The sequence below is a fragment of the Saccopteryx leptura genome, chromosome X (assembly GCF_036850995.1).
Source record: "Saccopteryx leptura isolate mSacLep1 chromosome X, mSacLep1_pri_phased_curated, whole genome shotgun sequence".
NCBI classification, from domain to species: Eukaryota; Metazoa; Chordata; class Mammalia; order Chiroptera; family Emballonuridae; genus Saccopteryx; species Saccopteryx leptura.
Window position 1 is genome coordinate 6,902,133 of NC_089516.1, and position 576,716 is coordinate 7,478,848.

Here is a 576,716-nt window from a genome sequence, read left to right on the forward strand (position 1 = left end):
TTTACGTTATGTGAATTTCAGAGTCTATCTCTGAAAGAATGAGATATTCTTTCATAAATAAGCACTAGATGTGTCACATATGGACTCAAAGTCAACGCAACAATTTCCCTTATGCCAGAAGAGCCAACATCTTCCAAAAGGGCGAGCATTGAAAGTTGGTTGTTTTTCGGATTTACATCCATTGCTTTTATATTATTCCATTGCTTACCAGGGTTGAAGGGTTTTGAAAGTAACTCCTAACCAACTAAACAGAATAGTCTGATTCCTTGTTTACCAAAAAGGAAAATGAAAGAGATGGAAAGGCAGAACTGAGCAAACTGTGCCTTTGAAAGCACAGACTGTACAGGGAGGGAGTGCTGCTATTTTCAGGCTTGTGTGGGTGTGAGGATAACAGTCCTCTTGAAACAGCTGGTTAACAACAGAATGTGAGAAGCATCCTGGGACTCAAAGACCCACCCTCTACAGAGAACCGAAGGAGAGTTCATGGGAGCTAGGAGTGTTCAGTGCATTAGGAAAATTTGAAATGGGGATCTTACACTGGGCTTCAATTGAGCTGCAGTATTTAGCAAGGCTTTGCTCCCTCTGTTCAAAAGAACGACTCCAGGAAACTGAAAGGCTAAACCAGAAACAGATATGGCGTACTTTCCGGAAAAATAACTATCCTCAAAGCCACTCCTGCAGGGATGTAGCCTCCCTCTGGGGATCTGACAGTCTGCCCACTTCTGGACGGAAACAGATTTGGGTGGAGGGACAGTTCACCCCTGTGCAAACTTTTGTTTCAGGATCTAGTATGTGAATTCTTTGTAATGATGAAAGATAGAAGATGGTTTGAAGTCTGAACTTGCTTTCATTTTTGTTGTAATGAATCATGATATCTACCTTTAAAAGGCTGTCCCCATGGACTAGAAAGTAAAACCAACCCATTTCCCTCCAGCTACAGAGAACACACTATAAATAGGACCCAAACGGTGGCTCTTTAATAGCTGGGTGCCAAGGTGATCCATTTTTCTTTGTTTTTCCTATAAAACCTTGAATCTTAAACATTAACAGGAATAAGGTAGAAATCTTATAATTTTAGGTATAATTATTTCAAGAGTGCTATATCTTCAGCCATACTCTAGTCAACAGTTTTAGCATTTGTTTAGTCTATCATTCATTTATTCAGCAAATATATATTTATTGCTTGCAGCATGATAGACATCACACTAGATGTGGAGATACAGTGATAAGCAAAGCAGACACAGGATTTGCCTCAGGGCGCAGGTCCACACACAGAGGAATATAGAGAACTGTTTACCCAGTTGGAGGCTGAGGCAGGGGAACATTTTTTCCATCACCCAAGTTCAAGGCCTCCTTTCTGAATCCTTCTTTTCTGTTCTAAAATGAAACTCTATCCATGATGAAATACAGTGAGACCATCCACTCCCAAAAAAACAGGGACCCTCAAAATCATCACAAGACAATATTCTGATTTTACATTTCCCAACAGGGATGATTCAGAGTCAAACTATGGTAATGCTCTGAGCTGGACGCGTGCCTGCAGGTCCTTCCTTCAATTCTCAGGTTCTCAACTCGGCATTTCCTGTAAACAGCTGCTAACACAGCACACATAACTCCTCCCAAAGCAACACTTTCAGTTAAATTTACTGAGAAAAATAACAGCCCATTCTCCTAGAAAACTGCGTGCAATTTATACAGTCAAATAGGAGTCCTGGGATTCCCAGTCAAATCTAGTCTCCCGGATAACAGTAGATACTACTTGCTTCATATTCGCATAACTCGGAGGCCCACAGTAAGAGTTTTCTCCAAACAAAGGGATAATTTGCCTGAAATGTAAATCCACATCTTTGCCTCTTAGGAAGCAAAATATAATTCTCAATTTTTAACCACCAATTTTTCAAGACACCTCCCCACTCCACCTGCCCCCAAAACTTTTTTTTCTCAAGTGAGAGGAGGGGAGATATCAAGACAGACTCCCACATGTGCCCTGACCAGGATCCATCAGGCAACCCCACCCAGGACCAATGATCTGCCCATCTGGGGGCACACTTGCAACTGAGATCTTTTTAGCACCTGAGGCAGTGGCTCTATGGAGCCATCCTCAGCACCTGGGGACAATGCGCTTGCATCAATCGAGCCATGGCTGCAGGAGGAGAAGAGAGAGAGAGAAGGAGGAGAGGAGGAGAAGCAGATGGTCACTTCTCCTCTGTGCCCTGACCAGGAATTGAACCTGGTACATCCACATGTTGGGCCAATGCTCTACCACTGAGCAAAATGGCCAGGGCCAGCCCCAAAACTTTAAATAAGGTCCAGTTATAAGCAGGATCCCTGTTTTATATTTGTTTACAAAATATACAGTTAGTGCAAAGCTGAGTGTGGGTTGGAGAATGGGCCAAAAGGACTGATCGAAAAGCCTCGACAGGCTGGATTCAGGAAGCAGCGTTACCCAGATGACAAGTAACGTCCAATTTAGGGTCCTCCACTTCTGGTGGGCACATCAACCTCAAAGGGATCAGATTGGAAGCTGCCACTTAGCCACCACGCACAGGACTTCAGGCCGGAATTGACCGCAAATCTATATGAAATAAATTAATGGAAAGAACACAGCTTTTGGGATTACAAAATAAGGTCTCAACCTTTATTTAACCTCTCTCATACTCAGTGTCTTTAAACAATAATATTATAATGTTCCTTTAAATTCTCTGATTTAAGTAGTTTGAGGGTGTTTTCCCTTCTTCAACACTTGGAGAATAGAAGTTATTTTCTATGTCCTAATATTCAATTGTTTTAGTGAATATTTGGGTAGGGTAGGAGAGAAGCAGTTGCCTTGAGGTTGAATGGTCCAATGCCAGTTGAGCAATAATGAGCAGTTTATCACAGTGAACCACTGACCTTCCTAAATTTGGATTTCAGAGTGGCTGTAGAAGGCCTAACATTGAGGGCCTGCAGAGCCCTCAATGAAAACAATTTGTGTAGAAGCAAAATAGTAGGCAGGGGTAGATGAGAAATCTCTGTACCTTTCTCCTAGTTTTGCTCTAAACCTAAAACATCTCTAAAAAAAATAAAATGTTAAAAAACACACATTAGTACATAGCCTCTACAATGGCTTCCTGGCATTCCTCACACCCTTGTGTGATTACCTCCATTTATGGGTGAGCTGAACCTAATGACTTTTTTTTTTTTTTGCTTTTTTATTGAGTTTATTAGGGTGATGTTGGTTAATAAAATTATATAGGTTTCAGGTGCACAATTCTGTAAGCCATCATTTCTTTATTGTATTGTTTGCCCACCACCCCAAGGCAAGTCTCCTTCCATCACCATCTGTCCCCTTTACCCTCCTCCACCTCCTTCACCCCCTTTCCCTCTGGGAATCACCATACTGTTGCCTGTGTCTATGACCTTTTTTGGTTTTTGTTGTTTTTTTCTTAGTCCCTTCACCTTTTATACCCAGTCTGCACCCCCCCCCCCACAGCTGTCGTCTGTTCTCAATCTATGAGTGTGTTTTTATTTCATTTGTTGGTTCATTTTGTTCATTATATTTCACATATGAGTGAAATCATATCATATTTGTGTTTCTCTGACTGGCTTATTTCATTCAGCATAATGCTCTCCAGGTCCATCCATGCTGTCATGAATGGTAAGATTTCCTTCTTTTTTATGACCATGTAGTATTCCATATGTAAATGTACCACAGCTTTTTTATCCACTCATCTACTGATGGGCACTTGGGCTGCTTCCAAATCTTGGCTACTGTAAATAACACTGCAATAAACATAGGGGTGCATATGTTCTTTCAAATTAGTGTTTCCGTTTTCTTCAGATATATTCCCAGAAGTAGAATCGCTGGGTCAAAAGGCAGTTCCATTTTTAATTTTTTGAGGGAATTCCTTACTGTCTCCCACAGTGGCTGCACCAGTCTGCATTCCCACCAGCAGTGAACGAGGGTTCCCTTTTCCCCACACCCTTGCCAGCACTGGTTTGATTTATTGATGAGAACCATTCTGACAGGTGTGAGGTGATGTCTCACTCTGGTTGTAATTTGCATCTCTCTGATGATTAGTGATATTGAGCATCTTTTCATATGTTTACTGGCTATCTGTATGTCCTCTTTGGAGAAATGTCTATTCAGATCCTTTGCCCATTTTTTAAACAGATTTTTTGTTTTTTCAATGTTGAGTTGTATAAGTTCTTTATAAATTTTTTATTTTAACCCCTTATCAGATGTATCATTGGCAAATATGTTCTCCCATTCAGTGGGTTGTCTTTTCATTTTTTTGATCGTTTTCTTTGCTGTGCAAAGACTTTTTAGTTTGATGTAGTCCCATTTATTTTTCTATTGTTTCCCTTGCCTGAGGCGTTATAACAGAAAAAAAATATTGCTATAAGAAATGTCTGAGATTTTACTGCCTATATTTATTTCTAAGATTTTTATGGTTGCAAATCAAACATTTAAATCTTTAATCCAACTTTATTGTGTATGGTGTAAGAAGGTGGTCTAGTTACATTTCTTTGCATTTGTCTGTCCAACATTTTCAACACCATTTATTGAATAGACTATCTTTACTCCATTGTATGTTTTTGCTTCCTTTGTCAAATGTGTGTGTGTGTATGTGTGTGTGCTGTGCATATTTTAGTGAGAGAGAGGGACAGACAAGGATAGACAGTCAGGAAGGGAGAGAAATGAGAAGCATCAACTCATAGTTGCAGCACTTTAGTTGTTTGTTCACTGCTTTCTCATATGTGCCTTGCCTGGGGGGCTCTAGCTGAGACAGTGACTACTTGCTCAAGCCAGTGACCTTGAACTTCAAGCTAGAGACCTTTGGTCTCGAGTCAGTGGCCATAGGGTCATATCTATAAAAGCAAAATTGAAGATCAGGGGACTCCAGTGCTAGCACTTGGCTTGTTGATACAAATAGCATCATTTCAGTGCCAAAGTCACCATGTATTTAAAAACTTTAGTATTTCCACCTCACTGAACTGAAGAACCAATTCCCCACCCCTCTTAGTGCTTTAAAAGCACTTTAAACATATTTAACTCTAACACTAACCTGTGTTGCAAATATTTGTGTCATATATGTGTTTGTGTGAGTATACATCTATATAATATATGTTTTAGTATATCTATGGTCCCTCACTCAAGCCAGTGACCCTGTGCTCAAGCTGGTGAGCCCGAACTCAAGCCAGGTGAGCCTGTGCTCATGCAGCAACTTCAACATTTCAAACCTAGGTCCTCAGTGTCCTAGGCTGACACTCTAGCCACTGCACCACCCCCTAGTCATGTGTGTCAAATATGAATTGACTGTGAAAGCATGGGTTTATTTCTGGGCTCTCTGTTCTGTTCCATTGATTTATATGTTTGTTTTTATGCCAGTAACATGCTGTTTTGATTACTGTGGCCTTGTAGGTTAGTTTGATATCAGGTAGCATGATTCCTCCAATTTTGTCCATATCAATTTTTGGAATATTTGTTCTAGTTTTATGAAATACACCATTGGTATCTTAATAGGAATTGCATTATATTATAGATTGCTTTGGGTTCTATGGACATTTCAATGATGTTAATTCTTCCTATCCATGAACATATATGCTTCTACTTATTTGTATCTTCTTCCATTTCTTTGTTCAATGTCTTATAATTTTTTGAGTACAGATCTTTCACATCCTTAGTTAAATTTATTCCTGAGTATTTTTTTTTATGCAATTGTAAGTGGGGTTGTTTTCTTGGTATCCCTTTCTGATAGATCATAATTGATGTATAAAAGTGCAATTGATTTCTGGATATTTATTTTGTGTCCTACTTTACTGAATTTATTGATCAGTTCTAGTAGTTTTTTTGGTGGAATCTACACTGCCATGTCATCTGCAGGGCTTAAGGACTTCTAAGTGGCTTTTATTTTTTAAAAAAGTTTTTAACTGACTTCATTGGGGTGACATTGGTTAATAAAATTATATAGGTTTCAAGTGTACAATTCTATAATATATCATTTGTGTATGGTATTGTATGTTCACCTCCCCAAATCAAGTGTCTCCCCGTCACCCTTTATCCCCCCTTTACCTCTTCTGCCTTCCCCCAAGCCCCATCCCTCTGTAACCTCCGTACTGTTGTGTGTCTATGAGGTTGTTTTTCCTGTTTGGTTAATCCCTTCTCCTTTTCCACCCAGCCCCTCAACATCCCTCCCCTGACGGCTGTCAGTCTGTCCTCTGCCAGTCTGTTTCTGTTTTCTAAGTGGCTTCTGAGGATACGGCAGAAATGATGGGCTGTCACTTCTGAGATGAGGTTACAGAAGGACCATGGCTTTCATCCTGCTTTCCTTCTCTTCCTCTTCACTGGATCACTCTGACGGAAGCCAGTGACCATGCTGTGAGCTGCTTACAGAGAGGACTTAAGTGGCAAGGAGCTGAAGGAAGCCTCAGCCAACAGCCAGTGAGGAACTGAACCTGCCAATGTCCCTTGAATGAGCTTGGAAAAGGTTCCAGCAATGTAGTTATGTAAAGTTTCAGTGGTAATTGATTGATTTCCTAATCAAAAGTGCAGGCATACACTTCTTTTCAAAGGACAAAGAACATACCAGTATGCAGGGTTTTCTTTTCCCTCCTCTTCCCTCTCTCTTCCTTTTAATGAAATCAACCCCAAAGAAAACCTTGCATTTGTTGCATTTTTTAGTCTGCAACAAACACTTTCCATTTGTTGCAGAGTCGATTTAGGGAAGTTTGAGAGTGGAGAGCAGAGATCAGAATGGGACACTAATACCTGAAGAACACCTCTCAGGGGTGCCAGACAGCTTGGGTGATTAATCTTCTTAACACTTTACAGCAAAACAAGAATGATGACTGACCACTTACTATCCGGCAGCCTTCCCGTCTGCTGGTAACCTGGATTTATTCCCTGTTGTCCAGAACCACATTGGAATTGATCTCCGTCCAATTTGTTATGGACAAGTGCTCAGATCACCAGGCATCCTTCTCAGTTTCTTCTTGGCTAAAGGCAAGAAGATGGTCAAGACTGAATGGACGTGCACATGTCCTCTATAGTGTTCCTGATAGTGCGATTGTGATAATTAGGGCCAGGCCCCCAAGAGGTCATGGGCCCCCTCTGATAGGCTCAGCTTTGATGCCTGGACATCCAGAACCATCAGAGGTGATAACTCGGTTCTGAAGAAACACAGGCTAGCGCTATGAAACAGAAATGGATGGAAGGCCAGTGCCACGTCAGCAAGTGTGCAATGGAACAGAGTCAGGGGAACACCCCATTCTGAGAACGCTAATGACAGCTCTACTGTTGGCCAGATCTTTCCGATAAAGCCGGGAATAGTTTTATGCTTTTAGTTTTTCACCAACTATAAAACCATACCATCCCAAAAGAGCAATGTCAGGGCAACCCCATAAACAAATTTTATTTTAACACTATTTATGCTCATAAAGACTGTGACATCTGTACTGGGTCAACCCAAGGCTGTTTAGTTACTCAACATTTTTCTTTTTCTTTTTCTTTTTTTATAGAGACAGAGAGAAGGACAAATAGGGACAGACAGACAGGAAGGGAGAGAGATGAGAAGCATCAATTCAATGTTGTTGCTCATTGATTGCTTTCTCATGTGCCTTGACTGGGGAGCTATAGCAGAGCAAATGACCCCTTATTCAAATCAGCGACCTTGGGCTTCAAACCAGCAACCTTTGGGCTCAAGCCAGTAACCATGGGGTCATGTCTATGATCTGACTCTCAAGCTAGCAACCCTGCGCTCAAACTGGTAAACCTGTGCTCAAGCCAAATGAGCCCACACTCAAGCCAGCAACCTTGGGCTTTTGAACCTGGGTCCTTTGCATCCCAGTCCGACATTCTATCCACTTCACCACTGCCTGCCTGGTCAGGCTGGTTACTCAACTTTGATACTGCATTCTTCCTTGTATGGTCTCCTGGACCTTAAACAACATTATTATATCATCCAGGATTTATCAAGCACTTTACTTTTAAAATCTCATTTGCTTTTCACTTGAGGGGAAGATCTGTTTCTAACTAGTTAAAAGATGAGTTTATGAAGGATAAACAACATGCCCAGCCAGGGCGTAGGAAAGCTCAGGTCCCAAACCTATTGGACCCCAAGGTCTTTAAGACCACAAGACCTCTCATTTTAATGGGTAGTCTACTTACTCCATTTCCATGGACAAAGACCATAAATCAAAGGCAGTTCACCACCCAGGAAAAGAGATCATTGATCCACAACATCAAGTAAAAGAAGGACACTCCAGTCAGACAGTGTCCCCCCCTACCAACCCTACATTATGGGCTTGGAGATTGCAAATTATCTCTTTTGGTAGAACCAAACTTAATGTGGTGTCTTATAGGTTGCCTGGGAGAAGCCAGAGAACTACACAGAGCGTCCATCTCTCCCTCAGAGGGAAATCCCCGATTGCATCTCTGCAGATTTGCTTTAGACCCCCCAAATTCTTTCACTTGGAATCTCTTAGATTTAAGAAACAGCCTGGCTGAGAAGTACAGATGGGCAGTTGCAGAACAGTTACAGGATGTAAACTCCAGCATGGGGAATAGAGTCAGTAATATTGTAATAGCTATGTGGGATCAGATGGGCACTAGAAATATCAGGGGGGACACTTTGTACAGTATGTGATTGTCTGACCACTATGCTGTACACTTGAAACTAATACAAAATTCAATGTAAACTGTAATTGAAAAAAAAATTAACGAAAAAAGCCAAAACATCAAAAACTAAAGACCCTTTTCTGATTCATCTAGTTTTCCCAATAGAAGTCGTCCGTCTCCTTGAGATTTTTGCTGGGTAGAGTTAGCAGGCTGTGAGGGGACTGGGAGGAAGGGAGAAAGTGCTAGAAGAAGGGAAGGCTATTCTGTAACCTCCTTAGGACATCTGGACAGGAATAACATACCCCATCATTTCCCAAATTCAGGCTATGGACCAGACCCTGTGATAGGCTTTGTGAGAGCAAATGACACAAACAACTGCTGTATAGTACTTATTATGTGAAAGGCAGCATAGGACAGGACTTGACACACAAATACTCACTTAAGCATCTCAACAGACCTTTAAGGAAGTTGCCATTAGTATGGTCACTTTACAGATAAGGGACGTGAGTCGCAGAGAAGGTTAACAATTTGCCTTAGGTCACACAGCTTGTAAGGGGCAGGGCTGGGATTTGGACCACATCTGGCTCCAAGTCTGTGCTTTAACCACTATACTATGCTACATCTTATTCTTTTAAACATTGTCATTTATGTACTACAGATGCTCAGACCTAGGTATAATAACTTACTTTTAACATTTGAAGACACTGGGGCTCAAAGAGATCAAGTAATTTGCTCAAAGCCCATCAGCAAACATTGTCCCACCCCCTTCATTCAATCTGTCACACAAGCCTGACCAGGCGGTGGCGCAGTGGATAGAGCGTTGGACTGGGATGTAAAGGACCCAGGTTTGAGACCCCGAGGTCACCAGCTTGAGCGTGGGCTCATCTGGTTTGAGCAAAGCTCTCCAGCTTGGACCCAAGTTCACTGGCTCGAGCAAGGGGTTACTCGGTCTGCTGTAGCCCCTCGGTCTAGGCACATATGAGAAAGCAATCAATGAACAACTAAGGTGTCGCAATGAAAAACTAATGATGCTTCTCATCTCTCTCTATTCCTGTCTGTCTATCCTTCTCTATCCCTCTCTCTGTCTCTGTAAAAAATAAATAAATAAAATCTGTCACACAAGTCACTGAGCGGATGAGGCTCTACTTTCAGATCTGCGCATGTGCCAATCTTTCAGGCACCCACACCATGTAGCAACGTTTCTCTGCATTTCCCCTGCCCCTGTTGTGGATTTTTGTCATAAATTGCTGAATCAATATACTATCTATTGTAGATACCAGTTTCAAAAGGATCCACTGGAGAATCTGGTACAATGCCTATTAAAAAGGAAAGTTTTATTTCCTTCTAAAAATTATTTCTTCCTTTTAAAAATTTTAAAAGAATTGTAATTTACATTCACTATTATTTTGTATTAGTTTCAGGTGTACAACCTAATGGTTAGATAATTCTATACTTTACAAAGTGTTTCCCCTGATATTTCCAGTGCCCACCTGGCACCATAGATAGTTATTACAATATTATTTGCTATATTTCCTATGCTGTTATCTCATTTTTTAAGAATGGAGGCGTAACATTCCTGTAAATGTGTAAAATCTGAAGTGTACTGAAGCTTGATGAAAATTTCCATGTTTATATTTATGGAACTACCATTCAGTTCAAGATATAAAGGAGGGTGGGCGAACCGCAGGCAGACACAATTGAGCCCTCTGCCTATTTTTGTAAACGAGGTTTAGTGGACCCCAGACGTGCCAATGTGTGTACGTGTTGTCTGCATGTTTGCCACAGAAGCAGAGCTGAGTAATTGACACAGACACTGCATGCCTGCAAAGACGAAAATATTTACTATCTGGTCCTTTACAGAAAAAGTATGACGACCCCTGTTATGGAATATTCTAGAGCACACCAGAAGGCTCCCTCATGCCCTGAAAATAAATTTTACCCATCAAATCTTGGAATCGGTGAGCAGGAGTGATTGTAGGACGAGGAACATGTGAGGAAGACCGCACTTCCCACGCAGGCTAGAAGCCTCTTTCGGTTTTCTCATCCTCATTGGAACCATCTAGCGTCTAACAGTTTTCAGCTTGTCAGCGAGTAGCCTGCCAATGCATTGCAGAGCTCCTATGTTTAAAGTTATTTCCCGAGAATGACGAAGAATTGCATGGAAAAAAACAGAAGTGCAGGGGGAACAGGTTTCCTAGGCAGCTGCACCCCTTCATTTGGTCTGCCCTTGGCCTGGGCCATCCTTTCCTCCGTGTCGGTACTCACACTTGCAGGACATGGAGAATAGGAGGTAGGCTGAGCTTTCTGGAGTTTGCTTTGGCCCCATTTCTTGCCTTTTTCTTCTTCAGTTGATTTTAGAGCATCTATTGCATCATTTTTGTGCTTTTTGTACTTTCTCCACTTTCAGTCTGCTACTTGAGGTTATATAGAAGTTCTCAAAGGCGTCTGCCCTCTTGACAATACCAAGAGTCAAATAAATCAACCCAGCAGCTCAATAGCATCTGTCCTTTTGCTTACGCCAGAAAACACACACCCACAATAAATCACCACTGAGCAACAATGGCATGACCGGATTAATGAGAAGCTTGTCTAGAACACTCCAAAAATATCAAACATGTTGGAACGGCAAGTCAGCTGCCCTGATTAGATGGCAGAGAACAGGTGCCCTCCTCTGCTAGAGATCTTGGGACAGACAGTTCAAATTCTAGAGTATTTTATCCTGTGCACTACCCCATTTATCCAAATACAGACAACCAAAGGGCCACCACAGTGACAAAGAGGACATCCTGGATACACATACCCTAGAGCACAGACAGACAACCAAGACCACGCCCAACACACAAAGAGATCCATTCTCAAACTTTGTGTTAATGTTTTAAGACCTCCAAAAGCATGCCTATATTAGAATGAGGGTTAATGGGTGACAGGCTCTCACCCTAACTCTGTAAAGTCTATTCATTCTAGTCTCAAGTTAAAATAAAATAATTCTTTTCCCAATGTGCTTGGCATTGGTAGAATGTCTGAATCCAAATCGTTCTTGTGTGACCCTGGGCAAATCAGTTAAGCTCTGTTCCTCAATTTCCCCATCTGTAAACCAAGGGTAATGATTGTACCTTCCTCATAGGGTGGTCACAAGAGTTAAATGAGCATAAAACCCTTGGCATAGAGCTTGGCATTTAATAATCCCCTAATAAATGTCAGGAATTGGTATTACAAGCCAAGATCTTGACCTTTTTTTTCTCTTCAAGATAGAGCCCATTTTTAAAAATTGAATTTATTGGGGTGACACTGGTTAATATATGTATACAGATTTCAGGTGTCCAATTCTACTGCATCCAATTTTCTGTGCACCATATTGTGTGTTTGCCACCCCCCCAGTCAAGTCTTTGTCCATCACCATTTGTCCCCCCTCTACCCTCCTCTACTCCCCCCCCCTGGCAATCACCACACTGTTGTCCATGTCCATGAGTTTTTTCTCTCGTTTTTTTTTTGGTCCTTTTTTGCTCAATCCTTCCACTCCCCTTACCCAGAACCCCCCCGCAGCTGTCAGCCCACTCTCTATGTATAAGTCTGTCTCTATTTTGCTTGTTAGTTCATATGCTACTCGTATTTCTCTGAGTGACTTATTTCACTGAGCATAATGCTCTCCAGGTCCATCCATGCTGTTAGTAAAAGGGAAGATTTCCTTTTTATGGCTGCATAGTATTCCATTGTGTAAATGGGCCATAGCTTTTTTTTTTTTCCTTTTTTTTTTTTTTTTTGTATCTTTCTGAAGCTGGAAACGGGGAGAGACAGTCAGACAGACTCCCGCATGTGCCCGACCGGGATCCACCTGGCACGCCCACCAGGGGCTGACGCTATGCCCACCAGGGGGCGATGCTCTGCCCCTCCGGGGCGTCACTTTGCCGCGACCAGAGCCACTCTAGCGCCTGGGGCAGAGGCCAAGGAGTCATCCCCAGCGCCCGGGCCATCTTTGCTCCAATGGAGCCTCGGCTGCGGGAGGGGAAGAGAGAGACAGAGAGGAAGGAGGGGGGGTGGAGAAGCAGATGGGCGCTTCTCCTGTGTGCCCTGGCCGGGAATCGAACCCAGGACTTCTGCACGCCAGGCCGACGCTCTACCACTGAGCCAACCGGCCAGTGCCAGGCCACAGCTTTTTCATCCACCCATCTACTGTTGGGCACTTGAACTGTTTCCAGATCTTGGCTATTGTAAATAATACTGCAGTGAACATAGAGGTGCATCTATTCTTTAAGTTAGTGTTCTGGAATTCTTAGGATATAGTCCCAGAAGTGGGATTGCTGGGTCAAAACGCAGTTCTAGTTTTAATTTTTTGAAGGAACTCCATACTGCTTTCCACAGTGGCTGCACCAGTCTGCATTCCCACCAGCAGTGCACAGGGATTCCCTTTTCTTCACACTGTCCTCAACACTTTTTGTTTGTGGATTTATTGATGATAGCCATCCTGGCAGGTGTGAGATGATATGATAGCTAATTGTGGTTTTAATTTGCATTTCTCTGATGATTAGTGGCATTGAGCATCTTTTCATATGTCTATTGGCCATCTGTATGTCCTCTTTAGGAAAGTGTTCGTTCAGAACATTTCATCCTAAAGCAGCAGAATATACATTCTTTTCAAGTGCACATGGAATATTTTCTAAGATAGAGCCCAGTCTTAACATTGCCATTCTCTTTAGAAAAAGCTCTCTCCCCTCCAGACAATCATTATGCTTACCTTAGGTCCTTTCTCCATCATGACGATCCTCGGCACATACAGGGTGGGTCAAAAGTAGGTTTAGTTGTGAGTCATCAAAACAGTTTGTTCTTGTATTGTTATTTATTAATTACTCTATTTTCCATATGAAAAATTGTAAACCTACTTTTGGCCCACCCTGTAATAATTTTCAGAAAAATTCAGAATGGAGAAGCCACAGTGTGGACGACTCTAAAAACTCTTTGAGATCCTGCCAGTGGAAGTAAAATGACTCCCTCATGCTTCCGGTAACCTTCCGGTTTCCTGTGAGTGACTCCTGCGTGGTAGACATGCATGCACATGCACACGCACTCTCTTCCAAAGGACAAAGAATAATTAATTCTCAGGGACTGGAGGAGTCTCAACTGTTTCCTAGTTGAATCTGCCCTGATTCTTTTATCCACAGTGGAAATGCAACTTAATTTGTGCAGAAGGCCAGTTCTCTTTTCTCATCCTCCTGCTTCTAGACCATTGCTAAGGACATCTTAGTAACAGGAACCAGAGTTTAAGAAAGTACCACCTCAAACAGAAAAGCCATTTACCCTTACTGTTTACTTTTAGCTATATACAAAGACTTAGCTCAAGACTTGAATCAGATGTGTTTGTTTGTTTTTTTACCTTGGACTAGAAAAATTCTTTTTTCAGATCAGCAAAAAATATATATTTTGATGTGCCACAGGATTTTACTTTATTTTATTTTATTTCCTTTTTATTTAATTTATTGGGGTGACCCTGGTTAACAAAGTCATGCAGCTTTCAGGTGCATAATTCTACAATACATCATCTGAACATGTATGTGTGTTCCCTGCTCCAGGTCAAGTGCTTGTCCATCACCATTTATCTCTCCTATATCCTCCTTATCTTCCCCAACCCTGCCTCCCCCGGCAATGTAGAACTAATTCTTAGGAAGGACTCCCACTCCCTTATATCTGTAAAGAGAAGGAAAAAGTATAGAGATTTATTTTTCCTTTGTCCAGAGCTAAAAATGAAGGGCAGTTCTTCTAATTATAATCTTTCAACACTTGTTAATTGGGCACCTGTGATTTGTCGGTGTTAGGCACTGAATGGGAATCAAAGAAGTACAAATCTGGTCTTTTCTTCAAATAGATTATAATCTGGTCAGAAGAGGAGATGCTAGAAAGGGGCAGAGGGAGAAAAGGAGGGGTGTCCTATGAGTGATTGGTCCTAGATGGCAAAGTTAAAAATATGGTTTAGAAAGAGTTGAAGAAGTTTGGAGCAAGCTTAGCATATGTTAACAATCCATTCCAAGCCCAGAATTCATCTTCGCTATGGTTTCCAAAAACCACCTAATATGCTATAGGATTTTCCTTACAAATTGCTTCAATCTGCTCATACCTTCTAAGTTCTACAGTATGCACATGAATCCCAAATAGATTGTGCTACCCCACACTACCTGTCAACTGCCACCTAGAGTCTGTCAGGAGTTTTTAGAAGGACCAGTGTTAGAAAGGGCTAGCTAGCATTTTTAGGAAAACATTTTAAAGTAGGAGATTGAAGAGATGATGATTCTCCTTTTGATCACCACAGCCCTGGGGCATTCGTCTTTGATTAACAAATGATGTCACTATGAGAAAGAGAATACCAGGCAGTCCAAAGGGAGAGAATGCTGACAGAAAATACTTCTCACATGTTGTCTCTCCAAATTAAAGAAAGCATTCTGAATGAATGGTGGCAAATACACACCTGCTGTGATTGGCAGCTTGCACCACAAAACCTGTAAACTGAAAGGCATGTAAGCCAAAAGTTACCCTCCTCTCAACCTTGAGGGAATGAGTCACCAGAGCAGTTTTCATGTTTCTCCATGCCCAAAAGGCAAGCGACTTTCCAAAAATGGCTGTGCTTTTCTGTTTCCTTGGTTCCCTGACACACAGTCCAGCCTTATCACAGGCAGGAACAGGCAGGAATCTCTTGCCTTATTTGGGAATCCTGTAGCCCTATTTGTAGGGAGAATAGGGCAGACTGAAAAGTCCAGATGAACCCGCCAACTCACAAAAATAAGGAGAATCAGATAAAGGAAGTAGATATTTTATCTGGAATAATGATAGAGAACTGTCTGATCCAAGGAATAAATATTTCCATACCCATTTCCTTATAAAGATCTCCTAGGAAAATACTTACAATCTTCCATTTTCTGTAATGATTCCTCCCATTTTCTCTCTAGCCATAATGCTATCTGCATTTCCCAGCTGCTGCAGGGATGGCTATGCTGGGCGGGAGAGGGGGGTGAGTCACATTCACTCACAACTGTCTAAGCAAATCCTTCTCAAGTGTCCCTCATGCTGACCCTGACATGTGCTGTGTGACAGTCCTTGTGGCATGCAGACCGCAAGAGCAGTCTCGGCCCAGAACAAGGAGACTGTGCCCTGACAGGTGGAGGCTAAAGGTGCAAATGCTCTGGATTTGAGAGGCTCCAGTCTGCCTTCGCTTAGTGGGTGTTACTGGGGGGGGGCTGGACCCATCACAGACTTCAAGCACACACTTAGGCCTCCTTAGAGAAGCGGGACTTCTAGCTGGTTCTGAAGCACTAGAAGCTGCTCAGAACCCCTACGGTCCTCTCCTCAGGTGTTCCTTCAGCAAGGCTGCAGCCGGGGACCACTCCTTTCTATTGTTTTTCCAAACATGAGGTCATCCAGCCGAGGGAAAAAAAGAAAGTAGGGAAAGGGAGGGAGATAGTGGAACAGTAAAGGGTGTGTCACCTCAAACTGGAATGTGTGTCCATTGTCAACCCCAAGTAACTGAGAAAAACAAACACAAGTCCAGAATTCCTTCTCCTGGTGGCTAGTGTGTCAACAACATAGTAAGGGGAAGGGCTCCCTCTGCTGACACCTGTGATTTTGTTTTAAAAAGGAAAACTTCAAGCTCCATGTAAAACAGCTTTAAGAAATATCCTATAGTCAGAACAGCTCTCACGCTTTGGTCTAAGTAGAGCCTCATAGTCCACCAGCCTGAGAGTCTATCCCACATACAAAGGGCCAGTAGCAATCAAGATTCAGTTACAGCACTGGGGATGGCTCCTCGGCCTCTGCCCCAGGCGCTAGAGTGGCTCTGGTCACAACAGAGCATCGCTCCCTGGTGGGCGTGCCAGGTGGATCCCGGTCGGGCGCATGCGGGAGTCTGTCTGACTGTCTCTCCCCATTTCCAGCTTCAGAAAAATACAGAAAAAAAAAAGATTCAGTTACAACAGGAGGGCCCACATAATCCACACAAGGGACATAAACCACCCAGCTCAGGTGATGAAGGAGACTGCACCATTGGACCCAACTGGACCCAACAGAACACCTACTATATAAGGCCACTCCATGAAGACTGGGAGTCACAGCAGATCTATCTAATACATAGAAACAAACACAAAGAGGCAGACAAAACAGGGAGGGGAAAAAAGGCCAAAAATGATAGGAGAGCTCACCAGAAAAAGAGCTAAATGAAATGGAGATAAATAATTTATCAGATATAAAGTTCAAAGTAATAGTTATATGGATGGCTCAAGGAACAAAGTGAGAACTTCAACAAAGAGATAACAAGCAAAAAAAGGACATAGAAGACACAAAAAGAAACCAATCAGAAATGAAGAATATAATATCCAATATCAAAAATACATTTGGCCCTGGCTAATTGGCTCAGTGGTAAAGCATTGGCCTAGCATGTGGATGTTTTGGGTTTGATTCCCTGTCAGGCACACAGGAGAAGCAATTATCTGCTTCTCTACCCTTTCCTCTCTCCCTTCTCTATCCCTATCTCTCTCTTCTCCTCCCACAGCCATGGCTCAGTTGGAGTGAGTTGGCCCTAGGCACTGAGGATGGCTCCATGGCCTTGCCTCAGGCGCTAAAATAGCTCAGTTGCTGAGCAATGGCCTCAGATGAGCAGATCATAGCCCAGTAGGGTCTTGCCAGGTGGATCCTGATTGGGGCATATGTGGGAGTCTGTCACTCTGCCCTCCCACTTCTTAAGGGAAATAAAACAAAAAAAGAAGATACTGGAAAGAATAAACAGTAAGTTGGATGAAGCAGATGATTAAATCAGTGATTTGGAAGACAAGTTAGAAAAAAAATACCCAATCAGAGCAGCAAAAAGAAAAAATAATTAAAAAGAATGAAGATAGCCTGACCAGGCAGTGGTGCAGTGGATAGAGCATTGGGCTGGGATGCAGAGGACCCAGGTTTGAGACCCCGAGGTCACCAGCTTGAGCGCAGGCTCATCGGGTTTGAGCAAAGCTCACCAGCTTGGACCCAAGGTCGCTGGCTCGAGCAAAGGGTTACTCAGTCTGCTGCAGCCCCACATTCAAGGCACATATGAGAAAGCAATCAATGAACAACTAAGGTGTCGCAACACGCAACAAAAAACTAATGATTGATACTTCTCATCTCTCCATTCCTGTCTGTCTCTCCCTGTCTATCCCTCTCTCTGACTCTCGCTCTGTCTCTGTAAAAAAAAAAAAAAAAAAGAAAAAAGAAAGAATGAAAGAATGAAGATAGTTTAAGGGACCTTTGGGACAACATGAAGCATAATAACATCTGTACCATAGGGGTAGTAGAAGGAGAAGAGAGAGAGCAAGGGATTAAGAACCTAATTGAAGAAATAATAACTAAAAATTTCCTGACCAAAAAAAAAAAAAAAAAAAATACACGAATCCTGGAAGCACAGAGTCCCAAGCAAGATGAGCCCAAAGGGTCCACACCAAGACACATCGTAATTAAAATGGCAAAGGTTAAAGGCAACGAGAGAATCTTAAAGTCAGCAAAAGAAAAGCAGACAAGAAAAAGCCACAGGAATTTGTTACCACCAAACCAGAATTACACGAAATGTTAAAGGGCCTGCTTTAAGAAAAAGAAAAAGAAAAAACAGAGGAGCATAGTAAAAGAATAAAATGGTAAAAAAAAAAAATACATACCTATCAACAACACTCTAAAAGTAAATGGCTTAAGTGCTAAAATCAAAAGATATAGGGTAGCTGAATGGATAAGAAAGCAAGATCCATATATATACTATCTACAAGAGACCCACCTCAGAACAAAAAATACACATAGACTGAAAGTAAAGGGATGAAAAAAGATATTTCATGCAAATAAAAAAAGCTAGGGTAGCAATACTTATTTCTGACAAAATAGACTTTAAAACAAAGGCTATAATAAGAGACAAAGGACACGATATAATGATAAAGGGGGAAATCCAACAAAAGGATATAACCCGTATAAACATTTATGCACCTAATGTAGGAGCACCTAAATATGTGAAGCAAATCATGATGGCCATAAAAGGAGAGATTGACAGCAATACAGTCATAGCAGGGGATTTTAACACCCTGTTGACATCAATGGGTAGATCTTCCAGACAGAAGATCAACAAGGAAAAGGCGGCCTACCCCAAAGTAGCAGAATATACCTTCTTTTCAGGTGCACATGGAACATTTTCTAGGATAGACCACATGTTAGGACACAAAACAGGTGTTAATAATTTTAAAAAGATTGAAATCATATCAGGCATCTTCTCTTACCATATGGTATGAAACTAGAAATCAATCACAAGGAAAAACAAAAAAACACAAAGATGGGGAGGCTAAATATCACACTGTTACTAACCAATGAGTGGGTTAACAATGAGATCGAGGAACAAATCAAAAGATACCTTGAAACAAATGAAAATAAGGACACAATAACTGAAAACCTGTCGGACACAGTGAGAGCAGAAGAGAAATTCATAGCGTTACAGGCCTACCTCAAGAAAGAAAAAACATCGCAAACGAACAATGTAACTTTACACTAAAAGGAACCTGAAAACGTACAACAAACAAAGCCCAAAGGAAATAGAGGGAAGGAAATAATAAAGATCAGAGCAGAAACAAACAAAACAGTCTTTAAAAAATACAAAAGATCAATGAAACCAAGAACTGGTTCTTTGAAAAGATAAACAAGATTGACAAACCTTTAACCAGACTCATCAAGAAAAGAAAAGAGAGGACCCCCTTCCCAAAAAACGGGAAAACATTCTACACATTAAATAGGGAAGACAACTTGAGATTTCAGCTGTTTTAACCAGGCTGTGTTCTATGTCAAGTGAGAGAGATTTGAGAAAACTCCATCTCACCTGGCTGTTAAGGGGAAATTGCGGCGTGCCAGGAGGCCCGTGGGCTTTACAGACCCAGGACAGTTTGGTCTCCGGCCATACCGCCCTGAATGCGCCCGATCTCATCTCATCTGGGACAGTTTGCCTGAAAATAAAACCATTTCTGGGGAGCAGAGCCCTTTTTGGGTAGTACATACTCTGGCCAGCATTTTGTTATTTTCCTGTTCTGGTTTTTTGTTTGTTTGTTTGTTTTTGTAAATTAATTTACACTTGTTATTCCTTGGTTTGTTTCTCTAGGAAAGAAAAATATGTATAGTTTTCATATAGAAGATAAAACTCAGTGAGTTCGCTCACAAGCATCACATGAAATAAGGATTTAAAATAAATGCATGAAAGATAAGTTATATGATTCAATGTACTTTCCTAGGAATATCAACTGAGATATAAAGTAGTTAACCCAGACATTTACTTTAGAGTAAACTCAAATGCAGTCTACAGCCTTGTGCCATAATGGGATGAAAGTCAAATATATATTTCTTACTATAAATCATAACATTACACCAATGCCACTTGTAAGAATTTACCCTGAAATACACTTCTAACAATATGAAAATACATACAAGGGGTGGGCAAAAGTAAGTTTTCAGTTGTGAGTAGCATACGCAAACCACAGAGTTTATTCTTGTATTACTATTTATTAATTGTTGTATTGTTTATTGGTATTCTATTGTAAACCTACTTTTGCCCACCCCTGTATGCAAAAGTTCATTCATTGCAGCATTACCTATTCAATTATAGAAGACTTGTTGAATAAACTATGGTATGTCCACACAATGGAATACTATTCAGATAACTTAAACTTGACAGTGAAGGACAGATGGAAGCCATATGCCTGCAGATGTACTGCTCTGAGTAGAACACAACATCACCCTTATAATGTTCTAGCCAAAGATATGTAACATATTCAAATTTGCATACCTATGAACATTCCTTTTGGACCCCAAAGTAGTTCCTAGAGGGGTTGGGGAGGAGCATCTTGTTTGTAGTCATGTATGAAATAGAGCTTATTTCTTCTGCAGTCCTCCTCCATCTCAGGAAAAGACAACTCGAAGCTTCCAGTTGTTCAAACCAAAAGCTTTTGCTCCTTGAGATTTAATATTCCCTTCTTGATAAGTTGTAATAAAAATGTATCAAAAATGGATCTTTTTGCTACAAGGCACTCTGATCAGACACCTCAGATTTGGGAGAAAGAGGTAGAAGATCTGAGGATAGGAAGATCACATCTATACCAACCAAAATGTGGGGACTTTCAACACTGTAGAGCTGGTACCCGTTATAAATGTCATATATTAATACATTATTAGTTTAAGTCTCACACTATAATTTTTTGGGGGGAGGTGATATCCATAAATCCAGGAAGTCATTAGGTAGAGCAGAGAACTTCAAAGAGGAGGTAGCACAGTGCTAGAGCCCACAACTCCCCTCACCTTCTACTGGCCAGCACTCAGTGACATGGCCAAACCTAGCTGCAAGGGAGGCTGAGAAATGGAGCCTAGCTGTGTGCCCATAGGAAGAAAGAAAATAATTTGGTGAACAACTGGCTAATCTTTGCCACCCTGGTGATAGATTACAAAGAATATCTTCCCTTTCACATATTAATTGACTAATATGAATCCATTAACTAATAAAGTATGTTATTTATACTTTTTAAATTATGATAACTTGATTTCTTTTCATTTATTAAGTGGATGGCCTACATGAAACTCTTGATAGTGGAGAAAACCCATTAAGGACAGTACGGATGCCAAACATCAAGTAACATTGCACTCAAGTCATACCAAACCGTTTCTCAGAAATATCCCCTGGTGATGGCACTGAGACTCAAGAAAGAAAGTGGGTGCCTCTGTGAGAAATAAAATTAAGTGTTGCTGAAGAAATTTGCAAGTGGTAGCTGTCCCCATTTTAAAATACTTTCCCATAAAGCCTGGCAGTTTTGCTCCCTAGGGGTTGAGGTGGGATACAACTGGCATCTAGTGGGTGAGGCTGGGAATGCTGCTAAACATTTTACAATTCATAGGACAGCCCCCAAAGTTAATAACTAGTGAGACCAAAATATCCATAGTACTGAGATTGAGAAAACTTGACTAAAAGCAGTCATATCCACAAAATCTAAAGGGGAAAGCTATTTCAGGGGACTGAATGGCCCATTTTAATGATCAGACAGAGAGCATTCAGTTATACCATGCTATTGTCATCCTGACATGGACAGTGTAATTGACAGGTCCAGAGAGTGGTTCTCTTCACAGGAATTTAGGCCCTAGAGATAAAAAGTTAGCTTATTTTTGTTTTTTTCATAGTTAATGTTTGTATTGATGATGACTGTTAAAGGAAAAAGCAGACATACCTATTTTCTTGTTCACTCACATATTCTCTATGGCAACTTTCATGCTGTGCTCATAGGGTTGAGTAGTTGTGACAGATTGTAAGACTGAAGAATCCTAAAATATTTACTATCTGGTCCTTTACAGAAAAAAAATTCTAACTTCTGTATTAAGTACCTCCCCCAAAACCCAAGAGGTAGACTCTATTGTGTTTCTACTTCATATGTGAGGAAACTGAGACATAAAGAGGTTAAGGACTTGCTCAGTGACATTGCTCTTATAGAGTCAGATCTTGACCCAAGTGTATCTCAATTCAAAGTATGTGACATAGCAGTCTCACTATAAGGCCTCTTCAAAAGATATTTGAGTTAAATCTGAACTCTCGTAGTCTTAATTTCTACTTCTATCATAATACCTCCCTTTCAATCAATGATAATGGTTGGGCCTTGAAAACAGTCATAGGTGTCTTTCCCATTGATCACAGCATGCTGGGGTGTAAGTCCTCCAACAGAGACAACATCTCAACTTAAAATCAATATACCAAACTGGAACTCAGGGAAGTGGATGAAAGATTGTCAGGGTCAAGATCTATGAAGAATCTGAGATTTGACCCTACTAGCAAGCTCGTGAACTAGTCTGCAGTTTCATGGATGCTGGCAGAAGACATGAGAAGATAGGTCAGAGACGAAGGGCTTTATTATTCTCAGAACCACGAGCAGTATGAGCTTTATGTTCACATCAGATCCTTCTTGCTTTCCATGTCCCATAAGGGCTACACAGAGTGGCCCAGATAGATTCTGTATAAACAGTGGGTTTGCATCAAAACTGAGGGAGCCCAAACGTAGAGAACCCAAATATTTTATAATGGGCAGTAGGCAAATCTGCCTTTTCTTAGGAGAGAAATGCTGTTTCTGCCTTTCAAGTGATGTTATGCAAACGTCTTTGAAAAAGAAATCCTGAACAAAGGCCATCAGCACCTCTGCCTACAAGACCTGCAGAAACTTGGGAGACCATGGAAAACTATCTCCACCCACTATTAACAAAGGCTCTGTGTTCCTGTGTTCTATGTGTTTATTTTTAATTTCCATATGTTCTCAAATAGTAAATAGTATTAAATTTGCCTCTTCATAAACCAGTGTGGGGGTGAACTTGTCTTTACAATTAGTAACCCATAATTTCACTTTATTTCTGCTGACTGTGCTCTCTTCTTACAAAGATAAGCTTCTTTTTATTCATGAAACATGACAGTGAATATCCTAAGGCTTATTATTTTGACAGTCCTGCCCAGGTGGAAAATTTGAGACCAGTACAAACTCCCCAACTGTCAGTTCCGAGTCTTCAGCTCTTTCCACTGCACTTGATTCCCTTAGTCTGCAGGAAAAGCAGAGTCTGTGTAATTTAAGTCAGGGGCAATCGTCAGTCTTGCTAAAGCCAAGATGGGTGTGGGTGTAGGGAAGGAAGAAGTGCTGGGTAGGTGAGAACACTGAAAGCAGCTATTTTAAAGCCTCATCTGAGAAGCCAAGTAATGGCATCTGATACCAACCAAATACAAGGCCACATAACTACCTTTACAATACAGCAAGTCATTTTATCTTCTGAAGTGCTTGATGCCACCGGGTATCATGAAAACAAACATGAGACTTAAAACCAACAGTAAAAGATGGTGGCTATTAAAGGAAAAAGCAGAAAAGCAGACACATCTATTTTCTTAATGCCTGACTGTAAGCAAAGCAAAACGTACACACTTAACATTGTCAAGAAAAAAGGCAGCAGCATATCTTCATTCAAAATAAACATTGCCAGCAGGTGTAAAACACACATTTGCTTCCTATCCATACTTGTTGATGAGACTTCCAAGTAAACATGTGTGTAAGTGTTAAACCGAAGACGGCAAGTAGAAGTGCACATCTGTCAAGAGAACCGACCTCACTCCTGTCTTCTCTGGTGGATGGCTGACTCCCAGCAGGGCACTTCTGGCCACTGACAAGTCAAGGTTCATGTCTGGACAAGGATCTGAAAGAGGCTTGTTTAGCCATATATTTTAGGGGGCCGGATGGCCCATTTTAATGATCAGATGGAGTACATTCAGTTATACCATGCTTATTGTCACCCCAACATAGAATTGTAATTGACAGGTCTGGAGAGTGGCTTTTTTCACAGGAATTTAGGCCCTAGAGATAAAGAGTAAGCTTTTTGTTTTTGTTTTTTTCATGGTTAATGTTTGTATTGAATATACTACTATATGTCTTTGAAAGCTACCTGCAATTCTTTATTAAATGAAATATATATAATACCTACCTTCAAAGGATTGTTAACCTAGTTAAGTGGAACGTATATTCAAAACTGTTCAAGCTTCATAAAAGAGGCATAACACACTAGGGCCAAGGGGAAGAGGGCTTGTATTTGGAAAGAAAGCAGGAAACAGTTCTTAGAGGAGTTGGTGGTTGAGATGTTAAATTAAAAAAAAAATTCCTCACATTTCTACTACAACACATTTATGGTGTCCAAAATTGACTGGGTCTTCAATGTTGCTGCAACCCTATTGTGCTTCCCTTGTCAAACCTTTCTCCCATTTTCCACATTAACAATTTAATATATTCTCCATTCTGCATATTTATGTAATGACATGTGTGCGTAACAACAAGAGATTGGAAATAAGCCATGTCCATTGTAAAGAGACTAATTAAATAGACTGATACATCTACCAAATGGAATACTGTGTACCTATTAATAAAATGAAAGATCTTCAGGATATATTGTTTTAAGTAAAATAAAGTGAAGGTCAAGAGTAGTATTTATCATTTCCTTTGTCCAGATGGGTACATTGTATGCAGTAATAAACAAACTATGACATCTTAGCAGCTTAACATAATCCTTGTTTATTTCTTGCTTATGGCACAACTCAATGTGCGTCAGGTGGCTCAGATCTAGATGTCATCATCTAAAACATGTGGCCTTTGAAGCCATAACAAAAGGAGCATAAACAAGGCTCAGGAAGTTGTACGGGCAGGCCCACAGGTGGGGTAATCACTTCTGCATACCTCCTATTGTCCAGAACCTCACATGGCCTCAACTTAACAGCAAAAGAAACTGAGAACTAGAGTTTTCCTGTGTCCCCTACAGAGAGGAAAAATGAGGGGAAGTTGCTGACCACATAAAAGTGTCTTGGCCACAGTTACATTTAAGTAAAAAGGGAGGGAAGGAGAATATTTAAATTTTCTTGTATTTGTAGTTTTAAAAAGTTTAGTATAGGATAGCCATAAACATGATTACGTTAATGAGGCAGGGAAGAAGAGATGGACAGGGCCAGGGTAGATGTAAGATTTCTCGGTGTGTGTGCGTAAATTACTAAACCAGATAACTGTGAACTATTTAGCAAAATTCCATTTAAAAAAAAACTAGCAAATAGCCTGACCAGGCAGTGGCACAGTGGATGGAGTCGAATTCGGATGCAGAGGACCCAGGTTTAAAACCTCGAGGTCACTGGCTTGAGCATGGGCTCATCTGGTTTGAGCAAGGCTTCCCCAGCTTGATACCAAGGTCACTGGCTTAAGCACAGGGGTCACTAGCTCAGCTGTAGCCCCCCCGGTCAAGGCACATATGAGAAAGCAATCAATGAACAAGTAAGGTGCTGCAACAAAAAACTGATGATTGATGCTTCTCATCTCTCTCCCTTCCTGTCTGTCTATCCCTTTCTGTTCCCCTCTCTGTCTGTCTCTGTCACAAAAAAAAAACAAAAAAAAAAACTAGGAAATAAGTAGAACATTCTCCACTTTTCTCAGACCTGCCACCCCCAAGACAGCTTCCTGTGGAGAACTGTCCTACTTCCCAAAGAAAACTGAAGCCATCGGCGACAACTCCCTATTGGCCAAGTTCTGCTCACCCCTCAGGTCTAACTGACTTCATGTCCCCTGAGAAGCCATGACTCGCCCAGGTCTGGGCCACACAGCCCTCCCATGAGTTCTTGGAACACTCTCAACACCTGCTATCATCACACTTTGCTCATTTGTCACAACTGTTCTTTCTCTTGTCTGCCTCCTGCTGCCCGGAAGCTCCCAGAGGAAGCAGTCCTGTATACTCTGTGCACCCTCCATCCCATCAGTGTTGGCCACAATGTCAGAAGCTGGTCCAAATGTGTCTGAATGAATGAAACAGCGAGTCCACCTGGAAAAGGGTTAGGACGTGTTGTCACAACACCGGGAGAATCCCACCACTAAAGAAAGAGTCTAGTTTGTAGCCAAATGAGATACTGTTCCTATTGATACCTTCTAAGTAAAAACTGTTGACTTAAGGGAGTCGCATCCTTGGCCTTGAACTGATCGCTTCTATTATATCACAGATCACGAGGCAACATCCACACTTTCTTCTTCCAGGGTTCCTGTGTTCTTAGGAGATGATAACGAACCTTCTGATTTTCAATAATTTTTAAAATACACATGAACTCTTAGCTCTTGTTCACTCCTTCCTGCAATTCTTAAGAAGTTGAGAAACAGGCCCTGGCCGGTTGGCTCAGCGGTAGAGCGTTGGCCTGGCGTGCGGGGGACCCGGGTTTGATTCCCGGCCAGGGCACATAGGAGAAGCGCCCATTTGCTTCTCCACCCCCCTCTCCTTCTTCTCTGTCTCTCTCTTCCCCTCCCACAGCCAAGGTTCCATTGGAGCAAAGATGGCCCGGGCGCTGGAGATGGCTCCTTGGCCTCTGCCCCAGGCGCTGGAGTGGCTCTGGTCGAGGCAGAGCATCACCCCCTGGTGGGCAGAGCATCGCCCCTGGTGGGCGTGCCGGGTGGATCCCGGTCAGGTGCATGCGGGAGTCTGTCTGACTGTCTCTCCCCATTTCCAGCTTCAGAAAAATACAAAAAAAAACAAAACAAACAAAAAAAGAAGTTGAGAAACAAAGAGGGGTAGTTTACATATAGAAACTGAGGCAGACAGTGAGGGAGGAAGGCAACGTCGGGCTTAGCTGAGGTGCTTTGGCTTGCTCTTCACAGATGGAGCCAGCTTGTCTGTCACCTGAGGTCTCACAGCCCTTAGTGACACACACTCCCTGTTCGGTTGCATTCTCACTCATCGCCTGCCACAACACTGCTTTACTGATCTCAGCATAGCTCCTCCTTACGAGAAGAAAGTGAGTCTGGCCCAATGCACGGCTGCTACGGCAGGTCCCAGCCTTCCTGGAGCAGTCCTGACTGGCCAAGGTGGGAGGCGGTAGGAAAAGCCCAGGCTTGGGATTGAGAAGGGCTGGCTCTATACTGCTGCATCCCCTTCCGGCTCAGAAACCTCAGGCAAATCCCCCTTCTCTGAGCTTCAGTATCCTCAACTACAAAAGAAGGATAATCATTTTATAGGGTTGATATAAAAATTAAAGTAATCAAAACAAAGTGTGTTATATCATTCCTGGTATATAATAGATGCTCAATAAACTATTATTATCATTCCTATTATTATTATTGATGATATCAGAATACAATTCCTACACATGAAGAGGGACCTGCAGTTCCTGGGAACATATATGTATATGTTCTCCTGAACTGCAAACTGGAAACACAGCTTGCATTTGCATTTGCATTTGTACTTGTATTTGCAGTTCATTCCTTACTTCCCATAACAATCGTATAACGAAGTCTGGAACAGCTAGCCCCATTTTCCAGATGAGGAAAACAGAGCTCAGGGAATTCAGGTCACTTGCCCAAGGTCCCAAAGGTCAGAAATTCAGAGCTGGGACTCAGTTCTTTTGACTTCCTGCCGCACCAGAAGAAACCAATCAAGCATTCCCTTACTTCCGGTTGAGGGGGGTCCCGGCAATTTTTTTTTAGCAGATTCAAAGCAGTGAATAAACAACGTGGGGAAGAGAAGGAAGGTGGTTTACTGGGACTGCATTTGGGGATTACAGAGCCGGAGCAAGAGAGAGCCTTGGCCATGACTGCCTGGCACTTCTCACCCTGGTGCTGAGGGCATGGTGGCTGGATCAGGCTTTGTTGAAAACCACTGTCTTTGCCCAGCCTTTCTTGGATAGCGAAGGCAATAGGAACTGACTCAACTCAGGTGGGGTCCAGTGGCTCCCAGCAGAGCAGAGGTCACTGTCTTTTTCTTCTTGGAGGCTCCTCCAAGACTCCGTAAGGTATCTTCAATGACTGGCTGACAAATGGGCAGGAAATGACATCTGGCCAGTCACCTACACATATTAGGGAAAAGTACTTGGACCCAAACCAAGGCACGCTAGTGGATGGCTCTCAGTTTAAAAAGTAAAGAAATGGGGAAGAAGAGAGAGAACAAAGGGAACAATATTATTAGAAGACTGCTTTTTATTTCACTTGTTTTATAAGTGATTTGATATGCTCAAGCCTTCTGTTCTGCTTCGCATCAAATGGAGGTAATCAAAATGTTTAACAATATGATAAAAGACATTTCAAACCAAGAAGGGGGCAAATGCTTGAAAATCTGCTTTAGAACCGATTGTGATTATGTTTAAAGCCCCCGCCCCACCTTCCTTCCCATCTTGGCTCTTGCTTAAGAAACAAAGGAGAATGATACAGTGCTCAAGTTTCCCCGATGTCCTCCTGTGGGATTAATGGCCCTTGACATCTGAATAATCAAGCACTTTTATCAATGTACAAATACCCAGCGATAGAGCAATGCCAATGTCCTTGAGTTTTCAATTGCTGTATTGTGCAGGCCCAATTTATGATCCCAGCCAGGAAAACAACTTAAAAACTCCTCCCGCTAGGAGATTAGAACCACTTGACCCATTTTGGTCTACAGTAGTGATTCAAAAAGTGTGATCCGTAGATCAGCAGTGCCAGCATCAGCTAAGAGCTTGTGAGAAATGCACATTCCCAGGCCCTGCTGCGGACCTGTACCATCAGCACCAGCTCTGGGTGTGAGGAGCTGCGATCTGCATCTTAACAAGTCCTCCAGGTGATGCTCATGCACGTGACAGTTTGAGAACCACTAGTTCTGGAACTACTGGCCCAAGACTTGGTTTTGTAAAGAAAGCTTTATTCTAACACAGCCACACCCATTTATTTATGGATTGTCTATGGCTGCTTTCATGCTACAAGAGCATGCAGAGTTGTTAGTGCAGGGCCTGTCTGGCCCTCAAAGCCTAAAACATTTACTATCCAGCACTTTACAGGAAAAGTTTGTTGACGTCTGATATGGAGTTTGGGGAAAAATAAATGACAAGGCTTTTTATTATTATGGAAAGATCTTGAAATGTATTATTTCTTAGCCTTCAAACTCCTTCCCTTCTGTCCCCAACACACACACACACACACACACACACACACACACACACACACACACACTGGCTGAAGAGACAGTATAACAGGCCATGTGCAATATATACTGTTCACAAAAATTAGGGGATATTTTATTGCTTCATATTTGTTTTGAAATATCCCTTAATTTTTGTGAGCAGTATATTTATGCAGTTACCAGTGTTGACTCTTGAAGTCAGATGGCCTGGAATTTCATTTGGACTCAGTCATTGACTAGCTTTATGACCTTGAGTGAGTTAAGACCTTTGGCTTTCAGTTTCCTTGTCTGTAGAATGGGTATAACAATAGAGCCTACCTCATAAGATTGTTGGCAGAATTCAGGGAGTTGGTACGTGTTCTGCACACTGAGCACTAAGCACTCACACTAGTACCTGGCACATAGTAAGCCCCGATCTGCATTAGCTACACCACTCCTGGCTTCCAGTGCAAAATAGCTATACGACAAATGTTCACTACTGTGGTTATCTGAGCCATACTGAGACACTTTCTACTTCATCATTCAATAATTGGGGGAAAATCTGAAGATCTAAGGAATTTTAGGAATTGAAGAAACACCAGTGTGTTGTCCATCCAGCCCCTTCTCCTAGGGATGGAAATCTAAAGGAACCAGAAAGACCCTCTTCCCTGCACCCCCATTCAACTCCGCCCCCTTCTCCAAACCTTTGCCAAGAAGGAAGAGGAGGAGCACAAGAACGTGTCTCCACGGCAGTTTGTGATGGTGAACCTAGCCCCTCCCCCTTTAGTTAAGCCACTTTCCTCTCGGTCCCTCTGCAGAGGGGTGAAACGCAGAGTCTGTTTCCAGGTTCCAAAGTCACTGGGTTGTCACCTTTGTGCTCTACCTGCTGAAGTTGACAGCTGGGCTCATTCTCCTGGCTCACTTCACCTAGGACCTACTTCAAGGGCGTGTAACCTATGCAATGGCACAAGACCCCATCCTCAGAAGGGCCGCACACTTAGCTCAATGCCGGGTAGTTGCTCTTTTGAAATTCTTAAATTGTGAACCAGCCCTGGCTGGTTGGCCTGGCGTGTGAAAGTCCTGGGTTCAATTCCCGGCCAGGGCACACAGGAGAAGCGCCCATCTGCTTCTCCACCCTTCCCCCTCTCCTTCCTCTCTATCTCTCTCTTCCCCTCCTGCAGCCAAGGCTCCTTTGGAGCAAAGTTGTCCTGGGCACTGAGGATGGCTCCATGGCCTTCACCTCAGGCACTAGAATGGCTCCGGTTGCAATGGAGCAACGCCCCAGATGGGCAGAGCATCATCCCCTCGTGGGCATGCCGGGTGGATCCCTGCTGGGTGCATGCAGGAGTCTGTCTGACTGCCTCCCTGCTTCTCACTTCAGAAGAAAAAAAAGTTGTGAACCAGAGTCCACACATTTACACTTTATACCGAGTCCCCACGAAGGCTGTAGCCTGTCCCACCTTCATCCTTTGCAAAAACCGATTCTAACCTAAGCCTTCTGCCCCAAGACTTACTATCTATTCAGAACTCTGTAGAAGCGTGAGAAGCTATTTTTAAAGTAAATAACAGCAACAACAAGACAACTTAATTGTTAAGAAGGTGAAATATATCTGGTACTTTCCAAAATAAAGCTGCCCAATATCGGCCAGCAGATGGCACTCTAGGTGCATGGCAGGAGAGGAGATGAACAAGGTAGCTTGTAATTTCAGATATTTGAGCCTTTAGAGAAGCAAGGCCTTAAAGGTGCTTGATCTAAGAACTGTTATTATAACATCTTGCTTCTGATGAGGATACAACAACAAAGACAGGAAATCTACCACCCATCGAATCTAAGCAGGAGAACTACAAATAATAATTGTAACAAGGTACAGTGGCACCCTGAGATACGAACAGACCAACATATGAATTTTAAGATACGAGCTCAGACTCGGTCCATATTTTTGTTCGAGATCCGAGCGACATTCCAAGATACAAGCTGTGATTCGGGAAGCTGCCGCTAGTTGGCACATTGGCACACAGGTCCAGTATTGGCAGTCTGATATACGAGTTGACTGACTTACGAGCTCAGTTACAGAATGAATTAAATTCGTATCTCAAGGTAACACTGTATTAACATGGAATGGCCTCAAATTTTTAAAGGGAAGGTACAGAATATTGCGTTTTTTGTGGATATGCAAAGAGAAGGCCTTGAATGATGCAAAAGAAACTGGTTGCAGTAATTTCTCTGAATTGGAGGAAAGGGTCTGGCCTGGGGGTTATTTTATAACTTTCTCCTGTTGGAACTTTTGCCAGGTGTACTGTTTTGCCTCCTTGAGTCAAGAGAATAGAAGTTGGAATATGCCATAATACCAAACTCCCACCGTTTGACCTTACAAACACCTAGAGCAGTAGTTTTCAACTGCCAGCTCGTGGACTGGTGACCCTCTGCCCAAAAGTCTGTAATCATCATACAAATCAGGGTGGTTAACTCTTTCACGGATCGACACTAAATTTCTGGTGGGCAGAGCATCATCCCCTCGTGGGCATGCCGGGTGGATCCCTGCTGGGTGATCCCTGCTGGATCCCTCTGTCCGACACTGGTCCGCACACCAGTGGTTGAAACCCAGTGCTCGAGCACTCAATATAGCTAGACATTTGCTCCACACATCACACGTCATCTCCCTTACACACCTGCTCAGTTTGGAATGCTCCATTTTTACAGGTGCTTCTGAGAAGTTAAATTACTTCCTGAGTCATTCAGCTTATGAGCAGCAGAGGGAAGATGTGGGCCCCAGTGCTTCTCCAGAGCTACAAAGAGAGCGCACGTCGGTGAGCAGCCATTGGAGACGCGGACAGGGGGCCTTGTGGGGGTCAGGTGTGTCTTTCATTCCTCAAGGGTAGCTGAGGCCTTGCTCTCTACACGGGGAAGGCTCTCTCCTGTGAACACCTGTGCTTCTTGGCTTGATGGATAAGGATGCATAAGGATGTTTGATGAACCAAAGTGTTGGAAACGTAAGTTCTGGAAACACCATTCAGCCAATGCGCTCCCTCGCCTCCTTGGCTAGGCTAACTCTTAGCAAGCCCAGCAGCGCAAGTCCTGTCTGTCCCTCTACTATCAAGTTTCCCAAGATTCCACCCCTCCGCCCAACTCCCCTGACTGCTTGTGTTTGTATTCTTGCCCCAGGGAGTGCTTCTGGAAACCCCAAACTGTGACAGCAGGAAAAGCACCAAAGAGATCATTACCCCAACATCACTGGGAGAGGAGACTCAGAGCCTTCAGTTTGTAGGCGGATTGCAAACAATGCGTGACTCGTTCCATTCCAAGGGCACATCTGATTTCTTATCCACACACCGTTGTGTGTGCTCCTGGATTCTTCCACATCACTTTGAGTTGGTAAGCCCAAGAGTCCAGCGCTTTCCATTGGAACGCACAAGGACAGAGGGACAGCTGTTGAACATTTGTCCAGATCACATGTGACCTGGTCGTTGGGAGACTGCGGAGACATCTCTGTGAGGAAGTGTTGGGCCGACTGCCGCAGCCTGTGTCAGGACTCAGAGAGAGCAGAGGACCTGCTCAGATGCACTTCCGCTGGGGTTGTGCCGCAGAGATGGAGCTAACGCGTGCATTCGCCTCTCTCCCTCCCTCCTGGCCTCCAAAGCCCGAGTGCCACTCTGTCCCAGACCCTCCCTCTCTTTGGGCAGGGACTGACTAATCACTACGTGCCTTGGGCTTCATCACAATACTTTATACCTTTTAATAATTTGGAAAGAGATTCTTTCTCCTGTTCTTAGCAAAATATGATATAACTCAAGATGCATGGAAATTGCATACTTGAGTAACGGCACAACTCAAGAAAAGACAAATGCGCAGTCGTCTTGTCCTGTTTACACTGTTCCCACCGTCGGGCGTCGTCCCCTCCGTCTTTGTACCAGTGGAAACAAAGAAGAGCGGCGAGGAGGCTTGGACGCACGCAAGGTACGGGAAGTGAGGGCTGCTGTAGGTTAAGGCGGCTGTTTTACGGGATGGTAGAAATGATGAAGATAAATATTGCGTGTTTTTCATTGTCATTTGCTTTGAATTTGGGTCACACCGAAGTGTGAAAGTGAGATGGAGGATGGATTTCACAGCTCGCCCTATGCCCCCTCACTGTGATCTCTGGCATGACACACCTCCGCACGCCTCTGACTTAACGCCTGGAATCTGGGTCGGGGCAGCCCGGCTGCTGGCTCGCAAACCAATCAGCTCACTGACGTTCAGGAGAGCGCGCCCACTGCCACGCGTTCCTCTGTAACGGAGACCCCGGTCCCAAAGGCAAGGGTATTTTTTATCGTTTTGGTCATTACTTCGCCTCACGTATCAAATCAATCACTAATCAGGGGTTTGCCTTTCCTAGCACCTTTCTAAGTCACATTTTCCTTTCCATTTCTACTGCCTCTGCCCGGGCAGGTCCTCATTAACATGAGAGCAGAGGACTGTTGGAGTATCTGGATTCTTCTGCTAGCATCCTAATGGAGTTCCTTACTGGAGTTTGAGCCCTTCTCAGAGGCAGGGTCATAGTAATCTTCAAAGCTGCTGATTGTGACACGGCACAGCAGAGCAACAAGGGTGACACTTTAAAACACAAGTCCTCCTGTGTCCTCTACTCAAACCCTCCAGTGGCTCCTTATTCCACTCATGGTATAAATCAGTCTTTTCTATATGCCAATATTTTATTTAGATATAACTGTCATATAATGTTATTTTAGTTTCAGGTGTACAACATAATGATTTCATGTTTATATACAGGGTGGGGCAAAAGTAGGTTTACCATTGTTCATGTGGAAAATAATACATTTTTTAATAAATATAGTACAAGAATAAACTGTTTCACATACAACTGTAAACCTGCTGTCACCCTACCCTGTATATTGGGAAATGATCACCCCAATAAGTCCAGTTAACGTCTATTACATATGTAGTTAAAGTTTTTTTCTTGTGATGAGGATTTTCAAGAGTTACTCTCTTAGCAATTTTCAAATATGCAACACAGTGTTATTAACTATAGTCACCATGCTGTACATTATTACATTCTTATAGTGCACAAAGGTTTCCTTTTCTCCACATCCTCACCAGCCAGCACTGTTATCTCTTGTCTTTTTTATAGTAGCCATTCTAACAGGTGTAAGGTGATTATTTCATTGTGGTTTTGATTTGCATTTCCCTGATAGTGATATTGACCATCTTTTGATGTACCTGTTGGCCATCTGTATGTCCTCTTTGGAAAAAATATCTATTCTGATCCTCTACCCATTTTTTATAATCAGATTTCTTTTTCTTTTTTTTCTTTTTTTTTTTTTTTGCGCTAAGTACTTTATATATTTTCAGTATTAACCCCTTATCAGATATATGATTTGCAGATATATTCTCCCATTCTGTGGATTACCTTTTCATTTCATTGATGGTTTTCTTTACTGTGTAGAAGCTTTATGGTTTTATGTAGTCCTTGTTTATTTTTGCTTTTTTTGACTTTGCTTTTAGAGACAGATCCAAAAAAAAAATCATAACCAAAACTGATATTAAGGAACTTACCACCTAGGGTTATTATTTCTATGACTGTGACGGTTTCAGGCTGTGTGTGTAAGTGTCTAATACATTTGGAGTTAAGTTTTGTGTATGGTGTAAGACAGCAGTCCAGTTCCATTCTTTTCATGTGGCTGTCCAGTTTTCCCAGACCGCTTATTGAAGAGGTTGTCCTTTCTTCATTGTATACTCTTGACTCCTTTGTCATAAATTAATTGACCACATGTACATGGGTTTATTTCTGGGCTCCCTGTATTGTTCCATCGATCTGTGCACCTGTTTTTAGACCAGTATCATACTGTTTTGATTACTATGGTTTTGTAATATAGTTTGAAAGTGTGATGCCGCCATCTTTGTTCTTCTTTCTCAAGACTGCTTTAGCTGTTTGGGGTCTTTTATGGCTCTATACAAATTTTAGGATTTTTTTTTCTATTTCTGTGGTTATAAATTAAACTTTATCATAGGTGTGTATGTATGTATAGGAAAAATCTAGTATATACAGGGTTCCTTTCAATCCGTGGTTCCACGCGTCCACTGGGGGTCTTGGAACGTATCCCTGAGGATAAGAGGGCCACTCTATGTGTATACAGACTACAAACATGTTGACAGCAAAGAATTATTCACTAATCTAATTCAATTGACAAATATTTATTGGCAGTCACCTTGTTAAAATGGAAACAAAGGGAAAAAGAACTAACGGGGCTACAAAGGGTGTGGGAAAGGCCCCATTGTTGATGTTTTGTGAAGAAGAGAGGTGTGGCCGTTTGGAAAGCAGCAGAGGAAAGCTAGTCCATGAAGGACACGAAAACTAGGAGCTCCAGGGGCAGAGAGCCAGCAAGAGCAGTGGGAACCATGGCGAGCAGGTGACTTAGAGGAAGCCAGAGTTAGCAATGAGCCACCACGCAGGGAGGCCAGGGCAGAGGAGGGCCGAAAAGCAGCCACTGGGTGGCTGTGACGAGGTCCCAGTTCGTGTAGAAGGTTCATTCCATCAGTATGCTCCCTGGTCACATTTCCAGGACACATAGACAGGAAGTCTACACTTTCAGCCTTTCTTGCAGTTCAGTTGGGGCTGTGTGACTACTAACCAATAGGAGGTGGGAAGCAGTGACGTATGCCCAGTCCTAACAGTCCTCCTCTCGGCTTGTTGGCTGGCGGAAGGCCCCGGATCCAGCACGGAAATGCAGGAGAGCTCTGAGGGAGGGCAGGGCCATGGCGGGAAGGAACCTGGACCTCTGGGCCACCAAGCGGAGGACTCGTCCTGCATTGGATTAGGACAGGACAATTCAGGAGAGCTCTGAGGGAGGGCGGGGCCATGGCGGGAAGGAACCTGGACCTCTGGGCCACCAAGCGGAGGACTCGTCCTGCATTGGATTAGGACAGGACAAGAGATAAATGCTATGTTAAGTCCCCCGGGAATTGCAGGGTGTTTGTTGCTGCAGTTGTGTTAGTTACCCTAATGTAGTGACATGCGGAGAGGGATTTTAACAAAGGGGAGGACAGCAACCAGACTGTTGTGGGTTTAGAAATAAAGAGAGGGGCTATAAAGTGTTGACAATCTGGACAATTTCCGGGGGAACTGGGCTATAACGTGTGCTTTGCCGATATCTGCAGCAGCCGAGGGGCTGAGTGCTTCAGTTGTGAGGAGTGAAGTCGGCTCCGGCTTGGCGTTCTTGCCCTATCAGTATATAAAGAGCTGCCTGGTTCCTGCTCATGGGTGCGCAGCATCACGTCACGTCGCGTCGCGTCGTAGGAGTGTGTAGCAGCTTATTAACGTTTTACTTATCAGTCAATGTTTAGATTGTTCTAAATCTTTTGCTATGCTAAATATGTATTATATATTCTCTATATATTCTCATATTCTATAATATTTAACTTAAACTTGCCAACGTCACATAAATTCATTACTTTTGTGGTCTTCAGATTTTATTATATGTGTGATGAGAATAAAATGGATAGATTGTAGGTGAAAGAGAGAAATGACCCCATTTATTTTTTTCCAATGAGGTCACCTGAGATAGAAAGCAAAGAACCTGGGAAAGATCCAGTGAGAAAGATGGAGGATAACCACAAAAAGGACCAAGAAAAGATACAAAAAAGTTACTGTTATTAAGACCGAAAACAGTCTTCCTACTGCAGTTCTCGACAGCCGAGAGTGTTCTGAAGTAAAGCAGTTTCGCCGAGACTGTCCGAGCTTCCGGACCTCAGAGCACACGCTGCCCCTGCAGATCGCCCGGTGGCTCTGCCCTGACGGAGGCCTGGCTTCTCTCCTGCGTGCTTTCCATACCCAGGCGGTCCATCGCTTAGCAAACACGGCGGTCAACATCCAGAATGTCAGCGCAGCACACCGCCCATTCTGAGTTGGAAGACTCTCAGTCCTGAGCTTTCCAAGTTCTAAAAGCGGTGCTCCCAATGGAGGACTGGCAGCAGCCTGGTGAAAACTATTTCAGTCACCAAAAGAATGTGTCAATTCCTCATTTTTGCCAGTGTCTATATTTGATTCATGCAGGGCTTGCTCAAGATGCCGCTGAGCCCTGAAGGGAGTCGTGTGGAGAATGCTCTCTTTGCTGGGCATGGGAGTCGGCTACTACAGTATGGGTAGCATTCTTCATTTCTTTACAGTTTTATTTTAGAAAAATATATTTTGTAACCCACTGACACATCTGTGGGCCACATGAAGGTCCAATCCAGATCAGTATAAATGAGAAGAATTTTGCACCTATCTCAGGAAATTAGGTAATGAAAAGAAAGAGAGCTTCAGGAGAAACTTGTCTGTCCTCAGATCTGTATTAGCAGTGGCGCCGGACTGGGGAGCCTCCCGTCTGCGTCTGGGGGCCCCTGTGTGCTCTGGGCTCTTACCAGCATGCTGCTGCCTCCTGCGCGAAACGCCAAGTTCAGATCCCTCGTGGTTCAAACCACTTCACATGTGTTAAGGAACCAAAGCTTTGACTTTTAACTGCTCAAGTGGAGACCACCCAGGCATGAGAGAACTGCTGGGGTCCAGCTTTTCAGACTAACTATTCAGAGGATGTTTGCATTCATTTTTTTCTAAGTTTGATGAACTTAGCTTGCTATGTCATCTACAAATTGTTTCTCTGAGCTGTCGGGAGTGGCCACTGTCCTGGCCTGGTTCAGGTGATGCCATCCATGAGACATTGAGGCCAGTGTTCCCTTATACAATCAGGCATATGGGTGGGGAAATGGGCTGATTGAGTTCAGCTCAGTTACTTCTCGTTCTTATAGACCCTGGAAACACAAAGCGTTAATTCTTTACTTTCCATATCCTGATGCTGATGCTGACCCTGGCCCTGACCCTGGCTCTGACCCTGACCCTGACCCTTACCCTGACCTAAAGTAAAGTACCAGTTCCGGATCTCATAGATGACTTAATTACTCAGAGGGCCTTCCAAGTCACGAGGAGAAATTCCTGGCCATCTAACCCACCCCCCATACTGCAAAATTTTCACAGCAAAACAGTGATTCACTTAAATTTTTTAATTGATGATCTATAATGAAGCATGAAATATGCTTGCATTATAAGCAAACCTGATCCCATAAATCTTTATGTGCCACTCAGGGCTCAAAACATGAAAGAGTGCCTTTCTAGACCGATGGGACCATTGATATGCCTAATCACAACTGTGAACAAAAAAATACCATTCTGACCCAAAAATACTGTCACCACCATTCTATCCCGCTACAGTCAGATAAATAGTAAGTGAGCAAAACCTCAAACCACCACTTCAGAAATGTTATTAGTCAGTTTTCAGTGACATTTATCTGTTATGGCTTTTTCATCTTCATTTGGGGGCCGAATGATGGCTCATTGCTACTGTGACAAAATTTGAAATGCTATTAAATATTGCTGAAATGATGTGAGACTGTGCAGTATTGAGTCACAGCTGTTAAACCGGTCCCATTTGCAGTCAGTCTCTCTACCAGCTCCCGGTCTGTGAGGACAGCCACCAGCTGTGATGCACAGATTCTTCGGTCTCTGACTCACTACGATCAGGAACACCTTTACCCGTGTGATGACATGACACTGAGTTATTAGCTTCTGCTGCTTCTTCCGCTCTTTCTTGTTGTCCCTTCCCTTCTCCTTCAATGTACAAGCAGCCTTGGTTCACTCAGGGGCTTGATGATATGAGCAAAAGCAACTAACCAAGTGGTCAAAGTTTTGAGTTCCGAAAGCCCAGGTGTGAGTGTGATATGAACATCTGGACAAGTGCATGACAAAGAAAAGCAGGGTCGTTGCATGTTGAAGCCTACAGAAGGCTATGGGAACTGAGAATCCTTTCAATGCCAGCGGACCCTGAAGAAGACTATGTCCTTGACCAGGCCAAGCAGGACAGATGGGGGGAAATAATAGAAGACCAGCCTCACTGGGGGATCTGAGTGCAGAGGGGCCTGTGCCCTTCCCCTGGTTACAGCGGAAATGGACAGAAGATCCTGCTAAGGACATTTCTTGGACTCTGTATAGAAGTCCTCATTCCTTTGAAAACTATAAATGAGGAGGCCAGAATAGAGGTCTTTGAATAATATTTTTCAAACCTATGGCAGGAAATAAAATGCAAGCATGCCAACATATTTACAGCTTTTCAGTTTTTTCTCCCAGCACTCCTTATGGTAGTAAAAACAAGGAATTTCAAATGCCTTGTCATGAACCACGTCAACACAGAGCCTCTCTTTCCTCAAAACCAGGTTCCTGTCTTTGAAATGGGAAGAGGAAATTACATGGCATGGAATGTCCTCCCACCCGCCTGTCAGGAACAGAATTCTGTCACATCTCTCCGGCATCTCAGGCTGCCTTTGGGCTGAAAGAGTGAGCTCCCCCTCTCCCTCCCTCGTTGGTCAACAAGCTTTAGCTGTCCCAAACATCAACAGAGCCGCCTCCCAGCAAAAGATGTAGCTTCTCATAGTTCCTACAAAGCCCCAGAGGGAGAACAAAGGAAGCACCACCCTGATCCCAAGTCCATTCTTAGCTATGCAGCTAAACCCAAATCAGGTCAAATAGAAATTCATCTTTTCTCTTCAGTGAGGACTCTTACAGTGGAAAGCAGGAATGTTCTCACCAGTGGGTGGTGAGTGGCTTGGCCCGAAGGGGCACCTCTTAGCATTTCACAGCTAGTGCAGACCGGGCCACTCCTTCAGGGTGGAGCTAAACCAACGCTGGGCATCTCCTCCTCGCCAGTGCGCCCTCAGCTGGACCCGCTCCTGCTCTGCTCTCCCGACCATGCCCCCCTCTCGTTTCCATGAAAGTGGTTTTAAAACTCGGCAGCAATACAAGAAGAAGAGCCCTAGGAGAGTGTCGTCAGGGCACATGCTCAGGGGCTAGGCCAGAGTTTAAAGTAGAAGAAATTTCTGGAGCTTTTTCATCCGCTTGTCAGAAGAGGTCCAAGCCTGTACTGCCTCAACAACCTGAGGGCTTTGCTGTCTTTCTTTTTTGTTCTTTTTCTTAGTCTCCTATTCATCCTCTCCCTTTTATATTCTAGAAAGGGATTCCTATTAGTTTGGGTTGGTCCAGGAATCTTGAGGCATGTCAGGTTACCTTAGGTACATTGTTTCTCTGTATTGTCTGTTAAGAGTGAATGTCATTCACATCATCATTGTTATATATGAATTTAATTCAAATCAATTCAGTAAGCACTGAGGATATTTTATGTTTTTTAAGGCCTCAAATATATAACATCAAGGTCTTTCCATCCACCAATGGCATTTTGAGCGTAGCTTAGATATACAGAAGCAGATTCCCTAATGACATAGCACCTCAAAAGGTCAAGGATCTAAAGAAACAGATGGAATCCGGGTTCTGACCAATGGAATAGTTGACGTGTGTCCAGAGACACGTGGGCAGGTGGAGGAGGCAGGATGCCTGTCAGAGATGCCTCTTTGTGGGCGCCCCTACTCTGGTCAGTGGCCCCCTCTGTTCTGTTGGGGTGAGCTTACTGTTCAACTCATCCCAGGAACAGTTGGCTGGGATGACAGAGGAGTGGGACTCCAGGTGTCTGCACTGGGAGTAAAATTTGAAATTCAGTCTCTTTGTAAAATTTTCCAGAAAAAAACATATTTATGGAAGCTCACCAAACAGTACATGGTCCATCCATTGCTCTAGGTGAGCATTTCTCACAGGAGGTTTGCATCAGAACTAGATCTGGTAAGAGACTGAAGAACACATGTGGCTCCGAAGGCATTTATTTTTAGGTCTAGGGTGAGGGCTAGGCAATTCATGGAGAAGGTCCCTATGTGGTTTTTATGTGCATGCCTGGTTCCCTCTCACCAAAGCCTCCATTCTCTGTAAGGTTCCTATTATGTAGTTTGACAAAGCTCCTCAGTTCATTCATTTCCATACTTACACCAAGAATCACAACTTTACAATTTATCCTTAGTTTAGATAGTTCATCAGATAGCTGTTTGTTTTAGTGAGAGAGAGAGAGACAAACAGGAAGGGAGAGAGATGAGACGCATCAATTCTTCGTTGCGGCACCTTAGTTGTTCATTGATTGCTTTCTCATATGTGCCTTGATGGGGGGGGTGATACAGCAGAGTGAGTGACCCCTTGCTCAAGCCAGTGACCTTGGACTCAAGCTGGTGAGCCTTGCTCAAACCAGATGAGCTCGCGCTCAACCTGGCGATCTTGGGGTTTCAAACGTGGGTCCTCCGCATCCCAGTCTGGTGCTCTATCCACTGTGCCACCACCTGATCAGGCAGAGCTTAATTTTTTAGAGGAGTTTTAGAAGTTCAGAGAAGAAGGCATGGAGAGTTCCATATACTCCCTAACCCCCCACACGGGCACAGCCTCCCCACTATCACTGCCCCCACCAGAGAGGGACGTTTGATACAATCGATGACTCTACACTGATGCATCCTTTTCACCCAGAGTCCATAGTTACCTTAGGGGGCACTCATAGTGTGGTACATTCCGTGGCTGTGGACAAGTGGAGAATGATATGCATCTTTCATTATTGGGGCTAAATTTTAAGTTAAATATGCTGGAAAATGCGGGCATTCCTGGAAAGGCAGCCCCGTATCTACAGAGTCACAATGTGTCTGGCACGCACGCCTGTCTTAATCCTCCTGTTCTCTTTTGGAGGTTTGCCAAGTAGATACAATTGCACCTGCTATGAATTTGGAAAGAGTTGGGGGAAATTCTGATGGCCAATTCTCACTCTATTGTCCCACTGTTGTTAAAAACTGTATGTAACTGTTGCCTGGAGACTAAATCCAATCCGCAGAAGCAATTTTATTCTTTCTCTACCTTGATGTGATTTGCCAAGGGGCTTGGCTGCCAAACCTTTACCCTATTCTGTGCATAATTATACAGCACACATACTTCATGCAAAGTTAGCGCAACTCACTAATACTACAGAAGATGTGTCAGAACCCATTTCAGAGCAAATGAAAATGTTAGATAAAAGAAGCTGTTTTAAGCCTTCTGTGGGACCGTTTGGCATGTCCCTAATTTAATCCAGCAGATATCTAGATGGTGCTTAACATTTGTTTTTTCTTACCTGAAATATAGTTATCAACAACTGAAAGAATTTTTCTTTCGCTTAGTTGCCCGTTTCAAAACACTCTTGCTTTTAACCTCATCACGAGAGCAATCTTGAACGCTTGCTGAAATAACGGTTTTGTGGGTGCTCCTGTGCCTCTGAGACCAAGACAGCTGTACCAGCGGAAAGGGTCTGAGATGACACTCCCTACAAGCCAAGCTGGCCTGCCAGTTTCCTGGAGGTGGGCAGAATACAGAGCGACAAGCTCAGCAGGCAGCCTGAGCCCCTAAGTCCCATGGGTGATGTGGCAGTGGGCCCATGTGGAGACCCTGTCAGAGTTTAGGAGCCCCAAGCTTAGGAAACCCTCCGTGGCAGAAGTGGACTGCAAGCAAACCAACCCAACCGCTACGCTGGAGACAGACAGCCTCTCTACTGCTCTGGTCAGGAGCCAAACCTGCGCTTTGCCTCAGAGGGAGACACTGGCCCTGTTTTCCAGGCTGCGTTGCTATACAAACACCCCTGAAGGATCATCTGGAACAAAAGTTGGCCATGCCTTTGCTCGGAGGAAGGACAGAAACACCCACGGAGGGTGGCCCCCCAACACCATCGTCCGTCTCCGTTCTGGTGTCTGCTCGGATGTCCTTTCTCTAAAACAGTCCCAATCACATATGATATTATATATTTATTTATTTGTTGTATGTTTCCTCCACTACAACGAAAACCCCAAGATATCATTTGTTTTGTCATTACTATTTCACCAAGGTTTAAAATACTGCTTGGTCCACAATAGGTGCTCAGTAAATATTTATTAGATTAGTGACTGCGTGAATGAATGAATGACTAGTCTGTGTTGAATATCTTCTTTGTGCTAGGTGGTTCAGTGAGAACACTTACTAAGTGTTCCCGAAAGAATTTCCCTAAACACTCTGCTCAGTCATGGGAGTCCCTCCAAAGTGAGCAGGATTCCTTAATCACCTCACATTCTGAAAGATCCAGCTAAGTTTGAGATGCAAGTTCATGGTTAACCCATTGAATAGTGAGTTTTTTCATGCTCGCTGACCCCCGGGATGAGGGTTTTTTTTCTCAAAAAATGAAATTAGTTACAGTTACAGTTTTATTAACTTAAAATCATGTTTGTTTGATAACTAATTTATGGAAACAAGAAGAACATAAACTTGCCTTGTTTTGATGTTGCCTTACACATTTTTAAAACAAGTAGATCGTACTGTGGATGATCGGGAGGCACGAGTTTATACGTGAATGTTTGTACTACTCAAAGGGTTAAAGCAGATGCCTCATTTCAGCCTTTTAGTACATTTAGCATTTGTCTTTTTGGAGGAAGAGCAAGGCCCCAGTAACCATGTGTCCAGTGATCCTAAGCCTGGAGAAATCGAAGGCTGGGCACAAAAGGCCTTGGAAAGTAATTCCCAATGGTATGGAAAGCAGACCTCAGGCTCAAGAATTTAAGATAAGACACTGTCATTTACAAGAACTTTACTGCAATGGAAGAGAATGCTCACGAGCCCTAGTTCTGTAACACCACAATTAGAAGCTGTCCCTTATAGCTGAGCATGCACAAGACATTCTCCACTGCCCCCACCATCCTTGTTTAAGAATGACTTGGGATTCATAAACAAGCTTCAAAGGAGCAAGTTGATGTTTTACCTCCCAGCCATGTCAGAAGCACTGGATCAGATGAGAAGCCCACTCAGAGTTCTGGGTTACAGCCCCACGGGGACTCTTCTGCCACCTTCTAGGTTCAGATAACCCCAATCACTTCCCTCTGTTCCCACCAAGTCCTAAGGGTCCTGACTGCTTCCAGAAGGTATTGTCTCCACGTTCCCTTTGTCTGTTTGCAGTCCTTCTAACACCAACTTCTCTAAGTCCTACTAAAGTCACTCTGTTCAATGAACTGTCAGAAGTTCTGTTTCCCTGCTGGGACAGTGACTGAAACAGGGCCATTCACTGGACACAGTGTCATAGGGGGCACAGCCTTCGTTCACATGAGTAAAACATTAATCGTCTCTTCCTTAGTTTAGCTCTTTAACTTTTAGAGCAGTTGACCCGAAGCTCTGTTGATTATGGAGGGATTGGCCCCATCACTGATGGTGACAGCGTCCCTTCATTACCTGAGCTACAATTTTCCTCCTTATTTCATTGAACCCATGAAGAAGTGACACCTGAGTACTTCACGCATTGTGGGATGCAAGCACAGAACCCTGTGTTCTGGTTACAACTCTTACATTACAGTCAAGCATGCATTTTTCATCATATCACAAAGATGTGTGGTCTGTGCCCGATGTCACCATGCTCTGTTTTCAGTGTTTCTGAATGGCAAGTACTTCCACATTACACATAAAATGAGTGGGTAATTTTTCACAGAAATATAAAGGGAGGAGACATTTAGTGCAATCCTGGGTTCCGTCCTGACCCTCTGGTGCTCGAGAAGCCTTCCTCGGCGGTGTTGTCCAGGCTCCCTCCGGGCAGGATTACCTAAGCACAGCTGGCCTCCTTGGAGCGTTGGGGATGTGCTGTTCAAGTCAGTATTTCATACCTGAAAACAGACAGCAGGCATTGTTCTTGTAAAAATGCCTTAGGGATAATGAGATGGAATGTGCCTCCTGAGGAAAGGACACACCGCCCACAGACTTACCGAAGACAATGATCTTGAGTCCGTTCAGACTTCTGAACCCAGATGACAGTGAAGGAGATAAAGAGGACAGAGGTCAGGGTTGAACTGCCCAAGAAGAGGAAATAGTAAAGTCCGGACATTGAGAAATTTTATAGATCGAATAGCCTTAATTTTTCAACAGATAAATTATAAGGAAAAAAAGGATGGAGGGAAAATTACACATTCAAAGAGACTCAAAAGTTATATCAAGTTTTTAAAAATGAACAGGACTAAAGCACAATGTCTAGGGAGAGACCTCATGTGAGAAAGTGGGAAAGAAACACAAGAAAGTGATGACTGTGACAGTCCAGTGGCTCCCTTCAGGCTGTGACTGATCGGGGGACCTGCGGGGCTTCTGGTGTGCCTGGCAGATCTGGACTTCTACCTATGGGGTACGCACAAGGGTATTTATTTATAAAAGTTCATTCAGCAATGCTTTTATTCTGGAGTGGGATTTGTTCCTGCATTTTATTTCATGGTAAAGATTGAGAAAAAGAAAAGCAGCTCCTGACAACACCATTATGAGACAAGGCCACTCTGACCAGGAGGGACTAAGACAAAAACATGGCATCCCTGTGTGAGTATAGAAGACAAAACGTGAACATTGCAAGGTCACAAAAATCACCAAACATGTCCTACTCCGGCAAATACGATGACTGCTGTGCCATCCAATTATAGTTTTGCCCTCAATCTAGTCCTTCTACTTTATCAATGAGATTTAAGATACCCAATCATAGAATTACCCCACTTCACCCCTGGCCGGTTGGCTCAGCAGTAGAGCCTCGGCCTGGTGTGTGGAGGTCCAGGGTTAGATTCTCAGTCAGGTCATGCAGGAAAAGTGGCCATCTGCTTCTCTCCCCTTCCCCCTCTCCCCCTCTCCTCTCTCTCTCTCTCTCTCTCTCTCTCTCTCTCTCTCTCTCTCTCTCTCTCTCTCTCTCTCTTCCCCTCTCACAGCCATGGCTCAGTTGGAGCAATTTGGCCCCAAGTGCTAAGGATGGCTCCATGGCCTTGCCTCGGGTGCTGAAATAGCTCAGTTGCCGAGCAATGGAGCAGTGGCCCAAGATAGGCAGAGCATTGCCCTGTAGGGGGCTTGCCAGGTGGATCTCTGTCAGGGTACATGCAGGAGTCTGTCTCTGCCCTCTGCCTCCTGCCTCTCACTTAAAAAAAAAAAGGAAAAGAAACATTTCTTCATGCCATCCACTCTAATGCAAAACCCTACTTCCTTCGATTCTTTCTGCGTTGCCTAATGCAAGCCCAAATCCTAAAATAAGTTCTTTCTAAACCCTTTAAAGAGATGCCCACTAACTGCCCATGGCATGTAGTCTCCCTTGTTGCAAACAGGGATAAACCCAACATGTTCTACTATAGGTGTTGAACTACAGCTTTGTGTCAACTATGGGTGTTCCTGGTGGTGCTGGTAGGGAGGTCTTTGGGCAAGGTAAAGAAACAAAGAAAGGGGAAAAAATGCTCAGAAGCTATCAGTTCCTGTCTGTTGGGGAAAGAATGTTCCAGGCATCCAGAAATCTCTTCAAATCAAGGTGCATGTTTGCTATGACAAAGAGTAAACAATGCTATGTGCACAAACATTTCTATTTTCTGATTCTCTAGGGAAATGGATACATACCATTGCAGTTGAGTGTAAATTGGAAAGTGTGGTGAAAACATCTGGATGCAAGTTCCAGAACTCTCTGGCTTCTCTGCTGGTTTTATCCACAGGGAGGAAGCCAGATTGCTCTGGACTAATCAGCCAGTCACTGTGAGACTACTGGCAATGACCAAATTTAGGAATCTGAGGGAGTCTGAGGCCCCACACAGAAGTCTCCTGAAAGTCTCCTGAAATATTCATATTCACTTCAGATTGGAGAAGCTGTGAGCACATCATAACCACAATCCCTTATACTTGTGAAACTCTATGAATCTTAAAGGAGCTTTTAAACCTTGTATTCATTTACCTTCAAAACAATCCTGTAAAACACTGAAAATACGTTTTCATAACTATTTTACAGATGGGAAAACAGGAAAGTGAGGTGACAATCTCAAACACACACCATTAGCCAGGGTCAAAGCCAGACCTGCGAGCTCCTTAACTTCTGACTTTTCAAAATGCTCAGTTGTGGCAAACTTTGATCCTCTCAGGATTGATTTGATTACTCCGAAGAGTCGCGTTTCATTTCAACAAAGTCTGGCAAATGAGGTGAGTAATACTTTTTCATGGTTAAAGTAATATAAAAGTTATTATCCTTAAGAATAAGGCAGTGTGTGTGTGTGTGTGTGTGTGTGTGAGAGAGAGAGAGAGAGAGAGAGAGAGAGAGAGAGAGAGAGAGAGAGAGAGACATTCTCTAGCTCCTTGGCTAATTCTCTTTCCCAAATATCACATGGTCTCCATGTGGACACTATAAATTGTGTATTTATGTAGTTCGAGGGAATGAAGGATTCACGAGGAAACATGTTTAACATATTATCACTCTATTACTCTTCATGGATTTGTGAACATGGACCAGCATAGTAAATTCTATGGAAACAATATCATGGTACAATATTTGCTTCTGGAACTTTCTGTTCACATGCTTAAGGAGTCCACGCCATACTAGAAGGCCCTTCATATTTTGAGGTGAATGTGAGGGCCCTCAGATGAGGCATGTCACCTTGCTGAGTTTTGATTCCCTTGTCTGTATAGTGGGCAGTGAGGCTAGAGGAATCCAAGTGGCTTCCTGCTCTGCTCCGCAATACAGCAGCCTCAACACGATCTCACAGCCCACGTCCTTTCCTGTCTCTGGCCTCATCACTTCCGGGGCGTAGCTTAGGCCGTCACTCTCCCTCGACGCCAAGGCGCATGGCTCGACAATGGCTCACTACCTACCTGAACCCCTACTGTCTCTTATTACAAATAGTTTACAGTCTCTGCTCTCCTATACTTATGTGAAATTCACACACAAATATAACCTACCTTCACACACATTTTTCCCTTCAAAAGTTGGTATGAAAATAGTTCATAAAATATATTTCAACAGGTAAACAGTCAAGCGTGACAACACTACGAGCATCCCTGCCCTCTACTTATCAGCAAATATTTTGTTTTCATCAGCAAATATTTTTAAAGGACTCCATGATCAAATAAATTTAGAAAATTTTCGATTAAACAATGTCTAGCATTTTACAGGACTGCTCAGAGATTTGAACATACTACTGTGTATTGCCAAGTTATAAGGGAGAATTTGGTATGTAGCATTTTCTCAAATCATAAGATCATGCAAGCCAATCTTTCGGGATGGTTCATACAACTAGTGTTCTTGAGGACGTGCCTTGAGAAACATTTTCCTCCGTCAGTCATAGGTGGCACCCAGCTATGAGTGACATCACAGTCGCATGAACTATTTATTCTCAAGGCTGAATGCTATTGAGTCTAGGGACACATGATAAAAACAGAAGTTTGGTTAGCAGCATCCCTGGTCTCTACCCACTGGATTTCAGTAGCAGCCCTCTCCCAAGTCCTCTGGGGATCAAAACTGCCCTCAGTTGAAACCCACAAAACATGTTTAAATACACATATAATAAATCATTACTTTAGAATTTTTCCCTGTTCACATTTTATAAAAGACATTTTATTCAGATTCTCCAAATGCATCTTCAAACAATGATGCCTTTACTATTCTGGAAGGTACTTCTTGACTCATCTAAAGGAATCTTCCAGCTTTCAATCAATTGCCTTTCCTTCTAGGTTGTTTTGTGATACAGCCACTCTCTTGTATCTCATGTCACTTCCATGCAAGTAAAAGGCTTAGCCAGTGCTGGGCTCCCAGTAAGCAGTCACAACATGTTGGATATTATCATATGCCCAGGAATAATGGCCAAATCTGTATCATAACGCAACTTTTACTACTGACTTCTTTCAGTGACTTCTCTAGGTATCCAAAATTAGTACAGATTCAAGTCATTTAATGTATTGTTGTATCCAGTTTGCTATATTTTGTTCAGGATTTTAGCAAATATGTTCATCAGGGATATTGGCCTATAATTTTCTTTCTTTGTAGTGTCTTTATCTGGTTTTGGGACTAGGAAAATGCTGACCTCATAAAATGAGCTTCGGAGTCTTCCCTCCTCTTGAATTTTTTTGAAAAGTTTGAGAAAGATAGGGGTTAGTTTTTCTTTGAATGTTTGATTCAATTTACCTGTGGGGCCATTCGGTCCAGGACTTTTGTTTGCTGGGAGGTTTTTTATTACTGCAATTTCACTGGTTGTAATCTGTGTATTCAGATTCTATGATTTTTCCTGATTCAATTTTGAAAGACTGAATGTTTCTAAGAATTTATTCATTTTGTCCAGATTATCCAATTTGTTGGCATATTGTTGTTGTAATATTTTCTTACAATCCTTTATATTTATTTGGTGTTAGTTGTTGTTTCTCCTGTTAAATTTCTGCCTTCCACCAAAAGTACTTTGTTGTTAATAGAATTTAGGGAAGACTTTGTGATATGAAAGACTTTCTATGAACTCAAATATAAGATGACTCCTTTTCCCTCCAAGGGGTGCTTTTGAGAATTGCTTTCCTTATACTCAGAAAACTATGGTAAATTAAATTTAAATGTAGATAATAATGACAAGAGCAAAGTATATTGATTGGTTCAAGTAGACAGTCTTTATTGAGAGTTTACCACATAAAAATGGAGCTCTTAGGGCAGTTACCTAATGTCAACTCATAGACTTGAAAATGAACTCCCATATAGGTGTTTCCTTCGGATGGCCAGTCCCTCCTTGTCTCTCACAGGCCTGGAGGGGACAGCCACATGTCCTAGGACCTCATCTGCTTATTGCTTTCTTTCAGACTCAAAGGTGTTCTAGTTTAGAAAATAAATTATTTGTATATAATGATACATCTGATAAGGAGTTAATATCCAAAATATATTAGGAACTCATATAACTTAACACCAAAAAAACCCCAAAACCATCCAATTAAAAAAATGAGCAGAGGATCTGAGTTGACATTTCTCCAAAGAGGGCAAATGGATACTCAAAAGACATGTGAGCAGATGCTCAATGTCACTAATCATCAGGGGAATACAAATCAAAACAACAATGCAATGTCACCTCACAGCCATTAGAATGGCTATCATCAACAAATATACAAATAAACAAATAACAAGTGGTGAGATTGTGGAGGAAAGGGAGTCCTCGTGCACTGTTGTTGGGATGTAAAATGGTGCAGCCATTGTGGGAAACAGTATGGAGACTCCTCAAAAACTTAAAGGGAGAGCTGCAAGCTGACCCAGGAATACCAGTTCTGGGTATATATCCAAATAAAACAAAGACACTAATTCAAAAAGATACTTGTAGCCCTAAGCTCATTGCAGCATTATTTACAATAGCCAAGATATGGAAGCAGCCCAGGTGTCCATGGATAACACTGGGGAAGAAAATGTTTGCTGCACCCACAAAAACACTTGTTCTTACCTAATTCGAGTGTGCTGATCTCAAATCTGACATTAGTTTTTCTCTGTAAGCTAGAGGTTTTTTGCAATTTAATATTTTAGGTTTTCATCTTATTGTAAAATTTTCAACATTTACTTTAACATAATGAACTAGAATGTCTTCTTGGGCATCATCTTTATGAAAATATAATAATTTACAGAATGCAGTAAATACACTAATACACTAAAAGATATGATTACATCAGAATTTGCCTACAACTTCGAAACAGAACATATTAAGACACTTTAATGATAAAATTTGCGCAAAACTTATTTAAATTTTACTCAGGCAAAATTTTGCATTTGTAGCTCTTGTGTTTGTGTACTTGTTGAGGACAATCTCATTTGATGCTCCAGCAGTAGTCTGCTCATCACTAACAGCTTCAAGATTTTTGGGAAACTTACCAAGGTGACTGTTCAGGAAGTGAATCTTAATGCTCATGTTACATCCAATGTCATGGAAAGCCAACAGCATCCTTTGAACCAGAAGTTCATAGTTTTCTGCTTTTTTGTTGCCAAGGAAGTTCTTTGTAACTGCCACAAAAGACTGCCATGCTGCTTTCTCCTCCTTATTCATCTTCCTGGAAAATTCTTTGTCACGTATGAGGGTTCAAATTTGAGGTCCATCTAATCCACCTGCTTTTATCTTCCCGAAAGACAAGGCAAGAAAAGCAGAAATAATATGTTGAAAGCATTCACTTTCTCTAATCAAAGCCTGAACAAATTGCTTCATTAAGCCAAGTTTGATGTGAAGTGGGAGGAAAATGATCCTGTCTCGATGAACTACAGGTTCATTCACAATATTTTGCATCCCTACTTCCAGAGCTTAATGTTTCGGCCACTCCTTCTGTGTCCAGTGTTTCTCCCGAGCTTGGCTGTCCTACAAACACAGAAAGCAAGGATACTTCGTGAAACCTCGCTGTTGTCCTAGCAGGAAATTTACCATTTTAAGATCCACACAAATGATCCAGTTATACTCCTCATACTTCAGAAAGTTGAGGACAATTTTTATGTCATTATAATCTTCTCGCAGATGAGTTGAATAACCAATTGGAACCACTGCATAAACATTACTGTGTGTAGGAGAACACATTTCAGACTCCGTTTAGAGCTGTCAAGAAATAGCCCCATTCTGTTGGACTGTAAGTGGTAACACCTAGCTGGCTGAGAAGACTACTGACATCATGACAGTAAACAAAGTGTTTGTCTTCGGGAAAAAAAGTCCACAAAAATTTGTTCACGCTTCCTGAAATGGGATACTTTAGCTGACCGGTGAAGTACATTCTTTTCTTTCTTTTTTTTTGTTTTTTTTTTTTTGTTTGTTTCTTCTTTTTGTATTTTTCCGAAGCTGGAAACGGGGAGAGACAGTCAGACAGACTCCCGCATGCGCCCGACGGGGATCCACCCGGCACGCCCACCAGGGGGCGACGCTCTGCCCACCAAGGGGCGATGCTCTGCCCCTCCGGGGCGTCGCTCTGCTGCGACCAGAGCCACTCTAGCGCCTGGGGCAGAGGCCAAGAAGCCACAAATATTGAATCATTATTTCCTACACCTGAAACTAATGTAGTGTTATATGTCAATTATATACCTCAATTAAAAAACAAAACAAATCTCCCCACACTTTTGTGTTCCTGGAAAAGGCAAACAACCATCTTTGCCAAATGAGTTCAGTAAGACTTGTGGACAAGCCCCTTGTCTGCCTAGCACAAAGCCAGACCCAGACTCTCCAAATTCCCATATTGTAAAATAATCACCACAATAAGTCTACTTAACTTCTGTCATTTTACAGTTACAAAAATTTTTTTTCCTTGCCTGACCAGGCGGTGGCGCAGTGGATAGAGCATCGGACTGGGATGCGGAAGACCCAGGTTCGAGACCCCAAGGTCGCCAGCTTGAGCACGGGCTCATCTGGTTTGAGCAAAGCTCAGCAGCTTCAGTCCAAGGTCACTGGCTCGAGCAAGGGGTCACTCAGTATGCTGAAGGCCCGCAGTCAAGGTCAAGGCACATGTGAGAAAGCAATCAATGAACAATTAAGGTGGTGCAACGCACAAAACTAATGATTGATGCTTCTCATCTCTCCGTTCCTGTCTGTCTGTCCCTGTCTATCCCTCTCTCTTACTCTGTCTGTGTCTGTGGGGGAAAAAAAATTTTTTTTTCTCGTGATGAGAGCTTTTAAGATTTACTGTCTTAGCAACTTTCAAATACAGTATCTAGTCAAATGTAGTCAGCACCCTATGGAATTTCCTCACTTCCTGCGGGTTTCCCGGGGCCCAGGACTTGGGCAGAGTTCAACATTGTCATTTCCGACAGAAGCAACAGGGCATGAGTTTTCATGGCATATTCTTTTGTACTTTTGATTTTTAGCTACCTAAAAATATACTAAAAATTTTAACAAATACTACATTTAAAAATAAATATTAAATGAATAAATAGAAGAGCACAGATTCTAGAAACCTTTTTTGTTACAGTTTCTTCCCAAATTACTGTGGCTGCAAAAAGAAGCACTAGTCAGGGTTTACTGAAACTCCGTGCAAGCGTGGAGAGGTCAGAAATGTTCCAGTGTTTTGAGAACTCGATTGCGAGTTTCAGTCCTAAGATAGGAGGGGCAGTGTGCAGTCAGCCGGCACCACGCCGGGAAACCACCCCCGTCTGGGTTTAGTCTCTCAGGCCGGCATTGTATTGCATTCCCACGAACATGCTGTGTTTCCTAATCTCCACTTCTCATATAAACCTGACCAAATCATGAAACAGGAGCCAAACTCTAGCCCAGGCATATGCAAATACACGTAGGGTATTGCCATTCCATTCGTCTGCTCTAGGGGATTTTTCCTACGGGGCTGATGGGGCAGTTGGGCACGGTCCCGGACTTTCTCTGGCCTTCGGGTCTGCTCTTTTTCTGCTATACATCTTCCACGCCATCAGCCAGGGTCTCCTTCCTTTACAACGCTGCCGCTGCCTCTCACATTGCGGCCATGGCCTTTTGTCCTCCAGGGGCCTCAGCACGGCTTACCTCCCTGGAGGGGCAGACCTTCTCAGGACCCAGGCTGCACAGACCAGTTGTCAGCTTGATGTGCCTCTTCCGAGCACCGGAAACTTGCTTTCAATTGCCAAACTTCACCAGTCCAATTCTTGGAACAATAATTGAGAGGGTTGTTTTACTGAAGATAGCATAACGACAACAGGAAAGTTACTCAAAATAATGAAACCCACCCTAGGGAGAGAAACGATACACAGCTTTCTAAATAATTAACATTAGGGATTGATGAGGGCAAGGCTGGTGATGGATTGCTTATGACATCCAATTCCAAGTCGGCCTCAGATGGCAATGGCCGATTCGTGCGCAGGAGGCCTGAGAGAAGTCTCTGTCCTGGCCTGTGAATGCACTTTGCAGACTTCTAACTGCAGGAGCGCAGTTGACCCAGGGGCTCGGCAACTGGGCTCCGAAATCCATCTCAGCGTTTGTGTTGAGGACACAACTCCCATGCAGTGCTCCCTGCCAATGACAAAATCTAATGGGACCCTGAAGCAGCCTGTCACTGGGAATCATGACTTTCCTCTAGTGATGGTTTAGGTTCCAAGACTTTGTAGCAGCTTGGCCGAACCTTCCTTAGTCTGTGCAGCTGTCTCGTCTAGGATGCGTCCACCGACGTGCCTCTGGCGCTCCTGCACTGAGGGCCAGATGAGGTCTGATGACTCCAGCCTTTCCCAGCGTCCTCCTGCTTTCTCCCACAGGATTTCTGCTAGGGCAGGGGTCAGGAACCTTTTTGGCTGAGAGAGCCATGAATGACACATATTTTAAAATGTAATTCCGTGAGAGCCATACAACGACCCGTGTACGTGAGGTATTATCCAATAAAAATGTGGTGTTGTCCCGCAGGACAGCTGTGAATGGCTCCAGCCACCCGCAACCATGAACATGAGTGGTAGGAACTGAATGGATTGTGATACATGAGAATGTTTTCTATTTTTAATGTTATTATTTTTTTATTAAAGATTTGTCTGCAAGCCAGATGCAGCCATCAAAAGAGCCACATCTGTCTTACGAGCCATAGGTTCCCGACCCCTGCACTAGTGAAATCTACCATCCCTAGCACAGATTTGAGAAATCCCAGCAAATCCCATCTCTGCTTTGATTGTCTGGAATTCCCTCTTGAAGGTCTCTCGTCCCTGTGCTGCAGAATTTGGGGGCATTCTGGGCTTTGCCTTTCTAAGTCGCACAGATGGTATTGAAGAGGGTTAAAGTTGCAGGATTTGTGGTGCAGGAAGAGTAACTTATAGATTCAATATGATCCAAAAAGTGCTCGCTGGCACAGAAGTCACTGACTCAATGACAATTCGGGTGTCTCCCACCCAACTTCACCCACTGACTGTTTTACTGCCTAACCTCTTTACACTCATTGTGCAGCTACACGAATATGGGGCAGATCTCATTTCACTTCATTGAAAGTTATTTTGTTGAAATGGAACTTGGCTGCATCAAATATTGAATAATGTTAGTGCAAAAGAGTTTGAGCTCAAGGCTTGTGTTCATTTTGAAAATGAATCATCTCCATGTAGAACATGGTAACTATTATCTCTGGGAGGGAAAATGAGCAGCTAGTGGACAGGGGCAAAGGGGACAGGCTTTTCACTTACAAGCTTTTGAATCTTTTGAATTGCTATGTACTGAGTATAAAGCCAGTATACAAGGCCACCATCGCAGCCACCTGGCCCATGCAGGTTCGCATTGGATTCGGACAGTCAGTAAAGAAACAACGGAGCCAAGAACTGGTGAGCCATCATCTTTAATCCTAGCTTGCACCGGGGGGGGGGGCAAGTAAAAACATACACTGGGCTCCAAAACCCACTCACATTCAGTGCTCACAAAGCTACTGACTTATCTGAGTTTCCTAGAATCAAAGGTTTCTAGCTCACCAGATTTATTCACCTCTGTTCCCCATCTCCTTTCTTCTCCCTGCACAAACTCTGCACAAACTGGCTTCTCACTCAACACTCTGCCATCTTGGCTGCTTCTCCTGGCCTCTTCCACATGGCCTTTCTCTGCTCTCTCCTCTCTGCCCTCCTCTCTAATGCTAATCTCAGGAACTAAGAGCGCACAAGGTCCTGGTCTGCCCCACTTTATAATGTAGAAATCAAAACCTTTAATCCAATATACAAAATAGGGAAGTCTCTAATACAAAGTCACTTATCTGGGGCATGATGGGATTGTACCACCCCACATCAAAAAGGGTGGGAAAGACTTAGTCCTAAAACCAAGCCCCAGGCTACAAGCATCTTGCCTGCCCACAGCCTGCTCCTAACACACATTAATATCACCTGGGCAACAGGCTTCCATGTGGGCAGCACCATCTTTAACAAAGGGAGCATAATATATTTTATCTGCCCAACACTGAGGAAGTGTTACTATTTTTTCTAGAAGTTTTTTAACAAGAAAAAAACTGAATTAACTCATAATAGCTAACCAAACAATGAAAATGTGATTCTCCTTGGACTTTTTAGACATTTAGCGTTACCTCATCGAATGACTCCTATGCATGGCCCATTTCATGAAAGCTGGATGGTGACAATCCCGACTGTCTTCACCTTGAACTTGACTGACTACCATTCCTCTCTTCCAATGCCGTCCTTTGTGCAATAATGTAGAATCTGACTATTTTTGCTAGGGGAATTAATTTAACTACTTTTGTTTCCAATGATGGTCACCTTTCAGTTAAAGTCTTTGTAGAGTTTATATATTTGTATAGGCACAAAAATATCTCAAAGGGAAAGTAACTATAACATTATGATGCTCTTCCTACTTGAAAAAGTAAAACATCCCTAATGTCTTTAAAACCTGATGGCTTTTCAAGGGGGAAAAGGCTGCTAACAGCGAGGTATAACATTGCTAAACCAACATATGGAAAGTATTATAGGCCCAGAAGGGAAGGGGTCCTGAATTCCGTCCAGAAGATCTCCCTGGTTATAATTATAAACACTTATGAAATCACTGATGTATAAATGCAGCAATACGAAGCCATCAACTCTTGGCCAGAGGCAAGCAAAGATTTTTTTTTCAGTCCAAAGCTAATTATTTATAGTTATAACACTTCCAAGTTAAATTAAGCACTCTCATTGCATTTATTAATGAAAATAATAAATGGGCCATTTCCTGATGAATGAGCAGATTTCCTTCCTACCATTCAATGGAAAATAAAGTACAAAGCATCTATGTATCTTTTATCTCTGGACAGACAACCAAAAATAACATGAAAAATGAATGTCTTGCAACCGTCTAAATTCGATGTCACCTCAGGGCTCCTGAGGGTCAATTCTCAGGTATAACAAAGCCAGGAGACACTAACCGACAGTGTCTAACTTTCCAAACGAGGCCGAAAAAGCCCTGTGAGGAGAGGAGAATGCAGGTGGTCTGGAATAACCAGCCTAAGACCTTGGACTCTACAGGCAGTGCCTGAGGTTGCTGATCCACGTGGGAAGTGCTGCTGGCAGGGCGTTAACAGAATTAAATCAGCAGTTCTGACTTACACCCTGCATTTGCTACTGGGCCTGGTCAAATGAGTCACTTGTCCAAACCTACAGTTCATCTTTTTTCATCAATGTTGCTTTTGTATCCCTCCCAGCTTCTACAATGCTTTGTCTCTCTCAGAATTCCTCATTCTTTTCCACAATTCTCCATTCCCTCCCATAATTTCAATCCTTTCCCACATTTCTCCATCTCTCCCTGTAAAGCCAGCAGCCACTGCCAGGGCCACCATCACAGCTGCCGCCCGGCCCATGCAGGTTCACATAGGATTCGGACAGTCGGTAAAGAAACAACAGAGCCACAAACTGGTGGGCCATAGTCTTTAATCCTAGCTTGCACCCAGCAGGCAAGTAAAAACATACACTGGGCTCCAAAACCCACTCACATTCAGTGCTCACAAAGCCACTGACTTATCCGAGTTTCCTAGAATCAAAGGTTTCTAGTTTACCAGCCTTATTCTCCTCAGTTCCCCATCTCCTTCCTTATCCCAGATACAAACTGCACAAACTGGCATCTCACTCAGCACTCCACCATCTTGGCTGCTTCTCCTGGCCTCCTCCACGTGGCCTTTCTCTGCTCTCCTCTGCTCTCTCATGCTAATCATCCCAGGAACCAAGAGCCCAAGCTCCTGCTCTGTCCCTATTTTATAGTGTAGAAATCCAAACCCTTAATCCAATATACAAAATAGGGAAGTCTCCAATACAAAGTCACTTCTCTGAGGCATGATTGGATTGTACCACCCCACATCAAAAAGGGTGGGAAAGGCTTAATCCCAAAACCAAGCCCCAGGCTACAAGGATTCTCAACACACATTAATATCACCTGGGCGAGGCCTCACGTGGGCAGCACCATTCTTAACAAAATGAGCATAATACATTTTATCTGCCCAACACTCCCAAATTTTCTTATCTGCCTCACAATTTTTCATTCTCTTCCACAAGTCCCTGTATCTTCCAAAGTTTTAAATCCATCCCACAATTCCATGTCCTTCTCACAATGCTGTGCTCTCCCACAATTCCTGATCTTTTCTTACAGTTTCTTGTTTTCCTTTACAATTCTCTGTTCACCCACACAGTTCTGATTTTATTTTCTCACAATTCTCTATTCTCTCCCAGATTTACATTTCTTCTCACAATTCTCATTTCTTCCTATCCTGTCCTGCAATTCCAGTTACTTTCAAAATTTTGTCTCTCCTACAATTCTTTTTCTCAGAGAGAAGGTTCCCACAATTCTTCCTTCTTGCTGATAATTGTCCATTATCTCCCATAATTTTCCATTCTCTCTCCCAAAATCTTGATCTCTTCCATAATTCCTAGCTTTCCCATAATACCCTGCTTCTCCCACAATTCTCTATTCTTTCCCACAATTCCCAGTTTTCATCATTGCTTGCTTCACCCACAATTCTTGTTTCTTTTCCTTTGACCCTCTCCCCTCAGTTCCTACTGCCAAAACTCTAAAGCTTTCATCTTTTTTTTTTTTTTGAGAGTATGTTTGTTAAAGCTGGGGACAGTGAAACTAGGAAGGGCTTAGGATAGGAGAAGCAACAGGAGACTAAGTGGGGCTGCTTTGGCTCTCTGGAAAGTCAGAGAAGGGGGGCCGTGGAAACAGGTTTGGGGAATTACCCTGTTATAAAGTACCATATCCCAGATTCTGAAAGGCACTGTACCTCACTTCATTGAGTCCACATAGAGACATCCAGTTCAGATGAATTTTGAAGACTTTTATTGAAGGAAGAAATTTGTTAAATATGCTGGCCGCATATGGCTGACACGGGGCATAGCAGGCCCAAATTGTGCACCCTGAGTATATTTCAGAGGCTGGTTATATACCCTTTGACTATATACAGGTTGGGGAGGCATGACAGTGTGACATAATCATTAACAAGATTAACATTTAACAAGATTTGTGTTAACAAGATTAACAGTTAAGACTTTCAAGGTAACACAACCAAAGACATTAACAAATCTTTCAGGGTTCCTCTTCCCTCACTAGCCTAGAGGTATTTTACTCTCAAGATACCAGGAAAGGGAGGAACTACAATGAAAGCAAGGTGGTATGTGAATTCTACCTCCTATAGAAAGAGAAGAAGTTTCTCAGTTAACCTTAATCCTTTCAGAGAACTTAAAACCAAATGACCCTAGCCATCCTTGTAAGTCAGGAGACTTTTACATTCCTTTCCCCCCATTTTCCAAGGAAAGGACAGGAAAGCCTGACCTTTTCTTCCTAGGATATCAATATGAATTTGCAGCTTTTTGGTACCTTACAACAACCCCAGGAGGGCCTGCCGCTGCCCACTGCTCCCCTGGTCGCAAGTCTTGCGGAGACCCTTCGAGCTTAGAAGATGCACACCTAAGAGGGAAGAAAGGCATAGGCTCCTCCCACAAAGGGAGGAGCATGCCAAGCCTTCATTTTTTTTAAAGATTGTATTTATTGATTTTACAGGGGGAAGCAAAAAGTATAGTTGCTTCACTTTAGTTGTTGCTTGTTGCATGTGCCTTGACTAAGCAAGCCCAGGGTTTTTTACCTCTGAGACCTCAGCATTCCAGGCTGATGCTCTATCCACTGAGCAACCACAGGCCAGGCAAATAACTTTTTGTTGTTGTTGTCTGTTTTTGCTTTTTTGAGAGAAGCACGGAGAGAGAGAGAGAGACAGGAACATCAAGCGGCTCCTGTATGTGCCCTGACCAGGGAATTGAACACGGTTCTGACAGCTGGGCCTGTATTAAGTCATTTTTTGTTCACAATTACCCTAGGAGGTAGCATCTTTCTGTTTTACAGCTGAGGAAGTAAAGAAACAGAAATTTAACTTGCTCAATGTGATTACAGCTAGTCTGTTTCATATTTGTAAAAATGACCCAGGTCATTCAAAGTTCTCTTCTACCTCTGAAATTTTATATCATAAAAACAAAGTCAGCCAGACCAGGCAGTGGTGCAGTGGATAGAGCATTGGACTGGGATGCGGAGCACCCAGGTTCGAGACCCCGAAGTCGCCAGCTTGAGCGCGGGCTCATCTGGTTTGAGCAAAGCTCACCAGCTTGACCCCAAGGTCGCTGGCTTGAGCAAGGGGTTACTCGGTCTGCTGAAGGCCCACAGTCAAGGCACATGTAGAGACAGTAGCCAGGGCTACCATCACAGCAGCCCGGCCCATGCAGGTTTGCATTGGATTCGGACAGTCGGTAAAGAAACAACGGAGCCAAAAACTGGTGGGCCATCATCTTTAATCCTAGCTTGCACCCGGCGGGCAAGTAAAACACACATTGGGCTCCAAAACCCACTCACATTCAGTGCTCACAAAGCTACTGACTTATCCGAGTTTCCTAGAATCAAAGGTTTCTAGCTCACCAGACTTATTCACCTCTGTTCCCCATCTCCTTCCTTCTCCCTGCACAAACTCTGCAAAAAATGGCTGCTCACTCAACACTCCGCCATCTTGGCTGCTTCTCCTGACCTCCTCCACGTGGCCTTTCTCTGCTCTCTGCTCTCTAATGCTTTCTCAGGAACTAAAAGAACAAGATCCTGCTCTGCCCCTATTTTTTTTTTTAAATAAATTTTTATTTTAATGGGGTAACATCAATAAATCAGGGTACATACATTCAAAGAAAACATTTCCAGGTTATCTTGTCATTTAGTTCTGTTGCATACCATCACCCGAAGAGAGATCGTCCTCCTCCACCCTCCATCCAGTTCTCTCTGTACCCCTCCCCCTCCCCCTCTCCCTCCTTCCCTCCCCCCACCCCCTGTAACCACCACACTCCTGTCCATGTCTCTTAGTCTCGCTTTTATGTCCCACCAATGTATGGAATCCTGCAGTTCCTGTTTTTTTCTGATTCGCTTATTTCACCCCACACAATGCTACCAAGACTCCACCATTCCGCTGTAAGTGATCCGATGTCATCATTTCTCCTAGATGAATAGTATACCATGGTGTATATGTGCCCCATCTTCTTCATCCAGTCCTCTATTTTTTTTTTTTTACAGTGATTAAAAGCCTTTAAGCAAACTCTTGGCCAATACAGCAAGAATCCCTAAAAGAGTAGTGTCCTTAACAAGTTCACCAAGTCCAAGTTGGCCCCATCACCATGCCAAATCCCTGAAAAATGCAACCCAACCACAGTTCAGTCTGTTAGGAGCTGTCACAGGGAGCAGGAGTCCAGGAAAGTTCCCCACAGGAAAAGTCCGCATGGCGCTGGAATTGTTGTCACCATTCTATACTTTGCAGCTCATGTCCAAGTCCCAATGACCGCTGCTTCTAGCTGGTAATGATTCAGGTAGACTGGCTGCCCCTATTTTATAGTGCCTCTGTATTTGCCTATGTGGACATTTCCCATATGTAAAGCCAATAGCTGCAGCCACCATCACAGCTGCCTGGCCCATCCAGGTTCGCATTAGATTCGGACAGATGGTAATGAAACAATGGAGCCATGAACTGGTGAGCCATTAGCTTTAATCCTAGCTTGCACCCAGCGGGCAAGTAAAAACACAGACTGGGCTCCAAAACCCACTCATTCAGTGCTCACAAAGCTACTGACTTATCCAAGTTTCCTAGTGTAAAGCCAGCAGTCAAGGCCAGGGCCACCATCACAGCAGCCTGGCCCATGCAGGTTCGCATTGGATTCGGACAGTCGGTAAAGAAACCATGGAGCCAAAAACTGGTGGGCCATAACCTTTAATCCTACCTTGCACCCGGCGGGCAAGTAAAAACATACACTGGGCTCCAAAACCCAATCACATTCAGTGCTCACAAAGCCACTGACTTATCCGAGTTTCCTAGAATCAAAGGTTTCTAGCTCACCAACCTTATTCTCCTCAGTTCCCCATCTCCGTCCTTATCCCAGATACAAACTCTACACAGACTGGCATCTCACTCAGTACTCCGCCATCTTGGCTGCTTCTCCTGGCCTACTCCATGTGGCCTCCTTCCGCTGCTGGCTCTACTTTCTCTGCTCTCTCATGCTAACCTCAGGAACCAAGAGCCGAGTCCCGTTCTGCCTCCCTTTTATAGTGTAGAAATCCAAACCCTTAATCCAATATACATAATAGGGAAGTCTCTTAATACAAAGTCACTTCTCTGAGGCATGATAGGATTGTACCACCTTACACCAAAAAGGGTAGGAAAGGCTTAATCCCAAAACCAAGCCCCAGGCTACAAGGATTCTGCCTGCCTTTAGCCCACCCCAACACACATTAATATCACCTGAGCAACGGCCTCTTTAACAAAGTGAGCATAACACATTTTATCTGCCCAACACCTAGTATCAAAGATTTTTAGCTCACTAGCCTTATTCACTTCTGTTCCCCATCTCCTTCTCTCTGTATAAACTCTGCACAAACTGGCTTCTCCTTCAGCATTCCACCATCTTGGCTGCTTCTCCTCTCCTCCACGTGGCCTTCCTCTGCTCTCTCTCTAATGCTAATCTCAGGAAACGAGAGAGAGCAAGCTCCCGGTCTGTTCCATTTTATAGTGTAGAAATCAAAACTTTTAATCCAATATACAAACAAGGAAGTCTCTGACACAAAGTCACTTAAGGTGAGAAAGGCTTAGTCTTAAAACTAAGCCTTAGGGTATAACGACCCTGCCTGCTTACAGCCTGTCCCCCACACCCAATGCAAACTATAAGCAAGCAAACATATATTTTTTTTAAATTTTTTTTTTTTAGAGAGGAGAGGGGGAGATAGAGAAAGAAAGAGAGAGAGAGAGAGAAAGAGAAAGAGAAGGGGGAGGAGCAGGAAGCATCAACTCCAATATGTGCCTTGACCAGGCAAGCCAGGGTTTTGAACCGGCAACCTCAGTGTTTCCAGGTTGACGCTTTATCCACTGCGCCACCACAGGTCAGGCTATTTTTTTTAATAAATAAATTTTTATTAATTTTAATGGGGTGAGATCAATAAATCATGGTACATATATTCAAAGAAAACATGTCCAGGTTATCTTGTCATTCAATTCTGTTGCATACCCATCCCCCAAAGTCAGATTGTCCTCCGTCACCTTCTATCTAGTTTTCTTTGTGCCCTTCCTCCTCCCCCTCCCCCTCCTTCCCTCCCCCTGCCCCCCGTAATCACCACACTCTTGTCCATGTCTCTTTGTCTCGTTTTAATGTCCCACCAATGTGTGGAATCCTGCAGTTCTTGTTTTTTTCTGATTTACTTATTTCACTCCATATAATGTTATCAAGATCCCACCATTTTGTTGTAAGTGATCCGATGTCATCATTTCTTATGGCTGAATAGTATACCATGGTGTATATGTGCCACATCTTCTTTATCCAGTCTTCTATTTTTTTTTTTAAACAGAGTTGTAACTGTTACAACCCTTGAGGATTTTTTTTTAATTTTTAATTTTATTTTATTTATTCATTTTAGAGAGGAGAGAAAAAGGAAGAGAGAGAGACAGAGAGGGAGAGAGAGAGGAGAGAGAGACAGAGAGAGAAGGTGGGGAGGACCTGGAAGCATCAACTCCCATATGTGCCTTGACCAGGCAAGCCCAGGGTTTCGAACCGGCGACCTCAGCATTTCCAGGTTGACGCTTTATCCACTGTGTCACCACAGGTCAGGCCTCTTCTATTTTTTTTTTTTTTTTACAGTGATTAAAACCTTTAAGCAAACTCTTGGCCAATACAGCAAGAATCCATAAAAGAGTAGTGTCCTTAACAAGTTCACCAAGTCCAAGTTGGCCCCAACACCATGCCAAGTCCCTGATAAATGCAACCCAACCCCAGTTCAGTCTGTTAGGAGCTGTCACAAGGAGCAGGAGTCCAGGAAAAGTCCACCTCCAGGAAAAGTCCGCATGGCACTGGAATTGTTGTCACAATTCTATACTTTGCAGCTCACGTCCAAGTCCCAATGACCTCTGCTTCTAGCTGGTAATGATTCAGGTAGACTGGAAAAGCCATCTGCAGCATGTGTGGACATGGAGCTTCTGTCCTCCTCTGCCTGGAGAGATGAGACCAGGTTGCTTTTCCCTGGAGCTCTGCGACTGTGGCTTGGTAAAGAGAACCTTGGGATACACTAAGCTGGGTGGCAAAGGTAGGTTCATAATAGAAGTTGGCAAAAGGGGGAAAGAGAGCTCTAAATTAGGAGTAGGTCCCAGCCTGAAATATGAGTGGGGCATTGAGGTAGGAGGAATAGAGGAAACACTATATATTAAACAAAGCAGCAGAAAATAGGACTATCAACACCCACAACAGAGATCTTTGAGGGAAGAATAAAAAAACCTGACTATTCAGGCAACACATAGTTAAGTGGCCCTTGTGCAAATGAGATCAGTTTACCTGCTTCTTGGAAGAAATACCCTAGGCTCGTCCACAGTGTTGTAGATGGGGCCGACGGCCCTGGGCACCTTCAGCCTTCAGTGGCAAACCCCAGCATTCTGGGCAAGGTTAGGTCATAGGTGGCTGGAGCAGGGCTGGAAGAGACTGAACCCTCCCTTAGAGGAGCGAGGGGGAAGCCTACCGTCTAGTGTCCCTGTTTCCTCACAGCAGAGGCATGTAAGTCTGGCAGGCTTTAGCTCAATGACCTTCCTTTCCACTATTGAAGCAGGACCCAGATGGCATCCTATGAGACCCCTTTGGGGCGTTGGAGCCTTTAAGGGTGTATCCTAAAAGCTGGTAGTTCCCCTGATCTCTATTGGGTTTTTTCTGCCTCTTGGTATCTTAAAAGCCATGCTCAGAAGATCTCGCTGAGGGGTTTGAGGATCCCCATCCACCTATATAAATCTTTTCCATATATCTGGGGCTATTTGGAAAAAGACAAAACAGTGTTATTAGCTGGATCAAATAAAGAAGGTAATAGTTTGCAGGAGAAAAAGATTTGAGGCCCTGGCTGGTTGGCTCAGTGGTAGAGCGTCGGCCTGGCGTGCAGAAGTCCCGGGCTCGATTCCCGGCCAGGGCACACAGGAGAAGTGCTTGTCTGCTTTTCCACCCCTCCCCCTCTCCTTCCTCTCTGTCTCTCTCTTCCCCTCCCACAGCCAAGGCTCCATTGGAGCAAGGATGGCCGGGGCGCTGGGGATGGCTCCATGACCTCTGCCTCAGGCGCTAGAGTGGCTCTGGTCACAACAGAAGTGAAGCCCCGGATGGGCAGAGCATCGCCCCCTGGTGGGCGTGCCGGGTGGATCCCGGTCGGGCGCATGCGGGAGTCTGTCTGACTGCCTCCCCATTTCCAGCTTCAGAAAAATATAAATAAATAAATAAATAAATAAATAAATAAGAAAAAGATTTGGCATCTCCTGTTCATCAGCATTCAAAAGAAATCTAAAATTTATTAAGTAAAAAGCATGATATGGTAGACCCATAGTAGTTCCAGGATATGACTCCCCTTTTAAATTTTTTAAATTGACCTTAAAATATTTGCTGGGGCCTGACCTGTGGTGGCACAGTGGATAAAGTTTCAAACTGGAAACGCTGAGGTTGCCGGTTCAAAACCCTGGGCTTGCCTGGTCAAGGCACATAAGGGAGTTGATGCTTTTTGCTCCTCCCCCCTTCTCTCTCTCTCTCTCTCCCCTCTCTATAATGAATAAATAAAATCTTTAAAAAAATATTTGCTGGGTACACTTTAATAATACCTTGACTTTAAAGATTGTAAGAAATACACATAATTTGAAAAGTTTGACAAAATACAGTAAATGCTTTTGCTCCATATGCAGGAGCATTGTCAGTTTAACCAGTTTAGGAAATCCAATAATAGAACAATGCATACAGACAATGAGCTATAACATGCTTAGCAGCCTCTCCTGTTCTGACAGAGGTTACTATAAATCCAGAATAGGATTGCACTGTAACGTGGACATAGGACTGTATGCCAAGTGAAGGTATATGAGTAACATCCATTTGCCAAAGTTGTCCTGATAGGGGTCCTTGAGGGTTAACTCCAAATTAAGGGACAGATTGTAGTATAGGACCCCTTGGACAGGATTTCCCAATCTGCTGTGCTGCTTCCCGAGAAAGTTGAAACTGTTTACACAGGGCTGCAGCGTTCTGGTGATGAATAGTATGAGACTGAATTGCTCGATCTGTCATGGTTGCTCCAAATAATTTTCTTTTGGGTAGCTTGATCAACAAGGGCATTCCCTTGTGCTAAAGCTCCAGGGAGCATGGAGTGAGCTCAAGTATGTCCTATAAAACCTATATATTATATTTACAAACTTATTTGACCAGCACCTACATTCTCTTGTTTTCTGTCCATTTACCAAGCTGGCCCTTATAAAGCCAGTAGCCACAGCCACCATCACAGCCGCCTGGCCCATGCAGGTTCACATTTGACTTGGACAGATGGTAATGAAACAATGGAGCCAAGCACTGGTGGGCCATTAGCTTTAATCCTGGCTTGTACTTGGCAGGCAAGAAATACACATAGTGGGAAAACACTTCCCTTTCCATTCAGGGCTCCCAAAGCCACCAACTTATCTGAGTTTCCTAGAATCAAAGTTTCTATTTCACCAGTCGTATTCACCTCTGTTCCTCATCTTCTTTTCTCTGCACAAACTCTGCACAAACTGGCTTCTCCTTCAGCACTCTGCCATCTTGGCTGCTTCTCCTCTCCTCCACGTGGCCTTTCTCTGCTCTCCTCTAGCATGGGCTCCTCTGTCCCATTTTATAGTGTAGAAATCAAAACCTTTAATCCAATATACAAACAAGGAAGTCTCTGATACAAAGTCACTTATCTGAGGCATAATGGGATTCCTCATGAGAGTGCACCACCCCCTATCATGCAACAGTCAAGGGTGTGGGGAAAAGCTTAGTCTTAAAATTGAGGCTTAGGCTATAACGACCCTGCCCGCTTACAGCCTGTCCCCCACACCCAATGCAAACTATAAGCGAGCAAACATATACATCATATTTACAAACTTATTTGACCAATAGCCCTTCAACCTTCCTACCATTTCTGTTAGCCACCCAGCATTTCCCCTGTCAATTTCTTTTCTGCATAAGCTAACCTGAGGCAGATTCTCTTTTGTGATAGTCAGTGTTGCTTAACTGCAAGAGCAAACAACCCTACCCCTTCAGTGGCTCAACACAATAAGAGCTTCTTTCTCATTCATGCAGCTGGCCAGGAACTCCTGTCACCTTCCTCCAAGCAACAGCCTGGAGATCCCAGTTCCTTCCATCTTGTTTGTGGCTCTACTACCCCCAAAGTTCTCCTCAGCGTCCTCCCCAGGATCTTGTTCATCTGGGTGACCTAGAAAGGAAAAACCCGAGGGGAGGGTCCCATAGGGAGTTAGGGCACCAGGCCTGGACATAGTATTCTTCACTTCTGGCTCATTCCATTGGTCCAAACCCATATCAATACCTGGAGTCAAGGACATATAGTCTAGCTGTATACTAGGAAGAAAAAATCTTGGGTGTACATCTAGCCATTCCCTGCCACATCTTGTTTGCAGGCTGGATCCTAACCAGGAGGGCTGATACAGACAGGAATGCCACCTGAGAGACAGAGGCCTGGGAAATAGGGGTGAAAGGACAGGGCACCCTAGAAGTGGCAGTCTGAGGGTACAAAACTCTAGGAAGGTGGTGCAGGTCTTGGGAAATACAAACATGTCAGTAGGAGATGTATATTATAATAATAGTGGCCATGTTTTGCTACATGATGTTCATTTTTGTCTCATCCATTCAGTGAATACTTATTCACTCATCTATTCATTCATTCATTTATCAAGCACCTACTATGCGCCACTTTGCCAGGCGTTAGGGATGCAAAGGTGAGCAAAGAGACACAGTCCCAGTTTTCATGGAGATTTTTTTTTTTACAGAAACAGAGAGGGATAGACAGGGACAGACAGATAGGAACAGAGAGAGATGAGAAACATCAATCATTAGTTTTTCGTTGTATATTGTGACACTTTAGTTTTTCATTGATTGCTTTCTCATATGTGCCTTGACCGCGGGCCTTCAGCAGACTGAGTGACCCCTTGCTCAAGCCAGTGACCTTGAGTCCAAGCTGGTGAACTTTTGCTCAAACCAGATGAGCTCTCATCTGGAGACCTCGGGATCTCAAACCTGGGTCCTCAGCATCCCAGTCCGACGCTCTATCCACTGCGCCACCGCCTGGTCAGGCTTTCATGGATATTTTATATGAATGATTAAAATATGTCTATGAGGGCCCTGATTGGATGGCTTAGTAGGTTAGAGCATCATCCTGAAGCACAGAGGTTGCTGGACCAATGTTCGTGTCTCTCTTTCTCTCTCTCTCCCTCTCTCTCTCTCTCTCTCTCTCTCTCTCTTCCTCTATTTAAAATTAATAAATAAAAGTTAAAAAAATATAAAATATGTCTAACAGGTAGATAAGGGCAGAATGAGAGAGAGAGAAGCTTGTTGTTCCACTTAGTTGTGCATTGATTGCTTTTTGTGTGTGCCCCAACCAGGGATCAAACCCATGACCTCTGTTGCGCCAGGTCAACACAATCCACAGAACCACCCATCCAGGGCCCAATCCCTCCTTTATGCAGAAGCCTCAGTGCTCTCAAACTCACATATGACCATATATTGTGTCAGTGTCTTGTTTAAAGTCCCCCCAGGGCTCCCACAGGACAAAGCCCATCAAATTAGTCCAGTGCTTCACGACAGGATGCTACCACCCGTGAGGGTGTTTTGGAAATGTGCAGTGGGCTTTAGGTAGTCATAATAATTGGGGACACTGATGATGATGACACATGATGTCAATTGATACTAGACACTCTGAACATTCTACCACCGACACCAAGCATGGTGCCTGGCACCAATGGGAAAGGAAGAAACTACCGAATATGTGTGCAGGTTCTACCAGAGTGTGTGCGATCAGAGCGAGAAACAAAGCAGGCTGGATCTTAGCTGCAGTGGAAGAAACAGGTCATCTACTCGTTTATCTGCCCGTTTCTTCATTGAAACAAAATTCCTTATTTGCTGAAATTAACTCAGCTTTGCAATTTCAAATGCAGTCTTTGGGTGATAGTCGATTTTCCCCCCTACCTTCCTGACAAAGGAAGTGTTGGAATCACATAACTTTGGAGAAAGACACTTGAGGATCCAGAACCTTCTGCAAGCATGGGCTAGATGTAGGAAGGCTGCCCAAAGAGGTGAACTGGCTGCTCCAAGGTGAAGTTAGTTGGTAGAACCCTGAACTATACCCTGATTCTCCTCGTTTCCAGTCCTGGGCTCTTGTTACCAAACAATGCTGCCTCACCCAAAAGTAGCAGAGCTGTGGGTCTTCACAATGTGGTTTGGGGCAAGTTGTTATCTGCACAAATACAATTTGCAAGATTTTCTATTTTATAAAAATCTTCCCATCTAGAAATCATTTTATAAAATGATTCATGAAAGTAGAAATAAAACAGGGACAATCACTTATATGTATAGAACACAAAGAATTTCTCTTCTTCCTTTCTTATTTCCATAGCACTGTGAGGTACTTCCATTACCACTTATGTCGTTAATTCTAATAATATACTTACATTTCTGTCACCCAGGGAAATGGATTGTGTCCCATTCATTTTTCTATCCCAGTCAAACTCAGTGTCCAGCACATGACTGGCATGGATACAACAGATGTTTGTTAAAGGCATGAATAAGTCTGTAAACCATGCATGAGAACTTTTTGAAAATACAGAGGTATACATGTAAAAAAGAAAAAAAATGTTTTAGAAAGTTTTGCTATTTTTATTCTTTAAAAAGAGGGATTAAAAATGTAGTTGTAAATTTATAATCCACAGAACGTTTCTTAACCAAATTTTCCCAAATTACTTTGGAGTGACTTTGAATTAGAGTCTTTATTTTTAACGCCCGTCTAAACTGAGTTGCCTGGGTTTAGTTCTTATAAATCATTATATAGGCTTTATAGAGGAAAAAATAAATAGACATGCCTTGCATGGGTATGCCAGGTTATTATTACCTTCAATTATGAACAGGAAAATAGCAAAGGATATTTACACATGAAACAAGAAAGAAGTACACAGGTTGGACTCAAGCCATACCTACTCCCAACAGACCCAAAAAGAAAACCCCTGATGACTGAGGGCCTTAAGTTGGAAACTTAAGAATTTGGTAAAAGTCAAGGAAGCTACCATTCAGACAATGAGATTTCATTCACGGCAAGGGGACTTTTCTATATAACAGTGACATTTAAAGGGTCATAGCCTCGAAAATCAGATGAAAACCATGTTGTTTCTCACCAGAACATACTTCCCTACGCAGAAATGTTATTCACTGTTTCTGGTGGTGAGCTGACTGCAGCCCTCCATCACTAGGTTATGAATCTGCTATGAGGAATGAAATCTGGTGGCAAAATTAATCTCTGGTGGGATCTGACTTCAGAATACATGTTCTTTTCTATTACATTGATAGATGACCTACGACGAGATAGCTAACTGCTCTAAACTTTACATTCTTCGCCAGAAAAATGGTGTAGTAATATCTATCTTATAGATGTTGTCAAGAGTAAATAAAACTACTCTCTATAAAATGTCTAGCCTGTTGTAATCATCCACAAATATCAATTTCTTTTTCTTCCTCAAGGAGAAAGTGGAGAGTTCTAAGAGGGGAAATGAATCATGGTGTCATTTTATTTCTCTTTCATTTCCACCTTAGTGATTCTCCCCAAGAGGTGATTCTCATTATGTTAAAGAAGAAAAAACATTCTAAAAACTACATGTTAAGTTGTCCAGCCCAGGTCACTAGGGAGAAACAAAAACCAGCAACTGTCTGGTAGACACATCTCCACCCAGTGATCCCCACTGCCTAGCACAGGGCAGTTTGAGGGTGAAGACTACATGATGGAAACACAGAGACAAAAGCTCACCAGCTTGGACCCAAGGTCACTGGCTCGAGCAAGGGGTTACTCGGTCTGCTGAAGGCCCGCGGTCAAGGCACATATGAGAAAGCAATCAATGAACAACTAAGGTGTCACAACGAAAAACTGATGATTGATGCTTCTCATCTCTCTGTTCTTGTCTGTCTGTCCTTGTCTATCCCTCTCTCTGACTCTCTTTCTGTCTCTGTAAAAAAAAAAGACTCAGGCCTCATTCTAGAGCTACAGAATCAGAATTACCATTTTAACAAAACCCATCCAGGTAATTTGTGTTGAAATTCAAAACTCCGGCCTAGATACCCTTCCACCCAGCTCTTTCTTCTGACAGTGCTTTGCTTCTGGTGCTGATATTTCAGTATAAGTTTTGGATATCAGTGCCAGGCACATCGTTAAGTGTTAACTGTTTTCTAGGTTTGTTATGTGCATATATTCAGAAAGCACAAAAATATCCCATAACACCTGTTCTATGCGGGGGCTAAGTGGAAATAGACTTGCAGAACAAAATGTAGCCCTGTAAAGGGTGTGAATGATTTTCTGAAATTTTGATCAAAGATTGTTTTCCTTTTTAGAATGGAGTAGAGCCCACTACAGAGCAGTTCTCTTCAAAGTCAGCGAAGCCAGGCGTATTATTAGAAACACCTGCCTCTGTGTGGCGACTTTTATATCCAGCCTGGCAGCACATCATTGCCAGGTTCCTGCTCTGTTCCTCACACTACCTGGTGCCACTTTTGTCCTCCAGGAAATAGTAGGTGGTTGGCCGAGGAGCGTTTGACCTCTGGAAGTTTCCTCTCATAATGTTCATCGACTCCTTCAAGCCTACAAAAGGGAAGTCAGCTCTTATGCAAAAAAATAAAATAAAATAAAAGAGCAGAAACAGCGTCAAAATGCTGAAAGCAAAACTAGATTGTGACAGATAAATGTTATACAAGATGCTACTCCGACCCTTTATAACTTGGGGCTAAGAAAGCAGGTTGTCTCCCACATTCTAGGCTGATCACGTTTTATTAGGACTTTTTTTGAATAAGAGTGTATTTGGAGGACAAAGTGATTGGGATCTGAATGGTTAGGAAGAGGTGGCATGGCCACAACCATAGTTTTGTATTCGATTCAGTTGCTAGTCATTAGGGGGCAGCCAGTGTGAAGCCCCACCCTTCTCCTCCAGGCTGGGCAGCGCCAGCGGCACATCAGCAGTCAGCAGCAGGGATTTTCTCTGGCCTCAGCGGTGCCGGAGGTCCTAGGATCAGCACTCTGGTGGAAGCCTTCAGGCAATGCCTAACTGGAGATGGTGTCTAAATACCTCAGCCCCCTGGCCTTTCAGGTGAGATCACGGGAAGACGCATGTTGTAGGCTGGCTCTCTGGGAGGTGCCCAGCAGCACGAAGCTGCAGTCCCCCAATGATACCTTGATACACACCTGCTATTGTTTGCCTTCCGTCCCTGTATTCACTCCCTCTCTCCCCTGCCAGGGCTCTGTGCTCTTCCAGAACAAACTGCTGCCACTCCAACCCTTGCCTCAGGGTCTGCTGTGGGCAAACCCACACCAAGACAAACTTTCTATTCCATCTGCTTTAGGATATTGGCAGGTATACAGTTCATGCCTTATATTCTTTCCTTTCAACTTTACTATTTTCAGTAAATAAAACTGGTTATGGTATGAAGAGTTCAAACGGCCTTGACAAGGTCATCTTGTTACCTTATTCATGAGACTCAGTTCACAGCTGAACCGCAAGGAAATAAGATGAGGAAGGGGCGGTGTTCAAGATGGTGACTATAAAATGTTTAGGACAAAGACCTGTCACTGTTGACTATGAACAGCTCAGTGGCCTAACTGGTTACTAACCAGGGATATTGAATCCATTAGGATGTTTTCAACTGTAAAACAGAAGATGAAACTGAACACGGCTTACATCAGCAAGGATAACTCCAGTATAAATCGGGAAGCTGCAGCGGCAAGAACCTTCCTTATTCTCACTTATCACATTTCATTGGCTAGAATTATGGCATCAACTTGTCAACCTATGGTCATTGGCACCAGTTCAATGCCAACAGGAATCCCCACTTTGGAGTGAAGTGAAGAAGGAAACTACAGCGTGCAGTGCAAACAGTTCAGTTGTGGCACAGCATAGCCAAGGAACAGATCGATTGTGAAATAGCAGTGCTGTGAGGCAGCCCTGGGGCCAGGCCCCTTTCAGGCTAGACAGTTCTGCTTGCTCTGCTCCATTGTTTCCGTCTTCAGTCTTGGTGGACACAGAACAGGTGCTCCCCAAACCAGAGGAGAGCAGGCTTATATGGACACGAGTCCCGCTCCTGACCCCTGATTGGTACAGCCATGAGGACTCCAATTTCTCACAGTTTGATTGGTCCAAAAGGCAATTGATCACAACAGAGCTGCTCTGATTGGCTAGAGCTGTGCAGCTCCAATTGGATGAGGAAAGCCACCGTCCTATTAGTTGAAATAGGATTCCAAGAACTCATTTATAAGGGTTGGCTCAGTTGGCAGAAATACGGTGCAGCCAGGTAGTTCAGGGAATGCTTCTCCCTGAGTTGTGGCTTCTGTGAGAGTCCCCTGTGCAGAAATAGCTGCTGGGCTCCTTTTTTTTTTTTTTTTTTTTTTTTTTTTTTTTTTTTTTTTTTTTTTTTTTTTAATTTGAGCTCATTTAGCCACCAGGAGCCCTTCGTAGTAGGTGTCTTTCCCCCTCAGGTTTCACAAACCCATTATAAAACCATGAATGAAGCTTATAATCAAGACAAACCTCCTCTTTCTCCATGTTCTTTGTGTCTACACCAGGTCATAGGCATGTCAGCTGTAGCGTGCGTAACAAACCATCCCAATAAGCCTGGGTAGCTCGGCCCGCACCGCTGACCTCAGCTGCTACACACTAGGCTTGTCCGAGTAGCTTTGCTCTAAGCTATAGGTCTACAAATTGGTCAGGTACTCTGTTTCACCTGTATCTCATCCTCCTTGAGTTTCTGCCATGAATTTCTGCACTGGTTACTATATTACTGTATCACCTGCTGTCTCCATATAAGTAATCTGTCGCAAGTGAGTGTGGCAGGACACTTGTCAAAGAAGGGTTTGCACAGGACTTGACTTTCCAGCTCTAGCAGCCCATGATTTGTGGTTTGTGGAAGAAAACTCCGCAGAGTGTGAAAGTCTACACAGAAGTGTCATTCTCAACTGTCGTCCTTGGTTCCTGCTTTGACTCCGCAACCAAGGTAAGTCCCAGAGCTCAGCTGCCACTGAAAGCTGCCCGTGTCTGAAAGAGCCTGGATACGCCTAGTGAAGTGAACTGAGCGTGGGGTAGGGTTCTTGGCGAACGCTGCACGGAGGATGCGCGGGTGGGGCTGGAGGCGGCTCCCAGCCAGATGTGCTGGCGCACCGATCCCACTTCACCCGCAGAGGAGCTGCTGCGTCCCGCCCAGGGCGCCCCCAGCTCTCCAGGGGCCGAGAGCGCCCCAGCCCCAGGCCCGGCCTCCCTCCGAGCCCCGCAGGACTGCGCGAGGAGCTCGGAGGCCCCGAGCAGCCAGCCGAGGAGAGAGGAGGTAGCAGCCCCGCTGCGCCCAGGTCCCGCACCCTCCCAGGAACAGGAGGAGGAGCGGCCGGCGACAGCGGCAACAAGGGGTACCCCTGCACAAAGATGCCGTGGCCCTGGGCCTTTGCGCTCCCTCTGCTGCTCCCCTGGGTGGCAGGTGGGTTAGGGAACGCGGCCAGGTTAGTGACTGGCGATCGCTCCCCACGGGACCCCTACTCTTTGTCCCCACGCGCCGGTGTGTGCCTGCTTAGCCAGGACTTTACGAGGATGTCAGTTCCCGGAGCGCCCACGGGCTTCGCTCCAGCTCCCTGTGCGTCCGCGGCACCCCACCCGACCGCGTCCTGCGGGTCCGGGTCCGGGAGGAGGGAGGCTCTGCGCGCAGTCCCATGGGTGTGTTCTGGCTTCGTGGTCTGCAGACATCTACCGTGGGGCCGGCTGTGTGAGGGACTGTCTGTGGCTGGGTGGGTTCTGTGTCTGTGCACTTTTGTGTTTCCCACTCTCTCCGAATGGCGCCAACTGATTGTCAGTCGCTAGTTTTGCTGGGGAAGGAGGGAAAGAAACTGGGGAGGACGCGGACTAAGCGCTCACTGGGCTGAGCCCACCGGGAAGGGGGCTCCTCTACTCAGTGGCTTTCTGATTAGTGTTGATGAACTAGAAAGAAAGAACACTGTTGTCGGATGAAATCGACTCATTCATTCTTGCCGCGGCAGTTCAGAATCTGAAGCTGTTGCTGTACTGCCCATAACCTTTTCTAAGCCCTGAAACCTATTTTAGCAGAGATCAGCAAAGCCACTTAGGAAATGCACACTTATATCGTGGGCTCTGTAGACCTGGCACTGTTCCAAACGCGGCAGGATTATTAACCCATTTAAAGCCCCCATAACTGCCGTGTGTGGAAGGTCCTATTATTGTAGAGGAGAAAAATGAGGCTTAGAGAGGGGGAGAAAGGTGCAAGGAGGCATGCAGCCAGTAGGTGACGGCCCGGGGAGTTGAAACCCAGGCGTCCTGGCCCAGAGTCCCTGCTCTTCTCCAGTGACTAGGGCCACCTTTTGGGAATCACTCCCTGGGAAAGGTTTCCCGGTTCCCTGGCTGTGATGTCTTGCTTTCTGAGTGTCCGCTAGAGCAGGGCTTCTCCACTGTGGCACTATTGGCCTTTCAGGCTGGGATTGACAGCTATTGGGGGGTTGTGGGGGCTGTTCTGTGCATTGTAGGATTTGTAGCAGCGGCATCTGTGGCACTTCTACTCACTAGATGCCAGTAGCAACCTCCCCAAGTTGTGACATCCAAAAAATGCCTGCACATTGTCCAAGGTTCCCTGGGGAGAGGGGGACAGAATCACCTTCTGCTGAGTGGGAACCGCTTCAGTTGAGACTTTTTAGTGGGCAGTTCCTGTGGAGAGCAGGCGGAGAGCCTCGCTTTGGGACATGGTACCGGCTTCCTTAAGGCGAGCCTATCTGTGTTTGATTTATAGGAAAAAGCTTTCATCAGAATCTGCCATAGTATTCAGGGATATTGAAGTTCAAAGAGAACAAACCTCAAATCAGGTTCTTAGAGCAGACGTTCACAAGTTTCAATTTCCTTTTCGTGATAAAAATATGAGCAGGTGTCATTTGCTCATGAGCAGGTTGTCCGGGAACGGTGGCGGTTCTTGCATTGCTAGAAAGCCCAAGTGCTCTTTGGAGATGAGATTTCTAGTTCTCTAACAACCAAGAAGTCGAGCTCCAGGATGTCACTCTCAAAGTGCCACCAAATTAAATGAAAAGCTGAAGAGCCCCAAAATAAACCAAAGGGAGTTCAAATAGAGAATCCATGGCAGGATTCTGCAGTTTTCAAGATGTAAAATGTGGTTTCTTTACACCGTATGAGGTTCACCTGTGGGTGTGTTTTTATCTCAACATGCTTGGAAATGACGGGGCCGGCACTTCACAAACTGCCGCACCGTGCTTAGTCAACTCCAGGCTGCCAAGTTACAGGGACACACTAACAGAAAAGGCTAGACATTCACTGCAGAAAATTATGTCTCCTGATTATTTTCTGACGTTTCACAACTTATAGCAAAAATTGCCCCCGCTATAGGTTTTTAATATAAATCACCAATTGTTTTTTAATTGAAAAAGTGCCCCCATAATTTTAGTAACCTAGAAAGTTATATGCCTCTTAAATGGTGCTCAGCACACAGTGTACAATTAATACTCGTCAAATGAATAAATCATTAGCAGCATGCATTTCTGTGGTCTTACACATTGATATTTGGCTTGAACCCCAGACTTTTTATATGCCCTTTGGGCATTGGGACAGTTTAGATCAGGAGTCCCCAAACTACAGCCCGCGGGCCGCATGCGGCCCCCTGAGGCCATTTATCTGGCCCCCGCCGCACTTCCAGAAGGGGCACCTCTTTCGTTGGTGGTCAGTGAGAGGAGCACATTGACCATCTCATTAGCCAAAAGCAGGCCCATAGTTCCCATTGAAATACTGGTCAGTTTGTTGATTTAAATTTACTTGTTCTTTATTTTAAATATTGTTTTTGTTCTTGTTTTGTTATTTTACTTTAAAATAAGATATGTGCAGTGTGCATAGGGATTTGTTCATAGTTTTTTTTTTATAGTCCGGCCCTCCAACGGTCTGAGGGACAGTGAACTGGCCCCCTGTGTAAAAAGTTTGGGGACCCCTGGTTTAGATGCTCTAAACCAGCTTAGTCTGTTCCTAGCTTCCCATAATACCCTGCTTCTATCACAATGCTCAGTTTTCTCCCATAGTACTCCATTTCTCCAATAAACCCATTCTCAACCATAATCCCCTCCCATAGTTCTCTGCCTCTACCATACTCCTATTCTTATATAATTCCCTGCTTTTCCCATAAGACCATTCTCTACCATAGTTTTCTGCTTCTCCCATAATCCCATTTTCTCTCACAATTCCCTTCTCCCACAATTCTCCAGTCTCTGCCATAATCCTATTCTTACCCATAGTTCTTTGCTTCTTTTATAATCCCACTTTATAGTTTCATGTTTCTCCCACAACTCCCTTCTCTCCCAGTTTCTTGCTTCTCCCAGAATCCCACTCTCACCCATAATTCTCCATTCTCATAATCCCTTTCTCTCCCGTAATTCTCCATTGTCATAATCCCATTCTCTCCCCATAGTTCTCTGCTTCTCCCATGGTACCATTTCTCACATAGTTCCCTGCTTCACCCATAATCCCATTCTGTCCCACAGTTCTCTGGTTCACTAATCATTTTATATCCATTGCACATTGAAATGATAATGTAGATATTAGGTAAAATATGTTATTAAAATTGATTTCATCCCTTTTATATTTTTTGAAATGTGGCTACTAGAAAATTTTAAATGCTATCATGTGACTGTTTCTACTGGACAGTGTCAGACTAGAACATTTGTTGATCTGAACTCTAAGCCCTAAGTCTGGCATCTTCTTGCCTTGGTGACATAAGATAGATATGTTATTAATTTTGATATGCTTAAGACTCAAGTTTGGAGCAGCTCCCTACTTAAAATATATTTCTGCTATACATTTTTTTCTCTATTGAATTAAAGTGCAAGTAATGTGAGAGATGAAAGAATTGCTGTGTTCGTGCAGAGGGTCTGCACTCATGGTTTCCTTTCTGCAAACCACACCCTGCATGGAGAATTGATTCTTCTCAGAGGCCCAGTAAGTAAACGCCATTGTAAGAGTTGACCACAAACTTAGTAGCTTAAAATAACACAGATTTGTTATCTGATAGTTCTGGAGGTCAGAAGTCCAAAATGAGTGTTATGGGGCTAAAATTAAGGTGTTGGCGGGCTCGTTCCTTCTGGGGTCTTCAGGGAAAAACAAGTTCCTTGTGTCCTACAGTTTTTAGAGGTTTCCAACAATCCTTGGCTTATGACCACATCACTCTAATCTCTTTTTCCTTCATCACCTTGCCTTTCCTCTGACTCTTAGTCCTCTTTCTCCCTTGGAGAAGAACCCATGTGATTATAACAGGCACACCCCCACTCCCCACCAGATAATCCAGGATGATCTCCTCATCTCAAAATCCTTAATTTGATCACATCTGCAAAGTTCCTTTTGTAAGGAACTTTGTAACTGTAAAGTTACACTCAGGTTCCAGAGAGTAGGAGGTAGACATCTTTTTTTTTTGGGGGGGGGGGCATTATTTAACATTCCACAGGAAGCTTGAGCCGTGAGTTTGTTGTTTTAGATTTATAGAATAGATCTTATTTTTAAACATGGTTTTAGTGATTTGTGAATGGTTGGCATGTCATTTATTTCTTTATTCTTTTTTTTTTGTGAGAGAGGAAAAGGAGAGGAGAGAGGGAAAGTGGGAGAGAGAGAGTAAGAAAGAAAGAGAGAAGTATCAAGTCATTGTTCCACTTGGTTGTGCACCTCATTGATTGCTTCTCATATGTGCCCTAATGAGGGCTTGAACCAGTGACCTCAGGGTTGAGCCCACCACCCTGAGACTGAGCTAGTGACCCTGGGATTGAACTAGGCACCTCAGCACTCCAGGACAATGCTCAGTCCACTGCGCCACCTGTCAGGGTTATTTCTTCTTAAAACCAAAATTTGTGGGAATATACACAAAACTAAAAAGCTGAGTGTTTATAGGAAATAGTGACCATGAAATGTCCAATTACAATATAGAAGTTATTTCTGAGCAACTTTATTTAAATTGTTTCATTGGCTTAGAAGGCATTCAGGTCCTATTTATATGTGATTTATGTGTATAAACCACAGTATGGGTAAACATAAAATGAGAATAAGTATATTATCTAGTCTTCATAAGTCAGATTGGCATTCAGCAGATATTGTTGAGATCCTACTATGTGTCAACATTTTTCACTATGATTTCACTCAATTCTCTCATCATCCCTAAGAAATAGGTGTTGTGTCTATTTGACAGACAATGGGAAGGAGAAACTTGAAGTGAGATGATTTCCCCAAAACTGCATTTGATTTGGTCTTCTGCTCTAAGAGCAAGGACATTCTAGTATAGGCATATCTCATTTTATTGTGTTTCACTTTATTGTGCTTTGCACATACTGAGTTTTCATTGACATGCGGGCAAGACCTCCACCAGCAAAAGGTTACAGCTCACTGAAGAGTCAGGTGATGGTTAGCATTTTTTTAGCAATAAAATATTTTTAATTAAGATATGTACATTGTTATTTTAGACATAAGGCTATTGCATACTTAATAGACTACAGTATAGTGTAAACATAACTTTTATATGCACTAAGAAACCAAAAAATTGTATGACTCATTTTATTGTGATATTCACTTTATTGTGGTGGTCTGGAATTGAACCCATAATCGCTCTGAGGTACGCCTCTATTCCAAATGTATCCCCCTTCCAAATTGAATACATAAACGCTGACATTTTTACAAAGTGCTTTCACACACATTATCACCAGTGATCCTGTTAGCGTGACTCTACCCAGCACAATCAAAGAACATGTGTAGAATAAGTGGGAGTTCCTGCTGCTCCACCCCCCTAACACCACCACCTTTAAGTTTACGTTATCTCAGAAGCAGACTCAGGCCAGGGTTTGAGTGTACATGGCTTATTTGGGAGGTAGCCCCAGGTAGTTCTAATAGGGAAGCTGGGAAGTGGGACAGAGAAAGGAAAGAAATGTTATATAAGTAAGTTACCACTATGATTGAATCCTGCTGAGGAATTCTGGGAGGTAGTAGGGCATGAGCATCAGAATATGAATCCACATAATACAAAATAAGGAAATCAGAAAAAACCGGGAACTGCATTATTCCATACGTAGGTGGGACATAAAAGTGAAACTAAGAGACATTGATAAGAGTGTGGTGGTTACGGGGGGAGGGGGGAGAGGGAAAGGGAAAGGGGGAGGGGGAGGGGCACAAAGAAAACTAGATAGAAGGTGACAGAGGACAATCTGACTTTGGGTGATGGGTATGCAACATAATTGAACGACAAGATAACCTGGACTTGTTATCTTTGAATATATATATGTATCCTGATTTATTGATGTCGCCCCATTAAAAAAATAAAATTATTAAAAAAAAAACAACAACAAGGGGAAGAAGGCAGGTATTCCACTGCCTAATTTGTAGCAGGTATTGCATGAGAATGAATGGATGTCTGTCAGGATAGATACATACCTGCAAAAGGAATACAAATAGTAGGCTTTGGCCCAAAATGCAGAGTGACCTGGCCAGCATCTGGGGCCATGAGCTCACTGGCTGCCAAGCAGCAGAGAAGGCAATCTGGGACCAGGCTGTGTGGAGCCCCGTATGTCGTGCCGAGGAATTTGGACTTTGCTCTCAGAGCAGTAAGAGCCAAGCAGGGCATGCAGGCTCTGTGTTCTGTAAAGATCATGACCAATTCATATTCATAATTATCACACAATTGCACAGAATTATCATTAAGGTAATGAGCCATGTTAACATTTTTTCTTTCCTAATGTGTATAATGACAGTGTACCTATAATTCATGGACTCTCAGCTTTGGTTAATATGAATGCAAAATTAAAAATCAAAGTATTGGCTCTGGGCAGCTGGATCAGTGAATAGAGCATTGACCCGGTGTATGGACATCCCAGGTTCAATCCCCAGTCAGGGCACACATGAGAAGCGACCATCTGCTTCTCTCCAGCTTCTCTCCTTCTTCTCCTTCACAGCCAGTGGCTCGATTAGTTGGGACATCGGCATTGGCCCCAGACTGGGGATTGCTAGATGAATCCCGGTGGGGTGCATGCAGGAGTCTATCTTTCTGTTTCCCCTCCTCTCACTTGAAAAATAATAATAATAAGTAAAAATCAAAGTACCAAAGCTGCAAACACCTTTAGAAAGATCATCACCTTGCTCTTTAAGTATTCTCTTTGCTTGATTTCTGGGCACCATATGTATTAGTTATCTATTGCTATTCAACAAAATACCTAAAAACTTAATGGCTTAAAACAATATGTATTATCTTGCAGTTTCTGTGAGGCAGGAATTTAGGATCAGTTTAGCTGGATGGGGCTTGTGGATTTTCACTAGGTGGCAGTCAAGTTGTTAGCCAATGCTGCAGGCATCTGAAGGCTTGACTCCCACTGGAGGATCTGCTTCCAAGATGGCACACTCACATGACAATGGGGAGGAGGCCTCAGGTCCTCGTCTTGTGGACCTCTCCATAGAGCTGCTTGAGTGTCCTCACGACATGGCAGGTGAGTCCCTTCATAGCAAGAATTCCAAGAAAGAGAATAAGAAGGAAGTTACAATACTTTCTATGTTGTAATCTCAGAAATTACTCTCCATCATTCTCACCGGGTTTCCTTTATCTGAAGCCCGTCCCTAAGTACACTCCACATAAGGGGAAGGGATTAAGCTTTATTTGTGAAAGGAGGAATATCAAAGAATTTATGGCCATATTTTAAAACTAACACACCACACATGCTGGTTTTCCTCTTCTCACACTGGTTACACCTTCTCAACCTCTCCTACCAGCCTCCATTTCCAGAGATCAGTGTGACCTACTTTCTCCCTATCTGCACCCTCTTCAGTCCAGTGCCTCTAATACTATATCTATATGCAGATTATGCAAAATAGGAATCTCGAACCGCAGGCTCTCACTGAGCTTAGGACATCTAAAACAGAATTTTTAAAAAAATACTTTATTGATTTTACAGAGACAGGAGAGAAAGGGGAGCATGGAATGGGAAGTAACAACTCATAGTTGCTTCATGCTAGTTGTTCATTGATTGCTTGCTGTATGTGCCTTGACCAGGGAAGCCCAGGGTTTCAAACCAGCAACCTTGGCACTCCAGGCCGAAGATTTATCCACTGTGCCACCACAGGGCAGGCTAAAAACAGAATTTTGATGAGCTCTTCAGAACTCGCTGACCCCTGCCTCACCCTTTCTCCCTATCCCAGAACAAAAGCATCCAAACCCATTTAAGCCCCAAACCTGGGCATCCCCACTTGTATTGGTCTGGTGCTCAGCCCTGTTACCCACCGTGCCTGAAGTCCCTCCGCCTCCGCCTCCGCCTCCGCCTCCGCCCCCAGCCACATTGCCATGGTCTCACCTCGGCCCGCAGTAACTTCCATTTGCTTCTGCTTTTGCCTTCCCCAGTCTGCAGCCCGAAGTGTTGCTCTTAATTACAATTCAAATCAGATCATGGCAGCCCTCTCCTTAAAGCCTTTCAGTGACTACACTGGATTAGGAATACAATCCGTTCTATTTACAACGGTGTGGAACGCCCCCCCCCCCATCCAGCCTCTGCCTATTTCTCCAACTCCATTTTATGTCGTTGTCCCCCATGTTCACTATGAATGAATGAATGTGGTGGAAAATAAATGTAGCTGTCATGCTAACACTGGCTTTTTTGACCACCTTCCCTTCCTTGTCTCAATTCCTCACTCCCATATCCATCTGCCCTTCACCTCCTCAATAAACCACTTGCGTTCAAATCCTTGTCTCATGGTCTGCTGCTGGGGGGAGTCTAAACTAGCACACTCCTCTTCCCCGATTTCTGCCAACCTCCTGAGCTTGGAAGATAAGTGAGAGAAATAGAGGAAGCAATGGAAAGTTCCGAGTTTTGCCCTACCACTCATGTTCTGGGGACTTGAAGATGCACGCTGGGACTGGGCAGCTTGATAGCCTATACATTCAGGAAGGTGAGAGGCTTTAAGGTATCCCTGGGCCTGTTGGACTTGGACTTTGTAGAACGAAGATGGATTGAAGCCTAGAATTAATCTTAGCTCTGTAGGTATAACAGACTTGCCATGCTGGGAACGATGAAGAAAACACAACAGAAATCAAAAACAAAAATAAAAAACCCATCACGGTTAGACTTTGTTATTCCTGTTTAGAAAAGAACAATTGTTTCATTTGTTTGGCAATATTTAAACAGATCTAAACATCAGTAAAAGAAGTTCTAACTTCTCCATTTGTCTGGAAGAATATCATGAAGTTTCCTGGAACTATAAGCAAGCATACAGGGAATTCTGGCACAGTATATTTTTGCAGAAAACGAGGAATCCCATGAAGAAATACTACACTACTTACACAATCCCTGGAATGTTTTTAAATTAACTTCAGCTGTGGAGACGGCGATTTTCTGATTCATTTGATCAATGGAGGAGACAGCAGGCTGTATAATGCATTCAGGATGCTCTGGTGGCTCAGTGTTTTAGCTCGGAGTTCCGCAACTCAGGGCCTCCTCTCCACAGAGACATGCTCACCCACATCAATCTTCCCTGCCTCAGGACCAGGTTCCCTGCGCTGGCTATTGTTTGAGAAGAAAGAGGAAGGAGGAGGGGGAGGGAGAGGGGAGGGGGAGGAGGAGGGGGAGGGGGAGGGGGAGGGGGAGGGGGAGGGGGAGGGGGACGGGGAGGGGGAGGGGGAGGGAAGCTGGCCCAGCCAGACCTCCCAAGGTGGCAGAGGACAGAGGATGTTGGGATCATTTTTGTCTAAGATCAAGGATTCTTTTTCTGGGTTCAGAGACTCCTTTTTTCTTTATGATCTCAGATTTGTCAGGTTCCATGGGGTTGGGTCAAACCAGCCAAATGCATAAAAGCTCATTATACTCAGATAGCTGATAAATTTCGATGATTGATACTAAGCTGTAACCATGTATCCTTGATCACTCCAGAATGCATGGGTCTAATTTTATACATTTTTTAAAAAATATATGCTTCACTAAATAAGGACCTAAATGCAATTGATGTAGATAGCTTTGTAAGTATTTTTTGTATGAAAGGATTCACATATAAGGACAAAATCGTGCACTGGACTTTAAAAAAAGAAATGGTTCTTGAAATACTACTGCTGCATTGGTCATGATAGGCTAACACTGCGTCAGATACTTTCAAAATCTCAATGGCTGAATACTGTAAAAGTTTATTTCTTTGCCCCAAAGTCCAAGGCATGTTTGAAAGACAACTGCATGCCTTTATACGGGGCCACGCTCCATCCATCTTGAGAGGCACCATCTTCCTCCAGTTTGGCAGAGTCTTTAGTCAATGGGTTGATGGAAGAGGAGCACCTCAGGGGTCACTTGTGGGTGTTGTGAGCAGGCGTGGCAGTGATCTCCCACATTCCATTGGCCAAAACCAGTCCTGCGGCCCCAGCTCACTGGCAGCTGGCTGGGAAGCACAGCGTAGCTTTGGAGACACAGATACACTTTGATAAGCACTTAACCTTCTCTTCTGTGGCCATTCAGTTGCAACATATGAAATTAAAACTCTTTGGCCACTTTTAACTTTAAAAATGGCAGTTTCGTATAGTTTAACCTACCAGTTTATGGCCCTTATCCAGAATACTCACAACCAGATATTAAAGAAAAATAATAATTGACTTAGCGATGGGTAAGTTCATAAGTGGGCCTGGTATTTGAGAAGGAGAGGCTGATGGGAAAGTAATTTGAATCATTTGGCAACATTAACATGGAAGGGCACGTGAGAACTATGTAGAAACTAAAAGTTAGGGCTGTTTTTAGCAGTTTTAAAAAGATTTTAGAAAGCAGTATTGTCAATGTCGTCCTTGCTGATGCTGGATTCCTTTCTTCCCCTCAATAATATTGTTTCAATTAAAACAGAAACATTTATCATTAATTTTCTTTTTATTCACAATTTAAAATAGCTGCACATGTGCATTTAGTAAAAACTGGCAAGCAGAGAATGCAGAGCTCGATTTCAGTGTAATAAATCAATTTCTTCTGGCGTCTATAAATCAGCAAGAAATTATTAGCAATTCTGTCCAGTAGTGATTTCCCCCCTTTAAACTAACTTTCCATTTTCATGACCAGATGCAGAATGTGATGACCAATCAGTAAAATCCCATTTTTAGCTGTCCCTTTGAAGCTCTCTCTCAAAACTGGGAGAATATATGGCTGGCACGCCCATTCATTAAAAAGCATGCTGCTCATTTATGGGCGCACATGATTCTCTGACGGTTTTTCCTTCATGTTGTTTCAAGCTGCTTGGTCGTCTTTAGAAAATATGCACAGAGCATGTCGCTGCATCCACAGAGCAGCTGGAAGCTGAACCAGTGTTTTCTGATTTGTATAGTTGCCTAAACATCAGAATCCATTTTATTGTTTCTAATCACGAGTTAATTCTTAACTATTATTTTCATTTTTTAAACTAAAATGAGACTAAGGCTAGATTTAATGACAAATTTCTGTTCTAACCGAGCTTGAATTCTAAGATGCATTTGTGACTGGAGAAGGCATTTCTTACAGTGAATAAAAAATTTGTATTAACAAGTTTTTGATGACCCAACTGTTACTCATTAACATTTGGGAAAGTTTTACAAGTGATACTTTGTACCACGTCAAAAACAATGACTTGGGAGAAAGTAATACACCTCAGATTTCTTAAGTTTCACCTTTTCACCTACAGGCAAGCATGTGAAAGCAATAAAACTGGAGAAAGAGGATGTCTCTGGAGAGTTGTGGTATCGTGCAAACAGCATATATGAATTTCATCTTCTGGTAACTCTCTCCTGTTAGCTAACCCCAGGCCACATTCTGCATGATCGAAAGTAATTGACTTGCCCAATACAAATGAAATGAGTTTGGCCACCGGTGTTGGGGAGCCTGGGTTCTTTCACAAAAGTTTCTAATTAGACTTTTTGAGAAATACCTGATTTCAACAAATTTCAGTTTGTTTTTGTGTGATTTCACATCTAACAGTTTTAGTAATTTTGTTAGAGCTTATCAGGTTCACCACAGTTCTATGGAGGCTGGTTTGTATTTTGTCAAATCTTTGATATTTCCCACCACTTGGAATCCTTCCATAACTCTCCGGAGCTTTCAGGATGGATAAAACATTTCACATGACACATGTCTTTTCTTTCTGGTCCCTGGCAATCTTCCTGCTCCTTCTCCATACTACTGTTCATTCTCTCTGCTTCCCTTTTCGCTCCCCTAGTCCAAACACACTGCTTTCTGTGCTCAAGTCTATAAGCCACCAACTCATGTTCTTTGTGGCTGCATCCTTGACACAGGCTGTGTTCTCTGCCTGGAACACCTTCTCCACTAAACAGACCCTCCCCTGCACCTGGGCAAGTTCCACCAGTTACCAGAATTCATATCCGGCTCCATTTCCTCCAGAAAACCCCTTGATGAGGGTGTTACAGGGGTCTGGGGGTCCCCCTAGGGATGGTCTGTGACCCACTGTAGTTCTTGAATTTGCACAAGAAAGAGTTCAAACACAAGCCAGCGTAGAGTTTAAAGTGAAAGAGAGTCCATTAGTGAAGCAGTGAGACAGAGACTGTACCCCTCCCTGGTGGGTTTTACTCTTTTTTAGTTGAAGTTCATTTAATTGATGGGTGGGACATTCGGTAAGGGGGAGGAGGAGTATTCAGGATCTTTCCAGGGGAAAGTGGTGGAAATTCCTGAGAAGACCCTTGGGGACCATGTTGTGTCCTTATATGGGTTTTCTGTTTCTGGTCATGGCTGCTCAATGTGTGTCATTTATATGCTAAGCATTTAATGAGACTGGGGTCACCATAAGGTGAAATTAGTCACCATGTTGGACCAAACTGGTCGTCTGCCAGTTCTAAGCCATAAATCCTTTGAGGGATGATCTTACTGTCTCCTTGATAACCCTTGTAGCCCTTCTTGATTACATCCATTTTACCACATCCCTTCTATGTCCCCCTCACCCACCCACCTCAACCTAACAACTCCTGTATCTTCCCCTAGCTCCTGCGAACTCACCTTTTGGTAGGACTCATCATGTTGGAGTATAATTAATCTGTTACTTGCCCATCTTTGTCCCTAGACTACAAATTCTTTGTGGCAAGGGGCTGTTCTTATATACCTCTAGATCCCCAGTGCCTACTACAATGCCTGACATGTAGTTACATAATAAATTTTGGGTGAGTAAATGGCTAGATGGATGGATGAATAGTATAGAGGAGGAAAAATAATTTTCCTTAGACCCTTCTAGGTTCTTGGTGAAGACACCTGCCTCCATAACAAAAGACAGATTAACAGCAGAAAAATAAACAGAAGTATAATAATGCGGATAGCTCCTAGGTACATGGGAGAAACCCAGGAAAACTGAGTAACTTCCAGAAATGGCACAAGACAGCACTTTAAATATTATCCCCATTTATTTTATTTTATTTATGCATTTTTATAGAGGAGAGAGAGAGGGAGAGAGAGACAGAGAGAGAAGGGGGGAGGAACTAGAAGCATCAATTCCCATATGTACCTTGACCAGGCAGGCCCAGGGTTTCGAACCGGCGACCTCAGCACTTCCAGGTCGTCACTTTATCCACTGTGCCACTACAGGTCAGGCCAATATTATCCCCATTTAAAGACAAAAGAAGTTCTTTGGGGGGGGGTGAGACCAGTTACGGCAGGTTATTAGGGACAGCACAATAAACAAGGGTAGGGTGGCTATACAAATTTAAGCCTTTGACTTCTCCATGGATACTGTTTCTAGAGATTTAGAGTCAAATGGAGATTTCCCTTAAAAATATAACTCTTGCCTGACCACACAGTGGCACAGTGGATAGAGCGTCGAACTGGGATGCAGAGGACCCAGGTTCGAGACCCCGAGGTCACCAGCTTGAGCGCGGGCTCATCTGGTTTGAGCAAAAAAAGCCCACCAGCTTGAACCCAAGGTCGCTGGCTCGAGCAAGGGGTTACTCGGTCTACTGAAGGCCTGCAGTCAAGGCACATATGAGAAAGCAATTAATGAACAACTAAGGTGTTGCAACGCGCAATGAAAAACTAATGATTGATGCTTCTCATCTCTCTCCGTTCCTGTCTGTCTGTCCCTATCTATACCCCTCTCTGACTCACTCTCTGTCTCTGTAAAAAAATAAAATAAATTTTAAAAATTAAAAATATAACTCTTACAAGGGGGTAATTTCTATTGGGTTTTTCAATTTCCTTTTGTGTCTGCTGTTACTTAAAAATAACCAGCCCGAAGAGGAGTATTTTGGGACGGCAAATTCTGCTCCCCTTTAATAGTTTGGTGAAGTGAATTCTCCTGTGACTTCCAAGACCAATGAAATGTCACCCAGTCTTTCTTGGCCCTAGTTTATTCATGTGTAAAATGATAGGTTGGCCCTGGATGCTAAGGTCACTTTCCTTAATGTGCAAATCTATGACAATCACCCCTTCCCTTGTAGTAAAAATTGATTCCTACTTATATTTTAAAAATCAAGTCACGTGGAAACTGGCAGCCAACAGCTGGGGGCATAATTGACCATTGACCTAGGAGAGGCCCCAACTTTTCTGCTCCAATGAGCCCTCAAAATCAGCGCATCCCAAAGAGAACCCATCATTTACTCTATTCCCTAACAAGTTCCTCCATCCATAGCCCTCATTCCAGAAACACAACACTGCCCTCTACCCACTAAAGCATCCCTCTCACACTCCCCATTCAACTGGCCAGAATATTATCTCCATGAAGGCAGAGATCTTATGTCCTTCTTGGTTGCTGCTGAATCTCTGGAGACTAACCCAGTGCCTGAAACATTGTAGGTACTCAACAAACAAACAGACAAATAGTGAATGAATAACTAATCTACTACCAAGTCCTCTGGTTCCCACTTGATTCCATCCACTTGTCCCAACCTCCATTACTGCTGCTGAAGTCCAAGCCACTAGAACCTTTCTTCTGAGCCAACTGGTATCCCTGCTTCCATTCGACCTCCCTCCAGTCTATTTTCCAGATTTCTGCCATAATAACATTTTTTTCTAAAGAAAAATCTTTTCAAATGACCTCCCTACCTAAAACCCTTCAGTGCTGTCCTGCTGCCATTAGGATATGAGGCCCCACAGTCTTAGTTTGACTCATAAGACCCTCAGTGGTGTAGCCTCTGCCCACCTCTTGAGGCTTATCTCCCTCCCTTTCTTCAATCCTCTGGTCTTCTATTTCTTCCTCTTACCTCTTAGCCCACACTCATTCTCTGACCTCTGCCTGTAACGTTCTTTCCCTCAGTGCATGTGTCTGACCCCTTGTCATCTAGTCTCATTCAGAGGTTGCACCCTCAGAGAGAACATCTGGATCCCTTTGAACAGATTATGTCTCTTTAAGGTTCCACAGCTGACTGAATATGTTCAGTGCCTCTCTTACCCTCACCTGCTTGCCTAAAAGCTCATTACCAAGGGGTTCTGTCTGCCATGTTCATCTTCACAAACCTATACCTAGCACAGTGCTCGATACATATCACTGCCCCGTTGAGGATTAAGCTGGGCTTTTTGGCATCAGGAAATAAGTAAAGCCCTTCCTTTTGGAATTGCAGAGCGTATTTCTTGCAAACCTGCAGTCAAGAATTGGCAGGTCATCTCTAAGATTTTGTTGATAGGTTGAAATCTAATTAAGTGAACCCCACATTCCTTATAAAATATGCAATTAAAATCCCATAGGCAGAAGGTCTCCTATGTAGCTATCCTGTCTATCATGTTTTCTTTTAAAACCCACCTCGTATGGCACCTACCCCCTCTTTCCCAGGTACAGTTAATTTCTCCTGCCACTCGGCTCCCCAAACATCAGCACCACGTTGTTAAAGGAAGAGATGTAGGCACTTGGTCACTGTTTCTTACAGGCATGTATGGTCAAGAAACGGACTCTCTGAGGATCTAGATAGAAGAGGTTTTCACAGGATGAGACAAAGTTACATTACCTTATTCACTAAGGTATGGGAATAGTTGTTTTTACTGACCAGTCTTTGCATTCCAGTCTTAAGGACATCATGACAAATAGTCCAATGAAAACAATGAGCAAAGGACCTGAAAAGACTTTTCTTCCAACAAGGTGCACAAATGGCCAATAAACACATGAAAGGTGCTCAACGTTATTAGCCATCAGGGAAATAAATGCACATCAAACCGCAACGAGACACCACTTCTCACCCACTAGAATGGCTGCAATTTAAAAATGGGCATTAGCAATGCCAGTGAGAACTGGAGAAAATTCTAACCCTCCTACATCTCTGGGGAGAATGAAAAATGATGCAGCCATCTTGGAAAACAGGCAGTTCCTCAAAAAGTTAAACATAGAGTTACCCTATTGTCACAGAGACCATGACTACTTGGAGATGACACGGAGTGCACCAAGGTACCTAGAGGAGACTATCTCACAGTCCTATGTTCAGGTTTCATGAGATGGCCCCGACCCCCAGTCCTAATGGGTATTTATTGATACACACAAATAGAAGCAGGGACAGAATAAGGAAGTCAAAAAGCAGAAACAAGAATGAAGAAGTCGCCTGACCAGGCGGTGGCGCAGTGGATAGAGCATCGGACTGGGATGAGGAGGACCCAGGTTTGAGACCTCGAGGTCGCCAGCTTGAGCGCGGGCTCATCTGGTTTGAGCAAAAGCTCACCAGCTTGGACCTAAGGTCGCTGGCTCCAACAAGGGGCTACTCGGTCTGCTGAAGGCCCGCGGTCAAGGCACATATGAGAAAGCAATCAATGAACAACTAAGGTGTTGCAACGCGCAATGAAAAACTAATGATTGATGCTTCTCATCTCTCTCCATTCCTGTCTGTCTGTCCCTATCTATCTCTCTCTCTGACTCACTCTCTGACTCTGTAAAAAAAAAAAAAAAAAAAAAAAGGAATGAAGAAGTCAGGAAGGGGAACTTCTTTTTTTTTTAACAGAGACAGAGAGAGAGTCAGAGAGAGAGATAGATAGGGACAGATGGACAGGAATGGAGAGAGATGAGAAGCATCAATCATCAGTTTTTCGTTGTGACACCTTAGTTGTTCACTGATTGCCCTCTTATATGTGCGTTGACTGCGGGCCTTCAGCAGACCGAGTAACCCGTGCTCAAGCAGCGACCTTAGGTCCAAGCTGGTGAGCTTTTGCTCAAACCAGATGAGCCCACGCTCAAGCTGGCGACCTCGGGGTCTCGAACCTGGGTCCTCCTCATCCCAGACCGACGCTCTATCCACTGCGCCACTGCCTGGTCAGGCAGGAAGGGGAACTTCTTTAGAGCAGACAAAAGGGTAAGGGAAGTAGCTCACCTTTGAGATACCTACCCCACCTATTGATTAACCAGAATGGCTAATTCTCCCCCTACTGTGCTGTGTTCAGCACGATACTAGATTCAGTACTTTCTGTCAGTGATGCCGCTGTGGCTTTTCCCTCAGTGCACTGAACTCTGTTCCTGTTCTGTGTTCCTATTCAGGACCCCTACACTATATGACCCAGCCATTCCACTCCTAGGTATATACCCAAGAGAAATAAAAATATATGTCCTCACAAAACTTGTAGACAATTGCTCATAGCAGCATTATTCATAATAACCCAAAAGTAGAAACAACCAAATGTCCATCAACTGATAAATGGTTAAACAAAATGTGGTTTATCTATACAATGGAATGCTATTCAGCAATTGAAAGGACTGAGTAATGGCACATGCCACAGTATGGATGAGCCTTGGAAACATGCTCAGTGGAAGAAGCCAGACACAGAAGGACCATGTAGTATATGATTGCATGTATGGGAAATGTCTGCATAGGCAAATCTAGAAGCAAAAAGCAGATTTGTGGTTTGTAGGGGATGGAGGGATGGGAGAATTTAGACTAACTACTATTAGGTGTTGGGTTTCCTTTTTGGAGTAATGGAAGTGTTCTGGAATTAGATAATGATAGTGGTGATGGTTGCATAGCACAGCAAATATACTAAAGCCCAGTGAAGTATATACACTTCTAAATGGTACATTCTATGTTATGTAAATTATATCTCAATTTTTAAAGTGCTAAAAGAAATTCAGTACATCACTGTGTTTGGACTAGCTCTTATTTTCTCAGCACACTCATGTTCAGTAGTCTGTGGTTCCTTCTTTGGGCATCGTTAGTTACATGCAGACTGGGTCAAGGTATCCCTTGTAGAATTGTTAGTAATATCCAGATTAGACTACAACAGAGAGCTGTATTATTTCTCAGCTGCAATCCTTTCTGCGAGCTTTGTAATACTGCTTACCAGGCTGCCTTTTACTGGAATACATCCGTTTACAATAGACTAAGAACCTAAGAGAGCAAAGAGCAGGTCATTTTCATCACTCCCTGTGCCTAAGACCATGTTTGGAATATACCAAGTGCTCTGTAAATGTTTCATTTAAATGCACTAGTACACCACAGGGCACAGTTTTGTACTCCAGGGGACATTTGGCAATGTTGAAAGACATTTTTGGTTGACACACTGGAGGGGTAGATGCTACTTGTGTCTACAGGTGGAGACCAGGGATGCCACTAAGCCTCGTACAGTGCACAGGGCAGCTTCCAACAACAAAGATTCATCTGACTCAAAATAGTGGTCATGGTGAGGTTGAAGAGGTTGAGAAACCCCATTCAGAGGTTGAGCAAATGACTTATAAGTCTCCAAACTTAATTCCATTAGAAGATGAAAAAATGGTTCCTTCAAGAAAAAGTAAAGAGTAAAATCATCCTTGAACTTAGTGTTGTCAATGACCATATCTTTGTAGCTCTCGACTGAAAAGCCAGTTGGTGGGTGGCACAGCATGAGGGAAAACAGCAAGGCTGTTCAACTTCCTAACCTTGACCCAGGTGGTATTAACTTGCATAAAATCCGATGCTGTAGCAGAAAGCACACAGTAAAACGTGCGTTCCTTGTCTGTTAAATAGCCCAGGAAGCATTTTACAGTGTATTTAATATGCGTGTAGAAAACAACTCCAACCCTCCATAAAATATACAACTCAAGTCTTTCCTTCCAGGATCTGGTAGCAACCCTGTCCCCATACTAGACCAGTGAGCAGGTAAACACGCAGCGAGCTCCGTCCATGGCCCAGAATACTTAGGGGCACTTGATAGCAGGGCTCATTTGATCAGGGGTCAGCGAACTACAGTCTGCCGGCCAAGGCCAGATAAGCATCTGTTTTTACGTGGCCCGTGATCTAGAAATGGTTTCTACTTTTTAAAATGCTTAAAGGTGAATCAAAAGAAGAATACTATTCATGACACGTGAAAGTATATTAAGTTCGAATTCCAGTGTCCATAAGTAAAGCTTGACTGAGCACAGCCACTGCACTTGTGTATGGTTGCCTGCAGCTACTTTTGCAATTGGACAGAGATGGTGTAACCCACAAAGTATAAAATATTCACCATCTGACCCTTTATGGAAAATGTCTGCCCGCCCCTGCTGTACAGTTAAAGAGTTTAGCAAACTGTGTTTCCAGGAGGCTCTGAGGAAGGAGGAGGCGCCAGGGCTGTTATCCCTGACGCCGCTCTGCTGGAGGGGCCCCTTCTCCATTGCCTGGAGCTTCTTTATCTAACACAGCATGGTTTGGCCAAGGGGTCTCACGAGTCCTTCCAACTCTTACCCAACGATAGTGTGTGGACCTTCCAGTTTATTCAGTGGTTCCCAGGTGGCCAATGGGGTAAAAGCGCAGTGTTCTTGTCTGGGACAGAGCCACAGGGCTGCGGAATCACATTACCACACTCTGCACAGAACCACAGACCCGGGAGCCGCTGTGTCTATGCGGAGCAGGCTGGAAAATTGGCGTTCTGTGAGGTTTGGGAACATAAACTTTTGGCCACTTTTGTGTGCCCTAGTTTTATAGATTATGAAACCCAATTCTTTTAATCCTGGGAAAGAAGGAAATGAGCAACGCTAATTATTGAGGAAGGCTGGCGAGGGATGGTAGCAGACTGGCCCCCCAAAATTCAGGTTTCCAAAGTGGAATTTAGCACTGGGGGGGTATTGAAATTAACCAGGTACCTGACATCTCTGCTGCTCATTGAGTAGCAGGGAGGGGTCTCTGTTGCCCTTTCTGTTTTCTCGGTACTAACATGTGGCTCTTTGTCCACAGTCCGGAGGATCACGGGTTGTCTGCAGCAGCACTCCAGCCTGGAGTCTGTCGCTATGGAGCCAAGCTTGCCTGTTGCTATGGCTGGAGAAGGAGCAGCAAGGGAGTCTGTGAAGGTAACTTTGTGAAAACTTAGGTCATCCTGTGCTCAAGTAGTATGTCAGGGCGTTTAGGTTTTTAATCTGTGACACCATAAACTGTGGGTTCCCGAGGAGGGACACAGATAACCAACTACCAACACCCAAGTTCTGGGTTCCTGTGAGATCTCTTCCCTTTCAAAATGTGGCTGACGCCATCACCCTAGACATGATCTGTTTTAGGAGACCTGCCTTGTCACTTACTTCTGTTGCTATCTTAGCATGGCTGGGTTGGTTGTTACTGTTTTAATCTGGAGAGACCAAGTTGGGCAAAAATAGGTGAATAAATACCTCCTTCCAATTATATATATTTGCAATTGATTTCTAATGATATACACTTTTTAATTATGGATCATGTAACCAGTAGGCTTTAGTCACAAACATGAAGTAAGCCATTTACTTTATAATTTTGTTACTCACATTTTGAAAGCCCATTGTACTGGTTTCTAGATAGTTTCAAGGAATACTGGCATATATGCAAAAATTTTAAGTATTTTTCTGATTCTTTGTACAAATTTCATACTAAAGAACCGTAGTTTTCGCCTGACCAGGCAGTGTAGCAGTGGATAGAGCCTCAGACTGGGATGCGGAGGACCCAGGTTCAAGACCCTGAGGTCGCCAGCTTGAGCACAAGCTCATCTGGCTTGAGAAAAAAGCTCACCAGCTTGGACCCAAGGTCGCTGGCTTGAGCAAGGAGTTACTCGGTCAACTGAAGGCCCGCGGTCAAGGCACATATGAGAAAGCAATCAATGAACAACTAAGGTGTCGCAACAAAAAAACTGATGATTGATGCTTCTCATTGCTCTCCATTCCTGTCTGTCTGTCCCTATCTATCCCTCTCTCTGACTCTCTCTCTGTCTCTGAAAAAAAAAAAAAAAAAGAACCATAGTTTTCTTTGGCCACTGCTTCTCAGATTGTGCGTTAGGAACTAGAACTCTGAGAAAAGGCCTCTGGGAATTTTAAGAAGGTTGGGGAGAACTGGGATTTTTTTGTGTGTGTGTGGTGTTTTATTTTTATGTGACTTTTTATAATAACCAACACTCTCATTGCTGAGGAATCAAATCCGCATTCATTCCTCTAGCTGAGCTGGGATGCACTCCTTCATGGCAGGAGGCTGGTCTCACTGTCCCTGTGTCCCTAGGTGGCACATGCCTGAACCTCAGTGTTTTATCTGTTAAATGGACAAATTCACCCCTGCAGGCCCATGCACTTTGGGTGTTGATGTGAATTGTACTAGATTACAAACTATAAAGCATGAAGATTTTGCCATTTTTAAGAATACCAATGCTGCCTTCTTTTTGCCTTTTTGCTGGTCTGTCCCTACCCCAACCTGCTCCTCGCTCTCTGGTTCAAAAATATCTGGAGAAGTGAGAACAGAACTTGCTAATAACCAAAATCCACGGAACATTGAAACACATTGACATCACTTCTACATGCTCAATATAATTCAAAACCTGCCATTATCACAGTTTCCTTGTGACAAGATAATGAGAGTGTGAAGATAACTTGAAAAAATATTTAAAGATCATCATTGCTTATCCAAATAAAGAAAGTTAGACACCCCCCGGGACTTTATGACTTAAAAGGGTGGGTCCTCACACTGATAGTATCATTCTGAAGGTCATTGCCTTTAGAACCAGAATGGTGTGGCTGGCCTTGGGCAAAGTGGGTAAGGTCACCCAGGCTCCGTTCTGTCCCCTGCAACACGGAGAGAGAAATACCTACTTCAGAGGGTAAGGAGTGTAAGCATTAATGAGTATGCTCATTACCTGGCTTGCATAGAAAATATCTCATAAATCACCCTTGGTTCCGGAAAGGGCCAATGACTCTCCTCGCAGACTTCTGTCTATTAGAGCACCAGGTGATGGGGGAATTAAGTGTCGGTTTATTCTTTTTCCAGACACAACATAACACATTTTTATTTGAAGTCAGCCAGGTGGAAAGGGGCAACACCACGTGAGTCACATGATTTGGAATCTCTCTCACAGTCACACGAACCTCAGCACTTACTGCCATAAAACTTGCGTGTCTCTGGTGAATAAATGAGGGTGAGCTTTGACTTTCTGGATGGGTTATTCTGTAACTAGATCAGAGCAGTTTGGCCACGGTATACATGGCCAATCACATTCTCAATGCTTTTGTGGACGATACAATACTATAGGCATGAAAGAATATAAAGCAAGATGTTAGAAGAGCAACTGCAGACAGTCCAAGAAAAATGTTCACTATGCAAGTTTGGCTAGCTGAAGAGGTTGTTGGAACCCCTTGTCCCCAATCAGATGTTCAGGTTAATACCAGTGCCATGATTTTTATACATAAAATCTGTATTGTATTTTATTCAATTTGCATAGTCCTACTTGATAGTAAAGTCATATGTTCCTTGGAACACCACATAATGAGTGGTTGTCCCTGATCGCCAGGTCTCTGATTTCAGGCCAGAGTGGGGGCTGCGTAGTAATGAGACGGGAACGCAGAGCCTGTGGGGCGATCTGCCCCGGCCTCCACCCCCACCCGTCTCTTCACTCTTGATTCCTCGCAAGGCTCTGCCTCGAAGCCAGAGCTCCCGAGATCTTGGCCGCTGCCTTGCCTCAATCTGCTCCCGGGCAGGATCTGCTCAATGCCTCATGATTGACCTTCACATGTATGTCAGTGGCCGACGCTGTCCATGAGCAAATGACTAATGAAAAGCTACAGATGGCAGAGTTCCGGGGAGAACTGAACAGGACAGCTTTACTTTCTCTAATGGCTGCATGAATCTCAGACCATTTTAGACACGAGATGAATTTTGCTGTGGATTGGCTACTTGAGCCACAGATCCAAAGTTACTGTAAATTGAAATATCTTTCTGGAGCCTTGACCTGTGGCAGCAAGAGTGTTATTCACCATTGCCTCTGTGTTCTATCTGGCATTTATCCTGGGCTTTCCTCTCTGGACCCCATTGAGAGAAACTTTCCAGGGAACAATCAGAGGTCTTCAGGTCTTAAACGGACAAGACTTTATTTTGTTTACATCTAAACTTAAAGCTGTACCCCAAGTACATATCCAGAACAAAACAGATACTGGAAATCAAAGTCTATCTTTTGTTTCCAAAAGTGGAAGGATTTTGCTGAGAAGCATTTTTCCCCTACCTCCTCATTTATGATTTTTTCAGAACCATAAAATGTTTTCCTGTTAAACGTTCCAAATTTTATCTCTTACTATTATTTTATTTACTATTCAGAACTATTTGGGTATCTACCATGTTCACAACACCATTAAATGCAGCCGTAGAAACAAAGATGAATGTTTAAGTCCCTGGTTTGAAGGTATTTAGCATCTGGTAGTAGATAGAAGCCAAATATATGCCTAATTATTTAATAAGATGAAGACTGATCGATTTCATGGGGGAAGCCCACCCAACTTCTGTGGTGCTCTCAGACTTGAGCGGAAGTTCGCGTGTGACTGGGGAGATCTGCAAAAGCCACGCGAAGGCCGGGTGGTGCCAGGTGGTCCTTGAAGGGTTGGGAGGATATTAGCCACTGAGGGTCGGGGAGGGGCACGCCAGGTGGGTAACAACAGATAGGAAGAGGCAGAAACAAGGGGCAGGCATGCAGGCAACGTAGTTTGACCACAATCTTGTCTATACGTAGGGAACAGAGTAAGCTAAGGCTGCAAAAGGAGATGGAGGCCGGATTATGGTTATGATACCCGTACCTTATGCAAGAGGCAATAAAGATTACTTGATGTCTTTTGTGCAAGGCATGTTTGTTCCCATCTTTAGGGCTGGAGTTTCCCATCCTCCCTGCCTCCAATCTGTGAGTTGTTCTTTTTTTATTATTGTGACAGAGACAGAGAGAAAGACAGAGAGAGAGAGACAGATAGGAACACAAAGACAGGAAGGGAGAGAGATGAGAAGCATCAATTCTTCGTTGCGGCACCTTAGCTGTTCATTGATTGCTTTCTCATATGTGCCTTGACTGGGGGACTACAGCTGAGCTAGTGACCCCTTTCTCAAGCCAGTGACCTTGGGTTCCAACCCAGTGACCATGGGGTCATGTCTATGATCCCACACTCAAGCCAGCGGCCCCGCACTCAAGGCAGCAACCTCAGGGTTTCAAACCTGGGTCCTCTGTGTCCCAGTCCGACAGTGCATCCACTGCACCACTGCCTGGTCAGTCTGTATTTGTTCTTTTTACTGATAATGCATAGTATTAAAACAATTTTGATCATTCAAATGGAAAGTAGGAGAGAAAATATGGGAGAGAAGAAAGAAGCATGCAACAAAAAGAAGGGAAGGGACCTTGGCATCTGCCCCACGACTCTTTTCTGGCTGACTCATTATCCTTCTTTTCTTAAATCTCTTGTGTTTACATGCCAGAGTGCTGATTGTGGTCTGGAAGGCTAGACTTTTCTGTGAGTGTCCCTGGAGGTGTGGCAGTACTAAGTAAAGTGACAATAAACTTGCACTTGTTGGGGTAAAGGGATGGTAAGGGGTAATCTAGCTCACAAGGAGAACACTTCCCAGTATACTAAAGGTGAAAACAGACCAGAGAAAGCCTATCGCCCTCTGAACGTCCCCATGGCATTCTCTGCCAGACAGAAGGTGGCTGCGTTTGGCATGCGCGCACTTCGCCGTGCTAACTACTGTTCCTTTATCGTCAAAGTTCCTTTTCTTTCCACAGCTACATGTGAACCTGGCTGCAAGTTCGGAGAGTGTGTGGGACCAAACAAATGCAGATGCTTCCCAGGATACACTGGGAAAACCTGCAATCAAGGTCAGTCCAACCGACCAGGGTCCTAGTCCAAACCTACCCCAGACCTTTCACAGACATTTCCATCATTGCAGCGGGTTTGTGACATGATATTGTGCTCAGGGTTTCACAGGTTTCAACTGCAATCTTCTGACACAAGTGGTGTCAGTCCTAGAAGTTTCAGTCAATCTCTTCTCCCAGAAGAATGGAAAAGTCATTCTGATGCTTTTGTCAAATGCCAGATAAAAGGTCTTTTTCTCTAAATAAACAGGTTTATTGTATTTTCAAACTACATTAGTGAAATAATGTATCTTTTTCACTAAAAAACAAAAACCAATGTAAAAGGATATCAATTAAAAAGTGAGTGTCCAGCCTGACCAGGTGGTGGCACAGTAGATAGAGTGTCGGACTGGGATGGGAGGACCCAGGTTTGAGACCCCAATGTCGCCACCTTGAGCGCAGGTTCATCTACTTTGAGCGAAGCTCACCAGCTTGGATCCAAGGTCACTGGCTTGAGCAAGGGGTTACTTGATCTGCTGAAGGCCCACGGTCAAGGCACATATGAGAAAGCAATCAATGAACAACTAAAGTGCCACAACAAAAAACTGATGCTTCTCATCTCTCTCTGTTCCTGTCTGTCTGTCTCTATCTATCCCTCTCTCTGACTCTCTCTCTCTCTGTCTCCGTCAAAAGAGAGAGAGAGAGAGAGAGAGAGATAAAAAAAAAGTGAGTGTCCATCCTGAGTCCCTACTCTAGCCATAGTTAGCAGTGGCTCAATGGATAGATCATCGGCCCGGTATAGGGATGTTCTAGGTTTGATTCCCGCTCAGGGCACACAGAAGAAGCGACCATCTGCTTCTCTCCCTTCTCTCCCTCTTCTTCTCCCACAGCCAGTAGCTCAATTGGTTTAGAGCATGACCTCGGGCATTGAGGATGGCTCCATCTGCATGCAACAGCCTCAAGGGGCTAAACATAGTTTGGTACTGGAGCTTGGTCCTGGACAGGGGTTGCTGGGTGAATCCCGGTTGGGGCGCATGCAGGATTCTGCCTCACTATCTCCCCTCCTCTCACCTAAAACTACTAATAATAAATGCCATTTGTCCTAGGTTCCTGCAGGCCTCTTCTGTGATAGGCCTGACATCAGTATTTTTCATGTGTCTCCCACATCAGCACATACAAAGCTGCCTCACACTTTTTAAGCCTGTATCCTAGTCCCTACTGTGAACGCTTTTATCATTTATGTAAAAAATGCTTTATTTAACCACTATCATCTAAGTCAGTGGTCCCCAACCCCTGGGCCGCGAACCGGTACCGGTCCATGGGTCATTTGGTACCGGTCCACAGAGAAAGAATAAATAACTTACATTATTTTCGTTTTATTTATATTTAAGTCTGAACGATGTTTTATTTTTAAAAAATGACCAGATTTCCTCTGTTACATCCATCTAAGACTCACTCTTGACGCGTGTCTCGGTCACGTGATACATTTATCCGTCCCACCCTAAAGGCCGGTCCGTGAAAATATTTTCTGACATTAAACCAGTCTGTGGCCCAAAAAAGGTTGGGGACCACTGATCTAAGTTATCTCCAGTTATTCACCGTTATAAACAATGCTAGAGCAGACACCCATCATTCTATGCATGTCTTTGCACCTTGAGTGGGTACTTTTATAGGACAAAGTCTAAAAATGGAATCATTAGGCTGAATAACATGCATATTTTTCATTTTAATGGACATATTTTGAAAGGCAATTTGTGAATTTTGTCATAGGCTGTTTATTTCAAGACTGAAGGGTATATTTCTAGTACTGAGCACAGCGGTTCTCAGTTTGGGTAGCACTGCCCCAGGAAGAGTGCCAGATAAAATGCTCAGCCCCAGCGAGATTTAAATTTCAGGTGAACAATAATTTTGTAGTGTATGTATGTTCCAAATGTTGAATGGAATATATCTATAGATACCTATATCTATAGATATATATAGATAGATCTCAAAAAAGTATTAGCCATTTATCTGAAATAGAAATTTAACTGGGCATCCTGTATTTTTATTTGCTAAATCTGAGAACCTTACCCCAGGGGACATCTGACATGTTTGAAGAAATTCCTCCCAACATCTAGTGGATGGAGACCAGGGGTGCTACTAAGCACTCTGCAGTGCACAAGGCAGCCCCTACAATGAAGCATGATCTGGCCTGACCAGGCGGTGGCGCAGTGGATAGAGCATCGGACTGGGATGTGGGGGACCCAGGTTCAAGACTACGAGGTCACCAGCTTGAGTGCGGCCTTATCTGGTTTGAGCAAAGCTCACCAGCTTGGATCCAAGGTCGCTGGCTCAAGCAAGGGGTTACTCGGTCTGCTGAAGGCCCACGGTCAAGGCACATATGAGAAAGCAATCAATAAACAACTAAAGTGCCCCAACGAAAAACTGATGATTGATGCTTCTCATCTCTCTCCATTCCTATCTGTCTGTCCCTATCTATCCCTCTCTCTGACTCTCACTCTGTCTCTGTAAAAATAAATAAAAAATTAAAGAATGATCTGGCCCAAACGGCAGCAATGCTGAGGCTGAGAAACCATGGTGTGAAGAAAGCTGCAATCATTCAGAAAATGTCCCCGGTTCTATAATGCAGCTGAGCACAGAGGACAGCTGTAAAGCCTGTAGCCATGGCCACCATCACAGCCGCCTGGCCCATGCAGGTTCGCATTGGATTCGGACAGACAATAATAAAACAATGGAGCCAAGAACTGGTGGGCCATTAACTTTAATCCTAGCTTTGACCCGGCGGGCAAGTAAAAACACACACTGGGCTTCAAAACCCACTCATTCAGTGCTCACAAAGCTACTGATTTATCCGAGTTTCCTAGAATCAAAGGTTTCTAGGCTAACCAGCTTTATTCACCTCTGTTCCCCATCTCCTTCTCTCTGCATAAACTCTGCACAAACTGGCTTCTCCTTCAACACTCCGCCATCTTGGCTGCTTCTCCTGGCCTCCTCCACATGGCCTCTCTCTTCTCTCCTCTCTGCTCTCTCCTCTAATGCTAATCTCAGGAACTGAGAGAAAGCAAGTCTGCCCCACTTTATAGTGTAGAAACCAAAACCTTTAACCCAATATACAAATAAGAAAGTCTCTGATACAAAGTCTCTTATCTGAGGCATAATGGGATTCCTCATGAGAGTGCACCACTCTACATCAAAAAGGGTGGGAAAGGTTTAGTCCCAAAACCAAGCTCCCGGTTACAAGGATCCTGCCTGCCCACAGCCCGCCTCCAATACACATTAATATAATCACATCCATCCCAAGCAAGAAGGGCAACCAATATCATCACCTGGGTAATGGGCTTTCGCAGGAGCAGCGCCATCTTTAACAAAGTGAGCATAATATATTTTATCTGCCCAACACCTTCTCTCTGCACAAATTCTGTACAAACTGGCTTCTCCTTCAGCACTCTGCCATCTTGGCTGCCTCTCCTCTGCAATGCTAGTTTCAGGAAGTGAGCGAGAGAGAGCCCCTAGTCTCCCTTATTTTATAGTATAGAAATGAAAGCATTTAAGCCAATATACAAATAAGGAAGTCTCTGATACAAAGCCACCTATCTGAGGCATAAATGGGATTCCTCGTAAGAGTGCAGCACCCCACATCATGCAACAGTCAAGGGTGTGGGGAAAAGCTCAGTTTTGAGATGATCTTAGTATTAAAAGGGCGGGAAAGGCTTAGTCTTAAAACTAAGCCTTAGGCTATAAGGACCCTGCTGGCTTACAGCCTGTCCCCCACACCCAATGCAAACTATAAGCGAGCAAACATATACATCATATTTGCAAACTTATTTGACCCACAGTAGCTGTACACACTGACATAGCCTTTGAGCTGCAGCCCTGCAGCCTCAGAGAGGAGTCTGACACTTCCATCCTGCCCCCGGCGGGTAGAGGCCAGTGTGCCCTGAGATGCTTCTGAGAACCACGCCCAGCTCTTGGGAGCAGTGTGTCAAGAAGCACATTCTCATAAGTAAAAGTTCAGCTGTATGCCTTACTAGGGCCTTCACATCAGGAAACCTCATTTTCCATATGTCTTGGAATCCGTACCAAGATGCCTTTTAAGAGATTTGGAATAGAGAAGCGATTTTTCCTGCTGGTTTTCAAGTCCCAGTAAAGTATTAGGACTGAGGGAGTTGTCCAGCTGGCTCCGGTTTGGGACTGCCTGTCTTCCCCACACAGCCTCCCTGTCCCGGGACAGCCTAATCAAAGTCTCCCTCTATATCCGTTAATGGCAACAGGCCTCGGCCCTCCACTGATGTCGTTCCCAAAAATGATTCTTCCAAGAGATGAGTGCGTCACCTCTGAGCTAGGGCCAAGTGATGGAGATTTCTGGATTTTCCATTATGTCCAACCAGCATTCTTTAATTCCCCCTTTTGAAGCAGTTAGGGTCCATGTGGGAGATGGTAGGGTGCAGGTATAGGCAACGGACAAGGGTCTTCCAAATGTCAAGCTAGGGCATCAGAAAATCCCCATATAAGGTTCTTTTCAGAGGTGAAAGCTGCTACTTCCTTATTTTCCACAATCCACTTGGCCTGCTGCCCTGCTGAATTTTGTCCACCGAGGAATGTAGTTCTTTTCTCCCTTCTATATCTTTCTTGAGGGGGTTAAGATATGGGGCACCCACATGACAGCATTTCCAACCACAAGCTCCTCTTCCCATGATTGCTTTCAAAGTTTTCTGTCTGTATCATTGTGTGTGTGTGTGTGTGTGTGTGTGTGTGTGTGTGTGTGTGTGTGTGTATGCGTGTGTATGAGAGAGAGAGACAGAGAGAGAGCCAGGGACAGACAGACAGGAAGGGAGAGAGATGAGAAGCATCAATACTTCCTTGCGGTACCTTACTTGTTAATTGATTGCTTTCTCATATGTGCCTTGGCCGGGGGGTTCCAGTCGAGCCAGTGACCCCTTGCTCAAGCCAGCGACCTTGGGCTTTAAGCCAGCAACCATGGGGTCATGTCTATGAGTCTGCACTCAAGCCGGTGACCATGGGATTTCAAACCTGGGTCCTCTGCGTCCCAGACCAATGCTCTATCCACTGCACCACATCCTGGTCAGGCTCCTTCTGTATCGTTTTTTATTGGAATAAAAAGTTATTTGTTCTTAATGTTCAAATTTTTTTAAGTAAATGCTGAAAAGCACAGAGAAGAAAGTCCCCCCCCAGTCCCACCACTGGGAGATAACCATTAGTAGCATTTAGAGGGTAGCCTCCTAAATGCATTTTTATTTTTATATTTTTTTACAAATTTGGCATTGATCTGTGTAGGTGACTTTGTCATCTTCTGTTATCACTTAACAATACCCTCTGAGGACATGAACAGACACTTCTCCCAGGAAGAGATACAAATGGCCAACAGATATATGAAAAGATGCTCAGCTTCATTAGTTATTAGAGAAATGCAAATCTAAACTACAATGAGATACCACCTCACCCCTGTTAGATTAACTATTATCAACAAGACAGGTAATAGCAAATGTTGGAGAAGCTGCGGAGAAAAGGGAACTCTCATCCACTGTTGGTGGGACTGTAAAGTAGTACAACCATTATGGAGGAAAGTATGGTGGTTCCTCAAAACACCGCAAATAGAACTACCTTATGACCCAGCAATCCCTCTACTGGGTATATACTCCAAAACCTCAGAAACATTGATACGTAAAGACACATGTAGCCCCATGTTCATTGCAGCACTGTTCACAGTGGCCAAGACATGGAAACAACCAAAAAGCCCTTCAATAGAAGACTGGATAAAGAAGATGTGGCACATATACACTATGGAATACTACTCAGCCATAAGAAATGATGACATCAGATCATTTACAGCAAAATGGTGGGATCTTGATAACATTATACGGAGTGAAATAAGTAAATCAGAAAAAAACAAGAACTACATGATTCCATACATTGGTGGAACATAAAAACGAGACTAAGAGACATGGACAAGAGTGTGGTGGTTACCAGGGGTGGGCGGAGGGAGGACATGGGAGGGAGGGAGGGAGAGAGTTAGGGGGAGGGGGAGGGGGAGGGGCACAGAGAACTAGATAGAGGGTGGCGGAGGACAATCTGACTTTGGGCGAGGGGTATGCAACATAATTTAATGACAAAATAACCTAGACATGTTTTCTTTGAATATATGTACCCTGATTTATTAATGTCATCCCATTACCATTAATAAAAATTTATAAAAAAACAAAAAACAAAAAAAAACAATACCCTCTGAACATCTTGACATGGGGTTAAATATTGTCCTGGCGCCTGACAACCACCAGCTGCCAATACAGGGCCTCCCAAAACAATAGCCCCTGGAAGGAGGCAGTGCTCTGGGCATCTCTCACAGGCAGTGCTCTGGGCATCGCTCATAGGCTGCTTGGATAGCGTCAAAGCTGGCATTATCTCCAATGTGTATCTCTAACTTTTTATTCCAGTAGTGTACATACAGAACTCAGCACGTGTCAAAAAGGTACAGTTCAATGAATTTTCAAAAACACCCATGGAACCGGTATTTGGATCAAGAAACAGAAACAATAGCCTACCCAAAGACCCACCGAAGACCTGCTCCCCTCTGGGCGCCTGTCCTCACCCCCAGCGATGAACCATATCTTAACCTCTCCGTGACAGATTACTTACGCCTGTTTTTTATCCAACCTCTTCCACTCAATATCATGTTTGTGAGCTTCCTCCACTGTGGCTTGTAGTTGTAGTGTGTTCAGTCTCGTATAGTAGTGTATTTCATTGCGTGAATATACAAGTTGGTATCCATCCTTCTGTTGGGAGTTTTCTGCTAAGCAGTGTCTATGTTTCTGTTGGATAGATACCTGGGCATGGAATTGCTGGTCATAGGTATGTCTCTAGATTTAGTGGATTCTGCAAAACAGTTTCCTCAAGTGGTTGTACCCATTTACATTCCCTCCGACAGTGTACATTCATTCTGTTTGTGCCACATCCTCACCGGCCCTTTAATGTGTTAGGTCGTGCCTAGAAGGGGGCCAGGCCAGACGTGAAGATAAAACAATTCATTGGAGCATTTTCATGCAGATAGGCTGAGATCCTGAGCAGTGTCAGCCCCAAAAGGCAGAAAAGCCCTTGCAGATGTAGGATGGGGTCTGGCCCCGGTCTGGCGTGATTTCTCACCCAGGGTGAAAACTTCTGGTACCTAGAGGTTAAACAATGGGGGAGGGCGGTGATAGCCAGAGGCCAGATTCCGAGAAAACAGGTATTGAAGCCAGAGGCCAGATTCCAGCCTTTGGGGGGTTGCTTTCTTCTGGCCGGACCAGCCTTACCCAATGAACTTGGAGAAGAGGCCAGTCATTGTCCCATGTCCCCAGCCCCACGGGGCTCCAAGGAAGCCAACCCAGTTCTACATCTGGATGTTTCCTGATTCAGGTAACCTTTCTCGTGTTCTCACTGCCCCCTGCAGATGTGAATGAGTGTGGAGAGAAACCCCGGCCATGCCAACATAGATGTGTGAACACACATGGAAGCTACAAGTGCTTTTGCCTCAGTGGCCACGTGCTCATGCCGGATGCCTCCTGTGCCTGTAAGTGTCAACAGCCAGGCTGCTGTTAGTCAACCTTTCCCCATTGGACGCTTGGGGGAAAGTTGACTTGAGTGATTAACAAAAACAAAAACAACAAAAACTAACATGGCCCTGGACTAAAATATCTTTGAGCACTTTTTTTTAAAATTGGGTAAAATACATTTAATACAAAACTCGCCATGTTAACCATTTCAAAGAATACAGTTCAACGGCATTTTATACATTCACAATATTGTACAATGCTCATCACTAATTTCGGGACATCTTCTTCACCCCAAAAGCAAACTCTCCCCATTAGCAATCACCTCCATTCCTCTGATGACAATGCATCTGCTTTCTGTCTCTATGGATGTGGCTATTATATAAAACCACTAGCTGAGGAAAAAATGAATTCTGTATCTATATATATGTAGGAATGTATCGGGTTTCTTCATGGAAATAAACGTGTGGAATAAAATAAGCATATTGTTTTAGGAAGGTGATAAATTTAAATTCCATCTTGAGACATCAATCCCAGCAACCACCTTTCTCACGCCCTTTGCCCCACGCTAAAAGATTAGTGGCTGTTGTTGCAAATATACTCTGATTCACATTCCTGAGAAGAAAAGCCTTTCTGTGATAAAGAGAAAGCATGTCCTGTGGGAAGGTGAGAGTCTATACCCATTCATTTATAGAGAAGGAAGGCTTTTCAGGTAAAAGGTAAACCCATCCTCCCTGCCTGCCTCCCCTCCTCCCTCTCCTCTCCCCATCTCTCTTTTCACTGCCCTGCAGCCCCCAACCAGTCTGGAGTCTGTGCCTTCTGCCAGCTTCTTCGAGTTGCAGAGTCTCGTGGACTCCCCAGCCTGTGCTGGGCTTTCCTGCCACTGTGAAAACCTGGCTGATGCATGGCTCGCTGCTTCCCTGCTCACATCCTTGTGCTGTCCCCCCTTGGCAAAGTGCCTTAACACCACAGTCATCTAGATTCTTCATTAGCAGGCAGGCTGAAGAGATAAGCAGGAATTCAAAGAGGCTTTAAAAAAATCCTCACTGTTATAAATTAAACAGAAACCCACAAAAGATAAATACATAGCTTAATGAATTCTTATATGGTGAGCACCCATGTAACTACTACCAAATAGAACTTTGCCAGAATCCCAGCCCACCCCCGTGGGAACCACTAGCTAGGCTTTTACAGTAATCACTTAACATTTTTGAAAAGATATATACTAATGGATGCTTCTAAAACATCCTATGAAAGACATGCCAAAAAACATGTCTTTCTTCAAATGGAAAGATAGAATTAAGTAACTTTGATGATTAATTTTAAAAGAAGACAACTAAAGAGAAGGAAGAAGAAACTAGAAATAGAAACAGCGGTAGGTGTTTATTACATTACCTTACCCTGTGTATGTAACCCTATGCCATCTTCGTCTATTTCTACACAGGTAAGGGTGGCCTGTGCCTCCCTGTTTATAGCTCAAAGTGCCAAGGTAGCCCTGGACCTCTCTCCTGGATGTTGATTTGAGTATTTCGCTTGGTCCTTTGCAGTCTCTTTTGCCCAGCTGGGTGATGGGCATCCTATGGAAGGGGTGGGTGAAGGGAATATATTCACCATGCTTGCCTGTTGTAGAAGCTTGTGATTCACACATACTGGACTCCTGTTGAGGAAATGCATTCTTGTGAGATAAGTTATGTTTCGCAATGAGTGACAGAAAAATTCAACTAAATCATCTCATTTGCTTAAAAAAAAAGAGCTGGAGGCAAGGCAGTTTCACAACAGCTGAGCAAGGACTCTATCTCTGCCATCCTCAGGGTACTGATTTCATTCTTGTGCTTGTTGCCTCAGAGTCACAATGTGGCTGCCCTTGCTTCAGATATCACACATACATTTAAGATAGGCAAGGCGCCTGACCTGTGGTGGCACAGTGGGTAAAGCGTCGACCTGGAATGCTGAGGTCGCCGGTTCGAAACCCTGGGCTTGCCTGGTCAAGGCACATATGGGAGTTGATGATTCCAGCCCCTCCCCCCGTCTCTCTCTCTCTCTCTCCCTCTCTCTCTTTTCTCTAAAATGAATTAAAAAAAAATAAGGTTTAAGATAGGCAAGGCAAAGGGGAAAGGAGTGATGCCAATGAATGAACACCTTTATCATGACCACCCCTTTTACTATTAATTTATTTAATTTCTTTGGCCATCCCTTTACATTTATTTTTTTAAATGGAATGACTGTCCCTTTATCATGCAGCAGCATCTTTCCCAGAAGTCCCACTCCTTCCAGCAGACTCATCTATGTATCTCTTTGGCCACAACCGGGTCACATGGCCAGTCCTTTTTGCTGCAAGGAAAACTAGGGGGAAAACGAGTACCTGGCCTTGTGATAGCAACAGCAAGAGAAGAGAGGGGTCAGAGTGCCTTTCTGGCATCCGTTCAGTTGTATTGGCCACATGTTTAAAACTGGCACCTGAATGACCAAGTCCTGACTCAAGTGACCCTCACTGAGCCTAGACATGCATGGAGAGATCTCTGGAGTAGATTCTTTTACCCCAATTCCTCAGATTGACCCCCTGCATCAGTGCTTGGATTTCAACCTTACAGAGACCAGCCGGATGCCATAAAGGAGGGATTAGAGCTCGTGCAGGAGGAGAGACAGATGTAGCCTGGAAATTGAAGGGTGCGAGTCCTACCTAAAGACAGTCACATTCAATACACTGGCCTACGAAACAGACCATGGGGCCACCAAGGCGCCGCCCTGCCCAGATTCCATTTGGTTCTCAAGCAATGAAGTTTATCCTCAAATTCCGTTCCGTGTGTTCCATTGAACATCCCAGAACTCAGAGACAGTTTCCCAGCGGCACTATTCGGTCATCTCGGCAGGAAAAGGCTAATCTTTTTCTACTTTCTCAGACTCCAGGACGTGCGCCAGGACACACTGCCAGTACAGCTGTGAGGACACGGAGGACGGACCCCGGTGCCTGTGCCCGTCCCTGGGACTCCGCCTGGCCGCCAATGGGAGAGTTTGCATCGGTAGAGCAGCGGGCCTCACCTCCACGCCCAGTCCCCTTCCTTCATCCCTCTACTTAATTCCTCCGTTTTCATTTATCACACTCTGCTTGTTGACTAGACATTGCAAGCTCCTAAAAGTCAATTTTACATACATTTCTGAGACATTGTTACCCACGTATGCTCTAGGCACACTTTACAGTGCTAGAAAAAAACACTATTATTTTGGAGTTGTCTAATGCCATACTGGGAAAAGAATTAAAATAATTTTATTTTGGTATATTTACCTTGCACATGTTACTCCAGCCACCAAACTATATATCCTTATAGTATGGTACTTAATTATATTGCATCAAATATACATAATATTTAGAGCAAGGAGCACATAGCATTAAGAAGTGATGTCCAGCTAAATCAGGATGTTGAAAGTTCTTAATCTTTTTGATTTAAATAAGAAAGTAGCAGTATAATTTAATGTTCTTCCAACTACAATAGAAATATTTTTCACTCAAAGTGCTAGAAGTTTATTTATCCTAAATGTACATGACTTGGTAAACTGCATTTAGAAAGCTCAGCCAGGACCTGGCCGGTTGGCTCAGTGGTACGATTCCCGGCCAGGGCACACAGGAGAAGCGCCCATCTGCTTCTCCACCCCTCCCCTTCCTCTCTGTCTCTCTCTTCCCCTCCCGCAGCCGAGGCTCCACTGGAGCAAAGATGGACCAGGCGCTGGGGATGGCTCCTTGGCCTCTGCCCCAGGCGCTAGAGTGGCTCTGGTCACGGCAGAGCGACGCCCCGGAGGGGCAGAGCATCGCCCCCTGGTGGGCAGAGCGTTGCCCCTGGTGGGCATGCCGGGTGGATCCCTGTCTGACTGTCTCTCCCCGTTTCCGCCTTCAGAAAAATACAGAAAAAAAAAAAAAAAAGAAAGCTCAGCCAGGCCCTGGCTGGATAGCTTGGTTGGTTGGAGCATCGTCCCAATGCACAGAGGTTGCCAGTTCACTCTCTGGTCAGGGCACATAGAGGAGCAGATCAGTGTTTCTGTCTCTCTCTTCCTCTCTCTCTAAAATAATCAATAAATAATGTTTTTAAATTTAAAAAGGAAAACTCAGTCAAGTACATCCTAAATCAGTTAAATACTTTTAAAAAATTATGTAAATTAAAAATTTGGCCTGACCTGTGGTGGCGCAGTGGATAAAGCGTCGACCTGGAAATGCTGAGGTCGCCGGTTCGAAACCCTGGGCTTGCCTGGTCAAGGCACATATGGGAGTTGATGTTTTCTGCTACTCCCCCCCTTCTCTCTCTCCCCCTCTCTCTCTCCTTTCTAAAAAAAAATGAATAAAAAAAAGTTTGCCTCTGCTCTTTGACAGCAATCAAAGATTTAGTTAGAATCACAGGTTTGGTACTCTGTAATAAAATAAGATTTCTACAACAAGGCTAATCCCTGACCAAACTGAATCCACGTTTTCACCCACCTCTTGGATTAGTCGGATGCTATTTTTATTGGAAAGGGAAAAGGAGATACAGGAAAGTGATCACTGAAAAATCATTTTTGTCAGTCTACCACTTGTGTCTTTTTTTATTATTATTTATTGATTTTTAGAGAGAGAGGAGAGAGAGAGAAGGGGGAGGAGCAGGAATCATCAACTCCCATATGTGCCTTGACCAGGATAGCCCAAGGTTTCGAACTGGCAACCTCAGTGTTCCAGGTCGACGCTTTATCCCACTGCGCCACCACAGGTCAGGCTACTTGTGTCTTATTTTAAGAATGCAAAGGAGCCTGACCTGTGGTGGCGCAGTGGATGAAGCATCGACTGGAACGCTGAGGTCGCCAGTTCGAAACCCTACACTTGCCTGGTCAAGGCACATATGGGAGTTGATGCTTCCTCCTCCTCCCTCCTTCTCTCTCCCCCCCCTCTCTAAAATGAATAAATAAAACGTTTGAAAAAAAAGAATGCAGATGAAACAGTAAACCAGCAGCAACTTGTATGTTTAACCACATTTCTAAAGTAACTGCATAACAACTACGTATTTGATTTGATATCTGAAAGTGAACACAAAGCCCGAGTCTCAGGGGTTCAGTGAACAGAGCTGTCACTCCTCTGTAACATGCCTGTCTGTGCTAGGAAGGGCAGGAAGCCTGTTGTCTGCTATAGTTGCATCGTTACATCATTATACTTGACCCACAGTTATGTATAAGTACATTCTTAGGAAACCACATTTCTGTGATTTGGGTCAACATTGCAGGACTTGGAGGAGCCTGCTAAATGAAATAATTCTTTGTAAAATACAAAATTTAAATGTTTGTGTATTCAGTTTGCTTAAAGTGTAGCTATCTGACTCTATTTTCAAAAATTGTATATGCTATGCAGTATACGGAACTAGAAAAACATTTACTCACTCAGCAAACATGTAATGTGTGTATGCAGATATGTGCGTTGTGCGTGTGTGTCTCAGAGGGCGAGTGCTTTTCCTGCTATCACTGACACCTGGTTCTCCATCCTAGATATCGATGAATGTGCCTCGGGCAAAGCCATCTGCCCCTACAATCGAAGATGTGTGAACACATTTGGAAGCTACTACTGCAAATGTCATGTTGGTTTCGAACTAAAATATATCAGTGGCCGATATGACTGTGTAGGTAAGATTTCATGGCAGCTTTTTCTTTTCCCTGTCCTCGCCAAACCTGTAGGCTTTCTCTACAGCTATTTCAACTTGATCTATTAGTTGAACAATCTTTGGTACCAACCAGCTTAACAACACAGAAAGTTACATTCTTTTTTTTTTTTTTTTTTTTTTTTTTTGCTTTTCTGGCACTTAGGGAACTCTGATGACATCAATTATATGAAGCCAGGTCAGGAAAGATTTAAACTAAGGAACTTCAGTCTGTATAGCTCTGTTATGAGGCCAAATATCTTGAGATGATTTTTGTGGTCTTTTTTAAAATAATGGGTTTGTTTTTTGGGTTTTTTTTAATATTTGATTCTTTGTCCAGGTACCTAAGAGTGGGAACAACAAAGCAGTTTTTATATTTGATAAAAGGAAGAATAGCAAGGCTGTTTAACCTGGATCTCAGTGATCTGTTCACGACAGTCGCCGTTGGGGCGGCTTTAGAAAGACAGCGGAAGGAGACGAGGCGTGTGCTCTCTCCTCTCTCCTCTTCAGCCCTTTCACAATTCAAGCTTCCACGTGCCCTAAAATGTCCCCTTTGCAGGGCCACTAAAACGACTCTGCTAAGATTCTGGTGTCAGTGAGCTGTGGGACATTCGCAGAGCTCTTGGGTACATCCCCATCGCCCTGACATTCTGTGGGATGAGGCCTGTCCTACCACAAGGGGAAGTTCAGGCTCCCTGTAGAATCCTAGTCACATCACAGGTGTGGCTAACATGTGCAGGCCATGGATAGCTGACACTTGGGGAAGAAGTCGGATATCATTCAATCCTGCTCTCCGAGCGACCAGGATGCATCCTGTGTAACCTCATTGGGCCAATGCTCAGTTCCTGGGTTTTAAACTATCTTGTGAAGCTTCCACAGCTCTTTCCTCTAATCTTCTCAAACACAAAGGCCACCCTAGACAGGCTGGTAAGACCCTGTTTCTCTCGGGGTTGGACCCCACACCGTTCGCAGACGCGTCCAGCTCTGTATTCGGGGAAGCTGCGCCACAGAGCAGAGGCCTGTTCCCTGATACCTAGAGGAACAGGGCGTGAAGTCACATGGAGAGCTTTCAAAGGAAATGAACCTCTGTGATATTAAAGGCATTTTAGATTAGTATCTGAGCTCCCTTTGTGGCCCAATTAAAAACAATAGGCTATTTTCTATGCATATGTCTACAAGAGCATAGCTCAAAAGCAGGATGAGGAAGGGGACTGATGAAGTCCGCACCTGGGTGGAACTCGGCATACTTTCCTAGTCGCAATCCAGCAGACAAGCTCGGACCAGCCTGACCTTGCCCCTGGCATTCTATGAACAAAATGCCTATATATTCAGATGATGTCAGTGGCTCCCAGCCAGTCTTTCCCTTTGTTGGTGAGGAGTTCCAAGCCCTTCGATGTATAGAATTTATTTCCTGATGTTTTGATTCAGTTCTAAATTAGCAGATGAAACAGTTAAGAAAATAACCTAGACATTTTACAGATTTCAGCAGTATTGATAAATAGATGAAATTGCTGTGGGAGTCATGATCTATAGACATACTTCCCACCCACTTGATATCATGTGAGATGGGGCTCTGGCCAAGGCACTGGGGGTTATGAACATCTCTCAGTTGTTTGTTTGTGGTAGTGATGGTTGGCTCAAGTGTAAGGGGTGGTAGTCTTTCAGCATGCCCTGTCACCACAAGCTTGTTCACGGGATCATGGGATGTTCACATTTTTAGATATAAATGAATGTGCTATGAATACCCATACGTGCAGCCACTACGCCAATTGCCTCAATACCCAAGGATCCTTCAAGTGCAAGTGCAAGCAGGGATATAAAGGCAGTGGACTGCAGTGTTCTGGTAAGTAGCATTTGGTCATGGTGTCTTAGCTAGACCCAAGAAAGCACTCTCTCCATGTCTCCTTCCTCCCCTCATCTGCACCCCACCCTGGGGGCGCGTGTGCCTGCAGTATTTGAAACTTAAACTCTGCCTCGTCTTATCTTTTCTACCAATTGGGCCACATCTCTAACACTACAATGAGTTGTAGGCACTAAATTTATTTTTTATTGTTTTTAATTTTTTTAAATTTTTACTTATTGATTTTTTTTTCCTGTATTTTTCTGAAGCCAGAAACGGGGAGAGACAGTCCTACAGACTCCCGCATGCGCCCGACCGGGACCCACCCAGCACGCCCACCAGGGGGCCACGTTCTGCCCACCAGGGGGCGATGCTCTGCCCCTCCGGGGCTTCGCTCTGTTGTGACCAGAGCCACTCTAGCGCCTGGGGCAGAGGCCGAGGAGCCATCCCCAGCGCCTGGGCCATCTTTGCTCCAATGGAGCCTCGGCTGCGGGAGGGGAAGAGAGAGACAGAGAGGAAGGAGAGGAGGAGGGGTGAAGAAGCAGATGGGCACTTCTCCTGTGTGCCCTGGCCGGGAATCGAACCCAGGACTTCCGCACGCCAGGCTGACACTCTGCCACTGAGCCAACCGGCCAGGGCCTTACTTATTGATTTTAATGAGAGAGGAAGAGAGAAAGAGAGAGAGAGAGAGAGAAAAAGAGAGAGAGAGAGAAAGAGAGAGAGAGACAGAAACATCACTCTGTTCCTGTATGTGTCCTGACCAGTAATCAAACCAAGAACCTCTGTGCTTCTGGACGATGTTCTCAACCCAGCCATCTGGCCAGAGTGAGGCACTAAATTTAAAGAATAGCAACGGTTCTAGATATTTTTCTGGTCATAGTATAGTTTCAAATACAAGAGTCCTCGAGTTATGACAATCTGAATATACAGCATCTTGAGATAACAATGCACACTCCCATAAAAACTTTTAAAAATTGAGATGTGAGTGTTTCAGCTAACACCATCAGTGTCATATTTATAGACCACGTGGACAAACTAGTTTGTTTGCGTGCGATGGAAGAATACGCAGTCACGTGGCAGATGAGTGAGGCATATTTGATGTCCCCCAGTACGCTTACCTATGCCATTTTGAACTATTTAAAGCACAAGTGTTCCGTTTGTGTTAGGCTAGGGTATATTTTGACTTATACCAAAATTTGGGTTATATCACTGTCATAGGAACAGAACTGTGTCATAACCCGAGGATGCTCTGTACTGAAAATAAGATTTAAAGACAAATGACACTGAGCAAATGTGTCTGTTTGGATAGACTATGGTGCAGCAACAAGCAATCCTAGAATGTCAGTGGCTTAGGACCATAAAAGTTTTTTAACCATGTGAATCAGGACTTTTTCCAGAATGTACGATCAAAACAAAGTATGATGAAACTGATGTCACTTCATCTGTCATCCTCAAATCTGGATTCACATTCTTAATGTATAGCAGAATTCCGTTGTTCTTTGTCATGAATTCCTTAATGCTTAGGTGGCAGAATCTTAAATTTATAAACCAAGTGTGTAATAGTAGATGTCACTGCTATTAACATCTGCAACAATGGTTTACTTCTCAATTGTGCTGTTTCCAAAGAGAGTGTCCAAGTGTTTCTTCTCCATGTCACTGAGGGACCCACGCGGACAGAGGCCCCACCATCTTACGGTACCATGGTAAGGGTTTGTCACAGCAGGGAAAGAAGCAGGGACAATTGTGCATCCGCTCTTAATTAATTTGGTTTGGAAGTGGGGGCAAAAATATGTATAATCCTGTTTGTCCCAAAAGAGAAGAGACTAGAAATCATGATTAGCAACCAGGATGCCTCTCAGTGTTTGAAGCCAGCCAGGTTTTCCCCTCTGGTTGTATCCCTTTTGGCTCACTGGGTGACTAGATTTGTCTTCTGTCCTGACTCTATTCCCTCATGTACCCCTGTAGCAGTTCCCATATGTTCCAATAAATATGGCTGCAAGTTGTACCTTAATCTGTATCATAGCCCAAATCCCCATCTGGCCACTGCTCCTGGTGACACAACACGAGTGGCCACTCAGCGATGTTTTAACATGGGATCGGTGTGCCCATGACCCATGGCTACTCCTCTGAGATGGAGACCTCTCCTGGGCCCCTCCTCGACAAACTCTCGTGGTTAGCTTTCCTGCCTCCCTTACCCCTTCCTGTTTCCTGGATCTCACGGTGTGGTACATCCCTCATTTGTGATTAAGCCTCTTCTCCCAGGACTGTGTCCAAAGCTCAGATGAGGGAAGCGTTTCTCCTGCCAGATAATGAGAAATCATCTGGTGAACCAAACAGGTTAATGCAAGTCAAAGTCATACTCCTCCTAGGAAAAATGGTCTCACACATCATACTGATCTTTTCTAAGTAAAGTTGGGGTTTTCAGGTAGGTAGACGTTTTTGGCAAAGTGGATATTTAAAGAAATCTCAAATCTCCTCCAGAGATATTGCCAACTTCATCTACAGAAGACTGGCTTGTGAATCTGAAAACTCTGGAATTTTATGTCTGAGGTCCCCCACTGTGTCAAAGCCTCTCCTACTGCAACTTCCTCCCACATGTTTATGTTCTCAAGATGATGATGCAATCAATAATCAAGAAATTTTAAAGAGCAAAAAGTGAGTTCTGTAAAATGTGAAATAGTAATACCCAGATACAGCCACATCTGTCCATTCCTAGTCATGCATATGCCTGGCTTTTTTAAATCATTGTCCCAGCTCTTTCTTTACATACTAAGGGAGAAAGTTGTTGACACAACAAAGATGGTGATGGCTTGATTTTTTTTCAATAGGAGAAATCAAAACTTCAAAGCAAAAAAATGAAAGCAGATGTTTAGGTTTGCCTGGTGTGGATTGAAACCCTCTCCTCATAAACCCCTCTCCTGGGTTTTATGTTACTGATTGCATCAAGGAAATTTCCAGGGAATGGGTGTTTCCTGTTCATTTTTCATGTTGGGTCCTGGGAAAAGATTCAAGGAACTGTGCACAGAATTACACAGTGGGGTCTCCAGGGGAAGGTCTATATCTGATCAGCATGTTATAATCAGAACTTAATATGTGACCTCTGGCAAAGAAGCTGAAACAGGCATTCTAAGGTCAGGAAAATGAGTAATGATGTTTTGCTTATGTTAGTAATAGTTGGATTCGAGCTACAGGCTGTCACATTGATAAATAACTAGGATATTTCATTGAAAAGGGAAATATAGCTCTTGTTAGAACAGCCTTAGATTGATTTCAAAGTAAAAGCAATACATTAATTAAGAACATGTATATTCTCAAAGCATTTTTCTTTCTCTTTTTGACTGTCCCAAATATTGTGGACTTCTCCTTGATTATTTTATATATACCACTTTGGTATGGATTGAATCAACCAAATGGTGGAGAAGGAATTGAGCAGAAGAGAGTAAAATATTGCCAAAAAATGTTATTTCCAGTTTCTTTTGTAGTGTTCTTTTCAGAGACTGAAATTGATGTTTATTCCTTTATTTCATTTTCCTCTAAACTATATCCAAGTTGTAGAATTGAATAAATTGGTTCAGATGTTATTAGGCCCTTTCTTGCTTAGTTTTAGGCAAGCACATGGTTAGATAATTTATAAAAGTACAATACAGTGGTACCTTGAGGTACAAATTTAACTCATTCTGTAGTTGAACTCATAAGTCAGTCAACTCGTATATCAAACTGCTAATACTGGACCTGTGCGCCAACTAGCGGCAGCTTCCCGAATCATGACTCGTATCTAGGAATTTCCCTCGGATCTCGAACAAAAATATGGACTGAGTTGCAGCTCATATCTTAAAAAAAAAAAATTGTATGTTAGTCTGTTTGTATCTCAAGGTACCACTGTATATTGATTTTAAAGATCAGTGTTTTTAATTTTTCAAAGTGTTTTATATCAGTTGGGTAGTCTTAATTACCGTGAGTAGGTGCCGGGAAAGAGGGCGTGTCTCCTTGGATTCTAGGTCTCACGGACTTCGAACCAGTCTAGAGGAAAGTAACCCTTAAGCCTCACGCAGGAATAAACCTGTCATAGAGAGGAAAGAGGACTGGAAAAAAGGGCCCTTCACCTGCTTCACCTCAAGTCCTCACTCTGCCCCTGGGCATCTGAGTGACTTTGGGCAAGTCACTTAAAATCACCCAGTTCTGCCTCATATATATATATACATAAAAGGTGTTGGGCTAAATGACCTTTCTTCTGCCTCTTGAGGTTTCCCACAGCGATGTTTGCCCCCACCCCATGGGTCACTGATCCCCTGAGGGCATGAGGGTTCAACCTGAAGGGACGGTTTTAGTGGTGAGAAATAAGAAATGAATGGAAAATAGTAAATGTAGAGGCCTCTCTATAAATATTAAATAAATAAAATCATTTCACCTTAGATAGAAGTAAATTGAAGTTAAGAAATTCAAAGCAGAGAGAGAACAGGGAAAAAGTATTAAGTGTATATATATTGAACTCTAAATCAACATTTTTGTAGGTCACATATGGCCTATTATTGATAATTTATATGGTTTGGCCCTAATGCTATAGGACTCTGAACAGCAAATTTGGACAAATCTCTAGGGCTAGCTGGACAACACCAGCTTCGGAGAATACCTGTGTGAGAGCAGAAAAATCAGAGGACCTCGGAAACCCATCCCCTTAGAACCTGTAGCCCAGTGTGGCAGGAGCAGGCGTTCCATCATTGGAGGCGCTGAAGGAAAAGAAAAGTGTATCCTCTGAGGCAGTGATTTTCAACCTTTGTTTCTCACGCGCTCATAAACTAATTACTAAAGAGAAAGGGGCCCTGACCTCTTCTCCCTTAGTAACTAATTTATTTGTGCCATGAGATGAAATGGTTGTATTTAGTCAGGGGCACTGACCTTAGTAATTAGTGTGTGTTTGTGCCATGGAAAAAAAAAGGTTGAAAATCACTGCTAAGGAAAGGTAGTTAAGATACTACCATAACATTGGAACTGCTTAAAACAGATACAAATATAGTTCTCCGGAAACTATCAAACAGTCGAGTCTCGTGTGGGTTGACTCTGGAAGCATCCATTTCCTTCACTTGAACACTTTTTCAATGCTCTGTGGGTTTTTTGGGTTTTTTTGTTTTGTTTTGTTTTGTTTTTAGTTATTTAATTACCAGCCAAGGTGGAACTTCTCACCTGTTATTGTTTGTTTTAGTTATCCCTGAGAAATCTGGGAAGGAAGTCCTCAGAGCACCGAGTACTGTCAAAGACAGAATCAAGAAGTTGCTTGCTCACAAAAACAGCATGAAAAAGAAGGTAAAAATAAAAAATGGCATCACAGAACCTGCTGGGACTCCCGCCTCTAAGGGTAATTTGCAACCCTTTGACTTTGAAGAGAGCTTTTCCAGAGATGGGAATGCAAAGAGAGGAAAAGAAGGGCATGAGGAGAGAGAGAAAGAGAGGCTGGAGAACGAGGCACGAGATGAGACAGCCCTGAAGAACCACGTGGGGCAGGAGCAAAGCCTTCGAGGAGACGTGTTTTGTGAGTAGCACTTTTATTATTTTATACGTCTTATGAAAAATGAATTGTGGTTTCTCTGCAAAATGAAAGAAGAAAACAGAGTTTCAACTCCTTAAGTACAATGGGCTCAGCTTTCAGTTCTAAGAAGCAGGGGTCTCTCTTCAAGGTCTGGAAGCTAACATCTTTTCCAGATACAAAATCAAATTTGCTCCTGTCGGAAATGAGGAGCTAGGTCCTTTCCCCTTACTTGGGGCGGGGGGGTTCCTGTTTGACACAGACCCTATGTTTCCAACCTTAGCACAGTCAGCACGCTTGTTCTGCAAGCACAGTTGTCTGTCTGGCTACCCAGATCTCCATGCAGTACCTCCAAACCAGTGAGACCCTTATCAGATGGATCTGCCAAACTACATTTTGCCTTCTGGAAGATTCCTTTTACAGGCCCGGTCAATGAAAGGAGAATTTCCCAGTCACGTGGTTATGATGTTAAAAGCCAAAGTAGACAGTTCTAGGGAAGAGCATTCTATAGCAGAGCTTGTGCTTCGGTTTTCTCCGTGAACTGGATGGCTGCGGAACCCGCCTAAGTCCCAGCCCTCCAGGACGGTTTCCCTGGTAACCCACCCTGAGTCCCCACACTGAGACTTTTCCATTGCACTCTCACTGGCCATCTGTTGCTCCCTCTATATTTTGCCTTCTCTGTTCTTAGCTCCGTGGCTGTTGGATTTAACCATGTGAGAAGTAGACCCAGGTCGCCCATCCAAGAACTAGTGTGCCAATGATATCATCTCCCCTAATAGAGAGTGGAAATCTCACAAAAGTATATTTCCAAAACCTGGTGAGAAGGGACGTATTATTAATGTAGATGCTTTGGTCAACTGGGGGAACCTTTGGAAAAAGATGTTCTGGATGAGGAAACTGGACCCTAGTGAATGCTTTGCAAAGGCTAGAGCACAGTGCTCTACCATATGCTGTCAGGAGAATATGATCAAACTCTCCTTGCTCAGTCAGTCGTTCATAACTTCCAAGCATGTGGGGTTTGAGGGTTGTCCCTAACTGATCAAATGTTCTCTGTTAGCCCCTAAGGTGAATGAAGCAGGTGAATTTGGTTTGGTTCCGGTCCAAAGAAGAGCTATAACATCCAGACTGGAACACAAAGGTAAATAATGCTTTCTGCCAAGTATATGCTCTGTCATGCTCCCCCTGTCACTTTCTTCATAGGATGACGTGTTTGCTTATGAGTCACTGGTTCATTCCTAAACACCAGAGAGAAAAGTCATTACATGGTGACACACAGTGCCAGTATGAATATAGCAGGTCCTTACTCGATTAATACCAATGATTACAATATAGTAAGCCTGCCATCTCCTCTCCACCGCTCGCACCTGACACCTAGATTGAAGCGCTGAGGCCAAATGTATATAGGGAGGTGGGAGAAAAATGACTCGTTTGCTCCACCTCTAACACCTGAGGGCCCACAACCTGAAAATCGGCATGTACTAAAATCTGGCCCAAAGTGCTTGTGTCAATTACCCATTGCCACAATAATGCTGCATAACAAGCAACCACCAACCCTCAGTGGCCTACAGCAATAAGTATTTTGCTTATGAGTCTATGGACTGGCTGGACAGTTCTGATCTGCGCTGGACTGGCAGGGGCTCACCCGTGTGTCTGCGGTCAGCTGTGGGCCTGCTTCGTGACTGCTGATTCTAGCCGTGCTCTCTCTCATGCCTGGGGCCTCAGTTTGGACAACTGGGCTGATTCAGCTCTGCTCCATTTGGTCTCTCATCCTCCAACAGGTCTGATTATAGAATTTTTGCAACAATCAAATGATGTGCTATATCTTGCCATTTGTCATGTCAAGAACCAGCTGCTGCCACTTGTCTCTCTCACTTTTTCTCTTTCCTTGCCATTCCTCCATTCCTTCATTTCTCAGCATAAACTGCCAGAGACCCAAGGCGGAACTAGAGGCTGGCATGAGTTATAACCAGAAGCACCTCAATCTTGCCCTGTTTCCAGTTTTATTTTCTGTTATCTACATCAGGGATCAAAAGACTTTTCCATAAAGGGCCAGAGAGTAAACACTTTAAGCTTTGTGAGCCATACAGTCTTTGTTGTAACTACTCAGCTCTGTCATTGTAGCTCAAAAGCAGCCATAGATAATATGTAAACGAATCGGTATGGTATGTTTCAATAAAACTTTATTTATAAAAACAAGCAGTGGGCCAGGATGTTTGTTTGCCCACCTTTGATCTAAATAAAAGTAACTAGAGGCACTGGTCCAGATTTGTAATGCTGGCCCAGTACCCTATATGGTCATTAGGATTTTGTTAATTTAACCCCAGGGTTCAACAAAAGACGACAAAAGAAATTGAGATAGAAATGTTTAGTACTGGTAGGTGCTGGAAGAAGTACATGGCCATATGGGAAGGTCAAGGCAGGATGCTAACAGAGAAAGAGTTGGACCCGGGGCACATGCCTTTAATAGGGTCCATTTGTGGAGCACTTGGGGTTCCCAGGCTAAGGCTGGATTGGTCAAGTCAAACCAATAAGATTAAGGATTTGGTAAGCTCCATGGGGGTCTTACTCAAGGGGAAGGCCCTGGGAGGCAAGGACACTATTCATCATCAGGGCTACCGGGGAAACCACAGCAGGAACTTACATTTACTTGTGACACTGTAAGCTGTAATCTGGGCATGCCTTTGCAGGAAGTCTAGTGTCGGTTTAGAGTCCCCACAGGCTGCTTGGCCAAAAAAGGGGAGGCCGAGGCAGCAGCACCATGTGTAGCCTAGCTAAACTCTCAACAGCAACTGAGAACATGGCATTGCCTTCCAAAGCTCCAAATGTTAGACATGTTTTCAGTGCTCTTAGTGACTATGAAATGCACCCTTTTTCTTAGCAGACTTAAACATCTCAGTTGACTGTAGCTTCCACGGCGGAGTCTGTGACTGGAAACAAGATGTAGAAGATGATTTTGACTGGAGCGCTGCTGATGGAGATAATGGTATTAGATTTCACTGCTTCCTGTTCTGCTACACCGTTCAAAGCTCTCCAGCAATGGGAGGGTTATTACTCCCAGCACTTCTTAGGTCAGGGTTGTTGGTTGTGCTTGGAAACTGTTGGACCTCCCAAGTCTCCTCGGATGGATGATTAGCTTGGGTCAGCATGCTATATTCTGCTCCATCCCTCTCTCACCCGCCTGCCCCCACAGAGGATGCGCCAGCAAACCTCTTCCATCTTCACTGTCCTGATGCCCAGAGAGACACTGCGGTTCGTAGAAGGTTTAAGGAGAAGACGTAGAGAGAAGTTGTTTCTTTTTCCCAGTTAGCCAGATATGGTATTCGGTAGTTTTGTTTGTTTAGGGAGAGGGAGAATAAATCTTGAAAGAAAATAGGATCCCTACCTGAGCCTTTGAGTCAGATCACCCCTCACAGCATCAAAACCATAATGAGCATCAAAGCAGCCACCTGCACTCCGAGACTGAACTTTCCTTGAGGATTTCTTTCTTTCTACTTAAACTTGGATGTCTTTCAGCCTCAGCTCTGAGCTGCCTGCCTTCCACTGCCTCCCTGAACACTCTTGGTGGGACCTAGCTTTCTTTTTGGGCAAAGCATTTGGCTGGCAGATCCCATTTCAAGAATATATTGAATCTCTGTCTTTTAAGGGTGATGATATAATTAGAGACAGTTGTTATACCTTCAGGGACTACAGCTACTTACCAAAGAAATTATTTATTTGGGGATATACAGGCTCGCCCCTAAGATCTGTCTTCTAGATCCTTTCTCTAGATGAATTCCTTCCTGAAGTTTTTTCTTTCAACCCTTCATGCAGTCAGGACACCTGGATCTCTCCTGGCAAAAATTCCTTTTAGAATTTAGGGTTAGGCACCTGACCAGGTGGTGGTGCAATGGATAGAGCGTCGAACTGCGATGCAGAGGACTCAGGTTCGAGACACCGAGGTTGCCAGCTTGAGCGCGGGCTCATCTGGTTTGAGCAAGGCTCACCAGCTTGGACCCAAGGTTGCTGGCTCGAGCAAGGGGTTACTTGATCTGCTGGAGCCCCACGGTCAAGGCACATATGAGAAAGCAATCAATGAACAACTAAGGTGTCGCAACAAAAAACTGATGATTGATGCTTCTCATCTCTCTCCATTTCTGTCTGTCTGTCCCTATCTATCCCTCTCTCTGACTCTCTCTCTGTCTCTGTAAATTAAAAAAAAGAATTTAGGGTTAGGTTAGAGGGGATACACCCCACAGAATGAGTTGTTTGAGGGAGACTACTGCTAAAGAATTTGAGCAAGCACAAGGCAAGTGTAACCAAGTTAGAGAAAGTCCATCTTCAAATAAGCTATCTTGTTAGTAACTAATGTGATTTTCTTCTTTCTAACATCATGGAACCTCCAAGTTTATGCCAACCAGAGCTCTATTACATTAGGAGCCCATCAACTGCTGGCACCGTCAGCAATGTCTTAAGTTGGGTTTTCCATCAATGGGAAGTCCTCTATTTATTAACACCTGATTTACAAAAGACCCTGGGGCAGTCATCACCCAAATCCCACTTCCTCTCCTTCTGCACCTCCATCTCTAGGTGGGTTTGTCTTTCCCTACAGAGTTAAATATAAAAAAGAACCATAGGATGAATCAGCATTCTTAGAAGGATAGTCACGAGGACAGGTTAAAGTGGGTTTTAGCTGGGAGAGGAGGGGAAACCTGCCACAGTGGGTCACAGAAGAGAGAATGTAGCTGGTAGACTGGCCACATGAAACAGAGGATGCCTACATTTCACTTAAGCAATGAGTACTTTATCATATATCTCAGACATGTTGCTTATCTGCAATTCAAACTCCACTGGGCACACTGTATTTTTATATGCTGAATCTGACAACCTTACCAGCTGGCTAAGAAGACCAGACAGTCAGTGCTCCAGTGAAAACTAAGGCAACGTCAGCCTGGGTCCTCAAGCATCTCTAGGAATTGTACTAGGAGAACACTCTACCTTACTCGTGTCTTCCTCCCAGCTTCTACAGGGATTCCTCTTTCCCACCAACTTCCTCAGACCCCACTCAAGGAAAATTTTTGTCCGAGTTCAGCAAAGCCACAGTCAGCATATTGGAGATAAACAAACATTATTACCGTTGATTAAAACATACTTAGAAGATAGATACTCAAAAAAAGATATATTCCTGTCATCCTAAATCAGAAGTTGGAATGATATGTTACATGTGGTGGATGAGCTCCATGAAAGCATTAGTATAAATCCAGGTATGTTGTGGATTAGATACCATACTATGGAGCCACCAAAAGAGCTGACTGTCACACATATCATTGACTCAGGGGGAAATGCATTCTGAGGTTCAGAAACCAATGTGGACATTCTGGAGCACAAGTTCTCCATTAGCTGCACATTATCTACAGTGCTGAAGGATTATTTAATTCGATCCTTACCTCATGTCTGCTACTGCCAAGCTTGTGAATGTGGACAAGTTCCTCAGTTTCTCTGACTCTCAGTTGCCTTTTCTATACAAAAAAGGATTTCACCTACATGATTCCCTAAAGTCTATTTTAGCATGAAAATTTTGTTACTATGTTCGAAATGAAAATGACTTCATCCTTTTCTATTGGAGACTACTGTCCATGTTTGGGTTTTTGGTTTTGTTTTGTTTGTTTTGCATATACATGAGAGAGACAGACAGACAGACAGACAGGAAGGGAGAGGGTGAGAAGCATCAACTTGTAGTTGTGGCTCCTTCATTGTTCATTGAACGCTTCTCATATGTGCCTTAACTGGAGGGCTCCAGCTGAGCCAATGACCCCTTGCTCAAGCCAATGACCTTGGGCTCAAGCCAACAACCTTGGGCTTCAAGTGAGTGACCTTTGGGCTCAAGCCAGAGACTTTGGGGTCATGTCTATGATCCCACTTTCAAGCCAGCGACCCCATACTCAAGTTGTTGAGCCTGCATTCCAGCTGGTGACCTCTGGGTTTCAAACCAGGGTCCTCAGCATCCCAGGTTGATGCTCTATCCACTGCACCACCACGGGTCAGGCATATTGTCTGGGTTTTTTTTTTATATCTATAGCCAAACCCTTAACTATGGCCTCATTACCTATGCATCTTTCTTCTCTTAAAGCTATTGGCTACTATATGGCAGTTCTGGGCCTGGCAGGACATGAGAAGGATGTTGGCCGATTGAATCTTCTCCTCCCTGACCTGCAGTTCCAAAGCAACTTCTGTTTGCTCTTTCATTACCGGCTGGCAGGAGAGAAAGTAGGGAAACTTCGAGTGTTTGTGAATAACAGTAACAACCCCCTGGCATGGGAGGAGACCAGGAGTGAGGATGAAAGGTGGAAGATGGGGAAAATTCAGTTACATCAAGGGATTGACACTACCAAAAGCGTAAGTGGAAGAACAGTATTACACTAGATGTTTACATTCTTTTTCAATGATTTGACAAACAAAACACTAACTGAAGTACCCAGGCACTGGGGCAGCAAAGGGGAATGGGGCTCTCACCCTACACTTAAAAGCTTATATTCTGGAGCCAAATAGGCAAGGCCGTTGATGAGCACAGCTAATGATCATACTTGCCGAGTGCACACATCACACTGTGGGAATGATCTGTATGTATGTCAGGCTTCTCTCACCAACTTCCTTCCGATTCAGGCTGTCAGTTCCTTAATATGCAAAAGAGCATCTTGCTCATTCGTCCTATGCCCAGCACTTACCCCAGTGAATGAAAGCTAGAAGGTCATTTCTAAAATGTTTTTTTGAACTGAACTGAGAGAATGGCTGTTATCTGGGGTCCCTATAACCACCTTCATGGTCCATGATTCCAAAGAAGGACTCAAAGAACTCAAAAAAACTGTTATATCCATGGTTACAATTTGTTACAGGGAAAGAATATAGACGAAGGGCAGAGTCCAGGAGAGGCTGGGCACAAGCTTGTAGTTGTCCTCTACCAGTAGAGTCATATAGACAGCTCTTAATTCTCTCAGCAATGATATGTGACAACATGTACAAAGTCCTGCCCTCCAGGGCAGCTAGCCCAAGCCTTGGTGTTCGGGTTTTTGTTGCGCATCTGCCTGCCCGCATGACTGACATGTGGCTGACCTTCCTCACTGAGTTTCTAGCTCCTCCGGAGGTCAGGCTGATAGTTGTGGGACTCAAGGCCCCGCCATAAATCACATTGTTGGCATCAATTGTCTGGCATAGCCAAAGACACTCCTTTTAACTTTTTAGAAATTTATTGCTTTAAGAGAGAGAGGAAGGCAGGGAGAGAGAAAGAGTGAGAGACAGAGAGAGAGAGAGAGAGAGAGAGAAACATCAATTTGTTGTTCCAGTTATTTATACATTCAGTGGTTGATTCTTGTATGTCCCCTGATGGAGGATCAAACCTGCAACCTTGGAGTATCAGGATGATGCTCTAACTAAGCCACCCAGCCAGGGCCAAAGACCTCTTAAGAGGTAGAATATTCCAGGGACCTAGAGGTGATCACCCAGGAACCAAAGGTCGCCCCACCTTCCATTGGCATTGTCTCCTCAAGGATGTTAACCTTGTGGGAAAACATCAGGAAGGGAATTGTCTTGTAGAAAAGTCTGCTTTTAATTGTTATATCTCAAATGTCCTTGATAAAAGAGAACATAAAAAGCCTGCCCAACATTTTTGTACCACAGTAAAGAAAAATGCAGTTAAATACAAACACAAATTGGGATGACAATGAATTATTCCAACATTTATTTTCAGTTACCTGGAGTATCAGGGATTTCAGTGAGAGAAAGCTGCCATGTCCCAAGATCTAGACCTGTGCACCCTTGTCCCATCTATCACAGCTGCTGTGAGAGCCGCTTTTTAGCTCACTGCTTTTTAAAATTACCCAGAAGGACATCTTCCTGGAAGTATAATACTTCCTTCCTGAGAAGAGCCTAGGGCAGGAAGACATTTCTGTGCCCAGTAAGGCTATCACTGCTGTCCTGTGACAGCCTGTCTCCAGCAGTTCTCCAGAAAATGAGTCCAGGGAGCGTACGGGCAGCAGAGACCGGCCTGGCAGCGGTCAGTCCCAGTCTCTCTGGGCCCCGCTGGCCTCTGAGCCCTCCTTGCTCTCTGTGGAGATCCTGGGAAGTTCGGACACAGTGATGGCAGCAAGCATAAAACGGCTTCATCTCCACCACCTTGAAAACTATTCTGTGATTACTGATGACGCAGGAAAGATGCTGTTGGGGATGGTGAACAGTTGCATGATGACATTGTTGTGAGCATGATTCTTAAGGGATTTCTCAAAAGGCCAATTTACTGTATGTGTGAATTTATTTTTAAATAAGTTTAGAAAAGGCAAAGGAAAATCACTTTATTGAAAAAAAATGAAAAGATTCACAATCATTCCACAGTAACATCAGTGTTTCCATAGTTTGCATTTTACTTTTCCACGTGAATACATATTTGGATCTATTTATAACCACAGTACATACACAGTGCATGTTGTTGAACTCATTTTGATGGAATTAAATGTGTGTGGCATTTTAAAGAAGAATAACATGTTTCAAATTAAATATTCTTTTCTCTCTAAAATTTTTATTCCGGGGTTACCTTAATCATCTTTGAATCAGAATCATTTTTCTGTCCTCTAAATCTGCTTGTCTCTGATAATGACAATTAAATAATTAAAGAGAACACTAGGTATATTACCCTCTTATTACTTCATATCATAGTGAATAGTAGTTAACAGGTGCTATATCAATTGTAGCTATTATTATTTTATAATTATTGAATTACAAAATATTTTGATTCCCTGGCCAGATAGCTCAGTTGGTTAGTGTCATCCCAAAGCTCAGAGGTTGCCTGTTTGATCCCAGTTTAGGGCACATACAGAAACACTGGACTCACTCACTCTTTCTCTCTCTCTCTCTCTCTCTCTCTCTCTCTCTCTCCCTCTCCCTCTCTCCCTCTCTCCCTCTCTTCCTCTCTCATTAAAATCGATAAAGTAATCATTAAAATTTTTTTAAAAATATTTTGGTGTCTTTTCTGATTATGAACTAATAACTTTTTTTAAACACTACAACATTGAAAAAGCTTATAAGATCATCCAGAAAAATTTTATTTTAATAAGATTTCTTTGGAAATATTTTTGGACGAATGAGTGAATATAAAATAGTCACTGTATATCCTCATTTTTGTTAAATTAGTCACCCCTCTCATTTTGTGTACAATTTGAAGATTATTTTTAGCACTCTATACAGTAAGAATTTCTAAAATATAAAGAAGTTTGCTTCTCTCTTATTATTAATAAATGTCTTAGATAAAAGTGATTATAACCCATCAGGAAACATTTTTGTACTTATGGAACAATGACATGCCACATAAGTTCTGAATATGTGAATCAACATTTTAAGAAAAATAACTATACTACTATGAACTACCAAAATCTGAAAATATCAAAATAATTTCCTTTCAACTATATAGTTTGAATTAGATGTTCCCAGGGAATATTAGATTTATTCTAGCCAATTGTGTTTTTTTTTAAAGGAAACCATATTCTTTTATTTTTGCTTTAAAATTTCTTCCTTCATCTTACCCCTCTCAGCTTTCCAGAGACTTCTAGTTGTTACAGTGACCCTGTTTTCTCTGAGCACGACTTGCTCAGAGCAGACATCTGGATCTGGAGAGTAGAATACATTGCTACCACTCAATGTCAAAGCCTGTTTCTATACAATAGGGACACATGAATTTAGTCCTTTTTAATAGCTGTTAAATAGTTTGATTTTATCATTGTTTTGAATATTTTGAAGTAATTTTTATTCCCTTTCCATTATTAGATCACTTTTGAAGCAGAGCGTGGCAAGGGCCAAAGCGGAGAGATTGCAGTAGACGGCGTCTTGCTGGTCCCAGGCTTCTGCCCCGACAGCCTTTTATCTGTGGATGCTTGAGTGGTCACGTTGTCTTTCATATCTTTATATTTGACTTTTAGTGTCTGCCTCTGATTTTTGATATTACATCATAGATGCCTCTCATTTTAAAGATACAAACTGAAAAATTGTAGTGTACCAACAGAAACCTTATCATAAGATGCCTTTCTTGTATAGATGGATCAATATTTGCTTTAAATTCATTTCTCAGTTGATAAAATATGGAAATGTCAGTTCAACTTTTTCTACTAGTATATCTGATTTGTCTGCATGAGTTCACGAACCTTCCCATACAACATCTCTAGAATGATAAGAAAAACCTCACAGAAATGTTTAACTGTGTGACTTTTATAGCACTTCTTAGAAACGATGACTTCACAGGTAGACTTTTACCTAAGTGGCTTGACCTGATCTTTTATAATCAAACTTGTATATTTAAATTCTTCAAAATAATAATATCTAAATAATCACCTTGTGTCATGGTTTAAGTTTCTATAAGTAAGAATATGTGGTTGTTTGAGTTTATGTTTAGTTATATGTATGACTATTTGCTTCGTTGGAAAATGGGCTTTCTTATTCTTTTCTCTAAGGAAATATTTTATATTCTTAAAAATTCTTAAAATTAATCTACATGGTAACACAGAACTGCTTTACTGGGCCTTATCCATGCAATGCAAATTAGCATAAGTTGTTGAATTCAAGACCTCAGAAAACCTAAAACTAAATTAAGCATGTATCAGGACTCAAAAAAAGAAAACAGCCTGATCAGGTGATGGCGCAGTGGATGGAGCATCAGACTGGGATGTGGAGGACCCAGGTTCGAGACCCTGAGGTTGCCAGCTTGAGCGCGGATTCATCTGGTTTGAGCAAAGCTCACCAGCTTGGACCCAAGATCACTGGCTCGAGCAAGGGGTTACTTGGTCTGCTGAAGGCCCGCAGTCAAGGCACATATGAGAAAGCAATCAATGAGCAACTAAGGTGTTGCAATGCGCAACAAAAAACTAATGATTGATGCTTCTCATCTCTTCGTTCCTGTCTGTCTGTCCCTGTGTGTCCCTCTCTCTGACTCTCTCTCTGTCTCTGTAAAAAAAAAAAGAAGAAAACATGGATGCTTTCTTTTCTGTTTCTCTTTACTTCCAAATTTAAGAACATCCCTGTGTGGTGATGAGTCCTGAGTGAATTCTCTGAGGGTGAAAGGATATTCTGCTCTAAGGTTCTGAGTTACAAAGAGCTCCAAGAATAGGTGGTTGTTAAGGTATTTTCTGGCTCTCCCCTAAAACAAGGGAGGCATTGGGCCATTGTGGGAAGGAAAGAGAGAATGAGTTCCATTTATTAATCTTTAAAATTTGTAATCTCACTCTTAAAGTTTTTTATACTGAAACTCTTGGGGGAGTGGGAAAACACTTTGTTTTTCTCTAGTGTGGAGTAATTTGGGCACACAATGGAATGTACAGAGGAATGTAGCTGTATCTGTTGAGTAACTGGTAGTTAGCAAACCCCCGAAAATAGTGTTCCTAGTGAGACCATTGAAGATCTGCCCGTCTATATTGAAGCAGCCCACAGAATTGTACGAGATAATAAAATAGTTGTTTTAAGACATTAAAATTCAAATTCAAATTTGGGATGGCTTGTTACACGGAAAAAGCTGACACATGTGGTTTCAAATATTGTGGTAGAATCTCAAGAAGACTTCCTGTCCATTTTGTAACCAAGGAAATTTGAGACCATAATTGTGGCTTAGAAAAAAGGAATATGGGGGGAGAACTTGCAATAGACAATGTCCCAGAGGTTCAGATTAAAGCGAGATGTTGAACCAAAAATGAAATAGGGACGCCTGGGAGTCATGTTATACATGGATAGAAAATCAAAGCATGAAGTTGGGCTGAGTTGACTTGAATAATAATATTTCATGTTTATTTAATATCTGTAGTAGAGACTTCTAGATATCTAGGCAATATCCATTCTCATCTTTCTCCTTACTAATATAACCATATATAAATATGGTATATGTAAATATACTTGGGGGTTAGGGGGTCATGTGCTCAACTAAGAGACTGCCTTTCTCACAGTCCCTTTCAGCTGGCGGGGCCACTGAAACATGGCTGGGGCTCCCAAGAAGGGTCACTGAAGAGGGCTCTCAGCTGGCAGCTCACTTTTGCCGTTTCTCTTCCTCCTTCCTGCCCTCAATGTGGTGGTGGTGGCAGGAGCTCCATGAGCTACCTTGTGATCATGAGGGCAAGGACCACACCTAATGAAGGAGTGCACAGCTGGGGGAAGCCTGGGTCACTGCTGACATTCTGGCATCTCTACCCCTGCCCCAGACTGACCACTGCTCAATAGTTTATTTAGTGAAAATAAATCCTTTCTTGGCATCCCTAGGATTTCAAACAGAGCACAACCCAGACTCGGAGGACCACTCTCCCCGATCCCTGGGGGCTGCTCCTGCCATTTCCACCACAAGACCATAGTCTCAGGACTAGCCTCTTAGACCCTTAAATACCAACATATTGTTTTAAATTTCAGCCAGCAGCCTTCAGTGTCATGGAGCTCTAGCTTGTACCAGCACCGATCATACTTTGCTTCCTTTGGGGAAACCTGAGGTCTGCTAATTCGGCCATGGATTCCATAGCTGGTGACCCTGGCCATCATCCAATGTGCAACCCCCATCCCCTCATGTCATCCATTCTCTCCCACTGTCACCTCCACACTGTTATGGGCTTCCTCTTCTGGACACTAATTCCCACTGTTTCTGCCCCCTCCTACATCACACATACTCCATTGTCTGGTGAACAAACTCCACTCTGTCTTAATTCATGCCAATGGTGTCATCGTCACTCAAGCTCAATTGCACTGAGCTCTCTCGCAGAGCCACCTCCACCCCTGCAGCCTTATCAGATGGCTGCCACTCCTCCTCCCACACTGCACACATGGCAGGGTCTGGAGTTGCAGTCCCTTGCCCTGCTCTTCTTCACAATGTCTTTGTTCTTGACATCCGGTAAGAGCCACTGTTCACTGGAGGTGCTGTTAAGTATCTACAGTCTCTGTCCTTCCTAGCCATTGATATCAACCAATCTGCAAATGACCCATCCAATATCCTGGCCTCACAGTTCTTTGACCTTTATATCAGTTACCATCACCTCCTCTCTGTCATTGTCCTTTAAAAAGTTTTTTTTCCCTCATGAGTCCAAGCTGCGGCCGCACAACTCTCCTGCTGAATGTGAGACACTGCCCACTGGCACCAATTGTTTTTTCAGGACTTTCTCAGAGTTCCAGCAACGCCCCCTTGTGGCAGCCTATGTGCAAATGTGTGTGGCTGCCACCAGGTAAACAGCTAAAGGGACTTCCTCAGCATCTCCTGCTTCTCCCTTTTCTCCATTTCTTCCTTTCCCAATGTCTTGTGAACTCATGCTTGTTTCTGGGTACCCCAAACATTACAATCAGTTACCCTTGAGAACTTGAATCCAATCTTACAGACCTTTCATTCTCTCCTGTCAACACTTACTGGTCCTATGTCCGGTTCCGCTGGTCTCTGACAAGTGAAGGGAGGCTACCCTTATAAGATGACTCAAGAGTCAGGAATAACAGCTGCAAGTGTAATCTTTACTAACTAATAATTTCTGTTTGATAATAGCAGCTTCCAATGCCTTCATACAAAGGAATGAATAAGAAGGCAATTTCAGTACCATGGTAAGATCAGGGATTTTCTTCTGATGGCCCTCAAATCTCACAGCTACATTAAGACAGGGGCATGTCAGTGTTTGCTGGTAGCAAGCAACAGAAACAGATCTCAGCTAACTTACGTCACAGGGAAGATGCAGTAAAGAGGCAGGAGTGTGCAGACAGGTAGAAAGACCAGTGACCCGGCCTTAGAAAGGGCTGCAGGACTAGAAGTACAGAAGCACAGCTCTGGATAAAAAAGTCACTGCTGATCAGTCAGGATGCCAGCATTGCCAGAATGACCTCTCACCATATAAATCTCTACATTTCTAAGTTCAAAAGCCACATTCTGAGGAGAGGTGTGCAATCAGACCAGCCTGAGCCATGTGGCTGCCTGCTAGGGCAGATCGGGGTACCTGACTAGCAGTTTAGAAAGTGGGCTGAAAGCTGCTGGCCCAAACCCACCAAAGTCCACCAAGTGGACCCTGTCACATAAAAGCTGGGATTGAGTACATGTGATTGTCCCAGCCGACATACCAATCCAAATGATTTATTCTTGTCAAGACATAGAAGTTGATGCCTTCATTCTCTTTGGCGACTAGAAACCTAGGTGGTATTTGGTTCAGGAGTGACATGAAGAACTAATAAAAACTATTCAATGATCCAAATGATGCAGCAAGTACAACGTGTTAGGTTGTTATGGGCGGGGGAGAATGAGACCAAAGTGGAAAACTGCTTCTCTTGGGCACCATAACTCAGAACGGCACACTCTGGACAAACATGTCTCCTCCCTGAAGACTTCGAAGACCTCAAATGAATGGGATTATCTTTTATATTGTCCTTTTGTGTACGTGGAGGGGGTATTGAGTTTATTGGGTAACACTGGTTAATAAAATTATAACCAATGGTTTCAGGTGTACAATTCTATGATCCATCATCTGTATATTGTACTGTGTTCAGCACCCCAAGTCAGTCTCCTCCCATCACCATCTGTCCCCCTGTTCCCTCTTCTACCTCTCCATATCCCCCTTTCCCTCTGCCAATCACCATGCTGTTGTCTGTGTCTATCCGTGTTTGTTGTTATTGTTGTTTTTGCTTAATCCCTTTACCCATTTTACCCAACCTCCCAACGCCACTCCCCTCTGACAGCTGTCAGTCTGTTCTATGTATCTATAAGTCTGTTTCTATTTCATTTGTTAGTTTACTTTGTTCATTAGATTCCACATACTGGCTTATTTCACTTAGCTTAATAACATAATGTTCTCCAGGTCCATCCATGCTGTCACAAAAGGTAAGATCTCCTCCCTTTTTTTAACAGCCAAATCGTATTCCATCGTGTAAATGTGCCACAGCTTTTTCATCCACACATCTAATGATGGGCACTTGGGCTGCTTCCAAATTTTGGCTATTGTAAATAATGCTGCAGTGAACATAAGGGTGCATATGTTCTTTTGAATTCATGTTTTGGGTTTCTTCAGATACATTCCCAGAAGTGGAATCACTATCCTGAATGTGGTATGCTTCCGCTTATTTGTATCTTCTTCAATTTTTTTCTTCAGTGTCTTATAATTTTCCAAGTACAGAAAAATTATATTCTTGGTTAAATTTATTCCTAGATATTTTTTTTAATTTTTTATTTATTTATTTTTTACAGAGACAGAGAGTGAGTCACAGAGAGGGATAGGCAGGGACAGACAGACAGGAACGGAGAGAGATGAGAAGCATCAATCATTAGTTTTTCATTGCGTGTTGCAGCACCTTAGTTGTTCATTGATTGCTTTCTCATATGTGCCTTGACCACGGGCCTCCAGCAGACCGAGTAACCCCTTGCTGGAGCCAGCGACCTTGGGTTCAAGCTGGTGGGCTTTTTGCTCAAACCAGATGAGCCCACGCTCAAGCTGGCGACCTCAGGGTCTCGAACCTGGGTCTTCCACATCCCAGTCCGACGCTCTATCCACTGCGCCACCGCCTGGTCAGGCTATTCCTAGGTATTGTTTGATGCAATTATAAATTGTATTGTTTTCTCAGTTTCTCTTTCTGATAGTTCATTATTGGTGTATAAGAATGCAATTGATTTCTGGGTATTTATTTTTTATCCTGCTACTTTATTGACTGTATCAGGTCTAGTTGTTTTTTGGTGGAATCTTTAAGGTTCTCTATGTCAGTGCCATGTCATCAGCTCTACTGGTGTTGTTGATGAGTGGTCGCTCTGGCAGTACGCCCAGGTTGTATCATGAGAGGAGGTCTGTGGATGGCGTGCACAGAGTCAGCCCCTGAGAATGAGTCCTGAAGCTACTTGGTGCAAGAACAAAAGATAAGGGAGGAGCACAGAGCAGTGGTTTTCAGTTCAGTGCTATGTCTTGCTACTCTGAACTGCTCTTACAAAATGACCCCCCTTTAAAAGTAAAACCTGAGAACTAAAATGAAGTGAGACATTTCATGGGCAGTCCTTATGTCGGGATTGCTGACAGACTGTACGCCTCCTGGTAACAAGCCACTCTGACAAAACGAAATCCCACTGGTGGACTTCAGCTCAGATTTCTTAACACCAATACAAAAGGCAACTGAATAGGCAGGTCATTGAATAGTGTCGGCATCCATTTGTCCAATTTCTTTTTGTACCTTTTCTATATTTTTCTGATTAAATGGGATTTTGAAGTATCCCCAGTAACAAAGTAACATAATATTGTTTCATTGCTATCCTATGATCTACACCAAAAAGTGATTACAGCCAGACCTGCTGGCCCTTCATCTCTCTGCTACTTTGTTGCCATAAATCTATGGTAGAATACCTCACAGTCTGGAGAAAAGGCAAAATGGATTAATGGTGTCAGAGAGGATAACAGGAGGGCCCTGGCCAGATAGCTCATTGGTTAGGGCATTGTCCCAATACACCAAGGCTGTAGGTTTGATCCCTAGTCAGGCACATACACGAATCAACCAATGGATGCATGGTAAAGTGGAGCAACAAATTAGTGTTTCTTCCTCTATCTTTAAAGTCAATTTAAAAGGTTAGAAGAAAGAAATTAAAAGAAAGAAAGAAGTATGGAAATGACCTAAAGATTATCACAGGTAAAAAGAGGGTTTAAAAAAAATTATTTTGCTAACCAACCAAGCTATCTGGCCAGGGCACAAGAAGGTTTTTTTTGTTTTTTTTTTTTTTTTTTTTTTTTTTTTAAAAAGCATGTGATTTTTTTTTATTTATTTTTATTCATTTTAGAGAGAGAGAGAGAGAGAGAGAGGAGAGACAGGGGGGAGGAGCTGGAAGCATCAACTCCCATATGTGCCTTGACCAGGCAAGCCCAGGGTTTTGAACCGGCGACCTCAGCATTTCCAGGTCGACGCTTTATCCACTGTGCCACCACAGGTCAGGCACAAGAAGGTTTTAAACGGGACTCTTCCTCAGTTGGAGTTTTGTTCAAGGTCCCAAAGCTGAGCACACTGTTACGTACTCACTGCTTCTAAAGAGACACGCTACCAGGGGTCTCCAAACTTTTTACACAGGGGGCCAGTTCACTGTCCCTCAGACCATTGGAGGGCTGCCAAATACAGTGGTCCTCTCACTGACCACCAATGAAAGAGGTGCCCCTTCCAGAAGTGCAGTGGGGGCCAGATAAATGGCCTCAGGGGGCCGCATTGCGGCCTGCGGGCCGTAGTTTGGGGACGCCTGCCTAGACCATCCACACAAGGCTAAGTGGAGAGCCCAAACTACTGCCATCCGTGGTCCCTGACCCTGTACAGCTTATGTCAAAGGGAAGGCAAGAGTGAAAGAGGGCTGTTAGGGTTCTAGATGCTTCCTCCCACCTTCCAGGCAAGCGAAGGGGACTAGGGCAGGACCACTCAGAGAGATTGACAGGTTCCCCATCGTGAGAAAGCACAACAGGTGAGAAGCCAGCTGGGGCTGCCCGAGACCACCCATGACAGTGAAGAGAGAGGCTGCAGAGGGAGCAGCCTCTGTTTCCCAGAATTAGCGGGGGGGGGGGGGGGGGGGCGGAGCTACTGGGGTTTTTCAACGGACTAAGTGCACATCAAGCAAACAGCTGCACTTAGGTTGTTTTGGAAGGACCATGCTCAAGAGGCCTACCTGCAGGTGAGGTAACCAAACTGAAAAAGGCTGGGTGGGACGTGTCGCCAACAGCAGGAGCCAATGATCACCAAGACAGTGTGTCATCTGAACCAGAGAATGGGTGAAAAGGGGCCCTGAGCAAGGGAGTGTCTCAAAAAATTCCCAAGCATGAGCCCATAAGAAGAACAAAAGAGGCAAGCTTTGGACATTAGCACACACAGTTCCGACACCAGGTAACAACATCATTAATCATATTAGTTTTCTGTGACTGCCATACCTGGGTGGCTTCAAATAACAGAAATTTATTCTCTCACAGTTCTGGAGCCAGAAGTCCAAATTCAAGAGGTTGGCAGAAGCACACTCCCTCCACAGCTCTAGGGGGAAACCCCTGACTGCTTCCTGCAGCTCTGGCGGCTCCAGGAGCTCCTGGCTCGTGGCTGCATAACTCCAATCTCTGCCTTGGCCTTCATTCGGCCTTCTCCTCTGTCTCTATGTTTGTTCCTATTCTGTCCCTTAAAGTACCCCCGTCATTGGATTTAGGGCTCATCTGAGTAATCCAGAACAATCTCATTTTAAGATCCTTAATTACATCTTCAAAGAACTTTGTTTCCTCCCGAAAAAGGTCACATTCACAGGTTCTGAGGGTTAGGAAGTGTATATATCTTTTGGAAGGAGTGACCACCATTCAACCTACAACACTAATCAAATAAGACCTTTTTATCACTCCTTCCTCCTCCTGCCCTCCCCTGAGAGAGACCAGAAAACAGTGGAATAAGTAGAAAAAGGGGGCAATCGGTGAATGAAGAATTGATCCACGGCTTTCCCTTTGCTGTTCCACAGAGTTACAAACACCACATCTGAGCTGAGGAAAGGCAGAGCTTTGATTAAATTGGATGAGTAAATGAATTTTTTGTATTAGATTAGAATGGACTGTTTAACAACTTAAAAAATAAGATGGCCCTGGCCAGTTGGCTCAGTGGTAGAGCGTCAGCCTGGCATGCAGGAGTCCTGGGTTCGATTCCCAGCCAGGGCACACAGGAGAAGTGCCCATCTGCTTCTCCACCCCTCCCCCTCTCCTTCCTCTCTGTCTCTCTCTTCCCCTCCTGCAGCCAAGGCTCCATTGGAACAAAGTTGGCCCAGGCGCTGAGGATGACTCCGTGGCCTCTGCCTCAGGTGCTAGAATGGCTCTGGTTGCAACAGAGCAATGCCCCAGATGGGCAGAGCATCGTCCCCTGGTGGGCGTGCTGGGTGGATCCCGGTCGGGTGCATGCGGGAGTCTGTCTGACTGCCTCCCCATTTCCAACTTCAGAAAAATACAAAAAAAATTCCAAAAAAAAAAGATAATTTCTTTGCACCTGAAAGTATGTAATTAGAAAAGCTCTGTGGGGTTTTCTCAGGCCTCAGGCTCCAGCCCTGGGGGAAGCATCGTGCAGGCGAGAGAGTCCACACGTTTGTTGCAATAATGAGGGAAAAAAATAAGAGTTTCTTCTTAACATACACTCTACAGAGCCCAGACTGTTCAACAAATTATTGTGATAGAAATAATTTTATAGCAATAAACTTTTGAAACTAAAGTCTGTTAGCCTACATCCAGGATGGACCTGCTGTATTTTAACGGGTTTTAAAAGAGTCACTGCTGCTTTTTTTCTAATTACAGCTTTAGTCTTGGTCTGGTCTTCCTTCTAGGTAAGGCTTATTACATTGCTCAGTCGTAGACTCACCCTGCTTCCTGACAGCCTGCAGTCCAGAGCAAAGCCCTGCTTCCTAGAAACTTTCCCTTATAGTTATCTTATACGAAAGGATCAGCAAAGGAGGCTGCCACATTCTCTAGTTCGACTGTCACTTTGGTTCGATTGGACCCTTTCAGGAAAAGATGTGTGCAGGTGATCAGTGCGGGATGCACACGGCTACTTAACGTCTACTATTTTTCACATTAACTGAGGTATGCTAAGGGGTGCAATAAATACTTGTGGAATTAATTGCTGCATTAAATAGATAATGAACATTTTGTCCAAACTTTGTCAATATTTAGCTGAGCACTGTCTTGACTGGAAGCAGAAAGGGTACATTGTAGAGAAGTTCAACAAACTCTGCTGCTCAAAACATTATCCCGGATAGCTTTTCACATTCGTGCTGGGACGCTGCAGTGTCCGCCCCAGCGTTGACCTTCAGCTAGCGGCTGAAAGGCAGCCCCACGGCCGCTGGTCGCTCTGCGCAGGCGCCATTGCCCTAGCACGCATGCGCCGAATCCGCCGTATACTCCAGTCTACGAGCTTTGATTGGTTGAGTTTTCGTGGTCCCGCCCTGGGAACGGGAGTTCTCTCTGGACGCGGAGGCTGCCTAGGGCTCCCCGCTCCGCTTGCTCTTCTCGGTGAGCCAGTCCTCGGGTTCGCCTGGGTCTCTGCCCACCCCTGCTCGGGGAGGGTCTCGGTGCGCCCTGGGCGGGGTAGACCGAACGTTCCTTTGTCCCCTTCTCTGCTCCAGCCGAGGTCGCCGGGGTTGGCAGGTCCCTCGGAGCCGCCGCTGCTTGTGGGTTGGGTGCCAGGCTGTCACCTTGGGACGGTTTGCAGCAGGCTTGGCTTGTCGGTTCGCCTCGCCCACTGAAACCCGAACCCAGGCCAGAGCGGGCCCTGGGCTGGTCGCTTCCACTCGCTGCACCTTTGCTAGGGATCATCATAACGTAGAGGGCCCTAGCGCAGCATCAAGTGACAGTTCAGGAACTGCGAGGCCCCTGACATTTGGTGTTTCTCTGCATAGAGGAAGGGGCTCCCTGTGTAGCTGGAGAGGTGTGTGTGGGTTACATCTAGAAACTTAAATTTTCTCTTTAGATCTTACATCTGAAGAGCTAAACAGATCTGGATTACTGCTGATTTGTTTCCGGCTTTTGGACTTTTTTCATTGATCTTTCCGCTCTTCAGGGTTTAGGCCAGATGTTTGTACCTTGCCCATACGGTATGTAGTATTAATATTTCCAAGCCTTTATATGCATTTAGTCTACACATATTTAGGGCCCACTTTGGTGGCGATGTATAAACTATTTTTGCTATGTATCAGAAGCTAGGGGTACAGGTGTGTATGTAAACATTTGTATTAGGATATACTATAGAACTTCTTTGTCTACTATGGCAGCCACTATCTACATAAGGCTATTGAGTACTTGAAATGTGCCTAATTCAAACTATTGTGCAGCAAGAATAAAGTAACGAATTTTTGAGAATTAGTATGAAAAATATATAAAGTATCCTAATTTTTTATATGTGTTACATGTTGAAATAGCAGTATTTTCGGTACACTGGATTACATAAAATATATTATTAATTTTGCCTGTTTGTTTTTTAACGTGCCTACTAGACAATTTTAAATTCTATCTGTGGTTCGCAGTATTTCTATTGGGCAGCACTGCTCTAGAAGGGACCGGCAAACTATGTTCTGCAGCTGAGTCCAGCCGGCCTGTCTTTGAAAATATGTTTATTAGAGCAAAGCCTTACCATTTCTTTATGTCTTGTCAGTGGTTGCTGTCTCTGCTACAAGAGCAGCAGGGTTGAGTAGAACATACAGAAATTGGACTGCCTCCGAAGTTAAATATTCACAATTTGTCCCTTTAAAGAAAAAGTTTGCCAAGCCCCTGTTCTAGAACAATGCCTGGTGTGGTCGATATATGTAAACCTTTTTTTTTTAAATATTTTATTTATTGATTTTTAGAGAGAGGGGAGAGAGAGAGAGAGAAAGAGAGAGAGAGAAAGGGGAGGAGCAGGAAGCATCAACTCCCATATGTGCCTTGACCAGGCAAGCCCAGGGTTTCGAACCGGCAACCTCAGTGTTCCAGGTCGATGCTTTATCCCACTGCGCCACCACAGGTCAGGCCTATGTAAACCTTTTAATCGTCGTCCTGTATGATTGTCAGTCAGGCTTACTGTGTGACAGGTGTAGTGCTAAGAACTTTATAAGGACTATCTAGTTTAATTCTCATATTAATCCTAGGTTGTGGATTTCCCCCGTTTTGTAGATAAAGAAAATGAGTCACAGAATGGTCATGAAGTTTCCCAGTGTGCTCACCTCACTTCTGGGAACTGTTCCTTCTTGACTCTCCTCATCCCCAAGTGGCTTGGCATGCTGCTGCTGCTGCTGCTTTTTTTAACTAGAATTTTTGTTAATTTTTTTACATTAGATCTGAGATGAGGTTAGTCCTCGTGGAAGAAGATGAGGGGACCCTGAGCCTAGGAGCTGTGGGGACAAGCCAGGTGATATGTAGTGACAAAATGAGGTTTGCAAGAAGACAGGAGAGAGCATCCTGAATGCTTTTCAGTCACTGAACAAAAAGGATCTGTTGAATAATAGCACTGGCCAGGTTCTCGCCAGGTGCGTATCAGTGCATGAAACAAGTCATTCTTATAGTCTTGAGGAGAAGACAGACAATAAAAAAACATTTAATGTGATACGCACCATGAAAAAACAATTTGCAAACCCGTGATGTTTTCAACAGATTTCCTCATCTGTAAGATGGAGATAAGCCTGTCTCAGTTCTTCTGGGAATTGAGATGACATGAGTGTGTAGGGCACGTAGAGTTGCTCAATAAATGTCCATTGCCTTCTGCTGTTAAGAGGTAAGCGAGGGAATGGATGCCGGGAACTGGGTGCGTCATGACACTTAACATTGCCATCACCGAGGTTCTCAGACAGTTGTGCCCAGGAGGTGTTGTGGGGATTTTTTAAAGATTTTTTTTTTTTTTTTTTTTTTTTTTTTTTTTTTTTTTTTTTTTTTTACAGAGACAGAGTCAGAGAGAGGGATAGATAGGGACAGACAGACAGGAACGGAGAGAGATGAGAAGCATCAATCATTAGTTTTTCGTTGTGACACCTCAGTTGTTCATTGATTGCTTTCTCATATGTGCCTTGACCATGGGCCTTCAGCAGACCGAGTAACCCCTTGCTCGAGCCCGCGACCTTGGGTCCAAGCTGGTGAGCTTTGCTCAAACCAGATGAGTCCGCACTCAAGCTGGGGACCTTGGGGTCTCGAACCTGGGTCCTCTGCATCCCAGTCCGATGCTCTATCCACTGCGCCACCGCCTGGTCAGGCAAGATTTTTTTTTTAAAGAATCTATTTTGAGGTCCAAGTGCATAGCATGACCCCCCCTTTTTTTTTAGATTTTATTTATTCATTTTTTAGAGAGAGGAGAGAGAGAGACAGAGAGAGAGAAGGGGGGAGGAGCAAGAAGCATCAACTCCCACATGTGCCTTGACCAGGCAAGCCCAGGGTCTTGAACCGGCAACCTCAGCACTCCAGATTGACGCTTTTACCCACTGCGCCACCACAGGTCAGGCCTTAAGATTTTATTTATTGATTTTTTTTTAGAGAGAGAGGAGAGAAAGAAAGAGAAAGGGGGGTGGTAGGGCTGGAAGTATCAACTCATAGTTGCTTCTCGTATGTGCCTTGAGCGGGCAAGCCCAGGGTTTCGAACTGCAGACTTCAGCATTCCAAGTCCACGTTTTATCCACTGCGCCACCACAGGTCAGGCATGTGTTTTTAATATTTCCTGATTTAATTGGTATTATCTAGCAAATCACAGAGAGGTTCTGAGTGTTCAGTACGGGAGCAGGACCAGAGCTGCGTTGCAGCTGGCAGCGTACCTGGCGTGGCCCTGCTGCGAGGAGGGAGTGCGCATGTGCAGCGGCGGCAGCTCTGGTTTAAATCAGAATCACCTGCAAGCTGAAGCAACACCCAGCCTACCTTCAGAGCTTCTAATTCCTTGTGATGTTCTGTCAGACTGGGGCCTGGTATTGTTTGTTTTTGTTTTTGCTGCTTAATTTCTGCAGATGGTTCAGAGTTGCAGTGAGAATTGAGCGCCACGCATGGTGAAAGATGAGCCAGGCCAGGCAGCTACTGGAGCGAGGGCCCAGAGCCATGACGGGGGCAGTGCCAGCCAGTGGGTCAGCGGGGCACCGAGGAGGCTAGGAGGCGGTTTCTCATTACCTGGCGAGGGCCTTGGCTCCAGCCCGAGAGCAGAGGGAACCCCTGACGGGCTGGATGGGGGAAATGTGGGAGTATCCGGCTGAGTCTGTACTAGGGGACGACCTCGCTCACAAAGGGCCGTGAAGCCGGTGAGGAAGGAGTTGGAGCTGGCCAGGTGACGGGAAGCCCACCTTCGGTTTCAGTATCCCTCCTATGCGTGTCCCCGTGGTCTATCCTTGGGGAGTTTCATTGACTCAGATTTTTGTCTTGACTCCTTCCGCTGGGCTGTCAGCTCACTCAAGGCGGAGAGGATCTCTTTAGGCTCAGCACCTGTAATGTACTAAATACATAATAAATGTGTGTGGAATGAGCTGTGTAGAACTCTAAACTGAACACACAGCTTATTTTGTCCCTTTATAGCAGTTCTCTAAATTTTGCATCCCAGGTGTTTCCAAACTATAACCTCCTAGAGTACTAAATGCTTTATGTTCACATGATTGTCCCACAGGGGAATAGAAAGTTTGACAGGATTTAAATGCTGTTGAAAATACAAAGGAGAATGGAAAACATTATGGCAGATCCTCAAAACATTGAAAATAGAATTACCATATGGTCCAGCAATCCCACTTCTGGGTACATACTCAAAATGAAAGCAGGGCCTTGAAGTCGTGTTTATGCCGTCATGTTCATAGCAGCATTATTCATAAGAGCCAAGAGGTAGAAGCAACCCAATTGTGCATCGGTGGATAAATGCATAAGCAACATGTGGCTTCTTTGTTTGATGGAATGCTGTTCAGCCTTAGAAAGGAAGCGAATCCTGACACATGCTACAACATGGATGAAACTTGACGATATTATGCTAGCTGAAATAAACCCGTCAAAAAAGATAAATACAGGGGTCCTCAGGTTACTACACAGTTCAGGTCCTACGACAGCGATATAACCAGAATTTTGGTGTAAGTCGAAACACATCCTAGCCTAAGTCACTTCCCTATCCTAACACAGTTGTAAAATCATAATCTAGAACATAGACACACAACTAGGCCACAGAAAAAGAAAAAGGACATACATATACTGTACTGTACACTGTACCGTGTTTCCTTCAGTCCTGTGCAACCAAACTAGTTTGCCCACGTAATCCATAAGTACGTTGCTGATGTCATAAGCCAAAACACGTCTCAATCTTTTTAAGTTTTTATGGGAGTGAGCGTCATAAACTCAAAATGTCATATGTGGAGAGACTGTGGCAACCCGAGGACCCTCTGCACTGTGTAATTCCCCTTATATGAGGTATCTAAAGTAGTGAAATTCATAGCATAGAGATGAAAAGTAGAATGGAGGTTGCCTGGGTCTGTGGGTTTAGGGGGAGAAAGGAACGGAACGGGGGGGAGGGTTAGAGTTTACTGGGTACAGTTTGTTTTGCAAGATAGAGTCCTGGGGGCTGGTTGCACAACACTGAGTGTACTTAACACTTCTGAACTGTACACTTGAAACAGGTTAAGATGGTAAATTTTGTGGTATGTGTAGTTTACCACAGTTAAAAATTGAAAGCGAATAAATAGAGAGGAGAGGTAACTAGAGGAGCATATGGAGTGAAGAGCAAACGTGCTTGCCCCTGAATGCATTACCTTCTATGGATTTTCGTATGAAGGAATACGTGTGCTGGGATGCCTGACGGCTGCTCTCACGGCAGTGATGCCCGGAAGCAACCGTTCCATTTCCCTTCAGAATCTCCTTGAGACTCTGACCCTTTGTTGAGAAATTCTGACCTCAGTTAAATATTGCCTAATCTCCTTGTGGGGACTCGAGATCTGTCTCTTATTAACCAGCTTGCTAACTAACATCCAGTGAACTCCAGTCCTGATTTCTTCGGTATTAGTGCATGTAGAAGGAATAAAGAATGCAGGCAGGGTGGCTGTTTCTTCTTTGTTAGGAAACTTTCCAGCAAGTGGGGGAGGACTTGTGACGTCATCATCATGACATAGCTGCTTGACTTCCTCTGGATACCGAGAGCTCAGGTGGACAATCTTGAGACAAATATCTAGTAATTGAGGGTGTGCATTTTTAATTTTTCTGTGCTATCTTGCCTGTTCTTTATTACTATTATTATTATTATTATTGATTTTAGAGAGAGAGAGGAAGGGATAGAGAGAGAAACATTGATTTGCTGTTCCACTTATTTATGCACTCATTGGTTGACTCTTGTATGTGCCCGACTGGGGATCAAACCCACAAAGTTGGAATATGAGGACGATGCTCTAGCCAACTGAGCCACCTGGCCAGAGCCTGTTCTTTGTTTACTGAGCCTCTGATTTTGGGGAAGACCTCTTTTACTGTTTTCAGTCTTTAGGAGTAGAATCTTAAAAAGGAAAAACAATGATCTTGAAGTACTGAATCTTGATAATTAGAAAAATAGCAACTTAAGATCCTGAATTGATTGCCCAATGAGTGACTATTACATGATGAAAAAAAAAAACAAAAAAAAACCTGCCTGAGTTGTCTACATTCCAGGTGTAAAAATGCAAGAGCTGGACCCTTGGCCATCCCCAGCTGACTCGCAGGGAAGCACCAGGAGGCCTCATAGTCATAGCCAGGGGTACTTCATTCTTACATTGGTGGGAAAGTTTGAGGGGAGAGTTAGCTGTTTCAGAGTCAGCAACAGACTTCTGAGGAAACTGTGAATACTAATCTGAATGCAAGCCACAGGTAATGGGCTACCTTTCCGGTATTCTGATTCTAGAGTGAAAGTCCACTGATCCATTGACATTGCTGTTTATCAGTAGGTGTATATCTTAAATGTATATAGAGTTTATCATGAAATTATATTAGACTAATAACTCTGATTATGGAAACAATACATACTCAGCACACTCTCCCTCCCAGAAGCACACCCACACCTTTCTTCCCCCACAGCCGTGCATCTCCTAACCTCTAAGGGTCCCCACTAGACTTGCAACCAGGGCAGCGGGATTTTGTCCAAGGCTAACCCCCTGAACCGGTCTCCAAGACCCCTTTTCTCTGACTTTCCAAAAGGGAGCCAAGGCAGCCCTACCTAGTCTTTCTCCCGGGGCTTTTTCTGTCTTAAGCTTTTCTTGTTTCACTGTCCCCAGCTTTAATAAATGCACTTTCACAATAAAAAAGAAAGAAAATACATATTCATCATAGAAAATACAGAGATGAGTAAGAGGACACACGAAAATCACCAGTCTAAAATTTTGTGTATCTATTTCAGCCTTTTCACATGTGATGTTTAAGTATAATTGTTGTGACTCTATATATTGTTTTTATTTTCTTAATGTTTTTAAGTAAGAGGAGAGAAGATAGAGAGACAGACTCCTACATGCTCCCTGACCGGGATCCACCTGGCAATCCCCATCTGGGGCTGATGCTTGGATCAACCAAGCTATCCACATCGCCTGAGGCCAGTGCTCGAACCAATCAAGCCACTGGCTGCAGGAGGGGAAGAGAGAGAGAAGGCGGAGAGGGAGAAGGAGAGAAACAAATGGTCGTTTCTCATGTGTGCCCTAACCGGGGATCGAACCGGGGATGTCCATACACTGGGCCAATGCTCTATCCACTGAGCCAACTGGCCAGGGCCTATATGTTGTTTTTAAATAGCTTTATTCAGATATAATTTATATACCATACAATTCCCCTATTTAAAGTGTTTACTTTAGTGTACAAGATGAAAAGGGTCCTGGAGGTTGGTTGCACAACACTGAATATACTTAACACTTCTAAACTGTATTCTAGAAAAGGGTTAAGATGGTTCATTTTAATGGTATGTGTGGTTTTCAGTATATGGACAGTTGCACAACTCGTCACCACAACCAACTTTAGAGAAGATTATCCACCTCCCCCAAGAAAGACTCTATACCCGTTAACAACCACTCTCCTTTTCATTCCGCCCACTGGTCCTCCCATGCCTGGTCTTCACTTGTTCCCGGTCGCCCCAGCCCCCAGCCCTAGCCAACCGCTTATTTATTCTCTGTCCCCGTGGATTTGCCTCTTCTGGACATTTCATATAAATGGAATCATACAACGTGCAGTCAGTCCTCTGTGCCTTTGACATAGCATAATGTTTTCAAGGCTCATCCACGTTGTAGCGTGTATCAGAATTTCAGTACTTTTTATTGCTAAATAACATTCCATTGTGTAGATTAGACCACATTTTGTGTATTCATTCATCAGTTGATAGACATTTGGGTTGTTTCTACTTTTTTAAAATTTTTTTATTTATTTACTTTTTTTTAGATTTTATTCATTTTTATTAGAGAAAGAAGGGAGAGAGAAAGAGAGGGGGAGAGATAGAGAGAGAACAGGGGGAGGAGCAGGAAGCTTCAACTCCCATATGTGCCTTGACCAGGCAAGCCCAGGGTTTTGAACCGGCGACCTCAGCGTTCCAGGTCGACGCTTTATCCACTGCGCCACCACAGGTCAGGCCATGTTTCTCCTTTTTGTCTGTTATGAATAATGCTGCTATGAACATTCATGTGGAAGTTAACCATTTTGGAACTTCTAGTTTCTTCTCAGTTTGAAGAAAATTCTCGTATACCCAGCCTCAGCATCTCTCATTTCCTCGAAGTAAATTGATGGAGGGAGATTTGCTAACTCAAAGGAGGTATCTCTTACAGCACTTGTCACATAGTTTCTACGAAGACTGCATTCAGCCCTCTGCAATCACCTCAGTGTTGTAGCCTGTGTGTGTGCAGTGATGGTTGTTAACTATCAAGTGCTGTAAAATGTGAGTCATTAAGTTTTTAGAAGACAGGGTCCCTGCCATCAAGATGCTTATGTTCCCGTCTAGACCAGGTGGGCAGACATAGCCCCACAGGCATCTTGTAGGCGAGGTTATGTATATTCTGAGAAGAGAAAAGTAGACTGCATAGGTCAGGTGAGCGTTTGCCTGTCCTGGGTATGACTTACATAGACATAGTAATCAAGCAGCTTTTTACACCTAAAAGTTCAAAAAGGCAAAAAGTGAACAGAACCAAACTCTGGCCTAGGGACAGTTAGTCCAAAGTCACAAACGCTCTAGCGCCCTTCCTCTGGACCTTTACCCTGTTATTCAGAACACTCGGGAGTCAGCACAGTGGGGCTTGTTGAGCACTTTGGGGCCCGTCAGACCTGGCTCCAGCTGCCTCCCAACCTTTGCTAGCTCATGACTTCTTTAGATTCCTGGGAACATCTAAATGGATCCCCTTTTGGCCTGTTTCTAATTCTCTTCTATTGGAAAAGTACCACATCGAGATGATAAAATCAGCAAGTGGTTTCATTAGATAGCCTTGCCCAGCCGTACCCTGTTGATGTTGACACTGGCGTGATTTCATCCCCACGTGACCACCGAATTCCATGCAAGGGCACTGACAAATCAGGATCCAGAAAGCTCATTGGTTTGTAAAATCAGAGGTGGCAAGAGTTAGAGCAGATTTTATCGCAAGCTTCCTTTAAGCAGCTGTTAATGCAGAAGCTGTTTGCAATGGCGTTTTTTGTTTATTTGTTTGTTTTTAACTACTGAGAATCAAACTTTTGAAATTACACCATGCCACACTGAAGGCCCCGTTTTCTAACATGTCACACTCAGTTTTACTACCTAACTCCTTTAGAAAACACCACGTAGGTAAATGACAGAAAGCGCCGTGCTACCTTCAGGAATATGTGACTGGCAAACACAAGTCTAAGAAAACGGAAACCTTTTTCTCTTTGCAGCTGTGAAAATGTCTGACCAGACCCAGATAGCTCAGATAGCTTCCAGAGCTTCCCTGATTGAGCAGCTGACGGCTGAAGGGAACTTGGAGGCCCTGGGCGGCCACCTGACTGAGCTGGAAACCGTGCGTGTGACCGAGGAGCTTCTCCAGCAGACGGGTGTGCTCGGGGCTGTGGACGGAGTTCTCAGAAACTGCCCCTCGGCGGCTTTGAAAAGGAAAGCCAAGCGTTTGCTATCAGAATGGAAAGCTCTTTATAAGGATCCTCATTTCAAACCAAGGGACAGCCCGAAGTTCTTATGTACTGGTGGAAATGAGAAAAATTCAGGACTTTCTTATGACTCAAGTCAAGATAAGATAGTGGGTGGCTCCAGTCCTGATTCTCTACCGTCGTCCCAAGATGTCCTGGCAAAAGCCACTGAAATGCCTGTGCCGGAAAACAGCCCTAGTGGACTGGAGCTTAAGGAAGAGCATGTCCGGGGTGGTGACCCTACGTCTAACGACGAGGGAGCCAGTGGGTTGGATGCTGCAGTGCGTGTGAGAACGAAATGCACAGAGCTTCTCGCGGAAGCTTTAGCTAATTCTGCCGCCACCGACCAGCCCAAAGCCGAACTGTGGCAAAACTTTGCAAGAGAGATTGAAGAGCACATTTTTACCCTTTATTCAAAGAACCTCAAAAAATATAAAACGTGTATCAGAAGCAAAGTCGCCAATCTGAAGAATCCCCAAAATTCTCACTTACAACAAAACTTACTCTCTGGGACCATGTCGCCAAGAGAATTTGCCCAGATGACTGTCATGGACATGGCAAGCCCGGCGCTGAAGCGGCTGAGAGCCTCCTACACGGAGTCTGGCATACGGGAGCATTGCCTTCCCCAGGTGACTGAGGGCACACGGACGGAGAAGATCAAGTGCAGGCGCTGTGAGAAGTTCAATTGCAAGGTTACCGCCATCGCCAGAGGAACACTGTTCCTTCCAAGCTGGGTGCGGAGGTCAAACCCGGACGAAGAGATGATGACCTATGCCATCTGTAATGAATGTGGGGAGCAGTGGTACCATAGCGACTGGGTGTGCTTGTAATCGCAAATAAATGTTCTCAACAACAGAACACCGGACTGGCACCTTTTATTTGTATCACCCTTTTATGCTTGTTTTAAAAATCTTATCCCCACTGATCTTAAAACAACCCTAAGAAGAAGAGTCGTTTGCTGAAGTTCACACCATTGCTCTAAAAGTTGATGGTTTGGAGAGAGGGTGGATGCCCGTTTACATTGCGCTTTGTGGCCACTTAGTGCTCTGCTATCCTCACAGTTGTTGAGAGCAGCTGAGCGGGACCTAGGAGCAGGTTAGAAATGCAGATTCTCAGGCCCAAGCTACCGAATCCGAATCTGTATTTTGGCAGGGTCCCTGCATGATCCCCGTTCAAGGTAGTTGAGAAGCGCCACTTTAGTATTTGTTTTCCAGAATGTCTCACAAAACAGCAGAATATACCTCTGAAGACAAGAGGCAAGTAGTGCTAGCTCTGTGAATTGTCCCTTCTCGTGTGAATCCATAAACTGCCACAGATCACAGAAAGGGAGAAGTGGCTACCTTAGCAATCGGCCTGGACTTCTCAGCGGGGGCTGCTTATTACAATCCTTCGGGGAGCTTTGAGACCCTACCGTGGCTGAGGGCCCACCCTAGAACAGTTCCATCTGAATGTGTGGGCTACAACCCCACAAGTGTCAACATTTCCTTTCTAATTCCTCAGGTTATTTTAAGACGCCACCAGAATTGAGGACTGCTCATACCTAAACTCTCCCTTGATCATTCTCACGGCTCTAGGAAAAGACGGTTGTTCTGTAGACTTGACGGATGGTGAAATGGGTCCACAGGCGTGCTGTGACTTGCCCAAGCTACGCAACCACAGAGAGCCGGACTCGAAGTCCCCCAGGGTTTCTTCCTCCACACTCCCTGTGGAGACCGCCTCAGTGTTGCCTTCTGAGAAATGTGTTCCTGGAGGTATGGGACTAACTGAATGGTGCCTTCAGGCTCCCACAGTGGCTAACTAGAGCTTTGTTATTTTCCCTCTCTCTACTCACTTTACAGGTTTCCCTTAAGGCACGAAAGTTAACCTATGACTAATCCCACAGCATTTTGTCTCAACTTCTTGATTAGTGAAGCAGTCACGTATTTTTTATTTTTCTTTGCAGAGGTCTCCTGGGCATATAAACCCTTCAGCTGTGACATTTGGTTTCGGTGTTGGGGAGTCCTCATGTCACAAGAGCATGCGTATTAGGTTTGTAGGGGGAGGACAGAAACCCTCCTAGGCTCTGTAACTGGAAGGCTGCAAATTAGACTGACGAAAGACAGATCAACAGGAGAAAACCAGTTTATCACACTCGCAGTGTCATACATGCAGGACAAATTCAGTGACGAGTACTACAAAGAGGTGGTTATATGGCACCTTGGGATTATATGGCATCTTAACAAAGAAAAATAAATTTGTAGAGAAGTGACAAGACAAAGGGGAAGGGCTTTAGGCTTCCAAGGGCAGCAAACTGGGAAGGTAAATATGGAAGACTTAGTAAAGGGTCAGGGTTACTTAGGTTTGTTTGTGGAGTGTCGTCTCAGTGCCTTCTCATCTCTGGTGATAAGCGAGTTAGCTACCTCCTTCCCGCTATGGAATTCATGCGAGAAATGTTCGTTCTGCTCTCAGGAAGGGCAGAGAGCTCACCCTGTGTCTGATTTTCTCGTTTGCTTGCAGCTCAGAATACTCCTTGTGCTAGAGTGGCACACCTGGGGTGGCATGCTCTGAACCTGTCTAGGTCTGAAGTCCTGGTTCTGCTCATGTGAAAGCAGGGATTAATCTGGCAGAAGGTCTGTTGCTGCAGCGTTTGAATCTACCAACATGTCTCTAGCTAATTAGCTGAAGAGGAAATGACTTCTTTGAGGCCTTGCAAACAGTGTTGAACTAATCAATATAATCATTTAAACACAAGCCTTCTACGTAATTATAGCTTTTTTTCCCTTTTAAAAATTCATAAATGTTAATTGTACTAGTTTTAACTAGTTTACTTCTGAGTTATCTACAGCCTAGATAACACACTTTTTTTTTTTTGATAGAGACAGATGGAGGGACAGAGAGACAGGAAGGGGGAGAGATGAGAAGCATCAATTCTTCGTTGCAGCTCCTTAGTTGTTCATTGATTGCTTTCTCTTATGTGCCTTGACCAGGGGGCTACAGCGGACCGAGTGACCCCTTGCTCAAGCCCGCGACCGTGGGCTCAAGCTGGTGAGCCTTGCTCAAACCAGATGAGCCCACGCTAAAGCCAGCAACCTCAGGGTTTCAACCCCGGGTCCTCGTCCCAGTCCGACACTGTATCCACTCACTGCTCCACTGCCTGGTCAGGCAACACACATTTTACCAGTTCTGTTCTAACTTTCTTAAGTTGCTCTGCCAGCACTCTGAAGCCTAAGCACACGTACAGTTTACCAGCCTCCTGGCAGAATTCCCCCCAAAGTGCACAAAACTGAAGGAGCTTTGTGTTTTCAAATGATTTTGAAGAAATCCGGTGAGGCCACCAAGTGTGAATTCTATTTTGATCTCTTCTCTCCCTGTGACTTCCCAGGGCAGCTTACTGTGATGTGACATGTTAGTCTTTCAAAAAGAAACTTGCAAAGTCACCTAAAACTCTGAGTCTCACAAAGTGTGGTTTCATGTGACTTGGAATGATCTTAAAAACTATTCATGGGTATAAAAGACCACAGTATGCAAAAAGCAAGTGTGATTAGTGCATGCCAGTGTTGGCTTTTTGATTAGGGGTTTTTGTGTGTGTGTTTTGGGGTTTGGTTTTTTTGGAGGGTAGTTTTTATTTATACTGGAATTTTACAAACTAAATTTGTAGATGAAAGCACCTGAAATGGAAATTCCTTTACTCTCCAAGATGTAAAAGTCTGGGTAGTCTTCTTCATTTTGTATTAACTTCGTTAGAGACTTTTGTGACTAAAGTTCGGAGAATAGTAATCTGGATTTTATTCATTTAGCCAATGAGATAGGAGATAGTATTATTTTTTCTAAGCATAGATCGTCATTCTTTTACATCCTATGTCTTATTCTCTAAAAATAAAGGGTTGTTTTTTTGGTTTCTTTTACTGCTTCAGGGCAAAGGATCTTTCATTTAACTTAAAATCATTTTTACAGGAAAAAGCCCTAAGATGGGAAGGTGCGCGTCACAGAGGAGGTACAGCAAGGGTCCACTGGGGCTGGAGTGTAGTGGGAAGGGGTAGGAAGGGGAGAAGGGACGTCAGAGAACCATCGAGCTCATTGAGGCCCTGTCAGTCATAATAAGGACTCTGGGTTTTCCCAAGCCTTGGGAAGCCCTCGAAGCTAGGGAGTTTGTAGTGATAAGATTTGAATGACCTTTAGGAAGGATCTCTGTGGCTGCTAGGTACCTGTAAGTGGCCATAGCAACAGTCCAAATTTCCTATGCCTGGTTTCAAACACGAGTACACAGAGACAGCTCTCCCTGTCTCCTTAGAGTTGACAAAGCCCTTGATGATGTCATTCAGGACATGCTACCCCCAAATATGGCAGCTTGGCTCATTGGATATTTTAAGCTGAAGGAATTTGGAAATGGCAGACACGGGAAGGACTCTCGGATCTCCCCTTTCCCCCCTGAGGCAGGTCATAGGCTCCTCAAGGGAGAGGTGACCTCCCCACCCCCAAGGTAAAGGCTATTGTTCTGTCTGCATGCAGAGACGCCATCCGAAGGGACAGGCCTCACCAGGTTTCCCAGATTACTACCCTGGGCTCCTAACCTTAGCCTGTCACATTTCCCATGACTTTGCACTCTTCATCAAACCTAGTATAAAAACACGGGGTGAACCATTTCTTTGGGTAGTTATTTACTTATGAAGGCTCCCATGTCACGTAAAACTTATGTTAAATAAGTGTGGCTGCTAGGTACCTGTAAGTGGCCATAGCTACGGTCATTTCCCTCTTGTTCTCTGTCTTTCATTACAGAGCCCCACCAAGAACCTAGACAGATAAAAGAAAAACAACTTTTTTTCCTCCCTACATTAGTAGTATTGCAAGCGGATGTTTCATAAAATACAACCAACCCTAAAGTCCCTACCTATAGCCCATAATAAAAAACAGCAAACAGCACAGAAACTCCACACAGCGCAAGTATAGCCTGGATCCTGGTTGCCATGGTGATGAGGAGGTGCTCTTCATCGGGTACAAACATCAGTTGTTATACCTGAATGCAGAAAGGCTCTCTTCATGGGTTTTCCCACACTACTCTGCTTTTGTCCCTGTCACTTCTTTCAGATCAGAAGTTGGTACAATTGCCGCTCTGTCTCTTCCCTAGCCCTTCCTGTGATCAGAGGCTCCTTTCATTCCTGATTTCCATTTCCAAGGACCAGTGAGGAAGCCTGCCGCTGGCAGCTGGCGGCGCTCCAGGCCTGCAGGGCCGGGCCTTCATCTTCTAGGTCAGATTGCTTTGTTATTTATAACTTACCAGTAAATGCAAAATATCTGACTGAAATATATATATTATCTCTCAGAGCTATTTACCATAGGGCCTAGGTTATAGAAGGCACCTTCTTGCTTTCAGAAGAACCCACAATCTGCAGGGGTAGTCAACCTTTTTATACCTACCGCCCACTTCTGTATCTCTGTTAGTAGTAACATTTTCTAACCGCCCACTGGTTCCACAGTCATGGTGATTTATAAAGTAGGGAAGTCACTTTACTTTATAAAATTTATAAAGCAGTTATAGCAAGTTCAAGCATATAATAATAATTACTTACCAAGTACTCTATGTCGGATTTTTGCTAAGTTTGGCAGAATCAATCTTTATAAAACAACTTACTATAGTTAAATCTTTTTTTATACTTTGGTTGCTCCGCTAGCACCCACCATGAAAGCTGGAACGCCCACTAGTGGGCGGTAGGGACCAGGTTGACTACCACTGAAAAGGAAGAACCTATGACAACTGCATATAATCTCATTTGCAATATTATTTTAAAATTAGGTTTCCAGAGATGTGACTGTGTGTTAGTCACATCAGGAAGACCATGCAGAACGATTGCACATTTCTTTACACTTTGCCAGGTGCTGGGGGCAAAGAGATGACCAAGACTCCATCCCAGGCCTCAGGCCCACAAATGCTTGCGAAATACCAATGCCATGTGGCTAGTGGTCATCTTACATGGTAAGAGACTGAAGAGGGAGGTGGGAGGGCTTCACGGCAATCAGGGAGGGCTTCACAGAGGCTGTGACTCTTCGGGAAAATCTTGAAGTTAATCAGGCAGAGGAGAGGCAAGGATATTCCATCACCATACTCACTAGATTAATGGCACTTGAAATATATATAAAGCATCTCATATAATTTTCATAAGCACTCTGCCAACATTTAAAAAAAAATTTTAAGATTTTATTTATTGATTTTTACATAAAACTTAGAGGAAAATGCATGGGTACATCTATATAACCTTGGATTTGGCAATGGATTCTTACATATGACACTAAAAGTATGACCAACCAAAGAAATAATAAATTAGACTTCAAAATTAAAAACTTTGTGTAAAGAACATTATAAAGAAAGTGTAAAAACAACCAACAAAATGGGAGAAAATATTTGCAAAATCATATATCTGATAAAGGGCTAATATTCAGAATACATAAAAAACTCTGACAACTCAACAACAAAACAACCAATCCTTTTGTTTTTTAATGGGCAAAGGACTGCCTGACCAGGCGGTGGTGCCAGCCTGGGACACTGAGGACCCAGGCTCGAACTCCCAAGGTCCCAGCTTGAGCACGGGCTCATCCAGCTTGAGCACGAGGTTGCCAGCTTGAGCATGGCATCATAGACATGACCCCCACGGTTGCTGGCTTGAAGCCCAAGGTCACTGGCTCAGCTGGAACCCCACGGTCAAGGCACATATGAGAATGCAATCAATGAACAACTAAGGTGCCACAACTATGAGTTGATACTTCTCATTTCTCTCCCTTCCTGTCTGTCTGTCCGTCCCTCTCTCTATCTCTCTGTCTAAAAAAAAAAAAGGCAAAGGACTTAAAGATATTTGTAAAGCCAGAAGCCACGGCTACCATCATAGCAGCCAGCTGGCCCATGTAGGTTCGCATTGGATTCGGACAGTCGGTAAAGAAACAATGGAGCCAAGAACTGGTGGGCCATCATCTTTAATCCTAGCTTGCACCCGGCGGGCAAGTAAAAATACACACACACTGGGCTCCAAAACCCACTCACATTCAGTGCTCACAAAGCCACTGACTTATCCGAATTTCCTAGAATCAAAGGTTTCTAGCTCACCAGACTTATTCACCTCTGTTCCCCATCTCCTTCCTTCTCTCTACACAAACTCTGCACAAACTGGCATCTCACTCAGAACTCCGCCATCTTGGCTGCTTCTCCTGGCCACATGGCCTGTTTCTGCTCTCTGCTCTGCTCCCTCTGCTCTCTCATGCTAATCATCCCGGGAACCAAGAGCAAGCTCCCGCTCCGTCCCCATTTTATAGTGTAGAAATCCAAACCCTTAATCCAATATACAAAATAGGGAAGTCTCTAATACAAAGTCACTTCTCTGAGGCATGATTGGATTGTACCACCCCACATCAAAACAGGTGGGAAAGGCTTAATCCCAAAACCAAGCCCCAGGCTACAGGGATTTTGCCTGCCCACAGAGACACACATTAATATCACCTGGGCAACGGCATCCACGTGGGCAGCGCCACTTTAACAAAGTGAGCATAATACATTTTATCTGCCCAACAATATTTCTCCAAAAAATATACACAAATAGCCAACGAGAACATGTCAATGTCATTAGGAAAATGCAAATCAAAACCACAAGGAGCCTGACCTGTGGTGGCACAGTAGATAGAGCACTGACCTGGAATGCTGAGGTCACTGGTTTGAAGCCCTGGGCTTGCCTGGTCAAGGCACATACGACAAGCAACCAATGAACAACTAAAGTGAAGCAGCTATGAGTTGATATTTCTTACTCCACCCCCATCCTCTGTAAAATCAGAGGATTTGTTGATTTTAGATGAGGAGAGAGAGAAAGGTGGGAAGGAGGAGCAGGAAACACCAGCCTGTAGCCACTTCTCATATGTGCCCAACCAGGCAAGCCCACGGTTTCGAACCAGTGACTTCAGCATTCCAGATTGATGCTTTCTTTATCCACTGCGCCACCACTGGTCAGGTGGTTTTTTAAAATTTTTATTGTTTCATTTTTAGAGAGACAGAGAGAAGAAAGAGACAGAAAGAGAGGAAGGCATTCATTTGTTGTTTCACTTAGTTGTGCATTCATTGGTTGCTTCCCGTGTGTATGACCTGACCAGGGATGGAACCTGCAACCTTGGTGTTTTGAGTGATGCTCTCTAATCAACTGAGTTAGCCAGCCAGGGTGCCTTGCTAGCATTTTAGAGGTAAGAAAACGGAAGCTAAGAGATTGTTACTTGCCCAAGGGGACATAGAAACAAAGCCAGGACTATTTCATAAAACAGGTGGGGGTGTCTTTGGCATATCAGTTTGCTTCCAGAAAGGGCCGTGCTTCCTGTTAGTTCCACATGAGGTTCAAGGCTTTTTTCTTTTAAATCCGGGGTTTGGTTTTTCAATGACAAGAGCATGTGGTTTGGAGACTGGACCTTGGCTGTGGATTCCTTCCTCTGATGGAGACATAGCCAGGGAAATGGCGTGGGTGGCCGCTTTCCTAGCACAGGGAACCCTTCCTGACCCTGCTGCTGTCACATGTTGTGTTATCTGATTTTCTGAAAAGGAAGTGATTTTTAAAATACTTATCTTTTAAAATATAAAAATGTGTAGCTTTTAAAGAGATTTATGTTTATATTTTTATGAATTTGAAGACTATAGGTATATACAATTTCAAATACCATTTTCTATAAAATTTAATTTTAAAAGATTTTTTAAAAGATTTTATTTCTTGATTTTAGAGGAGAGAGAGAGAAAGGGGGAAGGAGCAGGAAGCGTCAACTCCTAGCAGTTGCTTATTGCACGTGCCTTGACCGGGCAAGCCCAGGGGTTCGAACCAGCAGCCCCAGCATTCCAGGTTGATGCTTCATCCACTGCACCGCCACAGGTCAGGTTTAATTATTTTTTAATAGATTTTTTTTCCCATTGATTTGAGAGAGAGAGAGAGGAAGAGGGTGAGAGAGAGAGAGATAGAAGCATTAACTCTTTGTTCCAGTTAGTTTTTCCATTTATTTGTAATTCATTGGTTGCTTCTCATATGTGCCCTGACCAGGGACCAAACCCATGACCTCTGTGTGCTGGGATGATGCTCTATCCGCTGAACCACCCGGCCAGAGCCTCCTATAAAACCTCGTGACTTTTATGTCTTCATTCTTTTGTCTGTATGGCCTAGGGAAAATATTTAATACAGATAATAATTATGACAAAATAGCCAAGCTGTTTTGCATCCTTTGTTAAATTATTGCAAGCATCCTATAGGACAGTTAAAAAAATTAATTTGTTGGGCATATTTCTGGCTTTCTTTTCAAATATAAACAAGGTACAAATAGAAGAATACAAGTAGTCATTAATTTTTGTCTAATGATGACTCATGTTTTTAAAAAATCTAAAACAGCTGTGGGAAATTTACTGATCTAATTAATAAGCAAATTAAAATATTGGTCATTCAAAATTTTCTTATTATTTTTGGAATATGTTCACTTTCAAAACGTATAAAAACACAGATATAGAGTGCTCCCCAGCAGCTGCTTTTATTTATTTTACTAAAAATTTTGGAAAAAAAATTGGGGGGGGCCTGGCTGGTTGACTCAGTGGTAGAACATCAGCCCACCTGTGCAAGTCCCAGGCTGGCATCCTGGTGGGGCACACAGGAGAAGTGACCTCTGCCTCTGCACCCCTCCCCACTCTCCTCCTCTCCCACAGCCATGGCTCAAATGGGCAAGCTGGCCCCAGGCGCTGAGGATAGCTCCATGGCCTTGCCTCAGGTGCTAAAATAATTTGGTTGCTGAGCAACAGGGTGGATCGCAGTGGGTGCACACGTAAAAGCCTGTCTCTCCGCCTTTCTGCCTCTCACTTGATACAAACAAACAAACAAAAAAACAAAATGTTTTTTCATCCCTGGCCAGGTAGCTCAGTGGTTACTATGTCACCCTGATATGCCAAGGTTACGAGTTTGACCTCTGGTCAGGACACATACAAGAACCAACCAATGAATACATAAATATGTGAAACAACAAATCAGTGTTTCTTTTTCTCTCTCCCAGCCTCTCTATCTCTAAAATCAATAAATAAAAATTAAAAAAATTTTTTTTCAATTATAGTTGATATTCAATATTGCTTTATATTAGTTTATATATATTAGTATATATATCCCACAGCTTTTTTATCCACTTGTCTATTGATGGGCACTTGGGTTGCTTCCACACCCAGCAGCTGCTTTTAAATCATCAAAATGGTATCATAATTTGCTAAATCCTCCTTTGTAGATGGAAACCAAGAATTAAGACATATCTAAGGGTGCTCAGTGAGGCCGGAGTACATCTGGCCGGACCTACCTGACATGCCTATGACCGAAGGCACAGAGCTGCAAACCAGTTTCCGCTTTCCTTCCCTACCCACAAGGCGCGTCCCCCAGGGCTTATCCAGCCAGGGTTCCACTGAGCTCTTGCCATCGGCAGGGGGGCAACATGCCCCTCTGTTGGGACGAGCTGAAGTGGAGGTTCACCATGTCTGCCAGGAAGAACTCCGGGTTGAAGTGGACGCAGTGTTGGCTTCTCGGAGTCTGCCGTGCCTTGCCTTTAGTGTCTTCTCCATTGAGGACTCCCATCTCTGCAGTTTTGTTCTCACACAACAGATGGACTTCTACTGCCCCGCCCCCCGCTCTGTGAACTCTCACACATTGTCGAGCCTTTGAGTGGATTTTGATACTTAAAAATGAGACAATAGCTAAAGGGTGTGGGGGCGTCTTTTGGGAGTGATGAAAACACTTAGAAATTGATTGTGGTAATGGTTGTACAGCTCTGAATAAACACCATTGAATTATATACTTTGAATGGGTGAACTGTATGGTCTCTGAATTATATTTCAATAAAGCTATTATGAAAAAATCAAGTGAATGGAGAGGGAATTGGAGACAGGATCTCTATGGATATTTATCTCAGTGAGTCATTTTGTCCATACCTATAATGGAACTACTTTATTCATACCTATCATGGAGAAATACGGCAGTCTTCCTCAAAGGGGCCTCCTTAAGAGGCGCCCTGCCAGCTTCACTGACAAATAAAGGAGACAGCTGGCATCCAGTGGCCACTGTCTCAGCAGCTTGCTGGGTCCTGGCCTTTGTATTTTCTCCATAGAAAGCCCCTTCCTCTCTCAGTCGCACAACAAACAGGGCCAAAGCTTCATTCCACAATCATTGCTCCCCACTTCTCTCGGTTTCTTCCTCATTTCTCAAGCCACAGATTTGAGCTGCACTGTCAATGATATTAAGCCCCTGGAACCTAGAAAATCTAGAATCAACCCTGAGCAGTTGCCATATACGTCCGTGGTTAGACCGGTACTCAGAAAAGAAACCGCAGATAAAGTCAATCTTACACTCTCGCTACTCACAGCGAGGCCCTGCTGTCAGCAGTGTCGGCATCACTGGGGAGCAAATACCGAAACGGGGCTCCATTGAGACCTATAGAATCCGAACCTCCCTTGTCACAAAGCCCTCAGTGAGGCCTACTCATGTTCCGATTTGCACAACGCTGTCCTGACCACAGCAACTGGACCTGTGAACTCTGCCTCCCAGTCACACCTTTGGATGAAATGCCTGAGTTCCTAGCTTGCAGTACTCTCTCCACTGGTCTTGGTCACAACTCTGTCCACCCTCCACAGTGCTAAATTCAAGGGACAGTTCTCAGCCAGGAAACCTATCAGCAGCATTTACATACTTGCTTCCATCTTGAAAACAATTTTTTTACAGGCCTGCAGTGAGTCACTGGCCTTCGTGCTGGTCCTTGACTGTGCCAGGCATGCACCACAGGACCTTTGTACTGGCTGCTGCTTCTGCTTGGAATGCTCTTAGCTCAGATGCCCAATGACTTGACTTACCTCTCTCAAACCCTAGCTTACATGTCATCGTGGGCAGTGAGGCTTTCCATGGCTGTTTACTACATCCCCAAGGACGCTTTCAGATTCTTTTTTTTTTTTTTACAGAGCTTATTCTCTGTTGAAAAACAATGCTTTACTATTGATATTATTTACTGTCTGTCGCCCCCCCCCCGCCCCCCCCCCCACTCAATTGTAAAATCCATAGGAGCAGGGATTTTTGTCCTTTTGTCTTTTTGGGTCACAGCTTATCCCCAGCCTCCAGACAGTTACTGGCACATAGAAAGTCTTCAACAAATATTTGTTGAATTAATGCACTTAAGAAATCAGACAATCTAGAAATACGACACCAATACATAGGTACATCTATGTAAAGGATTAAAAACAAGTTTAGAGGGAGTGATTGTAGTCTACAACAGGCAAAACAATTTGAGAGTGGAAAGAATGAAGAATTGGAAAGAGAAAACATGTTTTTCCCAGAACAGTATCTTTGAGCATCAGATACAAAGTGTCAGGCCATACATGGTCACAATCTAGGGTATACATAACTGCCCAGTTGTCCTCTGAGCTCTCCCTTTCTCGCTATTGTTTTCCATTTTAGTATTCAATACCATTTTTGCCAGAGATAAATAAGGCAAAGGAGGTAAAAAAAAATTATATTCATTGTTTTACTTGTCTAAAGACCCTACAAGTATTTAATAAGAATATAGTTGAGACGCCTGATCAGTGGTGGTGCAGTGGATAGAGCATCGATCTGGTGTGCTGAGTTCCCAGGTTTGAAACCCTGAGGACACTGGCTTGAGCTCAGGGTCTCCAGCTTGAGCACAGGGTCGCTGGCTTGAGCGTGGGATCATAGACATGACCCCATGGTCGCTGGCTTGAGCCCAAAGGTCACAGGCTTGGGCCCAAGTTCGCTGGCTTGAGCAAGGAGTCACTTGCTCTGCTGTAGCCCCAGGGTGAAGGCTTATATGAGAAAGCAATCAATGAGTAACTCAGGTGTCGTAACAAAGAAATGATGCTTCTTATCTCTCTCCCTTCCTGTCTGCCTGTCCCTATCTGTCCCTCTCTCTGACTCTGTCTCTGTAAAAAAAAAAAAAAAAAAAAAAAAAAAATTAAAGAAAGTAATCATCCTCAAATCATATATAAACACTTTGCAACTTGTGAGTTTTAAAAATTCATGTGCATTTACTTATTTTTGTTACAATCCAGTGATTTTTATTGTATTCACAAAGCTGTGTAACCATCAGCATTATTTAATTTCAGAACCCTTTCATCCCTAAAGGAAAGCTAGTCCCTCGAGCAGTGACTCCACCCCCCATCCCCCGAGCCCAGCCCGGTCATCTCCTTTCTGTCCCTATGGGTCTGCCCACTCCAGACAGTTCATACAAATGGAATCAGACAACATATGGCTCTTTGTGACTGGCTTCTTTCACATGACTTGTTTTTCTTTTAAACTCAAAAAGTAAACCACATTTTACTAACCAAAGGAACTGTGCTGACCTTTATTTAAAGTGCAGCTTTAACTGAATTTACCTAAATAATTTAACATTCACACCTGTCACAATTACACTTCTTCAAACTTTTGTGTCAATGATTATTTTTGGTTAACCACATGCAAAACTTGACATATTGTCCTCAGAAAAACTCGACTCTTAGCTACAAGATAAAGGTCATAGAATTTTTTTTTTCTCTAAGAAGAAGGATATATGGATATTTCCCCTTATTTCTTAATTTAATTGGCAAAGGTGAGTTCAATCAGACCACTGCATTTAGTAAGGCATTGTGTTTAGTGAGTACTAAAGTTTGGGATTCTAGCAACACGTAGGATCATTTTTTCCTCCCTGCGTATCTCCTTCCAAACACACATACTGTCTGGCACTGAATTACTGTGCTTTTGAATGTATGGCTTGTAAAGTAGTCCCTTCCTCACATTATTCCATTACGTCACTAGGCTCAGGGATTTCACACTCAGCTCATCTGGTCAGTTTTCTGTATTCTGTCTCCCCTATTTTATCCCTGTTTTATAGTATTTGTAGACATGTGTTTTTTTTTCTTTAATTGTCCATCAAGTTATGTTTGTATCTTTCAAAGCACCAAGGTTAACTCTGTGCATGCTCGATGCTTAATGCAATTTTGTAACATCAATTTTTACTTCCCAGTGGGAGTGGAATTTCAATATGAGTTCATACATGTTTCTGTTCTGCATATTTCACCCCACACTTTGAAAGCACTGCATCTAATTTTAATAAACTAGATTGTGTTACTATTATTAATGTTTCTATTCCAATCTCCAGAAAGAATAATTTATTCCAAATAAACTTATTTAATTCATGTTATGGAATTTGAAGCTTACCAAATTAATAAAACAAAGCCCTGAGTCATAAGAGCGGAGTTGGATTGTATTATTGATCAAATATTTGATGACCTTTCCAGGGGGACAATTCTAGAACACCACAGCTCTCAGATCAGTGCCCTTGGCTTCAGAAGGGTTGCACATCACAATGTTGGACTTGCTCTGGCCAATGATATTTAGGTGGACATGATGAATGTCACTTCTTGGGTGGAGATTTTAAGAGCCGAAGGGATATTATCATATTTTGGTCTCTTACTCTCAGCCAACGAGACCTGCAATATATCAGACAGAGTTAGCTCCATTAGTTCAGGTTCATAAGCCTGGGTCCAGAGGGAAGATGACATAGAACGGAACCACAACTGACCCATGAGGACATTACATGAGAAATAAATCTTTGGGTTTTTTTCCACCGAGCCACCTGTCCAGGGCCAGTTAATCTTTCTGTTTTTTTTCTTAATAATAAAATTTTTATTGATTTTTAGAGATAGAGGAAGGGAGAGTGAGAGAGAGACAGATCAATTTGTTGTTCCACTTATTTATGCATTTATTGGTTGGTTCTTGCATGTGCCCTGACCAGGGATTGAACCTGCAACCTTGGCATATCAGGACAGCACTCAAACCAACTGAGCTACCCGGCTGTGGCTAAATGTTTGTTTCTTATCAGCCACTGAAATGTGGTGGGGGTGGGGGAGTGGTGATTTTTCTTCTTGCCACAGCATGGCTTAGCTTAAACTAACTGTCACGAAGTGTTAAGAGAGGTGTAATGCCATGTGCCTGCATTTACATTATGAATCACAGTAAGCTAGTACATGCTAATTGTGTACCATTCAGAGTTTGTAATTGCAAATAAACACATTAACTCCTTCTGACTTAGAAAAGGAATTTTTTGGGGAGATAATGTTTTTTTGGAGTGTTGTTGTTTTGTTTGCTTTTTTTTTCTTTAGTGAGAGAGAGACAGACAGACAGACAGGGACAGAGAAACAGGAAGGAGAGAGATGAGAAGCATCAATTTATACTTGTGACATCTTAGTTATTCATGGATTGCTTTCTCATATGTGCCTTGACCCAGGGGGCTCCAGCAGAGCCAGTGAGCCCTTGCTCAAGCCAGCAACTTTGGGCTCAAGCCAGTGACCATGGGGTCCTGTCTATGATCCCATGCTCAAGCCTGTGACCCCATGCTCAAGCTGGTGACCTCAGAGTTTTGAACCTGGGTCCTCAGTGTCCCAGGACGACACTCTATCTACTGTGCCACTGCCTGGTCAGGCACCTGTCATAATTTTAATGATAAGTATTTATTATATCTGAATCTGGGGCCCACTTGTAGCTTTTCATCAGAGATACCAGCAGTGATTTCTTTCCAACTCTAGCTCGGAAAGGGATATTAACTCCCAGTGCTCATGTACTAATGAGTAGGTGTCATTTAAGGAAAGGAATCATTAGTGCCTAGCAACCTTGACCTCTTTTTCCTCCATGAGTGATGCAATGGATGTTTACAGAATATAAACATGATCCTAATTAGATGAAGCGTGTTAAACTAGGTCAGCTCTTAAATGTTTTTCGTCAGTAAACAAGTTCATGGAGCAAGAGAGATAGAGAGCATCAACCTAATTTGTGTTGGCTTGCCAACCATACACGTTCCACCACAAAGGTCCCCCAAACCTGCCCTCCAGGGAAAAGTCTTGTGACCCATTCTACTCTTCCACTGTCAAGGCAATAACTGGATAGAGGAGTGAATGGTGGAAGAAACTACACGAGGATTCTTTTTTTCCTCCACATAAACATCCATTTTATTCCAAATAATGACATCATTTAAAGAATTTTTCTAAAGCAGTTTTACAAAGAATAACCCCAGTGTCATTAATTCTGGAAATTCTCTTCTGCACATTAGCACTACCTAAGTTGAACTGCAACATTCCAAAAATTCCAGAACTTCTATAGATTTCATATCTGAAGTTAAAAAATGTTTATTTTATTATTTTCCATGATAAATTGATGCTCCTGAAAACTTTACATGGTAAACTTTTAGTTACTTCGATGCTTTGCAATCTTACAAAGTAACACACACACACACACACACACACACACATATAAATTAATAATAAGCCAGCCCTGGCCAGGTGCCTCAGTTGGTTGGTTTCAGGTTTGATCCTAGTCAGGGCACCTATAAGGATCAATCAATGAAGAATGCACAAATAAGTGGAATAACAAATCAATATTTCTCTCTCTTTCTCCCTTCCTCTCTCTCCAAAGTCAATAAATTAAAAAATATTTTAAATAAAATAATAATAAACTAGTCTAATGCCTTGCATCGGAGGCCAGGGATTGGTATTTCATTAAACTCAAACTGAGCAGAGTTGAATTTAGGTTAATACAGAGAAAGGCACGCTCTGGATGTCTCATCCTTTGTACTTCCTGAGGCATCAGATGAATTGTAAAAAGGTCAACGAGTTTCTTATTACTCTTGATTTTAGAAAGTTTTTCTAGAATGATACTGAGCGTTTCTAGTATTTGAAGACCAGGCTTAGGGGTCCAAAGAAGCACAGAGCAAGTACGAAAAAATAAAGTGTGGCTACAGGCTTCTAGGAAAGGCTGCAAGCAGTTGGATTCCCTGTCATCCGAAGCAAACTGTCAGTGACATTGGATAACAGTCCTTTCCTGGATGTTCTTAGATGATTTAATATTACTGCCCCACATAGGGCAGCGCAGGGCTCAGGGGGGGCCCCTCAGAGTTCCTCTTCACCCTGCCGCCCGCCTCGCCCTCTGGCTGAGGGGTCTCCAGACTGCTCCACTCCAGCCTGAGGTCCACAGTAGGCCACGCCCCTGGCAGGATCACACGACAGTGGGCACGGGAATCCCCCCACACCAGATTCTAATTCCTGACACACCAAGACCCCCTGGAAGCTCAGGTCCCAGGGTCATCCCAGCCTAGCTCAAGCCTCCTGGCCCATGGCGCCACCTGGTGCAGGTGAGAAGGCAAAGTCCAAATCCAGGTGTCCCTCCATGGGACGGACGGCACCTCAAGCCAGGGGCCTGGTAAATAATGAGAGTCTTCTTAAGTGTCAGTTGGTTAGTGTCCAAGTAATAGTTATTTCAGAAAAAGTAACTTTTCTTATTCTTTCTTCAGGTACTGACTGTAAACTACACTTAGATATGCTGCATGCTTCACTTACATTTTGGAAAAGCCTAAGAATCACTTTTAAAACCTACTTAGAACACTTTGAAAACTCTTGGATTTCTCAAGGCTTTCTTTACGCCAAGATACACTAGTCCTGTAACAGTAGCATTTCCTTAGTGCCCGTGTGCATTGCTTGCAATTTAGTCCAAAGTACATGACACTATGTTTTTTTGTTTTGTTTTGAAAAATTAACTGCAATGTTCTTATATGTTTTATTGTTTAGTTTTACTTATTATATGTTTTAAAATAACATCTCTTCCCCCTACCTATTTTCAACAGATTTGAATTTTACAAACCTTTACTCATATTTTCTTGGGGAAATATCCTGAATGCATAAAATATAGAATTTTTTTCGTATAAAAGAAAAATGTATTTAAACTCAAACTAGAACGCAATCTCATTTTCACAAGTATTCTAAAACTTGTCTTTTTATATTGCGAGAAACTCAAACATAACCTTTCTAGCGTTGAATGAAAAGACTACATTGGATTCATTGCCTGAAACTGACTCCCTAAAGAGCCAAAGGTTATTTAATGATAATCCAGCAAACCATAAAAGTGAGAGCTTTCTCCTGGGAAACAAAATCTGGAGAGGTCGCCGAAAGCCCTCAGGCCTCCGGAGCTTGAGTCCTTAAGATCCATGAGCTCAACTCCGTAAATAAAGTGAGGAATTAAAAACTTGCCCAATACTGTCTTTCCCTCACCACTGCTTTATATTTAGAGAGACAAAGGCCGTATTTTAACATGATTAAGAAAAGATTTAAATCTAATTTCTGTTATTCCGCAGTATCGCAGCTGTTTTCATTTTTCATCTACCCATTGTTTGCACATTCGCTTTCTCATCGAATTCACAGCATCCCGTGATGGTACTTCTGCGATGTGTTTATTGCCACATTACATAAAGTTTTAAGGTACGTCGTGCCCTTTGTCGCCAGAACGCAGGCGGAGGACCTGAGGCACAGCGGAATAAGGCTTCATTGAGCGAAGACCAGCGGCGCGGAGTGAGCGAGGTTGCGGCGGCGGAGGGCGACGCGGGTCCCTATTCCTCGGCCCCGCCCCTAACCCCGCCCCGCTCCAGGCCCCGCCCCTGCCCGTCGCCATGTTGTTCCCGCGGCGCTGGGCGGGAGCAGCTGCAGTCGGACTCGGGAAGCGTCTCCGCCGCCGTGTCCAGCCCGCGGGTCCCAGCCCGCTCCCTTTCCCTCGGTGCTCCTGGACAGGCCAGGCCGGAGCTCCCGGACCCTCCGTGTGGCCGCGAGGTGAGCGGGGTGCGGGGGTCCCTCGGGGGTCGGCCGAGCGGGGCGGGCCGGGCCGGGGGCGGCGTTCGGGTGTGAGCACGCGCGGCCTCGGGCGGCTGGGGCGGCGGGGCGGCTGGGGCGGCGGGGCGGCGGGGCGGCTGGGGCGGCTGGGGCGGCTGGGGCGGCGGGGCGGCGGGGCGGCTGGGGCGGCGGGGCGGCTGGGGCGGCTGGGCGGCGGGGCGGCTGGGGCGGCTGGGGCGGCGGGGCGGCTGGGGCGGCGGGGCGGCGGGGCGGCTGGGGCGGCTGGGCGGCGGGGCGGCTGGGGCGGCTGGGCGGCGGGGCGGCTGGGGCGGCGGGGCGGCTGGGGCGGCTGGGGCGGCTGGGCGGCGGGGCGGCTGGGGCGGCTGGGCGGCGGGGCGGCGGGGGCGGCTGGGCGGCGGGGCGGCTGGGGCGGCTGGGCGGCGGGGCGGCGGGGGCGGCTGGGCGGCGGGGCGGCTGGGGCGGCTGGGCGGCGGGGCGGCGGGGGCGGCTGGGCGGCGGGGCGGCTGGGGCGGCGGGGCGGCGGGGGCGGCGGGGCCGCTGGGGCGGCGGGGCGGCTGGGGCGGCTGGGGCGGCTGGGGCGCGGGGCCCGCGCGGGGCCGTCGTCCGCCGGGGAGGGCGCGGCTGGCGGCCCCCGGCCTCCACGACCGCTGCGGCGGGCAGGACGGTTCCCGCGCCCACATCCCCGGGCGAGGGGCGCGGACAGGCGGACAGGCGGGGAGGCGCGGGCAGGGCAGCCGTCCCCAGCCCCGCGGGAGCGCACCCGCCAGCCCGCACACCCGGCCCGGGCTCGGCCGCTGGCTCGGCCAGCCTCCCGAGCGGGTCGTGGCCACCGGGGGGAGGGATCTGGAATGTGAAGCCAGCCGGGGCGAGAGGCGGTTTGGGGTGTAATCTGACCCGGACCGGCTCGGGTTTCAGGACCGCCTTCCCTCCTTGCCTCGCGCGTGTGTGTAAGGAGGCGAGACGAGAAGCCGGAGTGCTGACCAAGTCGCCGCGGAGCTATTGGTTCTGTTTCTTTTCAAGTTGATGACACATCCCGTGACCGCGGATCTTTTGAGGAATGATTTTTTTTTGCTGGTTTCCAAATTGTCACGTGACCAGCCTTTTTAAAGGATTTCAGAGTCCGGATGGAGCCAATAGACAGAATTTGCTTTTTGGAAATTAACGAAACGTTTTTTTTTATTTGTCTGTCTTTCGGTCTTTACCACGGTGGTAATGGAAAATTCCTAAACTGCCTGTAGTCTTGAAAACTGGTTCGTGGATCTAAGCTATAGAGATGAAGGAAAGCCAGGACTCTTCAGTCCGAGGCTTTTTTAAAAATTGGATTTTTTTGGGTAACATTGGTTAATAAAATTACATAGGTTTCAGATATAGAGGGACTTTTAAGAAGACTGTTTTTAGGTTCTCGTTTAGAAACTTATGTTGAATTTATCGCTATTTGAACTCTCAGTATCTTGTTTAGATTTCCAAATCTAAGACAATGGTGTGGCAGTCTAGCGTTTTCAGTATTTTTGTGCAGACATCGTAGTAACTTCCTCTTGCTTATACTAAATGGTTTCTGGCTTCGTGATTTATTTATTTTGGGGGTTTTGTGAGCAAATAATGTCACCCAGGAAGCTAAGTAGAACATCTTTGGCCTTGATTCCAGCAGATTAGGGAAATCCTTTCGTTCTGTTCCCTCTTTTCCAGCCTCTCTTTTCTCTTTTCATTTCTTTCTATCTCAGCCACTTCTTCCATCTAAACTACACTCCCGTGGAGGTCTGAAGTTAAGTTCCTTTGGTTTTAGAAGTGAAGTTTGCCCCTCCTCTCATGTCTTACCATTTCTCGGGCAGGCATTCTGGCTCTGCGTGTTCCGTGGGTGTAAATTATGTACATAGTACATACATCACGTCATTTAATTTTCACAGCATTCTGGGTTATTAGCTCCGTTTTATAGGTGAGGAATTTGCTGGGCGTTGGAGGGTCAGGTCTGTTTCCTGTGGTCACAATGGGCAGAGCCAGCATTCAAAGCAGGCCTGTTGGATTTTAGAGTGGTGGTTCTCAACTGGGCACTTGGATAATGTCTGCGGGCATTTTGGGTTCACACCTTAGAGTGCTGCAGGCATCTGTTGGGTAGAGACCAGGGCTGCTGCTCAACAGCAGACAACGCACGGGGCAGGCCCCACCACAAAGAGTTGTCTGGCCTAAAATGTCCCTAGTGCAGGGGTTGGGAAACCCTGTTTTTACAGCAGTCTGTGTAACTTCAGAGCTCATATTTCAGCACTTCTGTAGTTCTTCAAAAGCAATGTCGTTTTCCTATTAGGATAACTCCTTCTCATTTTAAGAAAGAGCAGGGGGGAATTTGAGAACTTGAAGAGATTCCCCTTGACTAAGAAGCCTATTCATTCATTTGAAAGATTGAGGCATGAACAAATAATTTCTGATAAGAATCCTTTTATTTTTTTTAAAGGCAAAAGTGACAAAAGGCACTTGAGAGCCATTCAGATAGATCCATGGAAGCAGACTTACAAGTTTGGTTTCCATACTATTCCAGTTGTCAACAAGCATTTTCTGATAGAAAGGTGCGGACAGATAGGGCAGTAGGGAGCTGAGAGTAATCACAATCATACAGTCTGATCACAGTCCTACAGTCTAATCACAATGATAGGATCAGGTTCTGACTTTGTCCTAGAGCAAATTTATTGCCTGGGCTGCTCAAGGTCAGGGGCCAGGTGTCATTAAAAAGACAAACCAGGCCCTGGCCGGTTGGCTCAGCGGTAGAGCATCGGCCTGGCGTGCGGGGGACCCGGGTTCGATTCCCGGCCCGGGCACATAGGAGAAGCGCCCATTTGCTTCTCCACCCCCCCTCCTTCTTCTCTGTCTCTCTCTTCCCCTCCCGCAGCCGAGGCTCCATTGGAGCAAAGATGGCCTGGGCGCTGGGGATGGCTCCTTGGCCTCTGCCCCAGGCACTAGAGTGGCTCTGATCGTGGCAGAGTGATGCCCCGGAAGAGCAGAGCATCGCCCCCTGGTGGGAAGAGCCTGGCCCCTGGTGGGCGTGCCGGGTGGATCCCGGTCTGGCGCATGCGGGAGTCTGTCTGACTGTCTCTCCCCGTTTTCAGCTTCAGAAAAAATACAAAAAAAAAAAAAGACAAACCAGCCTGACCGGGTGGTGGCGCAGTGGATGGAGCGTCGGACTGGGATGCGGAGGACCCAGGTTCGAAACCCTGAGGTCGCCAGCTTGAGCGCGGACTCGTCTAGTTTGAGCAAAACTCACCAGATAGAACCCAAGGTCGCTGGCTCGAGCAAGGGGTTACTCAGTCTGCTGAAGGCCCGCATGAGAAAGCAATCAATGAACAATTAAGGTGTCGGTGTCGCAATGTGCAATGAAAAACTAATGATTGATGCTTCTTATCTCTCCGTTCCTGTCTGTCTGTCCCTTTCTCTGACTGTCTCTGTAAAAAAACCAAAAAGACAAACCGAACAGGTCCTGGATCATGGTATTTGCTGTGCCTGCCGCCCCTCTGTGAGGTGAGGAAAAGCGGTGTGCGTTTGGTAGCTTTGTGGGTTGAGCGGATGTGAATACCTATAAGAATCAAGCTGACTAGCCATTGTTGATCACAAAATTTCTTAAATTTAGCCTCAGTAGACAATAATTATGCATTCATTTTATCATTGAAATCAAGAAATAAATGATGAAAATATTTTTTAAAAATGAGCTTTGCATCATTTTCTTTCTTTTCCTCCTTCCTTCCTCCCTCCCTCCCTCCCTTTCTCTCTCTCTCCCTCCCCTCCATCTTCTTCCTCCCCTTTCTTTCCTCTTTTTGTTGTGAGAGGGACAGAGAGGGACAGACAGGCAGGAAGGGAGAGATGAGAAGCATCAGTTCTTCATTGTAGCTCTTTGTTGCAGCTCCTTAGTTGTTCATTGCTTTCTCATATTTCCTTTCTTTCGCATTATTTTCTTGCATTTTCCAGCCTGTTTTCACCACGCCTATCTAAGACTAGGCCCTTCAGTATCTGTACCACTTCATTCTGGTGGCAGATGTAACTTTTAGGTCAACTTTGAGAGTGATCGATTGAGAGGAGCAGTCAAACAGGGCGAGCTCGTTTTAGGAATCTCTGAAAGTGGTATTCATGCGGTGAACGTGGCATCTTTTGTGGGTAGGTTTGCTTTATTACTCCTGCTGATGGACAGTGTTCTTTGCTAATGAATAGATTTCCCTGCCTTTCATCAGGATTTGTCTGCTGTAGGATAGAAGGGATGCCAGATTATATATCTAAAATGATTGCACCCCTGGCCAGTTGGCTCAGTGGTAGAGCGTCAGCCTGGCGTGCAGGAGTCCCGGGTTCGATTCCCGGCCAGGGAACACAGGAGGAGTGCCCATCTGCTTCTCCACCCCTCCCCCTCTCCTTCCTCTCTCTCTTCCCCTCCTGCAGCCAAGGCTCCATTGGAGCAAAGTCAGCTGAGGATGGCTCTGTGGCCTCTGCCTCAGGTGCTAGAATGGCTCTGGTTGCAACAGAACAACGCCCCAGATGGGTGGAGCATTGCCCCCTGGTGGGCATGCCGGGTGGATCCCGGTCGGACACATGCGGGAGTCTGTCTGACTGCCTCCCCGTTTCCAACTTCAGAAAAATTAAAAAAAAAAAATTAAAAAAAAATAAAATAAAATGATTGCTAACAAAGGAATGTGTGTCCTTGTCTTACTGGAGGGGCTTTATTCTGGGAAGGGTTAAGAGGAATTGGTGCAGGAAAAACATCTCTTGGCTCCGAGGAGTCTTGCTGGATCTGTAGTTGGCTTGCTGCTCTGGCCAAGTTAGGTCACCACATTTCTTTCTTGGTAAAATGAGACACATACTGTATAATCTCTGTGAGAGTACATGACTCCAAGCAGAGACATCAGATTATTGGTTTCCAAGTAGTTCCCTCCCAGGCAATTTGCTGGTTAAGCAGCAGGAGGAAATACTGTATTTTTCGCTCCATAAAACGCACCTGACCATAAGACACACCTAGGATTTTAAGGAGGAAAATAAGAAAAAAAAATATCCTGAACCAAAATCTTTAATGAAATACTGTATTTTTCACTCCATAAGATGCATGGGCATTTTCCCCTCCACTTTTGGGGGAAAAAAGTGCCTCTTATGGAGCAAAAAATACGGCAAGCCAAATGAAAGTGCGCGCGCGTGTGTGTGTGTGTGTGTGTGTGTGTGTAAAATGTCTCACTTGAAAGCTAGCTAGGTAATAAATTTGTTAGTCAAAGCCACGGACAAGAAAATAGGGTTTGTGATTAAGTAGGTCATCAACAGAGAATATTTATTAAGCAATTTGGGGGGGCAGGATGAACCCACAAAATGCCTTGGGAAGTTTGGAAAACTGACGCAGATGAAAGGTCAGAAAACCTGAGGGAGGAGACTTGGGACACTGAGGTGTCTAGTGGGGGAGAGGAGGCTGGAGGCTGGTCCAGGCCCTGGTGACTGGGGAGCTGGGCTGCCTGGGCTCATTCCATAACCTGGAGGGAAACCGTTTCCCACAGTGAATCTTGATGCTGCACATGTCGTGAAGTTGACGTGTCAGGTATTGCCACATTTCGGCTGATGCCATTGCTGTTTCTTCAGTTTTGACCATTGTGGGTTCAAGTTTTGGAATGCTGTTGCTTACTATGAACAGAGAGGCTGAGTGTATGTACATGAACGTAAGGTAACAGCTAGATCTGCATGGGTGGAGAGATGGTGTGTTTTGGAAGAGACGTAGAAGTGAAGCCGGCAGCGGAGGCTTCACTGAGCCTGGCTTATTTCATCACAGGGAGTCTGGACACAGACTTCCCTTTTGTCCCAGGCCTGATGCCGTACAAATGTAGGCTATTGTTTGACCAGGGACAGAGAAACAGTATGGCACAACTTGATAGGTTCATTCCATGGCCACCTTCACTAGCCAGTGTGAAGGGTGGCAGAGCAGTATAAACCACAGACTGAACTGTCAGTGTTACCTGAACTGTTTTCATTCTAAACTCTTGTGCCCTGCATTAGGTCTTTGGGTACAGAGGCCAAGGTAGTTCTCATAAAAGTGGTTGTGTAACTAGTGTGAGAAGCCTGAGAAAAACCTTATAGGTTTCCCTTTTTAAAATTTATTTATTGATTTTGGAGAGAGAGAGGAACAGAGAGGAAGAGGTGGTGGGCAGAGAAAGAAGCAGAGATCTGTCCCTCTGTGCCCTGACCAGGAATGGATACAACTTGCAGCCTCCAAATTTCGGGACGACAATCTAACCAACCAAGGTATCAGGCCAAGGCAAAACCTTACAGATGTCTGTTTCTAGAATTTGCTATATAAAACTAATAGAAGAGTGTTTAAATGATTTAGCAGACTCAAAAAAGTCACAATGTACTGGGCTATGTATGCTGTAAGGCAGTGGTTTTGAACTGTTTTACACTTAGGGACCTGCGAAAATAGAATTATTTCCGGGACTGCTAAGGCAGAAGTCAGCCTGAGCGTAAGTAAATTTGACCAAGATCGCTGGGTCTGTAATCATCACACATCAGGGCGGTTAACTCTTTTGCACACCAGCACGAAATTTCTGGCAGACCTGGTCCCTAGACCGGTGATTGAAAACAGTCCTGTGAGGTGACTAGTCTTTGCAGCCTCAGGCCTGTGCTCAGAGCAGTGATTAGATGAACAGGCCTAAAAGACCTACACAACATGGCTTAGTTGGAAGTCAGGACAGAAAACAGAACTCCTTGAGGACCATGCATTGGTAAACGCAGAGCATTCTCCATAATGAGTTCCAGTCTTCTTAAATAAAATTTCATAAACAGTTGTTTTGGAGCAAACAGCTGCCACTCTCATATCCTGTCCCACATTCGTATTTGTGCAGTACTTGAGGTTTTGGTCACACCGGCCCTGGAAAACCAGCTTTGCAAAGATGTGAGGTCATGGAAGGGAATGTGGTATGATCTCATGTTGAAAGGCACTGCCACTTCCTCGAGGTCCAGTTTGCACAGTGTCCTGCGAACTCCCTCGGGGCCAGTACCTCTGCGGTTTCCTCAGTTACAGCAGCCTGCCTTGCCCGTGTCCCATGCGGACTGGCCCTTGGTCCCCTCTCCCTCCTTGGTCGCAGTGCTTCATTCCCATTTTCTGCTGCTCACACTTTTTTATTTTTTGTATTTTTCTGAAGCTGGAAACGGGGAGGCAGTCAGACAGACTCCCGCATGCGCCCAACCGGGATCCACCCGGCACGCCCACCAGGGGGCGATGCTCTGCCCCTCCGGGCGTCGCTCTGCTGCGACCAGAGCCACTCTAGTGCCTGGGGCTGAGGCCAAGGAGCCATCCCCAGCGCCCGGGCCAACTTTGCTCCAATGGAGTCTCGCTGCGGGAGGGGAAGAGAGAGACAGAGAGGAAGGAGAGGGGGAGGAGTGGAGAAGCAGATGGGCGCCTCTCCTGTGTGCCCTGGCCGGGAATCGAACCTGGGACTCCTGCACGCCAGGCCAACGCTCGACCACTGAGCCAAACGGCCAGGGCCTGCTCACACTTCCTTAGGAGGGAGCTCCTCAGGTAGAGAAAGGGGTCTCCGGGGGCTGAGGGGTCCCGGGTCTCCGGCCTGCCGGAGAAGCCCTGGCGCCGCCACACAGCCGGGCCGGTCTGGGGCGTGTCTGGCCAGCAGTGTGTTGGCTTTCCTCCAGGCTGCCACTTGTGGACCGTTTGTTTTCCATCTTCTCAATTTTGTCGCTGTCTCTCATCTGTAGTTCCTTCTTGTCCTTTTTGGGTTTGTACATTTTTTAGCCTTTCTGTCATTTGGTGGGAGTCAAAGTAGCACATGTTTGACCTGCCCTGTTTATTTAGACTGGGAGAAGTTTTTTCATCTTTGTGAACTTGCATTTGTTGATCTATAAAACATGGATGATAGTGTACAACTTGCAGGTGATTTGAAGCTGCTGTATGCCTACCAGATATTTAATAAACAGTGGTAGCTAATATTATTCTGGTCATAGCATTTGTTTATTTTTAATTTTTTTATTGATTTGAGAGAGAGAGAGAGAGAGAGAGAGAGAAACGTTGATTTATTGCTCACTCATTTCTGCATTCATCGCTTGATTCTTGCATGTGCCCCAACTGGGGATTGAACCCACAACCCTGATGTATCAGGACGCTACTCCAACCGACTGAGCTACCCAGCCAGGACAGCATTTGTTATTTGAGCAAACATGACAGTAGCAATGAGTGGGGAACTGCACATGTTTCTTGCCCATTGGGTGAATGAAGTGGGTAAGACAGAAGAAGAAAGAGATTCTGGAAATGGGGGAAATAATTAGCTTGGTTTTAGATATGTTGAATTTGAACTGTCATCAGGGTACCAGGGGAACGTATTATAAAGGGGGCTAGAATTCTTGTCTGGTCCCAAAGGGGGGAAGGATGGAGGTGCATTTAGTTTAGAGATTACTGGGTTTTATATCCCAGGAAGATATGTTTTGGGAAGAGATAAGGGCTTCAGCCTTGCCACATACCAACGTTAAGGAGTTCCTCTGGGAAGGGAGCCGCCTAGGTTGCAGAAAGTTAAGGGGTGCAAGGGAGAAAATGTGGAACCTATTGTCAAAGGTAGTTTATGGATGGTTTACGTAGGAAGCATTTTCAAGATCACTGCCAGGCTGTGGCTGAGTCCTGGCTAAGACTTGAAAGTCTTGTGCCTGCAGCTGCAGGTGTGATACTTTGCAAGATTCTTTCCCAGTTGGGCCTCCATTGCCTTGTTGTGTGTGTGTGTGTGTTTTAAATGCTTGCTTATAAAAAGAAAATAAGGAACCCCTCCCTCCCCCCCAAAAAAAAACCAGAAAAGAAAATGCTTACTTAGGGGCTTGGGATGTGGTTGTTGGCAGTACATTTTATGGTGGGGTCTTGAATTGAATGATGAAATGTAAATTAAAACAAGCCAAATTATAGTGTTTTTTTTAATTTTTTCACTAAACAAGCAATTGAGGTGACGTCACGGAAATGGCACCGTGAGCAGCGCGTCCGACAGATCTCCCCAAAATCACAACAAATTTATCAACTAGAAACAGGAAAATTTATCTTCGGAGCATTACGGAGTTCCACACAAACTGAAAGCGAAAGGACTGTTATCACTCGAATCTGAGAGACGAGGGTGTGGAGGAAGCTACCGCAGGGACGTTCATTCAAGCCGCGAGGAAGTGCGCCTGTGGTAAGTCATCCCGCACTCGGGAGCCGCGAGCAGCCGCCGCCAGCCGCCGCCGCCAGCCGCTGCGAGCAGCGCCTGGGTCGGTTGCAGAGCGAGCACCGCCCACACTCCGGAGCGGCGAGCAGCCGCTGGCGCGCGCCCGGTCTGGTTGCAGACCGAGCATTGCAGACCGAGCACCGCTAACGTTCCCAGCGGCCCGCGCACGGGGAGCGGGAGAGGCCCCAGGGCGGTATTCCCTACTTGGGAGATTCTCTCTGCGGGCGGGGCACCTCACCCAGCCATTCAAGCTAACAATCAAGCGTTGGGGGAGGGGCGCGCGCAGGCAGCCTGAAATACCTTCGGGAGCACAGCTGCGACCCAATTACTAAAATTAACTTAACCCGTGAAATCTGCGCACCCTCGGTTCTAATTGATAAGATCTCTCTCAGTTCACCGACCCAAGACAAGAGGCGTGATACTTTTTAGTGCCTCTCGCTAAAGGGGCGGGGGCAACTTCTGATTGATAGAGCCTCCATATTCAGGGATAAACGCTAACAAGAAGGACTTGGCAGATAATAAGATCTATACCACACTAGTCGCAAGCAGAGACTAGTGCCTCTTCTTACCAACCAAAACAGGCTACAAAGTGGGGAAAGCCTGGGTTGAGAGGTCCAACTGAATGCTAGGCGCTGAACAGTCACCTTGACAACAATTGACTCCCACCCCCGCCTGATTACACTGGAGGCCCTGACTGCCAGAACCTTTCCCAAAGCCTTGCACTGAGTGGGGATAGAGTGGGGATTTCCCAGCTCTTTGAGCCTCTTACTCCCCAGGCAGAAGCAGCGGCAGCCTTATAGCTGGATCACCAGGCTGCTAATTCAGGAAGGGGGGACTAGGAGAGAGAATCCAGGAAAGCAAACTCTCTCATCGTTGGACCCTGCAAACGCCAACAAGCCTTGACTACCAGCAAGACTAAAGCCAATTATATGACATTGCCATAGAATCCCATCAACTGCAAATCCCTACCTAAGTGTGACACAGGGGCAGAGCCTGGGGTACAGAGTCACCGACCAGGAAGAGGGAGAGGAAAGAAAAAGGAAGAAGTTAACATCTCAAAATCAAGAAAAATCCACAGACTTTACAACTTGTTCCACTAATTTTTGTTGTTGTTGTTGTTGTTGTTTGTTTCTTCTATCTTATTGCCTTTATCTCCTCCACCTCGGTCCTTCTATTCTCTGCCCATCTTATGCTTCCCTTTTCTTGAACTACACTACCCATAAGTGTTACATTTTATTTCTCTTCTTTATCCTCACCCTCCTTTGGGGTTATACTCCAGGACACTTAACTCTCACTTTCTCATCTTTTGTGTTTTTTTTTTGTTTGTTTTTGTTTTGCTTTATTTTGTTTTTTTCTCTTCCTTTTTTATTTCTTCCTTCGTTTTTCTCTTTTTCTTATTTTTTCCTTTCTATTCGTTTTTTCTTTTCTCGTTTTACTTTCCTCCCATTTAATCCTCAATCACGAACAAATTAGTTAATTTGGGACTCAAGGCTTTTTTTGGCTTTATTTTTCTTTTTCGCTTTTGTTTTTGTTTTTTTCTTGTGAGTTTATTTTTGTGGCATTTTGGGTCCTCCCAACCCAAGGTCTCCATTGTATTTGGTCTTCGCTCCACTTAATACAACAGATTTTTACTTATTATTTTTATTTTTTTCTTCTTTATTATTCCTTTTTTTGTCCTTTTTTCTGGTTCCCTCATATCCCTCTCATTATATCTCTTAGTTGACCATCACCCGCAGGCAGATCATCTTATGCTTGTCTAAGATTTTCCTCCTTTTTTTTTTTTTTTTTTTTTTTTTTTTTTTTGCATTTAGTAGGTCCCTACTCCCCTTTTTTTTTGCCCCTTGAACTCTTCATCGCAAACCGGGCCCTCCATTATAGGCACGATATTTCCCTGAGGAGGGGAGAGGAGGGAAGGAGAAGAAAGGAAAAAAGGGGGAAATAATAAATTATTACTGCTTTTTTTTGTGTGGGGTGTTTTACCCTTTGTTTTTTTTTTGTTTTTTTTTTGTTTTGTTTTGTTTTTTTTTGTTTTGTTTTGTTTTTACTTTTTACTCTTTATTAATTCTAATTAGTGCTATCAACAAGACCACCCTCAGATGCCAATAAGAAAGAGGAAATCGAATATTATGGATACAAAAGAAAGAGAGGTTAACACAAATAGATGTGGAAAAATCTATGGAGAAAAGACTTAACATATTGGACGCCTTGGAGCTAAATGACAGAGAATTTAAAATATAAATCTTAAAAATACTCAGAGATATACAAGAAAACACAGAAAGGCAATATAGGGAGATCAGAAAACAAGTCAATGAACACAAAGAATATATTACCAAGGAAATTGAAACTATAAAAACAAATCAAACAAATGAAAAACTCAATTCACGAGCTGAAAAACGAGGTAACAAGCTTAGCTAGCAGAACAACCCAGATTGAAGATAGGATTAGTGAAATAGAAGACAACTTGAGGCACAACAGAGAGAAAAAGAAAGAGACTCAAAAATAATAAAAAACGAGAAAGCCCTACATGAATTATCTGACTGCATCAGAAAGAATAACATAAGAATAATAGGTATATCAGAGGGAGAAGAGAAAGAAAATGGAATGGAGAATATACTCAAACAAATAATAGACGAGAACTTCCCAAGCCTGTGGAAAGAACTAAAGCCTCAAATTCAAGAAGCAAACAGAACACCGAGTTTTCTTAACCCCAACAAACCCACTCCAAGGCACATCATAATAAAGATGACACAAACCAATGACAAAGAAAAAATTCTCAAGGCAGCCAGGGAAAAGAAGAGTACAACATATAAAGGAAGGCCTATTAGATTATCATCAGATTTCTCAGCAGAAACTCTACAAGCTAGAAGAGAGTGGACCCCAATATTTAAAGCTCTGAAAGAGAGGAACTTTCAGCCAAGAATACTAGACCCATCAAAGATATCCTTCAAGTATGAAGGAGATATAAAAACATTCACAAATACAGAAAAGATGAGAGAATTTATCACCAGAAAGCCCCCACTACAGGAAATACTAAAGGGGGTTTTCCAACCAGATTCAAAGAACAAAAGAAAGCAACACCACAAGTAACAGCTCCACCAAGAACACAATAAAACCAAACTTAAACTGTGACAACAAAGGAAAAAAAAGGGAGGAGAGAATGGAGATTAACAGTAGCAAAGGACGATGAAGTGCAGAAATACTTATAAGATAGGGTACTACAATGAATATGGTAGGTACCCTTTTCATTACTTAATGGTAACCACCCTAGAAAAAACCACCACAAAAACACATGACTTAAAAAAGGTAGCAACAGAGGAAAAAAGTATGGAACACAAACAAACAGAAACAAATGATAGAAAAACAAAAGAGAAGAATCAAACTAGATACAAAACTAACAGAAAGCAATTTATAAAATGGCAGTAGGGAACCCACAAGTGTCAATAATTACACTAAATGTAAATGGATTAAACTTACCAATAAAAAGACACAGAGTAGCAGAATGGATTAAAAAAGAAAATCCAACTATATGCTGCCTACAAGAAACACATATAAGCAACAAGGATAAAAACAAATTCAAAGTGAAAGGCTGGAAAACAATACTCCAAGCAAACAACACCCAAAAAAAAGCAGGTGTAGCAATACTCATATCTGATAATGCTGTTTACAAGACAGAAAAAGTACTCAGAGACAAAAATGGTCACTTCATAATGATTAAGGGGACACTGAATCAAGAAGACATAACAATCCTTAATATATATGCACCAAACCAAGGAGCACCAAAATATATAAGACAGCTACTTATTGACCTTAAAACAAAATTTAACAAAAATACAATCATACTTGGAGACCTCAATACTCCGCTGACAGCTCTAGATCGGTCATCCAAACAGAGAATCAATAAAGATATAGTGGCCTTAAACGAAATACTAGAACACCTGGATATGATAGACATCTACAGGACATTTCATCCCAAAGCGACAGAGTATACATTTTTCTCTAGTGTACATGGAACATTCTCAAGAATTGACCATATGTTGGGCCACAAAGACAATATCAGCAAATTTAGAAAAATTGAAATTGTACCAAGCATATTTTCTGATCATAAAGCCTTGAAACTAGAATTCAACTGCAAAAAAGAGGGGGAAAAACCCACAAAAATGTGGAAACTAAACAACATACTTCTAAAAAATGAATGGGTCAAAGAAGAAATAAGCGCAGAGATCAAAAGATATATACAGACAAATGAAGATGAAAATACGACATATCAGAATCTCTGGGATGCAGCAAAAGCAGTAATAAGAGGAAAGTTCATATCACTTCAGGCCTATATGAACAAACAAGAGAGAGCCGAAGTAAACCACTTAACTTCACACCTTAAGGAACTAGAAAAAGAAGAACAAAGACAACCCAAAACCAGCCGAAGAAAGGAGATAATAAAAATCAGAGCAGAAATAAATGAAATAGAGAACAGAAAAACTATAGAAAAAATTAATAGAACAAGGAGCTGGTTCTTTGAAAAGATCAACAAAATTGACAAACCCTTGGCAAGACTCACCAAGGAAAAAAGGCACAGGACTCAAATAAATAAAATCCAAAATGAAAGAGGAGAGATCACCACAGACATCATAGATATACAAAGAATTATTGTAGAATACTATGAAAAATTATATGCCACCAAATACAACAATCTAGAAGAAATGGATAAATTCCTAGAACAATACAACCTTCCTAGACTGAGTCATGAAGAAGCAGAAAGCCTAAACAGACCAATCAGCAGGGAGGAAATAGAAAAAACTATTAAAAACCTCCCCAAAAATAAAAGTCCAGGCCCAGACGGTTATACTAGTGAATTCTATCAAACATTCAAAGAAGACTTGGTTCCTATTCTACTCAAAGTCTTCCAAAAAATTGAAGAAGAAGCAATACTTCCAAACACATTTTACGAGGCCAACATAACCCTCATACCAAAACCTGGCAAGGATGGCACAAAGAAAGAAAACTACAGACCAATATCTCTAATGAATACAGATGCTAAAATTCTAAACAAAATACTGGCAAACCAAATACAACAACATATTAAAAAAATAATACATCATGATCAAGTGGGATTCATCCCAGAATCTCAAGGATGGTTCAACATACGCAAAACGGTTAATGTAATACACCATATCAACAAAACAAAGAACAAAAACCACATGATCTTATCAATAGATGCAGAAAAGGCTTTTGATAAAATACAACACAATTTTATGTTTAAGACTCTCAACAAAATGGGTATAGAAGGAAAATATTTCAACATGATAAAGGCCATATATGATAAACCATCAGCCAACATCATTTTAAATGGCATAAAACTGAGGACTTTCTACCTTAAATCAGGAACAAGACAGGGTTGTCAACTCTCTCCACTCTTATTTAACGTGGTGCTAGAAGTTCTGGCCAGAGCAATCAGACAAGACAAAGAAATAAAAGGCATCCATATCGGAAAAGAAGAAGTAAAGGTATCACTTTTTGCTGATGATATGATCCTATACATCGAAAACCCGAAGGACTCCACAAAAAGATTATTAGAAACAATAAGCCAATACAGTAAGGTCGCAGGATACAAAATTAACATACAGAAGTCCATAGCCTTTCTCTATGCCAACAAATAAATATTAGAAAACGAACTCAAAAAAATAATCCCCTTCACGATTGCAACAAAAAAAATAAAATACCTAGGAATAAACATAACAAAGAACGTAAAGGACCTATATAATGAAAATTACAAAGCATTGTTAAGGGAAATCGAAAAAGATACAATGAGATGGAAAAATATTCCTTGTTCTTGGATAGGAAGAATAAATATAATCAAAATGGCCATATTACCCAAAGCAATATACAAATTTAATGCAATTCCCATCAAAATCCCTATGAGATTTTTTAAAGAAATGGAACAAAAAATCATCAGATTTATATGGAACTATAAAAAACCCCGAATAGCCAAAACAATCCTAAGGAAAAAGAATGAAGCTGGGGGCATTACAATACCTGACTTTAAACTATATTATAGGGCCACAATAATCAAAACAGCATGGTATTGGCAGAAAAATAGACACTCAGACCAATGGAACAGAATAGAAAGCCCAGAAATAAAACCACATATATATGGTCAAATAATCTTTGATAAAGGGGCCAACAACACACAATGGAGAAAAGAAAGCCTCTTCAACAAATGGTGTTGGGAAAACTGGAAAGCCACATGCAAAAGAATGAAACTCGACTACAGCCTGTCCCCATGTACTAAAATTAATTCAAAATGGATCAAAGACCTAAATATAAGACCTGAAACAATAAAGTACATAGAAGAAGACATAGGTACTAAACTGATGGACCTGGGTTTTAAAGAACATTTTATGAACTTGACTCCAATGGCAAGAGAAGTGAAGGCAAAGATAAATGAATGGGACTACATCAGAATAAAAAGTTTTTGCTCAGCAAGAGAAACTGATATAAAAATAAACAGACAGCCAACTAAATGGGAAATGATATTTTCAAACAACAGCTCAGATAAGGGCCTAATTTCCAAAATTTACAAAGAACTCATAAAACTCAACAACAAACAAACAATCCAATAAAAAAATGGGAAGAGGACATGAATAGACACTTCTCCCAGGAAGAGATACAAATGGCCAACAGATATATGAAAAGATGCTCAGCTTCATTAGTTATTAGGGAAATGCAAATCAAAACTACAATGAGATACCACCTCACCCCTGTTAGATTAGCTATTATCAACAAGACGGGTAATAGCAAATGTTGGAGAGGCTGTGGAGAAAAAGGAACCCTCATTCACTGTTGGTGGGACTGTAAAGTAGTACAACCATTATGGAGGAAAGTATGGTGGTTCCTCAAAAAACTGCAAATAGAACTACCTTATGACCCAGCAATCCCTCTACTGGGTATATACCCCAAAACCTCAGAAACATTGATACGTGAAGACACATGTAGCCCCATGTTCATTGCAGCACTGTTCACAGTGGCCAAGACATGGAAACAACCAAAAAGCCCTTCAATAGAAGACTGGATAAAGAAGAAGTGGTACATATACACTATGGAATACTACTCAGCCATAAGAAATGATGACATCAGATCATTTACAGCAAAATGGTGGGATCTTGATAACATTATAAGGAGTGAAATAAGTAAATCAGAAAAAAACAAGAACTACATGATTCCATACATTGGTGGAACATAAAAATGAGACTAAGAGACATGGACAAGTGTGTGGTGGTTACCAGGGGTGGGGGGAGGGAGGACAGGGGGAGAGTTAGGGGGAGGGGGAGGGGCACAGAGAACTAGATAGAGGGTGGCGAAGGACAATCTGACTTTGGGCAAGGGGTATGCAACATAATTTAATGACAAGGTAACCTAGACATGTTTTCTTTGAATATATGTACCCTGATTTATTAATGTCATCCCATTACCATTAATAAAAATTTATTTAAAAAAAAAAAAAAAAGAAAACAGTATGGCGGTTCCTCAAAAAATTAATAATAGAGTTGCCATATGACCCAGCAGCCCCTCTTCTGGGTCTACTCGAACAATTAGAAAACATTTATTCAAAAAGCTATATGCACCTCTATGTTCACTGAAGAATGTCATGGTGGCCAAGACATGGAAACTGAGATATCCTTTGATAGATGATTGGATAAAGAAGATGTGGTTACATATATACAATGGAATACTACTTAGCTGTAAAAGAACATGAAATACAGTCATTTATGACAACATGAATGGATTCTGAGAATATCAAGCTAAATGAAATCAGTCAGAAAAAGTCAAGAACCATGATTTCACTCATATGTGAGATAATATAAAGCTAAAAAATAAACAAGACAAACAAGCAAAAACTCATGTACATGAACAACAGTATGATGGTTACCAGGGGGAAGGGGAGGTGAAAGAGGCAGTAAAGGGTAAAGGGGCCCAAATATATGGTGACAAGATATCTGACTTTGAGTGGTGGTCACACACAATGAAATATACAAGTAACGTATCATAGAAGTGTATACTTAAAACCTATATATATTTTTAACCACTGTTACCCTAATGAGTTTAATTAAAAAATAAAATACATACACAAAAAAAAAACAAACAAAAAAAAACAACAAGCAATTGAAATACATGGCACAAGAATAAATGGTAAGATTATTGTAAAATTAAATGGATAGAATATTCGATTTAATTTTCTATCTATGATAATTTCACAATAAAATCATAGTTTATTTTGTTAAAAACAAAGAATGCCTAAGTGCCCTTTAGAGATTTTTATGTCATCTACATCCAGACACATGGCTACATCTGAGAGCATTCACTGTCTGCTGGCTGGGCCTCCAGTGGGGACACTGGTTAAGCCTGAGGGTGTTTTCTGGAAGTTTGCACTGCAGTCCTAAGAAAAGCACTTTACTCTTGATTCACTTTAGGGCTACATGTGCCTTAGGGCTTAGGCCATCTAGATGGGGACTGAGGAAGCCTTTGGATTGGCTGTTAGGAGCTGTCTGGTGACTTCTGTGTATACGGGAGTGTGTGGGGGTGAAATTGGGAGCCTGTGTGTAGTGAGCAGAGTGGAAGGTTGATCAGACATAGACGTGAAATGGGTAGTGATTCATGGTAAGCATAGGCTTGGAAAGGTTTTTGTAAGCAAAGTCAGCTTCGTTGCCTTGGTGGGGGCAAACGGGCATCATTGCTGGAGAAGTGGGAAGAAGTGAACTTTCTGGAAAGCTACTTGAAGCATTGTTATGTTCTTATTTTGACTTAGTGACAACTTTCCTGCAGCATGGGAGCCTTTAATCTGGCTGAGTCCTATGTGTCAGATATATGGCTATCCTCTTGAAATATATCTTCTTGGGAAATTTCTACTTCTCTTACTTAATTTCTCTAATAGCCAAGAAGCTCCACTTTGTTGTGGCTCATGCCTCCTGTTCTCCAAACCCTTCCACTTTTCTCCTTCAAATTAAAGACATCTGGTTTCTTATCTAACTTGAGAGTCAGAACCAATGTTTCCTTAGGTTACAGCAGATCATTGTAGATCATGTTTAATTTGTGTCTACCTGCTTTAATGTATTGTTCTAACATGCATATTCAAATTCATTTCTTTTATAATGCATTCCTAAAACAACCAGCCTAATTCCCAGTGCAGCCTGACCAGTGGTGGCGCAGTAGATGAAGCAAATAATAACCAGCCTAATTCCCAGTGCAGCCTGACCAGTGGTGGCGCAGTAGATGAAGCAGATAACCAGCCTAATTCCCAGTGCAGCCTGACCAGTGGTGGCGCAGTAGATGAAGCAAATAACCAGCCTAATTCCCAGCGCAGCCTGACCAGTGGTGGCGCAGTAGATGAAGCAGATAACCAGCCTAATTCCCAGTGCAGCCTGACCAGTGGTGGCGCAGTAGATGAAGCAGATAACCAGCCTAATTCCCAGTGCAGCCTGACCAGTGGTGGCACAGTAGATGAAGCAAATAACCAGCCTAATTCCCAGTGCAGCCTGACCAGTGGTGGCGCAGTAGATGAAGCGCTGACCTGGAACGCTGAGGTCGCCATTTCAAAACCCTGGGCTTACCTGGTCAGGGCACAGATGGGAGTTGATGCTTCCTGCTCCTCCCTCCCTCCCTCCCTCCCTCCCTCTCTCCCTCCTTCCCTCCCTCCCTTTCTCCCTCCCTCTCTCCCTCCCTCCCTCCGTCTCTCCCTCCCTCCCTCCTTCCCTTTCTCCCTCCCTTTCTCCCTCCCTCTCTCCCTTCTTCCCTCCCTCCCTTTCTTCCTCCCTCTCCCCCTCCCTCCCTCCTTCCCTTTCTCCCTCCCTCTCTCCTTCTTCCTCCCCCACTCTAAAAAAATGAATAAATTTAAAAAAACTAAAAAAATCACCTGGATTTGTGAAATTTTTCTGCGTAAAGTCAAGATATATGTTTTCCATGCCTGGGTCTGACTCCCCCTTTTTTATTATGGTATAGGGCAGTGGTCCCCAACCTTTTTTGGGCCACGGACCAGTTTAATGTCAGAAAATATTTTCATAGACCGGCCTTAGGGTGGGACGGATAAATGTATCACGTGACCGAGACAAGCGTCAAGAGTGAGTCTTAGACGGATGTAACAGAGGGAATCTGGCCATTTTTAAAAAATAAAGCATCGTTCAGGCTTAAATATAAATAAAACGGAAATAATGTAAGTTATTTGTTCTTTCTCTGTGGACCGGTAGCGGCCCGCGGACCGGGGGTTGGTGACCACTGGTCTATGGCTTTGGAAACCATCAGGGGCTTGGAGAAGACCAGAGAGAGGGTACTGCTGATAAACTATCCATAAACAATAGGTAGTGCAAGATTCAAGTCCACAATAGAAGAGTTGGAAAAACCATATTATAAAAAAGGAAGAGTTGACATACAGTGCTCTCTTTTTATTTTTAGTATTGAGGTATTGACTACAAATATGATGCATTTTTGTTCCTGCCAATGATCTACTTACCCAGTTTCCATTGAGATTAATGTGTGCCGTATACATGTGTTGGTTCAGTACTTGGTATTGAAATCCTAAAATAGTATCTATTGTGCCTGTAAGTAGTCTGTCTAAACCAGGGGTCTCAAACTCAACTCAGCATGTGGGCCGCAGAGCAAGATCACAGCCTTTCGGCGGCCGCACTAGGTCTACAAAAGGCAATTGTTACGCAACACTTTTCTCACTGCAGTTGAAAACAAAAAAAAATCAGTACAACAAGCACAATCGTACATGCAGTTTACCCAGTGTCACAAAACGACCAGAAACTGTAGTTCGCATCACAACTGCTGTTAACTAAGCTAATATCTAGCTAGGATGCTAGAGAAATGAAAAATACAAGTAGGCCCCTAGGCTTACTTAATTTTATCCAAAGTAATTTGAACTTCGTGGATTAGTCTGCGGGCCGCACAAAATTGTTCGGCGGGCCGCGAGTTTGAGACCCCTGGTCTAAAAGGACATTGCTGCTTGGACAAGTTGATTATTTGTGGTTGTGTGTAAATCTAATTTAGGATCTTGCTGCTAATAAGACTTTAGGCCATATATATGTGTGTGTGTATCTATATTTTTATATAACTCACCATAAAATTCATCCTTCTAATATATACAACTCAGTGGTTTTGGTTTTTATTATATGTATAAACTTGTGCAGCTATCACCATTCTGTCATTCTAGAATATTCTCACCTTTCTCCCCGAAAGAAACCCTGTCCTCATTAGCAGTCACTCCCTATTTCTCTCCCCCCTCATCCCCTGAAACCAGAGATTTCCTTTCTGTCTATTGATTTGCTTGTTCTGAAATTGTCATAGAAATGGAATCCTATCATATGTGGCCTTCTGTGTCCGGCTTCTTTCACTTAATTCTAATGCATTTGGGGTTCTTCCGTGTTGTATGTATCAGTGCTTCATTCCTTTTTATAGCTGATGAGTCTTCCATTGCATAGATCTGCCTGCTTTATTATCCATTTGTCAGGTGATGGACATTTGGGTATCTACTTTGGGGCTGTGGCAAATAATGCTGCTTCAAACATTCATGTACACATTTCTTTTTTTTTAATTATTTTTATTTTTTAGAGAAGACAGAGAGAGAGAGAGAGAGAGAGAGAGAGAAGGGGGGAGAGGAGCAGGAAGCATCAACTTCCATATGTGCCTTGACCGGACAAGCCCAGGGTTTTGAACCAGTGACCTCAGCATTCCAGGTCGATGCTTGATCCACTGGGCCACCACAGGTCAGGCTCATGTACACATTTCTATGTGTTCATTTCTCTTTGGTATATGCCTAAGAGAGGAATTGCTGGGTCGTTTGGTAATCTGTGTTTAACTCTTTGAGGAACTACCAGGCTGTTACTCATGATCATGATACTATTTTACATTCCCGTCAGTAGTGTATGAGGGTTACAGCTTGTCCGCAACCGTGTCAACACTTGTTATGGTCTATCTTTTTTATTCTAGCCATCCTAGTGGGTGTGAACTGGTATCTTGATGTTTTCATTTGCATTTCTCCACTGGCTATTGATGTTGACCATTTTTGCTCATTTTTAAAAGTTGAGTTATTTTTTTATTAGTGAGTTTTAAGAGTTCTTTATTCTGGATACAAGTCCCTTATCAGATATTTGGTTTCCAAATACAGTGTGTCCGTAAAGTCATGGTGCACTTTTGACCGGTCACAGGAAAGCAACAAAAGAAGATAGAAATGTGAAATCTGCACCAAATAAAAGGAAACCACTCCCAGTTTCTGTAGAATGATGTGGCAGCATGTGCGCATGCGCAGATGATGACGTAACACCGTGTATACAGCGGAGTAGCCCACGCCCATGCCAGTCGAGATGTGGACGGTACAGAGGAAAGTTCAGTGTGTTCTGTGGCTCGCTAAATTGGAATCCGTGATCAAAGTGCAACGTGAATATCGGCGCGTTTATAACAAAGCGCCACCACATAGGAATAACATGACTCGGTGGGATAAGCCGTTGAAGGAAACCGGCAGTTTGGTGGAGAAACCCCGTTCTGGTAGGCCATCAGTCAGTGACGAGTCTGTAGAGGCTATAGGGATAGCTACCTAAGGAGCCCTAAAAAATCTGTGCGTGAGCCCACATCGAACTGCACTGAATAGGTATGAAACTGGGAGAGTTTTCCTTTTATTTGGTGCAGATTTCACATTTCTATCGTTTTTTGTTGCTTTCCTGTGACCGGTCAAAAGTGCACCATGACTTTACGGACATAATATTTTCTCCCATTCTGTGTTGACTTTTCATTTTCTTGATAGTGTCCTTTTTTTTTTTTTTTCTGAAGTTGGAAACGGGGGGGGGGCAGTCAGACAGACTCCTGCATGCGCCCGACCGGGATCCACCTGGCATGCCCAACAGAGGGCTATGCTCTGCCCATTTGGGGCGTCGCTCTGTTGCAACCAGAGCCATTCTAGCACCTGAGGCAGAGGCCACGGAGCCATCCTCAGTGCCTGGGCCAACTTTGCTCCAATGGAGCCTTGGCTGCAGGAGGGGAAGAGAGAGACAGAGAAGAAGGAGAAGGGGAGGGGTGGAGAAGCAGATGGGCACTTCTCCTGTGTGCCCTGGCTGGGAATCGAATCCAGGACTCCTGCATGCCAGGTCGATGCTCTACCACTGAGCCAACCTGCCAGGGCCTGATAGTGATCTTTTAAGCTCAAAAGTTTTTAATTTTTGTGAATTTTAATTTATTTTATTTTTATTTTGAGAGAGACAGGAAGGGAGAGAGATGAGAAGCATCAACTCATAGTTGTGGCACATTAGTTGTTCATTGATTGCTTTCTTATATGTGCCTTGACCAGGGGGCTCCAGCCGAGCCAGTGACCACTTGCTCAAGCCAGCGACTTTGGGATCATGCCAGAAATCTTGGGCTTCAAGCCAGTGACCTTTGGGCTCAATCCTCTGACCATGGGACCACGTCTCTTACTAACACTGTTGAACACAAACAGTTTTCCTCTAGCGTTGGAAGTAACTGCTTTTTCTTTAACCTAGTGGCTGGTGAAGTAGCTGGCTGTGTAACAGTCATGTATAACACTGAAGTCCATCTGATGACCAGGATCACACAAAGCGCTGAGATACGCCTGACATGCCCACACAAGGGGCCCGGGGCTGGCTGAGGGAGCTGCAGGGTTACATATCACATCTCTCATGAAGGGAGATGCTGGCAAAATCCCCTGCACTGTTTAAGTTGTTCTTTGGTTTTTGGTTGAGTGTGAATAGTTGTATTTAATACCAGGGACAGACTCTCATTTATAGGACTTAACCACAGTTGTAATGCCAATGGCTTGTGTGTGGATTGTCACCTCCCCCAACTACCAACTCCAGGAGACTGCGTGTGGCTGCATCCTCAGCGTGTGGCACATGGTGGGCACTCAACTAAGTGCTTGCTGCAAACTGCTTCCCACCTGCTCCATTGAATGCTAGGGCTGTGGGGTGGTGCTTCCGGGTTCTGCAAACATTGAAAACATGCTTGAGCTGTTGAAACTAATAAAGCTTAGGCACACTCATCATATGTGCTTTGTACTGTATGTCAGTGGATTGACTTCTGCTAGTTCTGTCAGGTTCACTTGGTTTTTGTGCAGATCTTGAAGTAAAGTGAGCAGTTGAAAGACTTACTATTGCAGCTGCTTATTTTCATTACACCCACGACAGCAACAGAATAACCCTCCGAAGTAAATGCATAGGCAGCTGAGCTGAGCGGGTTAAGTGCAGGGGTTTAGAGCAGTCTGCCATATTTATATCGCCTCCACCTTTTACTAGCTGTGTGACCTCGAGCAAGGTATGTAACCTCGCTGAGTCAGTGTCCTCATCTGCAGTGTAGGGATAAAGCGAGACTTGTGAGGACTGAGTGCAGTGAAGCAGAGTAAATGGTTTACAGGCCTCAGCTGTTGCCATTATTACAGCTATACCTCATTTTATTGTGCTTTGCTTCATTGCACTTCGAAGATATTGTAGGTGCTTTGTTGTTTTGTTTTTTACAAATTGAAGGTTTTTGGCAACCAGTAGCAAAAAGATTATGAGTCACTCAAGGCCCAAGTAAATGGTTAACATTTTTTTAACAATAAAGTATTTTAAATTAAGGTATGCACATTGTTTTTTTTTAGACATGATGCTATTGCACACTTGCTAGACTGCAGCATAGTATAAAACATGGCTTATATGCATTGGAAAACCAAAAAAAATCATGTGACTTGATCTGTTGTGATAATTTGCTTTATTGCGGTAGTTTGGAACTGAACTCCCAATATCTCCAAGATATGCCTGTATTATTATTCTTCTTCTGTTCTTTTTTTTCCTTTTTTTAGTGAGGAGGGGAGATAGACTCCTCCATGCGCTCTGACTGGGATCCACTGGCACCCCCCCACCCCCGTCTGGGGCAGATACTTGAATCAACTGCGCTATTTTCAGCACCAGAGGCTGATGCACTTGGACCAACCAAAGTATCCTCAGCGCCTGGAGTGGACACTTGAATCAATTGAGCCACTGGCTGTGGGAGGGGAAGAGAGCAAGAAGGAGGAGGGAGAGAGTAGCAGATGGTCGCTTCTCCTGTGTGCACTGACTGGGGATTGAACCAAGGACGTCCACACACCAGGCTGATGCTTTATCCACTGAGCCAGCTGGCCAGGGCCTTAACTATTCTCAACTCCAAAATGTCAGGGTTTTAAAGTCTTTATTTTTTGACTGATTGAATTTATAAGTTAAAGACTGCTATATGTAAGTCCCACAAAAATGCCCTTCACTTTAAGGTGGTAGTGGGTTTGAAACCATTGGTTTAGAGAGAGAGGGGCTAGTATTTTAGCACAGCTGCATTCATCACTGGGAAAGCTTCACTTTGGACTTGCTCTCTAGGGCTAGGATACTTTGGTTTCCTAATGTCTGCCTGCACAATCCTCTCATTTGTTCTGCCCATAACTTGTACTGAAATTTGACTGAAGAGATGGCCATAAAAGAAACCTTGCTGTGACACTGCCAGTAAAGACTGCTTCATGTATTCCGTCCACAGAGACTTCCTGCACGCCTGTGGGGAGCCTGGCCCAGTGGTGGATCGCGCTCCCCATCGTCTGTGTCTGAGCGAGTCTTCCCAAGAGACCTGGAGGTAGGTGCTGTTGTCACTGTTGTCCTGTGAGCTTCAGGACATCGAGTAGCTTGCCTGTGGCTCTGTGTTCTTGGCCTTCAACACCAGGAACCAGTTCTCCTTTCTGACAGTGGGCTTCTTTTAAATTTGGTCATAAGAAAGCTTTCACCTTGGCCTTGGCTGCCCAGAGAAACTGACTTTTCCTGTGTCCCATTGGTGTTCCTCCCTCCTGTCGCCCTTCTCTTTTCCTTGCTTGTGTTAGCTTTCTTTTATTATTATTATTATTATTTAAGATTTTATTCATTGGTTTTACAGAGAGAGGAGGGGGGTTAGCAAGAAGTGTCAACTCAGAGTTGCTTCACCCTAGTTGTTCACTTGCTTGTCATATGTTCCTTGACCGAGCAAGCCCAGGCTCTCAAACCCGTGACCCAGCGTCCCAGTTCAGTGCTCTCTCCACTGCGCCACCACAGGCCAGGCCGTGTCAGCTTGATTTTATTCTCTGAAATAGGATTATTCGAAGCCACTCAAAATTTAGGCAAATGTTGAAGAATGAATGAAATTTTATCTTAGTAAAATTTTATAGCTGTCTGAGTGTGAAACTTAGGAAAGGAGGATGGACAGGTGAAAGATTTCTAGAAAAAACAGTGATTAATGTGTATTTGCTTCTAGGACTCCTAAGGCTGAGAAATGAGAAAGATCATGGGCAGTTTCCCTTTTTAATTAAGAATTTAGCTGCTAATAGAAGTCAGATATTTCTTTCACATTTTTTAAAGTGTTTATTTTATTGACTTGAAAGAGAGAGAAAGGGGGAAAGAGATAGGGGGAATTGAATGTACGTTGCTAAGCTGAGCTTTCTGATTTTTTTCTTTGTAGATAATGATGCTAGAACTGAACAATTAAGGTGAGATTTATGAACTATGAAGCATGCTTTTCTTACTCAGATTTCCTTATAGAATTTAGTTGAATTGTTAGAATTGTGTTTTAACCTTGGTGAAGAGTGTTGCCTTTGGGCAATCATTCCAAACTGCGGATTATATATATATATATATATTTTTTGTATTTTTCTGAAGCTGGAAACGGGGAGGCAGTCAGACAGACTCCCGCATGCGCCCGACCGGGATCCACCTGGCATGCCCACCAAGGGGCGATGCTCTGCCCATCCAGGGTGTCGCGACCAGAGCCATTCTAGCGCCTGGGGCAGAGGCCACAGAGCCATCCCCAGTGCCCGGGCCATCTTTTGCTCCAATGGTGCCTCGGCTGCGGGAGGGGAAGAGAGAGACAGAGAGGAAGGAGAGGGGGAGGGGTGGAGAAGCAGATGGGCGCCTCTCCTGTGTGCTCTGGCCGGGAATCGAACCTGGGACTTCTGCACGCCAGGCCGACGCTCTACCACTGAGCCAACCGGCCAGGGCAAAACTGCAGATTATAAAAGGTTTACATTATTAAGGTAAGTTCTGAAAATAACATAGCAGCGTACCTTTATTCATTCAGCTTATACTAAAGAAATTTCAAAGGGTTTTACTGTTTTTTAGGAAAAAAGGAAACATTTTTTAATGTCTGTAAACTGATTATGGGTATGTTAATGTATAGATTGCATGAAGTGACTTACTGTTAGATGCCAGTGGGAAATGAGATGGTTTGTATATTATCTGTATCACCATGTATGTTTATATAGAACTCTATAGTTAGAATCAGAGAGCTTTGTGTATAATAGTTGTTTTAGCAAATGCCAACATACTCCCAAATAGGATATCTGGGAGGCCTCAAATTATAGATGAAACAATGTAAACATTGAACCCCCTTTCCTGGTATGTGGGTCTAGCATTCCTCAAATTTATTTGATTAGAATAATGGCACAAACTAGGTTGTATTACAAACTAGGAAATCCCATATTATTATGAAAATAAAAAGAACTGTAAACATGTTCTGATTAAAATGATAAATGACAAACCCTAAGGAACTTCTAAGACTTAATTTGGTAGATGTATGCAACCAGTCATCTGAGTGGAGGTCGTTAGAGTGCATAATCTGGTTTCTACTTTGATGTCGAGATTTTGACAGATCAGTGCTGTACAATAAAACTGTGTTTGGCAAGGGCGTTGCAGACCTATTCAAAGACTGGGGTAAATGACAGACTAGAGTAACGTACACCTGCCACTCCCTCCTAACAGAACATGGAATGTTTGTGTTCACCTATCTTAAACACTGTGTGGAAAAAACCTTGGAACGGGGCAACTGCGGAAGGTCTCGTGTTGGTGGTGGCCATGCCGAGCAGCTCTGAGGTCCCAGTGGGCAGCGGGGAGGGAGGTGAATGCTGTGGGGTCAGCAGCGGAAGGAGACCAGCATGAGCCAGGGCGAAGGCAAGGGGGAGTGTGTGAACTGAGCAAGTGGAACTGAATTGCCGTTCCGTCTGAGTGCTTTTCCAAAAGACTGAAGCCGGGAGCAGGGAGCAGGGCCAAGTGTCCGGCCTCAGAAGTTGGACTTAGGCTTGAATCTCTGGAGGACTACTGACAAATGTGAAGGAGGGAGCATCTGACAGATACTTTCCCTAAGGCAGAATAGTTGCTGTGCTTTTCTGTTTTTGTAACTCCTTTTCCTGTAAGTAGAAGTTGTTGAAGCAAGATTGCAAAGAATTAAAGGAACTGGTTTAACACGCTGTTACATGTCAGGAAATTAAGATTCTTCAGATTGTTTCAATTTCCTCTTTAAAATTAGTTTAGTCTGGGCATTGGGCAGAGTGATCCATTGGCAGTCAAGTCTCCAAGAGGTATGCACCTTGATTGGCTTATACTTCTGTTGGTCAATTTAAATTGTCTTAATTATAGCAGTAATTACTATAGTAGTGATTTAAAAGAGCCAGTAAGAGTAAGGGCCCAGTTGCTACAGGTTTTACCAGAACAGTATAGCATGTAGTTGGAAATAGACAATTTTTGCACATTATAGGAAGTGCTCAGTTACATTACACTGGGTCACATTTTCATATAACTAGGAGGTAGCTAGATGTTTTACTACAGTGATTTTGCAGAGTCATCCTCATCACAATTGTTCTTGTCTTTATTTCCTTCCCATTGAGGGATTCACAGTGTTTCCTTTCATTTTAAAGCTAATTCCCATTTTTGTTGGAGAGCTGTGCTGTCCCGTGTAGCTATTGGCTCTCTAAATATGGCTATTCAAATTAGTTAAAATAGAGCTTGAAATTCAGTGTTTCACTCCCCCAGTCATTTGCCAGGTGCTCAGTGGCCACAGCTGGCGAGGGGCTGCCGAAGTGGACACACGGTCGGGACATCCCCCCATTGCAGGGAGTTCTGTTAGTGCCACTCTGAAGGTTGTCTCTCATGAGTTGTAGTATACTAAAAGCCACTCAGTACTAAAAGATTTACAGAGTCATTGATACTTGATTCAAAATAACTGGGAGAAGGAAGAATGGGGAGGTAGAGAGGAAATAGGATTTGCCATATGCTGTTAATTGGTGAAGCTAGGTGTAGGGTCCATGGGGTATCATTATGTTATTCTCATTATTCAGAAATTTTGTGTATGTTTGCAATTTTCCATGATAAAACATTGAAACAGAAGCTTAAACTCGAACAGCACTTGGAAGCAGCCGTCAGTCAATAGGCATGGGAAAGCACACCCCAGCAGGCCGGTGCCTGGCGTATAGGAAAGTTTTTAACTCTGCCCCATAGTGTTCCCTAAGGGGTGCGCAGAAGCAGCACGTTGTTATTCATTCCCCCTCAAAACACACGGAACAGCACAGGCTTGCGCTTGTTAAGTCAGAGCTGCCCAAATGGGTCTTGTGGGTAGAATGTGCTGTATGCCAATATTAACAAGTCCATTGCTGCTGACTGATTTTGGCAAACTCAAAGCAGTGTTATTTTTTTTTTTTTTTTTTCTTCTTTTTTGCGTTTTTCTGAAGCTGGAAACAGGGAGAGACAGTCAGACAGACTCCCGCATGCGCCCGACCGGGATCCACCCGGCACGCCCACCATGGGGCGACGCTCTGCCCACCAGGGGGTGATGCTCTGCCCATCCTGGGCGTCACCATGTTGCGACCAGAGCCACTCTAGCGCCTGGGGCAGAGGCCACAGAGCCATCCCCAGTGCCCGGGCCATCTTTGCTCCAGTGGAGCCTTGGCTGCGGGAGGGGAAGAGAGAGACAGAGAGGAAAGCGCGGCGGAGGGGTGGAGAAGCAAATGGGCGCTTCTCCTATGTGCCCTGGCCGGGAATCGAACCCGGGTCCTCCGCACGCTAGGCCGACGCTCTACCGCTGAGCCAACCGGCCAGGGCAAAGCAGTGTTCTTAAGAAGAGAATCAAGTTCATTTGCTCAGTGGTCAGCTTATATTTGCTCCCTGCCAAGTAAGGCGACCTCTGTCTCTGGTTCTCCAGTCGCCAGCTTGCACAGTGATAGCACTAGAAGAGAGGTGGGGTCGCGGACAGAAGCCTGGGCAGGAGAGGAAAGCTACTGGTGAACGCTGTCCCTGGGTCACCCAAGGGCTGTTGGAAGTTGTCGTAGACACTTGCCCACTTCAGTCTCCTGCTGCATCTCTAACAGGTGGCAGGGTTTATTGTAAGTAGAGAGAAGTGGTGGAGAGCAAGGTGTCTGGGGTCCAACTTGGCCTTGAGTGTCAGCTTCAGTCCGCTGAGAGCTAAGGAAGGGGACGAGGGAGCCCTCAGCAGCTGCCGCAAGGAGTAATGGGGGAGTGCCTGGCGCACGGCTGAGCGCTCTATAAATGGCGGCGCTGCTGTTAGGTGTTCCCTGTTCAGAAAGGACCTGGGGGGTCTGTGTTTATGTCCCTCAAATGCCAACACTCAGAATCGTGTAGAGCTGCAGCGTACATGTCTAAAGGAATGTAACGGTACCTTTTTATTTTACAGGGTTCTGAAGTCAAATATCTTGAGCTTAATAATGGCAGGAAAATCATCACTTTTTAAAGTAATTCTCCTTGGAGATGGTGGAGTTGGGAAGAGTTCTCTGATGAACCGCTATGTGACTAATAAGTTTGATACCCAGCTCTTCCATACCATAGGTGTGGAATTTTTAAATAAAGATTTAGAGGTAGATGGACATTTGGTCACCATGCAGATTTGGGACACGGCTGGTCAAGAGAGATTCCGAAGCCTGAGGACACCGTTTTACAGAGGATCTGACTGTTGCCTGCTCACTTTCAGTGTCGATGATTCTCAGAGCTTCCAGAACTTAAGTAACTGGAAGAAAGAATTCCTGTATTACGCAGATGTCAAGGAGCCCGAGAGCTTTCCTTTCGTGATTTTGGGTAACAAGATCGACATAAGTGAACGGCAAGTGTCTGCAGAGGAAGCCCAAGCCTGGTGCAGGGACAACGGCGACTACCCTTACTTTGAAACAAGTGCAAAAGATGCCACGAATGTCGCAGCGGCCTTTGAGGAGGCAGTTCGCAGAGTGCTGGCCACCGAGGATAGGTCAGAGCACCTGATTCAGACAGACACCGTCAGTCTGCACCGGAAGCCCAAGCCCAGCTCGTCTTGCTGTTGATCGTGAGGGAGGTCGCCCGAGGGTCCTGACCACCTCACACATACACACGAATGAACCCGGGGAGAGGAGCATCGCTCACACAGTTAAACTAACCGTACTGCTGCTTCGTGTCCTAAGTGGGTAGGAGAAGGGCTGCGTCCATTCACAGAAAAATCTATTTACTCAATAATGGCATCTTACGTTTATAAATTGTAACGGTTGTCTAATAATGTTTAATTTAAATATGTAAGTTACAGAGCTAATAGGTGACCAAGTCTTAATGATTAAAACAAAACACTTGAATATTCTAGAAATTACTCTTCTTTTCCTGGGAAAATGGAGAACTGCTTTTTATATGTGTATATTTTTATGTAATTAGCATTCTGTTCTCAGTTCGGGGGAAAATTTCCTAAAGCAATAATGTTAGATATTAAAGATTAAAATCGAGTGCATTTGCTCTGCAGTTATTTACTTCATTCTCTTTGAAATTGTGTTCACATTTTCATTTCATGTGTCAAAGAATTGATCTCGCTAGTAATCGTTCGTTTGTGTGCCACACATCCGCTGCCCCGCCCCCGCCCCCGCCCCCGCAGCCAGCTTGATCATTCTAGCGGAAATGGGAAAAATTGTACTGTGTGAGGGTAATAGGAGACATCTTTATTTGGTTGTGTTTATTTAGTGTCTTCTCTTTCACTGAACATGAATGATTTCCTCTTAAGACTTTTCATCTTGCTGCAGTGATCAGACTTGCTGATAAAGCAAGTTGTACTCTTCTGTGGGTCAAGTTCATATGCTGTGCGTTCAGCCGATTCCATCCTCGGGGCAAAGAATACATAGAGTGTGACAGTGAGCACAGGACCCTGCCTGTGGAGCGGGGCGGGGGGAAGTTTTTGAAAAAAAAAATTGATATATTTCTTTCCACTCATGGGGAACCACTGAAAAAAGAGTATCATTACAGTGAGCTAAGCTTTTGAAAAAGTATGTGGTAATTTCCTAAAAGCAATTTGGCTGTAAGCAAATATTTTAACATTTTTATTATTTTTTAAAATTTTTCTTATTCATTTTTAGAGACAGGAGACAGAGAGAGAGAGAAGGGGGAGGAACAGAAAGCATCAACTCCCATATGTGCCTTGACTAGGCAAGCCCAGGGTTTTGAACTGGCGACCTTAGTGTTCCAGGTGGACACTTGATCCACCGTACCACCCCAGGTCAGGCCATTTCAACATTTTTAAATCGGGGAAATTAAATCTTTATATTCTCAGGTTAGAGAGAGCTCTAGTTTTATTTATAATCAGTGCTTCCCCCCCCCCCCATAAAACTAATCCTTCATACAAAAACTGAAATAGGAATTCATGTTAACAAGTTGGTATGTATTATGTTTTGTTTTTCTTGAGGGGACTTTTTTTTTTTATTTTTCTGAAGTTGGAAATGGGGAGGCAGTCAGACAGACTCCTGCATGCGCCCAATGCTTTTTTAAAATCAAGTGTGTACCCACTGTTTGGTGACTTACCCTTTTCTCTCAATATATCTGTACATATTAACATTCTAGTAGACTCCCCCTCATTGACTAGCCGTAGGGATATCTAACAACTATTCAAGTCCTCTCTCGATAGACATCTAACAGGAGTGGAGGCAAGTCCCCTTCCCACACCGTGGTCCACAGTATCTCGCTCTGCATGCAGGAAAGGGGGGCAACAGTGAAGCATTGTGGGACTCACATGGTTCAAAATCCTAAGACACAAGGGACATTACTGTTGCCACCCAGTTCCTTTCCTGGAGGCATCGGTGTGTCAGTTTCCTGGGTGTCCATGAGTACATAAGGAAAGCATATTGTACTCGTTTGCTAGGCTGCCACTGCATGGCTCAACCATGGGAACGGTTTCTCGCAACGCTGGAGGGTAGAGGTCTCCTGTCAAGGTGTTGGGAGGCTTACATTCTCCTGAGCAGTTTCCCTGTGGCTTGCAGGTGACCTTTCCTCTTTGTTAGTCCCTCCCCCCCAAATCTATGTCCAAATTTTTTCTTAAAAGGACACCAGTCAGATTGGATAGGGCCCACCCAGATAGGCTCATTTTAACTTCATCACCTCTTTAAGGCCCCATCTCCCAACAGCCATCTTCTGAAGGTCTGAGGGGTTAAGACTTCAACATATGAATTGGGGGGGGGGGGGACAATTTGGCCTATAATGTATATAGTTGTTTACACAATATATAATTTAGGTACTTGCGTAGGTTTAACTAATATGCTCTTTTTTTCTTAACTTTTAAGCATCTTTCCAGCCAATGTATTTTCAGGTAGATATTTGAGGATTAGGCCTCCTCTCCTAGGACCTCCCCTATTCCTTTCCCCTCCTCTTCCCTCACAGATGGGAATCTCCTACACTCTGAGGGTCCTCACGGGATTGCAACCAGGGAGCAGTGGGCAGTGGCAGCTCGTCCGGGCTGACCCCCTGACCGTCCCCAGGGCCGCCCCTTTCCTCTGATCCCAGTGCGCTGACAGCAGCCCGCCCTGGCTGGCTTCTTTCCTGTAACATTATTCTAGACAGCCAAAGTAGCCCCAGCTAGTCTCTGGGGGCGTCTCCTGAGCCCCCCGGTCCCACTGTCCCCAGCTTTCCTGAGTGTGCTCTCAAAGGAAATAAGGATTGGGTCACTTGGCATTCAAGAGGTCTGGAGTTGGGCAGCAAAAATGATCAAGGGAAGGTGTAGACAGGCTGACAAGGGAGAGGAATTGAGCCTCACAGCACAACTTCAAGGGTCCGGGGAACGGGCGACATACCCAGCACGGTCCTGAAACATGGGGACTAAGAACAAAACGGCTGAACAGCTTTGTCCTTCAAAGAAACTACAACTAACTGATGGAGACCTTCAAACAGCAGCCAAAGGTAGCTGAAAACCTGCTTTTGAAGAAAATAAAACGCTTTAATTGGCCGGTGTTACCTGCACAAAGATAAGAAATATGGGCAAAACAAGAGTTGGGGAACACAAGGGGGTGCTGGAGGAGTGGAAATAGCTGCAGAGCCCCCAAACAAGTGGAAGACCCGTCCGGGAGGAGGGGCTTGTTACGGTATGTCTGCCCCTCCGCGCTGGGTCAGTGTGCGCTTCCCCGCTGTCTGGATTATAAAGCCTTTGAGTCCAGTGCTAAAGGCAATAGTGACCACGGAGAACGGACAAAGAGACGTTTGCCTGCCGAGATAAGTTCCAGCGTCCTGTGTGGGAGATGGAAAGGGACAGCTTCCTCAGTGGGTTACTTGAAGTTTTTGTTACTGCAACATCGACAGTGACACCATTTCTCTCCCAACACCAGTGGCTTGTGGGGCAGTGAAGTGTTAAGTAGAACAATACATACCTGAATTTGGCACTTAGCAGCAGTATGCTCACTGGGGCCCGTTACTTGTTCCCATGTCACCTCACAAGTGGAAGAAAAGGACCGTCGTCCGCAGGGCACTGCTGTCGCCCGGCTGAGCTGGGACCCGACCCGGGGCCACCCCGGGACTGTCTGCTGAAACCCTCTGCTGCCGCTCCCTGCCAGCTGGCGTCCCAGCCCTGTTATATGGTCACTGGTGGCAGCACCAACTGTGTAAAATAAACCCGTGTTTGGGTCTCTCCAGTGAGTATGGCTGAAATTACTACTCATTTCTAGCTGAAAATCTGTTTCTGTTCCCAAACCTCTGGCATCTAACTTGAGACGATCCGAGTTACGTAAAATGGGTTAAGATACATATTAGTCTGCAGATTTCCGATAGGGTAAATAGAACTAAAACGATAGTTGTAGCTGGGTGAGCAGCACTTAAAAATTGGTATTAAACTTTCACAATCTTGAACAAACATCTTTATTTAAGAAATCAAATAAATAGACGGGATAAAAAAAAATTATGGTAGCAACTTCACACAAAGATACCAAGACCAAACTTAGAATCACCTGCTCAAGTTACTCAGAATGGAATACAAGTCTTCCAAGTGCACAGAAAATATGTGCTTATATTACTTGCTTTTCGACCAACATCTACTTGTTCACAGTAAGATTCCACACTTGTTACAGTACAGAGACCACTCCTGCCCTCCTGGTCCACAGCCTAAAGGCCAGGAGTGCAAACGTTAATGCAAAGCAAGCTTTGTTTCGTTCACAGCTCTAAGTGGCCTTGCAGTTTTCCCGAGAACAGCTACCTACAGATTCATGTCATCGTTAGCAGACTGCTACGGGAAAGGAAGGAAAAGACAGCCTGCCTTTGGGGCCAGGACCCAGTGTCAGTCTGGACCCCGGGTCCCAGCATTCCAGAAGGACGGCAGATGATTGTCCCCGTCTCACATGGGGTAGGCATGTGGCACGGGGTTGCTTCAGTTTCTCGGGCAGTGCTATGTGTAGGGCCTACATGGCTATAACATCTCTAGATGTATGGCTAAGGCCATGGACATGCTAGCAACTTAATTCTAGCAACTTAATTCCCCATTGCAGACGCTTCCGTTTTAAATCTACCGTGTCTTGACAATGACACTTGGTTCCGGAATGTTACATCAAGATCAAGCTATCGGAATGAGGAAAGTCAAAAGCTTATTCTCAACTTGTAAGATAAAGATTATTTCAAAATTATTGATAAAGAACTCTATAAATAACTTCATAAGCAAACAGTGATCTACTGAGAAATCTAAAACTGAATGTACTATTTTTAACTATAAAAGGAATTTCGTTAGGTTTAGAATTAGATAAATTGAGACTACAAGTAAAACATTTCCAGGCTATTTAATCAACTTACAATGTACACATTCCTGAGTATACCCCATTGTAGTGATGTTTATTTCTGAATTTCTCTGCATTCAGTTTAAGAGGTGTTTCTTCCCAAGAAACTGAACTTTTCTGTCAAATGCACTGGATCGAATAGGAGAATTGGGTTCATAAAATGGATTCATTGCAAACTAGGAAAGAAGAAAGTATTAGTGAATTTGTCAGAGTAAAAAGGATAACGAATCATAGGTCTACATTATTTTTAGTTTCACATGCACTGATCAAAGACATTCAAAACAGAAGTCTGAAGACCACATTTCTGTTTCCATGAAAATGTCCTATTTTTTAATAACTTTCCCTTAAGGAGATTTTTGTCTTGGTGTTTTAGTTTTCAGAAGTACCTGGGGAAAACTGACGGTGGTATGATAAGTGTTGTCTATGTTAAGCGAGACTAACTTTCAGGATTCAGCCCATGTATGAAATATTAATCGCCTTACATTCATTACAAATACATGGGTTAATCTATAAAACCCCTTAACTACATAAAATACAAACTAAAAATCTTCCCTATGCTCAGAGTTGAGAAACTTACAGCATACTAATATTAAAAGTTAACTCTTCTGTGATCATTTTTAACAATCAGGTTCTTAATACAGTGGTATCTTGAGATACGAACAGACCAACATATGATTTTTTAAGATATGAGCTGCGACTTGGTCCGTATTTTTGTTCGAGATCCGAGGGAAATTCCGAGATGTGAGTCATGATTCGGGAAGCTATCCTAGTTGGCGCACGGGTCCAGTATCGGCAGTTTGATATATGAGTTGACTGACTGACGAGCTCGGTTACAGAACGAATTAAATTCCTATCTCAAGGTACCACTGTACTCTCCTTTGCCACAAGGCTAAGTGACCAGTTTCTCAGATAATGTAACGAGTGTATTATAACATGTCAGAGAAAATGATTAATAACAAATGGACTCAATAACGAGGAAAGGCCTTACCAATTTTTAAACCTTAATCACTTTGTCCACCTTTATAAGAGGGTGAAATATTCTAATTTGCTATTGCTGACGAGAAATACTGTTAGCTGTGCTGACACACAAAACTTAGTTCCCATACAGAACATTTAAATTATTAAGAACATGATGTTGTTAGCACTACAGTTCAACCACCATCATCCGATTATTACTTTTTTCAAATTAAGTATCAAGAACTGCTGGTGGCACCATTCTCCTTGAATAACTATTTGATATGAATCACTTCCTGCTATTTTATGATCTGTATTCATTGGATTTTAACATTGGTAGATGGAAAACATTTTAGATTAAAATTATAAAGCAAATTCCCTTATGGAAAGTGCTTCCTTCTCTGTCTTTACGGATCCTTAGTAACTCTATGTACCAAAAGGAGGAGAATGAAATCAATTTAAAAATAACCAGCATAACTTATTGTCCTAAATACTTATTTTTTAAAACTTCATTTTAGAGAGGGTGGAGAGAAGAGGGGAGGAGCAGAAACCATCAGCTCCCACATGTGCCTTGACCAGGCAAGTCCAGGGTTTTGAACCAGAGACCTCAGCATTCCAGGTTGACGCCTTACCCGCTGCGCCCCCAGAGGCCGGATGAGGGAGCTGCCGGGGATTGCTCTGACTGAGGGTGAGACAGTCAGAGAGGCGGACTGTGCTACAAAGGAACCCCTTAACCAGCCAGCTCCCTGTTAGTTTAAGCCCTTCAGATAGGGTTAAAATGTTATAGAACATACCATACCTTTATATATAAGTCATAGACATCAGTAAAGAAGTTCTTTATTCCATCTTCTTGCCTCATGTCATGAAGCATAATAAATCTCATATGTAAAATAATTAAGGTGTAATCTTTCTTAGAAATGAAAAACGAAAGGCAATCAGTTGGTACAATATCTTGAAATTAGTGACATGCATGCATTTTGTGATGGAAAAATTGAACATAAACTGGGTTCAAAGTTAGGTTGATTTTATCTTAAAGAGAACATAATCTTTTACTACAAAATAAAGTAAAATCATCCTTGATAGGGTTCAGATAAACCTTAGTTTTATATATGAGGCTTGGTTTTAAAGTGATAAACAAAATGCATTTTCCCCCTAAAAAAAAAAAAGTAGCCCCATAAATGGCCATTTTTACCTGACACTTTGAAGTCCATAGACTCATCCTGGCACCTGTGCCCCAAGTTCTAGCTTGTTACCCCAACCTTTCGCCAGACATCTTGATTAAAAACGCAAGGATATGGCCTGCAGTAACAAATGCTGAGACAAACCATTCATTGAACTTGTCCACAGTTTTCAAATACATGTTGTTTGACAGCCACATGTTTTCATCTACCAGGTCGAGGGCAGCGTGAGCTATGAACTGGTTCAGATGGCGATGGTCGTCCTAGATGACAGTGTGAGCAGCAGCAGGTTAACATTTCCACATGGCATCAAGACAGCCAACACTGCACTCTACATTCTCTAGTTTTTCTTGTGGGGGCGACTTTCTGCTGCTTTTACTTTGCTTATTATTGGCATAAGACTTATAAAAGATCTTCAGTGTTTCCCTGTCATATTCTGCTTTTAAATTTGGTGTCTAAACCTCAAATAGCCAATTATAATAATTATAATACACTAATTATAATAAAATATAACATATTATAATTAAATATAATACTGATGATTATAAATTGTTCAAGAAACTAAAATATTTTTAAATTTTGCAAGGAGGAAATGACCAGTTTCTGTAACTGGTAAAGAAAAGAAGAGTACATTAAAAAAAACCAGTAGATCCTCCATTGAAGAAGCTTGTTTCTAGAGGAAGACAGGAAGAGCATCTGAGAGGCAGTGGCTCCCGGACAGTCCTAAGTCAGCCGGGCTAAGGAAGAGGGGAAGGAGCACCACAGAGGTGCTGGTGGCACAGGCCTCAAGGCGACCAAGAGGGAGGCTTCCTGCCTAGTGCCACCTGGTGAGCAGTGAAGACGGGCCAGGCGCTGGCCCTCTTACAGGGCGGCATCTGCTGGTTTCAGGTGTGAGCTTACATGGCAGGGGGCCTGGGAGCGGCAGGAGGCCACGCTCAACCCTGGGAGCAGTCAGTCACCTGTGTGACAGCAGGAAAGTCTGTCAGAACTGGGAGTGTCCTTCTCACTGGCTGAAATGGCTTAGCTGCAGAAGGTGGGAATGTCCCACCATAATGTGGAGAGGGAATTCATAACCTGGAATGCAGTCTTACTCCTGTGGAATTCTTACCTGCAAAATGCAGGTTTTGAAGAACACCTTTGTTACGGGTTGTGTCCCTCCATTCCCGTTATAGTCCTAACCCCCAGTACCTTAGAATGTGGTCTTATCATGTTACTAGGAGATCACTTCCAGGAGAGAAGGGGGTGGTGATGAGACCGTACTAGAGTGGGTCCCAATCCAAAGTAACTGGTGTCTTTATAAAAGGGGACTTTTGGACAGTCTCGCAGGGAGAATGCCCCGTGAGGACTGGGATTCTGTGCCACAAGCCAGAAACCAGGAGAGGCCCGAACAGAGCCTCCCTAGCGCCTCCGAAGGGCGCGGCCCTGCCCAGCCTCGGTCCGGACTTCTGACTCTGGAACTGAGACACACTTCTGTTGTTCTGTGCCCCCAGATTTTGGTTTTGGTAGTCTGCCAGGGCAGCCCTGGGGAACCAATACAGCCTCTTTGCTAAGGAGGCTGGTTCCAGGGCTGGGCTGCAGGAAGGCCACCAGCTGCCCTGGAATCCCTCACATCGCTAGAGCACGTTTACTTCACTCCTGTTGCCATGGCGCTGCCGACTCAGTCCTTACAGAAATGGATGTATCTTGTGTCTGGCTTACAGCAACGTTTTCCATTATTTTACGCTGGCGATCAATCTTCAGAGTTTCGGAAAAAACTGTAGAAATGCTTTTAGCAGGTAAGTGGTAGCAGGAAAAAGAACTAAAATCAAATCTTGCAATGAAGTATTTTTACACGCACCGCTTTACATACCAGCAGGCCACTGGCGTGAGTGCGTGCACAGGAACTCTGGGTAAGCAGAGGTAACACAAATAACCACTGCCACAGAGATGCCCAACGCAGAGCTGTACTGAGCAGCACGCTCAAAGGAATGTGGGGAAGTAATGCAACCACACCCGGTAGGATAACCACTTAAATTTTTCTCATATTTTGGTGACAAGATCTGAATAGTAGAAAAGCATCACCCACTTGTCTGGACATTATGCATTATTATTCATTTCAAAAATCAATTCCTGTCTCAACATTAAAGCTTGCTTTAGGAGGCTGGGAGAGACAGCACAACTTGTCAGCAACTAGGAACATGGACTAGTACAGAAAGATGGAAGGGAGACAGCTATTCTCATTTCAAGACTCTGGCCGTTACTGTGAATGGAGACAGGTTCTCCAACCACGCCTGTTTTTCTAGAACCATTCTTGACCAGAAGGAAGTTGGGTATACCCCTCCCTCACTGGAGAGGAGCGCATGTGGGCACCACCCAGCTAGCAGGTAATGGAGGCGGCCACTGAAAACCGCCCTAGTCTCAGGGGCAGCAGGAAGACATGTAATAGAGGGTCTCTTAACCCCCCCAAGCATAGACAGATCACTGTGTATATCCTGATGAAAAATACGATGTGCTGGGACACAAGAGGCTTTCACGGCATTTGAAGGCAGCGACGACTGCTCTTCCAGACCCACTATGGGCGGACCGTGTGTCTATGTGCTTAAGGAGTAGCTTTTCCTAATGTGTGGCACAGTGACCGGAAGACCAGGAAGAGTCCCAGAGCATCCTGCTAAGTACATGTTAAGTGTGTGCTGAAGTAAAGGAGGAATAAATAATGCCTAGTACATGCTAAGTGTGTGCTGGGTGCAGGAGGAGTCAGTGCTAGTACATGCTAAGTGTGTGCTGGGTACAGGAGGAGTCAGTGCTAGTACATGCTAAGTGTGTGCTGGGTGCAGGAGGAGTCAGTGCTAGTACATGCTAAGTGTGTGCTGGGTGCAGGAGTCAGTGTAGTACATGCTAAGTGTGTGCTGGGTGCAGGAGTCAGTGCTAGTACATGCTAAGTGTGTGCTGGGTGCAGGAGGAGTCAGTGCTAGTACATGCTAAGTGTGTGCTGGGTGCAGGAGTCAGTGCTAGTACATGCTAAGTGTGTGCTGGGTGCAGGAGGAGTCAGTGCTAGTACATGCTAAGTGTGTGCTGGGTGCAGAAGTCAGTGCTAGTACATGCTAAGTGTGTGCTGGGTGCAGGAGGAGTCAGTGCTAGTACATGCTAAGTGTGTGCTGGGTGCAGGAGTCAGTGTAGTACATGCTAAGTGTGTGCTGGGTGCAGGAGGAGTCAGTGCTAGTACATGCTAAGTGTGTGCTGGGTGCAGGAGGAGTCAGTGTAGTACATGCTAAGTGTGTGCTGGGTGCAGGAGTCAGTGCTAGTACATGCTAAGTGTGTGCTGGGTGCAGGAGGAGTCAGTGCTAGTACATGCTAAGTGTGTGCTGGGTACAGGAGTCAGTGCTAGTACATGCTAAGTGTGTGCTGGGTGCAGGAGTCAGTGCTAGTACATGCTAAGTGTGTGCTGGGTGCAGGAGGAGTCAGTGCTAGTACATGCTAAGTGTGTGCTGGGTGCAGGAGGAGTCAGTGCTAGTACATGCTAAGTGTGTGCTGGGTGCAGGAGGAGTCAGTGCTAGTACATGCTAAGTGTGTGCTGGGTGCAGGAGTCAGTGCTAGTACATGCTAAGTGTGTGCTGGGTGCAGGAGGAGTCAGTGCTAGTACATGCTAAGTGTGTGCTGGGTGCAGGAGTCAGTGCTAGTACATGCTAAGTGTGTGCTGGGTGCAGGAGTCAGTGCTAGTACATGCTAAGTGTGTGCTGGGTGCAGGAGGAGTCAGTGCTAGTACATGCTAAGTGTGTGCTGGGTGCAGGAGTCAGTGCTAGTACATGCTAAGTGTGTGCTGGGTGCAGGAGGAGTCAGTGTAGTACATGCTAAGTGTGTGCTGGGTGCAGGAGTCAGTGCTAGTACATGCTAAGTGTGTGCTGGGTCAGAGACGTTCCCTGACTGGCTTCTGTTGATCCGTGGACTGCAGAGCAAGCTTCATAATGGTGGTGCATTCCAGTTACCTCATCTGTCAGTATCCCCTCTCGCTCTAAAATATTACTATACCATTATCATTACAACAGCACAACAATGCTTATGGGATTTTAAAGGTTCCATACGCACTTTGGATTCTGCTTTTCCAGCTGGCAAAAACTCCATTTCAAAAACTGGATTATCATGGTGGCCAACAATTACAAAGTAGAAGCTTCCAGACATTGTCTTCAATATATGGCTCCTAATTAAATGGAAATAAGACATAGTTTTAGTAAAATGTTAGTAAGAAATCTAAAATTCAAATTTTTACTTAAAACTGATACTGTAGAGAAAGCCACTGAGTGTGGCCTGCTTCTCAGTATACTACCATAGACAGATGGCTTTTGGATTATACACATTTATACCTGGGATGTGTCCTGTAGAATCCAGTACCATATTTTCATAGGGAAATTAGAAGACCTTTAATATGAAGTCATAACATTCTTATGGCCTGACCTGTGGTGACGCAGTGGATAAAGCATCAACCTGGAATGCTGAGGTCGCTTGTTCGAAACCCTGGGCTTGCCCGGTCAAGGTATATGAGAAGCAACTAGAAATTGGTGCTTCCTGTTCCTCCCCCACACCTCTCTCTCTTTCCTTCCCTCTCTCTCCCTCCCTCCCTCCCTCTCTCTCTCTCTCTCTCCTCTCTCCCTCTAAAAATTTAAAAAAATATTCTTATGACCTGAAAGTTTGGAGCATTTAGAACGAGACAGGCTGTACTTGCACTGGACTAATAACATTAGCACTAACACCTGGAAGGATTAATAAAGGCTGATGATTAGGAAATCATTGGCTTGCATTTGGAATTTTCAGGAGAGATGGTTCCAGAGAAGCTAAACACAACTCTACCTCATGTCATTTACACAAAGGAGATACACTACAGCACTTCTCTATAGCCCGCCCATTAGCTGTATTTGTCTTCTTCCTACCTGAAGCACGTATGCTACAAATCGGAGTTTCTGTAAATAAAAGAGCCTACAGTATACCTCTCCTAACACCATCAATGAGAACGGAAGAAGGTTTTGTGTTCTAGAACAGATGGAAGACATAATCCAAAAAGGAAGACATTCTGAGGCATTAGGAGGACTGGGAACTAGGTTAACAGGTGTGCTAACAAAATAAAACTCAGAGAAAGTGGTGGTGGTGGTGAAGAGCTGGTTCTGTGGCTTCCAGCACACAGTCAAAATCTGGACGGACGGACGCATGTATTTCCAGCACAGGGCGTTTACAATCAGACAAAACCAGGTTCAAGTCTAGTTCTGCCACTTCCTAGCAATGTGACCGCCCAAGGGTCCTTAACCTCCCACTCCCAATGTGTTTCCTTCTTGGAGTGGGGTGTTCTCCTGGGTGAAACTGAGAATACAGCGATAGCTCCCTTAGGGTCAGCTTGAGGATTACACGACCTACCGCATGTAAAGCATCCAGCAGGGTCTGGCTCATAGGATGTGCTCAGTGAAATTTATCTAGAACACAGAAGAGCATCCACACAGGGAGACGTAGTGACTTGTAAGGCCGTAAGGCCTCCACGTGGGGCCGGAATCTGGTTAACTGGGAGTGGACAGTCCCAGGGAAAATACAGCCGAGCTGTGCCAGAGCCCAGGGCACATCAAACCTCACTGGGACGCCTGCTCATGCACACACACATGAAACAAAAGCCAAAGTAATGGGAAATAGATTTCCCAACGAACACATTTTGGAAAGGAAATCAGGGCAGAGCTGGCACTTTCGAGCTGCTCCCGTATGTGCCGACCAGGGAGCCGAAGCAGCAACTTCCCAGTCCAGGAGGACGCGCCAGCCCATCAAGCTGTCAGGTTAGGGCGTACTTAGTTTTTTAAGAGACAGAAAGGAAGGGAGAGAGGGAGGAGGGGGAAGGGAAGGATTCATTTGTTGTTCCACTCAGTCATGCATTCATTGGTTGCATTCCGAGTGCCGTGACTGCAGATCGAACCCACCTTGTTCTGGGACAAGGCTCTTAACCGACTGAGCTAACTGGCCAGGCCTGAGCTGGCACTTTTAACTCTGGAATTGGAAGGCCATGTCTGGAAAAAAAGGCAGACAAGATACTCGGTTGGCATGATGAAGTAGGATTTAAAGTATCATTTGGGATGGGTCGGCCCACTACAGCCTGCAGGCCAAATGTGGCCTCATCTATTCTTCTACTATCGTCGAAGGCTGCTTTTGCCCTCCAGTGGCAGAGCTGAAGAGTTCTGACAGGGACCGCCAGCCCTTTACAGAGAAAGCTGCTCCTGTTTTGGGGGACAATGAGAAAAATGAGTAAAACTGGACAATAAAGACAAGCGGGGGTGATACAAAAGCTATGCAAAACTAGGGAGAACTGGCCATAATTCTCAAGAGAAAGCCAGCAGAACGGGTGGGAGTTTGACATTTTAACCAGGTCAACAATGACCCATTCCCTTGGGTCGGAATAGGTTTCCTAGCTGGAGTGTGCCAGGGGAAGGCTTTCTTGGGCACAAACATTTAAGCAGCAACAGAAGAGCATACATGTGTAAAGAAGAGCACACGCCCCGGACGGAAACCATGACCGGAAGAGAAGACGCTGTGAGGCTGAGGGTGAACTGAAGGAGATACCGCCTAAAAGCTGTACACCGGCGCTGGCCACGGGCGGCCACGGGCGGCCAGTGAGCATTGGAAATGTGGCTGGTGTGTCTGCAGAACTGAATTTGAAATTTTAGACTTTTAATTGATTAAAATTTAAATAGCCACATGTGGTTCATGGCTGCTGTTACTGTACAGCACAGCTCCAGATCAATGATTCCAAACCTTTTATCTTTTAAAGTTCTGTGACCTCCTCAACCTTCCCTCCAGCCACAGAGTATTACTTAAACTCCAATATGCAACACGAACAATGCGAATAAAGCAACTGCTGTTTGTGAGTTGTGTGTCTGCCGAACTTTCCCATCACCCAAAACAGGGTCCTTCAAGCATGTCCAAGGAAGGCTAGCTCTCAAGGTGTGGAGGAGGTAGCTGGATGAAACTGGGGAACTGACGATGTTTCCAAATGTCTGGCTGAGTGACCAAGCAGAATATCAAGATGTGAGGTACTCACTGAGCAAAGTAACAAGGGCAGAAAGAGGGATGAAAATGAGCATGTCAACTGTGAAGTTGGTGTGGTAGGCAGGAATAGCGTCCCCGCCCCCACCAAGATGTCCACATTCTAATTTTGGGAACCCATGAAGGTTAATTTACAAGGCAAAGGGGAATTAAGGCTACAGATGGCACTAAGTCTGTTCATCAGCTGACCTTAAGATTGGGAGATGAGCCTGGACTACCCAGGTGGGCACAGTGCACTCACAGGGGGTTTAAAAGTAGAAAAGGGCAGCACAAGAGGAAGTTGGAGCAAACGTGACTATGGGAGGGTCTTGAGATGCAACGTTGCTGGCTGTAAAGATGGAGGGAGAGGCAGCCGGTCACAGAATACGGGTGGCCTCTAGAAGCTGGCAAGGACAGATTCTTCCCGAGAGCCTCAAGAAGGGAACACAGCCCTCCTGCTACCTGAATTTCAGCCCAGTGGGACCCATGTCGGCCTGCTACACTAGGAACTGGAATGTAGTATGGCTGTTGTTTTAAGCCACAAAATCTGTGGATTTGTGGGACTTTATATGGCAGTAGTAGGAAACTAACGCGTCAAAGCTGAAAAGCAACACCTTGCAGGTATGAGAAAAAGGGAAATAATCTAGGAAGTGTCAGCACAAAGGTAGAAAGTGCATTCTCTAAAGAGTGGGGACAAAGGGAGTTCATCTCCCACGGACATGGGTTTCAAAGCCCTGGTGGAAAAGGCTGGGGGGTGCAATGGTGTGTCGAGATGAGGCTACTTAGAGCAATTAGGGGATGACAGTATGGAAGAGAATAGGCCATGGTTTTTTCCAAACTGAATCCTTAACACTGAGCCCAGCACAAAGGAAGTGCTCAATGTTTGCAGAATGGAACTGCGAGGACACGGCTGTAGTTTAGACAGTGCGGGATGACCCTGGAGTACGGGAAACGCAGGAATGAGAAGCATGGTGGGATTACCTAGACCAGTTGAGGCCCTGTGCGGTGCTGGTGTGGGATGTGGGGGGGGCTTCGAGGCCCGATAGCTGAAGTCTGTTCAGGTGATGATCAGCACCTTTGTGAGAAGCTGCTGAAATTGTTAAGGTTCTTACATATACATAAAGAAATTCTCCAATACAGGGGACGAGGCTTGTTGGCTGAAAGGAGGGGAAACAGAACTCGCACCTGGGGTGAAAGCAGCTCTCTCTGGTAGTGAGGGTGACCCGAGCTGCTTTCAGGAGAGAGACAACGGAAGAAATCAAGGGGATGCTACAAGGAGTTCTAGACTACCGTGAACTCCAAAGAGGACGTGTACGCAGTGTCTGAAGTAGGGCACTAACTAGTAATAAACACGGGAGCGGGACCGGGGACCACAAACCATCAGAAGGGCTCAAGCCCCAGATGGGCTGAAATGTGTGAAATATGTTAAACAACTTTTTTAGGCTATAATCAGGAAAAAGCAAGGGAGAAAGGTCCACTGCTTCTAGCACCTGGTATACAAATAACAAAGGGCGCACATCTCCTGAACTGCAATTAGTTCAAAGACTGATTTTCCAGCAGCAAATGTAGAAGAATCATCAGTAGGCAGCTTGGGAACTTCGAGATGGTATTTTTAAAAATCTATGCATTTCAATAAAAATGTCTTCAGGTCTCAGCAAACATTATCTTGGATTAACAAATGTGATTATATACATTTGAGAAGTTGCAGGAACAAAAAAGAGCCATATCATCAGAAATAGGTGTTATTCCTGTTTTCAGAAACAAAAAGGCTTGTTTCCTAGTCTATAATTGGGTACTTTCAAAGAAATTAAAACACCAACAGAAATATGTATTAAACAGCTGTCCTTAGCCAGACACCACACTAGGAGCTTACATTAAGTCATTTAATGTGAATCCCTAGACAAAAATAGAGTAGGGTATTATTCATTCACATACTCCTGGTTAAACTGAGAACAAGTCATGCCAAACTTAAATTTTTGGTTTTTGGGCAGAAATACAGGAGACAGTAAGTCCTTTTAGGAAGTAATTTGGTATCTGTCTAAATCATTTTTAGGCATCCCCAAACTACGGCCCACGGGCCGCATGAGGCCCCCTGAGGCCATTTATCCGGCCCCCTGCCGCACTTCCGGAAGGGGCACCTCTTTCATTGGTGGTCAGTGAGAGGAGCACTGTATGTGGCGGCCCTCCAACGGTCTGAGGGACAGTGAACTGGCCCTCTGTGTAAAAAGTTTGGGGACCCCTGGTAGAGCTTGCCTTTTAGCCAGAGCTACAACAGTGCTGGGGTCCACGAAGCACTCATTATATGCTGACCAAGGGACACAACTCATAGCTGCCTTGATTTGAATGTTAATACTCCAAATCAGACAGCACAGGGTCTCTGGGGGAGCCTTTGAAGTGGACCTTAACCTGGTCCAGCTCAAAATTTGAATTCAATAGCTGAGATGAAGCCAACCTGTCACATTCAAAGGTAACACGCCATGGGCAGCAAATTTATTAGAAGGCAAAAAATCAAGATTCAAAATTACCTCCGCAGCAAAGAGAATTAGGTGTGAAATTTACAGAGTAGAATTTAATGGGATGCAAAATAAAACAAAGTCCTGTACTTAAAAGAACTGAATGGCACAACAATAGGATGAGAAAACCTAATTTAAGAGTAGGTCATCTACAAGAACCCAAAAGTTTTCATTTATTGCAAGCTCAATTAAGAGGCAGCAGTCTGATACACTGGTCAAAAAAAAGCTAATGCAATTCTAGGCTGCATTAAGAGAAAACAGTGTCCTCTTCACTAATATCTCTAAGAAATGTACTCAGTTCTGGGAATCGCATTTTAAAAGAATAACTGAATTGTGTTGGGAGGAGGAAAGGATCCTGGACTAAGAAATGCTCCGGACAAAAACTACTGAAGGAACTGAGGCCGTTTAAACAGAGGAGGGAAAAAGACTTTGGCTTTTTTTTGGGGGTGGGGGGGGATGTGCAGCACAATGTTATCTTTAAAGATATGCTGTCTGGAAAAAGGATTTGACTAGAGATGGCAAATGGGTTCCTTTCCTGAGCCAGTTCTAAGCAACTGGTAGTGGCTGCCAGGAAGTGGTGCTGAGAAAGTTTCTGAGACCCAGTGTGGTCAGTGGGGAGTCACTGTGATAAATTTCCATTGTTATGGATGTGGAGAAGGGCACATCTGTCTACGTGAGTGCCACGTATTTCCTTTTTGCCACCATCCAAATCATACCCATTAAGGCCCAGGTTGAAGTCACACTTTTTCCAGAGATGTCCCTACTGGCTTCCATCTTCAACCACCTTTTCTTTTTCTAAACTGTTTACCCAGTCTACAGTGCATCTTAGTTCTTATCCAATTCTCGGGCCATGTTTTCATGACTGCTTTTGGACAGACTGCTTCCTTTTCTAACTGGATTTAAGCATCTTGGGTACCCGCATTCTCTTTATTTTCCTCACCGTATGCAAAACGGTGGGTAGTCAAAATGTAGCTCACTGATTTTTGCACCAGTGATTTCTGCCTCCTAGAAACATCTGGCAACGTCTGGAGACCTTCACGATTGTCAGAACTGATGGGGAGGTGGTACTGGTATCCAGTGGGTAGTGGGTAGGGGCCAGGGATGCTGCTCAACACCCCACAGTACATAGGCAGGCACCCACAACAAAGACTTTTTGGGCCCCGGGTGAGCCGAATGAGCCAGTGAAAGGGAAAAGAGGCAAAGCCCCCGAAACCCTGAGCTGACGGACATGCGTGGGCTGTGACGGCATCAACCAGCCAACGGCTAGCAGGGTTGAGCCCGGAGCTCCGGGCCACAACAGGGTGAAAAGACAGGGTCACCACCCGGATCACGCGGGCCCAGACATCCCCTGGAGCGCCCTCCTCTCCCCCAACCCTTGCTCTGTCCCATACCTGCGCCTAGACGCAGACAACGTAAATATCCAGCGAGTTCCCGCAGCAACAGCCGGTATTCTGCACCTTCACCATAGACTCCGTGAGCAGGCCTCGCGAGACTCGGTGATGTGGGCGGGGCTTCCGGTGGGAGCGCGGCTTGCCAGCGCATGCGCTGTAGCGCTGCAGGGTAGCCTGGCTCGGCTGGGAGGGCCTGGAGAGGGGCGGGGCGGGACCCCTCTTGGGTACTGCAGCCTCACGTGGCGCCTCGCCTTCTCGAGCTTTCTGTCGCCCCGGCTTCGTCTCTCGCGGTGTCTGCCCTCCGGCGGCCGGTCCGGTGAGAGGCGCCCTCGCGCCTAGTACACGGCCCCGCCCACCGTTAAGAACCCGGAAGAAGGAAGTGCGTGCCTCGGCCGGACTTCCTAGGTAAGAGTGGACCGCGGAGCGGTAGGTCTCCTACCTCTTCGTTTCTCGGCTCTGTAGTCTGAGTTGAGCTCTGAGGGCGGGGTCCCTGCTGGTCCCCGCCTCCAGGTGGGCGGGGCTGGTTGCCGGACCGCCCACTCTTGAGGGCAGAGCCAGGTGGCCCCATGCGCCCTCCTTGGAAACGGGAAGAGATAGAATTCTGTTTGTTTTCGTTAGGACGCGGCTTCTGCCGAGCCTAGTCGCTGGCTTGTTTCCGCAGTACCCATTCCCTCTGCCTGCCTGCTGACCCGAAACCTTCTCTTCCAGTCCAACATGCCCCCCAAATGTGACGTGTTAATTCAGGATGAACTACGGAAAAGGCTGTACCAGACGTTTAAGGCCCGCGGTATTCTGGACATGCTCAAGGTATCAGTTTTAGGCATATCTGTTATATGACTTTTACAAAGTGTAACCTATAGCAGTAAGTACACGTTTACATCCATCCAGGTCTTGGGTTTTGAAAGTAGTACGTACGAGACACAGATTATGTTAGTGACCGACATTTTCATGTTTTGTATAGCTAGTTATCCTGGAACAATAGTCTCAAAGGTTTTAAAGTTAGATTTATTAAAGTGACATTAAGATGGGAGGAGGAACTTTATGAAATGAACACATTTTAATAAGGTTAAGCTGTTTTGTGAAGCTGGTTTATAGGTTCCTGAACTAATAAGTGGTTTTGTAATAATCAGTTTGCCTGAACGACATTGACACCATATGTAACGTATTAAGTGTATTGCTTACTGTAGAATAGTTTAGGGAATGAGAACTTTCTTTAAAACATTTTGAAAGGTATGTATGTATATTTTACTTGGGCAGCATATACTTATTAGTATGAATTAACAGCAAGGAGTAGGATTACCTCAATCGTGTTCCCATTATACATTTCAGAAGTGTATTTTATACTTAAATTGGAAATTAAGGAAAACTGAGCTTATATTTTTTCTTCTCCCTCCCCCATTGTTTTTGTAACTCAAAAAAAAACAACCCACTTCAGACTCATATGAAAAATACAGAAAAACAGAAAGGAGAAGTCGGTTGTGATACAATCACTAATTGGCATAATGGGGTGTGTATTCTTTCTAGTTACTATTACATGGTGAGCATTTTCCTGTGTCCTTAAAAGTTTCTTGAAATCTTCCTTTTCAGTGGCACCAGGCTCATTTTTGTATGTGTGTGCAATTTATGTGGCAATCACCACATAATTGGGGCAGCAAATATGTATTAGTACACTTTATATATAAATGAACAGCAAGGAATAGGATTAGTTCAAATGTGCTTTCATTATTATTGATATATATGTATATATTTTAGAAGTATATTTTACACTTAGAATGTTGAATAGGTTATATTCAGGTTTAGACCTCCTTTAGTTACATTTCTCATTTTTCCCTAGAATAGATTAAGTGGTTTCATGTGCCTGAATGACTCTTTATCCTAGACAATTGGATCAAAGGGCATGAGCATTTCTTTTAAAGGCTCTTCACCTCTGGTTCTAGAAAGATTGTAATAGTATCTAGTCCACCGGCAGTTTGACAATGCTTGTCTCACTCCAATAGTACTGTCACGACGTTGTAAAAACCAATCTAAGATGGAAAATCTCTTATTTTAGTATTTATTCCTTTGATTATTAATGAGGTTGCACATATTTTCTGGCCATTTACATGTTTTGCAAGAATTGGTAGTTCATGTCTCTTGCTTATTTTGGGGGGGTGTTAATGTTTTCTTATTAATATATAAAAACTTTGAATAGAAACAATCCTTTTTCCATTTTTATGGCAATACTTTATCTCAGTGTTCAATTTTAATTTGGCTCTAAAAATATTGGTGTTTTTTTTTATATCGTTAAATCTATTGATTTTTTTTGGCTAGTTAGTCTCAGTAAATTTTTCTCTACTAAGAGCATGAATATTCACTTTTAAGTTTTTAAAAAGGCTTCAGATTTTGTAGTTAACACTTGATTCCACCTGGAATTAATTGTAGTGTATAATGCATTAGTAAGCTTTCCAATGTGGAATGGTCCTTGCATTCCTGAGCATGGCGGGTTTTCTTTTTATTTTTTTGTTTTTCTGGGTTAGTTCTGATCGCGTTTCACATGCTGTCTGTAGTCACAGTTGATATTGACTTACCCTGTTTGCACTATCCCTGTTGGGCTCTGGTATGGGGATTTTGTTACCCTTGTTCACCACAGCTGCAGTGTATCCTTGGGAGAAACTGTCCTGTTTGCCGCTGGTGGTGGTGCTGAAATCCAGCTTGGTCAATGGCAGGGCAGAATTTCACTCTCTGAGCTAGTTTTTACTTTCAATTCAAGGGCTGTGGCCTGGGTGAGTTCTAATTTTTAAAATTGATTGAATTTTTAGTTGCCTAATTCTATTTGGATGTTTGATAAGAATTTTTATTTATGGTTAAGTACAAAGTCATGACATTTATCAAATCTTTTTCATATTGGAGTCTACTCAGTCTGTCCATTTCTGGGGGAGATGTGCTGAGGATCCCAAGTCTCTTCTCCCACTTCCCCTCCCCCCACATTAATTGTATGTATTTTTGTCATTGAAAAGTTAATTCTGAGTGGGTTTTCCTCTTTACATTAGCTGCTTTAAGATGGCGTGCTTTTTGTATTTGTCAAGATGGGAGTTTTTAATGTCATTTCATTTTTTTCTACTCTTAGTTTCCTTTCAACCTACTTAGAGCATTCAATTAAATTCTATCCTATTGCAGTACTTGTCTATAAGACACCTGGAATCACTTTTATCAATTAAGGTGGATCTAAATAAATTACTTCTTTAGCATGTAACAAATCTAATTAACCCTTTGAGTAGTACAAACATTCATGTACGTCCTCGTGCCTCCTGGCCATCCAGCGAGCATGAAAAAACCCACTACTCAAAGGATTAAACTACCTCTAAATTTTATTGGTGGAGAATGCTGTAGTTTCTCTCGTTTTGTTATTTCTGTTACTGAACTGGATTAGATGAGGCAGAGCATACATATTCTTCTCAGTGTCAGTGTCTTTCGGATTATAAGATTGTCGATGTGTAAGTCCTGTTCTGTACTGGTAGTTACACACTGTTCTTCGCTCTAGCTGAAGGCTGAAGACAGAGGTCTAGCAACTCCCTTTGTTTCCTGCTTGTATTCTGTTAATATGAATCTATTATATATTATTCAGTGTTGAACCCCATGGATATGGCAACATACTCTTAAGCTAAGCCCAATTTTATATTTTCAGATTATATGCAAAATTGCAAAATAGATTAGAAAAAATACCCAGTAGTTCAATGAATTTAGAAATTTATTTATCTATTTATTTTTTATTTTATTTTAATTTTTTTTACAGAGACAGAGTCTGAGAGAGGGATAGATAGGGACAGACAGGAACGGAGAGAGTTGAGAAGCATCAATCATTTGTTTTTCGTTGCGACACCTTAGTTGTTCATTGATTGCTTTCTCATATGTGCCTTGACCGGGGGGCTACAGCAGACCGAGTAACCCCTTGCTCAAGCCAGTGACCTTGGGTCCAAGCCGGTGAACTTTGCTCAAACCAGATGAGCCCACGCTCAAGCTGGTGACCTCGGGGTCTCAAACCTGGGTCCTCCGCATCCCAGTCCGACGCTCTATCCACTGTGCCACTGCCTGGTCAGGCATTCTTCTTCTTCTTCTTCTTCTTTTATTTTTTAGAAGACAGAGAGAGGGACAGATAGGGACAGGCAGATAGGAAAGGGACAGATGAGAAGCATCAATTCTTCATTGCGGCACTTTAGTTGTTCACTAATTACTTTCTCATATGTGCCTTCACTGGGGGCCTACAGCAGAGCCAGTGACCCCTTGATCGAGCCAGCGACCTTGGGCTCAAGCCAGTGACCATGGGGTCATGTCTATGATCCCATACTCAAGCCAGCAACCTTGGGGTTTTGAACCTAAGTCCTCAACATCAAAGGCCGATGCTCCATCCACTGTGCCACTGCCTGATCAGGCTGGAGATTTTCTTAAAATACTAGTTATTAGCTTTAAAAAATTGCCCACCTTGAACCTAAATTTCCTTACTTATAAAATGTGAGAAAATTACTGTATTTCACAGTGTCTTTAGATATAAATAGTATATATATATAATATAATATATTTATGGAAGGTTCTTCTTTGGGTTTACTGATTTCTCTTCTAGTTAGTCTCATTTACTGTTATTCTGGGTTTACTGTTATTTCCTTCCAGGGAACCCAATTTTATATTCACAACTATGCCCAATAACCTGGTTTCACCCAGTATTGTTTCATATCCTCCAACAATCCACAGAGGTGGTGAAGCTGCAAAATTTTAATTTCTATTGATACCCCGATCAAGAGCTGCTGAAACAGACTCATAGAGAAGACAAGTTAGAGATTGCATGTGTTCTGGCTATCCTAGCAGGTCACTTGGAAGCTGTTGAAAGCAGGCTTCTTTTCCCAGAACCCATGGGCTACTTGTCTCACAGGGTGAGACAGAGAGTGCGGCAAGGAAGTTCCTGACTTCTGACCATGGAGCTAGAAGCGGGAAATAAAATGGAGAGTTCTAATTCATGTGGCCATCTATGTCTCTGCAGTGTAACAACCCGCTGAAGGTTTGCTCCCTCCTGTTTCTTTTCTGTTTTTCTTTGTGACCTAGACACAGCTGAGGAAGCAGCTCATTCAAGAACTGATGCACCCTGCCCTGAGCGGAAAAGTGCAGCCCCAGTCCATGGCAGTGCAAGGGAATGCCCTCTTGATAGGGGCTTCTAACTGTCTTGTGGCAGACCACTTACAGAGATGTGGCTACGAGTACTCACTCTCGGTGTTCTTTTCCGAAAGTGGCTTAGCAGAGGACAAGGTAAAGTTTTTCCTTCCTTATTCTGAGTTTTCTCCTAACAGCCTTTCTCCTCAGATGACTGTAAAGTTCTTCATAATAGTTGAGTGCTACTTGGCGGGCCTGGTCCGTTTCTCAGTCATCTTTAAAGCTACGTCATGGAATTGTTATTTAATGCAGCAAAGCAGTACTCATTTTAATATTTTATCAATTCCTTGGCATCTCGATTATTAGTCTTTTGTTAAATTGGGATGTGTAGAATCGTGCAGTGTTTCAGAGCTCGAGTTGATGTTATGATCCCTGTAGTCGACTAAGATACAGAACTGCCATTTATGTTGAATTTCTGTTGTGAGCTCAGCCCTGGGCTAGTCACTCTGCAGGTGTATGTGTGGCCCAGGTGAGAAATCAGAGTCTGGAGAGACAGGGGTGATTGCTAGAGGCCACAGGATTTCTAGATCTCTGAAATGTGCTCTTTTAACAATGCCACAGGCTCTGTCTCTAGATACTGCTCTTCTTTGTGAGGTATACATTATTTTTTTAAAAAATCTGTGGTGTACTTAAATATTAAAACATGTTTTATCACTTTTCTAGTTATTTGAACTGTATTCCTCCACCATTGCTATTGAACATATTAGTCACACGTTATTATTTTAAAGGCAGATACATCAAACTTTCCCCGTATTTTTAAAAATAGACTTAATTTTTTAGAGCAGTTTAGGTTCGCAGCGAAACTGAGCAGAAAGGGAGAGTTCCCGCATGCTCCCTGCCCCCACACGTGTGCAGACCCCCTTGTCAACATTTTCACAATTAATGAGCCTTCACGGTGGCATCAGTTTTGTCTGAAATCCAGTCGACCTTAGGGTGCACTCCTTGTGTTATCCCTGTTTTTACTCTGTCTTATCCAGAATTGTCTAAAGTTTCATATTCAGAAGTTTTAAGAAAACATGAACAGTGTTAATACTTAAAAAATGTAAAACCTAAATATACTGTATTTATTCATTAATGACCAAACTACATATTAACATTAGAGGAATTCTTTTTTGGTCCATCAGTCTCTCAGGTTCTAATTATATTTCATAATTTTGCTTATTGCATGCATAACAATTATATTATTATTAGAGCAGTAATTAATGTAGTTCACAAACTTAAAAGTTTTTACTACTAAAAAAATGCCATGCATGGCCCTGGCCAGTTGCTCAGTGTAGAGTGTGGGCCTGGCTTATGGATGTCCTGGGTTGGATTCCGGGTCAGGGCATGCAGAAGTGACTTCTTCTCTACCTTCCCCCCTTCTTCATTTCCTTCTCTCTCTCTGTCTATCTATCTCTATCTCTTATCTCTATCTCTATCCCCCTCTTTACCTCCGGCCACCATGGCTCCATTGGAACAAGTTGGCCCCAGACACTGAGGATGGCTCCATGGCCTCCGCCTCAGGCGCTAAAAAAAAAAAAAAAAAGGCTCTGTTGCTGAGAAATGGAGCAGCTGCCCCAGATGGGCAGAGCATCACCCCTAGAGGGTTTGCTGGGTGGATTTCGGTGGGGGCACACGTGGGAGTCTGTCTCTCTGCCTTCCTTTTTCTCACTGGAAAAAAAAAATAACCATGCAGAATATTTTCTTTAAAGGAAAACCAATAGAAAATAAATTGTCTCATTGTTCTCACGATAGATATAGTAAATGATACGTACTGTACTGGAAATGTATGTTAAGAATAGCTACTCAGGGAGTGACGTCAGAGAAATGGCACCATAAGGAGTGATACCGATAAATCTCCCCAAAAATTCAACAATATCTTCAACCAGAGACAGAAAAATCTATCCTTGGAGCCTCCAGAAGTCCCACACTAAACGCGAAGGCAGAGGCAGCAGCAACCCCATAGCTGGATCATTAGGCTACTAATTCAGGAAGGAAAGACTAGGAGTGAGGCTCCAGGAAAACGGACTCTCTCATTGTCGGAGCCTGCAAATGCTAATGAGCCTCGACTGCCAACGAGACTGAAGCCCAATATATGACATCGCCATAGAGACTTATCAACTGCAAACCTCTACCTAAACATGCCACAGGGGCAGAGCCTGGGGTACAGAGTCATCGACCAGAAAGAGGGAGAGAAAAGAAAAAGCAAGAAGATAACCTCTCAAAATCAAGAATAATCCACAGACTTTATAACCTATCCCATTTTATTATATTTGTTCATTTGTTTTTCTTCTTGTCTTGATTATTTTCTTCCTCTTCCAATTTGGTCGTTTAATTCTCTGCCAGTCTTACTCTCTCCTCTCCTTGAACTACACTACCCATAAGTGTTATATCTCCCATTATCTTTTCTTTCTTCTTCCTTTCTCTCTATGAGGGTTGCACTCCAAAACCCTTAACTCTCTCTCTCCTTTTATTCTTTTTTCTTCTTTTTGTGTTTTCCTCTTTCTTTTTTTTCTCCCTCTATATTAGTTTCTTCTTTTCTCATTTACTTTTCCTCTCATTCAATCCTCAATCACGAAAAAATTATTTATCTGGGACTCAAATTTTTCTTTGTGGTGCTTTGGGGGTTTTTTTACTTCGCTTTTTTAACTCACTAGCAGTGCTCCCAACCCTAGCTCTCCATTTTATCTAGTTCTTGCTCCACTAAATACAATAGTAATTTTTTAATTTTTTCCCCTTTTTCCTGTTTCCCTCTTATTCCTCTCATCATATCTCTTAGTCAACCATCACCTAAAAGCAAATCATTTTATTCTTGCCCCAATTTTTTCCTTTTTTGCATTTTGTGGGTCCATACCCCCTTTTTTGCCCCTTTATCACTTCTCCCCAACTCAGGCCCTCCATTATAGGTAGTTTTTGTTCTGTTTAGCACAATATAATTCACAGTTCACCACAAGATTTTCTCAAGAAGGAGGGGAGAGGAGAGGAGAGGAGAGGAAAAAAATGGGAGGGGGAATAATAATTTTTTTATTCTTTTTTATTTTTATTTTTTTAACTTTTTATTCTTCATTAATTCTCATTAATAATATCAACAAAACCACCCTCAGATACCATTAAGGAAAAGGAAATAGAATATCATGGATACAAAAGCCAGAGAGGTAGCACAGATAGATGAGGAAAAATCTATGGAGAAAAAAATTTAATATATTGGAAACCTTGGAGCTAAATGACAGAGAATTTAAAATAGAAATCCTAAAAATACTCAGAGATATACAAGAACACACAGAAAGGCAATTTAGGGAGCTCAGAAAACAACTCAATGAACACAAAGAATATATTACCAAGGAAATTGAAACTATAAAAACAAATAAAACAGATGAAAAACTCAATTCACAAGCTGAAAAATGAAGTAACAAGCTTAGCTAATAGAACAGGCCAGATAGAAGGTAAGATTAGAGAAATAGAAGATAAGCCACTTGAGGCACAACAGAGAGAAGAAGAAAGAGACTCAAAAATTAAAAAAAATTAAAAAGCCCTACAGGAATTGTCTGACTCCATCAAAAAGAATAACATAAGAATAATAGGTATATCAGAGGGAGAAGAAAGAGAAAATGGAATGGAGAACATATTCAAACAAATAATAGATGAGAACTTCTCAAGCCTGTGGAAAGAACTAAAGCCTCAAAATTCAAGAAGCAAACAGAACTCCGAGTTTTCTTAACCCCAACAAACCTACTCCAAGGCACATCATAATGAAATTGGCACAAACCAACGACAAAGAAAAAATTCTCAAGGCCGCCAGGGAAAAGAAGAATACAACATATAAAGAAAGGCCCATTAGATTATCATCAGATTTCTCAACAGAAACTCTACAAGCTAGAAGAGAGGGGACCGCAATATTTAAAGTCCTGAAAGAGAGGAACTTTCAGCCATTATTTCTATACCCATCAAAGCTATCCTTCAAAAACGAAGGAGAAATAAAAACATTCACAGATACAGAAAAGATGAGGGAATTTATCATCAGAAAACCCCCACTCCAGGAATTACTAAAGGGGGTTTTCCAACCAGATACAAAGAACAAAACAAAACCAAACCACAAGTAAAAGCTCCACCAAGAACACAATAAAACCAAATTTAAACTGTGACAACAACAAAAAAAAGGGGAGAGGACGGAGATTAACAGTAGCAAAGGACGATGGAATGGAAAAGTACTCACAAGATAGTGCATTACAATGAACAGGGTAGGAACCCTTTTCATTACTTAATGGTAACTACCATTGAAAAAAACACAGAAACACATGATTTAAAAAAGGTAGCAACAGAGGAAAGATGTATAGAATACAACCAAACAAAAAACAAAAGATAGAAAACCGAAAGAGAAGAATCAAACAAGACACAAAACAGAAAGCAATGTATAAAATGGCAATAGGGAATTCACAAGTGTCAATAATTATACTAAATGTAAATGGATTAAACTCACCAATAAAAAGGCACAGAGTAGCAGAATGGATTAAAAAAGAAAATACAACTGTATGCTGCCTACAAGAAACTCATCTAAGCAACAAGGATAAAAACAAATTCAAAGTGAAAGGCTGGAAAACAATACTCCAAGCAAATAACATAAAAAAAAAGCAGGCGTAGCAATACTCATATCTGATAATGTTGACTACAAGACAGCAAAAGTACTCAAAGATAAAAATGGTCATTTCATAATGAATAAGGGGATGGTGAATCAAGAAGACATAACAATTCTTAATATATATGCACCAAACCAAGGAGCACCAAAGTATATAAGACAGCTACTTACTGACCTTAAAACAAAAACTGACAAAAATACAATCAGCCTGACCAGGCGGTAGCGCAGTGGATAGAGCATCAGACTGGGATGCGGAGGACCCAGGTTCAAGACCCCGAGGTCACCAGCTTGAGCGCAGGCTCATCTGGTTTGAGCAGAGCTCACCAGATTGGATCCAAGGTCGCTGGCTTGAGCAGGGGGTTGCTCAGTCTGCTGTGACCCCATGGTTAAGGCACATATGAGAAAGCAATTGATGAACAACTAAGGTGTTGCAACGAAAAACTAATGATTGATGCTTCTCATCTCTCTCTGTTCCTGTCTGTCTGTCCCTATCTATCCCTCTCTCTGACTCTTTCTCTGTCTCTGTAAATTAAAAAATAAAATAATATAAATAAAAAAAAAATACAATCATACTTGGAAACCTCAATACACCGCTGACGGGTCTAGATCGGTCATCCAAACAGAGAATCAATAAAGATATATTGGCCTTAAATGAAACACTAGAGCACCTGGATATGATAGACATCTACAGGACATTTCATCCCAAAGTGACAGAGTATACTTTTTTCTCCAGTGTACATGGATCATTCTCAAAATTGACCATATGCTGGGCCACAAAAACAACATCAGCAAATTCAGAAAAATCGAAGTTGTACCAAGCATATTTTCTGATCATAAAGCCTTGAAACTAGAATTCAACTGCAGAAAAGAGGAAAAAAAACACACAAAAATGTGGAAACTAAACAACATACTTTTAAAAAATGAATAGGTCAAAGAAGAAATAAGCGCAGAGATCAAAAGATATATACAGACTAATGAAAATGACAATACGACATATCAGAATCTATGGGATGCAGCAAAAGCAGTGATAAGAGGGAAGTTCATATCACTTCAGGCATATATGAACAAACAAGAGAGAGCCCAAGTGAACCACTTAACTTCCCACCTTAAGGAACTAGAAAAAGAAGAACAAAGACAACCCAAAACCAGCCGAAGAAAGGAGATAATAAAAATCAGAGCAGAAATAAATGAATTAGAGAACAGAAAAACTCTAGAAAAAATTAATAGAACAAGGAGCTGGTTCTTTGAAAAGATCAACAAAATTGACAAACCCTTGGCAAGACTTACCAAGGAAAAAAGAGAAAGAACTCATATAAACAAAATCCAAAATGAAAGAGGAGAAATCACCACGGACACCGTAGATATACAAAGAATTATTGTAGAATACTATGAAAAACTTTATGCCACTAAATTCAACAACCTAGAAGAAATAGATAAATTCCTAGAACAATACAACCTTCCTAGACTGAGTCAAGAAGAAGCAGAAAGCCTAAACAGACCAATTAGTAGGGAAGAAATAGAAAAAAATATTAAAAACCTCCCCAAAAATAAAAGTCCAGGCCCAGACGGTTATACTAGTGAATTCTATCAAACATTCAAAGAAGACTTGGTTCCTATTCTACTCAAAGTTTTCCAAAAAATTGAAGAAGCAGTACTTCCAAACACATTTTATGAGGCCAACATAACCCTCATACCAAAACCAGGCAAGGATGGCACAAAAAAAGAAAACTACAGACCAATATCTCTAATGAATACAGATGCTAAAATACTAAACAAAATACTAGCAAATCGAATACAACAACATATTAAAAAAATAATACATCATGATCAAGTGGGATTCATCCCAGAATCTCAAGGATGGTTCAACATACGTAAAACGGTTAACGTAATACACCATATCAACAAAACAAAGAACAAAACCCACATGATTTTATCAATAGATACAGAAAAGGCATTTGATAAAATACAACACAATTTTATGTTTAAGACTCTCAACAAAATGGGTATAGAAGGAAAATATCTCAACATGATAAAGGCCATATATGATAAACCATCAGCTAACATCATATTAAATGGCACTAAACTGAAGGCTTTCCCCCTTAAATCAGGAACAAGACAGGGTTGTCCACTCTCTCCACTCTTATTTAATGTGGTACTAGAGGTTCTAGCCAGAGCAATCAGACAAGACAAAGAAATAAAAGGCATCCATATCGGAAAAGAAGTAAAGGTATCACTTTTTGCAGATGATATGATCCTATACATTGAAAACCCCAAAGAATCTACAAAAAGACTACTAGAAACAATAAGCCAATACAGTAAGGTCGCAGGATACAAAATTAACATACAAAAGTCCATAGCCTTTCTATATGCCAACAATGAAACATTTGAGAACTAACTAAATGGTGGGATCTTGATAACATTATACGAAGTGAAATAAGTAAATCAGAAAAAATCAAGAACTGCATGATTCCATACATAGGTGGGACATAAAAACGAGACTAAGAGACATTGATAAAAGTGTGGTGGTTATGAGGGGGAGGGAGAGGAAAAGGGGGAGGGGCACAAAGAAAACTAGATAGAAGGTGATGGAGGACATTCTGACTTTGGGTGATGGGTATGCAACATAATTGATTGACAAGATAACCTGGACATGTTTTCTTTGAACATATGTACCCTGATTTATTGACGTCACCCTAGTAAAATTAATAAGGAAAAAAAAAAGCAAAAAAAAGAATAGCTACTCAAAATATCTGTTTAAAGCTATTTTCCATATACTTTAATCATTCATATTTGTAAAGACAGTAAGAATTTACTTTATTTACATTTTGAAGCAATAGTCCTTTAGAATAATTAATTGCAATAAAAGACCCTGGATATGACTTATGTATTCATTGGTTCATTTGATATTGGAGTGCTTGTCATCCATAAGGCATTAAACCATTTCTGTCATTTCTGTTAGGCATATCATCTTCATTATGAAGTATTTGGAGGTTAATTACATGATCAAGAAAAATATTTTATGTATTTGACCTCAATATATTTATTTTAATTTATTTAATAGTATAAGGAAGAGCTTCAATTTTTTATTAGCATAGTTATAATTTTATTTTTATTTAATGTGAAGATAATTCTTAGTCATATATTTAGAAACATCCTAATTCCTCATTTAAACACTGATGTAATGTCTGCTTAATTAATTTTTTTTCCTTAAGGTATTTATGATGCAGGATCTATTACAACACATTAAAGTCAAACCTGACTCCAGTCTCTACAAGTCACTGGTAGGATTACTGAGTTTTTATAACCTGCTTTGGTTTGTTAATTATACCTGAATAGTCAAATAAAAAGAAAATATTTTCTTTTAACAGATTTCAGGATTTGATCAAGAAAACCAAGGAGGTAGGAGTCTTCATCTTTGTAGAGATATGGTAACATTTTTGTCATGTATTTTTCCTATAAAAGTATGAAACTAATTTTTAGGGAGAAGAACAGGGAATCTAATTTGAATTACGATTTTTTTTTTTACTGACAGTACCTGGCCTTTTAAATAAACAGAACAATTCATCTGTTGTTTTGACAACTGTAGATCATTTCCTTCAAATCTCAATTTTTAATGACTTTATATACTCAAGAAAATTGCAGACAGTATTAGTAGCCCCACAAATGGATTGAAAGTTTTTACAAGGTTGAAATCACACACAAAAAACAACTAACTTAGGCTAAGTATCTTTAGATCCTAGATACTGGTTTACAGAGTATTGTATTGATACTTGCTTAAAGAATTAAATATCTGTTCAGTGATATGTTATAGGTCTTTAGTCTGAAGTATTTATATTGACCTGACAAATTAATTTTGGCCTTGATAATCGCCTTTGTAGACTCCATAGCTGCTATGAGACAGTATCAGTCTTTGCCTCCAGTTTCTGGCACTGAGCTCCTAAAACCCTTGTGACTTCCTCGGTGATAGGAGTGTCTTCTGTTCTAATGGAGCAATCTGGGTGGGCTCCCAGATGGTCCTGGGTGTCTCCTGGGTGAGGGCTGGTCACTGGAAAGACCAAGTCAGGATTAGAAACTTGGACTTTTCACTCCACATCCGCATTCCCTTGAGAAGGGAGAAGGACTAACAGTGGAGTCCATGATTGATTAGACCTAAGTGATGAAGTCTCCATAAAATCCCCAAAGCCAAGGTTTGCAGAGCCACTGAGTTGAACACCTGGCGGTGCTGGGCAAGCGGTGTGTCCAGCTGGGGCGTGGAGGCTCCGTGCCCTTCCATACACCATTTCACCAGGGCGTAGGGGCTCCGTGCCCTTCCGTACACCATTTCACCTGGGCGTGGAGGCTCCGTGCCCTTCCGTACACCATTTCACCTGGGCGTAGGGGCTCCGTGCCCTTCCGTACACCATTTCACCTGGGCGTAGGGGCTCCGTGCCCTTCCGTACACCATTTCACCTGGACGTAGGGGCTCCGTGCCCTTCCGTACACCATTTCACCGGGGCGTGGAGGCTCCGTGCCCTTCCATACACCATTTCACCGGGGCGTAGAGGCTCCGTGCCCTTCCATACACCATTTCACCTGGGCGTGGAGGCTGTGTGCCCTTCCGTACACCTTTCCACCGTACGTGTCGTTTCTATCTGGATATTCACCTGGCTCCTTCAGCATATCCTTAAATAAAGTGGTAGAGCTAAGTTCACGTTTGCCTGCGTGGGTCTGAGCCCATCACCGGTGGCATCTGATTCTACCTCCGGACAGACCATATCGGAATTGAGATAATTGTAGATTCCCAGAGGGGTCACACAGAGTTGTTGGGCGTGTGGAAAAGCCCCACACATTTGGTGACCGGATGTGACCGAGTGCTGTGCTATATGTCGTGTTCTCTGTAAAAGGAAAGGAGACTCGCAGGGAAGAGAAACCTAGCAGGGAAGAGCTGGGTTTTTCCCTCTATAGAAAGGGCGAAACTGAGTTTTGTTCCTCCACAACTGCTGTGACAGGGAAAGCATGGGCTAGGCTGACAATGGACTTTGTTGTGTGAGCATAAGCTGGGAAGTTGCCTGTGAGGCATAATTATTCTTGAGGTCTTTTACAACAGTCTGCAACATTATGTAGTACTACTTGAACGTTGTGCATGCCTGGATCTTGTCCGTTGTCATTGCTACTGCCCCCGCCAGGACATTTATTCAGAACTTACCATTCAACAAACGTTGGAGTATCTACTCCCTGCCAACCATTAGTGTGTGACTTAGTTGCCTGGTCTCTTGGGAGTAATGTTAGCAGAGATAAGGAAATAGGATCACGGGCCATCTAGACTGCCAAGCAGGGCATACCTGTGGGACTTCAGTACGGTAAGTGATGCTAGCTAGAGACTTATTCTAAGCCAGTGCCATCCGGTGCACTTCTCTGTGATGGTGGGAATGACTGTCTCTGCTGTCTGATATGGTAGCCACTAGCCACATGTGCCTGTTGAGCATTTGAAAAATGGCTGGTGTGACTGAAGAACTGAAATTATAATTTAAATTCAAACACCTACATGTGAATAGTGGTTATCATACTGAACAGCACAAGTCTAAGGTATATAGCAGGTGTCTGTAGCTTAACTATTGTTTCAGAAAGAAATTAAGGCTTTAAAGGGATAATAAGAAATAGTCCACTTATTATAGGTATTTATAATTATCTTTAAAAATAGCTTTTCACTTTTACATACTCTCTTTAAATATTTCTGGTTCAGAAAGACAGCTAGCTGGCTAACAGCTTCTCCGGGCTTCACCCAGCATCCTAGTAAAACTTCTTTTTTTATTTTTAAAAAAATTTTTTTAAGGCACACTCTTAGGTAAGAGGTGCTTTTTTTTTTTAGTTCATTTTAGAGAGGAGAGGGAGAGACAAGAGACAGAGAGAGAGAAGGAGGGAGGAGCTGGAAGCATCAACTCCCATATGTGCCTTGACCAGGCAAGCCCAGGGTTTTGAACCGGCGACCTCAGCATTTCCAGGTCGACGCTTTATCCACTGTGCCACCACAGGTCAGGCGTAAAACAAACTCAGAAAAACTAGGAGGAGCAGACATGTCAGACATCCTAATGGCAAAGTTTGGATAGAACTCTTTGCTAGCAGTAAAATAGCCACTGTGAAAATGCAGAGATTTTAAAAATTGGTGGCTTCCAATGAAGAGACTGAGACAGTCAGAAAGCATGTAGGGAGATACTTTGCCCTGAATGCTGCCTGTTCCGGGACAGGGACTTCGCTCTTCCCTGTCTGTGCTCCACCGGGGTATTTTGAATGCACGTAACTGATCAGTTTTTCTCCTGCTGACGGAGCCTGCTGATTTTCCCACTCCCTTGTCCACCTTAAAGGATGATCAGAGTTTTCATCTCTGCACTCGTATGAGGAAAAGCGGATTTCTCTGTCGTAGTATGTATTTGCGTCTATTTATTATTCTGTTTGTTATTGAACATTAAATTTTTCCTATAAACTCTTTTTATGCACTTTTTTTATTTTCTTACTGATTTGTAAGAGTTCTTTGATATGAAAATTAATACTGTGTCCATTTTGTAGATTTCTTTTCCTGTGTATCATTTGTCTTTTGACTTTATTTTATACCATATACAAGTTCTTAATTTTATGTTGTTAAATATTTCTATTTACCACTTCTAGATTTTTGTGTCATGCTTAGAAAGGATTTCCCTCAGAAATTATTCTTAAGAGATACATAGTGTAAGAAAGGATAATGTTATAAAACCAAACTTTATAAACAGTATCTGAGCAATGTTTGAACAAAAGAAAGTTGTGAGACAAAACTATACATTGTATTTTTTAGGTTTTCTCCTGAAGTTTCTAAGAGAAGTAGCAGAATATCATCGTGATAAAGAAACTTGTGACGTGGACACCCAGACAAGTCTGATGTTTCCTAGCAAAGACTCTCTTGGTAATTGTAGGCATCTTTCATAAATTTAAGTCTTGCTGCTTCCCTTCTGAGTGGAGGAGATGACCTGCTTTACCGTGTTACACGTGTGTCCCTAGTCCGGGAGGGATGTCAGCCGCAGACAGCAGGCCCGTTTCCTCTGCTGTCACTGCTGGAAGGACCAGCCCTGCTCTCCAGTGCTGCCCCTCCCTCCACGACCACCAGGGTGACACTGTCTAAAATCCGTGGGGATGCAAAGGCCCACATTCTTGTTGGTTGGGTTGAACCTTTCACCGGGAGGCTCTTCCTGTATCTGATTTTACTTTATTTCATAGCTCCTAGCGTGGGCAGATCCTATACTATTTGCATGCTAGAGAATATTCTAGAGACATCAGTTGCCCGTGGCTTCATTTTATAGTAGAGAAGGTAGAGGTAGCCCGAGGAAGGAAGCCCCTTGAAAACCCCCAGTCCGGGAGGCCCTGGTTCTGCATCCAGGTTCTGTGGGCTGACCCAGAGCCTGTGCCGCCGTGCGGCCTTTCTGCAGTGCCACTCTGCCCTGTAGCTATGTGCTCCGGAGGGAAGGGAAACAGCCGGCTCATGTGCTGTGATGAATCCATTTCTGGGCCTTTCCTTACTCTTAAGGAGCACAGTGCCTTTAACTTGTAAGACAGTAAAAGTTCAGTTACCTTACTCGACTTCTGTCAGCCGTTTTCTCCTGTACATACTCTTCAGTGGCATTGGTGTTCACACGACTGGGCTGCTGCTCCCGGTCTGGGTGTGCACTCAGCTGTGTGGTTGCTTCCTGCGCACGTTCGGCTCGAGGGCCGCGGGTCGCTGCAGAGGGCACTGCAATGGGACAGTCAGCAGCCCTGCCTTTAGTCCCAGTTATGCCTTTATGTAGTTGCTTAGCCCTCTGGGAGTCGCTTACACTCTGGGCATCCGTGTCCTTTGTCAAATGGAAGACTTGAAACTCAAGGTCTTTAATTTATTTGAAGGTCAGTGTTTTGAACACATGACTCGACTCTCACTAAAGACCAATAAAAGAACTCTCTGCTTTGGCGGTTCAAGACTGGAAAGAGATGTTTTCTGATTTAAACTTTGATTTCTCTTTCCCTGACATTTTATGATGAAAATTCTCAAACATTCAAAGCAATTGAAAGTTTTACAGTGAACACTTATACACCTAGATATCCTCTATCACTTATCTGTCCATTTATCTTAATTTTTAAAAATTACTTTACAGTAAACTGCAGACATCCGTGCACACTCTTCTAAATATGCTCTTTGCTTTTGAACAGGCCTCTGGCCTCTTGTTCACTGACAACATTCCTCTATCCTCATTCCCTCTTTATTTTTTTCCTTTTTAATAGCCAAGAAGCTGCAGGCTATTGATGATCAGTTTGCAGGTGCTTATCCTCCTCATCCAAAGTTAGCATCTTTAGAAATGAAGCTAAATGAATATAAGAGAGAAATAAAACAGCAGCTTCAGGCAGAAATGCATGAAAAGGTAAGTTTAGGCCTGGCCTCTGGTCCGCCAGTGGATAAAGTGTCGACCTGGAACACTGAGGTCGCTGCTTTGAAACCCTGGGCTTGCCTGGTCAGGGCACAAATGGGAGTTGATGCTTCCTGCTCCTCCCCCTTCTCTCTCTCTCTACTCTCTAAAATGAATTAAAAATAAATTTAGCCTGACCAGGCGGTGGCGCAGTGGAAAGAGCGTCGAACTGGGACACAGAGGAGCCAGGTTCGAGACCCTGAGGTCGTCAGCTTGAGCGCAGGCTCATCTGGTTTGAGCAAAAGCCCACCAGCTTGGACCCAAGGTCGCTGGCTCCAACAAGGGGCTGCGCGGTCTGCTGAAGGCCTGCGGTCAAGGCACATATGAGAAAGCAATCAATGAGCAACTAAGGTGTTGCAACGTGCAATGAAAAACTAATGATTGATGCTTCTCATCTCTCTCTGTTCCTGTCTGTCCCTGTCTATCCCTCTCTCTGACTCACTCTCTGTCTCTGTAAAAAAAAAAAAAATTTTAAATTTAAATGATACTGTTAACAAAATGACATTTTACATATCTTTTCATTCTTAATCTTAGGTATATAGGAAAATATCTAGAATCTATTAATGAATGTGATACTGTCTTTATGTGCGTGTTGTTTTCCTTTCCACTTGATGACATTTCTTTTTGCCTTTTGAGTGAATCCTGCAGGTACAGTGAATGAGACAAAACTAAAGATGAATTTAACTATTTAGAGCACAAATGTTAACCCTAAACATGGAGAACTTGTTACTATTTTTTTAGTATCGTTATTGGCATTTACAATTATTTGTGATCACTTGGCAGTTGAAGCATTTTAAAGATAGTGAAATAGAAAAAATTAAAATGGAAGAGAAGAGAAAGTCTGAGAAGGAATTAGCACAGTTCCGGAATGACGTGGAAAGAACTTGTCAAGCAAAATCTGAAGCCCTCCTTTCTCGGGAAAAGATGTCCCTTGAGAGAATTCAAAGGCACCAGGAGGTAATATTTTAAAGTCATTGACTGGGTGGCTCTTTCCTGCTGCTGTTAGATTGGCTCACAGTGCTGGAGCGAGGCAGGGCAGTTGCTGGAACAGTCGATGGTGCCAGGTCCTAGAGGAGTAAGAGGAACTGTGGGCAAGAGCACACGAGCAAGACTCAGCCTCGAAAAACCTAGCAGATTTCCTTCCTCAGGTTTGCTGGAAGGGAGAATGGGTAGGAATGGCCGCGTCAGGAGTGGAAATCACTCTGAGTGAGTGGCGGATGTGAGGTTAGGCAGCAAGCTTGAGGAGAGGACCAGGGCTAGGAAGTTGCTGCCCGGGGGCAGGGAAGAGCAGCTCAGAAGCAGACAGGGCAGCTGAACTGTTTTGGGGGCCCTGCTGCGGCGGGCAGCTTGGAGGTGAAGTAGACCAAACCAAGTTCTGTGGGTGACTGTTCTGTTGTGGCTCTCGGGAGGGCTTGGAAGGCCAGCGAGGCCCGAAGGTAGGGGTATTTGTTGGAGGTGAAGTAGACCAAACCAAGTTCTGTGGGTGACTGTTCTGTTGTGGCTCTCGGGGGGCTTGGAAGGCCAGAGAGGCCCGAAGGTAGGGTATTTGGAGAATGTAGCCTTACAGAGCTAGCTGAATTGATGTGAGCTGAGAAAGGCAGCCTGTTTAGTTGAAGACTCGGGTTCGGCACGATGGTGAGGGGACCCGGAGGACAGGGTGGGTGGCTACTCATCTAGGGAGGAGGGTGCGCTCCGGGGCAGTCTCGCAGACACGGAGTAGGTCTGGGGAGACTGGCGGTGGAAGAATAAGGGGAGACCGAGAGGACAGAGTTGCAGGCTGAGGTGTCAGATGAATTTGGACACCAAAAACAGTGTGCGTCCATTAGAGCAAAGGTGAAGGTCCCTGGAGCAGAGGAGTCCAGCACTGCAAGTACCACCCAGGTGTCCACTGGAGCTTGTCACCTGGGAAGGTGACTGGACAGGAGCTGGAGGGGGTGAGGAGTGGCGGGAAGTGCGTGTCGGCAGGAGGGATTGGATCCACTCCCTTCAGAAAAACAGGTTCCTGTCCCAAGGGTGTGTCAGACCAGACTGGGTTTGGGGCACGGTTTCCTGTGTATAGCCAGAACAACGGTACCAGGAGACGGCGGAAGTCAGAGCCTTCCTCCTGGCATCAGCCCTTGCTTGGGGCTTCTCAGTGAGACCGGTTATTAATGGTAATTGCACCCCCTCTGTGATTTTGTAGAGCATTTCTGGGAATTGGGCTCATCTTAGCTATGATGATGATGATGATGATCTTAGCTATGATGATGATGATCATTTTAGCTATGATGATGATGATAATCATTTTAGCGATGATGATGATGATGAAGAAGAGGAGGAGGAGGAGGAGGAGGATGAAAGCGCAGGTCTTTGAGGTGATTGGATTGTATTCAGACCATCACTTTCATCTTCACGATGGGTGACAGACTGGATCAGATCAACCACTTAGTAAACAGCCCCGAGTCCCCACTTAGTTAATGGATTCTCAGAAGGTTCTGGAGAAGGCTGTTGTCCTCATAAAGTACCATGCCTTTTCTCCATCAGCTGGAATGTCCTTCCCCTTCTCTCCCGGATGAAACTGCCCTGTCCTTCGAACTCCAGCTTGAGTGTCACCTCCTATGATGCCTTCCCTGCCTCCCACTGTGGCCTCATTTAGGCGTCATTCTTGCCGTGGACCGTGAATCCTGGTTTTGAAATCATCACGTTGTGGCAGGATTGTTTCTCTCCCCTAGTAAAGTGAAGTTTTTAAAAGATGGGACAGCATCTCTCCGTCTTTGTATCCAGCTCCCAGTGTGTTTTTTGACATAATCGGTCAATTCTCACAGTGCACACACAAATGGAAGCATGGCCTATTTATTCAGGGGTTCATAGGAGCTTGCTAATGCTGAGTCGTAATGACCCTTGGATTGAAACTTTCAGACAACTGAACCTTGGGGATTTGGTTTTGTTAAGTTTTATTGCTGAATGTGCATTTTGTTGTTGTTTTGTGTTTTCACTATAGAACTTATCAGAATTTTAAATAAGTGTTTGAGAGATGGTAAGTAGTATAATTACACAAGGGATGTTAGGACTACAGGGTAACGTAGCTTAACAGTCATTGGGGAAAGAGGCAATTTTTGTGCAGCCCATACAGGCAGAAAGCATACCTTGAAGTGGAACCTCTTGAAAGTAAAATGGTTACTCTAAATGTCCATACATCGATTGTTTTTTTTTTGGAATTTAGGAAGCACTCTATTAGTTCACATCTGTTTTTTTAGCTTGCTTGCTTAAAATGAATGCTCTCCTGTACAGATGGAAACAAAGGAAATTTACGCTCAAAGGCAGCTTCTGTTAAAAGATATAGATTTGCTAAGAGGCAGAGAAGCGGAGCTGAAGCAAAGAACTGAAGCTTTTGAATTGTAAGTAATATGTTCTCATTTTGGATATTCAGAATCTATGAGATTAAAAAGAACTAAACATGTCTAAGTGTTCTAATGCTAATTGACAAGTAGAGTTCTTGGTTATAAAGGTGCTATCACCTGACTTTAAAAGGCACAACTTAAGAGAAACAAAGACTAGGATCTCGCTTTTGAAATATTAGACGTTAGGATGAAAAGCAGAATGTGATACCATCATCAGACTACAATGAAACCAGACAAATAATTTGAAGAGTCTAATAATTCTTTAAAGAATCCCATTGCACATTTATGTTCAGTCATTCAGATCTAATGGTTGCATGTGCCCATGGTACTGAATTTCAGAGACGTTTACCTGTCTGCTATCCGAGGAAATTCGACGGCTCTCACTTGACTTGTGCTGGGTGAAACAGTCCTGTGATAGATGTGTGTACTTTTTCTGTGTGGTCACAGATGTTTCATTATTCAAATCATACCTGGGATAAATAGCAAGCTCATCACTCTTTAATTTATGGAATAAGCTTTCTTTCCTATTAGATTCTGCTACTGACACTCACAGATACTTGTATTTCATTAAAGGATTTGTCTTCATCTTCACTAATGTCATTCTCTCATTTGTATAGGCTTGAATCATTTGATTTTCCCTCTCTGCCAACCTTACTCCCTTTTTGGCAGTACTGAAATGGTAAACTAACGAAGTTTGGGTGGAGATAGCTTATGATTATACTATCACTTTACCTCCACTTTCCCTAACTGTTCCTCCCTGCTAAGCATATAGGGTGCAGTGTTTTTCAACCGCCAGTCTGCAAACAGTTAACCACCCTAATATTGTAAGAAGCTTATAGACCCAGTGATTATAGCCTCTGTAGCCTTCATACAGCATCAGGGTGGTTAACTCTTGTGGACCGGCACGAAATTTCTGGCGGACCGGCAGTTGAAAACCACTGTTTCACTGCTCCTTTGCTTTACGGATTAGTCAGCAGAGGGAGCTGACACACTGTGCTTTTATCCTTTGCTTGGCATAGTCGGTGTTCCCTAGCACTTCTCAGGGCTTGATCTAAGTACCCATGAACCTGATTACCTGGCTCTGGAATTGATTTGTGCTTCATTTAAGGTCTCGCTATGAAGACCATTCCATTCTTCAGTATTTGGAAGTTGTGATTGATCATGTATCATTTGCTGTCTCTTTCAGCACTCTTTTCCGTATTCAATCTCTAGATTATTAAATGCCAAAACCAATCTTCTACCTTTAATACCTATGGGCTAATCAATTAACTCTCACAGAAACAGTCTTATAGAAGAAACGAGCACTAAAGTAACTTAAGTTTGGTTTGTAGCTTTGTGACCTAACATCATTCTTTCCCCTCTGCCTTGATTATGGCCACTTCTCACCTGTGACCGTTTCTAAGTGTGAACCGTCTTCTGTGAAAAAGCATTTTGGTCTTGACGCTTTCACGCTCCCTCCAGCCTGGTGCCACTGTATATAGTTCCATCTGCTGTGTGAGAACCATCATAACTCGGTCCGTTCATAGAATAGATGGAAGACTTCTGGCTCTTTCTGTTTATTTCCCAGTGGTGACAGTCACAGAACAGTTTTAGTCTGTGGAGCTAAAGTCACATGTTATTTTTTCCCCTATTGTCTTTATTTCAGGTATTGTAGTTTTTTATTTGCTCTTTATATTTTTGCTAATTTCAGGGCCCAGAAGCTACAAGAAGAAAAAAATAAAAGCATGACGGATGCACTTAGGAGACGGGAGCTGAATATAAAGAATATGGAGGAGGCCTATGACCAGAGGCTCAAGAGTGAAATTCTAAAGTAATTGGCATTTTTAAAGAAATAATATGTTTGAATTAAGTTGATGGAAACATGGCAACAGTACTGAAGTAAATAAGATGAACATTTTATGGTGAAAAAGTTAATGTTTAAGAAAATACCTGTTTTCATTGACGGTCAAATCAAGGCTTTCCCATGAGTATTTGAGTTCAGATAGTTTGAAAACGATACATAGAGACAATAACATTCTCTGCTTGCTCTCACTCATAGCTTCTCTAACATGTATCAAGGGCCTGCGATTTGCTGTAATTTTTAGGGCACCTTGTGACTTGCACTGCTGATGAGCTGTGAAGTTTGAATTATGATCACTTTTATGTCTCTTTTCCTCTACCCCACTCGTACTGCCACTAGGATGGGGGTATATGACACTTTAAATAAGTTATTCTATCTAGTGGGTTAGTATTTATCAGTGAGCATATGCCTTGTAGTCCTTCAAGATTCTGCAAAGACAGGATCGAAAGAAACAAACTGAAATTAAGTATATGAAGCAAAAAAAGTGCTACAGAGAAAAGGAATTAAGGACAACTGTGGTTACTGTGGCTTTCCTATAGTCTGAGTTATTGTGACTAATATCTTAGCGCAGAGACATTAAGCCCATTTGGTAACCTTTTCCTCTAATGCTCAGTGTAATGCCTGGCACATAATAAGTCTTCAGTTAGTATTCGTGAGTAAATGAATTTCTGGTGAAGAGATGACTCATGTGAGCTGCTCTGGTATTTCATAATCATTGACCTCTTTCTGCTGCCTTGCCCATAATTTGTTATTGATAATTCCATTGCATAGCACTTGCAGAGGTTTCTTAAGGTTATTCTTTAAAAGAATTTTAATAAAAAATAGAGTACCTTTCCATGTGTCAATTTTGAAATGACGGGTGATCTCTCTACATATTTGAGGTCAGCTTCTCAAATATAGTAGCAAACACTAAAGTATCTGTAGTTGTTAAACTCTTAGGAAAAACGGAATACGTGTTTGGTAACTTGACACCGCCATGGAGATCAGTTCGGTATTATTTGTCTGCGTTGGGTCTCCTCTAAGACTTTGGCAAGTGTTGGTGTCGGAAGGTACTCACCACAGGAGTGCTTCTCTTCCTCGCTACTTTCTCTGAACCAGAAAGTCTGCTAGTCACGGTTGGTCGAGATAAGTAAAACTGCTTGAAAATGTGCCTTTTGGTATTGCTAGCGCAGGTATAAAAGTGTTGGCAGTTGGCTCTCAGTACTATGCTCAGCACCCAAGGCAGAGTTCTTCTGGTAGGAGTGGAGGGGAGACAAGGAGGTGGGTTGGAAGTGACTGACTGCTTTTTACAAAACAAACGTATAAGAGTTTATTTGAGCCAAACTGATAACATACATAAACCAGGGTGCAAGACCTCAAATGCTTCTAAAATTATGTATTTTTAAAAATTAATTTTAGAGGGATAGGAACAGAGGGAGAGAGAGGTGTGCGTCAATGTGTTGTTCCACTTCTTTATGCATTCAGTGGTTTATTCCTGTATGTGCCCTGACCGCGGATTGAACCTGGAACCTTGGCGTATTGGAACAGCACTAACCAACTGAGCTTACTGGCCAGGGCTGGAAGCGACTGACTTCTTTCTTTTGGTATTTAGAGTCAGTTGTATACTGTGTAAATTTAACTTACTTTTTTGCGTCAGTCCAGACCAATGTGCAATTACTGTTCTCAGTAACCTCACAATAACATGAGTTTTGGGGACCTGGTTTACAGGATCGCATCAGGCTGTTACTGGACTTTGTATACTCAGAATTTGAATCTCTGGCCGTATACTGAGAGACCTTGACATTATGCATGGCCGTGTTCAGTGCCATAGATAAGCTCACACACTGATAGACTATGATCTCTCCAGGAAAGGGAGAAAAATCTCACTTTTAGCCATTCTGATTTTCAGGTATCAACTTGAGCTAAAGGATGACTATATCACCAGAAGGAACAGACTGGTTGAAGACGAAAGGAAGAATAAAGGTGATTCTTGGGGAGGGGGGCTGTACTTTTCATTTCTGATATAGGTTATTAGCTTGCTACATTGGTCATGTTATATGTTGTGTGTTTGTGTGTGTGTGTGTGTTATATATACACTGCTCACAGAAATTAGGGGGTAGTTTATCGCTTCATATTCATTTTGAAATATCCCCTAACTTTTGTGAGCAGTATATATAAAAGCTTATACTTCATTGCTACTATAAAATTACACCTTTTAATTTTACAAGATATGAAAAATAATCATTGCCTTTCACTGTGCTTTGGCAAACCTTCATGTATTTTAACCTTTTGTATATTAACAAAGGTCAGTGATTTACTGGAAGGATTTTATCCAACTTTACATGTTTTGGGTTTTTTTTTAATAAGAAAAGAAATATATATTAAACTGTGAGTAAGTAGTATATTCAGTATTTTTTCCCCATCTACCCCCCTCCCTCCCTTTTGGCAACCATCAGCTTATCTGTATCTGTGGGTCTGTTTTTGATTTTTTTAAGATTTATTTGGTTTTTCTTATTTAGATTCCACATATAAGTTACATTGTATAAGTTAATTATATAGTAGTTATCTTTCTCTGATTTATTTCACTTACCATAACACCCTTTAGGTCCATCCATGTTGTCGCCAATGGCAAGATGTCATTCCTTTATATTGTTATAAATAATATTCTGTTGTGTATATATGCACCACGTCTTCTTTACCCACTTATCTGTTAATAGTTCTAGGAAGTTTCTTGTGACGAGAAACCGGCTGCTTCCATATCTTGGCTGTTACTGTACTGCTGCAGTGAACACAGGGGTACACACGTATATCTTTTTGAAGTAGTGTTTTTCAGAGATACCCTGAGAAGTAGACTTGCTGGATCATATGGCAGCTCTAGTTTTAATATTTTGAGGCTCCTCCATACTGTTTTCTGTAGTGGATGCACTAATTTATAGTCCCACCAACAGTGTGTGAGGGTTCCCTTTCCCCACAGCCTCGCCAACACTTGCTGTTTGTTGACTTATTGATGGTAGCCCATCTGACAGGTGTGAGGTGATATCTCAGTGTGGTTTTAACCATGAGAGTTCATTTTTTTTTACTTATGGAAAACTTTATTTTAACTTCCCTTTCTCCTGTGACAATTCCTTATTTCTTTTACTTTTTTTTTTTTTTAACAGAGACAGAGAGAGGGATAGATAGGGACAGTCAGGGACGGAGAGAGATGAGAAGCATCAATCATCAGTTTTTCGTTGCGACACCTTAGTTGTTCATTGATTGCTTTCTCATACGTGCCTTGACCAGTAGTTGGGTTACAGCAGACCGAGTAATCCCTTGCCGAGCCAGAGACCTTGGGTCCAAGCTAGTGAACTTTGCTCAAACCAGATGAGCCTGCACTCAAGCTGGCGACCTCAAAGTCTCAAACCTGGATCCTCTGCATCCTAGTCTGATGCTTTATTCATTGTGCCACTGCCTGGTCAGGCTCTTTTACTTCTTATGTGTATATGTATTAAAATAATTTTAGATGGATTTTTATTTATTTATTTATTTATTTTTTGTATTTTCCCGAAGTTAGAAGTGGGGAAGCAGCCAGACAGACTCCTGCATGTGCCCACCTGGGATCCACCCAGCATGCCCACCAGGGGGCGATGCTCTGCCCATCTGGGGTGTTGCTCCGTTGCACCCAGAGCCATTCTAGCACCTGAGGTGTCCTCAGCGCCTGGGCCAACTTTGCTCCAGTGGAGCCTTGGCTGCAGGAGAGGAAGAGAGAGATAGAGACAGGAAAGAGAGGGGGAGGGGTGGAGAAGAAGCAGGTGGGCGCTTCTCCTGTGTGCCCTGACCGGGAAACGAACCCAGGACTTCCACACACTGGGCCGACACTCTACCGCTGAGCCAACCGGCCAGGGCCTAGATTGATTTTAGAATGAGTGGAAGGGAGAGGGGTGGAGGGAGGGCTGGGGTGGGGGAGAGAAATAGCAGTTTGTTGTCCCACTTACTTGTGCATCCAGTGTTTGATTCTTGTGTGTTGCCTGACTGGGGACTGAATCTGTAATCATGATGTATTGGGACAACACTCTAACCAAGTGAGCTACCTGGTCAGGGCTAATATATTTTTATGCTTCAAGATATTTTCACTGGACATATAACCCCCTAAACTGTTGTGTATGTTAACCCAGGACTGGATAATTTTTCAGTCTCCAGATAGATTACATTTCAGTATAGTTCTAGGAACTTTATTGTGACAAGAAGTTGAACTTTAGGTAGAAATTTCAAGGGAATTCTTGGAGTAAACTAGGGCTGGTTACTTGATGTTGACCTGTAAGGTCACCCAGTGTGTGGCTGCTCCTTTGTGACTTTCTGTGATGACTAAGACTTCTTTTGGAATTGGTACCATCATGTTGTCATCAAATTATTATATTTTAGAATTTGATTTATTGATTTTAGAGAACGGGCGGGGAGGAGGAGGAAGCATCAACTTGCAGTTGCTTCTCATAGGTGCCTTGACTGAGCAATCCCGGGGTTTCAGATTGGTGACCTCAGTATTCCAGGTCGTCACTTTGTCCACTGTGCCAGCACAGGCCAGGTACAAAGTATTTTTTGAGGATATAGCTACATAGACTTGTATTAGCTAAAGTGAAAATGACAAAACAGTGACTATAATATCCTAAGACAAGTCTTTGTCTCTGAGGAAGTTCTGATCTGTTGGCATGAGGGGTCTGAACATACGCTGTGAGTGTGGCTGGTGTATGTAGCACAGGGAAGTTCAGCACAGGGGTGACTCTTAGAAGTAACTTCCCAGCACTTGCTGGGTAACGGGACTTACTCCTTCTTGCCCCATTGGTTTTTAAACTATCATATGTAACTCTGACATCTCCTAGTTTAGATTATGAAACAATGCTCATTAGGTCTTAAATATTGGCCATGGATTCTTTTTTTTTTTTTTTTTTTTTTTATATATAATTTTATTTTTTTAATGGGGTGACATCAATAAATCAGGATACATATATTCAAAGATAACAAGTCCAGGTTATCTTGTCGTTCAATTATGTTGCATACCCACCACCCAAAGTCAGATTGTCCTCTGTCACCTTCTATCTTGTTTTCTTTGTGCCCCTCCCCACCCCCTATCCCTCTCCCATTCCCCCCTCCCCCCCGTAACCACCACACTCTTATAAATGTCTCTTAGTTTCACTATTATGTCCCACCTACGTATGGAATAATACAGTTCCTGTTTTTTTCTGATTTACTTATTTCGCTTCGTATCATGTTATCAAGATCCCACCATTTTGCTGTAAATGTTCCGATGTCATCATTTCTTATGACTGAGTAGTATTCCATAGTGTATATGTGCCACATCTTCTTTATCCAGTCATCTATTGATGGGCTTTTTGGTTGTTTCCATGTCCTGGCCACTGTAAACAATGCTGCAATAAACATGGGGCTGCATGTGTCTTTACGTATCAATGTTTCTGAGTTTTTGGGATATATACCCAGTAGAGGGATTGCTGGGTCATAAGGTAGTTCTATTTTCAGTTTTTTGAGGAACCACCATACTTTCTTCCATAATGGTTGTACTACTTTACATTCCCACCAACAGTGTATGAGGGTTCCTTTTTCTCCACAGCCTCTCCAACATTTGCTGTTACCTGACTTGCTAATAACAGCTAATCGAACAGGTGTGAGGTGGTATCTCATTGCCGTTTTGATTTGCATTTCTCTAATAGCTAAAGAAGATGAGCATCTTTTCATATATCTGTTGGCCATTTGTATTTCTTCCTGGGAGAAGTGTCTATTTATATCCTCTTCCCATTTTTTTATTGGATTGTTTGTTTGTTTGTTGTTGAGTTTTATGAGTTCTTTGTATATTTTGGATATTAGGCCCTTATCTGAGCTGTCGTTTGAAAAAATCATTTCCCATTTAGTTGGCTTTCTGTTTATTTTGTTATCAGTTTCTCTTGCTGAGCAAAAACTTCTTAGTCTGATGTAGTCCCATTCATTAATTTTTGCCTTCACTTCTCTTGCCATTGGAGTCAAATTCATAAAATGCTCTTTAAAACCCAGGTCCCTGAGTTGAGTACCTATGTCTTCTTCTATGTACTTAATTGTTTCAGGTCTTATGTTTAGATCTTTGATCCATTTTGAGTTAATTTTTGTACAGGGGGAGAGACTGTAGTCCAGTTTCATTCTTTTGCATGTGGCTTTCCAGTTTTCCCAGCACCATTTATTGAAGAGGCTTTCTTTTCTCCATTGTGTGTTGTTGGCCCCTTTATCAAAAATTATTTGACTATATATATGTGGTTTTATTTCTGGACTTTCTATTCTGTTCCATTGGTCTGAGTGTCTATTTTTCTGCCAATACCATGCTGTTTTGATTGTCGTGGCCCTATAATAGAGTTTGAAGTCAGGTATTGTAATGCCCCCAGCTTCATTCTTTTTCTTTAGGATTGCTTTGGCTATTCGGGGTTTTTTATAGTTCCATATAAATCTGATGATTTTTTGCTCTATTTCTTTAAAAAATGTCATTGGAAGTTTGATGGGAATTGCATTAAATTTGTATATTGCTTTGGGTAATATAGCCATCTTGATTATATTTATTCTTCCTAGCCAAGAACAAGGTATATTCTTCCATCTCATTATATCTTTTTCGATTTCCTTTAACAATGGTTTATAGTTTTCATTATATAAGTCCTTTACATTCTTTGTTATGTTTATTCCTAAGTATTTTATTTTTTTTGTTGCAATCGTGAAGGGGATTATTCTTTTGAGTTCCTTCTCGGTTGTTTCATTGTTGGCATATAGAAAGGCTATTGACTTCTGTATGTTAATTTTGTATCCTGCGACCTTACTGTATTGGCTTATTGTTTCTAGTAGTCTTTTTGTGGATTCTTTGGGGTTTTCGATGTATAGTATCATATCATCTGCAAAAAGTGATACCTTTACTTCTTCTTTTCCGATATGGATGCCTTTTATTTCTTTGTCTTGTCTGATTGCTCTGGCTAGAACCTCTAGTACCACATTAAATAAGAGTGGAGAGAGTGGACAACCCTGTCTTGTTCCTGATTTAAGGGGGAAAGCCTTCAGTTTAGTGCCATTTAATATGATGTTAGCTGATGGTTTATCATATATGGCCTTTATCATGTTGAGATATTTTCCTTCTATACCCATTTTGTTGAGAGTCTTAAACATAAAATTGTGTTGTATTTTATCGAAAGCCTTTTCTGCGTCTATTGATAAGATCATGTGGTTTTTGTTCTTTGTTTTGTTGATATGGTGTATTACATTAACCGTTTTACGTATGTTGAACCATCCTTGAGATTCTGGGATGAATCCCACTTGATCATGATGTATTATTTTTTTAATATGTTGTTGTATTCGATTTGCTAGTATTTTGTTTAGTATTTTAGCATCTGTATTCATTAGAGATATTGGTCTGTAGTTTTCTTTTTTTGTGCCATCCTTGCCTGGTTTTGGTATGAGGGTTATGTTGGCTTCGTAAAATGTGTTTGGAAGTATTGCTTCTTCTTCAATTTTTTGGAAGACTTTGAGTAGAATAGGAACCAAGTCTTCTTTGAATGTTTGATAAAATTCGCTGGTATAGCCGTCAGGGCCTGGACTTTTATTTTTGGGGAGGTTTTTAATGGTTTTTTCTATTTCTTCTCTACTGATAGGTCTGTTTAGGCTTTCTACTTCTTCTTGACTCAGTCTAGGAAGGTTGTATTTTTCTAGGAATTTATCCATTTCTTCTAGGTTGTTGAATTTAGTGGCATAAAGTTTTTCATAGTATTCTACAATAATTCTTTGTATATCTACGGTGTCCGTGGTGATTTCTCCTCTTTCATTTTGGATTTTGTTTATATGAGTTCTTTCTCTTTTTTCCTTGGTAAGTCTTGCCAAGGGTTTGTCAATTTTGTTGATCTTTTCAAAGAACCAGCTCCTTGTTCTATTAATTTTTTCTAGAGTTTTTCTGTTCTCTAATTCATTTATTTCTGCTCTGATTTTTATTATCTCCTTTCTTCGGCTGGTTTTGGGTTGTCTTTGTTCTTCTTTTTCTAGTTCCTTAAGGTGGGAAGTTAAGTGGTTCACTTGGGCTCTCTCTTGTTTGTTCATATATGCCTGAAGTGATATGAACTTCCCTCTTATCACTGCTTTTGCTGCATCCCATAGATTTTGATATGTCGTATTGTCATTTTCATTAGTCTGTATATATCTTTTGATCTCTGCACTTATTTCTTCTTTGACCCATTCATTTTTTAAAAGTATGTTGTTTAGTTTCCACATTTTTGTGGGATTTTTTTCCTCTTTTTTGCAGTTGAATTCTAGTTTCAAGGCTTTATGATCAGAAAATATGCTTGGTACAACTTCAATTTTTCTGAATTTGCTGATGTTGTTTTTGTGGCCCAACATATGGTCAATTCTTGAGAATGATCCATGTACACTGGAGAAAAATGTATACTCAGTCACTTTGGGATGAAATGTCCTGTAGATGTCTATCATATCCAGGTGCTCTAGTGTTTTGTTTAAGGCCACTATGTCTTTGTTGATTCTCTGTTTGGATGACCGATCTAGAGCCGTCAGCGGTGTATTGAGGTCTCCAAGTATGATTGTATTTTTGTCAGTTTTTGTTTTAAGATCAATAAGTAGCTGTTTTATATATTTTGGTGCTCCTTGGTTTGGTGCATATATATTAAGAATTGTTATGTCTTCTTGATTCAGTGTCCCCTTAGCCATTATGAAATGGCCATTTTTGTCTCTGAGTACTTTTCCTGTCTTGTAGTCAGCATTATCCGATATGAGTATTGCTACACCTGCTTTTTTTTGGATGTTATTTGCTTGGAGTATTGTTTTCCAGCCTTTCACTTTGAATTTGTTTTTATCCTTGTTACTTAGATGAGTTTCCTGTAGGCAGCATACAGTTGGATTTTCTTTTTTAATCCATTCTGCTACTCTGTGCCTTTTTATTGGTGAGTTTAATCCGTTTACATTTAGTGTAATTATTGATACTTGTGGGTTCCCTATTGCCATTTTATATCTTGCTTTCTGTTAGTTTTGTGTCTTGTTTGATCCTTCTCTTTTGTTTTTCTATCTTTTGTTTTTATTTGGTTGTATTCCATACATCTTTCCACTGTTGCTATCTTTTTTATCTCATGTGCTTCTGTGGTGGTTTTTTCAATGGTGGTTACCTTTGAATAATGAAAAGGGTCCCTACCCTGTTCATTGTAGCGAACTATTTTGTGAGTACTTTTGCACTCCATCGTCCTTTGCTACTGTTAATCTCCATCTTCTCCCCCTCTTTCTTTTTGTTGTTGTCACAGTTTAAATTTGGTTTTATTGTGTTCTTCTTGGAGCTTTTACTTGTGGCTCTGTTTTTTTTTGTTCTTTGTATCTGATTGGAGAACCCCCTTTAGTAATTCCTGGAATGGGGGTTTTCTGATGATAAATTCCCTCATCTTTTCTGTATCTGTGAATGTTTTTATTTCTCCTTCATATTTGAAGGATAGCTTTGATGGGTATAGTATTCGTGGCTGAAAGTTCCTCTCTTTCAGGACTTTAAATATTGGGGTCCACTCTCTTCTAGCTTGTAGAGTTTCTGCTGAGAAATATGATGATAATCTAATGGGCCTTCCTTTATATGTTGTATTCTTCTTTTCCCTGGCTGCCTTGAGAATTTTTTCTTTGCTGTTGGTTTGTGTCAATTTCATTATGATATGCCTTGGAGTAGGTTTGTTGGGGTTAAGAAAACTCGGAGTTCTGTTTGCTTCTTGAACTTGAGGCTTTAGTTCTTTCCACAGGCTTGGGAAGTTCTCATCTATTATTTGTTTGAGTATGTTCTCCATTCCATTTTCTCTCTCTTCTCCCTCTGATATACCTATTATTCTTATGTTATTCTTTTTGATGGAGTCAGATAATTCTTGTAGGGCTATCTCATTTTTTTTAATTTTTGAGTCTCTTTCTTCTTCTCTCTGTTGTGCCTCAAGTTGCTTGTCTTCTATTTCACTAATCCTCTCTTCTGTCTGACCTGTTCTATTAGCTAAGCTTGTTACTTCGTTTTTCAGCTCGTGAATTGAGTTTTTCATCTCTCTTTGATTTGTTTTTATAGTTTCAATTTCCTTGGACATATATTCTTTGTGTTCATTGAGTTGTTTTCTGAGCTCCCTAAATTGCCTTTCTGTGTTTTCTTGTATATCTCGGAGGATTTTTAGGATTTCTATCTTGAATTCTCTGTCATTTAGCTCCAAGGTTTCCAATATATTAAATTTTTTCTCCATAGATTTTTCCTCATCTAGCTGTGTTACCTCTCTTTCTTTTGTATCCATGATATTCGATTTTCTCTTCCTTAATGGCATCTGAGGGTGGTTTTGTTGATAGTATTAATGAGATTTAATAAAGAATAAAAAGTTTAAAAAAATAATAAAAAAAAAATCGAAAAGAGTTGTTTTTTTTAAAAAAAATTAATAATGAAATAAATAAAAATTAAATAAAAATTAAAAAAAATAAAAGGAAATTATTCCCCCCCCTCCTTTTTTCCTCTCCTCTCCTCTCCCCTCTTTCTTGATAAAATCTTGTGGTGGACTGTGAATTATAACAAACAATGCCTGTGATGGAGGGCCTGAATTGGGGAAAAGTAATAAAGGGGCAAAAAAAAAAAAAAAGAAAGAAAAAAGAAAAAAAAAAAAAGAGCGTATGGACCCACAAAAAGCAAATAAGGAAAAAATTTGGATCAAGAATAAAATGATTTGCTTTTAGGTGTTGGTTGTCTAAGAGTTATGATGAGAGGATTAAGAGGAAAACGGAAAAGTGGGGGGACAAATTAAAAAAATTACTATTGTATTTAGTGGAACAAGAACTAGTTAATATGGAGAGCCAGGGATGGGAGCACTGCTAGTGAGTTAAGAAGGTGAAGTAAAAACCCCCCAAAATGCCACAAACATAAGTTTGAGTCCCAGATAAGATCATTTGTTTGTTATTGAGGTTTGAATGAGAGGAGATGTAAAGGAGAAAGGAAGAAACTAATATAGAGGGAGAAAAGAAAGAGAGAGAGAGAGAAAAAAAGAGGGAACCACTAAAAGAAGAAAAAAGAAAGGAGAGAGAGAGAGAGAGAGTTAAGGGTTTTGGAGTGCAACCCTCATAGAGAGAAAGGAAGAGAAGAGAAAAGATAATGGGAGATGTAACACTTACGGGTAGTGTAGTTCAAGGAGAGGAGAGAGTAAGACCGGTAGAGAGTTAATCGGCCAAATTGGAGGAGGAAAAAAAAAGTATCAAGAATGAAGATAAGAGAAACAAACGAACAAATATAATAAAATGGGATAGGTTATAAAGTCTGCAGATTATTCTTGATTTTGAGAGGTTATCTTCTTGCTTTTTCTTTTCTCTCCCTCTTCCTGGTCGGTGACTCTGTACCCCGGGTTTTGCCCCTTTGCCACGCTCAGGTGGAGGTTTGCAGTTGATAAGTCTCTATGGCAATGTCATGTATTGTGCTTTAGTCTCGTTGGCAGTCGAGGCTATTAGCATTTATAGGCTCCGACAGTGAGAGAGTCCGTGTTCCTGGAGCCTTTCTCCTAGTCTTTCCTTCCTCAATTAGTAGCCTGATAATCCAGCTATGGGGTTGCTGCTGCCTCTGCCTGGATAGTAAGAGGCTCAAAGAGCTGGCAACTCCCCACTCTATTTCCACTCAGCACAGGGCTCTGGGTAAGGCTCAGTCAGTCAGAGCTGCGAGCATAATCAGGCGGGCTTTCCGGCCATTCAAAGACCTCTGGCTCTGCCACTCTGTCCGGTAACACAAGCGGGTGCCCACTTCCGGGGCGCTTGGAGAAAACTCTCACTCACTGGCTGCGCGCGCAGACCAGGATATCCGGCCAGCAGTCTCACGCTCTGAGTGAAACCCCCAACCGCAGGGAAAAGTTGCAGCGTTGGAATTGAGTCTCGCTCCGTCCCCGTGCGCGGCTTTTGCAAGGCGCTGGGGCGGCCCGAGATTCCACTTTGGCCCCCATACAGGCCCCTGACTCTGCCCCTCTGTGCGATGACATGGGCGCGCACTGCCGAGGCACTCGGAGGAATCGCTCACTCCTTATCTGCGCGCGCAAACCTGGGTATGAGGCCGGCCGCTTTCCCTCTGAGTGAAACACCCTCCGGCAAGGAAAATCTCCACCGTTGGAATTAGTTCTCACTCCCTCCCGTGCGTGGCTTTCCCAGGGCGCTGGGGCTGCCCAGAGACTCTGCCCTCGGCCCACAGAAAGGCCTCTGACCCTGCCTCTCCGTGGGGCAACACAGGCACTGACTCCCGGGGCCTAGGAAGAAATCTCTCGCCCACTAACTGCGCACCGACCAGGAGACCGGGTAAAATGGCCGCCCCGCTTGTCTTTCTTTGTTTGGGTTTGGCGCGAGTGTTAGCTTGTATTGCCTGGGTTGCCACAGGATCAGATTTTCCTTGGCTTGGATCTCCGTGCCACAGCCTGGTTCGGCCGTTTGTATTCACCCCCTTTGCCCGCCTCAGTTTCTATATTCACAGTTACCAGAGAAAGCCGCCCTGTTTAGGTTAGTGAGGAAGGCGGAGCATTTCTTACTCCCTATTTCCTTCGGGGTTTGGTTATATATTTAGCCAATTTTTCACTCAATCATACCTTTGGGTGTATTGCGAAGCATCTGGAAGCTCCAAGTATAGGTTTTTCTGTTTCTGGTTGAAGATCTTGTTGAGTTTTGGGGGAGATTTATCGGTATCGCTTCCTACCCCGCCATTACTCTCGGCCATGGATTCTTAAATGAGTTTTGTATTCAGTAGGAAAATATGTTTAATTGGTTGGCTCTCTCTTTCAGAAAAAACTAGACTTTTGCAAGAGGAGCTCACATCTCTTAATTCAAAAATGGAGGAACTCAAACACTCTGCAAATTATGTGAAAGAACTTGAGGTAATTGTGAAGCCTGTTATTTTTTTTAAATTGATGTTAAGCAATATGAAATTTTAGGTTCAGTCATACGTAATTTACCTTAAGTTATCTTTTCGGTGTGTTTCGACTATTATATGACTAAGAAGGTGATGGTCCAACTTAAATTGACTCAGTAGTTGTTCATTTCCATCTTAGTCTCCCAGGGAAGCATGGAGCAGACATCCTTTGGGGCTTGGGGTCCTGCTTGACTCCTGTCTCTCTCCTTACTGCCTGTGTGCCTCAGACGAGTTCCTTCAACACTGGGCGTTGCCCACAGTCCCTGGCGTTAGGGGACGTCAGTGAGCTGGTTCACATGCCTGGTCCGTAGCAGGGGCCAGTGCATCTTAGTTTCTGCCTCGGCCTCCTCTCTTTCCCATCGGCAATAGGTCCAGTTCCTTTCATTACATCGGGATGCTGCTGAGAAAAACAAAATGAGATGCGAAATGCATCTCATTCACGTGCCACTGTTAACTTCATTTCTGTTTATTCATATAATCTTAGGTACTTAAATATATTCTGTATATAAAGTTTATTTTTGCAGCTGTAATGACATTTACTTGATAAAATTGTAGGCTTTTCTATGCAAACGTGAAATATACTAAGAAAAGGAAAGCTCTCACATATATTTAAAAACATATTGCTACAGTCTGTAACTGCTATTGGGACCTTCGCTGCATCTGGAAAAGGGGGTGGTAATCTTAATCGGAACATTGCTCTGTAGAACGGGGTTCTACCTAAGTGTGAAGTTGGATGAACGGCAGCTGCCCCAACTGCAGGGCTAAGATGACTTCCTTTGTTGTAGTCAGGGTCTTATTTTTACAGAGAGCCAGACTTCTGTCCGGCGACCTCAGTTAAACTGTGACTCCCAGCTCAAAGCGGCCTGCCAGCCTTTCTGTGAGCAGTACCGTCAAGCTGCTGTCCAAGCACAAGGTTTTCTCTAATTCCAGCTTGAGCTCGAGTCTGTCAAAGCCCAGTCTGCGGCAGTAACAAAGCAAAACCACCTGCTGAAGGAAAAGATGGAAGAGACGAGTGACTACTCACTTCTAAAGGAAGAGAACATAGAGCTGCAGGCACAAAATAAGTTACTTAAACAACAACTGGAAGAGAGTAGAAATGAAAACTTGCGTCTCTTAAACCGTATGTGCTTTTTCCTGGTTTGCATGTTTTTGTAACTCTGTAGCCTAGTAATATGACACTGTGCTCTGTACCTCCAAGGGAATCTTCATTTGGGAAAAGTATAAAATAAGAGTCTCCCTTTGAAGTTACTTCATTGTTGCTTTCTATTGCATAATTAGTAGTGTCACTAAGAAATATTTTTAAACTACAAATCTGCCTCTCTGGATGGTACTGGTCTTCCCTCGCCCTCTGCTGCTCGCGTTTGGCCGGTGGGGACAGCCATGCACTGGTGGAAGGGCAGGAGGAGGAGAGTGAGGGGGAGGTCGTTGTTACCCTGTCGCCCACCCTCGCCGCGCAGTGTACCGTGGCTCTGGGCTGGCCCCTCCTCTCAGCCAGGCGACATGTCAGTGATTGCGGGACGGTCTCTCCCAGGCGCTGTGCTCCCCAGCACCTGCACCGGCTCAGTACGGTGGCTCTGGGCTGGCCTCTCCTCTCAGCCAGGCGACATGTCAGTGATTGCGGGATGGTCTCTCCCAGGCGCTGTGCTCCCCAGCACCTGCGCCGGCTCATTCTCTGCAGTCCATCTAGGCCCAGGGAGTGATAACTGCTCGGCCCCATCCCTGGCCCAGGGAACTACACCGCCCCTTGTGGCTGCCCTACGGAGTCGCCCTTTAGTGGAGGGTCCTCCAGGGACTGCAGGGGCAGAACTCCATCTGCTGTCTGCCTGGACCCTGAGTGCTGCTGACAGATGAGAAATCGGATGTGACCTCAGGGCAGTCGTCATCAGATTTTGGTGGAGGGCCCCTTCTATACCTCTGTGCATGGAGAGGAAAGAGTTGCCCTTTCAAATTAATTCAAGGGTCTGAAAGAATTGTTTGACTTGGAGGAGGACTAGGAAGAGTAGCAAAGTTTGTATTTGCGTGCATTAAATTCTTTTATTCTGAAATTTATGAGTCAGGATTGCTCTTAAGTTCATTTCATAGAATTAAAATAATATTAATTACGTGTGAACAAAGAAAAGAATTTAAAATCTCTTGAGCTGCTTTTGCTAAGTGAAATGAGAAAACTTACGGTTGATAATCACCAGGCCTTTTTACCTTCTCAGGTATAGCTGAGCCATCTCCTGAGATGGCAGATTTTCAGGAAGAATTAAAGAAAGCAGTAACTGCATTTGATTTATGGCACAAGGAGTTCAAAACCCACAAGGAAACTCTGAACAAACAGCCGCAAAGTGAGGTGAGTACTCTCTTCCCTTGGCCCGGTGTTCAGCCAGTCCACTCTGTCCACATGGAAACTTGGCATATGTCACACCGGCATCAATCAGACTGATTTTTAACATCATAAGTTACTCCCCGGACGTGCTAAGGGGCAGTGATCATCTGAGAAACTTCTTGAGGGATTATGCGGCTTTATAGTCACTATAGTAATGAAATGCAGAGGAAAGCAAGTGTGCGTAAACACAGAATGGTGTTTGGTGTCGCAGTGCCCGCTCGTAGTCTCTGTCTTGAGTCTCCCTGTGACTGAGAAAGAAATAGTGGCACCCTCTTTCTGGTGTCTGCCTCATGCCCTCAGTCGCTGTGTTTTGAGATGAGTGAAAAGGGAGGTGGGAAACTTGTGTCTTCTGTTGTTTTCTAGGGACCTGTGGATTGCAAGCGTGAAGCTGCTCAGAAATGGCAAAGCAGAAGAAAGAGAAGAAGGCTGATGAGAGAGAATTGGGCCTTTGGAAGTGAACGGGGATTTCTTTCACACTGACCTCTTTTCCCTCTCTGACTCTTTTCAGATTGAGCCGTCTGCAAAGCTGAAGGCCCAGACCCCAGATTATGATGCCTCTGTAAAGAGGTTAACTACGCAGGTGGCTGATTTAAAATTGCAACTGAAAGAAACTCAGACAGGTTAGTGGCATTTTAACCTATAAATGTGTACGTGTGTGTAAAACTTCTGAAGTATGTGGAAATGCCATGATTGTTTCTCATGATTGTATCTCATTCAGATATAGTAATTCTCCTCGTAGGGGGAAAGCCATAGAAATATGTCGTCTTAGAAATAAAACTTCTATCCATTTCAGGACTACCAGCCAGCTGGGTCATCAGCTAATGTAACTTGCTTCTGCAGGTGCCCCATGGCTTGGGAGAGCCTCACCCGAAATAGGAGCGGTGTAGTGGTGACACCAGTCCCTAAATTCATCGTGGGCCTAAGAACTTTTTTATATTTGTCACCCCAATAGTAAGATCAGTCTGACTCTCCAGTGCTTTTACCTATGCCTTGAGAGATGAGGAAACATACGGGGCAAGCCAGGGGCTTGTGTCATATCATCAGGAATCAGATAGATTATATATATTTTTGCTTGTGCACCCTGAATTGGATGTTATTGATGGACCTTGGGCACACTGAACTTCCTCAGACCTCAGTGTCCTCGTTGATAATGGGGCACAAGACCTACCACGCCCTGGCGAAGAAGATGGAATGAGATGGGCCTGAGTTGAGTGCCTGCGACATCAGACGTTCAGAATGGTTCCAGCTTTCACGGTGGGCCAATCACGGCGCCGTTTGGTTGCTCCACTAACTCATGAAGCATGGGATGCCCACTAGTGGGCGGGAGGGACCAGGTTGACCATCACTGCAAAATTGGGCGGTTTTTATAAAAAGGTTCGCCATCTCGGGCCTAGGCATCTGTATGAGTGGTGCTTCTCTTAGTATGTTTGACACAAAGAAATCTTTCTGTTCTAGTAGGTGGCACTGACTCACAAGATGTTTTAGCTCTTTCCCTTTTCTAGCTTTTCAGATCTCCAAGGGGTAGTGGTTACCTCCCTTGTGGTCCTCTTGCCCTAGTCCCAGGGGACCACCCCACAAGAGAATGGGCTGGGCTTGGGGCTCCAAATCCGTGAAACCCCAGCGCTTTCCACTGCAGCCAGATGCTGCCATCAGTATATCTGCAATGCGTGGGGGAGGGTGGGCTAGGGCAACCTGGCACCCTGGCTGCCATCCTAAGTTTCTTTGCCCTCCCAGTAATGGAGACCTCAGACCTCCACAGATTCCCCGCTGTGCCGTGATCCTGGGACCATTTACAGAATGGGCCCTTTGCTCAGGGAGAAAGTGATTCTACAGCACCCGTTCTCAGGTTTGCAGACCATGTGCTCCACAGCCTTGCCTCCCGGGCAAAGGGAGGTGAGCTTTGGGAGGTTAGGGGGCAGCTAGTCTCCATGGCTTTCTCTGTCTTGAATGCTGACAGCCAGACAGCTGAGGTCACCTCTGTGCTGTGTCCTTGGTGAGGTCTTGGGACTCAGCTGCAGCTCGTACTGACCACTGCTGCAGGGGTGCCTACAAACTTCTCTGCTCCTCGCGGCTGAAGGTCGTGTCAGCCACAGCCCGAATGTTCCCTCTTTGGGCCGAGTCCTGCCGTGCGTTCCCAGTTGGAGGGCTGTGACTGTGGCTCAGCTGAGCATTTCTGTCCCTGATTCCCCAGTTTGCTCCCACCTGCCCACCTTCAGGTCTCTCAGTGCACAGGTCTCGGGTGTGTTTGTGCATTCAGCCGGGACTCTGTGGAAGTGCAGCTTTCCAAGTTGCTGTAGCTTTAAGGGGAGAGACCAGGGGTATCTCTCCTGCTGTGGTTCCTTTGATGTCGGTCTCTCTTATTCTCATCATATTTCTTTGCTCATTTCTGTGCTTTCCTATTCCTTATTTTCTCTCAACAATTCCATTTGCCAAACTGTCCACAGCTGAAATCAGTGATCTCGAATCATGAAAAACAGTTTGAGGATGGAGTCCTTTCAAACACACGCATTGTCCTGGAGGCACTGCGGGAAAGTAGTGGCCACATATACTGGCTTTGTGCTCGGAAGTCCCAGTGTCTGTACGCCTTGCTACCTGTGGGACCCGGCCTCAGCCTCCTGTCTGTAAGAAGGGAGGAGTGAGTTCTTAGCCCACAGCGTTGTGACTGCAGATCCTCATTCCCTTATCTGAAACCTGGACCCTACAGTGATTTTGTCTCAGCTCTGGGATTTCTAGGGAAGGGGAAGCATCCTCAAATGAAACATGTTTGCAGTCAAATGTATGAATATCCATGCTGGGTAGAATAAATAAAGATTATGAACGAGTTTGCATCAGTTTGGGTAAAATTTATCAAACAAATGGTTTTAGGTACAGTTAGGCTATGTGAGCAAATAAATTATGAATAAATTTTCAGTTCTCAGAGCTTTTTGGATTTCAAGAATGTGTATTATGGATTGTGAGATAATATATATTAAAAGAGAAGGCTACCCTGGCCGGTTGGCCCAGCGTGTGGAAGTCCTGGTTTGATTCCCAGTCAGGGCACACAGGAGAAGCACCCATCTGCTTCTCCACCCCTCCCCTCTTCCTGTCTCTCTCTCCCACTTCCCCTCCTCCAGCTATGGCTCAAATGGTTTAAGCAAAGTTGGCCGTGAGTGCTGTGGATGACTCCATGGCCTCGCCTCAGGTACTAAAATAGCTCAGTTGCTGAGCAACGGAGCAGCAGCCCCAGATGGGTAGAGCAACGCCCAGTAGGGGGCTTGCCAGGTGGATCCCAGTTGGGACTCATGCGGGAGTCTGTCTCTCTGCCTTTCTTCCTCTCACTTAAAAAAAAAAAGGCCTATGAAGCTGTAGCTGGTATATAAAAACTTTCAGTAAATGCTAGTAATTGTTAGCATTACCACGACTTCAGAAATTGTTTAATGTGCATGTTTGTTTGTATTATAATCTTTCATTTTTCAAAAAAACTCTCAAGTATATTTGAATTTTACTCTCTGCTCGTGTGTGACATTATCTCTGTAACCCACAGCCCTTGAGAATGAAGTGTCCTGCAATCTGAGGCAGCCTCTCCGTCTTTCTGCCAGTGAATTCTTGTCTGCCAGCAGTGAGATAACAGGGGGTTTCTTGAGAAATCCTCTCAGACAGGAACAGCTGACGGCACACGCAGTTACACCAAAGATCACCAGTTACCCAAACGCCAGCACAGATAGTAGCTCCCCCGACTCCGAACTTGAGTTCGTAGCCAACACCAAGGCGAAAATGAAGGTGCTCGAGCAGGAGGCCGAAACCTTAGAGAAAGTTTTTCAGGACTACTGTCAAAGAGTTAGTCAGTGCCCCGCCGCCAGAAGCCCACTACCATCCAGCAGCCCCCCGCCCCCGCACGGGCAGGGGACCCGCAAGAGCATCTCTTCAGGCTCCTCGAAAAGATGTATTTCTGCAGAGGAAAGAGCTGCGCCCAGGCGGCCTCTGGAGAGGAGCACATGGGCGGGCAGCACGGCCTGCCAGCTGCACAGAGGCCCCGGCAGGCGCCTAATCTCCACGCCCCTTGAGAAAGCTACACGGAGCCTTGATGCTGCGATGCATCCGGAAGGTAAGCTTCAGCACAAAGGATTGCGGGATGCTCTGGACTTGGGTGGTCTCGGTGGACCCTTAGCTGAATGAAAGCGAGCCCTGGACGGAAGGAAGCGGCGGAGAGCGCGTGCTCAGCTCAGCCCGGGGAGTCTCTAGCCTGAGCAGTGTGTCCTCCCTGCACCTGTGGTGGCCTGCTTACAGCAGCGTCTCTGTCTCCCGTATGGCCCAGGGTTGGTGGGGGAGGCAATGGGACAGAGTGGCAAGTTCCAGCACTTTCTTGGCATGCAGAGGTGCTCAGAGGATGACAGTCGGTGGCTTTTCCTTTCCTGCTGATTAGTTTTACACATTTTATTGTAATCACTGCAGTTTCATTTAGGTGCTTGAATTGTTAATGCTGTGTGTCATTTATACATCCTACTCAGCTGTTTGCAAGGATAATAGAATTTCTTTTCAAACTATTAATAATAGAATTCCTTAGAAACCTCGTTACTTTTTTCTCCGTGTAATGTGTACTATTCTTGCCCTGATTTCTTCTTCCCCTTAGGTCTGGGCCGATCCCACGTTGCTGCCCCCAGTCCTGGCCCTGAGAGGATGCTCCAGCCTTCACCTGCTGAGTCTAGACACCACCTTTCCAAGCCTTCGCTCCGCAGCCCTCTGGAGCAGAAGGCTGGGTAAGTCCTGGGTTCTGGTTGGCCTCAGTCAAGTCTGGTTTACTGCATAAGGTCTTAGCCTTGACGTGTTTAGTTTTTTAAGGTGATACTCAAGACCACAAGGCTGCATAGAATTTTCAGTCAGATTGTAAGGTGCCGTGTGATCTTTGAGAATTACCTGGGGAAAAAATTCCCATTAGCACATAAGCGATTTTTTCTTGTTTACTAAACCTGATGTATAGAATACACACTATGGTATCAATAAGCATCGTCATAGTGCCATGAAGAGACACAGTGAATAAAGATAAAAAAGCAGTATTCAAAATCTGTGAAAGGAAATTGAGTTTATTTTTAGACTTGAAATAGTTTCACACATCTTTAGAAAGTTATTTTAATAATGTTTTGGCAGCCTGACCAGGCATTGGCACAGTGGATAGAGCATCAGACCGGGATGCAGAGGAACCAGCTTCAAAACGCTGAGGGCGCTGGCTTGAGCGCAGGCTCACCAGCTTGTGTGCAGGGTCATAGACATGACCCCATGGTCGCTGGCTTGAGCATGGGATCACCCGCCTTGAGCGCAGGCTCACCAGCTTGTGTGCAGAGTCATAGACATGACCCCATGGTCGCTGGCTTGAGCATGGGCTCACCCGCCTTGAGCGCAGGCTCACCAGCTTGTGTGCAGGGTCATAGACATGACCCCATGGTCGCTGGCTTGAGCATGGGCTCACCCGCCTTGAGTGCAGGCTCACCAGCTTGTGTGCAGAGTCATAGACATGACCCCATGGTCGCTGGCTTGAGCATGGGCTCACCCGCCTTGAGTGCAGGCTCACCAGCTTGTGTGCAGAGTCATAGACATGACCCCATGGTCGCTGGCTTGAGCCCATAGGTCACTGGCTTGAGCAGGGGTCACTCGCTCTGCTGGAGCCCTGCGGTCAAGGCACATATAAGAAAGCAATCAGTGAATAAGGTGCCGCAACGAAGAATTGGTGCTTCTCATCTCTCTCCCTTCCTGTCTGTCCCTATCTGTCCCTCTGGCTCTCTCTGTCAAAAATAAACAAACAAATAAATAAAATAAAAATATTTCGGCAAACAAGACTCGAGTTGGTCTATTGAGAGAGACTCCGAAGCGGTAGTGGGCTGCAGGGTCTGATTGCTGCAGCAGGGTGGAGTAGACGGACTTAGAAGCTTGGCGGTGGGCCCCCCAGGCTGGGATTCAAGTCACAGCTGGTATTCCTTCCTGTGCCTGATCCTTAAGGTGGGAGACGATGAATTCTTAGCTCTGGGCTCCACGTTGGACTTCTGCTTGCATTCAGTCTTACTGTACAGAGTGGAAGCTGCCACGTGTGCCTACCATGGTCCTAGTGCATGCAGTGTCTATGTATATTTTTATGTCGCTCACTCTTGTGATAAAGCCAAGAGGAGAGATGGGACAACACGGTGAGTTAGGGCACCTTGATCCACATGGGCTTGTAGTATTGCATGCATTATTTCTGACTTGTACTCACTGTGTCCGGAATTTGCATTTTTCAAAAATGTTTGTGGTTCTTGGTAAAATAAACAGCACTGAGAGTGTAATATTATTCTGTGTTAACAGTGGTAGTACCCTGCCTCACAGTGTACGGTGGTTCTGAGGAGGCCCTGAGCTAATGGCTTAATTGCTTAGAATGCTGCCCGGTGCACAGAGAGTGCCCAGTGCTGTGTGGCCCTTATTCTCAGTGAGCACAGTTCATTTTCTAAAGGGTTTTCTCAAGTCACAAGATGCTTTTCATCATTGCGTGCTCTTGGTTTTTGTGTTATTACAGCTTCACACTCATGAACTTTATTCTTCCCACCTAGTCTTTATCAGAGAGAAACTGAACTTCAGGACAGAAATGAAGTTCCAAGTCCAGATAAGCTATCTTTTAAGAATAATGAGGAGTTTGGATCATCTTTTGGATGTAAGTTCAAATGTAAGTACCTGTACTGGTTTTTATAAGTTGAAAATGTAGAAAACTTAGCTTTGATGAGACATATCAATTGTTATAAAAATCAAACAGTTACAAATTAGGACATTTATAATTTGTGATAAAACCATAAATATAGATATATTGCCTTGTTTTTATATCACAAAGATTTTCAGGGGTACATTTGAGTTCCATTTTAAAAAAATTTTAGGATAGCCCTGGCCGGTTGGCTCAGCGGTAGAGCGTCGGCCTAGCGTGCGGAGGACCCGGGTTCGATTCCCGGCCGGGGCACATAGGAGAAGCGCCCATTTGCTTCTCCACCCCTCCACCGCACTTTCCTCTCTGTCTCTCTCTTCCCCTCCCGCAGCCAAGGCTCCATTGGAGCAAAGATGGCCCGGGCGCTGGGCATGGCTCTGTGGCCTCTGCCTCAGGCGCTGGAGTGGCTCTGGTCGCAATATGGCGACGCCCAGGATGGGCAGAGCATCGCCCCCTGGGGGGCAGAGCACCGCCCCTGGTGGGCGTGCCGGGTGGATCCCGGTTGGGCGCATGCGGGAGTCTGTCTGACTGTCTCTCCCTGTTTCCAGCTTCAGAAAAATGAAAAAAAAAAAAAAAAAGAGAAAAAAAAAAAAAAATTTTAGGATAACCAATAATTTCTAAGTTGGAGTTAAACCTACAAGTGAACCCTTAATTCACCAAGTTTGGGATGGCCTAAGATTTAAAATATGTTTTATTTAAAATAAGATTTTTAAACTTTTTTTCCCTATTTTTATGGAATATGAAGATGCTTATTTTCTTTAAGTTGTGCAGATTCTGTCGGGAGCCTCGGGTTTAGAAAACCATTCTCAGTGAAAGCTTGGAGGTGGATATGTTAGCTTCACTGTCAGACTGGGGGCCGGCTCTGGCCACCAGTCTGCCTTAGACTGTTCCCTGGGCGCCGGCTGCTTAAGTGTGAAATGGGATGTAAATCAGTCCGCTCAGGTTCCTTCCAGCTTGGGAAGTCTTTATACTTGTGTATAACGTGTCGTTCTGCCTTTCGGCTTCATTGCCAAGTTGCAAAGTATATTTGGAACAGTTAAATGTCAGGGCTTAGTAAAATTTTTAAATTCTTTGCAACTGACTTGAACAACTTTGTTAACTCATTGCTATTTAAATGGAGTTCAAGTGATTATCAGCAAGCTAGGTGAATTCTTCTGTCACTTTCCTGTTGCGTCATGAATCTGATTTGGAAACAAATCTAATTCTTCAAAATTGACGGACACTTGGAGAAGTGAGAACATTGGCAACTGGTTCTGCTGAAAATGCCTTAGAATGAGTTCATAAGGCAAGGCCTGGCCTGGTTGCTTAGGCTGGCACTTCTGTGCTCTGTGATGAGTTACCCCCACGCTGCACCGCATTCTCTTGCTGCTGCTGTTCAGGACTCATGGGACCCTTGTCTGTACCTCATGTAGATTCAGGGGACATGCCAAAGCCGTTCGCAGTGGATGGCCTCCATCCTGCTGGCAACTCGCCTCGCCTGGGTGCTGCTGCTCCCTCCCCAAGTAAGTTTCCTTAACTAACAGGTGGCATGAGTGCATGCTGATCGTGGCTCCGCCCTGTATTACATTATTTCATGTATGTTGGAGGACCTTCTGTAAGCGTAAATGATTCAAGCGTCAGGGTTGGGGTATTACCAGTGCTAATGACATTTCTGAAGTAACTCCCGACTTGAATATGTAAAGACAGTGCCGAGGAGAAAACTGTGAAGAAAGTCTTCTCATTTAGTCTTCTTGGGCCAGTGGCTTTTAATATTTTTTTCTTTACTTGTCCACAGTCTAACAGAGCAGTTACTTTTTTGCTTAAGAACTTCTACAAAAACAGTTCTATCTTGGGAAGTCATAGTGTAAAATTCAAACAATGGTAAGTACCTGTATACACTGTACATCTACAATGTGATTGTAGTTTATACATTTTTAAAATTTTTTATTGCTTTTTTTATAGCGGAAGAGAGAAACATTGATTTGTTATTCCACGTATTTATGCACTCGTTGGTTGGTTCTTGAATGTGCCCTGCCACAAGATGAAACTTGCACCCTCGGTGTGCCGGACCATGCTCCCGCCCACTGAGCCACTGGGCAGGGCGGTATCTGTTTCTGTCCCTTTGCTTCATTACGTCTTTCTTAGAAATGAGGACAGAAACAGCTTTGCGTTTCCATTATTGCAAAGCTGGTGAGACTGGAGGGAAACTGGCCATCAGACTGGTCTGGCCCACTTCCTCTTTCCTCGTCTCTGCTCCATATTACGCACTGCCCTCACCAGCGGGGCTGGGCCGGGAGGAAAGCTGTAGGGGAGACGAGAGCCTCGTTCCCACCAGGTCCTTCGCTCCTTGAAACAGAGTTTAAGCCTCGAACTAGAAATTGCTCAAGTCAAGCTGTTGTTTTCCCAGTGTTTGAGCAGCCCTGTTATCCCCCAAATCCCGCGTAGGCAAAGCCTCTTGTAAGTAGTTTCTTGGTTTAAGTCAGCATGCTCAGGAATATGAGGAATTACTGAAAGAAGCAGGAGACTTTGAACAGGCTGTTGTTGCTGATTTAGAGTAAATCCTCCCGGACAGCACTCGTTCCGTGAGACGTGCTGAGGAACCTTTGCTGTGCTGGGAGCCGGGCATCCAACAGGGAGCCAGCCCAAGTCCTGGCTTCACGGGGCTTCTGTGGGCAATTCCGAGAGTCAGCAGCAGTCCTCGAGGGCCTCTGATGGGATAGGTACCGAGTAGGGCTGCTGGCCACCCAGAAGTGGTGTGCTGGCAGCTGTGTGGCACAGTCCTGGGTGAATAGGGAATAAAAATAATGTAACAGAATAAGGGAAACAGACTTAGATAGGTCTTCTACCACTGAGATGTAATGGGAATTATAGTGGCTTTTAAATTTATTATTAAGTAAGTGGTCACACTTTGATCATTGAAATACTCTCTTATAGTTGTCATTTCCCCTCCTTGTCTGGGTACAAAGGGAGATGGGAGAGGCCGGAACTTGGTATTTGAGGTGCCCAGGAGAAACACTGCTTTTCTTTGCTCTTACACCCAAAGAGGCTTCTGTATGTCGCTGTGCAGCTACGAGGTGCAGGCATGTGCCGCCTGACAGCAGGGATGCATTCAGAGAAGTGTGTGCTTCGGCGCCTCGTCAAAGTGTGACCGTCATAGAGGCACTTACATAAACCTAGACGGTGCAGCCTGCTGCACACCCAGGCCGTGTGGTAGCCCATTGCTCCTCGGCTACGAGCCTGCACAGCGTGTTACTGTACAAAACATGACATTAAATCAGTGGTTCTCAACCTTTCTAATGCTGTGACCCCGCAATACAGTTCTTCATGTTGCGGTGACCCCAAACCAAAAAATAATTTTGGTGGCTACTTCATAACTGTAATTTTGCTAGTTATGATTCGGAATGTATTCTCATTGCTTTAGGCGACCCCTGTGTTTTGGTTGTTCGACCCCTGCCGGGGTCACGACCCACAAGTTGAGAACCGCTGCATTAAATCAAACAAGAGAAAAGGATGCCATCAAAGGCATGGTCAAGATGAGGTGTGTGAGGTAGGGTTTTGTGGGAGAGGTGGGAGAAGGGGTGTGTCCGGCCAGTGAGAGAGTGAAAGTGGAGGCCCAAGCAGGGGAAATCCAGCTGTGCTCGTGCAGCAGGGCGTCTGCCTCTAGTCCAGCTGTGTTCAGGTACCAGGGCATCTGCCTCTAGTCCAGCTGTGCTCAGGGAGCAGGGCGTCTGCCACTAGTCCAGCTGTGCTCGGGTAGAAGGGTGTCTGCCTCTAGTCCAGCTGTGCTCAGAGAGCAGGTAGCCTACCACTAGTCCAGCTGTGCTCAGGGAGCAGGGCATCTGCCACTAGTCCAGCTGTGCTCGGGTAGAAGGGCATCTGCCTCTAGTCTAGCTGTGCTCAGGGAGGACGGCATCTGCCTCTAGTCCAGCTGTGCTCAGGGAGCAGATAGCCTGCCGCTAGTCCAGCTGTGCTCAGGGAGCAGGGCATCCGCCACTAGTCCAGCTGTGCTCGGGCAGCTGGGCATCTGCCGCTAGTTCAGCTGTGCTTGGGCAGCAGGTAGCCTGCCGCTAGTCCAGCTGTGCTCAGGGAGCAGGTAACCTGCTGCTAGTCCAGCTGTGCTCAGGGAGCAGGGCATCTGCCTCTAGTCCAGCTGTGTTCAGGGAGCAGGGCATCTGCCTCTAGTCCATCTGTGCTCAGGGAGCAGGGCATTCGCCACTAGTTCAGCTCTGCTCAGGCGGCAGGGCGTCCACCGCTAGTCCAGCTGTGCTCAGGGAACAGGTAGCCTGCTGCTAGTCCAGCTGTGCTCAGGGAGCAGGGCATCTGCCTCTAGTCCAGCTGTGCTCAGGGAGCAGGGCGTCTGCCACTAGTCCAGCTGTGCTCAGGGAGCAGGGTGTCTGCCGCTAGTCCAGCTGTGCTCAGGGAGCAGGTAGCCTGCTGCTAGTCCAGCTGTGCTCAGGGAGCAGGGCATCTGCCTCTAGTCCAGCTGTGTTCAGGGAGCAGGGCATCTGCCTCTAGTCCATCTGTGCTCAGGGAGCAGGGCATCCGCCACTAGTTCAGCTCTGCTCAGGCGGCAGGGCATCCACCGCTAGTCCAGCTGTGCTCAGGGAACAGGTAGCCTGCTGCTAGTCCAGCTGTGCTCAGGGAGCAGGGCATCTGCCTCTAGTCCAGCTGTGCTCAGGGAACAGGTAGCCTGCCTCTAGTCCAGCTGTGCTCAGGGAGCAGGGTGTCTGCCGCTAGTCCAGCTGTGCTCAGGGAACAGGTAGCCTGCTGCTAGTCCAGCTGTGCTCAGGGAGCAGGGTGTCTGCCGCTAGTTCAGCTGTGCTCAGGGAACAGGTAGCCTGCCTCTAGTCCAGCTGTGATCAGGGAGCAGGGCGTCTGCCTCTAGTCCAGCTGTGCTCAGGGAGCAGGGCGTCTGCCACTAGTCCAGCTGTGCTCAGGGAGCAAGGCGTCTGCCTCTAGTCCAGCTGTGCTCAGCGAGCAGGTAGCCTGCCGCTAGTCCAGCTGTGTTCAGGGAGCAGGGCGTCTGCCTCTAGTCCAACTGTGCTCAGGGAACAGGTAGCCTGCCGCTAGTCCAGCTGTGATCAGGGAGCAGGGCGTCTGCCGCTAGTCCAGCTGTGATCAGGGAGCAGGGTGTCTGCCTCTAGTCCAGCTGTGATCAGGGAGCAGGGCGTCTGCCTCTAGTCCAGCTGTGCTCAGGGAACAGGTAGCCTGCTGCTAGTCCAGCTGTGATCAGGGAGCAGGGCGTCTGCCGCTAGTCCAGCTGTGATCAGGGAGCAGGGTGTCTGCCTCTAGTCCAGCTGTGCTCAGGGAGCAGGTAGCCTGCCGCTAGTCCAGCTGTGATCAGGGAGCAGGGCGTCTGCCGCTAGTCCAGCTGTGCTCAGGGAGCAGGGCATCCGCCACTAGTTCAGCTCTGCTCAGGCGGCAAGGCGTCCACCGCTAGTCCAGCTGTGCTCAGGGAGCAGGGTATCTGCCTCTAGTCCAGCTGTGCTCAGGCAGCAGGGTGTCTGCTTCTAGTCCAGCTGTGCTCAGGGAGCAGGGAGCCTGCCTCTAGTCCAGCTGTGCTCAGGCAGCAGGGTGTCTGCTTCTAGTCCAGCTGTGATCAGGGAGCAGGTAGCCTGCCACTAGTCCAGCTGTGCTCAGGCAGCAGGGTGTCTGCTTCTAGTCCAGCTGTGATCAGGGAGCAGGTAGCCTGCCACTAGTCCAGCTGTGCTCAGGCAGCAGGGCGTCCACTGCTAGTCCAAATGCATAAGGAAGTGGTACTCCAGGTAAGTAAGATACTCCAGAAAGAAGAAGGCAGATGTCAGCTTCTAGAGTGCCGTGGGTGTGGACTGTGCAGAGCAGAGGCAGCAGCCCCCGATGCAGGTCTCGGAGAGGAGGAGGGGAGCGCTGTGGTGAGGCTCGGTTGCTGGAATGCAGGGACCGTGCTGTCAGGGACAACATGGACTAGGTTGTTTCAGCCGTCCGGGTCAACGGTGATACGGACTCGGATTGAAGCAGGAGGCGGCGTTAGCACCTGTACGCCCAGGTGGCCTAGTGACCGTAGTGTAGAAAGAGCACAAGTAGAGGCACAGGAGTGATCACTTCAGGTATGAAGCTGGTGTTCTAGGGCTTCCATGTGTCGCTGGCAGGAAACCCATCAGAAACATGCGGTGAGGCTAGGAGAGAGATCAGGACTTCAGGAAAAGACGTGGGCGTCATCAGGACAGAGGCTGTAGCTGAGCCCAGCTGGGACCAGCCTGGAGGAAGTGGGGAATGATGGCGAGCTGGCTGGGGGCCGTTGGCGTACGGGCTGGTTTTATACCATTCTGGGCAGCAGAGGCTCAGGCGCCTTTGTGGGGGTCACCAGAAGAGTTCTAAAAGGGCTGCGGCAGTAAATAGGGACTGACGTTTGGTCAGAACCCTAAGGTCATGGAGGGGTTATAACCAACCAACTGTAGAGGTAGAAATGCAGAGCTTGGGAAGGTGAAGGAGGGAGCAGGCGGTTAAGAAGAGGAGAAAGTGTGCTGTGGAGGGGAGGACCATTGAAGGTATCCATGGGGAGGTGACCTGTGTGCATCTCAGTGGAGTAAAGGGGTTGCGTGCTGTGAGGGGTGCTGGCGGCTGGGGGGCCGTGAACATGGACCAGCAGCCCACAGCCGGCTGAGCACGAGCGTCTCTCTGCACCCCCCAGGGCCCCTGGGAACCAGCACTGCGTGTGTTTGAAAAACTGATGCTGGAAGCTGCTCTTTATTTTCTGCCTCTTCAGGTATAGATCATAAGCGAATCAGAGAAGAGACTGACGATGACAAGAGTGAAGAAGAAAAAATGTGGAGGCTGCCAGAAGAAGAAAAACGGAGAGAAGAGAGAAGGCAGAGTGAACAAGAAGCTTTAAAAAGGGAACAGAGAGAACTAGAAAAGCGGGATCAAGAGAGGGTAATCAGGCCCTGGCCAGTTGGCTCAGTGGTAGAGCATCAGCCTGGCATGCAGAAGTCCTGGGTTTGATTCCCGGCCAGGGCACACAGGAGAAGCGCCCATGTGCTTCTCCACCTTTCCCCCTCTCCCTCCTCTCTGTCTCTCTCTTCTCAGCCTACAGCCGAGGCTCCATTGGAGCAAAGATGGCCCGGGCACTGGGGATGGCTCCATGGCCTCTGCCTCAGGCGCTAGAGTGGCTCTGGTCACAACAGAGCATCGCCCCCTGGTGGGCGTGCCGGGTGGATCCCAGTCGGGCGCATGCGGGAGTCTGTCTGACTGCCTCCCCATTTCCAGCTTCATAAAAATACAAAAAAAAAAGAGAGAGGGTAATCATTGTAGATGTAGTGAATTCCCCGTGCTAGCCTCTGCATGGTCCAGCCTCAGTAAGTACCTTACTCTCAGGGAGGTGAGTCCCCAGTGTCCCAGAGTCAGAGCGGCAGGTAACTTAAATGCCTGCCGTAGGCCTCTCCTTTGCTTAAGCACGCTGCGAGGGGCTGCGCACACACCCCAGGACTCGGCAGAGGGGAGCTTCTGCAAGCCTGCGCGCGCATTCTCACCAGGTCCTGAAAACACCCCCGTTAAGGAGGCAGACTATGCTTTGCTATAGGGCCCCCCTTAGTAAATAGGGTTTACACGTCAGCCAGCAGGGACCAGAGGAACCCGGGAGGTGACTGCCAGTGCATGGTGGCTTCCTCGGGCTTCCCTGCCCCCCACCTGCCTGATTCTCTTTGGCCGTCTATGTCCTGATTCTGTCCCAGACAAATGGATGACACTGGCCACTGCACATGCCTGCTGAATCTTACATAAATTAGTCTTCCATATGAATGTTCCTTCGGCTCCTGGTTGATTTGGTGTAATGCACAGGACACAAATTAATCCCTTTACACATTGAGATGACACATATATGTCCCCCTTTGATGGTAGCATGACTTCAGTGAAAAAGAAAAGGAAATCATTTTCTGGCATGCAGATTTCACTTAAAGGATTAAAGTTATATTACTGTGCGCTTTTAAACTGTATTTGTCTATTTCCTGTTTGGTGACCATGTATTTCACAGCAGATGAGTGAAGAGTCATCGAAGATTAAACTGGAAAAGAAATTAGAAATGAGTGTTCAAGAAATGAAGGACGAATCTGTTTGTGGTGAAAGTCCTTTGGAGAAGTACATGAAAATCATCCAGGAGGGCCGAGAGCAGAAGACAGATCAGGTGCTGAGGCTGTGGATGGCGGTCTGGGGCCACGGGGGCTTCTGTGGTTTGTTACCGCGCCTTGGGACGCGAGTCTGCCTTCTCCACTGGAGACAGAAAGGTTAACGCAGAGGAAATCCAGACTTCAAGTGGAGCCTCGAATTTGAAATATATTACACCCTTGACAATTTTTTTTTTCAAAATTTGCTTGGGTAAAAAATTGAACAGATTTTTATTTGTTGAAGTTTATAAAGGTTGGGATGTCTCATTATTTTCAGAACAGGTATGAAATATAATGAAAATTGTGACAATGAGTGCATTGATGCTAAGACACTAATACATTATAGAAGTCTGAAATACTGTGGGTATTGAGAACACGTGCTAGGTAGTTGATAGGCTTGCTAAATTTCATGTTTAAATAGCACCTCTTCTCTTGGACTCAAATGATATGTATATTTCAAAGGTTCTTAGAGAAAGCAAAGTGCTTAATAAAATTAATACATATCTGATTTGAAAATAATTCTTTTCCCCTCTGTACCAGAGCTCAATAAACATTGTCAGACAAGATTCAGAAGTGGACACACTGCCATCTAGTGACAAGGACGAAAGGTATAAACGATACATTGTGTTCTTATGCACACTAGTATGTTGCTGGGTTTGCTGGCCAAGGGAAACTTTCAGAAGTTGGAGTAAGACATTATTGAATTAATCAAAATTACTGACTCCAAAACAGATCTGTTGCATTGTTAAGTTGTGGTGTTGCTACTGATAAAAACTGTTAAGTGAGGGCAGACACCCCACAGGGAAGGAATGAGAATGTTATAAAGGTCCCCAAATAAACTGGAAAAGAATTTAACAAAATTTTTAAATGTTTGTCTTTCCCTAATTTAGTTTCAGTGGCTTTTCTCGTGAAGAACCAGATGACGCTTGGTAAGCACGTGTGCTGCCCTGCTTCTTCCTCGTATAACACAATGGAAGGCCTGTGAAGTGTGGCCAGCTGCTCGGGCGGAGCAAGGCTTTCCTTCCGGTGAACTACAGGGGTCCCCAAACTACGGCCCCCTGAGGCCATTCATCCAGCCCCGCTGCACTTCCAGAAGGGGCACCTCTTTCATTGGTGGTCAGTGAGAGGAGCACATTGACCATCTCATTAGCCAAAAGCAGGCCCATAGTTCCCATTGAAATACTGGTCAGTTTGTTGATTTAAATTTACTTGTTCTTTATTTTAAATATTGTATTTGTTCCCGTTTTGTTTTTTTTACTTTAAAATAAGATATGTGCAGTGTGCATAGGGATTTCTTCATAGTTTTTTTTATAGTTCGGCCCTCCAACGGTCTGAGGGACAGTGAACTGGCCCCCTGTGTAAAAAGTTTGGGGACCCCTGGCCTAGAATGTACTGCCAGGCTCTTGTCCGGTGTTCGGCCTGGCCTCTGATATCCAGGTGAGAGACCTGGAGAAGCGTGCCTCAGGCCAGACTTTTGAGCTGATTTTCAGTCCTCGCTCAAAAGAATCTGTCCCAGAATTCCCCCTTTGCCCTCCGAAGAAGAAAGAGGTTTCCCTGGAGGACATTCAGAGAAGTTAGAAGCTTCAGAAGAAAGCTGCAAGTCCCATGAAGCTGAGAGGTCTTGAAGCAGCTCGCTGAGAAAGGAAAGCACAAGAAAGGTGCTTCAGAAAGCAGTAGAGGACAACTGCAGTAAAATGGCGGAAGAGAAACTGACCCACAAGATGGAAGCCAACAGGGAGCCCCGAGAGGCACAAAGGGCTGCCACACTGGAGCGCTTGCGAGACAAGGACAAGCACATCGGAGAGTGCGGAAGGACAGAGTCCTGAGATGCTGCGGATGAAACAGGCTGATCAGTTTCTTCTGAGGACTCCCCCTCCCCTTCCTAATCACCCCAAGACTGTCCTGGCCAGTGTCATTTGTGCCCTCCCGACAATTATTCTAAAAGTTGATGTGGGGCCACAGGTAGATGTAGCCTGTATGGTGGTGTTTTAGGGGGTAAGGGGAGAAGAGAAACTGAAGTGTTTTACTTTTTTTCTAGTGTTGAAGGCTTTGTAATGTAGCTGTTTTTCTTGTATCCTTTCTCCAGTCACCTGTGTGCTGGGTCTGTAGAAATGTTTGTGAGGAGTCTGTAGTGGCTTTCAGGTTGTTAGATGCTGACTATCTGTTCACATTTCAGTCCCGATTCTGTCCTGATAGGCCTGCGACTTTTCTGTAATAAGATAGTATTCTCAATAAAAATTGTTTATGGAATCCTGTGTGGTTTTCTTTTCATAGTTTTACTTGGTCTAAACCGAAAGTAATCAAGCCAAGTGACACCTTTTCAGAATTTCACATTCTTAGGCCTTTCTTTACACTAGAATGAGCTATGTGTTGTTTCTTTTTTGTGTTAGGTTATATTTCTTTGAAAACTTACCTTATTGGTCAAATTCCAGTTCGGCATTTTGGAAGTTTCATCTGTGTCTTCCTCTCCAGAATCAGTTGCCACCTGTCACCTGTCACACAGGAAGCCATCTTTCCCACCCTGTCCTTCTGATTTGTCCCTCAACACAAAGACATAGGTTTTCTAGTCTACTTTCCAGAAATAGTACAGTATCACTGCAGGTCTTTCCTTTCCACATCTTGTTCTTGAGAATCAATACACACCCTTAGCTGGTAATTGACAAAGGTAACATTTACTGGGCTCTTAACATGTGCCAGATGCAGTGTCAGACCTGCACCGACATTAACTCACGCAATGCTCATGTCAGCCACATGAAGTGTAGGTACTGTGACTCCACATTCTAAAGATTAAGAAGTGCGGGGCACAGAGGTTAGCGACTCGACCAAGGTCCTGTGACTCAGCAGGTTGTGCAGCCAGGACTCGCGGGTGTCAAGACCAGAACCGCCTCTCACCTGGGCTGACCTGGAGCCGCGCTGGAAGACATCCCCGGACCCAGAGTGGCTCACCCACGAGGAGTTCCTCTCCAGAATGACCTTAGAAACTGCCCAGCCCAATCAGGGTGAGCGCAGTCGAATGCAGCGCCAGCATAACTTCCACACAGGTAAGAGGAGACCCGTTTGCTCTTGCTGCCCCCATCTCTGTCTATGTGAGCTCTCAGCCCAGCATCGTGCTGTGGGAGCATCTTGGGAGTCATTTTACTGCCACTGCCACTATAGTCACCAAAAGCACAGCCAGAACTGCGCAGAGGGGAACAGCAGCCCAGCTTGCCCGGCCTGGGGGTCTCCCAGGACTGACACTTGTAGTGCTGACCAGTGGCCGCCCAGCTCCTAGGACAGGAAGGGTGTGTCCACTCTGTCTTTCCAGTAATCGTAGAGCAGGTCATTTTCCCTTACAAATCAAATGGCTGAATTGTTTTTGCCAGTGATGCTCGTCTGGCCGTAGAGTTCCGTAACTAACTGGGAAGGCTTTTTAATGTTCATCATTCCTTAGGCTTCTAAGGAATTTTTCATTGAAGAATACGTTTGGAAGTCAGCGAAAGAAATAAGTTGTTCAAGCACTATCCATTGTCACACTTAGCATATCAAACAATGAGCCATATTTCCACCAAGAATTTGGCACCTTTCAACAGCATCTCAGGTAACTTTTTTCTGCTTTATTGAGATATAATTGGCATATAACATTGCGTGAGTTTAAGGTATACACTGTGTTGATTTGATATGTTTATACAGTATGTCCATAAAGTCATGGTGCACTTTTGACTGGTCACAGGAAAGCAACAAAAGATGATAGAAATGTGAAATCTGCACCAAATAAAAGGAAAACCCTCCCAGTTTCTGTAGGATGATGTGGCAGCATGTGTGCATGCGCAGATGATGACGTAACACCGTGTATACAGCGGAGCAGCACACGACCATGCCAGTTGAGATGTGGACGGTACAGAGGAAAGTTCAGTGTGTTCTGTGGCTCGCTAAATTCGAATCCGTGGCCAAAGTGCAACGTGAATATTGGCACGTTTATAACAAAGTGCCACCACATAGGAATAACATTACTGGGTGGGATAAGCAGTTGAAAGAAACCGGCAGTTTGGTGGAGAAACCCCGTTCTGGTAGGCCATCAGTCAGTGACGAGTCTGTAGAGGCTATACAGGATAGCTACTTCACATTTCTATCGTCTTTTGTTGCTTTCCTGTGACCGTTCAAAAGTGCACCATGACTTTATGGACACACTGTATATCACAAAATGATTACCACCATAGCATTAGCTAACACTTCCATCACTTCACATTTGTTTTGTGGTGAGAACATTTAAGATTCACTCAGCAACTTTCAAGTATATAATAACTATAATCACCATGCTGAATATTGGATTTCCCAGACTTATTCACCTCCTAACTGGAAGTGTGTGCTCTTTGACCAACCTCTTTCCCCCCCTCCCTAGCCACTGGCAAACCCCCGTTTTAGTTAGTCTCTGTTTCTACGACTTTGTAAGACTCCAGCTATAGAGATCATACAGTATTTGTCTTTCTCCGCCTTATTTCACTTAGCATAATGCCCTCAAGATCCATCCATGCTGTTGCAAATGGCAGGCTTTTCATTTTTCTCATGGTGAATAATATTCCATTATACATATGCAATGTCTTAACCCATTTATCCCTTGATAGACACTTGGCTTGTTTCTATATCTTGGCTACTGTGAACATGACTGCATTTTATCTGCTAACGGGGGTGCAGATAATTCTTCAAGATCCTGTTTTCATTTCCTTTGAATAAATACCCAGAAGTGGGAGTGCTGCATCAAATGGTAATTTTAAGCTTTTTGAGAAACCTTCATATTGTTTTGCATCGGGACTGCACCTATTTACATTCCTATCAATAGTGCACACCCGTTCCCTTTTCTTCACACCCTCACCAGCACTTGTGATTCTTGTCTTTTTGATGAGCGCCATTCTGACAGGTGTGAGGGGACGCCTCGTTGTGGTTTGGATTTGCATTTCCCCATGATTAGTCCAGTGAGCCTGTGTTAGCCATCTGTATGTTGTCTACTCAGTTCTGCACATTCTTTATTGGATTAGGGCTTTTTTTTGCAAGTTGTCTGAGTTCTTTACACAGGGTGGGGCAAAAGTAGGTTTATAGTTGTGAGTACACAAAAACTTCATTATTTATTAATGATTGTATTATTTTCCATATGAACAACTGTACACCTATTTTGCCCTACCCTGTGTATTTTGGATGTTAACCCCTTATGAGGTATATAATTTGCAAATTTTTCTTCCATCTAGGTTGTTTATTGCGTTGGTGGTTTCCCTGCTGTGCAGAAGCTTTTTACTTTGTAGTCCAACTAGTTTATTTTTTCTTGGTTGCCTTCACATTTGGTCTTAAATCCAAAAAATATCATTGCTAAGTCTGATGTCAAGGCGCTTACCCCATGTTGTTTTTTTTCTAGGAATTTTACTGTTTCACGTCTTATATTCAAGTCTTTAATGCATTTGGGGTTGATTCTTGTATGGAATAAGATAGGGGTCCAGTTTTATTCTTTTGCATGTGCCTACCCAACTTTCCCAACAGAAAATTTTGAAGAGATGGTCCTTCGCTACTGTACATTCCTGACTGTGTCAGCGTCCCAATGGGGAGGTTCAGTCAGCACCTAGGCGCGTTTTGATTGGAAGTCAGACTCTCGGACAGCAGCTAGGAAAGGGCTTATAGCAGTTTTCTATATCCGATGTTTCACTTCCTGCAGGTTGTTACCCATGTCAATCGTGGTCTGAAAGTAGTAAATGGAAATTCCAGAAATAAACAATTCGTAAGTTTTAAATTCCACATCATTCTGAGTAACGTGATGAAGTCTCACTCCATCCTGCCTGGGGTGTAGCGTCCTTTGTCCAGCGTCCCCATGCTGTGTACACCACCTGCCCGTTTGTCACTTCGTAGCCATCTCAGCGGCCAGCTACTGTCGTGGTATTGAAGCGCTTGTGTTCAGGTCACCTGTGTTTTACTTGATAACGGCCCTGGAGCCAGTTGCATAACTATTATTACAGTATTATTGTTATAATTGTCCTGGTTTATTTGTCATTGTTGTCAATCTCGTACTGTGCCTAATTTATAAGTAAAACTTGATCATAGGTATGTATGCATAGAACAAACATAGCATATATAGGACTTGGTACGATCTACAGTTTCAGGCGTGCACTGGGGGTCTTGGAGTGTATCACCCACACATCACTGCTCTACTGTCGTCCCGAGATAAACTGGGGGGAGGTGAGCATTTTGTTTACTCCCTGTGCGCTTGGCCTGGATGTGAAGCCATCTAGGTTACTGTTAACGCCTGGTAAGAAGTGCTGCTTTGTTTGCTACAGTCCTGCGGGACTTGTGAATGTAAGCGCTGTTGGCTGTCACAGGCAGGCAGTCCAGACGTCTGTCCCTGGGGTGACAGCTAAAGCTGGAACACAGGCGTGTTTATAGGCTCCTTCCTGGGAGAGACTGGTGATCCGTTAGCTTCTCCTCTAGGGAGGGTGGTAGTCACTCCCAGATGTGTGCTAAATTAGAACCTGGGGCTCTCAGGAAGCAGCTTCTAATATATGCAAATAGACCCTTTTCAGGGAAAGACCAGGACTTGGTGAGTCCTCTAGAGCCAGATAAGAACTGGTTCTTTGTTAGTCCTGTGGACATGAGCCCTGTTGTTCTTAAGCTAGGTGTTTGGGGCCTGTCCCTGAGGTGGGATTCTTAAAAGCTGGGCATTAGACCTGAGGTCCAAACCCTTCGCTCTTCAGGTAGAACTGTGGGGTTGGGCATCCTCTGATTGTACGGTGTCGTGCTGGGGATGGGTTTAAAGTAAGAGCATGTCGCAGACTGTCCTTGTTTCCACGTGAGTATTACCTTGTTCGCTGCATGTGCAAGAGCAGCTCAGCTAGTTTCGGGGTTTGTGTCACAAAAACTTACTCCGTGTGTAGTGGCACATTCGGTGTGTCCAAGGGAGAGGGGAGTTGGGGAGTCTCCTATCGTCACCATCTCGGACCAGAACCCTCACATAACTTAATGCTTTATGATATTGCTTAGTTTTTAACCCCACTTTGTATTTCAAAGCCCTTGTATAAATAACTCACTGTACACTTTGTTTTCTAGCTTGGGGTTTGATAGCTTCAGTTTTTGTTTTGGGTGTTTTTGTGTTTTCAGTCAACTTAAATTCTAAGTGTTCTTAATGTTCCGTGTCAGGGCAGAGTCCATTTAAAGAAAACGAAGTCATTTCCTATGTAGCATTTCGGACGGCACATCACCATGAACACCTATGAAAACAGTTCGAGATGTAAGCCCCGCGGCCTCCCCGCTGCGGCCTCTGCGATGCCCCGAGTGAGCCTGTCTTCCCCAGGTGGGTACAATAACTTAAATATTAAACAGCCGGGAAGATTAGTGGGGCAGCTTAGGAAGAGTTGGTTCTTTGCCACACCTGGTTTCTATTTGTATTTTTATTTCCTCAAAACTTTCTGTAGTTTTATTCATCCTAAATATTAATTTTTGTGTTACCTTTAGTAAGATGTAGAATTTCTCAGAAACATCTGGGAACACATTAGCCTTGCACTAGCTAGAGAAGATGCCATAATTTAGGAAAAGATGCTAATTGTCTCTTAAATTATATTATAGCTATCATAACATTAAAACGCCCTAAAAGGATTTTTCAAAATTTTTATTGTGGATTTTTTGATCCTCATTTTCTAATGGACTTAGTGATTTTCAACCTTTGTTTCTCACGCACTCATAAACTAATTACTAAAGAAAAAGGGGCCTGACCTCTTCTTCTTTAGTAACTAATTTATTTGTGCCATGAGATGAAAATGGTTGTATTTAGTCAGGGGCACTGACCTTAGTAATTAGTGTGTGCTTGTGCCATGAAAAAAAGGTTGAAAATCACTGACTTAAGAGTATTTTGCTTGTTGGTTTTTAAATGAGTACATCCCTCCCCTAAAATTTTGACTTTCTTTGCATCTGATAAAATTTGTTTCCCAAGGTATAAGTAGAGGAATGGACAGGCCTCTGCTCTGGGGGTCTTGACCTTTGCGGCAACCTTACTACTGATAGTGGAGAGACTGCGTGTGACCTTATCTAGCCATGGCTTGCACACAGTTTAGTCAGCTGAGTTTTGTAACTTAAGTAACTGCACAAGTGCTAAGCAGCAGCAGGTCTGACGTAGTGACAAATAGCCAGCTAACTGGGCTCAGGATTTGTTCTCCGCTGAACGGAATGAAGGGCAGGGATCCGGGGACAGCACCTCCCTTAGAAATGCCATGGCACCGGCGACAGAGGCTGGTCTTTCCTCAGAAAGGTCAGATGGAGAAAAATCCGAATGTGTCATCATGCTGCCAGAAGTGGCTTAAACAGGTTATAAAACCAAATCTTCACAGACTTAGCTCTGTTGCTTTAGAAAGTAGCTGTTAGCTCTAGATCTTTTTATTTTTAATTGAATTTATTGGGATGACACCAGTTCGCAAAACCAGATAGGTTTCAAATGTGCAGCTCAACGTCCCAGCATCTGCCCAGTGCATCGTGCGCCTCCGCCCCTGCTCCGCCTCTTCCTGTCCCCACCTCTCCTGCTCTGCCCGCCTCCACTAGCCCACCCTCCTTCCCTCTGGCCATCACCACACTGTCCACTGTGTCCGTATGTTATGTACTAGGCTTTTTGGTTCTAGAACATTTTCTATATTTATGTATTCCCAAATCTTTCAGTAGACTTTTATACCTCGGGTTTGTAAAGTCGCCAATGGCACACAGAGTCTTAGGACGATCCTTCCTTCTTTTCCCGAACTTAAGTTTTATGTTAATCCCATAGGTATACTGCTTCCATATATACTTTTTACAGAGAACTCTAGTGTTAATGGTACCTTATGTAAAATACAGCCTAGTGGGTGACACCATTTTCTCAGGTTGCTCTCACTTAAAAAACATTTGTCAGAATGAAATGTGTAGCACTCTTATAGACTTGGTTTTGTATGAATGTAAAATCTTGATTATGCATACTATTTAAAAATGACATTAATACTGAGAACGGAGAAAAAACAGTATTTATGTATGTAAAAAGGCAACTGCGTGAAGCTATAATTTTATTTAATTTCTCTTAGTACATCCACAACTGTTTCCACCTAAATAGATCTTTAAAATAAGCATACACAAGTATTGACTATTATCTACAAATATTTATTGTAACACTTGAATAGAACTACAGGAAGCCCTTGGCACTGATAGAAAATATTGATCCACTGTTAGGTTACAAAAATTTATACATAGCAAAATTTAATGCTCTTTACATAAAAAATATTAGACTACTTAAACAAAACTTTCAAAAATTCTTGGTAATAGCTACCAGAATTAGAAAAGTAAAATTAGGCGTTAGACACTGCTGCTTCTAGAACACTGGACTCTAACAGTACCTGCACTGCTGGAAAAACATTAAGTCTGTCATGCAACAGGAGAACAAATCACCAAGGTATTCCGGAATAACTGTTCTACACGGGAGAGAGCTTCCCCCAATTAAAGAAATAGTCAAGGTCCAGATAGGCATTTTTAGGCATCAACAACAACAACAAAAAGAATCCAAATGAAATGTAACTGATGATTAATTTTAATAGCGTATCGATAAAGGTATGCTTCCCTTCATTTTAATACATTTCTGCACATGTATATGTTTTAAAATCCAGGAAACAGCCAAACCACAAGTTAATTCTTAACAAGGATATACATAGTTAACCCTATATTATTCAGCCCCTTTTAAAAAGTACTGATGCCCCCAACAGTTATACATATTTCAGAAAGAACAACACAAAGTTCACCATCACTAATACCCAATACCTATAATCACTTCATGTTCTGGAACACAATGAGTTAGAAGGCAAGTTTCTTTTGAAAATGGCTTAAACTCAAGCAGGTGGGGTTTTTTTTTTGTTGTTTTTTTGGTTTGTTGGGTTTGTTTTTTTTTTGTTTTTTTTTTTTGTTTTTTCTGAACATCGAACTTTATTATTCCAGGAAACTAAGATTTAGATAAGAAAAAGTGAAATAAATACCAACCCTAATTTAAATTACTTAAGTATTCAAAGCTATAAAAGTAGGAGGTCTGTGGTCTATTTGTAATTAGGTTTTAGATAGTTGGTAGGAAATTGTAAACTCACTTTTCAGACCACATAAAAATGGTTTAGAATGGTGGTCATTTTAATAAGGTAACACTTCTTAATTAAGAAAACCATTTGTGGGAAAAATTCTATGAAGGATTTTGGGTCTCCTGTTGTGATGTAAGTTCTTAGAAATTTACAGCAAGTACTCATTAAGGCAGAGCTGACATTTATTTTCCTAGAAGAACGATGACAAGTGGGTCATTTTATTAAAATGAGACCTCTTATAAAATTGATTTTGGAAAACTTGTCAATGAGTCAGAATTCAACTTCTTCAACAGTAGATATAGCAGAGTTATAGTAGCACATTATAGCATTATTGAAAAACTTTCTGACTGGGTCATGAGATTAATGTGTTCCAGTCAATTGTAAAGAATCACATTATTCTTGAGGTGCCACAATTTAATAAATGTCAGGTGTCAGAAATGGAACTTCACACCAATTCCGTTTTATTTCTTATTAGGTACATTTATTGAGGACAGACTGCATACGTGACTTTACGGTCACATCCCTGTCAGGGAGTATACCATATTCTCAAGGACTGTCTTGGTACGATTGCTCTAGCAATAAATGTGAACAAGCCACAAATTTCAAAAGGATGAACAATCATTTTGTCAAAGTGTTGCCTTTTAAAATGGCTAACATGAAACCTCCAATATCTGTTCTAAAGAAAAAGATTTCTCTACTGGAAGGTTTTCCTAGAAACACATCCCAGCAGCTGACAGCGAAGTATTGGTAGTGGTGCATGAGTTTGGTGGGAAACATCTGTACTGCAGAGCAGCTGTGTGTGATGACGTGTCACAGCTGTCAATTCGCCGGCTGAAGCACTCTGGCAAACATTTATGTGTACGAATTGAGCTGTTCTTTTGACCGGGACTGGATGTCTTGCAGTTCTTGTTCTTCCTTTGCTTTGATATCCTGGTAAGCCTGCATTTTGCTCGCATCCTTTAAGTAAGCCCAGTTAGAAGACAGTATCATGAGGAAGTGGATCTGGAAAAGAAGGGTGAGCATGATGGCTAGTGAGCATGTCAGAGGCAAAGCAAGCCGGGGGCAGTTAGATGGTCTGACTGTAAAAGGGACAGGGTTATTCTGTATTAATACTCGTTCTGGTCAGAGGCATCAGGTACTGGGAGCATGCTCTACTAGAGGCTTAATATTAAAAGGCAGAAGAAAAGTTAGTATATAGAGACATAATGAACTTGAAAAAATGGCCCAAGTTATTATTTATAAAAAGGCAAAAATTAAATACAAGAGGGTGCTTTTTACCATTTTGAGAGTACTTTTCAAAACTAATGCCGAAGTTCAGAAACACGGTGGTGGTTATTTTTAAATAAGGGTGGTGCAAAGATCTCTCCTATCTGTGGATAAAAACTCCCCAAAAGGCCTAAAAGTGTGAACAATGTTTGAGTAATAATGAAAAACTACGTATTTAACATGAAAAAATTAAGTGAATGTCAAAACCAAACTTAAGAACTGTAAGCAAAGCATGGAGTCTGTGTTAACAGTTTTAGTAATAAAAATACAATTTCCATTTGATGACTGCCATTATTTCAGTTCAGAGACTGTAAAAAGCCATTCTGTCATTCTTTACAGTTGATGTGGCCAACATTCCTTCTCACTGATTTTCCTCATATTTCCTGCAAAATCTACATCTCAAGGTCCTCATATTTCATATTTTCTTCTCAACATATTTGAGACTTTCTGATCCAGGAAGAACTCCTCTTCCACTAAAATCTCACGTGCAGTTTGAGAACTGGCTTTGAGGACTCGGTTACTACTCACCAAAAACAATTAAAGGTGATCGGTTTTGTGGGTTCTGAAAGGAAGGATCGTGTTACATTAAAAAAAAAGACCCCCACATATATATCCTTTTTGGGGGAGAAAATAAATGGGTGGCTTTTTTCTTCAAATTTTTGTTTGTATTTAAGGGACATTTATTTGGTAACCATGAAACAATTTTAATCAGATCTAAAATATATTTGTAAAATGTTTTCCAGAAGGAGCCTGCCCAAGCCAAATCCCGAGTAAGACGGTGTGCTCTTCCGCTTCGTCTTCGGCCCTTGTTTTCACCTTCACCATTGAACTTGGGTATCAAGCCAGCGAAAGGAACGGAAAATGCAGGTATCGCAGAGTTTTAATACTTCATTCAGAGATACTGCTCAAAGTTTAATGTCAAGAAATTATGTGTTTTAATGGGTGCTCAGCAATGTCAGTAAAGAACTGAATCCTTTTCAAAAGGTAGAACTAGCCAGATCTCCCAATTTTATCATTTATAAGTGGTAAGTCATCTTATTAATCTCCCATGCAAAATGAGTGGACTAAAGCTATTTACAAATGAATTACTGGTACAAAACTGCAGAAAGCTAGACTCTGCTTTAGTCTGGGGTGTCAGCGATACCCAGGCCACATCGTATAGCTCGCTACAGCTCCTTATGGGCCTTATGCAATTTAGAATTTAGTGCAGCAGTCTTCCCGACTCTTAAACTTCAAAACCGCATAGTTATATGTAGTAGCCATCATGTAGATCAGCTGGTGGAAGAGAACAAAACAGGACAGTAAGATACAGGCAGTGAGGGCCGGTGCCACGACACTTCTACACTTGGGTGTCTCTCTTTCCCGTTTATAACCACAACAGAAGACTGTCATGTCTAGCACACGCAAACCTTTCCTCATGTCACGTATACCATAGCAGTCCTCAGCTCTGGCCTCAGTACGTTTACTAGGAAGACGGGTGTGTTAAAGAATGACAAGATGGAGGTCTGGGTCGGCAGCAGCCAGCCCTCCTGCCTGTCCAGCCGAGCACGCGCAGAGCAGCGCGGACAATGGGCCGCCCCCGTGGCCTACCGGGTGGTTGCTTTGCATGGACGTCATGGGAAGGAATGACTTCCTGGTTGGGAACCCTGGGTGTCACTCATTTCCCAGCAGATGCGATGTCCCCCTTGCTGTACACACCTCAGATTTCTTGAAATCACAAGCCAAGCCCTCCAAAGTACATATTGGTGCATACACCTGTTTATACATTTGATCCTCGTCATTCAGATTCCGTATTTGCGAGTTTGCCTACGTACTAAAATTTCTTTGTGACCCCCAAATCAGTACTGAGAGCACCTTCACGGCCATTCGTGGACACGGGCAGAGTGGTGAGAACGTTAAGATACCCCGCAGAGGTCGACCAAGGTGACACCGCCTTGTTCCAGCCTCAGTCTGTACACGTGTCCTTTTTGCAGTCTGTCTAGTGCCATGGTGTTTGCATGCTTGTGATGTCACCTTTTAACTGCTCCCTACTGGAAGTGCTTGTGTCGTGTTTGTAAGTGCAAGAAGCTTGAGGAGCCTTCCAGAGCAAATACGTGTACTGAGTGAGCTCCATTCAGGTGTGAGTCAGTGCTGTTGGCCGTTAGCGCCGTGTTTAATAAGTGAGATGTCTTTGAACAGACTCACACAGAACAAGGCTGTGTACTGGATCAGTTTGACCAAAAATGTTGTGACCGGAGGCTCGGAGAAACCTATTCCTGTATTTCCCCAAGGCATCATGACTCCGTAGTCATTGATTCAGTGTTCCAGGAGACTTCATGGAGCATAAGTGCTGTGCCGATAAAGATCAACTATACTAGTATGTATGTATATGTGCATATTCCCTTTTGAGAAATGAGTAAGTAATGCCTCAAGTGACCATTTGTCCACGACTGAAGTAATGAATGTAAGGGCTAAACAGGCCACAATGCAGTGTCCAGTCCTAGTTCACAGGTGTTCCAGGGGTCGGCACCCTCTCTCTGTCCACAGAATCCAGTTTACATTACCTACACTCGGTGCCGGGACAGCCGAGTGCACCCTGCCATCTAGACGTGTGCTTGGTTTACAGGTGACATTTCACCAACCTGGAGTCCTGGGAGTTTGCTGGAAGGGAAGTCTGTCGTTATGAAGACTGCTGGGAGAGGGAGCTAGACCAGGCCAGTGCTCGGGCCATTACTCACCAGGGCGATGACGGTGGCGCCAGCTCCAGCGCAGGCCACGATGAACAGGTGGTAGGACATGTAGAACTAGGAGAGAGCAGGGCACCCACATAAGCATTTCATGTGCAGGGAGATGGCCTGTGTCACCTTTCTCTGCAGCGCTTTGCTCCAAGGCTGGGTGGGTGTGAGTACACTCCCATCAAGCCCAGCTGGGATCACCTGGTGGGTTGTAAACATTTCTGATGCTCACGCTAGTTGATTCCCAGACTAGTCTGTGTTTTTCAATTGCCGGTCTGCCAGAAATTTTGTGCCATTCCATGAAAGAGCTAACCACGCTGATGTTGTGTGAAAAGTATAGACCCAATGATCTTAGTTGAATTTGCTTCTGCTCAGGGTGATTTCTGCCTTAGCAGTCCCCAAAATAATTCTATTTTTATCAGTCCCCAGGTGTAAAAGGTTGAAAACCACCACCCTAGTCAGTGGTCGGCAAACTCACTAGTCACCAGAGCCAAATATCATCAACAGTACAGCATTGAAATTTCTTTTGAGAGCCAAATTTTTTATACTTAAACTATATAGGCAGGTACATTCCTTATCGAGGTAGCGCCCGCACATGGTATTTTGTTGAAGAGCTACACTCAAGGGGCCAAAGTGGCACACGTGGCTCGCAAGCCGTGGTTTGCCAACCAGGGCCCTAGGCCGATTAAGTCTGAGCATGTGAGGGCTGGGCCTCAACCATCAGTATATTATAAGCTCACTGATGACTGCAACGTGCAGCCAAGGTTGGGAGCTCCTGGTCAGAGCCAGCCCACATTGTGGACATACAAACTGAGCACCCAGGTTGGTCGGGCCAGTTATTTTGGTAACCAATTGCTTTCCTTACTGCGTATGAGGATTCTCGGACACGTGCAAGCTCCCACTAGTGCATTTAAGGCTTCGGCAAACAGTTATGAACCAATGCCTGAAGAATAATCTAGGGCCCAGAGATTTTTTTAAGCCCAAATGTGTTAGGATCTAGTGCCAATTAAGGGTGGATGAGAAGTAACAGCATAAGTTATAAAAATGTGGCATACATACAAAATCGGGGAATCTTTGAAAATTAATTTACATTGGTTCTGTGACAAGTGTTACTTTGAAAACTGTCTAAAGGTGAAAGAAAAGGGTATATATTATTCAGATTTGCAGGATTGGGATCACTTCAAAGTAGTGCCTAAAGAGAAAGCTTTGATTGCTAAAATCCTCACTGAAAGGGCTGGACCAAATGAAAGGGCCATTTTCTAGCTCAAAAATGGCTGAATATGGGCAGTTACCTACAATTCACTCGTTGAAAGTGTGCTAAGAAAGTGGTCCTTAGCGGCACTCGAGCCGTCACCCCTGCCATTTCTCCCAGGAGAAGCCATCTGTACTGTGTGACCACCCGGGAGCCCCCAGGCCGGGCTTTACCTCATTGGTGTTGCAGATGTTCTCCAGGGCAGAGCCGCATATTTTCCCTGGGAAGGCATTCCACGGAATGATACCTGTGAAGTGAATCCCAAGAGAATGTTCGGAGCTGCTGCAGACTGCAGTGCTCCCTGCGCGCCGTGGTCCTCCCGCTTGGGAAGCCAGGCGCAGTGCACTTGTAGGGGGTGTCCTTCATCAACAGCCACTCTGGTGGCTTTTAGGGGTACGGAGTAAGTCCTACTTGGACTAAAGGACAACAGCAAAGTCAACTGGTCTGTAAGAGACTTAACTAACCTGATGTCATTTTTCCTACAAATTATGCTTTGATTAGTGGAGCTGACAGCTACAAAATTTAGTTTTTTACTTATTGAATTTATTGAGGTGACATTGATTAATAAAAGATTTTTTTTAAAGAGAGAGGGACAGAGATGAGAAGCATCAACTTGTAGTTGCATCACTTTAGTTCACTGATCGCTTGCTCATATGTGCCTCGATGTGGGGGCTCCAGCTGAGCCAGTGACCCCTTGCTCAAGCCGGCAATCCCGGGCTTTAAGCCGGTGACCTCAGGGTTTCTCAGAATTTTGAATCTGGGTCTTCAGCATCCCAGGTTGACCCACTGCACTACCAACTGGTCAGGCTAAAACTTGACTTTCAAAGCTGAGTTATCCCTCCTGTGAATTTATGAACAAACCCCCTCATAAAGCATCTCATCATGCAGAAGTCGAGTCTGTTTCACCATGAATTCCCTGGCCTGTGGCCTTGTTACTCGAACTCTTTGTTAATGCTTTGCCACAAGATAAGGTGAAAAATTGAGAGTCTGCACCCAGAAAGTTTCATGGAGGTTTGACAGAGTAATTTGTTATGTAATTTGGAGTTGTATTGTGTCTTTGCTTTTGTATTCATTTTTATTGTGTTTTTCAAATGTATTGGAAATAGCTTGGGATTGAAAACACCGACCGTTGTCACAGAGAGTGGGCCCGCATGGTTTGTGGCCTCACTCGCTGTGACCTGGACTCCCCCTGTAGTGACATTGCCCATCAGTATGGTTCTCTTTTCGTCATTAATGAGCAGGTGAGCACTTAAATATTGAACAGCTCAAACTACACTTCTCCCAAGAGGTAAAGGAGGAAGATGAAAAAAATTCCTTATTTGCTCTATCCTTGCCATAAGCCAAAAGTAAATTTTCATGCTTCAGAAGAGGAGGAAATGATAAGTCTATAAATCATCACTGAAGCCAATGATTTCAAATACAGATTGAAAAAGATAATTACCAATGACCCAAAATTTGTAGTGAAAATATTTAAGACTAGGGAAATGATATTTATTTGGACATTCATTTATAAATACTTTAAAAAATCAACTTGAGGCTGTATTTTCAACCCATCATAAAGAACAGCACGGTTGAGCCTTGGTCTTTAAGAGAAGAAATGATTAGCCTGATGGGCAGCTGTAGGCGAGTTTGGTATTATGTCATCAGGTAAGAGGCTGAGGACAAGCCCTATGGGGAAAACAAGCAACAAACACGAAACAGTCATCTCTCAGAAAGCTTTGAAGTTATTTTCTCTTTGATTCTAGTGAAAAGCTGTTTCCCCCTAGTTGTTTCTGCCAAGAACAGGATTTCCTGCCATGCTGGCAAGAAGCACTAATTAAACGCTTTACTTAGGGGATGCTGCCTTCTCTCAGCAACTAAGTCAAGTCTCAAATGAACAGACAGGCAAAGCAATGCCCCCCCCAGGAGGCTGGTCAGAATGAAGCAACTGAGCTGCCCATTGGGATGATCCCATTCATTTGAAAATATGCTGGAACCTGCTTCTAAGAGCCAGCTTTTATAGGATATATTCTGATGACTTTAAAATACATTTGGATTTCCTGTCGTATTTTTTGGTATAAAGTTTAAGCAATTAATTGGCCATTTTAAAAAGACCTGCTTTGAAGAGTCAGACATACAAATTAATTGGATTCTACAGTGCATGCCATAATTTAGTTGGAAAATGAGATGGTATAAAACTGGAAAATTGAAAAAAATATGTAACCTTTTTCCTAGTGGACATCCAGAAGTCTTTTTTTGATTGAACTGCATTATGAAGTAACTTCTCATTATAAATTTTTTTTTTTACTACACTTGAAAATATAACAAAATTTTGAATGGCACCTTTTAGCAACTCAGACCCTAAATGAGCTTTGCATTCAGAAAATGGAGCATATTGAGAGAAAGAGTATACAGCATTGCAGTAGAAGAATGTAAGAAACAGATCATGAGGTTAAGAAAGATGCCCATGTGGTAACTGAGGTGCAAACAGTGCACTAGAGCGCTAGCATTAATGGGCATTAAAGGAACTACCTACCGTACTGTCTGATATCCACGCAGATCTGCTCCACGCCGGCTGTGCCGTTGGTCTGGGGGGACTTGATGACTTCACAAGTTGACCATATGTTGTAGAACATAAACACAGGCACTGCAGAGAAACCAAAGACGCCGAGCCAGGCCACTCCCAGCACGTAGGTGAGGAAGACAAACTATGCCAAAAAGGACAAGGAGAAAGAATTGTCACTGAACCTGCCACGAAGTGGTCTCCCTTGTCTAATGTCACAGCTAATTAGTGACAGACCTCCCGTGTGGCATTCTTTGTAAACATCAGTTCTGTACTTACCACGGGACAGTGTCTGGGTGGTTTCACAGGCCACTTGAATTGTAACTTCATACTAATTTCCCCCAAATTACCTTTATTTTACATAATAGATGGGCGGTATAATGGCAGTTGCTATAGGAAACCCTTTCTCAAAAGGAATTTCAGTAGTTTCATGATCTTACAAAATGACTAAAAATGTTAGGTGCTTGAACCTACATGAAAACTTTAAAATAGCCTCAAACACAAGCTTAACACACAGGGGATCTGATAAAATTCTCATTTCTCTCCAGTTTTCATCTTTAAGATTCACAGCAGCTCTGCAAGCAAAGCCCTGGTTAGGAGAAAATCGTCGTGTTCACCCACACGTTGCCGTGGGCAATTTCAGGAAGAATATAATCCCATTGCTTGACTTTCTCCCTAACCTGCCTTGACTCCCAATTTGCAGAGGGTTTTGAAAGGCTGTCTGAAAAGCACCGCGGTGTTTATATTTCCAGGATGTGCGCCCACAGAGCGTGTGGGTGAAGGCTGGGAGCCCTGCGTGGGCTTTTCCATTCTCCAAGCTGCTGCTGCAGACCTACAGCTAGCAGCTAGCAGGCCCACTGCAGGAGCTGTGGGTCGGCTTCGGACCAGCCCCTGCTGGCCCTCAGGAGACTGCAGAGTCCAGGCGTTTTGTCGCAAGGACATCTACACGTTTTTAGAAGCATTTGCATTTCTAAAAATATTCCAAGAAGCAGATTTCAGCAGTTTCACAGCTTCCTCCCCAGTGCTGGGGCTGGGCCACTCCAGGCTTTCCTTTTCATACCCTTTAGAGAGAAACTTTCCTTGCTTTCTAATAAAGGCACAAAGACTTGAAAACGGGTTGGTGGCCCTTTGCCTGGTGAGCCTTCCCTTCCTGCAGTGGTCAGAGCTCCAGGGGATAGCCAGTGCCCAGTGGACAGGGCTTGAGGGGACATTTGTGTCCTGGGGACCTCCAACATTCAGTCTATCCTTAGTGACAGACCGTGAGGGGCCCCCAAAGCCTACTGATCCCCATCAGGCCCTGTGCAGACAAGGTGTGCCGACCTCTGATCTAAACAAGGACAATGCTTAAAAAGACGGGGTTACAGCCTGACCAGGCGGTGGCGCAGTGGCTAGAGCATCGGACTGGGACACACAGGATGCAAGTTCGAAACCCCGAGGTCGCTGGCTTGAGCACGGGCTCACCAGCTTGAGCGTAGGGTTGCCGGCTGGAGTGTGGGATCATAGACATGACCCCATGGTTGCTGGCTTGAGCCTAAGGTCACTGGCTTTGCTGGAACCACCCGGTCAAGGCACATATGAGAAAGCAATCAGTGAATAACTATGGTGCTGCAGTGAAGAACTGATGCTTCTCATCTCTCTCTTCCTGTCTGTCTCTCTCTCTGATTCTGTTTCTGTCATCCAAAAAAAAAAGGGTTAAGAGAGCAGCAGCTTGGAGGGAAACTCAGGGTGGGTTAAGAGGCTAGTACAGGGAAGTCTCTATGGCCACAACCCACATTCAAGACGTGAAGAGGAGCACCGAGACGATACGCGATTACCTCCTTTCATAGTGGGAACTTGGTATTTGAGAAGTAGCTCCCTCATTAGCTATACACTGACAAGGGAAATGTTTACTGCCAGCCATAGACTTGAACATCTCCAGTAAAATAGTGAAGGTGTTTTCATATTCTCAGTTCTAAACTGGTAAGAACACTACAGGCACAGATTAGTTTTACTGCACTTCACAGATGTGTGTTTTACAAATCGAAGGCAAGACCCTCCACCACCAAAAGATTGCAGCTCACTTTCTTGGGATACTTGCTTCACTGCTACGGTGGTCTGAACTGAACCCGCAGTGTCTCCGAGGTGTGCCTGTGTTTGTGTCACGGCCTCTCCCTGCACTGCTAGCTCGTAGCTTTTCTCAGCTCCAGAGAAGTGCACCGAGGTGTGTCTCTGGCTCTGCGTCATGCCACCTGCCTTTCGAACTCACCATTCCACTGATGCATCGGCCACAGGCGGTGGTTTTAAATTCCCCGTGCAGTTCCTTCACTGCGCTCGTGGTGTAGAAGCCTTCAGCCAACAGAATGATCCCATACAAGAAGAAAAAGGACGCAATTCCGTAGATGACGTACTGCATCAGCTGGATTCTACAAAAAGGAAGGAGAGAGCCCGGAAAGGTAAACCCGCTGCGTGGTGAACGCGCTCAGCCTGTGGGGGAGGGTGGACATGAGGGGGGATGTCCCTGGAATGTCTGCCCCTCCGATGGCTGCGTGGGGCCTTCCCTCCGAGGTGGGCCTGCTGCTATACCAGATAACCTTTGCAGACAAGGGAGGTGTTTCCTTTGGTCAGGGCGAGTTGTAATATTGCAATACTTACACAAGAACTGTGCCGTGAGGGTTAGAACCCTCATTTTGTAAATAAGTCAACACAGGCACTGAGGAGTCAAGTTACTCTTCCAAGGATACAGGGTTAGTGGCAGAGCCGGCATCTGTGCTGGTCCAGTGCACATGTTCCTTCCGCCATATCAATGCCTCCAACCAGGCCTAGTGGTTAATGTTGTCTTGATATTCCCTCAGTAAGCACCACCAGAGCTTCCTTAAGAAACAACTCGGGCAGCTAATTTTTGCGTGTAGCTTCTTACTACACAATTAATCATGTGTCAAGTAGGTTTAAGCTACAAAAAGTTACTTCACAACTAATTTAGTCCTATGAAAGCTGACCGGGACCCGGATGACTGTTTCTCAACCTTTGGCCGTCCTGGGGAGCTTTTGGAAATACTGGTCCCTGGTGCCACCCCCAGAGGTTAGGACTTAGCTGTTCTGGGGTGAAGCATGAGCACGGGGAAGTTTTCAAGACTCCTGGAAGTTTGAGAGCCCGCCATCAAGCTCACTAGCTAACCACAGCAACACACCTTTCCCGGGTCTGGTTGTGGTAACTACTGGTCTCCTTTGCACACAGTTGTATTCATTTAGTTAGGCCCTCATCCTGCTTGACCCTCCTTAGGACCTCCTCCACTCCTGCTCATTTCTTTAGATGTCATTCATGACAAGATAAAGAGTAAAATTCCCTAAGCACTCTTCCAACCTGAGTTCGTATTGTTCCGTAAACATCCGTGCCTTTTCAGTCTGGAGAAGTTTTTTATAATCACAGGACACCTAAGTACTGTGAGACTTTGGGAGTCAAGGAAAGAAAAAGACTGAAGGCCACGGAGAAACGGGAAAGCATATGAAGGAAAGAACGAGCAGCGTTGCTGGGCTTGCGCAGTTAAGAAACTTTGTGTGGAAGTGGTTGAGACTCCACTGAGACTGATTCTAGAATGAGGAGGCTGAGGTTTGGGGCCCAGCCTCCCAAACTCCCCTTTTCTGCCTTGGAAGATGCTCTGTGATTTGTTCTTCTGCCTAAAGAATTCATGTCAAAGTCCTGCTCCTGTAGAATTAGGGGTAGTCCTCAACAAGGTTCCTATTATTCCAGGAGTGGTCGTTTCCTGTGAGACCACTGGAGGGCGCCTGTTACTTGAGAACCATGATAACTGGTGTGGCGGTCAGTGGCTACACCTGTCACCCTGCACAGCTGCCCATGTCCACAGCTAGTGTGTGGATTGTCCTCCGTGTGTACCTTGCCATTCCCACGTGAGATCCCACACACTCCCTGCAGTTTTGGCCCCTTTTCTCCGCATATGGTGAGCTTTCACGAAAAGCACCAGCTTTCTGCCAGGAAAGCACACTAGTTTTTTTTTAAAACATGGTGTGGCTGCATTTCTAAATACATTTTTAAAGGGAAGCAGGTACTTACACCTCACTCAGCAAGGCGTGGTCGCTGGTATTAGTGGAGAAGTGTTGCTCAAGAATCGCCACAGTGCCTGCAAGAGCCACATGTCCACAGCCACAGAACAAGGCGACTCCAGAGAAGCAGAGGATGGTGGCCACCAGAGAAGCATAGGGGACTCCTCCCAGACACTTGATACAGCATTCGAAACAGCCTGGACCCCCAGGAGAGAAAAGGCAGCTGTTAGGGGCCAGGCGCATCTGGTCTTCATGAACACCACACCTGACCCGGGAAGGCTGCACTCTTCCATCTTCCCTCTCAGACTCTATGGTTAATAGTGCGACAGCCCGAGGACCAGTGTGGTGGTGGCCATCACCTCACACTCTGGGTGAGGACCGTGGGGCTCCAGAGTGGACCTAGGCTAATTTGCTCGGGGTGACTGGTCAAGCAGCCACTGGAAAACGATGCAGGAAGTCACAATTCTGGAGCTTCCTGATGGACCGGGGTTGGAGGGTGACCTGCTGCATGGAAGATGCGGAGCAGTTATTCCAGTTAGGAGAGGGCAGCTGAGGCCGCCGTTCAATGCAGAAAAGCCACCATTAAATTCCCCCCAACCTCAACCTTCTGGGCTTTCAAGACCTATTTCTGTAGCACGATGGCTTTGCCCAGGCCTTTACCTCCCGGGCAACCAGAAAAACCAAGTACAGTAATTAGACTGTTGCTGCATTCAGGAAAGCATCAACATAATCATTTTGGAAAGGTGATGAGTATTCTGGTCCCCAGAAGTACAAAGGCACTAACACCCACGCAAGTGGATCCCCTCAAGTTCCTTTCCTGTCAGTATCAGAAATGACTTTGCTTGTCATTAAAGTGCCCTCTCTGCCCAGGCAGCACACGCAGTTTATTCCTAGTCCTCCCCCTCCCCGGCTTCCATCTGCCCCTCCCGACACACACGCTCAGACCGAGAACCCAGAGCCAATGGATGACATTGAAGTACTTGCAGAAGGAAAGGGAACAGAAGGGAAAAGACAAAATGAGCATCCATGAAGTGAAATGGAGGAGAGAGAGGAGCCACAATTCACTCTTCATCTTGAGAAGAATAAGACTGATTCATTTTTAAAATCAACTTTTGCTTGAGATGTCCACGGAGACCTCCCCGAGGGGCAAAGCCAGGTGCCATTTTCAGATTGGAGACATTTATGTTTCAGTAGAGCAGCGCTGGCTTCAGGATAAAGTCACTACCTTCCTGACCTCCGATCCTTGTTTCTGTCATCCAAATCCTTAAGTAAATGGCTTGTCAGGGAAATCGAACTCTGAGTGCATTATGAGGTCTAACAGCAATCAAGAGCAGTTCATTACTTCAAGCAAGCACAGTAAGCCAGCTGCGTTTCTTTCCCCAAATGGTCTTTACAGTAGACAGGGAGTGACTGCCCCGCATCAAACACTGCGGACAGGCTTTTCCACTTTGCTGAGTGTCCCATTTTAAACTAGCATCTGCTTAAACCCACCAATTACCAAACTTCTCTTCAGTTCATTGGAAAATAAGAAATGTCAGGGTTTCATTAGAAAGTGTATTTCCTTTCATTTCAGAAGATGACAAGCAGTTTTCATGAAGACCAGCCTCCCTGAAATGGCTTCATGGGACTATATACATAAGATGGTAACCAGTGCACAATACAGTACAAGTTCACTAGCAAGTCAGTACCTTAAAGAGCTCCGGACACAGGATTTGTGAACAAGCATGATGGAGTTCAGTCTTATTTTGACATATAACTTTCTGGGGGCTGAGGTAAGGTAAAGGAATGCAACTCAAAGACCAAATTCTTCCCAGGCTCCCAAACCAAGAGCATCCCCAGCTTTGATGTGTCCTATTACATAAAACAATAGAGACCTGTGTGCGTTCCATTCCACACCCTTCCTACTCAGCCCCCAGGCTGTATGGTACAAGATGAGTGCCTGCTTCCCTGTAACAAAGTTACATCAGGTCCCTAGTGGATAGAGATGTGTGGTCCTGAGACTGTGCTATCCTGTATGGTAGCCACAAGCACAGTGGTCCCCAACCCCCGGGCTGCGGATCGGTACCAGTCCGTGGGCCACTTGGTACCGGTCTGCAGAGAAAGAATAAATAACTTACATTATTTCCGTCTTATTTATATTTAAGTCTGAACGATGTTTTATTTTTAAAAAATGACCAGATTCCCTCTGTTACATCCGTCTAAGACTCACTCTTGACGCTTGTCTCGGTCACGTGATACATTTATCCGTCCCACCCTAAAGGCTGGTCTGTGAAAATATTTTCTGACATTAAACCGGTCTGTGGGTTGTCCACTCTCTCCACTGTTATTTAATGTGGTACTAGAGGTTCTAGCCAGAGCAATCAGACAAGACAAAGAAATAAAAGGCATCCATATCGGAAAAGAAGAAGTAAAGGTATCACTTTTTGCAGATGATATGATCCTATACATCGAAAACCCCAAAGAATCCACAAAAAGACTACTAGAAACAATAAGCCAATACAGTAAGGTCGCAGGATACAAAATTAACATACAGAAGTCAATAGCCTTTCTATATGCCAACAATGAAACAACTGAGAAGGAACTCAAAAGAACAATCCCCTTCACGATTGCAACAAAAAAAATAAAATACTTAGGAATAAACATAACAAAGAATGTAAAGGACTTATATAATGAAAACTATAAACCATTGTTAAGGGAAATCGAAAAAGATATAATGAGATGGAAGAATATACCTTGTTCTTGGCTAGGAAGAATAAATATAATCAGGATGGCTATATTACCCAAAGCAATATACAAATTTAATGCAATTCCCATCAAACTTCCAATGACATTTTTTAAAGAAATAGAGCAAAAAATCATCAGATTTATATGGAACTATAAAAAACCCCGAATAGCCAAAGCAATCCTAAAGAAAAAGAATGAAGCTGGGGGCATTTCAATACCTGACTTCAAACTCTATTATAGGGCCACGACAATCAAAACAGCATGGTATTGGCAGAAAAATAGACACTCAGACCAATGGAACAGAATAGAAAGTCCAGAAATAAAACCACATATATATAGTCAAATAATTTTTGATAAAGGGGCCAACAACACACAATGGAGAAAAGAAAGCCTCTTCAATAAATGGTGCTGGGAAAACTGGAAAGCCACATGCAAAAGAATGAAACTGGACTACAGTCTCTCCCCCTGTACAAAAATTAACTCAAAATGGATCAAAGATCTAAACATAAGACCTGAAACAATTAAGTACATAGAAGAAGACATAGGTACTCAACTCAGGGACCTGGGTTTTAAAGAGCATTTTATGAATTTGACTCCAATGGCAAGAGAAGTGAAGGCAAAAATTAATGAATGGGACTACATCAGACTAAGAAGTTTTTGCTCAGCAAGAGAAACTGATAACAAAATAAACAGAAAGCCAACTAAATGGGAAATGATTTTTTCAAACGACAGCTCAGATAAGGGCCTAATATCCAAAATATACAAAGAACTCATAAAACTCAACAACAAACAAACAAACAATCCAATAAAAAAATGGGAAAAGGATATGAATAGACACTTCTCCCAGGAAGAAATACAAATGGCCAACAGATATATGAAAAGATGCTCATCTTCTTTAGCTATTAGAGAAATGCAAATCAAAACGGCAATGAGATACCACCTCACACCTGTTCGATTAGCTGTTATTAGCAAGTCAGGTAACAGCAAATGTTGGAGAGGCTGTGGAGAAAAAGGAACCCTCATACACTGTTGGTGGGAATGTAAAGTAGTACAACCATTATGGAAGAAAGTATGGGGGTTCCTCAAAAAACTGAAAATAGAACTACCTTATGACCCAGCAATCCCTCTACTGGGTATATATCCCAAAAACTCAGAAACATTGATACGTAAAGACACATGCAGCCCCATGTTTATTGCAGCATTGTTCACAGTGGCCAGGACATGGAAACAACCAAAAAGCCCATCAATAGATGACTGGATAAAGAAGATGTGGCACATATACACTATGGAATACTACTCAGCCATAAGAAATGATGACATCGGAACATTTACAGCAAAATGGTGGGATCTTGATAACATGATACGAAGCGAAATAAGTAAATCAGAAAAAACCAGGAACTGTATTATTCCATACGTAGGTGGGACATAATAGTGAAACTAAGAGACATTTATAAGAGTGTGGTGGTTACGGGGGGGGAGGGGGGAATGGGAGAGGGATAGGGGGTGGGGAGGGGCACAAAGAAAACAAGATAGAAGGTGACAGAGGACAATCTGACTTTGGGTGGTGGGTATGCAACATAATTGAACGACAAGATAACCTGGACTTGTTATCTTTGAATATATGTATCCTGATTTATTGATGTCACCCCATTAAAAAAATAAAACTATATAAAAAAAAAAAAAAAAAAAAAAAACGGTCTGTGGCCCAAAAAAAGTTGAGGACCACTGCACTAGCACATGTGGCTATTTAACTTGTTTAGAACTAACTAATAAATTCAATCCCACATTTCACATGCTCAGCAGCCACATGTACTAGTGGCTGTCCTATTTGGACAGAGCAGATACAGGACATTCTATTATTGCAGAAAACTGCTTTGAGAAGATGCAGTTTAACCTGCCATATATTTGATTTTCTGTAACATGACCCGAGTTCTAAGTTTTACTTTGGGTTTCATTCATTATTTTTTGAAGACCTACTGGATGCCAAGCACTGTGCTTGGCACTGGGGTACAGCTATGAAATCAGATGTCTTCTTGCCTTCAAGGAGATCAGTGTAATGCTGCAGGCAGACACAATATAATTATTATAGGACAGCATCATAAGATACAGATTGCTGGAGAGCCAGTGGATGGTGGGCAGGGAAGGAGAGAGAAGAACGGAAGGGATATATCTGTTACTGGAGAGGGGTTAGGAAAGGCTTTCTACAGAAATACCTAGTATGCAGAATATAGCTGACATGGTGACATTGATATATAATCTGATACAATGCTCATTCCTGAATTTTTTGTGTGTGTGTTTTATATATATATATATATATATAAAATAAACCCACATCTTTATCATTTGGAGTTAGATTAGGTATTATGTCATAGCACAGTTGCCCTTTAACAATGTAACTCATCTTTCCAAATCCAGTTGCCACTTCAAAAGTCTTTCATCCAAAGGGTTATGGTATTCTGCTTCTTTCAAAGGAAATATCACAGCCGCTCCCTGACTCTACAAGACAAGTGGGGTTAGAAGAATGCTGCTGTTCAGTCCCAAATTCAGCACCAGATCAAGGTGAAGTTTCCTCCTAATTCATATCTCTCAAGGACTCTATATACCCCATGCTGTGGGTCTGGGTTTTATAACAGCAGGGAAAACCAAGGGCTCAAGGATTTGGGTGATCACATCAATGACTCATAGTCTCCCAGCACATGGTTTCATTTGCAGCTATAGGAACTCCAGCTTCTATAGAACAGAAGTCACCATATTGATCATTATTCCACATGCGCAGATAAAACTCTTACAGAACCTGCCAGCGATTGTGAGTAGAAGCTTGTAGAATACCACACAGGAAAAATTTATAGGAAATAATACAGCTGGATGCATAGCTTATTCTAGTTTGGTTGCCAGTTATCTGCAGGGCTGAAATATGTGTGGTGGATATCCAACTATCTATAAATGGAGTGCTCCCTACTTCAGTGCTCACCTAGAAGCTACTTCTATCCACCGGGTGTAAAGTATCTTTGGACACTGGGTAGTTCGGTCATATGCCACATACTTATCCAAGAGAAACTAAAACTGAAGCAAAAAGTAAAAACCTAGGTAAGATGGATTAACAGGGCCCTAATTTATTCTCCTGCCTGAAACAACTAATACCCTGGACAAAACCTATGAAACAATTGTCTTCAAGATATTGGACATCAGGCTATGAAGAACTGTCCATGGCTAATGAGCCAGCTATTAAAATACTCAGCTGAACCAAAGAACCAATGTTAGAAGAGCTGTAACTCATTTCAAAGAGGCAAGTTGCACAGGCTCATCTGAAGGCGCAGCTCAGACCTCACTCAAACAAGAGAGACTTCATAACCTTGCTGTTATCATCGCTTTGGGTACTGAGGTCTCTTAAAGGTCTTGTTTAATTGAAGCTGTCAGTTAATCGGAGTAACAGATATGGGTGAGGTTGACAGCGTTGGGAGGGAGGGAGCAGCTGGCCATTCATTCTATTTCATTCACTTAGTGGATATTCAATGCTCACCAAGTGTCTTCGATGTCCCAAGCACATTGCTGGGCACTGGGGACTCAATGGTGAGCTAAGATAGGCATGCTCCACACTCTAATGAAGTTGATAGTGAATGGGGGAAGTGGACATTAACCAAATGGTTCTTAGCTCAGAAGGGCTAGGAGAGCAAACAATAAGGACTTACTTAGGCTTCTGGGGCGTGGCCAGGGATGGCTTCCAGAGTTTAAATATGAAAGATGAATTTGAATTAATTAGGTAAAGAGAGAGAAAAATGGGTTAGGGAAGCTGTTTCTGGAACAGAAGGAACAAAAGCTCTCTACTGAAAAAGAATAGGGCATGAGAAAAAGAATAGGACTTTCCTGGGCATGAGAGAAGCCATAACAGAGTACACAGATGGTGGGACAAAGAAGGCAGGAAAAGACTATCAGAGGTCGACCATTAGGGTCTTAGTCTGTCCTCGGAATTCTGGACTTCATTTTCAGAATCATGTGAAGCCACTGAGCATTTTTAACTATAGGGAACAGACTGGGGTTGCAAAATATCACTGGAGCTGATGTGCTGAGGACAAAGTGGAAGTGGAGATGAGAAAATCCAGTGCAATGGTTCACCCAAGGGATGACAGGATCTTGGACCAGGGCAAGGGTGTCGGGCATGGGCGAAATGAATGGGCCTGAGAGATGATTAAGATGTCAAATCGGCACAATTTGGTGTGGCTCATGGGGATTATTTGATCATGGGGTTGGGGGTGGATTGCTGAGTACCAAGGGTGACTCCAAAATACCTGGCAGATGTAAGCAGATAGATGTCGCAGTGTCCTCTGAGCTAGGTAGACCGGAAAAGGGCTAGGCTTTGAGGATGAGGATGTTGAATTCCCTTTTAGACATTTTGAATTTGAGGTGACTGGAGGCCATCTTAAGGGAGGATTTCTGGTAGGCGTGGATACATGGGTCTCTAGCTCAGAAGAGCAACAAATGGATACTGTCAGCTTCTACTGGACAACAATAAAAACTTTCAGAGGTCAAGAAAAGATATGAGTGGACCACTTATTAGTTGAAAGTGTTTTAGACCTTTTGTTTTTGCAAAGTGTGGTCCTTGGATCAGCAGCAGCAGCTTAGGCAGGGTGCTTGGGAGAAATGCAGAATTTTAGACTCTACCCCAGACCAGCTGAATCCGAACCTGCATTTTGACAATACTTCCCCTGCCCCCACAGATGACTTGTGTGTACAAGAAAGTTTGAGAAGCCTATTATTAGTCAAGAGTCCCATCTTCCCAGTCTCAGGAGCGGTGTCCTGAGCCCCTTGGAAGTGCCTGTTTTGTGTTCAGCCATATTTGGGTGTTTTCCCCTTAAGAGGTGGCCTGCTAGGCTTGGCCATACTCTAGCAAATCAAATGGCAAGTTCCAGGGGCTGCAATGAAGAAAACAAAATGTTCCAAGTTGTTCAGCTCTCTTGAAAAGAGAGCAACTAGAGTGCTTTTTCTGAGCCAAGCAAGTCCTCTTAAGCTCAGAATTTTTGACAAAGATGCTTTGAGCCACGCCATAGATACGGCCTGAGAAAACAGACTTATTCCCACCCCCACCCCCCACCCCGCCACAAGGCTAAGTGCGCCTGCCCAGACAAAGGAACTGGATCTGTGATTCCGGCCATCTCCAGTCCTCAGTGTGAGAAGTCACAGGGCAAGGCTGAGTGTTGAAGTACGGAGGCGGTGCCAAGCATCAGCAGAGCAGCACACTGTTCAAGTTCACGCTAGCTAAGGAAGCTCAATGCCTTTCTTGGGTACTCCTGTAAATCCATACTCAAGTTGCCTCAAGCTTCAAACCAGCAAGGACAACATTGGTTAACATGAACCAGAAAAGGCAAGGAAAGCATTTTTGATGACTGTGCTCTACTCAAGTAAAAAAAAAAACAAAAAACCAAAAACAAACAAACAAAAAAACAATGCCATGCCTTCAAGCACATTTTACTAGCATTTCTCAATGTCTCACTAACCCCCCAGAACTTCTTAGGTTAATAATGTCATTAGCTGGTTTCTGTAGCTCAAGAGAATTTTGAATCTTGGGTTTTAATTTACACAAAAACTCCAGCGTGCATTAGCCTAAGACATTTAAAATATAAACCACATAGTAGGGAGTAAGAAATACACATCAATGCCTCTTTCAATGGCCATTTTGTTTCCAGTATCTCTAGAACCTTCTGTGCAGAACAACAGAAGAAAACCCATTTTGTCCTTGGGCTTGCGGATGGCCGTTGCCATGGCTGTGAGTTCATAACGGCCCAGTGATTTGCCCCAAGTTGTCTGTGATCCTGGCTGCACATTTAATGCTGGCTGGAAGGAGGGCCGGCGGGAACAAGGGCTCAGATTCTTCCCCAGGAAATGAATGTCATGCGCACGCGCACACACACATATACACACACACCACACTCCACACATGGCCTTGTACTCTCTTGATTCCTAATGAGCCACAACTTTAAACAGAAAAGGAGAAGTAGCCAAGATTTGCAACTTTCAAACAACCAGAATCAGGACAGTGGAGGTGGCAAGAATCCTATTTAAAAGAAGCAAAAGTGAATGTCAGCTGACAAAGGCCTCCCAGATTCCCACATGGCTTCGCAGCAGTTCTCAATGGGGGTTGACTCTGCCCCCATGGGACATTTTATAGTGTCTGGAGATGATTTTTGGTCATCACAATTGGGCAAGGGGGTGCTAATGACTCCAGTGGGTAAAGGCCAGGAATGTTGCCAATCCTACAGTGGACAGGACAGCGCCCCCAAGTATTCAACCCCAAATGTCACTAGTTCGCAATTGGGGAATTTCTGAGACAGTGTGAACAAAAAAAAATGATACAGGATTTAGATCAGTGGTTTTCAACTGGGATGATCTGGCCTCCCAGGGACATTGGGCAGTGTGTAGGGAGATTTCAGTCATCACCACTGGGAGGGCACTGCTGGCATGTAGTGAGTTGAGGTCGGGGGGCTGCCAAACACCCGACAGTGCACAGGACGGCCCCTCCCGGAACAAAGGATGATGGGATGCCAAGTGTCAGTACTGCCATAGGTGAGAAACCCTGCTCTGAGGCTATACTGCACAATCCTAGTCTGAGACACGTACAACTAAAAAAAAAAAAAGCTTAAAATAAACTTTAAAAATACAGAGAAGAAGTCCTCAAGTTTTGCTTCACAGTCCAATTACCTGGAGACCATTTGAAAGCCCTGACTTCACCCTAGACCAATGAAATCAGAATTTCAGGGTGTGGGACGCAGGGATGAGAGATTTTGCTATTTTAAACACAAAGCTCCCCAGGTGATTTCAATGAGCGCCCATGGTGGAGAACAAGTGTTACAGAGCAGGGTCAGCGAACTGTGGCCCACAGAAGAAGAATATCTGTGACACATGAGAAGTATATTGAAATACAGATTTCTGTGTCCATGAATAAAGTTTTGTTGGAACACAGCCACACTCACTTGTTGATTGTGTGTGGCTGTTTCCAAGCTACAAAGGCAAAGTTGACTGGTTGCCACATATATTTACCATCTGACCCTTTACAGCAGGGGTCCCCAAACTACGACCCCGCAGGCCACATTCAGCCCCCTGAGGCCATTTATCCAGCCCCCGCCGCACTTCCAAAAGAGGCACCTCTTTCATTAGTGGTCAGTGAGAGGAGCATAGTTCCCACTGAAATACTGGTCAGTTTGTTGATTTAAATTTACTTGTTCTTTATTTTAAATATTGTATTTGTTCCCGTTTTGTTTTTTTACTTTAAAATAAGATATGTGTAGTGTGCATAGGGATTTGTTCATAGTTTTTTTTTAATAGTCTGGCCCTCCAACGGTCTGAGGGACAGTGAACTGGCCCCCTGTGTAAAAAGTTTGGGGACCCCTGCCTTACAGGAAAAGTGTGCCGATACATCCCCGGGGGAACTGGTGAAAATGCAGGTTAAGTCTGGGGAGAGGGCTGTGCATTTCTTACCCTCTGCCTGGTGGTGATTCCATTCTGTCAGTCCACCCCCACACTGAGCCAAGAGGGTAGAGTTCTCAAAAGAAGAATGGGTTTGTGCAGCCCTGGAAGACCCTGAGACTCTTTCAGGAGGTCCATGAGGCCCACACTTTCATAACAGTACTAAGATATTGAACTCACTGTGTTGACATCTGCATAGTAAAAGTGCTGATAGCACAAATCAGGCAGTGGCACTAAAGAGTAACAATCAGCAGTGCATTCTTCACCACTGTGCACTCATATCTACAGATAAAACAAAATAGATGTTTTCACTTAAGACTGTCCTAGATGCAGGAAAAAAATCATGAATTGTCTTAAATCTGAACCCCTAAGGATACACCATTGAAGATTGTGTATGATCAGATGGGAAGGATGTAGAAAGCACTTCTGCTGAATACCAGAGTATGACATTACCTTGAGGCAAACTTCTTGCATGCTTCAGTTACTAGCTAAACTAGGACGTTTTTTGGTAGAACACCATATTTTCTTCAAAACATGGCTGACAAGCTATAGTTATTAAGACTTGGATATCTCACAGAAATTTTCTCAAAAATGATCCAAGTAAGCTTGTCACTTCAAAGAAAACAATTGATAGTACTGGTTGCCAGTCAATTTTGGGAAACTTGCACCTACCAGAGGTAAAGAACCAGCTTCCCAATACTTACCAGGCTTCTTGATAAAATTGGTAATAATATTAGCAAATGTGACTTTTCATATGGTATAATGAAAGCTCTGCACAACTCAGAGAACCAATACTTCTCAAATGACCAATGTGTGATGTTACAAAATCATTCTAGAATACAGAGCCGAAACAGAGCAACAGAATTCAACAGAACAGTCATTGATATGGTTTCAGACTCCACATAACAGGTAATCTTTTAGACACCACCACTTGCTGAATTTTGGTGTAGTAGCAGGAAGAGTTCCCACATATATGAAAAGGCCCTTCTCCAAGCAGATACCTGTGAGACCCTGTTTTCTTCATATACTTCAATAAAAACTCAATATCCCAAGTAGCCTTTAAATGAATGTAGAACCAGATATAAGAATCCAGCTGTCTAATACTAAGCCATATATTAAGGAGACTTACAAAAATGTAAAATATTGATAGTACTATGCTTCTCACTGAAGTTTTAATTTGTTTTGGAAAATAGTTATCTCTCCTAAATACTATTTATGTTAACATGTAATGGGTTTATTATTGTTTTAAATAAATGTATTATTTTATAAACTTTTCATTTATTATTTCTAATACAGAAAATATTCACAGATATAATCCACATGAGCAAAAGCTTTTGGGGTCTTCAGTTACTTTTACTGATTGATGAGAGTGAGAGTGAGCGAGAGAGAGCAGTCACTTGTTCCACTTAGTTGTACATTCATTGGTTACTTCCCATGTGTGCCCTGATGGGGGAGCAAACCACAACCTTGGTGTTTTGGCACAACACTCTACTGACTGAGCAAACCAGCCAGGGCTTTACTCGAGTGTAATGGGACCTAACCCCCTAAAGTCTGTGAACCGCTATTATGATTCATTAAGAAGGTATCAATAGCCTGACCTGTGGTGGTGCAGTGATTAAGGCATCAACCTGGAATGCTGAAGTCACTGGTTCAAAACCCTGGGCTTGTCCAGTCAAGGCACATATGAGAACCAACTACTATGGGTTGATGCTTCCTGCTCCTCCCCCCTGCCCCCCCCTCTAAAAATCAATAAAATAAAATCTTAAAATAAAAGGTGTCAATAAGTCAGTGGATGGGGAACTTCCTGTTAAAGAGCTAAGTGAGAAACACTTAAATGATAGGTTGCTTTGCATTTCTCTCTTGACCTTCTTAAAGTTTTTGATGTAAAATTTCAATTTTATAATGCTAAGAGTGCTGAAACTTTTTTTAACAATATAAAGGGAATTGTGTTTCAGCAGATTCTTTTAAAAAGCTTGTCCTAAAATCTATTAAATAGATTAAAATCTTAAAATAGATTAACTCCTAATATTTGCAATATGGCCCCAGCAGTAGACATAAGCAATTACACAAAAGTAGATACATTCACATGGTGAGAATAACCCAATTCTAGAAACAGATGCTTGTTAGCCTCTTCCTTTGCCTTTGTGGGACCTGACTTTGGTTTTCCTAAAGACCATATGTGTGTCTTAGCCTAGTGAAGTGGGGAGCAGAGAATCAGGGAAACCAATGGTGGGTAGGAAAAGCTAGCTTTGAGTTCAGATGACACAGATTTTAAGAGCATGGAGATATGTAGGTTAAGAAATTTGAGAACTATCTGCATTACGAAGCTTTGGCAGCACTCAACCTCCTTGACCAGCTGGGTGATGGCGTCTATGCTTTCTTGGATTCCACTGAATTCAGTAAGTGTCCATGCAGTGATGCTATGTGCCAGGCATGGCAGTGGGGACTGCAGTGTTTTGCCCTCCCAGCATTGACACTTTGGAGTGGGATAAGGGACAGAAACACATAAGAAATCATTAAAGCAGAATAAGAGAGAGATGACTCTGAGACACGAGGAGTGAGGTAGGAACAGGTTTCCTTGGTCTATCTAGTACGAGGGGGTCAGAAAAGGGTGTATGGTGGCAGCAGAGTGGACAGGCCTTGGGAACAGGAGCCCATGGCCAGGCCAGAGGGAAAGGCTTGGGGGAAGGAGAGCAGGACCCATCTGCTGAGGGGCGTGTGGGGGGAGTGCACGGCACAGCCAAGTTTATCAAGGACTGCAGGGCAGTATCAGGGGAGGAGCTGGAGAGGCAGGGGGCCCTCCTGTGGGGGGTCTCCAAGCCAGCCTGCAGCCCTGTGGGCTTTGTGTTGCTGGTGGTGAGGAGAGGGGGAAGGTTGGTGAACAAGCGGATAACATGGTCCAAGGTATGCTTTTAAGAGTGATCTGACAGTGGGGTGTAGGCTGGATTGGAGTGGGTGCAAACTAAGCTCTTCTACTGTAGGTGGTAGCAGCACGGGTCTTTCTGAGTTTTATTCAAAGTACACAGGGTGTGTTCCATGGAGGCTGGAAGGATGGAAATCAGACAAAGCTCAGAGCTATTCAACAGTCACTGTCACACAACATTTTATGGGAATAGCTTGGCCAGAAACAGAGAATTAGGTCATTCTGGAAAATGTAAACTAATCCAGAGACAAGAAAACAAATCAGTGGTTGCTTGGAAGGGAGGGCTTATAGAGGGACCGGGGAGAGGTCAGGATTAATGGACACATCACCATCTTGCCTGGGCAGATACATAATGTCAGAACTTATCAACTAGGTTGCTTTAAATATATGTAGTATATACGTGTCAATTATACCTCAAAAAAGATATATATATATATATATATGACCTGCTTTTTAAGTTCATTTTTTACAAAAGACACGAGTAATTTTAAAATTTTGCAAATCCCTTTGGAAACTAATAATTGGCAGCAAAAGGGAGTAAGCACATGAACGTGGGTGGGGTGCTGTGGGGAGACATGTCCCATGGCTGCAGAATCAATAGGCTCCTTTCACTTGGTGACAGGTAAGTGAAGGCACTAGTGTCACTGAGGAGAGAAGACAGTGCTCTGAGGACAAAGGGTGCATCTCCACTTTGATGCAGCAGGCACTCTTCTAAGATACCCCCAGTGATCCCGCCTCCTGAGGTTCACACCCTTGTGTCATTCCTGAGTGTGGGCTGGACCTACTGACTTGCTTCCTTGATTAGGGTTCAAAAGACTGTGGCAGCCTTGGCCAGTTGGCTCAGCGGTAGAGCATCAGCCCAGCATGGGAAGTCCCGGGTTTCATTCCCAGCCAGGGCACACAGGAGAAGCGCCCATCTGCTTCTCCACCCTTCGCCCTCTCCTTTCTCTGTGTCTCTTTCTTCCCCTCCTGCAGCCAAGGCACCATGGTAGCAAAGTTGGCCCAGGCATTGAGGATGGCTCCATGGCCTCTGCCTCAGGTGCTAGAAGGGCTCCAGTTGCAACAGAGCAATGCCCCAGATGGGCAGAGCATCACCCCCTGGTGGGTATGCTGGATGAATCCCATTCAGGCACATGTGGGAGTCTGTCTCTCTGCCTCCCCACTTCTCACTGCAGAAAAATATGAAAAATAAAAAGACTGTGGCTGGGCCCTGGCCGGTTGGCTCAGAGGTAGAGCGTCGGCCTAGCATGCGGAGGACCCGGGTTCGATTCCCGGCCAGGGCACATAGGAGAAGTGCCCATTTGCTTCTCCACCCCTCCGCCGCGCTTTCCTCTCTGTCTCTCTCTTCCCCTCCCGCAGCCAAGGCTCCATTGGAGCAAAGATAGCCCGGGCGCTGGGGATGGCTCTGTGGCCTCTGCCCCAGGCGCTAGAGTGGCTCTGGTCGCAACATGGCGACGCCCAGGATGGGCAGAGCATCGCCCCCTGGTGGGCAGAGCGTCGCTCCATGGTGGGCATGCCGGGTGGATCCCAGTCGGGGGCATGCGGGAGTCTGTCTGACTGTCTCTCCCTGTTTCCACCTTCAGAAAAATGAAAAAAAAAAAAAAAAAAAAAAAAAGACTGTGGCTGATGTGTTGCCAGCTAGCATTCCCTGTTTCTTGGTGGCACTCTCTCTTACCCACTCACTTGCTCTCTCTGATGAGGCTGGCTGTCAAGTTGTAAGAGAGCTGTGGGAAAGCCCACATGGCAAAGAATGAAGGAAGTCTTGGGCAAGCAGCTAGTGAGGAGCTGAGGCCCTCAGTACAACGAGTGACGAGGAACAGAGTCCTGTCAACCACCACAGCAGTCAGCTGGGAAATGGATGATTCCCTGGTGGGGCCTTCGGATGAGATCCAGAGACAGACAAGCTGTGCCCAGACTTCCAGCTGACAAAATACATTGTTGTTACTAGCCCCCGAGTTTAAGATTCATTTGTTATGCAACAATAGATAGCAAATACACTGGCATTTTCTTACAGCTCTACAAAAGAATCTTTTTCTATTTTTTTAGATACACAGAGATGTAATGACAATATGAAAACATCAAGAGGAGCTTGCTTCAAAGTCAATAGCACTGTCTGCTAAGGATGAAGTGAGTTGGTTTGGGGGCATCTTAATAGTATATATGTATACAAGTTGCCTATGAATTTCAAGTTATGTTCTTCAGAAAGGTATTTTGAACTGAACACTTTAGCAAGGATGTTGTAATGAGGATCTATTTCCTTAACCAAGGTATGATCCTCTATGTATATGGTAGTGATGGTTAGACTTTAGTGTGCATCTGAATGGCCTAGGTAGCTTATTACAACATACCGATTCCTGGGGCCCACCCCAAAAATGGTGGGTGGGTCCTGGGAATCTGGATGTTTAACCAGCATCCTTGGCGATTCTGATTCAGGGCATTAGAGACTGGTACTTTGAAAAATCACTTAAAGAAGTGACCTCCCAATGTTACATTGAATAAAATATAAATCATCTCTTACATATCACGGAAAATAAAACTTGCTAAAGTACATTGAATGAAACAATAGATGAAAACAGCTCCATTTGACAGGACTTGGTGTATTATGGGATCACTCAGAGAACACCCTGAAAGAGGCCAGAGGGGCTGAGCTTCCAGAAAGACCCAGGAGCCTTATCTGGAGAAGGGCTGAGCTTTAGTCTAAAGCCTGTGGGAAACGGGTCACCCCTCTCCCAAGCAGCAAGGATTCGGGAGCCCGGAGAGAAAGTGACAGTTCCTGGATGGAAAAGATTTTTGGAAACTGAGACTAACAAAATTCTTAGGTGTTGACCACCCTAAGTAGATTGTATTTGCACTAAATCGGGTTGGCAATTTTTTTTTTCTGTAATGGGCCAGATAGTAAATATTTTTGGTTTTGCAACTGCTCTATTCTGTTGTAGCAGGAACGCAGGCAGCCACACTGTAAATGAATGGGTTTGGCCGGTTCTAATAAAACTTTATTTACAAAAACATCAAACCACGACGGAGACTCCATAATGCACACAAAAAGATTAAGGTGTATTTCAAGTGTTTTCAGAAAAGATTTCAAGCGTATTGGCCTCACAACCTCACGTTAGGAAAGAGTGACGCTAAAGAACAATAACTAAATCCAATAGCATTTCCCAGGACTCATATCCATTGGTGTCACTATATAAAGCGGTCCCAGGAGAGAGAAGTCTCAGGCTCGGCCTCGCCACAGCCAATGGGATAAAGGCTAGAGATTTCAAGGGGCCCTCTTGCTCAGGTCACTGGTGGGCAGACACACAGAACCCACAGTGTGACCAGAGTCACAGCAGTGAACAAGTGAGATACGTTTGCTTATCTGTCCCCGCCCCTCTCTCCAGCTTCCTGTCCTTCCATGGCTGCTCAGGAATCCATTCTTTTTTTTTTTTTTTTTTTTCATTTTTTTTTTTTTTTCTGAAGCTGGAAACAGGGGACAGTCAGAAAGACTCCCGCATGCGCCCGACCGGGATCCACCCGGCACGCCCACCAGGGGGCGACGCTCTGCCCACCAGGGGGCGACGCTCTGCCCATCCTGGGCGTCGCCATGTTGCGACCAGAGCCACTCTAGCGCCTGGGGCAGAGGCCACAGAGCCATCCCCAGCGCCCGGGCCATCTTTGCTCCATGGAGCCTTGGCTGCGGGAGGGGAAGAGAGAGACAGAGAGGAAAGCGCGGCGGAGGGGTGGCGAAGCAAATGGGCGCTTCTCCTGTGAGCCCTGGCCAGGAATCGAACCCGGGTCCTCCGCACGCTAGGCCGACGCTCTACCGCTGAGCCAACTGGCCAGGGCTAGGAATCCATTCTTGGCTATGGAAATACCAACACTTGGGCTTCCTGCTAAACTCTCTTCCTGCAAAACACCACCATTCTCCCACACTCTCCATTGTAGACCGTATGTGAGAGGACTCTCTCTTTGGACCTCTAGAATTATCTACACCCATCTTAACTCATGTATCAGAGCACTTGGGATTTGGGAAATGGGTAGAGGGGGAAATTGGTGATCAGTAAAGGGGAGTGGTTTTCTACTTTTTACCTGTCAGAGGGCTGAGCTACAGATTTACGGGGGGTATGAATAGTCATTCTGGCCCATTTGTTATCGCCTATATTAACAGCACCTTGCATGTCACTGGATATTAAAGAACACGATGAGTGATATTTGAGAATCTGTCCCAAGGCCCCATCAACTACTTTCTCCTTGCCCTCTCTTTGCCACAAGAAAAAGGATCCTTTCCCATTTTCACTGCTCCTCCCCGGCCTCCTTCACCTAGACCAGGGGAAGTCAACCTTTTTATACCTACCGCCCACTTTTGTATCTCAGTAGTAAAATTTTCTAACCACCCACCGATTCCATAGTCACGGTGATTTATAAAGTAGGGAAGTCACTTTACTTTATAAAATTTATAAAGCAGAGTGACAGCAAGTGAAAGCATATAATAATAATTACTTACCAAGTACTTTATGTCGGATTTTTGCTAAGTTTGGCAGAAGAAAACTTTATAAAACAACTTACTATAGTTAAATCTATCTTTTTATTTATACTTTGGTTGTTCCGCTACTGCCCACCATGAAAGCTGGAATGCCCACTAGTGGGCGGTAGGGACCAGGTTGACTACCACTGCTCTAGATTGTAAACAAAGGAATAAGAGGATGCATGTTTTCAGACAAGTCGATAAGAGAATCAAAGGTCACTGTCTTTCAAACTAATCAGGATGCAATGCATTAATGACTGGCAATTGTTATGTACACCTCTCCAGAGAGACTGAAAGCAGAATTCTGTTTTTCCCTAGGCTAAACAGAGCTCTAGATCTCCAGGGTAAGTTCATTCAATTCCTTTTTGTCCTTTCCTCGCTCCTGGACCTTCCTCTAAATTCGTGTTTCTCAAACTTTAATGTGTATAGGAACCATATGGAAATCTTGTTGAAATGCAGGTTCTGATTCTACAGGTCTGGGCCAGGGCCTCAGATGCCGCCTTTCTAAGAGGGTTCCAGGGGATACCAGTTCTGCTGGTCCACAGAGCACACTTGGAACAGAGGGTCTAAATTCTCTCCCACTGTACACTGAAGCCGGTGTAACACAGTCCACCGCAGCCCCTAGTAGTCCCTACATGGTCAGCGCAATCGCACACTGAACACAGGCATAGCGTTACTCATTCCTTCTTACACCAATGCCAGCATCGCAGACTGCAGTCGCAGGCCTGGGCCCTAAGGCAGCACCACACGGCGTGGCCCACGTGGCCATCCATCCTCGGGTTCCCTGTGGGCCTAGAGAGGATGTGGGTATTACCTGAGTAAAGAAGTTAAAAAATGAAAAAATAAAAAAACAACAGATGGTGAAGGACTAACTATCCAAGTTCTAAAAATGTACTTCTAGTGGGAAGTTACACTCAAAAAATGAAAGGATGAAAAGATCAAGGCAAAGGAATTGGGAGCTACTGGCCTTCTGCAATGGGCAATGAGGAAGCTGGGGGCTGGGGAGAGGCAGTGCCAGCTGTAATAACTGCACGGGTCAGAGACGTCCTCCGGCAAAGGTGCGGTCAGCTGGCGGCAAAGCCTCTTCACCCCACCGCCCTCACTACAAAGAACCTGAGAACCCTGCAAGCCAAAAAAAAAAAAAAAAAAAAAAAGACGCAAGAGCCATATGGAATTCTCTATTTTTTCTCTCGCACCATCTGGTTTGGAACCTAAGTACAGAATAGCAACTGCATTGATTTAGAAGTCGACAAAATCTCCAAGCAACTGGGAAGGCACCAGCATGGCTGGGTTTGGGCCCCTCACTCTGAGGTCTGCACTGTAATCTTTCTACTACGCTACATGCAAGGTCTCTGCGGCTGGCTCCGGGCATGAACGGTCCCACTGTGTGGGCCACAGAAGCGTATTTTGTCCGATGATTTCAGTCCCTGCACAGAGAAAGTCGAAACTACGTAGAGATGGTTTCAGGATCTCAGAAGAGGATTCTATAAATCAAGTTCAGTGCTTTCGTTTCTCCCCCTCGGACAAGAACCTGCTTGTTCGTGTAATTCTCACATGAAATATCACCAGCAACTAAATAGATAGCATTACAGCCTTACAATTCCTCCTCAGACCCCTCTAGAAGCCCCCAAACTCTAAACACTAAGGATTATTTATTTATTGGTCTAGTTCATCTGGCAACAAAACCTGTTCCGATCTAAACTTCTTTGGTACCAACACTCAATCAAAATGGACAAGAGGCTATGTACAGGCTTCATGCACGCACACCCACAAAAATGAATCAATAGGATTTGTGGGAGCACCCAGACTTAGCTGGTGACGTCATATGCTGTGTTACTTTTCAAACACTGAAACTCTTCTGAATTCTGGAACAAATCTGGCACCAAATGTTTCAGAAAAGAGACAGGAGCCTTGTGTTTTTCTGCTCAGCTGCAGCTGCTGTTGAAAGTGCCCAAGCTCCGCTGCGCGGTTGGAGGGTCAAAAGCACGTATTTTTCTAATGCTCTTACAGTGAACTGCTCAACCAGTGAAAGGCTCATCAAGGGCAACCGTGAGAGGCTCTCCCCTAATAGTGATGCTTACTCTTTGCCACACACTCCAAGAATTTTTTTACCTCAATCTCCAACCAGCCTGGTGTCTTCCAACACATTTTTAAAGTGGAGACTCTTCTCTCAAGCAGTTTCTGATAACTTGGGGATCTTCTGGTTATATTAACAAATGCCCTGCTTTTTTATTCTGCGCTATTGAACTCTGCGTATCTAATAGTGTATTCGGGGGGCTGTTTTTAAAAACAGCTTTAATGAGATATGGTTTACTTATAAAATGCACCTGTTTTAAGTGTATAATTTAATGGTTTTGAGTAAATGGACAGAGTTGTATAACCATCACCACGATCAAATTTTAAAATATTTCCATCACTCCAAAAAATACCCCTTGTCCGCCTTAGCTGTCACTTCCTCCCACCTCAGCCTCTGGGGAACACTTCTTTTTTTTTTTTAGTTTCTGAAGCTGGAAACGGGGAGAGACAGTCAGACAGACTCCCGCATGCGCCCTACCGGGATCCACCCGGCACGCCCACCAGGGGGCAACGCTCTGCCCACCAGGGGGCGATGCTCTGCCCCTCCGGGGCGTCACTCTGCAGCGACCAGAGCCACTCCAGCGCCTGGGGCAGAGGCCAAGGAGCCATCCCCAGCGCTCGGGCCATCCTCGCTCCAATGGAGCCTTGGCTGCGGGAGGGGAAGAGAGAGACAGAGAGGAAGGAGGGGGGGTGGAGAAGCAAATGGGCGCTTCTCTTATGTGCCCTGGCCGGGAATCGAACCCGGGTCCCCCGCATGCCAGGCCGACGCTCTACCGCTGAGCCAACCAGCCAGGGCCTGGGGAACACTTCTTTACTTTCTGTCTCTATGAACTTGTCAATTCCAGAAATTCCATATAAATAGAAGCATACACTATTTGGTTTCTTGCAACTGACTTCTTTTACGTGGCATAATGTTTTTGAGATTCATCCATGTTGTAGCACGTGTCAGCAATTCATTCCTTTTAATTGCTGAAGAGTATTCTTTCGTTATATGGATATATCATGTCTAATGGCAATGTTTAAAAATCAAGATTCTAGAACCTTCCTCCATTCTTAAAGGACCTATAAGAACAAATGTGTGATGTCCCTTCTTGCTCCCTTTTTCTAACCAGCACTGCTTAGGCACACACAGGGCTGGCTGGCTTCTAATAGCCCTGTGTTGAATGACGGAAAGTGTAACTTAGTATGTAAAAACTAAATCCCGAGTCAGAGTTAATGTTAATCTGAAGTCACAATTTAGGTTTTAAAAGAAAAGTAAGTTTTACTAAATTAATTACAGGTATTATGACTTTGTATTTCCACAGGTGTACGACATTGTACTTAACGATTGTTCTTTCTAGAGTTGTAGATTCTACACTGTCATTTCTGAAGTATTCCTGAAAAAGGAAGAAACTCTTTGGGAAAAAAATGACGCTGTGGGTTCATGCAAAATTGTAGCAAAACTTTATTGTCTTTATTTGACCCACCACCATCCCTTTATGGTCACATTTTAAGTAACTTGAGATCACAGAATTTTAGCTTCAATTGAGCTGAGTATAAAGACGCATGTAGACTTTTGGGAATGTGGTGCATGGATGTTCATATTACTCAGCATTCTCCTCCTTCTGAGCCCCCCCATTCAACTGATGCACATTTTACCCAGGCCCAGAAACTAGTGGTTCCTCATGAAAGGCCAGTGTTCCTCATGAACAAGGAAACCGGAAGCCGACCCAATGGCCTACCTGTCAGTAGTTGGCAAACTCATTAGTCAACAGAGCCAAATATCAACAGTACAACGATTGAAATTTCTTTTGAGAGCCAAATTTTTAAAATTTAAACTATATAGGTAGGTACATTCCTTATCGAGGTAGCGCCCGCACGTGGTATTTTGTGGAAAAGCCACACTCAAGGGGCCAAAGAGTTGTATGTGGTGTATGTGGTTCGTGAGCCACAGTTTGCCGACCAGGGGCCTACCTGATGGGATCAGGTACACAGTAATCCCATCCCCATTCCATGATCTTTGACTTTCCCATCTTATAAGCAATAACAGAAATGAAATCAGAGCGGTACACAGTATTGGGGCCAAGATGACATTTGGGTACACTCACGGTACGCTTGGAGCCAAGGCTCCTCGAGTGTCCTGGCTTAGCTCTCGGTCCTAAGGTGGACGTGGGTGACATCTCGCCCCCACCCATGACTGATTCAGACATTGGGAATTTTGTGATTGTGATTGACCCAAAGGTGTAGTTCACTGTATACCCTTGGAGAAGAGGTAAGGGTGAGGAAAGGGGAAGGAGGGAGAAGAAAGAGACGAAAGATGCGGTGGAATGGAGAGGAGAGAAAAAGAGATGATTAAAAATTTTTAAAGGGCCAATTCCACCCACGTCCCTGTGAACAAATTAATGCATCAAGCAAAACATAAAATATCACCAATTTGAAAGAACCATTACAAATAATATTAACGATAACAGATGACTTGCTATTAGAATTCTCCCCAAGGCTGTATTTACCTGGACTGCTCAAGGGGCTAGCCCTGTCCCCCAGGGTTGGCACGGGATGGTACTGGTGGTTCTTTGAGCCTGGGTACATCCAGTGGTACCTGCCAATTTCCATTTCAGCTCTGCTGTTCACTGCCAATTTCAGGTGGCAAAGAGTCAGTGTCTCTATCTCCAGCAAAGATTCTATATCAGCATTTTTAGTTATTCTTTTACCATACAGTTCAAGGAAAAGAGGGAGTTTCAAATATGCGATTGGAATGCAATCTTTCAGTACCATCTTATCAACTCAGCATGATAAATTGAAAATGTTGGAATCTGCTGCTCCGTTTTTCAATTTAAATTTACAAAATCACCATAATTGTCTTTTCTTCCCTTATTTTATCCATATCCTCCACCCCCACTACTTACAGTGCTCATTTTGGGCAGACACTATAAGTAAAGTAAGTAAAAATCTGGCTTCTCACAATGATATTTTTCTTTGTTTACTTCTTTTCAGACCCACAGAGTGCCAAAATTATTGCAGCTGCACAAGCAAAGGTGACTACAGGTCCAGTCTCCATAATGGGACCTAGTCCCAGCCTCGAGCACCTGGCAGAGAAGCTGCCGGTCTGCTGAATCCGAGATGAAATGCCTGTCCTCCTCCTAACGTCTGCAGTATTCTCTGTCACCTCATCTTAACTCAGTACTTCAGCCCCTAGAATGTTCTGGACTAAACCCTGACCCAATGATCTCCCAGTGTTTTATAGACCCAGGGCTGTTGGGCTTGGACCACTGTTTACTCACCCACAAGATGGCAATTGGTCTCTTGGGGACTTGGGTCCCTCTCTGGTAATATAATGATATTTCCTACTTCATAAGGGATTGGAGAGAAAAACATCTTCTAATCTGCCTGACACAGAGTAGGCTGCTGGTAACTATTAGTTGAATCACAGTCTTGAAATTCCCAAGAAACCATAGGTCAGTATGCCAGTTTATGTTTGGGAAAACCATAAAACCCAATAAGGTGTTATGTCCTCTGGGGCATCACACTATTTCAGGATAAAAAGTATATGATTCCAGCACTGACATAATTAGTTATTCCATCAGAAGATCAGGGTATAATGCTCCATGTGGCTCCTCAGAACACTGAGGATGAGGACCAAGGCAAGGAAGAGCCTGCATTGCGAGACCATACAGCAAATCAATGCCCCAGCCGGGTATTCTGCAAACCTCACAGGCTTTACCAAATCCCAACACACTTCCTATGGCCTCGCGAAAACTCTCAAGGGATTTCCGATTGGGAAGTGGACACTTTCTTCTCTAGGTAGTGTTTTAGAAAAAGCCTTTTTTGGCTTCAAGTTAAAGTAAAATGTCTTTTGAAGACTTTTAAAGACATTGAAGGGGGGGGAGATGTTAGGACAACCAGAACTGCACACTGGAAATGTTTGGCTGTTTTTGTTGTCCATGATGATTCCAGCTGCACGTTACCGAGCACTTCATGGTACGCGGATCATCACACAAAGCACATTGCGGTCGGTACCTCATCTGTCATAAGCACCCATTGAAACAGGTACTACTATTCTTCCATCTTTACAAGTGAAGAAATGGAGGGAAATGAGAAGGCAAGTCACTTGCCCACGACCATGCAGCATTGGGTGGAAGAGCCCGGGTACGAACCTGGGCATTGAGTCCAGAGGGCATAGACTTGAAACCGGGTACGAACCTGGGCATTGAGTCCAGAGGGCATAGACTTGAAACCGGGTACGAACCTGGGCATTGAGTCCAGAGGGCATAGACTTGAAACCGGGTACGAACCTGGGCATTGAGTCCAGAGGGCATAGACTTGAAACCGGGTACGAACCTGGGCATTGAGTCCAGAGGGCATAGACTTGAAACCCCCATATTATCCTACTAAGGCACGTGCAGTTGCAACCATTTTCTACGGTTTTTCTGAAGCAATGGTTAGCTCAACAAGAATTTTTCGGAAGTCCATTTGGAGGTAAGCTATGCTTCGGAGCCTCCTAAAGAAATGTTTCAGGTCCCAACCTTCTGGTGCTATGTCAGGCTTCTGAAATCTTCTTAACTCCCAGCCTTCCCAGGGTTTAGGTTTTGCTTTACTACTCGGGAGACTCTCTCTCAGACATGGGCTGTGCCACATTTTCTGAAAGCAAAATGACTCAGTGGGGCTGCTGGGAGAACCAGAAGAAGGGCCAGTCACCTCACCCTAAGACTTGGTCTCCTCTTGGGAAAGTGGCTGTGAGCCCTCCATATTGACCTCAAGCAAGAGGATTCCATGTAGCTCTATCACTTTTCATCTGAAAAAATTTAGTCTCCTTTAAAAAAATTTCTCTCTTCATCCCCAACACACAATAGATACCCCCAAAAATGTGTGCTGGATAAATATTTGGATGTTAAGGAGCTTCTTGAGACCCGTGGCCCAAAGAAATGGAGAGCCTCAGATCTCCCTGCACACGGACCTTGCCTAGGCCAGGCCACGTGATTCAGGGACTCTGCACAGGACACACCTATTCTCTATTCTCGTCTCTTCACGGAGTGGAAAAGTCATTTGGATAGTCAGGCTCAGGCTGCTAGGTAATGACAATGAAAAGTATGGACTGTCCAGCACTAATGTGTTTTCTGGGAACAATATGGCAGCCATGCCTGAGATGCTTAACTCAGCATAAAAATACTACTACTCCAGCAGATACGGAGATGGTAGCGGCAAGTGGATGGAGGTTTTCCAGTACTTCTGGGAAGGCCTTTTTATGACAGTAAGTCTTAAGATATGAAAGAAAAGAAACTCATGTCTATTTCATGTATTTGAGCCAAACTTAAAGACGTTAAATATAAAATTATTTACTAAATTTCAGAGAACACTGTACACATTTTGTTTAAAAAGACAGGGTCCCAACACTTAGAAGAGAGTCACGTGATTGCAAGGAGAAACCTCAGCTGGAATGGTATATTAATATGTCATTTCTGGGCAATTGGCAAGAAATGGGAGAACGTGTACACCAGGACCCTGCCTTACAGAAAGGCTGCAGATGCCCCCTGAGAGTAGAAGAGAGAGATGGGCAGGAGGCCAACCTATATTCTTGAAGAAGCACAAAGGACTGTGACATCTGAGATACTGTTTATGGTTGGAGCTGCAGTGAGCGATGGTGACTAATAGCCATAGACACAGCTGTGGTTGGTCATCACCAAAGGTGGGTATGAAAGGAACAATGGAAATTGAGAAAAGAAAAACAAAACAATGCCTTGTACACTTCTTCATTTACTTAGATAACGTGATTTAGTGGCAAGGCTGAATGACTGGACTATAGATTGCTAAACTTTCTAGCATCTAGGAAATTATCACTGGAAGTAACTGAGTAACAAAGGCTGAGCTTTCTAGAAAGAGCATAACACTAGGCAAGGTCTTTGAAAGCTATATCATCCTTCATTTTTAGCTATTATTTAAAATATGAAAAACTATAACACTCTATAGAATATAGCAGAGGTAATGAATAATGGCCAACTACTTTTTAAATAAAGTTTTATTGGAACACAGCCACACCCATTTATTTAGATACTATCTATGGCTACAAATGACCGACTAGAGTAGTTACAATAGAGACTGTGTGGCTCACAAAGCCTAAAATATTGACTCTCTGGCCCTTTACCAATGAGCTGTGCTAATTCTTCATTTGGATATAGCTAATAAGGCTGGACTATATAAAGAAGTTAATGCAATTAATCATGTCAGCCTACAAAATAGGAAATTGTTTTTCTTATTTGTTCTCTAAAGAGAAATATCTCTGGGTTGGCTAAGGATCAGAATTCTCTCTGACATTGTCTGCTATTTAATCTGCCACCAGTGAGCAAAATTACAGTCAAAACCATGATTAAACTACACATAATGGTCCCTAAAATGAGTTAGCATCCTTCTACCCCTATGACATGAGCTGAGAGGACAGAGAAAGGACGATGGTTCAGAGGAGGACATTATTAAATGAATAAACGAATGAATGAATAATGAATAATGAATGAATGAATGAAGGACTGTAGTATCCCTCTCTTCAAAGCCAGTGTGCATCATCTCCTTCTGTCCCACAGCCGTCCTGTTCCTGGCCTACCATCTCACGTGGATGTACACTTGTTATGAGAAGAAAAAAGCAAGAGAATATCTTTGGAATAATCCAATTCATCATCGTTCCAGTGAGGGGGAATTTATGTCCTGAGGATAACTGCCTATCTCACGTGCTCTCAGATACATCAAGGCTGGTAAGTCATGTTGTTAAGATTATTTACTTTAAATCAACCTCTACTTCCAAATAACAGAGAAATATAATTGTTAACATTACAATTTTAATTCAAGATTTCCACTCATGTTCAAAGTTAGGCAAATCTAAATTTCCAGAACTGGGTCAGAATTCTTGGTCTAATGAAATAGCAAGACCAAGTCTTGAAAAGTATGCTAATGGCAACAATAGTGTAAAAGTAGGAGATGTACCAAATGGCTCATTGAGATCTTCTCCACACTTGTTTTCCTTAAAAACTGAAATAAAAGCAAGCTGTATCATACCTACCACATATGTCCAGCACCATCTGGCCCGCCACGCTTTTCTCTACAGCCTATCCCCCAGACACCCTCTCTTCAATGTCCTCCTGGGCAGATTCTTATAGGGAAAAACTGCATCTAAAACATTCTCTGCACCATATTCATATATTCAAGTTAGAGAACATCAGCAAAAATCATAAAGTCAGATCATTCATAGATCACCAGAAATAGTGTAACATGTTAAATGTGTTACTTTGGGTTTAAACATACAGGTCATACATTCTAGACAATTCATGCACATTCTTTCTAAACAAATAAACAAAAAAGAGAGGGTCTAAAAGTATACACATTTTGCAAAACAAACAAACAAACAAAAAACCCAAAACCAAAAACAAAACCTAAGCACATAAGAAATTATAACTATTTGATTAAAATATTTAAATGGATGTATTTTTAAATCAAGTCAACAATTTTAATTCATTTCTTACTTTGACTATGTCCTATAACTGATTTTAATTACACATTATTTCCAATTTACCACCTTTTTCTTTCTATGTGGTTAGGGACTGCATTTGATGCCTGGAATTCTGGAATTTATTTCAGCAATGATTCATAGGAGCTCAACTAGCCTGCTATAATTGCTTCAGGGGCTTCCAATCTCCTACATGTAATGAAAGTAATTTTCATCACAGATACTTAATTTTTTTCATGCAATAGAGCAATTGATCCCGTTTTTCTACCCTGCAATTCTGTACTCCCAGCAATTCCAAATGTGTTGGTTTTCAGAAATGAATTGACATCAAGTAATAGCCCACAGAAATAAATAGAAATGTAACTCCGTTCTTTATTCAGTCTCATGATCTATTTCCTTTTATTCTAATTCATTTCCTCCACTTACTCCATTTCAGTGAATCTGCTTACTCAATTCTCACAATTTGATTTAATTTAATGCTTCCAATTTAAAGACTGTCATTTGTAATAATCTGGCATTTCTTACATCTGTCTGAGAAAACCTACTTGCTTTCCTTTAAAAATTCTTGAGTAACAAATACTTCTTGTGAATTTTGATCATTTGGTAGTGTTCTCTGACAAAAACGATGAGACTGTTTCAAAAACACAGTTCCTTTCTTTTTAAAAAGGACTTGGATTATTTTTGTTTCAAATAGGAACAGAGTTCTTCTGATTTAATTTAAAGGAACAGCTCTCTTTGTCTTGTAAAAACTCGTGGGAATTGACACCAACTAGAAAAGTTGAGGTCGATTTATAAAGCTAAATTTAATTTATATTCTTAATAAACACTGTAATAAACTAACCAAAGCCAGTAATTTAGAAGCTACTGAATACTAGCCACTGGGCAATAATAGCCTAGATTAAGAGACAGATATCGCCTCTAGAGCTAACTATTAAAAATAAAAAAAGAAACAGCAGGGGAAAATATATGTGCATAAAAACTGTGGGAAGTGACAAAATATATAAGATTAAATTTGGTAAATTAACTCCCTTGCTGAAAGGTTTAAAAGAAAAAGAACAGCTCTATCAGTTCAAGAATTATATAACGCATTCTCTAATTATGTCAAATTCTTAAATGTTCATTTCAATGAAGGAATCATTTATTTTATAAATTGAAAATGAAGTCTGAAGGAAGACTAGCGTGACAAACATGCATAAACATGTGTGATCACCATTTTATGCCTTGAATAACAATGGGTGAGCAAACTAGGGACCCTGCAAAGATGATACCTGTGTGAGTTTTGACTTGTGAAGTAGGATTAGGAGAGAAGCCACCCTCCAGACCAACATTTACGGTAGGTGGGGCACAGTGGTCGCAACCCCTGGAGCTGCAGTGAAAACACACTCCCCGGTCCATGTTCTTACTGCAGCCTGTCCTATCTATGCAGCCAAAGCTTGTGTTAACATGGCATTTTTGAATTCCTTAACAAATTTGAATTCCTTATCAATTTTGGTCATTTTTAAAGTTCCTCCAAGAATGATCTTTTGCTTCTCCTTTCTCTCTAAAAGCACAGCTATCGAGTTTTCATACACAGATGGTCGATGTACGTAGTGGCAGCTTGTAGATTTGGTATTAAATAATATTTAATTGAATAAACTAATAGCAGTCCAGAAGACTAAACGATGACGATATACACAATTGTACAGTAAGGATTTCATATTGGTTCTATGCCCCTTGCTTGCTTTTGGAGAGAAAAACAAAAGGTTTGTTTTTGCAGAGACCAATATGGTTTTATCTGCCACTGGCAGATGGACAGCGTCTTAAGAAAAAGTGTGCGCTCTACAGAGTCATTTGTTTTAGGAAAAACCTGTTGTCAACTGGGGTAGGCCTCCTCACGACAATGCTGTATCACCTGATTGCATCCGCAAACTTCGTCTCTGGTCATCGTGGAAATGAAGCTAAACTGTCATCTCGACCCTCTTCATAAATTCTCTTCTTGCTGTTTGTTCATTCATGTGCATTTCAAATACAAACGAGAGAAGGCAGGGTTGCTGGGGGGTCAGGGGCTGTTTGCTGTTGTTGTTGTTGTTGTTTTGGTGGGGGAGCGGTAGGATTGGTGCAAGCATTGAGCTAAACTACCAATTTTAAAATTGAAGTGTTATGTACTTGAATGGCATGCAATTATACACTTAAAATGGCTTAAATGGCAATTTTTATATATGTATATTTTATCATGCTTTGAAAATAATAATTTAAGAAATGAAATTGCTCTGTTTAAAGTGCAATGTTACTAAAGTACTGTGAGCAGAAGAAATCCCATGTAAAAACATGCAGCCGCAACCCCAGGCAGCTGGTAAGTCGCAACATGACATTACCGCTGTTCCCATGTAAAATGGTTGACGAGCAGCAATTTCACAGTTCAGCCTATGTATTCATAAGTAAAACTTCCCTCCTGGACAATTACTCCTGTTTAGTGACTGTCAGCAGACGGCAGGGCCGTGAGAAATAACCTTCCTTTGCACGATGGCTTTTGATACTGGAGCCACCGTGGTTACAGAAGCCGTGCCTGTGCCTTTCTGGTCATCCAGAACTTCGGGGAGGAGAGAACTTCCCATGCAGGGAAATGCCTTAACCTAACTGCAGCTGAGCTGACTCTGTGGGTATCAAACTTGCAATCACTCATTACTTAGAAAAAGATCCGTTTTAGCTATTTCTCTGCCACTTTATCACGAAACATTTCTTTCTCCAAAAATAAATAAATAAATAAACCTATATGTCAAAATCATGGTATGTTCTAAGATTCCCTTTCAGGCACAGGAATTTTTAAAATCAATTTTCTCCCCCAAATCTCCAACTCATAAATAGCAGAAGAACCCCCCCCCCAGCATACCCCTTTCCATCAGCAGTAGGCAAGAGAGCTGACATCCAATTAAACAGCTATGACATGTTATAGCCAGGGCCAGATACACAGAACTAGCAATGTATTCAATAGGAAAGTGAGAGAATGTCCGAACTGCTACAGCGTGAGTGGAACCAAAGCTACTTAATATGCTTGCCCCTCCGGTTCCTCCTTGGCATGAGCAGCAAACAATGCATCCCATGTCCCTGGACGACAACATGCAGAACACAGAAGCTAAGTTATGACATTCCATTAACAATTTAAAAAAGACCGTTTCCCCCAATCCAGCTCCTCAAGGTAGCGAGCTGTGGACACCCTTCTATGAAATACCACATTTCGTAGGAAGATTTGGAACAGGAATGGATTGCAGAAAGGCTGTTCTATTAAATTTAACATCACGCTATGGGGGGGGGGAACCACCCCAAAAGCAAGACCATGCCATAGGGATTACTTCTGAGCTGTTTTACAAGAGACACAAAACCCGGCTACCCCTTTTTAAAGCACCCCAGTGAAAAGCTTTAAACAGGCTATTGTCAAGAGCTGGGTACCTTTTCTCTCTTGGCTTTGTTCAGTATTTTCCTCGGCTGCAGTTTCCATGGCTGGCTTCATACCATCCACCAAAAATGCTTTTCCCCGCTCCCCCCAAACACACTTTTCCCCTCCTCTTCCTTTTCTTTGGACTCCCCTCCGTCTCTTATTTACACTCGCGTGATTGAGAGGTTCTGTTCTTCACTACAGTAGATTACAGTCCCTTCCAAGATGCAAAAGTCTCGTCAGCGTCAATTTCCCTCTGCCTACCGGTCCATAAAGACAGCTGCCAAGGAGCAGGCAGCCATACGTCACCAAGGGTCCCAGTTATAAAACAGGCATTCTATGCTTGACTGTGCCTCCAATCTCAGTGCGGCTCGGCTCCGAGGGAGGAAGGCTCACTCCCCACCGGGCCCCTTCCTCCCTGCTCTCCTACACACACTCAGCGCATCGCCCTTCTTTCTCCTTGCCAACTGCGCCCAATGAATGCTAATTAATTCTCCCAGGGGAGAAGAGATTCGTGACATCAGAGGAGGGCATGTGGAGAAGAAAAGAGCCCCCTCCCACCACGTGACTCAGCTGCCTGGCCGTGAAGTATGTTTTCTCAGGAGAACACATGTCTTCCATAAGCAAACTCTTTCTTTTCCGTGGGATCCCTTTATGGGGCATCGCAACTGAATTTATTGCATTTACCTCATCCTGGCAGAATCTAGTCTAAGGTCTTGCCCATGGTCTCTATTTTACTTCTTTTGCTTTCTTTCAAACTTGTGTTTCACAAATCTCTAAGCAGATAGATTGATTTAAATATATATATGGGAGACAAATACCTAAGAAGGAAGAAAATCCATATTAGAGTATAACAACAGCAGTGTAGCACTAGTATTGGAACCTATTTGCTGGTCTCTAGCCAACATAAATGATAGAAAGAAAACTTTACCTCAAGCCCAATTCATAAAGAGATATGTCATTTTAAAATAATCATAATATGCTCCAAGTATATCTAGCTGACATTTTCGTGGCTTCTTGGACTGAAAACTAGAATACAGTGGTTTTTCTTACTGCATGTGGTTATTTCTATATGGAGCTTTATTCATTAGAACCCCTGGCTCAAAGTGAAAAGAGTAGTTTCATTCTAAATGTTCAGCCTAAGGCTATTGTACCAATAATGATTTTGATTGCTGCTTGCACAATCCTTCTTGTATACCCAGACACCGGTGGACGAATGTCCTCAATGTTCCCACCCAAGCCTTAGCATCGTTGAGCCACGTGTTTCTAAGCATCACTAATTTCTGCACCATGTTTTAAGCATTTGGTGGACCCACTTAATTTTTCCTATCAAAAATTTTATAGAAACTCAAGTCAAGTACAGGGCTGAATACTGATAAACCACAGGGTAAAGGGCTCCCTGTCCAAGAACAGAGTCTGGTAGTTGATTGGGTGAGCAGCCATCTTGGAAGCAAACAGAAAGACAAGATAGAGACTACTCTCTCCAAAGAAAATCTCTCCCAAGTTTTGAGGGTTTCTTGCTCAACACTGAAAAAAAAAGTATAAGATCCTGAATCAAACCCCTCAAACAACTTGATCCTTTTATTAGCTCGAGATAATCCCCAAAGCCTTCTACATTCAATACCTAAGGCCCTATTAAACCAAACAGATTTTGAAAACCAGTTTAGCCTGTTTGAACATTTTAATTTTACATCTCATTTTTCACTTTAATCATTGTCCTAGAACACCATACCCGCAATCAGCTATTTTCTTAAATTATGGCCCCAGACAACTTTATTGTCTCATGGTGAGAGGATTGACAAGCATGGCAGTCTAAAATGTCAGACTTTAAAAAAGAGATTCATTGTGTAAATGTACCACAGATTTTTTTTATCCATTCACCTACTGATGGGTACTCAGGCTGCCTCCAAATCTTGGATATTGTAAACAACGCTGCAATGAACACAGGGGTGAGCACACAATACAATATACAGATAATATGTTATAGAATTGTACACCTGAAACCTACATAATTTTATTAACCAAATAAATAAGGCAAAATGGTACATCTATGAAGATATGCCTATACTCTAAATCAGTGGTCCCCAGCCTTTTTTGGGCCATGGACCGGTTCAATGTCAGAAAATATTTTCATGGACCGGCCTTTAGGGTGGGACGGATAAATGTATCACGTGACCGAGACAAGCGTCAAGAAGAGTGAGTCTTAGACAGATGTCACAGTGTGAATCTGGCCATTTTTTTAAAAACAAAACATCGTTCAGACTTAAATATAAATAAAACGGAAATAATGTAAGTTATTTATTCTTTCTCTGCGGACTGGTACCAAATGGCACGCAGCCTGATTCCGGTCTACGGCCCGGGGGTTGGGGCCACTGCTCTAAATAATCAATGGAAGCATTGAACACAAGACCAAGGTGAGAAAATCCTGTGTATGCACTATGGACATCATCCTGGTTGGTTGACTGGTCGCTCATGCACTCATTCATTCATTTATTCATAATTCATTAAGCACCAATTACATGCTGGAAATTGAGTCACTATTCTATATCAGATGACTGTGATTGTTCAACTGGAAATTCATAAAGTTGCACAACCATCTACCCACATTTTCTTATCATAGTCATATAGTAATCAATAGTTTGTCAAATGTCTATTCCTTCTAAATTTCTAGAATTATATTTTGAGTTTCTTTTGGCCTCCAAATGAATCTTCAGTGAGGAGTCATTAATCACTAAGAAGGGATGTTTCCATATCCCTTCAGATTAATTCCTCTGAAATTTTCATGTTTCATAAAACATTTTTCCCCAAAGTCCAGCCTCCCACTCAGTACCCAGGGAGAACCTCCTAGTGGTGCTGCAGTCCAGGGGACAGAGCCTCATTCATCTCCCTCCCTCCCTCCTCCCTTCCTTCCCTCCCTCCTTCTTTCCTTCCTCTCTCCCTTCCTTCCTTCCATTTATTTATTTTTGTATTTTTCCGAAGTTAGAAGTGGGGAGGCAGTCAGATTCCTGCATGTGCACGATAAGGATCCACCTGGTGCTCTGCCCCTCTGTGGCATTGTTCCATTATGGCCAGAACCATTCCAACACCTGAGGCGGAGGCCATGGAGCCTTCCTCAGTGCCTGGGCCAACCTTTCTCCAATGGAGCCTTGGCTGTGGGAGGAGAAGAGAGAGACAGAGAGGAAGGAGAGGGGGAAGGGTAGAGAAGCAGATGGGTGCTTCTCCTGTTGCCCTGGCTGGGAATTGAACCTGGGACTTACACACACCAGGCTGACGCTCTACTGCTGAACCAACTGGCCAGGGCCTCATTCATCTTTCCATCCACCTCATTTACCATTCTTGGCATTACTAATTTCTTTCTGGACTGTTTCTTTTTTCCTGGTTATGGATGCTCCCTCCTTTCCAATGAGCCAGCATGCCCTCTAGATTCCTTAAGCTACTTCATCTCTCTACTGAGTAAGGAGCTAAGACTGCATTTGTTGTAGAAGAAGACATTATGGTGGCAACCTCCAACAAAAACAAGCAACTCAGAGCCAGTGGGTTTCCCAAAACCTATTCCTTCCACAGTGTTTCTGGGGCATAGAAGGTATTCACAAGTCCCCACACAATTCACATGCCCAGCATAATCCTTCGTCTTTGCCCCTCAAAGGAAATCAATACCGAAAGCAACAACCTCAGAACCAAAGACAACTTCACTTCACATTCTAGTATGAAAAGTCCTCACCTGCTTGAATGGGTGAGTTTTAAATAACTGTCTTAAAAGAAATTGTTAAGTGACTACTATTCTCACATTACTCAAAATTAAAGATGTGTTCTAGCAGCAAATATCTGAGCCTTTGGAGAGAATAGAATTAAAAATATATAAGAATGCTAAAATCTTACATTTAAAGCAGAAAAGACATTCTTTTTTTCTTTCTTTTTTTTTTGTATTTTTCTGAAGCTGGAAACGGGGAGAGACAGACAGACTCCCGCATGCACCCGACCAGGATCCACCTGGCATGCCCACCAGGGGCGAAGCTCTGCCCACCAGGGGGCGATGCTCTTCCCCTCCGGGGCGTCACTCTGTTGCAACCAGAGCCACTCTAGTGCCTGGGGCAGAGGCCAAGGAGCCATCCCCAGTGCCCGGGCCATCTTTGCTCCAATGGAGCCTTGGCTGCAGGAGGGGAAGAGAGAGACAGAGAGGAAGGAGGGGGTGGGGGTGGAGAAGCAAATGGGCGCTTCTCCTATGTGCCCTGGCTGGGAATCAAACCCAGGTCCCCCGCACGCCAGGCCGACGCTCTACCGCTGAGCCAACTGGCCAGGGCAGAAAAGACATTCTTTATATAAAGTAACAATAATATTCAAAATATTAAGACTGTGCTATATTCAAAATGTTGCATAAATTAAACAAAGAAACTAGAAATGTAACATAGAGCCAGAAATTTAGAATATGATTGCCTAGAATTGGGTCCTTTCCATAATTAGATCTTCCGGAAGCTTTATCAATTTGGCAAAGCTTTGTCTCCCATTACCAGAATGAAATTACTAATTTTACATCCAGTGTGAATTTTTAATGTCTTTCGATGCCTTACTCTATTCTCTTTCCTGATGTATTTCCTCAATACCTCCTTTATATTTGTTATACTTTATAGGAAATGACACCACATAAAGCTAAAAGCTGAAATGACAAACCAAATTGGATGATGTATATTAAAACTCATAAATTGCAAAGCTCTTTAAGTATAAACCATCATCATTAGTGTTTCTCTTTAATGGTAGAGGTGGTTGCCAAGCAGCCACTATCATGAAACTGGCTAATATCTGTAACAATGAGCATGGAGAAAGCTTCTGTTAGCCAATCTTTTCCCAACTAATCAGCTGTTCATTTAAGATCAGGCAGTGTCCTCATTAGGAGCTGTGTTCACCACCAAAGTAGTGATTGCCGAGTTTCACAAAAGCAACTTGAGAGGTGATGAGCCTTTCTCTTCTGGTACACTGCCACCAAACCTCATTTTCAAAAGTAGAGCGGTAGGATACATTTGGCAGGAGAAGGCTGAAGCTTCCTATGACAGATAGGTGTGGCATGAAAGCTTCCAGCATACCGGGACAAATGGCAGACAGCCCAGGCAGTACTGTGGCATGAGACAGAGTGTGCATTTTCGTCACTGGTGTGGACTTCATCTGTCTGTTCAAAGCCAAGGTCAGCATTGCTGTTTCTCCTCCATTTCTTAAACCAGTGAGGTCCAAATTCAGAACTAGTAACATCTGGAGCGTAGGTATGGGGGCTGTCCTGCGCACTGTAGGCTGTTTAGCAGCATCCCTGGTCTTGACTCACTGGATGCCAGTAGCCCCACCCTAGTTCTGACAACCAAAAATGTCTCCAGACACTGCCAGATGCCTCCTCCGAGTTGAGAACTTTCTTAAACCTATCTTTTCTTTCTTAAGTTTCCTCTGTCTATTGTTATTCTATCGGCCAGTGGTTCTCAAGCCCAGCTACATATTGGAGCCATTCAGGGAGCTTTGAAAATAATGATTCCCAGTCCCTTTGCCCAGAGATTCGGATCTGAGAGTTCGGGGTATGTGGCAGCACCAGAGCTTTAAAACCTCCCCCATGTAATTCCAATATGCAGCCATAATAAGAGCTGTTGTATAAAAACTATAGAGAGCAGTATGACGGATGGATAAGAGCCCAGAGAGGCCAGAGACAAGGTGACCACACTCAGCTGGGGAAGAGGTAGACACTACACTCAGCCAAGGCAGAAATGAAAAACTGGGCATCAAGGTGAGGTAGAGGAGCTTCAGGGTTGATTCCCAGATGGGGGTTGGTTCTAAGATGTCAGCTTGGATTCCTAAAAGGATGGTGAATGCCATAGGGAATACTTGGGACGATCAGGTAATGCGTCAGTTTCCTAGGGCTGTAATAACAAAATACTACAAACTGGGTGGCTTGAAGCAACAGCAATTATTCTCTCACAGTTCTAGATGTTATAAGTCCAAAAGAAAAGTTTCAGCAGGGTGGCCATGCTCTCTGTGGAGGCTCTAGAGGAGCAGCCTTCCTTGCCTCTTTCAGCTTCTAGTCCAGTGGTCCTCAACCTTTCTAATGCCGTGACCCCGCAATACAGTTCCTCATGTTGCGGTGACCCCAAACCAAAAAATAATTTTGGTAGCTACTTCATAACTGTCATTTTGCTACAGTTATGATTCGGAATGTAAATACCTGATATGCATTATGTATTTTCTGATGGCTTTAGGCGACCCCGGTGGGGTCACGACCCACAGGTTGAGAACCGCTGTTCTAGTGGTTACTGACACTCCCTGGTTTGTAGATGCATCATTCCAATACCTGGCTCTGTTATCACATGTCATTCTCTTTGTGTTTCCATGTCTCTTCTAAGAACATCAGTCATATTGGACTAGGGCCCATCCTAATTGAATATGGCTCATCTTAAGTTGTTTTTATCTACAAAAACTCTGCTTCCAAATAAGGGCACATTCACAGGTACCAGATGTTAGGGTTTCAACATATTTTTCTGGGGGACACAATTCAACCCACAATAGTAAGAAGAGTTAGTGAAAAATACTATCAAGTTTTGAGGTCACCGGGGCTATGTCTGTACAGCTGCTCAGTCTGGGAAGAATTTGGAAATGAAGACTTGAGTGTTACCAGCAGAGAGGAGTCAAGTAGCATCATGGGAGTGGATGAGGTGCCAAGGGAGATGATACAAAGGAGAAAGCCTCATGGGTGCCACCAAATTTGGGGGTCTGTAGTGAAAGAGGTACTTTCAAAGGATGCAGAAGACATTGGAGGAGATCCAGGATAAGGCCCTGTCACAGGGGAGGAGGGAATTTTGAGAAGGAGGAGGTGGTCCACAGTCAAGTCAGCCAGGAGGCAAGGACTTGGCAAAGGCCATTGGAATGTAAAATTCCAAGTTCCTTACCACTGTCAGTAGAAAGATTAGAATGGAAGCCAGTTCACAGAGGAGCTCCTGAAGGCCTGGGAAGCGAAGAAGGGAAAGCAGGGGCAGCCAACTTCCTTTAAAAATTTGGTAGTGGGGGGAAAGCAAAAGAAAGAGGCAGGCAGATTGAGGAAGGGGGGAACACAGTAGGGAAGAGTCCCAAAATGATTTATGTTGCAAATAAGGCAGCAGTAGAAAGAGAAATTGGAGAAGATGCAAGTGAAGGTGGATAAATGATGAATCAAGATCACAGGAGAGGCGGAGGGCCAGCTGTGAGTAGGAGGATGGAACAGTGTCCTTCCGAAGTGGGAGTGCGGAAAGAGAAAATAAAGGGAAAATAGAAGTTGATTCAAGATTTAATAAAGTTCATCTTTAAAAAGGTGGTAGGGATAGGGAGCTTAAAAGGGCAACCTGTCTGGCATTAGGAAGGGTACATTTGTTACCTCACTTAGTCTACATTACAGCCCTAATAGGGAGGTATTATCAGCCCCATTTTATGGGCAACACAAGGAGACATGATGGCTTTGGTCTTAGCAAGGGAGGCAGCTTGCCCTGGGTCTAGATTGCTTGGGACCTGAGTCTCAAGGGGATCAGAGAGCCCAGTGAACCTGAGGAGATTAGAAACTGAAGGTAGAGCGAGGGAGACAAACAATACCCTCCCCACTGTGTGTCTTACCATATCGGGGGGGGGGGGGGAGTGGACCCCAGCAGGATGGAACCGCATTTAAAGCCAAAACAGAAACAAAGGCAAGCTGTTGGGTTTTTAAACTGGTTTTGATTAAAAAATGAAAGTTTCTATGTTGGTCAAATAAGTTTGTAAATATGATATATAGGTTTGCTTGCTTATAGTTTGCATTGGGTGTGGGGGACAGGCTGTAAGCAGGCCACCAAGCACATGGCCAACATGAACAAGGGCAGGTCTTCCAAACCTGTTAGCTGTTTGGGATCTCAGTCATGTCTTCAGAGCAGCCAGGAATGGAGGCAGAGTATTCTCTTAGCCAGAAAGAGTTGGTGGTTATCCTCACAGCAGGGTGAAATGGGGGCGTTCTGCAGGGGACTGCCCTTATCTCATCTGCCAAAACTCCAAATCCCACTGCCTCGCCTACTCCCTTTCCCTTTCTGACAGGCACAGCCCAAAAAGCCAGCTGCCCTTAGGAAAGGATGCCTAGGTAACTCCACTCATTTTCTTCTTGGAATTCTAACCACTCCTCAGTTTCTCAATTAGATACGCAAGCCTCTCCAAATGGCAGTTAGCTGCACTGGAAAGACATCTGCCTTTACCTGCCTCCCACGTAAGTGGAAGACAGAGACTTTCACCAACCTGGACCAACCTGAATCTTCAATGTTGTACCCCCAAGGAAGGTGAGTGTCAATTATCTCTGTCCTATTTTGCTGAAGGAAGCCAGACATTTTCCAATTCAAGGTTAAACCACAACACATGTGGGCTGTGAAAATTCTCTCAACAGAAGTTGAAAAATAATGGAATGAGCCTTGCAGGGTGGGTATAAAGATGATCTGACCCCTTTCAACTCTGAGAGCTCAAGGTGCATTGAGGCCTTATTCTTGTGTAGATTCAGAGTCACTGTCACCTTTCCCTAAAATCAAGCCCATGTGTGGATTGATGGGTTTCTGTCTGTTGGATGTCTGGTAGAGGTACTTTCTCAGGCAGGCACACAGACTCCCAGGTATCCCTTGGGGAACTGGACCCCACCAAGCCCACCCCCAAGAGTGCTCACTTCATACTGAGCTGAGCAACAGAAAGCATACCCAGCCCTGGGAGCTGCTTGTATTTCCCCAATCTTTAAAAAAAGTTAAAAAGATCTTATTATTTGAAATAGAGAGGAAGAGAAAGGGAGGGAGGGGGAGGGAAGAGTGAAGGGGGGGAAGGGAGAGAGAGGGAGAGAGGAAGAGAGGGGGAGAGAGGGAGAGAGAAGGGGAGAGGACCAGGAAGCATCAACTCACAAATGTGCCTTGACCAGGCAAGACCAGGGTTTCGAACCAGCCACCTCAGCATTCCAAGTCAACGCTTTATCCACTGCACCACCAGGTCAGGCTTCCCCAATCTTTGTAATGTTTGTCTGCCTCTATCACCAAGTCATCACACACACACACACACACACACACACACACACACACACACCAAAACAAACAAATAAAAAACAACAACTATAAGCACCAGATACCAGAGATATTTGGTCAGTTCCCTTCAAGAGCTGTTTCCATTTGCCACAGGTGGAAGGTCTCTGTACCAATGTTGCTGTACGAACTTTCATCCAAAGTTCATTTGTCTTCACAATGGCAGGGAGACATGGGCATAACCGTCCCCATTGTATGGATGAAGACACCAAGACCACAGGGGGCACAGGGACTTGATCAAGGTCACATAGCTGCTCAGAAGCCAAGAGGAGCCTTGACTCCGGCCAGTGGGTGCCACAGTTGGAGATTTGGGACTCAGACAAGAGTGAAGCTAAACAAGGGCCCAAGTATCTAGATGAGCAGCTGCATCGACTACTTCACTCAGAGAACCCAGGTCACCACCAATGACTTGCTTAGAATGGCTCTTCCACAACTCGCTATCTTCTCCCCAAGCATGGCAGTCTAGAGGTCCGCACACTCACCTTCCCAAACCTCTGGTACCACACAGGGCTGCACACCTCCGCAGCTGAATAAAATTCTCATGTCTAGATCCTTGCCACTGTGAAGGCGGAGGGATGCTGGGAACTGAGACAAAAACTGTCCTCAATTTGTAAGACAGAGAGAAGAGAATTCTCTCTCATCACTGAAGAGACTTTAGAGGAGATTTTTCAACAGATCACTCATGAATACTAACAGGAAACTTATGTCTAGAAGCCAGCCTCAATTCTTGAAGAATAAGTAACACCAAACTACTTCGCTTTTGGCTTCTCTTTAAATATTTCTTTTGTGAACTTATCATATTCAAATAACAGTACAGTAGAAAAAATTGCTTTCTCTCAAGAACATTTTATGAATCAATTTTATTCAAACTCTTCTCCTGTATCTTCCACACTGTTCATTCAGCTAATCAGAATCTTTGCCATCACTAGAACGCCACTTGGAGTCACCTAAACTTTCTCTGAGCCCATTCGTTATCTTTGCTGCCTTCTGAGCTGACACCGAGCACTTCTGCAAAGTCTGTGGAAGATGCTGAGATCTGCCCAGCAGATAAGCACCCATTCCCAGGACTCAGAACTTTACATGGATCAGGTAGTTTCAGTTTCTTCTAAATTATATAGTGTTCATAATTTTCACATCAATGGCATACTGGGTTCCTAAAATGAATAATTATTTATTTATTTATTTATTTATTTAAAAAATAGGACCACTGAACCAGGTGGATGTCATCTTCTATGCTGACCTTGCAAACCACTCAATAAAACCCTTCTCATATTTTTGGGATTAAGATAATATAATATCAGCAACATACTAGTATGCTTTAAAACACTGTATTCATTCTGTGCTTTTAATCAGCAAACAGGTTAAGGTCACTTATACATTCAAGTGGGATCAGAATGGCTTAATGTGCTTTCAAAGTGGTTACTGAATGGTTGTCAACCATTCAGTAGACAACCATTCAGTAGAGAGGAAAGTTTGTAGCACTGTGCCATTGGATTTTGTACATGGACTGTGCAACGGAGGTGGCCATGTTACCCAGGGCCCTGAGACCGCAGGCTACTCACATGAATCTGACCGCCTAGGCACTGAAGGTGAAGTCACTGGAGTCAAGTTACCTAGAATTTCTTTAGAGAAACTACAGTGAGAAGAATTTGGTTCAATTCTTCTCTGATTTTCTGACCCTGCTTAAAATAAACATTATATGCACACAGAATTCTAAAAGCAGGAGGAAACTTTTTAAACCATCATGCTTTTCTTTCCTTTTCTAGCCTGTAATTAGGAAAGACAGGACTCAAGATTCAGATTTCTTGACTCACAGCCAAATATGCTCTTGCTTTTGTCTGATGCATAGTTATCAAAGTAAGTATTCTGTTAGGATATGACCCAAATTCTTCCTGAAATATACATCATATCTTTGTAAAAACATTCATGTATTTTACAAAATACCTTTAAATCTCATTGGGCCAAGACAGAGTATAATATAGAAGACAACATAAATCTTTGGCAATCAATGCTTGTTAACGTCAATTTCTCTTTTTAATGAAAAGCCTCTGATAAGCCATGCCATTGGATTCAGTGAGCTAATGCATGCCATGGGCTTTGCACAAGAGCTAGGAACATTCAATAAAAAGTAGCTGTTATGATTAATAGGCAGGACCAGAGTGGGGCTGCAAAGGCTTTTCTGCAAAGGCAGTAAAGCTGCAGGATGGAGCTTGTCAGCCAGCCCCCACCAGAGCACAATGGACGGATAATGGTCACCTGCTCCACCCACTCTCAGGGGTAACCTACGATTATTAGCAATCAGCTCCCAGCTGAGTTCCCACTCAGGAAAGTGGATGAAGCTGCAAGGAAGCGACAGTGGCGTGTGATAAGAATAGATGTGCACATTTATAAAAAGAAAAAGGGAACCAATGCACATCTCCGTGCTTCATTACTAGTAACGGATTGGCATTTCTCACCAGTTGTACCACAGGAATGCGGTATGTTCCACAGCTGAGATGGGTGCTTCGGGTGAATATGAAATGCCTCTAAGCACTTGAAACGATAAAGCATTAAAAGAATCCAAGCTCTTGTTGTCATATTGCCAAAGAGGAAATGCACTAACAGCGAAAAATAAGGAAATTCTTGATTTGGGCTAATTTTTCCATTTCTGAAGCGAAATATCATTTTGTAGCTATTTTTTAAGTGCCTGGCTGACCCTACGAGTTGGCATATAAAGGATAAATTGAACAAGGCACTGTGATATAAAATGAAACAAATGCATTTAGAAAATTTAAACATGTTTATTTCTATTTGGCCATCCTGATAATTAGCTTGTTTAAAATGTCAAAAATCTTGTTCTGAGGGATTTGCTGTGTTACCTTTTCTGTTGCTCTGTCAGTTTCATGGGTGAAAGCGGCAGCCAATTTGTCATGTTGATCAATCAATATGTTAATAATCCAGTATATTTACTCCTTTTTAGAAAGTAATTTGATTCTTTTCACTAATTATTGCTAACCTTAGAAGAAGACCCAAAAGAAATGAGATATGACTTTCAAGCCTATTAACCTCATACTCGTTTTAATATATTCAATTGGGGGAAAGAGCAATTATTACACAATTTAATGTGCCCGTGATTACTTGTATCATTGTGAATAAAAAGCAATGGATCTATTTGCTGTGATATATCCCAGTTAGGCTTCTCTAACCATTCTCTAAAACCCCCGCCTAAAATTATAACTGCTCAGCATTCAGCCAGAACATTGCCATTCCCTTCTGTTGCCCTCCTCTTCCTCACCCATCAATAATCTGATCTTATTATTTCTGGATTAAAAACATATTAATGCCTAACCAGGCAGTGGCGCAGTGGATAGAGCATTGGACTGGGATGCAGAGGACCCAGGTTTGAGACCCCGAGGTCACCAGCTTGAGTGCGGGCTCATCTGGTTTGAGCAAAGCTCACCAGCTTGGACCCAAGGTTGCTGGCTTGAGCAAGGGGTTACTCGGTCTGCTGAAGGCCCACGGTCAAGGCACATATGCGAAAGCAATCAATGAACAACTAATAATTGATGCTTCTCATCTGTCTCCATTCCTGTCTGTCTGTCCCCCCCCCCAAATATATATATATTAATATATATATATATTAAGGCTCACAGTCGGAATACACAGGTGATGAAGGCCAATTCTTTTTAAATACCTGTAATTTACTTCTAGTAATATGTAAGACAAGTTATAAATATTTTAAACCTTAATAATAGTTGTTTGCTTGACATATGGTCATCAAGCGCCAGCCATGTGACAGGGACGGTGCAGACACTGTCTTTAAAAACAGAGTGGAGATGGTTTCACATTCAAGGAGCTATGGTGCTCTTGGAAGCAGAAGGACACCAACCCTCACTTCTGATTCAGCAAATCTTGACCTGTCTGCTCATGTGGGGGGGGCACTGTCCTGGTGGCTGGACTCAGAGTACTGATCTCACCAGAATGGACAGTCCCTGAGTGGAGGCTCCATGTCTGATTCATTGCTCAGTGCATACCCAGCATCTGGGGCAGGGCAACTGTTATGGGTGGTGCTGACTGGCCACCAAGAAGGATGTGGTCCTCATCCTCCCTGAGCTCAGAGCACCCAGGGAGGATGCGGGGAACCATAGGCGCAGGGATGGAGCAAACTAAACTTGGGCGTAGAACGGCAGATAAGGGCTGAGGCCGCGTATGGTAAGGAAGACTCTGTAGAGAAACGCCTCTGATTGCGGACCTGCGGGATAAGGAGCCAGAGATTGTTTCCTGTGATACTTTAAGGAATTTTATAGTTTCTTTGAGAGTCTTAGACCACACTGCAAACACTAGGAATTTAAGATCTGACCCAACTTTACCAGGAAAGCAAGTCACTAAACTCCTCTGTGTCTCCGATCCTCACTCACCCATACAGCCAGATAATATTTCCTCTACTCATCTTAAAAATGACAGAGAAGATTAAATGAGGACATAGCAAAGTGGTGGGAGCAGTTCCTGGTACTGTAATAAGTATTAAAGATATGGTAATGTAGGTAAAAGCTAGCCACTTACATGTGCCTTTTAAAAAGCTGTCATTATACAAGGCTTTTTCCAAGTCATAGCACAATTATCAACAGTCAGCCTAAACCGTCAAGAACTCTAAAAGGGCTTTACGCATCAATGAATTTCAAATCAGGAGCAAGAGTCTCACTTTTGGGGTTTGCTTAACGCTGAGTTTCGTTCAACTTTTACATTTTTAAAGTGAAATGTAGAAATAAATACATGTTACTACTACATGTGGAAAATGCTCAACAAGATATGCAGCAGCTTTCAGCTCTTGGAAATGAGAACAGTGCAGCAGCTCACAGATAGGACGAAGCTGATTCAGAAACATGCGAGACCTTGCTAAGAACCACACGGCTCTTAAATAAGTGGCTGATTGCTTCATCACTATGAGATTCTTGACCTGCTGTAATTCCAATCAGAAAAATAGATTAATGGTAGCTGTTTACAACCTGTGGTTTTTAATGCTAAAGTGTGTTTACCATGTTAGCAAACAGAACCCAGACCTTAATTTAAGGTAGAAACGAATCCGCAGTCTCAGTACCTGCATGCATCCAAGTATGTGAAATACTTACTTCTTTGTCAAGGTGAATGAACCAACTCTAACCCTAGTTTCTATCCAATGAAGGTCCATGGGTATAAATAACTTCCCTTCCTATAGTGGAAAGACTTACCATGTTTTAACTTTTCTAAATTTATCAAAAAGAGAAACAAAGATGCAATGTTTATTTTTTTAAAGCACATCTAGAGACCATTGCAATAAAGGCATTCTATATTATGTTTCACACCTAACGTATACTACAGTCTGCCCTCTGGATCTGCAGGTTTTGCATCCACAGATTCAACCAACTGCAGATAGAATACATTTAGGGGGAAAAAAGTTCAGGAACTTCCAAAAGCAAAACTTGAATTTGCCATGTGACGAGCACTACACTGAATCCACGAGAATGAAACGATGTGTAGGCATACCCTGCTGTAGCCTATAGGTAAATACAGTCTATCCTCAGGACATTGGTTCCAGGATCATCCCCCAACCAAAATCCCTAGATGCTCAAGTGCCTTATGTGAAACAGCATAGCATTTATATATAACCTATGCCGCACACCTTCCAATCGCTACGTGACTGATAATATCTAATATAATGCAAATGCTATGTAAATAGTTGTTCTACTATATTGTTTGGGGATCAACTTTCTGTACTTCTTTTTCCTGAATATTTTCGATCAGTGCTTGGTTGAATCCAAAAATATGGAACCCAAGGATACAGAGGGCCAACTGTGTAGTTCTGTGCAAACACTATGCCATTTTATATCAGGGACTTGTGCATCTTTAGATTTTGGCATCTATGAAGAGGGCCTGAAACCAATCCCTCAAGGACACCAAGAGATTACTATGCCATCATTATCTGCCAAGTACTCAACACAAACCTAGAATTCAATTAGCATTCATTTTATAGCTTCATACAGCGGTATAAAATTCACTTTCATGAACTATATAGAATACACTACAAGTGTACCTGACAAATATACAAATTGCCTCCAATGAGTCATGTGAAGTTTCAATTTGGAAGTACTTTTGCAGGTCTTAATGGTTGTTTGGTAATGCACGCATTATTCTTCAGTTATAAAATTCACACATTTAAAAAACTAACTGAGCCAAAATGTGCCCATAAGGAATTAAATCAATGCACTTCCCTGCATAAAAATCAGCCAGTCAGAGCAGGAAGGAAAACATGTTTTCCCTACAGTTGAATGTAGGATTCCACATCCAATACTTCATCTCATTGTATAGAAATCTCAGTGAAATCTGCCACATACAAATTCAAGCTTAATGCATAAAAATTTAGCTCAACATCTAGTTATCCAAGGAGAGGACCAATTGAATAAGCTGAGAAAAGTAAATACAGTCTAAATTGTATTAAATTGTGATAAGACAGGCTTTGAAAGCACAAGTATCTTGATAGCCATTCAAGCACGGCTTTGGCATAAACAGTTCTCGCTGCCATTGCAGAACACCAATTTCTTTTTTCTTGGCTATGCCGTATCTAGGAGGAAGGTTCCCACCTCCACTCTGAGTCCTTGCATAATTTCCCCACCCTGACACATTTAATAATTTTAAATACACAACCTCCCTGCAAGGGAGGGGGGAGTGGTGACCCGAGTCCCTACAGAAAGTGACTGTCTAGCACAGATGACAGGAGGCGGCGCTTGAGAAGAGGGCAGAGCGAAGCCATGAGAACCCACTCAGCTCTGGGCAGCCCAGAGACCTGAGGGGTTTCACGGGTGACTGGAATTGTCACCCTATTCATCCCCTTTCTCCTTGCACAATAGGGAGCCCAAGCCCAGAGAGCCGCCTCCTCCCTTTATCATCATTCATATCTCAGCTATGACAGGCCTGAAAAAAGACTCCGAGGGGAAATGTGCCTCAAATTAGCATATTTCTTCCCTCCACACAATGAAGGCTTTTGAGCTTCAGCTTTTTAAAAGCAGAGGAGAGAGGGGAAGAGGGGGAAGCAAGGGTACCCTTAGCAACAGTGTCTGAATGTAATGATTCGCCTCCCTCAAAGCGGCTTGTGTTTCTGAATTTTCTTAAAGCAAGCCTCCTGTCAAATGGCCCCAACACTTATTAGAAAATATTTATTGGGCCACTGTGTAATAAACATCCTCCCTCTTGTTATTAAATTGCAATTAAACTCTTTGATTAAAAAAATAATTATGAACCCTAAACTCTTCCTCCAACCCTCCAATGAACCGTGACAGCTTCCTTTCTCCTGGAAAAATCCACACAGTGAAGAAATCCAGTCTACTCATTGAGGGAAGTCCTCAGAGGGGACACTCTGGCTATGTTTATTTATACATTTTCAATCTCCAGTAATAAAAACAAAAGGCTGAAAGGCAGCATGGTTGCTTCAATGACTCCGAGACTGACTATGGGGTGCAAGCCATCACTTCACATCATCTTTCCCGAGAGGCTGTCCCTGTCCCCAATGTCTTTGCTAAAGGAGCGTCCTAAAGCTGCAACAGGCGCGGGCTAGCAAAACAGACTGGAACGTTTGAAAGGTCATAAAAACAGCAGTCTAGCAAATCTAGAAGAGGTCAGCGAAAGAAATGATTTATGTTCCATGCCACAAAATATTAATTCCTCTCAATTTGAGGGGGAGACATTAAGATTTCTGTGGCTCATGCCCTAGCTGGATAGCTCAGTTGGTTAGAGCAACACCTGGAAGCACAGAGGTTGCGGGTTTGATCCCCTGTCACAGCACATACAGAACAGAACAACGTTAATGTCTCTCTCCCCACCTCCCTTCATCTCTCACTAAAATAAATAAATAAACATTAAAAAAAAGATTTCTGTGGCTCAGAATGAATTCTTTGAAAGGGCTCTGCCTTTAACAGTAACTCAAGATCATTATGGGTACTTAAAATGACACTCCTCTTCATGCAAGTTCCAGTGCCTTAACCGTGGCTCAGGTTCACTGGTTTGCAAGCCCTCCAGGAAGAGAGAGGCCAGGGTGATCCAGAGTGTTGGAACTCTCCCCAAGGGTCACGGTGGAGCCAGGAACCAGTCCCGCTAAGCTTGGCTTGGGAAGGCAGCCCATGAACTCTTGCCTTCCCCTTCCGGGAGGGAGAAGAAGGCTGCTGAAAATGATTGTCGAGGCCATCTGCTTTGCCTGCAACCATGCCCCTGCAGAGCTAGCCTCCTGCCTTTTTTAGATGCCTAGATATAACCCCCTCTGCCAGGTGCAGCCCTCCTCTGCCGACAGGGACCAAAATTCATCTTTTAAAATTTTTATTTATTGATTTTAGAGAGAGAGAAATGGAAAGAGAAAGAGACAGGAACATCCATCTGCTCGTTTGTGTCTTGACCAGGGATTGAACTGAAAACTTCTGCCCTTCAGCACGATGCTCTAAGCAACTGAGGTATCTGGCCAAAGCCCAAAGTTCATCTTTGTGTGTGTAATTGAGTCTGAAGCCACTAATCTTGACTCAGCCTCTCTTTGCTTTCTCTAATTTAGCCCCCAACCCTTAGAACTGACCTCCATCTTGCTTTCTTATCTCCAGCACACACAGAGCACCTTTTCCTCTGTTGCTCACCAGCCTCAATTGTTTCTTACTTCGGGTCTCCTGTCATTCTAGGTTTTCTAGGATTAAGGCTGAACCTAAAAAAAAATGGATTTTCAAAATAATAGTTTAATTCGCTCCAATTTGATCTGTAGATCTAATGCAAATAAGTCAAAATTTTGGCAAGCCTTTTGGTAGCAATCAACAAACTGATTCTAAAGTTCTTGTGGAAAGGAACTAGAACAGCCAAAATCATTCTGAAAAAGAAGAACAATGTAAGAGGACTCTCATTACCCGATTTCAAGACTTACTATCAAGCTCCATCATCAATCAGGACTGTGTGGTTGTGACAAAATGCATAGATCAGTGGAACAGAATAGAGCCCAGAAATATCCCCACACAAATATAGTCCACTGACTTTTGACAAAGGTAATCTGATGGAAAAAATATACTCTTTTCAAGAAAGGGTGTTGGAACAATTGGATGTCCATATGCAAAACATGAACTTAGACACATACATTAAACAAAAATTAACTCAAAATGGATCGTGTGTAAAATGTAAAATATAAAACCATTAGAAGAAAATATGAGATAAAATCTCCATGATCTTGGGTTTGGTGGCAGGCGTTTAGATACAACACGGAAAGCACAATATACAAATGAAAAAATTGCCAAGGTAGACTTTATCAAAGTGATAGCTTAAAAGAACATGAACTATTTGGCTTAAAAGTTTTTAAAGACATCTACCTGATTTAGCTAATAAATTTATGTGAAATACCTCATTTTGGACAGCAGTGTCACCATCCTGTCCTGTGTGGGGTACACCTGGCTGAGCATCACATCACCCACCCCTCAGGCTCAGCCCTGATCCTCCTCCAGGACCCCACAGACTGGAGCTGCCCTGCTCTCTGAAGCCACAGCACTTTCTTTCCCTCACTGTAATGTTATGTTAGTGATGTGAGCATGATTTTCCTGCCTGCCTGAGACTCTATAAAGAGTGGCACTATGTCTGAGAATTCCCAGTGTCTCCTGTGCCCTCACTTGATGCCTGGTGCATAGCCACTGCACAGTAAATACTAAAGGACACTGAAAAACATTTCCATGCCATTTGTTGAGTTCCTATTTCCAGTCAAACACTACCTCTATGAGAAAGAACTCCTTCTTTCACCAGCGCTCTCATCCACTGCTTTGGCCACACTTCCTATCCTCCTTGTGATCCATCTGTGAATGTTTAAGAGTTTCTGTTAGGTGCCCAGTATCTCACCCTCTCTAATAGGTTCAAATGGTTCCTCTAGGTTGAAACCCCTCAATTCTAAATTTTAGGCCACAATTTCTTTTTTAATCTCCAGTGGTTCACTTATAACACACACACATGTATATATGTGTGTGTGAATTTATATATATACATTCATACACACATATATGAAGGTAAGAATGAAGAAAGTTCTCATGAGAATAGGGAAGCTGAATTCAGCTTAGAATATTTTGAATTTAGAAGGAGAGAGAGAGAGAAAGAGAGAGAATTTCAAATTTCTCCTTGGCCCTTTATGCAATCTTTACTGACCTCATACTTAAATGGTAACAACAGCTGACAACCTCCCATCTCAAATCCCATATCAAGGCATACCTGTCCAAAATGAACACTTTCGTTGAGTTGTTCCCACAGTCTACAGCGGAATCCCTGCCTAATAGTTCAGGTTGACTCTCAGACCCACATGGCTCACCTTCTTCCAAACTGAGTCATCCATGCTTACACCATGCTCCTCTTAGTCACTCACAAGTACTGCACCTTCTTGCCTCTGCCTCATGTACCAGTCGACTTCTCACTCTTCCCTTTCCCCTTCCACTTGTGCTAATTCTATTCATTTTTGATTTTCAAAGCATAATTCAAGGGTTACAGCTTGTGTGAACCCTTCCCAATGATTCATTTCTCACATCATCTCTGGTTTATAGCCCTTGATTTACCACATTATGACATTCTGTCTTTTTCTCCAAAGCATCCATGTATTTATTAAAGTCTTACATTCCAAAGACTTGGACCTCTGATTGGACAGGGACCATATATGTTATTTCTCTAGTGCCAGGCCAAAACATCTAGCCTAGGTTTAGAAAAATGTTGTCACATTCAGTGAGAACTCACTGATTTTTCAAATAATAATATCAGATTATTTGCAATGCTTATGTCCTATAACTTTTAAAGAGTATAATTTTTCTGAAAGAAATAAAAACAGAACACACAGTAGCATTTATTTTAAGAAACCAGTAAGTAAACAGCACTTCATTACCATAGAGGGAAAATTTGGCAAAGTATATTATAAAGTATAAATTTACATATTTAACATTAAATTGGTAGGGCTCAATGTGTAGAAACACTAAGTGGTTTTAATTTTCTACCTATAATTTGTGAAGCCCAGGGGCTCAAAATGACCTCGATGTTGAACAGGAGGCACATCCATCTGCCAGCAGTAATTGTTTTTATTGACCTGATTAAAGAATAACTATTTCCATGGTCAAAAGACCTATTCAAATCCATTAGCCTTAGGCACACAATAGCAGTAATTAGAGATGCATATTTCCCTAATTAAAATATGAATCAATAGGCAGAACATAAAATAATTTACTATTAACATTTAATCAACATATTTCTTTTACTAGTTATGATGTAATATTAAGCCAAAACCCATTTTAAAAAAGTACCCTATAAATCACCTACTTAATGTGTATAATTCAATGGTTTTTAAATATTCTTCCCTATCTAGTTGTTTAAATTCTATTGTTGCAACTGTCACCGCAGTCTAATTTGGTACATTTTGGTTGTCCCTAAAAGAAATTCTAATCACATTAGTATTCAATCCCCATTCCTCTCTACCCTACCCAATACCCCCAACTCTGATTCTAAGAAGCCACTAAACTACTCTATAGATTTCCTTTCTATAAATTTGCCTATTCTGGACATATACGTGGTTCTTTGTAACTGGCTTTCACTGAGCATAATGTTTTCGGGAGTCTTCCATGTTGTAGCATGTATCAGAATTTCCTTTTTTTAGTTGATGAATAATATTCTATGGAATGATATACCACATTTTGTTTACTAATTCATGAGTTTATGGTCATTTGTTGTTGTTTTTTCCTACTTTTGGGTTACTATGAATAATTCTGTTATGAACATTGGTATACCTGTTTTTACATGGACATAAATTTTCATTTTTCTTGGGTATATATCTAAGAATGGAATTGCTGGATTATATGGTAACTGTGTTTAATTATTTGAGAGCCTGCCAGAGTGCTTTCCAAAGCAGCAGTACCATTTTACATTTACCTGCTACTGCACCAACACTTGTTATTAGCTATCTTTTTTATTCTAGTCATTCTTGTGGTATGAAGTGGTATTTCACTGTGGTTTTGATTTGCATTTCCCTAGTAACTAATTATGTTGAACATCTTTTTATGTGCTTATTGTTCATTTTTATTTATTTTTTGGAGAAATGACTATTAAATCCCTTGTATATTTTATTTAGGTTATCTTTTTATTAGTGAGCTGTAAGATTTTATTAAAAATATATTCTTATGAATACAAGTCCCTTAGAGACACGATTTTCAAATACAGTCTTCCATTCTGTTAGTTGTCTTTTCACTTTTTTTTTTATAATTTTATTTTTTTTAATGGGGTGACATCAATAAATCAGGATACATATATTCAAAGACAACATGTCCAGGTTGTCTTGTCATTCAATTATGTTGCATACCCATCACCCAAAGTCAGATTGTCCTCTGTCACCTTCTATCTAGTTTTCTTTGTGCCCCTCCCCCTCCCCCTTTCCCTTTCCCTCTCCCCCCTCCCCCCGTATACACCACACTCTTATCAATGTCTCTTAGTCTCACTTTTATGTCCCACCTACCTATGGAATAATGCAGTTCCTGGTTTTTTTCTGATTTACTTATCTCACTTCGTATAATGTTATCAAGATCACTTTCTTAATGGCACTACAAAATTTTTTCCTTCTGATAAAGTGCAATTTATCTATTTCTGTTGTTGCTTGTACTTTGGATGCTGCATCTAAAAAACTATTGCCTAACTCAAAGTCATTAAGATGTACTTCCATGTTTTTTCCTAACAGTTTTATACTTTAGTTTTTACTTTTAGGTCTATGACCATTTTGAGTTAGTTTTTGTAAACAGTGTGAGGTAGAGGTCCAACTTCATTCTTTTGCATGTGATTATGCAGTTGTCCTAGTACCATTTGTTGAAAAGAATATTTTTTCCTCATATAACTGTCTTGGTGCCTATTTTGTTCTATCCAGGCTGCTATAACAAAGTACCATTGACTGGGTGGCTTAAACAACAAACATCGATTCCTTACTGTTCTGGAGGCTGGGAAGTTTAACATCAAGGCACCCTCGGATTTCACGTCTGGTGAGGTTCCACTTCCTGGTTCATAAACAGCCAACTTTTCATTGTGTCCTCACATGGCAGAAGGGCTGAGGGAGCTCTCTGAAGCCTCTTTTATAAAGACACTAATCCCATTCATGAGGGTTCCAACCTCATACCCTAATCACCTTCCAAAAGCCCCACCTCCAAATACCGTATTATTAGGGACTATGTTTCAACATATGAATCGGGGTGGGGGGGTGGCCACATACATTCAGTCTATAGCATTACCCTTGTTGAAAATCAACTGACTACAAATGTAAGGGTTATTTCTGGATTCTCAATTTTATTCATCAATCTATATGGTCATTCTTAAATCAGTACCACACTGCCTTGATTACTATAGTTTTCTAGTTTTGGTTATTTTGGGTTCTCAAATTCCATTTTGATAAAATTTTATTTTAACACAACGTTTTGTTGTATTAGAAGTGACTGGAAAAACCTAATTTCACATCTGACTGATGTTCATTAGAAGACAACAACTTTTAGTGCTATAATCTTATGATAGTTAAAAGGTGCTTTAATCACATACAGAGCCTATTAAAGTGAAAGATCCCATTTAACAAGTTCATCAACTCAGTACATTCAGAATTATTTGAACAAATAGCATCAAAATTATTGTTCCAGTTGAATACAAGAAAGTGACTGCCAAGCCTTGGACACAGACCTGGAGATGAAGAAACTGGGGAATGTTATCCTCCATGTCAATGCTGGGCTCTAGAAGGATGTGTTACTTAGGTAAAACAAAATGTTTCATGGTGTGGTCTACAGTGTTTTTCAGTTGTCTATAGCTACAGGTGGTTCCCCCTTAGAACCTACCAACATATTTCCTAGTGTCTGACCTATTTAGACTTCTAGAAGCATTCTTTACCACTGACTATATACTATGAAAAAAATCAGAAAACAAAAGAGGCAACTCAGTGTCTTCAATATGAAATAAGACCAAGTAAGCTGGGATATATCTTGCCTCACTTACTTGATTATCTGCTAACATTTGCCCGAATGTTTTGTTTTCTACAGTGGAAGTTTAAGCACCTGAAAACCTTCTAGCTATTTCAGTATTTATTTAAGATAGACTGCTATTTTCTGTGTCACAAATTTTTTTAAAGATTTTATCCACTGCACCACCACAGGCCAGGCCACAAAATTTTTGTTCATTGGTATGAAATGGCCTTCCATCCAAACTATTCCAACAGCCTATTCCAAAAACAAAAGACTTCTTTTATACATAGAAGATTTTATTTTTCCATGCAAAAGCTGAGAGTAAAAATTCTCTCTCCTGTATATGTACATCTGTATTTATATCTAATATACTTAATATATAATACATATATGTAAATATATATCTAATATATACATATATTTGTATTTATATCAGCTTACCACTAGTGATATATTTATAAATTAACTTTTAGGGTTTTGTATGAATCTTGAGCATTCTCTCACTTCTGTGGGATCCTTTAGATTTTTAAGACTAAGGATAGCCAGTCAGCAACTTCGCAAGGAGACTTCTCATTAACAGGTGTTGACTTTTCAACTGTATGTTCTGTAAGGGGTACATACCCACACAGAACCTGACGCGATCTCCAAATAATGAACCTCATTCTGTGCTTTCTCTGAAATGTCCCCTTCTCTATGAAGCAAGTCATGTCCTTCTGAGGATTCTTCCCAAGCCACAAAGGGGCACTGTGCCCAAAGTGGTGGGTTCTTTGTCTTAAGAGAGAATGGCTGGGGAGTCCTATTCCCAGAAAAGTGCCAAAACCCTGCTATCCACTCTCCATTCCTTTTTCCCTTTCTCATTTTCCATCTTCCCTTCCTCTTCCATTTCTTTGGCTGCCTTCCTGTAACAGTTAAACCTCTGGTTTTCATACCTGAACACTGTTCCTTTTCCATACCTGCATTTTCTCTATGGAATTCTGAGTTTCTACACATCTAAGGATCACATCTCACAGTCACCCCCAGAATTTCATTTGTCTAATTCTGATCTGTGTCCCTGGCCACTACTATCCATGTTCCCAGGTCCTCCTTGAACCAACTAACCAACCAACCAAAGAAACAAAAAATAGATGCTTAGAAAATCCACTGCTCATGATGAGAAGGCTGTCTTACACTCATTGTAGGCTCAAATTTCTGTTTTCTTGTTCCATATAATATAGTGTAGAGAGACTTTGACCAACCAGAGCAGTTTAAACTTCTCTCTCCCATCCATCCTTTTTATTTTTATTTTTATTAACCTTTTCTTCTTTGACTAATCACGTTTCCTAGTACTGAGTAGCATTTTTAGGCAAATGTCAGTAGGGTGGAGGACCACCAACACACACAACTGTTTGTTTCTTGCTCTCATCAGATGCATGTACAATAAGAGTGAGTGCTCTCTATGAACTACACCAATGAGACTACTACTAACGGACAGAGACAAGCAGATGCCTTAGTTGTTCTGTCAATATGTCTACTCGTATTGAGCTCTCCCCACCTCTCACTAGCATTTGTCATGATTCCATATGCACATCTATAAACATGGTCTTATAAGTACAAAATCCCAAAATCAGTAATGAGATAAAGATGAGACTGTATGAAACTGAGAGGAGGGAAAATACCATCTATACATTTACAAGTATCCTTATACACAAGCTGCTGCCATGGTTCTCAGTGCTGAACATAAAAATTTGGCAGAAAATCAGTCAAGAGAACGATACAGCAATTTTTAAAAATCTAAACTATTTTTAATGTAATATTCAGACTAACTTTTAATATGTACCAATGAGTTTCTCTCTCAAAGTTCACTTAAACAAAGATTCTTGTTCTTTATGGATTTCAGTATATTATTTTTAAATTGAATTTATTGAGGTGACACTGGTTAGCAAAATTATATTATTTCTAAATACCCCATGTATTGAAACATTAGCCCTACCTATATCTTTACATAGTTTGAATACATGAATTATGATTCCACTCAGCCTCCTTCTCACCATCACCCCGGCTTTCACAATATTCATTTCTTCATAGAAGATGGAAGTGTTTTCTAATCCATTAGTCACTCAGCTTTAAGTGGATTAATACTGGTCCATTAGAAATGGCTTCTATATATTACATCAAACGACTAATTCCAATATTGAATTTCATAATAAAGCTAAAAAGGCATTCCATGTTACAGATTTTACACTAGCCAAAGAGCAAGGTTCTTTTTTTGTGTGTGACAGGGACAGAGAGAGACAGAGAGAGGGACAGATAGGGACAGACAGACAGGAAGGGAGAGAGATGAGAAGCATCAATTCTTTGTTGCAGCACCTTAGTTGTTCATTGATTGCTTTTTCATATGTGCCTTGATTGGGGGGCTACAGCAGATCAAGTGACCCCTTGCTCAAGCCAGCGACCGTGGGCTTCAAGCTAGCGACCTTGGGCTCAAGCTGGTGAGCCTTGCTCAAACCAGATGAGCCCATGCTCCAGATGGCGACCTTAGGATTTTGAACCTGGGTCCTCCGTGTCCCAGTAGGAAACTCTATCCACTGCACCACCACCTGGTCAGGTAGAGCAGGGTTCTTTTTAAAGCAACTTTACAAACACTGTGATTTAAAAATTAATTGATTTTTTAAATTCTTCTGTTATTTCTTTAAAAAAACTTCATTAACTTTATTGGGGTGACATTGGTTAATAAAATTATACAGGTTTTAGGTGCACAATTCTATAGTACATTATCTGTATATTGCATTGTATATTCCCTACTCAAAGTCAAGTTTTCTTCTATCACCATCTATCCCACATACCTTCCTCCACTGCTCCTAACCCCCTGTCCTTCCTACTCTCTGTTATTTCTTTGACTATATTTGTTTCAGGATAAAGAAGGTGAAGTGCAGAGTGAACACCTACATTTTCTTTCCATAGTCTAAGCCTGGAATTATGTGAATATTCAGTGGCCATTATAAAGATATAAAGAGAAGTACCAAAAATATGAGCTAAGGATTTCAAACACTTTTCTGGTTTACTCAAACAACTGCCCCACATCACAAATGTTTTTCCCTGGAAAAACTGCATGTGAGAATGAGATGTTACTTTACAGAAACTAGAATGACCATAATCCAAAAGATAACACCAAGTGTTGGTAAGGATATGGAGAAACTGGAACACTCATATACTGCCTGGAATGTTAAATTCAAGGAATATAAAAAATGGTGCAACCACTTTGGAAAACAACATGTAAATCTCTCCAAAAGTTAAACATAGTTACCATATGACAATTTCACTCCTACGTATATGCCCAGGAGAAATGAAAACATATGTCCACATAAAAATGTACACATGAAAGTTCATAGCATTAGTCATAATGGCCAAAAAGTGCAAATAACTCAAGTGTCTATCAACTACTGAATGGAAAAACAAAATGTGGTCCATTCATATAGTGGAATATTTGGAATATTATATAAATAAATTACTGATACATGTCACATATGAACCTCAAAAACATGCTCAGTGAAAAAACCCAGACATAAAAATCACATGTTCTATTAGTCCATTTATATACAATGTTCAGGAAAGGCAAACAGAGACAGAGTCAATTAGTGGCTCCCCAGGGAACCTGGGGCTGGGGATGGGAGTAGGAATAGGGATCAGCTGTAAATAAGCTCAAGGGATCTCACTGGGTGTGGCAAGGCTCTGAAGTTGGATTGCGGTGATGTCTGTACAATTCGGTAAATTTACTAGAAATCATTTAATTATCTTTAAAGCTGGCTAACTCTATGGTATGTAAATTATATCTTAATAAAGTTATTAAAAATAGATGTGAGATAAATAACCAGGAAGCAGGTACAGTTATTCAAGTCAGAGATAATGGTACCCTGGATCAGGTAGGAATGAAATTAGAAAAATATGGACTGATTAAAAAAAAAGCTGAGAAAACAGAACTGCCAGGATTTCCATAATGCATTTTTTTACCCACTTTAGCATTCTGTGAATTCTTACGACACCAAAGCTCTGTCCCATTCATTTTGATAAAATCACACACTGTCTTACATTATCAGTTGATTGTTTTGTGCACACTGCCATTGCCTGGAGGCTGATGTGTACATGGGTGCACCATAAATACCCATGAACAAATGAATGGTGAACAGTTGGACATAATCAGCCCATGTGGAATATCAATGATTATTCTGATTATATTAACAGTCATAATGTTCAGATAATAAAACTAACAATTATCTTAACATAGGGGTTGCTCAAGTCATCAACACAATAATAGAGTAAAATAATAGAAAAACAATTTGTTAGAAAATAACCACCATAATTGATGGAAAAGGAAACAGAAGACAGAATCATGAGGCTAGCCAAAAACATTTGCAATAAATATATTTTTTGGGGAAAAATAAAAATATAGGAATACTTTGAAGAACATATTTGTCTTAATTAAGAGTCTTTACATTTACTAATTCAAGTCTTAAGCCCACGTAGTACAGTGAACAGAACAGGGTCCAGGATATAGGAGTCTAGACCTTGGCTGAACTACTCATGTAAATTTGCACAGCTTCTTTGGAAAAAAAGGAGAAAGCTAAACATCTTTCACAGACTCCATGGAAGGCATCAATAAAATTATGTGCAGCCTTTAGGACATGCAATGAATCAAAGTATTATTATTTTTATTGCAATTATTTAAAATATTTGTAGCCCTGGCCAGTTGGCTCAGTGGTAGAGCGTCGGCCTAGCGTGCGGAGGACCGGGGTTTGATTCCCGGCCAGGGCACACAGGAGAAGCGCCCATTTGCTTCTCCACCCCTCCGCCGCGCTTTCCTCTCTGTCTCTCTCTTCCCCTCCCGCAGCCAAGGCTCCATTGGAGCAAAAAGATGGCCCGGGCGCTGGGGATGGCTCTGTGGCCTCTGCCTCAGGCGCTAGAGTGGCTCTGGTCGCAACATGGCGACGCCCAGGATGGGCAGAGCATCCCCCCTGGTGGGCAGAGCGCCGCCCCATGGTGGGCGTGCCGGGTGGATCCCAGTCGGGCGCATGCGGGAGTCTGTCTGACTGTCTCTCCCTGTTTCCAGCTTCAGAAAAATGAAAAAAAAAATATTTATAGTGATCTATTTTATAAATGAATTAAACTCACTTCTTGGGGGGAAAAAACTTTGAAGTTCCTTGAAAAGAAGAACTGAATAACTAATTTTTGTTCCAAGTCATTCAAGTACAGGGAACAGAATTGAGAATTTGAGTCAGAGCTGGGTTCAAATTTCAACTCTGCCACTTACCAAATGGATGACCATGGGCATAACTTAATCTCTCTATGCCTCAGTTTTCTCACTTGTAAATTGAGGATGATAACCTCTTAAGAATGATGGAAAAGTTAAACAGATCTAGTAATACACATGAAGTACCTTATATACTGTGTGGGCACAGTAGCTCCTTGATGAACTGTAACTACCATCATTATTATTCATATAAGGTCATGATTATTTAAAACATGACTTGCTTACGGTTCTACACAAAATTTTTGCTAAGCACCAGATGTCTCAAAGAATAACACATTTTGTTCCGGAAGGATGGATGAAGTCATCTCAGACATGCAATGAAATAAACACTTGAAATTGAGGGACAATTATCCAATCCTGAACACTGCAGGCCTCAGTTTCCTCTAGAGAAGTCCAGTTTCCACAATTTTTAACGACATGAACCTATAAAGACAGCATTTAGCCACGGTATCATTGCCAGGAAGATAGACTCTGATCTCAGAGGCATGTGTATTTTTAGAAAAGAGACCACTCATTACTTTACATCTTAATATTTTACCAATGAACTAATAATGAGTCTTTGTAGAAAAGAACTACCCCCACCAACCCTAAGCAATCACACAGCCCACATAGCACATACCAAATTCCATGGAGATTTGTTCAAACTTGGTTAAAAATGGCCTCTTTGAAATGATTGCCACTTGCCTTGCTTATTACAAATGAATGACCGAACCAAATTAAAATGCATCCCAATGTCCTTAGATAGGACATCAACTTTGATCAAGAAATGGAAACCACTTTTAAAGTTATCATGGACCACTCTCATATTTTCAGTGAGAATGAAAAAAATTCCCTTTATACAGCCTACTTCATTTTGCTCCATAGAGTAATTAAATCTTTTTTGGAATGATAACTAAGCATGTGAGAAATTCTCTGGTGTGTAAATTTATGAAATACAGAAAGAATAGGAACATTTTAAATATTTCATATGTGAGCCTAACAATAACAAGAAAGATGCTTCATAAGGATCCTATGTTAGTTTGAGTTCTTCCAGGAGCTGAGCCTGAAACAGGACTTGGTTGCAAGAAGATCCCAGGAAATATGGGTAGGGGAATGGGAAGTTAGAGAAGGAAAGAGAATGTTGTCAATAAAGATAGGTTAACAAGCAAGTTATTGCTATGGGTGACTGGGTCTTAGGCCCATGGGGGGATTTGAAGAGACAGTATACAGCAGTGGTCCCCAACCCGCGGGCCGCGGACCGGTACCGGTCCGCAGAGAAACAATAAATAACTTACATTATTTCCGTTTTATTTATATTTAAGTCTGAATGATGTCTTATTTTTAAAATATGACCAGATTCCCTCTGTTACATCCAACTAAGACTCACTCTTAACGCTTGTCTCGGTCACGTGATACATTTATCTGTCCCACCCTAAAGGCCGGTCCATGAAAATATTTTCTGACATTAAACCGGTCTGTGGCCCAAAAAAGGTTGGGGACCACTGGTATACAGCATGGGCTGCAGCATCATCCCACCAAGGAGCAGGAGAGCAGGGGTTTTTATACACCAATTCCCATCAACCACTGGTTGAGGGCTTTTCCCGAGGGTGTCAATCCTCTAGAACTTCTGTCCTAACAGATGAGCAAGGTGGTCTCTGGGGAATATGGGCAGGGCCTAACAGCCTCTGCTATAGATACATTACTTAGACTAATAAAAGGAAGCCGTACATAAATGTACATTAAGATGAGGGCTAGAACCTTCAAAATTGCCAATCCTGAGCCATTCTACTGGAAAATGAACCTGATATAAATCCACAGAGTAGTGAAGAGATACTTTTATCTTGCCATTCAATGTTTTTCCTATAAATGAAATATCTACTTGATAAAAAGCAAATAAATTAATTATAACATAAGCCATAAATAATCATCACAACTTATGGTTTATATCATAATTATATCATAATTGGGTACAGGGTTGTCAACAATTTTTAGGCTTTGTCCACCATGTGGTCCTTGTCCTACCTATTCAACTCTGTGGTTGTAGCAGCCATAGACAATATGTAGGAGAATGGGTGTGGCTGTGTTCTAAAAATGTTTATTTCCAAAATCAGGTGGCGACTCATGGGCTATAATTGATATAAACAAAGAGTAAAGATTCAAAGAACGTAAAATTTTTCTTACTTCACTTATAATAGCAGGATTTTGATATACCTCATCTATAATGTCTCCTCTCAGCACTATTTTTTTATTTAAAAAATTTAGTATATAATACAGTGACATGATCATAAAAGCAAAACACATAAGGAACTATACATTGAGAATTCTCTCTTCCTTGACCTTTCTATTCACTGTCTTACTTGCTCCTCATAAGTCACCACTTTTAATAGTTAAAGCATAAACACACACACTTCTCACCCTTCCTACACAAAAAATAACAGTATATTTACCATTCTGCAGCTTGTTTTTTATTTAATACATACAAGAAATCCTTCTATATATTTATATATACCCTCGTCATCCATTTTTTCCAGCTGCATGGTAATTCCTGGTGTGACTGTACCCTGAGAGATTCAGCTGGCTCCCCAGTCAGTCAGACACTGGTTTTCAGTCTTTTTCTATTACAAGTAAGTATTGAGGAAAGAGTACAATGAACACCTTTCACATGTATCATTTTGTACAGGTCTAGTACAGCTGTAGGATACATTTCCAGAAGAGGGATTCCTGGATCAAAGGCCCAATGAATTTATGACTTTGATAGAGACTGACATGTCCCCAACAAGGGGGTCTCCATGCTTGCACTCCCACCAGCATCACATGGGAGTGTCTTCTAAACTCATTTTCACAGGGAAGATAGCAGAAAAACTACTTTAAATATTCACTTAGGTATCTGTGTCTCCACGACCATCCCTATGTTCAGAGATTCACTAGATAGACTCATGGGACTCAGCACATACTTGCACTCATGGCTAGGACTTATTAGAGCAACTCAGAATCTAAGTGGAAATGACACAGGTGGGGTCTGGAGGAATCCACACACAGGCTTCCTTATGCTTGATCCCTCACATGAAGAGACACACGGGGTGCGTATGATATGTTTCTGCCCAGGGAAGCCATTAGAAGGACTCATGCTGGTCACATAGTTACCCTTTGCCCAGACGTATCAAAATTCCAGACTTCAGGAAGGAAAGCAGATGTTCAGCATAAAGCATATGTTTGTACAGTTTAGGCCCCCTGAACCAGCCTTAATGGTCAGGGCCAGTTTCATATCCATGAAGGTAATGGTGTATCAGTTTCCCAGTGGCCAGCCAAGGACCAACCTTGCAAGCAGGCCTTATTAAGTAGAGCAGCCTCAGGCCTGCTATGTCCACTCTTTCCTGCATAATCTCATAGGATAAAATTATTTCAGGTAAGCTAAGCAGCTAGTTTGAAACTAGATGGCCAGTGGCAGGAAGTAGATGGGGCTTGTGATGAACTCCAGCTCAGAGGGATGAGTTCTGGTTGGTCAGCTGCTTCACTTCACACCATTTGATTCCAACTGTAGCATCCAGGCACTGCTGCAGGAAAATGTGCTTGGCATGACAAAACTGTCTCCTAACAAAATTGCTATTTATTTCAAGCTGCTTCTTTCCTTCATTTTTTTTAAAGACCCTATTCTTTCATTCTATAGAACTACCAAGAGCCAAAAAGGAACCAAAAGCTGGTTCTGCCTTCATAGATTTTCATGAAAGAAAGACTGTATGAACTCAGGAAGATAGTAGAATACAGATTAAGTATCGTTCGGTTTCCAACTGAGATTTTAAATATAAAAATTTTTTTCAAGAGGAGATTTCTCTCTGTAGCATGTATTTACTGATTCTATGAAAGCACACACATTTTCTAATGCAATCTATCTGTACACTTAAAAAAAATCAAAACTGAATTCATCAGAGCTGAATAGTAGAAAGGCTCATGAGAGGTTCTTCTCTAAACCTAGTAGTCCCATTTTAATTTTTAATTGAAATACAATATATGTCAATAAAATGTACAAATGAGAAATGCACAACTCACTCCATTTTCTCACCAGTGTAAGCAGATCCCAGATTTTAGGATATATCACTAGCCCCCCACGACCCACCTCCCCATTGTGCCCCTACCATTTGCCTCAAAGTTAGCCACTAGTCTGACTTTTGAGCCCACTGATACGTTTGCTCAGTTTTGACATTTATATAAATGGAACATATAGAATGCTCTATTTTGTGTCTGGCTTCTTTTGTTCAACACCTTGCTGGTGAGATTCATCTATGGTGCTGTATGATACAGAGGTTTATTTACTCTTGTTGCTATAAAGAAACCCACTATATGAACATGCCTCAGTTTATTTGTCCAATCTACTTGAAGTACATCTGCATTATTTCCAGTTTGGGCTATTATGAAGAGTTCAGCATGTTCACTTTCAAAATGCTAGCAAAACATTTTTAAATTGAGGAATAGGTATACAGTCACATACACAAACCCTAAGTATACAACTTGATGCATTTTATACATACACACAGACACACCTATATAACCAAACCCAACGGATCCGTTACCCCAGAAGACTCCAAGATTCAATTTTCAATCACTTCAAAAAGATAAGCAGCTGTCAATCTTTAAACACACTGCATCCTCAAGTGAGGTCAACCAGTAAACGCGGTCAAGCCACCAGCTCTGTCATTTGCTTGTGACCTTACAAAGGTCAAACAGCCTCTGTTTCATCATCTACAAGTGAAGGGGTGGAAGCTAGATGGATCCCAGGGCCCTTAGCAGCTGCAAAAGTCTACATAGTCAACAAGAATCACAACATCCCTGCCAGTCCCTTGTGCCTAAACCCAAATTCTTTTTTGTTATTGTATCCTGGAGCCAGCTCAGTAAAGAGAAGGAGCAGTTAATCACCATTTCCCACATATTAACTTTCCCGTTTCTTACATACCATTATTAATTCATCCCTCAGCCTTCTCTTCCTCAGGTTGAATAATTGCAGCTCTTCTTCCCAGGTTGGCTCTACTCCAAGTCTTTGTGGCTCAACTCAGAACGTTTTGTAATTCTCTACATGCCTGTAAAAACTAAGGTGCCCCAACGGGATGTAACATTTTAGTAATGTTGACCAAAGAAGGTTAACCCTTTGAGTAGTGAGTTTTTTTCATGCTCACTGACCTCCAGGAGTGAATTTTGTGTGTGTTTTTTTCAAAAAATGAACAAGTTCCAGTTACAGTTTTATTAACTTAAAATAATGTTTGTTTGATACTCAATTTATGAAAACAAGAAGAACATACATTTCCCTTTTTTTAAATGTTGCCTTTCACAATTTTAAAATAAATCGATCGTACTCTGGATGGTCAGGAGGCACGAGGATGTATATGAACATTCATACTACTCCGAGGGTTAAGGAGAGAAAGCCAGACAATGAGTACTGCCTCCAGAACCTTTCCATTCTGAGTGTGGGCTGAAACCGCCTGCAGAATCACGGGCTCTCAGTACAAATGCAAACGTTCCTGCTGACCCGAGACCCCCTGAACCATAAGCTGCATTTTTATAAGATGCCAGGTTATCGCATGTTCATTGAGGTTTGTAAGGCAAAGGATGCTATAGTTAAAGTAAATCTTGAGAAGAGATGGCTTACTAGTTTCTACTGCTGCTATAACAAATGGCTACTGATTTATTGGCTTAAAAGGACAATTTTAAATCTTTTTCATCTCATGGAATATATAAACTAATTACTAAAATTCTGTGGCACAACAAAAAATATGTTATATTTTTGCAAATCTGACAAAGAAGTTATAATTTTGATTGATTTACAAAAAGATAGTGATTACCCACCGCTTTGCTCCAAAGTGACTTAAAAAAAAATCAGGTGCCTATACTTGTATATAAGGATTTCTGTTCCCAAGAATTAACCAATCAAACACAACCTTATTGTGCAGTGTGACCAATAAGATGCAACTTTATGATATGACCTATATACTTATGGTTCAAGACAGGGCATTCACACAGGTTGGTAATTTTTGACTGTTGTGTTATTTTTTTTTATTTGACAATCTAAGGAAATAGTCAGGTGTTGCACATTTTAAAAATTCTTGCAGCACTCTGGTTGAAAATCACTGTCTTAAAACAATACAAAATTATTTTCGCATAGTTCTGGAGGCCCAACATCCAGACTCAGTTTTACTGGGCTAAAGTCAAGGTGTAGGAAGAGCATAAGTCCCTTTGACATCATTCTTTGTATCTATCACCACAGTTAGTATGGCAGAGCTCAGTAGCTCCTGCATTAATTCTCCTTTGAAATAATCTAATAGTCTCAAGAACAGGTAAAAACCATTCATTCCTGTTCTAAAATACAAGAAAATATAACATCATACAGCTTTACAATTTGCAGGAAGTGTATTTTCTTTAGTTTTGAGGTATAACTTACATACACTAAACTTTACCCATTGTTAAGTGTCCAGTTTGATCACATTAGTAGTAACACACAATCACCACAATCAAGACACAGAACATTCCACCCCCCTACACACTTTACAAAGTTCTCTAGTACCTTTCTGCAATTGATCCCCTTTTCTGACCCCTGGCAACCACTGATCTACTTTTTATCGCTATATTTCCGCTTTTTTTCGAGAATGTCATATAAAATAAATGAAACCATACAGTATGTTTGCATTTGTCTTTTTTCAGTTAGCATGTTTGAGAGTCTTTCATATTGTGTGTATGCATATGTCTTTCCTGTGTATTGCTGAATAGTATTTCATACTACGGATATATCACAGATATTTTTGATTCATTGAAAAGATATTTGAGTAGTTCCTAGTTTTGGGTTATTGTGAATGCTGCTGCTATGAATACTCGCTTTAAGTCTTTGTGTAAACAGATTTTCCTTTTATTGCTAATTATTTTGTACGTATTTGGGTTTTTTATATATCGGGCACAATTATAAATCTATTATACCTATTATCTCATTTAATTCTAACATCAATCCCAAGGGATGGGTCCTCTTAGTTCGTCTAAAAAAAAATAAGTAAGTTGCACACATTTTCATGGCTAGGAAGTTGAGGAGTCAGAATTTGAACCCTGCTATCCCATATGATTGTCATAGGGATTAGATCAGTTCATAGCTATAAAGTATTTAGAATAGTAAGCATTCAATAAATGTTAGCTATTATAACTATGCACACTCCCACACACAATCTTACCACCCACAGAGTATTCAATAGTGTTTGAAAGTGAGGCATTACAGCTACTGAAATAAATGAACAATGTGTCTCACCAATGTATGCTTGTCCCTTTTTCTTGGCTCACCTCTCTTTTTTGTCCCCATCCTCCATCCCTGTCCCAGATCAAAAAAGAGACCCATGTTTCATCACCTTGGCAATTGATATCACATTGTAGCAACTGAAACATCACTCATGCTAACACATGCCATAAAACAAACACTTCACAGTGAGTTGAAAGAAAATTTCATTAGGTGGCCAGGTGGTTTTCATACAGGAGGGAATTTTAGAAGACAAGAGAATACTCTCTAGAATTATTTTCATCATCCACCTCTTTTTCCCCACCCTTTAGTTATTTCAGTTTTATAGATTTTGAAGAATAGAGCACAAATATCTCGCATCGACCTGTTGTAAAGTACAATATGACTGTCGTTTAAAATATATAGGAATCTTACAATACTCTGGTACAGTGAAGATTTAGTATAAAAGATGGCTCCCATAGGAGCTCAACCAAGGCAAAACAGTTGCCAAAATTCCAGAAGATTCTTTTTAAATAAAACAAGACAATCACATAAGATAAATTTTTGGTGAGAACAATGTAGGGAGATGCCGTTCTTACCCTTTTGATGCTGTTGAGTAGCCATTTTGGCAACTGAAAGATCTTTCCCATATAAATGAGATCATTAACACAGTCAAATCCTGAATATATTTGTATCTGCTTTTAAAAAGGACTTTTTTTCATATTCTTTGTTAAAAATAATTCAGTAGCCTAGGCAAAAATTCCACAAAGTTAAAACCACAAAGCCAATCAAGTAGATATTGTGCTGTAGAAGCTCAAAAGCCAAAAAGAAACTTTTGTTTGCCCTCAGCTATGGCCTCATCTTCCTGGGAACAGGGTAGCCAAGAGGCAGGTAGAAAGCAGGGAGAAAGACAGAGGAAAACACTGGTAGTTCTCTCTTTTGCTGAGGTCACATGGCTAATCTCCTGAGAGTTAACTGTACACATCCCAGGGGCCACTAGAGCCAGTGAGTGTTTCTTCTGAAGACAACAGAGATTTGAGCACACTTGCCTTCTGTGACTTCTTAAGAATCAGCCCATGATTTCTGTTTTGAATCCCAAACACTATTTTTATAACATAAATGATGAGTGTAATATAACATGGTCAGTAGGTACAATATAAATAACATGAAGCAGTAGCAATAAATAAAAGTACATTGTAGAGCTTTTGGAAAGCACCCAAAAGAAAAGTATATTACTCCCCCACGCACCCTCAAAGAGCTGTCTCTTTCACTTCTAATTTTGTATGTGGAAATATAGTTTTAAAATTGGCATAACATAATCATAGAAAGCCATAGGGCCTGAAAGTAAACTCCCCTCTCTCCCAAGCCCACCAATGTTTTGCATCTTGGATAAGCAGCAAGCAGGATCTTTGGGAACCGTATCCATCTCAGTTCTGCTCAGATGACAGGGATCTTGTGCATTTTTACATATTATGTAATTTCACTCAACCATCCTTTGGGAAATCTTTGAAAAATGAACAGCAAAAGCTATGATTTTACACAGCCTTAGTGTACATCTCATTTCTGGATAAGAACAAATATCATATCTACATGCCCTATCCATTTGAAATAAAAATTTACCTCGTTTTGTTCACTCATGCCATAGTAACTGTTGCCATGTACCATGCAAATGGTAGATTGTAATTCCACAATGCAGAGAAGTTTAAAAGGAGACAGTCAGACTCAGTGGAAACTTTGTTTGAAGACACCAGGGATTCAGCCCCAGAAAAAACCACAAAAGCTATAACAGTGCAAGCAAAAATAAGCTAGTAGTAGTTATTCAGACGCCAACTGTCAATTGTGCGACCTTTCCATACTGGCCACTTCCCAGGGCTCATTATGTGAAAGGTTGTTCTTTCTCTCTCCCGAATGAATGCAGCTTTTGAACACACTTTTCTAGTTACATTTGGTCCCAGCACTGATGGATTATTATAACCATGATCTCCTAATGGGAAACTCACTTTCTTTCTAGAGAAAGAGCTGCCTTGTGATAATTATAGTGGTTTTTAAAAATCCAGGATGTGTGACATTTTGAAAGAAAAGAGATGAAGTCTTTGGCATAACAACAGAGACATATTTTCCCTTTGGTCCATCCTTGTTCCTTAAGTTTTCAGTGAAACGGTGAAAGAAATCAGAAAGAAATACTAATGTTATAGTTTCATATTTTGTATCATATTTGATAACCAAATCCATATTTTTCGTAAAGCAATTTTTATGATATCTTATTTTATTATATCCAGAATTGAGAACCAACAACTACAGGATGTAGCCCATTTATTTCTGGGAAGCAGTGAAAGTTAATGAAGGAAAGAAAAAGTTGCCATAAATTGAATCAATAGACCTGACCTGGTGCAGTGGATAAAGCGTTGATCTAGAACTCTGAGGTTGCAGGTTCAAAATCCTGGACTTGCCCAGTCAAGGCACATATGGGAGTTGATGCTTCCACTTCTCCTTCCCCCCTTCTCTTTCTCTTCCTCCCTCTCTCTCTCTTCTAGAAATGAATAAAATCTAAAAAAAAAACCCCATCAGTATTGAATAGAATAAAAAAAATTGTATCAATAAAATTACATTAAAAAGGTGATATTTTTGATTCTCCCCTGTATAGTACAAAAGGAACATGAAAAGTCAGCAGGAGACTTGGAAAAATCTGAAAGAAATAGATGCTGACCTTTAACCTTCTGCCCATCTTTCCAAGGACATGCATGGTAATGTAGGTAAATCACTGAAGCAGATCCATGGAGTGTCTTATTCGGCAAAAAAGAGCAGCTGATGAATTCAGAATCGCCTCGCCTGTGCTGCTGCCAATTCCCTCTGATAGAAAGCAGACAGGGGGCTGCTACACTAGACCAAGTGCTGACACCTCCTTTGGGGAAGAGGTTGGTGAAGTGAAGGGAATTTTGGCAGGAAGTGGCCATGTCTTCTCACACTGGATGGTGGCGCAAGGGTCTGACGCCGGAGCACATGGCACATGAAGGCAGAGTCCAAGCTTGAGGGCTTTCCAAAGGTTCAGAAAAGGGCACTTTTGAGCCCAGGATCAGAGTTTTTAAAGGAAGACAGCTTTAGAGGATTGGGGTGGTCTCAGAAATGATATTTTGGTAATATAGCCATCAATGAGTCCTTAAAAGAAGTGAAAAAGGAAACAGTCGGAAGTTGAATAGTTTATAGGAATCGCCCATCCCATACAGTGTAAATGAAAGAGAGAAAGGGGCTATGTTAAAGGACAAACAAGAATTTTGAAGGATCAGTGCAGGAGGTCAGTACAGCAGAGGCTGTGTGCTGGAAAGGCCCAGCCCTTCTAGCATCAGGCTTCATGGACACTTGGAAAAGTCACTCAACGCTATGTCACAAAATGTCAAGTTCAATTCTGTTTCCTCATTTTTTAATCTAGGTAGTAAAATCACCGCATTCCAGGACAGTTATAAAGATCAAATGCACTTGGTAAACTGTAAGGCAGTCCATGACATCATGATCAAAAAGAGCAAAGAGGTCCTGAGCTCAATTGTGTTTCAATTCCAACAGGTAAAAGAAAACCCAATTATCTCAACTTCATTTTGCTTGATTTCTTGGACAACAATAACGACCTTCAGCCAGGAAAGAATAGAAAAAAAAAATACTAGAAAGAGAGAATTGAGGCCCCAAGTTGATTACAACAGATCCTACAGGAATTTAAGTATAACATATTACACCCAGGTACTCAGAGAGCTGGAAGATAAAGTGGCTAATCCTCCCCTGTAACACAAATAGAGTTGGGAAAATGTACTTGTCATTTCAAAAAAGAAAAGGGAGATTTGTACCTCAAAAAATATGCATTGCTGAATTTGATAGCCATTCTAGTCAAGAGTCTAGGAGAGATTATTAAAGAATGTTTTGTGAGTGCTTAGGAAAGGAGGCAGTGATTATTAGATATAAGAAGATTACCTTCCTTGCTTTTCTTCTGAGAAGAGAATTAGATTGTTGGGCTGAGGGAATTTTCCAGACATGAACTATCTGGATATGGCAAGGCACTTGTAGAGGTCTTTCAAGCTGCCTTGTGCACAAGGGACTGTGGAAGAGATGACCTACGTGATATTGAGGCACAACAGCTCTCAAAGCTGTGGCCAGTGGTGGTGATAAGCTGCAGAGAAGTCTCCAGTCATTGGAGTGATCTGGGCTGGCCCTTCCTTTCATGCTTATCAATAGCTCAGACACAGTTACTGACACCTTCTTGATGAAATCTGTAGGTGATATAAAACTAGGGAGTGAAACCCCCCCAAAAAACTAGGGAGTGAGGCCAACCCACTCCATGACCAAATCATAAGATGCCAAAAGGAACTTGACAGAATGAGGAGAATCTGAAAAGGATAAATGTCATGGGACAAATGTCATATCCAAAATTTAAGTCGTAGGAACCAAATGCATGATTTCAAGACAGGGCAACATACAGAAAAGGACTGATGGGTTTAGTTGATATAAATATCAACTTGAGCCCAATAATATGTTCACCTAAAGAGGCTAATTAGAGCTTACGCTGAATGACCAAAAACAGGGAACAAAGATGATATCGGTTGTTGGATGTTCAGTTTTGGATGCCACATTAGAATAACTATAAGAAGTCAAGGAACTGGGTGAAAGGGTTGGTGGGAAAATGAGAAATTATGCATACAAATACCTAGCATAGGGGTTCATTCTGAACTTAGATTCTGTGAAATGTCTCCATTTCGCATCCAGGTATGACAGCAGAACTCTGAGAAAGATTGAAGCTGGGCAAAGAGTTTTGCAGAAAGTGAAACGTTCTTCATAGGCATTGAAAGAGAGAGAGAGAGAGAGAGAGAGAGAGAGAGAGAGAGAGAGAAGATACTTCTGGAAAAAGTTATTTAAATGAGATGCAATGCTTTGTACTTAAAAACACTTTTAGAGTACAGTAACTGACAGCTGGTCGATGTCAAACATAAAAAGTCTATGCCTCAGCAAAGAGTAGGTTAACAGTTTACTGAGTTTTGAAGGTAATCTTCACATCTGACTATAACTACTGGATTTTTAAATCAGATCCTAAGCCAGTCTTGGGTTTTTGTTGCAATTCTTACTTCCCACAACTTTTGCTAATAGAACATGAATTAGATATGTAAATCATCTTTCACTAAAAGCAAAATACAGGATCTTAGTCATCTTTTCTGAGATAAAATTGTCTATTGTTGGTTATTAACCAGCCTATTTATAAAAGAATAACTTTTAAAATGTTATAGTTGCATAAGAGTTTTCCTTTACCCCTTGGGTCGAATGAGGGGAAATTCCATGGCACAGAATAAAATGTACGCTGTTTCCACAGAAAAGATTGCTTCCACAAAGTTTGGCAATAGCATTCTTGGACAACTAATATCTTTTCTTTCTCACACTTATTCAATAAAGTGACTCATTGCATGGCTCCCTGAAGTGGTGATTATTGATTTGGACATAATATAACCCACATTTTTCCTCTTTCTGGGACCCTGGGGTTATTTTTTTGCCTTAATTCGAAAGACATTCTAAAGTGGTTACTCGTGTACATAAGTAAACAATACTGCTTGGGATACTTGGAGATGGCACTTTGTTCCAAGAGTCTATCTAGAGCAACAGATGCATAGAACATGGGAGGCTAAAGGACTCCTCTACCCTAGGGTTTGACAAACAGCCATCAGAATAATGTTCAAAATATTAGGTTGCCTATCAACTGATGAATGTGATAAACTAAATGTGTTACATATCTATACAATGAAATATTATTGATCATAAAGAGGAATAAAGTATTGATACATGATACAACATGGCTGAACCTCAAAGATGTTATGCTAAGTGAAAAAAGCCAGACCCAAAAGATCACATATGATTCCATTAAAAATAAAAGTCCATAATAGGACATGAATAGAAAATGATCTATAGAGACAGAAAGTAGATTAGTGGTTGCTTTGAGCTGGGACAGTGAGTTAGGGAAAAATGTCCAGTGACAGCCAGTAGGTATAGGGGTTTTTTTTTGTTTTTTTAGTGGGGACAAAATATTTTAAAATTAGATTGTGGTAATAGCTACATACCCCTGAAAATGTTCTAAAATGGTCAATTGTGCATTTTAAATGGGTGACCTGTGTGGTATGTGAATTATTTATCAATAGAGTTATTCAGAAACATTAGGGAGTCATGATGAAAATGTAGACCATCAACTTGTAATCTGTGCATATCCACCTTCGATTCCATGTTGAAATTGTCTCTACTTCCAGAATAACCTGCTCAGAAACATTTTTCATTTCTTCATTTATTTTTAACCAATCTTTGGGGGGGTTGTTAAGATCATTTGAGACTTTCAGAAGTGTCACAAAAATATTAAGAGTCTCCTATATCCTTCACCCAGCTTCTCCTTATGTTAACATTTTACATAACTACAGACCATTTATCAAAACTAAAAAAATTAACCTTGATACAGTGTTACTAACTAAAGTACAGAACTTGTTTGGATTTCGCCAGTTTTCCCACTAATGTCCTTTCTCTGTTCCAGGATCCAATCCAGGATCCCACCCTGCATTCAGTTATCACTTCTCCTTAGCTTCCTTCAACCTGTTAACAGTTCCTCAGTCACTGTTGTTCATGACCTTGACTCTTTTGAAGAGTACTAGTCATGTCTTTTGTAGAATATCTTTCATTTTGAATTTATCTGCTGTTCCTCATAATTTGGTTGAGATTATGCATTACTGGGAAGGAAACTAGACAAACATGATGTGTCCTTTGCAATGCATCATATCAGGGGACAAATGGTGTCAATATATATTACTTGTGATGTTAACCTTGATCCTTTGGCTAGGATGAGGTCTGCCAAGATTCTCCACTGACATTTAAAATGTAAAACTTATTTCCATACACTCAAAAATATTTATTCAGTATTTGCCAAGTGTCAGAGAATACATTAAGCTCTAGGGCAGTGATGCTCAATTCTGTCTGCAAATCAAGATGGCCTGTGAAGACTTTTAAACACACCCCTGGGCTCAGCCTCTCAGGCTCCTGAACCAGTAGGTCTGAGGGACGTTTCCTAGGAGATCCTGACAGTGGCTTGGGTGGAGAGGCAGAGAATAGTAGGATAGTGGCCCTAATGTGGAGGAGCTCTCAGTCTAGAAGGAAGAACACAGATAGATAAGTCATAAAGCCATGATAATCATTCTAATGAGGTAAGAACTGAGGGCTATGTGAGCGCAGAGAACAGAGCCCTTAACACCACCTCAGTTGGGGGTTCTGACTTCCTGGACTCAGTCTCTAGAGGCACCTGACATTAAATAGCTCTCTCTGTATTTAATTCTTTAACTAAGTTCTTTATACGATGAATGCATGTGTGCAAAGAAAACTATAAACTATTGCACAGGGTCTTCATACATTTTCTCAGAAAAGTCATATGGTCTAGAACAGCCTTTTGTAAAAAGGTAAATCCTTTCTAACTACTGTGAGGCCAAGTCTGTCTGGCACCTTCCAAATCTGATTTTAAAAGAGCTGTACCAACCTCTGGCAGGATCAGGAGATTTGGAGGAGGCAGGCAGAGGCTCCATGCTGCAGATGAGTAGGTGCCACACAGAAACACCCCAATGCCCAGGTTACAGCCTGAGCTTCTGATTTAACCAGCTTGGGGCACGGCCTGGGGATCTGACAGATTTTTAGACCTTCCAAGTGTGGCTAATGTGAGCCAGGGCTGAGAATCATTGGGTTAGGCTAGGGCCCTGCTCCTCACAGTGTGGCCCTCAGACCAGCAGCACTGGTTTCACCTGGGAGCCTGTTGGAAATGCAGAATTTCAGGTCTTGTCACAGACCTACTGAAGCAGATTTTGCCTTTTAACGGAATCCCCACGTGACCTGCATGCATGTTAAAGTCTGAGAGGTACTGAAGTAGAGCACTCTGCACCATATGGTAGTCACTAGGAACATGTAGTTATTTACATGAAAAATAAACAGAATGTTAAAGTCAGTTCTTCAGTTGCATGAGCCCCATTTCAAGTGCCCAATAGTTAGCTAGCTCCATGGGCTAGTGGTTACCATATCAGGCAGAAGAGACATAAAACATTTCCACCATGGCGGAAAGTTGTATCGTACAGCGCTGGGCTAGAGTGTTAAAAGAGCAGTAACTCTTGATATCAAAGGGAGGGTGAATGTCAGGGAACAGAGGTGGAGGTCCGTCTGTTCCTCCAGGTATAGCAATCTCTCCTCATCCTTGGAAAGCAGGGCTCCTTAAACATGTAATTAACACACATAGAGAAAACCATGGCAGCACAGCCTTTAGGCAAGACAATAGGGAATCTGCTTTTGATCTGTTGAATTTCATGTCTGCTGGACATTCTATGAGAATTAAGGCATTGGGTAAAATTGTAGTACATGAACATGTCACTTTTGAATGTGACAGGAGGCACTGCCAGTAATGATTCTAAGACAACAGGAATAAATTGGGAGTTTGCAGGCCAACCAGGATATATGATCACTGAGGGTGAGCAGGGAAGAAAGAACAGGGTTAGAACTGTAGGTGTGAGAGTCGTCAACACACAGATTGCAGAATATGAGTGGAACTGGGTATGGAGAGCAAGGGAAAAATACAACCAAGCACAGGCTGCCAACATGAAGTATGCGGAGGAGGAACCTCAGAGAGGACTACAACCAATGATCAGAGACAGGATGAAGAGTTTGGAGGGGGGACCCTCGAAGTCAACAGAGGGAAGAAGTTAGAACAGGGAGGCAAGGAATGAGAGGCATTAACAACTGAATGACCTTGGCAGAGGTGCAGGGCAAGGCTGGGACTAAGGTGAGGCAAGAGAGCCCTGACCCTGAGCTTACACAGCCCTAAGAGTGAATACCTCCAAACATTTTGCACCCTAGGCATCTCTCTTGCTTTACCTTACTCCCAGCTCCGGTGAAGGGGTTGGAAACTTCCAAAATGGTGGATGAGTGCAGACATAGAGAGATGCATAGGTGGAGTATAAGAACAGGGTATTCCCACCTGGTGTCTTGTTTGCTCTGCAGAACTGGTGTGGAAGTCTGACAGAGGAAGAAAGGTGTGTCCTGATTCTTAAGGGGAGCAGTGTAAGAAATTCTGAGTAGCTCTGAGGTCTCAGCAACAGGCAAGCATTTCACCGGCTTTTTCTTTTTTCATTTTTTTTTGTGACACAGAGAGAGAGAGACAGAGAGAGACACAGAGAAAGAGACGGACAGACAGACAGGAAGGGAAAGAGATGAGAAGCATCAATTCTTCATTACAGCACCTTAGTTGTTCATTGATTGCTTTCTCATATGTGCCTTGACTGGGGGGTGGTGCTACAACAGAGCGAGTGATCCCCTGTTTAAGCTAGCAACCTTTGGGCTCAAGCCAGCGACCATGGGGTCATGTCTACGGTTTCATGTTCAAGCCACTGATCCCACACTCAAATTGGTGAGCCCCACTCAAGTCAGCGACCTCAGGGTTTCAAATCTGGGTACTCTACATCCCAGTCCGACGCTCTATCCACTGTGCTGCCACCTGGTCAGGCCTCACCTGCTTTTTCTATGAAGATCATAAAGTTAAAGAGGCTCAGTGCTTTGCTGTACAGTGCCCAGGGAGGAAGGCGGAGCCAGGACTCAAGCACAGATCTTCCAACAAGGCTACAGAACAGCCTGAGTTCCGGTACTCAGGTTCAAACACAGCCTCCATCACTTACCAGTCGGGTAGCCTTAGGAAAGGGGCTTATTATCTCGTGTCTTTTTCCTGGTTCTTAAGAAAGGGATAAAAGGGTTTCCTTTTAGGGAAATGAAAATTTTTTGGGACTGGACAGAGTTGGTGGTTGCACAACATTGTGAATGTACTAAAAGTCACTTAATTGCTTATTAAAATGGTTAATTTTGTTATGTGAATTTTGTCTCAATAAAAAAAAAGGATGACTGTATCTACTTCATAAAATGATCTTGGGATTAAATGGGTCAATCCACATTAAGCAATTAGAAGAAAGTCTGACACAGTAAGCTCTCTAATGATACTGATTATAATTATGATTATACCCTAGTCCAGCTGCTTCATTCCATGTAAGTGCCACTAAAATGTGCTCGAGGGATCCAGGCCATGCATGTGTCTCAATTTTTGCCTAATGAATAATTTAAAACAAATATTTGTATTTTGAAATACATTTCCTTTTAGAATGTATCTGAAGTATCCCATTCTCCACATTCTCCGTCATCAAAATAGCAAGTTCCCATTTCTATTAAGCTGTACTGTGTCTTCTAAAAACTAAATACAGCATTAAAAAAGGACTGGGATTTTTCAAATGACAAAAAAACCCCAAAAACCCCACAAAACACTCTGTCATCTTTCTTTACCCTGAGCAACAACACAGGAGAATACTTAATAGTACGTATTGTGAAAAAAGACACATTTCAAATTGAGCTGCCAGTGATTTACAATGGATATATTAATACTATTTCTATCCAAAAGAATGGAATTAAAAAAGACATTATAAGGCAGTCAAAAGCTTTGTTTCAACAGTTTGTAAACAGATGCAAATAAAGATTGAAGCTCCCACCTAGAAATAAGTTGGAACAATTTCATAAAGAAAAGCCTACACTTTTCTCAAGCTTAAGGAGAAAAATTAACAAAAAAGAATGAATGTTGGGGAAAATTAACATAACCAATGGCATATTCCTTGGTAATTAGATTCAACAGATATTCATTGAGCAATGAGCATACCCAAAACATCTTTAAGGTGCTGCAGAATACAGAACTGTTAAGCCACTTATAAAGCTGGAGGCTCATTAGCATACCTACAATGGCAGTATAGAGACGTGATGACAGCAGTCCATCCTCAAAATGACATGGTGTGGCAACAGCCAAGAGCTTGTGCACCGTCGAAAAACTAACATATTGTTGAGGATTGAATTTGGAAATAGGGTCTTTACAAATGAAATCAAGTCAAGACGAGGTCACAGTAGATTAGGGCCGGCCCTAACCTAATGACTAGTGTCTTTATAAGAGGAGGGAAACTTGGACAAAGAGGAGAGACACAAGGAACATGTGAAGGTAGAAGCAGAAATTAGAGTGATGCTTCTACATGTCAGGGAATGCCGAGAGTTGAAGGCAACATCAGGAACTGGGTAGCTCCTTCAGAAGGGACCAACCCTACTGATGCCTTGGTTTTGGACTCCAGCCTCTGAATCTGTAAGAAAATAAATTCCTGTTGTTCAAGCCACACTGTTTGTGGTACTTTTTTACAGTAGTCCTAGGAAATGAATACACATACCATTCTGGGTATACTCTCTTCAAGGCCCATAAGAGATGAAATAGAAGAGGGGTCAAAGGCCCAGCCTCTGCAGTCAGACATTTCCACCTTGCCAGGTAAGAACCATGTGGCCATGATCCAGGTACTAAATCCTCTGGACCTCAATATTCTTGTTTGTAAGTGTGGATAATGACAGGCTCCTCATGACACAGTTGTCATGAAGATTAAATAAGATCAAAGTCAGGAAGTCTGCTTTAATACTATTATTATTTCACTAAAATTTTACATTTTAACCCTACACACATAACAATCCTTACCTTCAATCCCCCATTTCCTCTTTGGTCTACTTTTGAATTCTCTGACAAGCTAGTATTTTAAACATGGGTTAACTTACAATGCCTATATTTTGATGAAAATCTGAGTTTTGTGAGCAATAGAATGAAACCTAATTTTGTAATATCCAGTTGTTACTAGAATAGCCCAACAACAGAAAGCCAAAAATAGTACTCAAGTGAGCATGAAGAATGTGTGTTTTGTTCTTGAGAGACTGTAGATGGTGCAGGCAGAGAAACAAATATCTTGAAGCCAAAAGAAGCATGGTAGACACAAAAGATATGAAAAGCACCCCCCCCCAAAAAAAAAAACCCCAAACTAGGTAAAGTTTCTCTAGGTGGAGTTGAATGAGAGGCACTCATGGCCATGCCAAGGATGCACAATTCACCGGAAGCTGCAGGGAACCACCAGGAGAAAAAATCATGGTGGAAGCAAGTCCTCACATGGGTTTGAAAGAGAATGAACACACAAGGCTGAGGAGGATTGGAGCGATAGTGGTGATGTTAGTAACAACATTGTGAGTGTACTAAATGCCACAGAATTGTATACTTTTAAATGCTTAGATGGTAAAGAGTTATATGTATTTTATCATAAGCTAAAGATAAATGAAAAGAATAAAAGCAAGGAAGAATTCCACAAGAACAACAAAAATCCATGGTAAGTGAGACAGGGCAATGAGTTTGTGGAAAGAGAACTAATGGTGATATATTCGTCACAGAGATGATATTAACTTGATATAGCACCTTAGGAAATCCTTTTTAATCAAAGATCAAGAGAAAAGCCAAAAGCAACAACTGATGGTCATCCTCGGGGCTCTACACCATTTGACACTGTAGATCGGGTCCTACACCAACTTCTGGATCACTCATAGGTGTATTAAAATCTCTTTTGACGGTCACTGATAAACTGCTGTTGTTTGGTTATTCAGCAGGGGAGATAACAAGTTAACGTACAGGAGGTTTACATCTTTGTCTTCAAAATTTTAAGTCTCACTTATTAAAAATTTCTACATGCAAATGTTCTCTGATGAGTGCCCATAGGTCCTGCATTCCCAGCATAACTGGTCACCCAGGAGTAGTATCAAAAGCCCTGCCTGAGTAGATAAAGACACAGGGAACTTTAAGCTGTTCAACGGAAACGTTAGGGAATGAGATACCAGTGTGCAAGGCAGTTGGTGGTATGAATGTAGCCAGATGGTCAAGGGTGGTCTGGAACAATCTACTGCTTGTGAAGGTGGCATGCTGCTGACTCTGGGGGCAAAAGGAAGCTTCCACAAGGCTGTGCAAGCTCAGGCACAGCACATCCACCTATAAACACTGGGGGCAGTGGACAAGAGAAAGGCTGTTTCCCAGCGGAACCTAGCCTCCATTATAGAGTGCTGTATGTCCGACTTGAGTGGGTCTATTGTCTGGCAATGCCTGAGGTGACATCATGCACATACCATGATGCTGTGTCATCCCCTGTCCAGCTTCAGAAATAATGGCCAAGCCATTGGGGTAATTTGGGAGCACTGTCTCAACTCTCATGCTGGGTAGTGGAGTGGGGGAATCTGGGGTTTGTGTGAGAACACAGGCAAAGCCATTTTCTGGGTCACACAATTTCCAGCTGTGTGTTTTGGTGTCATTGCAAGGTCTGGGTCATGGGGCAGAAGAGGATACTTTCCTGACCATAGCCTCCCACAAAGCAGCCTCTGACTGCGCCCGCACAGCTGAAGATCAAGAGGCAAATGCATACCAGCTCGAAGAGTTGGTGGTTACGTGAGCTTTCTGTCCTAAAACGTAATGCTCTCCACCTAGAAGTGGGATGTACCCTTTAAAAGTTGGAGAGTGGCCTCTGATATGGGATAAAGCAGATGTACCAAGACGTCAACATTCTCTAAAATGTTAATTGTGCTTCCCCAAAGAACACGGGGAGCATGTGAACGTGACAGGGATACTTAGGTCCAGTTTTCCTAAGGCTCCTGAGCAAGTTTCAGTTATGTAAACAGGGAAAAATTTGGGAGCTGGTGGGCTATAATCCACAGAGCTCCTAAATCCAACTTACTTCTCCAGGGTAGTACCAAAAAAATATTGGTTTCAGAAACTATTTCTGGCCATGTGGATCCTTTGATTCACTTGATTGTATCTAATATTTTCAAATTCATTCCACTATATTTGCTTCATCTCTTTTCTCTAAAGATATTTCACAAGTAAGTATTTCAGTACGTATTTTTAAAAAGCATATTTTCCTATATAACAGGGGTCGGGAACCTATGGCTTGCAAGCCAGATGTGGCTCTTTTGATGGCTGCATTTGGCTCGCAGACGGATCTTTAATAAAAAAAAATAATAACGTTAAAAATATAAAACATTCTCATGTATTACAATCCATTCATTTCCTACCACTCATGTTCATGGTTGCGGGTGGCTGGAGCCAATCACAGCTGTCCTCTGGGACAACACCAAATTTTTATTAGATAATGCACAATGTACATGGGTCGTTGTGAGGTCAGGAAGTAAACTTCCCTCCTTTTAATCAAGTAGTCAGCTAGCTAATTGCAGAAACTCTTTTGACGAAGAAGATGGCTAAAAGAAAAAAAGATGAGTATTGTACTTTTTAGCAGGAATGGACAGAGGAATTCGCCTTTGTGGAGAGAGCAGGTTCTTCAGTGTGTCTAATATGCAATGATAAAATTGCATCGATGAAACAGTCAAATATAAAGCGGCACTTTGACACACACCATACTACATTTGCATTTGCATCGAAATATCCAGCGGGGGACAGCAGGAAGAAAGCATGTCAAGAGCTACTGTGCAGAGTGCAAGCTAGTCAGCAGCAACTCCGTGTTTGGACCCAACAAGGTGATTGGAATTCGGCTAGTTTTGCTGGTGCTTTAGCAATTGTGAGAAATGGAAAGCCATCCACAGATGGGGAGTATGCCAAAACATTCATGCTTGATGTTGCCAGTGAACTTTTTGACTTTTTGGATAAAGACAAGATAATCAAACAAATAAAAGACATGCCTCTGTCAGCAAGAACTGTTCACGATCATACCATCATGATGGCGAATCAAATTGAGGCAACACAGTGAAGGACATAAATGCAGCACCATTCTTTTCTCTCGCTTTGGATGAGTCAACAGACGTAAGCCATTTATCCCAGTTCAGTGTGATTGCAAGGTATGCTGTCGGTGACACACTAAGTGAGCAAAATCTTGCTGTTTTGCCTATGAAAAAGACAACAAGAGGGGAAGATTTATTCAAGTCTTTCACTGAGTTCGCTAAAGAAAAAAATCTACCAATGGATAAACTTATGTTGGTGTGTACTGATGCTGCTCCGTGCAAGGTGGGGAAAAACAGAGGATTCGTAGCGCTTCTTCGTAAACATGAAAAGAGACCCATCCTAAGTTTTCACTGCATCCTACATCAGGAGGCATTTTGTGCTCAGATGTGTGGCGAGCAGCTTGGTGAGGTGATATCACTGGTCATTCAGGTGGTCAACTTTATTGTTGCTCGAACTTTAAATGATCACCAGTTTAAAACACTGCTGGATGAAGTTGGGAATAATTATCCTGGTCTGCTTCTACACAGCAATGTGCGTTGGTTGTCAAGAGGGAAGGTGCTCAGCCATTTCACGGCTTGTCTGAGTGAAATCCAGACATTTATTGAAATGAAAAACATCAAGCATCCTGAGTTAGCTAACACTGAGTGGCTTCTGAAGTTTTACTATCTCATGAACATTACTGAACATCTGAACCAGCTCAATGTGAAAATGCAAGGCATTGGAAATACAGTCTTATCCCTTCAACAAGCAGTGTTTGCATTTAAAAACAAGCTGGAACTCTTCATTGCTGACATTGAACAGGTCAGGTCATTTACCACACTTTGAAAAACTGGTAGAGTTTAAAGATGCATGCATAGCAAGTGACCCTGCTCAACATCTTGATCTCCAGCAGCTAGCGGGCTTCACATTTAATCTCCTGCAGTCATTCAAAGTGTGCTTTGGAGAATTTCGTGAGTGCATTCATCTTTTTAAGTTCAACACCCATCCACATGAGTGTGCAGTGGACAGTGCCGACCTGAGTTACATCCCCGGTGTCTCCGTCAGAGATTTTGAGCTACAAGCTGCTGACCTGAAGACCTCAGACATGTGGGTGAATAAGTTCAAGTCACTGAATGAAGATTTGGAAAGACTTGCACGACAGCAAGCAAGTTAGTGAGCAAACAGAAGTGGGGAGAAATGAAAAAAATTCAACCCGCAGACCAGCTGATTGTCAAAACTTGGAACGCGCTTCCCGTCACATACCACACACTGCAGCGTGTGAGTATTGCTGTCCTGACAATGTTTGGCTCTACATATGCATGTGAGCAGCCTTTCTCACATCTAAAGAAAATTAAGACCAACTTACGATCACGTTTAATGGATGGAAGTCTCAATGCCTGCATGAAACTCAACCTCACTACATATCAACCAGACTACAAAGCCATCAGCAAAACCATGCAGCACCAGAAGTCGCATTAATGGTAAGAAGTACTTTATTCATCATTGGTTAGCAACAGCATAACAATGTTATTAAAAAGAATTCAGAGACTTATTGTACTTTAAAAGTGTTGGTCTTACATAAAATGCACACATTTACTTGTATTTAGTGTTAAACATACTGTATGGTTCTCACGGAATTACATTTTAAAATATGTGGCGTTTATGGCTCTCTCAGCCAAAAAGGTTCCTGACCCCTGCTATATAACCACAATACTATTATTACCCCACAAGAATTAACAACTTCTTAAGCTCATCCAAGATCTGTCTATATTCAAATGTTGCTAATTATCCCCCAAAATGTCATTGTCAGTTGGTTTGATTCACTAGGATTTGACAAGGCCCTGGATATGAGCTAATCAGAAGGAAATCCAAAAAGCACTACACACTAAATCTGCTGGCACCTTGACTTTGGATTTCTAGCCTCCAGAACTGTGGGAAATAAACTTCTGTTATCGATAAGCCCCTCATGTAGTATTTTGTTGCAGCAGCCTGACAGACTACAAAAAGCAGATAATCTTTAACGAAGAAGATAGACATACAAACAGGTTGTCTGGCGGCATGAGCCACCCATGGATTAAAAACTCACGGAGGGAAGCTGCAGTGTAGACAGTCCACCTGTGGGCAAGTGAGAATATGGTTTTTAAATTCAGATACAATGCTGCCAGCTGTTCTCAGTAGGAACTTTTTATCAGAACTGCCAGAAGCTTCTTCCAATGCAGACTGTTAAATTTGACTCAGGGAGGACATAATTACATCAGCTCTACAACTCTGAGAATTCTGATAAGCCATCCCAGAAACATTATAAATATTCTGCCCTGCAGTTGTACCCGACAGGAAGAACCTAAATAAAACATGAATAGCTAGGGAAAATTTCAGCTTCTGTGAGGGTTTCCTTTTCCCTTGCTTTTCAAAGAACACAAAACCCTTTGCTTACACACCCACTGGTCGTCCTAGAAACTTATGTGCACATACATGGTATCTCAGTCTGAAGTAACAGACCACAGTAGGGTAAAAGCCCCCCTCCACACCTGCACAAGAGTAAAGGCCCCACTACACATCTGTATAAGCAGAAAATGATGTATTTTGGACAGCTGGGCTGGCAGATGAGCTGGCTGCAGGGGGATTAGTGATGTTCAAAGCAAGCAATGGAGAGTGTACCCAATCTCACGTTGTCACAGAACACAAATAGGCATGGTCCTCTCCCCCACTCTCATAAAATTCTCTGAAGCCAGAGTGCCATTTTCAAAGTCAATTCAGATCTCAGCACTTCCTTGCCCTACACCTTTTATTGCTCTAAGGATAACATTCCAAGGTCTTCAAGGGTGCAGCCCATGCCTACTTCTTGACTTCATCTCTCTGCTGTCTGCACCCCAAACACGAGTCAGTTTTCGGTACTTCAAATAGTATACATCAGTTTCTCCATGAGGCTGTTACAACCTGCACTTCCTTGGGCCTGGCACTATGCCCCGGATCTGTGCCGGCTGCCAGCATCTGCTCATGTAGGCCTGCGCTCCTACCATCTCCTCTGTGGCTAGGCTTCCCTTGATCGCTTGTCTGACCCCACCCCAGCGCCTCACAGTCATGTTAACCTGTTGTAGAGACACGGAAGCACTGCTCACACTCTGAAATGCTCTTGTTCATTTACCTACTCGCTTGTTTATTGCCCATGTCCCTTCACTAACATGCAAGATGTGAGAGCAGCACTCTTGTTCTCCTCCGCTACTCCGGCCCCAGTAACTGAAACACTAACTGCAATGCAGAAAATACTCAGTGAGTAGTTATCAAATGAATACATAAGCCAGTCAAAAGTGAGACCTAGGGCAACAGAACAACTTTTCCATGAGAATGATGCTTATAAGAGCTAATTCTATTATACAATATAGTAGCTCACTTCTTAGTACTCAGTCCTTTGTGTCTATTAGCTCATTTGATCCTCATAACCTTAGAAGATAGTTACTATTACTAGCCTGAGCCTCCATGCAGCATGAAGAGGAATTTACCCAAGATTAGAAAGCTAGCAAGTAGTCCAAGTGGGACTCGAGTCCAGATGCTGTACCTACAGAGGTCTGCACTTAACCGCTGGAGTACAGTACACCCGCTTCTCAATGTCATCAGGAACTCGTCTTTGACAAGTACAAACTGAAAGAGGATGCTCTTCCAATTCACAAGAAAACATTGTAGAGAATGGTCCTCAAATGAAAACAAAGATTTTTTTATGTAAAGTGGTTTAGTTCCTAATACCAATTGTTACAGATTTCTATCACATTTCTTTTCAAACAGCTCCTTTTCTGAATGTTCAAGTCATCTTTCTAAATCTGAGCAAGAATCTTGATTAGTTATCAATATCTCACTACGTGCATTTAGGAATGAAGAGCTGCAGTCGTATTGTCCAACACTGTAGCCCCTGGCCACATGGCACCAATGAGCACTTGATTGGGACTAGTCCTGTTGAGAGTGCTGGAATTACAAAGTTCATCCTGGACTTCAAAGAGACCTAGTATGAAAAATAATGTAAATATCTCACTTTCTTATATTGCTTACGTGTTAAAATAACATTTGAATATATTGCATTAAATAGAATGTTACTAATTAATTTAACCTCATCTTTAACCTTTTAAATAAGTTGTAATAGCCATTTAATAATTATATAAATTGCTTACATTATATTTGTATCAGACAGTGCTGGTCTAGAGTATTCCTTATTTATTTATTTATTTTCAGGTTCAGTAAGTTCATTAGTTTTTTTTTAGTTAGACAATTTTAATGGGGTGACATTGATTAATTATGGTACATAGATTCAGAGAAAATATCTCCAGGTCATTTGACATTTGATTATGTTGTATACCCATCACCCAAAGTCAAATTGTCTTCCCTTACCTTCTCTATTTGGTTTTCTTTTTCCCCTTCCCCTCCCTCCATCCCCTTCCTCGCCTCTCTTCCCCTCCCCTGGGTAACCACCACACTCTTGTCCATGTCTATGAGTCAACAACAAACAAGTAAACAATACAATAAAAATGATTTATTTTTAAAGAGAGAGAGGAAAGGGGAAGAGAGAGGTAGAGAGAGAGAGATGAAAGTATCAATTTATTGTTCCATTAGTTGTGCATTCATTGGTTGCTTCCCATTATGTGCCCTGACCAGGGATTGAACCTGCCACCTTAGTGTTTTGGGATGACGCTCTAACCAACTGAACTAACCAGTCAGGGCCTGGTTTAGAGTATTCAGTTCATATTGGATAAAATATTTAGAATAGTTTTCATGTTGGAATTGCATAGTCTCTTTTTTTGTGGCAGAGACAGAGTCAGAGAGAGGGACAGACAGACAGGAAGGGAGAGAGATGAGAAACATCAATTCTTTGTTACAGTTCCTTAGTTGACCTTTGATTGCTTTCTCATATGTGCCTTGACCGGGGGGCTATACCAGACCGAGTGACCCCTTGCTCGAGCCAGCAACCTTGGGTTCAAGCTGGTGAGCTTTTTGCTCAAACCAGATGAGCCCGCGCTCAAGCTGGCAACCTTGAGGTCTTGAACCTGGGTCCTCCATGTCCCAGTCCGACGCTCTATCCACTGAGCCACCGCCTGGTCAAGCAGAAATGCATAGTCTCTTAATCAGGTTTTAATCTAGAAACAAATATCAGATCCCTCAAGACTCTGAACGTCAAATGAATTCATCAGGACTCTTCAAATGAATGAGATGAACTAATGTGATGTTCTACACTTTACCCATTTCAAGAGTAGTACATTTAGTAGCCATAATGCAACACTTCATTGTTCTGAGATAGAAAATATTTTAAGGAACCATCAACCAATAATGCAAACTTCCTAATCTAAAGATTCCCCAGATCTTACCTCATCTTTATTTACTCCCATTAAAAGGTTCTGGAACCATGGTGTAAGAAGAAATAACAAGCAGTCTCCATTTTCTTGGCACACTTTTTCCCCTGAGAGCTACAAAATAATGCAGCATGTCCTTAAGTGGGCTGAGTTTTCCCATAGATGTTAGGTAATTGAGCCTGGGGTCCCAACCAATGGCTCAAGATCAAAGAGACAAAGACATAAACAAATGCAACAGAAGGAAAATAGGCAACCTCCAGCCTCCGTAAGTATTCAAATTACTGACAGGATGACCCAGAAGTAAATGGGCCCAGATGAGGTGACCCCACCGAGCATTTGGCCTGCCCAGAAATTTATATGAGATAAATGAAACCCAGAGGAAGGGATAGAAAAATAACATTTGTTGATCATCTGTATATATTTGCATACGTCACCTTAGTTAAGAAGAGATCCAGTAACTTGTTACTGCAGGAGTCTTGTTCTCAATTCCACATTCACAGAACAGAGCTATTTTTTTAAATGATTCTGTACCACTTTTCTTACAGTCTAAAAGCTCTGCATAAATAAACTATAATTATACATGGAAGACTGCTTTATTATAAAGTATATGGGCATTGTATAATAAAAGAAAATTTTCCGTGACACTATTTCATTGCAACGAACAGATTACCTAACACAAGCACTAAACATTCAATTAGTTATCTTGCTTGTCACCTTAAAAAGAGGAATTTCTAGCTATTCAAATACATGTCCAAGAAATACCTTTCCCCCAATTAAGTCCTCCAATTCCCTGGCAAGTAGAGGCAATCTCCAAAAATATCCCCTCTAGTTTTGCACTAGTGGAGGCGCCATGAAGGTTTGGCTGGGAAGGTAGCAGGCAAGGACTTCTAGAGGCAGACCGGCCCTCCATACTGCCCTTTGCTATTTCTACCCCTCCTCAGCACAGTCTTCTGAGGCAGGGCAAGGGCATGAATGGGGCAGGACTTAGTCATCCCTCTCAGGACACAGAAGTGCTAAATCTATGTAAATAGACCCCAATGGCAGGACAATCTTTTGAGGTCCTTCCTCCCTGCACCTTTGGCCACTGCTGCAGACAAGAATGATGGATGGAGTCGAGGTAGGACATTCAACAGCAACAAAGGATCAGAGAAGGAATGTGTGCATGGCAGAGAAAGCCTTGTCCTTATACAGAAAAGCCATATACTATTTCATGTTTGGATTTTTGAGAAGTTTGTTTTCATTTTTTTTTTACCCACATTGCTTCCAACTGTTACCATAAAGGTTCCAAGTGGAAAATGGACATATCTTTTTGAAAGCTAAAATATGCAGAACAAAGACCAAATACCTGACAAGCACAAAAACACTGTACACTTTGTGATACATTTGTAATTTGTTAAATCAACAGAAATGCAATTCTGACCTTGTTATCTATCCCCTTCTCCTGATTCTACAACTCATAAGCATAATACGCATATTGTTTTTTTGGTTATGTGCTGCAAGATTTCATTCCATTAGTAATCTACATATGCATTGATGCAGATTTATTCAAATTTAAGCAATGAATTAGAAAGCAAAATCTCATCCTGAAGTTTCACTTTTAATTAATGATTAATTTAACCCAATGCCTTTAGGAACTCAATTGATGTTTGCAGGCTACATTTTTCTCCAGTGAAATATTGAAACACTCCCTTCAATATTGCATTTCTTCATCTTTATGGTTATAGTCCTGTGTGTTTCAGGATATAGCTGTTTCACCTGAGCATGTGAAAAATGTTTCCACACATACAGTATTTATAAGCTCCCAGCACTGTTGACGCTACAGGCCTGGAAGGGATAGAGTCTCTACGTAATCCAGTCATCAGCACTCAAATTTCAAGACATATTTCCTCTCTTAGCGTACAGGAAGAGACCATGACACCTAAAAATAGTCATTCTCCTGCTGACATCATCATTTTCTCAGCTCTCAACATGACTGACCAACATCAAACCAAAGAGAATGACTTCTTCTGGGTCCCATCTCTCTCCACCTGAAGTTACTACTAAATCAAAGATAACAAAGTAACAAAATATAAAAACTCATTCTCAACAGTTGATGTGTGAAACTTAGGTACCAAGCTCCAGATGCGCTGTCTCATAGTGGCCCTTATCTTCCAATGACATTAACTACAGCCCTGTTTATGCCTACTATGCCCACTAACAAGTGCTTTGTGTTTCCACCTCTGGTAACAAACAGGTAAGTTAATCTCAAATGATGACGACCAAAGTGGGAAGTTAAGTTTATCACCTCGGGTTTCTCTTTCAGGACAGTGTTGGGGCCGTCTTAGGGGAAGACCTTGACAAGGGCGCTAGAATAAATGACATGAACGCCCTCATACCAGCCTGATTGCACCACAAACACCTGTAGCCAGAGGACACCACCTCTCCCCACAGGAAAGTTTTAAAAGCCCATTAGTGGATTTCAATCGCAGACCTGTCCCAACATGATCCCCAGTTTTACTTCCCTCCTTGGTGACGCCTAGGATGAGACAATGATTCCCAATGTCGGGCAGGACAGTGGACTAAGGCAGTGAGTCTTCATGTTGGCTGCACATCAGAGTCATCTGGGGAGATTTCCAGTCTCCCACCAGGTTACATGCATCCCAGAATAATTGAATTTGAATCTCAGGGCCAGGGGGGGAGCCAGAGAGCACAACGACAATGTATGCTTTGTGATACATTGTGCTTCTAAAGCTGTCCAGCTGATTCCAACATACAGCAAAGTTCAAGAATTGGTGGTAGATAAAATATATCAGAACTGCCGAGCACTTTTTTGCTCCAAAATGACCTCTCTGTTCTCAAAATTCTTGCATTATAGAGCCCATGCTCCTAATTGCTGGGTTTTATATCCTACGGGAGGGAGGGGACAGAAAAACAGAGAACCACCCAATTAGATAATGTCTAAGTCCCCTCTCAGCACTCAAGGTCTACTTCTCTGTGATCCTAGTAGAGTCTCCTATCACTTACGGAACACGATAAACACTAACGGCAAATATCACCGTTTTGGAAACACTCTGCATGCAGCTATGGATTGCTGTCAAGTTCACTTTCTGCAGAATACCACTCGGTTACAAGCTCAGTATGGAGAAAAGCTCTCCATCATAACAGTTTGCCAATGCACATTAATTACCTTCCATTGTCTCTCATGCAAAGCCTGAAAGGAGAAAGAAAAAAATACACATTTCTTTCTCTTCCGCCCTGGTAAATGAAATCAACAGTGGCATTTGTCACATGGTTTCTAACCAAGCCAACATTTGGCAGTTCAGACTCTGTCCTTTCAGCCATTTCCCTCTTCTTTGTTTAGCAGCGGCGGCACACTGAAGCATTCTGCTCCGCTCCCAGGCAGGCAAACAGGAAACGCATTCTTTTCTCTGAAAGACATAGCTTTTTGCCTTTCGTTTTTCTTCTACATGGGGCAAGGTTACTTTATTCCATCCATCTCCCACCTCCCCACCCTTTTTGTTCTTGTTTAACTTGGTGATGGTTTTAAAACAGGCATTAGAAATGAAGTAGAAAAAAAGTGAGTTTTTTTCCTTTTGTGTCCCAGGCTAATTATCTAAAAGGGAGTCATCACTGATTCTGATGGTAACAATACTTCTTTCTCTGCATACTGTTTTTGCACTGGAGACCTCTCTCCGGCCTCCAGAAATATACAGTGCTTTCCTTCATGGGAGAGGCAACAGCTCTCCAGGCCAACTAGAATAAAGGGACATTAACCAGGAAGAAACCTATAGGTTTCTCAGACTTGGATATGCAAACAAGTTACCTGGGGGCTTTGTTAAGAACACAGGTTGGTTCCACAGGTGCAGGGCAGCAACTGAGGCTCTGGATCTCCACCAAGCTCCTGGGAGATGCTGATGCCACCGGTCTTGGAACTGCATCTTCAGAAGCAAGGACCGAGATGGTGCTCGTTGACGGCTTTAAATGCTACTGATGCCCATCCTCCCGCAGATGAACTGAATCAATGGGGAGGGGCTAAGGTATTACTAAAATACTCCAAGTGATTCTGATCTAAGCCAAATCCTAGAGAGTAACGTCAGAAAAATAGTGCTTAGCCACAAACCCTCCACCTTGCAGGTCCTCTGGGAAAAAACAGAAGATAGTAAATCTGAATGTGTGGATAAAGGCGAATACCCATTCCCAGGGAGGTTAACATATATACAGTACTAGTAGGAGATCTATTCCCCTACAGATATTTGTGGCAGCCTACTAGATCTCAGGAAAACCGGGCTGGGCATTGGGGATATAATGGAGAACAAAACAAAGTGGTCTGTTACCCTCAGAAGCTGACAGTTCAGGGCTAAAAGGCACTTTTCAAACAATCACTGAAATCTCCACGATCGCAAGTACGACAACTGCTAGGAAGCGCAGTACGACAACTGCTAGGAAGCGCAGTACGACAACTGCTAGGAGCGCAGGTACAGAGTATGACGACAATGTGCAGCAGGTGGTGGGGTCACATCAGGCCCAGGAAAACATATGACTTATTGTCCAACCAATGATCCTTTTTTAATGTTGCTAAAATATGTGTAACATAAACTTTATAATTCAGTAACACTAAATACATCCACAAAGTTGTATAACCATCACCTCTCTCCATTTCCAGAACTTTTCCATCACCGGGAGCAGAAACTCTATAATCATTGCACAGTATTCCTCATCCCCCTTCCCAATCACAGGATGTCTGAACTCAGAGGGCCTTGGGAGCCTGCACTTTCACAGCCTGATTTTACAGAGACCGGACTTTCCAGTTCAGAATCCTTGCCACTGCAGCATGTTGTTCAATAGAACAGATACTCAAGACAAGCTATTACTACGTGCTATTAGTGAATCACTCTCAGTAGTCACTGAAGAAATAAGTGTTGAACTTTCTGATTTGTTGAGGGCAGGAGTTAAATAAGTTAGACCAGGTCTCTCTAGCTGGGCACTGTTGATGTTAGGGCTGGATCATTCTGTGATATGGGAACTAGCCTATGAAGTGTAGGGTATGTAGCAGTAACCCTGGCATCTGCCCACTCAATGCCAGCAGCACCCTGCTCCAGTTGTGAAGCAAACATGTCTCTAGACATTGCCAGTTATCCCCTTGGGGGCACAGTGTCTCCAGTTGAGAACTAGCGAGTTAGAAAGATGCTTTCTTCAAGTGCCACCTCTTCAAGGGCTGAAGAACTTGGCTCAGTCTGACTCATCACCCAAAAAGAAGACATACCCTCCATTTGCTGAAGAAAAATCCACTTCTTAGAGATGCAGAGCTGTGGTAGCTCCACCACAGTGCCTATTAAAACCACCTGTGGATACTTTAAATCTTTCTTTGCCCAGGCCACATAGCAAACAGTTAAACCAGAATGTCTGGAGGCGGGGCACAGCCAGGGTTGGGAACCACTGGTTTAGCACTTGCTACTCAAGCGTGGCGGTCCACTGATCAGCAGTGTTGGCATCGTCTCAAGGTTATTAGAAATTCAAAGTTGTCTCAGGCCCCACCCCAGACCTACTGAATGAGGTCCCCAGGTGATTCAAATGCACATTCAAGTTTGAGAAACTCAGCTCTGGAATTCGTAAAAAAATAGTACCTTGACTTGTGAGCAGTCATGCTAATCTTTTCTTCCCAGCTGCATGAAGCAATTCAGATGAAATCCAAAGTAAACTTGCAAATGGTAATTTTGAAAGAGCTGCTTCTCAATTTCCCTCCTTTAAGCCCAAGAGAACCACACTTTTGGGGGTGGAAACATCAAGGGAGAAATGTGGCCTGTTTGCCATTGTGGACATTTATCTGAGCTTGCAGTCCCCCTAAGGGGGCCGGACACACTGCTATGTGCTCCGTGGGTGCTTAATAAATATTTGTTGGCTGGCTGACCAGCCCAGATGTGAGAACAATGTGTATTTCTCTCAGAGCTGGGGAAATTTATCCACCTAACCATTTCATATGATTTAAGGCGAGAAGTCACAAGTCTGCTTGTCTCTCAGTTTTGGAAAGCAGTGAGGCTGGAGGAGCGGAAGGCGAGGGAAGACTAGAACAGTCAGAGGCAGAGCAAGAGGCTGAGAGCACAGAATGCATTACTGTACTCAAGGCATGAAATAAACAGAAGCAAAGTATGCCAATCACTGCATAATGAATTTGCTTCTGGCTGCCAAAGTAGGAGCCACAGAACAATGAACAATGTGAGCAGCTTCTGTTTCCACAATGCAGCCTTGTGAATGTCCACAGGCAGAAAATTTTGCCTACCATGCACTGGGCATTTTTCTTTCTGGGCGGGGCTCCAGACGTGGGCAGCAAATTGTGTACCTAAGACCCATTTCATTTCGGAGTTAGGATAATGAACATTTGAACCTCCTGTCCTGCATCATCCTGGGGTATGACAGGATTTCCTTTTCTGGAAACCACTTTATTAGCAAAAGCAAGTGTTCAAAAGAGCACTGGCATACCAAAAAGCTTTCAAGAAGCTTCTTGTCAACTAGACTATTTCATCGGCACAGCTTGGGAATATTCATGCCACTTTTGAGTACTGTCATTATTTGTCAACAAACTTGACCAGTCATGTCGGTATCCTCCATAGATATGTTTTGAGATGTAATAAAGTAGGTCATGATAATGCACTCCACCCCATCAACTTATGTGTATGATTATATCCCAGGTAGCCTACCCAAATTGTCCCCAAACTGGCATTTTGAGAAGTCCAGGAATACTTATTTCTTCAGACAAAAACTGGAGTCTTTGTTCATGTTGATGTGCTAAGCATAGGATGGATTTTCATTTTAGTTTCTCTTCTGTAAAGCTCCTTTCAAACAATAAAATGTCTACTTCTTTAGTCACAGGTTTATACATGCCTAAGCCAAAGATAGGGCACATTGCTTTTCCTCTCCATAGCTCAGCTTCCTCATCTTCATGCTGGATTGTTGGATGTTGGCTACACTATGTGATTTCTGGGGAAACAACAGGCTCAAAATATACCTGTAATACTGCAACTATGAGAAAACTGCTAATGAAAACAAAGGCGATCTTCCTGTACCTCCAATACCCTACTTTCCCAGTTAAAATACAGAAGTTCTTTGGTCCATTCAATTTTCTTGAAGCCAACAACCACGTGTGGTAACCACTCTCCTTCCCACTCCCCTTCCTTCTATCTTTCCTTCCCTTCACAGTTCCCAGACACCCTGGAGGTTCCCGCGTATTCCACCAAGAGCCTGAGGCCTCTTCCCTGAGGCTTCTATCTAAAATAAGTGGCCTTCAGTGTAGCACACAAGGGTTACCAAGTATATACTTTAACTTTTTTTTCCAACAGTCTCCAAAATTGTTTTTATTGATATACCTCTATTTAAAAATAAAAGCTCATATATTCCCAATCCATGTAAATTTAGGTACATATTATATCCTTAAAGTACTAGAAGTATGTGTGTTAAATATAAAGTTAATTATTTTTATTTATTTATTTATTTATTTATTTATTTATTTATTGACAGAGACAGAGAGAGAGTCAGAGAGAGGGATAGATAGGGACAGACAGGAATGGAGAGAGATGAGAAGCATCAATCATCAGTTTTTTGTTGCGACACCTTAGTTGTTCATTGATTGCTTTTTCATATGTGCCTTGACTGGGGGGCTACAGCAGACCGAGTAACCCCTTGCTCGAGCCAGTGACCTTGGGTCCAAGCTGGTGAGCTTTGCTCAAACCAGATGAGCCCACGCTCAAGCTGGCGACCTCGGGATCCGGAACCTGGGTCCTCCGCATCCCAGTCCGACGCTCTATCCACTGCGCCACCGCCTGGTCAGGCTTTTTTTTTTTTTTTTTTTTAAAAAAAAGCTTTATTGAAGGTAATTGATATACAAGAAATTGTAGATAGTTAGGGTGTACAATTTGAAAAGTTTTGACATATGTATATGCCCATAAAAGCATCACCATACTCAAGGTAATGAACATACAGGTCACTCCTAGTTTCCTTTTGCTCCTTTGTAATCTTACCATCTTGTCACTCTGATCCCCTTCTCCAGGGAAGCACTAATTTGCTTTTTGTCACTATACTTTAGTTTGCATGTTCTAGAATTTTACATAAATAAAATCTTACAGTACATGGTTTTTTTTTATGTTGGTTTTCACTCAGTACAAGTATTTTGAGATTCCTCATTGTTACATGCCTTGGTAGCTCGTTCCTTTTTACTGCTGAGGATTGATTTCATTGTATGGACATACCATAGTTTATCTACTCACCTGCTGACGGGCACCTGCGTATTTTCTAGTTCTTGGTTATTATAAATAAAGCTGATTTAAACATTTACATACATAGTCTGTGGACATATGCTTTTGTTTTTCTTGGGTAAATACGTAGGAATAGAGTTGCTGGCTGGATGCATCACACTGTAGGTATATATTTAACTTTTAAAGAAACTGCCAAATTGTTTTCCAAAGGGATAGTACAATTTTACATTCCTACTAGAGTGTATGAGAGAGTTTCAATTTCTTCACATCCTCTCCAACATTTGTTTTTATTTTATTCTAACAGGTATGTAGTGCTCTCATTCTGATTTTAATTTGTTTTTTTTCCACAATGACAAATGATGTTGACCATCTTTTCATGTGATTATTTGTCAAATGTATATCTTTTATGAAATGTCTGAATCTTTAACCCGTTTCTAAAATTAGGCTGCTTGCTTTTGAGTCTTTTATTCTGAATGCAAGTCATTTATCAGATATGTGATTTGCATATTTTCCCTTCCAGTTTGTGACTTAACCATTCATTCTCTTAACTGTGTCTTCTGAAAGCAGAAGTTAATTTTGTTAAAATCAAATTTATTTGCTTTTATGGATTGCACTTTTTTTGATGATAGATATGTATTTATTGCCATTTTATTACTATATTTTTTATCTATTTTTTCTTCTTAAAGAAGACACTTTAATTTTTTTTTTTTTACAGAAACAGAGAGAGTCAGAGAGAGGGATAGACAGGGACAGACAGACAGGAATGAAGAGATGAGAAGCATCAATCATTAGTCTCTCATTGCGCACTGCGACACCTTAGTTGTTCATTGATTACTTTCTCATATGTGCCTTGACCGTGGGCCTTCAGCAGGCCAAGTAACCTCTTGCTCAAGTCAGCAATCTTGGGTCCAAGCTGGTGAGCTTTTGCTCAAACCAGATGAGTCCGTGCTCAAGCAGGTGACCTCGGGGTCTCGAACCTGGGTCCTCTGCATCCCTGTCCAACGCTGTATCCACTGAGCCACAGCCTGGTCAGGCATTTTAATATTTCTTATAACACTTGTTTAGCAGTCATTAACTCCTTTAGCTGTTTCTTGTCTGGAAAGCTGTTTATCTGTTCTTCGATCCTAAATTATAGCTTTGCTAGGTAGAGTAATCTTAGCTGTAGGTCCTTGCTTTTCATCACTAAATATTTTGTGCCCATCCCTTCTAGTTTACACAGTTTCTGTTGAGAAAGCTGACAGCCTTATGGGAGCTCCCCTGTAGGTAACTAACTGCTTTAAGAGTCTCTCCTTTATCTTGAACCTCTGGCATTCTAGTTATGATGTATCTTGGTGTGGGCCTCTTTGGGTTCGTGTTGTTTGGGACTCTGTGCCTTCTGGAGTTGTATGTCTATTTCTCTCACCAGGTTAGAGAAGTTTTCTGTCATATTTTTTTTCAAATAGGTCTCCAATTCCTTGCTCTCTTTCTTCTCCTTCTGGCACCCCCATGGTGCGAATGTTTTTTATGCTTGAAGTTGTCCCAGAGGCTCCTTAAACTATCCTCATTTATTCTTTATTCTTTCTTATTTTTGCTGTTCTGATTAGGTGCTTCCTGCTTCCTTATCTTCCAAATTGTTGATGTGATCCTCTACTTCATTTACTCTACTGTAGATTCCCTGTAATGTATTCTTCGTTTCAGTTAGTGTATTCATCATTTCTGACTGGTTCTTTTTTTATGTTTTCTATCCCCATTTTTATGTTCTATCTTTTTGAAATTCTCACTGAGACCATTAAGCATCCCTATAACCAGTGTTAACTCCGAATCTGGTAGATTTCTTGACCCATTTTTTCCTAATTCTTTCTGTGGAGTTTTGTTCTGTTCTTTCATGTGGGATGTGTTCCTTTGTCTCCTCATTTTGGCTGCCTCCCTGTGTTTGTTTCTATGTATTAGGTAGAGCTATTCCATCTCCTGGTCTTGGTAGAGTGGCCTTATGGAGTAAGTATCTTGTAGGGCCTAGTGGCACAGCCTCCTTGGTCACCTGAGCTGGGAACTGCAGGTGCACCCTCCTGTTATAGTTGAGCCTTGATTGCTGTTGGCACATCAGTGGGAGGGATTTACCCAGGTTGATTGGCTGTGAGGACTGGCAGTGATCATAGCAGAGGATCTGCTGTGCAGGGACTGACCCCGTGGAACAGAAATCATTTCAGTGGGGCTCAACTACATACTGCTGAGTATGCCCCTTAAGTGTTTGGTTCATGGAGGTGGTTGGGTACTGCTTGGGCACAGTCTGAAGCTGTTCGCCAGGTGTGCTAGCTCTGGGGTCTCCCAGAAGATGCAGGCCAAGGTCAGCATCTGCCTGTGCCCTGCCCAGGGCCAACCAGCAATCTGAGATAACAAAGCAATCTGCAGGTGGATGCTACTGGTGCTAGGCTTGGAGGTGCTTAGAAGAGGCCAAGCTGTGAGCCAAGGCTAGCTGCCACTAGTGCCAGGCCTAAGGTCACTTAGCAAGAGGTGTGGGGCATGATGAGGCCAGATGTAGCTTCTTCATGAGTTGTTAACCTTTGAGAGATTTAAGGAAAGTCTGCAGTATGAGCCATGACAGGTGGTTTGTATGGAAACACCACTGGAAATGGCTTGGTTGGGGTACAGGTCAGAGAATCACAAGGGTGGGGCAAACAGTGTGAGCCATGTTGATGGAGACTCAGATATGGCACTTGCCTAACAGCTCTGTGGGTGGAGGGCTCAGCACAGGAACAATGGCCTCTGCCAGCACTTCTGTCTGGGAGAAAACTTCCCCTCCAGCCCTTTTTCTAAAGCCTGACAATTCAGTTTCTTCCCATATGCCCTTGATGCTTTTTGAGCCGCTGCTCCAGAGCTGGAGCTCAAAGCAAGTAAGTCTGAATATGCCCATATATGGACCCTTTAAGAAGAATGCCTGGGACTCCAGCCACCCTCCATCTCACTCAGCCATAATCCCTGCTGGTTTTCATAGCCAGAAGTTTGGGGGACTTTTCTTCACAGCCCTAGAACCCTGGGATGGGGGACCCGGTAAGGAACTGGTACTCATCATTCCTCAGGAGGACCTGTACAGCTGAGATATCCCTCCTGATTTTTAACCACCACATGTGGGTGTGGGACCAGCCCATTCCACATCTCCACCACTCCTCCCAGTCTCGATCTTCTTTATAACCTTAGTTACAGGACTTCTGTTCAGTTAGAATTCAGATTGTTGCATGATGGTTGTTCTGTAGCTTAGTGGTAATTTTCATGTGCTTGTGGGAGGATACAAGTACTGTGCTTTAAATTTCTTTATTTTTAAATAAGGATAGAGGTGTCAGTATTTTCTTCCTATGCCCAAGTGCTTCCCACTGTGGTGAACATGGCTCTTTCTCCCACATTCTACTCAAATGTGTCCCACTGGGTAAAGGCAATTTGAAGCAATGAGGTAAAAAAGAAAACATGAATCTGTTTTCTCTTATTTGTGTTATGAAAATTTGGTTTTAACCTCAAATGCATTTCCAAGAGTTTCATATCCCTTACAGAATGCTCTGGTGTGGAATTCCAGTTCCCTTTCCCTTACAGCACTTTGTGGCATGGTGTGGTGACTCATTATTAAGAACAAGATAGAGGTTCACACTCTCATCACTCATTACACCAAAGTAAAGTGGTAACACTAAAACAGAAAGCTAAAGCTAGGTTTAAGGATAAAACTTTTATGAGTTCAAAAGACTGCACTAACTTATTTAATTCTGGAGAAGGGAGTTCTAAGAATGATCTACAAATACAAAGCATGTTTAGTCTTTCATCATAACTATAGAATGAAATAAACAGTGAATGTGCACATCCCATCTATCCATTAGACCGAGATTTATTGAGCACCTGATCATGTATCAGGCTTGGTTCCCAATTTAAGAAGTTACAATCACTGACCAGAAGTGCTTACAGGCTCATGAGGGAAATAGACATATAAACAAATAATTGTAAAACCATGTGATCCAATGGATAAGAATGGCACTTCCTAAGCAGAATGACCACAAATTAAAGAATCATAAAGTTGCCTTCAGGAGGATGGAATAAAAGGGTTCTAAGAGGAGTACTGAAGGGCAAGTAGGAATTAGTAAGGCAGACAAGGCAAGGAAAGGAACCAGAACAAAATATGCAAAGGCATCGCTTCATGAAAGATCGTGGCAAGTTTGGGGAGACATGAATGGGTTGGTATGATGGAAGTGAAAATATATATGAGAATATATTGGGAGATGAGCCCAGAAATATAGGTATAAGCCAACCAAGACTTATACAAAATGGTACATTTATCCTTTTTTATCAATAATCAAATTAATTTATGAGATCTTTAACAAAATTCTTAGGGTGGTTGAGGGAATGAAAGAATCCCCCAAATCACTAGAATTTAAGGTTGAACACAGTAAGGTTCGTAGAGGAACATGAGAGCCTGTGGGCTCAGAGTAAGAGGGAGGGAATGATGTCAAGATCACTTCTCCCGTTAGTTGTCTGAATTTAAATTTTGTGGTGGTTTTCTCCTAGAGGTCGCTGTTACCTCCCATGTCCAAACTCCTGACAGATACATGGGAGCAGAAAGAGCCTGCCTGCAATTTTTCAAAAGTACAGGTACACTTTTATGAGTCACTCTACTAGTCAAGAGGTCTGGGGAAAGTTTTTGCCAGGTAGGTAAGTGAGCAATGTGGTGTAACTTGAGGGTTTTTCTTATAGGACAGAGGCTTTGAACAACTCAAGCAACAATCATGCCTTAATGTAACCTTGTTCTGAGTAAGCATGTAGTAGATTCTCAGGGGTCTATCAGTTCTTCACAGCAATTTTAACTATTTGTATTTCATTTGGAAGGGCACCTCACAAAATTTCAAACAAGCATAATAAGGATCATTTAAATCAGAGGTCAGCAAACTCTTCTGGGAAAGAGCCAGATAGTAAATATTTTAGGTTTTGCAGGCCACATACGGTCTGTTGCAATGACTGAACTTTCTCATTGTAGTGCCAACACAGCTATAGCTAATGTCAAAACAAATGGGCATGGCTGTGTTGTAATACAATTTTATTTACAGACACTGGATTTGAATTTCATTTAATTTGCACATATCATAAAATATTATTCTTTGATATTTCTTTCAACCATTTAAATATATAAATACCATTCTTAACCTCTGAAGCATTCAAAACCAGGTGGCAGGCCAAATTTGGTCCATGGGTCATAGTTTACCAACTGCTGATCTAGATGGCCATTTTATAACCAGGTTTGATCCCCAAATTACACATCTGATTTAGAAGTTATGTTTGTCCTAATTTCTACCAAGTTAAAGATGTTCACTGTAAATATAGCATTTGTTAACCATGGTCTCAGGGAGCTTCAAGACCTCATGTCTGAGAATTTTATCTTAAAGTCAAATTATTACCTTAGTTTCTCAGATGACCAGATTCTCTTCCTGGTTTAAACTGAGTTACCTGCTAAAGTGAGACAGTGTGGCAGCTACACTAAATCTGCAAGAAAACAACATTCTTTCTATTGAATATTGGCTTCCGCCTTCCCTTTGATCAACACATTACTGGAGTTGACCCCATTTTGTAGAATGTACCAGCCTACATTTCACCTTTCCCTGCTCTGTCTGAGAGCCGATGCTAACGAGACAATGGTCATATCTGACTGATTGGCCAGAGGCAGGCAGAGGGGGAAGGAAATCAGGATCACAGAGTGCTGTGTCCTGGCTTCCTGGTCCCTGGAGAGCCAAAGGTATTTAATATTCCGCAAGTAAGGGCTCCTAGCTGTTGTTTTACTTTGTCACTTATGATATGGAGGTGCCCAAGTCAGTGAGGAGAAGCCTTCCACAGATCTGCTGTGTTTCATCCACTAAAGGTAACTAAGCACAGAGTGTGTATGCTTTTGTCATCAGAGGGCCGTGCGAGGAGAAGAACTTTCCTTCTGCACAGGGCCGCTGGAGCGCTGGCGGAGGTCTCTCGCCTCTTGTCCCAGAGGACCTTAAACATGCCGGGGATTCAGTGTAACAGGCTGCAGCTCTGCAGCCTCTTGTCCCAGAGGACCTTAAACATGCCGGGGATTCAGTGTAACAGGCTGCAGCTCTGCAGGCTGTTCCGTCTCTCCACGTCCACAGAGACTCCGTGGAGAGAGCTTGCTAGCATGAGGCTGGGATCCTCCCCCACGGTTGAGCAAAGCTGGTTCCAAGACCGAAACTCCCTGTTGCGTGGGGAAGGGTTCTCTCTCCAGGATATCTCAGGGAAAATTCACTGTTTCCACAGGGCATAGGAGAGACAAAGAGCAAAGCCTGGCCACTCCGATCCTCTCCAGGTGACCCAGAAGCATCTCAGCACACTAAGCCAGCAAGCAAGCCCACGGATTAAATGAATGGGCATCATAGCCACTGTATGAATGACACAGAACTCTTCCTCTCCGAACTAAACCCCACTCTTCTATCAAGAGACTTGGGGGGGAAAACAATGCCGTGTTATTGTAGTGAGTCTAGACATGCTACTGTGAAATCTAACTAAGCAGACCAGCTAGATAGTAAGAGTTGATCTCAGAAATGCCACCCAAATTTGATCACCCTATGAGCATTTGTATAGGGCAGTTCTTTTCACTAAGGATCTTTGAGTGTATTTCATTTATCTTATGGTTAGACATGAATATTATTATTTAACATAGTCGTAGCTGACACCTAACATAGCTGAATCATATGCTGAGGTTACTTCATTGTAATTTTTTGTAACAAACTAAATCAGAGCCTCAGACATTTATTTGTCACCAATCATTTATGTTGAGCAAAAATTTGTAAACCCCATGAGAAGAAATCATATAGCATATCAAAGCTGGTTAGAAGCACAATGTTGAGTTCTTTTCTGGACAGTGATTTGCTATGGAAGCACTTTATATTTTATATGTCGCATCTGTTACAAAAGGGCCTGGTGATATGAACCTACTCAAGGAAGTAGCAGACGCATTTGGTAGAACATGGAAATTTCTATCAGCAGAGAACCAAAGCAGGCCTCGCATATACTCCCCTTCTCCTCCTCTTTGAGGACTGCTCAGCCCTAGGAGACATACATTACAGTAATAAATGAGTTGCAGTCACTGTTTTTTCCCTGAAATGTTACAACATCATTTTGGTGAGAAAAGAGCTCTTCGTTGCTTGCCATGCAAATATTTTCTTTTGGAGATTTTTCTCGTAATGGGAGAGATCTTAATTTGAAAATGTCTACTGGGGCATCTTGGCTGATGCTCTGCTTTCATTACAGCTTCTAAATATACCTGCATAATCACAGCAGCCTGGAGGGGTCAATAAGCTCCTTAGCATCGCCCTGCTATGATCCTGCCCCACAGTAAGACACTGGCAACAGCCACAATTAAATCTGCAAATCTACTTTCTGCAGAGCATAATAATAATCTAGGTTTTTTTTTCATTTTTAGTTGTTTTAAGATTTCTAAGCTTGTGTTGAAACATGCTGCTTTCATTTCCCTAGGGAAGAATAATATTCCTTTAGCAAAATTCTTAGGTCAAGTCCATGTATATTTTGGAATAGACCAAAAGCTGAAAAAAAATAACAGATATCATCTGGGAGGAAGATCATAGCCAATTTGTAACAAACCCTTCTGGAAAAGGACTAGCATGGAACAGAATATTTCAAAAGGATCATGGAATAGAATATTTCAGACTGTATATTGGAGATTGCTGGTTCCATAAGATTGTTAATAGGTATTCCAGTTAAATATATTTGGGAAAATGATACAACTGATATGTTCATCATGTAAATTAGTAATGGATTTTAGAAGGTTAGCAGAACAGCAACTATTTTTTAAATTGCAGGATTCAAGACATTTCTGTGACCTTAAAATCCCCATTCTCCCCCAAAGAATATGTCAATATCTTGAGATACTACTATCTAGTTGATGGGACAGAAATGCTGGGATACAAGTTGGGTGGATTTTTTTATCTTAAATATGGCACTTATGAACAAGAATATAAAAACATATATAGCTAGAAGATAGTTCACTGTTTTAAAAATTAAGTAAGAGAAATGAGACCTCTGTATAGCTGGAAAATAACAGAATGAACCACCATGATTCACACATTGTGAAGTTTCAGCTGCCAATCCTAAGTAAAAGGTGTCACTGGTGTGAAACCATACCCTCTACAGAGATGAAACGCCCTGGTCATGTAGCTTAGTTGGTTAGTGGCGTCTCAATGCATCAAAGGTTGCAGGTTCCATCCTTGGTCAGGGCACTACAAAAATAAATCAGTGATGGCATGAATAGGTGGAACAACAAATCAGTGTTTGTCTCTCCCTTCCTCTCTCTCTAAAATCAATTTTCAAAAAAGAATCAGCTACTCAGAAAACACATTATATCACTCCTCAATCCTTATAAAAGTTATTTTTAACAGAAGAAATAATATGCATTACTAAATAATATTAGCACATATTGGGCATTTTATATGGTAAACTCTAGCAGAGGACTTACATATTGCTAGGTAGAAGATAGGGTAGTCTAGCATTAAAAAAATAAACGAGAAATTGTAGTGGTTCATGTAATTAATTTGATTTCACTAGTGGGAATGAAAAATAAAGAACATTTACTCCAGATGAGAGTCAACTGTTCAACAGACATGTTTTCATTTGTAGGAAAAGTCTGGATGTTCTTGTTTCAAGTATATGTAATCCACAGGCTCAACAATTCTTGCCCAGCAGCTGAAATCAGTCAATAAAATTTCACTGACCTTAAGATGTTAGAATTGTGTATGCTTCTCTCCTTCAAGGTCAACAAGTCTAAAATCTTCTTAAATGAGCCAGCAAATTTTATTTTCCCCTCTATGAATGGATTGGCATTATTCAGTTGACATTAGTTGACTATCATGCTTTCTTACAAGAAAGATTATAGTTAGTATAAACTTGAAAATGCCTCTCAGGAACATATTGCATATTAAAGTTACTTTAACTCAAATGGAAAATTACACTTGACAGAAAAGAACTTTGAAATAGTCTATCCTTAGATGAGCTACTTTTATCTCTTGCTACTGCTGTTTCAAATGATTCAAATACAAACTGATTATATGACTACAATGAAAAATCCAGATGCTTCCAAGTGTCTAACTCATGAAACAAGGCTGGTTTGTTAATAGCCATACCTAGACCTATGTATCAATCTGTACTTGTTAGTTTTGTGCAGGGAAACTCTCCCATAGTGAATTATTTCTATGAGTAAAAAGAATGTTCAATCTGTGGGTCATAACATTGCACCACTTTCCTACCCAGCTGCAGGTCATATTCAAGAATCCAAAGGAATGTCCCAAGTTTGTTCCAACAATGTCCAGATGGGCTCACTCGCATACCACTCCAATAAACAGTGCCGGCCAAGCATGCGCAGCCTGGTCAGCCTACCACATTTACACTCCGCTAGGTGCAGGCATTCCCATCCTTCTACCAACAGGGTCTCCTGCTATGTGTACATGTACAACTCCCTGTAGATTTCATGATTACAAAAGTGATTTCCTTTTAATCTACTTAACTGCAATTCTTCATATTACCATTACTTCATTTCTCCACTTAACTTGATTAGAGATATCTATTAATGTCAATTGCACAGCTAGATCACTGCAAACCATTAGGTGCTACCATACTGGGTTAATAGCACTATCAAGGAGGAGAGGGAGTATTTGTATCAATCTGTGCTGCCTTACTGGGGGTAAGTGTGTCATTTCCTTTAGGCAAGGTTTCCAATTTCAGCACTAGTGACATTTTGAACCAGATCATTCTTTGTGGAGGGATTGTCCTGTGTATTGTAGGATATTTAGCAGCATACCTGGGCTATACCCACTAGATGCCAGTACCACCCCCAGATGTGACAACCACAAATGTCTACAGATATTGTCAAATGGCCCCTGAGGAGCAAATCACTCCTGGTTGAGAACCATGGCATTAGACTTCCTGAAATTCTGAAACTAGTTTGAGGACCTTCTTCAACTGCCTTCATGTTCTCTCTGAATACTGCTGCTCAAAGTGCAGCCCCTGGACCAGCAGCATCTGCAGCATCTAGGAGCTTGTCAGAAATGCAGTCTTGGGCCCCGCCCTAGAGGTAATAGAATATGCATTTTCAAAAGGGGCAGATCATCTCAGTTGGATGAAAATGGGTTCTTGTAGGGCAAAATAAAACCTTACTCTTTTTACGTATAAAGCACAGATATACACGTAAAACACAAACACACGTACAGTAGATCTTTGGTACTAAGATTTCACAGGAATCAGAGAAGGTGAAGGGGTTAGTAAAATTATATATACATAACAGAGAGATACAGATAACAGGACAGCAAATCCCAGAGGGAAGGGGGAGGGAGTTAGGGGGAGGGGGGAAAGGGGGTGCAATGGGGGACATGGGGGTGGGAGTGAGGGTGTTATATTAAAGGAGACACTTGAATCCATGTTAACACAATAAATTAAAATTAATAAATATTTTTTAAAAGATTTCACAGGAAAGAAATTAGGGGGAAAAGTCTCTAAAAGGTTTTGTGGGGGGGGGGATAAAAAATAAAAAGGTTGAAAAATACTGATTTTAAAAAGTGATCTCGTAAAAGACAGAGTCTTCTACAGCCGCAGTGTAGTCTTGGGTAACAACCCACAGGCACTCACTAGGCCCATATTTGCGTCAGAAGACAAGAACACACACAAGTTGGAATGGGAAAGATGGTGAAGAACAGGGACAGAGAGCAGTCTGGGGCCCACGCTGCCGTAGGGAGAGAGGCTGCTTCTCAGCTGTGAACTCTGGTCCCTCACTTCCCAGCTACAGGGACTTTGCCAGCTTCCTCTCTCCCTCCAAGCCTCAGGCTCCTACCACCTAAGCACATTGCCATGAGGATGAAATGCAGTGATTAGTAGAAGGCGTCCTACATGATTTGAAATAAAGTAAGTTTGCAGGGAACATTAGCTTTCTCTTTTCCTGTTAGTCATCTTCTCCAGTTATAAAATTTTTAAATGTCATTAATTTAAGGGTTTTGGCAAATGAACCGATTCCTTCTTGTTTGGATTCTGAATGAATCATAAATATAACTTCAGTATACTATAAAATATCTGCAAATAGATATGTCTCTTATCCCCAAAATAACTTATAAATAGGATGAAGTCAGGTGGGAGGTTTCATGCAAAAGCTCTCAAGTAACTTATGCTATAATGCCACATCGGCCATTCTAAAAATCATCATTCTTTGCAAATATACACAATAAAAAACACAGTGTTTCTCACCTCTCTGAGCCCATTATCAAATCTCTAAACTTTGGGGATCAGATGAGATAACATATCTTGAAATTAGCTGGGCCACTGTTTTCAAATATCTGTTGAATGTCAATCTGGACACAGATTGACTCATAATCATAAAGAAAGCACAATCTTTATTCTTCCAAGAGGTAATGCATTAAAAACTATCCCTTATTTTACTGCCTTAGCATAAAATGATAATTAAAGTAGCTATAAAAATGCAGAGAAAGTAGAAAATAAACATCCCAAACACTAAGGTAGTTTATAGACACAGGAAGACATGGAGGAAGGCAGCCACTTCCATCAGCTCAGAGAGAATTTCATTTTCTCCCCCAAGTTTTTACTAACTTTTGTCTCCCTGGTGTTTTGGGTTACAGTCTGGAATGTCCTACTTCCTTGTCTAAAAGAGATGAAGCCTCCTGAGTCTAGGAAAATTATTCTTGCTCAATCCATCCGTCCTGTCGTTGCATCTGAAGAAACTTCAGAGTCATCTGACTTGGTTTCCTTCTTCCCCTAATCCTGCCAGGAGTGAGGACCTCCTGTCCCCAAAGTCCAGCCAGACAGACAAGGTCATGGTGAAAATCCAAAGACTTTTGCTTGCTTGTTTTGGAAACTCCAAGTTCAAATCTGCTCCTGGAGCAGAGAACACATACTTGTACCCGAAGTTGGACCTAGATTATAAGAACTGTGCTGTGAATTCGGCAAATTCTCCTCACTATTACTCTATGCTCAACTTGGTACTGATATTTTAGATCCCAAGGAACTTTTCCAACCAAGAGAGAAATGCTTTTAAGGCTGAAGTCTGTCTGCTGACTTTATTTCCTATTAAAAATAATTTAATGACCTCCAATATTAAGGTTTATTTTTAAATAAGAATTGCTAATTGTCACATAAAAGCAAAGGGTGACAAAACACAAGGTTACACTAGAAGTGCACACTACTAGCATCAAGACTCATGATTTTCTGGTCTTTGAGTTCAGAATTCCTACATGATTATGAGGCTCTTAGTGGATGCAGAAAATGAGTTCACTGTGCAACAGGAGTCCAAGTGTGAGGTTCCCCGGTAACTCAGTCCACCATCACCACAGTACATCTTCTGTAATGCATAGCTTTCACAGCAGAACTATACAAATAATTCTATCTAATAAGGTCTTTATTTCTTTCTGACAATGGGTACCTTCAAAACAAGTGGGAAATAAGCCAGGTCTAAATACATGAATGTTTCCCCTCATTTAATTTGTTATTAAAGGTGACTTCATAAAAGTGGACTGAATTTATTGTAGAACTGACAATGATTATCTCATTTGACCATTTTAGCCACTCTTAGCTAGAGACAGCATGCTTCCTGTTGTGTTAATGAAAATGGCTTACTCATAAAATGATTTCTCAATATTGCCTCATTCACTCCTCAGGGAGGAGGTTAAGTAGCTTGCCTAATAGCATGAGATGGTTAATGGAAGTCACAGCACTAACAGCCAGGTCTCTGACCATTCGTCTAGCACTCCTGCTTCGCCACAAGAAGCTGCGACCTGAAGGCTCTGTCCAATGGCCAATGTAAAATCAGTAAGGAAAACAGAAGAACCTCAGGCTTCTGTCTCCCTCTCTAGTCAGGACTCATGATTCATACAACAAAATGCCAATCCAATCACAGAAAAGCCTGTCTCTTTTTATACCAACAGCTATAATAATTCCAACAACAGTTACTGATTCTTCCTCCCCCCTCCCCGAGCACATGAGCTGCAGTGCCACAGCCTGAATCACAGGAGGTCCATGTGACCCATCCCACACAGAAAGTACTAAGAATCAGTCTCCATCAAGAGGGGAGGAAGTTCAAGGAAGGGCACCTAGTTGGATATAAGTGGGTGTGTCCATAATTTGATCCCACTGGGTGATCCTGGAAACATCCCAGGCACTAGGTCCTAGAAATGACCATAGCCTGACGTGGAAGTTAGGCTCGAAGCTTCACCTGAGGGGACGTCATTAAGGAATAGCTGTGTAGGAGAGCCTCTCAGGCTTTGTTATGACCACTTTGTCTAAGGGGTCCTCTCCCGGCCCTATCACTGGCCACAGTGACTCTGAAAGGGAAATTTCCCTAGATATCATGTCTCAAATGTTTCCATTCCTTTGTCTCCCACCTAGGACTTCAAGGCATCTCTGGGACTCATAGGGCCAGCCTCAGCATCTGAATTTACACCAGAACCCCAAGGACCCAGCTATCAACCAGCCCAGGCAAAATTACCTCCCAGTTACTGAGCATGACCAGGCACCATGTCAGGTACTTTTCTTACAGTGCATTATTTACTCTTCAAACCCAAAAGACAATCCCCAATTACTAATGGAGAAATAGAAGCTCAGAAATAGAGGCATTTGGACAAAGCAGTTGACAGAACAGAGACATGAGCATTCTTCCCTTAGGCTCGTGTTTATCATTATTTTGTTGTGCAGACCCTCAATGCAGGCCCAGCTTCTGGGCAGGGAGATGTCAGGAAGACACAAGGTTGCCATCATGGTCACCGTCATATAGCACCAATGTGTTTCCCTGACAATATAGGGTTCTTCAAGGCCTAGGAGGAGTGATTCCTTCCTCATGGAATCACAGACCCATTGGGTTTTGGAGCTGACTGTCTCACTGGGGCCAGGACATAAATATAAACAAATACGACATGACCACAAGGCGGGGCCAGGCGTCAGTGTCTGTAACTGGCACAGGGTGGCAGAGCCAGAGGGAGGCAGGACCAGAGGCAGCCATGTTGCACTGTGAAAGCTAGGCTAGCCATGGATGTGAGGAGAATGAGGTGCTCTAGGCAGAGCTAGAGACGAGTGCCCCTCAGTGGTTGGGAGGAGAAGGACAGGACCACTTGAAGAGCGGGGTTCTCCCCAAGACATCACAATGGTAGGACAGGGTTTCTTCCTGAGTGGCCATCCACAGAACCCTCTGGGCTCCCTTCTCACAATAATGTGTTTAATGCATGAAATAAAACACATAGGAATAGAAAGAAAACTAAATAAACAAATTTCAAATATACATCATAAATATATGTACAAGTATAATGTAATTTTACATGCATGATAATATATATGTTCTTTATTAATAATGCTGGTCAAGGTATAATATACAATTTATAAGTAGTGATGAGAATAACAGTATTTTGAGATGTCTGTAATTGCTGTAACAAGATATGAAAATACCTGTGATTCCTATTAATGGCAAAATTGCACAAGTGACTGTGTGGTTGGTTGCCCACATTCATAAGGGAACAAATGCTAAGTTTCTGTTAGAGGTTAGTGAAAATACAGGTGTATTTTTTTCTCCTATTCCAATTCTTCCTGAGTTCCATCCCCATGGACCCCTTGAAGGTATGTGGAGCCCTTCAGAAGCCCTCGCTCTAGACCAGAGGGCAGCAGACTATGGCAGGAAAGCCAAATCTGGCCTGTTGCTTGTTCTTATAAATAAAGTTTGATTGACACACAACCATACCTATTCATTTACATATTGTCTAGCGCTGCTTTTGCACTACAATGGCACAGTTGAGTAGTTGTGACAGATATTTACTATTTAGCTCTTTACAGAAAGTTTGCTGAGCCCTGTGTTAGACTCAGTGTGCTGGGAATTTTTTGAACTTCTGGGACCAGCTGGGGCGCAGGCCTGACCCTCTTGAGGTGGCAGAAGGACTGAAGACTCCAAGCAGATCCTTAAGGCTTGACCAGGCAAGCACCTAATGCCTCATCATCCTCGGGACCTCCTGAACTCTAAAACTTTAGAAGGCAGGAGCTTACTACTGCATAGTAGTCTGTCTCTGGGCTTGAGATAGAGTGAGGCCAGAGTAGGCTTTCTGAACCCTGGCCTGCTCTGCCTTTAAAAAAAGTCAAATTAAATGGTGCTCTAAGGATGCACTAAGGACTTTAGTAAACAACACCATCTGTACTCAAATGTGGCTCTCTTATTAAGAGTTCCTTTCAGTGCTTTAGAGTTTGTTAGATTCAATGGCTGACATGCAATATTTACTAAGTACTATGGAAAAATTACCTTTCAGAGTAGGCTTCCTTGTAAAATGCAGAACTTGTTTATAGTATAAAGAAATGCAATGATATAAATATTGCATATTCATAAGCCATCAGTACATTATGGAAATGAACATCTCCAAGAGAGTTTTCCAGGCCAGGCCATTCTACCTCTTTCATGTTGCCCTGGGTGATTCTAAGTTTCAGAACAGCCATCTATGCAGTTTTCTCTAACAAGAATATCCCATGGAAGGGTCAAGGTTCTATCACACTTCCTGCCTTCCAAGTTGACCCAAGCTTAGATCACATGTATTTGTTGTTCTGTTGTTATAAGGATAAAAATCTCTATTTGAGATTTTGCTTGAGACTGCTATGTCCTTCATTCATGAAACAATGGGATACAACCAAACAAAACAAACCTCTGAATTCATCTTGATGCTACATATTAACCAAAAGTTTAAAATGAAGCAAGGGCTATGTTGATTCAAGAGTCACTGGTCTCATATCCATTTCATCTATACATTAATCAACCGGCTTCATACACAGGCTTCATTTCCTTTCTTCCCAAATAAAGAACATCTAAAAACTTTCAAAATCTTTAGTGATCAAATGCAATCTGAGGGCTTCCTCTTTTGATAAGTTGAGCAGCTGCTGCTGCAGAATTGTTTTTCTTCACTCCCTTTCCCTGGGTTTTCTCTCAAGCAGCTGCTTTTGTTTTTTGTTCATGCGCCTCCTCCCACTTCCCCTCCCCTAACCAGTTACAAAGTTGGGGGATGGGGGGGTGCTGAAAGACAAAGCAGTGCTTGTGAAAAATTTGAGTAAATCTGGGCTAATAGCCAAATTTAATTCTAAAGGCCCATTTTGGAGGCTCAGGACTAAAATGGAACCTAGTATAGGTCTGGCTGTTTCTAGGACACCATGTCCTTATTGTGGGGGAGGGCAGCGAGGGGGCAAGAGATTAGTTTGATTCTATTGACTGCCATGTTCTGAAGATTTGATACATATGAAAAACCACTTCCCATAGAGAGCTAGAGCTATAAAGCAATCTTTAGTTTGAAATAATTTATGATTAAATCACATTCTAAACTTTGTGATTGCACTGCACATGGGTCATTTATTTCTATATTTTCCAAACCACAACCTTACTAGAACTTACCTTCCTAGAAATAGAGCAAATCTAGCATTTTTATGTGTTTTTTTCTTCTTTTAAGAAATATCTAACCCAATGGCCACATTTTAGGGTTAAAACTGTTAGAAATATCTAGTGCTTCAACGGCTAGAGTAGCTGTTGGAAAAGAAATTCACCACCTAAGTTCATAAACTCTTTTCAATGATCAGTTTGCTCCCAAAACTGAATCCAAAAAAATAATTTTAATAAGGTAATCTCAATATAGCATTCTTTTATTAGTAAATTCCGTGGTAGTTATAGGAAACAATGCTCGTTTGTGTTTTTAGTCATCCCCAGAAAGCTTATGGAATGATGGTGACAAAATTTTGAGGGAATAAGTGTACAAAAGAGTCTGGAGGCTTTTATCGTTTCTATGTCTCTCACTAGTTCTACAACCAACTGCAGACAAATTAGGACATAAACTAATCGTTTTTCCTTCCATGCTCCATCAAATCTTAAGAAGCCACAAAGTCCTGTGTGGGATAGCGTCACTGATGTTCACTGGGCACTGTCATGTACAAAGTGCCTGGCATGTCCCTTACATCTTCCCATTACTCTTCATGACAACCCAGAGGTTTCTAGTGCGGAGACTGTCTTGGAGAAGTTAAATAATTGGCTACTAAAGGGCAATACAAGATTCAAATCCAGTTTTGTCTAACTTTAAAATGGACTGAAATATTGTACTTCATTTTTAAAGTTAGCAGAAAACAACTGCTTCAAAGAACACCTATTAAGGTTTATGTACCATGTTTCCAGAGGACTCATTCAAATCTTAATTTATAACTTAGTAATTTTTACTTTACACACAATTATAACAGCTTGATCATTCCTTTATCATTCACTATCTGCAGCTAACTTCTGAAAATGGTGAGAAGGCGGCATTGAGAGTACAAATGAGATTAAAGAGAAAAAATGATGAAAACGACAAATAAAACATCAAAAGCACAGCCATTTTGCAACCATTTAACACTTGGGCATAATTCCTCCCATTTCATCCTTATATTGTAACATGGCACATGAATGGTGTCCATTATCAAAGATAGTTATAAAAACTAATTAAAGTCCATTGATGCCCCCTCAACCAAATGATCAGGGTTAATATCACAGTAATGGGACATATTGACATCATGTGTCCCCTCATATAATATATCGCAAAGACAGAACATTAAACATTCTGTGGCATTCTTGCCCTAAATGCATAACCTTAATCTAATCATTAGAAAACACCAGATAACCCCAAATTGAGGGACATACTACAAAATACCTGACCAATACTCTTCAAAAGAATAGAGGTCATGAAAGACAAGACAAAACTGAGAAACTGTCACAGGTTAGGACAGTTTCTAAGGAAATGTGACAACTAACTGCCATATAGGACCCTGAAACAGAAAAATGGCATCCATGGTGGTGTAGCGCCACCAACTAGCAATGTTTGGGTCACACTTCAAAAAATGTCCACTCTCTCGCCAGGTAGAGGCTGGACCAGTGGTTCTGAACCCTGGATGGACATTAAAATCACCCGTGGACCTTTAAAAAGTCCCTATGTCCAGGCAACACACCAGAAAATTACACCACAATCTCTAGGGATGGGACAGAGGAATCAGCATTTTTAAGCCGCCCGGTGACTCCAGCGTGCAGCTGGAGTATGAGCCGCTGGGCAGGCGCACGTTTCCCTTTATCCACAAGGACACCAGGGATAGGGCTCCCAGTTCTGGATCTGGACAGTACCCTGTTCTTTCAGTCAAGTTGCTCACTGACAAAAGATGCTAGCCACCTGTGGGATGCCACAGAACCTTTATGAACACAATACTGGGCCTTTGTAATTTATTCACTCCACGGCCTAAGGAGTTGGGAGAGATAGGAACATAAATATCACTGAAGGAGAGGCTGCTCCTAGAATTTCTCCGCATTGACACCAAGCTCATTAATTTCTCTTGAGAAGAACTAATTATACAGCTGAAATATCGAAGAACAAACCTTGAGCACACCGTTGTAAATAATTTATTCTCCAAACAGGCTTAATTTATGCAGGTCAACATAAGCATTAAGAATCTGCGATGTGGCATGCTTATACATATTTGTGTAGACTAGAGTAACGTGCTGCAAAGAGGTTAGGAAAAACACAGAAAATACCAGTAAATGGAAGCCATCATTTGTAACAAAAATTTTTAATAGCACCTTATACTCTTCAGTAGATAAAATGAATAATGAGGATGATAGTAAGAACAGCTTAAATACTGAGTATTTTCCATGGCCAGGGCATTGTTCTGTGCACTTTTTACATATAAAACCATTCACTGCTCAATCATACAAAGCAGGCACTTCAACTGTCCGTTTTCCAGATTTGAAAATCAAGGCCCAGAAAAGTACACTTGCAAGTAACTGGTATTTAAATCCACCAGCCTGGCTCCGAAGGCCTCTCTCTTAGCCATAAAATGACACTATTATATCTGATCCTCTTAGCTGTATAATCTACACTAGCATACAAATGCAGTAGTTGCAGTATATTGACATGTTCACTGAAATCTAGAGTGGCTCACAGACAGATAGGATCACAGGGCTTTCAAGGGCTCAAGTTTGGACAGAATCATCTCTTGACATCCATTCCAAGCCTCCTTCTTGCAATACTATAAACAGTTCTTTCTTAAATGCCTATCTATAGATAGCGGTGTCCAATAGGATATTATGTGATGGTGGAAATATACTAGATGTGTGTTGTCCAATATAGTAAGCCTCTGGCCACATTTGACTGTTGAGCATTTTAAATGTGGCTGATGTGTCTAAAGTACTGAATTTAATTTAATTTACACTAATTTAAGTTGAAATAGCTAGTTCTATCATATTGCACACATAGCCAGAGAGGCCACGAAAAGTCTATCGTTTTCGCCTTTTACAATTACTTTCCAAACCAAATTGACTTCCAGCCTCTGTTTCCATTCTCATTTAACAGCTCATCAGTCCATCACAAGCTCCATTGAAAATAAAAGACCGCCAAGGGGTTTATACAAGCATGAGCTCTGTGCTATCACTGGTAGCTGCCTGGCAAATCCACCACAGCAGGCCCAGCTATAAATTGCAACATATGACTCACAAAATGTAGACAAGGAAAATATTTCCTGAAGAAAAGCCATCACATGTTTCCTTGCACATTGATGATGTAGTTTGTTTTCAAAGAGCTGAGAAAGGTCTCAGGATAAGGCAAACGTGAACTCCACTCGCTAGCAGCAAATCATCTGGCCTGCCTGAAATAGTACTGCAAACTGAAATTTAAGAGACTACCACCCCAAGTCCTTCCCCAGTTGCCAACCACAAAGGGTGTTCATTATTTCCTCTTTCCTTTCATCAATTTCTTTTCCTAGGAGAGAAAACTGATGCCAAGATGAAGATGAACAATCTTACCAAATAGTCATAGGCTTAATAGATAGTAAATCCAAGGATAAAATCCAAAATGTTGACTTCTGTAGGGGTTCACAACAAGCCACCCCAAGAGAAAGGTTTGCCTAACCTTTTCTTCTTATTAGCGGGAATATGAAAGTGATGATAGGAGCTATGGCAGCCATAGTGGACCATGAAATGGAAGCCAAGCCTTGAATATGACAGAACAACAAGACAGACAGAGCCTAGGTCTCTGATTCCTTTTTGAAGGAGAGCTACCATACCAGTTGGCACTTTTACATCAGAGGGATAGAGACTTCTGGCATGTTATAGTTATTATTAACATTTTGGGGGATTCCATTATTGTAGATAAACCTATAACCCAGCCAGTTAGTATGATAACAAGTAATAAAATTGTCTGTATTTTGTTCTATTAAAAATGATTACAGCCTTGGCCAGCTGGCTCAGCGGTAGAGCGTTGGCCTGGCGTGCGGGGGACCCGGGTTCGATTCCCGGCCAGGGCACATAGGAGAAGCGCCCATTTGCTTCTCCACCCCCCTCCTTCCTCTCTGTCTCTCTCTTCCCCTCCTGCAGCCAAGGCTCCATTGGAGCAAAGATTGCCCGGGCGCTGGGGATGGCTCCTTGGCCTCTGCCCCAGGAGCTAGAGTGGCTCTGGTCGCGGCAGAGCGACACCCCAGAGGGGCAGAGCATTGCCCCCTGGTGGGCAGAGCGTTGCCCCTGGTGGGTGTGCTGGGTGGATCCCGGTCGGGCGCATGCAGGAGTCTGTCTGACTGTCTCTCCCCATTTCCAGCTTCAGAAAAATACAAAAAAAAAAAAAAAAAGATTACAAAAGTGCCACTTGGCATCCAATGGTGCTGCTGAAGTATCTCCAGAGAGAATAAACAATTTACATTACTTTACTGGGTCCCAAAATGGCAGTCCTTGGGTTGGTCACTCACCTTACTTATTAAATCTGGACCAACTAATACAACCGCTTTCCAAAACCCTAAGCCACCATAAAAAATCTGCTACCATTGAGACCCTTAAAACAAATGAGCCACAGTTTCCCTATTCCTTTTCCTATACTGGCAGAAAAATGGGTAGGAGGAATGGCATTCTCCATTCCCCGGCTCTATCTATATACATACACTGCTCACAAAAATTAGGGGATATTTCAAAGTGAATATGAAGTGATCAAAAAGCAGCATTTGATCTTTTTTATTAAACAAGAACATCAGAAAAGCAAACGACAAGTCAAAGAAAGTTGTTCGATTATGCAAATGAGATGCAAACCCAACTTTTATTTCATTGGTGAAAATGCACTAGACAAAAGGCTGAAAGTACTGGAGAATCTGCCTGTTCCCTGATCCTCTAATTGTAGTTGAAGGTCTCTCTGATTGTAAGCAACAATATTCAAGAAGTCAACCATACCATTAAATGATACTGACATCCATTCCAAGCCTCCTTCTTGCAATACTATAAACAGTTCTTTCTTAAATGCCTATCTATAGATAGCGGTGTCCAATAGGATATTATGTGATGGTGGAAATATACTAGATGTGTGTTGTCCAATATAGTAAGCCTCTGGCCACATTTGACTGTTGAGCATTTGACAGCAACACCTCCATCAAAAGGAGGTGAGGAACAGAGTGTTGGGGTTCAAACACCAGCTATGACACTTCCTGGCTCTGTGACCTCAGTGGTCATATCTGTGAAATGGTGAGGATTATGTTGCTTGATGTAGGACAAGTGTTTAGAACAGCACCTACACATAATAAGGACTCAGTAAACGTTTCATGTGTGTGGGGGTCATATGTATGTATACATACATGTACCACATATGTATATATTGTATACAATAGATATGTATGCTATACATACTACTTGTATATGCATTCATATCTGTCTGCATACATGTATGTTATATATAATATACATTTTATATATACTGTGTGCATATATATATACATGTACGTTTATATGTATATTTCCGTTTCTTGACTTATTTGCACAAATATTCTGATTTCTGTGAAAATCAAGTTGATTCATAGAAACAAAGTACTCTTCTGTCCCAAATTCAAAACCTATCAAAGCTTATTCTCCTGCATTTATAATATACCTAATAATTAAGTGCATCTGCCACTTAAGCATCCCTTAAGGGGCTCTGAAAGGCACAGCAGGATTTTCAGCTGCTCAGGCACAACCCCAGGAGAGAGATGTGGATATGAGGACAGAGCAGGAAGGGCACCTAAGGTGGCAGTCTCTGGCTGCCTCACAAGGCTTTGAACTATCATTTTATTTTCTCAGAGACCAAGGGAGCTTGTTTGTGCCATCAGAAAAGGATGCTAACACAGAAATACAAACACACTGCCCATGAACGATTTCCATAAAGGCAGAAATGGATCCCACAGAAGCTCACAATAGAAGCAATTCTCTTCCCTACACTACCCCCAAGTTTTTGGAATGGACATTTTAAAAAAAGGCAGCCTTGTCATTGCCTAAGTCTCCAAAGCAGGATAGTTTTCTAGCCCTAGTGTGGATACAGAATGCAGTTTATGCACAGATGCATCTACAGCAACTGCTATTGCCCACTATTCCAGAATTTGAAACGTTTTGTAAGCCTCACTCATTTGCAAAATAGTCATGTAGAAAAAGACTCGGAGTGGTCAACAGCTGTCACAAAGCCCACTCCACAAAGGAGCCACAAAGCTCCCGGGCACCCACTCCAGGTTACTACACGGAAAAGAAGGCAGCCCTCGGAACTGCTTCAGTTTACAAAGAACGTGTATTCGCTTATTAATTCACGTGTGTGGATTTTAAGGAGGCTCCATCATCAAAAAATCAAACAAGACAGCAGAATGGCCACAATGGAAGCTCTCTGACAGCACAGGGGAGATAGAAATACCTGAGATATTCAAGTCCAGCACTACACTAAGGACTCAAGTGAAAAAGGGGCACTTCTGCCTCAACACCTGCTGCTAACTGAACACCCCCTCCCCAATCTGGGGCCAAAGCACAAACATCCTGAGTCATCCAGTTATCGACAACCAAGCCGTGAAGGTTGTTTCACGCCATTAACCATAGCAAAGACACATGTAACCTATTTTTAAAATATTCAAGTTTTTAAATGGTGGAAATTTTAAATTTCTTTAGTGCTTTAGAATAATAACTTCTGGAATTTCTCAAAAGAACTTATGTGATCAAGTCATTTGCTGAAATGCCCGTTAAATGAGGAGTGACTCACTGGATGTGAGAAAATTGTGTATAGAGATTTTTATAGCAATCAAACTGTAGATATTTTTAAAACAAGTAAGCGTGGCCTGCCATTTTAAGTACAAAGTTACCATGGCAACAATAACATACCCTCTCTTCTCTACCCTAAAGATAAGTTTTCATAGGTAACAAAATTATAGAAATAATTAAATGAAGCATTCCATTCAAGACTAAACTATGTAAGAGACTAGAATTTGTCAAGCATTCAAGCAACACTGCAATTAATTTTCAGATTCCTGCCATGGTGTCTCCGGGCTTCTAAAGAAGGAAGCATCACATAATGATGATGTTTCATTATGATTTATTCTGTGACACAACTTGTGGTATGATGTCTTATTACTAACCCTCCCTATTTTCCTAATTGTGTTAAAGTATCGATGATAATTTGCTACATTAAGAAAAATGCCCTTTTACAAAGTTTTGATTCTCTCCCAAATGAATACCTTTCAGCAAGATGTTCACTTGCTGAAAGATTCAGATAAAACTAAATCTGAAACCTATTAATACTCTCATTAAAATACTCACTACTATGTAAAAGAGCAATGTCTCCTCTGGTAATACATGTGGTAGGAATGTAGACCAGTATTGGTGCCATTCTATCATCAGAAGACAATGCTTTTTTGAATATATTTCTTTTGTTCTGCTTTTAATCTTTATCACGGTTTCTTTGCTTGGAGGTACATCTCTCCCACCAGACTGTGGGTCCTTCCTCAAGGCCAAGGGATCTCTTACATACCACTGCAGTTCTTGCATTTTCAACTGCACCGGGGCAATGTATGTATACAATGAAAGCTTAGAAGCTGGCTGGTAAAACAAGCTGTCTCTAATAATGCTTTTGATAATGTCAATAAAAACATCAACATCACAGCAAATAACTACCAAGGACGTTCAGAGAGTGGGCTTCAGCTGCTGACAGTCTTTTCTTTCTCCCCAGGCATCTATGTAGCTAATTGTGACAATGACAAAATGTTAGACCTTCTCTGTAGCATCATGGAGACATTTCCTCATGGGAATAGAAGCAGAGACAACTCCCAATTACTTGGGCAGATGCTCTACCATGGGTCAAATCTTTCTTTCCTTCATGGTCACTTACTTTCTTATCTTCTCAACTTTTTTTATTAACTTACTTGAGGAACCCATCTAAATTGTCTTCAACTTTAGGGAATGGTCTATAGAGGCCAAACCTTTTATCCTACAAATTTCAAATAATAGTATACAGTATGGCGGACTTCACAAAGACAGACTAGACAAAAGGACTAGAAGTAGGCGTGGGAGATGGGAAGAAGAGAGTTTCCAGACTGGCCAATATATGGCTATGTGATTTTTGTTTGATAATATTTTCATTAATAAATGCCGGTTTTCAAATATAAGTTTAAGTACTATAATAAATAGGGTTCTGATTACTTGATGTTTTATATTAGGGTGAATTCTTAATTCAAGGAAACCAAGGTATGGACTTCCCCATTCTTAATGTCACCCTCAAAGACCAATTTTATATTTATTTCAAGTTAGGCCCATGAATGTTTATTGGTTTTATAGATATAATACTAAAGAATAAACTTTCAAACAAGCTGAATAGAAATCTCAGTAGGTGAAATTATATTAATTTTTTTTTCATCACAAAGCTGTTAAAGCTAGATGCACCAAGAGAAAATTCTTAGAAAGATAGTAACATATTCATATATGTTTAGGAATAAACTATATGAACATAAAAACTTAACACTTACCCAGAAATGACCACACTTTTACCGATTTCAACTAAAAACATGGAGGAAAAACTTTCCTAAAATTATAAACTATAGTTAATTTTTTAAATATTTTATTTATTGATTTTAGAGAGGGGAGAGAGAGGAGAGAAAGAGAGAGAGAGAAAGCCAGGGGGGAGGGAAGAGCAGGAAGCATCAACTTGCAGTTGCTTCTCATATGTGCCTTTACGGAGCAAACCCAGGACCCCGGACCAGTGACTTCAACATTCCAGGTTGATGTCTTATCCACTGCACCACCATAGGTCAAGCTACAAACTATAGTTAGTTTTTATGCCAATATTAAGCCGCCAAAAAGCATTCATTATATATAAGTGAAATGACTGACCATAACTAGAGAACTTCCTCCATGTCATACTTAAAAATTACCCAGACAGATATACCAGACATCTGGAGGGAACACAGCACACACAAACCCCCACTTACAGAGGAGACAAATTGGGAGATAATTCTTTGTTTCACCAAAGAAGTCACTGAGGAACAGCTTTCTTTGGTTCTTACGTATTTGTGAGGAAGACTCCAGGTTTGGGGACAGAAAGCTAAACCCTTTGAAGGCTAATTAGAAGGAGGCTATAGCCTCATCAACAGAATTTCAGAAGCCGGGCCTGTGCTGGTGCAGTGGATATGTTGAGCTGGAACACTGAGGTTGCCAGTTCGAAACCCTGGGCTTGCCTGGTCAAAGCACATATGAGAAGCAGCTATGAGTTGATGTTTCCTGCTTCTCCCCCATGCCCCTCCTTTCTCTCTCCTTTCTCTAAAAAAATAATTGTTTTAATATTCAGTGGGACACTTGAATCAATGTTACCACAATAAATTAAAATTAATTTAAAAAAATGTTTCAGGAAAAAAATGAATGGGCACTTCGTTTGTCTCACTGCAACACCAGGCTGGAAATGGCCCCTGGGAGAGAATATTTAGGCAGCTACCTTATTTTTAGCTTGTTAAACAGCCAGCATGTATTAGATTGAACCATGTGAAAATGCCATATTATACAACAAAAATGATCTAATATGTTTCAACTTAAGAATTTCACCAAGGATTGAAAAAATCAGGAAAATGATACTTAAACCAGCTGTTGTACTATTTATTCATTAGCAGCTCTTAGAATAAAATTAAACGATTAAATCTATTGTTTGAAATTAAATAGTGAATGAAAAAATAATTGGCTCACGTCAATGTTCTATTCTATCTTCCTTTGTTTCATGAAAATTTGAGTTTGCCAGAAAGAGGCTGAAATAAATAAATAAAACCCGCAGGTGAAAAGAATTTTATGATTCAGTTTTATATCATACATGGCATTATCATTTGTTTCATTATCCTTATTGTGAAGAACGCCTTGCTTGTGGTAAGGAGAGTTGAATGGATATCAATTGAATTAAACAAGTAGGTCTATATCAGCACCAGTGATTAGCAACACCCAGGACTGGGTTTTCTCTGCATCAAGAGAGGCTTGTCCTGAAGGCACCTGCTGAACTGGGTAACTCCCACATCTGTGTCCCTTTATTTGGTGCCTAGAATCTCTTGCCCTATTTCAGCCCAAATCTCAAACCTTCCCATGGACTATATATTTTAGAGGTTTGCAAAGACCATCTTTTACAACTTCAAAAGTTCTGTTTAAGTCAGTCAGCATATCCCAACCTTGGAACTCTTGACATTTGGGGCTGGATGCCTCTCTGTTTGGGAAGGGGATGTTTTGGGCACTGCAGGATGTTTAGCAGTGTCTCTGCCCTTTATCCACTAGATGCCAGTAGCACCCTCCCCTGGACTCCAGTTGTAACAACTAAAAATGTTCCCAGGCACTGCCAGCTGTCTCCTAGGGGGCAAAACGGACTCCAGGAAAGAACCACCAGTATGACAAATTCTTCAAACAAAAAATAACTCCTTGTTGCTCTCTAAAGAATAAGATGCCCCCATTTCTCACCAGTCCCTGAAAGAATAAGTGCCTGGCTTTCTAAACCCTGCCTCCACGCACTGAGGAAAGAGCCTGCCCAGGCAGCAAGTCAAACATCTTCGAGCTGCCAACCAAGTTCTTTTTTTCAACAATCCTCTCTGTTGCAGTTACTTTGGTCAAAAGTTGTTTTGGTTTTTTTTTTTTCTTAGTGGAGAAGTAGATGGGTGCTTCTCCTATGTGCCCTGGCCGGGAATCGAACCTGGGACTCCTGCACGCCAGGCTGACGCTCTACCACTGAGCCAACCAGCCAGGGATTCTTTTTCATTTTTATTTTTTTGAGAGAATCAGAGAGAGGGATAGATAGGGACAGACAGACAGGAATGGAGAGAGATGAGAAGCATCAATCATCAGTTTTTCGTTGCAAGACCTTAGTTGTTCATTGATTGCTTTCTCATATGTGCCTTGATCGCGGGCCTTCAGCAGACCGAGTAACCCCTTGCTGGAGCCAGCGACCCTGGGTCCAAGCTGGTGAGCTTTTTGCTCAAGCCAGATGAGCCTGCTCTCAAGCTGGTGACCCTGGGGTCTCGAATCTGGGTCTTTCCGCATCCCAGTCCGATGCTCTATTCACTGTGCCACCACCTGGTCAGGCGGTCAAAGTTTCATTTGTCTTTTTAGTGATAGCTCACTTGTTATGTTAGGGGGAGGAAACTGCAAGTCATTCACGAAGTAGAAATAACACCATTTTTGCTCAAATCCCTAAACCTAAAATAAGATGATAAAAAGTAAAAAGAACTTAACTTTTTTGTCTGAATTTAGATTTCAGTTTTAAGTCCTAGAGTTTCTACACTGAGAGATCATTCTAAGACAAAAACATGACCAAAAAAGTGAATGTCAAAAATGGATCCTTATGACTGGGGCCTTTCAGGATTACTTAAATCTAAATGTATAGTGTGTGTGTATGTGTGTGTGTGTACACGTGTGTGTGTACGTGTGTGTGTGTGTACGTGTGTGTGTGTGTGTGTGTGTGTGTGTGTGTGTTGGCTGGTGGGGAGACAGCAGACAGTGGGTCAAAAGTGTCCAGTAGTCCCATTTTGTTCTGGCCTTCATCATCAACAGTAAAGGAGTAACAGCACTCTATGAAAAATTTCATTTCCAAAGATATGTTTCAGGACAATTTACATTTGTGAATTCCCTTGCCTCTGGGTAAATAGAAGCTTGAGGCCTCGTGCAGCAATGAGAATATTTCTGTGAAGTGATGGGTAACAGTTGTACATGTAATCTCATTTGACGGCTGAATAAACCACTTTCCGGAATAAATCAAGCTGGCCCTCCAGCTCAATGCTGGCCTCCTCCTCTTTGCAGGGTGAGCAACTATGTAAAAATATTCCAGGAAAAATTTTCCATTTAACTACCTCGGGAAACTAAGTAATCTTGAAACAACCAAGAAAAGTTCATTTTCACGAGTAACATCACCAAACATGGAAGTAACATGCCAACAGGAGAGCCGTGTCTAAGTCATTTCAGGGTTACCTTAGCTACATCGCTTTAAGGTATTAGTGGAAAATGGGTTTCTCCCCCTTTTTTTTCAACTAAGACTTTATATCTTGAATGGAAATGTGTTCTTTGTAATGAAGCAAGTTGGGTTATATTTTCTTTTAGAAGAGATCAACATTTTAACATATTGAGGATTTTATTTATTATCTTACATCAAGAGTTGGTTTAAGTAAAAATACCTCAGTTTGTTTCACTTCTTACAAGCAGGCTGGTACATGATAGCTCAGATCACCTTCCCCCGCAGCTTCTATGTTAATCTAAACAAGTTTGTCCATCCAGCTGCACTTTCAGAAGTCACAGGTCTGTGGAGGGAAACATGACTTCCCATGGCATTAGATTTAACCCCAGTTGATTGAGTTTTTCTTTTTAAAAAAGCCACAGAAACTATGAGGGACCTCTAATAGATTTTTAAAAGGTGTGTAGAAACATTCTTCAGGGATGTAAAAGGAGATCTAATTGTATAAAGAGATACACCATGTACATAATTAGAAGGTTCACTATAGTAAACACAGTGCCTATCATGAAAATATTCTGTAAATTCACTGTAATCCCACTCAAAATCCTAGTAGAAATGTCTGTGGAAACTGAACAGCTGATTCCAAAAGCAATAAATAAAGCATATTTCTCACATTTTTAAAGAAGAGCAAGAGGTGAAAAGTTCTCCTAGGACATGTCCAGGCATATTATAAATCTACAGGAATTAGGGTAGTGTAGTATTAGCACACAGATGGCAATGTACACCAAAGAACAGAATGGAGTCCAGAGATACACAAACATACAATATGGAAATGTAGTACATGAACTATGGTATTATATACACATCAGTGGGGAAAGGGTGAATTATTAAGTCTTTGGTGGTTTATGCATAGAAAATAAAAAATAAAAATAGATTTCTAGGCCCTGGCCGGTTGGCTCAGCGGTGGAGCGTCGGCCTGGCGTGCGGGGGACCCGGGTTAGATTCCCGGCCAGGGCACATAGGAGAAGCGCCCATTTGCTTCTCCACCCCCTCCCCCTTCCTCTCTGTCTCCCTCTTCCCCTCCCGCAGCCAAGGATCCATTGGAGCAAAGATGGCCCAGGCGCTGGGGATGGCTCCTTGGCCTCTGTCCCAGGCACTGGAGTGGCTCTGGTTGCGGCAGAGCGACACCCCGGAGGGGCAGAGCATCGCCCCCTGGTGGGCGGAGCATTGCCCCTGGTGGGCGTGCGGGGTGGATCCCGGTCGGGTGCATGCAGGAGTCTGGCTGTCTCTCCCCGTTTCCAGCTTCGGAAAAAAAAAAAAAAAGATTTCTAATTCATACTATTCCAAAAAACTAAAATCCCAGACTGAAAACCAAAAAGTATATTTAAAAAAAAAACTTTAAGAGAAAATACATTGGAATAAAAGGACAGATTCATCACCTTGAAGATACAGCAATTGTAAAACAAGGCAAAAAATTAAAATAAAAGGCATAAATTATAAAAGACTAAAGAAAAATATTGATAATTAGGGCTTTACTGCAATAAAAATATATTGACAACATATTTAAATAAGAGTTAGCTCTGGCTGGATAGCTCAGTTGGTTGGAGCATCATCCTAAACTGCAGAGGTTGCCAGTTCGATCCCTGGTCAAGGCACATATAGGAGCAGAAGGTATTCCTGTCTCTCTCTCTCTCTCTCTTCTTTTTCTTCTTCTTCTTCTCTCATTAAAATAAATACAACTTTTAGCCTGACCTGTGGTGGCGCAGTGGGATAAAGCGTCAACCTGGAATGCTGAGGGCGCCGGTTCAAAACCCTGGGCTTGCCTGGTCGAGGCACATATGGGAGTTGATGCTTCCTGCTCCTCCTCTCTATCTATCTATCTATCTCCCCTCTAAAAATGGAATAAATAAAGTCTTTAAAAAAAATTAAAAAAAAATTTTTTAAATAAATACAACTTTTTAAAAAAGTTAGTTAGTATCCAGGATGTATAAAGATTGCTACAAATCAATAAGAAAAAAACAAAGGATATAAATGAAAGAGAAAACACAAATGGCCAAAAAGTTTCAAACACTTTAGGGAAATTCAACCCCCAAAACAATGAAATATCACCTCAAACCCATTGAATTTTCAAAAAATTAAACACTGTGACAAATAGCAAATGCTGGTGAAGCTACTAGAATGCTCACACACTACTGGTGGAAGTATAAAGTGACATAAAATTTAACCCAACTTTATGTGATGGCAGAGCATTCATTTTACAGACTACATCATTACTTCAGCCAACAAAATGGCAAAATTTCTCACTGAAGAAATGAAGGCACATTATTATCATCAATGTCCAAACAATACAAGAAGAAAAACTTACTTTGGCAAACATGAGTTTATATCATTTCTAAAAATTTTCAGGATGAAAACCAGAATCAGGCCCTCAACGCTTTTTCCAAATCTGTACTCCTCTTGGAATACCCACCACCCAGCAGTTGACTACTGTTAATTCAGACAATTTCTCAATTTCTGAAATTCCATCTTCTATGGGAAACTGAAGGGAGGTCTCAACAAGTTATATCCTTATACTCTGAAGATGTAAAATATTCATACTGATCATATCCTGAATAAATACGCAACATCTCTAACTTCTTCTAACTTTCTCTTTTTTTTTTTTTTTTTCTGAAGCTGGAAATGGGAGAGACAGTCAGACAGACTCCCGCATGCGACCCACCGGCATGCCCACCAGGGGGCGATGCTCTGCCCCTCCAGGGCGTCGCTCTGTCGCGACCAGAGTCACTCCAGCGCCTGGGGCAGAGGCCAAGGAGCCATCCCCAGCGCCCGGGCCATCTTTGCTCCAATGGAGCCTTGGCTGCGGGAGGGGAAGAGAGAGACAGAGAGGAAGGAGGGGGGGTGGAGAAGCAAATGGGCGCTTCTCCTATGTGCCCTGGCCAGGGAACCCGGGTCTCCCGCACGCCAGGCCTACGCTCTACCGCTGAGCCAACCGGCCAGGGCCTCTAACTTCCTCTTTATTCACAACCCCTAGTGATGTATTTTTTTCCATTCTCAGGTGGATAATGGGGCTGCCTTATCTTTGCAATCTCTTTCACAGTGTGCATATTTTTCATGTATCATTCTTATCTCTCATCAATTATTCTCCAAGTCTTTCTCACATCTGTTGTGTCAACGTTTCCCCCTTAAAATGGAGGTGAGGAATCAGTGGTTCATGCACTCCCTAGCACAGCTCTATGCATGTAGGCATTTAATAAAGGCTTTTAACTATAATGATTTAGGAGCAGTTCTATTTTCTGGATGGAAACTATCACTTGATTTTAAACTATCAAGTTTTAAAATAATGGTATTAATGTTGATCAAAAGATGCCAGACATAAGAGTTCATACTGTATGATTCCATTTATATAAAGTGTAAGAACAGGCAAAATTATCTTCGCAGAAATTAGGAGTGAGTAGCCCTGGTCAGAGTGCCTGAAAGGGAGCTGGCTAGGGATTTCTGAGGGGATGTTCTGTTTCTTTCCTTTTGTGTGTGTGTGACAGAGACAGAGAGAGGGACAGATAGGGACAGACAGGAAGGGAGAAAGATGAGAAGCATCAATTCTTCGTTGCAGCACCTTAGTTGTTCGTTCATTGCTTTCTCATATGTGCCTTGACTGGGGGGCTACAGCAGAGTGAGTGACAGTGACCTTGGGCTCAAGCCAGTGAACTTGCTCTCCAGCTGGTGAACCTGTGCTCAAGCCTGCGACTTCGGGGTTTTCAACCTGTGTTCTCCGCGTCCCAGTCCGACGCCCTATCCACTGCTCCACCGCCTGGTCAGGCTGTTCTGTTTAATCTATGTACTGACTACTTAAATTTGTAAAAAAAAAAAAATATCAAGCGGTATGCTTATGATTTGCCCACTTTCTGTGTATATATTTCAGTAACAAATTTTAAAATGATTTTTATAACCTGTGTGTATCTTATAAAACATCTATAAATATTTGTGACAAGATATTATATGATAGACCTCAAAGCAGTTTTAGATAATCCAGAACACTGGCTTTGCAAAATGGTAATAATTCATGGAGTAGAACTTCTCTTTAATGCTCTTAATTCTGTCATACTTACCATGGAAACTGTCAGTATATGCTGCATAGAAATGAAAATGAAAATACAAAATAATTGGTGCAAAAAGTAAAGTTATCTTAAGGGTTTGAATTTCTCTGCTAATTACATTGCTCCTTGTGTGAAAGAACAGATGCCTGAATTTAAGTTGCCATTTTAAAATCCACCGTTTAAACATTCTTTTCAGGGAGTCAATGTGAAACACCATATTCTTAAGCCTGAAAGAGTGACCTGACGCAATTACAAAATAGCCAATTTTCTAGGCCCCTTCTAACCTGTGCTGCCATCGTTCCTGTTCTTTTTACACTATAATTATTTTGCAAGTGTGCTCAGATGTCTCAGAAAAAAACAACTTATGGTCCCCATCAGTGGCTAGGAGTTGAGGATGGGGGAAGGGCTAGAAGATGACTGACTGTCATTAAAGGATTTTTGTGATCAACAAGGGAAAAAGCAGTCCTTTCTATTGCAACTTTCGCAACTCTCAAACTCATAGAAAAACAGAATGAAGTCATGAGTAGAGACCCTCAGGATGGAACAAAACGTGGGTAGGTTGCCTTAAGGCTTAATCTGGGTAGGTTTGATTGGAGCTAAGGAGATGAATTCTAAATTTGGAAAGGCCATCAAGGTAATTAAGGATGTTAAGAAATGGTACTAGATCCTTGATGTCTTTTTGCTTAATGAAGAGAACAAAAGATGATGAAAACGATTTTAATAAGCAAAATGAACTTCATATTGATTTAGTCCTCTCAAAGATAAAGTGCCCTGAACCTCAGAACAAGTTGCCACGGAAAGCCAGGCACTCACTCCATTTATGGTGGGGGTTGGTCTCTTTCTGAGATGCTTCAGGTGCCCTTTTCCCGCAAAGAACGGCTGAATTAGGTGGTTAAAAGGCTTCACCTTATAGCTCCAGGTTCCCTGATAATTTTGAAAAGAGGTTAAAAAACATTTCCTTCAGCTAGAAAAGTAAGGCATCCCTTTGAAAGCAGAGACCTTCCCATGTCACAGCTCTGTTCCATCCCTGAACTCTAAAGCAGTGATTCCCAAATGGGCTGATTTTCTACTTTATTCTCCAACAGTTGTCATTTGGCAATGTCCAGAGACATTTTTGGTTGCATCAACAGGGGAACGCTACTGGCATCCAGTGGGTGGAGGCCAGGGGCGCTGCTAGGCATCCCACAGTGCACAGGACAGCCCCTCAGGACAAAGGGCCCTGCAGCCCAACACGTCAATAGTGCTGAAGTTGGCAAACCAGGCTTTAAAAGTACACTTGAAAGAGAAGAAAAGGAGGCTTCTTTCATTCAGTATCTGTCTCCAGCTGCCTCAAAGAGGAAAGTAGAATTTAATAATCGACCGAAAACAAAATTAATATACAAGCAAATACTATGCAATTACAGTAACTCAAGATTATTTACAACAGATCTTGCCACACCAAGTTCAACTAAACTGAGTTATATCCAGCTATTAAAACTAAAATAAAAAAGATCAGGTTTAAGTACTTTTTCCCTTGGCAGTTTTTTTTTTCTAACCAAGTTTAGTTCTAGACATTAAAATCCTATTTTCTGATTACTAAAGAATGTACTCTTTTTAAATTAAGTAGTCAGCTCATCTATCAGATATAAGCATCAAACTACAAAAACAAATTTTAAAATAAATGGTCAAGATTTATCAAGAAAAATAAAGAGAACACAAATTACCTACATCGCTAGGAATGAATATCACTACTAATACTGCAGACAGGAGGATTAAACATATAACACAGAACTGTTTCGCACAACTTTATGCCAATAAAGTTAGTAATAGAGAAAAAGGAAAAAGTCCTTGAAAAACACAACTTATCAAAACTGAAACAAAGAGAAACAGGAAATCTGAATAGCACTATTTTTGTTAAAGAAATATAATTTAAAACATTTCTACAAAGAAAATTCTAGACCCATATAGCTGCACTGGTGAATTTTTTCAAATATTGAAGAAGGAAATGATACCACTTTTCAAATTAAAAATTAAATAAATACATAGACAAGAACCAGGTTCTATTTCAGCAGCCCTTCTGGAATCACAGGAAGATGGCCCTTTCACCCCAGAAAGGCTCATCCTTCCTTTCTTCTGCAATTTATCTTTTGAAAGGGAGGAAGCAATAGACAAGATTAAAATCATTTTTGCAAGACTCATTTATATGTACCCATTTGTAATCAGTTACATTTTGTTACTTCCCACCTGGCTTTCTGTGTCGCTCTCCCATCTTTTGTTCTACTCCCCCCACCCCCACACACCTACTCTGCTATGACCACGCCATTTCCTTCAGAATCCCCCAGTAACCCTTGCTCACTCCTATCCGTCTTCCATGTAGACCCTAACCCTTTCTAGTCTCAAAACACCTGAAATCCAAGTATCCACCTGAAGCTTCACATAAGCTAGGTCTCACTCTCCTCAGAACTCCTTCTAGACTTTTATTTGAAATTCTACAATTAGACATTAATGATTCTATCTCACTGGGTTTCTTTTATCTCCTCGGATAGACTATCACTCCCTAGCTATTACATCCCTGCTTAAAACCCCTTCATGATGACTAAAAGGGTAATGATCAAGGTCTTTGCTGGCCTGGCCTCTATTCCAACCTCAGTTCTCCCCAATCCTCCCACACTCAGGCCATGCTCAGCTCCTCAACGTGCCCAAGCGGCAGCCTCTGCCATGCTTCATGCTTTTGCACGTCTGTACCCAGGGCCTAGGATGTCTTATTCTGGACACACTGTCATCCTGCTGATCCTTCAAGAGTCAGATGGAAGGTAACCGCCTTCTCTGAGAACCCTTCTCTGAAATACAACCCACTTTCCCCCTTTAGACAGGGGAAATTATTCTAAAGGACCTTGTACTTATTTCTATTATAATTGTTTATCTGCCTCTCTGAAATGACTATGAGGCTCTGAGGACAGAGCTGAATTTTATTTATTTGTTCATTTTTTGCTTCAAGACTTAGCACAGTACCTGGCTGATCTGAGCAGGACTCTGAATGTTCACAGAGTAAACACCTGTCTTAGAGTCAAGAGCCTTCCCAGTGATGGGCATAGAGCAGGAACTCTAAGGCTTAGCTAGAGATTGGCTTTCTCGCTGCATGGCATTGCAATAGGTACTCATTTAACACAGCTGTACAGATGAGAATGGAAACACAAGACTGTTGTTACCTTTTAATCCTCCGGGCAACAATGAACTTCACTGAAAGAGTGTTTCACTCCAAGTTTCCCTGAACTTCAAAAAATCTGACAAAAAGGAAGTATTTTTTTTACCAGAGAAAGGAAAAATATTCTATAACATGAAAAGAAAAAAAAGCTAAAGGCAAAAAAACAAACAAACAAACAAAAAACCCAAACCCCAATGCAATAACACTCAAACTGCTCTTGAAACTGTTTTTGTGTCTGTGTATGCCAACAGCAATCAAATTACTTCTAGAGTGACTTTAAGCTCTGAATTCTGTTACTCAGTGAATATCTGTGCCAAAATGATTAATATTATTAAAGAACAATAATTAATATTATTTTCCCTATTTAATTTAGTCTATAATATATAAATAGATACCTTAAAATATATACATATTTAATGTTGGTAGACCTTAATAAAGTGCATTTTGTGTGATAAAACCTCTATCTTTTCAACAAATATTTGTGGAGCACCTATAATATGCCAATCATCTGAATGAACATCGGGATACAACAATGAACAAAATATTCTTTGTTTTTGCCAAATTTGATTTTTAAACAGAAAAGAAGACAAGCAACCAAAAAAAATCAGGTTAAAATTATTAAATAGATGATGTTGGCTTAAAAATACAGTAGAAGCTCTTTTCCCAAGAACCCATATTCGCTATTCTTTTTGTAAACCACACTGACCACTGTTCACAGAACTTGACCTCAAAGCTATTCTCAAGACATCTCTGGATTACTTGTCCCACCTAAGAAGAGTCAGTTGTTCCCAAACCTTTATGTCAGTTGTAGTTATTACTTTCATTCTGAAATGTAATACAATATTACACAAACTAATAAAATATGAGTGCCCCCAAAAGAATTTTTATTTCTTTGAAAACCAAGTTGGTTTCTTTGGAAAGTCCTAACAAAGAGGAGTCTCTTGGAAAAATAGTTGCAAAAAATAAATAAAAAGAAGTGTAGGCAAGACCATTCTAAAGGTTTAAGGGGATATGAAAGGAGTCTGTGCACAGAGTGGTTCTCAACACCTTTAAGTTCTCATTCTACTTAAAAAATAACTGAAACTGGAAGGCAGAAGCCAACCAATTTTGGCTGTGTAGAAAGCCCAACCAGGGCTCCCATTCAAACCGAAGAGCTGGACTCTACAACAAAATATTGGCAAATTCAATGTTTAAAGTTAAATTAATGTTTAAGACATATACGTGGCACTCACCACGTAGGCATTTTCAATAAAACCATCGAACTGCTTGACCCTGATATAGCAGATAAGGATCTTCTCTAAGAAACCCTTGGAGGGGTCAAGTGGTTAGGGCAACAGCTTTTTCTGAAGCAAAAATATTTGAAATAATTAATTACTTCCTGCTTATCACAAACAGTACTTGATGCTACTGGGCTATAAAGTTTCTTCACAATTTCAGTCTGCATGGGAAAGCTGAAGGGAGTGCTCCCCAAGGCTGAGCTGTTACTAGATCCTTTCACTCCCAGGGAGGGAGGCTAGCACATTCTGGCTACTTCCTGCCTGGCTGTTCATCTAGACACCATTCCTTTGTCTCCAACTGTATCTGAATTCCTGAGCAAACTTCCAGGACCAAGGCGTGTCTGCATGGATCCTCTGAGTTTTGCCTCTGAAGGTGGCCTTGGCCCTGTGTGGGGGCTGAAGAAAAGCTCTCTGGAACAGCCAGCTCAAAGGAGAAGAGGACAGAAGCCAAAGCTGGAAGCACTCCTCCACCAGTCCCCTTGGAGAAAGGCCAGTTGTCCTGTTAGCAGGCACGTCAAGATGCCAGCATTCAAAGCGACTACAGATGATGCCTGTGATGCTGGCTTCATGGAAACAAATAGTGTTCAATCAGGGGGCTGTTTTCTCATGTTTTTCAGGCATAACATTACCCTCTCATTTCTTTTTCTAAATTTCATCTATTTTGATCTGTAAGAGCCCCCCTCCCCAGATAATTTCATCAAATCTTTTATTTTGTAGTAAACTGAGATTAAGAAGAGAAAAGGATTTACCCAAGGCCACACATCAAGTTAGTGGATTTGCTGGGGTGGGCCCCTGGACCTCTGGCTTACCCTGATGTCCCCATTTCTTGGTCCTGGAAACAACAGCACCAGCAGCACCTGTGAGCTTGCTAGAAACACAGAAACTCAGGCCCCATCCAGGACCACTGAATGAGAAGCTGCTTTTTAAACAAGATCACAGATCATCTATGCACATTACAGTTAAAGAACTGCTCCAAACCAGATTTTCTCAATGCTATTTTGTGAAGTGATAAGTTCATATCTTTATATAAATTTCCTTACTACAAGATGGAGCAAAACAATCACTCAGCTGTTTTGCTGTATCTTATCATTGCACATACAGTTTTCATTTAAAATTAATAGCAGCTACTGAAACAAAACTAGTCATTCTCTCTAAATACATGGTCCATATTAAAGCAGAATGGATATCTCACACATGCCTTATAAGAAGTGACTGCATAGAATCCATTCCGTTACTATGTCTTCAGGCCTATGAAAAAGGTAACGGAATCAAAATTCTGTTAGACAACATGAGTTCCCATCAGATTAAAAGCAGAGGAACACTGAGAATGTGTGTGTGTGCACACACAGGCACAGTGGCCAAATTTGGAACTCTTAGTTGGTGTACTGTGTACAAACAATACATCAACATCTTCCCATCGTGCAAAACAACTGAAGTTACTGAATAGTCAAACACACCGCAAACATCAATTGGCTCATTGCATTTACATGAACAGTCCGGAATAGAGAAATCCATACAAAGTAGATTAGCGATTGCCCTGGATTGGGCTGGGGGGAGGGGCAGACGGGAAGTGACTTCTAACGGGTCCAGGATTTCTTTTTGGGGGATGACGATGTTCGTGGTGGTGGCTGCACAACTCTATTTATACTAATAATCACTGATTCTGTACACTTAAATGTGCCCATTGTAATGGTTTGTGAATTATATCTGAACAAAGTCATAAAAGCATCTATTGGCTCATCAATAAAAAATGTTTTAAGATGCCTTGAAACATACAATTGTATGCACCACCACTGCTCATTACTTTATTTCTCAACTTAAAGATTTTGAATACCTTAAAATTTGAGTTTGAAGGGGATTTTATTTCCACAATCCTCCCCCATTTTACCAGGAAATTAACTGATGCCAGCTTAAGGAAGTGACGTGCATGAGAACCAAGGTCTCAACTCAATGGACCAATGGTCAGAATTTTCCCAGCATTACATCATTTCAATTAAAACATTCATCGGTACGTTCGGTAATTGAATACATCTGGAAAAATAAAACCAGTTCATGGCCCTGTGGTCTATTTACTAAGAACCTACCAAAGAAAATCAGTATGTCTCCTTTTTGCATGAAGGAAACTTTCTTTTTTTATGTAAAAACTAAAAACTAAAACCAAGGATACAGGCAGAATCAGTGAGGTATGCACAAATTACCATAAATTGGCCATTGAAGTGTAAAACCAACAATTGTCCGAAACACAAAGTACTTCCTTGAGAACAGGCCTTTGCTTTGGGCATTTGCTCCATGAGAACTTCCACACCTACTGAAAAATAAAACCCTCACTTAAGCCCAGGGCATTGTGAAAGCCATTCTCCAAGCGCCCATGTGAAAATTAGAGGCTCAGTTTCTAACCTGTACAAATCCCAAAGCCTGGCGTTAAAAAATCAGAAATAATTTTATTTCAGGAAAATGAGGAGTGCTTTCCTCAACACTGTGCTTGGCGGAACTTCAGCATCGTTGCCCCAAGCATTGGTTGCCCCGAGCATTGGTTGCCCCAAGCATTGGTTGCCCCAAGCATTGGTTGCCCCAAGCACTGGTTGCCCCAAGCATTGGTTGCCCCAAGCATTGCCGAGGTGGCTCCGGGCTTGGGTGAGCCTCATTAAAAGGGAGCAGGAAAAAAAAAGGGGGGGGGGGAGCAGAGGCTGCTGTGACCTCTCAGGTGGGGGCATTAGAAGTAGGAACCAAAATGACAGGGCCCACAATTCCACTCTTTCTAGAAGGATTTTTATCCTAGCTCTTCCCAGCTTTTCTTAACTCTGGGAAGAAAATTTCCTGTTGGGTTCAGGGAACTTACTTCATTTCGAATTTTGATCACCTAGTAAATTTTTTAAAATTATAAAATTCTTTGTACTTCATTTTAAATGTAAAATACCATGCTCTCCTTACTGTCCCTCGCCAAAATTTTAATCAGCACAAAATGAGCCCCCCAACACAGGCCCACGCCCACGCACACCAAGCACACTCCCTAGCAGAGGGGATGTGGGGCGGGGGAAGGGTCAGGGTGGCAGCTGGAGGGACTGGCAGGGAATTCCCAACCCCTCGCCATGAACACGCAATGGTTAAACCCACTGCCTGCCTCGTTAGGAATTTTTCGGAGGGGCTTTCCAGTCTGCGGCTTTTGTGGCGCTGGTGGCTGTGGTCTGTCAGCCACTGGAGAAGGGGAACAGGAGAGGGAGAGGGAGAGAGAGAGAGAAAGAGAGAGCGCGCGCACCCTTTCCCCAGCACTGCGCTCACACATTTCCACGGGTGCAGCGGAATTGGGTTGATTTCCACCGCACTCTTCGAGTTTCCCTTCCCATACAGAATCCCCATTTAACGACGTGTGGCTGAAGGCAGCGTTTCTGGGTGTTAGGTGATGGAAAGAACCCTCCAGCCACCTGACATCCGCCCGGCTCAGGTTGGAGATTCGGAACCTCCAGAGCGGGGCTTTCACCGTCACTAGTCGATCCCTAACTGCACGGGAACCCTGTTGGCACAGTCGCCACCTGCGCCCACGTCCGCATTTTGATAGTTGGAACAGGGTACAAAGAAAATAAGCCCTCTGTCCCCCTCCCCTTCCACCTTCCGGGTTTCATGGGCCGTAATTCCCAAATGGGGTCTTCCGAGGGACCTGGGCGTTTGTTTCATGTGGGTTTAAGGCCAATTGAACCACGGCCGGTGGGACAGGACCGAACTCTGTGCTGGGAGCGCGGGCGACAAGACGGGAGAGCGTCCCGGAAAAGGGGCAAGAAGCGAGGTGCTCTCTACCAACCCCTTCCAATGAAGCAGGAGCCGGCGACCCGGGACGCGCCGTCGGCTCTTCCTGCAACCTTGCCGGGAGCCCCGTGCTCCCTCCAGCGAGCCGCGCGCCGGGTACTGCAGCCAAAGCGCAGCGGAGGGGACGCCCCGCGACGGGGCAGGAACGCGCACCTGGGCGTTGCGGACACCTGCGCCGCGCCCCTCCCACCTGCAGCCTCCGCCCCGGCCGGGCGGCGGAGCGCCCAGGAGGCCCCACCTGAGGCGGGGTGGGCGCGGGCCGTGGCGGCGGCACGCTGCCTTACCCATAGTTGAAGACGGGCGGGAGGGGCGCTGGCTCCCCGGGGATGGGCCGAACCGGTGCTACGAGTTTGCAGGTCGGGCGAGCACGTGCGCGGCCGGCTCGGGGCGGGCGTGCTGCGCTGGGCTGCTGGCTGCTGGCTGCTGGCTGCTCTGGCTCCTGGGCAGGGGTGGGAGAGCGCGCGGCTCCGCCTGCGCTGGGGGCTGGCCGCGGAGAGGGGCCCTGACGTCAGCGCCCGGGGGCTTGGTGCGCCCGCAGCAGGGCCCGAACCCGCTGCAGGCGCGCCAAGGAGGCCGGCCGAGCAGGCGCCCCCCGGACCGCCCCCCGAGCGAGCGCCCAGGGGGGCAGAAACCGGAAAAGCCAGCGGGGGAATGGAGAGGGCAGCGGGGCTGCCGCGTCTCGGAAAAGAGAACTCTTCCAGCTGGAGGGGCTCTACGCTCCTGGTCGTCACCCATTGTGCAGATAAAGAAACTGAGGTCCTGGGAACTGCCCCAAGGACACCCAGTGTCCGCAGTCCCGGATCCTTTTGTTCACGTGTGGGCTGCGGGTGGTTTGCCTAATTCAGCAGGTCTCCACCCGGGTTGCACGTTCGAGTCGGCCGGGGAGCTTCCGAACACCGATTTTATCGGGACCTGGGCGGGTGGGCCAAGTCACAGAGCTCCCCGGTGATTCCAGGGTGCAGCCAAGGTTGCCAGCACTGACTGGAGTCACTTGTGGGTAACAAATGACTTTGCAGGGCACGGGCGGCACTTTCCAATCTGGCGTGGTGGCAGATTTGGTGGTGTGGGTGATCAGCCCACTCGCGCCCGGAAGCCCACCGCCAGCAGGCCGCTAGGGGACATTGCAGACTGGCCCCAGTCACCGGGACTCCGCTTGGGCCTCGCGCTTGAGCCTGTAAGCGAATTAGTGGTTTAGCAGTGTCCGGGGTGTAAATTCCTGCTGTCTCCTTAGAGAAGAATTTTCCTGTCTGCAAAGGTATTAGAAAAGCGCCGAGACCCTAGCGGTTTTTCTATGGCCACTGCTTTCTGAGACATTTCTGAGCCCCTTATAGTTGATGTTGTGCTTTTTCATTGTTTTGAAAATATGTCGTGTTACTTGAACCGAGGGTTACATAAACAGTAACAGTAGATAGTACACTTCAGGGACATTTAAGCCAGAAGAAAGAGGCTTTGGGACTGAGCAAGGGTGGAGGAGGCAAACATCATCTATTGAAATTTATTGGATTAGAGAAGATTTTATCAAGGCAGAGCTCTAGAAAGCCTACTAATATTTTTGCATAAAAGGACAGAGATTTGTGCTAGGCGGATCAGTGGCTCATTTTCACAATCCCCGGGGAGTAGTCATTGCTAACCAATCCCATGTAGTAATAAAATAGCAGGGAGCTCATAGGTTTAACTTTTTGTCCTCCTGTTACAGGGAAGCAATCCACTTGAATGAAGCTTGAATGCAGGAATCCAACTGCAGGTGACAGTGACCAGGATGGCCTGCAAGGGGCAGAGACAAAGGGGGGAGTGGATAGAGGCAAGGAGGAATTCATTCTAAGTCCCGGTTTAGGGAAGAGTGTTTGGTTTGGTTGGTTCCTGCATAGTAGGAGGTCCCTTAGGACAGTGGTCCCCAACCTTTTTTTGGGCCACTGACCGGTTTAATGTCAGAAAATATTTTCACGGACCGGCCTTTAGGGTGGGACGGATAAATGTATCACGTGACCAAGACAAGTGTCAAGAGTGAGTCTTAGACAGATGTAACAGAGGGAATCTGGTCATTTTTAAAAAATAAAACATCGTTCAGACTTAAATATAAATAAAACGGAAATAATATAAGTTATTTATTCTTTTTCTGTGGACCAATACCAAATGGCCCAGGGATGGGTACCAGTCCGCAGCCTGGGGGCTGGGGACCACTGCCCTAGGAGACAGGGCAAACAACAAAATGGGAGTCGGCCTGGCAATCTTAGTATTTGGGCACAATGTGACCCCACTCAGCCACTATAGGAGCAAGAAAGCTAAGGTTTCATGCCCTGGGATGAAAGTAAACCCTTTGTCCACTTTCTGTCATTCCCTAGAAGTCTCAGATTTTTTTTTTCTAACCAGTGAAAGAAATAACAGCTGTCCAAATATTGGAGCTACTCGCATGGGATGCTGTGATAAAAACCAAGTTAGAGAAACTGTATACACAATGTCAAAGGAAAGCCACATTCTAATAGAAAATTTTACTCACTTTGGAAATGTCATGGTCTGATTTCAATAAACAGCTGTCCTGAAAATCCTTAGGAAAAACAAAGCAGCAGTTGGAAAATTAACAAGACTACTATGGCCAAGGTGCAGAGGACACCAATTAGGCACATTGATTATTAGTCAAAGAAATGCTATTTGAAAGTAATAAAATATTTTGCTCATATTAAGTAACTAAAACCTTTTACAAATCAAGCCAGTCTACTTTGCAGGTGGACGAATAAATTGGTAGAGCCTTTCTGGAAAGCTATTTGGCAGTATGAATCAAGAGACTTCAAAATATTCATTACCTCTGACCTGATAACCCTGCTTCTGGGTCTCTCTCCTAACTAAATAATGACTGTTTCAGTAAAAAGTAATAGAAAAAGATGGTTATCACAGAGCAATATGTAATAGCAAATGAAACAATAAAACAAAAACAAAAAAAGAAAGAAAGCAACAACTGTTAAAAAAAAGAAGTAGTTATAGAAATTATTATTGGCTTAGCTCAGTGGTTCTCAGCGGTGGAGGTTTTGCTCTGCAGGAGACATTTGGAAATGTCTGAAGACAGTATGAGTTATCATAGCAGGCAGGGGGTGCTTACTGGTAGCTGGAGCTGGTTGGTGGAAGCCAAGGATAAATGTCCTACAATGCACAGGACAGCCCCACTGCAGCCAAGATTTCTGATCTAGCCCCACCCAAATGTCAATAGTGCTGAGACCAGGCAACTCTGATCTATTTGATTGTATATTACACAGACCTGTTCCAAAGAATTATGTGGGAAAATGCCCAGAGATATATATTTATTTATTTTTAAAGCAGAATAACAAGCTGAATGTACAATATAACCCTAGTCATATTTGTATGCACATATATATGTATTTAAAGAGACTGAAAGAAAATATACTATGACAAGGACTGTGGGGAGGAAGAAACCTGCCTCTCCCCTCCGAGGTTCTTTCAGCAGCTCTGATAGTTAAATTGACATGAGACAGATTTGCAAGAGAAAATAACCACATTTAGTTACATGTGGAAGTATGGGAATCCCACATATGTGAGAGGGTCAGAGACCAGAGGCCACACAAGCAGGAGAGGTTCGCTTACAGGGGGATTGAGGTATGTAAGGTATTCTGAGCAGGGGATGAGGTGGTAAGGTACCTTGGGAGCCTCATAGGGTCATTGCAGAAGGGTAAGATGTTTAGTGAATAGAAGCTTAGCTGCCATATAGGTGGGTCATAAATTTACTTCTGGTGATAACTCCTTTTATGGCAAGGCCCCTAGCTTACATTCTTTAAGGGAGAGGTAAAGGTTTCTCTTAAGCCTGTAGGGTCTTGATGGCCTTCAGTTCAAAATATTTCACAAGCCAAGTGGCGCATCTTGGAGAGGCCTGTTTTGAACCCTAACAGATTCTTACCAAACATATATCGTCTAGGTGGCCACACAGTAAGACTACATTTCCTAGACTTTGTTGCACTTAGGTGGGCCAAGGGTGTGCCTCTGGGAATAAGGCCACCAGTTAGGAGCAGAAGGCTGGGAAAATTTTTAATCAAGCCCTACTATTCTATTTAATTGTTATCACGTATATGTGTTATTTATAGATATAGAGGTATTGATATATTTAAATAAAGTACCTGTGTCCATTGAATGTTTAATTCTATGCCTTCTGAACTCCTGAGACCTTATTTCCAGACACACTCACTATGTAAAATGGGTATAATTATAGCCCCTACCTCATAGAGTTGTAGGAATTAAAGGAGATAATATTAGTAGGGTACTCATCATCTGGGGCTCAATAAATGACAGCTATTGATATGGATGTTGTTGCTGGTGATGTTATCATTGCTGTCTCCACCTTTTCCCCTGGGTAGTCTGAATGGTCACCGTAATCACCAGAAAGCATCTTTAGGGTGAGGGCATTCTGAGATTTTGCACTGCAAAATGAGATGGAATTCTCTGGTCCAAAACTTTGCCTTATTTTCTTTTAGTCAGGCAGAGGAGCCCTCACTCGATTCTGCATTCGTTCCAGAGGGTGGAAGGAAATAGTTGATTTCCATTCTTCTATTGTACTGTATTTAAATGTTTTATTTACCTATTGGCGAAGGGTGGGGATCAGGTGGCCTTGAGTAGTAGGCAAATAGGAAGTAGAGGTGTAGCAAGAAACAACGGGAAATGAACAAAATAACTTTCTTATGAAGTTAGACAGTACTTAATTTAATTAGAAAAAAATTAAGTTGAAATGCACACGTTTTAAGACTACAAATACTCCCTAAGACTAAAGCTCCCTCACACCTTGGGTGTGGATCCAGATGGTTTTCTAAATGTCCACATTTACATTGATATTAGGAATATCGACCATCCTGAGAGTTGGCACATTGAACGTAAGGATAGATGAAAAGTGCACAAGCTAGGGGCAGTCAGTGCCCAGTTAGGGAGTGGCAGGGGGTGGAGGAAGGGAGTGGAAGCCAAGAAGACCTGTGAGGAAGAGCTTCCTGGATCTTAGAGAGGAAACAGATAAAGATGAGAGCACTTCTGTCTGACCTGTGGTGGCGCAATGGATAAAGTGATGACCTGGAAAGCTGGGGTCACTAGTTTGAAACCCCAGGCTTGCCTACTCAAGGCACGTATGAGAAGCAGCTACAAGTTGATGCTTCCCGCTCCAGCACCCTCCTTTCTCTCTCTCTCTCTCTTCTGTCTAAAAATCAATTTTTAAAATCTTGAAAAAAAAAAAAGATTAAAGTGCCTCTAAGATGATCAACTTTGCCTTTGGCATTTTCCCATGTTCAACTTGGGGATGGAGTAGAAGGTATGATTTTTGCCTGCCAGATGTTTAAGGTGCTAATTGTCCCTTGGGATCTTCATGACTCAAGTGACTTTTCCAGTCACCTGCAGAGGACAGATGAAGTGTCCCTGCTCTCTGTGCCCCTGGTTCTCTCCTGGGGAGCGTCCTGAGCCTCTGCGAGGAGGGCCCTCGATTTCTTTTTGCACTTTCCTGGTTACCTTATGGCACCCTGGCCTTTCTTGTGTACCTTTCAATGAGGAAACCTGAGTCCAGGGGATATTAGATAATATGGCCCAGGTCTCACACTGAGCACATGGCAAATCCAGCGTTAGATAGAGCCCTGCCCTGTCTGAATCCAAGCTCTGTCCACTCCACTACATTACCATCCAGAGAACGTGGTTCCATATTGTAAGAGTTCGGATCTGGACTATATAAGCCAAGTGCAAAGCCACACCCAGGGCTCTGTCCGGGCCCCCTTTCCGAGTCAGTCTCCGGTTCAGCTGTGCCTTAGAGGATTGGGAATGTGGCTCCATCATGCCATGGGTGTTTCAGAGTCACAGACTCAAGTGAGCAGGATGCAGGCAAAATAAAACACAACTGCATGCCAGGAGACCCAGGATTCAAAGCTGGCTGAAAGTGGGTCCTGCCTTTAAACACAGGTCATTTCATGTTGTCTTTCTGTGAAGTAGAGCACTTGGCAAACGATGACTCTTGGTTTGTACTGAGCCTTTCACTCCGTACGTCTGGGTTGTGTCCACCTCTAATGCTTGTGTCTTTCACACGTCTCTGTAATTTAGACTATGGCTGAGTCATCAACGTACAAGAATCTAGATCGGAGTTCACAGTGGGCACCAGGAACTCACAACACACAGCAAAGAATGTAGCTAATCTAACAGTGTGTGCTTGTTTTTGCAGATGAAATTTTAAATAAAAGCATGTGCAGAGCTCAAAATTATTTCATTAGCCCATCATTTTTATTAGCTGACAATGATTTCTCTTACTCCTCCCACACTTCCCATTTGCCTAGTAATCATAAATTTGGTAGCGTCGTGAAAAAAATAATGTTGCTTTGGGTAAGGATTTTTCTATCATTTCTCTCAAGTGATTCTTGAGAATGTGTCATAGTCTCCAAGTAAAGGAACTCTATAACTCATGCAGTCCAGTCCTCTTCATTCAGAAATCCCTTGTGTCCTGTTCATGACTGTTACTCATTCAGGTATATTTGAATACTTCTCAGGATGGGGAGCTCGCTACTATTATTTCTCAACAAATGTAACTGTTAAAATATTTTCCATTGCAAGTTACTGTGGGCCTCCCAACCTCCACTGTCTAACCCCAAGGGGGCTCCTTTTATTCCAAGCTAGGTCGAGCCCCTTTGTTCTTTATTATGGAAGTTTTAAAAATCTCTCAGCACCCTGGCTGTCCTATGGTGGACCTTCTCTTATTTTGCAAAGTTCCTCTTTAAGTAGGACGTCTGAATGAGCTGTAAATCTCCAGCTGGTTAGGTTGGAACTCTTCCTTCCCTTGAGTTAGAAACTAAGTAATACGTTTTTTTTTTGTTTTTGGGTTTTTTTTGCTTGCTTTTATTGAGGTAAAATACACACAACATAAAATGAACACTTTATTTACTTATTTATTTTTGAGACAGAGGAAGGGGGGGGAGAGACCAAGAAAGAGAAGCATCAACTCGTCCTTCTGCTTAGTTGTGCCATTGACCACTTCTTATACGTACCTTGATTTGGGACTTGAACTGGTGACCTCAGGGCTCAAGCCTGTACCCTTGGGATTGAGCCAGTGACTCTGGGCTCAAATCAGATACCTCAGCGTTCAGGGCCACTGCTCCATCCACTGCTCCACTGGCCAGGGCATTAAAATAACCATTTTAAAGTGTAGAATTCAAGGTATTTGGTATATACACAATGTTGTGCAAACAACATCACTATCTAGTTTCAAAACATTTCACCAGTGCAAAGGGAAACTGCACCCACCAAGCAATCACCCCACATCCTCCTTTCCCTTCCAGCCCCTGGCAATCATTCACTTTTTGTCTCTATAGATTTGTCTATTCTGGACACTACATATAAATGGAATGACATAATAGGTGGCCTTTGTGTCTTGGCTTCTTTCACTTAGCGTCATGTTATGGCACACACCAGTACTTCATTCCTCTCCCTCTCTCTCTCTCTATATATATATATATATATTTTTTTTTTTTTCTTTTTGAAAAATATTCCATTGCATGAATAGACCACATTTGTTTATCCATTCATCTATTGGACATTTGAATTGTTTCTACCTTTTGGCTAATGTGAATAATGCTGCTGCTATGAACATTGGTGCACAAGTATCTGTTCGAGTCCTTGCTTTAAATTATTTTGGGCATATATAGGAGTAGAATTGCTGGGTCATGTGGTAATTCCATGTTAACTTTCTGAGGAACCATCATACTGTCTTCCACAGTGGCTGTACCATTTTACATTCCCACCATCAGTGTCTGAGGATTCCAATTTCTCCACATCCTTGCCAATACTTGTTATTTCACATTAAAAAAATTATAGCCATCCTAGTAAGTGTGAAGTGGTATTCTAAGTAATCTATTCTTTTTAAGTGAACATAGGGGAAATAGAGAGACAGACTCCCACAGGCACCCTGACTGGGATCAACCCAGTAACCCGCACCTGTGGCCAATACTTGGACCAACTAAGCTATCCTCAGCACCTGAGGCTGCCACACTCAGACCAACTGAGCTATCCTCAGTGCCTGAGGCCAATACTCGGAAAAATCAAGCCATTGGCTGTGGGAAGGGAAGAGAGAGAAAAGGGGGGAGGGAGGGGAAGAAAAGCAGATGGTTGCTTCTCATGTGTGCCCATACACCAGGCCGACACTCTATTCACTGAGCAAACTGACCAGGACCAGTAATCTACTTTTTAAGACCTCCTTGACATGGTCTTAAAGGCCCTGCCTAGGCTGACCCTAATTTCCCCTACACGCCCCCATTCTCCATGCTCCACTCTCAATGCTTTCACAGGCCCTCCCTCACATGCCGACCCCACTGCCTCTTTGCCTGGCAAGAGCCCACTCATCATTTGGCTTGTAACCTGAGCATCACTTCCTCAAGAAAGCCCTCTCTGACCTCCCCATGAGGTTTAACCCTCCAGTTGACAGTCTCATCACACTATCTACCTCCCCTTCCTAGGTCCTGCCACAGTTGCAATTTTACTTTGGATTATGTGAATATATAATGTATGTTTTTCTCCTCTGTTGGGCCATGACCATAGTGGGAGTAAATTTCAAAATCCTGATTAATTAAAAACTTATTGAGGAACCTTACGAGACTTCATGTCCTATCTCCTCCTTCCCAGGACTGGGTTTCTACAAGAATAGACTTCTGTTTTTCCTGCATCATCAATAACTTTCTTTTTACTTAATCATTCCTACTGATTCACACACACATTCCAGCCACTGCCTTACTTTCTTGCTTCTTTTCTTAGAAAAACCTCTTGGAAGAGTCACTCATACTCTTCTCGTCCTCACCTCTCAGTCTCTGAAGCCCACTCCAGTAAGCCTGTGTCCCCATCATTCTGCTGAAACTACTCTTGCCAGGACACAAATGATCACGTATGGTAAGAGGGCACTCTTGCAGTAGAGGCCTCCATTATTCTAGAAACATGTTCTTATCTAGGCTTTCATTAACCCTCCCCTTTCTGGTTTTCATCCTACCTCATCAGATGAAACTTCTCTGTCTTCTTTGCTATTACCTAAATTTATCTTGTCATGACTATGTTCACTTCTTATTGTAATTTTTGCTGTATAGATTGGATGCTCCAGGTAGGCAGAAAGCTTATTTATCTTGATCACCACTATAACCTTCATGCACAGAATATATCAAATGTATAAATTTTTATTGAGTATTTTTTCTATTTAGTTTATATGTATAATTTTGAACCTAAGGATCTTTAAAATTCTTCTTTGTATAAAAATATCATAATATAAGTATCATTCTGAGTTTTCATTCTTCTACCAAATATATTAGCTACCTCTTGTGAAAATGAATAAAGGAAAACCACATTCAAAATGGAGTCAGGAAACCATGAAGGGAGGGCTTTCCTGTATATACCTGTTGCAGCTTACTTTACATACCCTAGCAGAAAGATTTTCTAGTTGCCTAGCAACAACTCAACCAATGAGAAGCTACCAGAACTAGACCTCTCATTCCCTTCCAATGAACTTTTGTTTAGAATCACCCCTCCCAATTTCTTCCCTCCCCAATAAAAGCATGCTCCTCTCCTCTGTTCTCTGTACTTGCCTATGGTGAACCATAGTTTGCAATTCCTCTGCTATTTCAGAATAAACTTGATTTTCTTGGCTAAACTACTTAACCTTTATGTTTTAAAGGTTGACACCCTCTTACTTTTGGTGAACACTCTTTCTAAATTTTTATCTATCTTGTAGATAAAAATATTGATTCTGACTATATTTATTCCTTCACATTGATTTCAGTTCATTGATCAGCATTATTATTTTTTATTCTTTTCTATTTATTCATTTTAGAGAGGAATGAGTGAGACAGAGGGAGGGGGAGGATCAGGAAGCATCAACTCCCATATTTGCCTTGACCAGACAAGTGCAGGGTTTCAAACCAGCGACCTCAGCGTTCCAGGTCAACACTTTACCCACTGCACCACCACAGGTCAGGCCAATCAGCATTCTTTGAGCACATTTGTTTTCAGCCAGCAGAATAATCCTTGATTGTGTTGACACTCAGCACACATTTCTGTATGTTGTCCACAAGGAAATAACAACTACTGTTGTGGGAAAAGGTCATTGTCTGTTTAGCACACACAAAGTTCTAGGTTGATTCAGCTGTTCAGCTGGGCAGACACCTGTTAATAGGATGTTTTCCAAAATGTATTGTGAGCAAGAACCATTTAAACCCAAGAAATAGGAACAGATGTGACAATTATGCAGCCTCTGTATATTTTAATGCCTAGGAACTGTTTCCCCTCCCCTCCCCTCCCCTCCCCTCCCCTCCTCTCTCCTCTCCTCTCCCCCCTCCCCTCCCCTCCTCTCCTCTCCCCTCCCCTCCCCTCCTATCCCCTCCCCTCCCCTCTCCTCTCCTCTCCTCTCCTCCCAATGGCAATCTCTCCTCTTTAACTCTTCCTAAAGTCCAGAGAGAATGTTGAGCATGTCCCTGTTCTCTCATCTAGAAACTTTATCCAGGAAAACAATGAAGTTGGAGATGGCAGGTGAAAGGAAGGTGAAGGTGGGGGTAGGGGTGGGAACTTCTGGACCTTAATATATGAGGGTTTCCTACAATCCACTTTTTCCTTTAAAAATGCTCAGAGATCCTAATTGTAACTCTACTGTACATTTGTTGATACACTTTACACATTACTCCCAATAGATTCATGAGATAGAAGTAGGCAGGGTCAGTCAGCGTTATCAAAAATTGGAGAAGAGCTCAGTAAGACTGGGACTGATGTAGTATCTTAGCCATGGTTATAAGACTTATGGAAAACTAGAACTAGAATTTGTTGACTGGAGCCACAATGACTCTTTGTCAATTTCCTTTCCCATCTACCAATATCAGCATCCAGTTAAAAGTGTGACAAAGTGACTGTTGAACCTGCTATTTTCTTCTGGTCAAGTGATCTAATTAATACCTTTGAACCTGTTTGCTTATGCTTGAGAAGCAGTTAAGAATACTCACGACACATGCTACCTGTGAAATTTTGAGGAGGTTCAAAAGAATATTTGAAAACACATGGTTTATGGTAAAGCCCTACCTCCAGGCTTATATTTTTGTTATTGCCATGATCTGTCAAATTTGTGTCTCTGTTTCTCTCTCACACTCCCTTTATTCAAGATAGAGGCTCCTTCTTCAATCCAGTTTTCTGGTGCATCTTAACATGACCCAAAGGTTCTGTGATCAGATGCAAAGATCTGCAGGATCCAGGAATGTAAATTGACAGGCTTGAAACCCTGCACTTATGTAAAAGAAACACGAAGTGTTCATTACCAGCTTGCCTGGAGACATTGTAAGGACCAGCTAGATGCTTCTCCCTGTTCTCTGTGTCTTCAGTCCCTCATAACATTTGTTGAATGAATGAATGACTACAAGGAGCAGACAGACTTGGGATACAACCTAACTTTGGGCTCTGATTAGCTAGGCATCAGTTTTCCTATCTGCAAACTGAAGACAATAGTATTTAAAATTTATTTTATATATTTTAATTTAAAATTTTTTATTGAATTTATTGAGGTGACATTGGTTAATAAAATTATACAGGTGACAATAGGTTCTTTGCAGGATTGGTAGGAGGATTAAATAACAGCTACTCAGTATATTTCTCTTTTCCACATTCAATTCACCCTTGGTTCCAACTGAAATAATGGTATCTGCTGTAGATTTTTTGTTTCTTTTCAATTTTTGGTCCTTGTCAGAGGCAGAAAAATAACTAGAAAGTAGATTGTTCTGCCTTCTCCCTGTCATCTGACCTACCCCCAAACTAGTCTTTGTCCCTCCTTTGTCTACTCATGAGATTAAAAGTATCTTTTGTGCTTTGTGGGTCACAAATAAACGCACTGCACGCACAAGGATAAAATATTAGCAAATCAATCTACCTTCATGGGTCTTTTTCTTAAATAAGGCAATCAGAAAACATAATTCTAATTCTAAAAACTGTTAGATTTCTTTTGATTTCTTAAAATGCAATTGAATTTGAGATAAAGAATCAAAATCTTTTAAGAGAATTACATTGAAGTCACTTTGTATTACCAAACAGGTCATATTTTGGGAGCAATTTCCCAATCTGTGAAGTGAATAATGATTGCTTTAGAATAATCATGATGACATCCCCAAAAGGCAATTTTATCTCAGTTAATTTTTTTCTTTGTACTGTCAAATGACTGATTCTGAAGCAATTTAAGGCCCAGCATTATTTTTCACCACTGAATAGTGCGCCCATTATCCTATCCCTGTGTTTCCCTGCTATGCAGGCATTTGAAAACAGTGGTTTTGTGATTTAAACTTATCAAGCAAAATGTTGTTTAGGAAACTGATTTGGTAATCCAGCTTTACATGTGTGAGTCTTTGTACCACAGTAAAGGGCCAGGAAAGAAATATGTAGGCATAGTGGCTGTGGAGGTAGGATTAATCCTCTATCTGTGCTTGTTTTCCGCTTTGTTACCGAGTTTTGTGTGGGCGGTGGGAGCAGATTGGCTATCTGATAAATCCAGGCTCCTCTTCCTCTGTGAAACAGAGGCCCCTACACAGCAGCTGCGCAGTTTCTTTGCCTCCTCTGTGTAAGGCTGCATTTTGTGTCTTTGTTTAGGGCCAGGTCCTCCGGGGATGTGATGCATCTTCCCACCTCTTCCTGATGCCGGTTGTATTGCATCTCACCTCTCCACAGGTCCACTTGAGCCAAGCTCTCTCCTAGGAGAGGTTAATTATCACATGTAGTAAGAAAGGCAACTGGTCCCAGTGGGTGGCACTTTGTCCTAGTTAAATACACAGTTGACAGGTGTGACCTGCTGATTCAGCTAAGAGCTGGGCTTTGAAGTCAAGTGGACTGGGTTCAAATCCTACCCCTGGTTTCACAGAAGCTGCAAGAACTCCAAACCGCGGGGACTCCAGACAAGTGACTTGAACCTCTTCACTAGCCTTTCCCCACTGCAGCAAGGGAGCAGAACGCTGCCGCTCTTGAAAGGATTGCTATGCATAGGCAATGAGTCGATGCTCTTTAAGAAGGTGGTGGAGAGCGGGGCTGTCAGAATGTGCCCCAAAGACAGGAACTATGGTTAGAGAAGCCAGAGGGACCCTGGGAGGAACAAGTGGAGGCGAATCCCGTCTCATCTTCACTCCTTCCACTTGGCCCTGTCAGAAGGCTTTGTTGATTAGTTTTAGTTTGTATGTGTGGGTGCTGTGTTCGTGTGGCCCAAGGACACCTTGCAACTGCACAGTGATCTCCAAGCTTCCACTATGTATATATGTAGATGGGTGGTGATATAAATTTATACTATATATACTTATACGTATGCTGGCACCTCTTGCCTTTTGGTAGCATTCAGTGGTGTTTTCCTTGGTTGTCTTATTACAGTAAGGTTTTAGCACAAGGAAAAGGATTTTATTCTTGGAGTGGATTTCTAAACTCAACCTAAGTTTTCTTTTGGGGAGCTTTGTCTCCCCCAAACCGTGTAGTAGCTTATGGCTCCTTGCTATGGGTGATGTGAGCAGGCACGCCCTCCTGCATAGAAAAGAGACTCCGAAGTGGAGGACGAAGACCGTGGTACAGCCTGGTGGCTTTACCGGAAGCTGCCGGCTGCACAAACAGTCGTCACCCCCACCCTGTCCTTGGCTGGGACCACATAGCAGTTGTCACCCTCGCAGCCCCCACATCTTACTCATAATTACTGACTGTTCTCAATCTGTCTTTTTCTGATTTCCTTTTACTTACTCCTCCACCGCCTCAATTTTTTTTAACTTCCATTTCCTCCTCCGAGTCCCACCAGCCCAGCTTGGCAGGCTTTCCTCTTTTATGCTGTTCTCTATGTTGAGTGGACTTCTCAGTCCTTTCTGCTTTCTGTGAGGCCAAAGCTGAGTGATGTTGTGTGTCTCCCGACTCCCAGGAGAAGTGGTTCATGCTCTCTATGAATCTCTTTTCCGTGTAGACAGTGGGCAAAGTCCTGGTAGCCCCATGACCTATTTCATTTGGCTCAGCTGACTCAGAGGCACAATAAGTGACCCCTCTGTGTGGTGGACTGATGAATTCATTGGTTCAAGAGGGCCTCAAAGCCTCTCTCCGGCACTGACCTGCCAGACAGCAAGGAGTTCTCTCGGTGCTGCTCAGGTTGAGTTTGTGTTTCTGAATATGACTGCTGGCTACCTGATATAATCCACTGGGATCTTGTGAGCTGGCAGGCTCCTGATCTCCCAAACCTCGCCTTCTAGAAGTGGGGCCCGCGGCTCTGCGGACTGGAGGAAGGCAGTGTGTTAGTTTCCTCTTGCTGCTGTAACAAATTACCACAAATTTGTTGCCTTAAAACAACACAGATATATTCTCTTCTGGTTCTGGAGCTTAGAAGTCTGAAATCAGTTTCACTGAGATAAAGTCAAGGAGTTGGTGGGGCTGTGTTCCTTCTAGGGGCTCCAGGAGAGAATCCACATCCTTGTGCCTTTCAGCTTCTCACTGCCACCTGCATTTATTGGTTTGTGGCCCCTTACTCCATCTTCAAAGTGTATCAGTCCAGTCTCTGCTTCCCGTATCACATTGCCTTTTCTCTCATTGCTGACTTTAAAAAGGGACATTATAGGAGTAGTCTAACTTAACACGGGCCCTTAAAAGCAGAGAGTTTTCTCCGGCTGGTGGGAGAAGAAGGCAGAAAAGGAAGTAAAAGAGCTTGGAAGCCCGAGATGGCCTCACCTTGCCACTGCTGGCTTGAAGATGGCGGGGGCCTTGAGAGAATGAATGGAGGCATCTTACGTAGCTGAGAGAGGGCCCCTGGCTGACACCTAAAAAGAACGGAAACCTCAGTTCTCAGTCCTGCAACCATGAAGGACTGAATTTGGCCAATAATCTGAAGGAACTTGAGAGCATGCTCTTTCCCAGAGCATCCAGAAAAAAAAATGTAGGCCTACCAACATTTTTATTTCAGCCTCATGAGACCCTCTGTGGCAAATGCAGTCATGCTGGGCCTGGACTCCTTGCTAGGATAACTATGAGATTACAACTTTGTGTTGTTTTAAGCGACTAAGTTTGTGGTAATTTGTTATGTTGTAACAGAAAACTAACTACAGTGAGCCTGACCAGGTGGTGGTGCAGTGGATAGTGCATTGGCCTGGGATGTTGAGGACCCAGGTTCAAAACCCTGAGGTTGCCAGCTTGAGTGTGGGGTCACCGGCTTGAGCATCATAGACATGACCCCATGGTCACTGGCTTGAGCCCAAGGTCGCTGGCTTGAGCAAGGGGTCACTGGTTTGGCTGAAGCTCCCATGGTCAAGACATGTATGAGAAGCAATCAATGAACAACTAAAGTGCCTCAACTACGAGTTGATGCTTCTCATCTCTCTCCCTTTCTGTCTGTTCTTTTCTCTCTCTCCCTCCTTCTCTCTCTCTCTCTCTCTCTCTCTCTCGCTAAATGACAACAACAACAACAACAAAACTAATGACAGTGAGCTAACATACTACCGGTCTATGGTTGATAACTTTGACTATGGCTAACCCTGAGTGTCAATCAAGTTATTAATAGAATGAAAAAAATAAACTCAACAAGGAGCAAGCAGCTATGGACTATGAATAGACCAATGTGATAAGAGAATATTATCTGTACCCCCCAAAGATGTCCACATCATAATTCCACTGACACTATATTACCTTATATGGTAAAAGGGACTTCGCAGGTGGGATTAAGTTAAGGACCTTGAGATGGAAGATGATTCTAGATTATCTGGGCAGGCCCAATGTAATCACCAGCATTCCTATAAGAGGGAAGTAGGAGGGGCTGGGAGTCAGACAAAGGAGGTTTGAAGAGGGAGCAGAGGTTGGAGTGATGTGTTCTGACAGTGCAGGTAGGATTCTCCCCTGCAGCCTCCTGAAGGAATGCAGCCTCACCAAACCCTTTATTTTAGTCTTCTGATCTCCAGTGCTGTAAGAGAATAAACGTGTGTTGTTCTAAGCCACCGCATAAGTGGTAACATGCTATGGCAGCTACAGGAAATGAACACAACCCCTTGCTGAACAGTGTGGTGATTCCACGAGGAGCAGCGTACAATGGCCACAAGCAGACTGAGGGAAGTGGCGCAGAAAAGCTTCTGTACATTTTAGTATAAGAGTCTAACTGGAGAAGGTTCAGGTAGTTATCACACAGTGAAAGCCCTCAGGAGAGAGGGAACAAGCATTGTTCATTTCACAGAAAAGGGTTTCTGACTCATGATTGCTTTATTCTGTGGAGGCCAACAGCTGAGCGGCCATTTGTAATAATGAAAGGAATTATGGATTGGTTCTAGGAACATTGAAACTGAACTCAAATCACTGAACAGGGAATAAAAATGTCCTTTCTGTTCATGCTAAGTATTCTTATCCCAGTTTAAATAAAATGTGGCAAAATCTGTAATCATATGGAAAACTGACATTTTCTCAAGCTTATGTCCATGAATAAAAGCATCTTTGGGAAAAAAATAAAACCAACCTGGGGGGAAGTCCGGCTACTTGGCTCTCCGTGGTGCCAATTTACAGGAACCTTTTCCTGACTTTAACAATCCTCAGTGGTGTTTTTGCTTGTTCGCTTGAGTTTTGATTTTTAGACAATTTGTCTCAAGAAACTATTAGACCCTTTGCCTCTCCAAGTGTGTTTCATGCATCAGCATCTCCTGGGAGCTCGTTAGAAATGCAGGTACCCCCAGACCTGCTGAAGCGGAACCCACATTTTCACAGGGTCCTGGAGTGATTTGCATGCACGTTGAAGTTTGAGAACTACTGTTCTAGACAACCAGAAAATACAGACAATAGTCCACAGTCATATTTTTTTTCTATAAGTAAAAAGTACCATTTTAATTCTCCTAGTGACTTTTTTATTTTTGTATTTTTTCGAAGTTAGAAGCAGCTAGGCAGACAGACAGACTCCCGCATGTGCCTGACTGGGATCCACCCAGCATGCCCACCAGGGGGCGATGCTGTGCCCATCTGGGGTGATGCTCCCTTGTGACAGGGGCCATTCTAGTGTGTGAGGCAGAGGCCATGGAGCCATCCTCACCGCCTGGGCCAACTTGGCTCCCATGGAGCCTTGGCTGTGGGAGGGGAAGAGAAAGAGAGGAAGGAGAGGGGGAGGGTGTAGAAGTAGATGGGCGCTTCTCCTGTGTGCCCTGGCCAGGAACTGAACTTGGGACTTCCACACGCCAGGCTGATGCTCTACTGCTAAGCCAAGCAGCCAGAGCCTCTCCTAGTGATTTTTTAAATTTTAAATTATTTTATCCTAAAAGTAATAAAAACTCATTATAGAAAAGTGGTAACAAATACCACCTGGCCTCCCAACACCCTGATGTAAGGACCATTTTTACATGTACACATTTCCACATATTAACATTGTACATCACATCACATTGTCATTACTTGATGGCTTTATGATAGTGGAATGGCTTATTTTATCATTCCCCAATTTTAGGCAATTTTTCACAAATCTAAGCAATTCTGTCATAATACATGTCTTTGTGCACATAGCTTTTTTTTTTCTAAATTGAAGATTATTTCTTCAGAATGGCTTTCCAAAAGTGAAATTACTGACTGTATCCTTGGTAATGAACACTCAAAAAGCTCATTTTAAGAAATTAGAGGTACTCTGTGTGTGTGTGAGCATGCGTGTATGTTTTGGGAACACAGAAATCTAATCTTTTTCATCTAGATTCCACTACGGAACAATAACAGCTTACCTTTCTCTCTTGAACAATTTGGCCTGGGTTCAGCCTATGAAAAATAACTGGCTCTAGGAGATGCCTGGTGACAGTGCTGTGACGGAAGACCTGCTCCCAATCTGAGATTCTTGTCTTCTAAAACACTATCCTTGGGTCCTCAACATCATCCCAGGACAAAGTGGCTGATGGGACTTGCTCACCCCTGTGATCATTTATGATTTATGGAAATAGGTGGGTGCCAATTTTAACTGTTTTGATGGACCACATTAATAGCAGCTGTTGAGTCACTGTCATTTGATTTCTGTCCCTTCATTTTTCTTATCTGTCAGCAAAAGTGGGACAAAGCTTTGGAATTTTTTTGGTCTAGTGTACCTTTTTTTGGTGTGTGTTCAATTTCAGTATTTTTCAATAGCAACTGTCACCATAATAAATTTTATAACATTTCCATCACCTCTAAAAAAAGCGCTAGACCAAATAGCTGTCACTTCCCATTGTCTCCCAAACCCCCCACCCAAGAACTACTAATCTACTTTCTGTTTCCAGAGATCTACCTATTCTGAATATTTTCAATACAGTTGACCCTTGAACAACATGGGTTTTAGGGGTGCTGATCCCCTCTTCCCCATGCAAAAATCCACATATAACTTTTCATTCCCTAAAAATTTAAGTATTAATAGCTTAGTTGACTGGAAACCTTACTGATAACATAAATAGTTGATAGATTAACTTATCTTTTATATGTTATATGTATGATATATGCTAGAGAAAAAAATGTTATAAAGAAAATACATTTACAATACTGTACTGTATCGCTACCATAAGTGTACATCATCTATTTACAAGATGAACCATTTGTCAGTCAGCCTGTCAGTACCTACATTAATATTGTCTTATATGATACAAAACACTGTAGATATATGTACTACTAACACTAGACATCAAAACTAAAAAGATGTGAAAAATTCATATTTATTTACAGGTACATAGAAGAATTCATGCATTGAAAATGAAGAAACAGCAATATGATTGCTTTATGGTAGCCTAGTTTAATCTGACTGCTTCACTGTAGTAAGGGGATCTCCAAAAAAAGAATTCCAATATATTTATTGAAAAAATCCACATATAGGTGGACCTACATAGTTCAAATCCATGTTGTTAAGGGTCAAATGTACATTGAATCATACAATGTGTGACCTTTTGTGACTGGCTTCTCTCATTTAGCATAATGTTTTCAAGGGACACCCATGTTGTAGCATATGTCAATATTTCATTCTTTTTATGGCTGTATAACATTCCGTTGCATGGGTAGATCATATTTTGTTTATCTATTCATCAGTTGGTAGACACTGAGTTATTTCTACTTTTTGGCTGTTGTGAATAATGCTGCTATGAACATTCATGTACAAGCTTATGTGTGGACATATGTTTGCATTTATCTTGAGTATATACCTAAAAGTAGAATTGCTGGGTGGTATGATAATTCTGTTTAAGTACTGCCAGACTGGATACACTACTTGACATGCCTACGTTCCATTTCTCCACATCTCCATCAATACTTGTTATTGTCTATCTTTTTGATTATAGCCATCTTAGTGAGAATGAAGTGGTACTGAATTGTGGTTGAGATTTGCATTTCCTTCAAAGCTAACGGTGTTAAACATCTTTCATTATTTACCGGCCATTTGTGTATCTTCTTTGAAGAAATAGCTGTTCAAATCTTGTGCCTATTTTATAGTTGGGCTATTTATCTTGTTATTGAGTTGTAAGAGTTCCTAATATATTCTGGATCCAAGTTTCTTATCAAATAAATGATTTACAAATACTTCCTCCTGCGGGTTGTCTTCACTGGTAGCCTTTTTTTTTTTTTTTTATTCTACACAAAAAAGAAGCTATAATATTTAGAAATTTGCTTTTGGTCTTTTTCCAACCACAATTTTCTAGTGTGAGTGTGTATTAAATCTACACAATAAGCACCTTTTAAGAACAGATTCCCAGAGCAGGAGGCAGATCATTTGTCTGCCTATCTGATTCTAAAGGTCTGATTCTTACAGTGAATGAAACTGAACCAACAACAAAATGAGGGTTTATTTTCTCTCTTCTGTGCTGCCTAGCCGTCTTACCTAAACATAGATTTCCAGAGATGGACAAATGGAAAAAAGAAGTAATAGCTCACCCACATTTTGGTAGGATCATCTTACAAACAACAATGTAATACTCCAAGTGAGAGGATGAGTCCATAAATTGACCCTAGTGAAATTCACTGTAGAATAAGTGGAATTAATGGAAAAGAATAATAAAAAAATTTCAGGAAATTAGCCCCATGTTGACAGAAAGGAATGTTCAATGTGTTGGGCAAATGGTCTTTCCTGAAGAAAACTGTTGCTCCTTTCATTAATGACACAAGTATGAAGGTTGATTTAAAATGATAGCTGAGCATCTGAAGAAAAGTAGGCACACTGTTTCCCAAAGGCCCCTGCCACATAATGGAGCAGTGTCAGGAAAAAGAACAGATGGATATAGAAGGCCCTTCCCCTTCTTTCCTGTCTGCACACATCCCTACCACACAGCCCTCAAGTTCAATCAAGTCCTATCTCTCACATACCGCATCCTCCTGACCCCATCAACCCACACAGGTCCCTGGCTCTCTGATTGCCCCCAGGGCAAGCTGTTCTCCCAAACAACCTTGGACTTCAGTTTCTGCTTCCTGAGATTGCTTTCTCTGTTAACATCTTGTCTACCCCATCTCCCTGCAAGTTCCTAAGGCTGGGGCTGTCGCTCCTCACATAAAAGGGATACTGTGTTTGCTCAAGTGAGTGATGTTGTGGTCTCTAAGAGAGGGAAATGCTGCTGGGTCAGCTCGACACCCTCCCATGGGGTTGTTTTGCCACAATTCACAAGGGCTACTGGCAGAGGAAGGGAACAGCAGGCCTGGGGGTGATGCTTCTATCACTACACTGCTTGGCTTTTCCTTTCTGCCTCTTCCTTTCCTGTGCTGCTTTCCATTTGTGTCCTTTTGTTTTGTTTTGTTTTTTATAATTTTCTATCTCTCCTACTAACTGATGAGAAATAAATAATGGTCATAGAACTTAAAGACTAGCAAAGGAAGGTAGCTCACAATTATTAGTTTGGTGCTTTTATATTTTTACTTTTGTCTTCCCTTTTTAAAAATTATTTTTAAATTAAATTTATTGGGGTGACATTGGTTAATAAGATTATATAGGTTTTGAGTGTGCATTTCTGTAATACATTATCTGTATATTGTACTGTGTGCCTACCACCCAAAGCCAAATCATCTTCCATCAACATATATTTGGCCCCTTTTACTGTTTACTACTTCTATCCCCTTCCTCTCTGGTAACCACCACATTGTTGTGTCTGTGTTTGTTTTTATTGGTTTGTTACTTTCAGTTTTATATCACATATATGAGTGAAATCATATAGTTGTTAGGTTTTTCTGATTTATTTCACTCACTATAATGATCTCAAGGTCCATCCATGTTGTCATAAATGGTGCTATGTCATCATTTCTTATGGCTGAGTAGTATTCCATTGTGTGTGTGTGTGTGTGTGTGTGTGTGTGTGTGTGTGTGTATATCACATCTTTATCCAGTCATCTAGCAAAGGACACTTTGGTTGTTTCTATTTCTTGGCTACTGTGAATAATGCTGCAATGAACATAGAGGTGCATATATCTTTGCAAATAAATCTTTCAACTTTTTTGAGTAGGTACACAGAATCTTTCATCTTACTATTTTTTTTTAATTTTGTAAAATTTGGCTAAAATGACTCTTTGGAAATGTGTATCTATTTAGAATTGCAGGTGGTAGAATGAACTTGAGATAGATCATGCAGCCCAATAACTCTACAATAAAGAAAGAGAGTTTCAGAAAAATGTTAAATAAAAAAAGAGGTTTAGAAAAGTGTCTGTCCCAATAGACCAGCAGTGAGTGGTCAGGCCAAGGCTTGCATCGTGCTGTCTTGACTTCTTGTCCAGAGCTCTTGCCCCTGCCCATGGGGTGCGATTTAATGCATATGAATGCCTGATTCATGGGGAAAGGATGTTTGATAGATGTCAGTATTACCACAATTAGCAATGTCTTCAAACCTGTATAGGTTTCTTTTTAATTTAGGCTGAGTTACTAGTTTAAAATCTTGACATTAACTTCAGTATCAGATAGGAAAAAAAATGCATTTCTCTGACTGTTTTCCTAAAACTCACCATGGCAGAATTTCCTAAAACTCTACAGCCTCCTACCCTACATAACTGCTGGCTTATTTCTGGCAGATGATTAAAACTGAGCCCAAGACAAAAGCAGAAACTGGGAGCAGAAAAACTGGTACAATATCAAGTTCAGAAATGAGTGTGAATGTCAAGAAACCTCTACTCGCATTCTCATGGCTCAACCCTGGCACATGCGGCTTTGGGCCAGGCTGTCCCGTGTAATTAACAGTCATGTTATATGTCAGGGGAATAGCAGTTTCCAGAATTAGCAAGAAATGGTGCCGTAGGAAAAGGTTCCATGAAATGTATCTGTTTCATGGAATTATATGAAATATATCTGTGTGAGAATCAGCTGATTTTATGGAAGGCAAGAAGGCGAGCATCATGACCCTCATTATCTTGCTTTGAGAAACCTCCAATGAAAATAGAAATAGGGCTTCCTTCCAGCAGAAGTCTCAGGATTAGTATCTTCCACTTTCATAGTCAGTAGAAACAGCATTCTCTTGTAACCCCTTCTTTCAGCATAATAATCTTGGCTATATGATGTAACAAATGATAAAAGAAACAGGGAAAAATGGAATGAAGACATTAAGATAAAAGGCATAGCATAATTTTTCTGTTTGATGTTTTCTGAAAAGTATGATCTGATTAGATTTTCACTTCTTTCATCCTCATGATGGCTGAAGCCCTGGTTGTAGCAATCACAGTCGAGTGAAGTATCAGTTGAGTCTGTTCCCAGGGTAGTGCAATTCGGGGAGAACTGTTGAGCTCAGAGCTTTAGATGTAATGTTCATCATAATCCTGCTGACATGCTGGTTGTCAGGGAGACGACTGGTGTAGGAATTCTGGGAGCCTGCAGCCCAAAGTCTTCTGTGACCTCTTGGTTCATCAATATGCCCCAGGAGAGCACAGTCCCTCTGCAGAGTGACAGGACACCAGGGAGACTCCCATGTTATTTCAGTCCTGTCTCTTGGGCTCTTATGGTTCATATTTTATATCTCTAAGAATGACAATGGAAGAGTGTTAGGGCTTGTGTGTCTATAGACTAACCATTTCTGATGTTGTAAAAAAGCAAAGCATGGGGCTTCAGTGGTTTATTGAAATATCGAGGAGCTAGAGAGTATTTGTTCTATAAACACTTTGAGCATATGCTGGGGGACCATCTCTCTGTGAGAGCAGTGAAAGCTGGGACCCAGGAACCCACCCCTCTGGGAACTTAGAGTCAGAGTTTGCCTTTTGAAGAAGGACTGTGATTGATTGAGCTCGTACAAAGATGATCATTTATATAGAGCACTTTTGTGTCAGTGAGACTGAGACACCTCAGTCCGCATTCTACCTCAACCCAAGAGTCATGGCTCCTTAGGATCCTGGGACTCGTAATAAAAATGCAGGAACTGCCTAGTTCAGAGAATCTTAGGATACTTATTTGTCATGTGGCATCTGCCACGTGGGAGTCAGATGGTATCCCACGTGGTCTATGCCTGATTTCAAAAGTGAAACTTTAGAAAGGTCTGGTAAATTCCAGTATATCAGGATTTTCTCTAGGTTTCTTCTACTTCCTCTCATCAACAAGTGCACCCACAGAATACAAGCTGATATAGAAAAGGGAATCCAATGTGTTGTCTAACCCTTTCATAGTCCCTGATTTGCACCATTATGTCTTGGGTTTTAAAGATTGCAGAGCACTTCAATTTGAAAGATCAGGATCTGGGTTCTTGCCATATCGGTTGAAAAACAGCAGAGTCATTCCAAAGAAGAAAGAGTGAGAGAGCAAGGGAACGAGAGAGTGAGAGCGTGAGAGAGAGCAAGAGACTTTATGCAGATGTTGAGGAGGTCCAGTGTGTTCAGCCTTGAGGTTTAATTAGCTAGAGCAGTCATCTCAGCCCCCGACACTTCAGAGCGGTGATTCTCGGCCTGGCTGCGCATTAGAGTCCCCTGGGGAGCTTTGAAAATATACAGATGCCCCATTCCCACCACAGATGAATGAAATATGAATCTCTGGGGGTAGTTCACAGACATCAACATTTATTAGAGTTTCTACTACTATAGAATCATCAGACGACAGACAGCTACTGAATTATATTTCTGGTAGAGGATTTAGGAGGACCAGATTTCAAAATGTCCTGCTCTTTCTGTGCGTACTTCCATTTTATTTAAATATAAAACCTTGGCATGTTAGTATGAGGCCTCAGTAACTTCAAATTGCCACTATCCTCAACATTTTGTACTACCAAGAGAATACTGGTTATACTTAGGCACAAGCATATTTAAGTATAGAGAAATGTATCTATGCAGAGAGAGATTGGTTTATCACTATCACTATCACTATGTTTCAGAAACCATTCTGGCTTCAATTTTATGAGGGAGGCATTTGCCTCCTTTTGTGACATGGGCCCTTGAAAACTCATCCTTTCCTTTAGTCTAAGAACACATGTTGAGCCTGTGTCAGGCACCAAAGCAGGTACAAAGGAGAGAAGGCATGTGTTGAGCCTGCCCTGTCTGTGGGGGAGAGCAGCATGGTAGCATCTAAGGAGACGGAGTTGCAATGAGGTGTACTGGGTGCTAATGGAGGTTTGGGACTAGATGATGGTATTAGGGAAAGAGCTAGAAGAAATGGGTTTTCTGAGACTTGAAGGAGTAGCTTGCCTGGCAGCTCCGGGTGGGGATAAAACAGCAAGACAGGGACAGGGCAGGCTCAGAGGCAGGAAAGAAATTTGTACATGGGCCTCCATCTTGCCCTTATCTCTAATACACCATTAAGAAAGAAGACAAAGCAGGGGTGTATCATCCTGTTATTTCCTCCCCCAGGGTTTTTTGGATACTTCTTCACTTAGGTGAATGAGATATCACCCTCGCCCTTCAGAATATTTCTGTCTCAGTGGGGGCTCAGAATGATGGCCTGTATTACATGTTTTCCTTTTGAATAGATTTCCCCAAAGCAGATTATTGAATCTGCTATAATTGAATACAAGACAACCCCAGCGAGAGGAATTAAAGCACCTCATTATATATAAGTACCCAAAGCAGCTCGCCTGAGACTTCAATGTGGTAATAAGACCCTATGGTTTTATATCAATTTGCCACTTATTAGCATATTTGATCTTCATAAAAGCTTTGTGAGGTAGTTGAGACAAGACAGGCAATATCAGTCCCACTTTACTTGACTCAAAGGTTCAACTGATTGACCTGGAGTAAGGAAGTAATAAATTGTTCTAGAACCCACATCTTCCTAATCCTTATCCCATATTTCTACATATTTATTTTCTTCTGGCCAAACACTAATTTGTCACAAATGACTTCATGTTATACCGGTTAGAAAGACGAGAAGACTAGTCCTGGAATGACTCAACTTGAGGAGAATATGTTAAATGTAATTTTTAGTACCCATTTTAGTTACTTAGCAACGACATATATTTAGTGATGACTACTTATATGCGTATAAAGCATACCCAGCGTGCACCTGGTTTCATATATACTCCTTGAGATGGATCATAATTTAACTGCAGCGTTGGTTTAAAAACTCTAATGATCTTTCATACTCAGAATCCTATTTTTCACCCTCTCTGCTATGCATATGATGTGTAAAATTCTGACATTTTCTCATTTTAAAAAGAAATTTTCCTTAAGAGGATGATGTTAATAAAATATTTTTTTTCTTTAAAGGTTGTTTATGATTTGGTAAACTTATGGGTATTTATTTATATAGGCACAACCTTTTTGGAGAACAATTTGACAGCAAATATGAAAAACCTAAAAGAGATTCTCTGTTAGATTGTGAATTCCACTTCTAAAATCTGTCCTGTGGAAAGCAAATTTAAAATGCAGGCCAAAATTTATGTATAAAAATCTTCACTGATGCATTACTTACTGGATTGGTTGGGTTAGATTTTAAATGGCCATAAAATAGAATATTATGCTTCCATTAGAATAAATAATTCGTTTCGAGGTAAAATGCTTATTCTATTAGGTGAAGAGATCAAGCAGAATAGCAACGTGCATGCATGTTGTGAACCTCACTATGTAAAAACAGGTGGATAAGAGGGAAACACATCAAAATATCAACAGTAGTTGCATCTGGCCAGATTTTGTACTGGCAATATTTTTTCTCATGCATATTTTTGTTTTTCTCAAGTTTTCTGCAGTATGTGTTATTCTTATGATCAGAAAGAAAATTAGCTTTTAAGACTTTGACTTTGATTATGTGTTGAATGTAGGCTCTTTGCGGTGCATCTACTTTGAATAGCGCTAATTAAGAGTATGCTTCAGGGACTGAAATGAGAAGTAAAGAAAACATTCTGACACTGGCCTCCCTGCTTCTACCCAATTCCTTGCAGCCTATTCTCTTCACAGAAGCCAGAGGGATGCTCTTAAAATGTGAGAGCAAATTTCACTTTTATTCAATGTTCTTCAGTGGTTTTCTATCTCATTAAGGTAGTGTTTTTAGCAGTTGACAAAGCCCTCTGGTATAATCTGCCTCCCCTTCACCACCTATATTTCCCCATACATCTACTCGAGCCACACTAGCCTTCTTGCTGTCCTTTCAATCTGCCAGGAAAACTGCCTCAGGGCCTTTGCACTGGCTGTTTCTTTGCCTGGAAGGCTCTTCTTTCAGACACCAGCCTGGCTGCTCCCTCTCCATCTTCACATCTTTCCCCAAATTTCCCCTTCTCTGTAAGGATTCTTAACCACCCTATTCAGGTCTGTGCACCCCATTCTCATCTTAGATATTCACTTCCCACTTCTAATCACTCATACTGAATTCACTTTTCTTTTATCTCTAGGTTGCATCATCTTTTACTACACTATACAGCCAGCCCACTTATTCACCATGGGCCTAAATTTGTAATTGGCAGGCCAAGATGGAGCTCTCCTAGCTTACTTGCCCTGAATAATATGCAAATTGCACCGTGTGTCCTTTTTCCTTTTCCAAACATTTTTTTGGGTATTTAGCCTCACATTTGTCTATCTGTGTATTATTACAACTGGACATGTAAAGATACATCATATAGGTCACTGCATATGATTTAGATCTCTACTAGTTCTGTTTGAGCCATTGTTGAATAAATTTCCAAAATGGCCCTAATATAAAGACATAGTTTATCTCATTAAAATGAATATCTTTTGTTTTTTGAATGGGTAGTATATTTGCATGGCTTAATAGTCCAAAGACAAAAGAGGGGATACAGTAAAAAATTTTATTTGTGTCCCTGTCTTCTAGTTATTCAGTGCCCCCCCTTAGTAGTAACTATTAGCATTGTTATGCATTCATTTTTTAAAAATATTTTTTTACTCATTTTATAGAAGAAAGAGAGAGTGAGAGAGAAGGGGGAGAGGAGCAGGAAGCATCAACTTCCATATGTGCCTTGACCAGGCAAGCCTGTGGTTTTGAACCAGCGACCTCAGCATTCAAGGTCGATGCTTTATCCACTGCGCCAGCACAGGTCAGGCCAGCATTTTTATGCATTCTTATAGATGTATTTTATTTCTATCAAAGCAAATTCATACATAATATATAGTTAACTTTTTACCCAAATGTTAGCATAGTATATACACTATTCTATACCTGTTTTTATTCTTAGTATATCTAGGAGATTATTCCAAATTCATACATGAAGTTTCTCCTTACTCTTTTCATACCTTTCATTGTGTTCATGCATTAAAATTTACGTTGCTAGTCCCATACTGGTGGGTGCCTGGATGTCTGCATTGTTTTCAGTCTTTTGCTACTGTAAACAATGCTTGTACATTAGTCATTCTGAACTATGTCACAGTATCTATAGAATTCACTCCTAGAAGTAGATCAGTTTGTCATTTTGTGCATTTATAATCTTGCCACATACTATATTTTTGGATACAAGGATACAGGATTATAAAGATGTCATCTTCTGTAAATTAATGTAAGATTTTAATGCTAACCAAACACCTATAGCATCAAATTTTGGAACTTGAAGTCAGCTCATGACACCCCTGTGCTCAGTATGCTCCAGTGGCACCCACCTTGCTCAGAGACACAGTCCAGATATTTTCGTTTGCCCACAAGGCCCTCCCTGTTGTTTCGCTGACCTCATCTCCTCGCTGTCACCTTCAGTCTGCTTCAGACATCTTGGCCTTTGGCCTCAGGGCCTTTTTACATGTGGATCCTGCTTGTCTGCTGGCTTGTTCCCTCACCTCAACGGGCATGTTCTCAATGAGGCCTTCCCTGAGTACTTGGTTTTGCATACTCCTCACTTCTTATCTCTCTTCCTTATCTTGTCTTTCTCCATCTCACTTGCTAACTTTTCATGCTGAGTGCATTTGACTGATTGAATTATTGATAGTTTATGTGTCTCACAGCTGGAATGTCAGCACCATGAGGGCAAGGAAGAAACATAGGTACTCTCACCTCGTTAGCGGAGGGCGCTTTCCAGGGATCTCTTTGTAGAGCACTGTGGTAATACCTGTGAAAATTCATGCTGGTCACGCTGTTTGATTCAGCAATTCCACATCCAGGAATTTGTACTATAGAGAGGAGTGGAGGAAGATGGGAATTCAAGGATATACATGGTAGCATTGTTTGTACTAAAAGTTAAAAACTTAATTGTTCAATAATAAGGAAACTCTGCTTAAATAAACTACTGTCTTCTGCATCCATACAAAGGAATACTATGTAGCCACTTAATAAATGACCTGGGATCCTATATGTGATTATGTGATATAAGATATAGTAAATGCAAACAGCAGTCAGCCTGAAGGGATAAGTCTTGATTGATAGAGGCAGGGTAGGAACAGGGTCTTCTGCAGGAGGGGAAAGGACATATAGACAAGTACAGTTTCTTTCCATGTCTCCACCCTTTTAATATGAGAGGATTTACGGGATGGGTGTGACCATAAACAGAAGAGACCACAGTTGAGACTAGGTCAGTGGGAATGTTTTGGGAACTCCATTTGACCATGGAGTTCAGGTCACATTCTTCAACCATCTTATCAGTGACAAACATAGTATTTTCATCTCCATTGGTAAGACTCCTGAATTTATTTTTCAATTGGTTCTGAATTTCAATTGGTTCCTGGGTGGAAAAAGGGTTGCAATTTATTAGACTCTTAGACCCCAAAAATGATTATTATTATTTCTTTTTTGTATTTTTCTGAAGCTGGAAACGGGGAGAGACAGTCAGACAGAATCCCGCATGCGCCCGACCGGGATCCACCCGGCACACTCTGCCCACCATGGGGCGATGCTCTGCCCCTCTGGGGCATCGCTCTGCCGCAACCAGAGCCACTCTAGCGCCTGGGGCAGAGGCCAAGGAGCCATCCCCAGCGCCCGGGCCATCTTTGCTCCAATGGAGCCTTGGCTGCGGGAGGGGAAAAGAGAGACAGAGAGGAGGTGGGGGGTGGAGAAGCAAATGGGCGCTTCTCCTATGTGCCCTGGCCGGGAATCGAACCCGGGTCCCCCGCACGCCAGGCCAACGCTCTACCGCTGAGCCAACTGGCCAGGGCCTAAAAATGATTATTAATTTTATGAACTGACTTACTTTTTAATGTTTTTTTGAATTTAATTTAATTTTAAAAAATACTTTATTTATTCAATTTTCAGAGAGGAGAGAGAGAGGGAAAGAGGGAGAGAGAGAGAGGGAGAGAGAGAGAGAGAGGGAGAAGGAGGAGGAGCAGGCAGCATCAACTCCCATATATGCCTTGACTGGGCGAGCCCAGGGTTTTGAACTGCGACCTCAGTGTTCCAGGTCAACACTTTATCTCACTGCACCACCACAGGTCAGGTCAGGCCTTTTTTTTTTTTTTTTTACAGGATCTAAAAATCACTGTGAAAGACTTAAACAATGCCCAATTTGTGAAATGAATGTCTTGTGGTTATATTTGCTCAGGACATTTGTTTCCTTATATGAAATAAGACTAAATACAGAGTATAGAATGGTGTATCAGAAATCTGCTTTTCCAACTAGTACACAAAAATGTTTTTCTGGAAAGATGACAGAAAAGTCCTGTGTACTGGAAAATGCTCATAATGGATTAATACTGTTCTCTTCACAACTTGGGCAACAACGAACTTTGATGACCTAAGGAGACACACTGTATCCTAAAACAGAAATAACAAATGTGCACGTCCACCATAAGGAGAGACATGCTTGGGAGTGCCATCTACACCTGGGAAAGTGGAAGGAGCCATAGATGAGACAACAGTAATGCTTTTTATGGTTTCCTTTAAGAAACTTGATTCTTATGCCCCTTTGCTTTGCACTCCATGTATGGTCATATAGAGATCCTCTGTTGGTTGTGTTGTTTCTAATGGTAACTACTTCTATCTTTAGAGTCAGGACCCCAGCCACTGCATCAGAATGCTGGGCATTAGGAAAGGAGGCAATTAAGAAGAAAACTGCACAATGGCCTGTGCCAGTTGTCTGATAAAGGAGGTGCCTGGAAGCAGCGAAGGGACACTTTTTTCCCATTCCGTTAGCCAGAACGTAGCCACGTGGCCACATTAAACTGCATGTTGTATCTGGAGAGCCAACTGGCGGTCAGGAGTGGGAGGGGGCTGGCCTGGCCAAGCCCCACCCCTGCCTTTGTGACTTGGCCCGAAGACTCCCTCTGGCCACAGAGCCTTCTTTCCCTGTGCTCTGGACAAGTGGAAGCGTCCAGAATTAACACGCCTGGGAGCAGCCCTCAGTCAGTGACTAATGGGAATTGATGGAGAAATGCACCAGGTTCTCTACCTCCTTCCTCTCAAGGAGGAAAAATCTTTCCAGGACCCTTCTCATTAATGACTCACTGAGCAAGTAGTGGGTTACATGGCACCCCTAACTGCCCACTGGCAAAAGGGCGGGGATTCCGTGTCTGGCTTAGAACAATCATGATTCATTCCCCGGAGCTCAGCTTGTTGTCACACAATATCTGAAGTCTCAGGAATCTGGACACCCAAAGGTGTCTGCCAAAGCTTCTTTCTGTCCTCTCCTTGCTGCAGGCCCTTCTATAAGAGAGTATCTAATTCCAAAAATGTACCTATGTACCTATTACTGCTCTGCTGACAACCATCCTTAGAAACATTTTTGCATGTATAAATATAAATATACATGCAAAAAATATATTACATATATTATATAATATATAATTATATATAATATATAATATAACACTGGGGAACAATTTTGTTTTCATTTTCTGTTGCATGAGGTTTTAGAACTGTTTCTATATATTTCTGTATTGCTGATTCCAAATCTGAAATCCGTTTTTTTGGTACATGCTCCAGTTTTTATGCAATTTTAATTTCTTTTTGTTATAGTTAATGGCATGCATTGGTTTTTAAAATTGGAGTTAAAGGGCAACAACTCTTGGATTGAACATAACCACAAGGCAATTAATGTTTTACAAACATCACTTTTACATAATTTAGTTGTTTTTAAATATAAAAAATTATTATCTGATAAAAACACCCTCTTATTTTGTTTTAAGAGTGAATTATGGCTTCTTCGAGTAGGCATAAATGTAAGAATAGTCCTGACACCTTCTGTTATATGTGGCTGTTACACACTTCAATGTCAAAGACGCAATATTTCATCATTTGTGACACGTGCATATATTGCCTATTTTCAAGTTCCCCTTGGCGATCAAGACAAGAATTGGGCTCCTCATATTGTGTGTCATAATTGTGAGGAAATGCTTCGTGACTGGACAAAAGGAAAATGCAAAGGAATGCCTTTTGGTATTCTCATGGTTTGGCATGAACCTAAGGACCACAGCAGTGACTGTTATTTCTGTCTGATCCATACAAAGGGCATCAGCAAGAAAAAACGGCATATGATTGCATATCCTAATATTCCTTCAGCAATACGAACCTATCCCACATTCTGAGACACTCCTGGTTCCAGTTTTCAATGGTTTTATTTCTTCTAAGGACGAAGAAAGTGAACATAGTGATCAAGTGTATTTTGATAAGATGCATGAGGAAATGGTTGTAGAATCTGAGGGTCTTCTTCTGATGCCAAGCAGTCATTAACCCCTCAGCAGTTTAGCCAGCCCAAATTGAATGACTTAGTAAGAGATTTGGGCCTATCAAAGAAAGCAGCTGAGTTATTAGCTTCCAGGCTTCAAGAAAAGAATGTACTTCACCAATCAGCTAAAGTATCCCATTTCAGGAAGCGTGAACAAATTTTTGTGGACATTGTTTCCAAAGACAAACTCTTTGTTTACTGTCATGATGTCAGTAGTCTTCTCAGCCAGCTAGTTGTTACCACTTACAGTCCAACAGAATGGCAGCTATTTCTTGACAGCTCTAAACAGAGTCTAAAATGTGTTCTCCTACACAATGGTAATGTTTATGCAGTGGTTCCAACTGGTTATTCAACTCATCTGTGAGAAGATTATAATGACATAAAAATTGTCCTTGACTTTCTGAAGTATGAGGAGCATAACTGGATCATTTGTGTGGATCTAAAAATGGTAAATTTCCTGCGAGGACAACAGAGAGGTTTCACGAAGTATCCTTGCTTTCTGTGTTTGTGGGACAGCCAAGATTGGGAGAAACACTGGACACAGAAGGAGTGGCCAAAACGTGAGGCTCTGGAAGTAGGGATGCAAAATATTGTGAATGAACCTATAGTTCACCCAGACAGGATCATTTCCCCCCACTTCACATCAGACTTGGCTTAATGAAGCAGTCTGTTCAGGCTTTGAATAGAGAAAGTGAATGCTTTCAACATATCATTTCTGCTTTTCCTGCCTTGTCTTTCGAGAAGATAAAAGCAGGTGTATTTGATGGACCTCAGATTCGAACCCTCATACATGACGAAGAATTTGCCAGGAAGATGAATAAGGAGGAGAAAGCAACATGGCAGTCTTTTGTGGCAGTCACAAAGAACTTCCTTGGCAACAAAAAAGCAGAAAACTACGAACTTCTGGTTCAAAGGATGCTGTTGGCTTTCCGCGACATTGGATGTAACACGAGCATTAAGATTCACTTCCTGAACAGTCACCTTGATAAGTTTCCCGAAAATCTTGGAGCTGTTAGTGATGAGCAGACTACTGCTGGAACATCAAATGAGATTGTCCTCAACAAGTACACAAATGCAAGAGCTACAAATGTAAATTTTTGCCTGAGTAGAATTTAAATAAGTTTTGCACAAATTTTATGATTAAAATAAGTGTTTTAATATGTTGTATTATGAAATTGTAGACAAATTCTGATGCAATCATATCTTTTAGTGTATTGGTGTATTTATTGCATTATATAAATTATTATATTTTCACAAAGATGATGCCCAAGAAGACATTCTACTTCATTATGTTAAACTAAATGTTGAAAATTTTACAAGATGAAAACCTAAAATCTTGAATTGCAAAAAAACTGTAGCTTACAGAGAAAAACTAATGTCAGATTTGAGATCAGCACACTCGAATTAGGTAAGAACAAGTGTCTTTGTGGACGCAACAAAAATTTTGTTCCCCAGTGTAATATATATAATATATGATAATGTAAATTTATTTATTTGTTTCACTTATACAAATGGGATCACTCCATACACATTTCTCTATACTTTGCTTTTGTACTTAATAGTATGTTCTGGCAATATTTAGTTGCAGTCCTTTCTTTAATTTCTTCCATTTGGCTGTTTTTATCATGAAAAAGTTCAAATTTAGAGAAAAAGAGCTGTAATAACTTGATTGAAAGAATGCAAAGATGTCTGTTAAGCTTATGGATGTAAAAATCAAGCTGTTTTTTGAGACTGAAGAGTTTGGTTCAAGGCATTTCAGGATGACATGATTTTCCTGTTAAAAACAAATGGGAATTTGCTTGGTGATAAACTCAGGCAGTGTGTGGACTGAATAGACAATTTAATAGGCAATCAATGCATTAGCCTCCTAGGATATCTGCAGTAGCAGAAGCCAGCTCTCTCCAGGGTAGGGCACCCACAGCTCTGCTATTGACTTGCTATGTCATTGTTGAAGTTCCTTGATCTCTCAGGGTTTCTGTTTTCTTGTCTATTAGGTGAGAATGGTAATGCCTATCCTACTCTCTCTCACTGGGGTTGAATGCATGAAGCACCAGTGGTGGCAAATCTAAATACCCCTACATGGTCAAGCTCCTGAGTCAAGTGAGGCTATCGTTAGCAATAGGGAATAGTAGGGACTATAGCCAAGAGGGAAACAAATCTCCATCCCATGTCTCAGGTTTAAAACTTTAAATAAATACTATCCTTGCCAAACAAAGCTTATCTGTGAGCTACCTGCAGCCCTTCTGCAAGATTGTGCATCCTATAAACTTGAGTTATAATTTCTGTGTAGAGGAGATGCCACTACTGTGACTGCTTACTAAGCCTCATCCTTATTGACTTTCAAAACCTGTATCTCTCACTTCAGCTCTCTCTCCCTACACCAGTCAGGAGAAGTTGGGTTGGCTGTGGAAATTACTCTAAAATGTCAGTGCCTTTAAACAACAAAGATTTACTTCTTGCTCATGCTAGGTGTCCTTTGTGGGTTGCTGGGTCATATGGGAACTCTATTCTTAACTTTTTGAGGCACCTCCATACTGTCTTCTATAGTGGCTGCAGCAGTTTACATTCCCACCAGCAGTGAATGAGGGTTCCTTTTTCTCCACAGCCTCTCCAACACTTGCTATTACCTGTCTTGTTGATAATAGCCAATCTAGTAGGTGTGAGGTGATATCTCATTGTAGGCTTGATTTGTATTTCCCTAATAGCTAATGAAGATGAGTATTTTTTTTTAAGATTTTATTTATTGATTTTAGAGAGCAGTGAAGAGTGGGGAAAGGAAGAGTGGGAAGCATAAACTTGTAGTAGTTTCTTCTTGTGCCTTGACAAGCAAGTCCAGGGTTTTGAACCAGTGAACTCAGTATTACAGGTCAACTCAATATCTACTGTGCCACCACAGGTCAGGCGGGCATCTTTTCGTGTATCTTGCTTTGTAAGAAGCTTTCAAACTGTCTTCCAAAGTGTGCCATTTTGCATTTCCACCAGCAATGAATGAGAGTTCTTGTTGCTCCACGTTCTTGTCAACATTTGGCGTTGTCAGTGGTCTGTGGTCTGGCCATTCTCTAGTACAGGGGTAGTCAACCTTTTTATACCTACTGCCCACTTTTGTATCTCTGTTAGTAGTAAAATTTTCTAACCGCCCACTGGTTCCACAGTAATGGTGATTTATAAAGTAGGGAAGTGACTTTACTTTATAAAATTTATAAAGCAGAGTTACAGCAAGTTAAAGCATATAATAATAATTACTTACCAAGTACTTTATGTTGGATTTTCGCTGTTTGGCAGAATAAATCTTTTTTTTTTTAATTTTATTTATTCATTTTAGAGAGGAGAGAGAAAGGGAGAGAGAGAGACAGAGAGGGAGAGAGAGAAGAGAGAGAGACAGAGAGAGAAGGTGGGGAGGAGCTGGAAGCATCAACTCCCATATGTGCCTTGACCAGGCAAGCCCAGGGTTTTGAACTGGCGACCTCAGCATTTCCAGGTCGACACTTTATCCACTGCGCCACCACAGGTCAGACAGCAGAATAAATCTTAATAAAACAACTTACTATAGTTAAATCTACCTTTTTATTTATACTTTGGTTGCTCCGCTACTGCCCACTGTGAAAGTTGGAATGCCCACTAGTGGGCGGTAGGGACCAGGTTGACTACCACTGCTCTAATAGGTACGTAGTGGTATCTCAGTACTATTTTAATATGCATTCCCCTGATGACATACTATGTCATGGAGCATCCTTTCATAAGCTTTTTTGCCATTTGTATATTTTCTTTGTTGAGGATTTTTGCATATATGCTCACGACAGATATTGGTTTGTATTTTTCTTTTTTTTTATAATAATTTTATTTTTTTAATGGGGCGACATCAATAAATCAGGATACATATATTCAAAGATAACATGTCCAGGTTATCTTGTCGTTCAATTATGTTGCATACCCATCACCCAAAGTCAGATTGTCCTCTGTCACCTTCTATCTAGTTTTCTTTGTGTCCCTCCCCCTCCCCCTCTCCCTCTCCCTCTCCCCCCTCCCCCCGTAACCACCACACTCTTATCAATGTCTCTTAGTCTCACTTTTATGTCCCACCTACGTATGGAATAATGCAGTTCCTGTTTTTTTCTGATTTACTTATTTCACTTCATATAATGTTATCAAGATCCCACCATTTTGCTGTAAATGATCCGATACCTGACTTCAAACTATATTATAGGGCCACGACAATCAAAACAGCATGGTATTGGCAGAAAAATAGACACTCAGACCAATGGAACAGAATAGAAAACCCAGAAATAAAACCACATATACAATATATAGTCAAATAATTTTTGATAAAGGAGCCAACAACACACAATGGAGAAAAGAAAGCCTCTTCTATAAATGGTGCTGGGAAAACTGGAAAGCCACATGCAAAAGAATGAAACTGGACTACAGTTTGTCCCCCTGTACTAAAATTAACTCAAAATGGATCAAAGATCTAAACATAAGACCTGAAACAATAAAGTACATAGAAGAAGACATAGGTACTAAACTCATGGACCTGGGTTTTAAAGAGCATTTTATGAATTTGACTCCAAAGGCAAGAGAAGTGAAGGCAAAAATTAATGAATGAGACTACATCAGACTAAGAAGTTTTTGCTCAGCAAGAGAAACTGATAACAAAATAAACAGATAGCCAACTAAATGGGAAATGATATTTTCAAACAACAGCTCAGATAAGGGCCTAATATCCAAAATATACAAAGAACTCATAAAACTCAACAACAAACAAACAAACAATCCAATAAAAAAATGGGAAGAGGACATGAACAGACACCTCTCCCAGGAAGAAATACAAATGGCCAACAGATACATGAAAAGATGCTCATCTTCTTTAGTTATTAGAGAAATGGTTTGTATTTTTCTTGTAGTGTCTTTGTCTGGTTTTATTATTAGGGTAATATTGACCTCATGGAATGAGTTAGGAAGTATTCCCTCTGTTTCTACTCTCTGAGAGAGATTGTAAAAATTTGGTATGATTTTCTTAAATGATTTGTAGAATTCACCAATAAACTCATCTGGACCTGATGCTGTTTTGGAGGGTTATTAATTATTGATTCAATTCCTTTAATAGATATAGGCCTATTTAGATAATCTATTTATTCTTGTGTGAATTTTTGAATGTTTTGTCTTCCAAGGAATTGGTCCATTTTATCCTAGGTAATCAAATTTGTGGGATAGAGTTGTACACATTATAATCTGTGTTGTTCAAGAATCAATTGTATTCTTTTATTATTTCTTTAATTTCTAGAGGATCTATAGTGATGTGTCCTCTTTCATTTCTGATATTAATAATTTGTGCTTCTCTCTCTCTCTTTTATATTTTATTTATTGATTTTGAGAGAGAGAGAGAGAGAGAGAGAGAGAGAGAGAGAGAGAAGGGGGAAACAGGAAACATCAACTCCCATATGTGCCTTGACCAGGCAAGCCCAGGGCTTTGAACTGGTGTCCTCAGTGTTCCAGGTCAATGGTTTATCCACTGCACCACCACAGGTCAGGCAATGTGCTTCTCTCTTAGTTTTGTTTCTATTTTTATTTTCTACTTTTTTCTTGCCTTTTATGGTTTTTATTAGGCATTTTATATAATTCTATTTTCTCTCCCTTTTTTAGCATATTATACTTTTTAAAAAAGATTTTTAGTGGTTGCTCTAGAGTTTGCAATATACATTTACAACTAATCCAACTCCACTGCAAATAATACTACACTACATCATGAATAGTATGGGTAGCTTGTCAAAACAAAACTCGTAATTCCTCCCTCTTGTTTCTTATATCATTGCTGTCATTCATTTCACTTATATATAAGTATACTTAAGCATATAGATATATACACACATAAGATATATACACAAGCATATGTAATTAAATACATTGTTATTATTATTTTGAACAACCTATTATCTGTTTAATTAATAATAAGAAAACTAAAAAGTGAAAAAATAAAAGAAAACAGTAAAATAATTTTATATCATACACAAAAAACAACTGAAAATGTATTAAAGACTTGTATGTAAGACCCGAAACCATAAAACTTCTAAGTGAAAACATAGCGGATAAGCTCTTTGACATCAGTCCTAGCAATGATTGTTTTGGAGTTGACACCAAAAGCAAAGGCAACAAAGGCAAAATCAATACATGTGACTACATCAAACTGAAAAGCTCTGCACAGCAAAAGAAACCATCAACAAAATGAAAAGGCAAGCTAAGGAATGGGAGAAAATATTTGCACATCATAATCTGATATTTGAATGTTTATATATCCAAAATATATAAAGAACTCACACAACTTAATAGAAAAAATTAACCTGATTAAAAATTAGGCAGAGAATCTGAATAGACCTTCTCCCAAATGACATACAAGTGGCCAACAGGTACATGAAAAGGTGTACAACATCATTATCAGCAGAGAAATGCAAATCAAAACCACAATGAAATTTTACTTCACATCATTTAGAATGACTATTATCAAAAGGACAAGTAACAAGTGTTGGTGAGGATGATGGGAAATAAAAATTGTTGTGCACTGTTGGCAGGGATATTAATTGGCACAACTACTATGGAGAATGATATGGATGTTCCTCCAGAAATTAAAAATAGAAGTACCATATAATCCAGTAATCCCACTTTTGAGTATATATCCAAAGAAAATGAAAACAGAATCTTGAAGAGATATATGGACTTCCATATTCATTGCTGCACTATTCACAATAGACAACACATGGAAACAAACTGTGTCCACCAACAGATGAACTGATAAGAAAATGTCTCTAAATATACAACAGAATATCATTCAGCCACGAAAAGAAGGAAATCCTGCCTTTTGCAACAGCATGACCTCGATCAGGGCATTACGTTAAGTGAAATAAGTCTGATAGAGAAAGACAGATTCCATATGGTTTCACTCATATGTGAAATGCAAGAAAAGAAAAAAACCCCCAAAAATAGATACAGAAAACGGATTGGTGTTTGCTAGAGATGGCGGTGGGCAGAATGGATGAAGGTGGTCAAAAGGCACAAACTTCCATTTATAAGCCGAGGAAGTCCTGGGATGTAATGTACAGCATGGCAGCTACAGTTAACAATTTATATTCTATATTTAACAGTTGTTAAGACAGTTTTTTTAAAAAGAGAGGAGACTAGAGAGAGGGAGAGAGAGAAAGTGCTGGGGGCAGGAAGCATCAACTTATAGTAGTTGCTTCTCATATGTGCCTTGACCAGGCAAGCCCAGGGTTTTGAACCGGTGATCTCAGCGTTCCAGGTCAACACTCTATCCACTGCGCCACCCCAGGTCAGGTGAGAGTTTTCTTACAAGCTCTTGTCACAAGAAAAAGATGTAACTATGTGTGGTGATGTATGTTAACTAAATGTAATGTAGTAATCATTTTGCAACATATACATATATAAAATTATTATGTTCTACACCTAAAACTAACACAGTGTTTGTTATATGTCAATTATATTTCAATAAAAATATTTGAAACTTTTTAAAAAGTAAAAATAATAATAATAAAATTAGACCCATGTTGGAATTCAGCTTCCAGCAGAGGTAGCTGGCCAGGTTAACAAGACATACATTTAAATGATGGGCTTTGCTTTCCGCTTTATAGGTAACTGCTTTCCAATGATCACATCTCAGAGTTGGTTTCTAGCTTACGGTTAGGCCTCATGCCCTTGGATGTAAGTGTCCTCCACACGTTGCTTGTTAGCTCACCAGCTGAATCGCTACTCACTACCCATTATTGTGGGATGATGTTGCAGCATTTCCCAAACAATGTGCCTGTAACTTTGCACAATGAATGTGCTCGGACATCCTCAATTTGGACCTTGGGCAGGCCAGCGGTAAGTCCTCCTGTACTTCTATGCACAGGTACCGTAAAGCAGGAGTGCGGATGGAAAGCATACCCTAATTCTTCCTTTCCGAGATTCTATTCTTTTTCTTTTTTTTTTTTTTTTTTTTTTTTTTTTTTTTCATTTTTTCTGAAGCTGGAAACAGGGAGAGACAGTCAGACAGACTCCCGCATGCGCCCGACCGGGATCCACCCGGCACGCCCACCATGGGGCGGCGCTCTGCCCACCAGGGGGCGATGCTCTGCCCATCCTGGGCGTCGCCATATTGCGACCAGAGCCACTCTAGCGCCTGGGGCAGAGGCCGAGGAGCCATCCCCAGCGCCCGGGCCATCTTTGCTCCAATGGAGCCTTGGCTGCGGGAGGGGAAGAGAGAGACAGAGAGGAAAGCGCGGCGGAGGGGTGGAGAAGCAAATGGGCGCTTCTCCTGTGTGCCCTGGCCGGGAATCGAACCCGGGTCCTCCGCACGCTAGGCCGATGCTCTACCGCTGAGCCAACCGGCCAGGGCCGATTCTATTCTTTTTCAATCTCTTTTTACACTAGTTAGAATCCCGCTTTTCTGACTAGCTCCTGCCGTGCACGTGTGCCCTAGCAGAAGGGGCAACCACAGCATGCTAATGAAGAGCATTAGAAGTGCTTTGCCAAGCTGGCTCGCTCCTCACTTCTCTGTGATCACCTGGAGCTCCCACGACTCCTGGGAGAACGCTGATCTCCAGCTCAGGTGGGCTAACCGCCCGGGAGGCTGTCCCCAGAGGAAGGAGTCAATAGGCAAACGTTTCCAAACAACTTGAAGGGATAAAAAAGGTTCCAGGAAAAAACCCCTACCATGTAAAGAAAATGTTTTTGAAAAACGGCTGCGAAGTTATGTTTAAATTTGATAAATTAATAAAATAGAAGCTGTTAGTGTTTTCTTTTGGATATAAATGAACCACTTAACATCCCCACTGCCTTGAACAATGAAATTGCATCAAAATGACCAAACTTTAAAATAAAAAATAAAGAATAGAAGTTTTTATTTCACCTTTACTTATCCTTCTTGATTGCTTTTCCTTTCTTTCTGTAGATCTTTCTGATGTCTATTGTTTTCTTCTCTCTAAAGAACTTCCATTAAGATTTCTCTGAAAGCAGATCTAGTGCCAACCGAGTTCCTGCCTTTCTGCTTGTGACAGTCTCTGTTCCGCAGCCCTACGATGAGGTCTGTGTTAGTGAGCCTGGGCCTCTGGACTGGGAGCTTCACAAGTGCTTCTCAGCTGCCCCTTCCAGCCCTCTAGGCGGCACAGCAGGGCTGGAGCGGGCCGGGGTTCAGCGTTTCCCACGCCCAGCTCCGTTAGGCCCCAAAATACCCCAGTAGGTTAGGCTCCAGATAACTGGTTTTACCTGAGGGCAGGTGTTGTTGACAAAAACCAGAGTACTCTGAAGCATTTCAAAATGGTTCTTTCTTGCCCTCCCCCTGTGGAAACCAGAGGGGACTATTTTTCTCCAGTACTTACCGTGGGAATCTGGTTAAGGTCCTGGAAATCAATCTCACAATATTGTGGGGCCCCCCTATGACTGGGACCCCCTGGGTCTTTACATCCCAGAGTTGTCCACACTGAGTGTCCAGCAATTTGTCATTTCCCGTCCCTGTTTCCTGCCCCGCACTGGTTCCCACGGTGCTGTCAGTTGAGTCCCCACTGTGGTGAGCCACGGCCGGCTTGCGCTCGCTGCCCTCCAATCCCAGGGGAATGGTTCGCTCTGTGTCCTCCTGCTTACAGAGTCGAGGAGAGGTGTTGATTTTTCAGTCTGTTCAGCTTTTTACTTGTTAGAATGGAGTGGTGACTCCCAAGCTCCTTACCCGTGGAACTAGACTGACAGTTTATAACAGACAAACAAGTGCAAGGCATATATGCCCCTACTCTAGAAGTCAAACAGTTCTGCGAGACTTAGGCTCAAAACAGCCCCCAGACCCCATCCCTCCACACCTGATTCCACTTTCCAGAGAACATTGTTTCCGGCTGGTGAGAAGTACTGCGGTGGGGGTGAAGGCAACCGAGGGGGGATGGGGCCCTCGGGTTGGAGGGATTGCAATTTTAAATAGAACATTGAGAAGGTGGAATGTGAGTCAAGGAGAGAGGGCGTGATTTATGTGGCTACTTCGAGGGCAAGCTGTCAGGTAGAGAAGTGACAAATGCCAAGTCCTGGGGCAGCGGTGTCCCAGGCTGTTCTGGGTCACTGCTCTCGCTCTGCTGGTGTAGAGGAGTCCCCGGAAGGTCTTGTTAAAATGCAGGTCCTGACTCAGTGGATCTGGGGTGGAATTCAAGACACTGTATTTCCAAGGAGTTCCCAGTCGATGCTGCTGCTGCTGGTCTAGGGACCATCTTGCTACTTTGAGTAGCAAGGTCCTAGAAAGAGGTCAGGGGGGCTGGGAGAAAATGAGGGAGTGGACAAGTAAAGTGAACGGAGGGCAGAAAGATAGCAGGGAGCGGTTCCTGCGGTGCCTGAAGGCCGCCCCTGTAAGGACTTGAGCTGTTAGCGGAAATGAAATGGGAGCGGAGGGAGATGTAATCTGGCTCAGGTCTTAGAAGCAGCTCTGCAGGCGCTGTGCTGAGTGGACTGTAGGAGGGCAGAGGCGATCAGGAAGCCAGTGAACGAGTGTGGGTGAGAGAGGGCCGTGCTCTGGACAGTGCAGCGTGGCGGCAGCGGGAGGGTGACAATTCTGCCGCGCCAGCCGCTTTCTAGCGACGGGGTGGAGGACGGACAGAGAAGAGTTGCTTGCGCACCTGGAAGGATGGGGTTGCTATTTCTGCACCATCTCTCACATCTATCTTCTCTCTCCAGTTCCCTGCCACTTCCCTAGTCAAGCCCCATCAATTCTCATTACTGTAATAGCCTTCGGAACAGATACTGCGGACAGCTTCTTGAGAAATGGCTTCGCTCAGTCCAGGCCTTCGGAAAGACCTTGCGGTGGGTTCAGTTCAGTCTAGCGGGAAGATCCTTCCTATTCTGGTGCTTCCCATTCTTCTGGGCCATTCCTCTCCTTCACGGCCCGTGGCTCTATCCCAGGTCTCCGCGACCGTCTCCCCGTGGTGATATATATGCTCTGGCGGATGAAGGGCTGTGGGATATTTGCTAGTCCTGGCACAGCTGTCCTAAGCCACCATGTCACCCATTCAAACCCCTGAACTCACTTTTCTGACTGCGTTTTAAGAAGGCATGCTATCTGCGAACCTCCTTCACTGTTCCTCGAGTGCTGTTATTGCACTGCTGACGTCAGTGCTCCTCACTGCGAGGCCGTGAGCCACAGTAGCAGAATCACCTGAGAACCTACTAGACAGGCAGGCTCACGCCCTCCCCCGCACTGCTGAGCCCGGATTTCCCAGCTAGGCCCAGGAATCTGGTTTTAGCGAGCTCCCCAGGTGATTGTCGCACATGCTTACAGCTTGAGATGTAGCGATGACAGCGAACTGAACATCGCTACAAGCCTACACCATATTTGAGAGAGCTCAGCCCTGGCTGCACACCGCATTGCCTGGAGCCCTCTAAGAGAGTGGTGGTGCCTGGGCTTCTCCTGCCAGCGATTTTGATTCAATCGGCTAGAGAGGGTCCAAGTGATTCTAACGGGCAGCCAGGCCTGAGAACCATGGGAGTCTGGCAGATGAGTGTGCATTCTGCTTCCCACACGCAACCCTATCTTCTGCCTTTTGCTGGTAGCTCTACCTGGAGCGTGTGTCCGTGCATCTGTGCACTGCCAAATCTATCCTCTCTGGGAATAGACTGAGCCCACGTACAGCTTCTCCTCAAATGGGTCTCTGATGCTTTTCTTCTCTCAATTACCCAAAGCCACACGGGTGGCTTTTATGACACCTGTAGCCAAATAAGACTCTGCCTTGCTCTTTGTTAAAATGAGGTCTCATTCAATGAGAAAGCGTTTCTCAAACTGTGTCCTATGCAGTATTGTTGTTCCGTCATGCACTAATATCTGTTTTGTGGAACAACTGTTCTTTGCCCCTCCCCCCCAAAAAATAGAAATTGAGAAACATTACATTCCACATGATTACATGATTTCTGCCTACCACTCTCTAGGTTTTTTTCTAATCCCTAGAACACAGATTCTCAAACATTCCTTTTTTAACTCACATTTTCTTTCATGGAGCTGAAATTTATACAACAGAAAAGTAAACATTTTAAAGTGAACAATTCAGTGGCATTTAGTACATTGCCGGTGTTGTATAATCACTACCTCTATGTTCCAAAACATTTTCATCGCTTCGAAAGGAGCTCCTGATCCCGTTACCAGCCCCTCCTCCTTTCTGCCCACCCCCAGCCACTAGGCCGCTGTTTCTTCTCACTGTGAATTCATCTGCTCGTCAGAAAGGTGGGGACCATGCTTCACTGGGCTGGTAGGAGAAACAAAGCACGTAACACGCTCCGATTGTTCATTGTTCGGCACTGTACACAGCAGGCGCCTAATGGTTAGTTCCCTGTTTCACTTACTCACCCTCCGGCCTTGTCATTCTGCTATCTGAGGTGCCAGATTCGAAGGCACTCAAAAGAATAAAAAATGGCTTTGAAAATTCTTTCTTTAGAAAAATAAAAATATATCTCCCCCTTTTAAAGGTGGGACAAGAGTTACATATTAAGACAATAAGCAATATTAAATTTCTGTTTTTTATTTCAAAACTTTTTATTTTGGAACTACTTTAGATTTATAGAAACATTGTAAAGACTATACAGAGTTCCTATAGAACTTAACCTAGTTTCCCATATAGTTACCATTTCACATAACCATGGCCCATTTGTCAAAAGTAAGAAATGAACACTGGCGCATTCCTACTTAATGGAAGTATAGCCTTTATCTGGATTTCACCTGTTTTTGCACTAACATCCTTTTTCTGTTCCAGGATCCAGTCCAGGGCCCCACACTGCATTTAGTCATCATGTCTCCTTCGACTCTTTGTGACAGTGTCTGACTTGCTTGCTTTTCATGGCCTTGAGGGTTCGAAAGAGTTCTGGTCAGGTATTTTCTAGACTGGCCCTCAATTCAGCTTCATGTGATGTTTTTCTCATGATTGGACTGCGCTGATGGGTTCTGAGATTATGAGAGATGAAGTGTCCCTATCACATCAGATCACGTCAGGTGGCACATTGTACCCACAGAATTTATTACTGCTGATGTTAGCCTCGAGCACTTCAACGATGCAGTCTCTGCTGGGCTTTTCCACTGAAAGTTCTTTTCTCCTTTCTATACACTGTCCTTTGGAAGTGAGTCATTCATTTAGCCCCTACTGGGGGGGGGGCAGGAAGAATAAGGATGCCTCCTAGAGGATGCAGGATCTATAGATATTGTTTGGAATTCTGTAAGAAAGATTTGTCTCTTTTCCCCATTTATTATTCAACTATTCATCACTATGAACTTATGTGTATTTTTTTAAAATTTTAAGTCATTTTAAAATTTTCAATTATAGTGGACATACATTATTCTATTAGTTTCAGGTGCACACCCCAGGGATTAGACATATAACTTAAGTGATCATCTCGATAACCCTCACACCCGTCTGACACCACACAGATATTGGACTATTACTGGCTGTATTCCCTGTGCTGTACTTGACATTCACCCCCGTGACTGTTCTGTAACACCCAACTGTACTTCCTAATCCCTTCACTTTCCCAGCCATCCTCCCAAATCCTCTCCTGTCTGGCAACCAGCAAATGTTCTCTGGATCTGAGTCTGGGTCTGTTCTAGCATTTCGTCTGCTTTTTTAGATTCAGTCGTTGATAGGTATGCATTTATTGCCATTTTATTGTCCTGTGACCCCTTCATACTCACTGTGTCTCAAGTAGAATCAATTACCCTTCTTCCCACACTGGTTTCTGTTTCCTTTACCTCAATGACTAGACCCAACAGCCAAGACAGAAACCTGAGCTATCCTAGACTTTCCCTTACCCGCCCCAAATCGCCAAGCCATGCGAAGTCTATTTCCCCAATATCTCAAGTGTATCCTCTCTTCTCCTGCTGCGATAGCATCAGTCCTAAATTCAGACAAAAAGTACAAACGCATTGCCCAGAGCCACACATTCTCAAGCAGAGCTAAGATGAGAACCTCTCTCCATGCTCTAGCACCAACTGTTCCGCGACCCTGCTGGGGCTGGACGTGGCCCCAGAGTCTGTGCGGTGCTTTGGGCACAGTGGGCCTTACGTACAATACATTGGCAGTCTGCTTGCAGAGGCCGAGATCAGGGCAAAGCGGCTAGCAGTGGGGCGTTTAGAGCCGGACTGCCTGGGTTTGACAGCTCCTTCTCCCGCTGGAAGTGAACCTGGGTCAGTGGTTCATTTTTCTGTGCTCAGGTTCCTCATTTACAAAATGGGAATAATATTCCTTCACCCCTTTCCTGAAATTCCCAAAGTTCGGGAAGCTGGAAGTTGCTTTGTTGTTGTTGTTTCTTAATTTTTCCATTGTTGAGAGAGAGAGAACCGTCAATTTGTTGTCTCACTTGTGCATTCAGTGATTGCTTCTCGTCCGTGCCCTCACCGTGGGTTGACCCTGCGACCTCTCGTGTGCCGGGTCAACGCTGTAGCCACTGAGCCACATGGCCAGAGCCTGTTGTTGTTCTTTAAATTGGCAGCCAAATCTGACTTTAACTGATGACAAAACCTGACCTGAATGGAATTTAAAGTACAATATCTGAATTCTGAAACATACTTGACAGAACTGTTTTGGAAAACAGGTTATGTACCTGTTATAGCTACTTTATAGGTTTGTCATAAGTTGACTGTTAAAAATAATTATTTGAAAAGCAATTAGAAGAATATGTAGACCACTATAAGCCCTATATAAGCGTTTGATAAACATTTCATATAAGTCAACCCTAGAAATGAAGTGAGAAATACTGTATTTTGTATCAGAATAGTTTGATGAATTTGAAGGCCTAACAAAGCTTTTCTGTTATAAAGAAATTAAATATCAAAGACAGAAAACCCCCTTTTGAATCGCATGCCAGTCGTCTCCCTGGTCAGAACTACCTGCGACCCTGAAGCTGGTGGGTATGAATCGTTTGCGGGCAACTTTCTCTATTTTAGTTCATATAGGAGTCCATAGTATGTATTTTTCGAAGAATAACAAAGGATGGTCAGTCCCAGATGTCAACAGTGCTGAGGCTAAGCCGCCCCACCCGCATCGCTCTTTCCCACGCTCGCGCAGCTCCAGTGCATGCGTCCAGCAGTGCACTTACTGCAGCTGTTACCGCTGCACTCCTGTCCGCCTGCCCTCCTAGAATGCAAGTTACAGAGGGAAGAGACTATGGTTCACCTACCTGGAATGGGAAGAACTCAGCTTTGCTGAATAAATGAATGAACAAATCATGGGTGCCTCCGATCACAATTTATCCATAAGGCATCCGGGAAGGACAGGTGCGAATGAGATATAAGAAGCCAGTGCATCCATTTGAAGAGCTGACATGGAAACGTTTCCCCAAATTTGGAAGAAGTTTCATACCCAAAATAAGTGTCAACACCGAGTATTTACCTTGTGGCCAGCGCTTATAGGTACTAGCTCAATGTGGTCCTCACAAGGACCCTATGTGGGGGAATTATTGACATGAATATTAATATGGAATGAATTTAATGTTAATAGTGAAGAGTGAGGAACTCTGAATAGTCCAAGTGCAGTCACAGAGCCGGCAGGGCGGCACCGGCGTGCTGGTTTCTTCAGGGGAACGTAGGAGTCCTTTGCAAAGAGAAACCGTTCACTTTCAAATAGCTAAGAACCTGCTGCAAATACAATTAATTTGTATTTGTGCCTGAGTGATATGTATTTTCTATTTAGGCGTATGAGTTTGAAATAAAAAAAGAGAACTACTAAAGACTTGAAATTTTAGTCATGTGTCACCTCAGGGGAAATTAATTCTGATTTTTGTCTGCAATAGCCCGGCTCAAATGGCAACTCCAGTAATAAAATGAAAGCTTGGAAAAACAAGCACCTGGGGCTGATGAATGGAATGCATTTGTCACAGGGCAGGGGCTGAAATGTGGCGCTAAGTGTTCTCAGGGAAAAGCGTGTCAATACTAAATCTTTTCACCAACCCTTGATGGATGTGCTAATCTTCTCAGGTCAACAAGGCTCGCCCTGGCCACGCACCGTAATAACTTATTTAAAAGGCAGCTGGCTTTTTAAAATGGGCTGCTCCATCAATTTTTAGCTTTTCATCTCAGAAATGTATTCTCTTATCAAAACGATATTCGGTACACAAAGTAAGAGTTCAATGATACCTTTTTGACAACAGGGGAGACTGCAGAGGTTGGGGAATTACTGTTCTCTGCTCTCAGTTCTGTGTGATATTGCAACTCTGTAAAGAGATACGAAGAATGTCAGATAGGCAGCTTTATCCATTAGAGCAGGGGTCCACAGACTTCTGCCCATAGGCCAAATCTGGCCACGGCCTGTGTTTATAAGTCAAGTTTTATTGGAACACAGCCACACCCACTTGTTGACTCATCCATGAGTGCTTCCAGGATTCAAGGTCAGAACTGAGTAGTTGTGACACGTAGTCACGACACACGGATCATATGGCTTGAAAAGGCTAAAATACGAACTCTCTGGCCCTTTTGCAGCACGTACATGCTGACCTCTGCACGGCAGAGAAGCGGCCATTGGCTGCATGCTCGATCCTTTTCCGTGGGGAGTAAGGGAGTTCCAGCAGGAGACCACATCTCACACATTTAAGGCATCTATCTAGTTCGGTTGGGTTCAAGATAAAGAGAACGGACAAAGGCAAAAAATGAAGCAGTGCATCTAAGTAAGAACTTCAACGAAATGAACAGTGTAATGTATATGAAACGATCATTTTATTTCAAGAGAAAACTTCTCACGTTGGCAACAGTACATGCCCTGCTGCTTAAACATGGGTGCCATATTCCATCACCCCTGTGATGGGCCCACCAGCACTTTGGTGAACATGCTGATTCCTCGGCATAAAGTCCCCTTTCACCCAGAAAACACACAGAAGCAGAGGAAGGAGCAAATCCCGGAGGAGGCGGGTGACTGCTGGGGGCCCAGGGCTCAGAACTTCAGTGGAATGACGGGCCAGTATTTGGGCCGCTTTTGGTCAACGTGTTTGTTGAAACTCAGCTGCACGGCGGCCTCCATGGCTTGGATCTTGGCCGCGCTGTCCCCGTACAAGCGCTTCATCTCGGCCTGGCGCCGCTCCCCGGGCCTCTCAGATGGGGGTTCCACAGAGCGGCACGTCTTGTAATAGAGGTCGTGGTCGGCGTTCACATAGTCCTCCAGGCGCTTCTCGTCCAGCAGCTGCTGCCGCCCTGAAAACAAGCTAACGCAGTCACTTGGGTGAATTCTGCGGGTGCCAGGCGTTCAGTGGGCAGTCCCTCATGACCCCTAGCTTTCTCTTTCACACCAGGAAGCTGGGCCCAGTTGTGCCAGCTGTGGTGTTCTCTAGATTCTGAGTCACAACTTGCATATTCCTATCTACTCAGTTATGAAGCTCCCTGTTCCCTTATCAGGGAGCTATACACCGGAACAGCTAAAAGCCACATGAAAACATGCCACCCCAAACTATCACACCTCTGCAAAGAGCCCGGGAAATACAGGAGAAAACGATGCCACTGGGGTTCCTCTCCGCATGCACACGCCGCCCCAGTCGGCCCAGCGAGGAAGGGGCTGGCGGAGTGCACTGGGTTTTAGTCACTGAACCAGGCCGGCTGGGAAACGCAGTGCTTCCTGAAAGGCCAGGGTTCTAAGAAGTAGCACTTCCCACCACAAATGAGGTGGTGGGGGAAAACTGATTTCAGGTAATCCAGAAAGGACAAGTGCTAGTAACTAGAGGATGGCTACAATGGCCCAGGTCCTTCCACGCATCCAAACATAAACTGTACCAAGCAACAGGAGGTCACGTGATTCAACACTTGCCGAAGGTCAAAGCACCGAGCAAGGGCAATTCTGCAAATGGAAGGGAAAGCTCTGATGTCTAATCAAAGCTGTAACTGGGTGTCGACACCCTCACTGTGGGATCTGAGTTTTCACTTCACAGGTGAGCTCAGGCTCCATTTCAAGTGCCATCACTCTATGTTTCCAATCCTACTAACTTAAATGGATTCTTGTAAAGCAAGAAATATTTACTCATGCCTGGCCTGTGTTGGTGCAGTGGATAAAGCTTCGACCTAGAATGGTGAGGTCGTCGGTTCAAAACCCTAGGCTTGCCTGGTCAAGGCACAAACGACCAGCAACTACTACGAGTTGCTTCCTGCTTCTGCCCCTGCCTTTCTCTCTTTCTCTCCCTCCTCTCTCTAAAATCAATAGATAAAATCTAAAACTATTCAATTTGTTCTCCACCTCTATTATAACAAGCACTAGGTAAATTTATTATGTAAATAAAACATAAAAATATCAGCAAAACAATGCTGCAGAAGGTAAAGCTAGCCTACTTACATAGTTTTTTAATTTATTTTTTAGAAGGAGAGAGAAACATCAATTTGTTGTTGCACTTACTTATGCATTCACTGGTTCATTACTGTATGTACCCTGACTAGGGATCGAACCTGCAACTCTGGAGTATCAGGTAGATGCTCCAAACAACTGAGCTACCCGGCCAGGGCTACTTACTCAGATTTTTGTAAACATTGTCAAGAACAGAGAAATTGACAGTCAAATGCACACATCTGTAGCTACTACTGCTACCAAGAGAAATGCTACTAAGTAAGGAGTAAAGACGGTTGCAGGAGACAAAACAACAGTATAAATTATTCTTACCTTGTTAAAAAGAAGCAGAAAGGAGGCTTGGTATAGAAGGGGCCACAAAAGTGAGTGAATCAAGTGTGTATAGAAAGATATTTACGTGGCTATGCAAACTCACTCTGGTCAATTCCTTTCTTTATAAACGACACCTTGGGGTTGGAGGGAAGGAGTTTTATAAACTTGAAACACTATTAAAAATGTATGTGGCCATTTCTGTCAGCACATCTGCAATTCGTTTTCACATAAGGGAGCAATACAAGGATATGCCAAATGACTGTCAAAATAAATACCCTATCTGTTACCTTATCCATGGAAAAGACATCGTTGACTTACTGTGAAATGCAGACCTAAACCAAAGTAGTGACCTAATATGCAAATGATGGGAGGTCAACAAGCACTTGTTTCTAATTTTTGCTCTTTCTGACAAGTTTGAAACATTAGGATGTGAGTTGTTCAGTCCTCATGGGTGTTTAACTCTCCTCCCCACGCTGCTAGGAATAGTCTTCTGGGGGCCTGGCATTTCCACATTGGCCAGGGGCAACAGAGTGCCCGGTGAGAGCCGTGGTCCCGTGACCAATCCCTGCGCGCTCCTTTCGTTGTTGGACAGGCCCCCAGGCGCGCGCTGCTGGGGCCTCAGAGCGTCTGCACGTAGAGGACACAGGTTCCCAGACCACAGTCCTTTCACTCTCAAGTTTGTCCTAACACTGTCATCAGCCTTCCTGTCAGATTGAATGACACAGCAGATGTTCAACTTCCTGCCTAAATCTAAGTCTGAGTTTAGAAGTTTGAATAAACACTGGAATCTTCTTGGTGTTGCTGTCTGCCGTTAGGGTATGTGAATTTCACATTTTTTACGTCTGCCTCTGTATTTTTCCTTTCCTTATAATTTAACATGGTTGTAATTATACTTCTTTCTGCTGCCTTTTTTTTTTAATTTTTCTGAAGCTAGAAATGGGGAGAGACAGTCAGACAGACTCCCGCATGCGCCCGACTGGGATGCACCCGGCACGCCCACCAGGGGGCGACGCTCTGCCCACCAGGGGGTGATGCTCTGCCCCTCCCGGGCGTCGCTCTGCCACGACCAGAGCCACTCTAGCGCCTGGGGCAGAGGCCGAGGAGCCATCCCCAGCGCCCGGGCCATCTTTGCTCCAATGGAGCCTCGCTGCGGGAGGGGAAGAGAGAGACAGAGAGGAAGGAGAGGGGGAGGGGTGGAGAAGCAGATGGGCGCTTCTCCTGTGTGCCCTGGCCGGGAATCGAACCCAGGACTTCTGCACGCCCCGCTGACGCTCTACCACTGAGCCAACCGGCCAGGGCTCTGCTGCTTTTTTGACAAAAGCTATCTTAACTATATTAAGGTGCTGTCCTAATTCTATGGCGAGGCATTTTCTCTTACTGTTGACATCTGCGGATGACACTCTGTTAATACAAAGGAACCCCCACTGGCATTCCATGAAGCCTGTGCAATCTTCCAAGTGTGCACGCGGCATGTGCTCACGGGTTGCCATCACTGTGTTTTAGTTTTTAACGAAGTTCCTACAGTATAAGAATGAGACACAGACCCGTGCTCTGTTCTCTACTTGTATCTCCTTCCCATGCAGCTTTGCTCATGAAAACGTAAGGCCCAACCCTGTCCCCTCTCTGCCCGCAAGAGGTTTTGGAGGTTTTCCGGTTTTCTGCGTGGTGGGTAGTTGTCCTGAAACATAGATCTAAGGGCAGGAGGCCTGTCTCCTGCACTGACAGACCAGCTGGTGAACAGGCCTGCAGGGGTCGCCTATGGAGGGGGTCCTGTCACCTTTGTTCACCCCTATCCCCAGCCCTGGGGGACACAGCGCCTGACACAGAGCGGGTGCTCAGGAAATGATTGTTGAGAGGAAGTGTGGACAAAGGCCATACATTCTTTTTTTGTAAACAACTGTTTCTTCCAGATGCTGTTAAAAAACAACAACCCAGGGACAGAGAAACAGATGCTCAAATCACAGAAGGTGCTGGGCAGAGCTCCCCTTTAGCTGGTTCCTCAGAGCCTCCTTGCAGAGGGGGGCAGAAAATGGGGGGAGAGAAGGCGGGGCAGGGAGGGAAGGCAGAGGGGGTGGAGCAGGCGGAGGGGGGAAGGCAGAGGGGGGAGAAAATGGGAGTAGAGAAGGCAGCAGGGGGTGGAGAAGGCAGAGTGAGGAAGGAGAAGGCGGGGGTGGAGAGGAGAAGGCGGGGGCGGGGGCGGAGAAGGCGGAGGGGGGAGAAAATGGGAGTAGAGAAGGCAGCAGGGGGTGGAGAAGGCAGAGTGAAGATAGAGAAGGGGGGGTGGAGAAGGCGGAGGCGGGGGGGGTGGAGAAGGCGGGGGCGGGGGTGGAGAAGGCGGAGTGAAGATAGAGAAGGGGGGGTGGAGAAGGCGGAGGCGGGGGGGGGTGGAGAAGGCGGGGGCGGGGGTGGAGAAGGCGGAGGGGGGAGAAAATGGGAGTAGAGAAGGCAGCAGGGGGTGGAGAAGGCGGGGGGGGGGTGAGGAGAAGGCGGGGGAGGGTACCAGTGATTTGGGGTTTGATCTTGTTTCCTTACATTTGAATCACTTCACCTCCACCTACTCACACTTTTAAAAAAATGTTCTAAGGCTAGGCCAGAGATCTGAAACCAGCCCACTTAAAACACAATACTCTCAAGACTGGCTGAACGTGCTTTAGGGTGCCCGCGCGAGCTTGGGACGGAGCAGACTGGTTTGGTGGGACCCACTTATTCTGCTTCCTTCCTGCCACTGGAAGGAGTCTCCGTCACTCACTGGCAGTTTTTCTTCCTGTCAAAACAAAGCGAGGGTTTACCCACCCGGATGGAGAACCAGCTGGCTGAGGCCGGGAAGGGGAATCACACACTTCCCACGTAACCAAACAAGTGCCTTGTCACGGACAGGCTGGTCATTTGTACTGAAAAGAGCTGTGGGACTTGAGGATGCCAAGAGATTTTTTTTTTCTTGTGGCATATTTGGAAATTTGTTTTACTACAAGTCATCTTTTTAGATTCCAGCTTTAAAACAGGGGTGGTGTAGGTTGACTAGTGTCCTTCCAATATTCATATCTACTTAGAACCTCTGAATATGATCTGATTTGGAAACAGGGTCTTGGCAGATGGGAGGAAGGGAAGGACTGAGGTGAGATCATACATGATTAGGGTGGACCCTATCCAATGAGTGTGTCCTTATGTGAGACAGAGGACATGTGGAGACACAGGAGGAAAACCGTGTAGACCTGGAGGCAGGAACTGTGCTGTCACAAGCCAACAAGCGCCAGGGCCCAGAAGAAGCTGGAAGAAACAAAGGCCGAGAGCGCTCGGAGGAGTGTGTTCCTGCCAAGCCCCGAGGGCGCACTTCTGGCTCCAGGCTGAGAACAGTTCTGTTGGTCTAGGGCCGTCCAGGTGGCGGGAGTTTGGTACAGCAGCCCCAGGAAACGGATACGGGGTTAATACGTACACAGGGCTAAAACAGAAAACCAGTATGTACTAGCAGGGAGAAACTCTGGGCTCATCTGGGTTCAGGATCTATGACCTTGATATAGATCGCCTCAGTCTACATACTGACATGATGTCACCAACAGAAACTTCTAGTCCATAGAGGAAAAAAAGGCATGGGAAGCGACGTGGGCTCAGAGAACCTCACCCAGTAGGAAAACATGCATCGGTATTCCACAGATAATTAGCTCAAAGGCAGAACAGTGTGGAGGACAAAGCACCAAGACAAATGAGTGGTAAAGAATGTTATTTTTCCTCATTATTCCGGCATTAGCATGTCTTTCTGATTATATTCTCTGCTACGTTGCTAGAATCAACAATCTTAGCACCACGGAGGGAAAGCACAGACTTGATTTATGTCGTGAATGCCTCATTTCTGACTTGTCAGCAATGCAGCCAGAACCCAGGTGCAGACCTGGGGCCGTTTGGGATGGGTCTCCACCCCCGGCCCACACCCCGCACTCCATAATGAATAGAAGCTGGTGGACAGCCACAATTTCCATCTTTATAATACAGTACATTTCCAGCCCTCCCTTCCACTTCTCTACAGCCTTTCACACATTTGTTCTTGCTGATTGGCTTTATACATGTCTGAACATCTGGACTAGCTCAAAAACACATGGAGGGATTATGCTCAATCAGTACAATTCCACACTTGAATCTCACTGACTAAACCAAAATGGCTTACTAAATACCCGGCTGTAACTTCCGCTATGTCCTCTAGGTTTTTCATAGAGGGTGGACAGAAGGAAAACCAACTGGATGGACTTCCAGCCCACTGACAGGGCCCCAACCTCCCTCCGCAGGGAGACACAACCAGCAGACGTGTGAAAAACACATTGAAGCCCTTCGGTAAGAAGAGCACTTTGAATGCCAAGAGGGGGCGGACTTACCCCTTTCTTTCGCTCTCATTTCCCATTGACCCCACCCTTCAAAGCCTCGAGCACACTCCATTTCTCGGTATCTAGCCCATAGAGCTCCTCCTCTGCCCAAGTTCACTGTCTACTCCTCATTTGCAAAAGTAACCATTGACCACACCACTGAGGGCTCCTGTCGGTATCATTTTTAATTTGATTATCTCCTCTTCCCATCTGGGTTTGTTCTTTGCGAATTGTCCCTGTTCTGACCCACTATCTAGCCCCCAAACAAGAGATAAGTATCTGATGGGCGGAGCCCGAGCCAACAGCGGCCGTGTTTGTTTCGGAAGGCCTTCCCCTCCACTGGAGTGCCCACTCGCAGGCATTTTCCCTGTACGAATTAGGACTAGAACGTTGCAGTCTCCATCAGTGGTTATTTATGCCTAAAAAATGATACTTTCAGCCTTGGCGGGTTAGCTCAGTCAGTCTGAGCATCGCCCTTTAGGACTATAACGTTGCAGTCTCTATCAGTGGTTGTTTATGCCTAAAAAATGATACTTTCAGCCCTGATGGGTTTAGCTCAGTCAGTCTGAGCATCGCCCTTTAGGACTATAACGTTGCAGTCTCCATCAGTGGTTATTTATGCCTAAAAAATGATACTTTCAGCCTTGGCGGGTTTAGCTCAGTCAGTCCCTGGTCAGGGCACACACAGGAAGCCACCAATGAATGTACAACGAAGTAGAACAACAAACGAACGCCTTCCTCTCTCCTCTTCCCATCTCTCCTCCTTCCTTTCTGTCTCTCTGAAATTAATCAATAATGAAAAATGATACTTCTCTTAACAATAAAGATTTTTCCTAAGTACGTGAAAACACAGCTGACCTTTATAACTTCACAACTGTCTATTTTCCCACAATATGTTACCACTGAAGTTTTAAATAACGGAAACATCTCATTAGGAAATGACGACATAACATAATCGAAAGCATGCCTGTTCCCACTGCATAGAACTTCTTTATCCTACTTAATGTTTTGTTCTTATCGTTGAAATATGTTACAGATTATCAGGAAGAGTGGTAATCACAAGCAAGAACATGCTGTCCAATCTGAAGAAAATATTAAATAAGCTTCAGATGATGAAAAGCTCAATCAAGTTGAGCTCTGTTTTCCCTTGCTAATAATATTTTAAAAAAAATTCTGGGTTCTCTCAATGATTCAGATTCGAAGTTGAATTCACCCTTATCGAAGAAGTAGCTTCCAGTGCTTCAAAGAACAAACCGACTTGAACCAAGTCTTCACGCTCCTCAGGTCCCCTATCTCTTTATTAAACATGTCCTGACAGTGGATGGAACTAAACGTCCTGAACGTTTCCAGCCAAGGCAACGGACTGCACAGCACCCTGGGCATTCAAACTGCGGCCGAATTCCATCATCCGTTCCTGCTCGAAGGAACACATATTCATCCTAAAAATGACGCTGGCGAAGCGCTGCCCATTACTGGGTCACTGGGGGAGCAGGACCAAGCCCGGGCAGGGAGACCGAGCCGGCAGCAGGAAGAGTCGGGCACAGCGCCCCTTCTCACCGCCGCCAGACAAGTCTCCCAGGGACTTCAGCATGCTTTCAGGGCAGCTCAGACACAAACGCATGGCAGAGACTCTAGGGCAAGTCGTTTTGAATTTTGCTACAGCTATACATTTTAAAAAGCACAACGAAGTGGAAGCTCGGTGTGTTCAGTGCTATTATTAGTAATGTGGATGTGGGTTCCTTCTTCTAGCCCCAGTGTTTTACTGTATTGTTAAGTCAAGCTGCAATGTCCTTGAAAGAGAACTGTATGAATGATTACTTGGATTAAATCGTGTTAATGAGTTAAGTTGGACAAACACCAAAATTTAGTTCTTTTGTATTTTAAATAATTAAATATTAAATATTTAGATCAATTTAAGATTTTGATGAGTTGCCCAGAGCAGAAATATATAACTTTTTCTGAAGCCACAGAACATCTTTATCAAAAATGTACAGAATCTGAAGCAAGCACTAATCAGGGCAGTTACACAGAAAAAAGTTTCTGGTTAGTACTCCACGGTCAAGTGGGTGAGCTGTCAGCGACTAACCATAACAAATAGCATTTCTTGGGCACTGACTTTGTAGCAAGCACCATTCTCTAACTTTTCTCTTATTATCTCATTTTTCTCTACAATTACCACCCCATTGATTAGGATCCCCGTTTCACAGGTGAGGAGACTGAGGCACGGGAAGCTTAGGGCAGGTGGTCCACAGAGGATAAGGCCCTCCACTAGTAAGCGGGGGAGCCCCTGATTTCACTGCTTCCGCCACAGCTGCCTCTGTGTGTTACTACTAATTGCGCCCACACTGGGGGCAAGGTTAAGGAGGAAGGTCCTAAGGGTTTTCATAACATGCCCCTGTGTTGGTTTGCTATCTAGATCACAGGGAAACAAATACACACCACATTTCTTCCCAGAGAAGATAAGACCTTTCTAGTTCTCCTTTTGTCCCGCTCAGACTGCATCTGGGAACAAAGACCATTCTCACAGGGTGACTGTATTGGCTCCCTAGGGCTGCCATGACAGAGGACCAAATCCTGGGCGACTGAGAACAACAGAAATGCACTGTCTCAGTTCTGGAGTGAGAACTCTGAGATCAAGGGTGGGAGGGCCGCGCCCCCTCGAAGGCGCTCGGGAAGGGTCTGTTCGGGCCTCTCGTTCCTGGTAGCGCCTTGGCTCGTCCAGTCTTCAGTGGTGCTCTCCCTAGGGTGGTCTGATCCATACCCTATAAGGACACCCGTAGCACTGGCTCAGGGCCCACCCTCATGACCTCATTTAGCTGATTACCTCTATAAAGACCCTATCTCCACATGAGGGGATTAGGACTCCAATATATCCTTTTTAAGGGACATAGCTCAGCCCATAGCAGCAATGGTAACAGTGCAATCTGGAGCCTTGAATGAACGATGAAGACTTAGGAATCCTGTCAGAGAAAATATGAAGTTCATCAAGTTGATAAAACATCTCCGGCCTAACTCGCTTTATAAAAAGTGATAAAAAGTGATAGTAAGTTTAGCACTTTGTGGAGTAAGATTTAAAAACCTCTGATTTAAGGCTAATTAATAATGACATACTTCATTCATTCATTGAAAATAATATTAAGTGCCAGGCATAATGTGGCAGATAATTTTCATGACTTTTTTTCAACCTACCTAGGATTTTATCTGACAAATTCAAAAGGAAATAACAGAGATGGTTCTTAGCCATATCTGTACTGAACTGCTCATCCTGGAAAAACAATTTCATTATTTCATGTTCCTTTCATTCATATCTATTTTTTATTGAATAATATATCAGGTTTACTTTAAGTTAGCAGATTATTCAAAATGGCCTTTTCAATGACTGGGGTTTGCTCCCATCTTTAATTATAACTTTTATCATAAAATGATCAGTCTCTTAGGGGAAAAACATCTGGTAAGGACAATAACAATAAGCCCTATTGCTATCATATTTTCACTTTCAAAAGTAACACACAGCCTCCAACAAAACGTGGGCCTGGCCAATGCCTGCTCTCGTGTCACACTAATGGGTATTTTGTATGTGTTTTGAAAAAAAGCTAGACTTCATTTCTGGAATTTAAGGAAAGAAATGTATTCTAAGTGTAATATAAAGTACTGTTTTAAAAATACTGGTTTGGATACACTTTCTAATACACATCAAAGAAGTCAACAGTTTAATCAAAGGAAGGGAAGAAAAGAAAAAACAAATCCCTAAGTGACTAGTTTAGTCAAGAATGATGACCAGAGACTCTAAAGGGCATGCCACTCTATACAGAGCCTCGCTCAGCTCCTGGCACCCAGCGGGGCCAGTAAACACTGGCCTCTCACTATGGAGATATGGATAATTCAAAGTGGAAGTGACACTCTTTCCGGGCTTGTTTCTGTTTACTAAAAATTACAAGTAAAATGTGCCTGACCAGGTGGCGGCGCAGTGGACAGAGTGTCGACCTGGGATGCTGAAGGCCCAGGTTCGAGACCCTGAGGTCACTGGCTTGAGCGCGGGCTCACCAGTTTGAGCATGAGGTCGCTGGCTCGAGCGTGGGATCATAGACATGACCCCAAGGTCGCTGGTTTGAGCCCAAAGGTCTCTGGCTTGAAGCCCGAGGTCGCTGGCTTGAGCAACGGGTCACTGGCTCAGATGGAGGCCCCCAGTCAAGGCACAAATGAGAAAGCAATCAGTGAACAACTAAGGTGCCACAACAAATTGATGCTTCTCATCTCTCTCCCTTCCTATTTTGTCTGTCCCCTCCCCTCACAAAAATAAAAAATTTACAGAAAAAACGTCATATAATTAGTACTTAATACAGAGACTGGCTACTGGTTATAACAGAGAGAAAATAACAGATATCTGTGTATCTATTAGAGACACCTAACATGTAAATGGTCTAATAATCTTAATAGTAAGGAGAGCACCAAAAGCAGTTCTAGGTCTTTGTAGTAAGTTAGTAAGAAGTTAAAAAAGGAAAATCCCCACTTTCTAACTGAAGATAGAAGACCATCATTACAATTCTCCATCCGCAGGGCAGACAGTCTCAATGCAGGGCCAAATCAGAAAGTTTACGTACTAGGCATGTTGTTCTTTTCTATAGACTCACGCTGATCCCCATTTTGAGGGGAGGGAGCTTAATGTGTAAGATCTGGCAGCTCTGGAGCAGCAGGGAGGGCTCCGAGCTGTGTTCCAGTGGGTGGACAGCAGTATTTAGGGAACCTAGCCGTCAGACAAAACCTGACCGCTAAGTGTGGGCATAAGGAAGGAGCCCCAGGAGGAGTCAGGCAGACCTGGGTTTCAATCCTAACAGCGTATCATCAGCTGTGTACCATGGAACAAGTCAATTAGCCTTCTGAAGGCTCACTTTCCCCATCTGTAAAATGGGTTGAATACCTTGAGGGACGGCTGTGTCAATTAGGGACCACGCGCGTGCATCCACGTATGCACACACATACACACACATGCATACTCCATCTGGTGGAGTTTCTAACACTCAATAGATGGTAGAGATACTGTTATGTTAAGTTTTGCTCTAGAACTAAGAAATAAACAGTCCTATATAGAAACAGCTCCGCAAACTAATATAACTGAGGCGCAACATCACCATGGCTTCTCCAGACTTAGGACTGGACTTGGAGTAGTCCCCGTGCCCAGCCGAGGAGTGAGAAGGACGTGTATAGATTAGGGAAGCTGAACATGCAGCACGCAGAGCAAGGACCGGAAGCGTGTGAAGGCGGGCCCGCACTTACGCCGCTCCTTCTTGTGCCTCTCGGTCTCCGCGAAGTACTGGCGGAGCTCCTCGGTGATCTCCATGTTGCTCACGTCGCACTCGACCCCCTCATTGGAGTCGCTCTCCGCCTCCTTCTCTGCGGCCAACGCTTGGGCCTTTCTTCTGTTGGCATGAGGACGCCACCCAGACCTTGGAGAACGAGAACAGCGAGAGCGGGAGCCCCGGGACGCCGAGTGATGGTCACGGGAGGACTGAGGAGATCTGCCCCCCTGAGCATAAACGCTCTGGGGAGGGCCTTCGGGAGTGGAGCACCAAGGGGAACCGAAATAAGACTGCACGGCCTTCCAATAGGCGTTCTGGTGGCTTCGCATCCAAGCCATTGCTTGATGGTAATGTTGCCAGTATCTTGCATACGCCGGATGGTAACACCAAGGCTGGGTAGTTTCTGACGATGCTGCCTACAAAATAGAGGGAGGTGTAGGCTAGACACCAGTTCATCCTCAAATGTTTTATCAGCTTATCGACATCTATTCACTGAGTACTAACAACCTGCTCTACATTAGGATGCTACTGCACCAAAGAGGATATGACAGGTCCCTGCCTACTACGGACACTGAGTGCATGCACACTTGCTCTGAAGTAAGTGCATATAAGGCACGCACAGGACAACTAGCCATTAAAAAGTGGGACGGGGTAATAATGACCATTTTAGGTAAGATGCAGGAAGACGGAAGGACCAAGTGTCTATCACCTTGGCCCTTTCTCTATCCACTGTCCTTAAGCAATTCGTTCCATGTTAGAAATGGCCTTCCAAGAACCACACGGACTGATGAAGGTGGTGTGTCTTCGGGCCTTCCCTCCCTGCCCCCTAAAAGCCTGCTGGACCAGCCTACCCTCAGGGCCCGGGACAAAAGATGTCGAGCCACGCCCCTGTGGCTTTCACTTTTCGTTTCACTTTTCTGATGGATTTCTTTGGTTTTCTCCATCACGGAATGAGAACACCAAGCCTTTAAAGACTACACTATAACTTTTTCTCTTATAAGTTGAAGAAGTCTTACCTTTGCTGCCATCTCCGACTGTGCAAGTCCAAATTGGGAGCAAACCTAGGAGAGAACCACAGTGCAAACATCTGGTCACCACAGGTGTGTGATATTCGTGGCTACTTTGTAGTCTGCCAAGCAGCTCCTCAGAGGGCGCCTCTTCCCAGTACCGTGCCTCATCTTAGCACTATGGGACCCTGGCACCTGGGCATGACCTTGTGGTCCGAAAGGGAGGGATCCCCTTAGGCAGGGGTCCCCAAACTTTTTACACAGAGGGCCCAATTCATTGTCCCTCAGACCGTTGGAGGGCCGGACTATAAAAAAAAAGCTATGAAAAAATCCCTATGCACACTGCACATATCTTATTTTAAAGTAAAAAAACAAAACAGGAACAAATACAATATTTAAAATAAAGAACAAGTAAATTTAAATCAACAAACTGACCAGTATTTCAATGGGAACTATGCTCCTCTCACTGACCACCAATGAAAGAGGTGCCCCTTCGGGAAGTGCAGCGGGGGCCGGATAAATGGCCTCAGGGGGCCGCATGTGGCCCGCGGGCCGTAGTTTGGGGACCCCTGCCCTTAGGGATGATTAGCTCAAAGGACACTCCATTTCTCAAGTATTGGTTTTCCTATTTCTTTATTTTTCAATTACTTTACTTTCCATATTATTCCAAATTGGTTTCAGGTGTACAGCCTAGTAGTTAGATAATCACATACTTTACAGAGTGGTCCCCCTGGTATTTCCAGTGCCCCCCAGCACCATGCATAGTTATTACAGTATTATTACCTGCATTCCCTATGCTGTACTTTATATCAGCGCTACTGGAAGACACGCAAGATGCCTCCAGCAGTTAATGGTCATGACTTTAAAATGCAATGCCAGTCAGAGATTTAACAATAGAACTTGCTTCTCTAGTAAAAATAAATTTCATGAAAATAACCATATAAATAGTTAGCATGTATATAAAAATAACACACAGAGCATGAACTAAAGATGGAAAACTATTTAATTTTACAGTATTTACCAATTCGTAACTCTTGCCAATGTCTATTTAAATTAAACCTGCATGTTCCTGACGCTTAAAGAGAATAGAATACATCTTGCCAGCTCACTAGAAACCTTTGTTGGGACTTGGAGAAACCTCTCTAAGACACCCCTCCAGCCTGAATTGTGCCCTGTGCTTTAAGTCCCTTTAATAGCCTTCCTCTGCTTTGGATTGCAATAAGCACCCTGAGACAGCGTGTGACACCACGCTCGCCCTGTCTCATCATCCCGCCTCTTTGCAGGGGAGAAACTGGTCCGCGGAGACTCTCCACCACCCACCATGTAGCATGCCTTTGCCCCATAGCCTTGCTCTGTCGGAACTTGCTCCTCCCTCCACTATCTACCTGCTGGTGAGTCACTGATGTGACAGGAAACACCTAAAGGTGAAGGGGAATCTGCACCTTTTACGACCTACTTAGACAGACTATTAACATTTTCTACTCCTGTTCAGGGGTTCAGGGTTACTGAAATGACCATCTACCCCAGAATGTATGTTAAAAAGTTACACAAAAATAATACTCTAAAACGCATGAGAAGTTGGAGCATCTGTGAGACAAAACCGCCAACACAACGTGTTTCTGAACAGTTCCTTAGGATTAGAAACGTCAGAACTCAGATACAGAAGGAGTCCTATTTTTCCTAACTTCCCTTAATAACAGGAGAATTTAAAAATCTCCACGCCTTAAGAAATAAACTTATTTCACAATCTTGATCAGATGTTTTGCTATGGGTAATGTTGGAAAATTGAGATGTTAAAATGACCATTTAAGATTTAACCTAAAGTGAACCATTTGCATTCTTTTAAAATACAATAACCTTTCAAACAGGGTATTTCCAAGAGGGCTGACATGACCTTCTATAAATATATTTTAAACATAGCCCACACTTCCTGTTCACTGTTCTAAATTCAGAAACATACACATACATTGAATGTAAACTGGAAAAAAGCTAACAGATGCCGTGAAAGTATAAGTGCAATTCCAGTTCATATTGCGTTTGAACTATAATTTAAAGGTTTAAAACATGAGCTCTTACCTGAACACCTGGCTAGCTGCTATGTGCTTTAGAGGCTACTCCTTCAGTAGCCGACATCTCTTCAGTCTAGAACAGTCGGCATGATTCAGGGGCTAACCACTCAGAGCAGTAACATTAACACTAAATGAGATTATGGTGGAGAGCAGGGCACAGTTGAGCGCTAACCTGTACGGTGCAGCCTGCCTCTAAGTGGCTAATTCACTCCAGCCAGTTTTCATCTTTCCATCACTGTTATTTGAATCGCTTCCTGAATGCTTGCAGCACATAATGACATTAAAGTGAACTCCATGTACGCCTTAATCAAATTTGTTTTAGAGATTAACAAATAGCATAGGAATTAAATTAGAAAAGTCGAGGAGACATCTGCATGTCTTCTGGAGACCAAGAGTTTTGGACGAAGACTTCTATGTCTTATAAAGCATATTTAGAACCAGATTAATGTGAATGTTAATTATTCCAAACTGGGAAGTGTGACAGCCTCAAATTTGTCACAAACATTACTGTCATTGAACACTACTGCAGACCTCAGAAAATCCTGTTTATTTATAATTGGGACAATCGAGCCTGACTTTAAAAGTTGTAGTACAGCATCACTATTCTGAAAAGGCACAAGATGGCATAGGAGAAGCCCCTCTTTTCAGAGTGAGAAGTGTAGGCAGATGCAATAAAGTAGGCAAGTGTTTAAAAAGTTCAAGTGTAATCCATCATGCTCACCAGGCTGCTCAAATGTCAATGGCTGTGATTAAAAAGGGGAGGAAGCGCTAATTTGAGAAGAAGATTACTTATTTCTGCCTTTAATTAAACAAAGAATCTGATAGAAGGGTTGCCATCTTACACTGCCTTACAGATCACACAAGGCACACTGAACACTTCTGCAAGAAAGACACCAGGACAATGAGCTGAGCAGACCAAAAAAACCAACAGCATCTGAAGCGGGAGTAGCTCCAATTCAGCCCAGCGTGCCGACTATTTATTAAGTATATCAACTAATCAGCGAAAGCACTAGACTCTTAAAAAACCCGGGCCATTAAGGAAAGATGAATTTGTATCAATGCTAGAATGCAGGCAATGCTGTCCTCCTCCACTGTAGTCTGATTATGTCTTCCGCATTGTTTTTGGACACTAGGACATTTACAATCAAACCTGCTGCCATCTTCCAGCAAGTTTCGAGTCCTGGGGTTGTATGTCAAATATGCTCATTTCATCCTGGGCTTTATTAGTTTCCCTCCTCAAATTCCAAAACCTACACACCATATCCATTTACATTTTAAGTGTTCTCAAGATTCTTAAAATCCTACAGTCAATTAAAAATAGTTTCTGAGAATGAATGACAAGTTAATCAATTAATGTCTCAAAAATCAGAGATAGCAAATAAGATAAAGTATAGAAAAACACATCTAAAGGAATACCAGCTTGCCAAGAGGTTTATAATTACTATTAGCTCGCTATTTCCAGCATTACACTTGGTATTTTATGCCAGCATTTTTTTTCCTGTAAAGAGCCAAACCGTAAATAGTTTGGGCTTATGGGCTAGACAGTCTTTGTCACATATTCTTCTTTTCTCCAATTGAAAACTACCTTTAAAAATGGCAACACCATTCAAAGCTCCTGTGTAGTACAACAAACAAGCCGAGGGCCATCATTTGCCCACTATTTTACGTGCATACATCATCAAGCTACATAGACCCTACCCTCAATGTGCTGTGTATCCTCCTTTCCTCACGTTTCACTTGGAAACCACTGGAGAAACTGAATTCTCACACTTAGAGCAGAGTAAGCCGGAGGGAAGCGAGAGAACTAGGATTATGACCAACAGCAATCTTGGTGACCAGTTCCTAATATTTGGGACCAAAGAATCATCTCCATGACTCAAGAAGCAAATTGAACCATTTCTTAAAGATCTACACAGACATTTAAAGACTTAAGGATAAAAAAAGGACCTGAATTCCTACAACAAAGTATCAATCAACAAGGCTTAGAACGCACATGCAGTGCCTGATTTCTGAGGGACACTCTTCCAGCTGCTGTGCTAGCGATCCAACAAGGACCGGAAGCAGTTCCCAGTGTCTACTCACAGGAAGAAGGAATGCAAGTCCTTCCCTGCTAGCCGCACCAGCCAGCTCCCGGGGAAGGGGCCTATCAACTTTTTAAAGCTGGTTACTCTTTCCACACACAATTCTTAAGGACTTAACAAAAATACCTGGGTTTTTGCAAGGCCAACATTAAAAAAATTCTAGACATTATAGCAGGGGTCTCAAACTCGCGGCCCGCCGAACAATTTTGTGCGGCCCGCAGACTAATCCACGAAGTTCAAAATATTTTGGATAAAATTAAGTAAGCCTAGGGGCCTACTTGTATTTTTCATTTCTCTAGCATCCTAGCTAGATATTAGCTTAGTTAACAGCAGTTGTGATGCGAACTACAGTTTCTGGTCGTTTTGTGACACTGAGTAAACTGCATGTACGATTGTGCTTGTTGTACTGATTTTTTTTTGTTTTCAACTGCAGTGAGAAAAGTGTTGCGTAACAGTTGCCTTTTGTAGACCTAGTGTGGCCCGCCCAACGGCTGTGATCATGCTCTGCGGCCCACATGCTGAGTTGAGTTTGAGACCCCTGCATTATAGCAACACCACCATCAGACACCACCACCTTCTCAAAGAAAAGAAAGCACATGATCACAGCAGACTTAGATGCCTTTTCAGCGGTCTTTTAATTTTATCGTTCATTCGCCACCTCCCTGGGACTGTCTCCTACTCTATTAGGACACAGTTTGTGGGCTAAACAGCAACTTTTTTTTTCTAATGGGATGGTGCAGCTGAAAGAAAAGAGATTGGTAATGTCAGGGCAGGCCGGGATCACAGCACCATCACTGGGCAGCCCTCCCCAGTGAGTACAATGGCATAATAGTCACTACCCAGCTGAGCTCTGACAAGTACAGAGACCGAATTCATGGTCTGTCCTCAACCACTAGAGAAGGAAGGGGGAAAAAAACAGCATTGTCATTCACTGAACACTGCTGAGGCCCGCAGGCAAGACAGCGCCTGAGTCTTCAACAATATATTTTCCTGTAAAGCCTTCCTTAAAAAAAAAAACCCACCAAAAAATCACTCATTCTTCGTTGAATCTGCTTATCCTGGAAGATACATTTTTAAATGCATAAATATACATGAATAATAACAGACAAGAATATTATAGTTTTCCACATAAACTGACTATTTTCATCAGGTTATTCAAAAAATTCACTCCACAAATAAGTAATGTGGCTTTGATGAAAGGTAGTGACATTGTGTATCTTTTCATTGCATATTTATATTCTTATAAATAACAGGATCTAGGGTGTCAGAGCAATCAGATAAATAAAATAAGCCACATATTTCCCTAAAAACAATAAATCTGTAGCCAAGTTTTCCTCTCTACCCTCTTTTTCCACTCGAATTCTGAAAATACATGAAAACTCACCTGCTTTGATTTTTGCATAGAAACACATAAAAAGTCAGTCATTAAGTTACCCCGGTTAAGGCCCTGAAAGCCGAAGTGTTCCTATAAAGCTCACACGGATTGGGTTCTCCTGGTCAATCAGATCATTTCAGGGGTCTAATTAGGCCTCCAGTACACTGTTTCAGGGAAGAAGGAAGGCGGAGAGATCCGCTGGAGGTTGAGCAAAATAAATGAAGGTATGGTGAGATACCCAAATTACATAAACCGAGTCATGCGGTTCGACGCGATCTCTGCACATGCAGCAATAACCCTATCCGGGTAGGTGCTTTCCAATAATGCACATCCTCAACTAAGAGCTATAATAAAATGAGGTTTTTGGAGAGCACCATTTCCTGCCCCTACCCCCAGTGGCCTGATGCCATCATGGGCTCCGTCCTGTGGCTTTGCACAGCCCCTGCTCAGTGTTCTGGACACCAAAGACGGCTCGAGCCTGAATGGTCTTCTACCCTCAGCAGTCCAAGCGCCATCTTTCGGACACAGGCCTCCACTAGGGCATACTCTGTGAGCCCACACTTTTCTGTCTCTAACAGGTACCGTCAAAACTGGTGGGTGAGGGAGTCCCCAAACAGTTTTATTTCCTTATTCCTTCAACCCCAAACCCGTTTACTCTCCTCTGGATATTGCAATAAGTAATGTCACAAAGAAGGTATAGCCTGGGGAAGGAGAAAGGCTGAAAGTATGTAATTAATTCTTTTTAACACAAATAACATTCTACCCATAGAAGGGCATTCATTTATCCAGAAAGAGTGATGGATTTGTGAATGGATTTATTTACAAGTTCACTAAGTCCCCACGTGACTAACGTCAGAATCAGAGGTGAAATATGAGGACACCCAAAAACAAAGTGACCCTCTGACTCATGAACACAACAGGCAATGGGATAGCTGAAAATTGGGGTAACTGAGGACATAATAATACAACTCATAAGAGGAAATACATAAGATCTCTTCACCACAAGTATATCCTTCATACAGTAAAACCTAGTGTGATGATCAAGGAATAAGGGTTGAACAGTCATGTAATCCAAATCAAGAGTTTACCAGCAAAACCTATGGCTAGTTTAAAGCGGTTAAGATCACCAGTAAATTTCAGGAGCCTTATTGCAAGTTTTACTTCTATAAACACATACATGGTAATTCCATGCTAATCTCTTTTCTGAATGTATACAACACTCCTTATACTCCACTCATTTGGGTGTTTAATCATTACCTGGAGGCATGGATTCTACAATCTGTTTCTTTAAATTTCCTACTTTCCTTCCATCCTAAAAGTCATAGGAGTGTCCTGCCCTTGGACACTGTTGCGATTGTCATTTCCTGGTAACACTCTCTCCTCCTACCTCTACCCTTCCTAAAATCACTGAATAGCTAGTCAAATACAGTAACTCTCTTATTATAAATCTTCAAATCTTCTCAGAAAGCAGACATTTAAATACATTACTGTTTTCTAGGATATTTTCAAACCATCTGACCATCTACAGTTAAACTTTCTTCACTTGCTTGCTTTTTTTCACTGGCCTTAGCTGGATTTCCTATGGTAGAGCAGTAGTAGTTCAGGAGTTCTTCAGCTAGTTGGTAAACTCTCCAAACTGTACTCCAGCCTACTCGCTCAATTCCCCCAGCTCTCTCATCTCACCCTATCCTTCAACGGTGGGTCCTAAAAGAACACAGTAACCCTTCATCATCTGTAAAAACAGTTTTAGAATGAAAATTTCTCTGGAGCTTTAGTTTATATACTTTCCCAGCAGAGCACTGAGCACACACAGGGGATCTGTACACATTACAGTGGGCTTGCCTTCAGTTATGCCTATCCAAAGTTACTAACAAGCTTTCAAAAGATACAGCTCTCTGTTTCTATTGCCGTCCCAAATGGGCTGTTAATTTTATAAACTATATAAGTATAAAATTGTATCTGAGAGTAAATAATCCCATAAATCTTATTTGTGTTATTAATCTTTAGTCTGGATTTTTCAAGTAATGTTGTTCTGACTTCAGCTGCAAAACAGCTGAAGAAAGAACCTAGCCTGTGAAACAACTTTAAAAATCATTCCTAAAAGACAAAATAAAATTGTTCAGAACCCACTGGTCTGTATTAAGGGACTCTCTGGTTTTCAAAGGTAAAATGTACTTCGTTGCCTACTGGTTCAATTCAATTACTGAGGAAGAAAAAAGGGCTAAGATATTTTGCGCCCCCAGAGGTCTGGCGGAAAAAAAGAGCACAGGTGCAAATGTTCTTCAGCTAATTCGACCCAAACTCCTTACTTCCCACAGAGGTCCAAGTGAGAGAGAAAACAAAAGGCCCAATTTTTGAGCAGACGAACCAATATCTTACACACCTCTCCAAGAATGAAGCTGCCTCGGGTGACCCTTTGTTTAGTTAGATACTGGGATGGATGGGCAGTCCCAATTCACCCTCCAGACCGAGACTGACACAAAGTTACTGGCACATCAGAATCACATGGGGAGCACTAATAAAAATACTGCCGCCTGGGAGATTTCGAATTTAATTGATCTGGGATTAGGGCCCGGGCATCAGAATTGTTAAAAGGCATCCAGTGATTCTGGTGTACGTCAGAGCTGCGAACTTTTAGAACCAATCCCTTCTCACAAATAACCAGCGACGACTTAGGAGTCTTTTGGGCCTCCGGCACCATCTTTTCTCTCTAGGCCTCAGAGGAAGCCAGGCTCCGGGGCCTCCAGACTCCGGGGCCTCCAGACTCCACATTCACTTGCCAAAGAAAACCCAGCCGCCCCCGGTATCACCTCGTGGGCGCGAAGCCTCCTGATCCTGGGCGGTGGGATAGCAGGGACCTATTTCCTGTGGGTCGTGAGTGGGAAGAGCTGTTGCCGGGGCGACTAGACGTGAGCTTCTGATTGGGGTTTGTGGCCACGGCGCGCCGGAAGTCCCGCCCGCGCCGCGGCTGACGCCACATTCGCGCCGTGCTCTGCACTTCGCTGGGGGGGCGGGGCGGGCGCAGGATGAGGGTCCGCCTCTCCCACTGAGCGTGGGAACGGCTGTTGGACGGTGACTGGGATACTAGGGCTGGCGCCCGGCCGTGCTCCGGTGTCTGTGCACGGCCCCCCGTCCCCGCAATAGCTCCTTGGCTTTTGATATGTTGCTCCTCTCAAGGGAGGATGGTCGTGGCTCAGGGGGAAACGGCCAGGCTTTGGCAATAGTCACCCAGATCTGAGTTTGAGCGCGATTCTAGCGTTTACTTTATTAACCTCCCCGAGACTCAGGTTCTCGCCCATAAGATGTGAATAATAGTGCACAGTGCCAGGAAAGAAACAAATAGTGCCTATTAACATCATTCTTTTTATCACCACAATCGTTATCAGCAATACTTGCCTTGTTAGTATCACAGGGGATTCATTAATAACCAAGTATAAACCATTCAAAGTCTAATGTTCTACTGGGGTAACTTGGCAAATGTGACAAGAGCCCTAAAAGGAGGAGTACGTTAGTCCCAGGATTTTTCACTGCTAGGAATTTATTTCAGATAAAAGCAAATGTAAAGTGTTATAAAATAATGGCAGAGTTATTTTAAGGAGTGAAAACTGTAAACAAACGTCTAGTAAACGGGGATGGCTAAGCCAATTAGGCTGCATCAATGGCGGGGACATTATTACCATGCTATTTTTGTACTATAGAAGAATCGAATAGTACAGAAGAATATGACCTTGAACGAAGATGTACTGGATACCTACTCTCTTCAGGTATTATTGCATACCTGCACTGTATTGTAGCCACTCAACACCTGGCTGTTCACAGCTTGAAAAGTGGCAGCAGAATTGAGATGTGCTGCAAGGGCAAGTTCCACAGTGGCTTTTGAAGAATTAGTATGAGAGAAAGAATATACAAATCTCATTTTTTAATAGTGAGAGTATGTTAGGGAAGGACTGTGTGGGTAAAATAAAATACAAGATTAAAATTAATTTCACCTTTATCTTTTTACTTTATTTAACATGGCTACTAGAACATTTAAAGTGATAGCCCTGGCTAGGGAGCTCAGTTGGTTAGAGCATCATCAGGATTTACCAAGGTTGTGGGTTCCATCCCAGGTCAGGGCACATACAAGAATCAACCAATGAATGTATAAATAAGTGGAACAACAAACTGATGTTTCTCTCTCTCTCAAATCAATAAATAAAAAATGATATATGTAGCATGTGTTCTTTATCTATATATGTCTATTGGATAGTGATATTCTATTTACTGGATATGCAATGGTAATCAAGACAGTTTCTGACCTCATAAAATTAACACTTGAGTGGAGCATAGACAATACACAGATAGCATGACTGTATAATATGGTAAGTTATATGAAGAATACATAGCAAGGTAAGGGCCAGAAAGCGTTTGTATATTGAGAAGGATTATTTTAGACAAGATTCTTCCTCTTCTGTTTAAAAAAATGGATTTTGCCCCATTTGGGAAAAGTCAGGTATAGACTGAGACTAATTGATCAATTGCAGCCCGGTGAAATCCCTGCCTTAGAAAATAATCTGCAACAGGGAAGGAAGCTAAGAGAGAAGAGGGGTAAGATAGGAGGGAGAAAGCTGAGGAGCCCCTGGGAAAGGCAGAACCAAATAGGCCTAGAACAGACGTGTTTCAGGTAAAGTAGTCACTGGAGTACTATGAGTATATATACCATAGTACCATGAGTGTGTATATATATTGTCTTTCTGGGTGGGAGTTGTCCCAAATGGTAAGGTAGATCCACTGGGCCGGGACTCAGATTTCACCTATCCTGTAGCTTCAGGCTCCTGGTTTGTTGCCTCGGCCCACATGGCCCCGGCTGTCACAGCACTGCACCTTCCTTCTAGCCAGCGGGAAGGGAGGTATAGGAAGGCCCTGTCCCTCTCAGGCAGCATTTTCCCATCTTGCCACAATTCCCATTTGAAGCTGGATAATTGTGTATCTGGGGTTCTCCTGTGCATTGTAGGATGTTTAGCAGCATCCCTGGGCTCTACCCACTACATGTTAGTAATGCCCCCAGTAGTGAAAATTAAAAATGTCCTGGACAATGCCAAATGTCCACTAGGGGCAAAGTCACCCCCAGTTGAGAACTACTGCTTTAAGGGCACTACCCAGAAGTCTCCCACAACACTCGGCTTACGTCCAACTAATGGCCAGAGCTTCATCAGTCGACCACCGTAAGGGTTGTGGAGTCTTGAAATGGTCTGCTAGCCAGGTTCCCAGCTAAGAGCTAAAGAAGGCGGCGAGAACCTAGCAGATTCTTCCATTCTTGTCACAGGGAGTAGAAATTCTGTAACTGATTGAGAAGGTGGCCCTGTTCTTTTTATCTTCCAGGCTGTTTTAGTCATTAATTATTTTAATTCACTTGCATGAAAATATTGGTGGTGGGGAACACTAAGCACAACGAAGTGACAAACCCTTTTGAAAAGGATGAGAATTTGTTACCCAGAGAGCTGACCAGGGAAAGTGAGAAACTGAACTCTTGAAATGGAGGCTGGAGAAAGTTGGATTTTTCTGTGTGCTTTATTGCCATCTTGTGGAAGTTTATAGATCCTACCATTCGTCATCCTGTTGACTGGTATTTTCTTTTATTTATTTTAGGCATTAACCTCAAATGATAAATAACCCTTCTATGGATTTTAGCAAGACTTTTAAAGGTCCTTGCAGATGAGGCACTCTTTAAAGCAGGGTTTCTCACCGTCGGTACTATTGACATTTGGGGTCGGATAATTTTTCGTTGTGGGGGCTGCCCTGAGCATTGTAGGATGTTTAGCAAAAGTTGCCAAATCTCCCTTGGGCAGGGAGGCAAAATTGCCCCCAGTTGAGAACTACTCCTTTTAACAGAGTACCTAAAAATTCCATGGCCTGTTGAGATCCTATGGCACAGTCATCTCATATCAGTGTATCCTGGGGGTGGGACAGGCATGTCTGGGAGGGGTGGGGAATCAGAAGTAGGAGGAAAATGAGGCTCCACCTTCATCATGACATGTTCTATTTTTTTTTTTTACTTAGAAAATTAACTTTAACAGGGTGACATTGATCAACAAGAGTACACAGGTTTCAGGCAAACATTTCTATAACATTTGAACAGTTGATGATGTTGTCTACTCATCACCCAAAGTCACATCATTTTCCATCACCTTGTATTTGTCTCTCTACATTCTCCTCCCTCTGGTAACCACTGCACTCTTATCTATGACACATCCTTTTATTTAGACTCTGGAGAACTCTGATCCTGCTTGTCCCAACAGCTGGCGATCAGAATGTCTGATGTATGCCAAACGACCCTGTGAGAGGATGTAGAGTTTTTTTAAACACCGTGGCAAGGCAATCCACAGAGGCGTTACCTTATGCAGGCAGTGGCACAGAATAATCCCAGAGTGTGATACTGGGCCCTCAAGTTCCCCTCAGAGATGTACAGGTGTGGGTGATCCTGCCAGATGTGGGAAGCCATAGCTAATTGTATGGCGCTGTTTAGATCCCACCAGCAGTTGTCTGCCATGTGAGTGTGATGGAGAGACTGGTTGGGAGCCAACCCCTTAGCCTTGATCATGTGGGTGGTGCTTCCACTCCTGAGATTTTAGTTTGAAACTGGGGAAAGGAAAGCTCAGTTTCCTAGGAGCATCCCCTAGCAGGCTGGGATCCAGCAACCCCCGCCCCCAGTTGCCCTTCTATTTCTCCTTGCTGGCGAGCTCCTGTCCGACCACCCACACGCTCTTTCAGCGATGACCTCACCTACTACTGAAAAAATGAAGATGACCGATACAGATCTTATAACTTCAAAATGTATCACTGTCTAAACTCTATATTCGCTGTGCCTCTTGTTTTAGAAGAAGAGCTCTTTTGGCTTCTGTCTAGGCCCATCTATTCTCGTGTTCTTTGCGTCCACATGCACGTCCTCACAGATGCCTTGCTCCCTCAGTTATACACCTCTCTCTTGTATCCGCACCTCTCTCTTTCCTGGCCCCTTTTTCATCAGCATCAACCTTGCTCAGGCTCTCTGATCTTTACAATAGTTTTGATTGATTTTTCATCTCCCGCTCCTTACTGGTCTATTTTCCAACTTCTCTTCGTGGTCTTACTTCTGTAAAAATGGCCTTCTGTGATTCCCTCACCTTCTCTCCTCTCCACCCACTGCCAGTTCTCTTCTAGCACGTGAACCACACGGTGCAGCCGTCTCACTGGGGCTCTCTGCTGCCTTCTTCCAATCTACTATATTATTTGGCCTGTCTGCAGTGTTTGATACTATTGATCACACCCTCCTTCTCTGCAATTACCACAGTTTCCCTCCCCAAAATGCAAAAGTGGCATGCCCTTCATGCGCAGAACAAAACACAAGAAGAAAAACTTAAGAACAATAACACAAGTCTTGGAAAACACAGGCACTTAAACACAAGGGAAAACAACAAACTCTCCCATTACTTTAAAATATTTAGTGTATGACGTTCCAGGTTTGTTGTATACTAACACATTTAAACACATACATGCTACCCTCTTTCTTATACGCACACACATATGAAACCAAATGGTTTCTTGTTGTAGATCCTGTTGTAACTGTTACCTAGAAAGCTGACTCAATGCTGGAGTGTAGGGTGCAGGATGTTTATTAAGGAATGACCTTGGGACCAACACCTCTGAAAGGGAAACTAAGGAAGCAGGATTGGCTAGCCAGGGTTTCTCAGCTGTGAGCATACTGACATTCTGGACTGGGTAGTGCTTTGGGATGGGGCTGCTCATTGTGAATATCAGGAGCATCCCCTACCCTCTAGATGCCAGTAGCACCCACACATGTACACCCACCTCTCCTCCCCACAGTTGTGACAACCAAATATGTTTTCATTTTGCCAAGTATGGGGGTAGGATGCAAAATCGCCCCCAGGTGAGAAGCACTGGGGTAGAGAGATAAGTTGAACTTGGATGTGGCCTAACAATAGTCTTGTGACCCCACAGGCATCACAAGAGCCAAAATGGCCCTTCTGAGTTGTTAAACTCTGGATGAGATGTCAGGACCTTTATTCTGTCATATGGAGCAGCCAGTGGATATGAACCTCTGGAAGGGGGCGTGGTGTTGGGTGAGGTGGCTCTCTGAGTCTGGACCAGCATGTCCTTCATTGAAGGAGGTCTGGGCCAACCTAGTGATCATGACACATGCTATCCAGAATTGTTAATTTGCTTCTCAGCATCTTCTACCCAATGATAAACTCCTGGAGCTATGCCTTAGTTGCTTCTGTGGCATTAAAATGTAGCATACCACATGGGAATAAACACTGCTTAAATGATGTAATGAATTTAAATGGGATGATAATTTTGGTTATTTGCAAACTTAAAGACTATAATGGAAGGCTTCATTATTGTATTTTCTGGAGATGTGGGAAACTATGAAAAGATTAGTCTATATTTATATTGTTATATTAAATTATGAGTACTTTTTTGGAAGTAACAAGTCACTATGAGCTGATAAACAGTACTAAGCTAATCTTTAACAGTATTTTGAATCTGTAATAGATGAGATTATTTATCAGTAATTTATAAAAAGGATTAGGGGGCTTGTGTGGGATGAAGCCCACTAATTTACGAAATATTACTCAGAAGTAATGAAAATTTCTGCTTTAATAGATGTGATTATAATGCACTCTATGCATAGCTCCACAAAACAGTACCCATTTCACCCAGCAGAGGGCACAGCTGTACATAGTTATTGATGGAGAAATACTTTCAAAAGCAAACAGGAAGTGCATTAATCTTACAGCCATACATTATAGTAACAGGTTATCACATGTAAATGAGTGTAACTGTACATCTGAAGTTTAATAATGTGTTGTTTGTAGACTGCATTTCCAACTCGGTTCTTTTACATTTTTTATGTTATTATTGTCAACAAGCTCAGGATTAGGTTACTCTCTAAATAATAGTTACTTTCAATTGGCTAAAATCATCTGAGCCCAACAATGTGTAAGGGTTTTTTAGAGCATAATTTTACTTATGTTATGTTTTCTGTTCTCACAGGATATTTTAGAGGTCATGACATAGAAGCATACCTACATATACTGTGCAGTATCCCTCTTATAGTATTTTTTTATTAAAAAAAGCCAAGTTAATAGTGCTCCCCAATGTTTTCAGATATTGCTTGGCACAGATATTGTACATGATGAGCTCAGGTGGTGAAATGGACAAAGGTCTATTCTAGGGGTTGAAAGATCTGGCTTTGTCCCTTACTGGTTGTGACACCTTGGTCAAGTAACCACTTCTCAGAGCCTCTCTGTATTCATCTTTTAATAAAGGGATGATAATATCTACTGTGACCCCTGCACAGATGATATATATATCTATATATCTGCTTACAGTGTAAGAGCTGTGGATACTGCCCATCAGGTACACGGGGTCATCTGTGTGATAGTACGAGTAACTGAAGCAATGTCATGAAGTGTCCACCAGATAGAGGTCAACCTCCAGTTTTCTCTCTGTGAAGAATTTGAATGAATCTTCAGGGTTTTGGACAATTCATAGCAGTGTGGGAAGAAGAGATCTCCAGGGATTTGATTTCTGCTAACCCGGGGAGGAAGAATTTGATTTGAGTTCAGACCTTATTTTTACCACAACCTCGTAAAGCTGGTCACTCTTCAGATATGTTTCTTACTTTAATTTAGATACATTTCTAATTTCATTTTGGGAAATTTAGCCTTTGATAGTAATTAAAAACTATAAAAGGAAATAATAACCACATATATATTAATGTTTATTTATTACAAAATTGTTTATGGATAATTAGTGAAAGTGGAAGCAATTTAGGAACATGGCAGTAATCAAAATGAAAATTATGACTATTACAGAGGTACATGAAAAGTAAATCTGATGACTGGTAAGTAAAATAAAGCAGAATGAATTATGTGTTGTATTAATAAATGACAACATTGAAAGCATTTGTGGCTGGAAAAGAAAGGCAAGAAAGATGGAATGGTAATAACCCCTGGCATGTCAGAGAGGCAGACCCTTTGTCTTTCTGTATCTCTCTGTGTCTCTCCTTCCTAAATCACATCATTGCTGTAATAACGATACTTGCAGAACACAACATTTCTAAAGAGTTTTTCATGCTTTGTTTGAAATACAGTAAAGCTTAATGTATCCAGCATGTTAGGGAAGTGGCATATTTAAATGACTTATAAGTCATTTAAATAAGTATCTGTTTTTTTGTTGCTAAAATTTTTAACTGATTAAAAGATTAAAAATTAAGACATCATTTCCTTCCTGAACTTTACTCATTTGAACACAAAAACAACAACAGCAAAACCATTTTGGCTAGAAATCTTTCTAAAACATATTGCATACTTTCCTGCCTCCTCCAACAGTTTCCTGGGCATGGTTTACTCTTTTCTATCTCAGCCTTGCCATGATGAATGTCCATTCCTCCTCCACACCAGAATACAATGCTGTCCTCACGTGCAGTTCAACGATAGGGCTATTTGCCTCTACAAGGCATGATCAAATCTCCTCTGAGTCTTGATTCCTTGATTCTTGTTCTTACAAGTTTTCTTTTTTGTTGTTGTTCTTTGTTTTTTAAATCTCTTGCAGTCTCTTAGGTGTCATTTTTGTGCTTTCTAGTGTCTCAGCCTTAGTTTTTCTCACCTCCCAACCAATTTGCTGCTTCTAACATGCCTTGTTAGAAAAAAATCACACAATTGAGTTTACTAGAATTATGTGCAGAAAGCTCTAAAGGGTTTTCTTCTTTATATAAGTGTTTGCATTTGTATAAAGTGTTTGCACTTATATAAAGTGGGGAAACGACTATATTTATTTTGGTTGCTCAGAGGTGTTTTGACTTATTTCTTAGCTCTTGGCTGTTTCCTGGATAAGTTGAGGCCTCAGGAATATAGCCTATGCACAAGGGACATGCTGCTGCAAGGAAAATAAAATACTAGCTCTCAGAAACAAAGCATAGTAGTAGTAAATCCAGTTGACCTCAACAAATCAATGGAAACTGAAAGCAGAATAAAGCAATCAATACTCATCAAAAAACCCATGCTTGCATCTGCTCCATTGTTTTTTCTTGTCACTTTATCCTTTCCATTCATAGACTTCATCCTGGTCCAAGTTTATCTCTAGTTGAGAAAGGAGCAGTGGAACAAGGCAATGCAGAAATTATAAAATATAAATGAGAGAATAATAATTATGTGATGCAAAGATCGTTTCCCTTAGCAACCAATAAATAGCACATATTTTGAACATAAAGGGCATGTTTTAAAATATAAATCAGGTTGTTAGATGCAAATAGAGACTCAAAAGAAGTAAGCATATATGCTCCGTACCCTCAGGTTTTAAATACTTAACTGTAGGAGTAGAGTGGACCATTTGTACAATTAAAATAGAATTAAATGTAATTAAATTAAATTACTCATAGCTCTCTGGGGATCTAGGTGTTATATAAATTCAGATAGTGCTGCTATGCAGGGTCAATGCTATTTTCTTTTAGTTTTGGTGTCTAAAGTAAGACTCCAGTTCAATGTAAGCCATTGTGGATGTACAGGCATTCTTTTTGAAGTGCATTTGTACCATAATTTATTGAAACCCACCCCACTCTTGAAGGTATTTATGTACTTCCAGGGCTTGGGAAAACTTTTTATACTTCCCAGCCTTATCTTTACTCCAAGAAATGCCCCCCCAAATGGGCAATAATCACAAAACAAAATAAGCAAACCCACCCCTCAATCTTCAGAGTAGTGATTGAAAGATAACTTGTAATGGAACATAATTTTTGGTGTTTTGTTTAATTCTGAAGAACTTTACAGATTCCATGTATCAGTGTGTGATACATGGCCTACACTTAGATCCATGTGTGAGAAATGACCCTGTTCTAAGAATCAATGCAAATTGCTGGACAATTTTTTTCAGTATGATTAGAAATGGTCATTGGTATTGGAGAAATGATCAAAAAGTTCACACTGCTTTATTGCTTATGTGTAGATGTAGAGTGTCCAGGGAAGGAAAAGGAGTATATATTTGGAGTCAAAAGCAGTGTTGTGTCAAGATTCACTGGTCACTGTGATAGAAAGCTAGTTAAGAAAATGGTTATCTTTTCCATAGTTTGAAGGCTATCTTAATTGAAAACCTACCATGTCCTATTTTCACCTGAATAAATCACATATTAGAAACTGATGCAGACTGACCACATGGTAGCGCAGTGGATAGAGTCGTCGACCTGGAATGTTGAGGACCCAGGTTCGAAACCCCCAGGTCACTGGCTTGAGCGTGGAATCATAGACAAGACCCCATGGTCTCTGGCTTGAGCTCAAGGTCGCTGGCTCGAGCAATAGGTTATTTGTTCTGCTGTAGCTTTCTGGTCAAGGCACATATGAGAAAGCGATCAATGAACAATTAAGGTGCTACAATGAAGAATTGATGCTTCTCATTTCTCTCCTTTTCTGTCTCTCTCTCTCTCTCTCTCTCTCTCTCTCCCTCTCTCTAAAAAATATGTTCCTAGCTTTGGATTCATGCTAGCAACACTTGGAGAGTTTTAAAAAACCCCAAACCCAGGCCACATCCTAGACCAATTAAATTAGAAGCTCCTGGGGCTGGAACTCAGATATCAGTATTTTTTTTCCAGATATCGGTATTTTTAATGCTTACTGGATTATTCTAATATGTAGCTGAGTCTGGGAAATACTGCTTTATAGAATCTCCCTGATTACTCTTAGTTAAGTTTAAGTACATTAGGGACTCTTTCTTTAATAATTTTAACAGTCTTTAGGGACCATTTATGTTCTGTTCCTTTTGTTTTAAACAAAAGTGAATCATTCCAAAAGAATAATCTTATTTGTTTTCTTTTATTCTTTTTTTGTTTGTTTTGGCTCTTGGGTTTTCTGCCATATTGGTCAATATAACATAATATATGCTATCAGGTCATCCTAGGTTTGAATACAGGTTGGGTTATTTACTAGTTAGCATTGATTGCTCTAAACTAGGTCTTACTCCCCCCACCACCCTCCAACCATATCAGTGATTGTCAACTGAAAGTAATTTTATTCCCTAGGATACATTTGGCAATGTTGGAGACATTTCTGATTGTCACCCCTCGGGGGTTACTTTTGATATCTAGTGGGCAGAGGCCACTGATGTTGCTAAACATACTATGGTACACAGGACAGTCTCACAGCACAGAATTATCTAGCTCCAAATGCTACTCGTGCTGGGGTGAAGGAACCTTAATCAACAGAGTGAGGCTCTGGAGTCTAACTGTATGTACTCATATTCTTGTTCCTCTGCTGCTTAGCTGTGTTACCTTGAGGAACTTACTGTTCCTCCCTGAATCCATCTGAAAATGTAACTATTATTAGCACTCACCATAGAATTGATGAGAGGTTTAAATGGGTTTATGTATGCGGACTTAACACAGTACCAGTAGCTATGTATTTTAAAATGTTATTTGATATGCATTTTCAGGTTGCTATCTTTCATAATCAGCATTTCAAATGACTTCAAAATATTTTTTTTCAAATGACTATATCACAATTTGCTAGACCATTCTATCTGGGGACACTAGTTTCAAAATTTATACCATTATAGATAGATTTTTCTGCATTCAGATTTTCTAATGTTTGGATTATTTTCTTAAGCTACTTTCAAGATCCATTTTGAATTCTTTATCTGTGAAGAATGCATAAAGAAATAGGCAACTGGGAAACTTTGTGTAGTGGAGAAGAATTTTCTCTCATGGATTAGTATTTCTCATCAAAGGTTTGAACTGGCAGAAAGTTCCCACTCAAGAGGATTGCAATAAAGTCGTGAACACTAGCTTGGCTACCTAATCCATCTTTGAACAGAGATGAAAAGGACCTCTCTGATTTCCACTTGAATAACAATGAAATTCCCAATGTTCATTATTGATCTGGGACACTTAAATTTATTATTACTTATAAACAGTTATTATTGTATAAAAAGAAGGAAATAGAAGCAAAAGGAAGAAAGGAAAAATCCCCCCTCCTGGTAATAATCATGGCCTCCTTGGTAGGGTCTCCGGGTGAGCATCTTTGAATCATCAGCAGGTCTGAACTACCGCCAGTGGTTGAGCCTGAGAAAAAACACCTACAAGCAGATCTAAGAATTTCCCAGCAGCTCCTGAACTCTGAAACTGCTGGGGCATCTTCATGGAAATCTCCTTAAAATTTGTTCCATTTTTTTTGATCTTCTGGTTCATTTATATGTATTTAATAGCAAAATTCATACAAATATGTGGGGAAAGGTTCAGTGGGCTCTTCTACTCACTTCAGAAAATTGATTTAAAATTAGACTGACATTAATTCCCAGTGCATTAATTAGACAGTTTGCAGGGCCCACCTTCTGCTAATTTAAATTATTTCCCTAAGTTCTGCTCTACCACTTCTGTATGCAAAGATGTGCCACTGAACTAATTTAATTGTCACAAAAGGGACTTGTTTTTTGACTGTAAAAAAACAACCCAGGCCTCTAAAAAAGACTATGAAGGTTAAATTATGAATACAGTAAAACTTCTGCACCTTTATCGTTTATAGTCAAATATTTGTTGATTACCTACTGCCCATAAGACAAGATGATGGCCGACCACACTCAAGTGCAAAAGGACCTTGGTTCTAGGGAGAAACAAGACTAATTTTGAAGCAGAGAAGTTATATTATGAATGGAAAAAGGTCCATTGCAAAAAGCAGAGGTAAAACCCAAACAGAGGTGCTGTGGGGATGTTTGAGCAGCAGGACTGCAGGTGTGGAGCCCAGATGTTTGCAGTACTGGGTGGGGGAACCAGGAAGCCTGTCAGAGGGCGCAAAATGCAGGAAAAGCAGACTAGTCTCATGGAGCAGTTGTGCCCTGGTCCCTACAGGGTGGCAATTGCCCCTAGCAAGTGTTTGCAAAGCTATCTTCTCTTGGGCTCTCTTATGCCTCTTTACAAAAATATAAATAGTTCGATCCCAGGTTCCAAGACCGTGACTTAACTGCAGGGTGAGGAGCCTAGGAATCTGTATTTTTACAAAGCTTCTGGGGCAATGCTTACACACAGTCAGGTTGGGAACCTCTACAGTGTAGTCATTCCATGGAACTCAGTGGTGCCAGATGACCTGGCTGCACATCGGAATCATCTGGAGACTATTAATAAAGCTAATGCCCAGGTCCCATCGCTTAAGATTCTATCATTTGTCTTCAGTGCGTCTGAGCACTGGGGTTTTTCTAAGCTCTCCGGGTGATTGCAATGGGCAGCCAAGTTGAGGACCACGGGCTTAAAGGCATTCAATCCTGAATGAATCATCTCTCTTGCTGTCAGAGCTCAAAATGAAATGGTGGCAGTGTGAGCAACTGAACCAGAGAATTCAAGAGAACTGAGAGAACAGAGGAAAGGACTCCGCGGGCAGTTGCAGAGGAAGGAGGCACATCCTTATTCGTGCAGCCCCACTAAGAGCACTTTCTCTCAGAGACACCTGTACTTTATCATCTCAGGGGGAGGGGCTGGAAACTCACTGCTCTTCAAGAGACCTGCTCTTCCTGCAAGGTTCATAAAATGGCCAGGGCCTTCATTGTGAAGTGAGGCCTTTGGTTCCAGAAGATAAGCAGTCCCCAGGGCTAGCAGAACAATGGGAAGAGCATGGTATGGTGACTTCTTCACCAAAAAGCCAGACAGCTGTGCAGAGGGAGAAGCAGCCTTCATGGAACTATGCCTTCTGTTTCTTCTTTCATAAATGGCACAGCAGATGGCAGTGTAACATAAAAACAATGAGATGGATCTGTGACCATCTCTAAAGTGACAGCTAAGCCAGAGACAGCAGAGTCTTGGAACTGTACAGCGTCTGCAGAAGGTGGTCCCATAGAACTTTCTGGAATGGTGAAACTGTTTTATATCTGTGCTGCCCAGTGCAATAGCCATCAGTCACATGAGCTTTTCAGTACTTGAAATATGGCTAGTGAGAATGAGGAACTGAAATTTTAATTTCATTTAACTTTAATTAAGTACAATTTAAATGTAAGTAGCAATAGTGGCTTCTGTATTGGACAGCACAGTTCTAGAGAATGAGTCTGCCACTTACTAAGCATTTACCCTGGGGCAGATTTCTAAACATCAGGTCTCCTTCCCTTATCTGTATTTCTTTATTTTTATGTTTATTTTATTGATTTTAGAGAGAAAGGAAGGGCGCATGCGTGAGAGAGAAACAGGGACATTGATCTGCTCTTGTCTGTGCTTTGGGAAACTAACCGGCAACCTCCATGCTTCAGGAGGATGATCTAACCATCTGAGCTATCCAGCTAGGGCCCTCATCTGTATTCTTTTTGTTTGTTTGTTTGTTTGTGGCAGAGTCAGAGAGCCAGAGAGAGGGACAGATAGGGACAGACAGACAGGAAGGGAGATGAGAAACATCAATTCTTTGTTGCAGTTCCTTGTTCATTGATTGATTTCTCATATGTGCCTTGATGGGGGGGGGGCGGTTACAGCAGACCAAGTGACCCCTTGCTCAAGCCAGTGACCTTGGGCTCAAGCTGGTGACCCTTGCTCAAACCCAATGAGCCCGTGCTCAAACTGACGACCTCAGGGTCTTGAACCTGGGTCCTCTATGTCCCAGTCTGACGCACTATCCACTGTGCCACCGCCTGGTCAGGCCTCATCTGTATTCTTATGACTGGTATCTCAATACTCTTAAGGACAGAACTCTGCTTGGGAAAATACCTTGATGAATAATTTGGCTATGAGACTACAGGCCTCAGAGAAGGGTCTGAAAAGGAAATGAAGAACACAGGAAAGGCCGGTCCTTTTGTATAAGAACATGGGAGAAACTATTCATTTATCATTGGCCCTGAGGAGAAGGAAAGAGGAGCCGGGAGGAAAGGTTGGGGCTACATGGAATGTTGGCATGGCCAAAAGGGCTCTAGGAACAGGGAGGGCTAATATTAGTTCCAAGCGATTTCTGTTACTGTGCTGTAGATCTTCTCTATCTTTCCAAGTCTTTGGTTCAATTTGCTCGAAACACAACTGGTTTGGTTAGATTTGTGTGTGTGTTTATGTGAATTAAGTAAGGGAATGTCTCAGTGTTTAGAACTGAGTGGAAAAGGGAAAAGATGAAATGATCTGACAATTACTAAGCTAAACTCATTTAGTGAAAGCAAGAAATCAGAGGCACGGGAAACCATTAGAAGGGAAACTGCGAAGGAAGTTTAAGGAATCATGGGACTAGCATTGTGTTTTCATGAAGTGGCAGTTAACACCAAGCTTATATACATCTCAAAAGGAAGGGTCATTCTTTTTTTCTTTGTTTTAAAGTTTTTTTTTCTTTTTTACAGAGACAGAGAGAGAGAGAGAGTCAGAGAGAGGGATAGATAGATGAGAAGCATCAATCATTAGTTTTTCATGTGACACCATAGTTGTTCACTGATTGCTTTCTCATATGTGCCTTGACTGTGGGGCTACAGCAGACCGAGTAACCCCTTGCTTGAGCCAGCAACCTTGGGTCCAAGCTGGTGAGCTTTGCTCACACCAGATGAGCCCGCGCTCAAGCTGGTGACCTCGGGGTCTCGAACCTGGGTCCTCCGCATCCCAGTCTGACGCTCTATCCACTGTGCCACCTCCTGGTCAGGTGGAAGGGTCATTCTTGATAATACTTGTAATATATGCAAACTGGTGAAAATAATACCTATCTGAAGGGTTGTTGTGACGATAAAATGAGATAATGCTTGTAAAGTGCTTAGTTTAGTGCACTGCACATAAGAGCTTAGTAAATGGTGGTCAAACTGCGCTTTATATCTTAAAAATAAAGATAATACATTTCTTTTTTAAAAAAACTGAGGCCCTGGCTGGTTGGCTCAGTGGTAAAGTGTCAGCCCAGTGTGTGGATGTCCTGGGTTTGATTCCTGGTCAGGGCACACCGGAGAAGTGACCATCTGCTTCTCCACCCCTCCCACTTCTTTCTCTTTTTCTCTTCCCCTCCCTCAGCAGCCATGGCTTAATTTGTTTGAGCGCACTGGCCCCGGACTCTGAGATAGCTCAGCTTGTCTGAGCATTGGCCTCAGTTGGGTGTTGCTGGGTGGATCCTGGTTGGGGTAAATGGAGGAGTTTGTCTCTCTATCTCCCCTCCTCTCAGAAAAGAAGAAAAAAAAATTGAGTGACATACCATGTGATTCATAGCAAGCATGCCTTAAATGCCATATTCCTTCCTTTTTAGGAGGGGACTCTTACATCTTACATATCACTTACGTTGCAGGTCCACACAGAATTTTCCTGGGGACACAGGTCTTTCCTTCTACCCATTCTCTCAGTTACATCGAGAATATCACGTTTAGGACCCCTGAACCGATGCAAACAATTTTGCGGCAGTGCAGCACTTAATATCGAGGTGCTGAGTAATGTCCAGGTTTCTCTTCCATCTTTGTCCACAGCCATCTCAAGTTTCTCTCTCTCTCATAACTCATTTGGAATTATTGTGTTGATGAGCCCAATCTTCATCTATTTTACCAAGTTGAGGGTTTTGTTTACCCAATCAGTTGTCCTTGCCTCTCCTCTAGTGCCTTTTATTTTCAATTCTTTTTTTCCTTATTACTCCTGCTTTTCAATTGTCAGTAATTGTCTAATCAGAACATTCTGTCTTCAGCTGAAATATGTTATTTGCACCATTTTCATCTCCATTATGTATTTCAGCCTGCTTATTGTTGCTAAGTTAAGTACTTAAAAGACATTCTTTACACAGAAATCAAACTCCTTCCTGAGAGCAGGCTGGGAAAATTCTGAGAATTACAGGCTTGTCCAAGCACCTGAAACATTCAGACAGTACAGGCTACTCTAGTGGTAACCAGACAAATGTCTCATTTTGCTCACAGATGATGTGATAAGTTCAAGTTTGATGATTCAAATCAAAAGTGTTTTATTCATCCCTAAACAAAACAAAACAAAATTTCCACCTCACCTGCAATTTTGCTACCACTCAGTAGCACTGTGACCATAGGAAAGTATTTGGATTGAAATAAAGATAAAGCTGCCTTTTGTCTTTCAAAATACATTTCTTATTAAAACAGCTTTGTGTAAGTACCATGGCATGATTGATCAAATTTATTAATTAAATTTGCAGGCAGCATTTCTATGGACATGATGGAGAGCTGCAGTGGGGTCCTTGTGTTTTCCAGAATGCTTAGATTTTTTAATGCAGAGGCTCAGGTGTCCTGAGTAAAGACAACTGCAGCTTCACTTCCGAACCCCAGTAGCAGAATGATAATCCAAGCAAAGCTGTGCTCCACGTTCTGATGACTAAAGAGGACTCTCATTTTGTAGTCATTTCATTTAAGCTATTTCCTTTCCATGGTGAATAATAAACATAGGCATAAACTGTAAAGAGGTATTTTCTTTCCAGGAGATGGAACGGTCTAGAAAACTCTGGAATTAAAAAGCAAAAACAAAAAACAAACAATAAAAACAAACCTTGAATATAAATCTTGTCAGACTGGTAAACTAATGCTTGAAATTTTTATCTACTCTAAGTGGTGAGAGCTGCCAAAGAGTGTATTAAGAAAAGTCCCCTATTTTGTCTTTGAATAGATAGGGTATTTATCAGTCACTATTATATCTGAAGAGTTCTCCACAGACTTGGCACATCTGGTCAAGCCTTCTTGTTTTACTGTGTTTATAAATCATAGAGTGTGTTTGAAATATAAAGCAATGGTGAACTCTGATGTGTGATAAACAGTTGCTATTAGCATCCATTTTTTTTCTTAATATATCTTTACTTAGAGCCCCCATGAGGAAAATACTAGTGGGTGAAGGTAAATACTGAGGAATGGAAAGTATCTGAAAGATGCATAGAGCATTTACTTTTTTCCTTTTTTAAAAATTAAATTTTTGGTGGTGACATTGGTTAATAAGATCATATAGGTTTTAGGTGCACATTTCTATGATACACGATCTGTATACTGCATTGGGTGCCCACCACCCAAAGTCAGATCACCTTCCATCACAATATACGTGGCCCCCTTTACCTTTTACTAACTATCCCCAACGCTTTCCCTCTGGTAACCACCATACTGTTGTCTGTGTCTATGAGTTTTTGTTTTTTTTCTTGTTTGTTCATTTGTAGAGCACTTACATTTTTTTGAGGAAGTTTTCTTTTAGAACCCAAGTCATAGTTTTTGAAAATCCCCAAGATTGGTATATCATTTAAAGTAAATCCAGAGGAGAGAGATCAGACAAGTTATTTGAGCTCTCAATGGAACAGCCTGTAAAGTACTGAGTATTTGTAAAAGGTTACTTAATATTTTCTGACTGTCTCCATGGTGCCACCAACCATATTGTCATTGTAATCTTAGGAGAAAACAAAAGTTATGAATTTTAGTAGTTTCCATGCTTCAGACACAAATGTAGTGAAGGTCATTTGAAAAATTATGCTTGAATTTGAAGAAAATATATTGTAGAAGAAAATGCTCAAACTAAATTGTTAGGCAAACAAAAAAAGTTACCACACAGTATGTATAGAGGATTTCCAGTTTTAGTGATGACAAAGTGGCTTGAATTTGATTAACCCACTTATAGACATAAATCATAAATGATTGATAAAATATTAAAAAAATAACTATTTGAAGGCACTAAGAAGTAACAAAAAGGTTGTAGAAACTGGATTTGATTCTTGAAAGAAGTGACCTGCACTGGGTAAGATCCAAGCTTGCATAGCTTTTTTCCTCTGAAGGCTTTCTCCAGTCTAAGCTAAAACTCAAGCAGAAAGCTATATTGGTTAGAGTGTTAGAGGATTGAATTAGAAGATGTAAGAGTGAATGCAATTTGACTGGCAAAACCCTGAAAGTAGGAAGTCACAGAGGTGGCTGCATATAATCTCCCCTGAAATCTTATAAAAGCATCTCATAAATTCATACAAAGCTCTGTATAATCTTCCCTTACATCTTTGGCTGATCCCTGAGTTGAATTTGCACCAGGGAGTATCCAAGGATACTAATGGAAGGCAAAATCTGTAAAGTTGAAAAATGTGGGTAGAGATTGAAGCTCCTGACCACTGAGGGGAGACAGAATTTGGAGTACGAGTTTTGCCTAGTTACAAAGGTTTGGCAAATACTTTGAGATTTCCACTGAAACTCATCACAGGACTAAGAGGAATCCTAAGGTTAAGGACAAATCACAACAGATCCACTCTTACAAAGTGTAAAATCAAGACTCTACACGTTCAAGGCCAGCCAGTAATTCAACTACTCAGTAAAACAAAACTCAACAATATTTCACAGGGGATAATAGAGTCCATATTCTCTAAAACATACCATCCACAATGTTCATTATATAATAAAAAATGATAAGATATGCAAAAAAAGCAGTAACATATGACCTAAGACCAGGAAAGAAAGCAGTGAATGAAAACAGACAAAGATTTGCAGGCAGGAACTTTGAAGGTACTATTATAATCACATCTGAAAACTTAAAAAAAAACCACACACATTAAAATGAATGATCAGATGGGGAACCAAAACAGAGAAATAAAAACTATAAAAAATAACCAAGTAAAATTCTAAAACTGTAAAATATGATAATGGAAATAAAAAATTCACAGGATGAGCTTAACAGTAGGTTGGAATTGGCAGAAGAAAGGATAAACTAATTTTAAAGACAAATCAATGCCATGGCTTGTCGGCTCAGTGGTAGAGCGGCAACCCAGCATGTGGAAGTCCCGGGTTTGATTCCTGGTCAGGGCACACATAAGTGCCATCAGCTTCTCCCCCACCCATTTCTCTCTTCTCCTCCCACAGCCATAGCTCAATTGATTCAAGTGCATTGGCTCCAGGAGCTGAGAATGGCTTTGTGGAGCCTTGGCCTCAGGTGCTAAAAATAGCTGAGTTGTGAGCATTGGCCCCAGATGGGCAGAGCATCAGCCTCAGATGGGTTTGCTAGGTGGATCTTGGTCAGGGCGCATGCGAGTCTGTCTCACTATCTCCCCTCCTCTCACTTAAAAAAAGAAAAGACAAATCAATAGAAATTACTCAAATTAAAAAATAAAACTGAAAAAATATGAGCAGCCTTCAATGACAGGTGGGACAATATAAAGTGATCTTACATATGTGTAATTGTTGTCTGAGGAGGATTGGAGAGAAAAAAGCAGGAAAAACACGAATGAAGAAATAATGACTGCAAACTTCTCCATGATGAAAACCATCACTGTAGAATCCTGAGGAGCTCAGTAAACAACAACTAGAAAAACAAGACAGAAAACCACACCTAGGCACATCAGTCAAACTGCTGAGAACCAAAGATAAAGAGAAAAATCTTAAAAGCAGTTTGTGGAGAGGGAGGCATTTCACAAACAGTGACATGAATGATGATGGACTTCTCATCAGATACAATAGACACAGAGACAATGGAATGATATTTTAAATGTTCTATAAAATATTGAACCAGAATTCAAGCAAAGAGAAAAAAACCCAATTCATAGGCACAGACAATAGTATGGTGATTATCAGAAAGAAAGGTGGGTGGGGGGATATAGAAGAAGGTAAAGGGGGATAAGTGGTGATGGAAGGAGACTTGACTTGGGGTGGTGAACAGGTAATACAATGTACAGATGATGTACTATAGAGTTGTACACCTGAAACCTCTATAATTTTATTAGCCAATGTCAACCCAATAAATTCAGTTAAAAAATAAAACATTTACTTTGACAAAAGACCCTTAACACATAAATCTATATCCAGAGAAAATGATTTTAAAAAATAACTTCAAAATTAATAATATCAAAATTTCAAAATTAATAATATCTTGAGAACAAAAGCTGAAGGAATTTGTTCTAAGCACTAATGAACTGCAAAAAAATGAAAAAGGAATTTGTTTAGACTGAAGGGAAATGGCACGTTAAATACAAAAGAAGGAATAAAGAACACTGGAAATAATAAATATTTGTATCAATGTAAAAAGACTCTTTTTTGTCTTTAATTTTAATTTCTTTAAAATACAACTGACTCTTCAAAACCATTAATAATATATATAAGTATAATATACATAACAATGATAAGAAGGGAGGGTTAATATAATTTTACTGTTATAGGTTTTCACATTTTATGTGAATTGGTATAATGTTAGATCAAAATAGTTTCTGATAAGTTCTGGATACATATTCTAAAGCTTAGAATAACTACTAAAAGTAATACAAAGAGGTATAGCTAAAAATTCAATAGAAGAATTAAAATGGAATTGTAGAAAAATATTTGATTAACTACATAGAAAGCAAGAAAGCAGAAACAGGGACAAAAACAAAAAATGGAACAAATAAAACAAATTGTATTCCAAAGAAGAATAAATGAATGGAGAATAACCAAGATGATAATAAAAAAGAAAAAAAAAACTTGTTTTACGTGATATAAAAATGACCCATAAAAACTATAGTGATTAAGACATTATGAAAGACAGATCAATGAGAAAAGGCCCATGAATATAGGGGAATTTGACATTTAATAGAGATGGTATTTCAATTTGGTGGTGTTGGTGGTGGTGGTCAGGGAACCATCTACAACTAACATACTCATTAGTGTAACACAATGTTTTCTCTAAAGATTGGAAAGAAGGCAAGAACAGCTGCTCTCACAACTTCTATTCAACATCATGCAGGTGACATGATCATGCCCAGGTAATCCTATGAGAGAAAGTGTAATCTTTTCAACAAAAGTTCCTGGAACAATTGAATATCCACATAGAAAAAGATTAACCTGAGCCCTAAATTGATCCACAGATTCCAAACAATTCTGACCCAAATCCCAATGGGCTTTCTGGTGGAAATGGACAAGCTCATTCTATAATTTACATGTCGAGGCAAAAGGCCTAGGATTATCAAAACTATCTTGAAACAGAGGAACAAAATTGGAGAACTTTACTTTACTTGAAAACTTGCGGCCCTGGCCAGTTGGCTCAGCGGTAGAGCGTCGGCCCGGCTTGTGGAAGTCTTGGGTTTGATTCCCAGTCAGGGCACACTGGAGAAGCACCCATCTGCTTCTCCACCCATCCCCCTCTCCTTTCTGTCTTCCCCTTCCACAGCCAAGGCTCCATCGGAGCAAAGTTGTCCCAGGCGCTGAGGATGGCTCTGTAGCCTCCACATCAGGCACCAGATATGGCTCCAGCCTCAACGGAGCAATGCCCCAGATGGGCAGAGCATCGCCCCCTGGTGGACATGCTGGCTGGATCCCGGTTGGGTGCATGTGGGAGTCCATCTGACTGCCTCCCCACTTCTAACTTCGGAAAAAATACAAAATAAATAAATAAATACATACATACATACATACATACATACTTGCCTGTGGGTCAAATGCGATGAAACAGTGCTGAGACCATGACATTTGTAAGCAGAAGCTTCATCACAGTCTGCTCTCAGGAACAATGCTTGTGAGGGGTGCAGGGAGTATGATTAAGGAGGGGAGGAATTGAACAATGAAGGAGCTGCAATAGAGGCTTCAGCCTATCTCTCAGGGAACCCTGCAATTGAGAGAACCTTCAGAGCTTCCCTGCTTCGATGTAAGGGAGGCCTGACTTTTATACCCTCAATTTGATCACTAACAGACTGCTGGCTTCCCTCAGGAATGGACTGGAACCTTAGGTGAGTCAACATTCTTCAACTGAGGGCCATCAGCCCCTAGCACTTCCAGCAGTTGGGGAAGTGGTTGTTTCAGTCCTTAAAAGGGATCTTGGCTGGCACCCCAGAGCATCCCTACCATTCACATGTTGTGCCACTTGGATGCCCTTGCATCTTATAATCAATTCTAGGAACAGCTTCTCTACAAGTCTGGTCATTCTCTTCTTCTGCAGAAAATGTTATGAGGAAAGTTAGTGTGTACTACAGCCTTAAACTCTGCAGCTGTTCTCGAGGCCACAACCGATACTTAACAGCTCTCTTCTCTACTACCCTTTCTAAGTTCTATTCATCCTCGGCTGTCATTAGAAGAGAACAATATGTGGATAGTCATAGAACAGAATACTACTATAGTATATTCATATGGTGGGAAATGGCTCAGTAATAGAAATGAGTTAACTGCTTAAACATGCAACAATGTGAAAGAATCTCAAGAACACTGTGTTAAGTGATTCCATTTTCATGACATTCAAGAACAAGCAAAACTAATCTACTGAGATGGAAATCAGAACAGTGGTTGTCTGGAAGGTGGGGATTGACTGGAAGGAGCCATAAGAGAAACTATTTCTGGGGAAGATGAAGATGTTATACCTCTTGACTTGAGTGGAAGTTGTGTGGTTATATGCATTCATCACAATTTATCTAATTGTACATAAGCCATAAGCTAAAATGTTTACCACATTGAAATTGGGTGCTTTTGTTTTCTTAGTTGCTATATTTGTGTTTTCCAAGTTTCCTCAATGAACACATATTTCTTGAGTAACTGGAATTTATTTTTAAGAAATAATTTTATTGTTTGGGTTGGTAAGTTATTTCTCTAATTTGCCCATTTACAAATTTATATCTACACAAAATCACCTTTTCCCTGGATGTACATAATGCTATAACATTTGTATCAGCATATTGACTACAGACCATTTCAAAGTTCTAATGAATTATAGATTTGTATGGCTGGAAAGTAAGTTGAAAAACCAGCTGGTTCAAAAGATTAATGTCCATAGCACTCAGTAGAGGTTGTTGTTAATTTTCTTCTGGTATATCTCTAGGTTTAGTGCCTCCATCACTTTAGTCATCCCCTTTCAATACTTCATCATCCTGATGGATGATTGCTTAGAAGATCCCTTTGAAGCAGGTAAAATCCAGATAGACTACTATTATATTGAGGACAAGGTAAGGTTATTGACTTTTAGAATGCTCTTCCATACACCTGATCCTATTGCTCCATAATTGATATTTTTATAGTTTGAGTTTTCTATTATCTTTGATGAAAATAAAAAGTTGTTTGTATGCACTTCTTTTTATTATTTAAGAAATTGTAAGCGTAGAAGCACCTTAGCTCCACAATGATATCTTGCCTTTAGTTCAGAATAAAGGCATTGTATCTATCCATGTCTTCTTCTACCTAGTAGACTGTTATTTTCATATTAAGAGAGGAAATACTTGTCAAGAATTTCCAAATTAGGATACTTTTGAGAGAGAAAATGGACCTATTACTAATTTAGCTAGCATAACAGCCATAAACAGGACTAACCCAGGTTATTTGGGGTAGAACAAGTTCATCTAAGCTGCTTTTGGCCAATCTGTGAGTGATGCCTTTAGTTGCATGTGTTTGTGCACCACAGTGGAGTGAGGGAACAGTGTCTGAAGAAAGGGAGATTTCAGTTAAGGCAGATTTTGTCTTTGTGAGTTTAAGAAGAAAAGTAGTCTATGTTTCTGTTGAAGTCCACAGCTGTCATGGATATTGTTACGAATATAGATTTCATTACTTTTTGTGGTTCGTGATGCTTTGAATATTGATGGAGATATGGGTTGGTGGGAAGCTCTTCTATTTTGGGGGTGTTCTGTCTTCTCTTTACTGATTGTTCCCCATGCAATTTTGTATCTCTTTATGAGAGACAATCTGTTTGCCTATTCATGAGAAAACTTCCTTTTGATTCAGTTTTTGGCCTGCTCAGTGCTTCCTTGCATTACTGTTTTGCTTTATACTAATCAAAATTGATAGCTATCAACCAACTCTGACATCATTCTGATTTTATGAGTATTTTTGCACACAAGCTGCTCCTTGGTTATGCCTATAATTGGTACAGTGGCTGCAGAATCATTTTTAGGTTTAATTGGTTGTTCCCGACTTGCTTTTAAGTAGTTTCTTGTGTGCAAAACAACTACTGAATATAGTCTGATGAGAATACTGTTCATCAGTTTAAAAACACAGTCACATTCCTGGGTCTGCATTGTGAAGGAGGAAGGTTGTTAATGAGAAATATGTTGACTATAAAGTGGACTCTTAATGTTCAGTCATGTCTGAGAACAAATAAGGGCAATATAAGCATGATGGCATTCACTTAATTTAACCATTTGTTAGTTTGATTCGATTTAATTTGATCAAAAACCCATGAAAACAAACCATTTGTAATAAAGGCAATACAACTCCTCCTCTTTTATTTTGATGGATGTTAATTACTGCAAGCAGGAGCTATGGAGTAATCCAATTACTGGCTGTAATAACATTGTCATTTAATTAATAATGCATGCCTCACATCTGAGTGAGAGAAAAGCGTGTGAAGGCTTTGGAGAATGATTACAACAACAAAAAATGTAGTTCAGATACATGTGATTAAAATTCCAAGAACTATTGCCAAGGTTAAATGCCTGCTGTAGCTTGGAATAGAAATGATGTCCAATTGTTTGGAGAATAAACTATTCCTTAGTGAAACAAGGTAGATGAATTTTAGGACAATTATTAATAGTGAGGTTGTATCCATTAAAAATGAATATATTCTAGTGCTAGTAATAATAGTAATAATAATAGTACTAAGGGTAGCAAACACATATAGTGCTTATTATATGATTGGCAATTTTCTAACACTTAGAGATATTTACTCCTCAACTTTACAACATCAGCCTGGATTCCCTTAGAGAAAGACTTGAGAAAAGAGTTCAAATGCAAGTAGTTTATTTGGGAAAGGAAAGAAATTGTACAGTGGGAAAGTGAGACAGAAATGGAAAGGCAGCCAACAAAGGGTTAATAAGTTATGTACCACTAATGGCAACTGCTGAAATTCTAAGGAGCCAATATAAAATCCATACCTCAGAGTTATCTCAGCTAATGGGCAAGGGAACTGGGCTATTTTTATATAGCAGCTCCCATCAGTCATTTGCTGAGAGCTGCTATCAGGAGCATTCATTCTCTGGTATACCTAGCCTGCCAACAGGTGGTCAAAGCAACTGCAATGCCAGAGAGAACCTTCAGGCAAGGGGATACAGAGGGTGAAGTGGTCAGGGCTAGAGCTCTCATAGAATTTACTATAGTCCTTCATAACATATAAAATTTTAAAAAGCAAGTTATAAAATAATATGTATCGAATGGCTCCATTTTTGCAACCCCATTCCACATCACGCACACATACTTGCAAATATATAGAACCTACCTATCACTGGGTTGCTGTGGTTCTCTTCCCTCCGAATGCTTTACTTGAACACTGGATCCCATCCTCTTTTACTTTTATGAGGTCCTGGCTTCTTCAGTCTTCTCTCTCCCCTCCCCTGTCCCACTTCTCTTTCACATGTAACAATAACCCTCTTGTTCTATCAAAACATTCTCATCTGATACACATATATGCTACTAGCTCTCATTTTTTTTCCCTTCAGAGAGATGTTTGTCCTCACCAGAGATTAAAAACACACTATGAAGCTTCTATTTAAATAGTTTAACTAAGATTATGCTTATGTGTGGGTTTTCTTTGTATTTATTTAGCTTGGGATTCATTGAGCTCCTTGAATCTGTGGGTTTCTTTTTTGTATTGGTTTCATCAGTTTTGGAAAAATTCTAAGCCTTTATTACTTTGCTTCAAACACTGGTTCTACTCAATTTTCTTTATCTCCTTTTCCCCCCTAGGATTCCAATTACACGTGTGTCTTGCCTATCCTCCATGTTCAACATGGCAATTATGCTCTTTTCTGTTCTTTCTATCGTTTTTATACGCTGTGCATCAATTTGTACATTACTAATACAGCCATTTTATCTGTATTTGTCTGTACCATTGCATCTAATATTAAACCCATCTGTTGACTTCTTAATTGTCGGAATTGTTTTCTTTTTGGAAGGAAGTTCTAGAACTTGTTGGCTTTTCATTATGAATCCCAGGTCTCTGCTGAAATTTTTCATCTTTTCTTTTATTAATTAGTTTAGGATTCTATTAATCTCAATTATTTTAATACCAGAATTACTTTCAGTCTGTTTCAATTGCTTGTTTTATTTTTCTTGGTTTGGTCAATTTATCCTGTTTTTTTTTTCTTCTTCTTATTTTTAGCATGGCCTGTAATTTTTTTTTTTACCAGATACTGGATATTGTGGGCAAAAAATTGTAGAGGCTCTGAATGATATTCTCCTCCTGTTATATATTCATTTGGCAGGCAAATAAAGTACCAGTAGCTCACCTTGGTCCTACTGAGTCTTGGGTTTTAGGCTTCCTGAGGCATGGTCTCTTTCAGTTCTTCCTTAGTTGTAGGACATATTTCTATTCCCTAGCATGTAGTGCAGGAATATTTACCAAGCTTGGGGTGTTTATCAAGGTCCCTGTATCTTGGTAGTGTTTGTCCTGCCACTCTGTCTTCATTGCACCACATGGTTACCGCAACCTCTGCCCAAGACTCTTCCTGTTTGCTGATGGGTTCCCTGAAGTCTCACCCGGTGCACAGTTTACAAAGCAGCCAATCACTTGAGGGGAAATTTTGTGCTAATTTGAGGGCTCAAAGTCATTCTGGGTTATTTTTTTTATAACTTGTTAGCATTTATAATTGATTTCAGCACAAATATCAGTCTGATATTAACTGGTCATCCATTTGATGACACTAAAATTTCACCTTCTCAGAGAGGTTTTCTCTACCACACCCAAAGTGTTTTCTCCTCCTTGTTCACTTTTTAGTTTTTATCACAATATTTACTTTAATTTGTTTATTTACTTGTTTGTGCCTGTTACCCCCCTGAGTGAAGGTGCTGGAAGAATTCTGTCCATGGAACTCTTACTCATGGGCTGCCTTAAACTAATGGGTTGTAGAGGAAGGTAAAGGAGTGAGACAAGTAAAGAAGAAAGGGAGGAGCATCAAAGAAACTCCCTACTTTGCCAGGTGTCAGGTTGTTGGGAGGGGCTGCTGGGACTTCCAGGAAGAGGGCTGTGAGATGCTAGGGTGGGTGCCCGTGAACTCACAGATGAGTTCCTGAGATTGTTTTCTAATATAAATGTGCAACTCATCTCTATTCTTCCTAGGGACATGAAGGTTGACACCGTTTTCTCCACTTTCCACAGATCTAGGACTTGATTTCAACCCAGACCTACTTGGCTCCAGAGTCAATGCTCTTTTTCCCACAACTTCAGGTCACACATTTTAGTGTGCATACATTTCTGATCCTCTAGGTCTAGGCTGGGCTCAGGCAACTGTTTCTGGTGATTCGGATATTGATTGTCCAGTGAATGTCAAACTCTTGTTGTGATATTAAATTAAATTTGAGGTTCAAAGATCTTACTAATAGTCCCTGATTAAAGTAGACCATTAAAATTAAGTGCAAAAAAGTCACGGAGATTCCAGTGTGTATAATATGGATATAAAAATAGAGGGAAAAAGTGAATTTATATTTGCTTGGGTATGCAGAAAAAACATTTGGATGAGAAACAAAAAACTGATGACATGGGAGAGGACATGGGTGGGTAGACACTTGGAGAGAGAAGACTTTTTGCTATATGCCTTTCTGTAACTTTGAATTTTTTATTGAATTTATTGGAGTGATATTGGAAATAAAATTATATAGATTTCAAGTGTACAATTCTATAATACATCATCTGTATACTGTATTGTGTGTTCATGACTCAAAATAAAGTCTCCTTCGGGCACCATCTTTCCCCTCTATACCCTTTTCTGCCTCCTCCATCCCCCATTCCCTTTGGTAATCACCATATTGTTGTCTGTACCTAGGAGTTTCTTTTTTCTTTGCTTAATCCCTTCACCATTTTCACCAGCCCCCAACCCCCTTCCCTCTGACAGCTGTCAGTCTATTCTCTGTATCTATGAATCTGTTTCTATTTTGTTTGTTAATTTGTTTTGTTTATTAGATTCTACTTATAAGTGAAGTCATATGATGTTTGTCATTCTCTGACTGGCTTATTTCACTCACTGTAATATTCTCTAGGTCCATCCATGATGTCTCAAATGGTAAGATTTCCTTCTTTTTATGGTTGAGTAGTATTCCATGTGTAAATGCACCACAGGCTTTTTATCCACTCATCTACTGATGGCTTCTTGGGCTGCTTCCAATCTTGTCTATTGTAAAGAATGCTACAGTGAACATAGGGGTACATCTATTTATTGACATTTGTGTTTTGGGTTTCTTTAGATATATTCCCAGAAGTCGAATTGCTGGGTCATAAGGCAGCTCAGTTTTTAATGTTTTTGAGGAAACTCCATACTGTTTTCAACAGTGACTGCAACAGTCTGCATTCCCACCAACAGTGCACAAGGGTTCTCTTTTCTCCACATCCTCGCCAACACTTGTTTGTTGATTTATTGATGATAGCCATTCTGACAGGTGTGAGGTGATGTCTCATTGTGGTTTCAATTTGTATTTCTCTGATGATTAGTGATGTTGAGCATATTTTCACATGTCTATTGGCCATCTGTATATTCTTTTTGGAGAAGTGTCTATTCAGGTCCTTTGCCCATTTTTAATTGAATTATTTGTTTTTTTTTGGTGTTGAGTAGTATAAGTTCTTTATCAATTTTGGATATTAATCCCTTACCATATGTACCATTGGCAAATATATTCTCCCATTCAGTTGGTTGTCTTTTTGTTTTGTTGCTGCCTTTTTAGTTTGATGTAGTCCATTTGTATGAGCTTCTTTGGGTTCATCTTGTTTAGCACTTGTAACTTTGAATTTTAAACCTTGAAAATTTAATATATATTGAAAAATTAGGTTAAACTATTTATATAATACCGATTATGAGGTAATAAACATTTTCTGCATTGGACTATCTATCTACTACACTTCAAATAACCCTTCTCTTTAAGAATGCAACCACCAAGAAGCCAGATTTAGGGCACATCATCTGTGCATACTGGACAAGTTTCTCATAGAAACACATGGAAATTAGTTGGAGTTAAAATGACACTATGTATTTATATTATATTTAGCTACCTGATAGATTCAATAGGATTTTTGATTGTCCTGACCTTGTATCATACTGTTTCTATGGGATTATATGTTTCAATTTCCCTAAAATATAGACTTATTAAATGAGCACTTTAAAAGAACTTTTGTAAGTTGTCATCATTTAGATAAAATGTACCTATGGCTAATTTTTTAAAGTTTTGGTCAGCACTTTTACCTTCATGTGGGTACAACTGCTAACTTTTGGTGTTGAAAAGGGAAAAGTCAGATTTTTATTTTAAAAGAGAAAAATGACAGGATGATGGTGACAGGAGTGAAGAGTGTCAAGACATAATTCTATAATTCAGGCAGACTCTCAGAAATCAAAGAAACTCTTGGAATCCAGTCGTCTAGTTAAAAGAGAGGATTTCCCCCTCTTCTGTTCCCTCTTGGATAACCGGTATTAATCATTTGAATGAGACATAGATTTTAAGAGAAAGAGAAAGGACATTATGCCTTTGCATTTAGTGTTCTTTTTTTCCAGAAGAGTTCCTTTTACTTACTTCATTAGAGCAAAGTAAGTGATTTTGCTCCTCCTTGGTTGTCACATATATTCATCTCTAAGCAGGGCTTTATGTTTATCTTAAGAATATTTTAGATTAAAGGCAGCAAATGAAGTCTTTAAATCCTAGAGAGTGCCATCTGAGTGCCTGAATAATACTAGAAACAGTGCTTTGATGACTGGGCAAGTCTCTGTCTCGGGAGCCTTGGTAATTGTAGATTTGTCACACCACCCCCTTAATTTAAGCAGTCTGCTCTGCAAGATTACTGCCTCTTTTACATTTGTGCTTTCCCTTCCCAACAGAGCAAATCATCTGTTGCTCTGCTTCACACCAAGGAAGACACAGGGACTGCTCCACGGGATTGTCAGAAACCAAACTTCAACCAACTAAATCTTAAAAATCTAATTGACTTCATTCAATTATTTATGAACCATGCAGTATCTGGCAAGTAAAAAGGTGCTCCAAAGGGTACGGAATGGGAAAGACTTTTATAGGCAAGACAAGGAAGTACAAATAAAAAATAAAAAGATGATTTCAGATTAGTTCACCTCCCTGTGGGGGATAAAATAGTCTTTTTAGGTGGGTTACCTCATATTCCTTTGAGGGATGGAGAGGGACAATGCAACAGACAGTGCAATGCCTCATTGGTGCTGATGAGAAAACTCTAGATGGATCTTAAAGGCTACATTCCTGGGAAAAGATTGAAACTGCAATTGGTTAGGTATTAAGCCCTCATTTGGTGACATGGCCTAACTAACATAAGTGACTCCATTTTGGTTGTGTGGCTTTCTCTTTAACAGGATGAAGGGCCCAGCACTACGACTGGTATGTGGCAATCCTCAATATATCTAAATGCAGTAAAAGGAAGGTTTTTCTGAACTCAGGTTCTCCAGAAGTAGACCCTGACAGGAGAATTTTAGAGCAGCGATTTCTTATAAAAGTACTCCAGGAGAGAGGGAGCAGGACATGGAAGTAATAGCCTCAGCCCCATTCCTGAGAGCGCTGAAGAATGAATGAAGCCATAGAGGATGTCTGGCCTCAAGCTGAGTGGGGTAGGCTTCCATATTCCCATACTCAATTCTTGGCCACAGGCTGCCTGGGAAGGAGGTGAACCCCCAGACACTTCTGCTTCCACTGGCAGTACAGGAGGGTGAAAGGGTCTACAGAAGGCTGAGGGACCTTGTTCTGAGGAAACTTGGAGGAGCCAGCTTTCAGAAGCAAGCCCCATAGAAGCCAGGTGAAGAATGCACAAAGTGGAAGAGATCTGAGGAAGTCAGGGCAGGGCATCCACCATGTCTGCCGCAAGTTAAAGGCTGGGCCAGCTTCATGGGTGTGTGCAGTTAATAGGGTCCTGCCCTCAGAAGGGCCCCGTGTTTGGAACCTAATGCTGTGCAATCACCATCTTGACATTCTTAGTACTGTTATCCTTGACTTTAACTTGTATAAGTAAAGTCCCATAGGATAGTGGAGCATACACTGGATACTTGGTGCCTTGGTTCAAGCTCAGCCTTGCCACCCACTGTGTGACACCTCCCTGGTTCCCAGGGCCCAACTTCCCTTCTCTACCCAACCCTGAGCAGTGACTATCACCTCACCTCCCTCTGCTTGGGCAGCGACTGTTGCAAAATGGTGGGGAGGGCAGTTTCACTGCCCGACTCCAGTGGGGGCATGGCAGTGGGTTTAGGTGGGTGGGGCTGAGGGCAAGTGCTAGAGTTCAGAGAGTCGCAGACGACATCTTGGGGTAGGCATCACCTCCCGGGACTGGGTGAGAGCACAGTGGGGAAGGAAGGCACACTGTCACCTGCAGTGATTCTGGTGCTGAGTTAGTCCCGGTGTGTCAACTTTCATCCTGTGGGGTCAGTTTGGGTTCACTGTGGGTTGTGTGTGGGGGTCTTGTGGGAAGGGGAGATTCACTTCCCGGATCCTGCCCAGGCCTGTCACCTCTGGCCAGTGGCGCACTGCAAGGGGAAGGTAGCAACCAAACCGCTTCCACACACATGTGTGTGACCACACCAAGTTGCCAGATGAGAGTCTTTCGGGCCAGTAACACCTGCGTTCACCTCGTGAGTACCCTGCAGACACCCCACGAGTGTCCAATGAAGCCTGGCAGTGAGTAGCAAGTAAAAACCACCAAGAAGGTTGAGAGGGAAACTGTGAACAAATGGGAACTTTATATATGTTAATAACTTTAAAGCAGTTTCCCCTGTTTTTTGACATTTTTCTTTTACAATGAGCCCTGCAAATTAGATAGTCAGCCTGGGTCAAGGTAAGATGATTTTTAATAGAGAGGTTACCATAGCAGGTCAAAGCAGGAAGAAACATTTCAATGTCCACCTCAGAAAAAGTAATAATTATAATAAAATTCAAAATGAATCACTATGTATTGAGCTCTTATAAGCCATTCATTGTAAAAATTGCTTTATTTATCTTTTTTAATGCTTAACAAAGACCCTGCAAGCCATAGATGACAAAACCAATTCAGAAACCTGTGCCAGGCCTGACCTGTGGTGGCGCAGTGGATAAAGCGTCAACCTGGAAACGCTGAGGTTGCCGGTTCAAAACCCTGGGCTTGCCTGGTTAAGGCACATATGGGAGTTGATGCTTCCTGCTCCTCCCCCCTTCTCTCTCTCTCTCTCTCTCTCTCTCTCTCTCTCCCCCCTCTCTATAATGAATAAATAAAATCTTAAAAAAAAAAGAAACCTGTGCCATTTGTGCCAATTCACAAACCTAGTAAGTGGAGACTCAAAGCAGGCTGTTTGCAGAACTCTGAACTTCTAAGCCAGCAATCTCCAGTGGAAGTATAATGTGAACCACATCTGTAATTTTACATTTTCTAGTACTCACATTTAAAATAAAATTGGTGAAATTAATTTTAATAAGCTATTTTATTAAATCCACTGCATAAAGATATTCTCATTTCCAAATGTAATAAAAATATTAATGAGAACTTGTACTCTTTTTTTATACCAAATCCTCAAAATCCAGCACATATTTTACACTCAAAGCACATCTCAATTAGGATGCTAAATTTTTATATACCATACTTAAGTGGCATTTAAATGTCATAAAAATTACAGGTGAAAAAATAGGTTCACAAAGATGTTCCAAGCATGCTGAAAATTATTCCAGTAACCAAATCAAGGATTTAGTTTTATATCTAAATTTAAATTAATTAAATTCAAATTTAAACAAAATAAATTTAAATGAAAAACTCTGTTCCTCAAGGGCTCGAGGCATATTTCAAGTGCTCAACAGCCATATGTGGCCAGTCACCACTGAACTGGAGAGCATAACCCTAAGCTATGTGGAGGCAGTTAGAGGCAGCTTCCAGCAAGGGACTTGAGACAGACCTGTAGAGTCAAGGGACATGAATGAAGGTAAGAGGAAGGGGTACCTGGATTTTTGGTAAGTGTTGTCAATGCTGAAGTCCTCATGGTGTCACCACTTAGTCACATTCACTCCCTTTCTAAAATTTTTTTATTTAATCTTGATTCTACTCATATCTGCCGCTGTAAACTATGGTTTCAATCCCCACTAGACCAAGTCTGGAATCATAAAAAAGCATGGGAAAAAGCGGGCACGATATTAGGCTCTGAACATTACTCTTGAATCAATTTATTGTGAATCTGAAGTTAAAACCATTTCCCAAAGCAACATATTCACAAAGATAACTGAAAAAAGAGAATAAAACAAAAATCTCATTCCTCCAAAGCAAAACCAAATTTCAAAACCCCAACCAAGCAACCAACCAATTAAACAAAAAGCCAACCCAGAGATAATCTCATCTGTTATCCTCTGTTCTAAAGTTAGAGCCCTTATTTTCACCACAAACAAACATCAATTCCAGGTAGACAAGGACTTAATTGGGAAAAGTAAAACCTTCCTAGAAAAACATGTAAGAGTTCTGACACGCAATTCCAATATGTGTGTTTCCACACCACCAAGCAAGGTTTTGATATAAGCTGGTGTTTCTACACTTCAACTCAATTCTGGCACATGTACCTGTGTTGGTCAAATAAGTTTTTAAATATGATATATATGTTTGCTCACTTATAGTTTGTATTGGGTGTGGGGGACAGGCTGTAATCAGGTCGGGTCATTATAGCCTAAGACAGGGATCGAGAACCTATGGCTTGTGAGCTAGATGTGGCTCTTTTGATGGCTGCATCTGGCTCGCAGACAAATCTTTAATAAAAAAAATAATAACGTTAAAAATATAAAACATTCACATGTATTACAATCCATTTATTTCCTACCACTCATATTCATGGTTTCAGGTGGCTAGAGCCAATCACAGCTGTCCTCTGGGACAACACCAAATTTTTATTGGATAATGCGTAATGTACACGGTTCGTTGTGAGGTCAGGAAGTAAACTTTCCTCCTTTTAATCAAGTAGTCAGCTAGCTAATTGCAGAACCCCTTTTGACGAAGAAGATGGCTAAAAGAAAAAAGATGAGGAGTATCATACTTTTCAGCAGGAATGGACAGAGGAATTCGCCTTTGTGGAGAGAGCAGGTTCTGCAGTGTGTCTAATATGCAATGATAAAATTGCATCGATAAAACAGTCAAATATAAAGCGGCACCACTTCAACACACGCCATACTACATTTGCATTGAAATATCCAGCAGGGGACAGCAGGAAGAAAGCATGTCAAGAGCTACTGTGCAGAGTGCAAGCTAGTCAGCAGCAACTCCATGTTTGGACCCAACAAGGTGACTGGAATTCAGCTAGCTTTACTGGGGCTTTAGCAATTGTGAGAAACAGAAAGCCATTCACAGATGGGGAGTACGCCAAAACATTCATGCTTGATGTTGCCAATGAACTTTTTGACGACTTTTCAGATAAAGACAAGATAAACGAATAAAAGACATGCCTTTGTCGGCAAGAACTATTTATGATTGTACCGTCACGATGGCAATCAAATTGAGGCAACACAAGTGAAGGACATAAATGCAGCACCATTCTTTTCTCTTGCTTTAGATGAGTCAACGGACGTAAGCCATTTATCCCAGTTCAGCGTGATTGCAAGGTATGCTATCAGTGACACACTACATGAGGAAAGTCTTGCTGTTTTGCCTATGAAAGAAACATCAAGAGGGGAGGATTTATTCAAGTCTGTCACTGAGGTTGCTAAAGAAAAAAATCTACCGATGGATAAACTTATTTCAGTGTGTACTGATGCTGCTCCTTGCATGGTGGGGAAAAACAGAGGATTCGTAGCGCTTCTTCGTGAACATGAAAAGAGACCCATCCTAAGTTTTCACTGTATCCTACATCAGAAGGCACTTTGTGCTCAGATGTGTGGTGAGCAGCTTGGTGAGGTGATGTTGCTGGTCATTCGGGTGGTCAACTTTATTGTTCGAGCTTTAAATTATCTCCAGTTTAAAACACTGCTGCATGAAGTTGGGAATAATTATCCTGGTCTGCTTCTGCACAGCAATGTGCGTTGGTTGTCAAGAGGGAAGGTGCTCAGCCATTTTGCGGCTTGTCTGAGCAAAATCTGGACTTTTTTTGAGATGAAAAATGTCGAGCATCCTGAGTTAGCTAACACTGACTGGCTCCTGAAGTTCTACTATCTTGTGGACATGACTGAACATCTGAACCAGCTCAGTGTGAATATGCAAGACATTGGAAATACAGTCTTATCCCTTCAACAAGCAGTGTTTGCATTTGAAAACAAGCTGGAACCCTTCATCACCAACATTGAAACAGGTCGTTTACTACACTTTGAAAAACTGGGAGAGTTTAAATATGCATGCACAGCAAGTGACCCTGCTCAACATCTTGATCTCCATCAGCTAGCGGGCTTCACATCTAATCTCCTGCAGTCATTCAAAGTGCTCTTTGGAGAATTTGGTGAGCACACTCATCCTTTTAATTTCATCACCCATCCACAGGAGTGTGCAGTGGACAGCGCCAACCTGAGTTACATCCCTGGTATCTCGGTCAGAGATTTTGAGCTATAAGCTGCTGACCTGAAGGCCTCAGACATGTGGGTGAATAAGTTCAAGTCACTGAATGAAGATTTGGAAAGACTTGCACGACAACAAGCAGAGTTGGTGAGCAAACACAAGTGGGGAGAAATGAAAAAACTTCAACCTGCAGACCAGCTGATTGTCAAAACTTGGAACGTGCTTCCCGTCACATACCACACACTGCAGCGTGTGAGTATTGCTTTACTGACAATGTTTGGCTCTACGTATGCATGTGAGCAGTCTTTCTCACATCTAAAGAAAGTTAAGACCAACCTACGATCACGTTTAATGGATGGAAGTCTCAACGCCTGCATGAAGCTTAACCTCACCACGTAACAACCAGACTACAAAGCCATCAGCAAAACCATGCAGCACCAGAAGTCGCATTAATGGTAAGAAGTACTTTATTCATCATTGGCTAGCAACAGCATAACAACGTTATTAAAAGGAATTCAGAAACTTATTGTACTTTAAGTGTTGGTCTTACATAAAATGCACACATTTACTTGTATTTAGTGTTAAACATATTGTATGGCTCCCATGGAATTACATTTTAAAATATGTGGCATTCATGGCTCTCAGCCAAAAAAGTTCCCAACCCCTGGCCTAAGGCTTAGTTTTAAGACTAAGCTTTTCCCCACACTCTTGACTGACTGCATGATATGGGGTGGTGCACTCTCCTGAGGAATCCCATTATGCCTCAGATAAGTGACTTTGTATCAGAGATTTCCTTATTTGTATATTGTATTAAAGGTTTTGATTTCTACACTTAAAATGGGGGCAGACCAGGAGCTTGCACTCTCTGGGTTCCTGTTATTAGCATTAGAGAGGAGAGCAGAGAAAGGGCACGTGGAAGAGAGGAGAAGCAGCCAAGATGGCGGGGTGCTGAAGGAGAAGCCAGTTTATGCAGAGTATGTGCAGAGAGAAAGAGATGGGGAACAGAGGTGAATAAGGCTGGTGAGGCAGAAATCTTTGACTCTAGGAAACTTGGATAAGTCAGTGGCTTTGGGAGCCCTGAATGGAAAGGGAAGTGTTTTCCCACTGTGTGTATTTCTTGCCTGCCAGGTGCAAGCTAGGATTAAAGCTAATGGCCCACCAGTTCTTGGTTCCATTGTTTCATTACCATCTGTCTGAATCCAATGTGAACCTACATGGGCCAGGCGGCTGTGATGGTGGCTGTGACTACTGGCTTTACAACCTGGAAATAGAGTCAGAGTCCACAGGTTAAGGAATTAGTCCTTCAAGACTGCCCCCCATCCCACTTTCAGACGCCACTTGCAAGTCCAGGTTATCAAAGACCAATTGGCTATACAACAGAGATTCCAACCATCCCTTCAATGGGTCTTGTTGGGCAGATAAAATATATTATGCTCACTTTGTTAAAGATGGCGCTGCCCACGTGGAGGCTGTTGCCCAGGTGATATTAATGTGTGTTGGGGGGGCGGGATCCTTGTAGCCTGGGGCTTGGTTTTAGGACTAAGCCTTTCCCACCCTTTTTGATGTGGAGTGGTACAATCCAATCATGCCTCAGAGAAGTGACTTTGTATTAGAGACTTCCCTATTTTGTATATTGGATTAAAGGTTTGGATTTCTACACTATGAAATAGGGGCAGAATAGGAGCTTGTTCTCTTGGTTCCTGAGATTATCATTAGAGGAGAGAGCAGAGAGGAGAGCAGAAAGAGGCCATGTGGAGTAGGCCAGGAGAAGTAGCCAAGATGGCGGAGTGTTGAGTGAGAAATCAGTTTGTGCAGAGTTTGTGCAGGGAGAAGGAAGGAGATGGGGAACAGAGGTGAACAAGGCTGGTGAGGTACAGACCTTTGATTCTAGGAAACTTGGATAAGTCAGTAGCTTTGTGAGCACTGAATGTGAGTGGGTTTTGGAGCCCAGTGTGTGTTTTTACTTGCCCACTGGGTACAAGTTAGGATTAAAGAAGATGGCCCATCAGTTTTTGGCCCCGTTGTTTCTTTACCGACTATCCGAATCCAATGCGAACCTGCATGGGCCAGGCAGCTGTGATAGTGGCCCTGGCTACTGGCTTTACAGGTCTCAATAAATAATTAGCTAGAATGGATCACAGAACTCAGACAAACATTTAAGAGATGTAGAGGGCAAGGTATGGGGAAAGGGAATAGAGCTTCCATGCGTTGTTCAGGAGGAGTGCCACTCTTCCCAAATCTCCACGAGTTTGCTGACCGGCAAGCTTCAATATGTAGGTGTGATTGTTTAGATCGTTAGCCATAGGCAATTGATTTCAACTTCCAGCCCATCTCCCCTCATCAGAGGTGGGACTGAATGTTCCAACCCTTTGATCATGTGGTTTGCTCTCCTGGCAATCAACCAACCTCAGGTGTGGTCCCAAAGTACCCTAATTAACATTAACAAAAGACACTTTGGTTGTTCTTATCACTTAGAAAATTCCAAGCCACTTAGGAGCCCCATTCCAGAAACAGGGAGGAAGAGCAAATATTCAGGGTGGGGCAAAAGTAGGTTTACAGTGGTTCCTATGGGAAGTAATACAATAATTAATAATAATACAAGAGTTAACTCTGTGTTTCACATACTCACAACTGTAATCCTACTTTGCCCCACCCTGTACATTTCTTCTTATAAATCACAATATCACAATGGGAAAATATTTTCATAATCTTGACATAAAGTCAACACTTTATATATAGGTGGCCAAAAATACTGTTAGTTAAATGATAAATATTAACCCATTAAAAAGGCTGCTACATATATTACAAAAAAAATATGGAGGGTGTGAAGCCAGTATCCATGGCCATCATCACAGCTGCCTGGCCCATGCAGGTTTGCATTGGCTTCAGACAGACGGTAAAGAAACAACGGAGCCAAAAACTGGTGGGCCATCTTCTTTAATCCTAGCTTGCACCTGCGCGCAAGTAAAACACACACTGGGCTCCAAAACCCACTCATTCAGTGCTCACAAAGCTACTGACTTATCTGAGTTTCCTAGAATCAACGGTTTCTAGCTCACCAGACTTACTCACCTCTGTTCCCCATCTCCTTCCTTCTCCCTGCACAAACTCTGCACAAACTGGCTTCTCACTCAACACTCCACCATCTTGGCTGCTTCTCCTGGCCTCCTCTACGTGGCCTTTCTCTGCTCTCCTCTCTAATGCTAATCTCAGGAACCAAGAGCAAGCTCCCGTTCTGCCCCACTTTATAATGCAGAAATCAAAACCTTTAAATCAATATACAAAATAGGGAAGTCTCTAATACAAACTCACTTATCAGAGGCATGATGAGATTGCACCACCCCACATCAAAAAGGGTGGGAAAGGCTTAGTCCTAAAACCAAATCCCAGGCTACAAGGATCCTGCCTGCCCACAGCCCGCCCCCAACACACATTAATATCACCTGGGCGATGGCTTCCACGTGGGCAGCGCCATCTTTAACAAAGTGAGCATAATATATTTTATCTGCCCAACAGTGAGGTTATTAGGTATAAAGTAACAGAGTCTTACTAATCAATAAAATGAACACTTCAATAGAAAAATGGGAAAAACATGAACATGAAGAATCAATTCTTAAAAGCAGTTCAAATGGCCAAGAACTTTATGAATAGATGCTCAACTTTGTTACTAATGAAAGAAATGCAAAGTAAAATAGTAAGATATAAATTGTGACTTACTGGTTGGTAAAGACTGAAAAGATTGACAATGGCCAGGATTGTGGTGGCATGAGGGAAGAGGCCCTCTCACATGCTAGTGGTGGAGATCTAAATTCACACAGAGTCGGGGGTGAGCAATTCAGCAACATTCATCACAGTGATTAATAGGCATATCTTTTGTACAAGCAATTCCACTTCTAGAAATTTATGTTGACAATGTAATCAAGCAAGTGAACAAAGATATTGGGAGTTTTATTCCAATATTGTAAAAGTAAAAATAGAAACAACTTAAGTGCCCAACACCAGGGTTTGGATAGCTAAATCATGGTATATTTGTTCAATGGCACATTATGCAGCTATTGATAAGGGTAAAAATAAGTGTATAGACATGTAAATATGTTCATGATCGACAATTTAAAAATTGTGTTTTAAAATATTGACTATAATGGGATCCTCATTTTGTTTTAAAAATGTATCTGAAAATGTTTAGTCTGTGGTGATTTTCCTCTAGAGAGTGGAAACGGGGAAAATACATGCTATCACTTCTTTCTAGGCAGAGGAAGGCAATGTTTCAAGGCAGAATTCTGGTCTGTTATTTACTAGCTTTCTATTATTAGTTCTGTTTCTTAATCTCTTTCAGCATCTATTTCTTTAACTTTTTATTTATTTATTTTTTTTAGTGTGTGTGTGTGTGTGTGTGTGTGTGTGTGTGAGAGAGAGAGAGAGAGAGAGAGAGAGAGAGAGAGAGAGAGAGAAAGAGAGAGAAAGAGAGGGAGAGAGATGAGAAGCATTAACTTGTAGTTGCGTCACTTTAGTTGTTCACTGATTGCTTCTCATACGTGCCTTGACCAGGGACTGGCGGCTCCAGCTGACCTCTTGCTCAAGCTAGAGTCCTTGGGCTCAAGCCAGCGACCCTGAGTTTCAAGCCAGTGACCAGGTGATCATGTTGATGATCTCATATGCAAGCCAGTGACCCTGTGCTCAAGCTGGTGAGCCTGCTATAAGCCAGTGACCTCAGGATTCAAACCTGGGACCTCAGCATCCACTGTGCAACCACTGGCTAGGTTATTTCTTTATGTTTTAAATTGGGAATAGACAGAATGTCTGGCTCACAAGATCATTGTGAGTATTCATACATGTATTGATTATTCATTTAAGCACAGTGTTAGCAAATGACCAGGGCTTAATACATTTTAGCTATTATTATGACATTGTTCTATATGCCTTGAACTTTACAACAAACAGCTATCACTTTAACAGTGAAAAGAAGTACATATACAAGGTGGTCCCAAAGTGTGGAAACACAGGCATTTTATATATATATATATAAAGGCTTATTGATATTATATCACAACTGAATAAAATAGCATTTATGGTTTCAAACTTGGTGACTACCCTGCATATTTAATTTTCATTTTTAAATGAGGTGAAATTCATAGAACATAAAATTAACCACTTTAAAGTGAATAATTCAGTGGCATTTAGTTTATCCACAATGTTGTGCAATCACTACTTGTGTCTGTTCTGAAGATTTCCATCACCTCAGAAGGAAAGCCTATACCTGTTAAGCAGTCACTTCTCAGTCCCTTCTTCCCACATACCCTTGGGCACCACCAACCTGCCTTCTGTCTATGGATTTACCTATTCTAGGCATTTTATACATATGGAACCATATAGTATGTGACCTCGTGTCTGGCTTCTTTCATTCAGCATAATGTTTCTGACATTCATCTTCATTGTAGCATGTGTCAGAATTTCATTACTTTATAAGGCTGAAATCTATTTCATTGTGTGGCTAGATTGCACACTTGTTTATCCATGCATCAGTTGATGGACGTTTGAGCTGTTTCTACCTTTTGGCTACTGTGAATTGTGCTTTTGTGAAAATGCGTGTACAAGTGATTGTTTGAGTGCTTGTTTCAATTCTTTTGGATATAGGCCTAGTGAGATTGCTAGGTCATATGTGAATTCTAAATTGAACTTCTTGAGGAACTGCCAGACTGTTTACTCACAGCAGCTACACCAATTTACATTCCCACCAGCAATGTGTAAGAGTTCCAATTTTGCCACATTCTATCCAACACTTATTTTCCATTTTTTAAAATTATAGCTATCCTAGTGGGTATGAAGTAGTATCTCATTGGGCTTTTGATTTGCATTTCCTTGATGACTAATGATGTTGAACATCTTTTCAGGAGCTTGTTGGCTGTTGGTAGATCTTCTTCTTCTTTTTTTTTCTTTTAAGTGAGAGGAGGGGAGATAGAGAGAGAGACAGACTCCTGTATGCGCCCTGACCGGAAACCACACAGAACCCCTGTCAGGGGCCTCAGGAGCCGATGCTCGAATCAACTGAGCTATCCTTGGCGCCTGAGCTGAGCTTGAATCAATTGAGCCACTGGCTATGGTAGGGAAGAGAGAGAGAAGGGGAGAGGGAAGGGCAGAGAAGCAGATGATCACTTCTCCTGTGTGCCCTGACTGGGGATCGAATCCAGGACATCTACATGCCAGGCCAACACTCTATCCACTGAACAAACCACCCAGGGTGGTATATCTTCTTTAGAGAAATGTTTGTTTGAGTCCTATGCCTGTTTTTGAGTTAGGCTGTTTATCTTTTTGTTGTTGAGTCATAAGAGTTCTTTATGTGTTCTGGATATATTTTTAGCTTTGAAAACAAAAATCATATGTGGCACACAAAGCTGAAAATATTTACTATTTAGCCCTTTACAGAAACTGTTTGCTGACACCTAGACTATCAATTCCTCTAGGGCAGAGATGGTTCTTGACAAAGACTTTAAATGCTCAAAATGATGGCCTTTGGTCACTAAAAAACTGGGTGTTTTGTATATAGTCCAAAGTAAAGCAATATATTTTGGAAAAAAAAATCTTTCCAAAGTAATTATGACCAGTGTTCTGAATTTAAAGTTTAATTATTTGGAAACTTTACATATATGGAATAAAAGCAGAATAAATGGAGTATTCTTATAATTTGTTTACCAAATTGTGGCTGAGCTTTTAGGAAATGATTTGCAAAACAACTTACAGGTTTTGAGTGCTGAAGTCTGAAACAGTAGAAAACTGAGAATGTTGTTATCGTTTGGTCAGTTTCTGTTCTCATTTGCCTTTGTGAAAACACAAGACTATTGGTACTAAGTGTCACTGGATTTATGGCTTAGGAAGTGAACAGCTTGGCCTAGAGCCAGAAATTGCCTTGCTGCTAGCAAAGGCCTGGAAATGTCTCGCTCTTAGCTAAAGAGGTTTTAGACTGACACCAGAAATATGTTTAAAAATAATGCATCTATTTTGGAGATCCTGAAACTGGACCTTTCCACACTGCTATTTCCCCCTTCGTCCGTGCTTCTCTTAGGCGGCAGAAACAGCACAAGGCAGCACAGTGCCCTTTGCTCAGCTGTTTTACCTTGATGTTTTTCTTTAGTCCTAGCTTGAGCATTTCTCAGACCTTGACAGTCAGATTGAATTAGGAGCTGATTGCAGCCTAGTGGAGGAAAATTAAAAGTTGTGACTGTATTACCCTCTGGTCCTCTGTGTGAATGGTTGAGGTCTGGGTTCAATTCTAATTAAAAGCTAACAGAAATTACTGAGGTGAAACCAAAGAGAAAGAAGAGTCCACCTTTATAACCAGGGAGGTTTCTGTGCAGGGTAGTGGGCAGTGAGGAAGCAGATACTCTGGGGCATACTAAGCAAACATTCTCTAGAAAAGGCCAGATAGTAAATATCTTTAGCTTTGCAGGTCATGAAGTGTCTCTTTGCAGCTATTTAATTCTGCCATTGCATAGGAGAAAGAAATAGCATGGCTGTGTTCCAATCACTTATATACAAAAATAGGCTGCAGGTAGCTTTGGCCTGTGGGCAGGTGGTAGTTTGCCAATCGAGGTCTAGACCATCAATCTGAAGTTTGGCTGCTGGGTTTCTTTCTCCTGCTGGTACACTTTTAAGGATTTCTGTGTTTATAGCCCACGCAAGGAAGGTGACCACGGAAGGCAGAGGGAGATGCTCTTTACACAGAACACATTTGCTGTGAAGATTCTGCTAGTGCACTTGGTCAGGGACAAGGCTAAAGTCATAGCTAATAAGGAATTGATGATCCATGAAGTTCTAGAGACATTTTTATTGTACATTTAACTGGAAGAAAGAATCAAGAATTGACTGAGTGTTATCTATAGGCCCAAAGTAAATGGGGTGAGAATTTCTCCCAAGATTGTGTGTCTGCAGCTCTCATTTTCAGTAACTTTTATTTTGGCTAGTATCTGGTTCTCTTCTCTTAGTAGACTTGGTGTCAGTGATCTCTGTGTGAGTTCTGTGCAAGTTATTCGTGTGTGTGTGCTGGGTTTTACTTTGCTAACATAGATACTCCCAAGATATTCTTTAATTTCTTCTGAGAAGTAAGAACCAGCAGCAATAAAGTGGAGTGGTCTTTTATCATACATTTTAACATTAACAGATGTTCAAATGTATGTTACAATGACAATACATTCTATTTTTATATATTTGAATTGAATTTAGGAGGGTAACACTAGTTAACTTATTTATACAGGTTTCAGGTGCCAATTCTACAACACATCTCTGCACCCTGTACTGTGTGTTCACTAGACCCCAAGTCAAGACTTTGCCCATCACCAATTATGTCCCCATTACTCTCCTCCGCCACTCCCCCTCCTGGACATCACCACACTGTTGTCTGTGTCCATGAGTAATTTTTGTCCTTTTTACTCTATCCCTCCACATCCCTCGGCCACCCACCCCACATCCCTCCCTCATTGTTGTCACTCTGCTGTCTATGAGTCTGTTTCTATTTTGCTTTAGTTCATTTTGCTCATTAGATTCCACATATGAGTGAGATCATATGGCACTTGTCTTTCTCTGACTGGCTTATTTCACTTAGCATAATGCTCTCCAGTTCCATCTATGCTGTCACAAAAGGTAAGATTCCCTTCTTTTTTATGGTCATGTAGTATTTCATTGTGTAAATGTACCACAGTCCTTTTATCCACTCATCCATTGATGGACACCTGAGCTGCTTCCAGATCTTGGCTATTGTAAGTAATGCTGCAGTGAACATAGGGGTGCATCTATTTATTGAAATTTGTGTTTTTTTGGATATATTACCAAAAGTGGAATTGCTGGGCCATACAGCAGTTCAATTTCTAATGTTTTTGAGGAAATTCTACACTGCTTTCCACAATGGCTGCACCAGTCTGCATTCCCACCAGCAGTGCACAAGGGTCCCCTTTTCTCCACATCCTCACCAACACTTGTTTGTTGATTTATTGATGAGCGCCATTCTGACAGGTGTGAGGTGATATCTCATTGTGGTTTTAATTTGTATTTCTCTGATGATTTATGTCATTGAGCATATTTTCACATGTCTATTGGCCATCGGTATGTCCTCTTTGGAGAAGTGTCTATTCAAGTCCTTTGCCCATTTTTTAAATGGATCATTTGTTGTTTTTGGTATTGAGTTTTATAAGTTCTTTATTAATTTTGGATATTAACCCCTTATCAGATGAAACACTGGTGAATATATTCTCTTATTCAGTGGCTTGTCTTTTTATTTTGTTAATGCCTTTTTAGTTTGATGTAGTCCATTTGTTATTATTTTTTCTTTGGTTTCTCCTGCCTGAGAGCTATATTGGCAAAAATATTGCTATAATAGATGACTGAGATTTTACTGTCTATGTTTTTTTCTTCTAGGATTTTTATGGTTTCAAGTTTTACATTTAAGTCTTTGATTCATTTTGAGTTTATTCTTGTGTATGGTATAAGAAGGTGATTTAAGTTAATTTTTTGTATGTCAGTCCAATTTTCTGAGCACCATTTATTGAAAAAACTGTCTTTACCCCATTGTATGTTCTTGTCCCCTTTGTCAAATATGAATTAACCACAAAAGCATGGGTTTATTTCTGGGACTTTTATTCTATGACATTGATCTTTGTATCTGTTTTAATGTCAGTATCATGTGTATCATGTTTTTTTTTCTGAAAGCTATTTATTGAGTGATTTCAGAGGGAGAAGGGAGAGAGGGAGAGATAGAGATAACATTGATTTGTTGTGCCACTTATCTATGCATTCATTGGTTGATTCTTATATGTGCCCTGACTGGGGATTGAACCCACAACCTTCACATATTGGGACAACACTCCAACTGAACCATTGATTACTATGGTCTTGTAGTATAGTTTACTATCAGGTAGTGAGATTCCTCACACTTTGTTCTGCCCCACAGTAAATAAGGATCATCCTTTTCTCCCAGTTCCTCAAATTGGACTAGTTTTATTTTTTAAATAAACTTTTTAGTTTGGAATATTTTAGACTTACAGAAAAGTTGCAAAATATTGTACGAGAATTTCTGTCCAACCTTCACCAAGGTTCCCCTAATGATAATATCTAACATACTGTGGTATATTTGTCAAAACTGAGAAATTAGCAGTGGCATGATACTATTAATTAAATTCTAGAGCTGTTATGGGTTTCCACCAGTTTCTTTTTCACTTATCTCCTTTTTCTGTTCTAGGATCCGATCCAGGAAATCACACTGCATTTAGCAAACTGGTTTCTTTTCATTCAGTGAAAACTGTTAAGAATAAGCTCCATTTCAATTTGGTAATTTATAAAGCACTAAATATAAGTGAAGTATTCAGCTATCCCTTATCAAATTTCTGTAAGTGGGTAAAGGTATCCAGGAGACCCCCTTACTTGTGTTTCCAGACTTTCCATGGCCTCTGCTCTGGATAAAGAGCTTTCAAATTTGCAAAGCCTCTTTACAGATACTGTCTCAATCTATTGTCTCAATCACCCCATGAAAGAGGCAAGGCAAATATAATTTTGTTTCCTATTTCACTAATTAAAAGATTGAGTCCTGGAGACAGGTGGACCCTGTGCAAAGGATCTCGTGCTTAGTAAGGACTCTGTGTTTAGTTTAATGCTCTGTTGCAACCTGTTTGAAATTCTTTTTTTTTTTTCAAGAGAGAGAGAGAGAGAAAGGGAGAAAGAGAGGGAGAAAAAGACAGGGACAGACAGGAAAGGAGAGAGATGAGAAGCATCAATTTGTTGATATGGTGTCTTAGTTGTTCATTGATTGCTTTCTCATATGTGCTTTGACTGGGGGTTCCCAGCTGAGCCAGTGACCCCTTGCTCAAGCCAGCAAACTTGGGCTCAAGCCAGTGATCTTGAGCTTCAAGCCAGCAACCTTTGGGCTCAAGTCAGCAACCATGGAATCATGACTATAGGCCCACAACCCTGCATTTAAGCCAGTGAGCCCACACTCAAGCAGGATGAGCCCATGCTTAAGCAAGTGATCTCAGGGTTTCGAACCTGGGTCTTCAGCATCTCAGGCCGACGCTCTATGCACTGCACCACTGCCTGGTCAGGCTATTTATTTATTTATGAAATTCTTAATAATTTATGAACAAGAGGCCATGCATTTTTATTTTGCACCGGAGCCTGCACTGGTCCTGCCTAGAGAGCAGCCTTGCACACACAGGGGCACCTGGAATCGGTGGAGTTGAGTGACTTTCCGTGCTTTCTGACTTAAGAGTCTTCCTATGACACTAGAACATTTTCATCAAGCTCGGGACCAGTGGCTTGAATCCACCTTTGCAGTCTGTTTCCGTAATTTCATAAACTTCACTTCTCTGGTTCTGTAGCAATGCCTCAGCATGTCTGCATGTAAGTTTTGCCTTGACAACTTTGATTTCTATTTTGAAAACAAATCAATCTGAAAACTTGCTTACCTACGGGTTAGACAATTGCTCTGTAATTTATGTTCATATAATTTCCTCATGGTGACTAATGTTTCAGCAGCTAAACATACCATATTTATTAGAAAAGTTAAAAAAATGGTTCTATTTTGTTTCCAAGGTTGGTTAATTAGCTCCTGCTCTTGTCAGGGCTGAACTGTGAATTGTAACTCCCTTCCAGAAGGGGAGATATTAGTTTTTCTGAAGACGTGGAGATATTTGACCAAACAGCGTGATTTTAAAATCAGAGCACACTGCTTGTTGGCCAAATAGCAAAGTAAAGTTTAGTGGCATGGATGGTAGATCTACATTATTTGTGCTGGCCTGAAAGAACTAGATCAAATCATTCCATGACTCTTGAGAGAGATGAGGGCTTTAGCCAAGTGAGAACTTCACCCTTGGCTTTATATGATTGACAGAAATAGGGGTTTTGTTTGGGACCAAAGTTGTGGCTTGATTGATTCTGCTTTACTTTTAGCATAGAAAGGTCTGGTTATATGGGCACTAGTTGACTAACAGAATTGTGTTATGGTCATGCTTGCATTTAGTTTATAGAATTAATCACAGAACTTAGGAGAGAGGAAGAGGGAGATGACTTTTGGGGAGGCCAAGGGTGGGCTGTTACAGGTTGAATTGTGTCCCTCCTAAAGATATGTTGAGGTCCTAACCCCCAGAACCTGTGTGTGTGACCTTATTCAGAAACAAGGTATTTGCTGATGGAATCAAGTAAAGATATTTTTTTTGAATTAGAAAAATTATTTTTGGCCCTGGCCGGTTGGCTCAGTGGTAGAGCGTCAGCCTGGCATACGGGAGTCCCAGGTTCAATTCCTGGCCAGGGCACACAGGAGAAGCACCCATCTGCTTCTCCACCCCTCCTCCTCTCCTTCCTCTCTGTCTCTCTCTTCCCCTCCCGCAGCCAAGACTCCATTGGAGCAAAGTTGGCCCGGGCTCTGAGGATGGCTCTGTGGCCTCTGCCTCAGGCGCTAGAATGGCTCTGGTTGCAGCAGAGCGATGCCCCAGATGGGCAGAGCATTGCCCCCTGGTGGGCATACTGGGTGGATCCCGGTTGGGCGCATGTGGGAGTCTGTCTGACTGCCTCCCAGTTTCCAGCTTCAGAAAAATACAAAAAAAGGAAAAAAAAATTATTTTAAAATTTAGGTGGAAAAAGAGGTGAATGAGATTTACCAACAAAATTTAAGTTTCAGAGAAAGAATAATCAGGGATAGTGATCTTGGGTTATCAGATAAAATTTATAATATTTCTATGGTAATAAAAACAGAATGTCAGTGGCATGAGAAATAATAACCAAAATATTGAAACATGGTAAAGATATATCCAACAATATAAGAGAAGTTAATATTGGAAAAGCTGGTATTATAATTCAGTAGGAAAATAAAGATTATTAAATGTTGGTATTATTTTGCTATCCATTTGGAAGTAACTTAATGTAAACTCTTACCTTATCCCACTAAGAAAAATATACCAAGTAGATTAATAAATCTCAATGTAAAATGAAATCTTTATGATGAATATGTGGAGAATATTTAGGAAAATATTTCTGTAACCTTGTAGGTGAGCAGAGATCAGAAATTAAGACAAGAAGTTTAGAGGCAATTAAGAAAGTAATCAATAGACATACACATTTAAAAATATTTCCAAATGAAAAAGTATATAATAAAAAACTGAAAGACAAGAAATTGATTGAGTAAAATATACACAAGTTTGTGACAGGCAAAAGCTTAATACCTCCAATTTTTAACAATCTCCCACAAACTGAATGGAAAAACAAAAGAAATAAATGTTCATATTTATAAAAATTAAAATGCAAATGATTAATAAACCAATAAAAGACTTAACCTCATTATCATAAGGGAAGGAAGATTTCAAGTACAAATTTCACTTGTCTAATTGCAAAAAATAAAAGATGGATAACATTCAGTACAGGTGACAATCTGGAAAAACACATTTGTATTTTGCTTTGGGTTGGTGAATATAAAACCTTTATGGAAAGCTATCTTTTAATATTTGTTAACAATGTAAAAATAGATTTGCCTTTGGCCCAGCAATCCCAGCTATGGGCGTCTATCCTACAGGATTAAACACCCCATAACTTAAGATAGCTATAGGTATACCCAGGCAGCTTTTTCTCGTAGTGGCAAAACTGGAAATAACTTGAATGTTCTTCAGTAAAAACATGGCTAAATCAATCATGCAAATTTTTACTGTGAATGATTTCTAGAAAAATGAATTACAGCTATATGTTGACTTAGATGCAGTGATATATTATTAAATAAATGAGAAAAACAGTCGTCAGGGTAAAAAATAGAGTATGATATAATTTTGGTAAAAAAAAAAATAGATGCTGTCTCTCACATGCATGTGTTTGTATATCAGCTTAGTGAGACATGTAGCAGGATATGCCATAAATTATTACTATTGGATATCTTGGAAGAGGGGTTGAGTGGATTGGGGAACAGTATTAAGGATTTAGCACCATATCTGTTATAGTCAACATTTTAAATGAATGGAATATATCATTGTGCTTCAATTACAAATTTACAAATAATTATTTATTAAAAAGTGATATAAGATTGTATTACATTTTTTTAAAAAGAAAAAAATTATTATATCAATTTTGAACATTCTTTGCATTGTCTTTATGTTTACAGGGATGGGCAAAAGTAGGTCTACAGTTGTGAGTACATGAAACAGAGTGAAAAGAGCTATTGTTTGTTTTTAAGATTTTATTTATTGATTTTAGAGAAAGAAGAGAGAAAGAAGGGAAGAGTAGTGGGAAGTATCAATTCATAGTAGATGCTTCTCTTATGTGCCTTGACCAGGCAAGCCCAGGGTTTTGAACCAGCAACCTCAGCATTCCAGGTCAACGCTTTATCCACAGCACCACCACAGGTCAGACAAATAAAACTATTGTAATAGTCATAATCTGTGTGTCTTTTCTATCCAAACAACTGTAAATCTACTTTTGTCTACCCTGTATTTAAGATTATCAGTATTATAGTTTTTATGTTTTTTATTTTTATTTTTGTGGTGACAGAGACAGAGAGACTCAGAGAGAGGGACAGATAGGGACAGACAGACAAAAAGGGAGAGAGATGAAAAACATCAATTCTTCGTTGCAGCTCCTTAGTTGTTCATTGATTGCTTTCTCATATGTGCCTTTACTGGAGGGCTACAGCAGACTGAGTGACCCCTTGCTCGAGCCAGCGACCTTGGGCTTAAGCTGATGAGCCTTGCTCAAACCAGATGAGCCCGCACTCAAGCTGGTGACCTCAGGGTCTTGAACTTGGGTCCTCCACATCCTAGTCCAATGTGCAACCACCTGGTCAGGCTCAGTATTATAGTTTTTAATGGCTTAATGGTATTGAATTTAATTGCAGTAGCATGATTTTTTTAAACATTTATTTATTGTTTTTTATTGAGAGAGGAATGGGGGGAGAGGGAGAGGGAAGGAGAAAGAGGGAAGGGAAGGAGAGAGAGTTGAAGAGAAAGAGAGAGTGAGAAGAACATCGACCTTTCCCTGTATGTGCCCTGACCAGGGATCAAACCGGCACCTCTGTGCTTTGGTACAATGCTCTAACCAACCGAGCTATGGGGCCAGCACAGCATGATTTTAACTATTCCCCTAATGTAAAGCACATGTTATTTTCAGTTTTCTGCTATTATGGTTTTTGCTGCATGAACACCTTCACGCTTATTGTTTTTACTGTTGATTAATTTTTAAAAATATATTTTCTAGTACAGTTAGTGCTCGACTTATGACCACAATTGGTTCTGATAGACCAGTTGTAACATGATTTGGTTGTAAGTTGAGTAGGCTATATGTACAGTACTGTAAAATGATGTTATAAAAATCTTTAAGTCATACTTTATTATAATTTTCTTTCATTATTGTTATATATCATAATTTTCTTTGTTCATTTTATGCCATTTGTATCATCTCTACATCATTTTGTTTCTTATTTTTACATTTGTCAGGTTTAAGTAAAACACTGCATTATTAGTACAACTGGTTTAATATTTGCAAAACATACAAAATTACAAAATACAGGTACATACAAAAATACAAAATACAGGTGTAAAAAATACCATAGGAAACATTTTCCCAATTGCAAAACATATCAAAATATATAAACATGACGAAACATTTTATTGGCTGTGGTGCTTGGCTGCGGATCGTTGATGTCATCATCTGAGGCAGCAGGTGGGGTTACGGGAGTTGTTGTTTTCATAAACATGTGTGATCACATTCACTTTCTTTCCTCCTTTGTACTTGTTCATTGATTGCTTTCTCATATGTACCTTAACCAGGGGGTTACAGCAGAGTGAGTGGCCCCTTGCTCAAGCCGGTGACCTTGGGCTCAAATCAGCAACCATGGGGTCATGTCTGTGATCCCATGCTCAAGCCACTGTCCCTGTACTCAAGCTGGTAAACCCATGCTCAAGTCAGATGACCCCACGCTCATTTTCCTGTCGAGATCGATGGCCTTTCTTTCCTTCTTGGCAGGCTGAGGTGTAGACAAAGACAGTTTCCTCTTGGTAGACATCTTGGGAGGGGTTTGATGAAAAATATCCAAGACACAAAACACAAATTGCTGTACCGAGTCTGGGATAACAGTTGAAACAGTGCACGTGGAGATGGTGGTGCTGCTGGAAGCTGGTCTGCACTGTCATACACCCAGCTGGGCAACGCTTGCGCTGCCAGATGCGGAGGAGTCGTGGCTAGCGACTGTGGTCGTAAAGTCGAATGGTCATAAGTTGCATAGGTCATAAGTCAATCAATATCTGTATGTGATTACTATTCAAACTACATGGGAACAGCTATTGGTTTTGTTACATATTGCCTTAGCTATAAAATTTTATATCAGATATTTACATTGAGATTCACTGTAATCCCTTTCTGTCTGTGGGCAAACCTTCTAAAGGCCAATATGAAAATAATTTGCAAAGTGCTGCTTTTCTCTGCATTTTACTGATATCCCAATATAATTGTAAATATAGCAAAATGTCTATAATAGTTGAATGGATATTTTATGAAGAATTTGACAGCCTTTAAAAAAAGTGTGTTTTAAATTAAATTTTTTTATTGACTTTAGAGAGAGGGATGGAGAGAGAGAAACATCAATTTGTTTCTGTATATGCCCTGACCAGAGATCAAACTGGCAATCTCTGCATATGGGGATGACACTCTAACCAATTAAGCTATCAGGCTAGGGCTTGACAGCCTTTTTGAAAATAATAGCAGTAATCTAGATTTATCTAATACTCTTACTCAACTGGATGACTCACTTTCTTTTTTAGTAAAATGGACTGATACCTAATTTCTTCTGCTGCTTCACTACCAGGTTCTCTGTACACTTCATTTAAGGAACTGTTTTCACTTGCCTCAGTTACAACAGTTTATTAGTGGAAATCTGAGATAAAAACTAGCCTTCTGTTTCCCTGGTCATAGATGTTTCCATAAATCACACTTCCTATGTTTCTGATGTATCCCTTTATAGTAGGTTCTCGTCGGTATTTAGGGGGAGATTTCACAAACATCAGTTGGTTTTGAAACACTTCTTCCTGCTTTGCCTGTGTTTTCTGTTGACATTTGTGGGATTGAGGATTCAGGTATGTCACTCTGATCTTTCTGTCTTATAAATGACTCAACTATACCCATGAGTCATGGATGAGTATCACTTGACTGTTTTCTGATACCTTTGGGGCTTATTGAATGAGTTTTGACCTTATTTTTCTTCCTCTCAAAATAGAATTCCTACCATGGATATCTAATAATACTACAGATATTTTTACCTCCTCTTTTTAAGCAATCTCAGCCAGCCCAGGCAAGACACTGCATTTTTAAGCTTTGTTGGTCATGAACTAACTCTAACTGATCATTTTCATTTAATTAGGCCTTGTTTTTAGGATAAAAGGGTCATAGGCCTTCATGTTTTGTTACATCTCAAGCAACATCAAAATATTTTTAGTATCATACCTGCTATACTTCCTTTCTTCTGATAGAGAACATAAGACACTTGTGGTAGTAAAGACATCTGTTTTAAACTTTTGTAACATATGGTACCATTTGAACTCAACAGAAATAGAGAAGAAATGGGCTTCAAACTACTCTCACAGTTAAGACACTACTTAACTGCTGTTCTGTAGGCTCGGATGGTGCAGATTGCTTCAGAAATGATATACTTTGAATTGAAATGCTCTAAGATAGTTACCATTTCACTTTCTGCTTCTTTCTTTTTCTTCACTAAAAGCAAGTTTTTGCTATTTAATCATTAGCTCTCCTCTGCCCTTCTCCCTTTTGTCAAATAGCCTCACTAGTAATTGGCAATGGGATTGACATTATGGTAAGCAATTTAAACAGATGTAGCTCCTACTTTTATGACTTACATTCTAAAAATAGCCTTTCACAAGGTTACCTAGTTGAAGGAAAATAAAAACACATGGAACAATGTGATAAAAAAAAAAGTTACATCAGCTGTTCATCCTACCCCTGTTTTCTTTGTGTGTGTGTAGTTTAATGACATGTTGGAAAATGCTCTAATCTTCGGTGTACAATTGGATGAGTTTTGACAATATGTACATCTATGTAAACAACACCTCAATCCAGATATAGAATCTTTTATCACTTCAGAAAGTTCCTTTGTACACCTTCCCTAATAATTCTCCTGTGTGCCAGGTAACCTCTGTTCTGATTTCTATCATCATAGATGAGTGTCGCCTGTTCTAGAAATTCATATAAATGGAATCATTGTATACAGACTCTTTCTGTATACAATGTCTGGTTTCTTTCACTCAATCTAATGATTTTAAGATCCATTCATGTTGTTGCATGCATTAGTAGTTCATTTTTTATTACTGAGTATTTGTATTTCATAACTACAGTTTGTTTTTCATTCTCCTATTGATGGTCATCTGGGGTGTCTGTAGTTTTGGGCTATTATGAATAAAGCCGCAATGAACATTCTTGGCAGACTGTTTTTAAGGACATATGCTTTGCTTTCTCTTTGTTCTGTTGCAGAGAATAAAATTGCTGAATCAGAACTAGTTATGTTTAACTTCATTAAGAAATTGCCATATGCACATATCATCTTACATTCCCACCAGCAATGTATGAGCGTTCCCTTTCTTCTGAATTCTTGCACATGTTTGTTTGGTATTGTTAGTTTTTAATTTTTAAATTTAACCTTAGAAAGGTAGCTATTCTAGTGACTATGTAGTGGTACCTCACTGCAGTTTTCATTTGGGTTTATGTGGTGACTAATAATGCCAAGCCTTTTCTCATGCTTCCATTGACGGTTCATATATCTTCTTTGTTTGACATGTCTGTTCAAATCCTTGATATTTTTATTTAATTGTTAGTCTTTTTTTGGTAATTGGTTTGTAGATTTGTAGGAGTTCTTTACACAGTCTGGATACAAGTTGGAGATACCTACCTGTCTATCTATAGTTATTTTTTTCTCCAAGTCTGTAGTTTGACTTTTCATTCTTTTAGTGGTGTCTTTTGATAAGTGAAAGTTCAAAATTTGTGTGAAGTGTCATTTATCACATTTTATTTTAAGGGTAGAGATTTTTAAATTCTGTCTAAAAAAATCTTTGCTCAATTTATTTTCTAGTAGCTTTATTGTTAAGCTTTGACATTTAGATCTGAAATCCATCTTGAGATAAGTTTGTATATGGTGTGAGGTATGGGTCAAAATTCATCATTTTTTAAAAGATATGTATCTCCAGATCTCCATTGTTCCATTATCATTTGTTGAAAATACTTTCCTTTCCCCACTTGACTGTTGTGGAATCTTTGTCAGAAATGATTTGGGTCTTTCTTCTCTCTATGGTATTTCATTGATATATTCATAGATCATATGCCAATATCACAGTATATTGAGTGCTATACCTTTATAGTAATTCCTGAATCCAGGAATGTAAATTCTTTAGTTTTGTTTTTCTTTTTCAGGAACTTTGGTCCTTTGCATTTCTATATAAAGTTTAGAATTAGCTTTCAATTTCTACAAAAAATATTGGCTGGGCTTTTTTTTCTGTTTGCATATTCACTTTTGACAATTCACCTGATAATACTTTATTCTATTACACTATGAAGTTTTCATTATGTTAAATAAAGTCTTGCTTTTTGAAAAACAAATACTTTAGAAACTAAAATCTTTCTCTATGAATATAACTTTAAAGCACAAATTATTATTGAAAAGTCAAGTTTTGCCTTTATATTCAGTACAAGAATTCAGGATGACTTCTAAGGCAGATATGGGATGATTGCTGTCAGTTGAACATTAGGAAGTGCCAATCCAGAGGAAGCCAGATGTGCTTATCAACACACTGTGAATTACACGTTGTAACTCTCAGAAAGAGCTTGGAGGCCAAAGTGATTGTGAAAAACAAACAAAGGAAGAGATATATTTGAAAGTAAGAGAGTTTCTGGTTTGAAGAGGACACTCCGATGATTTAGAATGTGGCATATTGACCTGTGGTGGCGCAGTGGATAAAGCGTCGACCTGGAAAAGCTGAGGTCGCCGGTTCGAAACCCTGGGCTTGCCTGGTCAAGGCACATATGGGAGTTGATGCTTCCAGCTCCTCCCCCTGTCTCTCTCTCCTCTCTCTCTCTGTCTCTCTCTCTCTCCTCTCTAAAATGAATAAATAAAAATTAAAAAAATTAAAAAAAAACAAAAAAAATTTTAGACTATTATTTAAATGAAAATGCAAAATTCAAAAAACTTCCTAGACTTTGTAGATCCTTAATAATATGTCAAAGGGGGTCCTAAGCCACCAGTTTGAGAACCTCAGAGACAATGTTTTTAGCTGTCTAGCTTTCTGCTTGGTACTCGTAGGCATATATTACTTAATACTGCTATGGTTTGAATATAGATTTATCTTAATCATTTTTGAATGAGTGCTTATGCATGGCAATTGGTGCCTGTAAAATGCATGGTTACAGAATATTCAGGAAGACACACTAGCCATTGAATAATATGGCTTCAATAAAACACAAAGGGAATGATTTTAGGACAATGGACTAATTTATTCATTTACTTGTGTACCTACTACACACTAGGGACCATGTGAGGTGTTGGACATAAAGTGATGAATAAACAGGGTTTCTCTTCCATAAAATTTACAAAATATTTGGGAGGAACATATAATAATCAAGTAAATAAACATTAAAACACAGTTATGAATCGTGATATATGCACCAAAGGAAATTATCAAAATGCAGTGGTAGCGACAATCACTTAGATCAGTGTTACCACAGGCCTCTGTGAGGAGGGAATGTTTTCCCTAGTGTAAAGTAGGATCTTGAAAATTAACAGAAGTTCTCAAGAGAACCCCAAAGTAAGAGACTGAGCACACAAAGTGAGGTAAAGGTGGGAAACTTTGTGGGATGGAATTGCCAAAATAGACTGTTGAATATTAGAAGGTCGTTTTGGGAAAGATAGTGGGAGAGAAGGAAGGCATGTATATGTCAGTAAGGTTAGAGAAATGTAGGTAAAAGGCGGGGAGAGATAATCAGCATATAAATTTAACAGAAGGGCAAGAGATGGAGATAGCTTATAAGACAAAATTATCAGATAGTGCTTGGTACATATAAGGTTATTCAGATGAATGGACAAATTTCCAGACTGATAAAAAAGCAAAATGATAGATCCTCTTATTTTTACTTAGTATCACCTCCCTGAAAGTCTCATTGCTAGCAATGCTTTGTAAAAAATCCACTCAAGTTCCCCTCTAATCTATTAATCTTACATGCTCTGTGGGACTTATTTATAGATGAGATTTTTTTTTTTTTTGCAAGAGAGTCTGTCTCTCTTGCAAAAAAAGGGACAGACAGAAACAGACAGACAGGAAGGGAGAGAGATGAGAAGCATCAATTCTTCATTGCAGCACCTTAGTTGTTCATTGATTTCTTTCTCATATATGCCTTGACCAGGGGGCTATAGCAGGATGAGTGACCCCTTGCTCAAGCCATGACTTTGGGTTTCAAGCCAGGGACCATGGGGTCATGTCTATGATCCCATGCTCAAGCCAGCGACCCAGCGTTCAAGCTGGTGAGCCCGTGGTCAAGCCGGTGACCTTGGGTTTTGAACCCGGGTCCTCTGCATCCCAGGCTGACTCTCTATCCACTGCACCACTGCCTGGTTAGATATTCTTTTACAATATCATTTTTGAACAACAGTTTGGAAATAAATTCCTTGAGTGAAGACCAAGATCTGTTCCATGGGATGTCAACTTCTTCAATATATTATAATGGTGGTAACATTTTAAGAAAAAAAAATAATTTTCTATGCTCATTATTCTCACTTGGGGCTACTGTTTTGTGGGTCATATGTTTTATTTGTGAAAATGAGACTAATTGTACATAGCAATTAAAATATGGTGACCTCTTGAAAATATCATTGAGTATTTACAATCTTTCCCAACCCATAAATATCATTCATGATTAATTCAGCCATGAAATGAAATGTAATTGAAATTTCAAAATAGCCCATGAGACTTGTAATGTCAGTTTTATATGCTGGTTATCTTAGGGACAAATTTATTGACCCAATAAACTTAATATGTAGAATATGTAGGACTTTCTTGAAGTGCATACATCATTTGCATCATTTTGTCTTTTAGGTTCTTACACTCATCTGTTTAGCTGATACTGAATTAAGAGAGTATATCATAGCACTTGGATTTTTCACATTGCACAGATACCAGGAGTATAAGTTTTCATTCAAAAGTGTTTTGCTCCCTTCACAGGGTCTGACATATTTCTTTGCAGATGTAGTTAATATTCTCAGAAACTGTAACTTTGCGCTGTGGAATATGAATTGCTGATATTTTTAACAGCACTCAGAATGATGTCAAAGGCATGGATATTAGTTTAAATAATTAATTACAATGTAGATGAAGTTCTTTAACAATAAAACCCACAACATGGAGAGATCAAATATCAACAAGCTATTTGGTAGACTTGGAACATCCCAGGGTACCACAGGCTTTCTGACTCCATGCCTGCCCAAAGTCAAAGCTAATATGCCTTAGATGACGGGGTGGTGCTGTTGGGGGTATACACGTTGGCCGAATGAGACCCCTTGGTTCCTTTGCAAACTAAAGGTTTGCTGCAGGCAAACTTTGCAAAGCCATGTCTTCAACTCAATTATTCTTACTTGAAAAGGAGACAAGACAGAAAAAATTGTGACCTAAAAATTGGGTGTGATCTCAATGAATTTCTCAATAGCTACCTCAATGAATTTCTCAGTAGCTTCTATTTCTCAAAAATTTACATGTATCATATCCATTTCCTTTCCTATCTGAGTGAGGCATTAACATCTATTTCCCCATATAGATGGAGAAAGTTTGGAATGAAGGCAGTAAAGTCCCACACTTTGGCTAATTTACTATAAAAGTCTTTCAATGGAGTCATTATAGAGGCTGTGGTTTTCTTGCTGATTCTGAAGGCAGAGTTCAAACAAAACCATTATCACCGGATGATTGATCATCCTTAAAATGTTGACTCTTCCTAAGACCTTTGGATGACCATAGCATTTATCAGTTATTCTAAAACAAAGTGAAGACACTGGATAAATTGCTCAGCCTGGTTTCAAAGGGCCTGGGTGCCTTGTGCTTTGCAGGTGGAAAACAGCTTCCTCTACATAATTGCCTGGCTTTCTTTACCTCATTGCCATTTTTAGATTTCTGTTCTCTAAGTTCTTGTTCTACCCATTTTAAGGTTTCAAAATGTAGAACTAGCTTTTATGGCATGTTTATTGTTCCTAACACTTGATAAAACTGAAAATGTCACCTAACTGGTGATGGTGTAGTAGATAGAGTGTCGACTTGAAGCACTGAGGTCACTGGTTTGAAACCTGGGGTCACTGGCTTGAGCGTGGGGTCATTGACATGACCCAAGGTTGCCAGCTTGAGCAAGGGGTCCATGGTTTGGCTTGAGCTCGACATTTCTAGGGTGATCCCCCCTCAAGGCATGTAGGAGAAGTAATCAATGCACAATGAAGTGGAAAAATGAACTGATGCTTCTCTATCTCTCCCTCCCTCTCTGTCTCTCTCTTCCTCTTATTGTCTCTCTCTAAAAAAGTGCAAAGGTTAATTTTTCAAAATGTGATTTTAGAAACTCTGGATAGTGTGGTGTAATTGAACTGTAGGCTACAAGAAAGAATTAGACAGCAGTGATTCCTCCTGCTGTGTGTTTTGGCTAAGGCAGCCCCCCCCCTTTTTTTCTTCTTTCTTTCTTTTTTTTTTTGTTGTTTTTTTTTGGTGTTTTTTTTTCTGAAGCTGGAAACGGGGAGGCAGTCAGACAGACTCCCGCATGCACCCGACCGGGATCCACCCGGCATACCCACCAGGGGGCGATGCTCTGTCCATCTGGGGCGTTGCTCTGTTGCAACCAGAGCCATTCTAGCGCCTGAGGCAGAGGCCACAGAGCCATCCCCAGCGCCCAGGCCATATTTTGCTCCAATGGAGCCCTGGCTGCGGGAGGGGAAGAGAGAGACAGAGAGGAAGGAGAGGGGGAGGGGTGGGGAAGCAGATGGGTGCTTCTCCTGTGTGCCCTGGCCGGGAATCGAACCCGGGACTTCCACACACCAGGCCGACGATCTACTACTGAGCCAACCTCTTTCTTTCTCTTTCTTTCTTTTTCTTTCTTTCTTTCTTTCTTTCTTTCTTTCTTTCTTTCTTTCTTTCTTTCTTTCTTTCTTTCTTTCTTTCTTTCTTTCTTTCTTTCTTTTCCTTCCTTCCTTCCTTCCTTCCTTCCTTCCTTCCTTCCTTCCTTCCTTCCTTCCTTCCTTCCTTCCTTTCTTTCTTCTTTGTTTCTTTTTCTTTTTTAAGAGGAAGGGAGAGAGGGAAAAAGATACAGGAACATCAATCTATTTTTGTATGTGCCCTGAGCAGCCAGGGCAAGGCAGTCTTCTCTTGATAAAAGAAAGATTTTACACAAGCCTCTGCAATGTGATGCCATTGGTAGTGGAATGTAGGAAACATTGATAGGGAAAAAGACTTAAATAATATCATAGATTCTTCCAGACACCACAAAGTCTAGAAAGTATTCCTTTGTCAACTAAAGCCACAGACATCACTGTGTTGCCTACAATCTGAACAATACAGAACAGAAAGAATTCATGAGTCTTCTGAGTTAGTGGCCAGGAAGATGTAGCCCCATCTACCTTTTACATGGTACCCTATATTCGCCCTGGAAGAGCAGCTACATGGCTGAGAAATTTTAACCAACAGTATGTAGGGACCTTGACTTACAAACACCTAGGAGAGCAGAGTGTGGAAGCCACCTTTCTACTACTTACAATAGATATAGTGAACCTTTTTTTTTTGCCTGCTCAGTATTGGTTAGGCAGCCACATGGTCCAGATGAAGTTGATGCTGCCTCTAGATTCCAGGTAGGGTCATCTGGCCCTGATATATCCCATGAGAGCCTTGTGCAGGACTCCAGGTGATCTCTTAGGAAAGAAGCTTCTTTCTCTGCTGGTCTTGTTAAAGTAGTAGACAGAAGGCCTGGAGCTGCCAGTGGCCACTTTTGCTACCATGTCAGCAAAGACCACTTACAGGCAAGCAGGACCTAGTGTGGACGACCTTCTAACATTTGTCACCTGGAATGAGCAGCACAGCCCACATATACCCTCTAGGATGCCCGAGAAGCATGGAGAAAAGACAAATGGGTAACGGAAAAGGAAAGAAAAGAGAAGAAAGGGGTAGAAGAAATTGTACTATTCTCTGCAGGACATAGGGAGAGCTTTTTTGGGGAACAATAATACCGCCCTTACAGGGCGATTATGAGGGTTTAGAGAAAGTGCATAGACTTGCAAGGTGGGAAACTCCTCACTGATTGTAATTTGATGGGTTTCCACATGAAAAACTGAAGGGATCTAAGTTATTCACAAGGTTTCAAATTAGCCTCCAAAACACCCTATCTTGCAAAATTTGACTTTGCTCTTCTGTAAAACGAGGGGTTTACACTTGTTCATCTCTAAGGTGTTCGTTGTCCAGGTTTAATTTTCACAGAACACTTTTTCCCTGAGCAAACTCCATTGTATGCACGAAAACTCCAGGTGCAATGACCACAGATTTCTGCCAGAGGTCACTGTTGGATGCGGTTCAGCCCTGTCAGGAATGTAAGCAGACACTGCACGACACCGTTTAAAACCACACACAGCCACCACTGCATGCTCCAGGGCAGACCAACTGCTACACCTTTACTTTCTTGGTCATATGGAGCTAACAATACCTTTTGCTTCCTTGCTTTCCAGTCTTCCACCATGTAGATATATATTATATTTAATTCATTATAGACTATCCCTTCCAAGTATAGTTCAGAGTTAGCGGGCAGGAAGATGTAGCCCCTTCTACCTTTTACGTGGTACCCTATATTTGCCCTGGAAGAGCAGCTACATGACTGAGAAATTTTAACCAACAGTATGAAGGGACCTTGGCCTACAAACACCTAGGAGAGAAGAGTGCGGAAGCCACCTTTCTACCACTTACAATAGATATAGTGAACCTTTTTGTTTTTTGCATTTTCTGACTCAGTATTGTGCTTACTTATCGGACACTAAAAATCTTGTGCCTCTGATGAAAATGTGAGCTTTATCACAAACATTTCAGCAGGAGTTTGGCCTGTTTCTCTTTCCTTCTCTATTTTGCTGTGTGCTACCTGTCATCTCAAAGCTACTACTGCCAAGAAGATGCCCTCCCTTGCTGAAGACCTTATGGTTCAGCTCAGAGACTGTTCTAGAAGCACTAGTGGTTTCCTCATAACTTGTAATTTCACCAACCATGTGATTTTTAGCCTCAGGCACAAGGGTCTGGGGAAGGTGGTGAGCATGAGTCTAAGTAGGCATATATCTATGATATGTTGGTCTTCTCCCCATTGGACATCAATTTTATTCTTATTCAAATAGTTTATTTTACTTGTAGGTATGGAAGAGACTGTAATGATCACTAAGTCATCAAGTCTACCCTACATTTCCCATACTCCCTTGAAGCTGCGCTTGAGTGTGTGATTAGTTCTAGCCAACAAACTCTGATTGGAAGTGACATGCATCATTCCTGGCTAAGCAATTAAGAGTCTGTGTGTCATATCCATCTTTCTCTTCTCATGCTGCTTTGACCTAGTAAGCCACATGTTCCAGCTGGCACAGCCACAAACTAGAGGAGGATAAACTGAATATGATTAAGAAGCAAACCCTTTTCCATGAAGTCAATGAGATTCCATGGTGTATTCATTAATGCAGCATAGCCTATCCTGTCCTGAGTAACACAGTGGGAATGTGAATACAGATAGGAGAAAGAAGTAGGCTTTATTCGGAAGCTAACTCCAGTCCCTGACATTTTAATTCTTAATTATTACTAATTTATGTTATTGATAAATTTGTAAGCATTGGTGAAACGAATACTCTTGTGGGCCAAGCGCTATGTCAGGGAAAATGGCAATGTCTAGAAAGCAGATTTGGGGGTTCTAGAAGAACCTGGAAATTTTATATGGACATTCTAATGAACCAAATAAGATACACTTGACTATCCCATGTGGATAAATCTTGAACCAATGATCCTATGGAGAAATATTCATGAAGGTTCATAAAGGACCCAGTTGCTTGGTGAAAGAAGCCTGACCACTCCTAAAATTAATGGAGGTACCATGACTTCTTGCCATGCTTGGGAAAGCAAGAGTTCAGCATCTTTAAAAAAAACAACAACAAACCACAGAGATTCCTGTTCTCTCTACTCAAGCCAAAATTGCATGTTATCAGAATTTTACTAAGATCAAAAGAACTTCAAATAATTCTTTCCCAAGCAGATTTATTTTTGTGTCTTTTGATTTCAAGTTCTGAACCAAAAGAAATGACTAGTTTGATGGCTATAACCCTAATGGAATTTTCCCCCCACAAAGAGACTGATAAGGAAATATTAAATAAGAAAATATTAGCCTGACCAGGCGGTGGCGCAGTGGATAGAGCATTGGACTGGGATGCCGAGGATCCAGGTTCGAGACCCCGAGGTCGCCAGCTTGAGCGCAGGCTCATCTGGTTTGAGCAAAAGCTCACCAGCTTGAGCCCAAGGTCGCTGACTCAAGCAAGGGGTTACTCTGTCTGCTGAAGGCCCGCGGTCAAGGCACATATGAGAAAGCAATCAACGAACAACTAAGGTGTCGCAACGAAAAACTGATGATTGATGTTTCTCATCTCTCTCCATTCCTGTCTGTCTGTCCCCATCTATCCCTCTCTCTCTCTCTCTCTCTCTCTCTCTCTGTGTCCCTGTTAAAAAAAATGAAAAAATTGGATGGTTTCACTTCATTAATTAAAAAAAAAGAAAATAACATAAAATTTCCAGTGCATAACATTAAAGCTCACTGGTGATTAAGGATTTCTACAGTTAGGCACTGGTAAGAAAATTTACTTTCTACACATACAGCTGGATTCAGCTTTATTTACTGATAGGTTGAGTTTTAACTTGCTTTCTTCTCTCTGATTTTTATTTCTCCCATTTTATTAACTCAGATTATAGAATGTTCTTCTGCAGCCCATGTCTTCTCACAGGACCTCAGGCTTGCCTTTCTGCCTTAGGGTTCAGTTTGAAGGTGAGTTTTCTCTTCAAGGTCTCTCCTTCTCTCCAATGAGTAGGAGTCCTCAAGGATGCACAGCTGCTATCATGTCAGGCTATTAAAGACTTCCTTAGAATTCAGACATTCAGCTCTAGGCTTCCCAAGTGACAACTCTTGGTAAATTGAGAGGGGTGCAATTCTACTGAGTCCCTTGGAGACCTTCCTTTCAGGTGTTATAGATACACTATCTGTGCCTCAGGGGACCTGCAGGCATTGTTTCTAGATGGTAGTCCTTTCCCACATGTTATGTGGCATGAAACGACTGCAAGAGCCTCTCCTCTTGTTTGCTAATATTGTAATACTTCACCTTAGGATATCAGGATTAACTACTAAAATAAACTTTACAAATCAGTGAAAATATATTATACCTTTGTGTGTGTGTGTGTGTGTGTGTGTGTATTTTTACAAAGTTAGAACTGGGAAGGCAGTCAGACAGACTCCCGCATGTGTCCGATCGGGATCCACCCAGCCTTCCCACCAGGGGGCGATGCTCTGCCCCTCTGGGCCGTTGCTCCGTTGCAGCCTGAGCCATTCTAGCACCTGAGGTGGAGGCCATGGAGCCGTCCTCAGCACCCAGGGCCAACTTTGCTCCAATGGAGCCTTGGTTACAAAAGAGGAAGAGAGAGACAGAGAGGGAGAAGAGGGGGAAGGGTGGAGAAGCAGATGGGTGCTTCTTCTGTGTGCCCTGGCTGGGAATTGAACCCGGGACTTCCACATGTCGGGCTGATGCTCTACTGCTGAGCCAACTGGCCAGGGCAATGTATTATACCTTTTATTTTAAATTTAAATCACTTTTTATTTTTCAATTACAGCTGACACCCAGTATTATATTAGTTTCAGGTGCACACTCCAGTGATTAGACATTATATAACTAAGTGATCATCCCAATAAATTTTGTACCCATCTGACACCATACATAGTTGTTACAATATTATTGCCTATATCCCCTATGCTCTACTTTACATCCCCATGGCTATTCTGTAACAACCAACTTGGTTGTTATAAGATTTTAAACTTTTATAGGATACATTTCATTTGAACTTATTTGGGTCCATAGTACCTTGAACTTGACCTAGATTGATGGATTACAATGAGCTGCAGAGAACAAGTAAAGAGCCAACTGTTATCTCTGTATTCACAATAGGCTTGCCACTCTCCCCCAATTCTCCAGGCACTTCTATCTTCAGAGGTTATACTAACTGCTACATCATATCTTTTCCATGGGGGCACTAGGGAGAGTTCACAAGGCCCCACAAACCTTAACATGCTGGTGATGTAGTCTGTGGTCTGCCATTGGCTGCGTTGGTTATCTATTGCTGAATCACACAGTACCCAGCCATTTAGCAGCTTGAACAGTAGACATTTGTTATCTCACACAGTTTTGAAGGTTAGGAATCCAGTTGTGGCTTAGCTGGGTGGATCTGACTTAGGGTCTCTCATGAGACTGAAGTTCAGCTGTTGGCCAGGGCTGCATTCATCTCAAAGTTTTACTGGGGTTATAGAATATGTTTTTGTGCTCACTCATCAGGTTGATAGGCCACAGTTTCTTACTGACTACTGGGCACATGTGACTCCCCACAGGGCTGTTTAAAACATGGCAGCTTACTTCCCTCAGAGTGAGTGATGTAAGAGAGAGGAGATCAAGAAAATGCCCAAGATAGAAGCCACAATGTTTTATAACGTCATCTTGAAAGTGCCATGTCATCATTTCTGTTGTATGCTATTGGTCGCACAAGCCAATCGCAGTGCTGTGTGGGAAGGGACTACAGAGGAATGTGACTACCAAGAAACAGGGAGCGCTGGGGGCCATCTTAGAGGCTGGGGTAACACAGGCTCTTTCTCCTCTGGCCAGCCCTCTTTTCCAGGGCTCCAGGGTCTCTGCCCTTTCAGTTTCTACAACATGCCATGCTCACTCTGGCCGCATTGCCTTTGTGTGTGAGTGGTGCTCTCTGCCTGTGAAACTCCACTCACCCTCAGCTCAATGGTCTACTTCCCAGAGAAGCCTCTGTTCTTAACATTGTTGTAACTTTACACTGAGTGCTTACTTCATTAATTTCTCTCTCTTCCCACCCTCTGGATGATAAACACTAAGTTTATGTGAGTTTTTGCTCATGAATGTATCCTTGACTCAGTGGCTGATGCAAGGTAGCTGTGTTGAATGGACAAATTAGCAAATGAAGAAGGTCAATGTCAGTGCACAAGGAAAGCACGTGAGAGGAAGTTCAGGTATGTAAGGATAATACTATAGGTGTGTGAACTGGTGTATGAGGTAAGGAATTGGGCATTTCTCCTTCCTCCAATGCTCTTTACTCTTTCTTTTTACCTATATCCATTTTTTCTACCTTTTCTTCTTTCCCCTCTTCTCCTCTTCTATGTCTCATTCTATTGCTTGTCTATCCCACTTGACCCTGACTCTGTCATCTTCTCATTGGTAGTAATTGTAAAAGGGGAATTCTGGTTGGAACAGGAAAATGAGAAGGGATGCAAGCTGTGCAAATGTTTTATATACCATCCTGGAAAGAATACTAGAAGTTGAGGCAAAACTTTCCGGATCAGGAAACATGATGCTGGCTTGTTATAGAAGCAGGTAATTTGGGCAGAGTGTCTGGTGTGTTCATTCAATCACATATTCACTTAACCAACATTTAGGAAGAAGATTTTTACCTATCTGAGAATGAGTTAAGTGTTGGGGATACAGATGGGCTGGGTGCTGGGGACATAAAGATGTAAGGAGATAGGGTTCCTGATATTCAGGAGCCTACTGTCTAACATCTTGGTACCCAAAGTGTGGTCCATGAACTGGCAGCATCATCATCCTCTGGGAGTTTGTTGGAAATGTAGAATGCTAGGCCACACCCAGATGTACTGAATCAGGATTTTCATTTCAACCAGATGCCCAGCTCATCTGTAGGCCCATTAAAGTTTAAGAAGCATCTGGCTAGGAAGCGCAGACAAATAAAAAGCTGAGGGCAATAGGTGAAATGTCAGAATGGATATAAACACAGAGTGCTGTGGGATTGCATTGGAACACCATATGGCTCTTGTCTGCTGATGGTAGGGGATATGAGCAGGGAGGTCAGGAGATGACAAATGAATGGGAGTTTGAAAAGGGCAGGGTTCCACAGGGTGTTGCATGCAGAGGAAGTAGAATATACAGAGGCTTATTGTTGCTCCCAAGCAGGGCCCATTCAATTAAGTGCCAGTTATTCAACCTGGATAGAACTAAAATTATTTGGGCTGAGAAGTGACAAGAGATGAGGTTTAACACAGGAAAGTGGATCATGATGGGTTCACTGTGCTCTCCTAACAAGAATTGACATTATTTTTAAAGCACTGGAGGGTCAGTGATTATTCTACTTTGTGTGGTATGGGAAGTCATTGTGAGAGGGACAGGAGCAGAGCTAATAATACTATAAAATAATATTTCTTGAGCATTTATTTTATACTAGGTGTTTTACCAAGTATTTAAAATGCCAACAAGCCTATGGGGAAGGTATTATGACAACTTCTAGGGGTACAAGGAATGGAGTCTATGGGTGTGAATGGTGGAGTGGGAGAAGGTTTCCTTGGTGATGCTTCAGAAAGGGATAGAATAAAGTTACCTTTACTTGGAGCTTGAGTGCCCACATTACGCCATTTCAGAGGTGACAGATTCTAGAGAAGGGGATAAAGATACCGAGTCATTCCCTTATGCTTTTTTCTTTACTACTAAAATTCTGTTTTGTTTGAGTAATGATATCTTCTGCCTCCTGATGTGGGTCATGCATCATTAGCCAGTTTAAGACAGAGACCCCAGGCCATTGCTGATGCTCTGTAGGTTACCTTTAAAGTAAATTCACTGAATAAACAGTTCAGTCAAAACACCCCAGGCACCCCATCTCACATCCCATAAAATAAAATCTGATTTTGCGTCCTGTAGGGAACCAGTTTTGCCAAGGGTGACAGTAGCCAGAGTTGGAAGGCAGGAAGCAATGTCTTAGGGCTGCTCCTGGCCTCTACCTTTTGGAAAACTGTCAGAGTTATTGGCTTTCTCTTCCTCACCAAAAGACACTTGGCTTGTGTCCGTTTCCTTAGAACCTTATTCTTCCCCAAGAAAATGTCTCATGATGTATCAATTAACTAGATATTGATCCTTTATAATGAGATAGCCCATCAATAATGTTATCCTGCCCAGAGAACAGACACCTGGTATTTAGGGTGATGCTAATATGGAGCATAGAGAGCAAGAGTAGAAAAGGTTGTCTGCTTTAGGGTGCCTTCCTCCCTTGCCCGTGCCCCACTTTAGCCTGTTACATAGTGAAGATGGAGAAGGAAAGAGAAAAATCTCTCTTTGCTTAACTGATCTCAATTGTTCTTTCTCTTGGTCTTGCTGTTTCAATACTAACTGACCTTCTAGGTTGTATGGAAGACATGCGTGGGCTCTCCCTATGGAGCGCCAATGTTTTCTTTGAAGGGTGTCATAGAGGGTTATTTTATGAAACGTTTCCCTGGCGTGGCAATCTGAGTCCAGCACATTCTCCTCCATCGCCCCTTCAGTTACTGCTAGGGGTCGTGTACTCCAGGGCCACTTGCTGCTGGCTCCAGTCTTACAGAAGATAGCCCTGTGTGGTTGGGTGCCAATAAGATGGCTTGTTTCCTCCTGACCACCAAAATGGAGGGCATGAGGTTTGCCAACTCCCCATTACCTGATGCCTGGCATCACCCTCCTATTTACCTTTCCCTTGCTGGTACCCCAGAGGCAGAGAAGCGTGTCTTCTGCCTGAGTAGGTGTCTAGCTAGTGTCCTGATGCCAGTCTCTCCTTGCATTCTCCTTGCAGGCATGTGCAATTAGTGATCCTCTTGGTGTAGCATCTTTCGTTTAGACTTAGAATTGGTGAGAGCCCTCATTAAAAAACTAAGAAAAAAGCTGCCTACTCCCCTGAGCCGACTGACTCGCCTTCCCCCAAACTCCTAACATCATCTGGCAAAGTGAAGAAGGATCGTAGGAAGAGGACAGTGACTGAGGTTCAGCTCCCTCTTAGGGAGCTCTGTGTTCCCAACTATTTGTGGCTCTCTTTACAATAAGGGGTCCTTAGCATTTTGGCCCAAGAGCCATTTCCTGGCCACAGGAAAACTCTTATATTCCAATTATATATGTATCACAAAAAGCCAAAAATAATCAAAGAAATAATTAATGGCTTGAGTGAAAATTTTAAAAAGTTCTATATGTCAAAACCTGATTTTAATAATGGCAAACTGCCTGACTAGGCAGTGGCACAGTGGATAGAGCGTCAGACTGGGATGCAGAGGACTCAGGTTCAAGACCCCGAGGTCACCAGCTTGAGCCCAGGCTCGTCAGATTTAAGCAAGGCTCACCAGCTTGAGCCCAAGGTCTCTGGTTTGAGCAAGGGGTCACTCAGTCTGCTGTAGCCCCCCCCCCCCCGGTCAAGGCACATATGAGAAATCAATCAATGGACAACTAAGGAACTGCAATGAAGAATTGCTGTTTCTCATCTCTCTCCCTTCCTGTCTGTCTGTCCCTATCTGTCCCCTCTCTGACTCTCTCTCTGTCTCTGCCACACACAAAAAATGACAAACTGAAAAAAAAATTGTAATGTGTGTGCCAGATAGAGTGTGATCCTTAGCATATAAAAGCTGTTGCAAACCAATTAAAGGACGAGGTTACATCCCATTAGAAGAACATGGACAAGGCACAATACGGGTAAGTAATGGAAAAAGGTTATAGTGTCAAGAAACAAATGGTGAGAATCATAGAAATATGGCAAAGACAAAGGTGAAAAAATGATATGGAGTCAGGATCAATTTAATACACCAAACGCATACCACACCATCCAGCATGCTAAAACACATGGGCCTTGAATTTGAGAAGCAGTCTTCTCTCAAGAGAATGAGAAGACAAGCCACAGATTGGGAAAAAATATTTTCAAAAGACATCTCTGATAATGGACTGGTTATCCAAAACATACAAAGAACACTTCTAATTTAACACTAAGAAATCAAACAACTCAATTAAAAATGGGGAAAAGATCTGTATAAACATCCCACCAAAGAAGATATACAGATGGCAGATAAACATATGAAAATATTCTCGACATCATATGTCATTAGGAATTACAAATTAAACCAACAGTGAGATGCCGCTACTCAATATTAGAATGGTAATATCTAAAACAGTGACAATACCAAAGTTTTGCAAGAATGTAAAGCAACAGCAACTGTTCTTTATTACTGGTACAAAAGAAATGGTACAACTACTTTAGAAGACAATTTTGCAGCTTTTAAGGAAACTAAACATACCCTTACCACATGTTCCAGCAATCATGTTCTTTGGTATTTACCCCAAACTGAAAATTTATGTCCACATAAAAACCTGCACATGAATGTTTATACCAGTTTTATTCATAATTGCCAAAACTTGGGAGTAACCAAGATGCCCATCAGTAGGTGATGTATAAATAAACTGTGATCCATCCAGACAATGGAATATCATTCAGTGCTAAGAAGAAATGAACTATCAAGCCATGAGAAGACATGGAGGAAACTTAAACGCATATCATCTAAAGAAAGAAGTCAATTTGAAAAGGCTACATACTGTATGGTTTCAACGATATGTTATTCTGGAAAAGGCAAAACTTCAGAGTCAGTAAAAAGGTCAATGGTTGCTAGGGGTTGGGAGTGGGGAGGGATGACTAGGTGGAGCACAGAGGATGCTTAGGGCTGTGAAAATACTCTGTACGATACTACAATGGTGAACCCATGTCACTAAACATTTGCCAAAAGCCATAGAATGCACATCACCAAGAGTGAACTAGAATGTAAAGTATGGACTGTGTGATGACCATGTGTCAATGTAGGTTCATTGATTGTAATAAATGCACTACTCTGGTGGGGGATGTTGTTAGCAGAGGAAGCTGTACATGTGTGGGAACAGGGGGTATATTGGAACTCACTGTAATTTCTGTTCACATTTGCTGTGAGCTCAAAATTTCTCTAAAAATAAGTTTTAGTAAATAAAAGAAAGCGAGAGAGAGAGAGAGAGAGAGAGAGAGAGAGAGAGAAAGATGGGCCCTGTATCCCAACTTGAGCCAAAGGCATTTCACAGATTACAGGGAGCATATTTAACAGAACCTATTCCTGGATGTGTTATACAATTGTACACCTGAAACCTATATGACTTTTTTAACCAATGTCATCCCAATAAATTTAATTTAAAAAAGAAAAAAAGAATATGTTTTCCCTCTGGCTTGTGCTAAGAGAACAATAAGAATATATGAAGACACAAATAACTGACAAACACCAAAAGAGCAATTAGAGCCACTTCTTATCAACTCCCTTGATATTGCCTGGGATGGCCTAATACCAAAACTCAGTTCAGTAAAAGCAAGACTAAGAAGACCCAATATAAAATGGATAAAAAGCACAATTTTCCAATGATCTGGTTTCTATAAGGATAACATTTAATGTCCATGCCACTGAAGAAAGTGTATGGCAGAGCACGCTGGGAATGATCTATAAATACTATTTCCTACAATGTAGCTTTTGCCAAGTGAATGGGTGTCCCCTTTGCAAGTAGTTAGCATGCAGAGATCCCATGTTGGCAATACAGTCAGGCTCAGCCACTGGAATCAGCAGACACAAGGATAAAGGTCGAATGTTGTGGAACTTGAGCATTTGCCTGAAAAGAAACCATCCAGATACTACAATGGGGTAGGCAGACTACCCCCCCCCCCACCTCAGAGGTCACCCATGGGCCAGGAGAGGCTTTCCTCAGAAAGTACTTCCGGGTTGGCTTCCAATACCTAGTTGGTCTGGGTGAACAGGTATGTACTATGTTTTCCCCAAGTCCAGCTTTTCTCCTCTCCTTCCACCCTTCACTTCCTCAGCTTCCTCACCCTCTCCTTCCCCTCGCTGTTTCCCCCCTTGCTGACCCTGCTCTGATTTCTTTCCTCTCCCAGAGCCTTGGAGCTGGCTCTTTCAGGCAGAGTGGGACACTGTGCCTTCTCACACAGAGGGTGATTTTAATTATGGAAGGAGACAAAAGCATATCAAGCAAAGATTAACTGCCTGGGCAGTGCAGATTAAGGAAAGAAACAGGGAAATTAATTACAAAGATGAGATTCTTTCCTTTCAAATGGCTTTGACAGCCCTATATGGGCTTGCTGGGAAGTGACCAGCATCTGACCTGGCAGGAAACCACTGTTTTACTGCCCGCGGGCAATGATTTCTAAGGTGCTCAGTTCCTTTTCTTTTGCAGCTTTATCCTGAGCCTGTAAGGACAGGCCTGGGCCTTGCAATGTTTGCCTGATGTTTTCTTCTGGCATTTCCAAGGCCTGGCCGCACTTGCACTGCAAGGGGCTTTTACGCGACTCCACAGCTGGTAACACCCTTGAAGGAAGCACTTCAGTGTTCTGTCCTCATTAATTGCCACCAATTGAGCTACACCCTGAGGAGACCCAAACCTTTCTATGTATCTTTTAGAGTTCTACAATTAAAGCAGTACCTGAAATATTTTTAAAAATGTGTTACACAGGGAGATGTTAAAATAAAGGGGAAGTGACACCATACTGTGACTTTTAGTTGGTCATCATATATTCAGATTTATAAATACAAACAGGCAATGGTGCATATTTAATGGGTCCAAAAAGATCAAATATATCTGTGGATGGGCAACAGGTATTTAGTGCCAAGATTATAGATATCAAATCAGAAGCCTGAATTTTCCCTTTCATGTGTGAGCTGAGAAAAAACTCTCCAGAACTGTTTTGTGTTTCTCAGTAGAGCTTTGGCTGCCTCTGTTCAGCCTGAAGGAGAAGTAGATTTAAGAAAAAAGTAAATACAATTTGCTTGGGGCCCCTTTTGCAGGATGTGGCCTGAGAAGCAGAATTAGCATCCTTAAGGACACTACTCTTTTATGGATTCTTGCTGTATTGGCCAAGAGTTTGCTTAAAGGCTTTAATCACTGTAAAAAAAAATAGAAGACTAGATAAAGAAGACGTGGCACATATACACCATGGTATACTATTCAGCCATAAGAAATGATGACATCGGATCACTTACAACAAAATGGTGGGATCTTGATAACATTATATGGAGTGAAATAACTAAATCAGAAAAAAACAAGAACTGCAGGATTCCATACATTGGTGGGACATAAAAACGAGACTAAGAGATATGGACAAGAGTGTGGTGGTTACGATGGGCGGGGGGAGGGAAGGAGGGAGAGGGGGAGGGGGAAGGGGAGGAGCACAAAGAAAACTAGATAAAAGGTGAGGGAGGACAATCTCTCTTTGGGTGATGGGTATGCAACAGAATTGAATGACAAGATAACCTGGACATGTTTTCTTTGAATATATGTACCCTGATTTATTGATGTCACCCTATTAAAATAAAAATTTATTTATAGAAAAAAAAGTAAATACAAATAAGGAACCACAGGGCCATATCTTTTGTGTGCAGAGTCAATAGGTTTTAGAATGCTTTTCCTGATGATCCTGAGAGGAATATACCATCAATAAAATTTGAGAAGGAATTTGAAAAGAATAGAAAAAAAAAAAAAGACAAGAGGTGGTTGGCTTGATGTGAGAATGTGGCAAGTTGAACCTGCCTCTACGATCTAAAACCAGAAGTCAACTCGTTTTTGTTTGTGCAGCTTTATGGAGGTATTATTTATACAACATAAAATTTACCGATCTTAAGCATACAATTCAATGATTTATAGTAAATTTATAGAGTTGAGTAACCATCACTACCATCCAGTTTCAGAACATTTCCATTATCAGCAAACTACGGCCTGATTTTGTAAATAAAGTTTTATTGGAACACAGCAATGTCCATTCATTCACATATTGTCAAAGGTTGCTTTCCCTCTACAGCAAAGCTGGGTTCAGTATTTGCAACAGTGGCCCTGTGGTGTGCCAAGCCTAAACTATTACTAACTAGCCTTTTAAAGAAAGTTTACTGCCTCCTGCTTTAAAGGGAAACATGAAAAATTGAAAACATTAAAATTGCCCTATTTGATGAAATGTGCCTTACTTAGATAAAACCTGTTCTATTTTTAGACATCAATCCCACCATCCACTGGACCATTTTTTTTTTTTTTTTAGGTGATAGAGAGAGGGATCGACCGTTATGAAGGGAGAGAAATGAGAAGCATCAACTCATAGTTGTGGCACCTTAGTTATTCATTGATTGTTTTCTCATACATGCCTTGACTGGGGGGCTACAGCTGAGTCAGTAACATCTTGCTCAAGCCAGCAACCTTGGGCTCAAGCCAGCAACCTTGGGCTTCAATTAGCACCTTTTGGCTCAAGCCAGTGATCATAGGATCACGTCTATGATCTCATGCTCAAGTTGGCGACTGTGCTCAAGCTGGTGAGCCTGCACTCAAGATGGATGACCCCATGTTCAAGCCGGCGATCTTGGGGTTTTGAATCTGGTTGTTAAGTGTCCCAGGTCGATACTCTAGCCACTGTGCCACCACCTGGTTAGGCTAACTGGACCTATTTTTATGTGACATATCTCTCAGCCTCAATTTTCTTCATCTCGAAAACGGGGACAGTCTGTACCTGATAAGGCTATTATTGTAAATACGAAGTTGAGATAGAGCAGAGTATGTGATAAATATTCAATAAATCACTCCCTGCACCCCCAGATTTCAGGATTCATTTTGTTGCTTAGCCAGAAAAAGAAAGTTAAATCATTTTATAAAATTGGCTCTCAAAGGAAAGTGTCGAAATTTTCAGTAAAGCTTTAAACTTCTGAAATACTTTGGAGAATTAGCATAATTCTTGCCCATTTCTTTGTTGAGGAGGGCAGGGAGCGGAATGTTGTGATAGCATGTGCCTAGAAACCCTCACAGCTCCATGCTCAGGACGGGGCTCATTGCTTGTCCCATGCAGGAAGCCCCATACAGGAGCCCAGAAGGGCTGGCTGGTGTTCCCCAGTTTTCCAAGGCTTGGATTCTGTAGCACAAACTTAGAATGTGTAATCGAATGGTCAGACAACTGTGAGAGAGATCTAGAGATCATCTGGCAGGGCTTTTAATTTGTTAGTCATGTGGTCGTAGGAGGTAGGAATTAATGGAAAGAAATAAGTTCAAAGGTTTTTCAAGTTAGAGAGAAAATGCATATATATATATATCTAATGAGCAAAAGAAATGTGAAATTAAGTCAAGTGAGGTAATCACCTTGGTGGGAATGACAGAATCTAATCTTGAAAATAAGACTCACATAAAAAAAGTTGCTATGTGCCACCCCATTTGAAAGTTTTAAAGTTGCTGTTACAAAGAATAAATATGGCCTGTAAGTTCCATCAGTGTCCTGGTCAAACATTCAGTCATTTCTGGCCAAACCCCAAATTTACCAACCCCCAAACTGTGTGTGATGACATCAACTTCTTCGTGGCTTAGCAGCCTGGCACTCCAGAGAATTTTAGAATTCAGGGTAGACATGTTTCAGATAATCACAGCAGTAGTATCACTATATTTTTGTTTTAAAGCACTGATATATATTTAGAATTTTTAAATATTTGTAATGTTTGTAATAATTTAACCTTTTTAGAGTGTTGGGTCAGGCTTTTAATTCCAATTTTAAAATATGTAATTGAGTAATTAACTTATATGTATGCTGTTAAGTTGAAATCTTACTAAATTTGTAAGCTAAATTAGAATAAAGGACTTAAGTATTATCTGATTTATAAGTTTAATTTATTAGATTTATAAACATTATTTAAGAACTTGAGATTTTTATTTGTGAAGTCAGTTGCTTTTTAAAAAAAGAATATTGAATTTATAAAATTTGTAGATTTAGTTAAAATGCTTAAAGGCATTTAATTAAGTTTTAAATGGGACATTATTCAAGGAACTTTTAAAGGTTACTCCTAAAATTTTCTAGTTTTATACATAGAACATTTTAAACTTTTAAAAACTTAAGAAATTAGATTTTTGAATCTGTAACATTAATAAATTGAATGTTGATTTTTAAAACACACATACCCCCCCCCCCCCCGAATACTGTTTTCTATATAAAAACTATCCTTTAGGACAGACACACACAGTGTCGACAAAAATAAGTGGCTGAATGAAAGTAGAGTGTTGGTGACAAAGTGATTTTTCTTTTTTTCTGTGAATGTCCTCCCCATGCCCCAACCCTGGATAAATTAAAGATGGCTGCACATCCTTTAAAATTCCTTTCAAGAAGTGTATTTTGTGTCTCTTCCCTTGACTCTCAGTGGCTCTGGGACAGCCTGACTGACATTTACTGAGGCTGAATACACTGCTACTAAAGCCCAGCAATGCCACCCTTGGGTGTCCATCTGGGGGAAATTCCCTTATGTGTGGACAGCAGATATGCTTAAGGGTGTTCATGGTTACAGGACCGATTGGCAGTGCTGTCTACAGAAGAATGGAGAAATAATTTGATATACATATGCATCAGAGTGCTGTTTATAGTTAAAAAGGAATAAACTAGTTGCACCTGTCACCATGGATGCATCTTACAGACACTAAGAGAAAATAGCAGAGGGTAGAACAGTGTTTCTCAATATATATGTCATTGCTGCATCCCAGAAGAGCCCTTTTAGACATTTATTTCTAATTCTCTCTCATAAAATCGTACTACCTCAGGCATACTGTGTAGGTTTATGTACCGTATGTATATCTGTGCTTCATACATCAGAGAGTAAGATTTTTTTCTCCCCTCAAAGAACCAATTCTTATTCCAGTTGAGAATGCATGCTATAGAGGAACGCAGGAAGTATGACATCATTATCATTGGAAAGTATCAGCTGTTATCATTTACTGGGATCATTTAAAATCATGAAAAGCAATGATACTTTGCTTATGTATATATACATACATGGTAAAGACATAAAGGGATGCATGGGGACTGCAAATACCAGTTCCAGGAGGATGATAGTTTCGTAGGGGCAGGGGAGAGAGGAAAATGAACTCAAAGAAGGCTAACGGGACTTTAGGTGTGTTGATGGACACATGGTATTATTGATGTTTCAGGTGGAGACTCCAAGAGTGAAGCTGCAGCCCCTAGACTTCAAAATACTGGTTTTTACCAGCTTACTTTATCTGAAAATTTCTCCTAAGCTTATATTAAAAAACTGTCTTGAAAGAAAATAAATTTAGTAGACTGTATTCAATGCCTAATATGATAAATACAATGAATAGTCACTAGTGTATTTTTAAAATTTGACTGGAGAGGAACATAAAGTTTTATGTCGCAAAAGGAAACTACCCTTCCCCACAAAACACCAAAAGATGTGTGTGAACTGTTGCAATCACTGATGTGTTTAGACAGGGGCAGAAATCAGTTGGCAGACATCATCTGAATAGAAAATTGTATTAGCAATTTACATCATAAAAATATAAACTCCACAGCGTTGGAACATGGAACACACACTGTAGAGCTTGTAATTTCTTAATTAGGCTCATAAAGTAGCTTTCATGAAATATGCATTTTTATGTTTAATTTTTTTCTTTTATAACACAAGGCTAAATATATATAACAACATTATCCTCAAAATGAACATTTTAGAGACCCAGAGTTCAGGATTTTGGCACATAGCAATGGTTGAAATGAGCTCATCTGAAATATATTGGCTACCTCTGTGAGTACCACGGCTGGGGCAGCCTTCATCTCATAATTATGTATTACGACTTTGTCTGAAGGTGAACTCTGTGTAATTCATAAAAGTCCAAAAGTCTTAGTTTACTTTGTTACATTAGGTATTTTAGGCTTTAGCTCACTAAAATATTTTCTACACATATATATGCATACTTACACATCTCTATGTGTAAATAATATAAATATATATGAACCTTCATTTCTACAGCATTTGTCTTTATAATAATAAGACCCAGCAGGAACAAGCAGTTTTGGTTCATGCACACTGAATAGAGCAGATTTTACATATTTTATTCTATTGTGAAGTAAAAAAATGCATCATACCATAGCAACATAGTTTATTTTATATGTGATGCAGGACTTCAATATGTAAGCACAGAAATGGCTCCCTTTCCCAAGCTACTAGTGAATGAACGGCTATAGAAATTCTTATGAAAGAGATTAAGTAGGACTACATGTAGCTATCATAACTTACTTCCAGATGAGTCCTTAGTTATAGCTCCTGTAATTCTACAAAGGATAAGAAAGAGAGCTAGGGAAGTTTCTAAGGGAAACATCTAATAGGTGCTGTGCCAAGGAAAGATGTGCCTTTCTCTGTGCCAGGGACTGGGGTGAGTTCTGTACTCATTCATCTTCCTACCCAAGCTTCTGAGTGATGAAGAACATAAACAGAGTATGAAAAGTCGAATGCTGTCAGCATTATTAATTGCAGGATGAAAGTCTACTTACTCTCAAATATAAGGTTCTTGGGAATGAAAGGGAGAAGCCCAGTGCGGAGCTTTTTGTTTTCTCCTAGAACCTAGACCCTTTGGAGACTCATAAGTCCAGGGTGTCTTCATCTAGTGTCTCTGCCATCTCATCTTATTGCCTTGGTGATCAATTCTCCACAGGAAAAGAAAGGTTATACACCGTGTCTTAAACCCTGAAGTGATGCACATCACATGTTCACATCCATTGGCCAGAACTAGGTACATAGTCCTGTCCAACTTTAAGAATATATATATGGGGAGGCACATGGATATTCAAGTAGCAGTACATGTATCTGTCATTAATTGTTAATTTGATAAGTAGTGACTGTGTGCAGGCATTGTTCTAAGCACTTTATATAAATCATTAATTTGACCCGTTATATAGATAGCACGATTTATCTCCATTTTAAGTACAATTGAGGGTTGGTGTCACTGAATGATTTGTGAAAAGTTACCCAGTTAATAAATGATAGGGCCAGGATGTGAACCCACCTTTATCTACCTCCAAAGCCACTATTCCAGGTATTTGTTATGGAGTCACACTAACCTTCTCAGAAGATCTTAAACCTGTTGTTTGGGCTTAAATAATTGAGGCACCCTATCAGGTCCTGACAGTTTCTTCGGGTGTCTCTTTTGGATGTATATATACATATATTCTGTCCTTTCAAAAATGTATCCTTGTTCTATTATTTCCTCTTTTCCTCCTGCAATGTCTTCTTTGCCCTCTCCCACTTAATTCACAGCTTTACAATACTCTATGCATTACAAATATGTCCACATATATAATATTAGAAAGCTGACATGGCTGGAAATAGGGTGTATCACTTTGACCCATAATCCATGGGCTAGAACTAAGGTACTTAACCACACCTGACTATAAGGGAAGCTGGGAAATGTAGTCTAGCTGTGTGCCCAAGAAGAAGAGATGGGTTTGGTAATCACCTTAACAATCTCTGCCACAACCAATATGAAGAGAAGGCTAGCATCATCATTGAGGGCTCAGTTTATGTCCCTGATGGGGAGCAAGAAATCAGGACTACATGCCAGAGGCCAGAAGAACCATAATACTGCAGGTCAGCCTCAAGTGTGGTGTGCCCTAAGGCAGGGAAATTAAACCCTGATACATACAGACCATTACCCCTACTGTTAATTCAGCAGCCTTATGGGAAGACGTGGAAAGAAAGAGGCTACTAGAGTATGAGGGGTGAATAGATAAATTGCTCTGGAACTTTGGGGAACTCTATATAGTTTTTTTGAGACCTTAATATGAGACTTGGCTAAATTTCTTACTATGCTATGAGCATTGTCTTGCTATATTGTTCACAGGTTATATAATAACAAATAGGCATCAGACATGTAATATACTGCAAACACAGAAAAAATGATAGCCTAGCAACTCACACACTCAGTTCCCCCACAAGGTTCAGAGATTATGCACAGCAGACAATACTGAGTTCTACTATACTTATTAAGGACAGTGAAGCAGGAGATAAAAGCTCAGATTTGGGGGGACTCTGCAGAGCCACCAGCCATACTGGGCCTGGACTGCTCAACTCAGGTTTACTTTACACGAGCATCATCTTCAAGGCAGGCTAACTGCTATAACAGACAACCCCCAATTTTAGTGGTTTAACACAATTCTTTTTCAATTATGCAAATGTTCACCTCTGATATTTAGGTTGAACAACTCTCCTGGAAGATCCTCTCAAAGTTGCAACTAGGGATCTGGCCTTCCAGCTTTTGACTCCCTTATCCTAGCTCCTGGACGCCACTCCATTCAGATGGGGAGTGGGGGATCACCTGTGGGAGGATTTCATCACCCAGGCCTGGAAATGGCATGCATCATTTTTGCTCATAGCTCATTGGTGATCCTCAGTCACATAGATGTATCCAATAGATAATATAAGGAAGTCCAGAAAGTGTGGTTGAATTGTGTGCCCAGGAAGAAAAGGAATATGGTTTGGAGAATAACCAGCTTGTTTCTGACCCACACAGAGAGAAATTATTTTCTAATCTGTTTATGCCACTGTTATTTCTTACCTCTGTTCCCAACTACAGTTACATCAATTTTAGTATTGAACAGGTATGTCTTCTGTACAATTACCAAAAAATATAAAAACAAGGGTAAATGATATAAAAAAAGAGAAAATAATCTATATAAAATTCAACATACTATATGTTTATGTACTTACATAGGTCTGTAAATGGAAAGGTATTCCAAGAAGACGCACATCAAATTTTTAAATGTAGTTACTTCTAGGAAGGGTAGTAGTTTAAGACAGAATTTTTATTTTTAACCCATATTCTTCTATACTGTTTGATTGTTTTAATAAAAGGAATTTATTTGTATCTATCATGAATAAATTTGAAATAAAAGAGAGCTTATATAGTTTTGGTTAAGACCTTTTAAAAACAACCTATGTAATTCTGAACTCCAAAATTCATAAAGTTTAGGAACCTCAGAGAGTTCACACACAGCCCAGAAAATGCTTAGACTATAGAAAAATACAAATGGCAGTGAAATTGAGTGACTCAGAAAAGATAAAGGGAAATGAGAAAACGGACTTCAGGTAAATGGAAGTTCCTCTATTTTTAATAAAGACAATGAAAGGGAAAAGTGGTTTAAAGTGCAAGATTTAGAATTTAAGTTAGATATATGGAAGATCTTTTCTCATGGTCTCTGCTTGTTAAAGAAGTTGGACTGGGTCATAATAGGAGGATTGAGAACCTCATTTCCCGAGAGCTGGGGAGAGGAAAGAAGGGATTTGTTGTTGTTATTGTCACATTCCAAGTTGGGTAGAATCCGAGTTTTTTTATCATCACCTCTGACTCTCATGGGCATGGGTATTCTAGGTGAAATATACTTAAAGCTTGTTTGTTTCCTATTTATCTTGTAGTTTATGCCTTTTCCTCCACTGTTACTAGAAAACCAGATGGTGTGTGCTTAGAGAGGGTAAGAGAAGGCCAGTTGGCGGCCTGCGGTACTCAGGTAGATGTATGGGGCCGGGGCAGCACAAGGCTGTTGTCCCATTAAGCAGGATTAGGATACAGGCTAACTGCTATAACTTTCACCACTGATTTAACTTTGTTCTACATTCTTTCATGTTCACACATATACTTTTTTCCATTTAACTTCTCTTTAGCTTTCTTAGGAAAAATATTTTGCTTATTAAGGATGGTATGAATAAATGTTTAATCATCATTCCCTTATTATACTGCACACAATGCTGGTGTAGTATTTCCTAACATGATAAATGTGTTAAATTTGCTTGTAAATTAAGGATATTTGTATTACAGATGGACATGTCATGAAGGAAGAGAAATCTATGCGTAACACCATAAAAATTTACAGGACACTCCTGGTGAACCTTCCTTTTTTAAAAAGTAGGTTCAATTTTTAAAGGTAGTATCCACAATTTTATACCACTGAAGGGCAAGAACAGAATAGAATAAGTGAACAAACTGGTGTGAATTCATTTGCTGACTCCTGCTCAATCTTTTCTCTTCTTCAGACCCTTTGGAACACCCCTCCCCCAAGACGAGGGTAGGTTGGGGGGACAGAAATCAGATTGAGAGATAAGATAACAACAGGAATTTCAGATTTCTTAATAACACCCCAGTTCATACCATGGCATCTTATA

The 576,716-nt window shown here is 42.5% G+C and overlaps 7 protein-coding genes and 1 pseudogene across 19 annotated transcripts; 5 read left to right on the forward strand and 3 right to left on the reverse strand.

The window, feature by feature from the left end:
- The first annotated feature begins 73,886 nt into the window (after positions 1-73,886).
- Positions 73,887-129,495, forward strand: EGFL6 (EGF like domain multiple 6). Of its 2 annotated transcripts, none has more exons than XM_066356549.1 (12): positions 73,887-74,204; positions 93,785-93,897; positions 98,580-98,672; positions 106,093-106,212; positions 109,093-109,212; positions 111,689-111,823; positions 113,558-113,680; positions 118,878-119,204; positions 120,256-120,336; positions 122,077-122,181; positions 125,305-125,570; positions 128,985-129,495. In XM_066356549.1, the coding sequence occupies exons 1-12, from the start codon at positions 74,131-74,133 to the stop codon at positions 129,093-129,095; spliced, it is 1,668 nt and encodes a 555-aa protein (XP_066212646.1). In that variant the 5' UTR covers positions 73,887-74,130; the 3' UTR covers positions 129,096-129,495. The 2 variants fall into 2 exon arrangements, with proteins under 2 accessions (XP_066212646.1, XP_066212647.1); XM_066356550.1 differs by having other exon boundaries at positions 122,080-122,181.
- A 9,620-nt stretch (positions 129,496-139,115) lies between these two features.
- Positions 139,116-159,410, forward strand: TCEANC (transcription elongation factor A N-terminal and central domain containing). Of its 5 annotated transcripts, none has more exons than XR_010747825.1 (3): positions 139,122-139,168; positions 154,553-154,652; positions 159,078-159,410. XR_010747825.1 is itself a non-coding variant. In XM_066356424.1 (3 exons), the coding sequence occupies exons 2-3, from the start codon at positions 139,728-139,730 to the stop codon at positions 149,530-149,532; spliced, it is 1,098 nt and encodes a 365-aa protein (XP_066212521.1). In that variant the 5' UTR covers positions 139,122-139,168; positions 139,626-139,727; the 3' UTR covers positions 149,533-149,552. The 5 variants fall into 5 exon arrangements, 2 of the variants coding, with proteins under 2 accessions (XP_066212522.1, XP_066212521.1); XM_066356424.1 differs by lacking the exons at positions 154,553-154,652; positions 159,078-159,410 and adding exons at positions 139,626-139,749; positions 148,457-149,552; XR_010747824.1 differs by lacking the exon at positions 139,122-139,168 and adding an exon at positions 153,795-153,927.
- A 7,771-nt stretch (positions 159,411-167,181) lies between these two features.
- On the forward strand, positions 167,182-198,087 carry RAB9A (RAB9A, member RAS oncogene family). 2 transcript variants are annotated; one of them, XM_066357407.1, is made up of 4 exons: positions 167,183-167,330; positions 192,068-192,160; positions 193,013-193,040; positions 197,009-198,087. In XM_066357407.1, exon 4 carries the CDS (start codon positions 197,040-197,042, stop codon positions 197,643-197,645), a length of 606 nt encoding a protein of 201 aa, XP_066213504.1. In that variant the 5' UTR covers positions 167,183-167,330; positions 192,068-192,160; positions 193,013-193,040; positions 197,009-197,039; the 3' UTR covers positions 197,646-198,087. The 2 variants fall into 2 exon arrangements, with proteins under 2 accessions (XP_066213505.1, XP_066213504.1); XM_066357408.1 differs by lacking the exon at positions 193,013-193,040 and having other exon boundaries at positions 167,182-167,330.
- A 3,339-nt stretch (positions 198,088-201,426) lies between these two features.
- Positions 201,427-215,551, reverse strand: TRAPPC2 (trafficking protein particle complex subunit 2). Its single transcript, XM_066357409.1, has 5 exons — positions 215,415-215,551; positions 208,550-208,661; positions 204,602-204,750; positions 204,109-204,190; positions 201,427-202,531 (listed from the first exon to the last, which is right to left on the reverse strand). Exons 2-5 carry the CDS (start codon positions 208,640-208,642, stop codon positions 202,433-202,435), a joined length of 423 nt encoding a protein of 140 aa, XP_066213506.1. The 5' UTR covers positions 208,643-208,661; positions 215,415-215,551; the 3' UTR covers positions 201,427-202,432.
- Positions 215,552-215,833: 282 nt separating this feature from the next.
- OFD1 (OFD1 centriole and centriolar satellite protein) lies at positions 215,834-270,432 on the forward strand. Of its 2 annotated transcripts, XM_066357405.1 has the most exons (23): positions 215,834-215,840; positions 216,123-216,221; positions 220,488-220,688; positions 228,417-228,485; positions 228,573-228,603; positions 232,010-232,117; positions 233,464-233,600; positions 234,429-234,602; positions 236,916-237,022; positions 238,716-238,835; positions 240,754-240,827; positions 251,634-251,725; positions 252,691-252,880; positions 253,965-254,095; positions 254,640-254,751; positions 257,655-258,215; positions 258,741-258,867; positions 260,683-260,795; positions 262,238-262,327; positions 267,550-267,716; positions 268,813-268,962; positions 269,483-269,550; positions 269,833-270,432. In XM_066357405.1, the coding sequence occupies exons 2-23, from the start codon at positions 216,129-216,131 to the stop codon at positions 269,873-269,875; spliced, it is 2,958 nt and encodes a 985-aa protein (XP_066213502.1). In that variant the 5' UTR covers positions 215,834-215,840; positions 216,123-216,128; the 3' UTR covers positions 269,876-270,432. The 2 variants fall into 2 exon arrangements, with proteins under 2 accessions (XP_066213502.1, XP_066213503.1); XM_066357406.1 differs by lacking the exon at positions 215,834-215,840 and having other exon boundaries at positions 215,936-216,221; positions 268,816-268,962.
- LOC136386043 (stathmin-like) lies at positions 270,329-271,150 on the forward strand (annotated as a pseudogene).
- A 6,894-nt stretch (positions 271,151-278,044) lies between these two features.
- Positions 278,045-426,138, reverse strand: GPM6B (glycoprotein M6B). Of its 6 annotated transcripts, none has more exons than XM_066356323.1 (8): positions 321,412-321,857; positions 313,007-313,126; positions 290,843-291,029; positions 289,041-289,197; positions 286,769-286,940; positions 284,427-284,500; positions 283,005-283,070; positions 278,045-280,023 (listed from the first exon to the last, which is right to left on the reverse strand). In XM_066356323.1, exons 1-8 carry the CDS (start codon positions 321,470-321,472, stop codon positions 279,874-279,876), a joined length of 987 nt encoding a protein of 328 aa, XP_066212420.1. In that variant the 5' UTR covers positions 321,473-321,857; the 3' UTR covers positions 278,045-279,873. The 6 variants fall into 6 exon arrangements, with proteins under 6 accessions (XP_066212420.1, XP_066212424.1, XP_066212423.1 ...); XM_066356324.1 differs by having other exon boundaries at positions 279,910-281,562; XM_066356327.1 differs by lacking the exons at positions 313,007-313,126; positions 321,412-321,857 and adding an exon at positions 425,980-426,138.
- Positions 426,139-474,234: 48,096 nt separating this feature from the next.
- GEMIN8 (gem nuclear organelle associated protein 8) lies at positions 474,235-495,284 on the reverse strand. The gene is made up of 4 exons (XM_066356165.1): positions 495,181-495,284; positions 486,855-486,899; positions 485,816-486,254; positions 474,235-474,742 (listed from the first exon to the last, which is right to left on the reverse strand). The coding sequence occupies exons 2-4, from the start codon at positions 486,864-486,866 to the stop codon at positions 474,486-474,488; spliced, it is 708 nt and encodes a 235-aa protein (XP_066212262.1). The 5' UTR covers positions 486,867-486,899; positions 495,181-495,284; the 3' UTR covers positions 474,235-474,485.
- Between the last annotated feature and the right edge of the window lie 81,432 nt (positions 495,285-576,716).

What these genes read in the sequence shown, in the direction of transcription:
- TCEANC (XM_066356424.1), top strand. Translation starts at nt 139,728, where the DNA reads ATGTTTGTACCTTGCCCATACG. An exon ending in GTTTGTACCTTGCCCATACG is followed by an intron (nt 139,750 to 148,456) that starts GTATGTAGTATT and finishes TTCTCTTTGCAG; the next exon opens with CTGTGAAAATGTCTGACCAG.
- TRAPPC2 (XM_066357409.1), bottom strand. Translation starts at nt 208,642, where the DNA reads ATGTCTGGAAGCTTCTACTTTGTAATTGTTGGCCACCATGATAATCCA. An exon ending in TTTGTTACTGCAGGCCATAT is followed by an intron (nt 204,191 to 204,601) that starts CCTTGCGTTTTT and finishes TATTTTACATAT; the next exon opens with GAGATTTATTATGCTTCATG. An exon ending in TCTATGACTTATATATAAAG is followed by an intron (nt 202,532 to 204,108) that starts GTATGGTATGTT and finishes CTTCTTTCCTAG; the next exon opens with TTTGCAATGAATCCATTTTA.
- OFD1 (XM_066357405.1), top strand. Translation starts at nt 216,129, where the DNA reads ATGCCCCCCAAATGTGACGTGTTAATTCAGGATGAACTACGGAAAAGG. An exon ending in GAATTCAAAGGCACCAGGAG is followed by an intron (nt 234,603 to 236,915) that starts GTAATATTTTAA and finishes TCTCCTGTACAG; the next exon opens with ATGGAAACAAAGGAAATTTA. An exon ending in TGCTGCTGCTCCCTCCCCAA is followed by an intron (nt 262,328 to 267,549) that starts GTAAGTTTCCTT and finishes CTGCCTCTTCAG; the next exon opens with GTATAGATCATAAGCGAATC.
- EGFL6 (XM_066356549.1), top strand. Translation starts at nt 74,131, where the DNA reads ATGCCGTGGCCCTGGGCCTTTGCGCTCCCTCTGCTGCTCCCCTGGGTG. An exon ending in CAGCAAGGGAGTCTGTGAAG is followed by an intron (nt 93,898 to 98,579) that starts GTAACTTTGTGA and finishes TTCTTTCCACAG; the next exon opens with CTACATGTGAACCTGGCTGC. An exon ending in TGGCCGATATGACTGTGTAG is followed by an intron (nt 111,824 to 113,557) that starts GTAAGATTTCAT and finishes TCACATTTTTAG; the next exon opens with ATATAAATGAATGTGCTATG.
- GEMIN8 (XM_066356165.1), bottom strand. An exon ending in GAGGCACAAGAAGGAGCGGC is followed by an intron (nt 474,743 to 485,815) that starts GTAAGTGCGGGC and finishes GCTTGTTTTCAG; the next exon opens with GGCGGCAGCAGCTGCTGGAC.
- RAB9A (XM_066357408.1), top strand. Translation starts at nt 197,040, where the DNA reads ATGGCAGGAAAATCATCACTTTTTAAAGTAATTCTCCTTGGAGATGGT.
- GPM6B (XM_066356323.1), bottom strand. Translation starts at nt 321,472, where the DNA reads ATGAAGCCAGCCATGGAAACTGCAGCCGAGGAAAATACTGAACAAAGC. An exon ending in ACAAAGCCAAGAGAGAAAAG is followed by an intron (nt 313,127 to 321,411) that starts GTACCCAGCTCT and finishes TGAAATTGGCAG; the next exon opens with TGAACAGCAGAGCTGAAATG. An exon ending in GCGCCACCGTCATCGCCCTG is followed by an intron (nt 280,024 to 283,004) that starts GTGAGTAATGGC and finishes CTTCTTTTCCAG; the next exon opens with ATCCACTTCCTCATGATACT.